The sequence below is a fragment of the Scyliorhinus torazame genome, chromosome 11 (genome assembly GCF_047496885.1).
Source record: "Scyliorhinus torazame isolate Kashiwa2021f chromosome 11, sScyTor2.1, whole genome shotgun sequence".
Taxonomy (NCBI): Eukaryota; Metazoa; Chordata; class Chondrichthyes; order Carcharhiniformes; family Scyliorhinidae; genus Scyliorhinus; species Scyliorhinus torazame.
This window is the reverse complement of record NC_092717.1, coordinates 73,493,262-74,069,977: the sequence shown is the minus strand read 5'-3', so window position 1 is coordinate 74,069,977 and position 576,716 is coordinate 73,493,262. Positions and strand designations below refer to the sequence as shown.

The window sequence follows — 576,716 nt, the reverse complement described above, 5'->3', positions numbered from 1 at the left end:
TTTGAATGGCTGTTTGTTTATTTTGACATTTTTATGAGTACTTAAGTTTTCTAAGTGCCGCTTTATGTTTTATTAACAGGTTTATGAGTACTTAGGATGATTAAGGTTCCTTGAAGAGGTTTTTAAATGGCTGTTTGTTTATTTGGACAGTTTCATGAGCATCTGAAAGACTTCCCAATGTTATTATAGGAGTCATGAATTCTGTCCATACTGGATACTTGGTGATTGTGCATGCAGTGTTTGGAGGTAGCATGGAGGGTTTGTGTTGGGGATCATGGGAATGTGTGAAGATGATGGCTGAGGTTCTTAACACTCAAGTACAGAACTGGGCTAATGTTCCAGTGGACAGATACAGGCTTTCTAACGTGCCTTGCCTTGGCATCTACCCCCTCCATTTCCACTTTTGCCTCCAGAGGAGGCAGCCTTAGTTTCAGTCCATCCCTGCCACCCTACTGTCTATATAGCATGGGCAAGCACTGCTGGGCAGGAGTCGGAGAATCTTGATGTAGGCAAGTGGCCTGATTTGCAATTTCTGGGAGGAGGTGGGTTGGTGACGTAGGGAAGTGGCCCTGCTCACAATTCCCACTTCAGAGATGAAAATCTGGGATTGAGTGTCAAATTGAATGGTCTGCTCAGTGATTTTTGATAGGATGATGCAATAAAAGATTTGCATTTACTGAACTTTTTACTATTAATTCCCCCCCCCCCCCCCCACTCCCTAATCTTCTTACTCATGTAGGAGGTGAATCAATAAAAGTCCACAGGGTATTCAGTGTACTGTATCATGACCAATGCTCCTCTGACTGCAAGCATCAAGTGTGACCTGTTAATTACCAGGAGTCCACCCCTCCCCACTGAACCAGAATACTAACTGAGGCTGTAGCTGTTGCCACCCCAGCTGAGAAGAAATTTGGCATGTCTGCATCGACTCTCACAAACTTCTACAGATGTGCGATAGAGACGATCCTATCCGGCTGCATCACAGCTTGGTATGGCAACTGCTCGGTCCAAGATTGCAAGAAACTGCAGACTGTGGTGAACTCAGCCCAACGCATCACACAAACTTGCCCACCCCCACATTGATTCTGTCTATACCTCTCGCTGCCTCAGGAAGGCAAACAGCATTATCAGAGACCCCTCCCACCCAGGCATTGCCTTCTTCCAGACCGTTCCATTAGGCAGAAGGTACAGAAGTCTGAAGACTCGCACATCCAGACATAGGAACAGCTTCCCCACAGCTACAAGACTCCTCAACGACTCCCCCTCGGACTGATCTGTTCCCTGTAAGAACACTATTCACGACGCCCTATGCTGCTCTTTCTCATGTATTTGCTTTGTTTGGCCCCTTGTTCCGCACTGTAACCAATCACTGTTTTTTCCATGTACCATTTGTCAATGTTCTCTGTTGAGTATTCTTGTGTCTACTATGTACGTACTGTGTACATGCCTCAGCCGCAGAAAAATACTTTTCACTGTACTTCGGGACATGTGACAATAAATCAAATCAAATCAAAAGAGATCAGCTAGTTCAGCATAGACTTGGCATTGACCTGAAACTTTCTGATCTCAGTAACTCCCTAGGTCGTGCATATAGTGCAAGGAACCTTCTGGCCACTTTATTAAAAAAAACATTTATTATAAAATTGTGGTTTCTCCTGAGAACAGATGCATTATCTACAATACATCAAAACTTGTATTTTTTCATATTTCCATGACAATAAGGTGAAATTGCACAATAAAGGAATCCAATGGAAGTCGGCAAATGTCACAGAGAATTTTACTGTATTTGAAATTAATATTGAACCTGACTTTAATCATATTAAATTAACGTGAGGCAAACAAAAGTACACAAAGGGGTAGCCATGGGATACAATACCAGAATACTAACTGAGACTGCAGCTGTTCCCGCCCCCAGCATGTCTGCATTGACTCTCACAAACTTCTACAGATGTGCAATAGAGAGCATCCTATCTAATTCAAATCAGAATTTACTTGCAGCTTTGTTCCCTGTGGTTTAACAAGTTTTGTTTCTTGTTTCATCCAGCAGAGATTTCCTGAGTGTTGCTCATTTTGCTTTTTGGCTTCATTGGCGGGGTAATGGTAATTAATATTTCAGGAGCTGAATTCAAAATTCTGGTTCAAAGATTTGTTCCTTTTAATCCTTAATGCGTTTTGTTTATTTCCTGTCTTATCCATTTGAGGTTGTAATACAATACAAACATACAAAGAAAGGTCATGGAAAGACCATTAAACCTGTATCATTTTGACATGGCGTGATGTCGACACAGTATCACCACCACACCATCACAGAATCTCTGGGGAAAGTCAAGGAAAGGAGAACATTGTTTTTAGGTCTTTCACTGGTTGTAGGCCTGTGGGGTCAGTAATTCATATTTCAACAACATTGTGCAATTGACTCAGTATTTATTTCACCAGGTTAAAGTCCAGCAGGTTTGTTTCGATGTCACTAGCTTTCGGAGTGCTGCTCCTTCCTCACCTTCACCTGAGGAAGGAGCTGTGCTCCGAAAGCTAGTGACATCGAAACAAACCTGTTGAACTTTAACCTGGTGTTGTAAGACTTCTTACTGTGCTCACCCCAGTCCAACGCCGGCATCTCCACATCAGTATTTATTTGACAGACTGTTAATTTTTATATTGTTCAAAACTAACAACGGCAAATTTTCTTCTTTTCTGCATCCTGGCAATCCCAGATTTTCTGAGGTTCCCCTGAAGTAAGTAGGCCTACGATTGATATTATTATAGTCCAACAGTTTGCTCCCTAAACCCCACAGATTTGGCAGATCTACATGCGCACTGCAGTTAGACTGAGGATAATGTTGAGTAATTGCCACAAAAATGATTTTGGCGTGGGAGTAGGCCACTCTGCCTGGTGCCTGCTGCACCATTCAATAAGATCCTCAACTCACATCCCCACCCTGCGACCCCCAATAACCTTTCACCTTATCAATAATAAAATTTATATTCCACCAGCTACTGTGGTGGGAGTTGAAGCTATATTCCCAAAGCATTAGCCTGGGCTGACGGGTTATTAGCCCAGTGTCCTTACCACTGTGCTGCCAACTCCCACCTTGAATTGAAAAACTCTGGGCTTTCTAGCTGCTAATCTCCAACAGCAGGCCAAAGGCCCCAATCTCAATCACCAGGACCACAGCCTGCAGATGGTAAGGTTGCCAATTCGATTTGGACACATTCAAGGAGATTTCAACACAAACTCCCATTTCTGGCTGAGCAAGACGCTTTATGTTTATTTGGCAGTAGTTTTGAAAACAAATAAATGAAACTATACAAAGAATATGAAAAATAAGACGAGCATTCTTTTAAAATCCCTTGATATTTCTCCAGGATCGCTCACGGCAGTGTCCAGGAGATTGGTGATTCATTCCTGAAGGTTCTAGCCCAATCTTGGAACAGCTGTGCACTAAATGCTCTAATGAACTTCTCGGTGTAAAAACACAAGGCCCACCTATCCGGTGGGTTGGGACCTCGCCTGGAGTTTCACTGGACAATGCACGTGGCCTGGATGAGGAAATATGCCTCAGGTAAGCTGTATATGGCGGATGCCCAGTGGATACCCATTGAGGAAAAGGTTCTTGTAACTCTTCCTAGATATGAAAAGGATTGCTTTTTAAATTTAGTGTCAGTTGGGAAATTTCATGCAGAACTATTTGAAGAACTCAAAGAAAAACACAGCCAATATCAATCATAGGAACGTATGAGAAAGGAACAGGAGCAGGATTGCAGCCCCTGAGCCTGCTCAGCCATTCCATTAGATCATGGATCTTCCACCTTAACGCCATTTGCCTGCACTATTCCCATAATCAGTTCAATATTACATAAAGAAAGGCGAAATGCATACAAATGCATATAAAAGTTAATTACAAAGGATCAGCCTTTGGAACTGCATTTTAAAATTATTTTAACTATCTGAGGATTACGTACAAAATACAGAATTTACAGCACAGAAGCAAGCTAATCAGCTAACTGGACTATGCCCGAATTTATGCCTGCCCACACAAATCTTTTCCCACCTTACTTTATCTAACCCTACAGCATATCCTTCTATTCCTTTCACCCTAATGTGCTTATCCAGTTGCCCTTTAAATGCATCTATAATATTCACTTCAACCACTCCATATGAAGTTCTATATCCAACCGAGTAAAGAGGTTTCTCCTAAAGTTCCATTTTAAGGTCGAGAGGTTAAACGAAGTCTGCTCTCTTGGGTAGACGTAAAATATCCCATGCCACCATTTTGAAGAAGAGTAGGGGAGTTATCCCTGCTGTGCTGGCCAATATTTATCTTTCAATCGACATCACGGAAATCTGATTATCTGGTCACTACCACATTGCTATTTGTGGGAGCTTACTGTGCACAAATTGGTTGCCACATTTCTGACATTGCAACAGTAACTACACTCCATTGGCTGTAAAGCACTTTGGGATGTCCTGCGATAGGAAAAGGTGCAAAGTAAACTCAATTTCTTGCCTTTCTTTTGAATTTCCTATTGCATTTCTTAGTGACTATGTTATATTTATAGACCCTGATTCTTGCCTTTAAGGCAGGATTGGAAACTCTGGAAGGTATAGTGAGTGCGTACTCAATTATGAGAGTGATCCCAGGTATGAGAGGTAAAATATTGCACAATATGAAAGTTGGATAAGACCTAGCAATTTAACAAAACGTTATTGCCTATTCTTGCCCCGCACAATTCTTTAGCCATTGGTTGGCATGGCTGGAAAATTGCGTGCACTTAACTTTGCTCGACACTCCTTGCAGGGAATACAAAATCATAACATTTTAACCCAGTATCCCTGCCAAAGAGCAATTAGGCTCTTTCTTACTGTTGTGCTTGAAAGCCCTCTCCATGTAATTTGGTCCATTGAAGCCAACAAAAGAAAGAGCTGTGAGCACAGAGCTGGGTGAGAGTTGACGGAATCTGATCAATAGGCTGGCCTGCTAAGAATGACACAGAGAATCTATGGTGTGAGTGGAAATTTGCTGTTAACAAGAACAAGAACAAAGTAAAGTACAGCACAGGAACAGGCCATTCGGCCCTCCAAGCCTGTGCCGACCATGTTTCCCGTCTAAACTAAAATCTTCTGCACTTCCGGGGTCCGTATCCCTCTATTCCCACCCTATTCATGTATTTGTCAAAATGCCCCTTAAACATCACTTTTGTCCCTGCTTCCACCACCTCCTCCGGCAGCGAGTTCCAGGCACCCACTACCTTCTGTGTAAAAAACTTGCCTCGTACATCTCCTCTAAACCTTGCCCCGTGCTCCTTAAACCTATGCCCCCTAGTAATTGACCCATCTACCCTGGGAAAAAGTCTCTGAATATCCATCCTGTCTGTGCCCCTCATAATTTTGTAGATCTCTATCAGGTCGCCCCTCAACCTCCATCATTCCAGTGAGAACAAAGCGAGTTTATTCAACCTCTCCTCATAGCTAATGCCCTCCATACCAGTCAACATCCTGGTAAATCTCTTCTGCACCCTCTCTAAAACCTCCACATCCTTCTGGTAGTGTGGCGACCAGAATTGAACACTGTACTCCAAGTGTGGCCTAACTAAGGTTCTATACAGCTGCAACATGACTTGCCAATTTTTATACTCAATGCCCCAGCCAATGAAGGCAAGCATGCCGTATGCCTTCTTGACTACCTTCTCCACCTGTGTTGCCCCTCTCAGTGACCTGTGGACCTGTACACCAAGATCTCTGACTGTCAATACTCTTGACATTCACTGTATATTCCCTACCTGCATTAGACTTTCCAAAATGCATTACCTCACATTTGTCTGGATTAAACTCCATTTACCATCTCTCCGCCCAAGTCTCCAAATGATCTAAATCCTGCTGTATCCTCGGACAGTCCTCATCATACCCACAATTCCACCAACCTTTGTGTCATCTGCAAACTTACTAATCAGACCAGTTACATTTTCCTCCAAATCATTTATATATACTATGAACAGCAAAGGTCCCAGCACTGATCCCTGCGGAACACCACTAGTCACAGCCCTCCAATTAGAAAAGCACCTTCCCATTACTATTCTCTGCCTTCTATGACCTAGCCAGTTCTGTATCCATCTTGCCAGCTCACCTCTGATCTCGTGTGACTTCACCTTTTGTACCAGTCTGCCATAAGGGACCGTGTCAAAGGCCTTACTGAAGTCCATATATACAACATCCACTGCCCTACCTGCATCAATCATCTTTGGGACCTCCTCGAAAAACTCTATCAAGTTAGTGAGACACGACCTCCCCTTCACAAAACCGTGCTGCGTCTCGCTAATATGTCCATTTGCTTCTAAATGGGAGTAGATCCTGTCTTGAAGAATTCTCTCCAGTAATTTCCCTACCACGACGTAAGGCTCACTGGCTTGTATTTCCCTGGATTATCCTTGCTACCCTTCTTAAACAAAGGAACAACATTGGCTATTCTCCAGTCCTCCGGGACATCACCTGAAGACAGTGAGGATCCAAAGATTTCTGTCAAGGCCTCAGCAATTTCCTCTATTGCCTCCTTCAGTATTCTGGGGTAGATCCCATCAGGCCCTGGGGGCTTATCTACCTTAATATTGTTCAAGACGCCCAACATCTCGTCTTTTTGGATCTCAATGTGACCCAGGCTATCTACACACCCTTCTCCAGACTCAACATCCACCAATTCCTTCTCTTTGGTGAATACTGATGCAAAGTATTCATTTAGTACCTCACCCATTTCCTCTGGTTCCACACATAGATTCCCTCCCCTGTCCTTTAGAGGGCCAACCCTTTCCCTGGCTACCCTCTTGCTTTTTATGTACATGTAAAAAGCCTTGGGATTTTCCTTAACCCTATTAGCCAATGACTTTTCATGAACCCTTTTAGCCCTCCTGACTCCTTGCTTAAATTCCTTCCTATTTTCCTTATATTCCACACAGGCTTCGTCTGTTCCCAGCCTTCTCGCCCTGACAAATGCCTCCTTTTTCTTTTTGACGAGGCCTACAATATCTCTTGTTACCCAAGGTTCCCGAAATTTGCCGTATTTATCCTTCTTCCTCACAGGAACATGCCGGTCCTGAAATCCTTTCAACTGACATTTGAAAGCCTCCCACATGTCAGATGTTAATTTACCCTCAAACATCCGCCCCCAATCTAGGTTCTTCAGTTCCCGCCTAATATTGTTATAATCAGCCTCCACCCAATTTAGCACATTCACCCTAGGACCACTCTTATCCTTGCCACCAGCACTTTAAAACTTACTGAATTGTGGTCACTGTTCCCGAAATGCTCCCCTACTGAAACTTCTATCACCTGGCCGGGCTCATTCCCCAATACCAGGTCCAGTACAGCCCCTTCCCTAGTAGGACTACCTACATATTGTTTTAAGAAGCCCTCCTAAAGGTAATGCTTGAGCGGAGTCGGGGAGAGGGCGGGCTGGCGCTGCCAAATTTTAGTAACTATTACTGGCCGGCGAATATAGCCATGATCAGGAAGTGGATGGTGGGGGAGGGGTCGGCATGGGCGCGTATGGAGGCGGCTTCATGTAAGGGCACCAGTTTGGGGGCGTTGATAACGGTGCTTCTGCCGTTCCCGCCGGGACGGTCCTCCACCAGTCCTGTTGTGGTGGTGGCCCGGAAAGTCTGGGGGCAATGGAGGCGGCATGTGGGAGCGGAGGGAGCATCGGTCTGGTCCCCAATCTGTAATAATCACCGGTTTGCCCCGGGAAGTATGGATGGGGGGTTTCGGATATGGCGGAGAGCAGGGATTGAGAGGACGGCAGATATCTTTATAGAGGGGAGCTTTCCAAGTATGAGGGCGCTGGAGGAGAAGTTTGGGTTGGCGAGGGGAAATGAATTCAGGTCTCTGCAGGCGCGGGACTTCCTACCTAAGCATGTGTCAACCTTCCCGCTCCTACCGCTAAGGGGGATTCAGGGCAGGGTAGTTTCCAGTGGGTGGGTAGGAGAAGGGAGCTTCTCGGACATTTACAAGGAACTTATGGAGTCAGAGGAGACGCAGACCAAGGAGCTGAAGCGGAAGTGGGAGGAGGAGCTGGGAGGAGAGATAGAGGATGGTCTATGGGCGGACGCGATGAGTAGAGTCATGCGTCTGCAACATGTGCCAGACTCAGCCTGATACAATTTAAGGTCATTCACCGGGCTCACATGGCAGTGGCCCGGATGAGCAGATTCTTTGGGGTGGAAGACAGGTGTGCAAATTGTGCGGGAGGAGTAGCGAATCATGTCCACATGTTCTGGGCATGTCCGAAGCTTAAGGGATTTTGGCAGGGGTTTTCAGATGTCATGTCCACGGTGTTAAAAACAAGGGTGACGCTGAGTCCAGAGGTGGCGATTTCCAGGGTGCCGGTTGACCCGGGAATCCAGGACGAGAAAGAGGCAGACGTTCTGGCTTTTGCTTCCCTGGTAACTCTGCCTCACCCAAGCCCCTAGCACTAAGTGAGTCCCAGTCAATATTGGGGAAGTTGAAGTCTCGCATCACAACAACCCTGTTGCTTTTACTCCTTTCCAAAATCTGTCTACCTATCTGCTCCTCTATCTCCCGCTGGCTGTTGGGTGGCCTGTAGTAAACCCCCAACATTGTGACTGCACCCTTCTTATTCCTGATCTCTACCCATATAGCCTCGCTGCCCTCTGAGGTGTCCTCCCGCAGTACAGCTGTGATATTCTCCCTAACCAGTAGCGCAACTTCTCCACCCCTTTTACATCCCCCTCTATCCCGCCTGAAACGTCTAAATCCTGGAACGTTTAGCTGCCAATCCTGTCCTTCCCTCAACCAGGTCTCTGTAATGGCAACAACATCATAGTTCCAAGTACTGATCCAAGCCCTAAGTTCATCTGCCTTACCTGTTATACTTCTTGCATTAAAACATATGCAGTTCAGGCCACCAGTCTCGCTGTTTTCAGCAACATCTCCCTGTCTGCTTTTCCTCAGAGCCATACTGGCCCTATTCCCTAGTTCATTGCTAGAGGGATGGAGTTTAAAACTAGGGAGGTTATGCTGCAATTGTATAAGGTGTTAGTAAGGCCACACCTGGAGTATTGTGTTCAGTTTTGGTCTCCTTACTTGAGAAAGGACGTACTGGCACTGGAGGGTGTGCAGAGGAAATTCACTAGGTTAATCCCAGAGCTGAAGGGGTTGGATTACGAGGAGAGGTTGAGTAGATTGGGACTGTACTCGTTGGAATTTAGAAGGATGAGGGGGGATCTTATAGAAACATATAAGATTATGAAGGGAATAGATAGGATAGATGCGGGCAGGTTGTTTCCACTGGCGGGTGAAAGCAGAACTAGGGGGCACAGCCTCAAGATAAGGGGAAGTAGATTTAGGACTGAGTTTAGGAGGAACTTCTTCACCCAAAGGGTTGTGAATCTATGGAATTCCTTGCCCAGTGAAGCAGTAGAGGCTCCTTCATTAAATGTTTTTAAGATAAAGATAGATAGGTTTTTGAAGAATAAAGGGATTAAGGGTTATGGTGTTCGGGCCGGAAAGTGGAGCTGAGTCCACAAAAGTTCAGCCATGGTCTCATTGAATGGTGGAGCAGGCTCGAGGGGCCAGATGGCCTACTCCTGCTCCTAGTTCTTATGTTCTTATGTTCTCCCTCAATGCTCTCACCTTCTGACCTATTGCTCCCGTGCCCACCCCCCTGCCATAGTAGTTTAAACCGTCCCATGTGACATTCGCAAACCATGTGGCCAGGATATTTATGCCTCTCCAGTTTAGATGCAACCCGTCCTTCTTCTACAGGTCACACCTGCCCAGGAAGAGGTCCCAATGGTCCAGATAACTGAAACCGTCCCTCCTACACCAGCTGTTCATCCACGTGTTTAGCTGCTCTATCTTCCTATTTCTAGCCTCACTGGCACGTGGCACAGGGAGTCATCCCGAGATTACAACCCTAGAGGTCCTGTCTTTTAACTTTCTGCCTAGCTCCCTGAACTCCTGCTGCAGGACCTCATGCCCCTTTCTGCCTATGTCATTAGTACCAATATGTACAACGATCTCTGCCTGTTTGCCCTCCCCCTTCAGGATGTCCGCTACCCATTCTGAGACATCCTGGACCCTGCACCAGGGAGGCAACATACCATCCTGGAGTCTCTTTCATGTGCACAGAAGCGCTCATCTGTGCCCCTGACTATGGAGTCCCCTATGACTATTGCTCTTCTGTGCTTTGACCCTCCCTGCTGAACATCAGAGCCAGCCGTGGTGCCACTGCTCTGGCTGCTGCTGTTTTCTCCTGATAGGCTAGTCCCCCCAACAGGATCCAAAGCAGTATACCTGTTCAGGAGGGAGACAACCACAGGGGATTCCTGCACTGACTGCCTGCCCCTTCTGGTGGTCACCCATCTCTCTGCCCGCACCTTGGGTGTGACCACATCTCTATAACTCCTATCTATGCGCATTCCGCCACCTGCATGCTCCTAAGTGCATCCAATTGCTGCTCCAACCGAACCACGCGGTCTGCGAGGAGCTGCCATTGGTTGCACTTACTGCAGATGTAGTTGACCGGAATGCTGGAAGCGTCACAGATCTGCCACATCTCACAGTTGGAGCACTGCACCCCGCTGAGTGTCATTTAAGCACTAGTTAATTAATTTAAAATAAACACTTGAATTATTGTTAGATTGAGTTACAATTAACTATATGGCCCTGACGCTAGATTTTTACTGTAAAATTAAATGCTAAATACCGATCACTGCCCTCAGATTTAGTTACTCCACTATCTAGTTAATCAATTTGATTTGTTTTGCAATATTATTATTTTTCTTCAAATTTAACAGATTCCCAACCAACCAATCAAGTCACAGCTTTACTGTGACGTCACTTCAGTCCCCCCCCCCCCCCCCCACACACACAATTTGAAAAGTAAATAAAAATCACTTTCTTTCCCAGGATGCTCTCTGGTTCTCTCCCTGCAGATTAACAGTCACAAGCCAGAAGAAAACAAAACAGTAGGGAAATAGCACCTTCTCCCACTCTGCACCGAATTACCAGGATCTGTTTATATTATAGTTTATATCAGTATAAAGATTAGTTGTAGATGAGTGTAGTTTATATGTTAATAATCAACTGTGTATTCTTTCAGAGTACACATTAGTAATGTTAATAAATTTATAGCTTTGTTCAATTTCAAGCTATGTGGTCTTTATGAACACTATGCCAACCATCCTGAATTTAGCAACACAAAGAACACCACACCCCCGATTCCCATTAACTTCAATTTTGCCACAACTCCATGATGCTGCACTGCGTCAAATGCTGCCTTCGTATCAAAGGAAGTCTCTCTCACCTTTTGAATTTAGCTTGTTTTGTCCATTTTTGGACCAAAGGCTGGAATGAGCCTAGTTGTTCTGGCAGAGTCCAGGCCGATGCAATTTTAAAGGGAATCGAGAACAGAGAGTGATGACGGTTTACACACCCAAATCTTTTTAAAGTGACAGAACAAGTTGAAAATTCTGTTAGAAAGGTTTGTCGGATCCTTACAATTTTTTTTAAAACAGAGGCAGGAAGTGACAATAAACATTTATAAACCACTGGTTAGACCCAAGCTGTAATGCACAATTCTGGACATCACATTTCAGTAAACGTTTCAAGGGCTTAGAAAGAATACATAGGAGATTTTATAGGGAAATACCTGGGATAAAAAACTTCATTCATGTGGAGCATCTAGAAAAACTGAGCTTTTTAACCTTTGAAACAGAGAAGGCTAAAAGGAAATTTGATAGAGGTGTTCAAAATCTTGAAGGGATTCAAGAGAATAAGTAAGGAGAAACCAATAGGGGTTGGTAACCAGCCGATACAGATTGAAAGGTAATTGAAAAGAATTTGAGCCAACATGAGGAAATATTTTACATAGCAAGTTGTAATCCACAATACACTTCACTGCTTGAATGGGTGGTAGGAGCTGGTTCAATAATTATTTTCAGAAAGGAATTTGACTAGAATGGAAATACTTGCAGGGCTATGGGGAAAGAACAGAGACATGGGATTAAATGGACAGGTCAGTGTCCATCAGTGTGGTGAGCAGAATGGCTATTTTCCATGCTGTATGAGTTTAATATTCTATGATCATTCTTTATAGCTGATTGATTTTAGAAATTGTGCTGAGTGATACTTAAGTTCTGAAAATGCATGGGTTGTGATCCTGGAAGGCAGCACTAATCACACTGAAATGTTGTTTTCAGGTACCTCACTTGCATAGGTCCTGCATGCACTATTCTTCAGGAAACTCTGGCATCCCACTAATATACAATGGGCATTACCTAGAACTCCCTTCCAGAAGTCACCATTCTGATCTCCTTCGTCAAGGGGATGTGGGGAAAACAATTCTGGCACATTTTTCCAGAATGTGGACCATCCCCTTCATATCTGGACATGGGGGTGCCATCTTATCTAGAATACCAGCACACAATTTCACATTGGATCTCCTGTTTGGATAAGGAAGCAGGAATTCCCAACATAATTCACACCACTGGCTATGCCTACTCTTTTGGTCAAGTAAAGAGTGAGCAAAGGCTTCACTCCTTACAAAGTCTTAAAATGTTGTGGGTACATCCATTGTAGCCAAAGGGCTGTTGGTGAGGACATTAGCGGTGCCTGTTGTTGTACATTGTCTGTGCCCAGTTCAGGAAAGATTGTGGAGTTATAGGGATGGATAAATGTAACTGTAAGCATATATATGACTAGGTGTTTTTCAGTCCAAGACATGAGCATCCTCTCTCTCAACTCTTGGTCACATGTAACTTGCATCAATATGTGGACAGTACGGCTTCTCCAGTCCCACACATTTACCTGAACACCATGAATACTACCCCATACCATCCCAAGTCTTTGTCCATACATATTTTACATTTCTATTTGCATACTACCCTATCTTCCCGTCTCCGCACCGCACCCCCCTCCCCCTCATCTCCCAACTTCCCCCCCCCCCCCCCCCAACCTTCTAACCCCAAGTCTCTGACTTCATAGATTCAATCAGTCAGGAGATTTCACAACTCTTCCTGACAATGTTCTTGTCAGATTTGGAAGATCTGTCTTCTTTTCTTTGGTTTGGTTGGTCTTTGATAAGAGTTGCAGCATCGCCCGGCTTGGCTTGGGTCACTGTCTGTGCGGAATCTGCATGCTCTCCCCGTGTCTGCGTGGGTTTCCTCCGGGTGCTCCGGTTTCCTCCCACAGTCCAAAGATGTGCATGTTAGGTGATTTGGCCATGATAAATTGTCCTTAGTGTCCAAATAGGTTCGGTGGGGTTCTGGGTTACGGGAATAGGGTGGAGGCGTGGGCTTAAGTAGGGTGCTCTTTCCAAGGGCCGGTGCAGACTCAATGAGCTGAATGGCCTCCTTCTGCACTGTAAATTCTATGATTCTATGATCTGGTGCCTTGTCAGTTTGTGACTCAACATCTAGTTCTTCCAAATATATGATGGCTTGTTTGAGGAATGAGGATGAGATTTCCCCTGGTCCTTCTTACGGTGCCTTCTGCATTATCTACTAAATAGGTTCTCTGTTGATTGTTATCCCTTTGGACAATTACACATTCTCTTGGGCTCTTACCTGGATCTAGACTTGACCTTTTATTTTTTCCTCACCTTGTTGTTGTATCTCTTTCGATCAGCTGTCTGTGTCCGATGATTGGATTTTTTGGGCTTATCCCTCTTTGCGTTTCATATGCTTCCTGTCCTCGTCTGTTGATTTTACCATGGTTTCATAATAAGAACATAAGAACTAGGAGCAGGAGTAGGCCACCTGGCCCCTCGAGCCTGCTCCACCATTCAATGAGATCATGGCTGATTTTTTATGGACTCAACTCCACTTTCCGGCCCGAACACCATATCCCTTAATCCCTTTATTCTTCAAAAAACTATCTTTATCTTGAAAACATTTAATGAAGGAGCCTCAACTGCTTCACTGGGCAGGGAATTCCATAGATTCAGAACCCTTTGGGTGAAGAAGTTTCTCCTAAACTCAGTCCTAAATCTACTTCCCCTTATTTTGAGGCTACTCCCCCTAGTTCTGCTTTCACTTGTCGGTGGAATAACTTCCCCGTTTTGTTTGATTATTTTGTTCGTCTTTATTTCTGGAGTGATGACTCCTTGTAGTCTCTAGTTGGTGAACTCTTGGGTAATCCTGGACTGCTGTCTCTGGAAATAATTGTTTTGGTAGGATAGGTACCCATGTGAAAACCCCTTAATCAACACCTTAGTTACTCTTCATTTCCAGTAGTCCCAGTGTAGTAGTATGGTCAGTGTCCAAGGTGGAAGAGGTGCATATGGTTCTGTCTCTAGTTCTGGACTTGTTTGACCACAGGCATCCTTGACTACCACTTTTGTGGATAGACAGGTGCAGACGCATTTACAAAGTGGTCACCATTGTTGGACAAATGTGGTATTGTCCCGGTGTATTCTATTCTTCCACCTTCTTCACAGATGCACAAAGTGATGGAGGGCCATGTTTATGTTGGAGTATTCATTACTCTAATTGGTTCATTACCTCTTGCATGAGAATGAGTTTACTCTCTCCCTCCAGGACATCTTCCTGGATCAGGGCTGGATTATCGACCTCTGTGAAGTGTAAAAAATAATGCTGAATGTCCCAATCCAGATATTCAATGTAGTTCGACAGTTTGAGGAGCTCAGGTTTGGCATCAACGTTAGGTGGCTGTTGAGTTACATCCTTCATTGTTTTAATGAAGTTCAGGTCTACACAGGCGTTTCAACTTAGAAGAGAACATTTCTGGTTGTAAAGAACATATATGGTGGGATCTATGTTCTATGTATTCTCTGTCCAGCGACATCGGCATCACAAAACTGGGCCGACTTGGCATGCCATCGAAGTCTCCAGCTGCGCAGGGAGACAGTGCGACACATCTGCAGGATTATGGCACACCTGGAACCGTGGGAATATGGGGAGGACACCCACTCCTGGTGGCCATCAAGGTGATGGACGCCCTGAACTTTTACGCCATGGGGTCCTGCCAGACGCCGAGTGGGGACCTATCCGGGATCTCTCAGGCCTTGGTGCACAGGTGCACCCGCGCTGTCACAGAGGACCTGTATGCCGGGTCAGCACTATATATCAAATTCAATTTGGACCAATCCCACCAGGATGCCCAATGCAGAGGAGTTCGCCACCATCACCAGGATGCCCTAGATCCAGGGGGTTCACTGTCTAGGGGGCATGGCCAATGGCATGGTCATTCCATTCCACCTCCACACCACCCCCCTACCCCACCCCAGCCAATCACCCCCTCCCATGACCAATACAGACAATTCAAAAATACAATAAGAGCCATACAATCCCTCACCAATACAATAATATCATCATGAGTACAAGCAGTACACATGGTCAATTGATTGAGCCCCATGCAACCCCCTCATGATTTCTACCTGTTTCACTATGGGATGCAGGCCCTGGGTTGGCAGTAATAGCGAGTCTGGTCCATGGGATGGAGAATGATGGCAATCCGCTCTGCATGAGCTCTGATGCTCCACATCGTTTGACAATGTCTGATTCCAGCCACGCTAGCACTTTCCACCAACGCCTGGATGATCCCTGCATGCAAGCTGGCCATTCCATCACACAGATCCATTAAATACTTGGGGTGGTGGAGGTGGGAACAGGGTGCGGGTTGGGGGTGGGGAGTTGCGGTTGAGATGGAGGAGGAGCGAGGGTTACTGGAGCGATGCACGGTGTCTGACCTAGGGGCCCCGGCCCATGCCTACCTCCACAGTCCGCCCATCTCCCCTGCGCCCCCGTCCCACCGCGCTCCCTCTGCAGCCAGCCCAGCCCATCCCTCACACCCTCCGGAAAGAGCACCAAGACAGGTTGAAACTTGTGCGCGCAGATGTTTATTTTAAACATGGCAGTCGGCCTGGGTCCCTTTTGGTGGCCGTCCTCTGGTGACCGAGCATGGATGTGTCCGGCAGTCGCACGGGTGTCCCAGGTGATGTGGTGCCACTGTTCTGCCCACTGCCTATTAGATGTACCAGGGTGGGAGGGGGGGCAGGTAGAAGACTGTGGCGCTGTGGTGTTCTAGCACCTCCCCTGCGGGAGTCACCGGCATGGGCCCATCACCTTCTCCTCCCTCGGGGTGCCTGATGGCCCCTGAGCTTCTCCATGGGGGGCGACTGGAGTGAACTCCTCGGGCCCCCCTGCCTCCTGGCGCTGCCAGACCTGGAGGATCGCTCTCATCTTGATCAGGGTCTCCATGCTCACGGGCTATGGCGCTCAGCGACTGGGCCACCTCCCTCTGGCACTGTGCCACAGCTCAGTGACTCCCTCTGGGACTAGCTCAGGTCAGCCAGCGCCCGGGAAATGCCGTCGACGCCCACAGCCATAATCCGTTGTGACTGGGCCAAGCTCTAGAGCACCACTGCAATGTCCAGATGGCCCTGGTGCATAGCTGCCTGTGACAGGGTAGCCCTGTTCTGTGCCTCGGCCACGGACGTACAGAGTGCCCCAGGGCGTGGACATCCTGGCTCATGGTCGATCCCCCCCCCCGGGTGGCATGCATGGTTGGCACCACATCCTACCCCTACAGGCAGTTGGACTCCTCCAACATTATCTGTAGGTGCTGGATGGTTGCTGACAGCTCCTCATGTAGTCGCTGGCTCTGGTTCTGTGTCTTCACGATCGATGGGACGCCCGAGACCCATCTGGATGGCAACTAGCCCTTAGAGTCAGGCTGCCCTCTGACCGTCCGCCCCCTTGGGGGTTCCTGCCTCCACCTGATGTACCGCTGCATGTATGTGGTGCACATCAGGTAGTGCCCCAGGAGCCTCTACACTAGTATGCCCAACCGAGGTGAGTGTCTCTGGGATGGTGGAGGGTGTTGGACACAGCTCTGATAGGAAGTCGGTGTCCTCCACGGACTGGTGCTCAGGGTTTCTCGGGCTGGCACTTGGGGGCTCGCCTCACTGTCCTTTGCCGCCTCGTCGCTGGAATCTGCTTTGGGTTGGGGTCGGGGGACACCAGAAGGGCCAGGTGATCCTGCAAGACACAAGACATGATGCATGATTGGATTGCAGGTTGGGGTGGTGGGTAGTGTGGGGTGGTGCAGTGGGGCCATGCCTCACGTGCCATAGGGACACCTCAACTCAGCGGGGGTTCTCTTGGTGCCCAATGATGACCTCCGCCTCGGTGACTGCTCTCTCTCCGGGCCCACTGGCCAAGTCCTGTGCCCCCTGCTCCGCGACGGTGAAGGGCTGCAAGTCTGGCAATCCCCCTCTAGTCTTCTCACTCTCTCTGCTGTTATGCGTCGCCTTCTCCACAGGGCGGTTGCTGGGAGACAGAAAGCGCACATTGTTAGAAAATCGGATGTGTGCAGCACAGGGGGTGGGCAGCTGGTGGCTTTTGTAGCCAGGGTACCAGGCCATGTTGGACGGTATGGGTGCTGGCATGTGGTGCAGGGCTGGGTTCCGGGACCCACGGATCGTATTCCCCGATGGGATGGAGAATCGGGCTTCGTGGAAAATAGGGATCAGTGCAGAACGTTGATCCGAACTCGATGCTCCAACCTCTCACTGGCAGCGAGAACGAGGTCCACGATGGGCGCCCATGGCTATAAATAAATGCAAATGGGTCATAATGAACAATTTGCATCTATTTAGCAGGCCTGGCACTCTGTGCTCCAGCCTTCCACGATTCGTCAGTCTCGGTGGCCGGAAATCACCTGGGCGTGGATCACCTTTGCCTCCTTGGCCCACCGTGAGGTCCACCACACCGATGCTGATTGAGACTATCCGAGCCCACCTGAGGGGCGTCCTTCCCCAACAATGCATTGCCCACCCTCGCCTCTTCTACAAGACCACGCGACCCCCCCCCCACCCCCTACCTCGGACATCAAAGAGAGGTAAGTGCAGTGAAATCGCTTGAGTGATTGGAATGCACATACCTCTCTTTGACGTGGTTAATGTTTACAAACGCTGTGGTTTCGCCATTAAGGCCTCTGAACCATGAAGGAGATGAATGAATGGTAGCTCCAGATGGTTTGTAGCGCGCTATCTGGCAGGTTGGCTCCGCGCATGGCCGCCGCCATGTTTTAAAGCACGACCGCTGCAGGTCGTCGCCGTGGCTATGGACCCGGCCATTCTCCGGCCGTTTATTTCATGGAGGCCATGTGTTTTATGTGGCGCGGCTGCTAGCCCCTCACCGGTCGCAGCATCGGTGAAGGAGCGGCGCCGATTTTGTCCACGTAAAACGCCATGGATCCTCCGCACGTAGCCTCAGAATCAGAGAATCTGGCCCATAGTCTCCCAAACGGAGAATCCAGCCGTTGCCTTTCATCAAATTACTATGTTTTGATCTTGCTCCCCGTTATTGGAGCCAAATCGAAGTCTATGTTCTCACCCAATGCAAGAGATGCAGTCCCAAAGCCTTATTCTTATTTCAAACCTGAAAGCATCCAGAAGGTGATTAGACTGAGATATCAGCACCTGCCAACTCTCAAAATTCCACGCTAACAGTAACTGCTTTCTGACTTGTGCCTACTTGCCCGTGCTTGCCGATAAATATCTGGACAAACTCAAAACGACCTGGTGAAGTTGTTCTCTCCAGAATGGTGCAATTTAGACATATAGGTGAGCAGGTACTCCCTGCACTGATGAGACGGCACCTGAATACTTATGTACTTCACATCTTTGATGGAAAGGTTATGCTGTAAAGTCTTATGTTCTTTGTAACTGCGAGACTAAATAAGGTCAAAAATGTCAACGGGTGATGTATAGCAGAGATTAATGTGAAATACTTTGAAAAGTGAAACATAGAAAATATTCCGGAGAGAATGATTTAAAGGGTCCAGAGAGGAAGATGCTACAGCTGAGCAACAACTGCCTGTATCACAAAATGAAAAGAGGAAGTCAGGAGGGAGATTGCAGTGGTCTTGGAGATCTTTGCCAGGAACTATCCTGGATTGTTGTGGCAAGCATAGCAAATGCTACAATGCCAATCTCAGTAACCATTCCAGGTTGAATTTTACTTGCGAGGGGAATGTGTAGGACACACGTAGCGTTATTTGTATTCATGGGTTATTGGAATATTCGGGGAAATCCACTTGTATTACTTCAGACTTCTTGAAATTCTGAACTGAGTCCACCTGTAGAGAGAGAGAGAGACAGCCATACATGGTTAGGGTTGGTATGATTCCTCTTCCCAAAGAAAGTAGGTGCAAGTGACACCTGAGACATTACTAACTGATTACTAATTAACTGTAATGCTTGTTTGGAAGCACCCCAATCTTCTATGTAATTTTCCCAGTAGCTCGACATGAAGGGAGGTCTACCAAGGAACCACAAGCCATACCTAGCTGGTAATGACAATGGGGAGTTATTTTCTTAATACCCAGGCTAGCAAAGCGGTGTATGCAGCACTGTACCATCTACTGCCAGAGTGCCAACACCTGCCATGCAGCATTGGGTGGCAGATTCAATAAGTTGTGGTGTCAAATCTGGCCTTGCAGGCGTGCACTGAAGAGCTGATTGCTGAGGATGGATTGGCATTGAGGGCAAACATCCTCACATTCATCACATGTGTGAACTAAAGATCTAAAAGCTGAAGGAGCCCTTTACAAAATTTGTTCCTCATAAGTAGGGCAGGGTGACAGACTGAATCATTTTAAGGGGTTACCCCTTATCATAACTGTTTCTCTCATGTCCCTTAAGGGACACATTTTGTCCCTTATTCCTAGGACAGCCTGTGGTGACTGAGACTTAGAATCTCTTTTGCTCTTTGTTTTTTTTCTGGTGAGCATGTGACCTGTGGCCGTTGGCTACTAGAGGAAATCATGATACCAGAACCGTTATCTCCCCTCACCAATTCCTGCCCTGTCCCATGGTCGAAGTGTCCATCATTCTATTTCATATCAGTAGGTCGCCGTGGGTTTCAGTCTTGCGCTGCTCAGGATGCTTCAGCTTCTGACTAAAGATATTTCTTACTTGATCTGGGTTTTTTTTTTTAAAAAACAAAAGCTCTTTGTCAAATCAGGAAGTGCAGATATGCTCCCCCCGACCTTATGGTCCTTCTGATTGCCCCCTCCCTCCTTACAAGTTCCTAACCCATATCTGGAACTAATTGGAGGGCTGCTACCAAGGAGGCAGGCAGTTGCCAATTGATCCTTCATTTTCTGTGCAATTATTGTTGTATTCGTTAGCTTTTAGTGATTTTTTTGAACCCATAAATCATTCTGCACACCCACAGTTTTCAGCATTCAGGAAACGCTATGATTACTCTTCCTTAGGTTCAGAGTGACTAATCTCACACTTGCAAATATTGAGTACCGTCCGTCACAGTTTAGCCCACTCATTTAATTAATCAATCAGTGCCCGCCGCAACTTTATGCTCTCATCTAAACTATTTACTGTGCGACCTAAATATGGCGTTCCTCATCTTTAATTATCTTGCGATCCAAAGATTCTTCACAAGGGCGGTACGGTGGTGCAGTGGTTAGCACTGTTGCCTCCCGGCACCGAAGACCCGGGTGCGATCCCGGCCCACTGTCCGTGTGTTTGCGTGGTTCTCACCCCCACAACCCAAAGATGTGCAGGTAAGGTGGATTGACCACGCTAATTTTTCCCTTCATTGGAAAAAAAAAATTGCGTACTCTAAATTTGAAAAATAATTATTCTTCACAGAGGTGATGAAAGTCAGAATATTCTTGTATGCGAAGCCTGAACAATCAGATAATTGGTGCAAGTGGAGTAGTCTGCACGAACCGGGAGTTATTATCGACACAAATCACTGAATGGCCACTCTCCAAACCAGATTTCAGTAACTTTGCCAAATGTTCTCACACAATGATCACAGCATTCGTAATCTAACCACAGAAGCATGTAAAACATCATGACTAATACGTGATAAAATACTTTTCTTTCGCCACTGAACTTGCACATGCATTAGGACACACACACAAAGCAGCTTCACACAAAAAAAAACTTTTTTGTCTTCTTTCATTTACCCCACTCTCCAACTAAGAATCAGACAGGTTTATTGTGGCAGGTGCCTTGGAGGGTCATGTGACCCAGTCAGCCAATGGGGCTGGAGCACGCAAACCCTTGGGACGGAGCACGGGTTCCCAGTCAATTAGGAGTTTGGAGTCTTGGAACATGGTAGTTTTCATCTCACTCTCAATACTTTTCATCCCACTTTCTTACTTTAATAAATCCTTCATTGTTTAATCCATGTGGAGGTCGCCCGTCTATCAGGATACGACATCGGTTAAGCCAATTGCCAAGAGTTCAATGGTGGTGCAGTTTGATTGCCTCTCTACTCTCCTTCTCTTTAACAGGCTAAGCCCTTTTCTTTATCGATCCAACTGAAACTCGAACACCATGATATGCCCAAGTGTCACATTATTAAGGAAACAAAGGAGATATCTATCTCTCTCTCTCACAACCACCTCACCCCTCAACCCTCAATCAGTGGGCTGCATTGCCAGGCAACTATAAAAATATTAGCCAAGAACCTTATTATAAAAACATGTATAGATGCGGTTGGCAAACCTAAAATGTCAAAATACCTGGAGACACAAATTTATGAGGTAAATATAATAGGAACACCAGAATATATTTTTTAGTACAGTGAAAAGGCCTTGGAATTGCCTGATAGATTGAGAGTTCTTCCATGTATTATTTTTATGCAGTCTTAAGCTTTTTGGAAAACTTTCAGTTTAGCCATCTTCAAACACTTAGGAATGCAAAGTGAAATTAAAATATTTCTTTAAATGTTTCACATTGTGGTAAAGAAACCAATCTGAAATCAAACATTTTCCGACTTTTTTCTAAACAGACCCTTTAAAAGTCATTTAAGAGATGAGGGAATATTCCAGCTTTAATGCTTTGTGCAGCAGGAATTTAAAGCTTAAAGGTTATGTAAACATTTACCACCAGCTCCATCGACCTTGAGTCTTGTTATGGGTATAGGCCAATTGTTTGACATCATGGAATGGCTTACTCAGCTGTTACTGAAGTCAGACAACACGTCACAATCTCCAGAACATCAGCAGACTGTCTGATTTTTTTTGTACGAGGTTTCCTTCTGATCTAATTCCAACAATAAACTGATTATCATCTGTCAGAGCAGATCTCAAACTTGTATCAGACTGAAGGCCTGTGATGAAAGAGGAGTCTGAAATTCTTTATGTGTTCTGGTTGCTTTCTGTTGGGAGAAGATCAGAGTGCAATTTACCAAACAGTGACCGGAATATTTTGAATAGGACAGCAGCAAGGTAGCATAGTGGTTAGCACAGTTGCTTCACAGCTCCAGGGTCCCAGGTTCGATTTGCTTGGGTCACTGTCTGTGCGGAGTCAACGCGTTCTCCCCGTGTGTGCGTGGGTTTCCTCTGGGTGCTCCGGTTTCCTCCCACAGTCCAAAGATGTGCAGGTTAGGTGGATTGGCTATGCTAAATTGCCCTTAGTGTCCAAAAAAAGGTTAGGTGGGGTTACTGGGATAGGGTAGAGGTGTGGGGATAGGGCGGAGGTATGGGCTTAGGTAGGGTGCTCTTTCCAAGGGCCGGTGCAGACTCGATGGGCCGAATGGCCTCCTTCTGCACTATAAATTCTATGATTCTATGAGCACCTTAGCTTCTGTTTTCATCATCCTTGTAAAGGTCCTGACCAATACCAGAAGATGACTGCATAGGTACCGGTTTATTGAATCTCCGTTCTTAATTCTACAGCTCAGACATTGAATTTCAGCAGAGTAATCACTTATGAGATCCATTATGATTGAACCCAATCTGCTCTTACCCATCAATCACACACACACACATTACACACGTCCCAACAGGCGGGATCAGAACCAGGAACCCTTGCTAACTTTTCCACCGCCTCTCCCAGGAGTTTGTAGAACAATGAACAGTACTTTCACTGCTCCATTTGAGATCAGCCTGCACAACCCTAACCACAAATCATGCCATGGTTTGTATTATTTCAGTTCTATCGATCTGTACTTACCCATTATGGAAACCCACAAAAGATGGGATTAATATAATTCTTAACCTAATCTTATTAACAATTCATAGAGCTGGAACAGCATATGGCCTCTTGGCATTTCAAACGTTAATTAGTATCATTCACTTATGATAAATATATTTGTTTTTATAATGGCCTAGATCGTCCGGTCTCCATATGACCCAAAATGCATGTCAGGACCCCACACTAATCCCCAACCACCCTGCTACACTCCTAAACCGATCCAATCAACTCCTGACCCACCTGCCCACTCATCTACCTGTCACACTATTCACCAACCATTCGACCCACCTGCCATCCGACACACCTGCACCCTACAGACTTAACTCACCCACCTACCCACCCTACCTCCCTGCCCAGTCACTCATTCACCCCTCACTCACTCACCCATTCATTAACGTTCACACTGGACATTTAAACTCCCCAATACAGCAGCTAGGACAGTAAAAAGGGGGAGCAGCTTTCTCCGGCCACCCCCAGTGCTATGGTGCTGCGATGGAGTTCTTTGTGGGACTGTCATTCCAGATCTCTGAAGCTGGGCTCAGAAGATCCAGCCACAAATGTGGAATACCATCACACACCATAATGTGCGGCATGGTAGCACAGTGGTTAGCAGTGCCAGGGTCCCAGGTTCGATTCCCAGCTTGGGTCACTGTCTATGCGGAGTTCTCCCTGTGTCTGTGTGGGTTTCCTCCGGGTGCTCCGGTTTCCTCCCACAAGTCCCAAAAGACATGCTGTTAGGTAATTTGGACATTCTGAATTCTCCCTCTGTGTACCCGAACACGTGCCGGAATGTGGGACTAAGGGATTTTCACAGTAACTTCATTGCATTGTTAATGTAAGCCTACTTGTGCCAATAGAGATTATTAAAAGTAATAATAATCTTTATTATTGTGAATAAATTTGATAATACATTTAGCAATCAACTTCATGAAGGTCATGTTGGATTATAAGAGCGAAGGAGACAGCCAGAAGCTATTTTTGGTGGTCAGGACATCCTAGCAAAAGTGAGGAGAAGACAGGGATGTCTTCATCGTCTGCAAATGTTCGAAACTTCTGCTACTGGATCTATTGCACACGTGGGATGGCCAGAAGGGCCATGGCAAAGAGTTCAAATCGATTATAAGAACATAAGAACATAAGAACTAGGAGCAGGAGTAGGCCACCTGGCCCCTTGAGCCTGCTCCGCCATTTAATGAGATCATGGCTGATCTTTTTTGGACTCAGATCCACTTTCCGGCCCGAACACCATAACTCTTAATCCCTTTATTCTTCAAAAAACTATATCTTTATCTTAAAAATATTTAATGAGCCCAGCCCACAATGGAGCAGCTGCTACAGACAATGCAGGAGGGTTTTTTGGCTCTGAAGCGTGACAACTTGGAGCCGCTACAGAAGTCGATTGACCGAATGGGAAAAAGGCTGGATGATCAGGTTGAGAAGCTCTAGCAGTTGGAGAAGTCAGTGGAGGAGCAGGCTGACTTTCAAACGGTGGCGGATGTGGAGATTCGGAGACTGAGGGACCAGCAAAAAGTGCTTCTGGAAAGGCCGGAGGACCTGGAAAAAAGATCTCGCCGGCAGAACGTGAGAATCGTGGGCCTCCCGGAGGGGGCAGAGGGGCTGGACGCTGCCGCATATGTGGAAGGTATGTTTCAGACGTTGCTGGGGAACGAGGTGTTCCCGCGCCCGCAGGTGGTGGACAGGGCACACAGAGTGGTGAGGCAGCCGCGACGAGGGGGTCCCCCACGAGCGATGGTGGTACGCTTTCACTGGTACCTGGATAAGGAACAGGTGCTGCAATGGGCAAAGAGCACACAAAGCTGTATTTGGGACAACACCACCCTGCGTGTGTACCAGGATTTGAGCGCTGAGGTGGCCAGGAGGAGGGGAGGCTACAGGCAGGTGAAGGAGATACTGTATAAAGACAAGGTGAAATTCGGGCTGATTTTTCCGGCGCGGCTGTGGGTTACGTATGAGGGTCAGCACTACTATTTTGAGGAACCCGAAGAGGCGATGGACATCGTTAAGAAGCAAGGGCTGGCCCTGAGCTGAGGACATCTGGGCTCATGTTAGAACTTTTAAGTATATGTGGTGTCTCTCCCGTTTTGAAAAGTGCCTGCATGTTTGGGTCCGTTTTTGTTGTTTCTTTTTTCGACCTTTTTAGGGGGTTGGAAGGTGATAGGGATTTGTTCTTTTTTTTGCGAGCTTTTTGCGTGGTTCACCTGAATGTCTCCTGTTTGGGCTCTTTGATTAGTTGGAGTTTGGCTGGGGGGAAATTAGTAAAGAAAACAGTTAAAAGGGTTGGGTTAAAATGGATGCTTCAGGGGAACTTTGTGCAATCTTTTTCTGTGTCTGCATGGGAAGGACTGAGAGTGCCTGGTATTTCTTATCTTTTTTTTTCTGCTGTTTAATTTGAATGGTGCTATTGTGGGGGTTTGTTTATGACTTGTATAGAGTGTTTGCTTAAGTAGGGCTGATCTGGGGAAGTGGTATGGATGGGTTGGGGGAGGGGTGATTGGGAATAGTGGGTGGGAGATGTGCTGGCGCCGAGGCTGGGAGCCCCAGGCTAGCTGAGTGTGGCTAGTCAAAGGTAGCTGAGGTGGGCCATGTGCATATAGTTAGATTAGAGCAGGGGTTAGGTGATATGATGGTGTTGCTGGGGGAGAGGGGGGGGGGGGGGGGGGTCGTTCTGCTGACGGGGATGGAAACTGGGCATGGCAACAGTGAGGAGGTCATGGGTGGAGCCGGTCAGGAGGCGGGCCAGATGAAGCGCGACACATGGCTGGGGGGCTGGCCAAGGAAAGGGGATGGCTGATCAGCAAAGCGGGGGGGTGAAGTGCCCCCCAACCAGACTGATCACCTGGAATGTTAGAGGGTTAAGCAGGCCAGTGAAGAGGGCGCATGTGTTTGTGCATCTGCGGGTTCTGAAGACATAGTCTTGCTGCAGAAGACGCACCTGAAAGTGGCAGACCAGGTTAGGTTAAGGAAGGGCTGGGTCAGTCAGGTCTTTCATTCAGGGCTTGGTTCTAAGACGAGGGAATTTGGGGGATGCGATCCTGATTAATAAAAGGGTACAATTTGAGGCGGAGGGTACAATCGAGGATGGGGGTGGCAGGTGCGTTATGGTGAGGGGTAAGCTTAAAGGGGTGAGAGTAGTCCTGGTCAGTGTGCATGCCTTTAATTGGGACGATGTGGATTTTATTAGGAGGATGCTAGGGAAGATCCCCAACTTGGACTCGCGTAAGCTGATCATGGGCGGGGACTTTAATACAGCCCTGGACCTGAGCCTGGACCGGTCATGTTCAAGAACGGGCAGGTTGCCAGGGATGGCCAAGGAATTGAGAGGGTTCAAGGAGCAAACGGAGGGAGCAGATCCATGGAGATTTAGCCGGCCAACGGCGAGGGAGTTCTGGTACTACTCCCACGTCCACAAGGTGTATTCCCGAATTGACTACTTTGTTGTGAGTAGGGACTTGCTGGCTGGAATGGTGGGGGCAGAATATTCGGCAATTGCCATATTGGACCATGCTCCGCACTGGGTAGACCTGCAGTTTTGTAAGGACAGCTTTCAGCGCCCACCATGGAGGCTGGAAGTTGGATTACTCGCGGACGAGGCGGTGTGTGAGAGGCTGAGGAAATGCATGCAGAATTACCTGCAGGTGAACGATATTGGAGAAGTCTGGGCAGCGGTGCTCTGGGAGGCACTGAAGGCAATGGTGAGAGGGGAGCCGATTTCAATCCGGGCGTACAGGGACAGGACAGACAGGGCAGAGACGGATCGACTGATTAAGGAAATTCTACGGACGGACAGGAGTTACGCGGAATCCCCGAGGCCAGAGTTACTCAGGAAACGACAGAGGCTGCAGGCCGAATTTGGGGTGCTGACTACAGGCAAGGCTGTAGAGCAGCTTAGAAAGGTAAAAGGCGTGATTTATGAGCATGGGGAGACGGCCAGTCGAATGCTTGCGCAACAACTAAGGAAGAGGGAAGCGGCCAGGGAAATAGGGAGGGTAGTGGATGGGGAAGGTACTCTAGTGGGTGACCTGGCAGGGCTGAACAAGGTCTTTAGGGACTTTTATAGGAAGCTGTATACTTCGTAACCACCCGGGGGACCGTGGGGGATGAGGCGATTCTTGGACGGACTGACCTTCCCAAGAGTGGGGAGGGGGTTGGTGGACGGACTGGGGGCCCTGGTCAGGTTCAAAGAGGTATTGGGGAGCCTGAAGGTCATGCAGTCGGGTAAAGCCCCGGGGCCTGACGGGTATCCGGTGGAGTTTTACAAATAATTTGCTGGGATAGTGGGGCCGGTGCAGGTCAGGGTCTTTAACGAGGCAAGAGACAGAGGGAGTTTACCCCCCGACGATGTCGCAGGCCACCATCTCGCTCATTCTGAAACTGGATAAGGACCTGGAGGCCTGTGGGTCATACAGGCCGACCTCTTTGATCAACGTAGACGCCAAGTTACTGGCCAAGATTTTGGCTACCAGAATTGAGGACTGTGTACCGGATGTAATTGGGGAGGACCAAACCGGGTTTGTAAAGGGGAGGCAGCTGGTGGCCAACATAAGAAGGCTGCTTAACGTGATTATGATGCCCCCGGAGAGTAGGGAGGTAAAGATAGTGGTAGCCATGGATGCTGAAAAGGCTTTTGACCGGGTCGAGTGGGATTATCTGTGGGAGGTACTAGGACGGTTCGGGTTCGGGGAGGGGTTCATCGACTGGGTTAGGCTATTGTATCAGGCCCCGGAGGCGAGTGTAAGGACGAACAGGACGACATCGGACTACTTTAGACTGCACCGTGGGACAAGACAGGGCTGCCCTCTCTCCCCACTGCTGTTTGCGCTGGCCATAGAGCCGCTGGCAATTGCACTGAGAGCTTCTAGGGGCTGGAAAGGGCTGGTCCGGGGGGGAGTGGAACATAGAGTCTCATTATATGCGGATGATCTGCTGTTATATGTATCAGACCCAATGGTGGGGATGGACGGTATTATGTCAACCCTGAGGGAATTTGGCTGGTTCTCCAGATACAAACTGAACATGTCTAAGAGCGAGTTGTTTGTAATTCAGGCGAGGGGGCAGGAGAGTAGGCTGAAGGGGTTGCTGTTCAGGTTAGAGGGGGAGAGTTTCCGATATTTGGGGATTCAGGTGGCACGGGACTGGGGCAAGTTTCATAAGCTCAACCTGTCCCAACTGGTGGAACGAGCGAGGGAGGAGGTCCGGAGGTAGGATGTGCTCCCGCTGTCGTTGGCGGGGAGGGTGCAGACTGTTAAGATGACGATTCTCCCGCGGTTCTTGTTTGTTTTTCAGTGTTTCCCCATCTTTATCCTTCTTTAAGAGGCTGAATAAAATTATTCTGGGATTTGTATGGGCAGGGAAGTCCCCGCGGGTGAAGAGGGTGATGCTTGAAAGGAACAGAGGAGAAGGGGGGCTGATGTTGCCGAACTTCAGCAACTATTACTGGGCAGCGAACATAGCGATGATAAGGAAATGGATGGTGGGTGCAGGGTCGGTTTGGGAGCGGATGGAGGCTGCTTCGCGCAGGGGCACTAGCTTAGCAACCCTGGTCACGGCGCCTCTGCCGCTTCCGCCGGCACGGTACTCCACCAGCCCGTTGGGGTCGCGGCTCTTTGGATCTGGGGCCAGTGGAGGAGGCATGTAGGGGAGGTAAGAGAATCGGTGTGGACCCCAATCTGTGGCAACCACCGGTTTGCCCCGGGGAACATGGACGGGGGGTACCGACTGTGGAGGAGGGCGGGGATTGTGAGGATGGGGATCTGTTCCTGGAAGGGAGCTTTCCGAGCATGAGGGCGCTGGAGGAGACGTTTGGGCTGAAGAGAGGGAACAACTTTAGATACTTACAGGTGCGGGGTTTGTACGCAGACTGGTGCCGTCCTTCCCACGTCTCCCGCCGAAGGGGAGGCAGGACAGGGTAGTTTCTAGGGAGAGGCTAGAGTCTCAGACGCCTACAAGGAGCTAATGGGAGCTGAGGATACACAGATCGAGGACCTGAACCCTAAGTGGGAAGAGGAGCTGGGGGGGAGATGGAGGACGGTGTCTGGGCAGAAGCCCTGAGCAGAGTAAATACGACCGCAACATGTGCCAGGCTCAGCCTGATCCAGTTTAAGGTCGTGCATTGGGCCCACATGACGTTGGCCCGGATGAGCAAATTCTTCGGGCTGGAGGACAAGTGTGTTAGATGCGCCGGAGGGCCGGCTAACCATGTACACATGTTCTGGTCGTGCCCTAAACTCAGGGGGTATTGGCAGGGATTCGCAGATGTCATGTCCCGGGTATTGAAAACTGGGATGGCAATGAGCCCTGAGGTGGCAATCTTTGATGTTTCGGAGGACCCGGGAGTCCAAGAAGAGAGAGAGGCCGACGTGCTGGCCTTTGCTTCCCTGGTAGCCCGGCGACGAATACTGTTAGCATGGAGGGACTCAAAGCCCCCGAGGGCTGAAGTATGGCTACCGGACATGGCGAGCTTTTTTGGCCTAGAGAAAGTCAAGTTCGCCTTGAGAGGTTCGCTACTAGGGTTCGCCCGAAGGTGGCAGCCATTTTTTGACTTCTTCACGGAGGAGTAAGGTCAGCAGGGGGGGGTGGGGCTAGGGTAGAGTACAGTAGAGTAGGGCGATATTGAGGCAGGTCCGTGCATGAACAAGGGCCAACCATTTATGTTTTTACTTCCCGTTTTATTCCGTTTTAGTATTACTGGGCCTATTCACTGAGCTCCCCTCCGTCATTATGCTGGACCGTTGAAAGGGCAAATGTTCCTCATTATGGTCAACTTGCACTCAAAATGGCCTGAAGTCGCCATTATAAAGACTACATCCTCAGAAATAATGGTAGAAAGACTGGGTGAGATTTTGCAAGATTCAGGTAACCTGAACAACTTGTTAGCGACTATGGGTCACAGTTCATTTCACAGGAATTCATGGATTATCTAAAGCCGTGTTCTTCAAACCTTTTCACCCAGGACCAATTTTATCAACTGGCCATCCTTTGGGACCCACTCCAGCCGACCTTCGTGACCCATGCTGGCCGCCCTTGGCGACCCACCGTTGTGGCTTACGTTTAATGTGACAGGTGAACCTGCTTGGTCCTCACAATCTCACTTGCTTTGACATTCAGTGTTACATTTCCGCTAAAGACTTCAACTGATGATATAAATTCTCACTACATCCATTGAAAAAAATCATGAGGTTTGTCCTCGAACTTGCCATGCTTAGTTTTCAAATGATGTGGAGATGCCAGCGTTGGACTGGGTGAGCACAGTAAGAACTCTTACAACACCAGGTTAAAGTCCAACAGGTTTGTTTCAATGTCACTAGCTTTCGGAGCGCTGCTCCTTCCTCAGGTGAATTAAGAGGTATGTTCCAGAAACATATATATAGACAGATTCAAAGATGCCAGACAATGCTTGGAATACGAGCATTAGTAGGTGATTAAATCTTTACAGATCCAGAGATGGGGTAACCCCAGGTGCCTTTGAAGTTTTAAGGGTTTTAATCTTTCATTTGCCAGGACTTATAACACATAAGAACTTTTCATCCTGATTTGCATTGGCACAATAAATAAATCCATACCTCAAGGAAACTTCTTTACACTGCTTTGTTCCTGATTTCAGCTTCTTAATGGGTTGTTCACCAGAGGCTCTGGAGCTCACACTACCACTGCTGACATCTACAAAATGGCAGAATCTCTCTCACGCCCAGATCATGTGACGTCAGTGTGACCTGCTTCTTCTGGAGAGAAGACTCCATTGATTTTCAAAAAGAATTTGATCCTGTGTGAGGGCTCTGACGTCAGGAGGTGGCGATCTGCCTCACTGGACTCAGGGCCTGGGCACTGCTGAGGGGACATGCATGCGGGGGATGGCTGGCATTCTGAAAGTTGGTCACGGTCGGCATTTTTAAAAGCCAGTCGCGGCCGTTGGACACTTCTTCCCGTGATCGGGAACATCCCTCCCGACATCTCCCCCCGACTCACCCGCGGTCGAGACCGAGTTAGAAAATGACATCTAAAGGAAAACGATTCCAACACATCCAATCTACCCCTCATCATCCTGCTGCAAATGGCTGGCTGAAATCTTTGTTCAAGCAACGAAGCATTCATTGAAGGTCACTCAAGCAAGGTTCACTGTCAAAACGGCTCAGCCAATTCCTCATGACCTACAGGAATACAACACATTCGACAACCAAACTCTCATTACTCGTGGTAAAATGTCAGTTACGCACAGTGTTTGTTTGTTGAAGCTGCCTAAGTCAAGAGAGATTGTTGAAATGAAATTGCAAAATCAGGTTTTGTGACATGAGAACTTTGTTTTTCAGAAAGGTCAGGAAGTATTGGCAAGGAACAGCACCACCAGTGAGAAGTGGATACCTGCCATCATCTAAGCCCAGGCAAGACCTATACTGTGTCACAGTGGTTAGCATTGTTGCTTCACAGCGCCAGAGTCCTGGGTTCGATTCCTGGTTGGGTCACTGTTGGAGTCTGCACGTTCTCCCTGTGTCAGCGTGGGTTTCCTCCGGGTGCTCCGGTTTTCTCCCACAAGTCCCAAAAGAAGTGCTTGTTAGGTGAATTGGATATTCTGAATTCTCCCTCTGTGTATCCGAGCAGGCGCAGGTGTGTGGCAACTAGGGGGTTTTCACAGTAACTTCATTGCAGTGTTAATGTAAGCCTACTTGTGACAATAATAAAGATTATTCTTGTTATGTTCAAACTCCGGATGATGTAGTGTAGAAAAAATAATAAGCTGATCAATTTTTAGCAACTGGAATTAGGTTGCCAGAGACACAGTCAACCGAGAGTCTGCATAAACTATGCCAAGTGAAGACCTAGACATTCTTGAGAACCTGACAATACCAGAAGCAATTGTGCAGACAGTATCCCAGTTTGAGGACACTTCAACATTGAGTCAACCTGCAATCACCATGGTTGACGTACAAACAACCAAAAACACCAGAGGTCAACACGAAAAAGCAGATGCCCGAGGTTCACCGACAACCACACAGAAATTGCGTCCTCACAGAAATCGACGTCCTCTGAAACGTCTAATGTTTTGATTGTGTTTGTTAATTGTACATATTGTAAATTTTAATTGTCAATGTTATACCGAGATTCATTGCATGAACCTCTGATATGAAGGGGTAGGACAGCGTTGTGTGTTCATGTTGTTCCCAGTGGGAATAGGGTCACTTTAAGATTTTGATCACATGTCATACTGATGACATCATTGGCAGTTTGGGTGGGATAACCGACTCTAGCAACTTGCATGATAACACCTTCCCCAATAAAGCTGTTGATTTTGTATCTTTGGGGTCTGCAAACCTGTACTTTAAAAATACCAGTTTCAATAGATCACCTCCCAATCATTAAACTCCAATGAATGTAGGCTCAATGTGCTTCACCTTACTTCATTGGACAAATCCCTTCATCCCAGGAATGAGCCTTGTGAACCATCTCTGAACTTCCTCCAATGCAAGCATGTTAAGTAAGGTGACCAAAACTGTAGTCCTCCAGGTGAGGTTTCAACTGTACAGTTGTAACAACACTTTCCTACTTTTATACTCCAACCACTTGCAATAAAAACCAACATTCCATTTGCCTCCTCGATTACTTGTGTACCTGCATGCTGACCTTTTGTGATTCATGTACGAGGATACGGAGGTCCCTCTGTACTCCAGCGTTCTGTCATTTCTTTCCATTTAAATAATATGGGCAGCACGGTAGCACAGTGGTTAGCACAGTTGCTTCACTGCTCCAGGGTCCCAGGTTCGATTCCCAGCTTGGGTCACTGCCTGTGTGGGGTTTGCACCCGTGTCTCCCCGTGTCTGCGTGGGTTTCCTCCGGGTGCTCTGGTTTCCTCCTACAGTCCAAAGATGTGCAGGTTAGGTGGATTGGCCATAATAAATTTCCCTTAGTGTCCAGAAAAAAGGTTAGGTGGGGTTACTGGGTTACAGGGATAGGGTGGCGGTGTGGGCCTAAGTAGGGTGCTATTTCCAAGAGCTGGTGCAGACTTGATGGGCCAAATGGCCTCCTTCTGCACTCGATTTCAGCGGGAGCGGTGCGCAAGTGATTTCTGGGAGGTAAGTTTCTCCTTTAAAAACACTTACCTTCACAGGAGCAGGCCAGTCGATTTCAGCGGGAGCGGTGCGCAAGTGATTTCTGGGAGGTATGTTTCTCCTTTAAAAACACTTACCTTCACAGGAGCAGGCCAGTCAATTTCAGCGGGAGCGGTGCGCAAGTGATTGCTGGGAGGTACGTTTCTCCTTTAAAAACACTTACCTTCACAGGAGCAGGCCAGTCGATTTCAGCGGGAGCGGTGCGCAACTGATTTCTGGGAGGTAAGTTTCTCCTTTAAAAACACTTACCTTCACAGGAGCAGGCCAGTTGATTTCAGCAGGAGCGGTGCGCAAGTGATTTCTGGGAGGTAAGTTTCTCCTTTTAAAAAAAAACACTTCTTTTCTGTTTTATTTTCTTCGACCTGCGGACTTCTGGGAAGGCCCCAACCAATAAATTCTGGTGGAGAGGAAATCCGAGACACTACACGTGTAGTGTCTCCCACCCACCCTCCTCCTCTAACCTAATAATAAGACCCATTGGTGTGAGGTAAGTGCCATATTATATTATTATTATTAGCATTATTATATTATATTATTAGCATTGCGCAGGTCAAGGAGACACAGCCGGAGTGAGAGAGATACAGACAGTGAGAATTTGCTAGTTTGGTGCAGTGAGGTAACCAGGAAAGGTAAGTGGTTAATCTAATTGTGCTGTTTTTCAGTTAAAAGTGCAGGGTAGTGTCTGATTGGCTGAAGCTGCCCCCACCATAAACTTAAATTAAATTAATTAATTAGTGATGGCTGGTCAGGTGATGTGCTTGAGCTGCTTGATGTGGGAGCTGGCAGATCCCATTGCGAGCTGCAGCGACCACATCTGCAGTAAGTGTTGGCTGCTCGAAGAGCTCCGGCTCAGAGTTGATGAGCTGGAGTCTGAGCTTCAAACACTGAGGCACATCCGGGAGGGGGAGGCTTACCTGGACACTGTGTTTCAGGAGGCAGTCACACATGTCAGAGTAAGTAGTTTAAATCCTGCTAGTGGCCAGGGACAGCAGGGTGTGACTGCAAGTCAGGCAGGTAAAGGGAACCTGCAGTCAGGAACTCAGGAGCCTCAGCCCTTGACTCTGTCCAACAGGTATGAGGCACTTGCTCCCTGTGTGGATGGCGAACAGGGTTGCAGGAAGGATGAGTCAGCTGACCAAGGCACCATGGTTCAGCAGGCCATCCAAGGGGAGGGAGTAAATAGGCAAGTTGTAGTTGTAGGGGATTCTATTATCAGGGGGATAGATAGTATCCTTTGTGAGCAGGATAAAGAGTCCCGCATGGTATGTTGCCTGCCTGGTGCTAGGGTGCGGGACATCTCTGACCGGCTTGAAAGGATACTGGAGAGGGAGGGGGAGGATCCAGTTGTTGTGGTCCATGTCGGTACCAACAACATAGGCAAGTCTAGGAAAGAGGACCTGTTTAGAGATTATAAAGAGCTAGGATTCAAATTAAAAAACAGGTCCTCAAGGGTCATAATCTCCGGATTACTGCCCGAGCCACGTGCAAATTGGCATAGGGAGGCAAGAATAAGGGAAGTTAACACGTGGCTGAAAGAGTGGTGTGGGAATGAGGGGTTCCTTTTCATGGGACACTGGCATCAGTTTTAGGACAGGGGGGACCTATACCGTTGGGATGGTCTCCACCTGAACCGAGCTGGGACCAGTGTTCTGGCGAAAAGAGTAAATAGGGTGGTCAATAGGACTTTAAACTAAAGATTGGGGGGGAAGGGAAAGTCAGGGAACCAAGAGGTGAAGTAATCAGTGGGAAGCGTAGTTGCTTAGGAATAGAAAAAAGCACGAAAAGACAGAACTCAGGAGAGGTTACAATAGTCCCCATCCCACAAAATATGACACAGTGTATGGAAAGGCTCAGTAAACCAAGGTCCACCTAAGAAAACAAAAAGGGACGGTCAATAGAGAATTAAAGGTGCTATATTTAAATGCGCGCAGTGTACGGAACAAGGTAGATGAGCTTGTGGCCCAGATTGTGACTGGCAGGTATGATGTGGTAGGCATCACAGAGACATGGTTGCATGGGGTTCAGGACTGGCATTTAAACATCCAGGGATTCACAACCTATCGAAAAGACAGAGAGGTGGGCAGAGGGGGCGGGGTTGCCTTGTTAATTAGGAATGAAATTAAATCAATAGCACTAAACGACATGGGGTCGGATGATGTGGAGTCTGTGTGGGTAGAGTTGAGGAACCACAAAGGCAAAAAAATCATAATGGGAGTTATGTACAGGCCTCCTAACAGTGGTCAGGACCAGGGGCACAAGATGCACCACGAAATAGAAAGTGCATGTCAGAAAGGCAAGGTCACAGTGATCATGGGGGACTTTAATATGCAGGTGGACTGGGTAAATAATACTGCCAGCGGACCCAAGGAAAGGGAATTCATTGAATGGTTACAGGAGGGCTTTTTGGAACAGCTTGTGATGGAGCCCACGAGGGGACAGGCCATTCTGGACTTAGTGTTATGTAATGAGCCAGACTTGATTAAAGATCTTAAAGTAAGGGAGCACTTAGGAGGCAGTGATCATAATATGGTCGAATTCAATCTCCAATTTGAAAGAAAGAAGGTAGAATCAGATGTAAAGGTGTTACAGTTAAATAAAGGTAACTACAGGGGCATGAGGGAGGAACTGACGAAAATCGACTGGGAGCAGAGCCTAGTGGGAAAGACAGTAGAACAGCAATGGCAGGAGTTTCTGGGAGTAATTGAGGACACAGTACAGAGGTTCATCCCAAAGAAAAGAAAGGTTATCAGAGGGGGGATTAGGCAGCCATGGCTGACAAAGGAAGTTAGGGAATGCATCAAAGCAAAAGAGAAAGCCTATAATGTGGCAAAGAGTAGTGGGAAGTCAGAAGATTGGGAAGGCTACAAAAACAAACAGAGGATAACAAAGAGAGAGATAAGGAAAGAGAGGATCAAATTTGAAGGTAGGCTAGCCAGTAACATTAGGAATGATAGTAAAAGTTTCTTTAAATACATTAAAAACAAACGGGAGGCAAAAGCTGACATTGGGCCGCTCCAAAATGACGCTGGTAATTTTGTGATGGGAGACAAGGAAATAGCCGAGGAACTGAATAAGTACTTTGCCTCAGTCTTCACAGTAGAAGACATGAGTAATATCCCAACAATTCCGGAGAGTCAGGGGACAGAGTTGAATATGGTTGCCATCACAAAGGAGAAAGTGCTAGAGAAACTAAGAGGTCTAAAAATTGATAAATCTCCAGGCCCAGATGGGCTACATCCTAGAGTTCTAAAGGAGATAGCTGAAGAAATAGTGGAGGTGTTGGTGATGATGTTTCAAAAGTCACTGGAGTCAGGGAAAGTCCCAGAGGATTGGGAAATCACTGTTGTAACCCCCCTGTTCAAGAAGCGAACAAGGAAAAAGATGGAAAATTATAGGCCAATTAGCCTAACCTCGGTTGTTGGCAAGATTCTAGAATCCATTGTTAAGGATGAGATTTCTAAATTGTTAGAAGTGCAGGGTCGGATTAGGACAAGTCAGCATGGATTTAGTAAGGGGAGGTCGTGCCTGACAAACCTGTTCTTTGAAGGGATAACAAATAGGTTAGACCAAGGAGAGCCAATGGATGTTATCTATCTTGACTTCCAAAAGGCCTTTGATAAGGTGCCTCACGGGAGACTGCTGAGCAGAATAAGGGCCCATGGTATTCGAGGCAAGGTATTAACATGGATTGACGACTGGCTGTCAGGCAGAAGGCAGAGAGTTGGAATAAAAGGTTCTTTTTCGGAATGGCAACCAGTGACGAGTGGTGTCCCGCAGGGTTCAGTGTTGGGGCCACAGCTGTTCTCTTTATATATTAACGATCTAGATGATGGGACTGAGGGCATTCTGGCTAAGTTTGCCGATGATATAAAGATAGGTGGAGGGGCAGGTAATATGGAGGAGGTGGGGAGGCTGCAGAAAGATTTAGACAGTTTAGGAGAGTGGTCCAAGAAATGGCTGATGAAATTCAACGAGGGCAAGTGCGAGGTCTTGCACTTTGGAAAAAAGAATAGAGGCGTGGACTATTTTCTAAACGGTGACAAAATTCATAATGCTGAAGTGCAAAGGGACTTGGGAGTCCTAGTCCAGGATTCTCTAAAGGTAAACCTGCAGGTTGAGTCCGTAATTAAGAAAGCAAATGCAATGTTGTCATTCATCTCAAGAGGCTTGGAATATAAAAGCAAGGATGTACTTCTGAAGCTTTATAAAGCATTAGTTAGGCCCCATTTAGAATACTGTGAGCAATTTTGGGCCCCACACCTCAGGAAGGACATACTGGCACTGGAGCGGGTCCAGCGGAGATTCACACGGATGATCCCAGGAATGGTAGGCCTAACATACGATGAACGTCTGAGGATCCTGGGATTATATTCATTGGAGTTTAGGAGGTTGAGGGGAGATCTAATAGAAACTTACAAGATAATGAATGGCTTAGATAGGGTGGATGTAGGGAAGTTGTTTCCATTAACAGGGGAGACTAGGACCCGGGGGCACAGCCTTAGAATAAAAGGGAGTCACTTTAGAACGGAGATGAGGAGAAATTTCTTCAGCCAGAGAGTGGTGGGTCTGTGGAATTCATTGCCACAGAGGGTGGTGGAGGCCGGGACGTTGAGTGTCTTTAAGACAGAAGTTGATAAGTTCTTGATTTCTCGAGGAATTAAGGGCTATGGAGAGAGAGCGGGTAAATGGAGTTGAAATCAGCCATGATTGAATGGTGGAGTGGACTCGATGGGCCGAATGGCCTTACTTCCACTCCTATGTCTTATGGTCTTATGGTCTTATAAATTCTATGTTATGTCTCCCTGCTGATGCTGAGAATCCATCTCAGATATCATTAAGATATCTGAATGATATATAATCATCTAGATAGGAATAATATGATCAGAGATAGTCAGCATGGCTTTGTGAAGGGTAGGTCATGCCTCACAAACCTTATCGAGTTCTTTGAGAAGGTGACTGAACAGGTAGATGAGGGTAGAGCAGTTGATGTGGTGTATATGGATTTCAGCAAAGCGTTTGATAAGGTTCCCCACGGTAGGCTATTGCAGAAAATACGGAGGCTGGGGATTGAGGGTGATTTAGAGATGTGGATCAGAAATTGGCTAGCTGAAAGAAGACAGAGGGTGGTGGTTGATGGGAAATGTTCAGAATGGAGTTCAGTCACAAGTGGAGTACCACAAGGATCTGTTCTGGGGCCGTTGGTGTTTGTCATTTTTATCAATGACCTAGAGGAAAGCGCAGAAGGGTGGGTGAGTAAATTTGCAGACGATACTAAAGTCGGTGGTGTTGTCGATAGTGTGGAAGGAAGTAGCAGGTTACAGAGGGATATAGATAAGCTGCAGAGCTGGGCTGAGAGGTGGCAAATGGAGTTTAATGTAGAGAAGTGTGAGGTGATTCACTTTGGAAGGAATAACAGGAATGTGGAATATTTGGCTAATGGAAAAGTTCTTGAAAGTGTGGATGAGCAGAGGGATCTAGGTGTCCATGTACATAGATCCCTGAAAGTTGCCACCCAGGTTAATAGGGTGGTGAAGAAGGCCTATGGAGTGTTGGCCTTTATTGGTAGAGGGATTGAGTTCCGGAGTCAGGAGGTCACGTTGCAGCTGTACAGAACTCTGGTACGGCCGCATTTGGAGTATTGCGTACAGTTCTGGTCACCGCATTATAGGAAGGATGTGGAGGCTTTGAAGCGGGTGCAGAGGAGATTTACCAGGATGTTGCCTGGTATGGAGGGAAAATCTTATGAGGAAAGGCTGATGGACTCGAGGTTGTTTTCGTTGGAGAGAAGAAGGTTAAGAGGAGACTTAATAGAGGCATACAAAATGATCAGGGGGCTGGATAGGGTGGACAGTGAGAGCCTTCTGGATATGGATATGGATATGGCTGGCACGAGGGGACATAACTTTAAACTGAGGGATAATAGATATAGGACAGAGGTCAGAGGTAGGTTCTTTACGCAAAGAGTAGTGAGGCCGTGGAATGCCCTACCTGCTACAGTAGTGAACTCGCCAACATTGAGGGCATTTAAAAGTTTATTGGATAAACATATGGATGATAATGGTATAGTGTAGGTTAGATGGCTTTTGTTTCGGTGCAACATCGTGGGCCGAAGGGCCTGTACTGCGCTGTATTGTTCTATGTTCTATGTTCTATATTAATGGTGTCTTTCCAGGGCCTTTCGGTGGTGCCTCTTCGCATCCCAGGTTTCTGAGCTGCATAGGAGAGTTGAGAGGAAGATCGTCTTGTACGCAAGGATCTTGGTATCAGCATGGATGTCGCAGTCTCGTCCTTACGTTTCCGAAGGAGGTGCTCATGGATTGGATATAATGTTGGATCTCTGCATTGACGTCAGCCTTAGATGAGAGGTGGATTCCCAGGAATGGGAAATGTTCCACGTTTAGTATCGTTTCTCCATTGACCTTGATGGAGGGAGAGACCGGGTCTTGCCCTGCAGAAAGTTGGTAAAGGACAAAAGTCTTCTTGAGGATGAGGCCGAGTTCAATTCTTTGGTATGCTTCCGCAAAGGTGTCAAACATGGCTTGGAGATTCTCTTCTGAGAGAGTGGAGATGGCGATATCATCCGCATGCTGAAGTTTATTGAGCAATATCAGTGGCACTTTCTTCTTGGATTTTAACTGGTTGAGGTTGAAACGTTTTCCATCCATCCTGTAGACGATGTCCACTCCACTGGGAAGCTTGCTGTTGGCAATGTGAAGGATGGTGGTAATGAAGAGGAGAAAAGGATGGGTGCTTGGCTCCAGTCTTGACCTTGAAGGTTTGTGTCTTTTTTCCGTGAGTGAGGACTGTCGCCGATATCTTGTCTTGGAGGAGATGGGGGATGTTGATGAATTTCTCTGCACAGCTGGCCTTTGACAGGGTCTTTCATTGCACTTCTCGATGAAGGTAGAGTCGTTAATCTTGCTCCTGGCATTTCTCTTGAAGTTGCCAAGTAGTGAAAATCATGCCCGCTGTTCCATGGTTTGGCCAGAAACCACTTTGGCTTTATTAAAAGATTTCTTCAAAGACTGAGAAACAGCGGCTAGTGAGGATTCGGATGATGGTCTTCTCGACAATCAGAGTAGAACAGAGACCATAGTATAGCATAGTACAGGCCCTTCAGGCCACGATGTTGTGCCGACCATTTATTCTAATCTAAGATCAACCTAACCTGCACCCCTTCAATTTACTGCTGTCCATGTGCCTGTCCAAGAGTCGATTAAATGTCCCGAATGACTCTAACTCCACCACCTTTGCTGGCAGTGCATTCCATGCACCCACCACTCTCTGTGTAAAGAATCCACCTCTGACATCTCCCCTGTACCTTCCTCCGATCACCTTAAAATTATGTCCCCTCGTGACAGCCATTTCTGCCCTGGGAAAAAGTCTCTGGCTATCCACTCTATCCATGCCTCTCATCACCTTGTCCACCTCTATCAAGTCACCTCTCTGCCTTTCTTCGCTCCAGTGAGAAAAGCCCCAGCTCCTTTCTTCCTAAGACATGGCCTTCAGTCCAGGCAGCATCGTAGTAAATCTCCTCTGAGTAGCGGAATTCCTCAGTAGTTGCCATAGTCTGCTTTGTCTCCTTTCTTAAAGACGGTGGTGACGGTGACATCCCTGATGTTGGCACCAATTTGTTCTCTGTCGCAGAATTTCAGCAACAGCTGATGGAGATGGTGGGTGATCTTTTTTTCTCCAAGTTTGAAAATCTCCACTGGGATTCCATCCATTCCTGCGGCTTTTCCATTCTTCATGTGTTTAATGGTGGCTTGGAATTTGTTCATGCTTGGTGGGAGTCCAAGATCATTTTTAATCGAGAGTTGGCTTCCTCAAACTATGGTTATATCACGGTTTAGGAGCTGTTCCCTGCATTTGGCGAGCTGGGAACCCTGTTGGAGTTCCAATTCCCAACTCCTTCCATTCCGATAGCTCCTTTCCAGCTTTGGGAATCCGTTCCAACCATGGCGTTGAGGTCTCCGAGGAGGATGATCTCATCTTCCTTCGGAATCCTGGAGATTATGGTATCTAGGGTGGAGTACAAGCCTTCTTTGGATTCATCATTTGCACCAAGAGCTGGGGTGTAGGCATTCATGACCGTTGCCTGCTGGTTCTTGGCAAGTTGTAGACAGAGGATCATGAAGCGCTCGTTGATGCCAACAGGGAGCTGAGAGAGTCAGTTGACGAGTTTGTTGTTGATGGCAAAATCAATTCCCTGCGTCCTGAGCCGATTCATGTTTTTAAATGTAGAGTACCTAATTATTTTTTTTCCCGATTAAAGGGCAATTTAGCGTGGCCAATCCACTTAGCCCGCACATCTTTGGGTTGCGGAGGTGAGACCCACTCAGGCACGGGGAGAATGTGGAAACTCCACACGGACAGTGACCTGGGGCCAGGATCAAACCCGGGTTCGGCGCTGTGAGGCAGCAGTGCTAACCACTGTGCCGTCCACTTCCTGGGCTGATCCTCAGGATTTCCCATCCACTGCCATTTTCTCTCAGCTGCCCTTCGCCAGCTCTTCAAGTTTCTTGCAGGGCAGAGATTTCAGTGTTGAACTGCCCGAGTTCACGGGAAACAAGGGCAGTTCTCCATTCCCGTCGATTATTGTTTGCATTAAGGGTTTGCACATTCCAGGTTCCAAAATTCAGTTTAACTGTGACTTTCTGACCGCAGGTAGATGAACGTGCTGGATGCGGTTTTCCAGCCAGGTTGGAAACAGACTATTTTTAGGGCACCTTTTCAAACCGTTTCTCCATGCGGGGTGAGCAGAGGGGATCCTGAAGAGGGCTGCTCATTCGTGAAGAAAGCTGCAGAAACATTACCCCATTCCTAGTCCAAGAGCAAGACAACTGAATGAAACTCCACTGCCCATGTGCCGGTGCATAGCTAGGGATTGCCAGATCTCACAGTCCTGTCCCTGTCACCTCTCGCTGATTGCCACAGGGCTTATCGGTGTGCGCGTTTCCTCTGGATACACGCCTGGTGTGGGACATCTTTTAGCGTGGATTTGCCATTGCACAGCAATGTTCCTCCTGCAGAATGTTTGAGGTGAGGGACGCCGTCAGTGTCCCTGCTGATTCCATCTGTGGGAAGTGCACCCATCTCCAGCTCCTCAGAAACAGCGTTAGGGAACTGGAGCTAGAGCTGGTTGAACTTCGGATCATTCGGGAGGCAGAGGTGGTCATAGAAAGAAGCTTCAGGGATGTAGTTACTCCGAAGAATAAAGATAGATGGGTGACGGTGAGAGGGGCTGGGAGGTAGCAGTCAGTACAGGGATCCCCTGTGGTCGTTCCCCTTAGTGACAAGTGTACCGCTTTGGATACTGTTGGGTGGGGGGGGGACTTACCAGGGGTAAGCCATGGGGTACAGGTCTCTGGCACAGAGTCTGTCCCTGTTGCTCAGAAAGGAAAGGGGGAGAGGAGTAGAACATTAGTCATTGGAGACTCCATAGTTAGGGAGATAGATAGGAGATTCTGTGGGAACGAGAGAGACTCGCGGTTGATGTGTTGCCTCCCAGGTGCCAGGGTGCGTGATGTCTCGGATCGTGTTTTCGGGACCATTAAGAGGGAGGGGGAGCAGCCCCAAGTCGTGGTCCACATAGGTACCAACAACATAGGTAGGAAAAGGGATAGGGATGTAAGGCAAGAATTTAGGGAGCTAAGGTGGAAACTTAGATCTAGGACAAACAGAGTTATTATCTCTGGGTTGTTACCTGTGCAACGTGATAGCGAGACGAGGAATAGGGAGAGAGAGGTGTTGAACACGTGGCTACAGGGATGGGGCAGGAGGGAGGGTTTCCGATTTCTGGATAATTGAGGCTCATTCTGGGGTCGGTGGGATCTCTACAAAGGGATGGTCTACACCTGGACCAGAGGGGTACCAATATCCTGGGGGAGAAATTTGCTAATGCTCTTCGGGAGGGTTTAAACCAATTCAGCAGGGGCTTGGGAACCTGAATTGTAGCTCCAGTATACAGGAGGTTGAGAGTAGTGAGGTCATGAGTAAGATTTCAAAGTTGCAGGAGTGTACCGGCAGGCAGGAAGGTGGTTTAAAGTGTGTCTTCTTCAATGCCAGGAGCATCCGGAATAAGGTGGGTGAACCTGCGGCATGGGTTGGTACCTGGGACTTCAATGTTGTGGCCATTTCAGAGACATGGATAGAGCAGGGACAGGAATGGTTGTTGCAGGTGCCGGGGTTTAGATATTTCAGTAAGCTCAGGGAAGGCGGTAAAATAGGGGGAGGGGTGGCATTGTTAGTCAAGGACAGTATTACGGTGGCAGAAAGGATGTTTGATGAGGACTCGTTTACTGCGGTAGTATGGGCTGAGGTTAGAAAACCAGGAAAGGAGAGGTCACCCTGTTAGGGGTTTCCTATAGGCCTCCGAAAAGTTCCAGAGATGTAGAGGAAAGGTTTGCAAAGATGATTCTGGATAGGAGCGAAAGCAACAGGGTAGTTGTTATGGGGGACTTTAACTTTCCAAATATTGACTGGAAACGCTATAGTTCGAATACTTTAGATGGGTCTGTTTTTGTCCAATGTGTGCAGGAGGGTTTCCTGACACAGTATGTAGATAGGCCAACGAGAGGCGATGCCATATTGGATTTGGTACTGGGTAATGAACCAGGACAGGTGTTAGATTTGGAGGTAGGTGAGCACTTTGGTGATAGTGACCACAATTCGATTACGTTTACTTCAGTGATGGAAAGGGATAGGTATATACCGCAGGGCAAGAGTTATATCTGGGGAAAGGCAATTATGATGCAATGAGGCAAGACTTAGGATGCATCGGATGGAGAGGAAAACTGCAGGGGATGGCCAAATGGAAATGTGGAGCTTGTTCAAGGAACAGCTACTGCGTGTCCTTGATAAGTATGTACCTGTCAGGCAGGGAGGAAGTGGTCGAGCAAGGAAACCGTGGTTTACTAAAGCAGTCGAAATACTTGTCAAGAGGAAGAAGGAGGCTTATGTAAAGATGAGACATGAAGGTTCAGTTAGGGCACTCGAGAGTTACAAGTTAGCTGGGAAGGACCTAAAGAGAGCTAAGAAGAGCCAGGAGGGGACATGTCTTTGGCAGGTAGGATCAAGGATAACCCTAAATCTTTCTATAGATAAGTCAGGAATAAAGGAATGACTAGGGTAAGAGTAGGGCCAGTCAAGGACAGTAGTGGGAAGTTGTGCTTGGAGTCCGAGGAGATAGGAGAGGTGCTAAATGAATATTTTTTTGTCAGTACTCACACTGGAAAAAGACAACGTTGTTGAGGAGAATACTGAGATTCAGACTACTAGACTAGAAGGGCTTGAGGTTCATAAGGAGGAGGTGTTAGCAATTCTGGAAAGTGTAAAAATAGATAAGTCCCCTGGGCCAGATGGGATTTATCCTAGGATTCTCTGGGAAGCTAGGGAGGAGATTGCTGAGCCTTTGGCTTTGATCTTTAAGTCAGCTTTGTCTACAGGAATAGTGCCAGAAGACTGGAGGATAGCAAATGCTGTCCCCTTGTTCAAGAAGGGGAGTAGAGACAACCCCGGTAACTATAGACCAGTGAGCCTTACTTCTGTTGTGGGCAAAAATCTTGGAACGGTTTATAAGAGATAGGATGTATAATCATCTGGAAAGGAATAATTTGATTAGAGATAGTCAACACGGTTTTGTGAAGGGTAGGTTGTGCCTCACAAACCTTATTGAGTTCTTTGAGAAGGTGACCAAACAGGTGGATGAGGGTAAAGCAGTTGATGTGGTGTATATGGATTTCAGTAAAGCGTTTGATAAGGTTCCCCACGGTAGGCTACTCCAGAAAATACGGAGGCATGGGATTCAGGGTGATTTAGCAGTTTGGATCAGAATTTGGCTAGCTGGAAGAAGACAAAGGGTGGTGGTTGATGGAAAATGTTCAGACTGGAGTCCAATTACTAGTGGTGTACCACAAGGATCTGTTTTGGGGCCACTGCTGTTCGTCATTTTTATAAATGATCTGGAGGAGGGCGTAGAAGGATGGGTGAGTAAATTTGCTGATGACACTAAAGTCGGTGGAGTTGTGGACAGTGCGGAAGGATGTTATAAGTTACAGAGGGACATAGATAAGCTGCAGCGCTGGGCTGAGAGGTGGCAAATGGAGTTTAATGCAGAAAGGTGTGACGCGATTCATTTTGGAAGGAATAACAGGAAGACAGAGTACTGGGCTAATGGTAAGATTCTTGGCCGTGTGGATGAGCAGAGAGATCTCAGTGTCCATGTACATAGATCCCTGAAAGTTGCCACCCAGGTTGAGAGGGTTGTTAAGAAGGCGTCCGGTGTGTTAGCTTTTATTGATAGAGGGATTGAGTTTCAGAGCCATAAGGTCATGTTGCAGCTGTACAAAACTCTGGTGCGGCCGCATTTGGAGTATTGCGTGCAATTCTGGTCGCCGCATTATGGGAAGGATGTGGAAGCATTGGAAAGGGTGCAGAGGAGATTTACCAGAATGTTGCCTGGTATGGAGGGAAGATCTTATGAGGAAAGGCTGAGGGACTTGAGGCTGTTTTCGTTAGAGAGAAGAAGGTTAAGAGGAGACTTAATTATGGCATACAAGATGATCAGAGGATTGGATAGGGTGGACAGTGAGAGCCTTTTTCCTTGGATGGTGATGTCTAGCACGAGGGGACATAGCTTTAAATTGAGGGGAGATAGATATAGGACAGATGTCAGAGGTAGGTTCTTTACTCAGAGAGTAGTAAGGGCGTGGAATGCCCTGCCTGTAACAATCGTGGACTTGCCAACACTAAGGTCATTCAAATGGTCATTAGATAGACACATGGACGATAAGGGAATAGTGTAGTTGGGGTTTAGAGTGGTTTCACAGGTCGGCGCAACATCGAGGGCCGAAGGGCCTGTACTGCGCTGTAATGTTCTATGTTCTATGTTCTAACAGACACATGGCCCTTGACAGAAGGTAGGTCCAGTTCCAATGACAAGGGAACCTCGATGACTGTGATCTCCCTACTGCTTGTGCCTTCATCCGCCATCGCAGCCGCCTAATCCAGCCATTGAGGACTTGTTTTGGATTGTGTGCTTTGTCTAGTTCCTCCCCTCCGACCTTGCCGTAATAGGTGATACTGCCAGGAGCTTAAGACTCCCGACAGCATTGCACCCGGGATCAATGGGATGTTTAATCTGCCAAGACAAGGTGGCAATCCAAGGAAAGGTTTCTTAAACTAAGAACATGAGACAGAAGCACGGGAACTGCTATCGTGGTGTCTATCTTTGCAACCCTCTCTCAATATAATCCTCAATATAAAATATTTCAAAATATTGGCATGTAAACTCTGGATTATAAATGAAGGCGCTCTAATTTTTAGACAACCATGTTGCAGAAACAGGCTTGCAGGTGTGAATTCTGTCAATTTAGCACAGGTTTGATGAGAAAGTTTCACGAGTATTATGATCGAATTAAAGACTGCTAATATTTAAAGAAATCTTAATACCTTGTTTTAACCAATTATAAAATAATTAAACACAGCAAATATGATAAAGTTACACTATATCTTGTAACAACAAGCATGCACTCAGGTTTACTTTTTACTTCACCCTAGATTTCTCTGATAAGACACATCAATCTTAAAGTATTTACTTCTGTAGGAACCACTCATTAGTATCCCACAATCAAAGATCATAGAATTTATAGTGCAGAAAGAGGCCATCCGGCCCATCGCATCTGCACCGGCCCTTGGAAAGAGCACCCTACCTAAGCCCACGCCTCCAGCCTATCCCCGTAACCCAGTAACCCCATCGAACATTTTTGGACATTAAGCGCAATTTATCATGGCCAATCCACCTAATCTGCACATTTTTGGACTGTGGGAGGAAACCGGAGCACCCGGAGGAAACCTACACAGACACAGGGAGAACGTGCAGACTCCACACAGATAGTGACCCAAGGCGGGAATCGAACCTGGGACCCTGGAGCTGTGAAACAACTGTGCTAACCACTGTGCTACCGTACATCTCTGGAGAATTCTCCTCAGCTTCATAGTCTCAGATATAGAACTGTCATTTAACATCTCTTGACTGTGGGTGTCCCAGTCTCTTGCCCTTGCTACTTCCCAATACTTCCAAGCTAATTCAGCTGATTACTTTCTTTTGCAATTAAACACCATAAGGCCCTCTGTAGGTTTTCCAACTAGCTTCAATTATGTACCCTCAAGATTCAAATTGTGATTAAGCCTCATCCATGTTTATGTAGTCAATGACAACATTCTTTTTTTTTTAATACTGCTTAGATTTACTCCATCTAACTTCTCTCAGAGCTGCAAACTGCTTGAGGTCCAAACTGCAACTAAAATGGTCTCAGCAAATACCCAGATAAATTAAAATCAGAAACCTTCCTTAGTTCCACTCATTTCCATGATGGCATGCTCTGGGCTGTCCTCAAACAGACCTTTGAGTTAATTATTACTCATTTACAATTTTCTTTTTTGATCTGAGTAAGTACATGGGTTATACGGTCACGGTTTCCTGAATGCTTTTAAATTAATTTAGCTCTAACTCTCAAAACAACATATCTCTCTGGAATGCCCATCTTTACAATCACCATAAGCATCAGATCTCCAACACTTTGGGTATGTAAGACTACCTGCTTAGAACTCTTCTATTGTGACTTTAATAAACAATCATGGGTCATCTTTTAAACTGCATTTTCTTGAGAGGTTTTGGCAACCTCCAAAGCCCAACATTTTAATTGCCTCACCTTTCCAACTTTTTTCTTCCCAGAACTAAAAATTACCTCTTAAAATATTAACTTGAACCATGAACGAGTTAAAATGCATTAAAGATGATCTATTCATAGATGGGAGCTTCCCTTGTTTGAAGGATTTAGAGGAGAAGTTTGAACTGCCAGCAGGAAATGGATTCAGGTATCTGCAGGTACGGGATTTTTTGCGAAGGTAGATTTCGACCTATCCGCTCCTACTGCCACGGGGGATACAGGACAGGGTAGTTTCCAGAACGGGGGTGGGAGAGGGGAAGGTATCAGACATCGTCAAAGAGCTTATGGAGTAAAAAAGAGGAGCTAAAAGGCAAGTGGGAAGATGAGCTAGGGGGAGAGATAGAGGCGGGTCTGTGGGCGGATGCTTTGAGCAGAGTTAACACATCCTCATCATGTGCCGGGCTTAGCCTGATACAATTTAAGGTAGTTCACCGGGCACACATGACGGTGGCCCGGATGAGCAAGTTTTTTGGAGTAGAGAACAGGTGTGCGAGGTGTACTGGGGTGCCAGCAAATCATGTCCATATGTTTTGGACATGCCCGAAGCTTAGGGGATTCTGGTAGGGATTTGCAGATGTCATGTCCACGGCACTAAAAACACGGGTGGTGCCGAGTCCAGAGGTGTCGATTTTTGGAAGATCCGGGAGTCCAGGAGGCGAGAGAGGCTGATGTCTTAGCCTTTGCCTCCCTGGTAGCCCGGAGACAGATATTGTTAGCGTGAAGGGACTCGAAGTCCCCAAAATCAGAGACCTGGGTTAGCGACATGGCTGGGTTTCTCAGTCTTGAGAAAATCAAGTTCGCCCTAAGAGGGTCAACGCTAGGGTTCGTCCGGAGCTGCAGCCGTTTATCGACTTCTTCAGGGAAAATTAACTGTCAGCAGAGGCAAAGAGTTCGGCTATTTTCTGCTAAGGGTAAGAGGGACTTGTTAGGGATGGAAATGTATTACGTTTATATTTGGATTCGCTTTCTTTTCTGTTGTTGTTATTGTTATTATAAAATTACAAATACCTTAATTAAATGTATTTTTTAAAAAATGCATTAAAGATCTTTATGTGGATTGTTTCAAATTTTGTGAATTCACATTTCTTTTCTGGAGCTTTCACAGACACCACAATTCACACAGACCAGATTGATACCAAATTACTGTCTCGGGTCATTTAAAGCCTAATAACACACTTCAGAAACCCGTCTGCAAATACCTCAAGATATATCAGCGAGTGACAGATTATGGAAAATAAATCAAGAAATATGGAGTCACATAACTCATGAATACAGCAAGCACGAGTGACAAATGTTGACGGCATTCTGATGAATTGGTATTAATGCAACACTATCCTGACTTGCATTTGTTTACATGTCTTGGTGTCTTAGTCTTGCTGTGATTATGCAGAAATGAAATGCTGGATGTCATCATATATTAGTGCTAGAATCCCTCACAGGTCAGTTTAGCTTTAGGTTCAGCCTGCAATCCCATATTTTGTAGATGTGTTCTCTTGCTTTGTTGTTATCACTTTGTTATATTACCAAATTCCACAACAGAGAATTTGAGACAACATTCTTGCCGAATTATAGGTTCTCTCTTCCCGTTCCCGTAACTTTATCTTTTATTTTCTCTCCTGAAGGTGATCACTCACTTGGGATACAGTTTTGTGGGTATCAGCAGGCCTGCAGTAGATCTCCAAGCAGTTATTGCTTACAGAGGAGGGGGAACAGAGAGTGTTTGCTATTCTGAATTGTGGAACTGTTTTTCACTGTGTGCCAGTTGTACCAAGATTGTATGGGTATTTATAGAGAACAAGTTCAGGATTTAGTTCCAATTAGTGTAATGGGGAGCTTCTCCCTTGTTATCTTCATACATGCACTTCCAGCAAGAGTCACATGCAGCAGGAACTTCAACCATTCTTTTTTCCTCCCTCAGTCGTAGGTCATTATTATTGTAATGGTTCTAGTTGCACACCAACAAAGAATTGTAATATCATCAACACTGATGGACCTATCTTCATACACCATGTGGTGCACACATTCACAAGGTAATCAGAGCCTTTCAGTATGGTGGGAACATAAAACGTTCCTTCAGGCCTTTCCCAACTTAGTGTGGAATAGATCACAAAAGAGGTGCCACAGAAATCCATAAGATTTAGTGAACATAAAATCCAGTACTAAATCACAACTTGTATTATAAATAGTAGCAACTGGTGCACCATTGCACTCATCAAAATAAAGCTCCAAAATTATAAAAGGTTTTGAAAGGGTAATTATTGAAAGGTAACAAGCAGACATAGGGCTGAATTTTCTTTAAAGTTGTAAAACCCTGCTGTTGGGATTGAAGGTGGGATCTGGCCTTGTAAGGCACAGCAACCAGTTAACAAGGCTGTTGCTGTGAACACCGTCCAATTGAGGATGGTGGCCCACCTCTCAGAACAGACAGCCAAATGTCGGCTGCTGCTGCTGAGCAGGAAGGAGAGGCCACCTCAATGCTGGGTTGTGTTCAAAGAGCTCAGGCTAGGCAGCGAGGCCTGGCACTTGGGTGGGCACCAGCTTCAAGGGCTGATGCCTTATCCAATTGCAGGCTGGGAATCTTCAGATAATCGTGGAGCATGCATAAAGATGGCCCTTTCCCCCCACTCCAGAGAGCCAGTGGGAGGCCACAGGGTTAACCAGCCGGTCTCCCCATGCAGTAGTGGATCCCCGGATATGCACATAATGAGAGGAGGAGGGAGTGGCCTGTAACTAGGCCCTGAATTGGTTGCCCTGAGGATGGCTATTCCGCGGAGGTACCCACTGAAGGAAGATGTCAGGCTCCCCTCATAGTGTCTTCTCCAGTCATATTACCAGCCCTCGAAATTTCAGTTCATAAATTTTGAGTTGTCACGAGGTGAATAAAGTGGGAAGCTAGAAGAATATTTTTTACACAGAAGGCTATTAGAGCTTTAATGTTTTATCACAAATAGTTGTTGAAGTAGAGGCTGTAACTTCATTTAAAAGGATTTTGTATTTAAAAAATAGAGCATGGGAAGGGATAAAGGATTAAAGTTCACAGTGCTAGACTTTATAAACATATCGTTCAAGGCACAAAGAAGCGGGGCATGTAACAGCAGCAATAATTTGCATTTAAACCTTACCTCTAATATAATAAACTGTCTCAAGGAACTTCACATGGGTGTTTATCAACCAGAGTTGCACATTGACACATAGTAAATATATTGGTCAGATCGCAGATCAAATAGGTTTTAGGGAGCATTCAAAAGGAAGGAATGGAGGATTCTAAAAGAGGAAATGGAGGTAATGAAGCAGAGATATTTAGGTAGGAAATTTTGCCACTGGCAATGGTGGAGTGGATAGGCTAGAGGTCAGAATTAGAGGAACACCAGTATCTTGGAGGTGGTTACGGAGATAGGGAGGTGCAAGGCCATGGAGGGAATTGAAAACAAGAATTAACATTTAAATAATTGAGGTGGTACTTAATCTGGAGCTAGTGTAGGTCAGTGAGCACAAGGGACCTGGTGTGAGTTCAGAAGCAAGCAGCAGAGTATTCAATGTACTTCAGTTTGGAATTCAGCTAGGAGTGCATTGGAACTGTCCAATCCAGCTGAAATAAAGTTGTGCCACAGAAATGGAACAGAATTTAAAATGATAGATGTTAATATCAATGTGCATCCATTATCTGGTGGGCAAGTCACCAACATCGCATGGAACATGCCATGCCTCTGAAGCAAGAAATGAAGGGAAATTATTAGATCTTCCTATTAAATCAGAGAAGTTTTCTTCTTGGCCATTGGAGACAACATATCAACTATGTCAAACTAGCTACCACAATGGAGGACTTATCTTTGGGACAATCTTCAACAGAGGTTTTAAGAGAACTAATTACATTACCTAGGAGTGTAATGGAGAATGAAGCTTTACTCAGAGTGACAAAGTTGGATGCACATTCACCATTTTTCCAAAACTCTGCAACACTTAGTTTAATTGTCCATTACCCAATACCTAGTTGGCTTCAATTAGCTTCCTGTCCTCAACACAGTAACTTTATCCTCCATGGCCTTCTCCACTTTATCTCTGCAATTCCCTCCGTAATATGTTCCTTCTGAACTCTTCATTCCTTGAACTCTTCTCAAGGATCCTTCCTCCATCCCAACATCGGGACCGTAGTCATCAGGTGCTGGAGTCTTTTGGTGAATTCTTTCTCAGTATGGTAGTTGTCCCTTCTCCGGGGAATGTTGTTGCCTTAGCAATTGTTGTTACTGTGGTAATTGTTGTTGTATTTCCATTATTGGGTACCGATGGACCTCCGGGAGTGATGGTTGTAGCTGGTACTATTCCATCTTCCTGATTGGTCACCTGCACTGAAGGAACACCTATTCTAGTTCTTCATACATGCCTGCCATTGCGCTAGTATATTTGGTCAGTTACTTCCATCTGGTATGATCAAAGTGACATCTGCTCTACACATGTTGGTCTACACATGATTGCTACATGGGTTGACGGGCTCTCCAATGCTCAATGGCAGTCCTGTCAAAATGAAATTTGGTCATCATTCCACTGATTTTTTAACTCACATTAGTGACTACTTCTGGCTTTTTTGCTATTGGAAGAGTAGTTTGCATGACATGACATTAGTCTTTGGAGTGGACTGCTTTCCATACCTTCAGTCGGTGTGTTTCTCCACTTGAGGATTACCTTATATACATCTGTGCGTGATTTGCTCAATTTCTTGATGATTCCTTTGACAATTTTCACTGCCACCATTCAAATGCAGAGATTATGTACAGTGTTGAATTTCTAAATCCTTTGCAATGTGACTGAATTCTTCACTTGTGAACTAAGAGCCATTGTCACTCAGCAGAATATTTACAATGCCACATCGACTGAAGTGCACTTTCAGGAATTCTACTCTCTCTTCTGCCATTGTTGAAGTCATTGAGCCCATCACAGAATTGTAGTCTACAGTGACAAGATAATCAGTTCCTGCTTTAGAATCATAGAGAATCATAGAAGTTTACAGCATGGAAACAGGCCTTTCGGCCCAACCAGTCCATGCCGCCCAGTTTTTACCATTAAGCTAGTCCCAGTTGCCCACACTTATAGAATCATAGAAGTTTACAGCATGGCAGTTAAGAGCATTAGTTAAGAGCTTTACTCCCAGCTTCATCCACGGTCTGTCTGGGGTGTCATACATTATCAATGGCTCTTTAGCATGTTTAGCCTGGTACTGTGGCCAGTGCAGTGCTTGTAACACGTGACCTTAATTTCATTGCTTATGTTTGGCCAGTAGAGCACATTTATTGCCTTCCTCATAGTCAATTCAATTCCTTGATGATTTTCACGGATGTGCTTCAGGATCTCTCCTCCTGTCGCCTTAGGAATGATGACGCTATTTCCTTTGTACAAGGTGTCATCTTGTCACTTCATCTCTGAATACTCAACATGCTTTTGTAACCACAGGAGTGTCCTTGATGTTCTCAGGCCATCCTTTTATCACTACTTCTTGCAGTGTTTGGAGAGATGCATCTTGTTGGGTAGTTTTCTTGATTTGAATAAAGTGCTTGTCTGTCAGATTTATTGTCTCTGCTGGGTTGATGACTTCTAGAGTATGTTAAGCTGCTGCATCGCATTGAATCCAGAAGATTTCACATTCTGGTGTAGCCTTCTCAAATTTCGTCCTGGGGATAGCATGTCAGCAATGTACATCTGTTTCCCTTGCTTGTATGTCACAGCCAGATGATCTCTAAATTAGGTAACATTCTTTGCAGACATTTTGGAGCAGACAGTAACGGTTTGAGAAAACTGCTTCAAAGTGGCTTGTGGTAGGACTCCTATTTACGTGGTCTCTCACAAGCAGGTATTGATGAAAATTCTCACCAGCAAAAACAGTAGACAGATACCCGGGACCTGGGGCGAAATTCTCCAGTATCGGCGCGATGTCCGCCGACCGGCACCAAAAACGGCACTAATCAGTCCGGCATCGCACCGCCCCAAAGGTGCGGAATCCTCCGCATCTTGGGGGGCCGAGCCCTAACCTTGAGGGGCTAGGCCCGCGCCGGACTGATTTCCGCCCCGCCAGCTGGCGGAAAAGGCCTTTGGTGCCCCGCCAGCTGGCGCGGAAATGACATCTCCGGGCGGCGCATGTGCGGGAGCGTTAGCGGCCGCTCACGGCACCCCGCGCATGCGCTGTAGAGGGAGTCTCTTCCACCTCCGCCATGGTGGAGACCGTGGCGAAGGCGGAAGGAAAAGAGTGCCCCCATGGCAGAGGCCTGCCCGCGGATCGGTGGGCCCCGATCGCAGGCCAGGCCACCGTGGGGGCACCCCCCGGGGCCAGATCGCCCCACGCACCCCCCAGGACCCCGGAGCCCGCCCGCGCCGCCTTGTCCCGCCGGTAAGAGAGGTGGTTTAATCCACGCCGGCGGGACAAGCATTCTAGCAGCGGGACTTCGGCCCATATGGGCGATTCCCGCCCCCACCGAATCTCCAGTGCCAGAGAATTCGGCAACCGGCGGGGGCGGGATTCACGCCAGCCCCCAGCGATTCTCCGACCCGGCGGGGGGGGTCGGAGAATCTCGCCCCTGAAGTCCAAAGCCAAGAAATTACACAAATTGATTGGTGATTCTGGCAATGCAATGCTTCTTAATTCTGCAAACATGATAGAGAGCCAATCGAAATGGACAAGAGTTTTGAGGATTTTAATTGTTTCAAATGCTTCTCCTCCAGAAAGTTACTCCTGATACCAGTGAACAAAAAAGCTGAAATGTGTGAGAGATTCTGTTACTCGCAGAACTGGTACTGAATCATAACTGTCTATGCAGCAAATAGGAAACCTGCATAATGCAAAAGGCACGTTTAAATTTGCATGGTGGATAATTATGCAAAGAATATGCATGTATGCTCTATATCTGACTGCTGCTGTTCTAGATTGCTTTACTGTTCAGTGAATACATGTACAGCCAACAGCAACTCTTGTTCACACAACTAGACAATCAGAGAAGGATATACGAACAATATTTTAAAAATGTGTTTGTGGATGAATGTTTATGTACCAATAAACAGACAGAATTTCTATAGGCGCTTGTCTCTCAGGTATTCAATGCAAGGGGAAGCAGAGCTTCCTTGACAGGATCAATAGATCAAGAAATAAAGGAACAGGCTTTCATCAATGGGTCCGGCCTATGAAGCAACCACAGATTTGTCCAATTTTTAACAGACAATTTCCAGATCTTGTATGTATTTTAATAATCAATTTATTTTGTGCCGTCTTTTGGAAATGTGAATATGATGATATTTGTGAAATGCAATAAACTGTGTGCTCATTATTTACCCTCAAAACCAGGCTATTTGAAACTGAGGTTTATGACAGGCAGGTGAGTCGTGGGTGTGTTGGGAGTGCCGCAGAGTGGTCATTTGCGGCTTTCCCAATTGCAGGAGAAGCGCCCAAAGGCTATGACCAGCTTTTAAATGGAACAATGCAGTCATCCGGCCAGAAGTGGCAACAGTCAGCAGGTCACGAGCCTGGCACATATCTGACGTCACTTGCCCTGTACATCCGTATTTTAAGTGCGACATCATGGAGGAGAGATTCCTCCAATTTCTAGCTATTAGCAAGCAAGGCAAGGAACTGAAGATTAATCATTTTGTTACAAGGAAGAGAGGCACAAACAGACTAGGATCCCACAACTGAATCTGTTGGAGAGAGCTGCACAGGAGAGTCCATGGTAGGACAAAGCAATGTTAATGTTAGCTCTGTACAGAGCTCCAGGGCCTCTGGTGAACATCCAAAGAAAAAACTGAAATTGGGAACAAAGGAGTACAAGATGGTTTCTTGAGGTATGGCTTTGTTAATTGTGCCCAAACAAATCAGGATGCAAAGCCCATGTGTGTTATATGCAGAAACGCACTGGCAAATGAAAGTTCAAAAGCCTCAAAACTTTAAAGGCATTTGAAGATTAAGCATGGTGAGTTAGAGGACAAGATTGTTTTTCAAAGGATGCAGCGAGAACTCAAATCATCAGCTGAAATCCTGGGCAGAAATGTACCATTGAATGACAAAGCAAGTGAGATTGTGAGGATCAAGCAGGCTGACCTATTGCGTGAAAATGTGTTGCTAACCGCAGGTTGCAGAGGTCGGCAGCACGGGTCGCGGAAATATGCTGGCTGGTAAAAGTCGATCCCGGGAAAAAATGTTTGAAAAACACTGTTCAAAACTACTCATTAAATGACTTCTGGTGGCAGCATGCAAGAGGAGGTTGCACATTGGATGGCTCCTGCTCGAGGCTTGATTTTTTTAGAATTTAATGCCCGGTCCCAGGAGCAATATTTGGTTAAATAAGTGCAAGAAGATATAAGGAAGAAAGATGTCCAAAAACTCAAAGGAAAGCTGCCATGAAGAAGGGGGTGAATGAATGTTCGCCATCGAGTGGAAGGATCGGCTCAGCAACTGGAAGGATGGTGGGGGCTGGGTCATTGGGTGGAACTGCATTGTTCACGGCAGAAAAGATGACCGAGGTGATGGTTGTGGAACTTGAAAAATAGTTCGCAAAGCACATGGACGTGATGAGGAGGGAGATGATGGTAGCATTGAAGGTGCTGGTGGAGGAGGCGATTGCCCCGATGAAAGCGGCGGTGTCGAGGGTATCGGCCAAGGTGCAGGAGCAGGGTGAGAAACTGAAGGGAGTGGAAGCGGCCTTATCGCAACGCAGTGATCAACTCACCTCGATCGGTGAAGAGATGCCGAGGGTGGCCGAGGCAAACAAGGGTCTGTGAGCCAAGGTGGAGGACCTGGAAAACAGATTTAGGCGGTAAAATCTGAGGACCATGGGCCTGCCCAAAGGGGTGGAGGGCCCGAGGCCGATGGAGTATTTTGCCAAGATGTTGGCGGAGCTGTTGTGCGAGGGGGAACATTCCTCTCGGTACGAAGTGGATCGATCTCATAGGGCGTGGGGGCCTAAACCAAAGGTGAATGAGCCGCCAAGAGCTGTGATTATTTGTTTCCGTAGGTACCGCGCGAAGGAGAATGTCCTGTGTTGGGCAAAGCAGAAGCGGGAGATGCAGTGGGCTGGAGCTGGTATACGCATATACCAGGACTTTACTGTGGAGTTGGCGAGGAGGCGGGCGGCCTTTGGCTGAGTGAAGACGGCACTGTATAACAGCAGGGTGCGGTGTGGCGTAATGTACCCAGCTAGGTTGAGGGTGACCTACAACTCCAAAGACTTTGATTTTGAGATGGTGGAAGCGGCGGAGGTGTTTGTGAAGGCACAAAGACTGGGGCAGAAGTGAAAAATGTGACAGAGAATTGATCTTGGACAGAAGATACGGGGCTGGAGGAGTGTATGTAGCTCTATTTTTCACAGCATATTGTTATATGTGCTAAATGGGTTGACATTGCCGATCTTGACAAGGTAAGAGTTGGGATTTTCTTTTGTAATGGTGGTTCTTTGGGGTTTGTGTGTTTACACTGGGGTTGTATGTTGAAGGGGATTTCTTTGTTTTCCTGGGACCAGGCAGGGGGGAGAGGATTGGAGGGGAGGGAGGCCTGGGCACTGGCCAGCTCAAGCTGGTCAGTGAACGGGTGTGTGGTGGGGGGAGGGGCTGTGGCCGCCAGAGCCTGGTAGAACAGGTTTCGATGGGCCAAGGAGAGGTGAAAAGTGGGGGAGGGGACTGATACAGGGTGAGGTGTTTTGAGAGGAAGTGGATGGGAGAATTCTGGGGCGGGGGGGGGAGGTGGCGTCCGATGGTAACAATGGGACGGGGCAGGCCAAGCCCAGTGGGCTGGGCCTGGAGTTATGAGGATGGTGGATAGGAGGGGGGGGGGGTGAGGGACCCCCAGTTAGAATAATTAAGTGGAATGTAAAGGGTTTGTTGGAGGGAGGTTTTTCAGGGTCATCTCGTGAACTTGGAACCAGGGCCCTAGAAACCTTTTTCGGGGATTGGACCGGCTCGGGCGGCAGTCGGGTGCGTGGGCAAATGTTAGCCTTTGCCTCGCTGATTGCCCGGAGGCGGGTCCTGGTGGGTGGAGGTTAACCTCTCCACCCTGTGACACGGCTTGGATTTCTTTGACTCTCGGGAAGGTGAAGTCTCAGCTGAAGGGGATGAAGGAAGGGTTCACAATTCATGAGGGCTGTTTATTATGCACTTCCGAGAATTGGTTGCCATTGAACATTAGGGAGGGGGAAAGGGGTGCTGTCTTTGGTTACACAGTTTACGGATTGTTAATTTGTGGTTTTATTTACCTGGAATGTACGGGTGGATGTTTTGCTCTGTATATTGAGCGGGGGACAGTTTGTGTGTGGGGGATTGTTACTGTATTTGTTTTTATTTGTTTTTTCTTTGGTTGTTTATTGATGAAAATGTTGAAAATGAGGAGAATAAAAAGATTTTTTAATGAACAAACTACTCATTAAACACATATCAGTGTGATTGAACCTTACAGGAACAAATATTTTGTGCACTGACTAATCTCGCTTTCATAGAACATAGAACATAGAAAATACAGCACAGAACAGGCCCTTCGGCCCACGATGTTGTGCCGAACCTTTGTCCTAGATTAATCATAGATTATCATTGAATTTACAGTGCAGAAGGAGGCCATTCGGCCCTTTGAGTCTGCACCGGCTCTTGGAAAGAGCACCCTACCCAAACTCAACACCTTCACCCAACACCAAGGTCAATTTGGACATTAAGGGCAATTTATCATTGGCCAATTCACCTAACCTGCACATCTTTGGATTGTGGGAGGAAACCGGAGCACCCGGAGGAAACCCACGCAGACACGGGGAGGACGTGCAGACTCCGCACAGTCAGTGACCCAAGCCGGAATCGAACCTGGGACCCTGGAGCTGTGAAGCAATTGTGCTATCCACAATGCTACCGTGCTGCCCTTGAGAACAAATAAATCTACACTATATCATTTAACCGTAATCCATGTACCTATCCAATAGCTGCTTGAAGGTCCCTAATGTTTCCGACTCAACTACTTCCACAGGCAGTGCATTCCATGCCCCCACTACTCTCTGGGTAAAGAACCTACCTCTGATATCCCTCCTATATCTTCCACCTTTCACCTTAAATTTATGTCCCCTTGTAATGGTTTGTTCCACCCGGGGAAAAAGTCTCTGACTGTCTACTCTATCTATTCCCCTGATCATCTTATAAACCTCTATCAAGTCACCCCTCATCCTTCTCCGTTCTAATGAGAAAAGGCCTAGCACCCTCAACCTTTCCTCGTAAGACCTACTCTCCATTCCAGGCAACATCCTGGTAAATCTTCTTTGCACCTTTTCCAAAGCTTCCACATCCTTCCTAAAATGAGGCGACCAGAACTGTACACAGTACTCCAAATGTGGCCTTACCAAAGTTTTGTACAGCTGCATCATCACCTCACGGCTCTTAAATTCAATCCCTCTGTTAATGAACGCGAGCACACCATAGGCCTTCTTCACAGCTCTATCCACTTGAGTGGCAACTTTCAAAGATGTATGAACATAGACCCCAAGATCTCTCTGCTCCTCCACATTGCCAAGAACTCTACCGTTAACCCTGTATTCCGCATTCATATTTGTCCTTCCAAAATGGACAACCTCACACTTTTCAGGGTTAAACTCCATCTGCCACTTCTCAGCCCAGCTCTGCATCCTATCTATGTCTCTTTGCAGCCGACAACAGCCCTCCTTACTATCCACAACTCCACCAATCTTCGTATCATCTGCAAATTTACTGACCCACCCTTCAACTCCCTCATCCAAGTCATTAATGAAAATCACAAACAGCAGAGGACCCAGAACTGATCCCTGCGGTACGCCACTGGTAACTGGGATCCAGGCTGAATATTTGCCATCCACCACCACTCTCTGACTTCTATCGGTTAGCCAGTTCGTTATCCAACTGGCCAAATTTCCCACTATCCCATGCCTCCTTACTTTCTGCATAAGCCTACCATGGGGAACTTTATCAAATGCCTTACTAAAATCCATGTACACTACATCCACTGCTTTACCTTCATCCACATGCTTGGTCACCTCCTCAAAGAATTCAATAAGATTTGTAAGGCAAGACCTACCCCTCACAAATCCGTGCTGACTATCCCTAATCAAGCAGTGTCTTTCCAGATGCTCAGAAATCCTATCCTTCAGTACCCTTTCCATTACTTTGCCTACCACCGAAGTAAGACTAACTGGCCTGTAATTCCCAGGGTTATCCCTAGTCCCTTTTTTGAACAGGGGCACGACATTCGCCACTCTCCAATCCCCTGGTACCACCCCTGTTGACAGTGAGGACGAAAAGATCATTGCCAACGGCTCTGCAATTTCATCTCTTGCTTCCCATAGAATCCTTGGATATATCCCGTCAGGCCCGGGGGACTAAATGTTTATGATCATTTTCATGTTTTTTTTTCCTTTAACTATTCTAGACTTGCAGTCTGATGAAAATATCTTGTAGTGTTTTGGAAAAGAGGAAAAGCGCACAATTTCACGTCAATCTTGTTACTTTTAGCCGAGAAACAGTAACCAATACATCTTTATAGCAGATTCATTGTGATGTATTAGATGCAATCAATTAGCCAAATCAATTAGTAACAAAACTTTGCCGATGAAAGGCTGATTATCTAAAAAAAAACTTTACACAATTGAGACCTGGAAAGGTAGACAATGGTAAAACCAAACAATATCCTTGATGGAATATAAAATTAAAATAAATAAATGAAAGAACAATTACTGGTGTGTTGGAGGAAATGACTCAAAAAGCTCAATTTATCACCATTTTAGTGCAATAGGTTTAGAGAAAGGTTTGCCTGTTGAGGTTATTGCATATAACACAAATTTCTTCGATTTCCATTCTGTAACAATTCACCCTCACTAAAATCATTTCCCTCGCCACCTTCATCCCTGCCCACCCCCATCCATCAATCATCCCTCTCCTTATCCTGCGTCACAATCATTCCTTTCCCCACCGATTCTCTCCCTATCCTGTGCCACAGTTGTTCCCTCGTTCGCATCCTAAGTATTCTTTCTTTCAAGTGATAGATAACCCACAGATTCTTCTAAACTTAAAGCTTTTTTGCAGCACCTTGATTGAAGAAGTCTTTCTGTGTGGTAACTATTAGCACTCCAATGCAATACTCCATCACCAGAATCAGTAGGCTGGAAGTGGATCATCAATATAGATTACTAAAAAATACAAGCCATGATGTGGAGATGCCGGCGTTGGACTGGGGTGAGCACAGTAAGAAGGTCATTCACCTGAGGAAGGAGCAGCGCTCCGAAAGCTAGTGACATCGAAACAAACCTGTTGGACTTTAACCTGGTGTTGTAGGACTTCTTACTAAAAAATACAAGTCTTTGATGAGTTTGCTATACACCAAATGGCAGAGGCACAGGGTTAATGCTGACAACCTGGCATTGCATCAGCTCCCTGGTTTTCACACTTCGTGTCCTGTCACTTCTGGTCCCTGGCACCTTCCTCGCTCCTGCCTCGTCAGGTTGTGGTAATACCAGGTATTGCAGTACCAGAGAGAGGAATAACCATTGGCTAGACCGCGGGGTCTACCATTGGGCAATGTACATTACCCCGCCCTGAGAGGCGGGGTATAAGAACCGATGCCGTCCCAGCAGCCTCCACTTCTGTAACATCGCTGCTGGGTACAGTTCTATCTGATTAAAACTGAATCGATATGACTCCACGTGGACTCAAGCGTATTGATTGTGTATCAATTTAATCAGATAAGTACTTTTGAAGGATGGATCTCCGCATCAAGCCGGCGTGCCTTCAGCTCAGCCCGCACGCAGAAAACTCTACCGAGATTTTTAAGCATTGGCTGGCACGCTTCCAGAGTTACCTCGAGACGGCTGCTGACACCCCCACGGAAAGGCAGAAAATGCACCTCCTACGCTCGCGGGTCGTCCCGGCGATCTAACCCCTGATCGAAGGGGCGGCGAACTATGATAAAGCCATGGAACTGCTGGAAGGACACTACATTCGTCCACTTAATCAGGTCTTTTAAAAAATATATATATTTTATTCAAATTTTTTTTCGGCCAAACAAAACAGTACAAAATTTTTTTTTCCCTTTTACAACAATAAAACAATATAAATAATAATGACCGTTTTTAACAAATAAATAAATAATATATAAACTAAATGGAAACTGCCATAACAAAATATTAACTCTCCCAAATAATAAAGTCAAACAAGCCAATATACATATCCGAGTAAAAATATCCATACAAAAACACCCCTGAGGACCCACCCGAGCCCTCCCCGCCCCCCCCTCCCCCCCTGGGTTGCTGCTGCTACTTTCCCAGTTCCTTTATCGCTCTGCGAGGTAGTCAATGAACGGTTGCCACCGCCTGGTGAACCCTTGAGCCGAACCTCTTAGTGCGAACTTTATCCGTTCCAGTTTTATAAACCCTGCCATGTCGTTTATCCAGGCCTCCACGCCCGGGGGTTTAGCTTCCTTCCACATTAACAATATCCTTCGCCGGGCTACTAGGGACGCAAAGCCAAAACATCAGCCTCTCGCCTCCTGCACTCCCAGCTCTTCTGCAACCTCGAATATAGCCAACCCCCAGCTTGGCTCGACCCGGACCCCCACCACCTTCGAAAGCACATTTGCCACCCCCACCCAGAACCCATGCAGTGCTGAGCATGACCAAAACATGTGGGTGTGGTTCGCTGGGCTTCTCCCGCATCTCCCGCACCTATCCCCTACCCCGAAAAATTTACTGAGCCTTGCTCCGGTCATGTGCGCCCTGTGCAAGACCTTGAATTGTATCAGGCTAAGCCTGGCACACGAGGACGAAGAGTTTACCCTGCGTAGGGCATCTGCCCACAGCCCCTCTTCGATCTCTTCCCCCAGCTCTTCTTCCCATTTTCCCTTCAGCTCATCCGCCATGATCTCCCCCTCGTCTCTCATTTCCCTGTATATATCTGACACCCTACCATCCCCCACCCATGTCCCCGAAATCACTCTATCCTGAATCTCCTGCGTCGGGAGCTGCGGAAATTCCCTCACCTGTTGCCTCACAAAAGCCCTCAATTGCATATACCGAAATGCATTCCCCTGGGGCAACCCGTATTTTTCCGTCAGCGCTCCCAGACTCGCAAACGTCCCATCTAGGAACAGATCCCTCAGTTGCACAATCCCTGCTCTCTGCCATGTTCTAAATCCCCCATCCATTCTCCCCGGGACAAACCTATGATTATTCTTTATCGGGGACCGCACCGAGGCACCCGTCATTTCCTTATGCCGTCTCCACTGCCCCCAAATTTTCAGCGTTGCCACCACCACTGGACTTGTGGTGTATTTCTTCGGGGAGAACGGCAACGGCGCCGTCGCCAGTGCTTGTAGGCTGGTTCCTTTACAGGACGCCATTTCCAGTCTCTTCCACGCCGCTCCCTCCCCTTCACCCATCCACTTACACACGATTGAGATATTGGCGGCCCAATAATAATCACTTAAGCTCGGCAGTGCCAGTCCCCCCTTATCACTGCTGCGTTGCAAAAAACCCCTCCTCACTCTCGGGGTCTTCCCAGCCCACACAAAGCTCATAACACTCTTCTCAATTTTTTTGAAAAAAGCCCTCGTAACCATCACCGGGAGGCACTGAAACACAAAAAGAAATCTCGGGAGGACTACCATTTTGACCACCTGCACCCTGCCCGCCAGTGACAGGAACACCATGTCCCATCTCTTAAAATCCTTCTCCATCTGTTAAATCGTGTTAAATTAAGCCTATATAGGGTTCCCCAGTTCCTGGCTATCTGGATCCCTAAGTACCGGAAATCTCTTGCTACCCTCCTCAGCGGTAAATCCTCTATTCCCCTGCTCTGCTCCCCTGGATGCACCACAAACAACTCACTCTTCCCCATATTCAATTTGTACCCCGAAAATTCCCCAAACTCCCTGAGTGTCCACATTATCTCAGACCCCTCCACTGGGTCCGCAACATACAGCAATAGATCATCTGCATACAATGATACCTGGTGTTCTTCTCCTCCCCTGAGTACTCCCCTCCACTTCCTAGAGCCCCTCAGTGCTATGGCCAGCGGCTCAATTGCCAATGCAAACAGTAACGGAGACAGGGGACACCCCTGTCTTGTCCCTCTATAAAGACGGAAGTAGTCGGACCTCTGCCTGTTCGTGATCACACTTGCCTCCGGGGCCCTATATAGCAGCTGTACCCATCCAATAAACCCCTCTCCAAAACCAAATCTCTTCAGCACTTCCCATAGGTAGTCCCACTCCACGCTGTCAAATGCTTTCTCAGTGTCCATCGCCACCACTATCTCCGCCTCCCCCTCCGGCGGGGGCATCATCATCACCCCTAGCAGCCTCCGTATATTCGTGTTCAGCTGTCTCCCCTTAACGAACCCAGTTTGATCCTCGTGGACCACCCCCAGGACACAATCCTCTATCCTTGTCGCCATCACCTTGGCCAAGAGCTTAGCATCCACATTCAGGAGGGAAATAGGCCTGTAAGACCCGCACTGCAGCGGGTCTTTTTCCTTCTTTAAGAGTAATGATATCGTCACCTCCGACATAGTCGGGGGCAACTTCCCCCTTTCCCTGGCCTCATTAAAGGTTTTTGTCAAAAGCGGGGCCAGTAGGTCCATGTATTTCCTATAAAATTCCACGGGGAACCCATCCGGTCCCACTTAATCAGGTCTACGCCTGTCACCTGCTGGCAACGAGACGGCAGAGCCCAGATGAGATGCTAGAAGATTTCTACAGGGCACTGATCATGCTGGGCCAAAACTGCAGCTGCCCAGCGGTGACGGCGAACGAGCACACCAAGCTTTTAATTCGAGACGCTTTCGTGGCAGGAATGATCTCCCCCGACATTCGCCAAAGGCTGCTCGAAATGGAGACGCTGGGCCTCACCGAGGCCCGGGCCCTGGCAGGGTCCATGGACGTGGCGTACAAAAACGCCCTTGCGTACGCCACCGCGCCCCCCTGGGCTGCGTGGCACCCCGCCGCGGCAGCCCCCCAGACTTACCTGCTTAACCCCCAGACTTACCCGCTAACTCCGCAGGCCTGCGCGGAAAGGCGCCCCGCTACCTCTTCTGCGGCCAGGCGAATCACCCGCGCGCGCGCTTCCTGGCCCGCACCGTCACATGCAAAGGGTGCGGCAAGAAAGGCCACTATGCCGCGGAATGCCTCGCCCGCGCGGTGAACACGGTATCCAATGACTATCCTCAGCCATTCCTCCAGCTGCCCGCTGCGCAACCACAGCCGTTCTTCCACGTCCCGACCGTCCCAGGCCCACCGCTGCACTCCCTTTTCCCAGCCCCGCCGGCCCAACGCGCACCGCAGCCTTTGCCCTGCCAGGCAGCGTCGCAGCCGCAGCTATTTTTCCCCCCGGCAACCATGCTGGAGGAGTACGCGCAGCCATTTTGTCCCTCGCCGGTCCAATCGTCGGGGTCTCCGTCCCCGAACTCCATGGGCGATCCCTGGCCGGCGCCATCTTGGATGGGGCCTCAAGCCCCCAGCACGGCTGGCTATGTGCTGCCGGACCAAAACCCCTTGCTGCAGCTGGCCTCCGCCTCGTGGGAGCAGAGTGCGCCGCCATTTTGTCCCTCCCCGCCGCCATCCTCGGAGTCCCCGGACTCCATGTGCGATCCATGGATGGCGCTATCTTGGATGGGGCCTCAAGCCCCCAACACGGCTGACGATGCGCTGCCCGATCTTCACTCCTTGCTGCAGCTGGCCTCCGTTACCCTGGACCAGAGTCGGCCCCGAACGCTAGCAAAGGCCACCACGACGATCGGCATCAACGGCCACGTGACGTCGTGCCTCATCGACTCCGTGAGCACGGAGAGCTTCGTCCACGACGACACGGTAAGGCGCTGTTCTCTGGTCACCTACCCCACCCAACAAAGGATCTCCCTGGCCTCCGGGTCACACGCGGTGCAGATAAAAGGGTTCTGCCTCGCGAACCTCACCGTCCAAGGCAGGGAATTCCGCAATTTCTGCCTATACGTGCTGCCGCACCTCTGCGCAGCCACCCTTCTGGGACTGGATTTCCAGTGCCACCTACAAAGCCTTACTTTTAAATTCGGCGGCCCTATACCCCCCTTACTGTTTGCGGCCTCGCGACCCTTAAGGTCGACCCGCCTTCCCTGTTTGCGAACCTCACCCCGGATTGCAAATCCGTCGCCACCAGGAGCAGACGGTACAGTGCCCAGGACCGGACCTTTATCAGGTCCGAGGTCCAAAGGCTGCTGAAGGAAGCGGTCATCGAAGCGAGCAACAGCCCCTGGAGGGCTCAAGTAGTGGTGGTAAAGACCAGGGAGAAGCATAGGATGGTCATCGACTATAGCCAGACCATCAACCGGTTTACGCAACTGGATGCGTACCCCCTCCCCCGTATAGCCGACCTGGTGAACAGGATCGCGCAATACAAGGTCTTCTCCACGGTGGATCTCAAGTCTGCCTACCACAGCTACCCCTCCGTAATAGCGACCGCCAGTACACTGCCTTCGAAGCAGATGGGCGGCTCTACCACTTTTTAAGGGTTCCCTTCGGTGTCACAAACGGGGTCTCAGTCTTCCAGCGTGAGATGGACCGAATGGTTGACCGGTACGGCTTACACGCAACGTTCCCGTATCTTGACAACGTCACCATCTGCGGCCATGACCAGCAGGACCACGACACCAACCTCCATAAATTTCTCCAGACCGCGCACCTCCTGAATCTGACCTACAATAAGGAGAAGTGCGTGTTTAGCACCGACCGTCTAGCCATCCTAGGCTACGTAGTGCGAAATGGAGTCATAGGCCCCGACCCCGAACGCATGCGCCCCCTTATGGAGTTCCCGCTCCCTCACTGCCCCAAGGCCCTAAAGCGCTGCCTTGGCTTCTTTAGCTACTATGCACAATGGGTCCCTAATTACGCCGACAAGGCTCGACCCCTAATCCAATCCAGGACCTTCCCCCTGTCGACGGAGGCCCGCCATGCCTTCTGCCGCATCAAAGCAGACATCGCAAAAGCCACAATGCACACCATCGACGAGTCCCTGCCCTTCCAGGTCGAGAGCGACACGTCTGATGTAGCTCTGGCCGCCACCCTCAACCAAGCAGGCAGGCCCGTGGCTTTCTTCTCCTACACTCTCCATGCCTCCGAAATTCGCCACTCCTCGGTCGAAAAGGAGGCCCAGGCCATAGTGGAAGCTGTGCGGCACTGGAGGTATTACCTGGCCGGCAGGAGATTCACTCTCCTCACGGACCAACGGTCAGTGGCCTTCATGTTCGATAATGCACAGCGGGGCAAGATTAAGAACGACAAGATCTTGCGGTGGAGGATCGAACTCTCCAGCTTCAATTACGAGATCTTGTATCGTCCCAGGAAGCTGAACGAGCCTCCTGATGCCCTATCCCGTGGCACTTGTGCCACCGCACAAGAAGACCGCCTCCGAGCCCTCCACGAGGACCTCTGCCACCCGGGAGTCACCCGGTTCTTCCATTTGTTAAGTCCCAGAACCTGCCTTACTCCATCGAGGAGGTCGGGACTGTCACCAGGGACTGCCAAATCTGCGCGGAGTGCAAACCGCACTTCTACCGACCAGAGAGGGCGCATCTGATCAAGGCTTCCCGTCCCTTTGAATGCCTCAGCATGGACTTCAAAGGCCCCCTCCCCTCCACCGACCGCAACACGTATTTCCTGAACGTGATTGATGAGTACTCCCGGTTCCCATTCGCCATCCCCTGCCCGGACATGACCACAACCACCGTCATCAAGGCACTCCAAACTATTTTTACACTGTTCGGTTTCCCCGCATACATCCACAGTGATAGGGGGTCCTCCTTTATGAGCGATGAGCTGCGCCAGTTCCTGCTTAGCAAAGGCATCGCCTCGAGCAAGACGACCAGCTACAACCCCCGGGGAAACGGGCAGGTAGAAAGGGAGAACGGAACAGTCTGGAAGATCGTCCTGCTGGCCCTTCGGTCCAGGAATCTCCCAGTCTCCCGCTGGCAAGAAGTCCTCCCAGTGGCCCTGCACTCCATTCGGTCACTGCTATGTACTACCACGAACCAGACACCTCATGAACGTCTCCTTGTTTTCCCCAGGAAGTCCTCCTCGGGGACCTCGCTCCCAACCTGGCTAGCAACACCTGGAACCGTCCTGCTGCGGAAACATGCGAGGGCGCACAAGTTAGACCCGCTGGTCGAAAGGGTCCACCTGCTGCATGCCAACCCCCAGTAAGCCTACGTAGTGTTCCCCGACAGACGGCAAGATACGGTCTCCCTCTGGGACCTGGCGCCCGCCGGAGCACCACTGCCACCGCCCCCCCCCCCACACGTACCTGACCGGAGGGTCAGTACTGCCGCCAGAACCCTGACCCAGAGCCGAGCAGGCACCGACGCCCCCTACAGGCACCCCTTCCTTCTGCCCATCTTTCGACCTTACAGCGCTGCCTAGGGGTGAAGGAACTGCCTGGGAGGAAGACACCACGTTCCCAGAGTCACTACTGCTGGGGCCCTCACCAGGATCGCCGCCGAAACTTAGACGCTCCAGTAGGACGACCAGGCCGCCCGATCGTCTGATTGCAGCACCATGAGGAAAATTAACAACGCAAGAACTTTCTCCGCAACCCTCGATAGCATGGTACCTGCAATACCTGGTCCTACCATGAAAAGGCGACAGTAATACTGGCCATCACCCCGCTGACTTTTTTTTTTAACAGGGGGTGAATGTGGTAATACCAGGTATTGCGGTACCAGAGAGAGGAACAACCATTGGCTAGACCGCGGGGTCTACCATTGGGCAATGTACATAGCCCCGCCCTGAGAGGCGGGGTATAAGAACCGATGCCGTCCCAGCAGCCTCCACTTCTGTAACATCGCTGCTGGGTACAGTTCTATCTGATTAAAGCTGAATCGATATGACTCCACGTGGACTCAAGCGTATTGATTGTGCATCACAGATGAAAATCAAAAATCTGTTCCACCACACACAAAATTTTAATAAAGGATTGCTAATTACGAATGAGAGGCAGTCGCTGTGTTCTTTTTTGCCAGTGAGGGTCCTGCAGTTTTTCTTTCTTTGGAGCGATTATACTGTTGCACCTCCCTGTCAGTTTGGGGCCCCCGTGCCATGGCACAGTGTGTTTTATTGTTCATCCACTCCTGCCCTGAATGCACATGTCTTTGCTGCATTAGGGATGCTTCAGCACTGGCATTGTTGTCAGCAATTATTTTGCTTTTAGTGAACGCTGCTCCTCATTCTTTGCCCCAGTAACATTGCACATCCTTGGCAGTGAGCTGGAATAATGGTTCACACTCCCAACGACTAATTAAGCAAAGATTTTGCTTATGGATTCACAAATTTAACAAATCGTTGCAGTGCTTTGACACCTGTTGGCCATTACATCGCTGCTACAACTCTCACCTTGTCAGGATCTGGGTGTACACCTTTTGCTGTCAGTACATGACCTTAGTACTTGACTTCAAGCATTTTCACTTGCACGTTTTTCTGGTTCTGCGTCAGTTCATCTGGCAAGCTCTCCCCAGCTGTTGTATTGAACTCTGATCATGGTCAGACATTGGTTCTTCTGTTGTGTCTCCACATCTGTAGACTAGTAGATAATCCACTATGGTTTCACTCCAGGAAGATCACCAACTATTTCATGTTGGCTGTGTTGATACATAATCCAGTTGAGAACGCCAACTCACACAGGTAGTTTCTTGGAAACACTAAGAGTACTGCTAAGCATGATCTGAAATGGATGGATAATTTTGCCCCGTAAGTAACCAAAGTGTATCCAGGGACATCTCTGAAAACTTCAGTTTCAGTGTACTATCCATTTTGAGCTCTGCAAATTTCTCTTGCTCTCGTAATGACAATTTCTTTGATGATTCAAGAGGAAGTGAACTGAATGGATCACGTACCCAGTCAAACTCTTCCATACTCATAGTCGGGAAGTAGCATTCAAACTTCTCTTAAAGTGTTTTAAGACATGTGGAGATTAGGCGGAGTATAGTTTTGCCAGCAAGATTTGTCAACGCCAGCTTGGACATCTTGATCGACCCACTTGACACATTTTCCTGCCAAAGGGTCAGTTTTGATTTGAAACTTTGAAGTTTATCTGTGACAGTCAGAATGCTCTCATTTTGTCTCTGCCTTTGAACAGCTAGCTCATTCAGAGAGTGAATATATCTGGGAGATATGCGAGCTTAGCACACCAGGGATCATCAGAGTAAATCTTTGCAATTAATGCAGAGCTAAAAACTCTTTCAGCGCATTATGGAGCTCATAAATACAAGAGAGGACCTTTCCCGGGGACAGCCATCGCACCTGTGAGTGCACGAGTAATCCTTGGGTATATGGCTCCCATCTCTTCACACAAAATAGTAAACAATCACAATTTTCGTGGGTGCGACTTCACACAATAATTCATGATTTGCTTCGGTCTAACTGCAGTTAACTCAGATGGCATTGTTTTGGCAACAAGGGCTTCATGTTGCAGGATACAATGGCTGACCTGGATATTAAGATTGTGTTCTTTCACCCTACTCACGAACCTTTTGCCTTTTCCCATCATGAGAGCAGCTCCATCAGCATAAATGCTAACGCATTTCATCAGTTAAGATAGTTTCCCTCCAGAAAAGCAATTGTGACATTAAAGGTTTCCTCTCCAGTCACATGACCGACAATTCTTTGCAAAAGAAGAAATGCTCTTTGCTAGAATCACCATCAACATATCTGAGACTGGATAAAAGATGGTAGTGTCCACAACTATTTGTGAAGTCATCAATCTGCAGGATACATTTTCATTTCTAATTTCTGTCGAAGCACCGGTTCAATATCAACTGACATTTTGCCAATATGCCATTTGATTGCACTATCAGAAAGAGGAGCTTTTGTCAATTCCTTTGTCAACATCAGTTCCCGGCCTTACTCACAATGATTTTGCCTGCCGGCAGAAGTTTCAGCAATGGTGTGTGGCTTCTTCTTTGCTAGGGGCTCAGCCATCAGGTAACTCGCCCCCTGCACATTATCTGAAACCCGCATACGCTCCATCATACACTGGTTTTGCTTTAGGTTTTGTTCTCTCAGGCACTTGAAGTATTCTCCATATCCTTGCTGGAGGATAAATTGTGTTTCGTATTGAAATTGAGCTGTGTTGAAATGTGTATGAACTGTGCTTTTTTCTCCTGAAGTTCCGCTTTATCGGTCACATCTGAATCAGAGTAGGATTCTTCAATTCTGTTCAAGAATTCACTGTGGTCAGACACACCACACTACACAATATAATGCTCTCACCCATCAACTTACAAGCACAATTTCAGCTAGTCGGCAAAATCAAGCCAAAACTACTCTTCCAAATTATATTCTTTCCCTCGACACCACACATTGCAATGATATACCAACCTTCAGTTGCCTTCACGGATCTTTGGGGCTTCTTCTGGGGTCTCTTCAACGACTAGTGCTTCTCCAGTGCCCACCTCACTTAAGGTTTGCTCTTCCAGCCCTTTGTCTAATTGGAACCTGATTCTACTTTTCAACCGCTCCCGGTCTCCCTTGCTTCTCACAATGAGTTTTGGCTTTTTGCACAGGAGCACAGGGCTTTTATCTTCATGTTCGTCATCGGCATCTCCAAGTCCTGAGGAACCTTGGTTCCTCAAGAGCATACGCAGGCTGGGAATGGGCCACATGCATGGTTCAGATTTTTTATGTTGATTAGGCCCATGCGCATCGGCCAAAAGGAGACCAAACCATGCATCCACTGCCCTTTCCCAGCCGGCCAATGCGCAGGGGACCTAAGGTTCATCGGGATTTGTAGACGGTGACCATGGAGTTGAGGATGAGGTTCAGTTTTAGATCATTACAAGAATTTTGAATCTCATTTTGCGGCACACTTAGGGGGGACTTCATGGCACACAGCACACCAGTTGGGAACCACTGTTCTAGCTGATGTTTTACAATCTCCGCCTCTCTGCACACTATCGCTTTCTTGAGAGTAAATTTCTCCTCTCAGTAGAATTGCTCTCACTGTCTAAGAAAATTCCATCTTTAATGAGATCTTTTAGTTACCGAAATTCACATGGTTCTGTGAACGGTGTTACTGCAGTCACGTACTGATCGATTGACTCTTTTTCACCTTAAGCCCTCATGTTGAACACATACCATTCATAAGTTACGTTCACTTGGGATTTAAAGCCTGTCTTCAAGGTTTTCAAAACTTTAGCCACCAGCTTTTTCTATTCTTTGTATAGATTTAAGGTGGAATACAATTTGTAGTAGCCTTTCCCCAGCATTGTTTGAAGTGTTGCTACGTGTACTGGCTCTGGCTTGTTAATTAAGTCTGTTACAATCTTATAGTTTTGCCATTGCAAGTGAAAGAAAATGGCAGTTTTTCCACATATCTCTAATTTTGATAGAAACTGCTTCAACGCTACTAATTCCATCCTTCTCCCTTGCAACTTTGAGGCTGAACCAGACTGCTTGCAACCTTGGTATCATACTTGACCTTGGGATGAGCTTTCAGCCACCTCTCTTCCCCATTACTAAGTCTATTTCCCACCTCTGGGGCATCAATTTATCTGTCTTCACCTTAGCTCATCTGCTGTTGAAACCCTCATCCATGCCATTGTTACATCTAGATTTGACTATTGCAGCACATTCCCTTATCTCCCATGTTTTATCCTTGAGGTGATCCAAAAATCTGCTGCCTATTCACCTGTGTTTGCAAATCTACACAGGATCCCAGTCAAGCAATATCTTGATTTGAAATACTCATCCTTGTGTTAAAATCCCTCCATGGCATCACTCCTCCCGACCTCTGTAATCTCCTTCAGCACTAAAAAACCTTCCAGATATCTCATGTTTCTCCAATTCTGGCTTCTTGAGCATTGCCAATTTTAATCCGTTATTGGTGAGCTCCGAATTCACCTCCAAACCTCTCTGCTTCTCTACCTTACTTTCCTACTTTAAGGCAGTGTCTCTTTGACAGATATTTTCTTCAGCTGCCCTAATATTGCCCGGCTTAGTGTCATATTTTATAATGTTTCTATGAAAAACCTAGAATTTAGTAAAATGATGGATGATCCAATTTTTAAAAAAAATTAATTTAAAGTATGTGGACATCACTGGTTAGGCCAGCATTTATTGCCCATCCCTAGCTGCCCTCGAGGGGAAGTGGAGGTTTGCTGCCTTCTTGAACTGCTGCAGTCCTTGAAATGTAGGAAAACCCACAGTGCTGTTAGAGAATAAATTCCAGGATTTTGACTCAGTGACAGTGAAGGAATGACAATATATTTCCAAGTCAGGGTGGTGAGTGACTTGGAGGGGAACCTCCAGGTGGTGGTGTTCTCAGGTATCTGCTGCCCTTGACCTTCTGAAGGTCCTGGATGGTGTCGAGCTTCTTGAGTGTTGTTGGAGCTGCATTAATCCAGACAGTGGAGAGTATTCCATTACACTCCTGACTTGTGCGTAGTAGATGGTGGACAGGTGTTGGAGAGTCAGGTGCCAAGTTACTTGCCACAGGATTGCTAGCCCCTGACCTGCTGTTATAGCCACAGTATTTATATGGTTAGTCCAGTTCAGTATCTGGTCAACAGTAACCCCCCAGGATGTTGATAGTGTTGGATTCAGCAATTATAATGACATTGAATATCAAGGGATAATGGTCAGATCCTCTCTTGTTGGAGGTGATCATTGCCTGGTATCTTTGTGACATGAATATTACTTACCACTTGTCAGCCCAAGTCTGAATATTGTCCAGCTCTTGCTGCATTTGGACATGGACTTCTTCAGTATCCGAGGAGTCACAAATGGTGCTGACCATCATCAATCATCAGCGATCATCCCCACTTCTGACCTATGATGGAAGGAAGGTAATTTACTGTCCCGAGGAACTCCTGCAGTGATGTCCTGGAGCTTGAAACATATTAAATATAAAACACAAAATTCTTCAGGTGTTTGACAGGGTAGGTGGATGTTTCTTCTGGTTGGGGAGTTTTGTACTAGATGTTAGAGACTCGGCGCAAAATGTCAGACATTTAGGACTAAGACCAGGAGAAGCTTCTTCCCTAACGGGGAAACATGAGTGAAATGGTTCAAACATGAAGTCACTGGAAAGACGAGTATAGACTTGGGAGGCAGTAGCACACTCAAGGCATTTGGAAAGGCCAAGGAGGCTGGAGATGGGGGTCAAAGATTAGATTTTGAGGAAAGGAGTGATAAAGGCATATGGGAAACAACACATGAGATGATGAATCATTACCAACATCGTTAACATGAGAGCTAGGAAGGGAAGTTGTGTAGTCAGCAATTTGGTGGGAATAGGGTTGAGGAAGCAGGAGGTGCGTCTCATGAACATGCTGACCTTGGAGAGGGCATGTTGGGAAATAAGAGAAAAGCTAGTGAACAATGGGTATATTCATATGGGTGCTCACGCCAAGCTTGACCTGGTTGGCTAGGGAAAGGGAGGGAAGAGGCAGAAGCAGCTGATCAGATGGCTTTGATCTTAATGACAAAGAAGTCCATTAACTGATTGCGTTTAGAGTTGAGGGTGGAGATGACAAGGAAGAGGGGAGGGGGAGAGGTTCAAAAAGTTGGTTTACAATAGAGAAAACAAGCTGGGTGTTGTCTTTGAATTGCAGGATAATCCTGGAATAGTGAACCATTTACATGGATGAGACCAGAACCGGATAGTGCTTTATGTAATTCAGGCAATGAATGGCTCAGCCAGCTGGCTGTCAGTTGTGTTCAAGATGTGGAGATGCCGGCGTTGGATTGGGGTGGGCACAGTAAGAAGTCTTACGACACCAGGTTAAAGTCCAACAGGTTTGTTTTGAATCACTAGCTTTCGGAGCGCAGCTCCTTCAGCAGGTGAGTGCCTGATGAAGGAGCTGTGTTCCGAAAGCTAGTGATTCAAAACAAACCTGCTGGACTTTAACCTGGTGTTGTAAGACTTCTAGCTGTGTTCAAGTCAGTGTTCCTTGGATTTTAAAGGTCAGATATGAGGTCCATAAGGGGAATGGCCAGGACGAGAGAGGCTTTAAAGATGACAATGGCATCAAAGGTGGAGATGAGGGTGTGGTCGAGCAGATCAGTAGATGCAGAAGATATTTCATGGATCAGGTTCAAGAGCTTTTCATCAAAGTAAAGGCAAAATAAATTTTGTTCCGAGCTACCTCAAAATGAATTGTATGAAAAAGAAAGCAATTTAAATCACGATTAAATTTTATTCTGCATGGTCTGTTTTTGAATCTTTCCTACCTTTTTGTTGAAATAATAATATACATAAGACGAGCTCATCCTTTTATCCTGAACTCAGACATAATTCATGAATAGTTTTAACATACTAACCAGTGGGAATAAGTTAAATCTACTGAAAGAGAATTAGCGGTAGAAAAGGAATAATATCTTTTTCCAGATGATAAATGACTGGTTCATTCTGGCAATGCACAAAAAAAATTTAAAATAATGTAAACGTTCGTCAAAGTGGTCATTCCGGAGATTAAAGTATAACGTTGTTGCTTTTTTTAACTACTGTAAATATGGCAGTCAGTGAGGTTGCCCTCCTTCCTTTGGATATCAATATTCTATTGCTCAGAGTCACCAGGTATCAAACTATACCACCACAAGGTTCAACCGGATATTGATCAAAGAGCCAAACATCAGTTAGTTAGTTAGTTCAAGGTCAAGGGTACTTTATTTACACAAACAATTATCATGCAACATAAACACTACTAGTTAACTACACCTATCGACTAAGACAACCTGTACTTAACTTCAGGCACCCGGCTTAGGTCAGAGGAACAGTGGCCGTTGTTCGATTCTGGATCTATCGGGTCTGTAGAAGTAACTGCTGCTCAGCTAGGCTCATCCGTCTGGTAGCGAGCGTTGAACTTGCCTCTGGTGTTGCTGCGATTGGAGATGAACATTGCCGGGGCGCCAGGTCCAAAAGAGGTTGAACACATGGTGGACTCTCTTCTTATGCTTGGGGGTTTTCGCGCTCTTTTGGGCGGTCCTTCAGTTTGGACCCCACTAATTGGGTGATCCCTGATCACCATGTTCGAATCAAACCAATAAATGGGCGGGTGCCTTGATGGCTGGGCATGTCTCAAGTGGTCATTGACTCTGTTGTTTACGCTTCCCTAGTACAGGGAGTGGCGCCGAAATGTCTGGGATTGTACCGGCCGCTCAAGTGCCAGTCTTTTGTCTGATGGAGATGGGCCATCAAATTCTAATCGGTCCATCAAATGCTAATTGGTCGGGGTTTCGATACCGTCTGGATTCCTCACTCGCAAATATACATTCCCAGGCTCTGAGCCTGCCTTGAATCTCGCTTTGTCCATTTTTCCCGCTATGCTTTGCGACCTTCTCTGTTCCTGGTTGTAAGTGGCCATCCCAGATGGCTACAACGTGAATACACGTTGAGCATCCCTTATCTGAAATTCTGAAAACCGAAAAATTCTGAAATCCGCACTTTTTTCCGAGCACCGACCTGACCCCACAAGTGGGAAATCCCACAAGGATCCTGGACAAGGCGCAGTTCCCAATGCATGCCGCACATGTGCTGTTCCCAATGCATGCCTATATATTCAGTTCCCAATGTGCCGCACATGTGCCGTTCTCAACATGCACTGCACATGTGCAGGACCCAACACGTGCCGCACATGTGCAGGACCCAACACGCGCCGCACATGTGCAGGACTCAACACGCGCCACATATGTGCAGTTCCCAATGCGCACTGCACATGGGTAGTATATTCCGAAATCCCCAAAATCCAATACATATTTGGCCCCAAGCATTTCAGATAATGGATTTTCAAGCTGTATCGGGTAAAAAATTATTTTTGTATCATTAAATTGGAAAACAAATGCCGAAGAAAACAGATCATAATTTTCGCAGCTTTAAGTGGATATAGCACGGGAAATGGCCCCAAAAATAGTGTGCAGCTTCCAGGTGCCTCAATTGTAAAGAGACGCCAACTTTCTAGTGGTCAATGATACCACCACTTCCAACCATCAAAGGCTTGGGGTCAACATTGAACAGGAGATTAACTGATCAGTCAACTGGGTACTTTTTGACGGGTGGTTCACTCCCTGAACCCTTAAGAGTCCCTCCATAACCACAAGGTGTAAGTCAGGCGTATGATGGAATAGTTACCACTTACCTGGTTCAGTGCAGCCACAACACACAAAAAACTCACCACCAGAGAGTTCACCTGTCAGCACCCTTATCATTCTCTAGACAACTGGTGCACTTGGGCTGCAGTATTATAATGATGCACTGCATAAGACCATAAGACATAGGAGCAGAATTAGGCCACTCGGCCCATCGAGTCTGCTCCGCCATTCAATCGTGGCTGATATTTTCTCATCCCCATTCTCCTACAAGTGGAAACATCCTCTCCACGTCCACTCTATCCAGGCCTCGCAGTATCTTGTACGTTTCAATAAGATCCCCTCTCATCCTTCTAAACTCCAACGAGTACAGACCCAGAGTCCTCAAAGGTTCCTCATACGACAAGTTCTTCATTCCAGGGATCATTCTTGTGAACCTCCTCTGGATCCTTTCCAAGGCCAACACATCCTTCCTTAGATGCAGGGCCCAAAACTGCTCACAATACTCCAAATGGGGTCTGACCAGAGCCTTATACAGCCTCAGAAGCACATCCCTGGTCTTGTATTCTAACCCTCTTGACATGAATGCTAACATTGCATTTGCCTTCTTAACTGCCGACTGAACCTGCTCATTAACCTTAAGAGAATCGTGAACAAGGACTCCCAAGTCCCTTGTGCTTCTGCTTTCCGAAGCATTTCCCCATTTAGAAAATAGTCTATGCCTAGATTCCTCCTTCCAAAGTGCATAACCTCACACTTTTCCACATTGTATTTCATTTGCCACTTCATTGCCCACTCTCCTAGCTTGTCCAAGTCCTTCTGCAGTCCCCTTGCTTCCTCGATACTACCTGTCCCTCTACAGATCTTCGTATCATCTGCAAACTTAGCAACAGTGCCTTCAGTACCTTCTTCCAGATTATTAATGTATATTGTAAAAAGTTGTGGTCCCAGCACAGACCCCTGAGGCACACCACTAGTCATAGGTTGCCATCCTGAAAAAGACCCCTTTATCACCACTCTTTGCCTTCTACCAGTCAGCCAATCCTCTATCCATGCCAGATTTCTTACTCGGAACACCATGGGCTTTTAACTTATTTAACAGTCTCCTGTGCGGCACCTTGTTAAAGGCCTTCTGGAAATCTAAATAAATCACGTCCACTGATTCTCCTTTGTCTAACTTGCTTGTTACCTCCTCAAAGAACTCTAACAGATTTGTCAGACATGACCTCCCTTTGACAAAGCTATGCTGACTCAGTCCTGTTTCACCATGCACTGCCAAGTGCTTCGCGATCTCATCTTTAATAACAGACTCTAAAATCTTACCAATGACCAAGGTCAGGCTAAGCGGCCTATAATTTCCCGTCTTCTGCCTCCCTCCCTTCTTAAACAGTGGTGTTACATTAGCCACTGCAGCCTCTTTCCCCAGTGGTCTTTACCACCACGGTTACCATCCCAGTAGAGGCGGATAACCTTTAAAGAGGTTTGTAGTATTGTTATGTGTTGTGAGTGTGCCTTTAATTTCAGGTAAAACAAATGGAGTTTGTGATGATAAATAGATCGTCATCTATCTGTAAATAATAATATATGTATAATTGTTGTAGTTCCAGCATCAGAGCACCAGGTGGTGTGAGTATGCAGACACGTGACCCGGACACACCATGTTTTCCAGGACAAGGTGTTAGAAGGAGTTGATAGCATTCGTATATTAGAGTAAGTCTGTAGTATCTTAGTGTAAGTTAGTGTTAGACCATTAGTTCCAACTGTATTAATCCTAGATATTTTAGTAATTCATTAGTGTAGTGTTAGTAATAAATGACTTTGTTTATAAAACAAAGTCTAATGTTCTTTGTTCACACTACAATATCAAGATTCAACATTAGCCCAATCAAAGAACATTACAGAGTCATGCGACCTGTTATTTTAACAGCAAGCCTAGGTGGTTTAATTATTAGAGATCAAGGGGGCCAAGATGGCTTCAGAGGGAAGAAGGTGCATGCTGCACTTGGAGAGAATCGCAGCAGCCTGTGTGCAAACAGTGGACACACTGTGAACTTCCAAAGTCCCAGGAAAATGTTGAGAATATAGAGTTAACAGTTGTGCTTTAAACTGTCCATTTCTTTCCAAGATAAGAGAGATTTGGGGTCTCAAGGATATCTAAACAACATTTCTACTTAGTTACAGAACCCATTTGATTCACATTATCATGGAGATGGGCTTTGAGAGGAGAAGAGTTTCTGAGACATCCCTGAGAATTCATAGATAACTTTGATCTGTCAGGGCCCGGGGGAGGGAGGGAGGGCAGCCAGAGTCCTAAAGTCTTTACAATTCACCACGTAGGAATATGGGTAGGGGTTTGCACTTGTTTTGAAAAGACCAAATTCATGAGTTAAATTAAGGCTTTAAGTTTCAACTAGCTTGCATGAGAGGAAAGATCTCCTGGGGAAAATCTCCAGAAAGGAATAGAACAGAGATAAACCCTTGGGAGCTGAGAATCACCTTGGACTGGTTCCAGGAGAATGGAATATGTATTTAAAGGACAGTGTAAAATACATCTGGGACATATGTTTTCAGTTGGGCTAAAAGAAAAAGGGAAATGTTCTGCTTTGTGGCTTAAAGTATAAGTTTCCTTTAGTCAATAATGTTTTAAATATTTTGTCACGCCAGTCTTAAAGCACAAAATCTTTTTGCGCCATCCTTTCAGCTATTAATTGGCACTTTGAATATCTTTTGAAAGGTTCAGTCCCTACGGAGATCATAAAAAGATTAATTTCCCAGTGACTAATGCAAAGGAATTACATGTCAAGAGTCAAGTTTTAAGACTTTTACTGTGATAATCTAAACTCAACATTGATTAACATTGCTTGGTAGGGGACTAATATGTAAACTAATGAATGTATCCCCAGTGACTTCTTATCACGGCTGAATATCCCATGCCATATTTATTATGATTTATTCTCAGCATATAGACAGCCTTGTATAATGTCCCAAATGTCTTCCAGTGATTCAACTGGCTCTCTTCTTCCTGCCCCACCCGGATGAATCTTCCAGTGTCCTTTTTAACATAGCCACCTTCACCCAATCTCATGAGCGTGCTTGAATGGACTTCCAGCAGCAAGTGCCCATTGGTGATTTTTTGATCTTCCGCTCTACACAACAAGCTCCATTTATTTGAACAGCATTCCTTTATTTACCAGCACTCTGTTTGGTGATCAACCCCAACGCTGTCCTTTTCCTCTGCTTGGCACAGCAGCATCTGTTATGCAACTTCTCAACTCCTTCATCACGACTGATTCGGGGAGTCTGTATAAAGCAAGGCCAGCTGCTTCTCCCTTTGTGCCCAAGTGTTAAAGCTCGCACCTGATTTTCAATATGTCTCAACCTGGGCCCTGTCTCCTTGGCAACCTCGTCACATAGGGCTGTCACCGTGCTGAGTTCAGTACAGCTTCACACAATTCCTTAATTCCAGGGCATTCGGTTTCACCTTCAATTCAAAAAAAGGCAGTTTAAAACACAACCATCTTATAAAGCCTCACATTTATAAACGTCATCACCTCCCATTTCCATTCAATCTTGATTTGAACATTTATCAGTTTTCTTTCACCGTCGCGGAGTGAAACCTCTACTTAATATCACCACGGGAGCAGCATCATTAGAACTGCAGTGACTCAACCCACGACCCTTTTTCATGCTACTCAGGACAATTGCAGTCTTGTCAGCATCACCCATATGCCAAGAACAAATATCAAAATAAAATATTCAAGCCATATAGACCAAAGGTTCCAGGTTCATTTCTTACATTTTAGATAACTTCAGTTGTCACAGTTATAGGAATTTACAATTGGTGTCAGGATCCCAGGGTTAGGGAGCAGAAACTCAGCCATATTTCAATCCTAAACATTATTCCACAGCCTCCATTGGCAGTGCAATCAGCTCCCTCTTGGGAAAATAGCCTGCTCCCAGCCGAGTAAAGTGCACTTGGGGGAAGTACAGAACAGTGGCTGACAACTGTGGAATTAACAGGTGTTAATATCTTCAGGAAAGGAGACAAAGGGGAAGGATTGGCAGGGGATAAATAAGCAAGGGTTGCAGAGTCCCTGGTATGAATTGTGAAGTATTTTGTATGTGATTCAAGGTCGCTTGAAAATGTCTGTTAGCCAGAGAGAGTTTAAAAAAAATCTCCCCACATTCAACAGATGGTGAGTAGTGTAATGCAAATAGAGAGAAAAATTGTCCTTCAAGAATTGCATCATAGCAGCGCATTTAAAAATAAATTCTATTTTTTTTTGAATATCAGATTTTGAATCACAATTTTCCAGCTTCTGAAAATATTGGCATACCTCAGGAAGCAAAGTCCACTGGGGATACTAGGATATGCTGAAAGAGCAACATGCAATTAGAAGGCCTACATAGAATAACAATTATCAGTTACAATACACTAATTCTGCATCATGGTGATAATAGTGAGGTAGTTTGGAGGCTCTTCAGATTGTCAGCTGCTGAAAAACATTCCAATTTTCGCAAAACACAAGGACGACTATATTAAATTGCATCATCATGGTCTCAAAGGAGATAACCTTTGCCAACCCATAGCTTCTATTATTTGTTAGAAACAAATATAAATATTGACTCCCCTCCCCAGTCTGCAGATGCTCCATAAGTATATTTCATGCTTATCTAACAAAATAAATTGTACCAAAGATAGGTCTTTTTACCTTACCAATCCTTTGATAAACAACTCAATGGTTCCCCGCCCACCCCATCCCACCCTGCTCCGCCTTCCAATGGGCATGAATTCTGCTGCCTTTCACCAGTTTGGATATTTTTAACTCTCAATTTTGTGTAATATTGTAAACAAAGGCAGGAAGAGGAGTTACAAATCCAGAGCTGGAAACATTGTCCACATTATTACTTAAAAGGTGCCAGTGGAAATTAGGGTATTGGTTACTTAAGAACACATTTATAATTACATAGTGCATTTAACATAATAAACGCTCCAAGCCGTTACACAGGAGACTTGTGGGAGGAAACTGGAGCACCCGGAGGAAACCCACGCAGACATGGGGAGAACGTGCAGACTCCGCACAGACAGTGACCCAAGCCAAGAATCGAACCAGGGAACCTGGCACTGTGGCAACAGTGCTAACCACTGTGCTACCGTGCCACCCATATGTGCAAAAGACAAGGCTGAGGCATTCGCAACAATCTTCAGCCAGAAGTGCCGAGTGAATGATCCATCTCGGTATCCTCCGGAGGTTCCCAGCATCACAGATGTCAGTCTTCAGCCAACATGATTCACTCCACGTGATATCAAGAAACGGCTGAAGGCACTGGCTACTGCAAAGGCTATGGGCCTTGATAATATTCCAGCAATAGTACTGACGACCTGTGCTCCAGAACTTGCTGCACCACTAGCCAAGCTGTTCCAGTACAGCTACAACACTTGTATCTACCTGGCAATGTGGAGGTGTGCATCCTGTACACAAGAAACAGGACAAATCCAACCCAGCCACTTACCACCCTATCAGCCTACTCCCCATCATCAAAAGTGACGGAAGGGGTCATCAACAGTGCTATCAAGTGGCACTTACTCGGCAATAATCTGTTCACGGACATTCAGTTTGGGTTCCCACCAGGGCCACGGCTCCCGCCAGGGCCACGGCTCCCGCCAGGGCCACGGCTCCCGCCAGGGCCACGGCTCCCGCCAGGGCCACGGCTCCCGCCAGGGCCACGGCTCCCGCCAGGGCCACGGCTCCCGCCAGGGCCACGGCTCCCGACATTACAGCCTTGGTTCACACGGACAAAAGAGCTGAATGCCAGAGGCGAGGTGAGAGTGACTGCCCTTGACATCAAGGCAGCATTTGACCAAGTACGGCATCAGGCAGCCCTAGCTAAACTGGAGTCAATGGGAATCAGTGGGAAAAATCTCCGCTGGTTGGAGACATACCTGGTACAAAGGAAGATGGTTGTGGTGGTTGGAGGTCAATCATCTCAGCTCCAGGACATCACTGCAGGAGTTCCGCAGGGTAGTGTCCTAGGCACAACCATCTTCAGCTGCTTCATCAATGACCTGTTTTCCATCATAAGATCAGCCATGGGGATGTTTGCGGATGACTTCACAATGTTCAGCACTATTCGCGACTCCTCAGATAATGAAGCAGTCCATGTCGAAATGCAACAAGACCTGGACAACATTCAGGCCTGGGCTGACAAGTGGCAAGCTACGTTTGTCCCACACAAGTGCCAGGCAACAACCATCGCCTACAAGAGAGGATCGAACCACTGCCCCTTGACAGTTAATGGCATTACCATCGCTGAATCCCCCAAAATTAACAGCTTGGGGATACCATTGATCAGAAACTGAACTGGACTAGCTACATTAATACTGTGGCTACTTGGGCAGGTCAAAGGCTAGGAATCCTATAGCAAGTAGCTCACCTCTTGACCCCCACCCCCAAAGCCTGTCCACCATCTACAAGGCACAAGTCAGGAGTGCGATTGAATTCTCTCCACTTGCCTCGATGAGTACAGCTCCAACAACACTTAAGAAGCCTGCCCACCATCCAGGACAAAGCAGCCTGCTTGCTTGCTCCTCCTTCCACAAACATTCAAAAAACCCTCCACCACCGATGAACAGTGGCAGCCATGTGTACCATCTACAATAAATAATAATCTTTATTATCACAAGTAGGCTTACATTAACACTGCAATGAAGTTATTGTGAAAATCCCCCAGTCTCCACATTCCGGCACATGTTCAGGTTCACTGAGGGAGAATTCAGAATGCCCAATTCACCAAACTAGCACGTCTTTCTGGACTTGTGGGAGGAAACCCACGCAGACACGGAGAACGTGCAGACTCCACACAGACAATGACCCAAGCGGGAATCGAACTTGGGACCCTGGTTCTGTGAAGCAACAGTGCTAACCATTGTACTACCATGCCGGCCCCACTATCAGGATGCATTGCAGTAACTCATCAAGGTTCCTTAGACAGCACCTTCCAAACTCACGACCACTACCATCTAGAAGGCCTAGAGCAGCAGATACATGGGAACCCCACCACCTGGAGGTTTCCCTCCAAGTCACTCAGTACCCTGACTTGGAAATATATCACCATTTCTTCACCGTCGCTGGGGCAACATCCTGGAACTCCCTCCCTAACAGCACAGTGGGTGTACCTACACATGAAGGACTGCAACGGTTCAAGGCGGCAACTCACCACCACCTTCTGAAGGGCAACTAGGGCTGGGCTAACCCGCGATGCCCATATCCCGAAAATGAATTTTAAAAATCTCCGCTGTCTGCACTTGCGTTCTTCACTGCAGAAAACAGTGTCAATCCCTTTGAGCAAGCCTTGAATCATTGCAAGTTGAAAAGGTTGCCGTATATCCAGAATTGAATGTGAACCCAAGATCTTTGAGTGCTTACTGGAGCATGGCAGAGATATACATGGCAAACAGAGCTGGAGCCAATACACCGCCTTGCTTGGTGCAGTTGCTGACAGGAAAAACATCATATGAGCTACTTTGCATCATGAAATGAACAAATAACATTGACCATCTTTTCAGGGCAGCCATATTGCCACAGGTATTCCCAGTTTACTGTGTCAAAGCCCTTGGTCAGGTCAACGAACCATAGAGAGCTCCTTAGTCTCTTTGCGGGACCTTTCTCGAATTTGAGATGTTGCAAAGGTGATGTTTACTGTCCCCTATCCTGCTAAGAAGCAACATTGTAATTGCGGGTACACAGAATCAATGAAGTGACAATCCCTATGTCTGTAGTTGCCTCCAGCCCCACAACTATCAGCGATATTTGTGCTCCTCTAATTCTGGCCTCGAGTACCATTGATTTTAATTGTTCCATTGGTGACCGTGTCAATTGCCTAGGCCCAAAGCTCTGGAATCTCCTCCGTCAACCTCTCCAAATCATTACCTCTCTCTCTTCCTTTGAGGTGCTCCATAAATCCTACCTCTGTGACCAAGTTTTTGGCCATCTACCTGTTATGTTCCTTGTATTGTTCCCCAAGATAGTCAAAGTCGTAGTGTTTACAAAGAACATAAAGCTATATTTTTAAACCAAAGCTAGTTTATTTTATACTACTTTAAATGGTTTGCACACTCTATTGAGTAACAGCTAACAAAATAATAGTATAGAATCTATGTTACAGTAATTAATTATCTCACTCTAATACATCCTGCACTCGAACTCAACATCACACTGTCCTTCTCCAGACGCTTCTCCCAGAATGCTTAGAGACGCAGCCTTTTATAAGCCTACTCAGTGATGCCATCTACTGTCAATATACATGAGCATCATCTTGTTAACCCTTTACTCTCCTTATATTATACATATCATTACACTACCTATGTCTTATGCAGCAAGAAAACAAAGTGCAATCTTGGAGTTTGGTAAGTGGGGGGGGGGGGGGGGGGGGGCGGGGGGGGGGGGGGGGGTGCGTAGAAAGGAGTTAGGTGCTTTGCTTTTTCTATCTTTTACACCCTGTAGAACTGGCCTTTACTATACTGCAAGGAAAGAGGTTAGCTGTTTATTGAGAATCTGGTGAGTGGGTAAGTTTTACTCTCCCCTAAGGTTTCAAACAGTATACTATAGCCAACTGGGTTGGCCAACTCCCGACGTAAAATGGAGAACAGCAAAGGCTGCAGGGAAATTCAGCCAACAGAGGCAGAAACTAGCAGGTGTAAGTTACTGTGTATTTAACTCTGCAAAAGCCCAGACAGCAGCGATACAAGCAGCCATCTGCATAATAATGTAGCAGCCATCTACATACTAATGAGCGATCCCCAGGTACAATCAAAACATTTGGGATAATGTAGCCACCGTAAGTGGCCAACTCCCGATTTAAAATGGCGAACGGCAAAGGCTGATGGGAAAATCAGCCAACAAGACAGAAACCAACGGCTGCAGGTTTGCTGTGTATTTACCTCTGCAAAAACCAGACAACATCGATACCAACGACCATCAGCATAACAAAGTAACAGCCATCTGCATACTGATGAGCAATCCCCGGGAACAATAAGTAACATTTTGGACACACAAAGCAACAAAGCAAAGCCAGACTCCTCGGCGCCAGCAGGAGCCAACACAAAGGAGGTGAACGAGCACATCAAGACCGCCATTGATCAGGGAAACACTCCAGTATTGGAGAAAATCGAACCAAGCGATTGGGACAAAGTCCAATCACTTGGGACCAGGTACAGGGTCCGCCCTGAAAGGCGGGAAGCCCCTGGGGACTAGAAGAGTTAAGCCTCAAGTTCAAATCGCGCTCTTCACACTTCAGCAACTGCTCTTCTCTCTTCACCTCTGCGTCCTGCCCGGGTCACCCAGCAACATGAACCAACATTGACCGTGACCGGTGCAGTGAAGACCGACAATCGTAAGTCTTAATTCAACGCTCGCTACGAGATAGGCACTCCTAGCTACCAATCCGTACCGACTTCGAATCCCGCAGACTCAGAACCCAAACGAAAGGCCATTTGTTCCCCTGACCTGGTGGGCCAGTTCAAAGTTAAGTATAGGCCTGTTAGTTGTAGAAGTAGCTTAGACGTAGAATTTGTGCATGAGTAGCGATTACTGTGTATAATAAATGTGCTTTGATTTAAATCTTACTAATCGGTGTATTGGGTTATTGATCATTACTCGGACTTGAACCTCGTGGCAGTATCATAAAGATACCTGGCGACTCGAGAGCAAAGGTAATAAATCTAGAACTGGGGATCACTGTTTAAAAATAAGGGATTGTGCAGTTAAGTCAGAGATTAGGAGAATCTTTTAGAAAAACTGTGCGGAGTCTGCACATCCTCCCCGTGTGCGCGTTGGTTTCCTCCAGGTGCTCCTGTTTCCTCCCACAGTCCAAAGATGTGCAGGTTAGGTGGATTGGCCATGATAAATTGCCCTTAGTGCCCAACATTGCCCTTAGTGTTGGGTGAGGTTCCTGGGTTATGGAGATAGGGTAGAGGTGTTGACCTTGGGTAGGGTGCTCTTTCCAAGAGCTGGTGCAGACTCGATGGGCCGAATGGCCTCCTTCTGCACTGTAAATTCTAATTCTATGTAAAACAGAGCAATTGAACCAAGGAGAAAATCAGCAACATTATTTGGCGACTCCGCCGGGACCCGATCTAGAAGTGGAAAACCACTCCGGGAGAACCCAGAATTTGAATTAGAGAACCAATTGGAAACAGAAAACCACAAGTGTTCAAGCAGTTCTGATCAATACTCATAAATTCGGAAGCATGTGTATGCATGCGTAACTAACAGGGCGATAATGTAAAACTGATAGATTTTTGTTGCGACAAAACTGTTGGAAGTTTGTATTTCGGAAAGTAGCGAAAGCCGTACCCGTATTTACAGCACCGCCTTAATACCCCTGTCCCACATTTGAAGAGCAGCATTCGGATTCATACCCCTGCCCCAAATTTGAAGAGCAGCATTCGGATAGGAAAGATGGCAATGCAGCGCCTAATGAACCCAGAGGAACTTGTGTGTTGCAGCGACCAGCAGCAGTAGAGTGGGACAATGTCCCATTTGGGAGGAAGAGATCAGGAAATATCTCAAAGGGAAAGGATGGCCCCTTTGGAATGAATTCTGTGTCAACGAGGAATCAGGCCCCGGGAGTATAGGACATACTTGGTGGGAGAACCTGAGCGAGATCCACTTAAAGAGCTGAGGGAAAGCTCGCAAGCCGATGCCAATCGTGTCCTGCTTGGCACAATTGCGAGGCACAGAGGAGGTCGTTAGGACGCTCCGGAAAGAAGTTGAGGGCCTACATCAAATGAATAAGGTTGATGTAAGCGAGGTAGAAAAGGAGAATTTGGAATTGAGAAGGAAGTTGGCAGCAAAAGATGGAGAGGTGGAGGATGCCAAGTGGGTACACCAGTCTTGTCTGGCGCACTTAAGCAGCTTCCAGTCCCAATATGAAAAGGCCTATCAGGACACGCAACGTGCAGTCCTGGTACGTGAAGAAACAGAAAAGCAGGTAGAGGCATTACAGAGACTGTGTAGTGACCTAAAGACAGCATCAAGAGCACTCCATGCTGCCACCACAGAACAAAGACAAAGCACATTAGATCACGCAAAGTGCCGGAAGCAGATTGCAGAGCTGCAATCGCTGCTTTCAGTTCAGAAAGGTTTCCAGGAAACCTTTGGAGAAAAATTAGATCAGGAAGACGGCCCTGATTGGGAAGAATTGAATGAAACAGCGCAGAGATATGTTCAGGGAATGTGTGCGCAGGGAAAGCCACAAAAGAGGAAAGCGCCCCAACCCCCCACAGAGCAGATAGTTCGGGGTCCAATGAACCCAGTCACCACCCACCGCACAGCCACATCGGACGACGCGGAATTTCTATACTCCACCCCCTTAACGGTGACCCAATTACGGGACGCGTGCAATAAGATCACACCGTTCCTCCCACCTCAGATCCCCACCATTTCTTTGCCACAGTTAAGCATCAGGCGACCATGTATGGCCTGGATGAGCGAGAGCATGTAAAGCTCACCGTTTTAAGTTTAGATCCTTCAGTAGCAGCAACCCTTCCCAACCCACAGAATGTAGGAGGAGGTACCCTTGCAGAAATGCATTCCGCGATCCTGGATGCGATCGGGTATAACCGGGGTGGCCCCGTAGATGGCCTCAACAAATGTAGGCAAAAGAAATCCGAGCACCCCACAGCGTTTGCTGGACGCCTGTGGATCCACTTTGCAGCAGTCTTTGGAGACGTAGACGGTGCCCATTTGTCCCCAGACAACTTGGCCAAATGGACCCGCACCCTTATCTCCCATGCCATAGAAACAGGACAGAAAGCTTGCGCGAGTTATGATCCCTCAGAGGAGGCCCATAATGAGAAGTGGGTAGTGAAAAGAATGTCCCGCACTTGGGAGCAATCTGTACAGAGCAAACCCGCAGTCAAGAATCCCGAGGAAAAGCAGGCCGACGCAGATATACAGGCAGTAAAAACACACCAGAACCCCGCATGGGTGAATGAGGGAAAAAACAGCCCCCCACCCAAGCCACAGGAGTGTTACAACTGCGGACAGTTGGGACACTTCGCAAGAAAGGCAATGCCCCTAAAAAGCAGCAGACGGGCACTCTGAGTAAGAAAAAGACAGAGCCAATTCATAGCGTTAGCGCCCGTTCAGATCAGACGGACCTGACCGGAGCGGACTGATGGTGTACGGGCTCCCCCAGTTGGGTCTGTGACACCCTTTGGGATAGGTCCGGCGACCGGTAGTTGCAGCGAAAATTCGGGGACAGCCCATCGAATTTCTCTGGGACACAGGAGGGTCCCGCACCACAATAAATTTCTCCACCATGTTTCAAAAAGACACGTGGCCCACTACAGCCACTATCACCCTCAGCGGCTTTACAGGCCACTCACAGCAGGGACACATCACAGCCCCTGTACCCATTCAAATCGGCACCATCACCGCCAAGCACCCCGTAGTTTTAGTTGACCTGCCCCACACAGCAGAACACATTTTGAGAATCTATTTCATGAATTCCCATAATCTTTCATTCGATTCAGTCAACCAGTGTGTCTGGAAAATGGCAAAGTCTCCAAGAGCCCCCGCAACGCTCAACATAGGAGAATACGCAAACTAAATTAGCACCGTAGGCGAATTTTGGTTCAACCCGGCCACGCTTAGTACGGACAAGCAGGTTAGGGCAGTTCTGCAAAAGAACAGGGCAGCATTCGCGACACACAAGCACGACTTTGGACGGATGACTGGCTCCGTACAAATAACAGCTGCACAACTCCCCCTTCATTTTCCACCGACAGCTGGCAAATGGTTTAGCCAAATTCTCTCGCCCCGAATGTCTGGTTCAGTACGTAGACGACCTACTACTGCAGACAGACACCAAGGAAGAGCACATTGAGCTTCTGTCCGAACTCCTAGAACTCTTATACTCAATCGGTTGTAAAGTCAACCCCAAAAAGACCCAGATTTTGGAAGGAAAGGTGATATTATTTGGGAACAATTATCACACATGGTAAACGCGAAATCGAGCAGAAAAGGATTGACTCGATTGCTAAATTGCCCCTTCCCCAGAACGTTTCAGCCCTCCGGACGTTTTTAGGACTGTTTGGCTACTAAACCACATTGACGGTTTCGCCAGCAAGGCAGCGCCCCTCTTCTGAGGGCGCCCCTCTCCTAAAGAAAGGAGCCCCCTGGGAATGGCTTCCGCAGCATACGGATGCTGTGGATGCGTTGAAACAGGCACTCATAGCCGCCCCCACACTACAAGTTCCAGACCCGCTTTCCCCTTACATCATAGAGGTAGCGACCACAGACCACACCCTTTCGGCCGTGCTCCTCCAGGAACGGCACGACCAGTTAAAGCCCGTAACTTACGCCTCCAGAATTTTAGATGCTGTGGAGCAGGGATTTTCAGCCTGTGAGAGGCACCTGCTCGCAGTATTTTGGGCAGTGCTGTATTTTTCATATATTACTGAACTGAACCCCATTAAAATTCTCACCGAACACCCCCCCACCCAACTTTAACTGGACGGACGACTCAAGGACGGTACAGTAAGCCAGATTAGAGCAGCTAGATGGACCCTTCTCTTGCAGGGACGGGACATCACTGTGAAAAGGACAAAGACGCACACCTTTTTAGCCGACAACTTACAGTACCCCAGAACCCCCCATGAATGTGAAATTCTCTCTCCACACCACAACACAGGCCCCTTTATCGCTAACCCCCCCCCCAGAAAGATAGGTAGTTGAATTAAATGAATGAAAAATGAAAATCGCTTATTGCCACAAGTAGGTTTCAATGAAGTTACTGTGAAAAGCCCCTAGTCGCCACATTCCGCCGCCTGTTCGGGGAGGCTGTTACGGGAATTGAACCGTGCTGCTGGCTTGCTTTGGTCTGCTTTCAAAGCCAGCGATTTAGCCCTGTGCTAAACAGCCCCAGTTCAACCCAGAGCCCCCAGCACACGGACACGTGTGAGCCCATAAAGATCTATGTGGATGGATCTTCCACAGTCTTGGATGGGAAGCGCATAACAGGTTGCGGTATCTATGTCGAGGACGCGCTGGGACGCGCCCTCGAGGAAATATCATTGAAACTGCCAGGCCACTTAGGCGCGCAGGCAGCAGAGCTTGCGGCCATCGCATATATAGTGGAACACCCAGATTCCTTCCCCAGCCCAGCAGACATATACTCGGACAGCCTCTATGTCTGCAACAGCCTCACGGAATTCCTGCCCCTGTGGAAAGCAAGAGGATTTGTATCCGCAGACGGATAACCATACCCCTCAGCCCCATTGCTCCGCAACATTTTAGAGAGAGCACAGAACAGGACTTTTGGGATAGTCAAAGTTCGTAGTCACCATCGTTCCTCCCCTCCCTGGAAATGTAAAAGCCGACGCACTGGCTAAAGCAGGTTCTAGGCACGGATACTTTTGGACACCCCCCAAAAGCGCACCAGTGAATGCAGTTCAGGTCTCACAGACGAAGATCGAGGATCTAGTGGAGGCCCAGAAGCAGGACAACAATCTCAGGGAGATTGTAAAAGGAAACTATTCAGCAGGAATGAGAGGTTTGGAAATGCACTGACCACACATGACGGTGTGGTGTTAAAAGACACCCATTATGTGGTTCCTGAACAGGACAGGAATCAACTGATTTGTTTATTCCATGACGGTCATGGACATCAGGGAATCGATCCCACTACAGCCCACCTCAAGCAGCTTTGTTGGTGGCCGAATTTAAAGGAGGATGTAAATCACTACATTGAGAATGGTCTTATCTGCGCCCAGAATAATCCGGACAAATATGCCAAAAAGGCTGAGCTCAGTCACACCCGACCCGTTAATGGCCCCTGGACTAACCTCCAGATTGATTTTATAGGGCCATTGCCCCCTTGCAGGAATGGCTATAAATATGTACTTGTGGTGTTAGACACGTTTACAAAATGGGTGGAAGCATTCCCAGCCCGAACTAACAGCGCAAAAACCACAGCCAAGATTTTGACCCACCACATTTTTACAAGATGGAGACTCCCCCGCAGCATTGAATCAGACCAAGGTTCCCATTTTACGGGACGCGTCATGCAGAACGTCCTCACGATATTTGGCATCACCCAAAAATTCCACATAGCATACCACCCACAGTCGAGTGGTATCGTGGAGCGCATGAATCGGACCCTAAAATCCACTCTCAGAAAAATGGTCCAGCAAAACAACACCACTTGGGACTCAGTCCTCCCTTTCGCGCTGATGTTTTTGCGTAACACAATTTCTACTTCCGCAGGTTACACCCCACACACCCTCATGATTGGACGCCCCATGAAAGGCACAGAATTTTTATTAGGTTTAGACTTGACCAGCCCCGAAGTGACGGCCCTCACACACGAGAACGCAGTAGAACAATTAGTGGAAAATGTTAAAACGGCTCAGCTAGCAGCCGCAGTAAAATTGGGTACCAGAAAGAAACAGAGCAAGGCTTGTTTCAATAAGACAGTGCATGCGACCGAGTACAGTATAGGAAAACAAGTCATGCTCTCCATATATAACCCCAGCACATTCCTGTCACCAAAATACTCGGGTCCGTACTCCATTGCGGACAAAGTAAGCCCTTCCGTATATAAAATAAAGTATCCCAACAGTATGATTGCGTGGTTCCATATCAACCAGCTGAAGGCATATGGAACACAGTCTAACCACGCACACCACGTCATGCTCGACGCAGCACACCACGCCCCACCACAGCCAACGTAACCCTACCATCCCCCAACACATCCAGCCCAGCCACGGACTCGACCTCGACTCCACCCCCCGAAATATACACTCCGCCCCGGAACGGCCACCGACTGCAGCAGCAGAGACAGCGACTGTGACTCGGACGATAGCCACAGCACGCCTCCCTACTACTATCCCCATGCAACAGGACCCACACCCAGCGAATCAGACTACGATCCGAGTGATCTCTTCATGATCACTTTCCTAAACAAACCCCACCACCGACCACCGAACTACCATAACGACCCCAATTCTGTCCCCACACAACTAGACACCAACTATTGGCACTGAGATAACTCGTTCCGACTCGTCCGCAACGACGAGAGCGACCCCACCTCACACCATGCAGCCCTTTCAGCCCTGATACACTCAAGAGTTTGGAACCCGGGAGAAGATGACAACCTTGGGTCTAACTCCCAAACCGAGAATATCTCTGCGACCCTGTTCGCAACCGAGAACTGATGTGTCCAGATGATGTTTTAAAAGGAACTGCTTGGGAGAAGTGGTGTCCTTTCTGATGGAACCGGCCACATGTTTTATGTTGTTTGTAAGATTGTTAAATGTTGTTTGTCAGACTGAAAAAAAAGTCACGGCCCCACGCCTTTTCGGCCGAAACCTCTGAGGACTTGCCCACAGAGACTCACTATTGCCAGACACTAGTTCAGCGGAACTAGCTTGTCTGCAGAGACTTGTTACGGTACCTGACGCCTGTTCGTAACTGCCCTTCTGGTTCGAGGGAAAGAACCACTACGGCAGCCCACCACAATGACTACATTTCTTGCCTGCTCTTGTCGGTTGCTCAGGCAGTGGAGAAACGGCTTGGGATCCGCCCTGCCTGGGAACCCCCCCCTCTGGTCAACTACGCTCGGGTAGGGGAGACACGGCATTGGTAGCCGTCCTACCCGGGGACTCCATCCAACTCTTTCCTGTCGCGGCCCATACGCACTTCATTTTGGCAATTTCAGTTCAAAAAGTTGTGTTTTGTTTCAGGTAACCCTTAGGTTGCCAACCCTCTGCTATTTACATCCTGAAACATTTGGATGGTAAATTGCACAGTCTGCGAGACGGCTCGCACTGGTTCATTATTTGAAAGTGTGTCTTGTCCTAAAATTCGGTTTTGAAAAAAAAATGAGGGAGTCACACATAGTGACCAATTATAAACGGAGAATTTTGGCACTAAAGGACAGACAGACGATCATATGAGATGTTAAACCAAAATAGTTACAGACACTATGCTTGTTTCCACAGAACTCCAGAAGCTCCAGGACCGGAGAAGAGAAGGAAAGAAAAGAAGAAGCACCATGAAGACATCCTCCGGATTGCTTATCTTAATGGACATTTGGTTGCGAGTGACCGCGAACCCCATGACCTCAAGCCCCCCAGCCGTTAATGTTTCACTTCCCCACAGTACCCAGAGCCCAGTCACCAGCGACACCACACTATCTTGGTGTGCCAGGTTTATAACCTGATACTCTCTGTCATATGTAATAGAAACCTTACTAGTATTGGCGATACTCTGCTGCATCGTGCAGACTATGAGTCTAAGGAAATGGAGAAGGAGAGCCGAATGCCCTCGAACCCCGGTATATAGGATCAGATCCCCTATTTTCGGATACGACCAGACCCCCGACCCCCGCGATCTATAATAAAGAGCATTCATTTGTGGTTTTATTGTAAATAAAGAAATGTAAAGAACTGTTCATGAGCAAATTGTACGATCCTGAGCTTGACTGCCAAGCCAGGAAAAATATGTATAAACTGCTATGATTTTGTTTGTATGGTTGAGGAAGGTGGAATGATGAAATGTTTAAGTGAGTGTATCAAGAATAGTTAGAGGTTCCCAGTTTATTGTTTTGTAATGCATGTCCCTGTTTGACATAGCGCCCCTTAGAATTGTCAGTTAAAATTTTTTTGCATAGTTATGGTCAGTGTAGAGGCCATGAAAGAAGTGCCCCCCAGGTCAGGGAATGGAAAGCAACATAGTTATGTGATCTTTCACGCTTCGCGTTAGGATCACAAGGAGGGCTTGTAGCCACCTAAAGTGGCCAACTCCTGATTTAAAATGGCGAACGACAAAGGCTGATGGGAAAATCAGCCAACAAGACTGAAACCAGTGGCTGCAGGTTTGCTGTGTATTTACCTCTGCAAAAACCAGACAACATCGATACCAGCGACCATCAGCATAACAAAGTAACAGCCATCTGCATACTGATGAGCAATCCCCGGGAACAATAAGTAACATTTTGGACACACAAAGCAAAGCCAGACTCCTCGGCATCAGCAGGAGCCAACACAAAGGAGGTGAACGAGCACCTCAAGACCGCCCATCGATCAGGGAACCGCTCCAGTATTGGAGAAAATCGAACCAAGCGATTGGAACACAGTCCAATCACTTGGAACTAGGTACAGGGTCTGCCCTGAAAGGCGGGAAGCCCCTGGGGACTATAAAGTTAAGCCCCCAAGTTCAAATTGTTCTTCTTGACCAGGTCACTCATCAGCGCAAACCAACCGTTGACAGTGACCGGTTCAACTGCCGCCGATATCCGGTAAGTCTCAAGTCAACACGCGCTATGAGATAGGCGCTCCTAGCTACCAATCCGTATCAACTTCGAATCCCGCAGACTCAGAACCCGAACGAAAGGCCATTTGTTCCCCTGACCTGGTGGGCCAGTCCGAAGTTAAGTATAGGCATGTTGGTTGTAGAAGTAGCTTAGAAGTAGAATTTATGCATGAGTAGCGATTACTGTGTATAATAAATGTGCTTTGATTTGAATCTTACTAATCGGTGTATTGAGTTATTGGTCATTACTTGAACCTCGTGGCGGTATCATAAAGTTACCTGGTGACTTGAGAGCAAAGGTTATAAAACCGAGCCAATTGAACCAACAAAAAGTTAGCAACATATTACTGGTGACATCCTGACGGGATCCGATCTAGAAGTGGCTTAACCACTCCGGGAGAACCCAAAAATTTGAATTAGAGATCCAATTGGGAACAGAAAACCACAAGTGTTCAAGCAGTTCTGATCAATCCTCATAATTCGGAAGTGTGTGTATGCATGCATAACTAACAGGGCTATAAGGTAAAACTGATAGATTTTTTGTAGCGACAAAACCGCCGTGAGTTTGTATTTCGGAAATTAGTGAAAGCCGTACCCGTAATTACAGCACCGCCTTAGTCCCCCCTTGTTCCAAATTTAAAAGAAGCATTCAGATAAGAAAGTTGGCAATGCAGGCAATGCAACGCCTCATGAACCCAGAGGAATTTGCAGTCGCAGCGACCAGCAACAGTAGAGTAGGACAGTGCCCCATATGGGAAGAAGAAATCAGGAAGTACCTCAAAGGGAAAGGATGGTTCCTTTGGAGCGAATTCTGTGACAACGAGGAATCAGGCCCCAGGAGTATAGGACATACTTGGTGGGAGAACCTGAGCGAGATCCACAAAAAGAGCTTAGGGAAAGCTCGCAAGCCGATGGCAATCGTGTCCTGCTTGGCACAATTGCGAGGCACAGAGGAGGTTGTTAGTACGCTCCGGAAAGAAGTTGAGGGCATACATCGAATGAGTAAGGTCGATGTAAGCGAGGTAGAAAAGGAGAATTTGGAATTGAGAAGGAAGTTGGCAGCAAAAGATGGAGAGGTGGAGGATGCCAAGTGGGCACACCAGTCTTGTCTGGCACACTTAAGCAGCTTCCAGTCCCAATACGAAAAGGCCTATCAGGACACACAACGTGCAGTCCTGGTACGAGAAGAAACCGAGAAGCAGGTAGAAACATTGCAGAGGCAGTATAGTGACCTAAAGGCAGCGTTAAGAGCACTCCATGCTGCCACCACAGAGCAAAGACAAAGCTCACTAGACCATGCAAAGTGCCGGAAGCAGATTGCAGAACTGCAATCTCTGCTTTCGGTTCAGAAAGGATTCCAGGAAACCTTTGGAGCAAAGTTAGATGAGGAAGACGGCCCTGATTGGGAAGAGTTAAATGAGACAGTGCAGAGATATATTCAGGGAACATGTGCGCAATGAAAGCCCCAAAAGAGAAAAGTGCCCCAACCCCCCACAGAGCAGATAATTCAGGCTCCAATGAACCCAGTAACCACCCACCGCACAGCCACATCGGACGACACGGAATTTCTGTATACCACCCCCTTAACAGGACGGGACGCGTGCGAGAAAATCACACCGTTCCTCCCCACCTCAGACCCCCACCACTTCTTTGCCAGAGTAAAGCAGCAGGCGACCATGTACGGCCTGGATGAGCGAGAGCAAGTAAAGCTCACGGTTTTGAGTTTAGACCCTTCGGTCGTAGCAGCCCTTCCCGACCCACAGAATGTAGGAGGAGGCACCCTTGCAGAAATGCATACCGATCCTGGATGCGATCGGGTATAACCGGGGTGACCCCGTAGATGGCCTCAATAAATGCAGGCAAAAGAAAACCGAGCACCCCACAGCGTTTGCTGGACGCCTGTGGATCCATTTTGCAGCAGTTTTTGGAGACTTAGACCGCGCATATTTGACCCCAGACAACATGGCCAAACGGACCCGCACCCTTATCTCCCATGCCACAGAAACAGGACAAAAAGCTTGTGCGAATTATGATCCCTTAGAGGAGGCTCATAATGAGAAATGGGTCATAAAAAGATTGTCCCGCGCCTGGGAGCAGTCTGTACAAAACAAACCCGCAGTTAAAAATCCCGAAGAAAAGAAGGCAGAAGCAGACATACAAGCAGTAAAATCACACCAGAACCCCGCATGGGTAAATGAAGGAAAGAACAGCCCCCCACAAAAGTCACAGGAGGTGTTAGAACTGTGGACAGTTGGGACACTTTGCAAGAGAATGCAATGCCCCACGAAAGCCACAGAGAGTCCAGCAGACAGGCACTCTAAGTAAGAATAAGACAAAGCCCATACATAGTGTGAGCACCCGTTCAGATCAGACGGACCTGAACGGAATGGACTGACGGTGTTCGGGCTCCCCCAGTTGGGTCTGCGACACCCTTTGGGATAGGTCCGGACGACCGGTAGTTGCAGCGAAAATTCGGGGACAGCCCATCGAATTTCTATGGGACACAGGAGGGTCCCGCACCACAATAAATTCCTCCACCATGTTTCAAAAGGACACGTGGCCCACTACAGCCACCATCACCGTCAGTGGCTTTACAGGCCACTCACAGCAGGGACACATCACAGCCCCTGTACCCATTCAAATCGGCAACATCACCACCAAGCACCCCGTAGTCTTAGTCGATCTACCCCACACAGCAGAACACATTTTGGGAATTGACTTTATGAATTCCTACAACCTGCCCTTTGATCCAGTCAATGTGTCTGGAAAATGGGAAAATCTGCAGGAGCCCCCGCAACGCTCACAATAGGGGAATACGCCAATAAAATTAGCACAGTAGGCAAATTTTGGTTTAATCCGACCACGCTTAGCACGGACAAGCAAGTTAGGGCAGTTTTACAAAAGAACAGGGCAGCATTTGCGACCCACAAACACAACTGTGGCCAGATGACTGGTTCAGTACAAATCACAGGACCTGACCCTAGTCCCCAGAAGCAATATGGATTTCCCCAAGAGGCAGAGGGAGAAATCGCAAAAGTAATCGACAGCTTATTAGAGCAGGGCGTACTTAGATCAGTAGCCTCCACTAATAATGCCCCAATTTGCCCAGTGAGAAAGCCCGATGGATCATGGCGACTGACCATCGATTACCGGGAACTCAACAAAATCACCCCTGCAGCAGCCCCCACAAGTCCCGAGACCATGCTCAAGCAGGGACTCAATTCCCGATACTTTACGGTTTGGGATATTAATAATGGATTCTGGTCCAGTCCATTGGCAAAGGCGTGCCAGTACAACTTTGCCTTCACCTTTAAAAACCAGCAGTACACGTGGATATGCCTGCCACAAGGGTTCCACAACTCCCCCTTCATTTTCCACCGACAGCTGGCAAATGGTTTAGCCAAATTTTCTCGCCCCGAATGTCTGGTCCAGTACATAGAAGACCTACTACTGCAGACAGACACCAAGGAAGAGCACATCGAGCTTCTGTCTGAACTCCTGCAGACAATTGGATGTAAATTAAACCCCCAAAAGGCACAGATTTTGGAACACAAGGTGAAAAATTTGGGAACAATTATCAAGCACTGTAAACGCGAGATCGAGCAATAAAGGATTGACTCGATTGCTAAATTGCCCCTTCCCCAGAACGTTTCAGCTCTCCGGTCGTTTTTAGGACTGGTTGGCTACTGCTGAAACCACATTGACGGTTTCGCCAGCAAGGCAGCGCCCCTCTCAGACCTCCTAAAGAAAGGAGCCCCCTGGGACTGGCGTCCACAGCATACAGATGCTGTGGACTCTTTGAAAAGAGCACTCATAGCAGCCTTCGAACTACAAGTTCCAGCCCCGCTTTCCCCTTACGCTATAGACTGCACCCTTTCGGCCGTGCTCCTCCAGGAACGGCACAAACAGTTAAGGCCCGTGGCTTACGCCTCCAGAGTTTTAGATGCTGTGGAGCAGGGATTTTCAGCCTGTGAAAGGCACCTGCTCGCAGTTTTTTGGGCAGGTCAGTATTTTTCTTACATAACCGGACTAAACCCTTTCACAATCCTGACGGAACACACCCCCACCCAACTTTTACTGGACGGGCGACTCAAGGACGGGACAGTTAGTCAAATAAGAGCAGCTAGATGGACCCTTCTTTTGCAGGGATGGAACATCACTGTTAAAAGGACAAAGACCCACACCTTTTTAGCCGACAACCTACAGTACCCGGGAACCCCCCATGAATGTGAAATTATCTCTCCACACCACAACACAGGCCCCTTTATTGCTAAAACACCCCCCCCCCCGAAAGATAGGTAGTTCAACCCAGAGCCCCCAGACACGTGTGAACCCATTAGGATATATGTGGATGGATCTTCCACAATATTAGAAGGGAAGCGCATAACAGGATGCGGCATTTACGTCGAAGACGCGCAGAGACGTGCCCTAGAAGAAATAGCAATAAAACTTCCAGGACACTTAGGCGCGCAGGCAGCAGAGCTTGCGGTCATTGCATACATAGTGGAACACCCAGATTCCTTCCCCAGCCCAGCAGACATATATTCGGACAGCCTCTATGTCTGCAACAGCCTTACAGAATTCCTACCCCTGTGGAAAGCAAGAGGATTTGCTTCCGCAGACGGGGCCTTCTCATTTAGCAAGGAGTGTGTAACTGCGAGTGGCACAGGTAAGGCAGGAGTGTCAGACTCTGCAATTTTCCAACAGGTTTCTCAGCTTGTTTGGATGAGAATGGTGACTGCAGGGTAGATGAACTGAGTGACCATTGCACAGTGGTACAGGAAGTTATTTAAGTGGGGGGAGCACATAGTGTAGTGGTTGTACGGGATAGTATAGCGAGGGAGATTGACACTGTTCTCTGTAGCAGCAAGGAGTGAGAGTCCAGATGGTCGTGTTGCCTATCTGGTGCTGGGATTCATGACATCTGCTCCAGGCTGGAGAATTTGCAATGGGAGAAGGGTCCAGTTGTCATGGTCCAATGGGAGGGTGGGGCGATCCATTGTCGTGGTCCATGTAGGTACTACGACTCAGATAGAACTAGGAAAGAAGTTCTGGATGGAAAGTTTGAAGGGCGAGGCACTAAAAGGCGGAACTGCAAAAGGAAATAATCTTTACAGTACCCGCACCATGTACAAATTGGCATAGGCCAGGGTATACAAAATTAGAGAGATGAATATGTGGCTCAAAGACTGGTGTGTGAGAAGTGTGTTCCCGTTTAAGGGGCACTGGGGACCAGTACTGGGGAAAACGGGGGATATCCCATTGGGACGGTCTGCACCTGAACTTTGCCGGGACCGTGTTCTAATGAGCCACATAACTAGGGAAGTAGAAAGGGTTTTATACTAAATAGTGGAGGCAAGGCATCAAATTTGAGAAGATGTGGTAAATCAATGAGTAGAGAAAAGGCAAGAGGGAAAGGTACTAATGTGACAGGAAGGGACAGAGTAGTGAATACAAATCTAAGAGCATGTCAGCAGATAAGGCTAGAGTCAAACAGCATGGAAAAGGCCTTTCGGCCCATCATGTCTGCGCCGGTCAAAAACAACCACCTAATTCATTCCAATCCCATTTTCCAGCACTTGCCCATAACCTTGAATGCCCTGGGATTGCAAGTGCACATTTAAATACTTCTTAAATGTTATGAGGGTCTCCACCGCCACCACTGTTCAGGCAGCGAGTTACAAACTCCCACCACACTCAGGGTAAAAACGTTTTTCCTCACATTCCCTCTGACCCTCCTGTCCCTCATCTTCAATCTATGCTCCCTGGTCATTGACCCGTCTAAGGGGAAAAGTTCCTTCCTGTCTACTCTATGCCCCTCATAATTTTATACATTTCAATCCAAGTCTCTCTTCATAACTAAAACTCGCCTGCCCAGGCAACATCCTGGTAAATCACCTCTGCACCCATTCCAGTGCTATCACTTCCTTCCTATAATGTGGATTGCAGAACTGCACACTATACTCTAGCTGTGGCCGAACCAACGTTTTATGCAGTTCCAGCATAGCCTCCCTGCTCTTAAACTCTATGCCTCGGCTAATAAATGGAAGTGTACCATAGGTCTTTTTAACCATTCTATCCACTTGCTCTGCTACCTTAAGGAACCTGAGTACATGTACACCAAGGTCCCTCTGATCCTCGGTACTTCCCAGGGTCCTGCCATTTATCATGTATTCCTTTGCCTGGTTTGTCCTGCCCAAATGCATCACCTCACATCTATCTGGATTGAATTCCATTTGCCACTGAGCAGCCCATCTGACCACCCCATCTATATCCTCCTGCAACTGAAGGCTATCCTCCTCGCTATTTACCAACCCACCAATTTTTGGATCATCCGCAAACTTAGTGATCAATCTTCCTACATTCTTATCTAAATCATTGATATAAACCACAAACAGCAAGGGTCACAACACTGATCCCTGCGGGACCCCACTGAACATAGGGTAGAGGTTACAAAAATAATAAAAGGACAGAACTAATAGCTGCATATCTGAATGCACACAGGCATTCAAAACAAAACTGATGAACTGATAGTGCAAATATGATAAAAATAAGCAAGTACAATCTAATCACCATTTCAAAGACATGGCTGCAGGATGACAAAGATTAGGACTTGACTATTGAAGGGTACGTTACAAAGGACATGAAGCTACGAAAAGGTGAAAGGATGGCTTTGTTAATTAATGGTGACATTAGCGCATTCGAGAGGGATGACCCAAGTTCAGGAGAAACCAGGATTTAGAAATGGTCTGGGTAGAGATGAGAAATGATAAAGGCAACAAGTCACTAGTGGGAATGGTTGACATGCCCTCTCTAACAGCAACCATACGCGAGGGTGGAGTATAAAAGGAAGAAATAATGAGTGTTTGTCGGAAAGGTACGACAATAATCATGGTGGATTTTAATCTGCATATAGTGAGGGAAAATCAGATGGACAAAGGTAGCTTAGATGAGGAATTCATAGAATGTTTTCTGGATAGTTTCTTAGAACAGAACTCCAACCAGACAGTTGGCTATATTAGACCTGGTATTGTGCAGTGAAATTGGTTTACTGATCTCAGTGAAGGTGCCCCTTGGTAGCAGCAATTGGATGATTGCATTTTACATTCAGTTTGAAAGGAATAAGTCCACAATGAGCATTTTAAACTTAAATAAGGGAAATTATGAGGGCACAAAAGCAGTTAGCTAAAGTGAACTGACAAATTAGGTTAAGGGATTGGGTAATAGAGATGCAGTGGCAGATATTCAAGGGGACATTTCAGAATACACAGGATACACCCCAAAAGAACAAAAAATCCCAAGGGGAGAATCCACCACCCTAACCAAAAAAATAAAATAAAGATAGGAGCAAACTTAATCATTTAATTGCACAAAAATGAGTGGCAGGTAAGAACATTACACAGAATATAAAAAAAAAGAATGACCAAAAGATTGATAAGGAAGGGTAAGAGTTTCTATTGGCATTCCCGAGTGTTCGTCCCATAGAGAGTGCCTGGGGAATTAATAATGGAAAATAAGGAGATGGCAGATTAATTGAACCCATGCTCTGCGTTGGTCTTCACTGAGGATACCAGTAACATCCCAGAAATAGCTGTAAATCAGAAAATGGAAGGGAGGAAGAAACTCAGATAAATTACAACCACCAGGGAAGTGCTACTGAGCAAAATTGTTGGACTTGCAGGTTGCCAAGTCCCCATGGGCTTCATCCTAGGCTCTTAGAAGTGGCTAGTGAGATATTTGATGTATTGGTTTTAACTTTTCCAAAATTCTCTGGATTCAGGAAAGTTCCAATAGATTGGAAAATAGCAACATTTTCAAAAGGAAGGAGAAAGCAGAAAACTACAAGTTAGCTTAATAGTTGTAAGTGGGAAAATGTTAGAAGCTATAATTTAAGACATTATAGCAGGGCACTTGGAAAAATTCAGGGTAATCAGGTAGAGTGAAAATAGTTTTGTGCAAAGGACATCTTTGAATTCTTTGAGAAAATAAACTGTGAAAAGGGAACCAGTGCATGTGCTGTATTTTGATTTCCAGAAGGCAATTGATAAGGTGCTCAGTCATAGAATGTTTGCAGCATGGAAACAGGCCCTTCTGCCCAACTTGTCCATGCCACCTAGTTTCTATCACTAAGCTAGTCCCAGTTGCCCACATTTGGTCCATTCCTCTCTATACCCACTCTGCCCATGTAACTGTCTGTTTTTTAAAGGAAAAAATTGAACCCGCCTCTACCACTGCCTCTGGCAGCTCGTTCCAGATGCTCACCACCCTCTATGAAAAAAATTCCCCTCTAGTCTCTTTTGTATCTCCACCCTCTCACCTTAAACCTATGCCCTCTAGTTCTAGACTCCTCTACCTTTGGGAAAAGGCTGCATCAGAGATTGTGCAAAATAAAAGCTCATGTGTATACTGGGTAACATATTAGCATGGATAAGATTGGCTAGCTTACAGGAAACAGAGGGCAGTCATAAAAGTGTCTCTTTCTGGTTGTAAGGTGTAATGAGTGGTTTGCTTGTCAAAGATCTGACAATTGGAGTATAATGTGGGAAAGTGGGAAACTGTCCATTTTAGCAGGAAAAATAAAAATGCATGTTATTGAAATTGAGCTTGCAGAACTCAGATGTAGAGTGATCTGGGTGGCCTAGTGCATAAATTAAAAAAGGTTAGTATGCACGTACAGCAAGTATTTAGAAAAGCTAATAGAATATTATAATTTGCCATGGGAATTGAATACAAAGGAGGGAGGTTATGCTTCAGTTACAAAGGGCATTGGTGAGATACACCAGGAGTAGTGTGTACGGTATTGGTCTCATTTAAGGAAGCGTTTGAAGCAGTTCAGAGGTTGACTAAAATAATATCTGGATTGGGCAGGTTGTCTTATGAGGAAAGGTTGGACAGACTAGTCTCGTATCCTACTGGAATTCAAAAGAGTAAGAGGTAACTTGATTGAAACACGAGATCCTGAGGGGTCTTGACAAGTTCGATACGGAGAGGATGTTTTTTCTTGTGGGATCATGATTTACAAATAAGGGGTTGCCGCATTTAGGACAGAGGAATCTTTTTCTCTGGGTATTGAGCGTCTTTGGATCTCTTCCTCAAAAGACAGTGTACGCAGATTCCTTGAATATTTTAAAAGTAGAGGTACATGAATTCTTGATATGCAAGGGGATGAAAGGGTAGACGGTAGGAATTATTGCGGAGTTGAGATTACAATCAGATCAGCAATGATCTTATTGAATGGTGGAGCACTCAAAGGGTAGAGTGGTCCACTCCTGATCCTAATTCATTTGTCTGTATGAACAACTACTGAGTGAACTCTTCTTTGCAGGCAACTACGCTCTCATAGCATATTCCAGAGGCTAATCAGCTGCTTGCTGATCGCTTTACTCTAGCCTCAGTGATTTGGCATGACAATAAGAATGGAAAAAACAACATCTGGCATTAATGTCCTCTGCCCACGTACTCAAAGATTCCACAGTCACCATCAACAACACACATCTCTGTTTGGTACACAAGTTTTGCTCCCTTAGAATATCCCCTCCAATAACACCACACTGGATGAAATCAACCAGTATCTGATACAAGCAAGCTCAGTATTTGGCAAATTCACTCAAGACTTTGGAAAGGGAATGGAGTTTGTCTCAGAACAAAAGATAAAGGTCTACCAGTGGTCTACAAAAACACTCAAAAACATTGAATCTTCGCTGAGAGATCTATTTGCAACAGCAGGTGTCAGGACAAAATCCCCAACACAGAGGTTCTTGCAAAGTGCTGCATATCTGGCATTGAGAACATCGCTCATCAGAGCTCAGCTTCGCTGAGTCAAATAGTTCCGCATGGAGGATTCATTCATACTAAAGGCTGTACTCTATAGACAGAAAAGCACAGGAACCTGCACCATAGGATATACAAACTTAGATATAAAGGCAACCTGAAGCCATTTCAGAGCTTGCAAGCTGCATTCCAATCCATAGAAAAAAATAACCTTGTACAGACCCAAGTGGAGAAGTCTCTGTCATCAAGCAATTTTGACATGTTAAATGTCTTCGGGACAAGCAGGAGCAGCACAAAGCCAATGCTTCCTTCCATTCCTCTAATACTGACTTCATATGCAGTATTTGCAATCGGCCATGCAAATCGGGACATGGCCTAACATCACAGGAGACAACATCAACCTAGACTGTAAATCGGTCTTTTTTCTTTGTGGAATACTCCTCCATCGAAGTGACGGGAGAATCCACCAAGGGTGGACTTCATCCATGGTCAATCAATTAGAAACGTTCCAGAGACTTGAGGTAGTTGGGCCTTGATGGACCAAAAATCTCTTTTTCGCACTGTACTATCATATGATTCTATTTGAACAAATTAAGGAGGAGGAGAATCACGGAGAATACCAGGTTGGGCCCACTAATGATTTGCAAATGGTGTTTACTGTACCAGCACTCCGGTACACATCGACACCGCTTGAGGTGACGGAGAATCACGATTTGCCGTCAAATTGGTGCCCGCCGTGATTTTGCAGTCGGAACCTATTCTCCGCCCCATCGCGTTTCGGCCATCGGCAATTGGAGACACCTGCCCCCAGTGTTTTGGCCTCAACTGCTTTCTGTGGCAGTGAATTCCACAGGCTGACCACTCTCTGGGTGAAGAAATTTCTCATCTCAGCCCTAAATGGTCTATCCCTTATCCTCAGACTGTGTCCCCTGGTTTTGGACTCCCCCACCATCGGCACAGTGGTTAGCACTGCTTCCTTACAGCGTCAGGGACCCAGGTTCAATTGGGTCACTGCCTGTGTGGTGTTTGTACATTCTCCCAGTGTCTGTATGGGTTACCTCCAGGTGCTCCGGTTTCATCACAGTCCAAAGACTGGCCATGCTAAATTGCCCCTTAGTGTCCAGGGATGTGCAGGTTAGGTTATGGGGTTACGGGGGCAGGGAGGGGCCATTGGGTGAGTGAAAATGTGTAGTCTGCTCATTTGAAGGGTCGGGGCAGACTCAATGGCCGAATGGCCTCCTTCTGCACCATAGGGGTGCTATGAACCGGGAACATCCATTCTGCATTAAGCCCGTCAGTATTTTATAGATTTCTACGAGATCTCCCCTCATTCTTCTGAAGTCAGAACTGACTCGATCTCTCCTCATAAGTCAGTCCCGCCATTCCAGGAATTAGTCTAGTAAAACGTCTCTGCTCTCCCTCTATAGCAAGACCATCCTTCCTCAGATAAGGAGACCAAAATGGCACACAATATTCCAGCTGTGGCCTCATCAAGGCCCTGCATAATTGCAGCAAGACATCCCTGTTCCTGTGAAGACCAAGATACCATTTGTCTCCTTTACCGCCTGCTGCATTGCATGCTTACTGGACTGGTGTACGGGGACACCCAGGTCTTGTTGCACATTCCCCTCTTTCAATTTATATCCATTGAGATAATATTCTGCCTTCTCAGTTTTGTTACCAAAGTGGATAACCTCACATTCATCCAAACTGCACCTGACATTTATTTGCCCAATCACTCAAAATTGCCCAAATCACACAAAGAACTTTGCATCCTCCTCACAGCTCACCCTCCCACCCAGCTTTGCACCATCTGCAAATTTGGAGATAGTGGAGATCTTGTTCCCTCATCTAAATCATCAATATATATTGTGAATAGCTGGAGTCCGAGCGCTTCTCCCCACCAGTCACTGCCTTCAATTTGGAAAAAGACCTGTTTATTCCTACTCTTTGTTCCTGTCTGCCAAACAGTTTTCTATCCATCTCAATACATTACCCCATATCCCATGAGCTACGCCTAATCCCATGCGGATGGGCAAAAGCATGCTGGCCTAGCCAGCAATGCCCACATCCCATAAAAATAATGTAAAAAAAAAGCCTGCAATAGTTTATTAGAATGTCTGACAAACAACCCAAAAAGTGTAATGTCTTTAGCAATACAGAAGATGGCAAACTGAAAAGGGTGGCACATTTAGAATTTTCCACAAGAAACTAAGGGGTACAAAAGTCACAACATGGAGCCATTGCATCAGAAAAGAGGCCCTCAGTCATTTCTGCAATCTGAGAAGACTAAATGAACAAAGCATTTGATTAGTCTTCCCAGAATCACATATAAAACACAACTCATGAAGAGCAAAATGCACAAGGGGAGGATGTGCTTACATTTACTGGAAAACCACATGAAACATGCAAGACACAACAAAAATAATTATTGAAGGGTTAGTCACTAAGAAAATTGAGATATCAAAGAGTATTATCAAATATCATTTATTTTTAACAAAAACAAATCTTACAAAATTTCCATTTATTTTCTAGTCTTTTTAAATCATTTATAGCTATAAAAGTGAACCAATGTAATACTACTAATTACAGAGGCAGAAATGTAGGGTGTGGTGTGGTATGAGGGTTAATGGAATACTTTGTGGACGAACATTATAAATAGGCAAAATTAATAACCATAAAGAAATATGCAGCAGTAGAATATGTAACCTTGGGACTGAAAAGAAAAATTCCCCAGGAATGTCAGTAATCACCTAACAATTATTCCAGTGCTCCTGAAGCAAAAGGTCTATCTTGGGGAAGAATTATCTGAATCACCCTAATATAATCATTTCTGCCTCTGAGTAAGACTTGAAAACATGGCGGGACTGGATTGAAGGTTTACATGGAATTTATTTTTCCTGTATGTGCTATGGAAGTCTTGAAGAGCTTTAGTGTCTGGAGTGGCTCCAGAGAGATACAGTTCCAGTTTTCTGTACCTGTTCTGAAAAGGGCTACATTCAAACATAAATCTTTGACTGTAATTCACTCAGCAAAATAATTCATATTATTATTTATTTTAAAAACAAATCAAGTCTAAGCTGCTTCCCACAACATGTGCTTGTGTGTGTTTCCTCTGGGAGTTCTGGTTTCCTCACCAAAGATGTGCAGGTTAGGTGGATTGGCCATTCTAAATTGCCCTTTAGTGTCCAAAGATTAGTTAGGGTCAAGGGGATAGGGAGGGGGTGTGGGTCTAGGTAGGGTGCTCTTTGAGGGTTGGTGGGCCGAATGGTTTCCTTCTGCACTGTTGGGAATCATGATTATATGAACACTAATAAAATTTTAAAAATTCAGCTTTGCTCAACAATGAAAGGTAGGAAGCCATTTCTCCGATCATATTTTAACAGTATCTTTAGATTTAAATATGTTGCAATTAGTTTTTTTTTCATAACTAGAGTTATTCCAAACTTGATGATAGCAACCTCAACCCACTTCAGCAGATAATCTGCTGACTGTCGACTCTTTAAACCTAAACATGTAAAATTCTAAAAGGTTGGTTTAGAGTTTAAACAAATTTGTCTACTTTAAAAAATATATAATTTACATTACCTTTCAGTGCTTAAAAAAAAATAATCACATTTACTTGCCAGAATTTCTTCAACTGCACTGATTACTTAATTGAAGATTCATATTTTTATACCACAGACAACCACCACTGAACTTGCAGAAAATGCAAAATCAAGAATTTTAAGAATGTAGAAAAGTCATCAACAGGCAATAAAATAACCTAGGGACTTGATGTTTAAAGCTGTTCTCTTTTTCTTCAATTTTACCAGTTTATTTGCAACCCTACTTCCTCTCTGCCTTGTTTGCAAATTTTATGCAATTAGTCCAAAGAAAAACGGACATTCCAAATGTAAGAAAAATATCGCCAAATGGCAAAGAAATTGAGTGGGGGAAAGAAAACTGCAACTGTAATGGCTCTGGGTGACAGCAGTCCAGCACGTAAACCTCTCCCTTACCAGAACTAGCTAGCAATAATTGTGACATACAATTACATCAGTATACATTTGTAAAGGTACACAAAGAATGGTAGACAACAGGAAGTGTGCAAAAGCTCCCAAGCTACAGAAAAAATTGAAAACAGAAAAGCAGCAGAAAATGTAGTGAAAAAACAAAAATCCATTTTACGATGTTCATGTTCAATAGCAGACATATTTTACTTGCAAATGTTTCTAAGAATACAATTAAATTAATGAAGATATCTGTGTATCAGATGGAAGAGTCTTTGGTGATACTATCTATACAAAGGCTACTTTTGATGGAACTATAACCGTTTGAAAGCTAATGCAGTAAATCACAATATATGGCTTTGTATTCTCTCCACTCCTTTGTAGGTTTAATCCCACTAACTGTGTGTAGTTGTGTTATTCCAACCAGTAGGGAATTTATTTTTTATATAAAGCAATGAGACACTATGTAAAACATTGGAAATGTTAGAAAACCTCAGAAATGTACATCTTATACAAAATAATTTTTGTTTTGCTTTACAGTTAACCATCTAATTATTCCCACATTGCTTTGTCAGTTTGTAACCATACACTATACATAATTCTGTCAGAATAATAAATATACAAGATTATGTACATTATAACAAGGCCCATTTTTCACATCCTTAATTATGAAATGTCTAAAAGTTGATTGGAGATTCAGCACACGAGATGAACTGGGATTTCTATTAAAATAAATGAATTACAGATATAAAAACTAGGCTGAACCATTATTAACCAAAATAAAGTGATTAAAAGGCCACACTCAGCACTCCTTCAAGTCTTCAGACATTCAAGTACCTGTGAGCAAAGGCTAACATAGCCCTGCCATTTAAAAAATAGAACTTTTAGAAACAAGGAGCTACCCCTTGTATGAGCACCATATGTGCCATTCACTTTAAAATACACAGCCAATGTTTCAATTTCAAAGGTCAGCCCAGTGACCCTGTGAAAGCCATACAGGAAGTCATCTGAAAGCATATTAACATGCAAGTATGTGCACATATTTCAACTTAGCAATTTCTATTTGCTTGTCAGATTTCCCCACCCTCTCCTCCCACAACTGATGAGGATGGAGTTCCTACGTACATAATAAGGGTTATCCTGTAGTGAGCATGGTTGTGTGTTTTTTAAAAAACTTCTTTTGCATGCTAACAGTAAACATGGCAGACATTATTGGTGAAACCCAACACACGCTCAGTCATGACAGTCCTAATCCCCGTTCCATTACAAGCCTGATGGCTACCCACTGCAAACATTGTTCACTTTCCTAATGCAAGCCCAGCTTAAGTGGTATAAATTAGCCTTAAATTAAGTTCAGGCCAAAATTTAAGACACTCGATTGTGATTAACTGAATAGTGTTTTACTTTGTTCTTCACAGTGCTGATGAAATAATTGTTAATTGATCTTCACACTTTCAAATTCATGGTCTTCTGATTTATGTTCCTCCCGACAAAGTCTCAGATCGGTCACTCAGGATTGAGAAAATGATTTAAAAAAATTCTAATGGCCATATAAATCTGTCAGTCAGTCAATAAGCCGATAACAGAAATTCTCGATTCAGGAAAGTCTGTCGGATGCACCATAGCCAAGAGTCACCTTGCACAAAGTGTTATTTACTGAGCTCAGGATGGACATTCTATAGGCTGGCTTTAATCACAATGCTGTCCAATGACTGTGTGTTTGTTAGAGTCGCTCAATATCCCGATACTTCTTTCTCAGTATGGAGACTTGGTCTTTGAAGAGAACTGGGTCAAGTCTCATCTGGGAGTGGATCAATGGCATGGATCCAAACCAAGTTGCAAACGTGTTCATGCAGGTCTGCCGCTGAGCAAAGTGATCAGGATCAGCCCATCGGGAAGCTCTGGAAGACTGAAAAGTAAAAGATAAATCACACATTTACCTGAACTCAAAAATGTAGATAGGCTGTAAACAATATATATATTACAATTAAAAAATAATATACACAATACATATTCAGTTTGATAACAGAAAGGAAAGGAGCAGAAAAAATAATAAGCCCATCAACATTTGGAGTGAGGAAAGACAGGCTAATCTTTCACGCATATACCCCTTTTTTTCTTTACTACTTGCAACACAATGTAGCCTATAGGCATTAGTAAAGTGAAGATACCAGGAAAGCCTGATGGATAAAAGAGCTTCAGTGAAGAACAGGATTTGCATCCTGGGAAAGAGCACAGGAGTGGATTGGACTGTGCTGTTGATATGCCTTGAATAAATAAGTAATCAAACACAGGCCATTGTGTGCCATGTTCCTGATCAAATTACGACCAGAGTAAGTCACGACTCTTGAGCATTTGTGACCAGAAAAGGCAGTGATTAATTAGTGTTGTCCTGTGAGTACGTGACTGGAAGCACGAGCAAGATCTGTATAAAAGGAGACTTCTGAAATGATAACCTGAAGGAATAACCATCATAAGAAGCTGTGCCCTGGGTCCGGGACCCAGAAGGGACATCGGGATCCAGGGGAGTCTGATCATCTTGCCTCTTAACGGTTGGTATTTAGGTCCAAACCACGAGATTTGATACTTTTGCAGAACAGAATTTTGATACTTTTAACAGAGCTTTTAATACCCTTAATAGTAGGGTTTTGATACTTTTGGGTTAACTTGGTAAGATACATTAAAGGAGATTGTTGTACGACAATTTGAGTGTTTTGTCCGTAATGCGGGCTGACTCAAGATTGAGGTGTAACAACAACTATTTTCTTCTTGGACTGTTAGTCTTAAAAACACACTGTTCCTTCATGTTTGGTTCGGTTTTCCAGCTGAGTTGGGGAATAATTTTGCTTGGGTGTGTTCTTATCTAACCAGTTGGAAGCCAGGAAATTATCTGTAATAATTTCCTTCCTGCTCCCACAATCCTTTTTAAAAAAAAAAAGAAAGTGTTTGTATTGGCATTTTCAATTTTACATAGTGAAACTTTGCGTCTGATATTTACAGTCTATATAGTTCTTATGTACATACATGCTTTCTTGATTTTTCTTCTTCCTTCCCCCTCCCCCCGCTTCCCCTTTTAATAATCTTTATTGTCACAAGTAGGCTTAATGCAATGAAGTTACTGTGAAAAGCCCCTAATCACCACATTCCGGCGTCTGTTCGGGTACAGAGGGAGAATTCAGAATGTCCAAATTACCTCACAGCATGTCTTTTGGGACTTGAGTGAGGAAACCGGAGCACCCGGAGGAAACTCACGCAAACACGGGGAGAACCAAACCGGGAATGGAACCTGGGACTCTCTCACTGTGAAACCATAGTGCTAATCACTGTGCTACCATGCTGCCTTCCACTCCCCCTTCCTTCTGTGGTTTTTGTTGCAGGATTTGTGGGTTCGGAGGAGGGGGCGTTCCTGCACCCTCTCCCTCCTCCATGCTTCTTCCTGTGGTTCCCCTAAGTTTCCTCATTTCCTCCCCCTTCCCCTTTTGTACCTCTTAGTGTTGTGTGTTTTTGTCTGCTCTTCCCTGTCTCTCCCTCTTTCCCTAGTCGCTGTTGACCTGTCCCTACAACTCTAGGCTCTATCCTGGACTTCCTCCAATTTCTCACATATCTGCCACCCATCGGTGAGATGATTCTACCTCTCCAGAACGTAAGCTCTGGAACCAAAGAGAAAATGCTGGAAAATCTCAGCAGGTCTGGCAGCACCTGCAAGGAGAGAAAAGAGCTAATGTTTTGAGTCCAGAAGACCCTTTGTCAAAGCTTTGACGCAGGTTTCGCATTCTCCGCCCTGCGAAACAGCATCGTTGCGCCACGTGCCGTTGGGCTGGCCTCAGAGCGTCACCTGAAGGCCCTCCCTGATGTTCCGCCCCCGATGGGCCGAGTTCACGATGGCGGTTCACTTCTGGTCCCAGCCATGCGGGAACCCGGCGTGGCGGCTGCAAACTGTGTCCAGCACCGTCACAGTCGGATGGGAGCCGTGCTGCTGGCTGGAGGGCGCTTACGCAAGGGCTGAGGGAACTGATGGGGGGTGTCCAGGCAGCCAGTATCTGGCAGGTTGGGTCCGTGCATGGCCGGCGCCATGTTTTACGGCATGACTGCTGCAGGTCGCTGCCGTGCGAATGCGCGGCCACGGACCCGGCCATTCTGCGACTGTTTATTTCGTGGAGGCCGGGAGTTTTACGCTAGCCCCTCACCAGTCGCAGCATCGGTGTGATTTTTTCCATGTAAAACACTACGAATCCTTGTCACGTAGCCTCACAATCGGAGAATCTGGGCCCAGATCTTTCTATACCTTTGAAGGAGCCAATCATGGATTCCTTAACCCCCACAATAAAAAAAATACACAAGAACACCAGTTCTGAAATGATATTTTACATACATCACAAGGCTCAACAAAACCCCAGCCTCAGGCATCATTCCACATATTTATACAGAAAGGACCAGCAAATATTCACTCAACAGGTTTGGATTACAGCCAGCACCTACCAAACTAACTAACCGAGACAGGATAAACAGGTAAGACTACTGGGAGTACAGGGAGTCAGGATAAAAAGGACTAGGTCATATCCATGAGCCCATGAACCTCTGAAGCACGACCCTCAAGATAAACAGCAGAAAAAGTTGCTTGTTCAAACCTCACTCAGCCTCTCATAACATTCCAGCGGAGAAGTAACGTCGTGAACATAAGGTGTGGGGGGGGGGGGGCAACAGGGTACCAACTACAGTGCACAACCTGGCCCAGCCCCACAACCTTGTGCATTTAGGAATCATTAAACCAAGGATACACAGAATGTGTCAAGACTCAGCATCTCAGGATGTTCCTACTAAGTACTTTCGAGAAGGAATGACCCAAGCATTAAAGGGCACCAGGATATCAGCTACTGTACCTGACCTAGTCCGGCACACCGTTGCACATAGGAGTCAGTACCTTCAGGGTGCCCATGATCATGCCAAGACTCACCACCCAACCAGCCTCACTCCTCACGAACCGCATCCAAGGTCCCACTAACACTAGAAAAGCCACATCATCCTCAACCAAGGAGACCCCATCACTAAGGATAAGAAGAATCGTCAAGACACCACCAATTTGGGAGTCTTGGGAGGAGGCTGGTCCCCCCCACCCCAAGCACAATAGACCAAATCAGGACATGCAACAGCACGCTGCCTACCCAAATGAGGAGAAGAAACCCAGATGAGGAGAAGAAACCCTCAAAAGGGAGAAATACCCAGATTAACCAAGGGACGTTGGACACAGGGCAGCATTGTGCGCCATTACCAAGACGATACTAAGGAAAAAACAGCGCTGCCTCAACAGAGACAAAAACACTGCCTCACCATGGAAGACAAGACTACAATGAGGAGGGGACAAAGGAAGCCTCCATATGAGACTACTTGGTGGAAGGCGCCCATCTCCCCCACCCAGCCTACCCTCAAATCTAAGAATACAGCATACAGACTCTCACTCGAACAAATTGAGCAAAGATTCAACAACCAGGCCCAGGCACGCACCACCACACATTTCTTCCACTCCAGAGACATGAACGACAAAGAAGAATTACAAGGAATCAAATTCTCTCTCGGATACATGAACAGGGCTAAATCGCTGGCTTTGAAAGCAGACCAAAGCAGGCCAGCAGCATGGTTCAATTCCCGTACCAGCCTCCCCGAACAGGCGCCTCAATGTGGCGACGAGGGGCTTTTCACAGGAACTTCATTTGAAGCCTACTTGTGACAATAGTTGGATTCAGGGCTTGGGGGTGTGAACATCTCTCAACCCTGCCAGAAGAAAGACTGGACTGGACAGGCCTGAAAAGAGGTAGGCTTCCTAAAGTACAAGCCTAGCTGACCAAGGAATTGGGGAAGAAAGAACATGCAAAACACCTGAAGTTAAGAGAACAGAGACCAAGGTATTGTTCTGAAGAATTTAATGAAGAGTAAACAAATTGTTCTGAGTTAAAGAGTCAATTGGGAAAGCAGACTTTTCAAGAGTCTAGGAATTGAGAGTTGAAGGAATTGTGATCACTTTGCACATCAGTCAAGGCAAAGAAATCCAAAAGGGTGGTTTGACATACTGGATTGGATTTGCTGTTAAAGGTGGAGCAGAAGCTTTGTTTAAAAGCGTCATTTGTAAAACATGTCTGGATTTCGGTATGCAAACCACCAAGGGAAAGCATTGAGATTTAAAAGCATTTTTTGGAGTGGAATTTGGAAACGCTCACGTGACAAGCAGCTGGGGAGATTCTGAGACGACATACACAAACATTCAACTGGGGCTCAGAGTGGAGAGAGAGGGCGCGATTCTCCACTCACACGCCGAAGTGGCCGCGCCGTCGTGAATGCCGTCGAGGTTCACGACGGCGCGGAACTGCTCCGGTCCCGACCGATTCAGGCCCTGACAACATTTCCGGGGACGCCGGTCCGACGCCCTCCCGCGAGTCTCCCAAGCGGCGGGAACGGCCCGGTCGAGTTTCGCGGGCTGCAGGCCAGAGAATCGCCGGAGACACCCAAAATGGCGATTCTCCGGCATCCCCGCGATTCTGAGGCCCGGGTGGGCCTAGCGGCCAGGCCAAAACGGCGGGTTCCCCGCTGGCGCCGTCCACACCTGGTCGCTGCAGTCGTGGGCGGTGCGTGAACGCTGGGGGGGAGGCCTGTGGGGGGGCGAGGGGGGATCCTGCACCGGGCTTCACCTGCAACGTGGGGTGGCCCGCGATCGGTGCCCACCTCTCTGAAGGAGGACCTCCTTCCTTCCGCGGCCCCGCAAGATCCATCCCCCATCTTCTTGCGGGGCGGATTTGGACAGGACGGCAACCACGCATGCGCATGTTGTCGCCGGCCAACCCGCGCATGCGCGGATGACGTCCGTTATGCGGCGCCGGCCGCGTCATCTATGCGGCGCCGCTTTTACGCGGGCGACAAGGCCTGGCGCGGGTAGATGACGCGGCCCCGATACTGGCCCATTGTCAGGACCGGGGCTGTTCCGCGCCGTCGTGAACCTCGACGGCGTTCACGACGGCGTGGCCACTTCGTCGTGGGAGTGGAGAATCGCGCCCTCTCTCTCCACTCTGAGCCCCAATTGAATGTTTGTGTATGCCGTCTTCTTTACATAAGAGACCGTGATAATGAAACCATTGTAGATCAAGATGCACTTTGTAATCCGTATTAATCCTAAAACCTGTGAGTAATTGTTCAGCTAAAGGAGTTGTGTTATAATCCAATATTTTCATGTTTATGCAGTGTTTTTTTCCTGTTGTTAAAACTAATTAGCGATCCTGTGACTCTGTTCCTTCAGTTTTTATAAAAAAAAGTAAAGGTTACGGTCTTTTTTTAAAAAAAAAAAATACATTTTTTTATTCTCCTCCTTTTTCACATTTTCTCCCACATTTACATCCATCAACAATAAACAATAATCAGCAAGATGTGTCAGTCCCCATAATAACAACGATCCCATCTACCCACCAACCCCCAAACCGCATGTTTACATAAACAAATGACAAAAAGGAATCAGGGATTACCCGTAGTCACCCTTAATCTTACACAGTCCCCCCCGCCCCTCCCAGGTCTCCAGCTCCTCCCGTCAAACTCCTCCTCCCAACCTCGGTTCCTTCACCCCAATTTTCCACCCCGGCTAGACCACTCGGACCCTGTTCGACCAGGCTCAGATGGCCGCAGCCCCTCCCCCCACCTCACTCCCAATTCACTGGCCGGTTTAGGCCCCCGCCAGGGCCCCTTTCCAACTTGCCCGGCCCTAGGAAAGCCCAAAGATGCCCTTTTAGCACACAAACCCCGCATATCCACCTACACCCCAAAGAACCCTCATTTCGAGTGAAAGTCCCGTCCCTTCCCTTGTCCAAATATATACCACATTGGCTCTTTTAGTCTCTACACCCGCGCGCAGTGATACAAAAAAAGAAGAAAATACAGTCATGAGGTTACATCGGCACATGGCCATTCCTCAATTTGTCAGTTCTGCCACAGTCCTTCTGCTTTAGCAAACTCCTCCGCTGCTTCCGCCGTTCTAAAATAAAAGTCCCTGAGCTTGTAAATCACCCTCAGCTTCGCTGGATATACAATGCCGCACCGCACCTTGCTAATGTACAGTGCCCTCTTCACCCGGTTGAAGGCAGCCCGCCTCCTTGCCAGCTCCACCGTAAAGTCCTGGTATACACGTATACCAGCTCCAGCCCACTGCACCACCCGCTTCTGCTTGGCCCAGCTCAGGACCTTCTCCTTCACCCTGTATCTACGGAAGCACAGAGTCACTGCCCTTGGCGGCTCACTCGCCTTTGGTACAGGCCTCCATGACCGATGAGCCCGATCCAGTTCATATCGGGAGGGATCCTCCCCCTCCCCCAATAGTTTTGCCAGCATCGCGGCAAAATACTCAGTTGGCTTCGGTCCTTCAACTCCTTCGGGCAGCCCCACAATCCTCAAATTCTGTCACCTGGATCGGTTTTCCAGGTCTTACATTTTTCCTCGCAGATCCTTGTTAGTATCCATCACCTTCCGCATCTCTTTCCCCGTCGAGGCAAGTTGATCACTATGCTGCAATAACGTCTCCTCCACTTCCTTCAGCGCCTCCCCTTGCTCTCGCACCTCCGCCACTGCGCTCGACACCTCCGTCCTCACCGGGGAAACCACCTCCTCCACCAGCACACTCAAAACCTCCCTCATCTCCTTCCTCACCGTCTCCATGCATTTCGCAATCTGCGCCAACTGCTTTTCAAATTCCGCAGCCATCACCTTAGTTATTTCTTCAGCCGTAAGCAGTGCGGCCTTCCCTGGTGCTCCAGCCTCCATTTTCTTCGGTGACCCCGCGGTGGCCTTTCCACTCCCCGACGGACCTTCAGCTGTTTTTTTTCCGGCAGTTTTTTTGCTCACCCTCGACATTTTTCTTTGTTTTTTATTTCCTCCTGTGTCTTCACTGTGCCTCCTCCGTGCCTTCTCCCTGCTTCTGCCGCCTCCGTGGACCCTGGGACCGGGCTTAAAGTCCCGAAAATGCCGTTCCCAAACGGGAGCCCTCCATTGTGCGGCCGCCTCCCGCCCGCCGTCACCGGAAGTCAGGTTACGGTCTTTTGAGCCAGGATTCCATTCTGGGATCTTCCTGTCCAGTTATAACATCAACTGGGATTGTAACAATGTTCTTTGGGAGGGATTGAATTGATTAGGCAGGGGTATGGGGACCAGGAGCTAACACTGAGAGGAAATGCAAGGTAGACAAAAAATTGGGAGGAGACAGCACTAAATCAGGAAATAGAAGGTATTCACTGCGGGGTCAGAGTAATCATGTCTAAATTGGAGTTACTATGTGAATGTGGTAAATGAGGTTGGTGAGTTGCAGGTGCAGGTAGCCATGTGGAAATATGGGGCGGGATTCTCCATTTCTGAGACTAAGTGTTGGCGCCATCGCAGAATTCGTGGACTTTCATGACAGCAAAACTGGCGCCACACCTGGACTGATTCCGCTACTGTTAAGGGGCTATCATCGGTGCCACGTGGAACACAATCGATTCGAATGAGAAACGGTGCATGATCTGCGGTTTAGCGATTGACACTCAGGAGGTTGACAAGCTGCAGCTGCATATACACACTTCACTCCCCACACACACCATTCTGGCCAACAAGATGGCAGTGAGGAGAGCATCCCCAAGGTTTGTGGATGCAGAGCTGGAGACCCTCCTGGATGCTGTGGAGGATAACCCTGAACCCCGATAGGAAGGACCTCGAACCCCTGCATGGGCGCAGGTGGCAGAGGCAGTCAGCTCAGTGGGCAGCGTCGTCTGGACCAGCCAGCAGTGCCACAAAAAGCTGCACCCACTGGGAGCGGGAGCAAAGTGGTTGAGGACCTGCAGCACCTCATTGTGGCTGAGCAGAGGGCCCTGGACGTGGTTGACAGCCTAGAGGAAAGGGAGGTCGCCGAGGTGGAGTTCGACTGCAGGCGAGGAAGTGAGACCCCGCTTAATGATAAGTGCATCAACCCCCACAAACACCACCCTCGCCAGCCCCCCCCCCACCCCCCGGTCTAATCATGCGTCTATTTCCAGGACCAGTATTATTCAATTTTGCTATCCTTGCATCTCACCATTTGCATGTTATGGCAGGATACTGAAGCTTCCTTCCTTGTGTTATTTGTGCGCAGACATATCAAAGATGAATGCTGCACCTTCTATGTGGGCAGTGGCCTGTGGTGCCACCTGCTCCCAAGGAATTAAGGTAAATCTACAAAGCAAGAAATGGCGCTAGGCAAATTAATTTTAAGGTCATTATTTTCAGGACAGGAGACAATTGACAATATAAAAAAAATCCAAATTCAAAGCACTACAAATATCACACACTTGGGTTTTATTTTATAATGTATAGCCAGTTGCAGCTCAGCGGGTGGCACGCTCATCTCCGAGTCATGAGGCTCTGGGTTCAAGCCCCGCTCCAAGGTTTGAGTACAAAAGTAGAGGCTAATATTTCAGTGCAATGTGGATGTAAGAGTTACCATGCACTATTTTGAAGAGGAGCAAGGGAGTTCAGCCCAGTGCCCTGGCCAATATTTATCCCTCAATCAACATCACAAAAACAGATCGACTCCCACATTACTGTTTGTGGGAGTTTGCGGTGCACAGATTGGCAGCCGTATACCCTACATTACAAGTGACTACACTTCAAAAATACTTCACTGGCTGTGATGTGGTGCTCCTTCATGGAACACATTTAAGGCTGGAATAGACAGATTCAAGGGATATGGGGAGTGGGCAGAGAAGTAGAGTTGAAGCCCAAGATCAGCCATTATTGTACTGAATGGCAGAGCAGGCTCACTGGGCCAAATGGTTTACTCCTGCTTCTATTTCCTGTGAAAAGCACTATGTGATTGCAAGTCTTATTTTAAATCTCCAAACCTAGGTACTTGAAGTTTAACAAATCTAACTCAGAGATCATAAAACCCACGATGCTTGGAGTCCTTCACTTTTCACAAAATTACCTGCTGCATCATTGTCTCTTTATACTGCTTTTTCTGAGTGACTTTAACAGGTGGCAGCTTAGTAACAGCTGAAACCAAGAAGTTCATCAATATGTCTTCACAGTTGGCCAGTTGGTCCACCATGTTTTTCAGACTGGAAGGCAGGTAATGAGTATACAGGTAATGGTAGTACCTACAACAAAAGCATATGTCATGAATTAATCATAAATACCGTAAATCTATGCAATGACTTTTAAAACGTTATAACTGTGAACACCCAGTTTCGCTTTTTTTTATACACAGCAAAATGATTCATAATTCATGTCTTTTAATTATATACAACTCAATAATTTGGTTGAAATTCAAAATTAATCAGTGAAAAGGGAGAATAACCAAGACTGTTTCCTCAGCAGCAACACCGAGGTTTAGAACTTGCTTCAACACAATTTTACTGACATTAGGTTGTACGGTAAGGACTACTTACAAGTAGAAAAATCAATGGAACAAAAAAGATCAGTTACTTATCGGGTAGAGTGAGGCAGAGGCAGGAGGAGCAGTGAATAATGAAGAATATTAATGATAACTTAGTTGCTCAAAGTTTAAGACTAAAATGTTTTATTGAAGTGTACAATTATAAAAGTGCAAAGCAGAAATCAATTGTGGGCAACATGGTCACTGGATAATTTACAAGTATAGAAGAGAAAAATTAAATTCATGTTGTACAGTTAACTACAAATTCACTGTTAAGTGGTTGATTTAGTTAATGAAAATGGTAGTAGAAATCAATTTCAAAACTCTTAACTCTTTAGTAGACTTGCAATTTTCTTCTTGAAGTTTTCAATTTTAAAAATACATAAATTAAATTATGAGCTATAAGACAGATGTTACATTTTAACTTGAATTCTCACCGATACACTAGCTGAAAGTTAGAGGAAATGTCATTTGATTTAAAGTGTAACTGTAATGCTAACTTGAAACTCTGCAGATGAAAAAAAAGTCAGCACAACTGCTTCCCAATGATAATAAATCCTACATCTGCTCTGCTTATTTATACTACTGCCGTACAGACATGGCGATTTGCAATGCTTATTTAACTCTACCAAAATCAGTGGGAACTGATCTTCCTGGCTGCTGCATTCAACATTTAGATGATTTATGACACATCAGGATGCACATATATTGGAATCAACCAAAATCTGGTCTTTCATTTTCAAAGGCACTACAGAAATCAGGCAGAATCAAGACTTGCTTACATCTTGCATTTGTGATTAGAACCCAGGCCCTGTATTAATCCCATCTGTAGAGGAGCACTGAGGACGGAATCATTACAGCCCTCACCACTTAAACCATTCCGGTTTACTCTGGACAGTCCAACCATTTCTCATTATGATTCTTGTCAATTATAATGGCACGGCATGTTAAGTATACTGCCTATTTTGAACCATTCAGCAGCTGTTTGCTCCTTGTTAAAGTTTGATTACCTGTCATCAAGGGCCGTGGTTGGGGAGTGTAACGGGGGAATTTTCCCGTTACAGTGGGCTTCATTTGATCTATTCCCTAAATCTAAAGCATTGCAAGAGAAAGCAATTGGCATATTTAAAACAGCAATCTCCAGGCCATTTATTGTAATTAGGTTTATAATGATTCTAGCACAAAAGGCAACTTTTAATGATTGATTGGTCTTAATAAAATCAACCCCGTGTAACATTTTCTCTCCCTCATCAGATTTCATGTGAAAAGCTGTAAAATGTTTACATGAGATTGTTATTCAACTTCTTTCAGTTTCCCACCTAGTGCCCAGATTATAAAATTTTCAATTGAAGTTTAATTAGCATCAAGAAGAGAGCTATGCAGAAACATTACGATAATCTGCAGAAAAACATCAGTTCCTACAACGCAATTAGGGCTCTTTCGTTATCTCTGGTTTGAGAGAAAAGGGCAATTTAAAGCTTCCTGTTTTACAACATAAAATCTTGACGTTAAAATTTATGAAGACTAGTTACATTCTGCACGGTATCTGATTCCAACACTTTTTCCAGACTGTGCATTCCAGATGATAGCACACTCTATAAAATAATAGCCCTCTATTTCTTCTCTAGTTCTTTTGCTCAAGTTTTAAACCTATGACCTCTAGTCACCAACCCATGTGCCAGAGAAATTAGTTTATCCCTATTTTCTCTGTTAAAACTCATTTTGAACACCTTGTCAGGTCTTCCCAGAACACTCCCCACTCTGAAGAGAATCTCAGCTTATCTGACCTCTTCACGCAAGTCCCTATTTTGCTAAACTTCCTCTCTACTCTCTGCAAGTCTTTGATATCTTTCCTAAAGTGTGGTGTGCCCAGAATTATACACAATATTTTAGCTGAAGCTGAACCTAGATTTGTAAAACTTTAGCATGGCTTTGTTGGTTTTGTATTTAATGGCCCTATGAAAAAATCCATCCTCGTTTTCCTAACTGCCTTATCAACTTTCCCTGCAACCTTCAAAGATTTGTGAATATGTGCCTTGAAAGAAAGACATAAAACACTGTGCCACAGGCTAGTTGGATAATGACTTGCTGGATTCCACACGTGGTAGAATTCAGCTTTGTAGAAAAACATGCAAATGTTTATTGCACAAGAGAGGGAGTTTAAGAGCAATGTTTTACTGCCTGCCTAAATACATACCTGTGGTAGATAGCAGCGCCCGTTAGGACCATGGAGTAATCATTAGTCCATTTAGATGTGTACCCCCATCTTTCCTTTGTGCTGTCCCAGAAATGACTGCGAGCTGGGTATCCTACAATTCTCTCAGGGAAGCTTTGCCACACGATGAAGGCAAAATCCACCTAAAAGAGATGCAGCCAAAGTCAATTTACTACACAAATTAAGATTAACCAACCTTCATAATAATTTTGGAAGAGTAAATTAATGTGCAGGTAAATCACAAAGACTATCATCATATTTTTTATTAAACTGTGATATAGACAAAGCCAACCATCACCAAGCAGGCATTAAATAAATATTCAATTCTCACAGAAATAAATTGGTAGAACGTATTTCAACAGTTTCCACCCCACCCACCCAGAGACTGTAAGCTAGAACTTTATGTTCAAATTCGGGTTAAGTGTCTTTTCTTCTAAGGTTGAATAATTTATACATCGATTTCTGTAAATCTGGCTCTCTGATGATATATGGAGGGGATTGGGTGACATTGATATTTTCAAGATGTAGTGCAAATAACTAAACTTTCCAAGCACAACTGCAAACCCAAATCATACACAAAAAGCACAAGAGCACAAAGCATGGGACATTTATTCAAGTTTCCTTGAACTAAAGTAATATCTATTTTTAACTGCTCCAACATATGTAGACTAGAATTGGCCTATTTTTGTAGGAGTTTAGAAGAATGAGAGGTGTTTTTGTTGAAACAGAATTCTTCAGAAAGCTGATGAAGATTCTGAGAGGTTGCTTCCTCTGACTAGAAAGCCTAGAAGTGGTCATAGTCTCAAGAAAAAGAATCATCCATTTAGGACTGATATGAGGAGAAATTTTATCACTCAGCGGGTGTAAATCTTTGGGATTATTCATTCCAAATGGCTGTGGATGCTCAGTCATTGAATATATTCAAGACTGAAATCAATAGATTTTTAAGGCACTAAAGGAATCAAGATGATGAGGGTAGGTTTGGAAAGTGAAGTTGATGTAGAAATTAAGTCATGATCTTATTGAATGGCAGAGTAAACATGATGCTGTACGGCCTGCTCCTATTTATGTCATTATGCAAGATTTAAATGAAGGTAAGATTTCACAGACTGCTGTGGGAGACCATTTTGTTTAGTGGTTTGCTAAATCATAGATCCATAGAGTCATACAGCACAGAAAAGATCCTTTGGCCCATTGAGTCTGTACCTGTCAAAACCACCCACCTAGAAGTTATTGTGAAATCCCCTATTCGCCACACTCCGGCAGCACCTGCTCAGGTACACAGAGGGAGAATTCAGAATGTCTACTTCACCTCAAGCACGTCTTTCCAGACTTGGGGGAGGAAACCAGAGTGCAGCCTTGTATACCTTGGGATCGCAAGTGCACATCTAAATACTTCTGAAATGATTTGAGGGTCTCTGCCCCCACCACCCCTTTAGGCAGTGAGTTCCAAACTCCTGTGGATAAAAAAGTTTTCCCTCACATCCCCTCACCTTAAATCCATGCCCCATGGTCGTTGATCTCCCCACCAAGGGGAAAATATTCTTCCTGCCTACTGAATCTGTGCTCCTTATAATTTTAAACATCTCAATCATGTCCCTCCTCAGTCTCCTCTGCTCCAAGGAAAACGATCCAAGTCTATCCAACCTCTCTTCATAACTAAAATCTCCATCCCAAACAATATCCTGGTAAATCTCCTCTGCTGTCAAATCTCTCCTATAATGGGGATTCCAGAACTGCATACAACACTCTAGCTGTGGCCTAACCAAAGTTTTATACAGTTCCAATATAAACTCCCTGCTCTTAAACTCTTATGCCTCAGCTAAATCAAAAACATTAAGACCTTAAAAAGTCCAGATTAGAAATATATTTACAATCCTTGTTCCAAATGAATGGGTAATACTGATAGCAATTTTAAAAATAAAGTTTGAGGAGCTCCTGAATTTCTTTGTCACCTTCCTTCTCCTAGTCCACCAGGCCAGAATTCCTCGAAGGCTGCTTCTTGCCCCCCCCCCAGATTTAATGTTTACCGTTCTCTTATTCTTCTCCTACCTTTCCTGATGTTCTCTTAGTTTTTCTTATCCATGAGACCCATATTCTGCTCTCTCGACCCTATTTCAATTAAATTACTGACCAACGAACCTCTTATTCTGGCTTCCCATACTACCTAGGGCAGCATGGTAGCATAGTGGTTAGCACAATTGCTTCACAGCTCTAGGGTCCCAGGTTCGATTCCCGACTAGGGTCACTGCCTGTGCGGAGTCTGCACGTTCTCCCCGTGTGTGCGTGGGTTTCCTCCGGGTGCTCTGGTTTCCTCCCACAGTCCAAAGATGTGCAGGTTAGTTGGATTGGCCATGATAAATTGCCCTTAGTGTCCAAAATTGCCCTTAGTGTTGGGTGGTTTACTGGGTTATGGGGATAGGGTGGAGATGTTTGATAAGGTTCCCCACGGTAGGCTATTGCAAAAAATACGGAGGCTGGGGATTGAGGGTGATTTAGAGATGTGGATCAGAAATTGGCTAGCTGAAAGAAGACAGAGGGTGGTGGTTGATGGGAAATGTTCAGAATGGAGTACAGTCACAAGTGGAGTACCACAAGGATCTGTTCTGGGGCCGTTGCTGTTTGTCATTTTTATCAATGACCTAGAGGAAGGCGCAGAAGGGTGGGTGAGTAAATTTGCAGACGACACTAAAGTCGGTGGTGTTGTCGATAGTGTGGAAGGATGTAGCAGGTTACAGAGGGATATAGATAAGCTGCAGAGCTGGGCTGAGAGGTGGCAAATGGAGTTTAATGTAGAGAAGTGTGAGGTGATTCACTTTGGAAGGAATAACAGGAATACGGAATATTTGGCTGATGGTAAAGTTCTTGAAAGTGTGGATGAGCAGAGGGATCTAGGTGTCCATGTACATAGATCCCTGAAAGTTGCCACCCAGGTTGATAGGGTGGTGAAGAAGGCCTATGGAGTGTTGGCCTTTATTGGTAGAGGGATTGAGTTCCGGAGTTGGGAGGTCATGTTGCAGCTGTACAGAACTCTGGTACGGCCGCATTTGGAGTATTGCGTACAGTTCTGGTCATCGCATTATAGGAAGGACGTGGAGGCTTTGGAGCGGGTGCAGAGGAGATTTACCAGGATGTTGCCTGGTATGGAGGGAAAATCTTATGAGGAAAGGCTGATGGACTTGAGGTTGTTTTCGTTGGAGAGAAGAAGGTTAAGAGGAGACTTAATAGAGGCATACAAAATGATCGGGGGGTTGGATAGGGTGGACAGTGAGAGCCTTCTCCCGCGGATGGATATGGCTGGCACGAGGGGACATAACTTTAAACTGAGGGGTAATAGATATAGGACAGAGGTCAGATGTAGGTTCTTTACGCAAAGAGTAGTGAGGCCGTGGAATGCCCTACCTGCTACAGTAGTGAACTCGCCAACATTGAGGGCATTTAAAAGTTTATTGGATAAACATATGGATGATAATGGCATAGTGTAGGTTAGATGGCTTTTGTTTCGGTGCAACATCGTGGGCCGAAGGGCCTGTACTGCGCTGTATTGTTCTATGTTCTATGTGGGCTTGGGTAGGGTGCTCTTTCCAAGAGCCGGTGCAGACTCGATGGACTGAATGGCCTCCTTCTGCACTGTAAATTCAATGTTTCAACCTGACACTCGTCAGCTTATTAAGCTCTGATTATGTTCCGCTTGTTCAACTCTGCCATCCCCATCGTCACCCCTTTCGTCTAAAGAAAAATTCCTGACCACTCCATTCTATTAAACTATCATCCTATTCCCAACTCCCCAATCCTCTCCAAAGTCCCTGAATGTATTGTTGTCCCCCCAAATTAGAGTCCATCTTTCCTGGGATTCCATGTTTATTTTCCTCCAAACAGGATTTCACTCGTCACCATATTAAAACAACTCTATTAAATTTGCAACTGATATCCTATGTGACTGTGAGGCAAACAATCCTTCTGCAACCTTTAAAAAAAAATCTTTTTCTTCTCATTTTCATCAAATACACAATAAAAGAAAATCAACAACAACAAATACAGTACCAATGCCCCACACAGCATCCCCTTCAAACTCAAACATCATCCATACATTCCAAGTAAAACGAAACAAAAAGACCAAAAGAAAATTAATGGTCATCCCATAAACAATGTGTTCAACCCCACTAATAAGCCCCCCCCCCCTAATGTTTGATGGCATCCAATTCTTGAAAGTACATGATAAACAATCCCCATGAATTGTAGAACGCTTTCATCCTCCCCCTCAGCTCAAACTTCATCTTCTCGAGCGTCAAAAATACCAGCAGGTCCCCCTGCCAAGCCGAGGCACAGGGCGGAGAAGCTGATCTCCACCCCAGCAGGACCCACCTACAGGCAATCAGCGAGGCGAAGGCTAAAACATCTGCCCCGCGCCTCCCTGCAGCCCAGGCTGGTACGACACTCCGAAAACAGCTTCTAGGGGCCCTGGCTCCAAACTCACATGTACTACTCCCGAAATGACATAAAAAACCACCCTCCAATACATCTCCAGCTTTGGGCAGGGTCAAAACAGGTGAACATAGTTTGCGGGGCTCCTCCCACAATGCTCACATACATCCTCCACCCCCAAAAAAGTCTGCTCATCCTCCCCCCGTGAGATGCGCCCTAAACACTACCTTCAGCTGAATCAGCCCCAACCCCACGCATGGGGTTGAGGCGTTTACCCTCTGGAGCAGCTGACACCACAGACCGTCTTCCATAATCTCCCCCAAATTTTCCTCCCACTTGGCTTCAATCCCCTCCAAGGATACCTTATCGTCCCCCAAAATCCTCCCATAGATCGCCGACACCACCCCCTTCTCCATTCCCCTGCCGTCAATATCTCTTCCAACAATGAGTGGGCCGGCACTATTGGGGAGCCCTAAACCTCCTGCCTGGCAAAGTGCCGGAGCTGCAGGTCACTAAATACTTCCCCCTGCCTCAGTCCATATTTCCCCCCAACTCCTCAAGCCTCGCAAAACTACCTTCCCGGAACAGGTCTTTTAATACCGACTCTCCTCCCCTTCTCTGAAACCTCCCGTCCAGCTTTCCTGGCTCAAACCTATGGTTCCCCATAATCTGCATCGCCCTGGACCCCACCCACAGGTTAAAGTGTTGCCTAAACTGCCTCTTCTGCATCCTTTTGACCTGTCTGTAGCCTTCTACACAGTTGATGACACGATTCTCCTTCAGCACCTCCCCACCATTGCCAAACAGGGTGAGACTGCACCCACCTGGCCCCATGCTTATCGACTCAATCATAGCCAGAGATCTCCAATGTGAATCTCTTCCCATTCTTTGTTACTTCTAGTATCCCCCAAGGATCTATATTTTTTTTTACACCCTCCTATTTCTCATCTACCACAGATGAGATGTTGCCTCTTGACGATATAATTGGAAAATGCCAGTTTCCACATGTACGCTGCCAACACCCTCATTTTATCTTCATCCATTTTATTCCACGATCCCTCCACTGTCTCCAAATGATCAGACTGCTTGTCTGACAAGCACTGGATGAGCAGATATTTAATCCAATTAAATATTGGGAAGATAGAAGCCGTGAATTTTTACCTTGCCACGAAGTCGATTCCTCGCCCTGGCGAATATCTGAAGTTGAACCAGACTATTCACAAACTTAGTGTTATTCGGACCCCGAGATGAGTTTTCAACAGCCATCACCTCAGTTCGCTGACATACATTGGCTCCGGTTAAGCAAACTCTTGCTTTTAAAATTTTCACCCTTGTTTTCAAATCCCTTCGTGACTTAGTAAGTCCGTCTATCTCTGTAATCTACTCAAGGGATATCTGCGCTCCTCTAATTCTGGCCTCTTGAGCATCCTTGATTTTAATCACTTTAGTAATGGTGGTTAAGCCTCAAGTCCTGGAATTCACTTCCTCATCCTCTCCATTTCACTATCTTACTTTACCCTCCCCTTTACTCTTTAGCAAGCTTTTTGACATTTACCCTACTATTGTCGTGTCATATTCTGTTTTATAATGTTAAAGGCACCATACAAATATAATTTATCAATCCTACACCTCTTTTTCTGAATACATTTCCTGACTACTGTCCAATTAAAAAAAAAATATTTTTCATGCGACGTGGACGTCGCTGGCTCGGCCATCATTTTTATTGACCATCCCCAATGCCCATGAAAAGGTGGTAGTGAACCACCTTCTTGAACTGTTGCAGTTCATATGGTGCAGGTACACCCACAATGTTGTTAGGGAGAGAATTCTAAGACTTTGACAAGAACTGCTTCAGTATCGGAGGAATCGTGAATGGAGCTGAACATTCTGCAATCATCGGTGAACATCCCCAGTTCTGACTTTATGGGCAGCATGGTGGCGCAGTGGGTTAGCCCTGCTGCCTCACAGCGCCGAGGTCCCAGGTTCGATGCCGGCTCTGGGTCACTGTCCATGTGGAGTTTGCACATTTTCCCCCGTGTTTGCAAAGGCGTCGCCCCCACAACCCAAAAGATGTGCATGCAAGGTGGATTGGCCATGCTAAATTGCCCCTTAATTGGAAAAAAAGAATTGGATACTCTAAATTTAAGAAACAAATAAAAAGTTCTGACTTTATGATGAAAGGAAGGTCATTGATGAAGCTGGCTGGATTTAGGACACTCAGAAACCCCTGCTGTGATGTCCCAGGTCAGAGATCATAGAATTTTACAGTGCAGAAGGAGGCCACTCGGCCCATCGAGTCTGCACCCTACCCAAACCCACGCCTCCACCCAATCCCCATAACCCAGAAACCCCACCAAACCTTTTTGGACACTAAGGGCAATTTAGCATGGCCAATCCATCTAACCTGCACATTTTTGGACTGTGGGAGGAAACCGGAACATCCGGAGGAAACCCACGCACACACGGGGAGAACATGCAGACTCTTCACAGACAGTGATCCAAGCCTGGAATTGAACCTGGGACCCTGGTGCTAACCAGTGCTACCGTGCTGCCTTTTTAAAAAAAAATCAGTGCTTTATTTTTATCAATAATTCAGAGATTATTGATAACTGCAACTACCTTCCTTTGTGCTAGTTATAACTCTAACCAGTGGAGGTTCGCACTCAGATTTCCATTGACTTCAATTTTACTAGAGCTCTTGGATTCCAAGCTTGGTCAACTGTTACCTTTATGTCAAGATGCATCTCTCTCCTTGAATTCAGCTCTTTTGTCCATGTTTGGACCAATGCCGTAATGAGGTCAGGTGCCATGTGGCACCGATGGACTGCAAACTGAACGTCAGTGTGCATGATTGCACGGTCGACAATACTTTCCATCACTTTGCTGATGATCAAGACTAGACTGTTGATGCGGTAATTCGCCAGTTGGATTGGTCCTGCTTTTTGTGGATAGGATTTACCTGGACACTTTTCATATTACTGGGTAGATGCCAGCATTTTAGCTGTACTGAAACAACTTGGTTAAGGGCGCAGCTAGTTCTGGAGCACAACATTTCAGTACTAAAGCTGGAATGTTGTCAGAGCCCATATCCTATATACCTAGTGCCTGCAGCCATTTCTTTATATTACGTTGGAGGAATTAAATTGGCTGAAGACCAACATATGTAATGCTGGGGAACTCTATCTCAGCAGGGGGGGGGCGAGATGGATCATAGATAGAATCTACGGCACAGAGAAAGGCCAGTCAGCCCAAACAGGTCCATGCCAACCAAACAGCCCATCCAAGTTGATTCCATTTGCCTGCATTTGGCCCATATCTCTAGAAACCTTCACTATCCATGTTTCTGTCCAAATGCCTTTTACATGTTGTCAATGTCCCTGCCTCAACCACTTCCTCCGGCAGCTCATTCCACACAAGTACCACCCTCTGTGTAAAAACTTTGCTCCTCAGGTTCCCATTAATTCTTTCCCCTCTTAACTTAGACCCATGTCCTCTAGTTCTCGATTCCCAAATCCTGGGAAAAAGACCGAGTGCATTCACCCTATCCATGCCTCTAATGATCTTATACACCTCTATAAGATCACCCTCTCAGACTCCTACGCTCCAAAGAAAAAAGTCCTAACCTGTCCAATCTCTCCCTATAACTCAGTCCCTTGAGTCCTGGCAACATCCTTGTAAATCTCTTCTGCTCTCTCCAGTTTAATAACATCTTTCCTATAGCAAGGCGACCAGAACTGAACACAATACCCCAGGTGCGGCCTCACCAATGTCCTGTACAACTGCAACATAACTTCCCAACTTCTTTATTCAATGCCCTGATTGATGCCAAAAGCCTTCTTCACAGCCCTATCTACCTGTGACTCCACCTTAGAGAACCGTGCACCTAAGATCCTACCATTCACTGTGAAAGTCCTACCTTGATTTGACTTTCCAAACGCAACACCTCACACTATCTGTATTGAACTCCATTTGCCATTTCTCGTGCACTTTCCCAGCTGATCAAGATACTGCTGCAATTTTTGCTAACCTTCCTCAATGTCTACAATACCACCTATTTTAATGTCATCTGCAAACTTACTGATCATGGCTTGTACATTCTCATCCAAATCATTGGTATAGATAACAAACAGCAATGGGCCCAGCACTGACCCCTGAGGCACACCACTAGTCACAGGCCTCCAGTCCAACAAGCATTCCACCATTACCCTCAAGCCAATTGTATATCCAATTTGCCAGCTCTCCCTGGATTCCATGTGATCTAACCTTCCAGAGTAGCCTACCTAGTGGAACTTTATCAAAGGCCTTACTGTGGCACAGTGGATAGCACTGCTGACTCACAGCACCGAGGGCCCAGTTCGATCCTGGCTCTGGGTCACTGTCCGTTTGGAGTTTGCATATTCTCCCCATGTTTGCATGGGTTTCACCCCCACAACCCAAAGATATGCAAATAGGTGGATTGGCCATGCTAAATTGCCTCTTAATTGGAACAAAATGAATTGGGTACGTTAAATTTACAAAAATAAATCAATTGCCTTACTGAAGTCCATGTAGACTACGTCTACGACCCTGCCCTCATCAACTTTCCTAGTCACTTCATCAAGGAACTCTAACAAATTTGTATGGCATTATCTCTCATGCACAAAGCTGTGCTGACTACTCCTAATCAAACTCTGTCTTTCCAAATGCCTGTATATCTTATCCCTCAGAATCCTCTCTAGTAACTTGCTCACCACATATGCTAGGCTTACTGGACTATAATTACCAAGTTTTTCTTTGCAGCCCTTCTTAAATAAGGGCACAACATTTGTCACCCTCCAGTCTTCTGATACCTCACCCGTGGCTAACGGATGATGCAAATATCTCAGCCAGGGCTCCGGCAATTTCTTCTGTAGCCTCACGCAGTATTCTTGGATATACCTGGTCATAGCCAGGAGATTTATCCACTTTCATACATTTTAATACATCTATCACCTCCACTACTGTAATGTGAACTGTCGCCAATATATTGCCACTAACCTTCCTAGGTTCCCACGTCTTTATGTCTTTCTCCACAGTAAACACAGGAGAAATATTCATTGAGAACATCGCCCATCTCCTGCAGTTCCACACATGTCCACTTTGGTCCTTGAGGTGCCCTATTCTCTCTCTAGTTATTCTTTTTCCTTTAATACACTGAAATAATTTATTTGTATTCACCTTAATCCTCTCAGCCAAAGCTAGCTCATGCCCGCTTTTTGACCTCCTAATTTCCTTCTCGAGTATCCCCTGTACACCTCCCTGGGAATCCTTCAATTCCAGCTGCTTGTACTTAGCCATGCCTCCTTTTTCCTGGCCAAAACCTCAATATGTTTTGTCATCCAGGGTTCCTACTCCTGCCAGCTTTGCCCTTCACCCTAACAGGAACATATAGACTCTGAACTCTAGCTATTTCACTTTTAAAGGCCTCCCACTTGCCGGCGATCCCTTTTTAGAAAAAATGTTTTCATTGGTGTTTTTCAATTTTAATTGGTGCCCTGGGTGTCCGACTGCTGACCTCTTTTTTTTCTGCGGCTTTTGTTGTTGACCTTGTGGGTTCGCGGGGTGGCTTCCTGCCCCTCCCATCCTCCCCTTTTCCCCCCGCTCCCTTAGGTTCTCTCCTCATCTCCTCCTTCCCCCTTTGTACCTCCTCATTGTATACGTTCTTTTCTGTTCTCCCATGTTCCCTCTCTTTCCCTAGTCACTGTTGGCCTCAAACAGGCCGACGAATGGCCCCCACGCTTTGTGGAAGCCCCCTTCTGACCCTCGGATGGTTTACTCAATCTTCTCCAGGTGGAGAAATTCCGCCAGGTCTGCCAGCCAGTCTGCAGCTGTGGGTGGTGCTGCTGATCGGCAACCGAACAGGATTCTCCGGTGTGCGATTAATGAAGCAAAGTCAAGGGCGTTGACCTCCTTCCCCATATGTAGCTCTGGTTGTTCCGATACCTCGAAGACTGCCACTCTCTGGCACGGCTCCATCTTCACTCCCACAACCTTCGACATTGCCTCAAAGATGGCTGTCCAGAACCCTACAAGTCTGGGGCAAGCACAGAACATGTGGGCATGGTTGACTGGACCTCCCTGGCACCGTTCACATTTATCTTCCACCTCCAGGATGAAATTGTTCATTCGAGTTCTGGTTAGGTGCACTCTATCCACCTCACGGCATGAGGCTTGCACAGGACAAGGTGGAGTTGGCCCGATTCAGTGCTTCGCTCCAGAGACAACAACCCACTTCCGTCCCTAGTTCATCCTCCCAATTTCATCTTGCTTCGTCCAGTGGTAGTCTTGCCCTATCCAGTAACTGTCCATAGATGTTCCCACAGTTCCTCCCCTCCTTACTGTCAGTGTTTATCAGTTTCTCTAATGGTGTGTCTCTCAGGGCCCTGGAGTATCTTGTCATCTCCTTGCGGACAAAGGGTTTGATTTGGATATGTCGGAGTTCCTGTCCTGTCAGTGGTTCCAGGCCTTCTGTCAGTTCGTCCAAGCTCGCTAGTCTGCCCCCTATGTAAAAGTCCCAGACTGCTAACGTTCCCCCATCCTGTCTTCATTTTTTAAAGGTGGTGTCGAGCACAGCTGGTGGGAATCTGTGGTTTCCGCAGATGGGGGTTATGGGAGACATCTCGGATAGACTGAAATGCTGCCTCATCTGGTTCCAGGTAATAAGAATAATCTTTATTAGTGTCACAAGTAGGCTTACATTAACTTGCACTGAAGTTACTGTGAAAATCCCCTAGTCGCCACACTACGGCGCCATTTCAGGTACACTGAAGGAGAATTCAGAATGTCCAATTCTCCTAACAACCACGTAATTCGGGACTTGTGGGAGGAAACTGGAGCACCCGGAGGAATCCCATGCAGACACACTGAGAACGTGCAAACTCCGCACAGTGACCCAAGCCGGGAATAGAACCCGGTGCCCTGGCGCTGTGAAGCAACAGTACTAACCACTGTGCTACCATGGCGCCATTTAGTGTGGCTACCACCACTGGGCAGAATGTGTATTTTGTAGTGTGGGCGGGGGGGAGAGAGAGAGAGGAAGAGATGGGAGCAGTGCTGTGGCGAGGGCCTGGAGGGTCGTTCCCTTACAGGAAGAATCCTCCATCTGCACCCATTACATATTGAGTTCACCTATCCATCCCCTCACCCCCTCTGCCGTAGCTGCCTAGTGGTAGTTGAAGATTCAGCAGGGCCATACCGCCCATTTTATCCTCCTTTGCAATGCCGACTTAGCGATCCTTGGGTTCTTGCCCCCCACACAAATGCCATGATCATTTTGTCCATGTTATGGAAGAAGGCCTTGGGGATGAAGATCGGTATGGATCTGAACAGGAAGAGGATCGTCTTCATTCTCCCCACCACGGAGAGCGGGAGTGCTTTCCATCTCTGTAGGTCCTTTTTGACTTCCTCCACTAGGCTGGTCAGATTCCACTTGTGGATCAGTGTCCAGTCATGGGCTATCTGGATACACAGGTAGCGGAAGTTTTTTGGGGCTAGTTTGAATGGAAGTCCCTCTAGCTCTGTCCTCCCCCGTTCGGGTTCACCGGGAAAGCCTCGCTCTTGCCCAGGTTGAGGTTGGAGCCCGAGAAAGCTCCAAAATCTTCAGGAGCTGCATGATTGCTTTCAGGCCGTTCTGTGGGTCCGAGACATAGAGGAGCAGATCATTTGCATAGAGTGAATCTCTGTGCTCTCTGCCTCCTCTTTGGATGCCCTTCCAGCTTTTTGCGCCTCGCAGAACAATCGCCAGGGCTTCAATTGCTAGGGCGAACAGGAGCGGGGGCAGTGGGTACCCCTGCCGAGTGCCTCTGTGCAGCTGAAAGTATTCAGAGCAGGTGGTGTTGGTCCGAACGCTCGCCTCAGGGGCATTGGACAGAAGTTTCACCGAGGAGGTGAACCCTTCACATAGCCCAAACCGCTCCAGTGCCTCAAAGAGATCCTTCCACTCGACTCTGTCGAAGGCCTTTTCTGCATCCAGGGAGATGATCACTTCTGGTCTTCTCTCCCGGGGGGGGTTCCCAATGAGCAGCCACCTGATGTTCGCAATTAGCGGCCTACCTCGACAAAGCCTGTTAGTCCTCTGCGACTCCCTCTGGTATGCAGTTCTCCAGTTTCTTGGTCAGGATTTATGAGAGTATCTTCGCATCTATATTAAGGAGCATTAAGGATCCGTCTGGTCTTTGCGTTATCGTGGCCTGTGTTAGCGTAAGAGGCAGAGTGTCCCTCGCTAGCAAGTATGCGAACATATCCCTTGGGTGTGGGGCCAGGGCTGGTGCAAATTCTTTATAGAAGTCCGTCCCGTCGTGTCCTTGTGCCTTCCCCGCCTGCATGTAGCTGATGGTCTCCATAATCGCTCCCAGACCTATTGGTGCTTCCAGTTCCCCCCGCCTATCATCCCCCACAACTGGCATGTCCACTTCATCGGTCAACCGTTTCATTCCCCGACCCCTTCGGGAGGCTCGGAGGTGTACAGTCCTCGGTAGAAGGTCTCAAACGCCCAGTTGACCTCTTTTGGCTTGGTTACCAGTCCGCCTCTGCTATTCTTTACCCTCATGGCTGCCTGCATTCTCAGCCTTTTCTCCATGCTTGTATAAGGTCCTCTGTGTCTGGCGGAGTTGGTGTACTGCTTTCCTGGTGGATAGCAGGTTAAAGTCCATTTGCAGCTTTTTCCTCTCCGCCAGAAACTGAGGTCACGGCCCCCTAACAGGGAAACCCCGGAGTGCAGGGGCGCATCCACCAAGTAAGAATGGTTGATCCCGCAGGAACGGAGGACAGAAATCCCCCACCAGGATTATCTGGAATGTCAGGAGACTTAACAGCCCAGTGAAAAGGTCCAGAGTCTTCGCCCACTTAAGTCTGAATGCCGACAATCTTCCTACAGGAGATACACCTGAGGGAGAAGGACGGACTGCAGGTAAGAAAGGGCTAGGTAGGACAGACGTGCCATTCATGCTACGGGGCGAGGGCTAGGGAAGTAGCCATATTGATTAGCAAGAGGATGAGGTTCACTGAGACGAGGACAGTTACGGACCAAGGGGTACGTCATGGTCAGCGGTGTCCTAGATGGGGCACCGGTGGTGCTGGTAAATGTGTACACGCCCAATTGGGACGGCACAGACTTTATAAAGAAGACCATGGCGGAAATCGAAGACCACTCCCACCCGGCTTACTCACCCTTCCAACTTCTTCCATCGGGCAGGAGATACAGAAGTCAGAACACGCACGAATAGACTCAAAAACAGCTTCTTCCCCGCTGTTACCAGACTCATAAATGACTCTTTTATGGGCTGACCTCATTAACACTCACCCTGTATGCTTCATCCGATGCCGGTGCTTATGTAGTTACATTGTGTACCTTGTGTTGCCCTATTATGTATTTTCTTTTATTCCCTTTTCTTCTCATGTACTTAATAATCTGTTGAGCTGTTCGCAGAAAAATACTTTTCACTGTACCTCGGTACCCATGACAATAAACAAATCCAATCCAAATCCCCAACAATAATAATAAGAATAATCTTTATTATTGTCACAAGTAAGCTTACATTAACACTGCAATGAAGTTACTGTTAAAATCCCCTAGTCTCCGGCGACTATTCGGGTACACAGAAGGAGAATTCGGAATGTCCAAATTACCTAACAGCACGTCTTTCGGGACTTGTGGGAGGAAACCGGAACACTCGGAGGAAACCCACGCAAACACTGGGAGAACGTGCAGACTCCACACAGACTGACACAAGCCGGGAATCGAACCTGGGACCTGGCACTTTGAAGCAACAGTGGTAACTACTGTGCCACGCATGCTACTGTGCCACCAATATTGACAGACACCAACTGATCATGGGGGGGGCGACTTCAACTGAGTACAGGACCCTCTGACGGACTGATCAATCACCAAACCGGGCAAGAAGACAGGCATGGCTAGGGAATTCGGAGCATTCATAGAGGAGATGGGCCGATGGAGCCATGGCTGCTTCTACACCCCGGTAAGAGAGAATTCTCGTTCTGGTATTCTCTCAGATCAGCGACTTTGCAGTGGGGAAATCGGTGCTTCCAGGAATAGCAAGGGCGGAATATTCAGCGATAGTCATCTCTGACCCTCCATATTACATGGATGTGAGGTTGGAGACTGGTCTTGTTCTTCTCACCGTGAAGCCGGGCCCCTGCACTCCGGTGTTTCCCTTTGCCCAAATGGCACCCAACATGGCCGCCAACTGTGTACACACCACATGGATGCACCCCTGCACTTCGGGGTTTCCCTTTTTCTAGGGACTCTCCAAAGTGGCTGCTTGCAGCGCTATCCAGTTTCCATGGCCTGCTCCCTGCCCGCCAAAGCCAATCCGAGAACCAACTCTTTCCTTTCCCGTCCTGTGTTCTTTTCCACCCCCTGCTCCAAGTAAGGTCAACATCCTCTTCTTATTTCTTAGTTTCACTTTTGTTGTTTAATTACCCACCACTATTTACAACTAGATGTAGAAGGCTCCTCCTGGTTACAGGCATTTGGACAATATTGAGCAGAGAAAGCTTTGTTCAGATGCCTGTCTCCACAGTTAATTAGTACTCTGTGATGTTCGCCCACGAAGCTCATGTGCAAGTGTCCACTTGAGTAAGATCATGAAAAATGACTGATAGTGGAAATGTGCATCTTCTCAAGGGCAATTAGTCATGGGCCAATGACACTCCCAGTCCATGGAAGAATATAGTATACAACACCAGCAAGAAAACAACTTTATTTGTACGGAAGGAAAACAATTCTTAGCTAAACTATAGGGAACTTTAAAAACCTGGAATAAAAGATGTAAGTAAATCACCAACTGTAGGGATACACAGTTCAGCTAAATATCGGTCTGTGGACTGTCTAGCAGTTTCTTTCCAAATAGTTCAATTCAAGATTTGATTGGGGCCAGGCCAGCAGCAGGTGATCTCAAGTGAGATAAAGGATAGGCAGTTTAACCAGTAAAGTGAGACAGGCAAGAATCTGCAGCTGGTTCCCGAAGGTTATCTCTTTCTCAAAGTGGTTTATCGAAGACATCTCTTTACAGCAAATATTCCAGAGACTGTTAACCATGTTTAAAAGATGGTTGTACGGTGGCGAAGAAGAGGGCCGGGTACAACCGGGCGAAGGCGGTGCTCCACAGGAAGGGGGTGAAGTTTGGCATGCTGCAGCCGGCGCGTCTGTGGGTCACCAACAAGGGCCGGCACCATTATTTTGAGTCCCCGGAGGAGGCGTGGGCCTTTGTTCAGGCCGGGAAGCTGGACACAAACTGAGAGTCGGGATGGGGGGGTCGGGTGTGCGGATGGTCGGGGATTGTTGTTGTTGTGTTACATTTTGAGGGGGGGGGGGGGGTCTTTGTTCTTGTTTAGTTTTGGTTTGGTGTGGGTGGTTAGGGTGGGTTGGGCACTGTTTTGGTTGGGTCTTTCAGGTGGGCTCTTGGAGGGGGGCAAGTAAACAGAGTAGGGGGTGGATGGCCGATAGGGGGGATGGAGCCCCGCGGGGGAGGGGAAGGCCCGAGTCGGGGCTGAGGGGACTGGGCCTGTAAAAGGAGCTGCGCCAGAGGAGGCGGGGCCAGGCAGGTGGAAAGCACAGGCTTTTTCCCACGCGGAAGGCTGGAGGAGGCGGGGCCAGGGCAGGAAGCGTGGGTTTTTCCCCGCGCTTGGGATGGATGGGGGAGGTGGAGAGCCTGCTGGTGGGTAATGGAGGGGAAGTCCCACAATGCGAGGAGTCGGAGAGGAGGGGACGGCCAGGGTCAGCAGGAGTCAGCTGACTTGCGGGAGTGAAATGGGGGGAGCAATGCAGCTAGGAGGGGTCCTAGCTTTGGGGGGGGGGGGGGGGGGGCAGGGTTGCTACTGTTATGGTCAAGGGGAGCTGGAGCGAGTAGAGGCAGTTGGGACGGGGGTCTGCCGCCGTGGGGAACGGGCCGGGCGTGGGGCTGGCCGAGGAGGGCTTATGGCTAGTCGGCAGGGGAGGGGGGGCGGGTAGCGCCCTGATGCGGCGATGGTGCGCAAGTGGGTGATGGAGGGGGAGGGGGCGGCATGGAAGAGGCTGGAGACGGCGTCTTGTGAGGGTACGAGTCTGGAGGCGTTGGCTACGGCGCCGCTGCCACTCCTTCCAATGAGGTATACCACGAGCCCGGTGGTGGTGGCTTCCCTCAAAATTTGGGGACAATGGAGGCGGCACAGGGGGCGAAGTGGGGGCTTCGGTGTGGACCCCGATACGGGGGAACCATCGGTTTGTCCCAGTGAGAATAGATGGAGGGTTTTCGGGGTGGCACAGGGCAGGGATAAGAAGGTTGGGGGACCCGTTTGTGGATGGGAAGTTCGCGAGCCTGGGTGAGCTGGAGGAGAAGTACGGGCTCCCCCCGGAACACCTTTAGGTATCTACAGGTAAGGACGTTTGCCAGGCGGCAAGTGGTGGAATTCCCGCTGCTGCCACCACGCACGGTACAGGACTGGGTGCTCTCGGGGGTGTGGGTTGGAGAGGGGAAGATCTCGCCAACATACCAGGTGATGCAGGAAGAGGAGGCGGCCTCGGTGGAGGAGCTAAAAGGTAAGTGGGAGGAGGAGTTGGGGGAGGAGACCGAGGAGGGGATGTGGGCAGATGCCCTAGGGAGGTGAACTCTTCCTCTTCGTGCGCGAGGCTCAGCCTCATAGTTTAAGGTGCTGCACAGGGCACACATGACCGGGACAAGGATGAGCCGTTTTTTTGGGGGTGAGGACAGGTCTGTTAGGTGCTCAGGGAGCCCAGCAAGCCACACCCATATGTTCTGGGCATGCCCAGCGCTGGAGGAATTTTGGAAGGGCGTGGCGAGGACGGTGTCAAGGGTACTAGGATCCAGGCTCAAACCGGGCTGGGGGCTTGCATTATTTGGGGTTGCAGAGGAGCCGGGAGTGCAGGAGGTGAAAGAGGCCGGTATTCTGGCCTTTGCGTCCCTGGTAGCCCCGCAAAGAATTCTTCTTCAGTGGAAAGATGCGAGGCCCCCCAAGCGTGGAAACCTGGAACAACGATGTGGCGGGGTTTATTAAATTGGAGGGAGTGAAATTTGCCATAAGGGGATCGGTGCAACGGTTTTTCAGGCGGTGGCAACCGTTCTTAGACTTCCTGGCAGAACGATAGACAATGGTCAGCAGCAGCCGGGGGGGGGGTTAGACTTCCTGGCAGAACGATAGACAATGGTCAGCAGCAGCCGGGGGGGGGGGGGGGGGGGGTTCTATTTTATTTTTGTTTGTCTATACTGGGGGATCTGAGGCGGTGTATATATTTGCTGTGTGTTTCGGCGGGTGTTAATTTATTATTTATGTATAGGGGGGAGGAGGGCACTGGGTTGTTTTGTTTTGTATTTAATGCTATTGGGTTCCTTTTGCATTTTGTTGTTGATATTTTGTGAAAACTTTAATAAAAATTATTTTATTAAAAAAAGTTGGTTTTAGTTTGAGATGCGTGTTGGAGTGGAAATAAAGATGGCAGTTAAGGGTTATTGTGTCATTGTATTGATAAGCATCATTTACCTGGTAACTGAAAGTTGTTAATCAAATTAAAGTTATTAATATTGTGTTAATAATAACATTTGTTTTAATATACCATATTCCCATTTGTGCACAAAATCACTTCTGGAGCAAAGTATCCTCTCCTCAGTCTTACAAATTAAATAAAATATTGGAGTTTCTGTCTGGTATCTTAGCAACAGTTGGGGTTTGGTACAGGTTCGTAATAAGATATATTTGAATTTAGTGTTTTATGGAAGAATTAAGTTCATAAAACATTGTGCTGATGCAAGATACATGTTATCATTCATTACCTATTGCACTTCGATTTAGCAACTTCAATATTTAAAACCAAAATTAATTACATCTTTAGATATATGATTTTAACAATAGTATTGAAATTTCCTGAAGTGTTGGGGAGGTGGGAAGGAAATTGATTCATCCGATTAATAAAAACATCAAATAATCAAGGACAAAATGATTAAATTAACTGATTATCACTGCATAACCCCCCCTCCCCTCCCCCCTAGTGTGTGCATATACAAAACCTACGAATGGTGTAAATAGATCAGTAATAAGATTTTAATTAACAATTTTCCTCCCATTGCTAAAATCCAACCAATTTAATCTATATGATAATGTTACTTAAATTAACTATCTTCAAAGCTGTATGGACAACAGACTTATTTCAATTAAGATAAGGAGGATTGTGGATCACTGCCTGATTTTTTTGTAATTGTTACATAATAAAATGGTTGCAAAAATCCCAATAATTATAACAATTAAATTCAAACGGAAAAGTTTACATTTTGCATTCAGCTCTACCCTTCAAAAGGCTTTTGAAATTAATCTTCTAATGAAGGGTTACAGCACGGTGATAGAAGTGTATAACATAGGGCAGCATGGTGGCACAGTAGTTAGCACTGCTGCCTCAACGCGAGAAGGTCCCAGGTTCGATCCCGGCTCTGGGTCACTGTCAGTGTGGAGTTTACACATTCTCCCAGTGTTTGCGTGGGTTTCGCCCCCACAACCCAAAGATGTGCAGGGTAGGTGGATTGGCCATGCTAAATTGCCCCGATTGGAAAAATGAATTGGGTACTCTAAAATTTAGTTTTAAAAAAAGTGTATAACATACTTGAAAATACCTTCTTGGCTAAACAAAGCACTCCTCTTTATGTTGGCTTGGCTTTTAAAAACAATTTTCATAGAGTAGAATATACAATTGAATTAAACTTGTTGCATTACTATGTCATTATGTACATCGAAACATAGACACAGAAAATAGGAGGAGGAGTCCATTCAGCCCTTCGAGCCTGCTCTGTCATTCGTTATGATCATGGCTGATCACCAAACTCAATAGCCTAATCCCACTTTCCCCTCAGACAACAACTCAGAATAATGGAACTTGCCATAATTATTGTTTCATCTTTTGCACAGCAGCATCCATTTTGCAACAGTCAGCTACAGCCTTGGAGCAAAAACACACCAGTTTTAAACAAAAGAATGGTGGCCTCAAAAAACAAACGGAAGAATAAAGATCTGCTGGATGAATTAATGAACAATTATATTGCAGGTTGTGGCAATGGCCTAACAGACTACAAAGTCATATTTTTCCCCATGGTGCTGACGTTCACCAGATCAACAGTTGGATTACAATTGTGCCGTAAGAGTTTCAGACATCTAGGATTCCTGATAATTAAGAGTTCAGCGACCAACAGGTGAAAAACATCTGGAAAAACAAAGGAGCACGACTGGGCTCAGTTCTGATGACGTCCCATGATTGAAAAGCTGGGTGACATTCACGGATTTAACTGGGGGCTTAACTTTGCATTAGGATTGTGCAATGTGCAGCCAGAGGGTGAAACGTGGCCCTTGAAGTCCCTCTTAGTGGCTGGCCCCGGAGCCAGTTTGAAAAATCCAGAGAGCTGTTGTGTTATGCTGCTTCGGATAACACAGGCTGCTACTTGATGCAGTCTTAACTAAAGGATGCTCCAGACTCTGAAATGAGTTCAACGTGTTTATTGAACTACTAACACCGTTCTCAAATGAGTTTGACTCTCTGCTAATCTAACTGTAGTAACTCAGTCTAACTGTACCAGCTTGCTCTAAGCCACGTGCTGGGGTGTGATGCTGCTGATCAACCCTGTCTAACTCTCTAGACGTCTGTCTGTGGAAAGAGGCAGGGTGTGAGTGCCTCATCCCTTTTATAGTGTTTATGTTATGCCCCCTTGTGGTGATGCCATCTCGGAGTGTCCTGACTGCCCATTGGTTGTGTCCTATTCGGAGTGTCCTTGGTTGCATATTTGCCTTATGACATCTCCCCCCCCCTTTTTTATTTTTAAGATGTATATACATGTGAATGTATCTGTCTAATGTGACTGACTGAGGAATACAGAACAGAACAAACAAAACAAATGCTCACGAGTCCAGTCTCTGAGGCTTGCATCTGACCCTCATCGACCGCCGGAGAGGTGATGGAGGTGATGACGGTGTCTTGACAGGCGAGTGGGAGGCACGACTGGTGGCCGCGTGATTCGAGGTGGCAATTCGACATGTGGAAATGGATGGGAAAGTGGTTGTGGGCAAGCAACTTTTTACAGTGCCCTTCGATTCCTTTGCACAATGGAGCCATCAGCCATACGTGTGACATAGGATCTGGGCGCGGCCTGTCGAAGAGTGCCAGCCGGAGCAGACCACCCACCATCCGGTATCTTGATCCTGACTGTGTCCACGTCCAGATCGGTGGCATGTGCGTCATAGCCCTGCTTCTGGCTGTCACGAAGCTGCTGCATCTTCTGCAGCATGGGGAGGTGATCAAGTTTGGGCAGGTGTATGGCTGGAAGCGTCGTCCGCAGGTCCCTGTTCATCAGCAGTTGAGCTGGCGACATGCCAGTGGACAAGGGAGTCGCCCGGTACGCAGGTAGTGCAAGGTGTATGTCGGAAGCGTAGTCCGAGGCCTTGCGGATGAGCTGCTTAACGAAGTGCACCCCTTTTTCGACTTTGCCATTGGACTGCGGATAGTGCGGACTGGAGGTGACATGCCTGAAATTGTAGCTCTTGGCAAACGTGTACCATTCTCGACTGTGGAAGCACGGGCCATGGTCGCTCATGACGGTGTTCGGGATGCCATGCCGGGAGAATGTCTCTTTACACGCTTTGATGACAGTCTGTAAGGTGAGGTCTGGCAGCTTCACACCCTCAGGATAGCTTGAAAAGTAATCGATGATTAAGATACTGTCGCGATCATTCGCGTGGACTAGGTCAATGCCAACCTTGGACCACGGAGAGGTCTCTAGGTCATGTGGTTGGAGCGTCTCGTTGCTCTGCGCTGGTTGGAACCTATGACAGGTTTTGCAGTTCAGGACCATGTCCGTGATGTCCTGGTTGATGCTGGGCCAGTAGACAGCTTGCCGGGCCCTGCGTCTGCACTTTTCAACGCCCAGGTGTCCCTCATGAATCTCCCGCAGCACCATGCTCTGGAGACGTAGCGGGATGACTATCCTGTCCAGCTTGAGCAGGATGCCGATCAGCGGCAGGTCGTCCTTAGAATTGAGGGCATTGCCCTTTCTGCCAGCCATTGCTGAGGTTGTGGATGACTCGCTGCAACAGGGGGCCTTTGGCCTGCAATTCAATGTGCTGGATGATCTCCAGTGGTTCACTGGGTGAGTTGACGTAGCGGGACAATGCATCGGCGATGATTAGTTCCTTGCCAGGTGTGCGCACCAAATTGAAATCATACCTCCGGAGTTTGAGCAGAATTCTCTGCAAACGAGGAGTCATGTCGTTCAGGTCCGTTTGGATGATGTGGACCAGAGGCCTATGATCCGTCTGAACAGTAAATGTTGGCAAGCCAGAGACATAATCATGAAATTTGAGGATGCCGGTGAGAAGACCTAAACACTCCTCCTCAATCTGCGCATATCTGATCTACGTGGGTGCCACAGCCTGTGACGCGTATGCTACTGATACCGAGGATGACGTGTCGTCTCTTTGAAGCAACACCGCCCCAATGCCATCCTGACTTGCATCTGTGGATATCTTGGTCTCTCGGTCTGGGTCTGATGCTGAGATGATGCCAAATGGCATTCGGTTGTAGCAGAATCTGCCAACAGCGTGTTGAAGGTGCAGAGCCTTCTGCTGGATTCTTCAAGTTGGATTTGCCAAAATCCTTGGGATGCGTACAATTTTATGAAGAAGCATGCATGTGCCATCTCACTCGTGATTTCTTCCCTCTTCGGAATGGGGTAATGTTCCCGCATAATGTTTTTGTTTGAGATCCTTGGGGTCAATGCAGATGCGTAGGTCCCCCGAAGGCTTCTTTACGCACACCATCGAGCTGACAGTCGGTTAGTTCAGTGACCTTGGAGATGATGCCTTTATGTTGTAGACTCGTGAGCTCTGCCTTCAAGCGCGCTCTCAGTGGAGCAAGGACACGTCGTGGTGTGTGGACCACTGACTTGGCATCAGGCCACAATAGAATCTTGTACTCGTATGGCAGCGTGCCCATCCCGCTAAATACATCTGGGTACTGGGTTAGGATGTCGTTGATGCTGGCCTGCAGATCCGAATGGGACGGCGTTGTGGTGTAGACCCTTTGAATGAGGTTCAGTTACTTGCAGGCGTGCACACCTAGCAGGGACGCCCTGTCTGGTTTAACAATCTTGAAGCGTAAGCTTGCTTATGTGGCTCGGCTGGACTGGATGGGGCAGTGGTTGACCTTCATCACTGCATACCATTCGTCCTTTGAATCCACGGCCAGGATTGATTGGACTCGCGATGTGTCCGGTGTGGCGTATTCGCACTTCGTAATAATGCCCACTTGGTAAGTGTTGTCCAGGTATTCATCATCTGGATCCGTCGCACTGCCTGGATCAGAATCATGCATTTGGTGTTGCACACTTCTGATGCACGCTGTCGGAATTGGGAGCGCTGGCTCCTGACTGGTGGTGCAGATCTGCATGGTGGTTTGGTTTCCCACAGTTTAAACAGCGTTTGCCTTTTGCAGGGCAGTTTTTTTTTTTTTTTTTTTAAATGGGCGGTGCCACAGTTCGCACACGTCATGATGCTCAGTGCGTCGTTGCACATGCGCGGTGCGGTTCTCGGACATCTGCACCTGCGCAGTGCGGTTTTCGGCCACTTCGTGTTCCCGATCGCATTGCGCATGCATGGGGCCCCGGGGAAGAGCGTTCGAAATGGCCGCTTTCGTCAATGTGGAGGCACTGCATCTGGGAGATGGCCTGAACACTTTCCACCTGGTGGATGGCTTATTTTTCACTTTCTGCCGTTTTGTCCTGTGAATAGCGATTTTTAGAGTACTCATGCACAGTACATGTTTCAATCTTGACTGGCAGGGTCATGTGCTTGATTTTCAACAATTGCTCTCGGAGAGGATCAGAGTGGTCTCCAAAAACGATTTGGTCTCTGATCATGGAGTCAGTGATATCACCGAAGTTGCAGGATTGCGCTAGCAGTCTAAGGTTAGTTAGATAGGAGTTGAAGGATTCGTGTTTACCTTGCATCCTCTGCTTGAAGATGTAGCACTCGAAGATTTCATTGGTGTCCATCTCGCAATGGCTGTCGAATTTGTCCAGGATGGTTTGGTACTTTGTTTTGTCCTGCCCTTTGGAAAAGTGAAAGGAGTTGAAGATCTCTATCGCATGGTCACCCGCAGTGGTGAGTAGAAGAGTTATCTTCCGAGCATCGGTCGCGCCATTGAGGTCGGATGCTTCCACGTATAGTTGAAATTTCTGCCTGAATGATCGCCAGTTGGCACTAAGATTACCGGTGGTCCTGAGCTGATGAGGAGCCCGAATCTTGTCCATTGCGCCTGTATTCAGTAGCTGGTTGTCACGGATCTTGCTGAGTTGAACTAAATAGATTGAACAGTCACCCCTGGTCTCATGTTGTATCATACTGCTTCGGATGACACAGGCTGCTACTTGATGCAGTCTTAACTAAAGGACGCTCCACTCTGAAATGAGTTCAACATGTTTATTGAACTATTAACACAGTTCTCAAGTGAGTTTGACTCTCTGCTAATCTAACTGTAGCAACTCATCTAACTGTACCAGCTTGCTCTAAGCCACGTGCTGGGGTGTGATGCTGCTGATCAACCCTGTCTAACACTCTAGATGTCTGTCTGTGGAAAGAGACAGGGTGTGAGTGCCTCATCCCTTTTATAGTGTTTATGTCATGCCCCCTTGTGGTAATGTCACCTGAGTGTCCTGTCTGCCCATTGGTTGTGTCTTATTGAGTGTTCATTGGTTGCATGTTTGCCTATCATGACATCTCCCCCCTTTTTTCATTAAGATGTGAATGTTTCTGTCTAATGTGACTGACTGAGGAATACAGAACAGAACAAACAAAACAAATGCTCATAAGTCCAGTCTCTGAGGCTTGAGTCTGATCCTAGTCGACCGCCGGAGAGGTAGTGGAGGGGATGACGGTGTCTTGACAGGCGAGTGGGAGACACGACTGGTGGCCGCGTGATTCAAGGTGTCTGGAGGTGCAATTCGACACGTGGAAATGGAGGGGAAAGTAGTGGGCAAGCAACTTTTCGCAGTGCCCTTCGATTCCTTCGCACAATGGAGCCATCAGCCATACGCATGACATAGGATCTGGCGCGGCCTGTCAAAGAATGCTGCAGATCAACCCCGTCTAACTCTCTAGACGTCTGTCTGTGGAAAGAGGCAGGGTGTGAGTGCCTCATCCCTTTTATAGTGTTTATGTCATGCCCCCTTGTGGTGATGCCACCTCTGAATGTCCTGACTGTCCATTGGTTGTGTCCTATTCTGAGTATTCATTGGTTGCATGTTTGTCTATCATGACAAGGGTGAGATTAAAAGCACCGAGGGCGAGTGCACGCGTGCAGGGTAGCAAGAGAGCGCGCACGCAGTGGGGGGGGGGGGGGGGGGGGGAGAGAAGAGAAATAGAGAACATGCGCATGACCAGAGAATACGTATGTGCCTGGTTTTGGGGGGGGGGGGAAGGAAAGAGGTGAAACGACGACAGAGAGCATGCTCGCGCTGGAGAACGATCAGAGAATGCTTACACGCATGGATGGTGACTGTGTGTGTGCGGGGGAGGGGAGATGAGAGAATGTGTGCGTGCACATGAGGGGAATTGAGGGAGTGTGTTTGTGTATGGGTGGTCAGAGGGAGAGGTGGAAGAATGTGTCCCTAAATCTGTCTCACTCCCAGTATCTGGGTTCTCACTCACCCTCACATGCCATCATGCACTTTTATCCACTCTTTGTGGGTGAAGGTGGCTAAGTGAAAAACTTGAGCCTGGGATAGAGCCACACACACTCGCCTATTACACTTTAATTCTCTGCTTAATTTATTATTCATTGCTTTATTGCTCAGCATGCCATTTCTTTTCATACCTCAGTTTTATTTTTGGGATTCATGTCGAATGTTATGTCAAACTTTATTTTTCTGAAAAACTCATTGGTCACGAGTGAGAAAAATATTGAAATGTGTCCCTCCCCCAAGCAAAAAGGTTGGGCAAACCTGCTCTGCACCATTAGTGGATAGGATAGGAGTGGTGAAAGCTTGAAAAGACAGCATGCATAAAACTGGTGTCCAATTTCCCAACATGGAAATACTCCTTGATGATCCATGGACACACTGCTTTCGCTGTCAAGAGCATCAGAAAATACTTGGGCTGCAAATTTAAACTCACACTGTAAGTTGGTTTCGGTGCTACAGGCATCAGCTAGGGGAAAAAAATGACAGTGATCTGCTTCTGACGACATTTGACATTGTTCACGCCAATCAATAGGACAGCGTGGTGGTCTCATGAGCACATTGGGAGCAGCCCAAGCAGATTGTGATGTTATTCAATGTGTAATGCTGCTTTGGCGTAGATCTGCCGTTTGGACTTTGCTGGTTATGTTAATGCCTTCCCTTAAACAAGTGCGTCTGAACAGATGAATTAAGAGCAGGAGTAAGCCATTTGGTCCCTTGAGCCTGCCTTGCCATTTGATAAGATCATCACTGATCTGGTTGTGGCCTTATCTCTACATTCCTGCCTACCCCCTATAACCTTCGAGTACCCTAATTGATCAAAAATCTGTCCAACACGGCCTTAAAAATATTTAATAACCCGGCCTCCACTGTTCTCTGGAGAAGAGAATTCTACACACTATTGACCCTCAAGAGAAAATACAACTCCTCACATCTGTCGTAAATGAATTACCTTAATTTTAACTGTGTTCTCTTGTTCTGACTTCTGATAAGGGGAAACATCCCGTCAGCATCCACCCTGTCAAATTCCCTCTGGATTCTATATACCTCAATAAGATAACCTCTCTCTCATTGGTCTAAACCTGCCTAATCTTTTCTCATAAGATAACCCAGGAATCAGTTGAGGAACGTGCTTGAAGTGCAATTAAATAGTAAAGAAACAAAAATGTACAGAGTGCTCAAGATGTGGTCTCACGAATGCCCTGTACAACCAAAGCAAAGCTTCCCTACTTTTATATCCAACTCCCCTAACATTAAGCATTCCATTTGCCTTCCTAATCACTTGCTGTATCTGATATTAACTTGATGCGATTCATGTACAAGGACACCCAGGTTCTTCTGTACAACAGAGTTCTCTCCATTCAAAGAATAAACGGAGTTTCTATTCTTCGTTCCAAAGTGGACAAGTTAACATTTTCCCATATTATATTCCATCTGTCAAATTTTTCGAACTCACCTAAACCTATCTATGTCCCTTTGTAGACTCTATGTCCTCATTACAATTTACTTCCTCACCTATCTTTATGTCATGAGCAAATTTAGCAATCATCCAAGTTGTAAATAGTGAGGCCTCAGCACGGATGATTCCCGTGGCATTCCACTGGTTACAGTTTGCCAATCTGAAAATGACCCATTTATCCCAACTTTGTTTCATGTTAGTTAACCAATCCTCAATCAATGATGTGTTACCCCCTATACCTAGCTGCATCACAGTTCCCCCACGAGGACCATATAAGGACATTACCATCCACTGTTCAGCTAAAGTATTGCTGCAGAGTTAATGGAAGTACTATTGCTATTGGAAAAGTTGAAGTTCTTTCAGTCAGAAGGGAGAAGTGCTGCACCTTTGGAAGGAGTGGTGTGGTTTTGGAAAACTTCAGTACACCACTCTTTCTCAGCTGTGGGGGCTATGTTTGAAGTTCCTCTTGGGTTGCAGTAATACAGGGAGATGGAACAGTGGCATCAAAGAACAAAAGAAGAATACAGCACAGGAACAGGCGCATCGGCCCTCCAAGCCTGTACCGGTCATGATACCAACGCTTGCCAAAACCCTCGGTACTTCCTTGTGCCGTATCCCTCTATATCCTTCCTATCCACGTGTTTGTCAATATGCCTTCTGAGCGCCATTAATGTATCTGCTTCCACAACCTCCCCGAGCAACGCGTTCCAGGCACTCGCCACCTTCTGCGTAAAAACCCTGCCTCGCACGTCTCCTCGAAACTTTGCCCCACGGACCTTAAACCTATACTGCCTGGTGACCTGCCCATCCACTCTATCCATGCCCCTCATAATCTTGTAGGTTCATCAGGTCACCCCTCAACTTCTGTCTTTCCAATGAAAACAGTCCGAGTCTATTCAGCCTCTCCACATTGCTAACAGCCTCCAGACCAGGCAACATCCTGGTAAACCTCATCTGTCGGGGCAGAAAGTTAAAAGACAGGATCTCGAGGGTTGTAATCTCGGGATAACTCCCTGTGCCACGTGCCAGTGAGACTAGAAATAGGAAGATAGAGCAGCTAAACACGTGGCTAAACAGCTGGTGTAGGAGGGAGGGTTTCCATTATCTGGACCACTGGGAGCTCTTCCGGGGCAGGTGTGACCTGTATAAGAAGGATGGGTTGCATCTAAACCGGAGAGGCATAAATATCCTGGCCGCGAGGTTTGCTAGTGTCACATGGGAGGGTTTAAACTAGTATGGCAGGGGGGTGGGCACGGGAGCAATAGGTCAGAAGGTGAGAGCATTGAGGGAGAACTAGGGAATAGGGACAGTGTGGCTCTGAGGCAGAGCAGACAGGGAGAAGTTGCTGAACACAGTGGGTCTGGTGGCCTGAAGTGCATATGTTTTAATGCAAGAAGTATTACGGGTAAGGCAGATGAACTTATAGCTTGGATTAGTACTTGGAACTATGATGTTGTTGCCATTACAGAGACCTGGTTGAGATAAGGGCAGGATTGGCAGCTAAACGTTCCAGGATTTAGATGTTTCAGGCAGGTTAGAGGGGGATGTAAAAGGGGAGGCGGAGTTGCGCTACTGGTTCGGGAGAACATCACAGCTGTACTGCGAGAGGACACCTCAGAGGGCAGTGAGCCTATATGGGTAGAGATCAGGAATAAGAAGGGTGCAGTCACAATGTTGGGGTTTACTACAGGCCTCCCAACAGCCAGCGGGAGATAGAGGAGCAGATAGGTAGACAGATTTTGGAAAAGAGTAAAAACAACAGGGTTGTGGTGATGGGAGACTTCAACTTCCCCAATATTGACTGGGACTCACTTAGTGCCAGGGGCTTAGATGGAGCGGAGTTTGTAAGGAGCATCCAGGAGGGCTTCTTAAAACAATATGTAGACAGTCCAACTAGGGAAGGGGCGGTACTGGACCTGGTATTGGGGAATGAGCCCGGCCAGGTGGTAGATGTTTCAGTAGGGGAGCATTTCGGTAACAGTGACCACAATTCAGTAAGTTTTAAAGTACTGGTGGACAAGGATAAGAGTGGTCCTAGGATGAATGTGCTAAATTGGGGGAAGGCTAATTATAACAATATTAGGCGGGAACTGAAGAACATAGATTGGGGGCGGATGTTTGAGGGCAAATCAACATCTGACATGTGGGAGGCTTTCAAGTGGCAGTTGAAAGGAATTCAGGACCGGCATGTTCCTGTGAGGAAGAAGGATAAATACGGCAATTTTCTGGAACCATGGATGACGAGAGATATTGTAGGCCTCGTCAAAAAGAAAAAGGAGGCATTTGTCAGGGCTAAAAGGCTGGAAACAGACGAAGCCTGCGTGGAATATAAGGAAAGTAGGAAGAAACTTAAGCAAGGAGTCAGGAGGGCTAGAAGGGGTCACGAAAAGTCATTGGCAAATAGGGTTAAGGAAAATCCCAAGGCTTTTTACACGTACATAAAAAGCAAGAGGGTAGCCAGGGAAAGGGTTGGCCCACTGAAGGATAGGCAAGGGAACCTATGTGTGGAGCCAGAGGAAATGGGTGAGGTACTAAATGAATACTTTGCATCAGTATTCACCAAAGAGAAGAAATTGGTAGATGTTGAGTCTGGAGAAGGGTGTGTAGATAGCCTGGGTCACATTGAGATCCAAAAAGACGAGGTGTTGGGTGTCTTAAAAAAATTAAGGTAGATAAGTCCCCAGGGCCTGATGGAATCTACCCCAGAATACTGAAGGAGGCTGGAGATGAAATTGCTGAGGCCTTGACAGAAATCTTCGGATCCTCGCTGTCTTCAGGGGATGTCCCGGAGGACTGGAGAATAGCCAAATATTGTTCCTCTGTTTAAGAAGGGTAGCAAGGATAATCCCGGGAACTACAGGCCGGTGAGCCTTACTTCAGTGGTAGGGAAACTACTGGAGAGAATTCTTCGAGACAGGATCTACTCCCATTTGGAAGCAAATGGACGTATTAGTGAGAGGCAGCACGGTTTTGTGAAGGGGAGGTCGTGTCTCACTAACTTGATAGAGCTTTTTGAGGAGGTCACTAAGATGATTGATGCAGGTAGGGCAGTAGATGTTGTCTATATGGACTTCAGTAAGGCCTTTGACAAGGTCCCTCATGGTAGACTAGTACAAAAGGTGAAGTCACACGGGATCAGGAGTGAGCTGGCAAGGTGGATACAGAACTGGCTCGGCCATAGAAGGCAGAGAGTAGCAATGGAAGGATGCTTTTCTCATTGGAGGGCTGTGACCAGTGGTGTTCCACAGGGATCAGTGCTGGGACCTTTGCTCTTTGTAGTATATATATAAATGATTTGGAGGAAAATGTAACTGGTCTGATTAGTAAGTTTGCAGACGACACAAAGGTTGGTGGAATTGCGGATAGCGATGAGGACTGTCGGAGGATACAGCAGGATTTAGATTGTTTGGAGACTTGGGCAGAGAGATGGCAGATGGAGTTTAATCCGGACAAATGTGAGGTAATGCATTTTGGAAGGTCTAATGCAGGCAGGGAATATACAGTGAATGGTAGAACCCTCAGGAGTATTGAAAGTCAAAGAGATCTAGGAGTACAGGTACACAGGTCATTGAAAGGGGCAACACAGGTGGAGAAGGTAGTCAAGAAGGCATACGGCATGCTTGCCTTCATTGGCCGGGGCATTAAGTATAAGAATTGGCAAGTCATGTTGCAGCTGTATAGAACCTTAGTTAGGCCACACTTGGAGTATAGTGTTCAATTCTGGTCGCCACACTACCAGAAGAATGTGGAGGCTTTAGAGAGGGTGCAGAAGAGATTTACCAGAATGTTGCCTGGTATGGAGGGCATTAGCTATGAGGAGCGGTTGAATAAACTCGGTTTGTTCTCACTGGAACGAAGGAGGTTGAGGGGCGACCTGATAGAGGTCTACAAAATTATGAGGGGCATAGACAGAGTGGATAGTCAGAGGCTTTTCCCCAGGGTAGAGGGGTCAATTACTAGGGGGCATAGGTTTAAGGTGAGTGGGGCAAGGTTTAGAGTAGATGTACGAGGCAAGTTTTTTACGCAGAGGGTAGTGGGTGCATGAAACTCGCTACCGGAGGAGGTGGTGGAAGCAGGGACGATAGTGACATTTAAGGGGCATCTTGACAAATACATGAATAGGATGGGAATAGAGGGATACGGACCCAGGAAGTGTAGAAGATTGTAGTTTAGTCGGGCAGCATGGTCGGCACGGGCTTGGAGGGCCGAAGGGCCTGTTCCTGTGCTGTACATTTCTTTGTTCTTTGTTTGCCCCCTCTCCAAAGCCTCCACATCCTTCTGGTAGTGTGACGACCAGAATTGTGCAAATGTTCCAAGTGGAGCCGTCCCAAGATTTTATAAAGCTGTCGCATGACTTGACGGTTTTTATACTCGATGCCCGGTCCAATGAAGGCAAGCATTCCGTAAAAGTGCAGTGTAGATTAGTGTCTGATTGGCTGAAGCTGCCCCCACCCTAATTGCTGAGAGGCAGTTATCTGGCAGTCACCCGAGGCCTGTTTAGGGGCACAAAGGTACACATTGTATTCTTCTCTTTGAAGTTTAAGAAGTGTGAGTCATCCTAAAGTCTGTATAAAAGACAGACAGAAAGCACACTTAGTAAGCGTTGCGCTGGTCAAGGAGACACAGCCTGAGTGAGTGAGACACAGAGTGAGAATTTGAAACTTGGTGCAGTGAGGTAATTCAGTGAAGAGTGGGAGAAGGTGCTTTTTCCCTACTGTTTAGTTCTCTCTCTTTCTTCTGGCCTGTAACTTTTAATCAGCAGGGAGAGAACCTGAGAACATCTGAGACCTTCAGAAGGTAACTAAGTGATTTTTACTCATTTTTACTTTTATTACCTTTTCAAATTGTGTGTGTGGGGGGAGGGGGGGAGAAACTGAAGTGAGCTGCAGAAAAGCTGTGACCCGAGTGGCTGGGTGGGAATCTACACTAAATTAAAAAAATTAAGCATTGGTAACTAATTAAACATAATTACTTAATTATAATTTAGAGGGGTATCTAAGCCAGAGATCGGAGAGTACTATATTTAGCTACCACATTCATAGTAGAAATCTAGTGCTAGGAAACAGATAGTTAACAGTAACTTTAAAAAACATTTTTAACTTTAATTTACTAATTAATTGACGCAATGTCAGTTAGAGGGCTGCAGTGCTCTGACTGTGAGATGTGGCAGGTCCAGGAGGCTTCCAGCGTCCCGGATGGCTTCATGTGCAGAAAGTGCACCCAACTGGAGCTCCTCACAGACCACATGGTTCGGTTGGAGCAGCAATTGGATGCACCTAGGAGCATGCAGGTGGCAGAAAGCGTCATAGATAGCAGTTATAAAAATGTGGTCACACCCAAGGTGCAGGCAGAGAAATGGGTGACCACCAGAAAGGGCAGGCAGTCAGTGCAGGAATCCCCTGTGGTTGTCCCCCTCCCGAACAGGTATACATACCCCTTTGGATACTGTCGGGGGGATAGCCTATCAGGGGAAAACAGCAGCTGCCAGAGCAGTGGCACCACGGCTGGCTCTGATGTTCAGAAGGGAGGGTCAAAGCGCAGAAGAGCAATAGTAATAGGGGACTCTATAGTCAGGGGCACAGATAGGTGCTTCTGTGGACGTGCAAAAGACTCCAGGATGGTATGTTGCCTCCCTGGTGCCAGGGTCCAGGATGTCTCCGAACGGGTAGAGGGCATCCTGAAGGGGGAGGGCAAACAGGCAGAGGTCGTTGTACATATTGGTACTAACGACATGGGCAGGAAGGGGCATGAGGTCCTGCAGCAGGAGTTCAGGGAGCTAGGCAGAAAGTTAAGATGGGACCTCTAGGGTTGTAATCTCGGGATTACTCCCTGTGCCACGTGCCAGTGAGGCTAGAAATAGGAAGATAGAGCAGCTAAACACGTGGCTAAACAGCTGGTGTAGGAGGGAGGGTTTCCATTATCTGGACCACTGGGAGCTCTTCAGGGGCAGGCGTGACCTGTATAAGAAGGACGGGTTGCATCTAAACCGGAGAGGCATAAATATCCTGGCCGCGAGGTTTGCTAGTGTCACACGGGAGGGTTTAAACTAGTATGGCAGGGGGGTGGGCACGGGAGCAATAGGTCAGAAGGTGAGAGCATTGAGGGAGAACTAGGGAATAGGGACAGTGTGGCTCTGAGGCAGAGCACACGGGGAGAAGTTGCTGAACACAGCGGGTCTGGTGGCCTGAAGTGCATACGTTTTAATGCAAGAAGTATTACGGGTAAGGCAGATGAACTTAGAGCTTGGATTAGTACTTGGAACTATGATGTTGTTGCCATTACAGAGACCTGGTTGAGGGAAGGGCAGGATTGGCAGCTAAACGTTCCAGGATTTAGATGTTTCAGGCGGGATGGAGGGGGATGTAAAAGGGGTGGCGGAGTTGCGCTACTGGTTAGGGACGACTATGGGAGGACACCTCAGAGGGCAGTGAGGCTATATGGGTAGAGATCAGGAATAAGAAGGGTGCAGTCACAATGTTGGGGGTTTACTACAGGCCTCCCAACAGCCAGCGGGTGATAGAGGAGCAGATAGGTAGACAGATTTTGGAAAAGAGTAAAAACAACAGGGTTGTGGTGATGGGAGACTTCAACTTCCCCAATATTGACTGGGACTCACTTAGTGCCAGGGACTTAGATGGGGCAGAGTTTGTAAGGAGCAACCAGGAGGGCTTCTTAAAACAATATGTAGACAGTCCAACTAGGGAAGGGGCAGTACTGGACCTGGTATTGGGGAATGTGCCCGGCCAGGTGGTAGAAGTTTCAGTAGGGGAGCATGTCGGGAACAGTGACCACAATTCAGTAAGTTTTAAAGTGCTGGTGGACAAGGATAAGAGTGGTCCTAGGGTGAATGTGCTAAATTGGGGGAAGGCTAATTATAACAATATTAGGCGGGAACTGAAGAACCTAGATTGGGGGCGGATGTTTGAGGGCAAATCAACATCTGACATGTGGGAGGCTTTCAAGTGTCAGTTGAAAGGAATTCAGGACCGGCATGTTCCTGTGAGGAAGAAGGATAAATACGGCAATTTTCGGGAACCTTGGATAACGAGAGATTGTAGGCCTCGTCAAAAAGAAAAAGGAGGCATTTGTCAGGGCTAAAAGGCTGGGAACAGATGAAGCCTGTGTGGAATATAAGGAAAGTAGGAAGGAACTCAAGGAAGGAGTCAGGAGGGCTAGAAGGGGTCACGAAAAGTCATTGGCAAATAGGGTCAAGGAAAATCCCAAGGCTTTTTACACGTACATAAAAAGCAAGCGGGTAGCCAGGGAAAGGGTTGGCCCACTGAAGGATAGGCAAGGGAGTCTGTGTGGAGCCAGAGGAAATGGGTGAGGTACTAAATGAATACTTTGCATTAGTATTCACCAAAGAGAAGGAATTGGTAGATGTTGAGTCTGGCGAAGGGTGTGTTGATAGCCTGGGTCATATTGAGATCCAAAAAGACGAGGTGTTGGGCATCTTAAAAAATATTAAAGTAGATAAGTCCCCAGGGCCTGATGGGCTCTACCCCAGAATACTGAAGGAGGCTGGAGAGGAAATTGCTGAGGCCTTGACAGAAATCTTTGGATCCCCACTGTCTTCAGGTGATGTCCCGGAGGACTGGAGAATAGCCAATGTTGTTCCTCTGTTTAAGAAGAGTAGCAAGGATAATCCAGGGAACTACAGGCCGGTGAGCCTTACTTCAGTGGTAGGGAAACTACTGGAGAGAATTCTTCGAGCCAGGATCTACTCCCATTTGGAAGCAAATGGACGTATTAGTGAGAGGCAGCATGGTTTTGTGAAGGGGAGGTCGTGTCTCACTAACTTGATAAGAGTTTTTTGAGGAGGTCACAAAGATGATTGATGCAGGTAGGGCAGTAGATGTTGTCTAGATGGACTTCAGTAAGGCCTTTGACAATGTCCCTCATGGTAGACTAGTACAAAAGGTGAAGTCACACGGGATCAGGAGTGAGCTGGCAAGGTGGGTACAGAACTGGCTAGGTCATAGAAGGCAGAGAGTAGCAATGGAAGTATGCTTTTCTAATTGGAGGGCTGTGACCAGTGGAGTTCCGCAGGGATCAGTGCTGGGACCTTTGCTGCTTGTAGTATATATAAATGATTTGGAGGAAAATGTAACTGGTCTGATTAGTAAGTTTGCAGACGACACAAAGGTTAGTGGAATTGCGGATAACGATGAGGACTGTCAGAGGATACAGCAGGATTTAGATTGTTTGGAGACTTGGGCAGAGAGATGGCAGATGGAGTTTAATCCGGACAAATGTGAGGTAATGCATTTTGGAAGGTCTAATGCAGGTAGGGAATATACAGTGAATGGTAGAACCCTCAAGAGTATTGAAAGTCAGAGAGATCTAGGTGTACAGGTCCACAGGTCACTGAAAGGGGCAACACAGGTGGAGAAGGTAGTTAAGAAGGCATACGGCATGGTTGCCTTCATTGGCCGGGGCATTGAGTATAAGAATTGGCGAGTCATGTTGCAGCTGCATAGAACCGTAATTAGGCCACACTTGGAATATAGTGTTCAATTCTGGTCGCCGCACTACCAGAAGAATGTGCAGGCTTTAGAGAGGGTGCAGAAGAGATTTACCAGAATGTTGCCTGGTATGGAGGGCATTAGCTATGAGGAGCGGTTGAATAAACTCGGTTTGTTCTCACTGGAACGACTGAGGTTGAGGGGCGACCTGATAGAGGTCTACAAAATTATGAGGGGCATAGACAGAGTGGATAGTCAGAGGCTGTTCCCCAGGGTAGAGGGATCAATTACTAGGGGGCATAGGTTTAAGGTGAGAGGGGCAAGGTTTAGAGTCGATGTACGAGGCAAGTTTTTTTTTTACACAGAGGGCAGTGGGTGCCTGGAACTCACTACCGGAGGTGGTGGTGGAAGCAGGGACGATAGTGACATTTAAGGGGCATCTTGACAAATACATGAATAGGATGGGAATAGAGGGATACGGACCCAGGAAGTGTAGAAGATTGTAGTTTAGTCGGGCAGCATGGTCGGCATTTGGCGGGCCGAAGGGCCTGTTCATGTGCTATACATTTCTTTGTTCTTTGTATGCTTTCTTTACCACCTCGTCCACTTGTGTTGCCACCTTCAAAGATCTGCGGACATGCACGCCCAGATCTCTCTGACTTTCTATATTCCTAAGAGTTTTGCCATTTACGGTATATTTCCCCTCTACGTTAGACCTACCAAAATGCATTACCTCATGTGTCTGGATAAAACTCCATTTGCCATTTCTCTGCCCAAGTCTCCAACCTATCTTGTGTCCCGCTTTATCTTCTGACAATCCTCAACTATCTGCCACTCCACCAACTTTGATGTCATCCGCGAACTTACTAATCAGACCAGCTACATTTTCCTCCAAATTGTTTATGTACACTACAAACAACAGAGGCCCAAGCACAGATCCCTGGGGAACACCCTTCTACTGCTACCCTTTGCCTTTTGTGACCGAGCCAGTTCTGTATCCATCTTACCACCTCACCTCTGATCTCGTGTGACTTCACCTTTTGTACCAGTCTGCCATGAAGCACCTTGTCAAAGGCTTTACTGAAGTCCATGTAAACAACATCCACCGCCCTCCCCTCATCAATGTCACCTCCTCAAAAAACGCAATCAAGTTAGTGAGGCATGACCTCCCCTTCACAAATCCATGCTGTCTATCACTTATGAATCCATTTGTTTCCAAATGGGAATTCCCTGATAATTCTCTCCAATAATTTACCTACTACCGACGTGAGGCTCACCGGCCTATAGTTTCCATGATTATCCCTGCTACCTTTCTTAAATAGTGGTACCACATTAGCTATTCTCCAGTTCTCAAGAGAGGGAAAGCAGTTAGCTGACGGGGGGGGGGGAAGAAGGAGGCCCCAAAGCAGAATGCCATATCCACCTAGGCTCTTCAGATAGCATTTACGCTATTCGTATCTTAGTCAGGAGCGGTGTTTGTCGCAACTACACTTCGGTAAAAAGATGGTCACAGAACAAAGTCCTTTCCTGCAACTGGACCCAACACTGCAGAGCAGGATGAGGATGGCACTGCCAATGACTTCAAGGAAACCTTGCTCCTCAATTTCTATACCAATGGATCCTTCCAGGTTGGAGCTGGTGACATCACCAACATACCGTAGTCCATCATGCATTGCGTATCTGGGAGGTCACCAAAGCTCTATACACAAGAGTAGGCTTCACAGTCATGTCTCTTAGCAGACAGAAGCAGGTACATGGCTTGACCAGTAGACAACTTCCCCGTGGTGCAGGGAGCTATAGACTGTAATCACATTGCTCTGGATGAAATGCAGTTCCATGAGGAGATGTGCTGCAACCACAAAGGGTTCCATTCCTGAATATGCAGGTGTGCAACCATGTTCAGGTTATCAAGTTGGTTAATGTCTGCTATCCTGACAGCAGTCATGATGCTTCATTCTGAAGCAGCTTCAAGTCACATCAAACCAGTGAGTGGCTGCTCAGTGATGATGGCCACTCACTGTACACATAATTGGTGACTGCCCTGTCAGCTGACTACACATGGATACAATCCGAGTCATGCAGCAACTAAGAATGACATCCTGAAGCAACGGTTATGCTATCTGGACAGTTTAGGAGAGTCCTCCATGATTTGCCAGCATGTCACTTGATTTATAGTTGTTTGCCACATCCTCCACAACCTGGCCATCATTGGGGGGCAGCCCTGTCACCATGGCAACAGGGACCACCTCAAGAAGAGAGGTGGCAACTGGGAAACTATTGCTCCGAATGGGCTGTCCATGGGCATCACATCAGACTCCAGTTCCCATGTAAAGTAACCAGACCACCTGTGGTCTACACTTCCTCACCTTATCATCCCTCTGTTATAGATCATTACAGTGCCTTCTTGACCAAAATCTTAAATGATTAATGATTAGACACCACAAAATAACAGCTCCATGCTAACATTATTCAACAACATCCCCAATAATACATAGAACCCTTATTTATCTCCCCTTATGGTTTCCCTGTGATGAATGTAGGAATTTCAGATATATACTGCATTATATGTAGCTGGTGCAGTAATGGTTACAAGCCTGGGTTAGTGCGTGAAAATGACTACTAATGTTTTTTTTAAATCCTGGTTTAAAAGACAGGTAGACACTGGTTACCGAAGGGATAATTAAAGCATTGTTAAAAATCATTACTCATTCCAAGTATAATGTTTACCGAAATAGCGCTAATGGGATTTTGTTTATAGAAAGAAGGTTCCCTGGGGAGTAGATAGTTGCAGGCAGTGTGTTTACTTAGTAAAATGGTCATAATACAGTTAGTGGAATAGAGATGATGTAGTTAATGGGAAGAGCCAAGGGCTGAAGCCGTCAGGAGTTGAATTTTCAGTTATGAACTTGCTGTGAACAGAACAGGAGCTTTTTACCAAATGCTGGAAAGCTAAACAGTAGTTTGGCATAGGCAAGAATCTGCAGTCTGTTTCCTGAAGGATCTCTTTCTCTCTCAAAACAGTTTATCCAAGACATCTCTATACAGCAAGTATTCCTGGGTGTGCCAACTGTACTTAAAAGTGGGTTTTGACACGAGATGAGTTTGCTTGATTGGAGAATATAAGATAGCAGTTAGGAGTGAAAGAGTTTCAATTTATTGTTAAGCATTGTTTAACTGGTAATTGAAAGCTATTTCTTATATGATGTTAATGTTATTTTAATTCTGCGTCAGTAATAAAGTATGTTTTCATACACTATAGCCTTATCTGTGCTTGGAGTCAATCCTGGAGCGAAGCATCCTTTCCCCTCAAGTCTCACAAATTAAATTAAATATGAGGATTTTTGTCCATTATCCTGGCAACTGTTGGGGTCTGGTCCGGGATTGTAATACCTTTAATGTCTGTCTTGTGGTTACCTTTGCCTGGCCTAAAGGTACTGCATGTCTGGTGGAAGGCTGCTGACTTTCTACAGGGGAATGGTGAGGGGCTGGAGGAATAAAAAAAAAGAGCAAATGGTCTTGCAGGACACCCTTGAGCATCCAGTTTTGAACAGCAATTTCTTAACATGGACAGCAGCGGTCTGGCTGAAAAGTAACAAACATGGCCACTGGTGGAGTGGCGGGGATATAATTGCTGTCACTCTGAGAATGGACAGCAGGTTTGTCCACCATGGAGCCACTACCAGTCCCCTGAGCTGATGCCGCAGCATTTCTAGTAATCTGTTGGAGCACAGCCTGATGGACTGCTGTGAGACTCTGCATGCCCCCTTAAGCACAGGTAGCAATAGCCATAATGGCAGTAGTCTATGTCTGCATGGAATCAAGCTTGGCTTGCATGTCAACAAGCAGAAATCTCATCACCTCTGTCTGAGCTTCCACTGTAGCAATGGATGGCCTCTAACAGTGCTGCAATGGAGCTGAGACATCGGCCATCAGATTCTGCACTACAGCTGGATCCGTCATTCTGGAAAGGACAGGCTCCTGGTTCACTACCAAGTTGGAATTGGATTCATCCATGTTTTTTGACAGGCTCTCTGGCAGGTTTACCAATGCACCAGTAGCCTTCTCTCCTGTAGGTTACTCCATGAAAGCCCTCATCTGTCCAAAATGCTTGCCATTGCCCACATATGGCTAATTGGGAAACTGTGGGGCGGCACGATAGCACAGTGAAGCACTGGTGCTTCATAGCTCCAGGGTCCCAGGGTTGATTCCCGTCTTGGGTCACTGTCTGTGCGGAGTCTGCACGTTCTCCCCATGCCTGCGTGGGTTTCTTCCAGGTGCCCTGGTTTCCTCCCACAGTCCAAAGATGTGTAGGTTAAATGGATTGGCCATGCTAAATTGCCCTTAGTGTCAAAAAGGCTGGGTGGGATTACTGGGTTGCAGGGATAGGGTGGAGGTGTGGGCTTAAGTGGGGTGCTCCTTCCAAGGGCCGGTGCAAAGTCGATGGGCTGAATGGCCTCCTTCTGCACTGTAAATTCTATGAATAGTCTATGAATAGATTTGGCTAATTGAATTTTTGATAAAGGTAAAATTAAAAATGTTGTTGAGCATGTGACCTCAATACTGGGCTTTAAGATTTAAAAAAAAGCAGAGTGAGAGTATTTTGACCTATTTTCTTGGTCACTGAATGATGACCATGTCTATTAAGTATACATGTGAAATACATTTACCTGTATTGAGTGAGTGTGCAAGGTATTTTCTACTGAAATTACTGTATGTGGTTAGAAGGATGATGCCATAGAAATACCTGTGGCAAATCAGTGATTTTTATTGGACAACATTGCTCTAAAGCTGTGTGAGGTGTTGGTGTCAAGGATGGCATTCGAAAATGCATTCACTGATCTTGACTCATACTGAAGTCATGGAACATTTTGTTAGTACTGTATTCAGGCCTTCGGGGGGGGGGGGGTGCAGACTCCTTGTATTGACCTCTGGTGCTATTTTCTTCCCCTGCCTTCACAGTGCATGTCCGGAAGGCCTCCAGACCCCTTGCAGAAAGATGACCGTCCTCCTTTTTTCCATGATGACTTTTATAGTCTGCATAGCTCAGCTAACTTACGGAGGTATCAAGTAAGTAATTCAAGTGAACGGCGTGATGGCGCAGTGGATAGCACTGCTGCCTATGGTGCTGAGGTTCGATCCTGGCCCTCGGTCACTGTCCGTGCGGAGTTTGCATATTCTGCGTGGGTTTCACTCCCACAACCCAAAGATGTGCAGGTTAGGTGCATTGGCCACACTAAATTGCCCCTTAATTGGAAAAAAAAGAATTGGGTATGCTAAATTATTTTTAAAAATATAAGTAATTCAAATGTTTTTAAAAAGGACACTTGCAAAGTCAAATAGTGGAAATACAGTAGAAACCTGCTAAAACAAATTGGTCAGTGGATTTTTCCTTCAACTGTGCTCAAACAGATTTTCCTGAGCTGCTGCTGTCTCCTATTTGATACATCTTCTGAACTTCATGCTATAAAATGATCAGAGCTGAAGCAAACTTGCTATGATTTAATCTCAGGGCTCCAAGCTTGAATCAGAAAGACGTGCCTATAAATCAGGAGTATGTCTAAACCATAAATGGCTGACATACAACAATAACTTTGGCATATTGCAAACTGGTATTTACTACAACTCATTTAAGATGACTTTAATTTTTGAAATTCTGTTAGTAATTTTATTTTATAACAAAAAGGAAAAACTGCAAATACCACAATAGGGCTGTCAACTCTGGTTGGAGGCATTCCTGGAAGTTTAATCATGTGGCATACTGACCATATGACATCTGACCATGTCATTTTCACACGATGCATTATCTTGAACTCAGTTCAGCACCGATATTTTGAAACCACTTAAGCTTGGATTCAATCCCCTCTTTCCTGTAACTTCATTCCTTGCTAACTCCTCCCCAGCTCTTTCTTTTACATTTTTTGTTTTCAAATCCATCCCCTCTGAAAAAGTCTCCCCCTCAACTGCCATATAACGTGAAGTATCCCATGATTTATGAATCTTCAGTTCAAGAGGTTTTCTCCTCCTTTTCCCCTCATTTCTTCCAGTGAGAATCCTTGCTTTCCATTTCCAAATTCTCCATTTGTCCACTGGAAATAATCTTTCACCATTTTTCTCAGTGAAGTTTCACTCACCCCCATTATCAGTTGTTCGCCCTCCCTCCCACCCCCGTGCTGCTCCCACTCACCAACATGATGGTACTATTCTCAGCTTTGTTGAAAATGCTGATTTCCATGCCACCCCCACTTCTCCTGACCCTGAGCCCCTTCCTTCCCATCGCACAATTTTGATTGCTTCCCAGGTCCCCATCCTGTCTCCATCATTTCTCCCATCCCATGATTCCTATTCCCCGATTTTGCCTCTTCCCCCAAATTTAGAGTTCGCTTCCCTAAACCACCCCCTCCCCTACACCAGGCCTCCCTCCATTTCCTTGCAGATGGGTGACACCACTGCGTCTGAGATTTTAACAATGCAGCTGGTGGCATTACAGGGTGTAGATGGTGCTTATAGCAGAGAGAAATTTAAGTAGCTGACCTCCCAGGTTGCTTGACACACAGCTTGGAAATAGTACACCCGTCCAATTCCTGGAATCTCCCAATCATTGAGGGTTGGATATCCTAAACTCAACTCTACTGCAATGTTCAATTACGGGTAAAAACAAGCAGCCCCTCAAATACAAAAGCTTGATGATCTTCCACCAATCACCACCAGAGAAACACCGTTGCTCTTCACTTATGGACCTCACATTTACCTGACACTCTCCTTCCTCTGTCTGTATATCATAATCATATAAGTTCATAGCACAGGAGATTAAGGGGCCAAATCTTTGCCACTGAGGTGGGAAGCTCGAGCTGGTAAATTTTCCAACTTGGCAGATCTGTCTCCTTTAAAAAGAGTCCTCACCTGCCATATTTTAATTCCGGAGGGACGAGAAAAGATGGAATCCGGCCTGCCTCTGGAGCCAACCTGACACTGATAATCCAGGCCAATAACTGTGCTGACGCTTTTCCATAGCTATCCAAAACCAATTCCATAACCAACCTTTTGCAGATATATTTCCCTGTTTTAGATATTTATCCTTAAGAGATACAAAGATTTCTTGATTGCTTTCAGTGTTAAAGCATGCTCTAACAACACTATGCATGTTTCTCCTAAGCTTACTGTATAAGAGATCAAAAGAAAATTCTTTGTGCAAGATGTCATTTATCAAGTACATTATCCGTTTAACTGGGTTTCAATACAAGCATGACACAATCAAAATAAACCAACAATAACTGTTCCAAATGTACTCCCAAAACTCCATTACGATTCAAATAAAGGTAGTCAATAGTATGAGACCACTCCTTTTGTTTGGAGAACACCATAACTGGATGTATGCAACATGACAATTTGCTTGAATTTTGCCACAAGCTGCCTTTGAATCAACATATTTGCAAACCATTCACTACTCTTCCTAGAAATGTGTTAAAATTAATACAAATTATAAATCCGAAATATTAACTTTAAATGTAGACATTTTCGCCAAATCTTGTTCAGTAATGACAATTTGTTTCACTGGTACAAGGGATAGGTGGGTGGGTAGGTTGGATCAGGAAATTTAACTCAATGATCAGCCATGTTCATAATGAATGGTGGAGTAGGCTTGAAGGGCCGAATAGCCTCCTCCTGCCTCTATTTTCTATGTATGTTTTTATGTACTTGTTTATATGGTGATGCAGAAAGCATCACAGTTGTGTGCCACAGGTCAGATGGACCAACGGGTCCTTTTCCTATCCATCAGCGAGATATATATATATATATATATATATATATTACACACACACACGTAGGCAACAAATGGCTCTCCACTGAGCCTAATCTTAACATTGTTCAATATCTGCACAAGTGCTTTCCAGCACATGATACCTAATAACACTCAGGAACAGGAATCTTAGCTGAATTATTCGCTCCTTAGCATAGGTGCACTGAAGCTAATTTCTGTGCCCAAATCTCTACCCTGGCCAAGGTCCACTAACTTAGTGCACAGGAATTAAATCTAGCACCTTCTTGAACTGCAAGACCTTCCAAGTTGGGTATTGCATTTACAAACTAGTAAAGCAGTGTACGTTAAATATCCTTACCTCAGTGGTAGAAAGAACAGTGTCTTCATCAAGGCTAAGTACTGCATGTGTATTGATGGCATCATATGGAAGGAAACGACTACTCATAACCTGTACATAATGCAGAAAAAAATGGATAACCAGTTTAGCATCTTCAAGGTGGCAAACACAAGATCAATGTGATGTTATGGATCGTCCTAATAAATGTTTGTTGCTAAATTGATATTTATCATATGCAGTGCATAACATCACTGCTGAAACAACATTAACAATTTCCGGCACTGATGGTTCTATTTTAAACACAGCTGCATGTTCCTCCCATACCTTCAGAACATACACACGAAATGCAAAGACAAACTCTACAAACCATTGCCAAATTATTCTAAGCAAGAGGTAACATGCAACATTATTTCACTTAAGCCACAAAATAAAGATTCTCTAAAAGTTGGCAATCATAGGAAATTGCACGTAGGACCGTTGAAAGGCTTGTTTATCCTTGTTCATCCAATTCTACAAATGACAACAGTTGAATTACTATTGCTGTGCCCCATGCAACTGCATAATTTTGAGAATGCTTCACATTGTTTCCATCAAATTTTTAAATGTATACATCAAATGCAAGCCAACATTCTTTTAAATTTAATTGCCCATAAAATAAATAGGATTCCCAATGTAGTGTATTCTGGGTTGATAATTGGCAAGTTTAGTCTTGGCACCATCAGGCCAAAATCGAGGCACAGGAGTCACAAATTTGGATTTCCATCAGATGTGTCCTGGTGCAAACTGTAAAATAGTTAGTCTTGGTACTTTTCAATTTTTAAACAGTTTTACGTTGCATGAAAATAAGAATCTAGCCAGAAAGCGCAGTAAGTGTGGAATTAATTGTGTAATTTTTCTCAACATGACTCTTCAAGAAACTGACTTTTGCTGAAGTACAGTTGCTTGAGCACCAGCAATCACTCAGATGCCATTCCACATATCTTGTGCATGCTTAGATGGCGAGTGCAAATAGGCTATTTGACCGTTGACAACAAGTCTAGTTCTGTTCCATATAAAGAGTGGGAACCTCCCTCATTTTCCAACTTTCTATCTGAGGAACACTGAGACCATTGAAGCAATTCAATTTCTGGCTATGCTGAGATCTGTTGTTAACTCAGCTCAGTGGCATTTTATTTTCAAGGATTTATAATGCAATGGCTTTTGCCTATTAGGTCGCATTGTAAATTCTTATTAACTGTCAAGGTATGATTGAAAATCTTTAGTGAAAAGTATCATGTAATATTCTACAGTAATATACTCGAAGGATAAAGGAAAGGAGGACGACAGATGGTTAGCACTGGCGTCTCACAGCGACAGGGACCCGGGTTCAATTCCGACCTTGGGTGACTGTGTGGACCTAACCTTCAAGATATTAATGTGGACTCTTTGAAATTGGCCATTTAAAAAAAAAGAAAAAAGTCAGTGTGCTGCAAAGAGAAATATCTCAGCTGGACTGAAATAAAGGATCACGGGAAACCACTATAGAGTTCTATATAGGTTCATACAGAAATTACAGCTGCAGGATGTTATTGGAGAGACATGTGAAAGTCATGGCATGAAGCATAAAGATATCTTAAACATTAAACTTAAAAAAGAGTTCTCGAAAATGTGATTATTTAAGTGTCAAATATAGATTTACTTTTGGACACACTGAAGTGTTTACATAATTTAGTCTTATCCTACATACAGTTGCATCATAAATCATGCATCATAAATCAGAGTTCATATTATACTTTTTCTGGTGAGGGTTGGAACTCCTATATGTGCTAGATCATCATGAGGCAGAATAGCAAAAAAAGAGGGGATGTTTCACAGCATTGAAAATATCAGCATACTTCACTTTACAATACAAAAGCTGTCATCAATGATGTATTTTTGGGTTACGAATTCAACCTTAATTGTCTAGCTGATACCAAGGCTTTACTGTTACCGATTCACTCCACAGGTTTACATACTTCAGTGCGAACCACAGTTTGAACTGCTTTTCAATGAAACAGCTACTTTATGTGGCCACTGCACAAAATGACAAACAGTGGCCCACCTAAAAATCTATGTAAAATTTTTTATTTAAAAAAAGACCATACATAACTTTGCAGTGAGGATTCTAGTTACAACAAATTACCCATGACACAGACCATATAAATCACAAGTACTACTGGGATACAAATTACTGGGCCCAATGTCACTTGATAATTTATATTTTTTGTAATCCATTGACCCTTCCTCATTGTACATCATCTCTACATAAAAACTGCCAAGCGAGTGCTAGGCCAGTACTTGAGTTAGACCAGAGACAAAGATGGCTAAAGCTATCAGGGCAGATTTAAGAATACTTTATTATTGCATTCTGATGCATGTGCATGCTTTTTCTGTCCTTTCAAATCATTTTTTGGTAAGATGACAAAACTTATCTTCTGAAGTACACAAAGATATCAAAATCAGCAAATCCTATATTCAATCTCCCCATTGGCAACTCATAGGGCAAAATGAATTAAAGACAAGCATTTTATGAAAATAAAGTGTGTAGCCTAAGAAAACTTACTTTATTTTCCCCTTCGATGACCAGTACAGGGACAGCAGTGGAGGGCCACCGGTGTTTGGCTGGCAAAGGTTTGTCACAGTCCCATAACACAATAACCTGAAAACACCCAAGCACCATTGTGATTAATATACAGAATTCACATTGTCACTAAGTTGGTGCTAATTAAAATGTTCTGTTCCATAAATTACTATTTATCGACAACAAAATTACATACATCAAAATGATAGCCATTAATTTTACTTTAAGAATATTTTAATATTTCTCAGCCTTTTATTTGTAAAATATATTGTTACAATAGCTCCATCATCATAAGAGCTAAATAACAAACATTTTGGCCAAAGTTTCCCAATTCTAAAGGGGCAACAAATAAAGCTTACAGGAAGTGTGTCCTTATGCACAGCATGGACATATGGAGTGAACCAAGACAAAGAACAAAGAAAAGTACAGCACAAGAACAGGCCCTTCGGCCCTCCAGCCTGCGCCAACCATTCTGCCCGTTTAACCTAAAACCTTCTCCACTTCTGAGGTCCGTATCCCTCTATTCCCATCCTATTCATGTATTTGTCAAGACGTTCCCTAAACATCACTAAGGTACCAGCTTCCACCACTTTCTCCGGCAGCGAGTTCCAAGCACTCACTACCCTGTGTAAAAAACTTCTCTTGCTCGTCTCCTCTAAACTTTGCCCTCACATCTTAAACCCATGTTCCCCAGTAATTGACTCTTCCACCCTGGTAAAAAGCTTGACTATCCACTCTGTCCATGTCCTTCAATTTTGTAGACTTCTACCAGGTCGCCCCTCAACCTCTGTCTTTCCAGTGAGAACAAACTGAGTTTATCCAACCTCTGCTCATAGCGAATGCCCTCCATATCAGGCAACATCCTTGTAAGTCTCTTCTGTATCCTCGCCAAAGCCTCTACATCCTTCTGGTAATGGCGACCAGAATTGAACACTATATTCCAAGTGTGGCCCAACTAAGGTTCAATATAGCTGCAGCATGACGTGCCAATTTTTATACTTAATGCCCTGGCCAATGAAGGCAAGCATGCCATATGCCTTCTTGACTACCTCCTCCACCTGCGTTACCATTTTGTGACCTGTGGACCTGTACTCCCAGATCCCTCTGCCTGTCAATATGCTCAAGAGATCTGCCATTTACTGTATACTTCCTACTTGTATTAGACCTTCCAAAAAGAATTACCTCACATTTGTCCGTTGTAAACTCCATCTGCCATCTCTCCACCCAAGTCTCCAACTGATCTATATCCTGCTGTATCCTCCGACAGTCCTAATCATTATTCGCAATTCCACCAACCTTGTGTCGTCCGCAAAAGTACTAATCAGACCAGTTACATTTTCCTTCAAATCATTTATGTATACTACAAATAGTAAAGGTCCCTGTGGAACACCACTAGTCACAGCCCTCCATTCAGAAAAGCACGCTTTCATTGCTACTCTCTGTCTTCCATGACTTAGTTAGTTCTGTATCCATCTTGCCAGCTGACCTCTGATCCCGTGTGACTTTACCTTCTGTACCAGTCTGCCATGAGGGGCCTTGTCAAAGGTCTTACTGAAGTCCATTAGACAACATCCATTGCCCTGCCTTCATCAATCATCTTCATCACTTCCTCTAAAAACTCAATCAAGTTAGTTGGTGAGGCACAACCTCCCCTTCACAAAACCATCATCCACGAAGTCCTTCTCTTTGGTGAATACTAATACAAAGTACTCATTCAATACCTCGCCCATTTCCTATGGTTCCATGCATAGATTTCCTCCCCTTTCCTTGAGTGGGCCAATCCTTTCTGTTTTTTTAGAAAATATTTTATTGAGGCATTTATAATTTTAACATTTTAAACAACAGAGATCCAACACATGCAAAAACCTCTCACTAACAGACGCAACTCCCCCCCCCCCCCCCCCCCCCCAGCCCTCAACCCTAACCACCCATAACATTAGATTCCCTGCCCTTATTCGTCACTTCCATGCCTCCCCCTTCGCCCCCCCCACCCCCTCCTGCTGACGGTCAATTCTCCTTGAAGAAGTCGATGAACGGCTGCCACCTCGGAGCGAACCCCTGTAATGAACCCCTTAAAGCAAACTTAATTTTCTCTCGTCTAAGTAACCCTGCCATGTCACTGACCCACACCCCCGACTTTGGAGGCTCGGAGTCCCTCCACCCAGCAAAATCTGTCTCTGGGCCACCAGGGAGGCAAAGGCCAAAATGTCGGCCTCTCTCCCCCACTGGGCTCCCGGATGTTCTGGCACTCCAAATATTGCCATCTCTGGACTCGGAGTCACCCTCCCTTCCAGGACCTCTGACATGACATCTGAAAATTCCTGCCAAAATCCCCTCAGCCTCGGACACGCCAAAAACATATGTACATGGTTCGCAGGACTTTCCCCACACCTGTCCTCCACCTCCTCAAAAAATCTACTCATCCGGGCCACAGTCATATGAGCCCTGTGGACCACCTTGAACTGGATCAGGCTAAGCCTGGCACATGACGAGGATGCATTGACTCTCCTCAGGGCCTTCACCCATAACCCGACTTCCAACTCCCCTCCCAGCTCTTCCTCTTCACCTCCCCAATTGAAACACCTTCCCACTCCATCAGTTCCTTATATAATTACGAGACCCTCCCCTCCCCAACCCCTGCTTTTGACATCACCTTATCCTGTTGCCCCCTTAGTGGGAGGTGAGGGAAGCTCGGGACCTACCTCCGAACAAAATCCCGTACCTGCAGGTACCGGAACCCGTTCCCACCTAGCAACTTAACTCCTCCTCTAGCTCCTCCAAGCTCAGGAAACTCTCCTCAATGAAGAGATTCCCAAATCTCTCAATCCCTGCCCGCTGCCACCTCTTGAAGCCCCTGTCCAGCTCCCCACCCCTCCCCCCCCCGGAGCGAACCGATGATTATCACAAATCGGTGACCACATCAACGCTCCCTCTAGTCTCATGTGCAGCCTCCATTGCCCCCACACTCTCAGGGATGCCACTATCACTGGGTTTGTGGAGTACCGAGCCGGCGAGAACGGCAGAGGTGCTGTTAATAAAGCCTTCAGACTCGTACCCTTGCAAGATGCCGCCTCCACTTGCTCCCACACCCACCCCTCCCCCACTACCCATTTCCAAACCATCGATATATTAGTCGCCCAGTAGTAATTAATAAAATTCGCAAGGGTCAAGCCCCCCTCCCAGCTCAAGAAGGACCTTCTTCACCCTCGGGGCTTTCCCGGCCCATATAAAACCTGAGATCGCCGCATTCATCTTCCTAAAAAATGCCTTGGGGATGAAGATTGGAAGACACTGAAACACGAACAGCAATCTCGGAAGGACTGTCATTTTCATAGTCTGTACCCTCTCCGCCAATGACAGGCGGAGCACGTCTCACCTACGGAAGTCCCCTTTCATTTGCGCAAACAGCCTGCCCAAATTTAGTTTATGAAGATGACCCCAGTCCCTTGCCACATGAACCCCCAGGTACCCAAAACACCCTCCCACTACTTTGAACGGCATCTCCTTTAGTCTCCTCTCCTGCCTCCTTGCCTGGATCGCAAAAACCTCACTCTTGCCAATATTCAGTTTGTGACCTGAGAACCGACCAAATTCCCCCAGTATCCCCATAATTCCTGCAATTCCCTCCAACGGGTCTGTTATATAAAGGAGCAAATCATCCGCATAGAGCGAAACCCTATGTTCCACCCCACCCTCTCACTATCCCCCGCCAAATGTTCGATGCTCTCAGCGCCATTGCCAAAGGCTCTATATGGCCAGGGCAAACAGTAGTGGGGGGGGAGTGGACACCCCTGTCTCGTCCCCCGGCACAGACTAAAATATTCTGATCGAACCCGGTTTGTCCTTACATTTGCCACCGGTGGCTGATAACCGGACCCAATCCACAAATCCTTGCCCAAACCCAACCCTTCCCAGGACATCCCACAAATCCACCCGATTTGATCCACCCGATGAAATGCCTTTTCTGCATCCATGGCCACCACCACCTTGACCTCGCGCCCCTCTGCAGGCATCATTATTAGATTTAGGAGCCGCCTAATGTTGGATGTCAGGTGTCGTCCCTTCACAAAACCCGTCTGGTCCTCCCCTGTTGCCCCCGGAACACAATCCTCTATACGTGTGACCAAGATCTTTTCGAGCAATTTTGCATCCACATTTAGCAGGTTGATTGGCCTATACGACCCAGAGCACTGCGGATCCTTATCCTGCTTCAAAATAAGGGAAATCGATGCCTGGGATAACGTGTGGGGAGCACTGTAAGGATCCCAGCCGAGTAAGGCTCTCAGCCAAGTAAAGATCAAGAGGGAGACTCGAGGGCAGGTAGAACTGGAAAAAAGATGAACTGTGACGTCACAGCCTGCAGGTAAGTGATTGGCTGGTGACTGGTAAGTAGTTTTTCTTTTCCCTGAGGTGCTATCGTGCGGGAAGCAGTGGTTGCTGAGTGAGTGCTTGCTGAGAATGGGAGTACATTTTGTTTTAAAACACTGTTGAGAGTTTCCAGCTGAATCCGGTCGGAGTGAGGACAGAGTGACTGCTGGGTAAGTAGTAAAGATTTAAATTGTTTGCACAGGCCCATAACAGCTGATTGCTGTTCTTGTGTGGGGCGCAGTGGTTGCTGGTTAAGTGTTTTATTTTTAACTGTATTTACAGTGAAAGAGCGCGAGAGGGGCGGGGACTCAGTGAAAGAGGGCGAAGAGAGCGGCGGGGACACAGTGAAAGAGCGCGAGAGCGGCGGGGACACAGGATTAAAGAGCGCAAGGAGAGCTGCTGGGACACAGGATAAAAGTGCGCGAGGAGAGCGGCGGGGACACAAGATAAAAGAGCACGAGGAGAGCGGCGGGGACACAGGATAAAAGAGCGACGGGGACACAGCTGCCAGAGAAGTGGCCTTCAGAGTTTCGGCGGGAGCAGTGGCCAGGGGTCTGTCGGGAAGGTAAGTTTTCCTCTTTAAAAACTTACCTTGAAGAGCGACATCACAGCAAAGCAGTGACTTGATTGGCTGGTAAGGAATGTGCTCCAATTAGCAGTAGCTGGGAGAAATTTAACTCTTCGTGTGTTGGTAAGTATTGTGATTGGTAAGTAAAATCTTTATTCCTTTCACCTATTCATTATTTGATATTATATTTGTAATCAGTTAAGGTAAAGTGTAAAAATGGCAGGAGATCCCAGACCCGTGTTATGCTCCTCGTGCTCAATGTGGGAGTTCAGGGACGCGGCCGATGCCCCTGACACCTTCATGTGCGGGAAGTGTGTCCAGCTGCAGCTCCTGTTAGACCGCATGACGGCTCTCGAGCTGCGGAAGGACTCACTTTGGAGCATCCGCGATGCTGAGGAGGTCGTGGATAGCAGTTACAGTGAGTTGGTCACACCGCAGATTAGGATTGGTGATGGAGACAGGGAATGGGTGACCAAAAGGCAAAGAAAGAGCAGGAAGGCAGTGCAGGTGTCCCCTGTGGTCATCTCCCTCCAAAACAGCTGTACCGTTTTGGATACTGTTGGGGGAGATGACTCACCAGGTGAAGGCAGTAAGTAGCTAGGCTCATGGCATCGTGGCTGGCTCTGCTGCACAGAAGGGCGGGAAAAGGACTGGCAGGGCTATAGTCATAGGGGATTCAATCGCAAGGGGAGTAGACTAGCGTTTCTGTGGTCGAAAACGAGACTCACAAATGGTATGTTGCCTCCCGGATGCACGGGTCAGGGATGTCTCAGATCGGCTGCAGGTCATACTGAAAGGGAGAGGGTGAACAGCCAGGTGTCGTGGTGCATATAGGCATCAACGATATAGGTAAAAAACGGGACGAGGTCCTACAATCAGAATTTAGGGAGTTAGGAGATAAGTTAAAAAGTAGGACCTCAAAAGGTAGTAATCTCAGGATTGCTACCAGTGCCATGAGTCAGTCAGAGTAGAAATTCAAGAATAGTCAGAATGAATACATGGCTTGAGAGATGGTGCAGGAGGGAGGGGTTCAGATTTGTGGGACATTGGAACCGGTTCTGGGGGCGGTGGGACCATTACAGGTAAGGCAGATGAACTTAGGGCTTGGATTAGTACCTGGGAATATGATGTTATTGGTATTACCGAGACTTGGTTGAGGGAAGGGCAACACTGGCAACTAAATATCCCAGGGTATAGATGCTTCAGGAGGGATAGAGAGGGAGGTAAAAGGGATGGAGGAGTTGGATTACTGGACAGAGATGATAGCGCAGCTGTGATTTAGGAGGGCACAATGGAGGATTCGAGCACTGAGACAATATGGGTAGAGCTAAGAAATAGGAAGGGTGCAGTAACATTGTTGGGACTTTAATACAGGCCTCCCAAAAGCGAGCGTGAAGTAGAGGTACAAATATGTAGACAGATCATAGAAAAATGTAGAAGTAATAGGGTGGTCATGATGGGAGATTTCAACTTCCCTACCATTGAATGGGACTCATGTAGTGTTGGAGGCGTAGATGGAGCAGAATTTGTAAGGAGCATCCAGGAGAGTTTTTTAGAACAGCATGTAAATAGTCCAACTCGGGAAACTGGAGCTGGTATTGGGGAATGATCCCAGCCAGGTGGTTGAAGTTTCAGTCGGTGATTACTTTGGGAATAGCGATCACAATTCCGTAAGTTTTAGAATATTCATGGGCAAAGACGAGAGTGGTCCGAAAGGAAGACGGCTAAATTGGGGAAAGGCCAAGAGTAACAAGATTCGGCAGGAGCTAGGAAATGTGGATTGGGAGCAGCTCTTTAAGGGTAAATCCACATTTGAAATGTGGGAGTCTTTTAAGGAAAGGTTGATTAGAGTGCAGGACAGACATGTCCCTGTGAAAATGAGGGATAGAAATGGCAAGATTAGGGAACCATGGATGACGGGTGGAATTGTGAGACTAGCTAAGATGAAAAAGGAAGCTGAAAATAAGATCTAGGTGACTTAAAACTGATGAAGCTTTGGAGGAATATCGGGAAAGTAGGACAAATCTCAAACGCGCAATAAAGAGAGCTAAAAGGGGTCATGAAATATCTTTGGCTAACAGGGTTAAGGAAAATCCCAAAGCCTTTTATTCGTATACAAGGAGCAAGAGGGTAACTAGAGAAAGGATTGTCCCACTCAAAGGTTGGGTTAGGGTGCTCTTTCCAAGAGCCGGTGCAGACTTGATGGGCCGAATGGCCTCCTTCTGCACTGTAAATTCTATGAAAAAAAGAGGGAATTTATGCGTGGAGTCAGAGGAAATGGGTGAGATTCTTAATGAGTACTCTGCATCGGTATTCACCAAGGAGAGGGACATGACGGATGTTGAGGCTAGGGATGGATGTTTAAATACTCTAGGTCAAGTCAGCATAAGGAAGGGGGAAGTTTTGGGTATTCTAAAAGGCATTAAGGTGGACAAGTCCCCAGGTCCGGATGGGATCTATCCCAGGTTACTGAGAGAAGCGAGGGAATAAATAGCTGGGGCCTTAACAGATATCTTTGCAGCATCCTTGAGCACGGGTGAGGTCCCGGAGGGCTGGAGAATTGCTAATGTTGTCCCTTTGTTTAAGAAGGGTAGCAGGGATAATCCAGGGAATTATAGACCTGTGAGCTTGACGTCAGTGGTAAGCAAACTGTTGGAGAAGATACTGAGGGATAGGATCTATTCACATTTGGAAGAAAATAGACTTATCAGTGATAGACAGCATGGTTTTGTGCAGGGAAGGTTATGTCTTACAAACCTAATAGAATTCTTTGAGGAAGTGACAAAGTTAATTGATGAGGGAAGGGCTGTAGATGTCATATACATGGACTTCAGTAAGGCGTTTGATAAAGTTTTCCATGGCAGGTTGATGGAAAAAGTGAAGTCGTATGGGGTTCAGGGTGTACTAGCTAGATGGATAAAGAACTGGCTGGGCTACAGGAGACAGAGAGTAGTGGTGGAAGGGAGTGTCTCAAAATGGAGAAAGGTGACTAGTGGTGTTCCACAGGGGTCCGTGCTTGGACCATTGTTGTTTGTGATATACATAAATGATTTGGACGAAGGTATAGGTGGTCTGATTAGCAAGGTTGCAGATGATACTAAGATTGGTGGAGTTGCAGATAGCGAGGAGGACTGTCAGAGAATACAGCAAAATATATATAGATTGGAGAGTTGGGCAGAGAAATGGCAGATGGAGTTCAATCCGGGCAAATGCGAGGTGATGCATTTTGGAAAATCTACTTCAAGAGACTATACAGTCAATGGAAGAGTCCTGGGGAAAATTGATGTACAGAGAGATCTGGGAGTTCAGGTCCATTGTATCCTGAAGGTGGCAACGCAGGTCGATAGAGTGGTCAAGAAGGCATACAGCATGCTTGCCTTCATCGGACAGGGTATTGAGTACAAGAGTCGGCAGGTCATGTTACAGGTGTATAGGACTTTGGTTAGGCCACATTTGGAATACTGCGTGCAGTTCTGGTCACCACATTACCAGAAGGATGTGGATGCTTTAGAAAGGGTGCAGAGGAGGTTCACCAGGACGTTGCCTGGTATGGAGGGTGCTATCTATGAAGAAAGGTTGAGTAGATTAGGATTGTTTTCGTTGGAAGACGGAGGTTGAGGGGGGACCTGATTGAGGTCTACAAAATTATGAGGGGTATGGACAGGGTGGATAGCAACAAGCTTTTTCCAAGAGTGGGGGTGTCAATTACAAGGGGTCACGATTTCAAGGTGCGAGGGGGGAAAGTTTAAGGGAGATGTGCGTGGAAAGTCATTTACGCAGGGGGTGATGGGTGCCTGGAACACCTTGCCAGCGGAGGTGGTAGAGGCGGGCACGATAGCATCATTCAAGATGCATCTAGACAGATATATGAACGGGCGGGGAACAGAGGGATGTAGATCCTTGGTAAATAGAAGACAGGTTTAGATAAAAGTTCTGGATCGGCGCAGGCTGGGAGGGCCGAAAGGCCTGTTCCTGTGCTGTAATTTTCTTTGTTCTTTGTTCTCACTCGCAGCTCCTTTGACTCATTAAAAGCCTTGACCAGAAGCAGCCACAACAGCCCGGAATTATTTTTATAAAACTCAACCGGGTATCCGACTGGTCCCGTGGCTTTGCCCGATTGCATCGCCCCCAACCAGTCTATAACCTCCCCAAGCCCAATTGGGGCTCCCAAATCCCCCACCAACTCATATATCCTCGGGAACGCCAGCCCACCCCCAGAAATTGCTTCATACCCTCCTCCCCGGCTGGGGGTTCCGATTTATACAATTTACTATAAAACTCCGAAACACATCATTCACCCCCGCCGGATCCAGAATCACCTTTCCCCCCTGTATCCCTCACTTTCCCAATCTCTCTCGCCGCCTCCTGTTTCCTCAGCTAGTGGCCAGCATCCGGCTGGCTTTTTCCCCATACTCATACACCGCCCCCTTTACCCTCCTCAGCTGTCCCTCCGTCTTACCTGTGGACAGGAGCCCAAATTCCAGCTGCAGTCTCTGACACTCCTTCAAAAGCCCGTCATCCGGAGACTCCGCGTATCTCCGGTCCACCTGTAACATTTTGCCTACCAATCTGTCCAACTCAGTCTGCTCAGCCTTCTCCTTATGGGCCCGAATTGAGATGAATTCCCCCTAATAACCGCCTTCAATGCCTCCCAAACCAGCCCCGCTGAAACCTCACCCGTGTCATTGATCCTTATATATCCCCGAATGGCCTGCCTCACCCGCTTACACGTATCCTCCTCCGCTAACAGCCCCATGTCCAACCTCCATTGCGAGTCTTCCCTTTGCTGATTTGCAAGTCCACGCAGTGCGGGGCGTGGTCTGACACCACTATTGCTGAATATTCAGCATCCACCACCTCAGCCAGCAGCGTCTTATCGATAACAAAAAAGTCTACCCGGGAATACACCTTATGCACATGGGAGTAGAACAAAAACTCCTTACTCCTTGGCCTCCCAAACCTCTACGGATCGACCCCCCTCCCTCCGTGCGCTCCATGAACCCCCGCAGCTCCTTTGCCATAGCTGATACCTTCCCAGACCCAGAACTCGACCGGTCCAGCCTTGGATCCAGGACCGTATTGAAATCTCCCTCCATAATCAGTCGATGTGAATCTAGGTCCGGGATCTTCCCCAGTACCCATCTAACAAACTCAACATCATCCCAGTTCGGGCATATATATTTACCAATACCACGGCCATTCCCTCCAGCTTCCCACTAACCATAACATATCTACCCCCTCGGGTCAGCTTCTATATTCCCCATCTCGAATGGCACCCGCTTATTAACCAAGATCGCCAACCGCCTTGTTTTAAAGTCTAACCCCGAATGGAACACCTGTCCAACCTATCCCTTCCTTAAGCTAATCGGATCCCCCACCTTCAAATGTGTCTCCTGCAACATAACTCAGTTGCCTCAACTGTGCGAGCACACGGGCCCTTTTGACTGGCCCATTCAGTCCCCCCCGTGACCAGCCTGATCGGGGGCCCCAGTCCCCTCGCCTGCCGATCAACCATAACCTCTCCTAGGCCAGTCTGCGGCCCATGCCCAGCACCTCCCTTGGCCCGCCCTCGGGCAACTAGTCATCAACCCTCCTACTGCTCCACTTTGAAAGTCCCCTCCCTGTCAGCAGTATAATCCCCCAACCCCCCCACCCCACGTAGATCTTCAGCTCACCCCCCACTTTGCTTCTGTGAACTAGCCCACCCAGCTAGCCTGGCAGCCCTCGCCCATGGCATCTAGCACCCTACCCCCACTGATTCCCCATCCCCCGCGCCTCGTGCAAATGGTTAAAACAAAAAGTGAAAACAAACAAACAATCCCTCCCAAGGTCCGAACACAGACCCATCCCTCATCCCTTAACAAAGCACTATAAACCGGCCTAACACCAAACAGAACCGAGAAAACAGAAAAAACGAAAGAAACCGAGGGCAGCACGGTAACATAGTGATTAGCACAATTGCTTCATAGCTCCAGGGTCCCAGGTTCGATTCCCGGCTTGGGTCACTGTCTGTGCGGAGTCTGCACATCCTCCCAGTGTGTGCGTGGGTTTCCTCCAGGTGCTCCGGTTTCCTCCCACAGTCCGAAGATGTGCAGGTTAGGTGGATTGGTCAAGCTAAATTGCCCTTAGTGTCCAAAATTGCCCTTAGTGTTGGCTGGGGTTACTGGGTTATGGGGATAGGGTGCAGGTGTGCGGTTCGGTAGGGTGCTCTTTCCAAGAGCCGGTGCAGACTCGATGGGCCGAATGGACTCCTTCTGCACTGTAAATTCTATGCAAATTCTATGAAACCCAAACAACAAAAACCCAAAGTTTTTCACAGCATAGTTCAGTTCTCCTCAATCAAAGTTCCAAGGTCCTCCTTCCCATGCCAGTCTATTCTCCTTCATGAAGTCCGCTGCCGCCTCCGCCGAGCCAAAGTACAGCCTTCGGCCCCCACAGGCAATCTGGGTACAGTAAACCAAACTTAACACCCTTCTTGTTCAGGGCCGACTTGACCTTATTAAAGCTCGCCCTCCTCTGCGTGAGCTCTGCTCCCAGGTCTTGGGACACCCAAATCTAGACGCCTTGCCAAGTGCATCGCCTCGTCTGCCTGGCCCACCTCATGATGCATTCCTTGTCCGAGAACCGATGCAATTGTACCACCATCGCCCTCAACGGCTCACCCCCCTGGGATTTGCGCATCAGTGCCCTGTTGGTCCGATCGAGTCCACCGCCCGGGCCAGGTCCTCCGAACTTTCCTTCCGCTATTGGGTGAACATCTCATTCAGAAAGCTCATCAACTGGTCCATCGACCACTGAGCCGGAAGGGCCAGGCCCTGCCCATCCGCCATCTCCACGTGCTTTGTCCGCTCCTCACTCGCCTTAACCAACTGGTTCGCTTTTTCCTGTGTACTTCTGGACCGCAGCTCCATAAACTAGGGGTCACTCTCTTCTACAACTTTTTCCTATAAAATTCCTGCGACAAACCAGCGTAAAGGCCACAAAAACACCACCATGAGCAGGAGCTGACAAATATGTGACCACTCACTCCATGGCCGCCACCGGAAGTCATCAGTGGCCCAACCCTTTCGCTGGCTACCCTCTTGCTCTTCATCATGTTTGCCATTGACTCTCATGATCCCTTTTAGCCCTCCACACTCCTTCCTTAAGTTCCTTCCTACTTTCCTTATATTCCTCACGGGCTTCGTCTGTTCCCAGCCTTCTAGCCCTTACAAATGCTTCTTTTTTTTTTTCGGAGTAGGCTTACAATATCCCTCGTTATCCAAGGTTCCCGAAACTTGCCTATCTTATCCTTTTTTCTCACAGGAACATGCAGGTCCTGAATTCCTGTCAACTGATATTTGAAAGCCTCCACACATGCCAGATGTTGATTTACCCTCAAATATCCGCCCCCAATCTAGATTCTTCAGTCCCAGACGAATATTGTTATAATTAGCCTACCCCCAATTTAGCACCTTCACCCGAGGACTACTCCAGCAGGACTACTCTTCATCCAACAGTACCTTAAAACTTACTGAATTATGGTCACTGTTCCCGAAATGCTACTGTAGCTTCAACAACCTGGCCGGGCTCATTGCCCAATTCCCACTCCAGTACGGCCCCTTCCCTAGCTAGACTGTCGACATATTGCTTCAAGAAGCCCACCTGGATGCTCCTCACAAACTGCCCCATCCAAGCTCCTGGCACTAAGTGAGTCCCAAACAATATAGAGGAAGTTAATCCTGTTGCTTTTACACCATTCCAAAATCTGGCTGCATATCTGCTCTTCTATCTCCTGCTGGCTGTTGGAAAACCCCCAACATGGTGACTGCACCCTTCCTATTCCTCAGCTCAACCTATATTGTCTCACTGCATGAACCCTCTGAGGTATCCTCCCACAGTACAGCTGTGATATTCTCCTTAATCAGTAGTGCAACACCCCCACCCCTTTTACATCCCCCTCTATCTTGCCTGAAACATCTAAATCCTGGAACATTTAGCTGCCAATCGTGTCCTTCCCTCAACAAAGTCACTGTAATGGTAACAACATCATAGTTTCATGCATTAATCCAAGCTCTAAGTTCATCTGCCTTACCTTCTCGCATTGAAACAAGTGTACTTCAGACCACCAGTCCCGCTGTGTTTCGCAACATCTCCCTGCCTGCTCTTCCTGAGACTTACTGGCCCTGTTCTCTAGGTCCCCTGCAGTTATTCACCCTCTGACCTATTGCTCCAGTTCCCATACCCCATCACACTAGTTTAAACCCTCCCGTGTGACACTAGCAAACCTCGCGGTCAGGATATTTGTGCTCCTCCAATTTAGATGCAACCTGTCCTTCTTGTACAGGTCCCACCTGCCCCAGAAGAGATCCCAATGGTCCAAATATCTGAAACCCTCCCTCCTGCACCAGCTGTTTCGCCGCATGTTCAGCTGTACGATCTTCCCATTTCTAGCCTCATTGGCAAGTGACACAAGGAGTAATCCTGGGTTAAAACAGGCTGCAGGGTTGCTGAGAGAGGTGAGTGCATATTTAACAGAGACTTCAGTTCCTGGAGCAGGCCACAGGCTGCAGGGTTGCTGGGAGAGGTGAGTGCATATTTAAAAGAGCTTAGTTTACAGGTCGAGTGGCAGTTGGAGACTTCACTTCCTGGAGCGGGCCTATTGGCTCATTGGAAATCAGGCAGGGTACAAAAGGTGTGGCAGGACATGGAATGCTGATTGGAACAGAGTGCATCTGAGTTTAGGTGAGTGACTGAGTTCGGGTGAGTGGCGAGAGAGGGCTGTGTTTTTGTTGGTGTTCGGGTTTATCCTTGAGGTTCTATAAAAAAAGTGAAAACAATTATTTAAATTAATTAACTAGTTGAATATGGCTGGACAGGTGATGTGCTGTTGCTGTATGATAATGGAACTGGTGGATCCCATTGAGACCGTCAGTGACCACATCTGCAGCAAGTGTTGGCTGCTCGAGGAACTTCGGCTCAGAATTGATGAGCTGGAGACCGAGCTGCACACACTGCGGCACATCAGGGAGGGGGAAAATTACCTGGACGCTTTGTTTCAGGAGGCAGTCACACCCGGTAGAATAAGTACTGTTAATTCAGTCAGTGGTCAGGGACAGAGTGGTGTGACTGCAAAGGAAGCAGGTAGGGGGATCCTGAGTTTAGGAGTTGAGGAGCCTCAGCCCTTGACCTTGTCCAACAGGTATGAGGTACTTGCTCCCTGTGTGGATGAGGAAGAGGGCTGTAGGGAGGATGCGTTGACTGACCATTGCACCGTGGTACAGGAAGCCATTCAAGAGGGGGGGAGCAAAAAGACAAGTGGTAGCTGTAGGGATTCTATAATTAGGGGGATTGATGGCATCCTTTTTAAGCCAGATCGTGAGTCCCGCATGGTATGTTGCCTGCCCGGTGCCAGGGTGAGGGACATCTCTGATCGGCTTGAAAGGATTTTGGAGAGGGAGGGGGAGGATCCAGTTGTTGTGGTCCACGTTGGGACTAACAACATAGGTAAGGCGAGGAAAGAGGACCTGTTTGGGGATTATCAAACACTAGGGACTAAATTAAAGAACAGGTCCTCCAGGGTTATAATCTCTGGATTACTACCCGAGCCACGTGCCAATTGGCATAGGGTTGAGAAAATTAGGGAAGTTAACGCGTGGCTAAAGGAGTGGTGCGGGAAAGAGGGATTCCATTTCATGGGGCATTGGCATCAGTACTGGGGCAGGAGGGACCTGTACCGTTGGGACGGTCTTCACCTGAACCATTCTGGGACCAGTGTTCTAGCGAATAGGATAACTAGGTTGGTCACAAGGACTTTAAACTAGCAAGTTGGGGGGAAGGGAAGGGTAAAGCGATGGACAGTATAATGGTTAATGGACAGCAAGGCAGCAGGCTACGTGACAGGTTATGATGTAGAGATATGGGTTCAAAGACGAGACAAATTAGGAGAAAGGATAAGAGGAAAAATAATTTGCAAAACGTTACTGATCAAGGTGTTAGGATTCATAACAAAGACATAAAAAACAGCATAAGTGTACTTTACCTGAATGCTCGTAGTATACGGAATAAGGTGAATGAGTTGATGGCGCAAATCATCGTAAATGACTATGATTTAGTGGCCATTACTGAAACATGGTTAAAAGATGGTCACGACTGGGAGTTAAATATCCAAGGGTATCAGACTATACGAAAGGATAGAATGGACGGTAAGGGCGGTGGTGTAGCTTTGTTGTTTAAGGATGGCATCCGGGCAATAGTAAGGGATGATATTGGTGCTATGGAGGACAAGGTTGAATCAATTTGGGTGGAAATCAGGAATAGTAAGGCGAAAAGGTCACTGATAGGAGTCGTCTATAGGCCACCAAATAGTAACAGGATGGTAGGGCAGGCAATAAGCAAAGAAATAACGGATGCATGTAGAAATGGTACAGCGGTTACCATGGGAGATTTTAATCTGCATGTCGATTGGTTTAACCAGGTTGGTAAAGGCAGCCTTGAGGAGGAGTTTATAGAATGTGTCCGGGATAATTTCCTGGAACAGTATGTAATGGAACCTACAAGGGAACAAGCGGTCCTAGATCTGGTCCTGTGTAATGAGGCAAGATTGATTAATGATCTCATAGTTCGGGATCCTCTTGGAAGGAGCGACCACAATATGGTGGAATTTAAAATACAGTTGGAGGATGACAAGGTAAAATCAAACACTAGTGTTTTGTGCTTAAACAAAGGCGATTACAATGGGATGAGAGAAGAACTAGCTGAGGTAGACTGGGAGCAAAGACTTCATGGTGAAGCAGTTGAGGAACAGTGGAGAACCTTCAGAGCGATCTTTCACAGTGTTCAGAAAAGGTTCATACCGACAAAAAAGAAAGACGGTAGAAAGGGGAAAAATCGACCGTGGATATCTAAGGAGGTGAGGGAGAGTATCAAATTGAAGGAAAAAACATACAAAGTGGCAAAAATTAGTGGGAGACGAGAGGACTGGGAAGTTTTTAGGGGACAACAAAAAGCTACTAAAAAAGCTATAAAGAGTAAGGTAGACTATGAAAGTAAACTGGCTCAGAACATAAAAGCAGATAGTAAAAGCTTCTACAAATATATAAGACAAAAAAGAGTGGCTAAGGTAAATATTGGTCCTTTGGAAGATGAGAAGGGAGATTTAATAATAGGAGACGGGGAAATGGCTGAGGAGCTGAACAGGTTTTTTGGGGTCAGTCTTCACAGTGGAAGACACAAATAACATGCCAGTGACTGATGGAAATAAAGATATGATAGGTGAGGACCTTGAGATGATTGTAATCACTAAGGAGGCAGTATTGGGCAAGCTAATGGGGCTAAAGGTAGACAGTCTCCTGGCCCTGATGGGATGCATCCCAGAGTGTTAAAAGAGATGGCTAGGGAAATTGTAAACGCACTAGTGATAATTTATCAAAATTCACTAGACTCTGGGGTGGTCCCAGAGGATTGGAAAGTAGCAAACGTGACACCACTGTTTAAAAAAGGAGGTCGGCAGAAAGCGGGTAATTATAGGCCGGTATGCTTAACTTCGGTTGTAGGGAAAATGCTGGAATCTATCATTAAGGAGGAAATAGCGGGGCACCTGGAGGGAAATTGTCCCATTGGGCAGACACAGCATGGGTTCACAAAGGGCAGGTCGTGTCGGACTAATTTGGTAGAATTTTTTGAGGACGTTACCAGTGCAGTAGATAACGGGGAGCCAATGGATGTGGTATATCTGGATTTCCAGAAAGCTTTTGACAAGGTGCCACACAAAAGGTTGCTGCATAAACTAAAGATGCATGGCATTGAGGGTAAAGTTGTAGCATGGGTAGAGGATTGGTTAACTAACAGAAAGCAGAGAGTGGGGATAAATGGGTGTTTCTCTGGTTGGCAACCTGCAACTAGTGGGGTCCCTCAAGGATCAGTGTTGGGCCCGCAGTTGTTCACAATTTACATAGATGATTTGGAGTTGGGGACCAAGTGCAATGTGGCAAAGTTTGCAGACGACATTAAAATGAGTGGTAAAGCAAAAAGTGCAGAGGATACCGGAAGTCTGCAGAAGGATTTGGATAGGTTAGATGGATAGGTTAGGTGAATGGGCTAGGGTCTGGCAGATGGAATTCAATGTTGCCAAGTGAGAGGCTATCCATTTTGGGAGGAATAACAGCAGAATGGATTATTATTTAAACGGTAAGATGTTAAAACATGCTGCGTGTGCACGAGTCGCAAAAAGTTGGTGTGCAGGTGCAACAGGTGATTAAGGAGGCTAATCGCGTTTTGTCTTTCAGTGCTAGAGGGATGGAGTTCAAGACTAGGGAGGTTATGCTGCAATTGTATAAGGTGTTGGTGAGGCCACATCTGGAGTAGTGTGTTCAGTTTTGGTATCCTTACCTAAGAAAGGACATATTGGCACTGGAGGGAGTGCAGGGGAGATTCACTAGGTTGATCCCAGAGTTGAGGGGATTAGATTATGACGAGAGGTTGAGTAGACTGGGACTGTACTCATTGGAGTTTAGAAGGATGCGGGGGGGATCTTATTGAAACATATAAAATTATGAAGGGAATAGATAGGATAGATGCGGGCAGGTTGTTTCCACTGGTCGGGGAAAGCAGAACTAGGGGGCATAGCCTCAAAATAAGGGGAAGTAGATTTAGGACCGAGTTTAAGAGGAACTTCTTCACCCAAAGGGTTGTGAATCTCTGGAATTCCTTGTCCAGTGAAGCAGTTGAGGCTCCTTCTTTAAACGTTTTTAAGAAAAGGATAAATACCTTTCTAAAGAATAAAGGGATTCGGGGATATGGTGTAAGGGCTGGAGAGTGGAGCTGAGTCCACAAAGATCAGCCATGATCTCATTGAATGGCGTCACAGGCTCGAGGGGCCAGATGGCCTACTTCTGTTCCTAGTTCTTATGTTCTTATGTTTATGTTCTAAAACACGAGAGGTCCTGTTGTTTAACTTTCTATCTAAATCCCTGAATTCCTGCTGCAGGACCTTTTCACTCTTCCTGCTATGTCGTTAGTACCAATTTGTACCATAACCTCTGGCTACCACGGCCTCTGGCTGTTCACCCTCCTCCTTCAGAATGCTCCCTGCCCGTTCAGAGACATCCTGGACCCTGGCACCAGGGTGGCAACATACCATCCTAGAGTCTCTTTCACGACCACAGAAACGTCTATCTGTTCTCCTGACTATGGAGTCCCCTATAACTATTGGTCTCCTGTGCATTGTTCCTCCCTGCTTAACAACAGAGCCAGCCGTGGTGTTACTGCAAAAGAAATGAAAACTATTTTTTTTGCAGGTCTGCCATTATTAGTTTACGTCCGGATACTGTGGTATATGGGGCAACACAGCTTTTCCACAGAAATATGTGTCACCATATTAATGGTTAATGCATCATAAACAGACACGAGCATTTATCCAGTAAGCAGTCAAACCCCACAAGAGCAGGAAGGTCAAGGTTGCATTTCCAATCAGTGCTGAGTTAGTTGATTTCAACTAGTGCAATAGGCAGGAGAACGCTAATTTATGAGATGGCCACATGTTTGGAATTAAGTTGGGAAAATACCAAATCAGCCCTTATTCCAACTCCTGATTACTTTTTAAATCACACGGACTAGATGGGTGTGTTCGCACAATGAGGAAGATAGACTTGTGTGATAACAGAACTGTGATATCACTACAGCCAAATAGTTGTTGACATGGAACATCAAAACTCATAGAATAATGGTCAATTTGGTGAGGTACCAGTAAGGCCTGTTAAACCAGACTGCAGCACGGAAGCCTTCCAGAAGGGCAAAAAAGAAAGTTGGCAAGGATTTTCACCACCACAGCCTCTTAAAAAAATGTTTTTTCCTCTATAACAGAAAATAGTCAATCTACCTGGGCACAATATTGGGACTTAGCTACTGCTACTAGAAGTTTTAATATTGGCTGTGACTGCGAAACCAGCGGAGTCACTACATGGATAACAGCAGTAAACTTGGATGAAGGCTTTATACCTGGAACCAAAAACATAGAAGTTTAAAGTTTTAAAGAGAAATTCACAAAACAACTCAAATAACTTAAGCTGATGATTTTCGTACATAAATCTAAGGCATGAACATAACCAATGTGTTTAACAATATGTCATTAGGTCACTAAACCTTGCAGTTGAACAGCATCTAAGTTAGGAAATCCAATCCAATATCCCACAATTTGTGGCATGCTCTATCAGACATTTTATCCTCAGTCTTCAGATAAAAAACCTTCTGCACTTCAATTTGCTGAAGATGGAGCTGATAATGGTGTGGAGAGGTCAACGGGGCAACTGGAACCCTGGTGAACAATGGGGTCTATGAGGTTATAGGATTAAGAAAGAAACTGAGGAAAGGAAACTAAGAGGAAAATAAGGTGAAATCAGACACAGGAAGAGGGAAAGAAAAACTGGATTGAGAGAGAAAAGCAAGACAGAAAGGGAGCATTTATTTCCTGCAGTAATGAAACTTCAGAGATTCAACGATCATCTTTCTGGGCCAGAAAGGATCAGTGACATTCCAGGCACATCAATATCAGCATTAAAAAGGTTCATGCATAGTTAAGTGCCAGCCCTAATCTACGAAGGAAATTTAATTCTTAAATAATGCGTAAGTGTAGCAATTTCTTGAAACTTGGGGAGTTTGACTGCAAGTTCCGGTTTTACAAAGCTAATGGCGTAGCGACGCAATTTGTGCCAATTCACAAGTCATGAGCTTATCTCTCCCAAGCCACAAATTATCGGATGATTTACATATTAATGAAACGGTGTACATTAAACTGTTATTTTCCATCATAATTTTAGGTCAAGGCAACTGCAAAGGAGCAGAAGATCATGAAATCACTTATATGCATTATTGTAGCTTCATTTTGGAAATGACAAAATAAAAAGTCATTCAGCTTTGCAGTTTGAATTAATTATTATTTTACAATGCAGAAGTTGGCTTCTACTATATTTGGTCATGCGGAGATATCCTAAAACATCAAAAATGAGTAAAACCAAAAGATTGCAACTCTTACTGCTGCATTCTTTAAATTCTTTTGCACTACATCAGTCAGCGAACAGTGAAATTTCATTTTGGCATGTTTGCCTTCCCTATGATTGCCATACAAGTAATATAATATTCAGATTCCATTTTATTTTCACACTAAGATTAAAGTATTACATATTAAATTTTGTAGCTGTCATTAAATTTTGTATAAAAGCATTCAACATGTAAAAGATTACCAATGTATGAAAATTCATCAATGCTTTCATAAAAGCTTGAATTATTTGCATTCTACTTACCTAGATAAGAATAATAAAAAGGAAAATCTCCTAGATTTGAAGAATACTGTGGCTGACTAAATAATCCTCCTGGAGGTTTATTCCAAATTAAGCCATTGCGAGATATATGATTCAGGATTCTGTCTTGAATGATCTATAAAAAATATATAGTTAACAAAACTAGTGACCTCCTAACAGAGACCACGACCCTATGACTTTGCAAATACTTCAGAGTGAACATTATTTTTCATCATCTACTCAGCAATTGCTGTCTATTTAGTTTCTGGAACAACTCTACGAATGTTTTCAGGTTGAACAATGACAAATATACTTCATTTTTACGCAGCTCCAATAAATGTTGCAGCATCACTTTTAAACATTACTCGAAGACGCAATTAAAAGAAATGAAAGATAAAAACACAATAAAATCTGCAGTAAAGTTGTAAAAAGTGATGATTATAAGGCTAATGTAAGCTTTGTTTTTTTATGAATTAACCATAAGACATGAGTGGAAGTAAGGCCATTCGGCCCATCGAGTCCACTCCACCATTCAATCATGGCTGATTTCAACTCCATTTACCCGCTCTCTCTCCATAGCCCTTAATTCCTCGAGAAATCAAGAATTTATCAACTTCTGTCTTAAAGACACTCAACGTCCCGGCCTCCACCGCCCTCTGTGGCAATGAATTCCACAGACCCACCACTCTCTGGCTGAAGAAATTTCTCCTCATCTCTGTTCTAAAGTGACTCCCTTTTATTCTAAGGCTGTGCCCCCGGGTCCTAGTCTCCCCTGTTAATGGAAATAACTTCCCTACATCCACCCTATCTAAGCCATTCATTATCTTGTAAGTTTCTATTAGATCTCCCCTCAACCTCCTAAACTCCAATGAATATAATCCCAGGATCCTCAGACGTTTATCGTATGTTAGGCCTACCATTCCTGGGATCATCCGTGTGAATCTCCGCTGGACCCGCTCCAGTGCCAGTATGTCCTTCCCGAGGTGTGGGGCCCAAAATTGCTCACAGTATTCTAAATGGGGCCTAACTAATGCTTTATAAAGCTTCAGAAGTACATCCCTGCTTTTATATTCCAAGCCTCTTGAGATGAATGACAACATTGCATTTGCTTTCTTAATTACGGACTCAACCTGCAAGTTTACCTTTAGAGAATCCTGGACTAGGACTCCCAAGTCCCTTTGCACTTCAGCATTATGAATTTTGTCACCGTTTAGAAAGTAGTCCACGCCTCTATTCTTTTTTCCAAAGTGCAAGATCTCACCACTAGCCCATGTTGAATTTCATCAGCCATATCTTGGACCACTCTCCTAAACTGTCTAAATCTTTCTGAAGCCTCCCCACCTCCTCCATACTACCTGCCCCTCCACCTATCTTCGTATCATCGGCAAACTTAGCCAGAATGCCCTCAGTCCTGTCATCTAGATCGCTAATATATAAAGAGAACAGCTGTGGCCCCAACACTGAACCCTGCGGGACACCACTCGTCACCGGTTGCCATTCCGAAAAAGAACCTTTTATCCCAACTCTCTGCCTTCTGCCTGACAGCCAATCGTCAATCCATGTTAGTACCTTGCCTTGAATACCATGGGCCCTTATTTTACTCAGCAGTCTCCCGTGAGGCACCTTATCAAAGGCCTTTTGGAAGTCAAGATAGATAACATCCATTGGCTCGCCTTGGTCTAACCTATTTGTTATCTCTTCAAAGAACAGGTTTGTCAGGCACGACCTCCCCTTACTAAATCCATGCTGACTTGTCCTAATCCGACCCTGCACTTCCAAGAATTTAGAAATCTCATCCTTAACAATGGATTCTAGAATCTTGCCAACAACCGAGGTTAGGCTAATTGGCCTATAATTTTCCATCTTTTTCCTTGTTCCCTTCTTGAACAGGGGGGTTACAACAGCGATTTTCCAATCCTCTGGTACTTTCCCTGACTCCAGTGACTGTTGAAACATCATCACCAACGCCTCCACTATTTCTTCAGCTATCTCCTTTAGAACTCTAGGATGTAGCCCATCTGGGCCCGGAGATTTATCAATTTTTAGACCTCTTAGTTTCTCTAGCACTTTCTCCTTTGTGATGGCTACCATATTCAACTCTGTCCCGACTCTCCGGAATTGTTGGGATATTACTCATGTCTTCTACTGTGAAGACTGACGCAAAGTACTTAACAACTTACGCTAGTGTTTTAGTTAGTCCATGACACAATGTTTCTTTTTAAAAAATAAATTTAGAGTACCCAATTCATTTTTTCCAATTTAGCGTGGCCAATCCACCTACCCTGCAACATCTTTGGGTTGTGGGGGCGAAACCTACGCAAACACGGGGAGAATGTGCAAACTCCAAACAGACAGTGACCCAGAGCCGGGATCGAACCTGGGACCTCGGCGCTGTGAGGCAGCAATACTAACAACTGTGCCACCGTGCTGCCTGGCACAATCTGTTCCAATAACCTAATGAGAAGAATGCACTAACAGCAATTTCCAGACTAGATTCCTAGTTTGCACAGAATTTGTTCATCTCGAACCACTTCCGGTAATGGCCATGAAGTGAGCGGTCGCACATTTGGTGGCTCCTGCTCAAAGTGGATTTTTTTCGGTTCTTCCCCACCTGAATTGTGTAGTGTTTGAGGGCAAAAGGTGTATGAGTGCCCACAGAAGGTAATAGACGGTTAAAATCACAGTGCTGCCCAGTTTCTAGTTCGTGTTCCAGAACCTCCCCATTTTTGTTCAAAATCCTCTTTCAGGAAGGTGAATGGGATAATTTCAGGGTTTGTGTGGGCAGGGAAGACCCCATGGGTGAGGAGGGTGTCTGGGTGGGGGAGGGGGAGAAGAGAGAGAAGGGGACTGGCGTTGCCGGGTTTGCCGAATTATTATTGGGCTGCGAACATCACAATGGTGAGGAAATGGGTAGTGGAGGAGGGGTCGGTGTGGGGGCTGCGTCATGTCGGGAGACGGGTTTGAGGGCACTGTTGTTGCTACCCCTTCCGTTCTCACTGGCCAGGTACTCCAATGCCCTGTGGTTGTTTTGCCGATACGGGTGTGGAGCTAATGTAGGCAGCATTTTAGGTTGAAGGGCATGTCATGGGCTCCAATATGTGGCAATCATCGTTTTATGCCGGCGGGGCTAGATGCGAGATTCTGGAGTGGCGACAGCTGGGAAGAGAGTAATTTAGGGACTTTTTCATAGGTGGTAAGTTTGCAGGACTGGAAGTGTTAGGGAAAACGCAAAAGTTGCCAAAAGGAAATGAGTTTTAGGTACCTGCAGGTGAGAGGTTTTGTGAGGAGAGGTGTACCATCCTTCCTGGGGCTGCCGCCTCCGGTGTTTCAGGACAAGATATTGTTGGAGTATGATACGGGAGGGGGTAGGGTTTCTGATATCTGTAGTGAATTGATGGAGAGGGAGGGCGCTCCGGTAGAGGAGATTAATCGGAGGAGTAGTTGAGGGGGGAGGTGCGGGCCACAATGTGGAAAGAGATCTTGCGGAGTGTGAATGCGTCCTGATCGTGTGCGATGTTAACATAGACATAGAACGATACAGCGCAGTACAGGCCCTTCGGCCCACAATGTTGCACCGAAACAAAAGCCATCTAACCTACACTATGCCATTATCATCCATATGCTTATCCAATAAACTTTTAAATGCCCTCAATGGTGGCGAGTTCACTACTGTTACAGGTAGGGCATTCCACGGCCTCACCACTCTTTGCGTAAAGAACCTACCTCTGACCTCTGTCCTATATCTATTACCCCTCAGTTTAAAGCTATGTCCCCTCGTGCCAGCCATTTCCATCCGCGGGAGAAGGCTCTCACTGTCCACCCTATCTAACCCCCTGATCATTTTGTATGCCTCTATTAAGTCTCCTCTTAACCTTCTTCTCTCCAACGAAAACAACTTCAAGTCCATCAGCCTTTCCTCATAAGATCTTCCCTCCATACCAGGCAACATTCTGGTAAATCTCCTCTGCACCCGCTCCAAAGCCTCCACGTCCTTCCTATAATGCGGTGACCAGAACTGTACGCAATACTCCAAATACGGCCGTACCAGAGTTTTGTACAGCTGCACCATGACCTCCTGACTCCGGAACTCAATCCCTCTACCAATAAAGGCCAACACTCCATAGGCCTTCTTCACAACCCTATCAACCTGGGTGGCAACTTTCAGGGATCTATGTACATGGACACCTAGATCCCTCTGCTCATCCACACTTCCAAGAACTTTTCCATTAGCTAAATATTCCGCATTCCTGTTATTCCTTCCAAAGTGAATCACCTCACACTTCTCTACATTAAACTCCATTTGCCACCTCTCAGCCCAGCTCTGCAGCTTATCTATGTCCCTCTGTAACCTGCTACATCCTTCCACACTGTCGACAACACCACCGACTTTAGTGCCGTCTGCAAATTTACTCACCCACCCTTCTGCGCCTTCCTCTAGGTCATTGATAAAAATGCCAAACAGCAACGGCCCCAGAACAGATCCTTGTGGTACGCCACTTGTAACTGAACTCCATTCTGAACATTTCCCATCAACCACCACCCTCTGTCTTCTTTCAGCTAGCCAATTTCTGATCCACATCTCTAAATCACCCTCAATCCCCAGCCTCCGTATTTTCTGCAATAGCCTACCGTGGGGAACCTTATCAAACGCTTTACTGAAATCCATATACACCACATCAACTGCTCTACCCTCGTCTACCTGTTCAGTCACCTTCTCAAAGAACTCGATAAGGTTTGTGAGGCATGACCTACCCTTTACAAAGCCATGCTGACTATCCCTGATCATATTATTCCTATCTAGATGATTATAAACCTCATCCAGATTAAGATGGTGCATAGGGCCCACATGATGGTTGTGAGGATGAGCCGGTTCTTTGCAGGGATGGAGGATAGGTGTGGGCAAAGCTGACGGGGGTTCTGGCACGTGTTCTCGGATGTTATGACCGAGATTCTGGATGTGGGGGATGGCGATATCCGGTGTGTCATAAGGCCCTGGATTCCAGGTGGGGAGAGAAGACGATGTACTGGCCGTTGCTTCCCTGATAGCCTAGAGACAGATTTTGTTCTGTTGGCGGGACTCAAGAGCCGATGAAGGTGGGGGTATGGATGAGTAACCTGGCAGACGTTTAGGGGTTGGAGAAGATCAAGTTCGCTTTGCGGGGGTCAGAGGAGGGGTTCACCCGGAGATGGAAACTGTTCATTGATTTCATCAAAGTGGATTGAGGGGGTAAAATTAGGAGAGCGAGGTGAGGGGAGGTTGGGGATTTGTGGTTGCTGTTCATGTTGATGTTTTGGTCTTCTGATATTTTCATGTATATTTGTAAAAAAGTCTGGAATAAAAATATTAAAAAAAAAAAATTTGTTCATCTCAGCTAGAGAAATAATTGGGATGGAAATGTTTGGCTGCAGGCTAAAGTTTGGGTGAAGGTAAGCAAAGAGATAAATCATGCTTCTCACTGCTGACTGTTTTCCAGTTACACAGGCTGGAAAGGCATGATGCTCCATAACATTGTTCTTAAGGGATTATTGCTAGCAAGGTCAGAACTTGTTGCCATTCCCAATTGCCCTCAAGAAAGTGGTGGTGAGTAATCCTCTTACACCACTGCAATCTAGGTATTGTAGGTAATTTGGGTGATTAAATATCATGTCATCTAAAACAGATTACAGAAGCAAAATACAGATGCTAGAAATCTGAAGTAAGAACAGAAGGTGCTAGAAATACTCAGCAGGTCAGGCAGCATCTGTCGAGAGAGAAACAAAGTTAAAGTTACAGGTCGATGACATTTCATCAGAATTGGAAAGAGCTAAAGATGTAACAGGTAGGTACAGAAGTAGGGAATGAAATGAAATGAAAATGAAAATCGCTTATTGTCACAAGTAGGCTTCAAATTAAGTTACTGTGAAAAGCCCCTAGTCGCCACATTCCGGTGCCTGTTGGGGGAGGCTGGTACGGGAATTGAACCGTGCTGCTGGCCTGCCTTGGTCTGCTTTAAAAGCCAGCTATTTAGCCCAGTGTGCTAAACCAGCCCCTGGGGGAAGAGGGTAGTAGTGGAGTTAAGGACAAATGGTAAGAGCTGTGATTAGGGCGAGAGCTCAAGTGGTAAAAAGAATGACTAGACAAAGTGGATGATAATGGAACAAGAAACAAAAGATGTCTCTAGAGGAAATGTAAATGGCAACTACAGATGATCAGAAAAATGGAAACAATGGTTATGATATGAAATTGTCGAACATTGTTGAGTCCTGAAGACTGAAGTTCTGCTGCACCTTAACGTTCATTGGAACAGTGTGAGAGGCCATGGACAGAGAGGTCAGAGTGGGAGTGGGGTCAAGAATTAATATGTCTGTTGATTGGAAGGTTACTGTCATGCATAAAGACTGAAACAAGTGTTCCACCAAGCCTTCTCAACCTGCATTTGGTCTCCCCATTGAACAGACCACGTTGTGAACAGCAAATGCAGTATATCAAATTGAATCTACAAATAAATTGTTGTTGAGGGGCAAGAAAGGAAAATTAGTTAACACATTAGTCAACTAATGAGGCTGCCTTAGAATCTTTCACCTTGTGAAACACCCACAGCCAGCCTGTTTGGCTTCTGAAGTAATAGTTTTGCTATTGAGAGTTAGTGCCCTGTCAGATTTTAACTTCTTACATCTTGATTTTAATCTTAAAGAATACACATCATAAAGTTCATAAAACTAAAGGCACATCCTTGTCATATGGCCTCTGATGAATATGCACTGTCCAGTCTTGTGTTAAAATATCACTTGGGCATGACATGGAAATGCTGCTGATATTTGTAACGTACCCCACCAATTTTATCGTCACCAGTAGACAAAATTGCCAAAAAGCAGCTTGACGAGAAATACTTTATTCACATTTAAAAGATATCATTAATTTAGAATCATTGTTTTGAGAAGGGGGTCTTAATACTTGTTTCATACAAAATTATCCGATTAAAGTGAATGGAAATCGGAAATTACTGCCTCACATCATGGTTTTATTTTGATATATTAATTATGATTTTTAGAGGACAAGCCAATACATACAAAAATGTTTTACAAAGGATTTCTGAAACATACATAGTAAATAGAAACAGGAAGAGGCCACACGGCCCTTGGAGAATGCTCCATCATTCATTATGACCACAAAGTTCAATACTCTGATCCCGTCTCTCCCCCCCTCCCCGTCCCCCATATCCCTTGATTTCTTTATCCCCAAGAACTATATCTAATTCTTTCTTGAAATCAGAAATGTTGACCTCAACTACTTTATGTGGTAGTGAATTCCAGATTCACCACTCTCTGGGTGAAGTAATTTCTCCTCACCTCAGTCCTAAAAGGGAGAATCAGAAGTTAAAATATTCAATGCTCTCTTCCATTTAGTAGGTTGTTTCAGATTAAGTGTGGCACAGTGCATATAATTTATTCAGCTGCAAATCCTTTTGGATCCAACCCACACATTAGTATCACTGCACTTCAAAGTCAATTATTTGCATTGTGTATTGATAAGTGATACCTGGAAGATAGGAGCAGAAGGAGGCCTTTTGGCCCTTCGAGCCTGCTCCACCATTCTTCATGATCATGGCTGATCATCCAACTCAATAGCCTAATCCTGCTTGCTCCTCATAGCCTTTGATCCCATTCTCCCCAAGTGCTATATCCAGCCGCCTCTTGAATATATTCAAAGTTTTAGCATCAACTACTTCCTGCGGTGATGAATTCCACAGGTTCACCACTCTGTGTGAAGAAGTGTCTCCTTATGTCTGTCCGAAATGGTTTACCCAGAATCCTCAGGCTGTGACCCTTGGTTATGGACACACCTGATGAAATTATGTTAAATTGGGTAAGTTTTCTACATATACTCTTGACATTGCTGTTACATAGGTTAAGACAAAACTTCCTTTTAGACAACTTGATCATGATGAAAGCAGAAATTAATCTAGATATCAGCTCCACATATCAACCCGATTCTGAAATCTTTAGAGCAATTAGTAATAGAGGATTTGGGACATTGAGTCAATTCGAAGTGTCAGTAGGTGTTTAGTGGGGTGTTAAAATCCATTTGGAAATTGTTTAAGTCTCAAGATTTCAGGATCAGGCATAGAAGAGTTTTCATTGTTGGATTAAAGAACAAATTGACATGTATTAAACCTAAGTCATACTCACTTCTAATGTAGTCAACACTATCCTCTCAACTGAAGAAAAATAAGCCTCCCATAAGAACTGCGTCTGTTGCCTAAGTGCTAGGATTTTGTCCTGATTAATAGACCTTATTGTTGAAGGTATCTGCAAGACAGAAACATAGAAAATAGGAGAAGGCCATTTGGCCTTGCTGTGGCATTCAATATGACGAGACAATGAACATTAAGCAAGGACAGAAAATTTGTACCTTTTAATTAAATGCACTAATTGATGAATAGATTTACATACTATTCAGAGACAATCTGCCAATTTATAGCTTAATTGCAGTAAAGAATTTTCAAAGTGCTCGTGCAACAGTTACATACAAACCAGACCTTCAACCAGACCGCAACAAAAAAGGTTTGAGTTAATATGCAGACCTGTGCAAATATATCAGCACTAAATGCTGGCATGCATCCATTGACTTGTTTGGGGGCAGCAAAACTCAATAAGACATAAATGGAGCTCAAAAAAGACTTAATTTTTAAAAAGGGAAACTGCATGAACCATTTGGTGGTCGGATACGAGGTACAATCCCCCACACATTGAGCAGCGATGAGTGAAGAAAATAAGTTGCATCAATTTGGGTGATACCCACAATCATACAACTTGTTATATAGTATTGCCAGAGGTTGGATTTACATCTATCTTTTCATCTCGATCCCTTGCGATTTTTATAAGTTCTACCATGTTATTTGAAATCAGGCCATCTGATACCTTAGTGTTGAAGGTATTTGCAATGTCTTCCATGGTGATGACTAACGCAAAAAATGTATTAGCGTATCCGCCATTTCTTTGTTTGCAGCCTCTTTCAGTAGAGGTCCCACATTTACCATAGCTGCCCACTTCCTATTTAAAAATCCATTGAAACTGTTTGTTTTTATACTGCTTGTAAGTTTTGTCTCAAAATTCATTTTCTCCCTTATGAGCTTATTAGTTTTTTTTTGCTACTAGGTCCTAAAAAATGCCCAGTTCTCTGGTCTACCACTATCCCTTGCCACTTTGTATATACTTCTTTTCAATTCATCATCTTTGACCACCTTTGTTAACCATGGATTTTGCCTTTCTCGTAGAATCCCTCTTTTAGATTGGGATTAGCTCCTGAGTATTATGGACCAGCTTTTTGAACATCTGCCACTGCTCATCTACTGATCTACATCTTAAATTGTTTACCCAATTCACCTTAAGCAACTCCTCACTCATACCATTACAATTGCTCTTATTTAAGTTGGAGACACTGTTATGGACCTTAGGCATTCACCCTCAAACTGTACCTGGAATTCTATCATATTGTGGTCACTACCCCCTAAGGGATCCTTAACCACAAGATCCTGTATTAATCCTTCATTGCACAAAACCAAATCTAATACAGACCATTCCCGGGTAGGTTCAACAACATACACCTCTAAAAGGCAATCCCTGATGCACTCCACAAATTCTTCTTCTATGCTACCCTTGCCGGTTTGCTTTTTCCAATCAATATGCAGATTAAAATAGCCCATAATAATTGCAGTTGCCTTCAAGCATGCCCTTAATATTTCCCCATTTATGCTTTGATCTCGAGGCGTCACATATATATATTTTAAAAAATATGTTTATTCAGATTTTTCCAACAAAATTTTTAACAACCCCCCCCCTAACAAAAAGAAAAAAGAACACAAACACAACAATCGAAAATAATACAAAACTTATACATTGGGTTTCCCCTTTATATAGTAACCCCCCCATATGACTTTCAAAGGTACCCTTGGGGAAGCCCCCCCCCCACCCAAATACCCCCCTCGAAAGAGACCCCCCCCCCCCCCCCCGACCCTTGGGTTGCTGCTGCTGCTGACCTCCTCCTAACGCTCCGCGAGATAGTCTAGGAACGGTTGCCATCGCCTGAAGAACCCCCGCACAGACCCTCTCAAGGCAAACTTTATCCTCTCCAGCTTAATGAACCCTGCCATGTCATTTATCCAGGCTTCCACACTGGGGGGCTTTGCGTCCTTCCATAATAGCAAGATCCTCCGCCGGGCTACCAGGGAGGCAAAGGCCAGGATACCGGCCTCTTTCGCCTCCTGCACTTCCGGCTCATCCGTTACCCCAAATAGTGCCAACCCCCAGCTCGGCTTGACCTGGACTTTCACCACCTTGGACATAGTCCTCGCGAAACCCCTCCAGAACCCATCCAGTGCCGGGCACGACCAGAACATGTGGACGTGATTCGCCGGGCTTCCCGAGCACCTCCCACTCATGTCCTCCATCCCAAAGAACCTACTCAACCTCGCCCCTGTCATATGCGCTCTGTGAGTAACCTTAAATTGTATTAGGCTGAGCCTGGCGCAAGAGGAAGAGGAATTAACCCTACTCAGGGCATCAGCCCACAGACCCTCATCTATCTCCTCCCCAAGCTTTCATCTCCTGCCGAAACCTTGCCTTCTCCGACCCATACACCCTAAATCACCGTCCTGAATCCCGTGCCGGGAGCAACGGGAATTCCCTCGCCTGCTGCCTCACAAACGCCCTCACTTGCATGTACCTGGAAAGCATTTCCCAGGGGTAACCCAAACTTCTCCTCCAGTGCCCCTAGGCTCGCAAACGTCCCATCTATAAACAGGTCCCCCATTTTTCTAATCCCTGCCCGATGCAGCACGGTAGCATGGTAGCATTGTGGCTAGCACAATTGCTTCACAGCTCCAGGGTCCCAGGTTCAATTCCGGCTTGGGTCACTGTCTGTGCGGAGTCTGCACATCCTCCCCGTGTGTGCGTGGGTTTCCTCCGGGTGCTCCGGTTTCCTCCCACAGTCCAAAGATGTGCAGGTTAGGTGGATTGGCCATGATAAATTGCCTTTAGTGTCCAAAATTGCCCTTAGTGTTGGCTGGGGTTACTGGGTTATGGGGATAGAGTGGAGGTGTGTGTTTGGGTAGGGTGCTCTTTCCAAGAGCCGGTGCAGACTCGATGGGCCGAATGGCCTCCTTCTTCACTGTAAATTCTATGATGCCAGCTCCGAAACCCCATCCACCCTTCCCGGGGACGAACCGATGGTTCTCCCGAATCGGGGACCAAAACGAGGTTCCCACCTCGCCCCTATGCCGTCTCCACTGCCCCCAGATCTTCAACGTTGCCGCCACCACCGGACTCGTGGGTACCTTGTCGGCGAGAGCGGCAGCGGTACCGTCACCAGCGCCCTCAGGCTCGTGCCCCTGCAGGACGCTATCTCCAACCTCGTCCACGCCGCCCCCTCTCCCTCTATTACCCACTTTGGCTGCCCAATAATAGCCGCACAGATTCGGCAGCGCCAGCCTTCCCTGTCCCTGCTACGCTCCAGAAACACCCGCTTTACCCTCTGGGGTCTGATTTGCCCACACGAAACCCATGATGCTCCTACCTACCCGTTTAAAAAAAGCCTTGGTAATCATAATGGGAAGGCACTGGAACACAAAGAGAAACCTCAGGAGGACCATCATTTTAACCGACTGTACCCTGCCCGCTAGCGAGAGTGGCAGCGCATTTCATCTTTTGAAATCCTCCTCCATCTGCTCCACCAACCGCGTCAAATTGAGCTTGTGCAGGGCCCCCCAACTCACAGCCACCTGGATCCCCAAGTATCGAAAGTTCCTTTCCGCCCTCTTCAATGATAGACCATCTATCCCCCTTCCCTGGTCCCCTGGATGCACCACAAAGAGCTCACTTTTCCCTACGTTGAACTTATAGCCCGAGAAGTCCCCAAACTCCCTTAGGATCCGCATGACCTCCGCCATCCCCTCCACTGGATCTGCCACATACAGCAACAGGTCGTCAGCATTCAACGACACCCGGTGTTCCTCTCCCCCTCGGACCAATCCCCTCCATTTCCTGGACTCCCTTAGTGCCATGGCCAAAGGCTCAATTGCCAATGCAAACAAGGGGGACAGAGGGCACCCCTGCCTCGTCCCTCGGTACAGCAGAAAGTACTCCGACCTCCGCCGATTCGTAGCCACACTCGCCACCGGGGCTCTATATAGCAGCCTGACCCAGCTGATGAACCCCTCCCCAAACCCAAACCTCCGCAACACTTCCCAAAGATACTCCCACTCCACCCGGTTGAAGGCCTTCTCCGTGTCCATAGCTGCCACTACCTCCACTTCTCCCTCCACCGATGGCATCATAAGCACGTTGAGGAGCCTCCGCACATTAGTGTTCAACTGCCTGCCCTTTACAAATCCCGTCTGGTCCTCATGGATCACCCCCGGGACACATTCCTCAATTCTCGTAGCCAGCACTTTTGCCAGCAACTTAGCATCCACATTGAGGAGCGAGATCGGTCTATACGACCCACATTGCATTGGATCCTTGTCCCGCTTCAGGATCAGAGAGATCAGCGCCCCGGACATTGTCGGGGGCAGGGTTCCCCCCTCCCTTGCCTCATTGAAAGTCCTCACTAGCAACAGGCCTAGCAGGTCCACATATTTCCTATAAAACTCGACCGGGAACCCATCTGGCCCCAGGACCTTTCCCGCCTGCATGTTCCCCAATCCTTTAACCAGCTCCTCCAACCCAATTGGCGCCCCTAAACCAGCCACCTCCTGCTCCTCCACCCTCGGGAACCTCAGTTGATCCAAAAATCGTCGCATCCCCTCTTCCCCCGCTGGGGGCTCAGATCTGTACAGCTCCTCATAGAAGTCCTTGAATACCTCATTTACTCTCACCGCACTCCGCACCGTATTCCCCCCGCTATCCTTAACTCCACCTATCTCCCTCGCTGCTTCCCTCTTACGAAGCTGGTGTGCCAGCATCCGGCTCGCCTTCTCCCCATACTCGTACGTCGCCCCCTGTGCTTTCCTCCACTGTGCCTCTTCTTTCCCTGTGGTCAACAGGTCAAACTCCGTCTGGAGGCTTCGCCGCTCCCCGAGTAGTCCCTCCTCAGGGGCCTCTGCATATCTCCTGTCCACCCTTAAGATCTCCCCCACCAACCTCTCCCTGCCCTCTCTCTTCTCCCTGTGGGCCCTGATGGAGATCAACTCTCCCCTGACCACCACCTTCAACGCCTCCCAGACTACCCCCACCTGCACCTCTCCGTTGTCATTGGCCTCCAAATATCTCTCGATGGACCCCCGCACCCTCCCGCACACCTTCTCATCCGCCAATAACCCCACATCAAGACGCCACAGCGGGCGCTAATCCCTCTCCTCTCCTAACTCCAGCTCCACCCAGTGCAGGACGTGGACCGAGATGGCTATGGCCGAATACTCCGTTCGCTCCACTTTCGGGATGAGCGCCCTACTCAAAACAAAAGAAATCTACCAGGGAGTAGGCTCTATGTACATGGGAAAAGAATGAGAATTCCCTGGCCAGGGGCCTGGCAAACCTCCATGGATCCACTCCCCCCATCTGGTCCATAAACCCCCTAAGCACCTTGGCCGCAGCCAGCCTCTGCCCTGTCTTGGACCTAGAGCGCTCCAATGCTGGATCCAGCACCGTGTTGAAATCCACCCCCCCATTATCAAGCTTCCTACCTCCAGGTCCAGAATCCGACCCAGCTTGCGCTTCATAAATCCCGCATCATCCCAGTTCAGGGCGTATACGTTTACCAGTACCACCCGCATCCCTTGCAACCTACCGCTCACCATCACGTATCAACCTCCATTATCCACTACAATATTCTTTGCCTCAAACGACACCCACTTCCCCACCAGTATTGCAACCCCTCTGTTCTTCGCATCCAGCCCCGAATGGAATACCTGTCCTACCCATCCCTTTCTCAGCCTGACCTGATCTGCCACCTTCAAATGTGTCTCCTGAAGCATGACCACGTCTGCCTTTAAGTGCGCGAACACTCGAGCCCTCTTAACTGGCCCATTCAGGCCCCTCACATTCCAAGTTATCAGCCGGATTGGGGGGCTGCTGCTGCTGCCCCCCCCCCCCCCCCCGACTAGCCATCTCCTTTTCTAGGCCAGTCACGTGCTCGCGCCTCCCGCACCCTCCAGTCCCCCAGACGGCAGACATACCGAACTTGACCCCCTTCCGATGGAGCACCGTCTTAGACCGATTAAAGCCAGCTCTCTTCTTGGCCACCTCTGCACTCCAGTCCTGGTAGATTCGGATCTCCGTGTTCTCCCACCTGCTACTCCGCTCTTTCTTGGCCCATCTCAGGACACACACTGTCCATAAAGCAGTGAAACCTCACCACTACAGCCCATGGCGGCTCGCTGGCCTTGGGTCTCCTTTCCAGGACCCGGTGCGCCCCATCTAGCTCCAGAGGCCTCGGGAAGGCTCCCACGCCCATCGGCGAATTGAGCATCGTGCTCACATATGCCCCGGCATCGGGCCCCTCCACTCCTTCAGGGAGACCCAGAATCCGAAGATTCTTCCTCCTCGACCGATTCTCCAGGTCCTCAAATCTTTCCGCCCACCTCTTGTGCAGCGCCTCGTGTGCCTCCACCTTCACCGCCAGGCCCAAGATCTCGTCCTCGTTCTCCGAAGCTTTTTGCCGCACCTCTCGGATCGCCGCCCCTTGGGCCTTCTGGGTCTCCACTAGCTTCTCAATCGCTGCCTTCCTTGGCGCCAGCATTTTGGTTTTCAGCTCCTCAAAGCAGCGTTTAAGAAACCCCTGCTGCTCCTGCGACCACTGCACCCATGCTGCTTGGTTTCCACCCGCCGCCATCTTGCTTTTTCTCCCTCTCACTTTTCGCTGTTCCAAGATCCCTTTTTTCACCTCCCACTCCTGGTCCAATCCATATACTGTCGGGGGGACCTTGCTGCCACCTGCCCACACTGGAAGCCATCGAACAAGTGCCGCTGGGGCCCCTCTAGAGAGCCCAAAAGTCCGTTCCCGGCAGGAGCTACCGAACGTGCGACCTATCCAGGCATGGCCGCAACCGGAAGTCCCAGGCGTCACATATTGTGGATCTATAGATTACTCACATCCTCGTCTTCCTTCCCCTGCTACTCATGATTTCAACCCAAACCGATTCTATATCACTATCCTTTATATCACGACTCAGCATTGTTCTGAAACCTTCCTTGATTAACAACGCTACCCATCTCCTTTCCCCTTTGGCCTGTTCTTTTGGAACATTATATACTCTGAAATGGTTTTTTAAAATAAATGTTTTTTATTGGGTTTTTCGAACATAATATATTTACAGGTGTACACAAAGAGAAAAATGATAATACAACAACGGGCTACGGGCAGCACGGTGGCCTTGTGGATAGCACAATTGCTTCACAGCTCCAGGGTCCCAGGTTCGATTCCGGCTTGGGTCACTGTCTGTGCGGAGTCTGCACATCCTCCCCGTGTCTGCGTGGGTTTCCTCCGGGTGCTCCGGTTTCCTCCCACAGTCCAAAGATGTGCAGGTTAGGTGGATTGGCCATGATAAATTGCCCTTAGTGTCCAAAATTGCCCTTAGTGTTGGGTGGGGTTACTGGGTTATGGGGATAGGGTGGCGGTGTTGACCTTGGGTAGGGCGCTCTTTCCAAGAGCCGGTGCAGACTCGATGGGCCGAATGGCCTCCTTCTGCACTGTAAATTCTATGATGAAACGCTATATAATTAGCAAAATCACGTAAATAAAAAGTAAAAAAACCAAGGTGTGGGGAGGTAAAAACTGGGGAAATGTTAATAATAATAGCTTATTGTCACAAGTAGGCTTCAATGAAGTTATTGTGAAAAGCCCCGAGTCGCCACATTCCGGCGCCGGTTCGGGGAGGATGGTATGGGAATTGAACCGGCGCTACTGGCCTTGTTCTGCATTACAAGCCAGTTGTTTAGCCCACTGTGCTAAACCAGCCCCAGTGTCGATACATTGAGGTACTGGAGAGACAATTGCAGTACGCCTGTATACATGTCTTGTGGCCCCCCCCCCTTTCTTTTTCTTCTGTTTTTTTTAAACAAAGAGTACATTCAACACAAGTAATACAGAATAGATCTGGGGGGGGGGGTTTGCTTGCTTCTCCCGGTTGGTTTTCGCTGTTGTTGTTGTGCATTTGCCTCTGCTTCAGCTGTTCGTCGTTTCTTCCTCCTGCGCTTTCTTACAGTCGGTTGCTGAGTTTGTCACGGTCGTTGTCATTTCCTGTGCTCTCCTTCCAGTTCGTGTTCCCTCGTCGTCGTTCTCTCCCCCCCCCCCCCCCCCCCTGGTTCCCCTCTCTGGACCATGGCCACTGGATCCCTCCCACTGAAAACTCCTCTGTAGCCCAGAGCAGATGTCCCGAACCCTGGTGCCCGGCAGACAAACCTTCGAGACTCTGGGTCCTGGCTACAGAGAACATGGTCTATTCCCCGGACCACTTGCAGTTACACCTTCCTGTCCCTGACCAATGACAGAATTTAAGGTAGTTAATCTAAGGGGTGAGACTGCATCCTGAAATACTGTAATTCTTCCCCCTCCCTGATGTGACGTGATGTCTGAAGCTCAGAGCCCAGCTACTAACTCTTGAGCCGAAGTTCCTCAAGCAACCAACATTTGGTACAGACGTGGTTGTTATGAACCACAATGGGGTCCACCAGCTCCCACATGTTGCAGGTACAACACATCAACTGGTCTTGCATCCCTATTTTATATAATTAGAATTTAAATTTGTTTTTACTTATACTACTAATCTTTACTTCCCGCAATTGCTGTTTCCCTACCTAGCCTTCACTTCCAATGTCAGAAAGGTAGGAGAAAGACTCAACTATCAGTCACTTACCTATGATATCTCACGATGTGTTCCCTCTATACTGATAGTGTTACTGCAATTAATGCCCCAGCTCTCCGACCTTGGTCTGCACCTGCCCCCATTGACCGAATCAGCTGCTTCCTCATGCCCCATGTCACTTTCTGAATCCTGACATCACCACAGGAGCTCCACCTCTGGATTCAGTGAAGTTTTGCTGCGCTGTTCTATTAAGTTTTCCTGCCGCTCCGATTAGCTGCTCCCCACTAGGTTCACTCTCTATCTGGCCTCCGGTGCTCTGTGCATCTGGCCCTCGCTGCGTTGCTCTATTCCCGCCGCTCCAATCAACTGTTCCCACCAGGTTTGCTCTCTCTCCTGCCTCCGATTGTGCTGCCTCACAGCACCAGGGACCCGGGTTCAATCTCGACCTCAGGTGGCTACATGTTTGGAATTTGCACATTCTTCCAGTGTCTGTGTGGGTTTCTTCCTACAGTTCAAAGATGTGCAGGTTAGGTGGATTGGCCATGCTAAATTGCCCCAGGGTGCTAAATTGCCCCAAGGTCAGGGCCGCTAGAATTGGTCAGGGGATTGGGCCTCGGAAGGATTGTCTTTCAAAGGCTCGGTGCAGACCTGATGGGCCAAATAGCCCTCTTCTGCACTTTAGGGATTCTATGATTCAGCGATGATAATGCCATTGAATGTCAAGAGCCAATGGCTATATTTGCTCTTGTTCGATATGGTTATTGCCTGGTACTTGTGTGGCATGAAAGTTACTTCCCATTTGGCAGCACGTGCCTGGATATTGTCACGGTTTTGCTGCATTTTATCATGGACTGCCTCAGTATCTGAGGAGTCGCAGATGGTTGAATTCTGTGCAATCTATCAGCAATCATCCCCATTTCTGATCTTATGATGGAAGGAAGGTCATTGATGAAGAAGTTATCAAGGTGGTTAGGCCTAGGACACTACCTAGAAGAACTCTTGCAGTGATGTCCTGGAACTGATGATTGGCCTGCAACAAACACAACCCTCTTCCTTTGTGCTAGGTATGAGTCCAACCAGCGGAATGCTTGCTCCCCCTCCCTCATATCGATTCCCATGGTCTTCCATTTTGCTAGGGCTCTTTGATGCCACGGGCAGTCGCTCTCACCTCTGGAGTTTAACTCTTGTCTGTGCTTGAACCAAGGCTGTAATGAGGTCAGATGAGGAGTGGCCCTGGTGAAACCCAAATTGATCGTCAATGAGCAGGTTAGTGCTAAGCAAGTACTGCTTGATGGCACTGTTGATGACCCCTTCCATCACGTTACTGATGATTGACAGTGTGCTGATGGAGTGGCAATGGCCAGGTTGGATTTGTTCTGCTTTGTGTGTACATGACAGACCTGGGCAAATGTTCACATTGCCAGGTAGATGGTGTTGAAGCTGCAATGGAACAGTTTTTAATTCAAATATTTCATAAGTTCTGAGAAATTTTCAAGTCCTAAAACAGGATTGAAAACTATAAAAGACACACCAGACAAACATTCAGCACTGATAATGTCTGAAGCAATTACAATTTGCAGACATCATACTACATTGTGACTCTCGTTACATCAGTGCAATGGCAATATGATGACTTATTTGCACAATTCTCAATACAAATCTGAACCATTTTAACATACCCAGCAGAATCACAAAAGTACTTCAAACCCAAAAGAAAACAGCAGGAAAACTTTGGGAGAAGCCATCCTATGCCATTAATAGCAGTAAAGTATTCCACGTTTGCACTAACAAAGCATGGCCCTAGCCATGCACTGAGAGGGGAATAATGGGACAGGGATAGGGGAGAAATAGCTGTGACTACCATACTATGCTCATATTTGATTCTGAACTAAAATCAGTATTCAGTTATACTGTAGCCCAAGTGCTATATGTTTGACAATGAAGGCCAGCTATACAGCAAATTAAATCCACCCCAGTGTACACAGAAATTGCATTTAGGAATCAAGCGATTTCATCCCCAGTACATACTTGTGTTTGTACACGAGCAGTAGTCCTAATTCCAAGTACCTAACGTTCCCACATCCTTTTATCTCTCACTCTTTCAACCATCTAACTGCTCTTAATCATTGACAATGTCTGTCCTTCAATCAGTAAATCTAGTGGTGCATTCCACAGCATTACAACTTACTTCTACTACTCTTGTTCTAAATCTTTTACATTTAACCTTGTATTAATATCCCTTTATTCGTGATCCAAACCCCGAGTACCATTAGAAACAGCTTATTGCTATCTAGCATATGCCAACCCTTCATAATTTAAAATATAGATCAAATTACTCTTCAATATTTTCTGTTTTGACAAAAATAGCCTCAATTTTTCATGTTTTTGTATTTACTGATACAAGGTAGCACCCTAGTGAATCTGCACGGTACTCTTTACTAATGTAACATCCTTCGGATGATGTTGATTAGGGAAAAAATATATCAAAATTAATTTGAAACTTCAGTTCTCAGCAGTGAAGGGGTTAAACTTGAGCTGTGTCACACAAGCTTTGAGCTGAAGTTGAGAGCTGTAAAGAAAACACTCCAAGGGTACATCTTGCTGGTGATGGGGTCCAGAAAAAGAGAGATCACATATGGTGATCCTCAATGATTGCGATAACAATGCGGGATCTTTTCACCATTTGTGCTGGTGTCAGGAAGGAAGAAAATTGTTATTGCAGTGGATTTTTTACCTTGGGAAATGGGTAAGTTAGAAGAGTCAGACAAGCAGGTGATCGATACCCACATTCTTGTTAATGGAGAGCCGGTGATAAACACCAAGAGACAGCAAGTACGTATCATTGCACTGATTGGATATTATAATTAAGCATGCACTTGTTGCAATTGGTTAACTGTTCTCATATACTATGCACGATGTAAATCTAATTGATAGTCGTGATTGGATATAGATAACTATTAACAAATGATTGGTATATGCTAATTTCTTGTCACCGAATCTTTGCCTCTACAATTCTTGAACCTGTGCACTCTGGCGTACCAGTTTGGAACAGCATTAGCCCAGTTAGAGATATAAAGGGTTTGTTCATAACTGCAAGAGTCTTTATCTGGTCTCTCATGAGTGCGAGGATAAAATACTATAATTGAATAGCTGTATAAATTCCCCTCAACAATGTGGAGTTCAAAACTCCACACAGGGTGATCTCATTATGGTTTTATATACATTTGCCATTCCAGTTTAACTTTTAAGTTTTATATTACTTGCGATAAAACCCCAGTATTTCATCAGCTGGTTTCTTCTTTTTAACCATTTGAACTAATGTTTTGTGAACACAAACCCCAACTCCCTCTGCTCTGCCACAAAATCCAATATTCTACACCTATGTTTTTGCACATTTCATCATCATATCAATGTTCTGTATCGTTCTCTTTGGTTATTTATTTACCGCGTCTCCTATTTTAGTGCTGTTTTGCAAATCTGGTTTTATATTAAAATCATTACAGTGCTTTTTATTAATTCATAGGTAGGAGCATCACTGGCCAGACAAGCGTCTTCCTAATTGCTGCTAGTGGTAAGGTAGTGGTGAGCCACCATCTTGAACTGTTAAACTCTTTGAATCAGTATGCCCATTAGGGAAGGGGTGTCAAGACTTTGACTCCAGGAGTGGCTATATAGCTCCACGCCAGAATGGCGCCTGTGACTTGTAGAGAAACCTGCAGGTGATGGTGTTCCCATGTATCTGCTGCCCTTGTTGTTTTGGGTGGTAGAGGTCATGGGTTAGGAAGGCGCTAACAAAGGAGCCGTGGCAAGTTGCTGCAGTGGATATTGCAGGGGGTACATACTGCTGTCTTTGTGTGCCAGCGGCGAAGGGAGTGAACGCAGTGCAAATCAAGTGGGCTGCTCGTCTTGGATTATGCCGAGCTTTTTGAATTGTTTAGCTCCACTTATCCAAGTGGATAGTATTCAAACATGCTCCTGACTTGTGCTTTGTAGATGGTGGACAGGCTTTGGGGAGTCAGGAAGTGAACCCCGAGTCTCTGAACTTAACAGCCACAGTATTAAATGGCTGATCCAGTTGAGTTTCTGGTCAATGGTAACTCTTAAAATGTTGATAGTGGGGAATTCTGCAACGGTAATGCTAGTTAATGTCAAGGTTAGATTACATCTTGCTGAAGATGGTAATTTCCTGGTACTCGGGTGGTGCAATGATATTTGTCACATTAGCCCAAGTCTGAATGTTGCCCAGGTGTTGCTGCATGTAGGCATGGATTGCTGTAAATGGTACTCAATTTGAGCAATCAAAGAACTTCCCATTTCTGACTCACTATCAAGGGAAGATCATTGATGAAGCAGCTGAAGATAATTGGGTCTAGGTCACTCCCTAAGGAATTCCTGCAGCCATGTCTGGGAACAAGTTGTCGGCAACAACCACAGCTATGTTCCTTTGTGCTAGGATGACTCAGATTAGTGAGGTTTCCCACCGTTTTTGTTTGGATTTCTCGATACCTCACTTGATCAAATGTTGCCTTGATGCCACTGTCCCCTCACTTAGGACGAAGGCCATAATGAGGTCAGTAGTGTGGTCCTGGTAGATCATAGTGCGAACAAATCTGAGGAGTATCAATACCCACTTCCAACCACACTGAAAAAATGAATTCACTTCCTACTCAGTTTCATTGCTTTTCACCAGTTTTTAAAATCAATTTTTTTCTTTTGCATAACATCATATCACTTAAACTTCACCAGGAGGCTCCTATGTGGTGCTTTATAAAGGGCTTTCTAAAAAATCTAGATACATGGGTTTGTATTAATCTTAAAAGTTCAAGGGTCTTAATGGTCGGTGGTTTGTTATCCATCTGATGGAAACTTTCTCAATTAGGTTGGTCAAGCATAATCTTTTATTAAAAAAATGTTTTTATTGGCATTTGTCAATTTTAGAGTGAAACTTGTGTCCGATATTTACAATTTATACAGTTTCTTATTTGCATGCATCTTTCTTGGTATATCTTCTCCCCCATCCCTGTCCCCTCCTTGGTAAACCCCTCCCCGCCATGGGTGTTCTATCGCTGAGCTCCTGTTCTTTCCCCCTCCCCCCTTCTGTGGTTTTCGTTGCAGACCTTGTGGGTTTGTGGGGGGTGGGCTTCCTGCTCCCTCTCCTCTCCCTCCCCTCCCATGCTTCTCCCTGTGGCTCCCCCAAGTTTCCTCACTCCTTCCCTCTTTCTATTTTGTGTTCTTGTCTGCTCTCCCCAGTTTCCCCCTCTTTCCCTAGTCGCACAAACAGGTCTTGGAACAGGCCAGCGAATTGCCCCCATGCTTTGTGGAAGCTGTCGGATGGTGTATTCGATCTTCTCCAGATGGAGAAATTCCGCCAGGTCTGTCAGCCAGTCTGCAGCTGTGGGCGGTGATGTTGATCGTAAGCCGAGCAGGATTCTCCAGTGTGCGATTAGGGAAGCCAGAGCAAGGGTGTCGGCCCCTTTCCCCATGTATGGCTCTGGCTGTTCTGAAACCACGAACCACGAAGACTGCCACTCTCCGGCACAGCTTCACCCTCATCCCCACAACCTTGGACATTGCCTCGAAGAAGGCTGTCCAGAACCATACAATCTGGCAAGCCCACAACATGTGGGCATGGTTGGCCGGGCCTCCCTGGCACCATACACATTTATCTTTCTCCTCTGGAAAGAACCTGTTCATTCAGGTTCTGGTCAGGTGCGTCTGTGCACCACTTTAAACTGCATGAGGCTGAGCTTGCGCAAGAGGAGGTGGAGTTGGCCCTACTCAGTGCTTTGCTCAGGAGTCCCCCAACCCACTTCCGTCCCCAGTTCATCCTCCCATTTTGTCCGGCTTCATCCAGTGGTAGTCTTGCCCTGTCCAGTAACCATCCATCGATGTTTCCTCAATTCCCCCCTTCCTTAATGGACGTGTTTATCAGTTCCTCTAATAGCGTGTCCTTGGGGACCTGGGGTATCCTACTGTCACCTTGCGGAGAAAGTGCTTGATTTGAAGGTGCCCAAGTTCCTGTCCTGTCAGTAGTTCCAGGTCTTCAGTCAGTTCGGTCAGTGCCGCTGGTCTGTTCCCCTTGTAAAAGTTCCTAACTGTCCCCCTGTCCTGTCTCCATTTTTAAAAAGTGGCGTTGAGCATGGCTGGTGGGAATTTGTGGTTTCCGCAGAGGGGAGGGGCATGCGGGACATTTCGATTAAACCAAAATGTTGCCTATCTGGTTCTATGTCTTTAGTGTGTCTACCACCACTGGGCAGGATGTGTATTTCGTCGGGGAGCATGGGAGCACTGCCGTGGCGAGGGCCCGGAGGGTCATTTCCTTGCAGGAAGGTGGGTTCACGTATCCATCCCCTCACTTTCTTGGTCGTGGCTGCCCAGTGGTAGTATTGTAGATTTGGCAGTGCCAGACTTCCCATAACTTTTCTCCTTTGTAGTGTTGATTTGGGGATTCTTGGATTCTTACCACCCCACACACAAATGCCATGATCATTTAAACAATGCTGTGGAAGGCTTGGGGATGAAGATCGGTATGGATCTGAACAGGAAGAGGAACCTCGGCAGTACGTTCATTTTGATCGTCTACATACCCCCCACCAGGGAGACCGGGAGCGTATCCCATTTAAAAAATATATATTTTATTATAAACATGTATCAAAACAGGTGACAGCGAATAAACACCCTGGGAAACGTACTTCCCAACAATCAACTATACAGTCTGTACAGATTTTCCCCCTTTTTCACCCCCCTCCCCCGCGACAAACAGCCCCTCAAACACGGTCACAAACATCCCCCACCTTTCCTCAAACCCTCCTGAAGAGCCCCTTAACTCATACTTTATCTTCTCTAATCGCAGCAAGTCGTACAGGTCACCCAACCAAGTCGCTACCCCCAGTGGCGATGTCGACTGCCACTCCAGCAAAATTCTCCGCCGTGCAATCAGAGAGGTGAAGGCCAAGACATCGGCCTTCCTCCCCTCCATGAGCTCTGGCTTTTCTGAAACCCGAAATATCGCCACGAATGGTTCCACCTCCTCCTCCACTATCCTGGCCAAGACCGTGAACACGCCCGCCCAGAATCTTCCCAATTTTTTTGCAACCCCAAAACATGTGCATGTGATTTGCTAGCCCCCACCCAACCTCTCACACTCATCTGTTACCCCCTGAAAGAACCCACTCATTCTCGCCCGAGTCATATGCACCCTGTGCACCACCTTAAACTGTATCAGACTCGTCCTTGAAAAGAGGAGGTCCCGTTTACCCTACGTAGTGCCTCACTTGATACATCCGCTTCCCATTTCTCCTTGATCTTGTTTGTACCTAATTATGTAGATGTTAACACAGCTTATAAATGTACACACGATCGCTTATCCTGCCGACTACGCCAAGTTGATAGATCTACCATGCGGGGTTTTAGTAGCACTTTGCGATTACTAGAACTTAGTAGAAATTTAAGTTAAAACTTCTCAGGTGCAAATAAGAATGGTTTTATTTGTCTTCTATTGATTACAATTGAAAGTCATTTAAAAGGCAATTCGTAGGCAATTGAAAACTTTCAAAGAATCACAGAAATGATTTTCTTGCTTTGGCAAACAGCACGCAATAGCTTTTAGAAGTCAAAGTCTGAAAATGAAATATGAAGACAGGGAGACAGTGAATAGTTCAGATCAAAGTATAGATGATTCATGAATAAAGATGGCCGTATGGACCTGCACGGTTATACAAAATCATATCAGTCTTTAGCCATCTATCTACACCTCTAAGTCATCCTAATTGGTTTGGGTTAGAATCGAATGAGTTTGATTTGACGGTTAGCTGTCAATCTTGAATTTGCAACATTAGTTTTAATTGTTTTGTGTCTACATACTTGTGTATGTTAAGGAATGCGATATTGTGCTGTTACTGCGACCAGCTTGAACTGGTCTTTTGCTGACTTAATCTTTTGCTGACTTAATCTTTCGATTTATCAAAAGCGGGGACTGTAGAAGTCAACTATTTCCTAATACACCTGATAGGTAAAAGATAGCTATTTAGGGTAAATATTAAGCCTCAGTTTTACCCATTTTAAATTAAGGATTTCAACACTCTCATAACCTCAGGTCATCTCAAAACATACAGCTTACAAAACAGCACAACGCAGCATAATTCACTTTTCTAATTTCCATTATTCTAGCAAGACTGTACAACATAAAAACAGAAACACAAAAGAACCTGATACATGCAAAAGCAGTAGAGAAGAGATTAAAACAAACACTTTAACTGAACTAATGAATACATTTTTCAAGGCAGTGTCCAAGGACAGGGCAGGCTCCATAGCAACAGCATAGCAACGACACAGTAACATGAAGGCTCTATTGTTATAACAGCTAAGTCAGCAAAAGACCAGTTCAAGCTGGTCGCGATAACAGCACAATATCGCATTCCTTAACATACGCAAGTATGTAGACACAAAACAATTAAAACTAATGTTGCAAATTCAAGATTGACAGCTAACCGTCAAATCAAACCCATTTGATTCTAACCCAAACCTATTAGGATGACTTAGAGGTGTAGATGGCTAAAGACTGATGTGATTTTGTATAACCGTGAGGGTCCGTACGGCCATCTTTATTCATGAATCATCTATACTTTGATCTGAACTATTCACTGTCTCCCTGTCTTCATATTTCATTTTTAGACTTTGACTTCTAAAAGCTATTGTGAGCTGTTTGCCTAAGCAAGAAAATCATTTCTGTGATTCTTTGAAAGTTTTCAATTGTCTACGAATTGCCTTTTAAACGACTTTCAATTGTAATCAATAGAAGACAAATAAAACAATTGTTATTTGCATCCGAGAAGTTTTAACTTCAATTTCTACTGAATTCTAGTAATCGCAAAGTGCTACTAAAACTGCATGGTAGATCTATCAACCTTCACCACCCGCTGGCCTCCCTGCTCCCCCAACCACTTGTATATATCCCCAATTCTTCCTGCCACATCCGGAAGATTTTCTTCTTTTGACCTGGAGACATTAAGGGCAATTGTAGGGTTCCTAAAACATGGAGCAGACATGGACCCCAACACTATCATTGTGAAACTGGAGAACATGCCATGGGCCTTTTGAATTTAACATTTTGCTATTATAGCGGTCTTTAGCCGGGGTTATACAATCACAGACGATGTAAATAAAAGCCTGGCAATTCTGTACCATTCACTTACAATCTCCAATCCCCACTCTTCAAAAGAGAAACCTCTTCAAAACAGTTTAATATTGACCTCAAAATAATGAGTGATTACTGAACTAAATCCATTTTGCTACAATACAGCTCTCCTACCTGTAGTAACAACCTTTCATCTCCAACGACAATAGCTTGGTTCCATTCAATGACTTCTGAAAATGGCAGTTGCCATCCATTACTCAACATCACTGGAATACACGCAGCCTGTGATAGTTACAATGGAAATTGCACAAATATTGATCAGAAGATAAAAATGTCATTTATAAGCATGCAAAATGTAAGAAACATTCATGGCACACTGGTTAGCACTGCTGCTGCACAGTGCCAGGGACCAAGATTTCATACCAGCCTTGATACGTTTTCCATGTCTGCGTGGGTTTCCTCTGGGTGCTCCAGCTTCTTCCCACAGTCCAAATATGGGCAGGGTAGGTGGATTGACCATGCTACAAATTGCTCCTTAATGTCCAAAGATGTGCAGGCTAGGTGGGGTTACGGGGATAGGGTGGGGGAGTGGGTCTACGTATGGTGCTCTTTCATAGGGTTGGTGCAGACTCGATGGGCCAAATGGTCTCCTTTTGCACTGTGGGGGCTCTATGATTCTCTCAGATTTTAGGCTGGGAACATTTTGATAAAGCACCCTGTCTAGTACATTAATAACCTTATTCTCCATATTCATTGTGAGAAAGTTTGTCTTCCTCTTCTGGAGAACAAAATATGGGAGACAGATTTATGCTTGAACATTAAAACAATTCACAACATTAAAGATGAATACCATTCTTGGGATGTAGGCATTGCTCTTAAGGTCACCATAAATTATCCCAAAGTCATCCCAAGAACAACCTCTGCAGGTCAGCTCCGACACTTCCGAAGGCAGCTCGGAGACAAATAAGTTGGTACGGGGCTCGTTCTATGGCTTATTAGTCCAGGCTTCTGATGACTAACAGAGTAACATAATCACTACTATACCCATCAAGACTGAAATAAAGCACTTTGGAATAACATGGAAACAGGTCACTGTGTCCTGCCAGTCTGCATCATCATTTAGGTTGGTCACTTACTCTGCCTCATATTCCTCCATTCTCTTTTTAAATTCAGCTAATGATTCCATTTTTCAATGTTGTTTTCTGTCTTAAACACCAACAAGGAGTGAAGTCCACCATCTCAACTGTCTAAAATGGTTTCTCATGCTCTGTGCTGTATTCCTTTACATTTTATCTTGTGTCTATGGCCTCTTATTTTAGAATATTCAACTACTGAAAACAGTGTTTCTATCTAACTGTGTCCCATTCTTTCAGAATTTTAAACACGACCTACAGCATAATCTGTCTTGTTTTAATGAAAAATAGTTCAATTTTTCAAGTATTTATATTTTCTCACTGGGAAATTTCTTAGTAAGTCTGTGTTGTACTTTCTCTGACGCCTCAATATTCATCTTGCAGAATACTGTACCACAGTAAGTCATATACAAAGCTCACCATTATCTCTTATACGCTGTATCTCTGGAGATAAAATCTAGAATTCTATTAGCTTTATAAAAAAGACTAGAGATGCTGCCTTTAATGTTCTGTGAATTGCTTCCCAAATCCCTTTGCTCTCCCACAGTACTGAACCTAATCCCATTCAAAGTATAACTACTGTTTTACTGCTGCTTTTTAAAAAACCAAAATGCAACACAGGACATGGCAGCTCAAACTTTTATGAGCTGTATATAGAAAAAATAAGTATAAAATCAGAGAATTTACAGTGCAGGAGGCCATTGGACCCATCGAGTCTGCACTGGCCCTTGGAAAGAGCAGCCCACATAAACCCACACCTCCACCCTACCCCCATACCCCAGTAACTCCACCTAACCTTTTTGGGCACCAAGGGGCAATTTATCATGGTCAATCCGCCCAACCTGCACATCCCTGGACCATGGGAGGAAACCCACGCAGACACGAGGAGAACGCGCAGACTCCGTACAGACAGCAACCCAAGCCGGGAATCGAACCTGCGACCCTGGCGCCGTGAAGCTAACCACTGCACCACTGTGCCGCCCCCCCCCTCCACACACACCCCAACACAGCCCCCCCCAACACACACGCCCCACCCAACACACGCGCGCCCACCCCCCCAACACACGCGCGCCCACCCCCCCAACACACGCGCGCCCACCCCCCCAACACACACGCACCCCCCCAACACACACGCACCCCCCCAACACACACGCACCCCCCCAACACACACGCACCCCCCCAACACACACGCACCCCCCCAACACACACGCACCCCCCCAACACACACGCACCCCCCCCAACACACACGCACCCCCCCCAACACACACGCACCCCCCCCAACACACACGCACCCCCCCCAACACACACGCACCCCCCCCAACACACACGCACCCCCCCAACACACACGCACCCCCCCCAACACACACGCACCCCCCCAACACACACGCACCCCCCCAACACACACACACCCCCCCAACACACACGCACCCCCCCAACACACACGCACCCCCCCAACACACACGCGCACCCCCAACACACGCACCCCCAACACACGCATCCCAACACACGCACCCCCCCAACTCACACACACCCCCAACGCACGCACCCCCCCAACGCACACACCCCCCCAACGCACGCACCCCCCCAACGCACGCACCCCCCCAACGCACGCACCCCCCCAACTCACGCACCCCCAAACACACGCATACTCTACTATAGAGGATATTAGAAAATAAAAATCTTGTCACAAGATACATAATATTGAAAATGTAAACACTTTGATAATTTGTTAACAGTTAAAAATAAGGTAACAGTAGTATCAAACGCATCCATTAAACAATCACTTCCATTGCAAAGATAATTTGCGTAACTAAGCGAAAGAAAACGGAACATGGCAAAACAGAAAATTAGACAAAATATAAAATGATATAGGTGTGCATGTTATAGAATTGTGTGCCTTATTTTATATAATTTAAAGTTTTATAAAGTTCTGTTTCTATTTGCTTTATTAGTCAGCTAACTGAATATTGACCATTGCTATTTTTTAAGGGAAGGAGTAAGTAAATATGGCGATATGCCTTACTCCATCCATAGGCATCTTACATCCAAACTGCTGGTTTGAAAAGCAGTACTCCTGATTTTCTTGTTTTCCGCAGTGAAGCTTCCACTTCTCAACAGCAATAATACTGTGATATGGGAGATCTCTGGCTCAAACTCAGAACTGTAGCATGATACCATATATTGGTGCGAAAAACAATGTTTACGCTTTCCTTTCCCATTAACTACTGCACTCATTGCTCTGATAATATTTAGTTATCAGCCTAAGAAAGAAAAATGTACATTTATATTGCGCATTCTCACACCCACAAAACATAGCAAGTGCTTCACAGTCAATTAATTACTTAAGTTCGATCACTATTATACAAGGACATGTGGCACCCAACTTGGCATAGTAAGGCCTCAGAAACAGCAAATGGGATAAATGACCACTTAATCTGTGTCCGTGATTTTGGTTTAGTGACAAATGTTGGCCAAGACATAGGACGAACTGGCTAATATTCTTTCAATAATGCCATAGGATATTTCACCCAAAAAACAGACATGCTAGTTGAACACCCTATTGTAGTTCTGTGACTCATTGATAATTTAAATGTTTAATACTAAGCATCTGTAACAATGCAGTATTCCACTTTCCATTTATTTGATAAAAGAACAGGAAGCAGCGCTTACATCTATAATGGAGATAGGAGTGGAGTGGAAGGACTCAGAGGAGTTAAACAAAAATAGCCATCATAAACCATATGATGTCATCTGAAGTTCAGCATATCATAAACTAGAATCTAGAAAGTGGATTCTCTTGGAAAGGTAGTCATCAGTACAGTACTGATTTTGTATCATTAGAACTGGAACGCCATTGATTTTCTTGCTTGTCTAGTGCCTTTCAATTGCTAAGCCTGTATTTAGTGCACCTGTACCTTATGGGCACAAAGCAGCCAACTGATCTGGTTAACTCTGGTTAACAGTGGGAAGATTTGGAATGTTTAAGGTTAATTATTTACTGTTTTTCAATGATCCACATTACATAGAAAGCATTCTATCTGGTTGCATCACAGCCTGGTATGATAACTACTCGACCCAAGACTATAAGAAGCTACAGTCGTGAACACAGCCCAGTCCATCACCCAAACTCACATCCCATCCACTGACTCTGTCCACACCTCCCGCTGCCTTGGGAAAGCGGGCAGCATAATCAAAGACCCCTCCCACCCGGGTTATTCTCTCTTTCAACTTCTTCCATCGGGCAAGAGATACAAAAGTCCGAGAATACGCACTAACAGGTTCAAAAACAGCTTCTTCCCCGTTGTTACCAGACTCCTGAATGACCCTCTTATGGACTGAACTGATCTCTTCACGCATTTTCTCTGCTGAGTAGTACTGCACTCCATATGCTCACCTGGTGCCCGTGTATTTGCGTCGTGTATTTATGCATGTCCTATGTTTTTCTCATGTATGGAACGATCCATCTGGACTGTACGCAGAACAATACTTTTCACTGTACCTCAGTACAAGTGACAACAAGTCAAATCAAATCCATTCCAACCCAGACTTAAAACTGGTCCGAACGAAATCTAAACTTTAAATTTAATTATTTTTGCTAATCATTATTTCAATTACTTAATGCAAAAAATTAGCAAATATAATTAAGAAATTGTGGTGCCAGAACATTTGTATATGAATATAAAGTGGTCATTGAGGTGTTCTCATGCACTGGTCAGACCTCACTTGGAAGCAGCTCATAACTAGACCCATCCAATTCTTTGTAAGAGTGCCCATTCTTTTTGTTTTTTATGAATTGCATGGATGTGCATCAGAAAATACAGCAGCCACATATAGAGTTTAAATCCATGTTGTCATTAATGTGCATCACAAGTTATTGGAACTAACAGAACATGCACTTTTAATTTAAGATTTATTCATCAGTGATGCAGTATTAGATAATTGTTCTTTATCAACCATAAATTTCAAACAGGATTAATCCATACATTGGTCCTGAATTTTTTGGGTTTAAGGACCAGATAGTGAGATGACAGGGTCATGGTTTAGTTATTCATGCATGAGAATACTCTGGTTAATCAGATTACTATTTTGTGTAGAGTGGGGATAGGCAGAATAACTTCTAGGTCAACTTCTCACTAAAAGCTATGCACACTTAGGCTGGTTCAGGTAAAAAGGTAAAGTGTAATAGGTTTAGAATTGGTCTTAACCTCCACCTTCCATGAAATCCCAAATGTATTTGAGCATCTCCACCGAGCATAAAGACAGACCTGCATTTCAATAGCCCCCTTCATAATGGCAAGACATCCCAAAGCACTTACAAAGCAGCAAAGAAAGATTTCAATCGCGCTGCATATTTTTCACTTTAAGTTTACAATTATAAAAAAGCATAACTTCATCTGTATCCTTTATCAATTACCTGTAAAGCCTCCAGAAACCGGAAAGATCCCAGTCTACGGCCTCGTGGAACCAAACAGAATGTGGAATTGTGCAACATCTCACGATAATCATATCTAGGAAAGAATAAATAGGAACAATCTATCAACTCAAATTAACAAAAAATGGTTATCATTTCAAGCTCATTCTTCGGATACGATTGGCATTTATTGTCAATGTCCAGATGCCCTACCCAAATTGTTTGCAAGGTCACTTGAGGACAATTAAGTGTCACTTTATTTTGTGATGGGATTCACAAAGACCAGACAGCTATGGCAGATTTTCTTCTCCAAGAGTATATTTGTGATTGTTTTTTTTTTAATGACAATCCAGTAGCTTCAAGGCCACTTCATTGATATCAGCTTCTGATTCCAGATTGGTTTGAAACGGAATTCAAATTCTCGAACTGCTATGGCAGGATTGATATTCCCTGGATTATTAGTTCAGTAAAACAGACACGATGCTACTAAACCCGTCAATAGGCTCTTGAAATGCTTAATGGTGTGCTCGCGAAATGATTCAGGATGTTTACTCAGTGAATTACCGAGCAGTACCAAAGTTGCCAGATCAATCCCCTGTCCATGCTGAGTTAGCTGACTTCAGACATTGCGGTGGTAGATAGAGCTGCAATAACTCTGGGTTAGAGGGGAGGAAATCTAAAATAATAGCCCAGAAACCCACTTCTGATTACAGTGCAACCAGGGTATATAGTTGAGTCTGGAGCAACAACTCGGGCTTGCTGGTCACTGAGAATACTTCAGAAATGCATGCCATATTGATCCTACCTAATTAACTGTTCGAACGAAGAAATGTGGGATGAAACGTTATCAATTTATGAGCTTCGTACTATTCTGTGGGGCAAGTTGCTTTACCATTCTCATGGAGCTTGGAGCTCTGCTCTTCCCAGCACCAACTTAATCCTAGCCCACAGGCAAACAAAATCAAGCTTTTTAAAACAAAAAAGAAATAAAGCTATTTCATGCCCACATAGGACATAGGTACGAGGGAGTAAGCCAGTTTTCTATTTAGAATACCCCCTGTAGAGCTAATTTAAAGAAAAGGTTATGGATTAGAAGTGTTTCTGTACAGTTTAAATATATGAAAAGAATCATGCTGTATTCATTAAATAACCAAAACGGACTTCAAACTAGAAGTACTCTTTTTTAAAATGTGGGCTCAAAATTAATTGAAAATACAGACTCTGATGACTTTAGTCATGGTGAGAAGTAGAAAGTTCATGGCCTGGAACTGGTAACAGAGCTATTTCTAAATCAAGTTCCACTCTGCCAACTGAACTTCATTTATCCTGCACTTTCATCAGTGAGAAAAGTAATTAAATAATTGAATGTTTGAAATTTCAGATCTAATAATTTGCTGCATTAAACCTACAGCAGTTGAATATGTTTATTTTGGAAAATATTAAAATGATTTCAAGATGAGATAGTCACAAGCCAATCGTTTATTTCCTATGTTTGGATCCAAACCAGCTGCAGTTAGCTACCTTCCATAGTTACTTAAGGTTGCTTTTCATATTGCCCATTAAGTATGATTACAAGTAGTGTAGAGAATAAGATATCTATTTAATCATAAGTCATCTCTTGTAAGCATTAAATAAAAGAAACATGAACAAAGCACCCAAAGGGCATACATGGCTCCCTCTTTATGCACTGGAACAAAATTAGTGCTAAAAGGTTGGAAAGATTCTGCTTTCCATGTTACTTAAAAGGTTTATGGGAAGGCGAGAAGTGGTTTCAATATTACACTTCAGATGCCAAAACCGCAGCTATTCACAATATATATTCATGATTTAGATGAGGGTACTAAATATATATCTCCAAATTTGTAGATGACACAAGGCGGAGTGAGCTGTGAGGAGGATGCAGGGATCCTTTAGTGTAATTTGGACAAGTTGAATGAGTGGGCAAATGAATGGCAGATGCAGTATAATTTGGATAAATGTAGAGTTATCCACTTTGGTAGCAAAAATAGGAAGCAGATTATCTGAATGGCCATAAATTAGGAGAAGGGAATGTACAACGAAACCTGGGTGTTCCTTGTATACCAGTCGCTGAAGGGAAGCATGCACGTGCAGCAGGGAGTAAAGAAGGCCATATCTGGAATAGTGTGTGCAATTTTGGTCTCCTTATTTGAGGAAGGGTGTTCTTGCTTTAGAGGGAGTGCAGAGAAGGTATAAGGCGGCCAATGGTATGTTGGTCTTCATAGAGAGAGAATTAGAGTACAGGGGCAGAGATATCTTTCTCCAATTATATAGGGCCTTGGTGATGCCATGCCTGGAATAGTGTGTGCAGTTTTGGTCTCCTTATCTGAGGAAGGGTGTTCTTGCTAAAGAGGGAGTGCAGAGAAGGTTCACCAGACTTATTACTGAGATAGCAGGACTGCCGTATGAGGAGAGATAGAGTGAGTTAGGATTGTATTCGCTGGTGTTGAAGAATGAGGGGGAATCTCAGCAACCTACAAAATTCTAACAGGACTAGACAGGGTAGATGCGAGAAGGATGTTCCCAATGGTGGGGGTGGTCAGAATCATGGGTCACAGTCTGAGGATACAAGGTTGACCATTTAGGACTGAGATGAGGAGATTTATTCATCCACAGGGTGGTCAGTCTGCGGAATTCGCCACAACAGAAAGCAGTTGAGGCCAAAACACTGTTTTCAAGAAGCAGTTAGATACAACACTTGGGACGAAGGGGATCAAGGGATTTGGGGAAGGGGGGGGATGAAAGAGAGAGAAAGGCCGAATTAGGCTATTAGAGTTGGATGTTCAGCCATTATCATAATGATTGGCGACGTATGCTCGAAGGGCCGAATTGCCTCCTCCTATTTCCAACCTTTCTGTGGACTCCACTGTGTTGGTTTATCATATCAGTCGTGTAGCCTAAACCCTATAGCTTTAGCCCTTGGGTTTATGACAATAGACACAGTGAAATAGCAAACACTGATTTTTTTAAACTGTGGACATTTTCAAAAAGATTTAAAAGCAGGAGATTTAAATGTCTTGGCAGCTTGACTGTTCCAATGGGACATAAATGCCTCGACAGTTACAATGGGTCTAGCCACTATTTGCACACATTCATGGCTACTTTTACCAATCCAAACCCAAAGGGCCTGAGACTGGACCTATCAAAAAGGGTATCCCCTACCTCTCCAAATAACTCTGGCAACATTGACCTTTTTCTCAAAGCCCCAAAATCATGTTTTGTACATCCCACTAATGGAAATAGGATCTGTTTGAAAGCAGCTGCACTTTACATGAGCAGCTACCCCTGTGCACCATGAATGTGCAAACCACATTGATTGACAATATCTAGTAATGGCCTACAGATTTTTTTGCTAGGTATATATAATACATTTAAAATTACTAAAGATAAACAAATCCTCAAATTTACACAACAAAGCTTTCTACTATACAGTCTTATTAAGCTCCACTCCACTTAGCGCAGCACATCTCACCAAGGATGTAACAGCTTTCAAATAAAAATCAAATAAAAGGGTTTAAGAAGACTGGAGCTACCAGCAGATCTGATCAGCTTCACTGTGCTACACTAAATATTACAAAAACAACTTTTTCAGAATTAAGGTTCATGTTTCAACCATGGATATGTGCTGTTATGACACCCTGGGCTAGTGTGCGGTCAATTTTCACCCCACTGGACCCAGAGTCACAACACAAGTGAATTAACCAATGATTCTTAGAAAAATACCTGACGTTTTTTGCCCTTGGCTGCCCAATAACTAGTCACCAGGTTTGTAAATGTAAACACAACACATTTTAATTAATAACAAGAACTGTAAAGGAGTATGCAGCAAATGCAACTGGTTAATCATCTAATTCCTAACTTTAACTTGCCCCCATAAGTAAAAGGGAAAAAGAGTCTTTGTTTCAGATGGTTGTTTCCAGCACCTTATTCCTCTTCAAACTCTACTTCCATCCGAGGCTTTACTGTAGATTCATTCAGGCCTCTGTAGTTTACAGCACTCTCCGACTTTCTGGTGAAAACCTGGAGGAGAGATAATGAATCCTTGTCCCTGTGCTTCCAGGAGTCAAACTGAGCTTCTTGGGACTCTGAAAATCATTCCACTAGGACAGAATACAATCACTGCCTGCTCAGGCCTTTTGGGCCAATTCATTAACCTCCAGCCAATCAATCAATTAAACTGAGTATCACCCCATCTCTTTCTCTGGCACAGAAAAGTCTGAAGCTCCTGTTCAAACTAGCAGAGTTTTCTCCTGTTAACTTTTGAATTCCTCATCTCTGCTGCTTGACTTAAAGGATACATGCCCATTATCACCCATGGATCAAAAATGATAACGGCCGTATAAAAGATGGGGCAATAAGGGAATCAACAGGAAGGACCCTTATAAAGCCAAAAATTCTTTTGAGAATATAGATTTTTAAAAAAATGTACGGCGGCATATGGCATGCTTGCTTTCGTCAGCCGGGATATTGGAGTACAGGAGCTAGGAAATCATGTTGCAGCTATATAAAACCTTGGTTAGGCTGCACTGGAGTATCGTGTGCAGCTCTGGTCACCACATTATCAGAAGGACGTGAAAGCTTTGGAGAGAGTGCAAAGAAGGTTCACCAGGATGTTGCCTGGTCTCAAGGGTGTTGGCTATGTGGAGGTTGAATAAACTAGGATTGTTTTCACTGCAAAGACAGAGGCTGAGGGGAGATCTGATAGAGGTCTACAAAACTGAGGCACAGACAGGGTGGCTCTTTTAAAGGTTTTTCCTCAGGGTGGAAGTGTCAATTACAAGGGGGCACAGGTTCAAGGTGAGGGGGGAAAGTTTTAGGGAGATATGCAAGGTAATTATTTCATGCAGAGTGTGGTGGGTGCCTGGAGCGCCCGACCAGAGGATGTGGTGGAAGCAAATTAGCAACATTTAAGAGACATCTGGATGAGTACATGAATAGGGAGGAAATGGAGGGATATGGACTGAGTAAGGGCACAGGTTTTTTTTTTAGTCAGGGCATCATGATCAGCACAGGCTTGGAGGGCCGAAGGGCCTGTTCCTGAGCTGTACTTTTCTTTGTTCTTTTGAATAAACATTATTTTGGACCAAACCGTTCTGAACAGATATCCAACAACATACAAGTCCCTTTAAAGTCATATTTTATTGGCAATTTAAAACACCATGTTATTTGAGCTTTACCTTTAGTGCTAATAAATGTGATAAAATTAGACTAAGATGTGCAGGTTAGGTGGATTGGCCATGATCAGTAAAGGGGTTTACGGGGATAGGGTGGAGGAAGTGGACCTAGGTAGAGTGGTCTTTTGGAAGGTCAGTGCAGACCGTGATGGGCCAAATCGCCCTCCTTCTGCACTGAAGGAATTATATGGATAGACTTAACCAATTTGGGTAAATTTAGAGAATTCAGTTAAAAAAATATTTTTATATTAAGATATTAAGAAAGAAATTTAGAACTGGGCCCAGAGTTTCCATTAAATTATACTGTTGATTGGTGCGACTCATCCAAAATTGATGTAACTAGTGCAAAATATGGCAGAATTTTAAGCACAAATTGAATTTGTGATCTTTTGCAGTAGCTTCAAAAACAGTGTGTGAGAGAAGTAGGTTTCGCTTGCAAACTGACCACATCACTAACTGACCACAGCACTATCTGGCCATGTCAAATGGGTTCCACAACTTAAGGTGGGTCCAATGTTCACATTTTCAAAAGATTTGGAATATAATTTTTCAAAAAATACAAAAAGGAACTGACTACTGCATTCAAAAATAGCTAGAAAAGAGTTTTCTGTATTTATTTTTAAAGTCAGTAATTTAAAATTGGGTTACTCACAACCATTCCAGGGTTGGGGGGGGAGAGGGGGAGCTCCTGTTAGACCGCTTGACGGCTCTGGCGCTGTGGATGGACTCAATTTGGAGCATCCGCTATGCTGAGGACGTCGTGGATAGCACGTTTAGCGAGTTGGTCACACCGCAGGTGAAGGGTACTGAGGGAGATAGAAAATGGGTGACCAAAAGACAGCTTTGGATACTGTTGAGGGAGATGGCTCACCAGGGAAAGGCAGCAGCAGCCAGGTTCATGGCCCCGTGGCTGGCTCTGCTGCGCAGCTGGGCAGGAAGAATGGCAGGGCTATAGTGATAGGGGACTCAATCGTAAGAGGAATAGACATGAGGTTCTGCGGACGCAATCGAGACTCCAGGATGGTATGTTGCCTCCCTGGTGCAAGGGTCAAGGACGTCTCGGAGAATGTCAGGATAGATAGGATGAATGCGTGACTCGGGAGATGGTGCAAGAGGGAGGGGTTCAAATTACTGGGGCATTGGAACCGGTTCTGGGGGAGGTGGGACCAGTACAAACCGGACGGTCTGCACCTGGGCAGGACTGGAACCGATGTCCGAGGGGGGGTGTTTGCTAGAGCTGTTGGGGAGGGTTTAAACTAATGTGGCAGGGGGATGGGAACCCTGCAGGAAGTTGGAAGGTAGTAAAACAGGGACAGAGACAAAAGCCAGTAAAGAGGAAAGTGTAAGGCAGAGAAGCCATAGTCAAAAATCAAAAAGGGCGACAGTACAAGGTACAGTGACTGAGGGGAGCTCAGTGAATAGGACCAGGAATACTAAAAGGAATAAAATGGGAAGTGAAAACATTAATGGTAAGCGACGCGGCAGGTTGTTACATGAAGATATGGGTTCAACGGCAAGGAAAATTAGGAGAAAAGTTAAGAGGAAATCTAACTTAGGAGAGGTTACTGATCGAGGTGTTAAGGTTCAAAACGGAGGTAAAAAAGCCAACATAAGTGTACTTTACCTGAATGCTCGTAGTATTCGGAATAAGGTAAATGAGTTGATGGCGCAAATCATCGTGAATGACTATGATTTAGTGGCCATTACTGAAACATGGTTAACGGATGTTCACGACTGGGAGTTAAATATCCAAGGGTATCAAACTATTCGGAAGGACAGAGTGGATGGCAAGGGAGGTAGTGTAGCTGTTATTTAAGGATGACATCCGGGCAACAGTAAAGGATGACATCGGTGCTATGGAATAAGGCTGAATCCATTTGGGTAGAAATCAGGAATAGTAAGGCGAAAAAGTCACCGATAGCAGTAGTCAATAGGCCACCAAATAGTAACATTATGGTGGGGCAGGCAATAAACAAAAATAATAGATGCATGTAGAAATGGTACAGCAGTTATCATGGGGAATTTTAATCTACATGTCAATTGGTTTAACCGGGTCGGTCAAGGCAGCCTTGAGGAGGAGTTTATAGAATGTATCCGCGATAGTTTCCTCGAACAGTATATAATGGAATCTATGAGGGAACAAGCGGTCCTAGATCTGGTCCTGTGTAATGAGACAGGATTGATTCATGATCTCATAGTTAGGGATCCTCTTGGAAGGAGCGATCACAATATGGTGGAATTTAAAATATAGATGGAGGGTGAGAAGGTAAAATCAAACACTAGTGTTTTGTGCTTAAACAAAGGAGATTACAATGGGATGAGAGAAGAACTAGCTAAGGTAGACTGGGAGCAAAGACTTTATGGTGAAACAGTTGAGAAACAGTGGAGAACCTTCCAAGCAATTTTTCACAGTGCTCAGCAAAGGTTTATACCAACAAAAAGGAAGGACGGTAGAAAGAGGGAAAATCGACCGTGGATATCTAAGGAAATAAGGGAGAGTATCAAATTGAAGGAAAAAGCATACAAAGTGGCAAGGATTAGTGGGAGACTAGAGGACTGGGAAATCTTTAGGGGGCAACAGAAAGCTACCAAAAAAGCTATAGTAAGATAGATTATGAGAGTAAACTTGCTCAGAATATAAAAACAGATAGTAAAAGTTTCTACAAATATATAAAACAAAAAAGAGTGGCTAAGGTAAATATTGGTCCTTTAGAGGATGAGAAGGGAGATTTAATAATGGGAGATGAGGAAATGGCTGAGGAACTGAACAGGTTTTTTGGGTCGGTCTTCACAGTGGAAGACACAAGTAACATTCAAGTGACTGATAGAAATGAGGCTATGACAGGTGAGGAGCTTGAGGGGATTGTTATCACTAAGGAGGTAGTGATGGGCAAGCTAATGGGGCTAAAGGTAGATAAGTCTCCTGGCCCTGATGGAATGCATCCTAGAGTGCTAAAAGAGATGGCTAGGGAAATTGCAAATGCACTAGTGATAATTTACCAAAATTCACTGGACTCTGGGGTGGTCTCGGCGGATTGGAAATTAGCAAAAGTGACACCACTGTTTAAAAAGGGAAGTCGGCAGAAAGCGGGTAATTATAGGCCAGTGAGTTTAACTTCGGTAGTGGGGAAGATGCTGGAATCTATCATCAAGGAAGAAATAGCGAGGCATCTGGATGGAAATTGTCCCATTGGGCAGACGCAGCATGGGTTCATAAAGGGCAGGTCGTGCCGAACTAATTTAGTGGAATATTTTGAGGACATTACCAGTGCGGTAGATAACGGGAAGCCAATGGATGTGGTATATCTGGATTTCCAGAAAGCCTTTGACAAGGTGCCACACAAAAGGTTGCTGCATAATATAAAGATGCATGGCATTAAGGATAAAGTAGTAGCATGGATAGAGGATTGGTTAATTAATAGAAAGCAAAGAGTTGGGATTAATGGGTGTTTCTCTGGTTGGCAATCAGTAGCTAGTGGTGTCCCTCAGGGATCAGTGTTGGGCCCACAATTGTTCACAATTTACATAGATGATTTGGAGTTGGGGACCAAGGGCAATGTGTCCAAGTTTGCAGACGACACTAAGATGAGTGGTAAAGCAAAAAGTGCAGAGGATACTGGAAGTCTGCAGAGGGATTTGGATAGGCTAAATGAATGGGCTAGGGTCTGGCAGATGGAATACAATGTTGACAAATGTGAGTTATCCATTTTGGTAGGAATAACAGCAAAAGGGATTATTATTTAAATGATAAAATATTAAAACATGCCGCTGTGCAGAGAGACCTGGGTGTACTAGTGCATGAGTCGCAAAAAGTTGGTTTACAGGTGCAACAGGTGATTAAGAAGGCAAATGGAATTTTGTCCTTCATTGCTAGAAGGATGGAGTTTAAGACTAGGGAGGTTATGCTGCAATTGTAGACGGTGTTAGTGAGGCCACAACTGGAGCAATGTGTTCTGTTTTTGGTCTCCTTACCTGAGAAAAGACGTACTGGCGCTGGAGGGTGTGCAGAGGAGATTCACTAGGTTAATCCCAGAGTTGAAGGGGTTGAATTACGAGGAGAGCTTGAGTAGACTGGGACTGTGCTCGTTGGAATTTGGAAGGATGAGGGGGGATCTTATAGAAACATATAAAATTATGAAGGGAATAGATAGGATAGATGCGGGCAGGTTGTTTCAACTGGTGGGTGAAAGCAGAACTACGGGGCATAGCCTCAAAATAAGGGGAAGTAGATTTAGGACTGAGTTTAGGAGGAACTTCTTCAACCAAAGGGTTGTGAATCTATGGAATTCCTTGCCCAGTGAAGCAGTTGAGGCTCCTTCATTAAATGTTTTTAAGATAAAGATAGATCGTTTTTTGAAGAAAAAGAGATTAAGGGTTTGGTGTTCGGGCCGGAAAGTGGAGCGGAGTCCACAGAAGATCAGCCATGATTTAACTGAATGGCGGAGCAGGCTCGAGGGGCCAGATGGCCTACTCCTGCTCCTAGTTCTTATGTGCTTATAAACTCCACCTTCCATCTCGCCGCCCGAGTCTCCAAACGATCTAAATCCTGCTGTATCCTCTGACAGTGCTCATCGCTATCCGCAATTCCACCAACCTTTCTGTCGTCCGCAAATTTACTAATCAGACCAGTTACATTTTCCTCCAAATCATTTATATATATTACAAACATCAAAGGTCCCAACACTGATCCCTGCGGAACACCACTAGTAACAGCCCTCCAATCAGAAACGCACCCTTCCATTGCTACTCTGTCTTCCATGACCTAGCCAGTTCTGAATCCACCTTGCCAGCTCACCTCTGATCCCATGTGACTTCACCTTTTGCACCAGTCTGCCATGAGGGATCTTGTCAAAGGCCTTACTGAAGTACATATAGAAAACATCCACTGCCGTACATGCATCAATCATCTTGGTGACTTCCTCGAAAAACTTTAGTGAGACACAACTTCCCCTTCACAAAACCGTGCTGCCTCTCGCTAATACGACCTCTTGCTTCCAAATGGGAGTAGATCCGGTCTTGAAGAATTCTCTCCAGTAATTTCCCTACCACTGACATAAGGCTTACCTGCCTGTAGTTCCCTGGATTATCCTTGCTACCCTTCTTAAACAGAGGAACAACATTGGCTATTCTCCAGTCCTCCGGGACATCACCTGTAGACAGTGAGGATCCAAAGATTTCTGTCAAGGCCTCAGCAATTTCATCCCCAGCCTCCTTCAGTATTCTGGGGTAGATCCCATCAAGCCCTGGGGACTTATCTACCTTAATATTTTTCAAGACGCCCAACACCTCGTCTTTTTGGATCTCAATGTGACCCAGGCTATCTACACACCTTTCAACATCCACCAATTCCTTCTCTCTGGCTCCACACATAGATTCCCTCCCCTGTCCTTCAGTGGGCCAACCCTTTCCCTGGCTACCCTCTTGCTTTTTATGTACGTGTAAAAAGCCTTGGGATTTTCCTGAACCCTGTTTGCCAATGACTTTTCGTGACCCCTTTTAGCCCTCCTGGCTCCTTGCTTAAGTTCCTTTCTACTTTCCTTATATTCCACACAGGCTTAGTCTCTTCCCAGCCTTTTAGCCCTGACAAATGCCTCCTTTTTCTTTTTGACGAGGCCTACAATATCTCTCGTTATCCAAGGTTCCCAAAATTTGCCATGTTTATCCTTCTTCCTCACAGGAATATGCTGGTCCTGAATTCCTTTCAACTGACATTTGAAAGCCTCCCACATGTCAGATGTTGATTTACCCTCAAACATCTTCCCCCAATCTATGTTCTTCAGTTCCCGCCTAATATTGTTATAATTAGCCTTCCCCCAATTTAGCACATTCAACCTAGGACCACTCTTACCCTTGTACCAGCACTTTAAAACTTACTGAATTGTGGTCACTGTGTCTAAAATGCTCCCCTACTGAAACCTCTACCACCTGGCCGGGCTCATTCCCCAACACCAGGTCCAGTACAGCCCTTCCCTAGTTGGACTATCTACATGTTGTTTTAAGAAGCCCTCCTGGATGCTCCTTACAAACTCTACCCCGTCTAAGCACTAAGTGAGTTCCAGTCAATATTGGGGAAGTTAAAGTCTCCCACACAACAACCCTGTTGCTTTTACTCCTTTCCAAAATCTGTTCACCTATCGGCTCCTCTATCTCCCGCTGGCTGTTGGGAGGCCTGCAGTAAACCCCCAACATTGTGACTGCACCCTTCTTATTCCTGTTCTCTACCCATATAGCCTCACTGCCCTCTGAGGTGTCCTCCCATAGTACAGCTATGATATTCTCCCTAACCAGCAGTGGAACTTCTCCGTCCCTTTTACATCCCCCTCTATCCCGCCTGAAACATCTAAATCTTGGAATGTTTAGCTGCCAATCCTGTCCTTCCCTCAACCAGGTCTCTGTAATGGCAACAACATCATAGTTCCAAGTACTAATCCAAGCTCTTAAGTTCAGCTGCCTTACCAGTTATACTTCTTGCATTAAAACATATGCAGTTCAGGCCACCAGTCCCGCTGTTTTCAGCAACATCTCCCCGTCTGCTCTTCCTCAGAGCCATAGTGTCCCTGTTTCCTAGTTCTCCCTCAATTTTTTCACCGTCTGACCTATTGCTCTGGTACCCACCCCCCTGCCATACTAGTTTAAACCCTCCCCCGTGTGACACTAGCAAACCTCGCGGCCAGGATATTTATGCCTCTCTAGTTTAGATGCAACAAGTCCTTCTTATACAGGTCACATCTGCCCCGGAAGAGCTCCCAGTGGTCCAGATAACTGAAACTCTCCCTCCTACACCAGCTGTTTAGCCACGTGTTTAGATGCTCTATCTTCCTATTTCTAGTTATACATGTGATGAGTATCAGTCATCTTAAACAAGCTTTAGTGGGAATAGACTTCAGATAAAATTAATTCATTTGGCCTATCAACAAAATGTACACCACCATAGACCAAAAGTGGAAGAAACGACAAACTCTCCATTTCCGTCAGCTGTCAGGTGGTGGTGCTGAATGGATGCCAGGGAAAAACTAATAGCAAAAGGAAATAAGAGTTGGAGGGGTGGGAAATAGCAAGGTGCATTAATCCCAAGACATTCTTCAATAATTCTAGCCAGCTGGTTAACAATGGCTTCATAGAAATTTCACACAGTGATTGAACTTATGCCATGATATTTTTAAAATGTAAAATTAGGCAATGTTTAATTCAGTACTTTGGTTTATAAGCCAAAAGGTAGTATGTGATTTTTTTAATGTATGGGATGAATTAGAGCTACTAAGTCTATTAACAATCAGGAATGTTGGTCAATGTCATTGTCTATGACCATTAAGAGGTTAAAACACACATTTCTCTCACATCTCCCCTACTGCCATTGCTCATGTCTAGCATTCCTATATGTTGGCAATATGAAAGTGTAGTTAGTAATCTGAAATGGTCTTCATTCCATTCCAAATATGAAGTACAATGTTTTCTTAATCACTTTACCCAATATGATTAGCCAAACGTGGTGTGAAGGCCAAAAACCTCAGGATTCATCAGGGAAAAGTTTCAAACTAGAATCCAAAACATTCAATTAAAAAATAAATCTGCAGTGGAGGACAACAATCTTTGCACGGCCATGAAAATAAATACTTATCCATTCGGCAACTCAAAACGTGTCTGGACAAATAGGAGGTCTATTAGATAGTATGATTCTGACCTTTATATGAACTCAATTTGATGTGCAATGTTAGGACAAATGATATTTCACATTGCGTGGCGATACTTCACATTGTGTAGTAGCATTTACACTAACTAACAAATAGAGAAGGAAATATATTTTCTCCAAAGATTCTGTTGGAATCTTATAATAACATATCAGCTTGGTCCTTCATCTCTTCTCTTCTCCCGAAACCCCCCAAACATCCATTTTGTTATAACCCCCTTGGGGGCCAAGCACTGTTCTCCATTCGATTTCCCCCTTACACAGCAGAGTACCAACGCCTGCAGTAATTGGGGTGGGGTTTCCCCTTAAGAAAGGAAACTCACACTGTATAACCACACAGGGTGACCCTTTCGGGGAGAGGAGTTATAGCATTTTGTAGTTGTGTACACAGTTCTGTTGTACTCCTAGCTAGCTGCAGCTCGAATGAGCGGGAACTCTGATGCCCCCTGTCTTTATAGTGCGTGTGCTCTAACTGGTGGTTGGCTGCGGTGTTGTGTGTGTTGATTGGTCCCACTGTGTGTTCATCAGTGTGTGTCTGCACTATGATATACTGATGTATATTATGACAAGTTCTAGACATTATTTCATACAAACCCACGAAATGCAAATACTCAGACTGAGTCATAATGTAATTGGCCAAGTAGTAGAGCCAAACAAAGAAGTGGTTGTTAGTGGAATCCAAACACCTTTACTTCAAGCAAAAAATCCACTTGGTGTGTGCAGTAATAGAGAAGGAAATCATTTGGTTTTAAAATGTTGTTCCTATTGATAATAACAGCTGGAGGAAATCGGAGAGAGGGACAGAAATCTCTCACTTGTGCATATTTTAAAATGCAAGTCATTGGCATTTGGCTGCTTTGGAAAGAACCTTCATAATTCAGTTTGCATGAAAATAAAAAATACAACTTTTCATTAATATAGTGCCTTATTGTATCTCCCAGAAGCATTGCAAATAATTTGATATATAATAAATCATACCATTGTTATAATTAGGTGATTAAACACGGCAGCCATTTTGCATAAAGCAAGAACCCACGAACAGCATCGATAAAAATGACCAGTTTTTCTGTTCCTGGTAGTATTGACTGTAAAGACAGTGTCTCAGCTGATCTGGATCTAGCTACCAACTAGAAACACAACTTTCTTGAAAAATGAACCAAGTGGTTAAGTAGAGTGGACTAAATCCTGAAATATCCCTCCCAACAGTATATCATCAGCAAAAATTAATGCTCCAATATTTTCAAAAAGACTTGAAACAAGATACTTCTGGTCTGCTTTTTTACTGCATCATCTCTGACATATTAGTGAATCCACCTAACCTGCACATCTTTGGACTGTCCAATTGACCTAACGAGCATGTTTTTTGGGACTTGTGGGAGGAAACCGAAACACCCGGAGGAAACCCACGCAGACACTGGGAGAACGTGCAGACTGCGCACAGACAATGACCTGGTGGTTAGCACAATTGCTTCACAGCTCCAGGGTCCCAGGTTCGATTCCGGCTTGGGTCACTGTCTGTGCGGAGTTTGCACGTTCTCCCCGTGTGTGCGTGGGTTTCCTCCGGGTTCTCCGGTTTCCTCCCACAGTCCAAAGATGTGCGGGTTAGGTGGATTGGCCATGCTAAATTGCCCATAGTGTCCAAAAAATTGCCCGTAGGGAGAGGTTACTGGGTTATGGGGATTAGGTGGGGTTACTGGGTTATGGGGATAGGGTGGAGGTTTGGACCTTCGGTAGGGTGCTCTTTCCAAGAGCCGGTGCAGACTCGATGGGCCGAATGGCCTCCTTCTGCACTGTAAAAAATTCTATGTCACTGTGCCTTCACAGCGCCAAGGTCCCAGGTTCGATTCCCCGTCGGGTCATTGTCTGTGCGCAGTCTGCACGTTCTCCCAGTGTCTGCGTGGGTTTCCTCCGGGTGTTTCGGTTTCCTCCCACAAGTCCCAAAAAACATGCTCGTTAGGTCAATTGGACAGTCCAAAGATGTGCAGGTTAGGTGGATTCAACATGATAAATTGCCCTTAGTGTCCCCAAAAAATGGTTAGGAGGGGTTATTGGGTTACGGGGATAGGGTGGAAGTGAGGGCTGAAGTGGATCGGTGCAGACCCGATGGGCCGAATGGCCTCCTTCTGCACTATGTTCTAAAAAAAAAATACGAATAGGATACACTGTGACCAGCCGTGCCTCACTCCAGAGGGTTGGAAACATTATTGTGCATGGCTTCCACTTCTCAAACCAGGCATTTTGTAGCCTCAGTGAGACAGTCTGTTAAATTAGGGGTATTTAGTAATCTGGGTGAATAGTTATTAGAAGCAAGAATTAGATTCTGCCCAAAACGAAGATAACTTGTATACAAATAAACATTCAGTGCCATGTAACTTCATTAACCGAAATATGCACATTTCAGTGTGAACAGAACCACTGGCAGTAATTAGTCATTAGCATTGGAAGCTTACACAAGACAAAATGCATACTTCAACCCAGTTTAGTGCTTCTGGGATCCAAGGAAGAGAAAGTCACCACTGTTCCCTGCATCGGACTAATGTACAACCTAAATTCAAGAGACTGGTTTAGTTTTCCAGGTCTTACTAAAACACAATCTTCAGGGTTTTCAGGAATTCTTGATTTTTATTCAAGCATACAAAAGTATGTGTGATTTAAGGGCAGCATGGTGGCGTAGTGGTTAGCACAGCAGCCTCACGGCACTGAGGTCCCAGGTTCGATCCCGGCTCTGGGTCACTGTCCGTGTGGAGTTTGCACATTCTCCGCGTGGGCTTCGCTCCCACAACCCAAAGATGTGCAGGGTAGGTGGATTGGCCACACTAAATTGCCCGTTAATTGAAAAAATTAATTGGATACTCTAAATTTATTTTTTTAAAGTATGTGTGAAATTTAAATTAATCAACCTTGAAAGTCTAATTCTTCAACCGAAGTTTAGCCTGAATTAACTATGCAATAAATGGAGTTGCACTACAATTTAAGAAGTGACCATTCCCATTCTGCATTAGACTTCCTCAACAATGTGCCTGCTTCATTACTGGAGGTTCCATGCATTCAACCCATTCTTTCTGCTATTAATTGAATTAGTATAATGTTGTTAACAAATTATCCCTAGGGTTTGGAAATAAAGTTTTATCAGACAGATTCCAATTGCGATTCTATCCTGGTTAACAATGGACTTGTATTATAGTCAAATAATCACTATTCTCATCAAAATATGTATGCCAATACTAGGTCTTTGAAAAGGTTAAATCAGTTTACTAGCTTTCTTTTTGTAGCTTTAAACAGGTTTTAGCAATTTGATGTTTAAGCACTCCATCTGGTTTTTTTTTTGGGGGGGGGGGGGTGGAAATGCACAGCTCAGCTTTTCAAATAAAATACTTCCAACAGTGTCAGCAACTTCTCCAGCAGAGATGGAAGCACTCTTGTTAAGCACATAACAAAACATCAAGGCACCATTGCAACTGAAATAGTGCTTTTCCTCAGAGTTGTTCTAAGTCCCATTATTTCACACAATGCAGATGATTTTCCCTTGTGCACTACATGAAACAGAGAAACTCAACAGCCATGAAGAGCTCCACATCATTACTTTCAGGATGTAAGATTGACATCGAAGCTTGATGTGTAAAGTGAATTACATTTACTTGTGTCACAGTCAATTAGAAAATCCTACAGATCTAATTCTATTCATCTGTAGACTTGTGTGGACCATGAATTTAAAGAAAAAAAGATTTCTGTACTCACAGTCAAAATCAATATTCAGGTCAAACGAAGTATGAAGGTGGGGGCTAAGTGAAGTCATGGGTGGATGGAAAACAATGGATACAAATGGGAGGGAGAGAGTGGACAAGAGTAATGGTGGGTGAGATTAAAGAGAGAAAGGGAGATTAAAGAAAGAGAAGTTGTTTGCTATGTAAAGGGAGACAGGGATGAAGAGCGAAGAACGGGAAAGGACACCAAGCAGTGTTTCAGGACCAAACAGGATGCCTGGTGAAAAACCTTGGTAGACTGGAGTGGGGGTTCTGGGTATAGGGGTGCTGTGGGGATAGGGGGTGTTGCTCCAAATGGTAAACAACTTCAATAGGAGAGGATGAGAAAAGGTAAATCAGTTAATGATAAGGGGGTTGTGGATGAAGAGAGCGGACATAAGCGGTGTGCATCAGTCATTGCCCAGCACTAACGATCAAGAGAAAAACGATTCTCCTAGTTTCAGTCTAAATGAGCGACCCCTTATTTTTAAATGCTGTCCTCTAGTTCCAGTCTCTCTCACAAAGGGAAACATCCTTTCAGCATCCAACTTGTCCAGTCCCTTCATGATCTTGGTTCAGTAAGATCACCTCTCAATTCTTCTAAACCCTCAATGGATACAGGTCCAACCTTTCCCCACAAAATAACACCTCCATGCCAGGTATCAATTGAGTGAACCTTCGCTAAACTGCTTTCATATCCTTTCTTAAATAAGATGATCAAAACCATACAGAGCATCGGGTGTGATCTCACCAATGCCCTACATAACTGTAGGAAAACATCATTGTTGCATGACCCTTACAAAAAATGATAACGTTTAATTTGCTTGCCTAATCACTCTGGGCCTGCATGCGATTCATGTACCAGGACACCCAGATTCTTTTGCACCTCAATCAGCATGAATTCTACCAATTTTCTTCTCCCATACCTAGGAAAAAAAATGGTGTACTTGGACTTGAGGAAAGTGGGGCTATTTTGCAAATTAAAATTATGTATCCTTTCAGAATAGTCATTAGAAACATGGTTGTAGCGAGAGATCCTTTCCTGCAGGCTGGAAACTGCTGTTCCACCCAAAGGTCAGAAACTCTACAGGTTTTGGAATTGCCAGACTGAACTGTAAATCCATTTGTTTGGTAACAGTGGCCCAGATTATAAGGTCTTTGACGATTGAAAGGCACCAGCCATTCAATGTACATACAGATTTACTGTGGGCTTATGCACTGCGGTTTGCAGTAATTAGAGTCAAAACAGTGCAGCACCCTCTATGGCCGACATGGTCAAAGTCTGGGGCGTGACCCACCCACGTGTCGGGAGGGTCGAGGAGCAGTCTGTCACGGCGCTCCCGATCGTGCAAATCCGCAAGCAACAACCGGCTTTTAATTATGCTGGCTGCAAGTGGCCTTCAAAATGGCCACAAACATATTTTAAAAATGCGGCCGAACCGATGAGCGGGCACGCATGCGCAGTGCGGCCGCATTTTAAAAAATCTGCTCGCAGCCTTTTTGAAGGCCGTTCGCAGCCAGCATTGTTAAAAGCCGGCTGCAAAATGTTCGGAGAGAATGAACTAATTGATTGCTTTCTAAACTTTGCTGCTGATGAAGTGGAAGTCTCTTATTCCAAGAATGGTGAGTGATCCAACGATGGTTTCACTGCACCTATAACTTCAACCAAGAGATGTCAACATTTTTAATCTTGATTTTTAAACATTCCAAAATAAAGTGCCTGCAGGTCACATTTGGATGCTTTATCAATTAATTGATTTTTAGTGTCTTTAATCTTTTTACATTTTTAATTGTAATGTTTAGGTGAAATGTGGCGAACCTCCAATTTCTGGAGGATGAAAACATTTTCAGTTTCTGCATTTTTTTCCTGTAAAATTTTATCAAATCAAGCCCTGCGCCCCCTGAACTCGTAAAGAAAAAGCCAGCTGCTGTGGCTGTTGCCCGTGAATTTGTGCAATCGGAGACGCAGATTTAAAAAAAGAGAGGCAGAGAGCAGGTTATGCCCCCAAACATTGACATCATGTGCTTTGGGCATGATTATGATTCCTCCATTTTGTCAACAGCAAACAAGGCAAGAGAAAATGGTGGGCCACAAAGGTCGGCCGACGCGGGTTGCGAAGGTCAGCCGGGTTGGGTCCCGAAGGTTGGCCAGTTGGTAAAAATGGTTCCCCGGAAAAAAACTTTGAAAAACACTGCTCTATGGGGCTTGATCCAGAGCACAACAATGCAAATAGGTCTCCCAAACTAATCATACTGAAGAATCTTTACTGAAATACAGTATATGGGCTGGATTTTCACTGAGCCTCGATGACTTAGAAGTCCTTTAAAATGATGGGAAGATCCCAATTCTGGGATTCTCGACAGTGTTTGATTTTCAGGAATGACTTTAAGGGTGTGGGCTGGTTTGGGTCAAAGGCCCATATTCTACACTCTCAACCTGGCTGGCTCCATTGCAGGGATAGGTATTTCCTAGTCCACTGCAATTGTTATGGAGTAGAGCCAGGTTTTCAAAGAATCATGGCTCACGGCACCTGAAAAGGTGCTATGAACCATAATCTGAACGAGCGGAATTTTTGAAGGGCAAGTGTCCCACCCAAACAACCCTGATGGCCCCTTATGCCAATGTATGCCCCCATTCAACCCTGGCCCCTCAAGACAAGGTATGCCCTCCATATAGCCCCTATGGTAGAGTCTGTCCCTTAAACAGCCCCTCTGGTCTCATGCCCCCTGCCAAAGTAGATCTTCCCAGATGAAACCCATGGCCCCTCATAACGAGCTACGCCCATTCACCCACTAAAAACTGTGCTCAAGTGTTTCAACAGACTAATGGATTTCTGGACTCTCAGCCAAGTGTCATTATATATTTGCGGCTCAGAGCTCAGGCGCCCATTGAAGTACTAAAACACGTGAGCCCCAGGAAAAACATTGCTTGATTGAAAGTTCTGGGTCTCTGACTCATGTTCAAATAGGCTTACATTAACACTGCAATGTACTGTGAAAATCCCCTAGTCGCCACACTGCGGCACCTATTCGGGTATACAGAGAGAACTCAATGTCCAATTCATCTAACAAGCACGTCTTTTGGGGCTTGTGGGAGGAAACCGGAGCAGCCGGAGGAAACCGATGCAGACACAGGGAGAACGTACAGACTCCGCACAGACAGTGACCCAAGCCGGGAATCGAACTTGGGACCCTGGTGCTGTGAAGCAACAGTGCTAACCGTTATGCTAACGACAGTGCACTGTGAATACAATGTGGAAAGGTGTGAAGTTATGCACTTTGGAAGGAGGAATGGAGGTATAGACTATTTTCTAAATGGGGAAATGCTTAGGAAATCAGAAGCACAAAGGGACATAGGAGTCCTTGTTCACAATTCTCTTAACATTTCTTTTTAAAGAGTTTAGAGCACCCAATTCATTTTTTCCAATTAAGGGCCAATTTAGCGTGGCCAATCCACCCACCCTGCACTTCTTTGGGTTATGGGGGCGAAACTCACGCAAACACAGGCAGAATGCGCAAACTCTACACGGACAGTGACCCAGAGCCGGAATCGAACCTGGGACCTCGGCGCCCTGAGGCAGCAGTGCTAACCACTGTGCCACCGTGCTGCCCTTAGATTCTCTTAATGCTAAACATAACACCTCACATTAATTGGCTTTGTAATTAATTTTCCAATTATATGACAATTCTGTAAGATTATTCATGTTTACAGTCCTCAGTATTGATTTGATTTATTGTCACATGTACTGAAGTACAGAGAAATGTATTTTTCTGTGGCTGGGCGAACATACACCGTATGTACATACAAAAAGAATAATCAACAGAGAACACTGACAAATGGTACATCGACAAACAGTGATTGGTTACAGTGCGGAACAAGGGGCCAAACAAAGCAAATACATGAGCAAGAGCAACATAGGGCATCGTGAATAGTGTTATTACAGGGAACAGATCAGTCCAAGGGGGAGTCATTGAGGAGTCTTGTAGCTGTGGGGAAGAAGCTGTTCCTGTGTCTGGATGTGCGTGTCTTCAGAGTTCTGTACCTTTTGCCCGATGGAAGGGTCCGGAAGAAGGCAATGCCTGGGTGGGAGGGGTCTCTGATAATGCTGTCTGAGGCAGCGGGAGGTGTATACAGAATCAATGTGATTGACCCAATCTTTCCCGAATTTGGAAAATAAATTTGCTTTTGAAGTCTAAATTGTTCGTACCAATTGCAAGGAACATTGTTCCCAGGATGGATTCTTGTGGGACCCCACTTTTTTCCTGCTGTCATTCTGAAAAGCTTCAATTTTCCCCTCTTTCTGCTTAGTCTTTCAACCAGCTGAATGGATAAAATAGCCTGTGTCCAACCTGCATCCTCAATGCACTTTTTGAAAAATGAATAATGTTTGAATGGGGTGGTAAGAGCACTGATGAAACAAGCTTTGTTTTCACCAATCATATGAAAAAAATTCTAGCTCATTCACATGCTTTATTCATGAGCTAGTCACCTGCACTTAATCAGCACTTGTCACTTAGATGCCTGCGAAATTTTATGAAAACTAGAGTGGCAGAACTGGCACTGCACAAAAAGCCAATCATATAGGTAGTAAAGGTGGAGATCCAGTTAAAATCTGCCAGTAGCTTGTGTTGCGCAAAGTCCCTTCAAAAGGTTTAAATTAATTTGTCAATTAACATGTAAATGAGCACCTTTATAAATATTCTTCAGAAATGCAAGGTCAAGTAAGCCATCTAAAATTTGCTAACAATTCCCAATGTGGTGGCATGTCACAGTTTCAAGCGCTGCTGCAAGTTTACTTTTGCAAAACATATGCTTTTCACATGACTCCTGTGAGGCCTAAATGACAAGCCACGCAATGCACAATGGTAGTCCCAACTACTTAAGAGAAACAATCATTCTTGATGCAAGGGAGATCACCCAGGAATTTATTAAAGTACTTTAGTAGAATCTGACTATCAAGCATTTTTAATCTGGAACCAAAGTGATATCAATATTTCGATTTTACCGCATGACCGCAACACTTCCGCAGCAGTACCATTCAAAAGCCACTGTTGTGAGGGATGGCAGTCCTATTAAATTACTGGCATAGCATCAATATTAGTTTATTGTAAATTAGAATTACTAGTTACTGCACATTCAGCAAGCAGCTTATCACTGCACTCAAGACTATAATCAAAAACATAGATGCTGTGTGAACTGACACTGCTGTCACTGACAGCACTTTATGTTAACTGGCCTATTATGTTACTCCTGAAGACATTCAAAGCCTCACTCATGGATCTATATCCTTTATATGACAACAGTACTCCAAACATGGTCTCACCTAGTTTGATACAAGTTTAGCATAAACTTCTATACAAATGAATCCCAGTGCTTGGTTTGTTTTTCATGGTCTGTCTTGATACTTTGTGATTTGTGTATTTGTATTTCAAGATCCTTTGTTGCTCTACCCCATTCACATTCTTAGTTTCCAAGTAATACGTGACCTTCTTAATTTTCTTACAAGCATAACACCTCATCAATCGGTGTTGAAATTCATTTCCAATTATATGTTAATTCTGTACGGTTATTAATGTTTACAATCTCCCTCAGTATTGACTATCCTCCAATTTGACCCCAAGGCCATCTGGAAATCCAGTGACATTACCTCTACGCCACAGTTGATTTCCCCATGGATTCCTCTGCATCGTTCACCTTGGCAATTTGAATCACATGTGCCTGGTACCGAGGTAGAAATATCAATTAGCTACTTTGATAATCAAACTCTGTCACCGTGGAACTAAATGGACAGTTTAAACCACAGTTGTTACAACCCAACATTCTCAACACTTAACACACAGGCTACTGTATTTATATACAAGTGCCAATGTCTTGCAACTTTCTTCCCAATGAAACAATCTAAGCATTTTGTGGATCTCTTAGTAATCAAACCACCCAGGCAGTCTTCAGAACAGGTCGCTTGACCGCTTTCATTCTATCCTAAATTTAAAGATACAGTCCCTAAACATCATAATCTTAGAAATCTCATAATTGTAACACAAGGAACTGGAAGGCGATCAATACTGCAGATTGCCATGGTCATGGAATGCCTATTGTTGCTGCAAATCATCCCTTATTGGCTGTCTTTTTGGCTTTTGAAAAACAATTGTATACGTAAATGAGAAAAAGTCTTGTTATGAAGTAAGTGTATGAAGGACAAAGTCTCAGTAGTAATGGAAACCAGTTTCAGAAGTGGCCACAAGGAAAAGAAAGCAACAAAAGTAAATCTCAACTCACGCAAAGGGACATTTTATATAGCAGCACCTAGATTGAAACAGATCACAATGGGAAACATCTCAGCTATGTAAAAGGTCATGGTCAGTCCACTGGTAACTAAGCAACATTTTCAGAAATGGTAGTGTAGGTATGCACTAATCCTGGCAAAGGCATACACAGAGGAATGGGCAATAACAATGGCTTGATTCACATTATCACAGAAATTTCAAAAAGATATTGAAGTTAAGCACTGTTATGTCAAGGTACTTTTCCCGAAGATTAAAGGATGTCCCCACACTACAAAAAGGAGTATAAATGTAACCAGGCAATGATTTAAAATAGAAGAAATAAAATACCATTGACACAGCTTGCAACCCTATCCGCCAGAATGAAAATATCCACACATTTAGATTATACCTGGTCAGTAATTGGACAGAGTTAGAAAAAAGACCTTCAGAGTGCGCAGTGCAGATGATGATTAAAACACTATGGTTATTGGTACAGTATTACAGACTTCAATGTGTAACTTGGTGGAATTAGAATGAACAGACTTGAAACTAATCAATTAACACTCTAAAAGTACTAGTTTGTAACAAAAACAAAATTCAAACTTGCTTGCAGCCGAATGATCCTATGAGCAGCAGTATACAAGTAATATAAATATGTGCTACAAGACCAATAGATTCAAGAGTACATTACTGGGACGATCAGTTTGGGTACACAAGTAACTTTCATGAACAAAATAGCCATTCATAATGGTTCCTTACAGTTCTTCTTTCTTCTGACTTTAGCAGATGTCGAGAAAAGATACAATTTTACAATCAGGCAGTTAAGCCAGATTATTGCAATTAGTTGCGCAGTATTTCACAATGATAATTCTTGTATAATCATGAACCGGGTATGGAGTTGTATATTCCATGCTCTGTTTAGATCACAATTGCACAATGGAGTTGTTAACTTTCTATTTGTGCACCACATCTAGTTTGATTTATGCAGATGTGCTTTAGGGTTGACCAAGAGTTTTGCAACAGGGGTCTTCTGCATCATGTTTTTAATGAGGTGGTTTAATGAGTGGTTCTCGAACCTTTTTCGTTGAAGGACCCCTTTTCAAATGATTAATATTCAGACCCCATCTAAATTATAATACCCATAAGATGCTGCATTTAAAGAGTGTTTTAATAATGCTTTTAAGCAAACATACTTGGGCATACCTGCTTTGCCCTGAAGAGTCTGTGTATCCTCAGCAACAGCCGGCTCTGTGCAGAGTTCAGGGAGCAGGGGCAGAGCAAAAGCACAGAGAGCTCATCATGAATCCCTTCGTTCGAGGCTTCCGGTGGCAGCTATGAAAAAGTAATGATGTGGAGATGCCGGCGTTGGACTGGGCTGAGCACAGTAAGAAGTTTTACAACACCAGGTTAAAGTCCAACAGGTTTGTTTCGATGTCACTAGCTTTCGGAGCGCTGCTCCTTCCTCAGGTGAATGAAGAGGTATGTTCCAGAAACATATATATATATATATATATATATATATATATATATATATAGATAATCACCAGGCAGGAATGTTCCCTCCCAGTCGGGGAACACTTCAGCAGTCAAGGGCATTCAGCCTCTGATCTCTGGGTAAGCGTTCTCCAAGGCGGCCTTCAGGATGCGCGACAACGCAGAATCGCCGAGCAGAAGCTTATAGCCAAGTTCGGCACACGAGTGCGGCCTCAACCGGGAACTGGGATTCATGTAGCATTACATTCATCCCCCACCATCTGGCCTGCGAAATCCTACCAACTGTCCTGGCTTGACACAATTCACACCTCTTTTAACCTGGGGTTACCCCATCTCTGGATCTGCAAAGATTTAATCACCTGCTAATGCTCGCATTCCAAGCATTGTCTGGCATCTTTGAATCTGTCTATATATATGTTTCTGGAACATACCTCTTCATTCACCTGAGGAAGGAGCAGCGCTCCGAAAGCTAGTGACATCGAAACAAACCTGTTGGACTTTAACCTGGTGTTGTAAAACTTCTTACTATGAAAAACGAAGTCGCACATTTGGTGGCTCCCGCTCTGGTCGGACTTTTGGACCTTTCCCCCGTTATTCTACCGGACTTGAATTGTAAAACGGATGTCAGTGGCAATTGTTTACTGAATTCCCACTTCGGTGCATGGAGAGAAGGACTAGAAGTGTTCGTAAGGGCAGAAACAAAAAGATAGCGAAGGCTTGGGCTGTAGCTGCAACAGAAGACAGCATGGCAGAGGTTCGGACCTCTGGCTTGTCGACCCAGCAGTCTATGGAGCAGCTGATGCAAGTCATTCAGGAAGGCTTTGTTACGCAGAAACAGGGCTGCTTGGACCCGATAAAAGAATCAATTGAGCGTTTGGAGCATAGATTTGATGGCCAGGATCGGGCGATCAGAAGGTGGATTGGATTGGATTTGTTTATTGTCACGTGTACCGAGGTACAGTGAAAAGTATTTTTCTGCGAGCAGCTCAACAGATCATTAAGTACATGAGAAGAAAAGGGAATAAAAGAAAATAGGGCAACACAACATATACAATGTAACTACATAAGCACTGGCATCGGATGAAGCATACAGGGTGTAGAGTCAGTCCATAAGAGGGTCATTTAGGAGTCTGGGGCAGTGGGGGAGAAGCTGTTTTTGGAGTCTGTTCGTGCGTGTTCTTAGACTTCTGTATCTCCTGCCTGATGGAAGAAGTTGGAAGAGTGAGTAAGCCGGGTGGGAGGGATCTTTGATTATGCTTTGATTATGGACAAGGCGCTGGCTGAGCAGGAGGAGCATCAGACTGCGGTGGAGCTGGAGGTGGGGATGCTGAGGGACCAGCAGAAAAAGCTCCTGGATAAGGTGGAGGACCTCGAGAATAGGTCCCGCCGGCAGAACTTAAGAATCGTCGGGCTCCCGGAGGGGTCCGAAGGAACGGACACTGGGGCATACATCGCAGACATGTTTGTGAAGCTGATGGGGGATGGGGCATTCTCCCGGCCCTTGGAGGTGGATACGGCTCACAGAGCACTTGCGAGGAAGCCACGAATGGGAGACACCCCCCCCCCTCCCCCCCGGTGGGCAATGGTGATGAGATTCCACAGGTTCTCAGATAAGGAGCACATTCTACAGTGGGCCAAGCAGACACAAGAGCTGTAACTGGGACAATAGCATCCTGCGGGTTTACCAGGACCAGAGTGCAGAGGTGGCCAGGAGGTGAGCAGACTTCAACCAGATCAGGTTGATCCTTTTTAAGACAAAGATGAAGTTTGGACTGTTATACCCAGCACGTCTCTGGGTCACGCATGAGGATCAGCACTTTTACTTCAAGTTGCCCGAGGACGTGTTGGACTTTGCGAAAAAGAAAAAGCTGGTGATGGATTGAGAACTTTTGAACTTGGCTGCAGCGTTCATGTTTTTGTTTTTTCTTTTTGTTTCTCTGTTTTTGTAAAAAGTTTCTCGTTTTGCGTTTCATGGAAGATGTTTGTGATGCCGTTTCCATTGATTTGGAACCAGCGGTAGAGCTGAGTGAGTTAAGGTTTTCATTTGCACTGTTGGGGGATGGAGGTGTGCTTGTTTTGATCTTGGTGTCTTTCTGTTGGGCAATTGTGTGGGGATTGTTTGATGTTGGAGATTGTTTGTATGAGCGGGGGGAGGGGACAATAGGTGGGAGACGATCTGGCGCCGGAGATGGGGGCCACCAAGCTAACTGGGTGAGCTAGCCTCGGAAGTGCAATGGGGGTGTGTGCATATGTTTGGTTTAGTAAAGGGGTTGTTCTGCTGACAAGGGAGGGACTTGGGCTGAGGGACAGGGAGGAGGTTGGGGGCGGGGCTGCCTGGGGATGGACCGGTGGAGGCGCGGAGCACGGGCTGGAGGCGGGCCTAAAAAAGGGGATGGCTGATCGACGGGGGGGGGGGGGGAAAGAGAGAAAGAGAGAATGAGCCCCCCAACTAGGCTGATCACCTGGAATGTTTGAGGGTTAAATGGGCCGGTCAAAAGGCCACGTGTGTTCGCACATCTTAGGGGATTGAAAGCGGATGTGGTAATGTTGCAGGAGACGCACCTTAGACTAACAGACCAGGTTAGACTGAGGAAAGGCTGGGTCAGTCAAGTCTTTCACTCGGGACTAGATTCAAAGACTAGAGGGGTTGCGATCCTGATCAATAAGTGGGTGGTGTTTGAGGTTGGTACAATAGTCTCGGACGTGGGAGGTCGGTACATTATGGTCAGTGGGAAGCTAGAGAGGGTGCAGGTGGTATTAGTAAATATGTATGCGCCAAATTGGGATGCTGTGGAGTTTAGAAAGAGGATGCTGGGGAAGATAGCAGACCTGGACTCGCACAGGTTGGTCATGGGAGGGGACTTCAACACAGTTATGGATCCTGGCTTGGGCCGGTCAAGCTCGAAAACCGGCAGGGTGCCAGCAATGGCAAAGGAAGAGGCTTCATGGAGCTGATTGGGGGGGGGGGGGGGGGGGGGGGAGTGGGGGGGGGGGGGGGGGGTGGATCCATGGAGATTTGGGCAGCCGAGGGTGAAGGAGTTCTCCTTCAATTCACACGTGCATAAACTGTATTCCCGGATTGATTTCTTTATTTTGAGCAGGGCCTTGCTGGCTGGGGTGGTGGACACGGGGTACTCGGCGATTACAATCTCAGACCATGCTTTGCACTGGGTTGACCTGCAGGTTAGTAAAGACAGTAACCAGCGCCCGCACTGGAGGTTGGATGTGGGAGTTTTGGCGGATGAAGGGGTGTGCGAGCGGCTGAGGAAATGTATTCAGAGCTACCTGCAGGTCAATGACACTGGGGAACTTTCAGCAGTGGTGTGGGAAGCACTGAAGGCGGTGGTCAGGGGGGAGCTGATCTCGATCAGGGCCCCATAGGGTGAATGTGGACAGGGCAGAGACGGACCGACTGGTAAAGGAGATACTACAGATTGATAGGAGGTATGCAGAGACCCCAGAGGCAGGGCTTTTAAGGGAACGGCGGAAGTTACAGGCGGAGCTGTAGCTTGCTGACCACAGGGAGGGCGGTGGAGCAGCTGTGAAAGGCAAGGGGGGCGATCTATGAACACGAAGAGAAGGCCAGCAGAATGCTTGCACACCAGCTTAGGAAGAGGGAGGCAGCTAGGGAGATAGGGAAAGTAAAGGACGGAGATAGGACCTGGTTGGTGATTCAGTAGGGGTGAATAAGGCATTTAGGGATTTCTGCAGCAGGCTGTACAAGTCGGAATCCCCTACGGGGCCAATGGGGATGAGGCAGTTCTTGGAGGGGCTGAATTTCCCAAAGGTGGATGGGGAGCGGGCAGAAGGGCTGGGGGCCCCAATCAGGCTGGAAGAGAAAGTGGAGGGCTTGAAGGCCATGCAGGCGGGTAAGGGCCAGGTCCGGACAGGTACCCAGTGGACTTTTATATAACGTTCTCGGGGATATTGGGGCCTGTGTTGTTGAGGATGTTCAATGAGACAAGGGAAAGAGGGGTGTTGCCCCCGACGATGTCACAGGCAACGATTTCGCCGATTCTTAAGCGGGACAAGAACCCGGAGCTGTGTGGGTCCTACAGGCCGATCTCCCTGTTAAATGTAGATGCCAAGTTGCTGGCCAAAATCTTGTTCTCCAGGATTGTGTTCTGGACGTTATTGGTGAGGACCAGACGGGGTTCGTTAAGGGCAGGCAATTGGTGGCCAATGTAAGAAGGCTGTTAAATGAAGGTAGGGAGGTGGGGGTAGTGATTTCAATGGATGCAGAAAAGGCTTTTGATCGGGGAGAATGGGACTGAGAGAGATACTGGAATGTTCGGATTCGGGCGGGGCTTTATTGGCTGGGTCAGGCTCCTGTGGCAAGTGTACGGACGAATAGGACAACATTGGACTATTTTAGACTGCACCGGGGGACGAGACAGGGATGCCCCCTCTCCCCACTGTTGTTTGCGCTGGCTATAGAGCCGTTGGCAATTGCTCCAAGAGCCTCGAGGGGCTGGAGAGGATTGGTCCGGGTGGGGGAAGCACAGGGCTTCTCTCTATGCGGAAGACCTGCTTCTGTACGTTTCGGACCTGATAGAGGGGATGGAAGAAATCATGACGACTCTAGGGGAATTTGGCCGGTTTTTGGGGTACAAGCTTAGTATGGGAAAGAGTGAGATGTTTGTGGTCCAGACGAGGGGACAGGAGGGGCGACTGGGTGAGCTGCCGTTTAGGTTAGTAGAGGGAAGCTTTAGGTACCTAGGCATCCAGGTGGCGCGGGAATGGGACCGGCTGCATAAACTGAATCTGGCCCAGCTGGTGGACCAAATGAAGGACGATTTTTGGAGATGGGACGCGTTTCTGTTGTCTCTGGCTGGGAGGGTGCAAACGGTGAAGATGACGGTCCTCCCGAGATTCCTATTTGTATTTCAGTGTCTACCCATCTTTATTCCGCGGTCCTTTTTTAAGCGGGTCAACAGAGTGATTACGGGCTTCGTCTGGGCGGGCAAGAGTAAGGAAAGTAATGCTTGAGCGGAGTCGGGGAGAGGGCGGGCTGGCGCTGCCAAATTTTAGCAGCTATTACGGGGCGGCTAATAGCCATGATCAGGAAGTGGGTGGTGGGGGAGGGGTTGGCATGGGAGCGTATGGAGGCGGCTTCATGTAAGGGCACCAGTTTGGGGGCGTTGGTAACTGCGCCTCTGCCGTTCCCGCCGGCACGGTACTCCACCAGTCCAGTGGTGGTGCCGGCCCTGGAAGTTTGGGGCCAGTGGAGGCGGCATGTGGGAGCATCGGTTTGGGCCCCAATCTGTGATAATCACCGGTTTACCCCGGGGAGTATGGACGGGGGGGGGGGGGTTCCGGATATGGCGGAGATTGAGAGGATGGGAGACATGTTCATAGAGGGGAGCTTTCAGAGTATGAGGGCGTTGGAAGAAAAGTTTGGGTTGGCGAGGGAAAACAAATTCAGGTATCTGCGGGTGCGGGACGTCCTTCGTAAACAGGTGTCAACCTTCCCGCTCCTACCCCCAAGGGGGATTCAGGACAGGTTAGTTTCCAGAGGGTGGGTAGGAGAAGGGAGCGTCTCGGGCATTTATAAGGAGCTTATGGGGTCGGAGGAGACGCAGACAGAGGAGCTGAAGCGCAAGTGGGAGGAGGAGTTGGAAGGTGAGATAGAGGATGGTTGAGTAGAGTCAACACGTCCGCAACATGTGCCAGGCTCAGCCTGATACAATTTAAGGTTGTTCACCGGGCTCACATGACAGTGGCCCGGATGAGCAGATTCTTTGGGGTGGAGGACAGGTGTGCAAAATGTGCGGGAGGACCGGCGAACCATAGAACGATACAGCGCATGTCCACATGTTTTGGACATGTCCAAAGCTTAGGGGATTTTGGCAGGGGTTTGCGGACGTCATGTCCACGGTGTTAAAAATAAGGGTGGGGCTGAGTCCAGAGGTGCCGATTTTCGGGGTGTCAGAAGACCCAGGAATCCAGGAGGAGAAAGAGGCAGACGTTCTTGCCTTTGCTTCCCTGGTAGCCCGGAGACGGATACTGTTAGCATGGAGGGACTCAAAGCCCCCGAAGTCGGAGACCTGGCTAGCTTTCTCTGTTTGGAGAAAATCAAGTTCGCCTTGAGAGGGTCTCTGTTAGGGTTCACTCGGAGGTGGCAACCATTCGTCGACTTCTTTGCGGGAAATTAATCGTCAGCAGACCGGGGGACGGGGGGGGGGGGGGGGGGGGGGAAGGGAGAGAAAGAGTAGTTTAGATTAGAGTAGGGGGTCAATAAGGGAGGGACCTGTACGAGAGGTAAATGGCTTTTGCACTATGTTTATGGCTTCATGTATATTGTTTATTTTGTTGTTACTATACCAAAAATACCTCAATAAAATGTTTAAGAAAAAAAATGAATCCCTTCCTTCAAATGTGGTATATCCATCAAGATACTGGATGTGCCTTACCACGTACTAGTGGCTCTAACAGTTAGATTTTAACCTTTCACTGACTAATGCTCAGACATATATTAGCTTCTTGTTGGCTGATTGTCTTGATAGATGTGTTTATTTTTACAGATCACAAAAAGTTTCAAATTACACTTGGTACTCAAATAACACTAATCTGCTCTATTTCATTTCCATGTTTATCACCATATTTCATGTAGATTTAAAGCCTTGTGTGTATCACATCTGTTGAACCACATGTGGAATACTTTCCACCATGGACATTGAAATTATTCTGTACTCAAAGCCACTTTTGAAGTCTTCACAAAACAGTCAACAGCCACATTTAGAATGAACTTGTTTTAACAAAGTCAGTTGACGGAATTTTACATTGTTCCGGTGTTAAAATTGGTCGATGGAAACGCTAATGTATGCTTCCTACACGCACATATAGTAAAAAATGGATCTAAGGTTCGCATGTGCTGCAGCTTCTGAACAGTTACTCTGACTACTAACACTAGAATTTTTAGTAGAAAATTATACTGACATGATTAGACTGACATTGTGTTAGGAGCTTAAATATCCACAGATATTATTTTGCCAACCCACTGTAACCCACTTGAAATCAAAAAGGATGATCCAAGTAATGAACTATAAAGGTAAAAATAACTGAAGTGTTTTTACATTGAGCTCATCATGGATTTCTAAATAGGCTATTATTTATTCATGTACTTGACTCTGAACCGGAGATCATCTTGACAACATAAACCAATGACAAAGTAAACAATAGCTATTTCATTGCTCAGTTGTCAAAGTGTAAATGAAAAGGCTATAAATGATTCTGTAAAAGTGCATGAATGATGAATAGACAACCATTCAGGGATAACTTCATCCAACGCAATAAGTTAGTCAACAAGGATCGGACCAATTGAGAATGAGATTTATCTCAAAAGTACTGTTTCTCAAATATCAGGTGTACCAAAAGGTATGTCTGATGACCCAAGTTATACTTTTCTTTAAAAAAAAACCAAAAGGTTAGATTGAATAAAAGCACCCAATTTTACAGTTCTGAAATTCTGTGATGCATCTTGCTTCCCAGGATGTCAGGATAAATGACATGGCAGAGCTCTTTGGGGTGAAGAGAGAAAAAGATAAAATCAGATGTAAGTTGTTGATCGCTACAGAAAGGAGCAATATTTGGGTTTTACAAAAACAGTTCTGGGAGATGGGAGATAAATTAAGCAGCAGAACCACAAAATTGTCAACCTCAGGGTTACTACCAGTGCAACATGTTACTGATGGGACCTGATTATTTACATCCGAGGATTCTGTGGGAAGCTAAGGGAGTAGTAACAGAGACTCTGACTATAATTTATCAAAAGACCGTTGAAATAGTGTTGGAGAGCGGTAAACATGCAACCGAACCACACTCGCCCTCTTCAAAATAAAAAAGGTAGTGTTATGGTCCAGCGTTCAGAGAACCCCAAAGTGTATCATGGAGTTCACCTGACCCACAACTTTTACTAGATTGTGCTATGGGGAGCACACGGCCCACTCTACAGGTGTGATGGACCAGAAATGGAAAAGTATTTTTTTTTAAAGCAAAACAATCTTTATTCTATGAACTCAAGTAAACCTTTTTAAAACAGACAGTGAACATTTGAGCAACCATTAATTCAAATACAACCCCCAAAGACTACAACACTAAGTAATCCTTTAAGCTTTCCTTTTCAACATTCATGCGACTTAAAAACAAAACCTTTATCAGAAGCACATCAGGTTAAAGTCACTACTGTTATTAATTTTAAATCACCAGGATCGATTTACAGTCTTTAGATTACAGAGAGAGATTCATACACCTTCTGGCTGTGACTGCAGCTATCCAGCTCTGAAAACTAAACTAAAACACACCCTGCAGCAAACAGCCTAAAACTCAAATAGATAGAGCGGTGAAGAAGGCCTATGGTGTGCTAGCGTTCATTCGCAGAGGGACTGAACTTAAGAGCCGTGAGGTGATTATGCAACTGTACAAAACCTTGGTACGGCCACATTTGGAGTAGTGTGTGCAGTTCTGGTCGCCTCATTTTAGGAAGGATGTGGAAGCTTTGGAAACGGTGCAAAGGAGATTTACCAGGATGTTGCCTGGAATGGAGAGTAGGTCTTACAAGGAAAGGTTGAGGATGCTAGGTCTTTTCTCATTAGAACGGAGAAGGATGAGGGGCGACTTGATAGAGGTTTATAGGATGATCAGGGCAATAGATAGACAGTCAGAGATTTTTCCCCCGGGTGGAACAAACCATTACAAGGGGACATAAATTTAAGGTGAATGGTGGAAGATATTGGGGGGGGGGGGGGGGGGGGGGGGTCAGAGGTAGGTTCTTTACCCAGAGAGTAGTGGGGGCATGGAATGCACTGCCTGTGGAAGTAGTTGAGTCAGAAACATTAGGGGCCTTCAAGCGGCTATTGGATAGGTACATGGATTACAGTAGAATGATGGGGTGTAGATTAATTTGTTCTTAATCTAGGACAAAAGTTCGGCATAACATAGTGGGCCGAAGGGCCTGTTCTGTGCTGTATTTTTCTATGTTCTATGAAAGTAAAAAGCTGACAGACAGCCCAGCTCCACCCACTCTCTGACATCACTGCAGTAGTAAACACCCATTTCTTAAAGGTACTCTCCCATGACAGTAGAGATTGAGAAAAAGATGGACCCAAGTTTGACTTTAGTTATTAACTAGCTGGATGAGGATGAGAATCTATAGCATGAGAATAAACTGTAAAGCATTTGGGAAATATAAACAAATCAGGGTCTGCAGGCAAAGATTTAAAAACAGTGGTGCTTAATCAATTCTCTGAAGCAGGGTTTGCCAAACTTTGAGCCACGGAACCTCCAGTGGCCTTCCAAGAGCTTTGGGAATCCCAAACATTCTCAATGTCGACGCCCCTTTTTTGGCTGCATAATAGGTGCGAATACAGAAATCAAATGTGAACAAGTCTTTCTAGCTACATCTATGCATATATTAGGAATTAGGAAGAGGTGCACAGTCACAAATACATTCACCAGCTATATGGCCCCGCATATTCACCCCTAGCCAAGCCACCCTCCCATGGCCCTTTAATCTTAATCCCTGGAAGTAGTAGAGTGGGCAATCTAGTAATAATTTTAAAAATACTCTTATTTTTAAAAAAGTCTCATGTGTTGTCATTTTTAATGGGGGGGGGGGTGGATGGGAGTGATGCTGGAAGCATATTCTTATATTTAACACTCGCCCCTCTTTCTCTTACCCACACGCTCACCCTCATCCTCCCTCTCGCACACCCTCATCACTGGCATTTGCAAGACATGTGGCGGCTGCTAGCATTATGGATCCCTTGGAGACCTTTCACAGACCCGTTTGGGAAACCTGCTCCAAATGAGTTTAATATCAGATATGATTTATAAGGATTTGAGATAAGGTACGAAAGAGACCTGTGGCAAGGAAGGGGACTGGCACATGTGACAAAAGGAAATGTAGTGACATGGCTGAAGAGATGGTCACAAGATGTAAAGCGATCGGGACAGGTAAAATAAAATATTTTGGATGGAGAAATATGGTGTTTCAGAAGAGTCAGTATCTGAGTTGTTTTTATCTACCATACACAAATATTCTGAACTTAGGAATTGGAGGGATGAGAGCAATTTTCTGATGACATCCAATTGAACCAAACTCTACTGGACATCCATCAGAATAACTGATTTTAAATAGTCAAATATGTTTGTAAATTCCATACATCATCTTTACTGTGCTACTCAGTACAGTAGTGATTCAACTTCTTTTTAAATACAATGTGGCTAGGTAATTTATCTCAAAACTGCTCATCTTGTCAAAACTTGCTTCATGCCTCCTGGGCAAGATTAATTGCTTTACTTACTCATTTAATTACATTCTATATTTGAATAATGACTTAAAAATACCAGCTTTGGATATGAGCTGGTAAGAACTCTATCAAAACGACCCAGTATTCCCAAAGGTCCTATAAATGACCGCACAATGTGTGGTGTGCAGAGAGCAAGATAGCATTGTGCAAACATGGAGTAGGAGGTACGCTTAGAAGAGAGGAGAGACCACAAGCACTAAGCAATTAAGAACATTTGGCATGTGCTACAAATAATGTTTTGTATTTCATCAGCCATATTTATTGCAGAGGACTCCAATTTGGAGTATTAGAAAAAGGTTTCAAAATGACTTCTTGCCTTTTGGTAGATACCTTTGAATCTGCCTAAATAGAGCCATCAGCTGGGAGATGGTTAGTTGAATAATTAAGAACTGCATGAAGATGGATAAGTGACACTTGGGTAAGCTGGACAATAATCAGCCATGGTGTGACTGAAGAGCGGTATTTCAACCCTTATGTTTGCTTAGTTTCTGAGCAGCACAGTGGTTTGCACTGCTGCCTCACGGTGCTGAGGACCCGGGTTTGATCCGGCCCCGGGTCACAGTCCCTTGTTGAGTTTTCACATTCCCCTGTGTTTGCGCTGGTTTCACCCTCACAACCCAAAGATGTGCAGGCTGGGTGGATTGGTCATGCTAAATTGCCCCTTAATTGGAAAAAAAATCCGTACTCTAAATTTATTTTTAAAAATGTTTGCTTAGTTTCTTTACAAAAACATTTTTAAAATCCAGTCAATTGAGATTCATTCTTGTAACATGATATAGCAGTAACTTGTGACCATCAGTCACGGGATCTTTGCTGTGCTGTTGAGAGATTTCTACGTTCAAAATTTGTTCTTTCATAGAATTTCCTCTTTATTTTTCATTTACGACCACAAAATCGTTCCAAATCTCTGCCATGCCTGTGAAATCCAAATTCCACATGAGGCTATGTGTACGCACATTTTGCTGTTGCTTTGGACTCAAATCCTTTACTTCCACCTTCCCATTCTCCATCCCCTGGTCCCTGTGAATCCTTCTCTTTTGCCCCAATGCAACCTTTAATTTTTCTCCTCCAAGGTACTTTATCCCCTCCAAATCCCCATCCAACCTATTGCCTGCTCATTGCATTCCTACTCTGACTATTATCCCAATTTTAAACATCGAAGAATTAAAGGGGAAAGAAAGAGCTAATAAACTTGCATTTATATAGAAAGTTTCACTACCTTAGGATGCCCCAAATGCTTTACATCCAGTTAAGTACTTTTGAAGTGGAGCCACTGCTGTCATGTAGGAAACGTGGCAGCCAATTTGTACCCAAAGGATATCACAAACAGCAATGTGATAACGTTCTGACAATCTATGGTGTTGGTTGATGATAAATGTTGGTCAGGAGAGTTCTTCACATATTGCCATGGGGGTTTTAGTATCGAAATGACATAGCGGAGTCAGTTTAACTTTTCACCCACCACTGGCAGTCGTCCTTCAGTATTGCACTGGACTGTCAGCCTGGATTATGTACTCAAAGTTTCTAGAGTGAGACTTGAAGCCATAACAATTTGACTCAAGAGGGGAGATGCTGCAAAGAACCCAAGTATATTTCCAAATGAAAATAATAGTTACCCTTTCAGAATTCTCTGAAATATTATTAGTTACCTCATGAATAGTTCCAATACTATATTTAATCAGTTTGCAGTTTGTTTCGAAATAAAGCCATACTTTTCATGACCACTGGATGTTTCAAAGTGCTTTACAGTCAAGTGTAGCCACTGCCGTAATGTAGGAAAGCAGAGCAGCCAATTTGTAAACAACAAACTCCCACAAACAGTAACATGATAATGACCTATGATTTAAAAAAAAATATGTTAATTGAGTGATATAATGTGGCCAGGATACAGGACACCAGAGATAACACCCTTTCTCTTTTTAGAAATAATGCTAGGAGAGCTTTTACATCCATCCAAGTAAGCAGTCTTGATAAATGTTTCATTTGAAAAAACAGAACCTCCAACTGTGCAGCATTCCCTCAGTACTGTATCGGAGTGTTAAATTGTAAACCAAGGTAGTAGATTCTGCTGATTATAAATGTAGTAACTGGATGGTGTTCCCTGGTCAAATTTATTCCAAATAAAAAGTAACCATGATTCGCAGAGCATATTATTTTAGATGGGAACAGAAATGGGAAAGCTATCCAAGGCAATTGATCTGTTGTTTTTATTTGGACAGCAGCAGAAACATTTTCTCAACTAAAAACAGAATCATGCCTAATTGATTCATTTCCACAACTTGGTTAGCATTTTTACACAAATGTTTAACTATGGATAATATAAAACTGAAGCTTCATCGCGTTAAAAAGTGGTCATATTTTGTAATACAAATAGTTTGTGTGCAGACAATGGGAACTAGTTTACAGATAAGTTTAGACTGAATAGTTAAAAAAATTGTTCAATTGTTTTGGACATGGCCATTAGATAGCTATACTTTATTTATATTATATATTATGCATCTTCCTGTTTTTGAAAACACAACAAATATGCCTTTTTCAAAAAAGAGCAGTGAACTGATCCAGTCTCAGTCTGATCTCAGGAAGAATTTTGATGAACTAAGAATTCAAAATGAGGAATTGGTGAGTCAAATAAAGTTGAGTCACCAAGAAGGGAAAAGGGATAATTGGAAAATAAGGGCAGCATGGTAGCATAGTGGTTAGCACTATGGCATCACAGTGCCAGGGTCCGAGGTTCAATTCCCGTCTTGGGTCACTGTCTGTGCGGAGTCTGCACATTCTCCCCGTGTCTGAGTGGGTTTCCTCCGGGTGCTCCGGTTTCCTCCCACAAGTCCCGAAAGAGTGCTCTTAGGTAATTTAGGCATTCTGAATTCTCCCTCTGTCTACCCGAACAGGCGCCGGAGTGTGGCAACTAGAGGATTTTCTAACTTCATTGCAGTGTTAATGTAAGCCTACTTGCGACAATAAAGATTTTTATTATATTATCAACCGATCAAGTTTTTAAAAAAATTTATAGAGTACCCAATTATTTTTTTCCAATTAAGGGGCAATTTAGTGTGGCCGATCCACCTAGCTTGCACATTTTTGGGTTGAGGGGGTGAAACCCACGGGGAGAATGTGCAAACTCCACACGGACAGTGACCCAGAGCCGGGATCGAACCTGGGACCTCGGCGCCGTGAGGCCGCAGTGCTAACCCACGATCTCAAGTTATATAGCAAAAACAGAAGCAATTGACTTGACAATTAAATCATTCCAAAAGTAACAAACTATTACTTCAAAAATATATTTTTTTAATTCACTCAATCTTGACAGCAATTGTGTAAAAACACCTGAAAGAAATACTATCCAGCCACATAACAAAGAGGGATATTTGACCAATACTGTTAAAATTTACATACACCACCTTTGTAACAGATGATTTATGATCGATGTTCAATCAAATAATTTCCAAAACAGGCTGGTCAACCTCATCAAAAAGCTGTGCATCAGCGATTGCAAGAGAACAATGGGATTAATGCAACTAAAGGCTGTCTGCCAGAATTGAGATTGGTTGACTGATGCAGACGTTTTGATTGAACTCTTGTGATACTGCCCGTTAAACAAATGAAGTAGTTAATTGGTATATAATAGAGGAGGCTTTGTGCTGACAAATGTAAACTGAAGATATAATGTACAGTACCTCAGCACAAAAACATAGGAGCATTAATGGCAAAAGTGACTTCAATATATCTAGTGTTTACAACTACTCTTCATGAACATAATGCAGTGACACTTGAAACAAGCCTAGCGCTGTTAGCCAGTTTTACAGATAGCATTCCAAATAACAGCATCAGCAATATGAAACAAGGAATAAATTCTCCAGTTAATTCTCTCTGGGAAAGGGCAGCACGGTGGCACAGTGGTTAGTGCCGCTGCCTCACAGCGCCGAGGTCCCAGGTTCGATCCCAGCTCTGGGTCACTGTCTGTGTGGAGTTTGCACATTCTCCGTGTTTGAGTGGGTTTCGCCCCCACAACCCAAAAGATGTGCAGGATAGGTGAATTGGCCATGCTAAATTGCCCCCTAATTGGAAAAAAATAAATTGGGTACTCTAAATTTCTTCTTTTAAAAAAAAAAAATTCTCTCTGGGAGGTTAAATAACACCCACAAGCCACAATATGACGACAAAGTTGCATCATTTTATCAGCACCATTACAACAACTTATTAGTATAGCGCCTTTATTAGTTTAATGTAATGAAATGTCCCACTGCGTTTCACAGGAGCATTATAAAACAAAGTATGACAACGGATGTAGAATGTATTTTCGGTCAGATGACCAAACGTTTGGTTGAAGAGGTAGGTTTTAAAGGAGGAAAGTGAAGTAGAGAGGCAAGGGCGTGTAAAGAATTACAGAGCTGGGGGCCTAGGCAACTAAAGGGACATCAACCAATGGTGGAGCAATTATAATTGGAACTGCAAAAGAGGTCAGAATTAAAAGAGCGCAGATGTCTCGGAGGGTTGTGGGATTGGATGAGATTAGAGATGTTGAGGGGTAAAGACATGAGAAATTTGGAAGCATCATGGCAATAACACTCTGCCCAGCTTGCTTTATGCTAGAAAACAGAATGAAAGCTAATTAAAAGCTGGATCATTTATGGTAATTAGCAGATTTAAAAATCAATGCAACCTCACTTGCTGAACTATAACAGTTGAGCTTATTCGAAGAACGTAGGTTTTAGTTGCACATTCAGAACCACTCTTGGACAAGTAGATTACTCTCTCATGTTGCTTTACTCTGCAAGGATCCTCCTGTTAATCCCAATCTGTCCCTTGTTTTTCCTTTTAATTTCTGTTATTCTGCTATTTCAATTTTTATACCTGGCCAGTTAATGGGATCTATGCCTTTAAGTTGGACTGCATCTTTATTTTTAAAAAAGCAGGATGTGCTGTTTGATCTAGCATCAGAGATGACACATCTTGATGGACCTTGCTGTCAACCAATGGGCTATTTCAGATTGCTGGGCCTTTGTAGATACTAAATGCTGATTGCTGCTGACCATTCTGGAATGTTTTGCAGGACAAGGAGGATTTCATCTTGCTTTGTTTCGTTTTGATCAGAAGCTGGAGGGTTACAGCTCGTATTTCTCCCTCTCATCTGATAGATTATTTTTAAAGATCCAAAGTAAAGATGTTTCTCTCTGTACAGCCAGAATGTACTGCAAAGAAATCTGAAGGCTGGGCCAGGTGCTTTAAAACAGATAACTGAGTTTGAGGGGAGGCAAAGACAATCTTAAGAAAAACCAGACAAGCCACCAGCTAAAACCAGGGTCAGTAGTTTAAAATCTCTTTCAAAATCTCACGTGGGGAACGCATCTCAGGAAGGCAGTTGGTCATTTTGGTGGAGTTGAAAACGAATACAAATTACACAGGCCTGAGGCTGTTCTGTTGTAGTGAAGGTGTTGAAGTGACTTCCCCAGAGGAATCCTACAGCTGGGGGCTTCTGAATGAATGCTCTGCCAAAAGATCCCCGCTGGCAATTCAACCGGTGGTTACAATCACTCCACGTCCTGGAAGGCCAACCTGATGAAAAAACAGCTTCGACATTGGAAGGACATTCACCTTTCATTTCCTATTTTAATTCCTATTATTTTACTGTTTTCCCTCTGTGTGTGTGTCGATCTTGTGTGTTTGGGTAGAGGGTGGACTGTGAAAGGGGTGGACTGTAAAAGTTGGATGTGGGGGTGGGGGGAGTAGTAGATTAGCTGATCGTTATTCTATTATAATTATTGCATGCAGTCTCTATTTTTGTTCTAAATAAACAGTTGATGTGTTTCACTTACAAATCTGGTGCCTGTACGTCATTGGAGCAGTCAAGGGCCAAAGATCTCAGACACTTAATACAAATTATTGATTAATTCACTTGGATTGGGATTCCAGGTTCTTTGGGGCTGTAATTGACCGCGCACTAGCCCAGGGTGTCATAACTGTATCAAATATGATTTTTCTTTAAACTTAGTGACCAACAACTTAATACAATTTGTAATATTGGTTATTCAAATTATGAGAAACCTGGTGGAATTCTGCACCAGTTTCAGCCTATTGGGGAAAAAGTCTATGTAAAAAGATGCAGGAATTCTCCATTAAAAAGGAAAATCCCCACTCTTTGCATTACAGTGTAGTCCTTAGTCCTAAATTTTAGAAAATTTCCCTGTACAAAAGTTGCAATCCAATTTTTTTACTGCTCCAATAGTTAACTGTGCTGAATGCAATAGTGGTCTAACCAAGTACAAGTTCTCCAGATAACATTAATTTTCAGTTCAGGTTTTATGAAATTGAAAATTCCAACTGACATTGAAGGAGCAACCCGAATAACAAATTACATTTATTTTAAATAATTTCTGGGCTAGCCTTTACTGAATTGCACTTAATTTAGGTGCATTTGTTTTCAGAGAGATAAACAGCAGGTTGTCTCCCCCCACCCCGTCCCTTATTTCAAAAACACAAAATTACCTTGAAATATTTTAAAAGTAAATATTCAAAGTAAAGGGGGGCATGGTAGCACAGTGGTTAGCACTGTTGCTTCACAGCGCCAGGGTCCCAATTTTGATTCCCGGCTTGGGTCGGTCTGTGCTAGTCTGCACATTCTCCCCATGTCTGCCTGAGTTTCCTCCTGGTGCTCCGGTTTCCTCCCACAAGTCCCAAAAAACATGCTCATTAGGTCAATTGGACATTCTGAATTCTCCCTCTGTGTACCCAAACAGGCGCCGGTGTGGCGACTAGGGGATTTTCACAGCAACTTCGTTGCAGCGTTAATGTAAGCCTACTTCTGGCACTAATAAAGATTAAGTAAAAGTGACTAGACTTTCAAAAATTAATAAGCTGAAAACATGCTATAAACTATTAAAATGAGTCATGCTCATGAAACTCATTACAGTATGTGATCCAAACTGATAGGAAGACGAGCAGGAACTTGCATTCATATAGTATCTTTCATGAACTCAGGAAATTCCAAAGCATTTCACAGTCAATTAAGTGCTTTTGAAGTCTATTCACTGTTGTAAAGTAGGGAAAATCAGCAGCCAATTTGTGCCAAGCTAGGTCTTACAAACAACAATGCGATAATGACTGGGTAATCTGTTTCAGTGATGTTGGTTGGGAATTATGTTGTCTATAGAGAAGCCTCAGCTATTCCTCTTACAGTGCCACATCATTTCCTACATCACCCAATAGGTGGCAGGAGCTAAAGTTAATGTCTCAAAGACAACACCTCCAACAATACAGTACACCTTCAATACTGAATAAAGGCGGGTTTGGTCCGGATGGTTAAAAATGATCAAAAGCTGAATCCCGAACCTAACCGGCCTCCAACCCAGAGGAAGGATGAGACGAGGTTAGAGGGCAGGGTACTTTCAACTCATTCACAGGAGCCGAGATGGCATTTCTAAAAATATAACAAAAGGCAGGTCTCATTTGCATTCATCATTTTGAATTTAACGGTGGGTGTCAAGGTTTCCCAAATCTTGGGCTGAATTCAGAAGGCAAGTTCTTTCCGTTACTGCTGGACAACAGCTTCACTTCATCCCATTCTCCCCTCATGATCAGAGACTCATCCTAACCGTTCCGCCACCCCCCCCCCCCCCCCCCCCCCCCCCCCGCAATACCTTCAACCCTGCTGCAGGTCGCAAGGCTGTGAATTCCCCCCACACTCTCCAGGCCAAGTTACTCACTCTTTTCAACCCACATCCCAGGCAAACTCACCACACCACCACCCCAAACCCAACGACATCTCCTGCCCCAAGTGCAGACTTCATTGGTTGTGTGGTCGCCTGAAGACAGTTTCCCACCCAACTGTAAGGCAAAGCTGAAAAACTGGCCGACCTCTGGGCAGGAACCGTTTGGTTAAAATTCCATAGCATGTGGGGGAACCCCAATGTCTGGGTGCCTGATTTCTAGCCTCCTTCGGTGATTCCTGATGGGTCAGCCAAGTTAAAATCAAGCTCCACCTGTATGAAGTGGTTTTTGAATTCATAACTACAAAACTGGACAAGAAACTGGACTGGGACGGCACGGTAGCGCAGTGGTTATCACTGCTGCCTCACTGCGCCGAGGACCCGGGTTCGATCAGTGTGGAGTTTGCACATTCTCCCATGTCTGCGTGGGTCTCGCCCCCACAGCCCAAAGACATTAGGTGAATTAGACATTCTGAATTCTCCCTCAGTGTTCCCGACCAGGTGCCGGAGTGTGTCGACTGGGGGATTTCCACAGTAGCTTCATTGCAGCGTTAATTAATGTAAGCCTACTTGTGACAATAATAAAGATTATTCTTATGTGCAGAGTAGGTGGATTGGGCACGCTAAATTGCCCTTATTAAAAAATTTTTTTTTAAACTGGAACAGAATGCTACCACTGAGCCACAGCTGATATTTCTGGTTACAGAAATCATTCACAAAGTACCAAAAATCTGTAATAGCACCCTGTAGATCACATAAAACATAAGCTATGCATGTACCTGAAGACTGCAATTCTATACCCAGCAATGAGCAGTTTAGGACCATGCACACAAAAAAAATACATGAACGGGTGGCTTTCAGAAATGAAAGGTGACACTGGACAGATCCAGCTTGTGAAAGGCTTTATAGCATGCATGGCAATGTATAATAATAGAAAATATGAGAAGCAGATGGTCAATTTCCAAGCCATGTTACATTCAACAAGCAAAAATCTAAGACAAAATGTAAATCCAAATTGTAGCAAACGTAATGGCATATGGAATTAGAAGAATGTAGCCACAGGGCTAGGTACATGTGCTTTGGATTGACATTTAATCTGATAACACATCACTTCTTGTGCATTAGGTTCAAATCAAGAAAAATGTGACTGCAGTAAATAATATGTTGCCTCTGGTGAACTTTAACATTCTTTAAAAACATTTATCTAAAGATACAGTTAATAATTCGGCATTTAGTACACATCCATAGAGGTGAGAAGGTGCCATTCATACTCAAAACTAAGAAGAAATTCTCTAAGAATACAAATTCTCCATTGACTAATTGTGAAGGACTTTCAAAAGCTTCCATTCACTAAACACCTTTCAACCAGAAATCAAAAATCCGAAATTCTTGCAAATGTTTCAAGGTTATATCAATATCAACTTTAGTATATACGTATATATCCTTAATAATTAAATTTGAAATAAAATAAATGCAATAAAAATTACACCTCACCCAGAAATGCTTCCTTTTTACATTCGAGGGCCTGATACGAACTTTATCACTTCACCATTCTGCCACATTTTTGGAATGAACGGTCTTGAATCCATTGCTAATACTTGTAATATTCCAATACAAATGGAAGGTCAGTGCTCTCAATACTTCTTTTAGTGCATACCCTGAGGCTCCGTCATTCGGTGCCAGTCTGAACATACACAACCTGGTTCCATCCTGCCCTGTGTTTCACTGAACTCTCTGGATATTTGCTCACAATCCTTGCAATTCCGCAGGTCTATCCTGGGCTCCAAATCAGCCACTATGTCTTGTTCTGGACTCTGTTTCCTTCCACACGTTTATGACAATCTGTCAAACCAACATCACCCACCCACCTGTGCTTGTTGATTTTAGAAATCAGCTCTCCTCCTCTGTCCCCAACCCAACTGCAGCCCTCAAGCCTTTCAAGTGCTACACACCATGGGCAGGTGGTGAAGTAGTGGTATTGTCACTGGACTAGAAACCAGAAACTCAGGATAATGATCTGGGGACACAGGTTCGAATCCCACCACTACCGATGGTGAAATTTGAATTCAATGTGAAAATCTGGAATCAAAAGTCTAAAGATGACCATGAATCCATTGGCGATTGTTGTAACAACCCATCTGGTTCACCAATGTCCTTTAGAGACGGAAATCTGCCATCATACCTGGTCTGGCCTACATGCGACTCCAGATCCACAACAATATGGTTGACTCTTAACTGCCCCATCAAGTGCAATTAGGGGTGGGCAATAAATACTGGTCAGCCAGCGACACCCACATCACATGAATGAATTTTTAAAAAACAGGCTTATGACAAGCTAGTGTCAGCGTTGCTCTGAGTTTTCATTCTTTTCCCTGATCAAGTCAGGGATTCAAGCCCCATTCCAGCAACTGAGCACATAACCGTGCTAATCTTTCAATGAAGTTCTTAAGTGTTGAATTGCTGGATGTGCCATTAAGTTGAGGCCCTGTATCTCTGCTCTGGTGCACCAGAAAATCCCACAGTACTATTCAAAGAGCAACGCAGGAGTTCTGGCAATGCCCTGGTCAGCAGTCATCACTCAATCAAACCTCTGAGACACACTGCTGTTCATGTGTTTCATTTGCTTTGTGCAAATTGGCGGCAGTGTTTACCTATGTAACATTGCACTTCACTGGCTGCAAAATGCTTTGAAACACACTTGGAACACTGAAGGTGTCAAATAAATTCTACTTTGTTCTTTTTGTAAGAATTCTGTGCTATTCACATTCTCCCCGTGTCTGCGTGGGTCTCACCCTCACAACTCAAAGATGTGCAGGGTAGGTGGATTGGCCATGCTAAATTGCCTTTAATTGGAAAGAAATAATTAGGTACTCTAAACTTATATTAAAAAAAGAATCCTGTGCTAATGCATACACTCTATTCCACACGCCAGAACGAGACCCAACCTGCAATGTTTTCAGCTTCAACTGCACAGAAGGTTAGCTGCGGATGCAGATAATATGTTGTGATGACAACAAAGGTTTGGGCTGATTTAAGTATAGTCGTGTTATATTCCCACAAGGGGAAAGGTAGGGCATCCACCTGGACAACGAAAGAGATAGAGAATAAAATGAAGCCTAAAAAGGGAACATATCACAGCTCTCAGGTTGATAATACATATGAAAACGGGGCTGAATATATAGAATTCAGAGAAGTGAAAAAAGAAAAAGGCAAAGGAGGCGTTAGGAGACTGGTAGCTAGCAAGGGAAACCCAAAAGTTTTCAAAAACAAATAAATGGGAAAAGGGTAGTAAGTAGACAGGTAGGGATTATTAGAGACCAAAAATACCAAGGCACGAAAGCAGGAGACATGACTGAGGTACTAAATGAATACAGGTTGAAAATCCCTTATCCAAAATGCTTGCATCAAATTTCGGAATTTTTCAGATTTTGGAACATACTGCGCATGTGTGGCGTGGGTTGGGAACTGCGCATTGTGGTGCACATTGGGAACTGCGCATATGCAGCGTGCACTGGGGGATTTCCCACACGTGACATCACGTTGGCTCTCGAGAAAAAGTGCGGATTGCGGAATTTCGGTTAAGGGGTGCTCAACTTGCATCTGTCGTTACCAAGGAAGAAGACACCACTGAAGTCATAGCAAAGGAGGAAGTTAATGAGATGCTGGATGGGCTAACAATTGATAGAGGTGGTATTGGAAAAGTTTTCAATTATTTCAAATCGATAAATCACCAAGACTGGATGGTGAGGGAAGTAAAGGTGGAAGTTGCAGGGATACTGGCCACAATCTTCCAATCATCCTTATACAAGTGATTTGTGCCAGAGCACTGAAGAACTGCAAATATTAGCTTTTTTTGAAGGGTGTCAAAGATAAACCCAGCAATACAGAACAGTCAGTTTAACCTCAAGTGGTGGGGAAGCTTTTTGGAATCTGGAGCAAAATTAACAGCAACTTGGATTATTGTGGATTAATTATAACAAGTCAGCATGGATGTGCTAAAGGCAACAAATGTTTAACTAACTTGACTGAGATTTATGACGAGGTAACAAAGAGGGTTGAAGAAGATTGAATCCCATGGAACAAAAGGGCTGAAGCAGCATGAACACAGATTGGTTATCAGGCTGGAGTTTTAAAGTGCAGTTCCGCAGGATTTGGTATCTGGACCACTGCTTTCTTGATATACATTAATGACCTTGACTTAGGTGCCCAGAGCACAATATCAAAATTTGCAGATGACACAAAACCTGAACTGTGAGGATAGTGATAGACTTCAAGAGGTAAGAAACAGGCTGGTGGAATGGGTAGATACACGGCAGATGAAATTTAATGTAGAAGTGTGAATAGATATATTTTGTGAGGAAGAACGAAGAGGGGCAATAAAAATAAGGTACAATTGTAAAGGGGGTGCATGAATAGCAGGGTCTGAGGATACGTTTGCACAGATTGTTGAAGGTGGCAGGGCAGGTTGAGAAAGTCGGCCAACAAATAGAGACGTGGAGTACAAAAGCAAGGAAGCTATGGTTCAACCTCAACTCGAATAGAGTGCCTAAATCGGGACACTGCACTTTAGGAAGGATATAATGCCATTAGAAAGAATTGCAGAAAATTAGAAGGGTTCCCGAGGTGAGACACCAGCTCTTCTCCTTAGACAAGAGATTGAGATGATTTGATAGAGATGCACAAAATCATTCGGTGTCAACATGGAGGAGATAGTGAGAAACTGTTTCTGTTGGTGAAGGTCTAGAACCAGAGATTTAAAATGACTGGCATAAGTAATAATAATAATTGCTTATTGTCACAAGTAGGCTTCAATGAAGTTACTGTAAAAAGCCCCTAATCGCCACATTCCGGCACCTGTTCGGGGAGGCCGGTATGGGAATTGCACCCGCGCTGCTGGCATTGTTCTGCATTGCAAGCCAGCTATTTAGCCCACTGTGCTAAACCAGTAGTAATGGTGACAAGAGGAAAAACCTTTTTATGCAGAGTGTGGTTAGAATCTGGAATAAATTGCCCGAGGGTGTGGTGTGGTCCTGGTTGTCAAAAGGGAATTGGATATATAGTAAAGAGAAAAAAAGTTTTAGGGTTACAAGGAAAGAGTGAAGTGAGATTGGCAAAGTTGCTGTTGCAGAGAGCTAGCATGGACATGGTGGACCAAATAGTTTCCTTCTGTGCTATAACCACTATGATGATGAGGTTCATTGCTACCTGATCAAATACCCACTTCCTAATGGTTGCCATTTTGCCTTGCCATAAATAAGAAACATTCAGCACATGTGCATAAGAAAATGCATGAAAACAGGTGGATAACTTAATTTACAGCAAGGAGACAAATTGAGAAAACAAATTAACAAAAAATGAAAGAGAAATGGTGGGACAGAATAGGATTGTGAAATAAAAACAATGCAGTGATGGCGGTGGGGTGAGGAGAGAAGAGTGAAAAAGAAAGCACACAACATAAACAAACACTGGAAAGAAAACAGCAACAGAGTAAAACAATGGGAAAGGAGCAGAGGGAGTTGAGGCAATAGATTAGAATAGAATTTGAAATACATTACCCGAGTAGTTGAGGTGAATTGCATAGGTGCATTTAAGGGGTTAGATAAGTACATGAGGGAAAAAGGAATAGAAGAATGTCAATAGTGTGAGCACACTACGGCGCCGAGGACCCGGGTTCGATCCTGGCCCCGGGTCATTCTCCTCGTGCCTGCGTGGGGCTCACCCCCACAACCCAAAGATGCGCTGAGTAGGTGGATTGGCCACGCTAAATTGCCTCTTAATTGGGAAAAACAAACTGGCTACCTTAAATTATAAAACTATGAGAGCACAGTAACGTAGGAGAAGTGTCATGTGGAGCATAAACACTAGTAGACCTGATGGGCTGAATGCCCTGTTTTGCCCACTGCAAAACAAGAATAGAATTCCTACAGTGCGGAAGGAGGCAATTCGGCCCATCAAGTCTGCACCGACCGGCTGAAAGAGCGCCCAACCTAAGCCCACGCCCAATCCTATCCCTGTAAACTAACCTGTGCAGCCCTGGGCACTAAAGGGCAATTTAGCACAGCCTACCCTTTTTGAACTGTGGGAGGAAACCGGAGCACCTGGAGGAAACCCATGCAGACACAGGGAGAAAGAACAAACTCCACACAGTCACCCAAGACCGGAATTAAACCCGGGACCCGTGCTGTGAGGCAGAAACCACTGTGCCACCCATGTAACATTTTTGCCCATGGGTACCACAAGACATTAAATTATACAAGCTTTATTATATAAAAAAAATATGTTCCAACTTAACTGAATTCTAAACATATAGCAAAGCAACTGTTACGAGTTGACCATTACAAGATTCTTATTACCAAGAGACAACCACTTGTCCCCTCTATGACCGGGTGCTTGGAATGTCAATACCTGTATTGTTAGGTCTAATCACTGACAATTACATGTGTGGTGAAACACCACAATCAGTTCCAGTAGGATGACAAAACCTGTAATAAATGTCAAGGCATTCAACAGCCTGACATTATCACAGTGGGAGCACTTGCTCTAGCTTTTTGACCAAAGAAACCACATTCACAGTACAATCAAAGCAGCTGTGGTTACAATGAAATAAAAGAAAAGATGCTGGAGGCTCTTACAGCAACCAGTCGTGGATACATTCACAGACCATGCCATGTGGATTTTTACTCAGGCCAGGCATTACAGTGGGTTGCTGATCAAATAGATTATTTAGTAATTTAGTAATGAAGTAGTTAATAAAGGTTCAACACACCATCATAAAACATCACAGACTAATGCAGTCGTATCAGTGTAGATCATGAGTGAAAGTGGCTGCAGGCAATAAATTAATAATTCCAGGTGCACTGCCTGTGAATACCTTTCATTCCATGCCCAGTACTTACTGCGCTCAAAGAAAAAAATATATACAAGCTGACTGAAATATGCAATAGTCTTGTTTCTTCAATCGGTTAAAATGTAAACGCAACTCAATTTGACAGAGGGCAGGGGAGACAGAAAGAGGAAGAGCACTCAGGACATGAGAAACAACGTGGAGAAAGAGTGGCGACAAAAAGCAGAGTAAGAAAGAGCAGAAAAGAGCCAATGAACAGTGAGAAAAGGACCAACCTCTTAACGTGGCAGGTCGATGGCCTTTTGTCAGAAGAATAGTCAGAATTACTTTTTAGGGGAACATGAGGCGGATTGTATATACGGTCCCTCAAAATACACAGTTTATTAACCAATGTTGTTTGGAGGTTTATTGCTGGCCCAGAAACTGGGAGAACACTGCCATAGATTTTTCTTCATTCACTTGTATGTTTCACCAATAGTGCAGTATTTCTTTTACACTGGGTTTAAGTGTTAGCCTCAATTATGTCTTCGTACAAGGCTTAAATCAGAGTTTTTCAAATTGCGGGTCGTGGCCTGTGGGTGGGTTCCGGATTCCCAATCACAGGAAAAGCGCCCAATGGCTCGAACGGCTTTTAAGAATGTCGGCTGCAGCCAGCTTTTAAGTTGAGAATGCTGGTTGTAACTGGTCTTTAAATACGAACAATGGAGTCTTCCCACCAGAAGCGGCGACAGAGAGCAGGTCATGTGCACAACGCTTATACTGCATCTGTGCTTTGGGCATGAAATCACGGAAGAGAGATTCCGCCATTTTGTAGCTACCAGCAAGCAAACAAGCAACAGGACTGTTGATAAGGAATAAAGAGCCAGAGACTTAAACAGGCCAGGATCTCATAACGGAGAGCGCTGCTTAGGAGTCTCCACGGCAGAATAAAGCAGTGCCAATGTGAGCTGTATACAGAACTCCTAGGTTTCTGGTGAACAACCAATTAAGAAATTGGAATCTGGAACAAAGCAGTATTAAAATGATTTCTTGAGGTATGGCTTTGTTATTGTGCCAATGCAAATCAGGATGCAAAGCCCGTGTGCAATATGCAGGGAAGTACTGGCAAATGAAAGTTGGATGCTAACTATGTCTTACCTTGCAGACATCTTTTCAATTCTAAACAAACTGAACATCAAATTGTAAGGGAAAGATGATGATTGCTTTCATAACTGTGAAGAAAAGTCATTGGAAGTTTGGCAAATACCAGTATACAAAGCCAAAACCGCTACATGTTCCTCACACTGCTACGATACATCGAAGAAAACTGTTAGTGAGAGAACTGCCAATAGACTGGCAAGTCATATTCAGTTGCATCTGGCTGCACGGATTTCCAGAGGAGCAATTTTGAAAGAGAAGTGGGTGAAAACTCCTTTTGGGTTTGAGGCCCCAGAGTCAATTATTAACTTATAGGTGACTCCAAATGAAGAGACTGAACCCCTGCTCCTCACCTGCGACATCACATTAAAAACATGCGCAAGTCCATGAGGCTGTCAGCATTCTGGAGTTGCGACTCCAAGGAGTATCCAGTGCTGCGTAAACCAAACATTTTGTTGCTATTCCCCTTCACAGCAACCTACAAGTTCGTGCGAGGTCGGATTTTCTGTCCTCACAAAAATGAAGACAGAACAAAGGAACTGGATTTGGATTTGTTTATTGTGACATGTACTGGGGTACAGTGAAAAATATTTTTCTGCGAACAGCTCAGATCATTCAATAAATGAAAATAAAATAAAAAGAAAATACATAAAAGGGCAACACAAGGTCCACAATGTAAATACATAGACATCGGCATCAGGTGAAGCATACAGGAGTGTAGTATTTGTCAGGTCAGTCTATAAGAGGGCCGTTTAGGAGTCTGGTAACAGCGGGGGAGAAGCTGTTTTTGAATCCGTTCGTACGTGTTCTCAGACTTTTGTAAATCCTGCCGAATGGAAGAAATTGGAAGAGTGAGTAAGCCAGGTGGGAGTCGTCTTTCATTATGCTGCTCGCTTTCCCCAGGCAGTGGGTGGTGTAGATAGAGTCAATGGATGGGAGGCAGGTTCATGTGATGGACTGGGCTGTGTCCACGACTCTGTAGTTTCTTGCGTTCTTGGGCAGAGAAGTTGCCATACCAGGCTGTGATGCAAATGAATAGGATGCTTCCTATGGTGCATCTGGAAAAGTTGGTAAGAGTCCGTGTGGACATGCCAAATTTCCTTAGTTTCCTGAGGAAGTATAGGTGCTGTTGTGCTTTCTTGGTGGTCGGATCGACATGGGTGGACCAGAATAGATTTTTGGTGATGTGCACTCCTAAGAATTTGAAGCTGTTAACCATCACCACCTGGGCTCCATTGATGCAGACAGGGGTATGTACAGTTCTTTGATTCCAGAAGTCAATGACCAGTCTTTAGTTTTGCTGGCATTGAGGGATAGATTGTTGTTGCACCACTCGACTAGGTTTTCTATCTCCCTCCTGTATTCGGACTCATCTTTATTCGAGATCCGACCCACTATGGTTGTGTTATCAGTAAACTTGTAGATGAGTTGGAACCAAATTTTGTCACGCAGACGTGTGTACAGGGAGTATAGAAGGGGGCTAAGTACGCAGCCTTGTGGGACCCTGATATTGAGGACTAACATGGAGGAGGTGTTGTGGTTTATTTTTTACTGATTGCGGTCTCTGGGTCAGAAAGTCGAGGATCCATTTGCAGAATGAGGAGCCAAGTCCTAGGTTTTGGAACTTTGCTGTGAGCTTGGCTGAGATTATGGTGTTGAAGGCGGATAAATAAAATAGGAGTCTGATGTAAGAGTCCTTGTCGTCGAGATGCTCTAGGGATGAGTGTAGGGCCAGGGAGATGGCGTCTGCTGTGGACGGGTTGCGGCAGTATGCGAATTGCAGTGGATCTAGGCGTTCTGGGAGTATGGAGTTGATGCGCTTCGTGACTAACCTCTCGAAGCACTTTGTTACGATTGATGTCAGGGCCACTGGACGGTAGTCATTGAGGCACGTTGCCTGGTTCTTCTTTGGCACTGGTATGATGATGGTCTTCTTGAAGCAGGTGGGGAACTCAGAGCGGAGTAGGGACAGGTTAAAGATGTCTGCAAACACATCGGCCAGCTGGTCTGCGCAGGCTCCGAGTGCACAACCAGGGATCCCGGCCGGACCCATCGCCTTCCAAGGTTCACTTTCAGAAAGGCCGACCTGACTTCGGAAGCTGTGACGGTGGATATGGGTGTGTGTTGGGTTACTGGGGCACTCGACAGCAGCTTGTTGGTTTCCCGCTCCATAGAATGCATTGAGTTCATCGGGGAGGGGTGCGTTGCTGCTGGAGATACTGCTCGGCTTCGCTTTGTAGCCAGTTATGTTGTTTAGGCCTTGCCACAACCGACAAGAGTCTGTGACTCTAGCTTGGTCTGAACAACTGGCTGAACACTGCACCCGATATGCACATTGTCCTTTCCTCCTGTGAACCTGATTGGAGGGAGATCATGAGGACCAAGCAGGCCCACCTATCGCATCAAAGGTTAGCAAAAAATGGGATGTTGCAAAGGGCACTTGCCGTGGGTCCCGAAAGTCGGCCGGTTGAAGTGGGTCCCGGGAATAAAAGTTTGAAAAACAATGGCTTAAATCAACCACCTTCTGACTTGGGCAAGTGCTATAATAATAATAATAATAAAACACTGCAATGAAATTATTGTGAAAATCCCTGATTCGCCACAATCCGCACCAGTTTGAGAATTCAGAATGTCCAAATTACCTAACTGTACGTCTTTTGGGACTTGTGGGAGGAAACTGGAGCAGCTGGTGGAAACCCACGCCGACACGGGGAGAACGTGCAAAGTCCACAGAGACAGTGACCCAAGCCAGGAATCAAGCTTGGGACCCTGGAACTGTTAGCAAAAGTGCTAACCACTGTGCTATTGTGCTAAGCTGACAGAGAAAAATAATGAGATGACAAGCTGATATTTAATAAATAGCTATAACTGAGAAATATTTTTTCCATTTCTCTGGAGCACAAGATGAACAAGTATGAACAGGAACAAAATAACTTGGCTACAAATGTACAAATCTATTTTCCCAACTGGAGAAATAATATTTCTCGTCTTACAAGTAATCTTTCTCCTGCTTTTCAGGTTCTTGCGCCATTCTATTTTTCACCAAATCGGGTGAATTCTACCAGGCTAAGGAGAGGAGTTCATGCAATTTCTGTACCACCGCATGACTAAATGTATAATGATAAAGTTTATGTAGCATTGGTTGAGTGAAGAATCATATAGAGAATAGAAAACTGTGGCAAGGAAGTGCAAACCTAATTCATGGCACCAGGGCTCTCGGAACACTGTTGGCAGATTTATTAATGGTTGTGGCAATGCATTTACAATAAATATGTGCTGTAAAATGAACTTAAGTTTTGAGGGGTGGGAAGGAAAGAAAAAAATGATCACAACCAAATTTGACCCTTTCATAACCTACCCAAAATTAAGTACATGTAGGGTGCAGCAAATTCCAAAAAACAAAAGTGTTATTTGCTCAACGTTTAAAAATCTGCAGTTAAATCCGACTTAGTCTGAAATCTACTTGGTAGCCAGTTTTAGCACTGTAAATATTTCCTGAATTCAAACCAATACCTCCAATTTAAAAAAAACTGCATTTTTTTATTATTAAACAGCCTAATTTTTCTTCCCCTTTTTGTGTCAACAGACAAATATTTTACCCAATCTGTTCAACTGCTGCCGTTTTATGCAATTCTCATTCACAGAATATCTGACAGTTCATTACTAAGGTAGCAATTGAATCAAATGCACACAGAAGCACTATAAATGCAGTAATTTTTCAGTCATCATCAGCTCCATCCCCACACCATCAACGTTTGTTGCAAGTTAGTCCAATTTCAATCCTGGTCTCAATTTAAACTAAAATAAAATGAAGTGTTGTGTCTCCCCCCCCCCCCCCCCCCCCCCCCCACCTGCCATATAGCTAGAATCCTTGCAGCACAATGTTTGATTTAATAAGGGAAGGCAGGAACATATTTTTTATTCGCTCATTGGTTGCCAACATTTATTGCACATCCCAACCATGAACTCTTGCAGGGGTCTGGAGTAGGAAAGGAGTTCCAAGATTTTAACCCAGTGGCGATGAAGGAACAGCAACATATTTCAAAGTCTAGATGGGGCTTGGAGGAGAACTTGTAGGTGGCAGTGTGCCCATGTGCCTGCTGCTCTTGCACTTCCACGGTTGTGGATTTGGAAGGTGCTGTGAAAGGACCTTTGATGAGCTGCTGCAGTACATCTAGTGGAGGGTACATTCTACAGCCAGTGTGTGACAGTGGTAGAGGAAATGAGTATTAAGGGTGTTAGACAGGGTCCAATCAAGCTGACTGCTTTGTTCAGATTGGTGTCCAACTTCACGAGTGCTGTTGAAGCTGCACTCACCTAGTTAGGAGGGTACTCAATCACACTTCCGACTTTTGCCTTGTAGATGCCGGACCGCCTTCGGGGGAGTCACTTGCCACAGAAAACACAGTCTCTGTTCTTTGCTCTGCCTTTATAGCCACACTATTTATGTGGCTGGTCCAGTTAAGTTCCTGGCCAATGGAGATCCCAGAATGATAGGGTTCAATAATGGTAATACATATGTAAAGAGCAAGAGGGTAGCCAGATAAAGGGTTGGTCCATTCAAGGATATTGGGGGAATCTATGTATGGAACCAGAGGAAATGGGTGAGATACTAAATGAATACTTTGCTTCAGTGTTCACCAAAGAGAAGGACTTGGTGGATGAGGAGTATAGGGTAGAGTGTGTAGATATTCTGAGTCATATTGATATTAATAAAGAGGTGTTGGGCATCTTAAAAAGCATTAAAGTAGATAAATCCACATGATCTTTTGGGATCTACCCCAGAATACTGAGGGAGGCGGCTACAGGTGAAGTTCCAGAGGACTTGAGAGTAGCCAATGTTGTTCCATTGTTTAAGAAGGGCAGCACAGATAATCTTGGAAATTATAGACCGGTGAGCCTTACCTCAATGGTAGGGAAATTATTGGAAAAGATTCTTAGAGACAGGATTTACTCACATTTGGAAACAAATGGATTTATTAGTGCTGGACAGCATGGTTTTCTGAAGGGGAGGTCGTGCCTCACTAATTTGATAGAGTTTTTCGAGGAAGTGACAAAGATGATCGATGAGGGAAAGGCAGTAGATGAGGTACCTCATGCTAGACAAAAGATGAAAGTCACATGGGATCAGAGGAGAGCTGGCAACTTGGATACAGAATTGACTTGGGCACAGAAGACAGGGTAGCAGCAGAAGAGTGCTTTTCTGAATGGAAGGCTGTGACTAGCACCGTTTGACAGGGATCAGTTCTGGGACCTTTGATGTTCGTAGTGTATATAAATGATTTGGAAGAAAACGTAGCTGGTCTGATTAGTAAGTTCTCAGACGACACAAAAATTGGTGGAGTTGTGGATAGTGAAGAGGATCATCAGAGGATACAGCAAGATATAAACTGGTTGCAGTCTTGGGCGGAGAAATGGCAGATGGAGTTTAATCTGGACAAGTGTGTGGTAGTGCACTTTGGAAGATCTAATGCACGTAGGAATTACACAGTAAATGGTATTGTGAATATTGACAGGCAGAGAGATCTTGGCGTGCATGTCCACCGATCACTGAAAGTGGCATGCATGTGGATAAGGTGGGCGAGAAGACATATGGCATGCTGGCCTTCATCAGTCGGGGCATTGAATATAAAAATTGGCAAGTCATGTTGTATAGGACCTTAGTTAGGCTGTATTTGGAAGATTGTGTACAATTCTGGTTACCACACTACTAGAAGGATGTGGATGCTTTGGACAGGGTACAGAAGCAGTTTACTAGGACGTTGCCTAGTATGAAGGGCATTAGCTAGGAGGAGAGGTTAGATAAACTCGGTCTGTTCTCACTGGAACAACGGCATGAACAAAGTGGATTGTCAGATGCTCTTTCCTATGGTAGGAGAGTAAAGGGGACATAGGTTTAAAGAACGTGGGGAAAAGTTTAAAACAGATGTGTGAGGCAAGTTTATTTATTTTTTACACAGAGGGTGGTAAATATATTGTAGCCATCTGGGATGGCAACGTCCCGATTACAAAATGGACACTTGCAAAGAATGCAGGGAAAATTGGACAATACCGACAAAGCAAGCAGGTGCAAGGTCTGTCTGTTGATTACAGCTGTAGCTCTCAGACAGGATCGGTACTGCAGAACCATCTACATACTAATGAGCCATCCCCGGGAACAAAAGGCAACATTTAGGTAAACAATGCTAAGACAGACATCCTGGCGCCAGAGGAGACTAAAACAAAGCAAACCAACGGCCACCTAGGACACGCCCAGCAACCAGGGAACCCACCCCTCTACTGGAGGAAAATCGATAAGGACGATTGGGAAATGGCCCAATTAATTGGGGCCAAGTTCAAGGCCCGCCCAAAAGCGCGCGAAGCCCTTTTGGGGTATAAAAAGGATTCCCTAAGAGAGAATCACTCTCTTGGCCTTGGGTCTCAGCGAGGAGAGACCCGCCAAAGCTGCTCCAGACCAAGTAAGCTCCAAGTCAATGCACGCTACGAGATAGACGCTCCTAGTTGCTACCCTGTAAACAGCTCGACCCAGCAGCCTCAGAACCGAGCAACAGCCATTGTTCCTCTGACTGAGTGGGCACCCAGAGCTAAGTATAGGCTTTTAGTAATAGTGATAGTTTAGGTTGTAGAGTTTTATGCACGAGTAGATTTGACTGTGTGTAAATAAAGGAGCATTGCTTTTGAACTTACTAACTGATGTATGGAGTCTTTGATCAGTATTCAGTTTTGAACCTTGTGGCGGTATCGAAAGATACCTGGCGACTCTTGAGCAAACGTAATTAAACAGAGCCAAATTAAGAGACAACAGCAAGTTAGTAACAATATGGAATGCACTGTCTGGGGAGATGGTGGGAGCAGGTATGATAGCGGCATTTGGGGCATCTAGACAAATATATGAATAGGGTGGGAATGGAAGAATACGGACTCCATAAGTGCATACGGTTTTAGGTTAGGCAGGTACCATTGTCGGCACAGGCTTGGAGGGCCGAAAGGTCTGTTCCTTTGTGGATAAATTGTTCTTTGTTCTTTAATAATCTGCCTTTCTATTTTTGCTGCCGAAGTGTATAACCTCACATTAATCCCCATTATACTGCACCTGCCATGCATATGCCCACTCACTCAGCCTGTCCAAATCCTGCTGAAGAATCTCCACATGCTCCTCACAGCTCATCCTCCCACCCAACTTTGTATCATCTGCAAATTTGGAGATAAAACCAGATGATGAGTCTACTCAGGTGTAGGCTTCTCCTGACCCAGTTAGTCAGCACATCTTCACAGAACTCCCAGTTGGAAATGGAACAAGTAGTTCTTCTGAAAGAGGAAATACATTTTCTTTCTTGGTCCCCTAACCCGTCTTGCACCAACCACCGCTCACTCCCCACCCCCCCCCCCCACCCCCCAGAAAATTTTACAGAATCAAATTTTCTGTTATCTCAGTTGCTATGACCATGCAGCTGTGCCTGGCTTTATCATCAAGGCTTATTTTCTTTCAAATTTAGAACTTTAATGTGACAGTGGAATTTACAGGCAGATCAGTGATCTGCCATTTCAAGACTTGTGTCGTTTTCTGGAACTTCACAAATGGATTGACCTAAATAAATCAAGAGGTCCAAAGCAGAGCATTTTCTTTTCCTCTCATAACATTGGAGCAAATGCTTGAGCTGGTGTTAACACCACACCTGCTTGAAAAGAATTGCAGACTTCCAACTATTATTGTGGTTATTTGATAATTCCTGTTAGCCAAAGTTCTGACAGCTTGAAGTACAAACATGAATGTTAAAACACCAGCTGGGCCTTTCTAGAAACTGCAATGTTTGAGTCAAGCTGATTAATACCCCAGTTTCTTCTTCAAAACTGAAATTGCATTCATGCATTACCGGGGGGGAAATCCTTCAGATTAATGCCACAGTGTGAAAGGGTTTTTTTATAAGTGTACATTAATGGGTGAAAACAAGACACATGGACAAATTAAATCCCTTCGATCAACAGGCATGACATAATTAAATCATCTAACAAATTATTCAAGAATAGAAGTGGACAAAAATTCTGATTGCATTACTATGAGCAAAATTATAAAGGCTCTGTAAACTGAGGAAAAGTCCCAACAAAATTCAAAATACACAATGTTATCGTCATGAACTGCAGATGGAAATGTGCATTTCAAATTTGCAATGTTCTTTAAAATATGGAAATAATTCCACATCAGCTGGCCTTTTGTTATAAGACAGTACTAGCCTATTCAGTAGATAATAAGTGTTGGCGTTATTAGAACCAGAGACCCTGTCGACAGCATGTAAACATCATTGAATCTGACACAAAGTAAAGTGCATATTTTATTTGTAGTGCTGGACACAATTATGTTTTTAAAAACACTACTTAAAATGAAAGCTACGAGAACACCAAACTGAGGGACAGGCACAAAGGTCATTCAGAAACCTAAGTGAATAAAATATATACAGAAGTATGCAAAAAAGCATAACTAAGTCAACTTCTGATGTTAATTTCTAATAATTGTGTGTGCGCGTATGTATATAATATATGTGTATGTGTGTGTGGCTGTGGGGGGGGGGGGGGGGGGGGGGGTGAGCACGAGAGCGAATCCGATTAAAAATACACTCACATAGAAGGGAAAACAACTTTTTGGGCCAGTGTGACACAATGTCAAATATTTCAATCCCTTGATTAGAAAGTAGTGTTGCGTTTTGAAATTGTACGATCTCAATTGAGCTAGTTAATACTTGCCCTGATTGTTTTTTTTTTGAACCAGAGAGCAACGTTCAATAATGAAATGTAATATAAGTTACATCACAACATCACTGAAAATCCCATCTGAAGTGCAAAACTTAAAACCCCAAAGCAATTATATTGATACTGAGCAGAAACACTGTTCTGGTTCAGTTTGTTCTCATGTTGGACTGTGTGGGAGAAAATCTATAGGAGCATCTATGTTTTTGAAATTAGACCTCAGCTAAACATTCCAGTCAGTTCCAGAGGTGCAAAACAGTCAAACATCTAACAGGGCTTCCTGCATAACATGCTCTGGAATAATGTCCCACACCACTGGTTGCTTACATGCACTTGAACAAATTGCTGGAATTTATGTGGATACTGCTTGTTCCAAACTCTGTATCAAATGGGCGTTTGTGATATACTACATATGAAACAGGCATTTGTCAAGACGTTCAGTGTCCGCCTTGCAAGTGGGTTGAGGCACTCAATAATTGTCCCAGCTCTACCAATTCCTTAAATAAATTCACTTTGAGTAAAGAGCCTCCAATGTGCACGGATGCTGCTCAGTTACATTCATTTCACTGTGCCCTGCATTCCCAGAAGTCAGGCAGCCTCTCAAGATACATACTGCAAATAACAATTTAATAAAATGGCTGCTTCCTTGACACAATTTAGGAATATTAGAATTTCTAGACTAAAATAGACCAAAGCCCTTCTAGTTCGCCATCTATTATCCTGGTAATCACATATACAATGATAATAGAGTTGTTAACTAGTCATAGTGATCAATCTCTATCAACCCGTTTACAAAAGACCCAGATCTGATGGAAGGAAAACTGGGAGTGTATTTTGGGAGTCATAGGTTATGTTATCAATTATTGTACATATGTCAGCATGGTCTACGTATAAAGTAATAATGCTTGGAAAGACAAACATTTAGTTCTCCTTTTTTTTTGGTGACCAAATGAATCCAATGACAAGTAGTGCCTTTTTCTGATCTCATTTGTACCAGTTCAAAAGAAACTCAAAATATTTAACTCTCATCAGAAGAATGACTAGCTGTGAGTAAAGGAAACCAGCATGACCAGAGGTTAATTTATTTAATTACGGAACAAAGAATTCAACTTGTATGCCCTTTTCTAGTCAGTGGAGTTCTCAGAATCTCATTTTTTCAGACAGATTTCCAACTTGGGATTCCATTCTATGGGATTCCATCTTAAAATGGGAATGAGATGATCTTATTTAAATCCAATTTTTGTGTGAATTTATCCTGATGTAGAATTGCATAGAATGATTTGAACAGGAAGAAACCCCAGTCATGAATACCATGGATGCAATTCAATTAACGCTGACTCTATAAAAGGAGTTTTGTTTCCAATCTAGATTTAAAGGGAGGATAAAGATGATGGCTCTAAAATGTATTTTTCTTCCTATAGCCATTGTTACTATGATTGGTATTTGTTTGAAGTTTTAATTGAGCATAACACATTTTTTCAACAGCATAGATTATCATAGAATTAACAGTGCAGAAGGCTGCTTTTAACTGTAAAATAATCAAAATAACACAAGAAAAAGGTAGAAATGTTATACTTGGTTATTGCAGAACTGTATTGCTTCAATATACAATATTTTTCAACTCAGACTAAATCTTTTACGAATGTGATGACATTTTAATACAGTATAATAAACTGAGAATCCAATGAAACCCCCCCCCCCATCATTATCTCAATCAGCTACTTTAACGAAAAAAATACTTCTGTATGTCGTGTATCAACATTTGGACATATTAAAATTAAATGTTACACATCTGATATAATGGCATATGCATTTTGAATCTTCAAAGTGTCGGTTCCCAGATATGGTTCTACTTTGAGGATCAAGGGGTAGAAACATGCAACAATAAGTTTATTCTTTCTTTAAAAAATGAGCGTTGCCACGGAAGCTGTTTCAGAACATAATGTATATTAACATTCAAGTTCCCCCGGAGGGGGATAATCCCAAAGTTTATTTGAAAGGATGAGATGCAAAACATTTGGAGTGTAAGATTATCTCACATCACAGCACTGTTCACTGATTACACCTGCATTTTTGGGATAATGCATTTTTGTAGCTCAATAAGCTGCCCAAGAGGTTCTCGAAAAGCTGCCCTGTATCCCTCCGAGGCATCATGAAAGAGTTCATGACACAAAAACATGCAGTCACTTTGACCTACAGAATATTAATAATCAGGGTTGGATTGGGAGTTGTGGGTCAATGAAACCGAGGTAAGAAAACATCACACAAAGGACTAGAAGGAGATGCATGAAAAAGAAAATTCAACCGCAATACTTGCAAATCTGGGAATACATGAAGTCATGGCAGCTTCAGACATATGTAGAAAAATAAGTTACACACTTTGATTCAAGAATACCAAAGAGAAAACAATTGCTGCTTGACCATATTGGAGCATTTCACAATTTGAGAAACAGCAAATAAAGCTCTGCATAGTCAATCTTGATAGCCCTGCAAGTGTTGCTTTTACCTCAAGTTACGAGATGCAAATTAAGCAAAATTTATTATTCTTGTTGGAAATCTGCAACTCAAGTGGTGGAAATGCAGACCAGACAGCAATTTTAAAGAGAACTAATGAAGGATACACATCAAACAATGTCATCAGTTGCTTTTTCTCTTTAAACTTGCTGACTGACGTGTTGTGTATATCAAGCAATTCATGTTTTTATTGAAGTATTCCACATAACTGTTTGCAATAACTGTTTGAATTGGGGCGCAACACGGGCGGTAAATCGCACCAGAGGCCTCTAATGAGATTTACGCGGCTTGTCAAGTGTCGTGCGATCTAATGGGATCTCAGGAGATGTCACGAATTGGATCCCGCCCACAATAGGCATTACCCAGATTTGCATATTTAAGTGTACAGTTAAGCTCACTTGAATTTGCTCTCACTGGAGTTACCCAAGGCACGGAATCTTACCCACACGCCGAGGAGACCCCGAGCAAGCACCTGTTTAGCACTCCATTCCGCCAATGTGGACCAGGCAGAACAGCACTTAGGGGCCTCGCAGGCAATCAGGGGCTCCTGCGTAGTGGGCCTCTGGGCAGGGTGGTACCCTGGCATCCCCACTGGCACCCAGGCAGAGGCACTGCCAGGGTGCCAGGTTGGCAGTGCCAAGGTGGAATTTTGCCCACATCGAGGATCGGGCCTGGGCAAAATTCCTTATGAAGTAGGGTGCGGGGGGGTTGGGGGGGGCTCAATGACCCTCTTATAGGCCAGTTCTACAGGATGTGATGGGAGGTCTAGAGATTGGGGCGCCATGCATTGGTGAGCGGAGCTCGTTAGTGCAGGAAATAGGACTAAGTGCGGCCTCGGCGTGGTGTTCCTCACTGAGGCCCTAAAATGAATCAGACTCACGTTTAATTAGCGGGGTTGTTCTCGACGCTGCTAGCGCCGGGAAACACCCAACTAAACGCACTCGACCCGAGACTCTGTTTTATTTCCGTTAAATCATACCCATAGTTTCTCTTTTGGTTATTTGGGAGTACACTTTAAACAGCTTGCGCATGATCCATATTCGGGATTTTTCTACAACTCAAAATCAGCCCTTATAAATGATACAAAAAAACAATCACAACATGTTTAAATCCTTGCCCCCTGCTTCAGAAAAGAAGAAAACCAAACAGATTTATTCTTTCAGGAGCTCAGTTGGAAAGTGGGAATAAAAGAATAGCAATGACAGGCATGAATATATTAACCCCTGGTTTGGGTGCATTTTCAGACATCATTTTGCTACACCACCACCAGTGCCTGAATTCAAATTTTGCAGAGGTGCTCCACAAGCATGTAGGAGTTATTACACCACCACAGCCACTCCCCTACATCCTGGTGTCAACTGGGAGATATTCAACTTTTACTATAGAGATCAACTTTGAGAAAGAACAGCTGTGTACGTTTATCGTGCTGACCTCCAACTCTTCACCTCTCGCTCCTTGCCAATTATAGAGCCAGAAGCTAGGAGCAAATGTGTGGCATGAGAACAGTGGACTTCCAGATGATCAAAATTTAACAGTTCTTGAAAGTTTAACTATCAATAGGTTTCCGTCCATCTAAATACCAAATATTTTGTTTGTAGGTAAAAATTTGAGAACACAATATTATTAATCTTAATAAAAAGTTTCAATTTTATTAAGGCTTGGAAATTATTGGACCTCCTTTGCATGCTCCACAAAACAGACAAAAATATATGAAAAATTGGTTAATAACACAAAAGATACTGCTCATGGAAGCAAAAATAATGACGTTACTAAAACTACTGGCAATGTTACAACAACTGAATGCTGCAGGTACGCAACGACGAATGTGATATAACATAGTTAGTTCAAATATTAGTTACAGTAATGTAGATGTGGGCCAGTTTAATTCTAGTGAGTTCACAAAGGACAAAGCACAAAGGAATTCAGAAAGCATGGCAAGGAAGATGGGGAAAAGGATGCTGGGTAACAAGAGGCCCAGGGTTAAGGAATGCGAAGGAATACGAAGTGAGCCAATCAGGATGTATGGCCAGGTCAGGAGGGGTATAGGATGACCTATGGGAATCGTGTATGTGAAACTTGATGCCATTTGAATGTATTTGCAGAGATCTCTTTGTCTCCAACCTCATTCGTTTTCGAGGGGTCCAGGAGACAGTTTCTGTGTTCTGAGTCTCTGTGAAGCGAGTCAGCCTTGCAAGTTGGTTAAAATAAATAATACTATATCTACAAATCCATCTCGAGTTTTATTGAGGCCTGACTGACGGGTAAAGAATTCAATATTGTCATTTGGTGCCGAAACCCGGGATTTCTCCAGACGGTCATCGACCAGCTGCGAAATCAGAATTAGACTGATGTTGGACAAGGAAAGTGGAAAAGGGCTCACAATGTGTGTAGCTGGAAAATGACCACACATTGATTTTCCCCTCTTCTCATGGTCTGATCACTCGCGGTTGGTACGGAAAGATCGTTTCGACGAAATCAAAGGTCCGTCTGGGGATTAGAAAATTAAACTGATGGGATATCATAAATTGATAGTTCAGTTTTGGGTTTATTTTGGAATTGATGGGACATCGGATTGATGGTTTAACTCCATATGTGTGTAGTTTTGGGATTGATGGGACATCGGATTGATGGTTTAATTCCATAGGTGTGTAGTTTTGGGATTGATGGGACATCGGATGATGGTTTAATTCCATGAGTGTGTGTTTTGGAATTGATTTAATTCCACGCGTGTGTGTGTTTTGGAAACAATAGTTGATTAAGCCAAAATTGTATCCTTGGACTGTAGTGGCGAGAAACGCAGTTTTACGGATTAGTTTGATATTATGGGGAATTGCTTGGATAACACGAGTGATCCAGGCAGTCTATTGCAAATGTTATGTGTTTTTATACAGATAAAGCGAGAGATTTTAGGAAAATGTCAGCAACCTTAAGGAAGAAATTGGGTAACGAATGGCCACTAGGGGGCACTAAAGACCTGGACATCATTAAGAAAATTCAGGGAGAAATCTGGAAAAAGGGCCAAAGTATGAAAGCAAAAGAATTAATTGGATTATGAAGACAATATTGTCAAGAGGAGAGGGATAAGATCATGTTATCAAGTTGGCAAGAAAGTGCCCTTAAAATGGGGATTCAAATTAGTGAAGGGGGAACCAGAAAACTCTGGAGATCTTGAAAAAGGAGTGTGCATTCAAAAAACGTGCAAGTAAAGAGAGGGTGGACTTGAATTTTTAAAATGGGCTACGTAGTTCAATGGCTGGCCTTGCATTGACAGACGCAGATGATGACCTAGAGAATTGGACCATGTCGGCGAGAGTCCCGACTGCACCAGTAGCATTGTCTGTACTAATTCCGGAACCACCAGGGTATCATAATTTATATCCAGTCACTGCTCCCCAGATTCAAATCATGCCAGCCTCTCCAGCCCCTTCGGTTGATAGCTTGGGTCCTATTTCAGCACCTTCACCGTCTGTTAAAGAAGGGGAGCTCTGTTCCACAAGCCCAGTTAGCTCTAGGACCCGATCTCAGACAATGAGAGAGGGGCCTGATCCTATCCAGAAGCAATCACGTATACCACCTCAATCCCTTCAGACCAATATAGTAGGACAGAAAAGTATGAGAACAAAGAAAGAAGACGGGAATGGTTCTGAGGAGCCGGAGCTCCCCCTATCGGAAAGGAAAGACGTCGAAGTCTTTGAAGAGCCAGAGGAATCCACTAAAGAGGAGTCCACTAGTGAGACTCTGAGGCAGTTGCCGATTAGGAAAATACCCAACCCTGATGCTGCAACAGCAGCAGCCCAGCCCACGATAGACGTTTATTTCCCATGGAGACCCAGTGAGATGATGGCTATTCTGGCTGCAATCCCAGAAAAGAAGAATCTCCTGCTGCTTTCGTGGACTGAGAATTACCATCTCAGTTTATCAAGCTGATTCAAGGGACCTCTGGGCCCTAGTCCAGCAGGTTTTAACCCCAGCAGAGTACCACAATCATCTCAATCACTTGAATTATGCTAGCCACGCCGCACTTCAGCAAGTCTATGCTTTGGACGATGATAGACGGGCACAAATCCTGAATGCGTTGAATGTCACATTTCAAAAGCCCATAAACATTTCTGCTATCTTAGACCTCAAACCTAAAAAGACTGTGAAGAGCCAGAGGAATTTCTGCAATGTTTTAATGAAATCTACCTTGGGCAGTCAGGCGACTTGCCGTACCAAAATGGTCAGAATTCCCCTCAATATTGTGCTATGTCAATGCATTGCCTACCACCTTTCGTGGCTACTGCCGTGAAATGTAATAACATGAATTGGACAGAGAACGACCCTTCTCAGATGGCCAGGGCAGTCAGATTTTATTGGAAGGAGGGTGTAGGCCAGGAAGGAGGCTCAGTTACAAAGATTAAGACTGAGTATGTAATGAAAAAGGATGATCTGACACCCCAACCAGCGGCAGATACGGTGGCTTACCAGCTGGAACCCCAATATTGTGACCTTGGGTGGGTGGATCAACACGGGGGAGGATATCAAACCCACCCAAATGGACCCTCAGCTCCTCTTTATGGCCCACCGTATGCACCAACAGCTTTACAACTGCCGCCCCCTCTGAGGGGCCATTGGTCTACTAGGAAAAGAGGACGGGGCAGATATAGAGGGAACAATACATGTTTTAGTTGTGGCCGTGCAGATCACTGGCATCAGGAATGCCCCTTTAAAAGACGGGCAGCAGAAGGGGACTACCCGACCCAAAGGAGGGGGTACCCACCAAGGGGAGGACAGATGAGGTACACTGACTTCTCCCAGGCATACCCTTTCCCAACACAAGATTGACTAGCAAATTTAGTCATAAGGACTCTCCAATCGAACAGGGAACCTATTATTTCTCTGCAGATAGGAGATCAACACTGCCCATTTGTAATCGACACTGGAGCAGCCATGTCTTCGGTGCAATCAGAACTTCGAGTACCACTATCCGACCACACCCAGCATTTGTCGGGGTACCAAGGACAGTTGTGTGAGTATCCTATTTCTGAACCTGTGACAGTCACTTACGAGAATAAGTCTGCAGATCATCAGTTTGTGGTGACGACTGGATTGGACTGTAACTTGTTTGCCTGAGATTTACTGTGTATCTTCCAGCTACAGCTAGAGTGCGGAGACGAAGGGGTAACTTAGAGACAACAGTGCTATATTTCTATCACACCCCAGTGGTGGACGTTAGACATTCACTGCACCACGTTACCCTGGCCTATGACAGAACTGGACAGAACAGGGAGTTGGAGGACAAATACCGGCCGTTAATTGGGACCGAATGGCCAGTCAAGATTACAGCCACAGTCACGGGAAAAGAAGGTACAGCCGATTTTCTTACAATACCACCACATTTATGGCCACAGTCAGCTTCTGTAGGCCCTCATATTACACGTCAGGTCCACGACCAGTACCATGCCAAGGATCTGGGGCCTATGGTAAGTGGATCATTCAGATCCAACAGAGTACGCACTTCAAGTCATGCCAGACGGCACTTCCATAAAATATTTTGAGGTTCCCGAAACGATTAACACTCGACTTCAGCATCACCTGGGACGTGACGTTTTGGAATATGTCAACCCACAGGTCTGGGCGGAATACCCATGACAAGTGGGACAGGCAAATGTTACACCCATTAAGGTAACGATCAAGGACCATGTAACGCTGCCTTCCATTCGGCAATACCCCCTGAAACCCTAAGCTGCCCAGTCTATAGACAACTTAATCCGAGAGCTGTTGCAACAGGGTATTCTGGTCCCTTGCCAATCAGAATGTAACACCCCCATACTTGCTGTGCCTAAACCAGCACCGATTAGTACAGGATTTACGTTCAATCAATGCCATTGCACAGCCGTTACATGCTCTCATCCCTAATCCTGCCCACATACTGGCTCAAATTCCAGCTCGAGCCTGGGTCTTCGCCATAGTTGACCTCCAGCACGCTTTCTTTGCCCTTCCACTCGCATCTGAAAGCCAATATTTGTTTGCCTTCACTTACAATGGACAGCAGTATACATGGACCCGACTGCCTCAGGGGTTCGTCAATTCACCTACGCTCTTCTCCAGATGTCTGCAGACCCAACTCCAGGCCTTGCCATTGGAGCATGGTTCCACTCTAGTGCAGTATGTAGGTGACATATTGGTAGCGAGTCCCGACGAGCCCAGTAACAGGGATGATGTGATCCAGTTATTAAACCACCTATCGTCGTTGGGTTATGTTGTTTTAAAATCAAAGGTCCTGGTGGCTCAGACAAAGGTCAAGTTCTTAGGAGTTTTACTTACAGCCACAGCAAGAAGTCTCGAACCCAGTAGGATTGAACCACTATGACAATTCCCACCCCTACCACAGCCAAGGAGGTCCGTCATTAGCTGGGTATGGTGAATTATTGTAGGCAGTGGATACCAAACATCGCTGTCTATACAAAGCTGCTGATGCCTTACACTAGTGAAGGGGGGAATTTTACTCTCACCACCGAGGCACTCGAAGGATTCCGTTGCCTGAAGCAGGTCTCGTTACAAGCACCGGCCCTCGGTAGGCCCCTGTACGACCGACCGTTCCAGATATACTGTACTGTTCTGGAAGGATGTTCAACAGCGGTACTCACCCAGCAACATGGGTATAAGCACTGGCCCGTAGCATATTACTCTTCCAAACTTGATCCAGTGGCGTTGGGCCACCCTGTTTGCACCCAGATCTTGGCAGCGATATACGATAGTTTGCAGGCTGCTGCCAATATAACTCTCCAACAGGATATTACGGTGTATAGCCCCCACTCGGTCATCGCACTACTGGGGCAACTGCAGACTCAGCATCTTACCGCATATCATCAGAATAGGTATGAAATATACCTTTTAAACAATCCACGTCTGCCATTTAAATACTGTACCACTATCAATCCAGCCTGTTTTCTTAGCGGTCCCCCTGTCCATGAAGATGCACCTGGCCACAACTGTTTAGTATTGATTCAGGAAACTGCCACAATAAGGGAAGATCTAAGGGAATGGTCTGATTCTAGAAGCGGCCGCTTTTCAGACCCCTTATTCAGCCCAACAAGCCGAACCTTTTGCCCATACCCGTGCATGTATACTTGGGATAGATCGTCGGGTAAATATTTATAGTGACTCCCGATACACCTTCGAGGTAGTTCATGACTTCGGACAGCTCTGGAAGAATAGGGGATTCCTTACCTCGGCCGGCATGGAAATATCCCACCGGGGTTTAGTTAATGACCTACTGCAGGCTCTCCTTTTGCCCGTGCAGATTTCCGTCATTAAATGCGCTGCCCATACAAACGGTAAGACCCCAGTTGACGTTGGTAATGAACAAGCAGATTGTGCAGCGCGGACAGCCGCGCAAATTCAGCAAGTGATGGTGCCTAAAATGTTAAGTCAGACGAAACATTCTGCTATAAATAGGTCTGCTTCTGACAAGCCAATGCCAACCATCCAAGACGTCATAAGGTTACAGGAGGACGCTCCTGAGAGTGATAAACAAATGTGGAAACGGTTAGGTTGTACATATGATTCTGTTTCCTCGTTATGGACCACGCCATATGTCTGATGTACTGGCTTTATGGGTCATCGAATGTGTACACTTTGCAACTCATTGTGGGGCTCGGGGGACTAGTGATTTGTTGCTGGACACTTGGTGGCACCCTAAAATGCAGGGGTTGGCCCAGAGTATCAGTAATCGGTGTTTGATTTGTCAGCAATATAACACAGGCAAAGGTATCTCTTGTAGTATGGGGCAAACCCCGTTGCCCAGTGGTCCCTTTGAGACTCTCCAAATGGATTACATTGAGTTAGAAAGGTGTCAATGTTATAAATATGTTTTGGTCATTGTGGATGTGTTCAGCAGATGGGTCGAGGAGTATCCGACTACCGATAATAAAGCTGCTACTGTGGTTAAAGTTCTGAAGCAGGAAATCATTCCCTGGTACGGTATACCAGCTCAGTCAAGTTCTGATAACGGGCCTCATTTTATTGGACAGATTAACAAAGAGTTCTGCTCCCAGTTGGGCATACTGGGCGTACAGACCGCAGGCGGCCGGGTTGGTTGAGAGACACAATCAGACCCTCAAAACTAAATTGGCTAAATTAAGAGCAGACACGGGACTGACATGGCTTTAGTTGCTTCCCATTGCCCTCTTCCAGCTGCGGGTTACACCTGCGGGACCGGCTCGGCTCTCTCCTGCCGAGATCCTTTATGGCAGGCTCCTTAGAACTCCCTGGAACCTGCATGTTCCCAGACTGGTTCAGTTTCACCATATGACTGAAGAAATGACCACACATGTTCTAGCCCTCACCAAAGTCCTCAAGGAGCTCCATGGCCAGGTCTGCACGGCTCACCCGCCACCGCCCTCTTTACCTTGCTCACTTACAGTGCAGCCTGGTAGTTATGTCATGGTCAGAAATTGGACTCGGAAAGGGTCGGAGCCACGATGGGAGGGGCCCTTCCAAGTTCTCCTTACCACCCCCACTGCAGTTAAAGTGGAGGGGCGGAGTGCTTGGGTCCACCTCCACCACTGTAAATTGGGTCCACCTCCACCACTGTAAAAAGGTCGGTCACTAACCTGCCTCCCTTCCCCAGCGCTGTTTTACAGGTGTGAAGTATGATGGGGTGGCTACGCGCTGCCGGTGTAATCTTCGGCCTCGCCTCGCTTGGAGTGACATCGGCGACGGACATGGAAAAGGGAAATATCATCTACATCTGTAACCCCAACCAAACTACATGGAATTTTCATTTATGCAGAGGTGACGTTCTTCGCTGCCCCCATATACGAGGACATGGTATCGACTCATGGAAGGTCATCAGGTTAACGGACAATGCAGGACTCATGAAGCAATTGCACCGGTCCCGGCGATGGGAAGGGAACATTACATGGACATTGCCTCGTTTTTGGAGTACATGTAAATTTGATTTTGGATGTGTTAAGATTGGTGACATAAAGGTAAAGTCAGACCGTGAGGAGAGGGTAGGAAGAGGTTGTGAGAGAGAGAGGGGGACTAGAGAGAGGACAGGGCGTGTGAGGAGGGGAGTACAACTAGAAGGTAGGTTATCAGGAGGTACACTTAATTCATTTAGGACCCCGAATGAGGAAAATCTGGGTAGTATGAATCTCTTCTACCAGATCTACCACCGCTTGTATAGCCAGGGACGAGTTGTCTGCTATCCGAACCCCGCAGCGGTGTCTAGGTTATTTTCTGTTTCACCGCTTTGGGGCACTCCCCAAACGGTGGTTCATTGTCAGCGTTCCGAGCCACCGCCCGAGCAAGTCACTCTTCCTTACGATCCGGGTTCAGCACCACCGGCTATTTGCCTTCCCCTTCCTCGGGATAATTCCCACTCACAGTATGATAGGCTGCAACGGTGGAGGGCGTACATACCTAGCCACTTCACTCCCAATAGAGACTCCCGGTCATACGAGAATTGTTTCAGCAGTGACGGGTACGGCTGTTTGCTGGTAGAGGTGGAAACGAATATAACATGTCTGTTCCCCACCTGTACGGACAGGAGGTGTCATATCACTCAGGAGTCTTGCCAATGCGTCTGTTACAACACCACCTGCGTTCCATTGAATGCCGGCCTCCAGCTCCTTTGTGGCTGGCCGAATGTCTCTCACATCACTGTTGGAACTAGGGCTTTCCGCATTGCTGGGAGGCCCGAATGGGCATTCCAAAGCTGGATAAACTGGCCTACTGGGGGATCCCTACGCAACCGATATACTGATTGTGATGCTAGCCTGTACACGGAGCAAGGATACTACTTTTTTTTTTTTAATGGCACTGCGACCAATGTTTTGTCACCCCCATTTCCCCGCCAAATTGCTATTGGGACTCTAGTCCTTACCACAGTCCCCTGCCCCTCTGCGTGGATACTGCACAATCAGTTGGCATGCCGGGCAGTCTCTGCCTAATTCTGCGAGAACTGGAAAAAACCTCAGGTTCTCGCACCCAACCGGGGCCACTCAGCCGGATGGGGAACTCTGAGCGTCTTGACACTGGGAGGTGTGGGGGGTTCCTTGGCGGTCAGCGATAGGATTCCTGCCCTTAAATGGCTTCATTCCTACATCTAAACTGGATAAAGAAATGCACGCACAGGTTGAAATACACTGTGCTTTGAAGTAAGACTGGAACAACACATTCATTGTTTAACAAGTCTGGCTGAAACAACCATCAGAGCAGTAACACCATTACACATTATAAAATCAATGGATATAAAGAGACTTGCATTTATATAGCCGTTTCCACAATCACAATGTCCTAAAGTGCTTTACAGCAAATAAAGTACTAGAAATGCCTAGTTACTGCTGTATTGCAGAAAGCGCGGTACGCAATATGTGCAGAGCAAGCTCTCACAATTAGCAATGGAGGTAATGACCAGATCATCTGTTTTGATATTGCTGGTCTGAATAAATACTAGCCAGGACATAAAGAACTCCTTTTCTCTTCTGACCAGCACCACGGGATATTTTGCAGCCACCAGCTGGCGTCTTATTTTACCACCTCTTCCAAAAGACGGCACCTGACTGCAATGCAGCGTTCCCTCAGTACCGCACTGAAATGCCACACTAGATGTTCATATACAAGTATCTGACATGAGACTCTAACCCATAATTTCTGATTCAGTGGCAAAATGTCACTTACTAAGCCATGGTTGGCATTGTGACTAATCAGTAATGTAGGCTGCTGCTTCATTTGATAGCCAATCAGAAATCAAGATGCGTGTGCCTTGGATGTTTGTGTATGTGATACTTCACTCAAATAATAATAATCTTGTTGTGCCCTTGTGCATCAGTCATGGAAACCAAGTCTGCAGCCAAAGCAGGCAGTAAAAGCGGCAAGTGGTATGTTGGCCTTCATAGCGAGAGGATTTGAGTATAGGAACAGGGATGTTTTACTGCAATTGTACACAACGTTGGTGAGGCCACACCTGGAGTAGAGTGTGCAGTTTTGGTGTTCTATCTGAACAAGGATGTTCTTGCGGGGGTGGGTTTGGGGGGTGCAGAGAAGATTTACCAGGCTGACTCCTGGGATGGTTGGTTAGGATTATATTCATTGGCAAAGAGCGAGAGGGGATCTCATAGAAACTTATAAAATTGTAAAGGTTTAGACGTGGTAGATTCAGAAAGTATGTTCACGGTGGTGGGGGCGTCCAGAACTAGTCATAGTTTGGGGGTTGGGGGTAAACCTTTTAGGACTGAGGGGAAGTGAAATTTCTTTCAGCGCGGGAGCAGAGCCGGGACAGCAAAAACAGCGCCGGAGGAGAGAGCCGGGAGATTTCAAAAGTGCGGGAGGAGAGAGCCGGGACAGCGAAAACAGCGTGGGAGCAGAGAGAGCCGGGACAGCGAAAACAGCGCGGGAGCAGAGAGAGTCGGGACAGCGAAAACAGCACCGGAGGAGAGAGCCAGGAGATTTCAAAAGCGTGGGAGGAGAGAGCCGGGACAGCGAAAACAGCGCGGGAGCAGAGAGAGCCAGGACAGCGAAAACAGCGCGGGAGCAGAGAGCCGGGACAGCGAAAACAGCGCGGGAGCAGAGAGAGCCGGGAGATTTTAAAAGCGCGGGAGGAGAGAGCCAGGACAGCGAAAACAGCGTGGGAGCAGAGAGAGCCGGGAGATTTAAAAAGTGCGGGAGGAGAGAGCCGGGACAGCGAAAACAGCGCGGGAGCAGAGAGAGAGCCGGGACAGCGAAAACAGCGCCGGAGGAGAGAGCCGGGAGATTAAAAAAGCACGGGAGGAGAGAGCCGGGACAGCGAAAACAGCGCGGGAGCAGAGAGAGCCGGGACAGCGAAAACAGCGCCGGAGGAGAAAGCCGGGAGATTTCAAAAGCGCGGGAGGAGAGAGCCGGGACAGCGAAAACCGCGCGGGAGCAGAGAGAACCGGGACAGCGAAAACAGCGCGGGAGCAGAGAGAGTCGGGACAGCGAAAACAGCGCGGGAGGAGAGAGCCGGGAGTGCTGGGAGAGGTGAGTGCACAAAAGGTGTGGCAGGAGTGCCTTTAGTCACGGAGTGCTGATTGGAACAGAGTGCATCTGAGTTTAGGTGAGTGACTGAGTTTGGGTGAGTGGCGAGAGAGGGCTGTGTTTTTTGTTGGTGTTCGGGTTTATCCTTAAATTTTATACAAAATTTTTTTTTAAAAAAAATATTTAAATTAATTAACTAGTTGAATATGGCTGGACAGGTGATGTGCTGTTGCTGCATGATGATGGAACTGGTGGATCCCGTTGAGACCATCAGTGACCACATCTGCAGCAAGTGTTGGCTGCTCGAGGAATTTCGGCTCAGAATTGATGAGCTGGAGACTGAGCTGCACACACTGCGGCACATCAGGGAGGGGGAACATTACCTGGACGCTTTGTTTCAGGAGGCAGTCACACCCGGTAGAATAAGTTCTGTTAATTCGGACAGTGGTCAGGGACAGAGTGGTGTGACTGCAAGGGAGGCAGGTAGGGGGATCCTGAGTTGAGGAGCCTCAGCCCTTGACCTTGTCCAACAGGTATGAGGTACTTGCTCCCTGTGTGGATGAGGAAGAGGGCTGTAGGGAGGATGCGTTGACTGACCACTGCACCGTGGTACAGGAAGCCATTCAAGAGGGGGGAGCACAAAGACAAGTGGTAGTTGTAGGGGATTCTATAATTAGGGGGATTGTTGGCATCCTTTGTAAGCCAGATCGAGAGTCCCGCATGGTATGTTGCCTGCCCGGTGAGGGACATCTCTGATCGGCTTGAAAGGATTTTGGAGAGGGAGGGGGAGGATCCAGTTGTTGTGGTCCACGTTGGGACTAACAACATAGGTAAGGCTAGGAAAGAGGGCCTGTTTGGGGATTATCAAACACTAGGGACTAAATTAAAGAACAGGTCCTCCAGGGTTATAATCTCTGGATTACTACCTGAGCCACGTGCCAATTGGCATAGGGTTGAGAAAATTAGAGAAGTTAACATGTGGCTAAAGGAGTGGTGCAGGAAAGAGGGATTCCATTTCATGGGGCATTGGCATCAGTACTGGGGCAGGAGGGACCTGTACCGTTGAGACGGTCTTCACCTGAGCCATTCTGGGACCAGTGTTCTAGCGACTAGGATAAATAGGTTGGTCACAAGGACTTTAAACTAGCAAGTTGGGGGGGAAGGGAAGTGTAAAGCTATGGACAGTATAATGGTTAATGGAGATCAAGGCAGCAGGTTACGTGACAGGTTATTATGTCGAGATATGGGTTCAAAGACAAGAAAAATTAGGAGAAAGGGTAAGAGGAAAAATAAATCTCGAAAAGTTACTGATCAAGGTGTTAGGATTCATAACAAAGACATAAAAAACAGCATAAGTGTACTTTACCTGAATGCTCGTAGTATACGAAATAAGGTAAATGAGTTGATGGTGCAAATCATCGTGAATGACTATGATTTAGTGGCCATTACTGAAACATGGTTAAAAGATGGTCACGACTGGGAGTTAAATATCCAAGGGTATCAGACTATACGAAAGGATAGAATGGACGGTAAGGGCGGTGGTGTAGCTTTGTTGTTTAAGGATGGCATCCGGGCAATAGTAAGGGATGATATTGGTGCTATGGAGGACCAGGTTGAATCAATTTGGGTGGAAATCAGGAATAGTAAGGCGAAAAGGTCACTGATAGGAGTAGTCTATAGGCCACCAAATAGTAACAGGATGGTAGGGCAGGCAATAAGCAAAGAAATAACGGATGCATGTAGAAATGGTACAGCGGTTATCATGGGAGATTTTAATCTGCATATCGATTGGTTTAACCAGGTTGGTAAAGGCAGCCTTGAGGAGGAGTTTATAGAATGTGCCCGGGATAATTTCCTGGAACAGTATGTAATGGAACCTACAAGGGAACAAGCGGTCCTAGATCTGGTCCTGTGTAATGAGGCAGGATTGATTAATGATCTCATAGTTCGGGATCCTCTTGGAAGGAGCGACCACAATATGGTGGAATTTAAAATACAGTTGGAGGATGACAAGGTAAAATCAAACACTAGTGTTTTGTGCTTAAACAAAGGTGATTACAATGGGATGAGAGAAGAACTAGCTAAGGTAGACTGGGAGCAAAGACTTCATGGTGAAGCAGTTGAGGAACAGTGGAGAACCTTCCGAGCGATCTTTCACAGTGTTCAGAAAAGGTTCATACCGACAAAAAAGAAAGACGGTAGAAAGGGGAAAAATCGACCGTGGATATATAAGGAGGTGAGGGAGAGTATCAAATTGAAGGAAAAAACATACAAAGTGGCAAAATTTAGTGCGAGACTAGAGGACTGGGAAGTCTTTAGGGGACAACAGAAAGCTACTAAAAAAGCAATAAAGAGTAAGGTAGACTATGAAAGTAAACTGGCTCAGAACATAAAAGCAGATAGTAAAAGCTTCTACAAATATATAAGACAAAAAAGAGTGGCTAAGGTAAATATTGGTCCTTTGGAAGATGTTTTTTGGGTCAGTCTTCACAGTGGAGGACACAAATAATACTGGTGACTGATGGAAATAAGGATATGATAGGGGAGGACCTTGAGATGATTGTAATCACTAAGGAGGCAGTATTGGGCAAGCTAATGGGGCTAAAGGCAGACAAGTCTCCTGGCCCTGATGGGATGCATCCCAGAGTTAAAAGAGATGGCTAGGGAAATTGTAAACGCACTAGTGATAATTTATCAAAAGTCACTAGACTCTGGGGTGGTCCCAGAGGATTGGAAAGTAGCAAACGTGACACCACTGTTTTAAAAAAGGAGGTCGGCAGAAAGCGGGTAATTATAGGCCGGTAAGCTTAACTTCGGTTGTAGGGAAAATGCTGGAATCTATCATTAAGGAGAAAATAGCGGGGCACCTGGAGGGAAATTGTCCCATTGGGCAGACGCAGCATGGGTTCACAAAGGGTAGGTCGTGTCTGACTAATTTGGTAGAATTTTTTGAGGACATAACCAGTGCAGTAGATAACAGGGAGCCAATGGATGTGGTATATCTGGATTTCCAGAAAGCTTTTGACAAGGTGCCAAACAAAAGGTTGCTGCATAAACTAAAGATGCATGGCATTGAGGGTAAAGTGGTAACATGGGTAGAGGATTGGTTAACTAACAGAAAGCAGAGAGTGGGGATAAATGGGTGTTTCTCTGGTTGGCAACCTGTAACTAGTGGAGTCCCTCAAGGATCAGTGTTGGGCCCGCAGTTGTTCACAATTTACATAGATGATTTGGAGTTGGGGACCAAGTGCAATGTGTCAAAGTTTGCAGACGACACTAAGATGAGTGGTAAAGCAAAAAGGGCAGAGGATACCGGAAGTCTGCAGAAGGATTTGGATATGTTAGGTGAATGGGCTAGGGTCTGGCAGATGGAATTCAATGTTGCCAAGTGAGAGGCTATCCATTTTGGGAGGAATAACAGCAGAATGGATTATTATTTAAACGGCAAGATGTTAAAACATGCTGCTGTGCAGAGGGACCTGGGTGTGCTGGTGCACGAGTCGCAAAAGGTTGGTGTGCAGGTGCAACAGGTGATTAAGAAGGCTAATCGAGTTTTGTCTTTCATTGCTCGAGGGATGGAGTTCAAGACTAGTGAGGTTATGCTGCAATTGTATAGGGTGTTGGTGAGGCCGCATCTGGAGTATTGTGTTCAGTTTTGGTCTCCTTACCTGAGAAAGGACATATTGACACTGGAGGGAGCGCAGAGGAGATTCACTAGGTTGATCCCAGAGTTGAGGGGATTAGATTATGACGAGAGGTTGAGTAGACTGGGACTGTACTCATTGGAGTTTAGAAGGATGCGGGGGGATCTTATTGAGACATATAAAATTATGAAGGGAATAGATAGGATAGATGCGGGCAGGTTGTTTCCACTGGTCGGGGAAAGCAGAACTAGGGGGCATAGCCTCAAAATAAGGGGAGGTGGATTTAGGCCGGAGTGTAGGAGGAACTTCTTCACCCAAAGGGTTGTGAATCTCTGGAATTCCTTGCCCAGTGAAGCAGTTGAGGCTCCTTCTTTAAACATTTTTAAGAAAAAGATAGATGCCTTTCTAAAGAATAAAGGGATTCGGGGATATGGTGTACGGGCCGGAGAGTGGAGCTGAGTCCACAAAGATCAGCAACGATCTCATTAAATGGCGGAGCAGGCTCGAGGGGCCAGATGGCCTACTCCTGTTCCTAGTTCTTATGTTCTTCATCCAGAGTGGTGAATCTGTGAATTCACTACCACAGAAAGTGGAGGACAAAACATTATGTGATTTCAAGGAGGAATTAGATTATAGTTCTTGAGGCTAAAAAGGTCAAGGGATATGTGGGGGCTAGGTGAGATCAGGGTATTGAATTTGATGATCAGCCATGATCATAATGAATGGCGGAGTAGGCTCTCAGGGCCGAATGGCTACCCCTGGCTTCTATTTTCTATGTATGTTTTTATATATACTTGCAACTTCATTTCTTTCTGAATATTTATTTTCAAAGACTACCAATGTTATCAATAAAATTAAAAGTTTGCCCAATTACATGTTACTTGCTTCAATGGTGGCGCATTTTGGAACAAAAATACTTCATGACAAAATTGTTTGGGTGAGGGATGAAATTTCTGGGTACTTCTGAAACCAGTCTAAATGCATTATGTAGCATTATGCATTATGTACCATTATGTAGACGGATTCATATAGGCCAAGTGATGCTATTTGGTCCAACATACCAACAGCTCTGCTAGCTAATTAGTCCCACACCCCTGCTCTTTTCCCAAATTACTCAAAAGAAATTCCATTTCAAGTACATGTCAAAAATAAACTATGCAGTTTTTAAATGACAAATTAACTAATTCTAACTGCTCAGATAAATTAATCTCATATGGAGGAGGGTATAAGAATGAGAAATTGGTGAAAGCAAACATACCTCTTCAGCCAAATCTGACAGAATGGACCCAATAAAGGAATTGGAGTGATCAAGTACAACAAATTTAACTCAAATTTACATGCTAATATGAAGGGTCTCAAAAGGACAAAAATCAGAAAGTGGTATAAAAATCAGAATATAATCAGGAGAGGGCAGCACGGTGGCAGTGATTGGCACTGTGGTCTCACAGCACCGAGGTCCCAGGTTCAATCCCAGCTCTGGGTCACTGTCGGTGTGGAGTTTGCACATTCCCCCCATGTTTCGCCCCCCACAACGCAAAAGATGTGCAGGGTAGGTGGGTTGGTCACAATTGCCCCTTAATTGGAAAAAATCAAATTGGGTATTCTAAATTTATTTTAAAAATGAATATATTCTGGAAAACTATTGTAATACTATGAAAATTCATCCTAAAGCTCCAACAATAGAACTGAAACTTTAACAGAATAGGAAAAAAGTCAGTTCTGTCTCCCAACTTAGTTTACAGAGGAAACCGATTTTTCCAATCAGTTTACTGGCTGCCCAGTCTAGTACATAACTATCTGGATCTATCAAAGCTACAATCTAAGGCAAGAAATTGGAGATGATTTTAGAAAGGATGGTAGCTGGGCAGAGAGTAAGGGCTTCTTGGATGAACAGCAGAGACATGGGAAACAAGAGAAGCTCAGTGTGAAGTGGGTTGTAAGACAGGAGCAGGTCATGGTAAGATCTGGAGAAGAGAACAAAGATTTTGAAGTTAACTTCCTGGGGTATGAAGAGTCAGGATAGCTCGGAGAGGTTAGAATTGCCAAACGTTTGTGACTTTATAGATGGGCTGCAGCATTTTCAATGAATTGAAGCTTGCTGAGTGTTGAGGCAAGGCATTATGAATGAACGTTAAGAATGCTGAACTTTGGTGAGATGATGACATGCACAAGCTTACGACGGGGAGAGGGGAAGGCATAGGGGGAGGGGCTGGGCAATGTTGCAGAGGTTAAAAACAAAATGGTCATGGCAATGGACTGGAAGGGCAGGTTGAAATTTGCAGGTGAGCTTAGTTTTGCTGGGAGGGGTGTATTTTTCGGTCTGGATAAGATGCAATTTGATTCAATTGTTCATGCTCCCTGCCAGCAGATTAGATTCTCTCCATCTCACAACACTTTACATTTTTACTTTCCTACTTGATGCACCATTTAATACTCCTAATATTAAGTATTTTGATGCATCATCTTGCAATTTAAGAGCATGATAGAAATTCAAATTGGCACTGTGGCTGCTGATATTCCTGCAACAACCTTTTTTTTTATTATAACTCCGAGGCTACTCAGCTAGCTGATCAATATTTGCTCCAGGGGATCATGTTTTACCAGGAGTCCTGTCAGCCAAACAGACAAAGGAGGCTCCAGTTTTGACCACTAGTTTGTTAAAAGCCAGCATCAAGTGCACCAGATAAGGATTTCAAACCTGCCACCAAAACTCACATAGGTAAGGCAGAGAGAAATGGCAATAGCTTTAGGAGACAAAGAAATGGGAAGAACTTTTCCAGCCCTGCAGAGGTAACTTTGAAGGTAGAGGAGCATGGAAATTTCACATCAGGTCAGATCTGCGATATGTTCTCGCCCCCATGTGCTTTCCCTGGAGGCAGGTTCCCTGCAGCCACCCGGCAGCCTGCACATCTTTTGTGTTGTGGGGGCGAAACTCACGCAAACACGGGGAAAATGTGCAAACTCCACAAAGACAGTGACCCACGGGATCGAACCTGGGACCTTGGCGCCGTGAGGCAGCAAGTCTAACACACTTCCCCACCGTGCTGCCCGATATGCACATCAATAGCACTGTAAATTTGGTTTAATGTTTTAGGTTTCCTTTGGGATTTGCTTTTTGTTTCAGGCAGTGCCCCTTTAAAGGGGCTGCCCCTTTACTTTGTTCCTCAGTTTATTTGATTTAGTTCAATTCGTTATTTGATGGATTCAAAACTAGGAACAGCACTGCAAAGCCACTGCTATCAATCCAAACCAATGACGTATGAAAGCTTAACACTTTCTAAAGGAAAATGCAAAGCCAAATTTGTTAGGCATTCAAAATACTTTTTCTTTGAGACATATCTGGACATGCTGATGATACAAGTTAAGAGGCAAATTCATTACGTTAGGGTGGTAATGGAGGAAGAGGGAGGTATACAAAAATGAAAATGCTTATATAATGACTTGATCCTAATAATCTTTATTGTCACAAGTAGACTTACATTATCACTGCAATGAAGTTACTGTGAAAATCCCCTAGTCGCCACACTCCGGCGCCTTTCGGGTACACAGAGGGAGAATTCAGAATGTCCAATTGACCTAACAAGCCCGTCTTTCAGGACTTGTGGGAGGAAACCAGAGCACCCGGAGGAAACTCAGACAGACACAGAGAACATGCAGACTCCGCACAGACAGTGACCCAAGCAAGGAATTGAACCTGGGACCCTGGTGCCGTGAAGCAACAGTGCTAACCACCATGCTACCGTGCCTCAGGTGCTTTAAGTGCAACAATAGTTCCATGCTGGTAATTACTACATTGTATTTACTGGAGGGTGCTCCGACAGCTCTCGTGTCTCGACCAGAATCAAGTTTCAAAAAAAGATATAAAAGGGACTTGGGATGTGGCCTGTAGACAGGATAAGAAAACACAGCCTTGGAGTTAGCATGGGGAAGTGGGTACAGAATGGAGTATTATACATGACCCATTAAATAGATCTCATCAGGACTTATAAAAGCTCAAGTCTGCTCATTTATCACTGGTCTTTTTGGGCAGTTGAACTTTGATCCTTGGATAAACAATCCAGCACTTTTGGTTCTCAAGACGGTCTGTCAACCAATTCACTTTAGATCATCTTTTCCTTCTTTTAGAACCTCAGGAACGTAGAGTGTAAAAAGCTATTTGGTCCATCATATGATCTGGTTGAGCAACCCAAAATTTGTGCCCCGATCTCTCCTCTGCTTGAACTACTGAACTTCAGTTTTGACAGTTTTTAAGCCAAACGCATTTGGGAAAGGTAAACACATTTAGTAGTGCTGAAACATAATTGATGACGTGACAATTATTCACTGTCCCTCTCAGCAAAACCTTTGTTCTATAATTCTTGTACTCAGGATTAAACTGTAGATAAAATGTCCCGTTGAATCAGCTTTTGTTTCCATTTAACACCTGGTTCAGGCAAGCATTATGATATTAAAACCAATAACATAGGTCACAATCTGCAAAAAAATTTAACAGTAAAATATTTGATTGGCTTGATTTTTTTCTTAACATTTACCTGCAAATTATGAGACTGGCAAACAGAATGTATTTATCTTCAATAATTCAGCACTATTCACAATCTCCAATTTGTAACTGCAAGTTATTTCTTTCACATTCTGCATGAGGAGAGTTAGTTTTCAAGTAGCTTTTGTTGCATACAAGCTGCTGCTGGGGGCAGGGGGGTGGAAGTTTAAGATCCCATAACGCAGGTCAAAATAAATGAGAGAAAATCCATTTCCTGTTAAAGTCATTATGCAAAATTCCTTCGTCACAACCTTCATTTAAAAATAATGTTATTTTAAAGTGAATTATTTTTTTCATTATCTGGAACGTCTACAAAGATGTACACTGGATAGCTTACCTACCTGGAAATGCGGTCATATTTTGAAATATACATCAGTCTCTGTGATTAATATTCTCATTAATCTGGTTCCTGTAACCTCAGAGCTATATATGTAAAAATGAGATACAGTCCTGGTGAGAGTAGCAAAGAATTTATCACAAGGCTGGGGCATTGAGTGGCTGCTGTTTGACTACAACATTCTCATGTTTTCTTCCTGTTGGAACTTCACAGGTAAGGATTTGTGTGTTAATTGCCTGGCAGTGCAAACGTCCTCTTGGCAATTGCCCTGTGCTGGGGACCATCCGAAAATGCGATTTAAGCCACAAACTTGGTTCGGACAGAGTTATACCATTAGTTACTTTTAAAAAGTTAGAATTGAAACCTCTAACTTCTGGGTAACTATTGTAAATACCCCCAACTCTTTTCTTCTCTCCACACCCCCCCCCCCCCCCCCCAAAATCAGATGCTGAATGCCACTACACGGAAGTTACAGCCCACTGCATGAAATTAATTGGTAACAATTTATACAGGAAGATTTATCTGGCCTTTAATTTGGCTTTTGCGGTGCTTACAATAACAGTCCTTGGTGTGTTTTCGCCTCGTGTAGAGGCTGCAGCAAGTGCAGTTGAGGTGGAAACCCTGGCGATACTTCATCTGCAGCTGCCACTGCAGGAACCCTCTGCAGTTGGCCATCACAAGCTTCCGCTTTTCCTGTGGATGATGCTGGCCTCTTGATGCTGGAGCCAGCCTCTGCTGTTAAAGTCACTGACTTGACAGTTGGTTTCTTTGGACTGAGAACAGAGCCAAAACAGGCTGAGGTCCAACTCCCAAAATTCAAGGAGCCCCCCCCCCCCCCCCCCCCGGCAATCAGTTTCCAAGATACAAAACCTTCCTCCTCTGAGCCAAATTCATGTGTGTGGGCTTGATGTTTCTGAGTGGTCCCGGAAATATTGCAATCAGAATACCTTGCCTACACAATAATGCAGTGGAATTTGATGAGCAGAGAGGTAACCCTGCATGATGAGGTGGCCTCTTCCTTCCATTCTCCAAGAAGGAGATATCTCTCCTCTTTCTTTTGGCCTCCAATATTAGATCCATGTCAATATCTATGAAATTAGGGTCTGCCCTGCTTTGGGGGCAGGCCACTGGCTCCTCTGTACTTCTCAGTTCCCCCTGGTGAAGTGGAAAACTTGGAAACAATCAGCAAAATGCATTTTGTATGTGCTGCATTGTGTGGTATTTCAGAAGCTGTGCTGCCATGTAAATTTAGCTATCCAAGATGTATAAATATTATTGAAAATTTGAGATCTGCTGTCTAAACTGGCTTTTAAATAAATTCTTTTTTTCTTCCTTTTTATAAATTTAGAGTACCCAATTCATTTTTTCCAATTAAGGGACAATTTATCGTGTCCAATCCACCTACCCTGCACATCGTTTAGGTTGTGGGGCGAAACCCACACAAACATGGGGAGAATGTGCAAACTCCACACGGACAGTGACCCAGAGCCGGGATCGAACCTGGGACCTTGGTGCCGTGAGGCCACAGTGCTAACAACTGTGCCACCGTGCTGCTCCTTAAATTAATTCTGGTTACGTCAATAAAAAGCAGCTGGCTGGCATTGTACAAATAAATCATTTGCTTTTTACATATTCAGTAACAAACTGCCATTCAAATACATGAATAATCTGTCATACTTTGCTTTATTTCTGTTTAACATGGCCAACACATTTTTATCAGCATTATATTAATAACATCGTAAATCATTTAATTATGTTAAGTGTCAGCAGCTCTGCATATTCACTATTGCATGGCTAATCAGTGAAACAGGGTAAAAGGATTTGATTGAAAAATAACTGTGGACAAATCACTGTCTCCTACCTATTGCTTAAATTAAGATGAATGTTTTTTTTTTTAATTTATGGTGTTCCATTTTAAACTTTATGCGGTGTCTTTGGCTTTTACATGTGCTGCATGTTTCAATGCTGAGGTAGCCCAGATACATTGCTGTGGCTTTATCCTGATTAGTTTGCTCTTCCCCTTTTCATCCCCTTCTACCTTTCCAATTGAAAATACCTATCCAGTGTTATATTGGTACTGTTATTTCTCAGCATTTAATACTTAGTCTGTAAATACAACCCAAGTCAATGGTCAGCTCTCTTAAGAAATAGGTAAATGGCATTTTTTAAAGAAACTTATTACATTCTATGAAAGCTTAAAAAAAATGTTTGGTATAAATGTTTAAAGCTAAAAAAAAAGTGTTGGGTATAAATGTTTAAAGATTGACTTCTGGTGGCGGCTATGAAGGAGTAGGTCGCACATTTGGTGGCTCCCGCTTGGGTCGGACCTTTGGACCTTTTCTCCCGATTTTCTATCGGACTTGATTCGGTAAATTGATGGGAGGCAATTGTGGAGTGGATTCCTACATCAGTGCATGGAGAGGCAGACCAGAAGTGCTCGCAAAGGAAGAAATAGACGAACAGCGAATGTTTGGGCTGAAGCTGCAGCAGGAGAAAGCATGGCGGATGACCGGAGTCCTGGCTTGTCGACCCAGCGGTCGACAGAGCAGCTGATGCAGTTTATTCAGGAGGGCTTTGCCAAGCAGAAACAGGAGTGCTTGGACCCGATTAAAGAATCGAATGCGTGGCTGGAACTTAGATTGGATGCCCAAGACCGGGCGATCCAGAAAGTAGAGAAGGCGCTGGCTGAGTAGGAGGAACATCAAACTGCGGTGGAGTTGGATGTGGGGATGCTGAGAGACCAGTGAAAAGGCTCCTGGAGAAGGTGGAGGACCGAGAGAATAGGTCCTGCCGGCAGAACTTGAGAATCGTCGGTCTCCCGGAGGGGTCCAAAGGAGCGGACGCTGGGGCAGACTTTACGGGCATGTTCCAGAAGTTACTGGGGGATGGGGTGTTCTCCCGACACTTGGAGGTGGACAGGGCTCACAGAGCGCTCGGGAGGAAGCCGCGGGTGGGGGACGATGGGGGACCCCCCAGGGCAATGGTGGTGAGGTTCCACAGGTACTTGGACAAGGAGCATATTTTACGGTGGGCCAGGCAGACAAGGGAGTTGTAAATGGGAGAACAGTATCCTGTGGATCTATCAGGATCGGAGTGCAGATGTAGCCAGGAGAAGAGCGGGGTTCAATCAGATAAAGTCGACCCATTTTAAGACAAAGGTTAAGTTTGGACTGCTGTATCTGGCCTGTCTTTGGGTCACGTATGAGGAGCAACATTTTTATTTTGAGTCGCCCGAATAAGCGATGGACTTCAGTAGAAGGAAAAGACTGGTGACGGACTGAGGTCTTTGAACTTTGCTATAGCGTTCATGTCAAAAAAGTTTATTGTTTTTTTGGACGTTATCTGTAATGCCTTCTGCATTGCTTTGGGGCCTGTTGCAGAGCTGGGTGAGTTCAAGTTTACATTTGTACTGATGGGGGATGAAGATGTGTTTGTTAGATGTTGGATCTTCCGTTTGATCTTTTCTTTGTTTTTTCGTGTTTTTTTGGGGGCAACTGTGTTGGGATTGCTTTTCTTTTGAATGTGTGTGGCGAAGGAGCTAAAGGGGTACATGGAGCAAATGGGGGTGGGGGGGGTGGACCCATGGAGATTTGGGCAGCCGAGAGTGAAGGAATTCTCCTTCTACTCACATGTGCATAAAATGTACTCCCGGATTGATTTTTTAAATTTTGAACAGGGCTCTACTGACAAGGGTAGTGGACACGGGTATTCGGCGATCACAATCCCAGATCATGCCCCTCACTGGGTTGACCTACAGGTTAGCAAGGAGAGTAGCCAGTGCCCGCACTGGAGGCTGGACGTGGGACGTTTAGCTGATGAAGAGGTGTGCGGGTGGCTGAGGAAATGTATTCAGAACTACCTGGAAGTCAACCGCATGGGTGAAGTTTCGGCGATGGTGGTCTGGGAGGCATTGAAGGCGGTGGTTAGAGAGGAGCTGATCTCGAAACGGGCCCATAGGGAGAAGACAGACAGATCAGAGACGGACCGACTGATAAATGGAGATATTGCAGGTCGACAGGAGGTATACGGAGACCCCAGAGGCAGGGCTTCTAAGGAAACGACGGAGGCTACAGGTGGAGTTTGGCTTGTTAACTATAGGGAGGGTGGTGGAGCAGCTGAGGAAGGCGAGGGGGGCGATCTATGAACATGGGGAGAAGGCCAGCAGAATGCTTGCGCAGCAGCTTAGAAAGAGGGTGGCAGCCAGGTAGATAGGGAAAGTAAAGGACGGGGATGGGAACCTGGTCGGAGATTCAGCAGGGGTTAATAAGGCGTTCAAGGAGTTTTATAGTAGGTTGTATGAGTCGGAACCCCCAGCTGGGCCGGAGGGGATGAGGCACTTTTTAGGGAGGGGGCTGAATTTCCCAAAGGTTGGTAGATCGGGTTGGAGGAAATAGCAGAGGGACTGAAGGCCATGCAGTCAGGTAAAGCCCCGGGGCCGGATGGGTATCCAGTGGAGTTCTATAAAAGGTTCTCTGGGATATTGAGGCCACTGTTGATGAGGACATTCAATGAGGCAAGGGAACGTGGGCTGCTTCGGCCATAGAGCTGCTGGCAATTGCGCGGAGAGCCTCAAGGGGCAGGTCGGGGGGGGAAACACAGAGTCTTGATTTACGCAGACAACCTGCTCCTGTATGTTTCGGATCAATTAGAGGGGATGGAAGAAATTATGAGGATTCTGGGGGAATTTGGGGTATAAACTAAATATGGGAAAAAGCGAGATGTTTGCGGTCCAGGCAACAGGGCAGGAGAGGCAATTGGGGGCTACAGCTTAGGGCGGTAGGGGGGTTTCGATACCTAGGCATCCAGGTGGCACGGGAATGGGAACGGCTACACAAGTTAAATTTGGCCTGATTAGTAGACTAAATAAAGGACGATTTTCGAAGGTGGGACGTGCTTCCGTTGTCACTAGCTAGGAGGGTGCAGAGAGCGAAAATGACGGTCCTCCCGAGATTCCTGTTTGAATTTTAGTGTCTCCCCATCTTTATTCCACGGTCCTTCTTTAAACGGGTCAGTAAGGTGATCACTGGCTTTGTATGGGCGGGTAAGACCCCGTGAGTAAAAAAAGGGGATGCTTGAGCGGAGCCGGGGAGAGGGCGGGCTGGCGCTGACCAACTTTAGTAATTATTATTGGGTGGCGAATATAGCCATGTTCAGGAAGTGGGTGGTGGGGGGTGGGTCGGAATTGGAGCATGTGGAGGTGGCATCATACAATGGCACCAGTTTGGGGGCGTTGGTAACGGCACATCTGCCGTTCCCGCCGGCACAATACTCCACCAGCCCTGTGGTGTCCCCGAGGGTCTGGGGACAATGGAGGAGACATGTGGGAGCGGAGGGAGCCTCGGTGTGGTCTCAAATCTGTAATAATCACTGGTTTGCCCTCCCAGCTAGAGTTTAGGTACCTGCAGGTGCGGGACTTCCTAGGCAGGCAGGTCTCAACCGTCCCTCTCCTACCGCCAAGGGGGATACAGGGCAGGGTAGTTTCTCGAGTGTGGATGGGAGAAGGGAGGGTTACTGACATTTACAAGGAACTCATGGGGTTAGAGGAGACGCAGACCGAGGAGTTGAAACGCAAATGGGAAGAGGAGTTAGGAGGAGAGATAGAGGATGGTCTCTGGGCAGACGCGTTGAGCAGAGTCAATGCGTACACAACATATTCCAGGCTCACGAAAGAGAAAATGCTGGAAAACTTCAGCAGGTCTGGCAGCATCTGTAGGGAGAGAAAAGAGCTAACGTTTCGAGTCCGATGACTCTTTGTCAAAGCCAGGCTCATGTGCCAGGCTCAGCCTGATACAATTTAAGGTTGTTCACCGGGCCCACATGACAGTGGCCCGGATGAGCAGGTTCTTTGGGGTAGAAGACAGGTGCGCCGCAAGGTGCGCGGGAGGGTCAGCGAACCATGTCCATATGTTCTGGGCATGCCCAAAGCTTAGGGGATTCTGGCAGGGGTTTGCGGATGTCATGTCCAAGGTGTTAAAAACAAGGGTGGCACTGAGTCCAGAGGTGGCGATTTTCGGAGTGTCGGAAGACCCGGGAATCCAGGAGGAGAGGCAGACGTTCTAGCCTTAGCTTCCCTGGTAGCCTGAGACGAATACTGTTAGCTTGGAGGGACCCAAAGCCCCCGATGACAGAGACCTGGCTAGCTTTCCCTGTTTGGAGAAAATCAAATTCGCCTTGAGGGTCAATGTTATTGTTCGCCCGGAGGTGGCAACCGTTCGTCAACTTCTTTGGGGAAAATTAACCATCAGCAAAGGAGGGGGGGGGGTGGGGGGGGGGGGGGAGAGAGGGGGGGCTGGGCGTTAGCTTAGTTTAGAGTCAGGGGTTAGTAAAGGTGGGAGCTGTAAGGAAGGAAGACGGCTTTTGCACTATGTTTATAATTTCATGTACATTGTTTATTTTGTTGTTGGAAAACCATAAATACCTCAATAAAATATTTCTTAAAAAAAAAAGTTTAAAGATCAAAACAATCTGCTGATTGTTTCCAAGTTTAGTGTCAAAGAGGTACGGTGGGGTTACTGGGTTATGGGGATAGGGTGGAAGTGTGAGCTTGGGTCGGGTGCTCTTTCCAAGGGCTGATGCAGACTCGATTGGCCAAATGGCCTCCTTCTGCACTGTAAGTTCTATGATTACATTGTTGCCTCACACCAAATATTTTGCTTTTGATTTTTAGCCCATTATGTATTATTGAAAAAAATGTAACACATATGAAGCAAAACAATTTTTAAAAACTTTTATTAACTCCATAAGATTGCTATTCAGCCTGCAGTATGCTGCAGTCGCAGACTTGTACCATTTAAATAACATTTTTAAAAACCTACCTCACTTAGCTCACACTGCTCAGTTAAATAATTGCCAGAATGAGATTGTTGAGCAAATATTGTCATCAAAGTAAATTTATTGCTTGAGTATTAATTTATTATATACACATAAAATATTGAAAAATGACTTCAGCACTTGTGCATTTTCTGAGCTGTAAATTTAAGATCGACCATTCAGTTTGGCTTAACCCGGGATTTGAGAAAATTCACAGATCTCAAACTTGCCAATAAATCTGGGCCTCTGCCAAGTATTCTTTTGCAAAGATGTTGAAGAAAACATGAGAATGTTGTAGTCAAACAGCAGCCACTCAATAACCCAGCCTTGTGATAAATTCTTTGCTAATCTCACCAGGACTGTATCTCATTTTTACATATGTAGCTCTGAGGTTACAGGAGCCAGATTAATGAGAATATTAATCACAGTGACTGATGTTGTATATTTCAAAATATGACCGCATTTCCAGGTAGGTAAGCTATCCAGTGTACATCTTGGTAGACGTTCCAGATAATGAAAAAAGTAATTCACTTTAAAATAGCATTATTTTTAAATGACGGTTGTGACCAAGGAATTTTGCATAATGACTTTAACATGAAATGGATTTTCTCTCATTTATTTTGACCTGCGTTATGGGATCTTAAACTTCCACCCCCCTGCCCCCAGCAGCAGCTTGTATGCAACAAAAGCTACTTGAAAACTAACTCTCCTTATGCAGAATGTGAAAGAAATAACTTGCAGTTACAAATTGGAGATTGTGAACTGAATTATTGAAGATAAATACATTCTGTTTGCCAGTCTCATAATTTGCAGGTAAATGTTAAGAAAAAGAATCATGCCAATCAAATATTTTACTGTTAAATTTTTTTTGCAGATTGTGGCCTATGTTATTGGTTTTAATATCATCATGCTTGCCTGAACCAGGTGTTAAATGGAAACAAAAGCTGATTCAAAGGAACATTTTATCTCCAGTTTAATCCTGAGTACAGGAATTACAGAACAAAGGTTTTGTTGAGAGGGACAGTGAATAATTGTCACGTCATCAATTATGTTTCAGCACTACAAAATGTGTTTACCTTTCCCAAATGCGTTTGGCTTAAAAACTGTCAAAATTGAAGTTCAGTAGTTCAAGCAGAGGAGAGATCAGGGCACAGATTTTGGGTTGCTCAACCAGATCACATGATGGACCAAACAGCTTCTATTTACACTGTACGTTCCTGAGGTTCTAAAAGAAGGAAAAGGTGATCCAAAGTGAATCGGTTGACAGACGTCTTGAGAACCAAAAGTGCTGGATTGTTTATCCAAGGATCGAAGTTCAACTGCCCAAAAAGACCAGTGATAAATGAGCAGACTTGAGCTTTTATAAGTCCTGATGAGATCTAATTAATGGGTCATGTATAATACTCCATTCTGTACCCACTTCCCCATGCTAAATCCAAGGCTGCGCTTTCTTATCCTGCCTACAGGCCACATCCCAGGTCCCTTCTTTTGTATCCTTTTTTGAAACTTGTTTCTGGTCGAGACACGACAGCTGTAGAAGCACCCTCCAGTAAATACAATGTAGTAATTAACATCATGGAACTATTGTTGCACTGAAAGCACCTGAGGCACAGTAGTATAGTGGTTAGCACTGTTGCTTTACAGCGCCAGGGTCCCAGGTTCAATTCCTTGCTTGGGTCACTGTCTGTGCGGAGTCTGCATGTTCTCCCTTTGTCTGTGTGGGTTTCCTCTTACAAGTCCCGAAAGAAGTGCTTGTTAGGTCAAATGGACATTCTGAATTCTCCGTGTGTGTACCCGAACAGGTGCCGGAGTGTGGCGACTAGGGGATTTTCACAGTAACTTCATTGCAGAGTTAATGTAAGTCTACTTGTGACAATAAAGATTATTAAGATCAAGTCATTATATAAGCATTTTCATTTTTGTATACCGCCCTCTTCCTCCATTACCACCCTAACATAATGAATTTGCCTCTTATCTGGGCATGCTGATGATACAAGTTATGTCTCAAAGAAAAAGTATTTTGAATGCCTAACAAATTTGGCTTTGCATTTTCCTTTGGAAAGTGTTAAGCTTTCATACGTCATTGCTTTGGATTGATAGCAGTGGCTTTGCAGTGCTGTTCCTAGTTTTGAATCAATCGAATAACGAATTGAACTAAATCAAATAAACTGAGGAACAAAGTAAAGGGGCAGCCCATTTAAAGGGGTACTGCCTGAAACAAAAAGCAAATCACAAAGGAAACCAAAAACATTAAACCAAATTTGCAGTGCTATTGATGTGCAAATCGGGCAGCACAGTGGGGAAGTGTGTTAGACCTGCTGCCTCACGGCGCCACGGTCCCAGGTTCGATCCCGTGGGTCACTGTCTGTGTGGAGTTTGCACATTCTCCCAGTGTTTGCGTGGGTTTTGCCCCCACAACACAAAAATGTGCAAGCTGGGTGGATTGGCCACGCTAAATTGCCCCTTAATTGGTAAATATGAATTGGTACTCTAAATTCATAAAAAGAAAAAAAAGAATTCATTTAAAAGCCAGTTTAGACAGCAGATCTCAAATTTTCAATAATATTTATACATCTTGGATAGCTCAATTCACATGGCAGCACAGCTTCTGAAATACCACACAATGCAGCACATACAAAAAGCATTTGTTTAAAAAAATAAATGATGCACACTTTGAGACTGCTTATCAGGCCAGAGCTCTTCAGATTACTCAGGCTGAATTTTGGTCTGTTTTTGGATCAGAAATTCACTGCCAGCGAGATATTGTTAAAATTCAGATTTTCATGAGCTCTTAATTGATATGGTGATGGGATTCGTCTGACCTATCTCCTCCGTTCCTGCCCACGCTGGTCTGAAGTGGGCAGGAACGGAGGAGATAGGTCAGACGAATCATAAAATTCCTACAGTGCAGGAGGCCATTAGGGCCATCCAGTCACACCGAACCTCCGAAAGAGCACCCAATTAACCCACTGTCCTGCCCTAGCCCAAAGTGTGCATCTTTGGGCACTAAGGGGCAATTTAGCGTGGTCAAAGTGTGAAGTGAGAGACTTCTTTAGACTTCCCATGGCTGCCATCATGGAGGCTGCTAGTTGCCCTGAGGGAGAAATTTGCTGATTGTTTCCAAGTTTTCCACTTCACCAGGGGGAAGTGAGAAGCACAGAGGAGCCAGTGGCCTGCCCCTAAGGCTCCTTGAATTTTGGGAGTTGGACCTCAGCCTGTTTTGGCTCTTTTCTCAGTCCAAAGAAACCAACTGTCAAGTCAGTGACTTTAACAGCAGAGGCTGGCTCCAGCATCAAGAGGCCAACATCAGCCACAGGAAACGCGGAAGCTTGTGATGGCCAACTGCAGAGGGTTTCTGCAGTGGCAGCTGCAGATGAAGTATCGCCAGGGTTTCCGCCTCAAATGCACTTGGTGCAGCCTCTACACGAGGGGAAAACACACCAAGGACACTTATCGTAAGCACCGCAAAAGCCGAATTAAAAGCCAGATAAATCTTCCTGTATAAATGGTCACCAATTAATTTCATGCAATGGGCTGTAACTTCCGTGTAGTGGCATTCAGCATCTGATTTTTTTGGGGGGGGGGGAAGAGAGAGAGAGAGAGAGAGAGAGAGAGAGAGAGAGAGAGAGAGAGAGAGAGAGAGAGAGAGAGAGAGAGAGAAAGAAGAAGAAGAGAGTCTTTACAATAGTTACCCAGAAGTTAGAAGAGGTTTTAATTCTAACTTTTTAAAAGTAACTAATGGTATAACTCTGTCAGAACCAAGTTTGTGCTTTAATCGCATTTTCGGATGGTCCCCAGCACAGGGCAATTGCCAAGAGGAAGTTTCCACTGCCAGGAAATTAACATACAAATCCTGACCTGTGAAGTCCCAACAGGAGTTCCCCAGCACATACTTGGGGTACTTTCCAATCTGACACTAAGGAGCTCGGATGCTAGGGCCCAATATTTTAGCAGCCCAACCATGTCCACACCTCAATCATTCCTGTTCAGTGGGAAACAAAATTCACGAGGACAGTACACATACGTAATGTATGTCAGAATTGTTTTGCACTTTATACCATCACGCTGCCAAGTATGCCATTGGCTCACCACAATGTATAATGAGTTTCTGTCTAACAATTATTGGGCAGGAGTACACATGTCCACCAGAATTCAATAGCCTACAGTAGATTTTCCAAAGTGAAATGTGCACCAATAGAACGAAGCACCATTAACAATCGATGAGGGATCCGGTGGGGGATGGAGTTGCCATGGCAGATAAGAAAGAGGAGATGGAACATCAGAATATTTATCAGTTGAAACTAGAAAGACACTTCAGGGTTTTAAAAAATCATTTGTTTGTGTCAAACAACACAATTCCACAAATATAAGAATATAAGCAAAAAGGGAAGGATCAAGGAAAATTGCTGAAAAACTATTACAATAAATAGTGCAGGCGGGTAGTTTTAAAATATGGAAGACAGCAAAGGCAAAATCTAAGAAAACAAATCCAGAAACTCAGTTTTCACTAGTAAAGACATGCAACTATGATTATTTTGCAAATGACCAATAATCCCCTTTATTAAATAAAGTAGCTTTGAAAGTAACAATTATATAAAAATAAAAAGTGTGAATTACTGAACAAAAAAGTTCTGAGCGTTTTGCATTAATCTGGTTTCGCCAACGCTAAACTGAAAATGGACTCGGCAAAAAAAACGTATAAATGAGACCTTGTTCTAAAAACACACAAGTGCTCCACAAATGAAATTAGCTTCCCCGCTGATGGGAAGTGGTCCTTGAAATGTTATTTTTGAGTCTATATTAGTCTTGTGCAGACTTTAAACTCTGTTCTCCCACTCCCTCACAATCCAACTCCTCATACTCCCACTGGCCCACCATTCAGTATTTTCAGAAATTCCCCACATTAGGCGGTTTTCAGTTTATTTCTTGCTTAAAAAGTGAAAATGGATGCATGATAGGATTACAAAAAGCAAACAATTGATGTAATTATTTTGTAGTGTTTTAGAAATTGGAAGCAGCTGTCATGCAGTTCATCCACAAACTAAATTTTACCTGTGCAATTACTTTGAAGTAACACAGTTGAGAGCTTCCTTTCACGTTTTAAAAGCTCGTTCATCGAGAAAGCAGTCACCTTGACCTTTTTTCAGTGCTAATGAAAACTCCTGTTTTGTGGGATAATTGCAATAAAGTCTGCACAGTTCGGTGGAATCAAACAATTGAGACTTGCTGTTCACCACCAACAGCTTGTCTTCAAATACAGCACTTTAATTTTCATCATCAACAAAGTTAGTATGTTAACTGCCAGAACATTGTGTGAAGATTATATTCTAGAGAAACAGATTAGGTTTCTTTAAACCCATGACTCCATTGCGATAATACCATGAATCTCTCTTCCTTGCAGGTGCAAGATACAAAAGGGACGTGAAAGCAAACGGCAACATGATTTCAAAAACATTTATCCCTGTTCTGCAACAATCTCAATTGGTTCTTTGTCTAGTCCTATGGAAAGGCGCTGTTTAACCAAAGGAATGCGGACTCAGCTATACGTATTGCTTTATGAATTTGTGAAATACAAAGTACTTCACAAAAGGTCACTGCATCAGTTACATTTTTCCAGTTAATACTTTAAAAAAAAAGGAAATAAAACAATTAAGCTACAGAACTCGGCGCAGTGAGGCAGCAACGCTAACCATGCACCACTGTGCTGCCCGAAAATTGATTTAAAAAAAAAATTAAGATAGCATCATGCAGCAATTCAAAATAACCACTTTAGCTTCACAGTGCTTTTCAGATCCTTTTCACCCCTGCAGTATGGATTGGGGCCATCTTCCACCTCCTCCTCCTCCTCTCACCCCCCCCCCCCCCCCCCCCCCCCGAGGGAAGAGGGGAGGGAAAAAGGAGACCTACAAAAATGCTTCAGCTAGATGGAACAGATCCTGGGCAGGAATTACATGAAGTTCAAAGGTGATTTTAAGTTCCCACCATCAGACAGGAGAGTAATCAGGTTCATTAAAATTTACTTGATAAGTTCTAATACTTCGTGTGCACTGGGAAGAACATCTTTGCATACAGTAAAAGGCAAAGTATTTACTCACTTGGCTAGACAGCTGGTTTGTGGTGCAAAGCATGGTCAACAGCGCGGGTTCAATTCCCGTACTTCTCAACCTTGCCCCTCACCTGAGGTGTGGTGATCCTCAGGTTAAATCACCAGCATTCAGCACTCCCCCTCAAAGCCTATGGTCATCTGGGATTATGGCAACTTCACCATAACCTTACTAGAAAGAACATCTTAGCATGCAGTATTCACTCTTAGTAAATTAAACTTCGCAAAAATGAGAAGTGTCCTCTTGGGGAAAATGAGTTGCCAATTCATGTGTAAAGATGAACTTTTCCCCAAAAATAAACTAGTGACAGCTGGCTCTGTTACACCATCTGCTGGCATACCAACACTGAATGAGTGTGTTGGCACACAGGTTTACATGCACAATTTCCCACACTATGAGTTAGTGATCTCAATTGGGCTGTGTGGGGGAAGGTGTCTTGTGTATGTGAAACACATCATCACAGAGAATAATTCAGGGGGCAAAGTCAATGATACATTCAATAATTAATTCTAAAGCAGCATCAAGGAAGCATAACAGTAGCAGTTGGTGAACTGCCCAATTCTTGTTTAAGGAATTGAGTGTCCAAAAACTAAAATGGGAGCAGAGATTATCACCTGAAATTGTTGAACTGAATGTCGAGTCCAGAAAGCTGTGTAGTGACTAATCAAGTTAAATTTGAGATTCATTGGTACAGTGCAGGAAGTCAAGGACAGACTTAAAATGACAGGCGAGCAGCAGCTCAGGATCATTATACTGAATTAAAAGGAGCACCAACTAAATCACTGAAAAGGAAGAGGTAAAAAGGCAAGTATTGTATCTCCTGCACTTGCACAGAAATGTGCCATGGAAAGGGCAGGTTATACTGTGGGTAATTGAAGAGTGGACCAGGGTATAGCAGCAGGAACTATTTCTTCAGAATGCTGAAAGAGGGCAGCCAGGGAAGATGGGCTTACCAGTGCCATGACACTGGAGGTGGTGGAAATGGCAGACGATACAATAAACAGCTCAATATGGAAGGTTGTAGAATGGGAGGGTAAGGACAATAGGAATCTGATTATAGGTCTGGGAGGGAGGGGAAGGGGTAAGAGAAGTGTGAGAAATGAGATGGACTCAGTCAAGGACTCTGAACCATGGCACAGTAAAATCCTCAACTGAAGAAAACTACATCAGAAACCCTGCTATGGAAGATGGAATCATCGGCACAAATAGAACAGAGACAGGGAAACTGGGTGAATGGAATAGAGGCCTAAGAAACAGGGTGGGAGGAAGTGTAGTCAAAGTAGTTCTTGGAATAGGTGGGCTTATGGTAGACACAGGCTATTGACCAATCTCCAAAAACAGAGAAAAGTCAAGGAAGGAAAAGGAAAGTCAGGGATGGACAACGTGAAGGTTAGTGAAGGGTGGAAACTGGAAGCAAAATTGGGGAACACACTGAGTTAAGAAATGTAAACGATACTGACACTGTGCTTTAAAACGTGATGAGGAAGGATGTGTCATGTGAGAGTACCTTTAAGAAATGGGTGTTTAAGAAATGTACCTTTAATAAATGGAGGTTTATCAGTGATGTCATTGGGCTGTCTCTCAGCTTTTTACTTTCGTTTTAGGTTGTTTGCTGCAGGGTGTGTTTTAATTTCGTTTTCAGTGTTGGAGCTGAAGCCAGAACAAGCAGGTGTACTGCTGTTCTCTCTGCCATCAAAAGACTATCTCTTGATCATTTGGTGAATTCAGAATTATAAATGTTTTCAGTAGTGACTTTAACCTGATGTGCTTCTGGTAAAAGGTGTTTTAAGTCTTATGGATGTTAAAAGGAAAGCTTAAAGGATTACTTAGTGTTGTATTCTTTGGGGGTTGTATTTGAATTAATGGTTGCGAAGATGTTCACTGTATGTTTTAAAAAGGTTAACAAGTTCATAGAATAAACATTGTTTTGCTTTAAAAAATACTTTTCCATTTCTGCTGTACCACACCTGTAGAGTGGGCCGTGTGCTCCCCATACCACAATCTATTAAAAGTTGTGGGTCAGGTGAACTCCATGCTACACTTTGGGGTTCTCTAAACCCTGGCTCATAACAGATGCACGAGTAGAACGTAAAGAATGTTCTAAATATTCCACAAAAAGGCAGGCATAGTTGGAATCCATGTGAACTGGAAAATATTTTTTTAAAGTGAATAACGTCTCCCTTGACTCCATTCAATGTAAAATCATATTTGGCCAGGTGGAAGGTTTTAGGTGGGTACTAAGGAAGCTTTTGTTCAAGGTGTTACACTGAAATTGGCTTCTCAACACAAAGTTCCAATGCCAAAACCTGTAGAAAGTCTAAGAACAAACGTAATGATTGGCTGGCATCATTTGTTCACCATTGACTAAATCCAGTCCTTAGGTGTCCCTAAAGGATCAACACTTGCTGCAAGAGGGAAATCCATAATATTACACAAGATCCAGATAGAAGGGGGTTAATTGATTTGAATCTCACTAGATGTCTTACATAGCAAGGATAATTCCTTCTGTAGGGTTAGTTTTTGTGTTTACAGTTTTACCACAACAAATTGGGGGGAGGGCGTTGGGCGCAGTCAGTCTCCAACCACACGCCTCTGTAGAGTTGAGCATGGTCAGAGATTATGAGCATGGAGTATTCTACTCTTACTATTCCTGGAAGCACCGCTTTCCCCTCCAAAGCTGACAATGTGTGTGTATATCTTATGTACCTGGGAGAAGGAGAACTCTTTCTCCCCTAGATGTGTGAACCACCACAGGTCCACTGCCCCCATCTGTTCCATAAACACGCTTTGGTCTTTTGCCATATTTGAGGTCTTCCCCCAATTTGGGATGTAATCTTTCCGTCCATGGGTCCTGTACACAGATACACAGTTAACGCCACCCGCCCCCCTCCCAATTAGTTGGTGCGTGTCTATGTAGGCGATTTCCGCCATGGTCGGCATGGTAGCACTGTGGTTAGCACTGTTGCTTCACAGCTCCAGGATCCCAGGTTTGATTCACGGCTTGGGTCACTGTCTGTGCAGAGCCCGCACGTTCTTCCCCGTCTGTGTGGGTTTCCTCTGGGCGCTCCGGTTTCCTCCCACAGTCTAAACATGTGCAGGTTAGGTTGATTGGCCATGCTAAATTGCCCTTAAGTGTCCAAAAAGGTTAATGCGGGGTTACTGGGATGGGGTGGAGGTGTGGGCCTAAGTAGGGTGCTCTTTCCCAGGGCCAGTGCAGACTCGATGGGCCAAAGGGCCTCCTTCTGCACTGCAAATTCTATGATCGTCTTTATGAACACCGTGTCGTTCCAGCTCGGAGTGTACACGTTAACAGGGACCACTGGTCCCCCTTCCAGGACACCACTGGCCCTTGTCGCAGTAAATGCTGTCTTATTAAGCAGTATGGCTACCACCCCGGCTTTCATCCCAAAGCAAGAATAGTACATCTGTCCCACCCAGCCCTTTCTTACCCGCAGTCAATCCTTCCCCCTCAGGTGTGCCTCTTGGGAAGAAAACTATGTTGGCTTTCATACGATTCAGATGGATGAAGACTCTGGATCTTTTCACAGGGCCGTTAAGTCCCCTGGCATTCTAGATGACTATTCTAATGGGGGTTAGGGGGGCGGGGGGGGGCCTGTTCTCTTTCCCCCCTCCCCCCCCCCTCCTGCGGGATCAATTATACTTACCTTAAGGCCTTTGCTCTATAAATTCCGCTTGGCCAGGTCTGCCCCAATGTCCTGGTACATCCGAATCTGGTATCCCTCGCAGTTGCAGATCTTTGTTTATCTGGCCCAGCACAGGATCCTTTCCCGGGCCTCGTACTGGGGCATCTTGGTGATTATGGCCCTCAGCTACTCCCCGGCCTTTGGTTTCGGCCGGCGTTACTTGTAAGCTCTGTCCATCTCTGGCGGGTTGAGGAAGCTGTTCCTTCCCACCAGGTTTCCCACCGTCTGGGCCACGTAGTCTGTGGGGTTCCTGTCTTCAGTTCTCTCCAGCGGGCCCACTATCCTCAGATTTTGGTGCCGCAACCATTTCTCCTGGTCTTCTATATTTCCCATTAGGCACCCCTGTGTCACCACCAAGCTTTCTATCTGCCTCTAGGGCGACAAACCAGTTGCTCTGGTCTGTTGAGGCCTTTTCCAGCTTTGATGGTGTTCCCCAGTTCCTCTAGTTGACTCTCTGCCTTATCCAAGGCCACCTGAATGGTGGCCAGAGCCTCCGCCACTGCCACCTTGACCGCTACCTTTATGACGGCCTTAATGTCCTCTTTGGTGAGGGGAATCTGCCATTCATCCTCCTTCGCGGGGGAACTTAGTGTGCGGCTTGTTGGTCCCTCTTTTCAGGTGTGGTCGGAGTTTCTTCGCCTCTTGGGTCCGCTGTCCTGTTCGTGCGCTTTTGTTTGGCATCGCTCTTTGTATTCCGATTGGAGAGGGTGAGGGGATGTTTTTTTTCCCCAGTTATGGTGGGAAGTTGAACAGTAGTTTGACACAGGCAAAAATCTGCCATTCTTTATTTTCATTATTTATTTCTTTATTTTCATTGACAATATTTGCACATTGCTCCTGACCATGCTCCTGACCATCCTTTTTATCCAAAAATAATTGTAAAAATATTTTTATCCAAATATAAGGAGCAACTGCTTTCTTTCTCCCTCCAAGTTCCAAACATTCAGGTTTCTCCACTTCAATTGAGGTGTTTTAATCACTTTATTGATTAACATGAATTATTAAAAACAAAAATACTGAAAGTGAGTTCCTCCATCAGGACTATGCAAATTAATTCTGTACCACTTTTGTCTAGAATCCATATATTGCAATCCTGCAGGTCTTGAAACTAATCTCTGCCTGATGAAAATCATATCCGCTGCGCAAAACACAGTGCAATTCAGTTCTACAATGCTACAAATGCTATTTTGCCTCCAAAAGTGAGATACAGTTCATGATGTCAATGAGCATGCAATGCTGACTTCACTTACCACCACCACAGCCATTTGGGAGCTCAATGGTCCGACTAATGCCCTACCTTGAATTTTCACAGCTGAATACACGTTCAGCAGCGGGAAGAACACCCATCAGTGCTATTTAAAATGACCAACTGCTTTCAGGGTAGTTGCTGATTAATTTCTAGCTGTGATTGTAGAAGTTCCCCGAGTTGCTCTGGTTTGTGGACGACTGCGGGGGTGGGTCAAGGATTCTGCACAAACCACTTGCTTGCAGAAATTAGTGCCGTGGTTTGCACTCCTCTTGGTCTACAGCATATCAGGGAGAATAAGCAGACACAACATAAAAAGGGAAGGCAAGTTATATGAAATGGGAAGATGGAGATTCTCAACAGGAAGCCATATATGCCCAGTGTATTCAAGGACAGATTGCTGACAAGCAATAAGTGGACATTAGCAGAATGGCGGTGCTTGTAAGGCCAATGCTGTCACCATCTACTTGTGACACTAATAAAGATGAGACAGGGTAGCAGTTTCTATGTCACTCTCCTAGATGATGGACCTATATTTAATAATATTCCAAATGCAACCTCTTTTATGTTGATCAACTTTAATTATCTCTGCATTATCAGAAACCCTACTTCATTTTTAAGCACTGCCCCTGTATCATGAACTCCCAAGTAAGTTCCTGTTGATCCGCAAATAACAGGACATTTTCCTGAAAAGTTGTATGTGACAGTTTCACAAAAATTAAGAGGGGACAAAAGCCTTAATACAATTCATCATGCAAGTGAACAAACTATCTCCAGGGCAGTATAGCTTCTACACTAGAATCTTATGTTGCGCATCAGTTCAGGTCAGTTCAAAAAATATCTTTGCAGGGTAATCGGACTTACTTTGAACAACTAGCAAATGCTCTAAAGGAAAATGTGCACGAGGATTAGATTAGATGGTGAGGGCTTCGAAACATGGAAGATAGGTGCAGGAGTAGGCCATTTGGCCCTTCGAGCCTGCACCACCATTCAATATGATCATGGCTGATCATGGAAATTCAGTATCACACTCCCACTTTCTCTGCGTACCCTTTGATCCCTTTAGCCTCAAGGACCACGTCCAGTTCCCTCTTGAATATAATCAAACAAACTGGTCCCAACAGCTTTCTGTGGTAGAGAATTCCACAAGTTCACAACTCTCTGAGAGAAGTTCTTCCTCATCTCAGTTCTTAGGCTGTGAACCCTTGTTCTGGACGTCCCCAACATCGGGAACATTCTTCCTGCATCCAGCCTGTCCAGTCCCATCAGGGTTTCATGCCCAATTTCTTCACATAAACAGTAATCAGGAATAGGTAAACTTCAGGTACAACTGTCGAGGTAAAAGTGCCAAATAATTTACAAAGCCATTTAATGCTGTAATGCAGAGGGGAGAACTAGTCAGTTTTCTGGATGGATAACTATGAAGAGAGCAAATGCCCTACATCACTTGCATCTACCTTGTGAGCTTATGAACTCTTGTAGAAAAAGACAATAGCATATCATTAAACAACTCCCTTAAAATCCAGGAATTGTAACTATAAAATCTGTAATATCAGAGAAAATAAATGAAGAATCTATGGATAAATCTAACCACATTCTGTGGGCAGCCATACAGTGCCCAAAATGGGCGGGATTCACCGACTACCCCACCGTGTGTTTTTCGGCAGGGAGGGCGGCCCGCCAGCGGGGTCTACCGGTCTCGCCACTGTCAACGGGATTGCCCCTGTCGGCTTGGGGCTGGAATTTGGCGCTGGCGTGAACTGCCGGTAAATCCCGCATAATATATTTGTTCAAATTACCAATACCAAAAGTGAAATACAAAACAAAAATATTGGATTATGTAGTGATAAATGTTAAATTCTGCTCTGCTAAATTGCCTGCCTGAAGCTGGAATGTCGATAAGCACTAAAATTCCCTTCCAAGTTGCCTGTGGGAAGGTATTTAGAGAAGGCCGAGTATGTGCATGCAGTGATTGAGGAAAAGAAGCCAGAACAAAAAGCAGCAGAAACCACCTCCAGTCTAAAAACAGCATCTATGGCTTTTTAAAAATTGTCTGAGCTTACATCTCACAGCTTACAAACGTCTTGGGAGAGTCTGCTGGTAGGGAAAAAGGAAAAGCAGAATGATGCTTTACACCCTTGCACTTTTCAAACAAGCTTTTCGACAACACAGGAAATATTTTACTTATATCTAGAAAAGTAATTTTCATGAAGGTTCCTTTGATTTCCACATCCCCAAAGCACTGGTCCTATGTCTAAGAATCACTGAATAATTTTGTGAATGCACTGTCGGTATTGCTAAAGAAAACATCCTATACCACTGTAGTTTCAAACAGTGGTAACATGAAAAAACCCATCGATTGAAATTGAACAAAGGTACATAATAATAATAATCTTTATTAGTGTCACAAGTAGGCTTACATTATACTGCAATGAAGTTACTGTAAAAATCCCCTACTCGGCACACTCCATCGCCTGCTCGGGTACAGTGAGGGAGAATTCAGAATGTTTAATTCATCCAACAAGCACATTTTTCGGGACTTGTGGGAGGAATTAGAGCACCCGGAGGAAATCCTCGCAGACACCGGGAGAATGTGCAGACTCCGCACAGACAATGACCCAAGCTGGGAACTGAACCCGGTCCCTGGCGCTGTGAAGCAACAATGCTAACCACTGTGCTACCATATGATACAATTTAATGAGGTAATATGGAGGGAATGGCGTATGAAGAAAAACAAGGAACTGGAGTATACACACTCAATGGTAATGTATTAAAAGGTGCTGACGAACATGAGACTTAATACATAATGTTCTGATGTTCAAGTACAGGCAAGGTAAATCCTTTATAAGTAAAAAAGCTTTGGGTTTCATATAAAATTCAAATATAAAAAGAATGATAAATTTGGACAGAAGTGATCAAACCACAGTTAGAGTACTATGCCCGACAACAGAATTGACACTAAAATCATGTGAATTCACCAGGTTAATAGCAGGGACAGGAAATTATGAGAAAACACTTCAGATGCTAGGATTATTCCGACTGTGAAGGTTGAGAGATTTAATGCAAGTTTCAAATATTTTGAAGGGTTTTGATAGAATGCACGAGAAATTACTGAGCGCAGTGGTCAGCACTGCTGCCTCAGGGTGTCGAGGACCCGAGATGGATCCCGGCCCCAGTTCACTGTTCATGTGGAATTTGCACATTCTCAGAGTGTCTGCATGGGTTCCACCCCCACAACCCAAAAGATGAGCAAGATAAGTGGATTGGCCACGCTAAATAGCCCCTTCATTGGGGGTAAAAAAAATTATTTTTTAAGAAATATCGGACGCGATTTAACAGGACAACTCATTCCGGGCACGTTTAGCAGGGTGTTTCTCGGAGCCTGCAGCAACGGCACGTTGCTGCCGAGGCCGCACTTGCATAATTTATTGCACCAATAAGTTCAATCGCCAATGCAGGAAGAGTCTTCTAGGATCGAGGTGCCATTATAAAATGCCACCTCAATCTCTGGAGAAGCCCCCTCAGCCACACCACCATGGTCTCCTGAACCCTCACAAAACCCAACCTACTTCTTGTGGGTCCTCTAGCCTCTTCCCCCGCAACCCATCTCTTATGGGCAAGGCACCCTGAGCTCAATCCCTGGCACAAGCACCTTGGCACTGCCAGGTGTGTGAGGGTACCACCCGGCCCAGTGCCCAAACACCCAAGGGTCTATAATGGTCTGGGAGTGCGCCCCGGGTGCCATTACACCTGGTCCACATTTGTGGAAACCAGTACGGAAACGGTGCCCTACTGAGGTCTCCCAGACACAGCTGTTAGTTCCCTGGCCCCGAGAGAATATGACACAGACATATTTAAATCAGCCTAATGGCTCGCTTAAATATGTTAATCTGGATCTAATCAGATCGCAACATTTTGTGAGATTCTGTTAAATCTAACAAGTTAAGAGCATCGCGAATCTCACGAGAGGTCTCTTTGAAGATTTGATGGCACGTCGGGTCACTGTGTCAGGCGCGAAGAGGCCTTTAAATCGCACCCACTATTTCAGTCAAATTAAGATGAGCTGTCTCAATTCACTTACTTACCAATAAGGCATTTTTTAAAAAAAATCAGTTGAAGTGAGACAGACTCCTGTGTAGAGTAGACTTGACTGGCAATGAAATCCGCCAAACTTGGAAACTAAAAATAAATGTACGGGTGGGGGGGAAGAGAGAGAGAGAGAGAGAGAGAGAGAGAGAGAGAGAGAGAGACAGAGAAGAGGGGACCTGGGCATGAAGATAGGGGAGGACTCTAGATCGAGGCACTACAGAGGGTAAACTCCACCGCCTCAAGTGCAGGGTTGAGCCCAACACAGTTAAAGGTGGTGCACAGAGCATACCTGACCGGGACATACATGAACGCGGGTTCTTCCCGGAGGTGGAAGTAGCACAGTAGTGTGGTGACTAGGGGATTTTCACAGTAACTTCATTGCAGTATTAATGTAAGCCTACTTGTGACACTAATAAAGATTACTAGAAGGGGGAAAAGGAGTTGGGGGGGGGGGGGGGGGGATGAAGAGAGAGTGGGGGGCAGCACCCAAAATACAGGGGAAATATATAATACAGCATGGGGTGCGGAGGAGAAAGCAACACAAGAATAATAATAGCGATAACATCCAAGGTAGCAGTAATAAGCATTTTACATCTTTTAACTTGTTCTAGACACTTTGGTGTTAAACTGTACTTTAATGCGTCCAAACATTTCTGTCTCCACATTCTATCCAGTGTTGAGTAGACTGTGCAAAGGACTTAGCTCTTAAAGTTACCTTTTACTAGTTTAAACCTGTGTTCCATTTCCCTTCTTCCACAATTGAGTAATATTTTAAGCTAATATTCTCCATACCATTTCTAAAATTATTGCTTAATCATTCACTCACAGGATCATAAAAACTCCTCAGTCAATGCTCAACTCACACACTTTGGAGGCAGAACAAAGAATGCTGAGTTCTAATATCAATGTGACTTTCTTCCTGATTTGTCAGTGACAAGAAATGGACATAGTACTCAAGGAGGTGCATTCTGATTGGCAACGAGTAATGAGATTCCTTTATCTGACGTAGTCCACTGTTTTGAATATGCTCAACATTCTAATTACATCACTAATTGCTGCTCAGTATTGGCTGGGACATTATATTCCATGTTTGTTACAGAATTTGTTTCCCTGTATCCATTATTTTATACTGATCTGTATTGTTTCATCTGCCATTGTTCAGCCTGTTGAATTATTCCATCTACAGTTTTGGGCTACTTCCTTTGATTTCATTATCCAGAAATTAGCTGAGCTACTAAGTTACAATTGTGACATACATGCCATGTTTTAGGTGTGATATACACAGGGGACCCGAGAGATGCAAAAGATCTAAATATATATTATACAGCTATGCATGCACTTCCATTTTCCCATTGCAAATTCCATGCAGAGTCTTCTGTAATCCTATTTCAAATCAGAGAATATGCTGTAATACACAGACTGCAACATATAAAGCAATGCATGATTCTGTGTGTCACTTTAAGCTGCAAAATCTAACTATGCTTAACTGGGTGGATTCTTAAACACATCAATAAAATAATTGCAGGAGTTATAGCTCGGTATTTTCAAATGGTGTTTTTGTCTGTACATTGAAAATTACTACTTTTTTATTCTTTGTACTCATTAATAACATTTTTCCTACCCGCTCCAAAATATCTTGGGCAGTATGTAACATCTCAAATATAATGGGCAAGTGTATGCATAAATAATATTTTAATGAAATGGTCCATCAATTTCTGAAACTGTACAGTACGATATCATGTTACCTAGTTATGGCTGCAAGCAGAACAACTTACAATGTTGTTGCCTAGGTTTAGTTAATCTCTTCAGGGTAACCACCTTTGTATAACTGGAGATTCAGCACTTAAAATACCTTTCATCTCATCAATGAAAGCAGCAGGAGTACCAATAATGTGTGCAAGCCAAATGAGTTAGCCAAGGAGCTTACACAGGAGTTGTGCTGTTGTCTTTAAATCACTTGCAATGGCTTCGGTTTCCATTCCCACACTGTTAACTCTGGAGTCCCCACGGACCTATCATTGACACCCTTCTACTTTCCATCTATACGTTGCCCCTTAGTGATATCACCTGTAAACACATCAATTTTCACATTATACTGAGGGCATCAAGTTCAACTTCGCAGCCATCTCGCAATTCCTTCACGGTTTTGATTTGTTACACTGTTAACTGGCATCCAGTGCTGGATAAGTTGGAATTTCCGCCAGCTAAGTACAGAGATCAAATCAAATTTTTAATAAATTAATTAATCCAGAATAAAATGCTAGTCGCATTTACAATGATCAGGAAATTTCCAGATTTTTGTAAAAACACATCTGGTTCATTAACGTCCTTGGGGAGGAAATCTGTGGTCCTTACCCAGTCTGGTCTACATATGAATCCAGACCCACAGCAATGTGGCTGGCTATTAAATGCCCTCTGAAATGGCCAAGCAAACTTCTCAGTTTAGGTGGCTCACCACCACCCACTCAAGAACAATCAAGGATGGGCAATAAATGGATGGCACAGTAGCACAATAGTTAGCACCGTTGCTTCACAGCACCAAGGACCTGGCTTCGATTAACGGCTTGGGTCACTGCCTGAGCAGAGTTTGCACGTTCTCCCGTGTCTGCGTGAGTTTCCTCCAGGTTTCCTCCCCAAAGTCTTGAATGACGTGCTGTTAGACGATTTGGACATTCTGAATTCTCCCTCAATGTACCCGAACTGGCGACTGGGGGATTTTCACAGTAACTTCATTGCAGTGTATGCAAACCTACTTGTGACACTAATAAAGATTATTCTTAAATGCTGGCCTTGGCAGCAACACTGACCACTCAAGATAAAATAGTGGTCTCCACCACAAATTTGTTTCCTGGCCACCAACTCCATCCCTTTCCTGCAACGGTCTGAAGCTCAACCAGGCTGATCGCAACCTCGACGTTGTTTTTGCCGAGCTTCTGTACACATATCCACTGTATCCCAAATAGCACCTACTTCTACCTCAAACGTTGCCAGTCTCTGTTCATCTTGGTTAATCTGCTGCTGAACCCCTCAGTCATGCCTTTTATTACCTTTACACCTGCCTAATCCTGATGCTCTCCTGACAGGTTCCCCATCATCTTCTATAAACTTGAGCCGATCCAAAACTATGCTGGTCACATCAGCGGTCACACCAGGTCTTGTTCGCTCATCATTCATGTGCTCATTGACCTACACGGACTTCCAGTCTGGCAGCGCCCCAATTTAAATTTCTCATCCTGGTTTTCAAATCCCTCAACAGCGTTGGCAATCCCTGTCGTTATTGCATCCTCCAGTTCTTCAAGCCTGCACAATCGCCGTGCTCCTCCAATTCTGACCTTTCATGGCTCCAATCTCTCTCCCCCAAGCTGTTCATTAAAACCTACATCTTTGTCCAAGGTTTGCTTGTCTGACCTAATATCTCCTTCTATGGCTCTCTCAAATTTGTGTCCAATTCCCCTCCTGTGAAGTGTCTTGGGATCTTTTACGCACTATGTAGATGCAAGTTGGCATTGTTGAAGAAAACAGGAACACCCAACATGCATGACTGGTACAATTAAGGTCTACTCAATACTATTAATATCAGTGTCCATGGTTGACAAACACGAGCTTAATTTTATATAGTGCCACTGATATATTTATTTTTTAAATCAGTTTTAAAAAAGCTTAACAGGAGGAGAAAAGGTACAAAAGTCTCTGTGGGATGGTTTAGAGGAGTTTCCAAGGGCCTGAGTGCAGAGATGCATCTTGAGATGTATAAAGAGTTGGACACTAATTTAAGTAGACATAGGGATTTACAGGAGTGCCAGGGTAGAGTCAATGAAGCCGAAGGCCCTATTACCAAACAGGTAAATGAGTATTCTGCACTGTAAATTCTATGATTACCAAAGGGCAGTGGGATATATAGGCCAGAAAAACAGGAAAGAGTGAAAGTAAGGGAGGCAGCAGGGATGCAAAGGTAAGGTCGAATCGAGCAGCATTTGATCAGGTGTGGCCTCGAGAAGGCCCAGCAAAACTGGAGTCAATGAGAATTGGGGGGAGGGGGGGTACCCTCCACTGGTTGGATTCATACCTGACACAAAAGACGATGATTGTGGTGGTTAGAGGTCAATCATCTCAGTTCGAGGATATCATTAAAAGGGTTCCTCAGTATAGTGTCCTAGGCCCAATAATCTACAGCTGCTTCATCAATGACCTTCCTTTCATCATAAGGTCAGAAGTGGGGACGTTCAATGATGACTGCACAGTGTTCAGTATCACTCACGACTCATCAGATACTGAAGCAGTCCATGTCCAAATGCAGCAAAACCTACGGATAAAAGCAAATTACTGCGGATGCTGGAATCTGAAAATTCTCAGGCCACAAACTTCTGTTGGTCCTCTTCACTGATGCCATTCGCCTGGAAGAAATTCCGCATTCACTCGGCATATTGGGCCTAATCCTCCAGGCCTGCCTCAAAGGGCTCTAATTTCCTGAAGAGTGGCATTTTCAAAATATCCCCGATCTTGTTCCTGCGTGGCAATAATATTCTGGGAAGTCCAAAATCACAATTGCTGTTTTCACTTTATCGCCAGCATGAAGACCCAGGAGACCCTTCTAGGTGAATAAATGCAGTTTATTGTAGACATAGAAAAGGCCTTTACGGCGACATACACACAATCAATCAGTCAGGGCTACCAGAATGCCGGTTTATCCGGACCGGCTTTTACATAGCCTGAACAAGCCCCATCTGGCAGCCCTCCACCCAACAGAGGGGAAGCTCCTATTCCACGAGTCCCACAGAGATATTGATTCAGGTATCCCTGTGGGCCTCATGAGGGTTATTACACGGAGATATACTTGTTTTGGATGCAGGTCAGAGAAGTTTGACGAGGTTGATTCTCTTGAACATGGTTTGTCTTGTTGATGTTTAGAGGATGTTTTCCCTTGTGCGAGAATCTAGAACTTGGGGCACAGCTTCAAAATAAGGGATCTCCAATTTAAGACAGAGATGCAGAGGAATTTCTTCTCGCAGAGGGTTGCTAGTGTTTGCAATTCTCTGCCCAAGAGAGCATTGGAGGCTGGGTCACTGAATATATTCAAGGCTGAGTTTAACAGACTTTTGATCTAAAAGTAAGTCATGGATTATGGAAGACAGGCAGGAAAGTGAAGTTAAGGTCACAATCCTGCTGAATTGCAAAGCAGGCTCGAGGGTCTGAAAGGCCTACTCCTGCTTGACTTCTGGAGTTCTCTGCACAAAAGTAGATCCAATCCACAGCACCACATTGGTTGACATTGAAAGGATTTATAAGTTGATCCAACCTGTTTGGACACATTATGACTGCACCTTCCTTGGTCATCAAGACTTGTACCTGGAGCAACTGGCTGAGAAGCAGACACGCTATTAATTGTTCCAAAAGACCTTTGTCATATACTGTTAAATAAAACTCTTGTACCGTCCATCTAGATTATCACTATCCCAAGATAGGGAATACCTATCTTAGGTATAGGGAATGATACCATACCCGAGGAAGAAAACAAAAACCACTAATATGATGACAGATAGGTAGCGATTGTATGCTTTATGTTATTTGTGTTTGCAAAGTGGTAATCATTCTCAGTATTCAAGTGACTTATAATAAGATTCACTTTTGGTTCCCGTAGGTTGAGGTTAATCCAACCTTTCAAATATGTTTTTGCACTCTAACCCAACTTTCACAGAATCATTGAAATGGTTACAGTCGAAAAGGATGTGTTAAGCCATGTGACTGTGTTCAGTCATAGCATCATAACAGTACAGAAGAGGTCCTTCGGCTTCGAGTCTGTGCCGACAAAATTACACTAAATCTACACTAATCCCACTTTCCAGCACTTGGCTCCATAGCCTTGAATGTTATGACATTTCAAGTGGTCATCCACATACTTTTTAAAAGGTTGAGAGGTTTCCCGCCTCTACTACCCTCCCAGGCAGTGCATTCCAGACTCCCACTATCCTCGGAGTGAAAAATCGTTTCCTCAAATCACCTCTAAACTGCCTGCCCCTCACTTTAAAATTAAACCCCATTTTATTGACCCTTCAACTAAGGGGAACAGTTCCTTCATATCCACCCTGTCCATACCTCTCAATCTTATACACCTCAATCAGTTCCCCTTCAGCCTTTTCTGTTCTAAAAAAAGTCAACCCGAGATACCCAGCCACTCTTCATAGCTAAAATGCTCCATCCCAGGTAACATCCTGGTGAATCTCCTCGGCACCTCTCCAGTGCAATCACATCCATCTATAGTGAGGTAACTAGAACTGCACACAGTACTCCAGCTTTCGCCTTACTAACGTTTTGTACAGTTCCAACATAACCTTGTTGTTCTTATAATCCTTGCCACGACTGATGAAGGCAAGTGTCCCTGTGCCCTAGTAAACTGTCCTGCCGCCTTCAGGGATATGTGGACAAGCAGCCAAAGATCCTGCCGTTCCCCCGAGCTTCCTCGCGTACTGCCATTCATTGAGTACTCTCTTGTTTTGTAACTCCTTCTAAAAGGGATCACCTTGCGCTTTTCAGGATTAAATTCCATCTGCCACTGATCTGTCCATTTGACCAACCAGTCTATTTCTTCCTGCAACCGAAGACTTTCTTCCTCACTATTAACCACCCTGCTAATCTTTGAGTCACAAGCAATAAGGGATCTAGCACTGACATTGGCCTCCAGTCACACAAACAGCCTTCTACCACAACCCTCTGTCTTCTCCCAATAGCCAGTTTTGGATCCAACTTGCCAAGTTACCCTTGATCGCATGTGCTTTTACCTTCTTTATCAGTCTCCCATGTGGGACCTCGTCAAAGGTTTTGCTACAATCCATATAAACGTAATCAACTGCGGCACCCCATCCCCACCCCAGCCAAGAGGAATCCACCAACCTAACTTGGAGATATCGAAAGAAATAGTCCTCCCGACAGAATTAAGTGTGAACAATCACGGGACTTCCGGTGGCGTTCGCGAGCAGGTCGGCCGTATCGAGAGGCGGTTCCCACCGGTGTCCGTTGTTTACGGCATTTTCGGGGGTTCCCCAGTTTTTTCCGCTCTCCCCCCGATTTTTGTCGGTCTTTGGGGCCGTCCCGGGCGCCAAGCCGGGTCGGTTTGGGAACCAGTGAGGAACCCCGCACGAGTGTTGGCCAGCTGGAGCCGAGGCGTCGAGCTCAGGGGGGCGGCATTTGGAGTGGTGGGGGCGGAGCCAAACTGAACATGAGGCTGTAGAGGCGGCAGGCCCAAAGCCAGGACGCAATGTAGTGGGGGTGTTGCACATTGGGTGACTCCCGCTTAAAATTTGTTTTTAAGAAGTCTGAAGTCCTGCCCCGGAGGAAGTTTTTAAAAAAAAAAAAGATCGAATTGAAGAGAAAAATGAAAAATAATAAGTCATGAAATGCTGCGAAAAGCAGCTGAGAAGAAGTGAGGATATGCGGGTTCGCCGTCTAATGAAGGGACCAGCAAAAGCGCTGACAAGATGGCGGATGCCGGACCGCATGGTGGGGCCGCACTACTTACGGTGGAAAAGATGACCGAGGTGATGGCTGTGGTGCTGGAGAAGCAGTTTGCAAGGCACATGGAGGTGTTGAGGAAGGAGACGGCAGTCGCACTGAAGTCATTGGTGGAGGAGACAATCGCCCCTGTGAGGGTAGCTGTGGCAAAGACATCAGCCGAGGTGAGAGAGCAGGGCAAGAAGATGAAGGAAGTGGAGGAGGCCATGTCGCAGCACAGCGACCAGCTCACCTCGATGGGGGACGAGCTGCGGAAGGTGGTGGAGGTCAACGGAGGACTACGAGCAAAGCTTGAGGACTTGGAGAACCGCTCGAGACGGCATATCTGAGAATTGCAGGCTTGCCCGAAGGGACAGAGGGCTCAAGGCCAACAGAGTACTTCGCTAAGATGCTGGCGGAGTTGATGGGGGAGGGGGAGAACCCCTCCCGGTATGGACTGGACCGAGCTCATCGGCCGAAGCCCAAAGTAAATGAGCCAAGAGCAGTAATTATCTGCTTCCATAAATACATTAAGGAGGTGGTGTTAAGCTGGGGGAAGCAGAAGCAGGAGGTGCAGAGGGATGGTGCTAGAGTTCGGATTTACAAGGACTTGACGGTGGAGTTGGCGAAGAGTAGAGCGGCATTCGGCCGAGTAAAGGCGACACTGTACAACAAGGGGGTGCGATTTGTATGGTATACCCGGTGAAGCTGAGGATAACATATAACACCAAAGATTGTTATTTCGAAACAGTGGAGGCGGCTGAGGCATTTGTGAAGGCAGAAGGCTTGGGACAGAAGTGAGGGGTGGAGCTGGAAGAGAGACTGTGGACTGTGATTGGGGAGCTGGAAAGTGTATAAATGCTATAACATTCTTTTCATTGACCTGCATTGTAATTTACTTGACCTCACATTGTTATACCTGTATTGTAATTTACTTGGCCTCACATTGTTAGAGTTTCAGTTTTTGTTTGGGTTGATTGGCATTCTTTGTTGCGACGGTTATATGTTAGTTTAGTGAATTGTATGGGTTGGATTGTTGTTTTTTTTCTTCTGGGACTGGGTAGGAGGAGACAGTATGCCATTGGGGGGGGGGGGGGGTTCCACCCACGCTAGCGAACTAAAGTTGGTTCATGAACGGAGGAGAGGAGAGGAGGGCGGCTGCGGGCATTGGGGCCTGGTTAGCAGATTCCGATGGGCCTATGAGGCGAGCACGATGGGGTGGGAGGAGGAGGGGGGGGGGGGGAATCAATACTGGGAGAAGTTTTTTCGAAAGGAAGTGCAGGGGGGGATTTGATGTTAACAATGGGTAGGGGCGAGTCATGCTCATGGGGCAGGGCCCAGTAGTATGATGGTGGATGGGGGTTGGGCAGTTAGGATAGTCACGTGTAACGTGAGGGGGTTAGGAGGTCCAGTCAAGAGGTCACGGGTGCTTGCGCAACTTGGTTTGTGCACCCGGGAGAGCGGGAGTACTTGTTTTTAAATCGGCAGCCCATAAGGTATACTCACGGAACAACTTTTTTGTGGTGGGGAAGGCTTTGCTGGCTGGGGTTAAGGGGTCGGAATACTCAGCAATTGCAATATCAGATCATGCTCCGCATTGGATGGATATGGTACTGGAGAAAGGGGTAGTACAGTGGCCGGGGTGGAAATTAGACATGGGACTGATGGGTTCTGTGACAAAATGGAAAAAGTAATTGAGGAATATGTATGTTTCAACTGTACGGGTGAGGTGACAAAGGCAATTGTCTAGGAGGCTCTAAAGGCGGTGGTGAGGGTCGAGGTGATCTCGTTTAAGGTTAGGGTGGACAAAGAGGGGAGGTTGGGGCGGCAGAGAGTAATAGACGAGATGCTGGAGGTAGATAATAGTTATGCAGAAGATGGGGACCCAGCGAAGTTGGAAAAGAGGAAGGAACTACAGGCGAGCTTTGACTGACTATCTACCAGGAAGGCGGTGCGCCAACCGAGGCGAACAAGGGGTGCAGTTTACGAGCATGGAGAGAAGGCAGGGCGTATGTCAGCAGGTCAGCTTCGGTGGGAGGCGGCGGCAAGAGAAATTGTTCAGGTGCGGGACAGGGCAGGGAAGTTGGTGGTGGCTCCGGATCAGATTAACAAGGTCTTTGAGGAATTCCATGAGAGGTTGTAGAGGTCAGAGCCACCTGGGGGAGACCGGGAGATGCAGGAATATCTAGATGGGCTGGAGTACCTGAGATTAGGGGAGGGGGACAGGGCTAACATTAGAAGGGGCAATAGTGGAGCAGGAGATAAAAGATGCGATTGGGAGGATGCAGTCGGGGAAGGTGACAGGGTTTCCGGTGGAATATTATAAAAAATTCAAGGATAAGCTGGCACCCCTGATGGTGGGGATGTTTGAAGAGGCGATAGGGAAGGGGGTGTTACCACAAACTTTGGGGCAGGCATCAATTTCCCTGTTGCTTAAAAGATAAGGATCCGACGGAGTGTGGGTCGCATAGGCCCACATCACTTTTAAACGTGGACGCAAAGATATTGCCGAATGTACTGGCAGGTAGACTGGAGGAGTGCCTCCCGAAGGTGATAGGTGAAGATCAGATGGGGTTTGTGAGAGGGAGGCAGTTCTTTTCGAACGTTAGGAGGGTATTGAACGTGGTTATGGCACCGGCAGAGGGGAAGGAAACAGGTGGTTGTGGCATTGGATGCCAAGAAAGAGTTTGACCAGGTAGAATGGGGGTACTTGATGGCAGTTCTGGAGCGGTTTGGGATTGGTCCACGATTTGTGGACTGGGTAAAGCTACTGTATAAGGAGCCGAGGGCGAGGGTCCGCACAAATGTCAGCTCAAGATACTTTTCTCTCCACCATGGGACTAGGCAGGGATGTCCTATGTCCGCCCTGCTGTTTGCACTTGCGATTGAGCCATTGGCCATCGGGTTAAGAGGTTCGGGGGTATGGAAAGGGATAATGCGGGGGTGGGATAGAGCATAGGGTGTCCTTATATGCCGATGACTTGTTGTTATACGTGTCGGAACAGAGTGTGTCAATAGGGGGAATATTGGAGTTGCTTTGAGTGTTTAGGTCTTTCTCGGGGTACAAATTAAATCTAGACGAGTGAGTATTTTGTGGTGTCTCGGCCGGGGGTGGGGGGGGGGCTGCCATTCCGTAGGGCAGGGACTCATTTTAGATACCTGGGGGTGCAGGTTGCTCGGGATTGGAGGGGGGCTCCGTAGATACATTTCTAGTTTGGTGGAGAGTGAAAGCTGACCTGGCAAGGTGGGGTGGTTTCCCTCGGTCACTGGCGGGCCGGATGCAGGCGGTTAAAATGAACATGTTGCCGCGATTTGTTTATTTTCCAATGCCTGCCGATTTTCCTGCCAAAGGCATTTTTTAGAGACATTGAAGGTGGCCAAAGTTCATATGGGGAGGGAAGGTGGCCAGAGTTAGAAACGTGCTGCTACAGGGGGGAAGGCAGGCAGAGGGTTTGGGTCTTCCAAACCTAGTGTATTATTACTGGGCGGCGAATGTGGAGAAGGTGCGGAGCTGGGTCAGAGGGGTTGATTCCCAGTGGATCAGAATGGAGGAGAGTTTGTGTAGGGGGGTCAGGATTGAAGGCGCTAGCAACAGCGCCGCCGCTGTGGCCCGGGTAAGTACTCAGGGAGTCCGGTAATAATAGGTTCATTGAAAATCTGGAGGCAGTTTCGCCAACACTTCGGGTTGGGGGCAGGGTCATGGGAAATGCCGATTCGGGGGAACAACAGATTTGAGCCAGGGAAGTGGGACAGAAATTTTTGGAAATGGGAGGAGAAGGGGATAAGACAGGAAAAGATTTGTTTCTTGGCCGTCGGCTTGAAGGAGCTGGGAGCAAAGTATGGGCTGGAGCAGGGGGAAATGTTTAGATGCATGCAGATTCAAGATTTTGCCAGGAAGGAGATACAGAGCTTCCCGGTGGAGCCGGCCTCCACATTGCCAGAGGAGGTGCTGACAACAGGGGGACTGGAGATGGTGTTAGTGTCGACAGTTTACGGGGCTATTTTGGAAGAGAAGGCACCACTGGAAGGGATCAAAGCAAAGTGGGAGGAAGAGTTGGGAGAGGGTATGGAGGAGGAGTTCTGGTGTGAGGTGCTCCGGAGAGTGAACGTCTCCAACTTCAGCGCGAGGTTGGGGCTGATACAGCTGAAGCTGGTCTGTAGAGCACACCTCAAGGGCGAGGATGAGCTGGCTCTTTGAGGGGGTAGAAGGCGTATGTGAACGTTGCAGTAGGGGGGGGATCACATTCATATGTTTTGGTCCTGTCCAAAGCTGCAGGATTACTGGTGGGAGGTTTTTAGGGCAATCTCTAAAGTGGTGTACGTGAAACTGGACCCGGGCCCTCGAAAGGCCATCTTAGTTGTGTCGGACCAGCCAGGGTTGGAAACGGCTGCAGAGGCAGATGTTGTAGCCTTCGCCTCGTCGATCGCCCAAAGGCGGATCCTGTTGGGATGGAAAGCAACCTCTCCACCCTGTGCCCTGGCAGGGCGAGGGGGACCTGCTGGAATTCTTAACTCTTGAGAAGGTTAAGTTTGAACTGAAGGAAAGGATGGAGGGTTCTACAATTCATGGGCGTTATTCATTATGCACTTTCAAGAATTGGATAACATCGAACATTAGGGGGCTTTGGGAGGAGGGGGATTGTATGTGTTAATGGTGACTATGAGTGATTGCTGATTCCTTCTTTTAAAATTTGTTTATGTTAACATGCGGGCTGCTGTTTGGGGGTTTGGTGGGAGGATGGGATTGTTGTTGTTGATATGGGGATTGACATTGTATTCGTTACTGCTTATTGTTTATGGTTGGTGGGTGTAAATTTGGGAGAAAATGTGAAAAAGGATAATAAAAATTTTTATAAAAACAAACTTCATCAACTGCACTACCCTCATCTACACATCCGATCACTTCCTTGAAAAATTCAATCAAATTCATTGGGCATGACCTCTCTCCACTGACAAAAGCTATGCTGACTATCCCTGATCAAACCATACCTCTCCCAGTGGAGATTCATTTTCTCCTTCAGAATTTTCTCCAATAGTGTCCCTACCATTGATGTGAGACTCACTGATCTGTAATTCCTTGGTTTATCTCTACCACCCTTCTTGAAAAGTGGAACCTCATTAGCTGTCCTCCAATCCTCTGGCACCTACTCTGTGGTCAGAGAGGAATTAAAATTGGGGTTAGAGTCCTTCTAATTTTTCCCTTTCCTCCTACAGAAGCCTGGGGTAACTCATCTGGACCTGAGGATTTGTCCACTTTTAAACCTGCCAAAGCCTCCAATACCTACTCACTCCCTATGCCAAACTGTTCAAGAACCTCACAACCCCTTTTTTCCCCAATTCTGCATCCATGCCCTCCTTCTTCCAAGTGAAGACAGATATGAAGTACTCATTTAACACCCTACAGATTCATGCACAGATTGTCCCCTTGGTCCTTAATGGGCACTATTCTTTTCCTGGTTATCCTTTTCCCCTTAATATACTTAGAGTATCTTGGGATTCTTCTTAATCCTACCTGCCAGTGCTTTTTGATATCCCCTCTTTGCTCTCCTAATTAAGTTTCCACTCTGCACCATCTGTACTCCACTGATGCCTCCACAGATTTAGTGTCTTTGTACCTGCTAAAAGTCTCTCTTTTCTTTCCTCTCCAGTCCTGAATATTATTCGACATTCATGGTTCTCTGGGCTTGTTGCTCCTACATTTCACCCTAAATGGAACATGTCGGGCCTGTACTCTCCACATTTCCTTTTTGAATGTCCCTCCACTGCTCTTGTTTTAGATGTTCCTACAAGAAGCTGTTCCCTGTCTACTTTGGTCAGATCCTGCCTTATTAGAGTAAAATCTGCCTTCCCCCAATCTAAAACCATTTTTTGCAGACCATCTTCAGTCTCATCTGATGCCTCCTGCCTGGATGACCGTGTGGACAATCTCTCAAGGGGCCCGAGGGTATCGCAATGCCCAAAACAGTTGCATGTTTTCTGTGGAAGTACAGGATCGAGCAGCCAGTCACCAATTCTGCTGAAGCAGCAGGGGTAACATCACACAGAGAACTGAAAAGGAATAAAGTATCTTTAGTTGGGCAAAGGAATTCACTTGGGTGTTCATAAAAATGTCAACATGTTAATTTATCACAAAATGTCAATGAACTACGCATGTTCCCAATGGTGGGGCAGTCCAAAACTAGGGGTCATAGTTTGAGGATAAGGGGCAAACCTTTTAGAGTGGTGAATCATGGAATTCATTGCCTCAGAAAGTAGTTGAGGCTAAAACTGTGTAATTTCAAGAGGAATTAGATACAGTTCTTGGGGCTACAGGGATCAAGGGATATGGGGTGGGGTGGGGGGGGGGAAAAAGAGATGGTATCAGGGTATTGAACTTGATCAATGATCATAATCAATGGCCTCATCCTGCTTCTATTTTCTATGTTTCTATGTAAGGCAGCTCACCGCCACCTTCTCAGGGTCAACCAGGAATGGGCAATAAATACTGGCCCTACCAGCAATATCCACCTGATGGGAATATATAATTTTTGAAAAGATACCACACTGGATTAAAATGAGCAATATAAACCGTGAAGTAACCTGCACCATTACAGGTATCCAAGCAAAATGATGTGCAAATTCACAATGTAACTTTACCTTAAGTTTAATTCCATTTCCCAACTGCCAGCAATGCAAATATACCTTTCATGAGGTATCATAGGACTGAAATAAAAAGCACTATTACACCAGGCAAAAAAACCAAAATAGTTTTAGCAAGAATCTCAGAATTTCAAATAAAAGAGTAGGAGGCCTATCAGGCTACTTGGTCTCATTGCCCTATCCATCCTTTTCATTTTTGTTTTATAATATTTATACTTTCGGAGAAGCTACAAAATTTTACTTATCGTCAATTCCAAAAATGGACCTCTTCTGATATGAACTCCACACCAGTTCAACAAGATTACTATTTCAACCTCTAATATCCTCCCTCTCCCATCATCTCAACATAGCAGTGCTTAAAATCTCACTGACAGTTATCGTTGAATTCCATTTTCCTAATGACCTCTCTGGTTTCCCTAAATGCAATTTTTTCATGAAACCCAACTACTTCTAAACTTCACCATGCATATCTGATCCCAAATAATTCAATGGCCATGAAGTATATAAGGACATCATAAAGATGAGAGAGGGTGCCAAATAAACACATGTGCTTCTTCTATTACTCCTCCTTTTAACCTTTCACCACCCTCAGTGCATTGATTTCAAAACTATTGTTTATAAACCTTATTATGGGCCTGCACATAATGAAGTACATTCCAGAAAACCAATCATCTTGCTTGTGATTTCTAAATCCAAAATCTTGGCACCCAGACATGCACCAACTTTGATCAAAAACATTATAGCTCAGAGCATATTAACTAACAGGACAGATGATAATGAAAACAAATGATAGAAACAACTTCATATTTACAGAGGCTATTTAGTCAATTATTTTGTTCTCGCACTCCTTTTCGTGGACTTCCCTAAAGTTTCCTATGCTCTTTTTATTCTAAAGAACTGTGCATAACAATTTAGACTGTGTCATGATTATTAGACAAGGATTCCAGGCCTCGAGTGGGATTGCACTGACTTTTCTTTCCTGCTTTTTTCATCGGTTAATACTCAGCCTTAACTAAATCAAGCAGTGCTCCAACTTAGAATTTCAGCTCAAAACTGGTGGAAAAAAAACTCATATTACAGTGATGTAGAAGTTTAGAAAAAGGTCACAGCTCGGACTGGAAATCAAACTGACAAGTAAATTTACATAATTTCTGCAATTTATATCATTGCTGCAATAGGAAATAAAAACTCACAAACCATAGGCCAGAGTATCTGTAAAGTTTTCTTTATATGTTACTAACCCCATGCATGTAATATGGCTTACAGCCGTTTTGGCATTTCTTTGATTCACAACACTACTCATTATGCAATGTGTTGATAGTTTCCCTGTCAAATGATTGTGTAATCAGGTTGCATAGTACAATTTGTGCACATTTGATGTGCATTAAAAAACCCGATTTGAAAAGGAAGGTGTAAAGGAAGGAAATGTCTTTTATTATTATACAACAGGTAAAAGAGTCTCCAAATGGCAGTCAGTATGTAGCTCAGCGCTTTTAAACACTGCAGAGATTTTAAAGCAATGTAGTCTAGGATTCAGATTTTATCAATTTACTTACAAAGCACAAACCTGCTATGTATCCACCCAGAACATTGATTGGAAATCTAAAACCCCTTCAACACAGCTTGAATTGTCATTTATTTTTAATTAATGAAGCATCAACTCGGGATAAAATTTTGAAGGACGTTTTGTAACAAGTTCCTTAGAGCTCGTTTCAAAATATCATTAGAAATCAAAACATTCACGCATTAATTAAAGCTGCCAGGACCCTCTTCAATTATCACAACATTTGCAGACAAACTGCTAAGTACCCACAGTAGTCCATTTTCTTCAATGGAAATTTTGGCAAAAGTCAATTTGCCAAAAACTACGGGCATGAATTCCCCTTTCCTGACACTAGTTTGAATCTGATGCCAAATCAAGTGGGTGTCCAGCAAAAATGATGTCTCAAGCAGGTCAATCATGCTTGCATAATCTCCGATAGAAAACCAGAAAATAAAATGCTATGGGTTATACTTCACTTTTAATTTGTTCAGAGAACAAAATTAATGATTGGGCATCAAATGTAGAAGCTGAAATATCAGAGACAAATCTCAAAGATTTTAAAAAAAATATGGAACTTTTATCACAATGGAGAAATCTGACATGCCACAATTATAAAATTAGGTTTCCAGGGCCAGAGGTGCTTCTCAGCAGTAATTATGAACTTGGTATATGTTTAAAAACTCAGTTACAATTGGTTTAACCAAGTGCAACATTTTCAAGTATTTTGAGCATAAAAAGGCAAGTTCTCTTATTATTCTAAATAATTGGGGGTGGGGAGAATACTTGAACAACATATCCTGAAGAGAAGTACAGAATCACCAACTGCAATGTCTGTATTTCTGCATTTAAACTGTGCCCATGCAGACTCCAAATGTTGCTCTTAGTTTCAGAAGAGTAAGGACAGCGAATGCCAACACTTTGCCATAATTACAACCACAAAATCTGAGCAACTATGTATTTTGACAGATACTGGAAGGTTAGGGTTGGGTCAAGATCAAAAAGGAAAGCAATATCTTTGTACTCTTTGGTTTACACAGACCAGCAGTGTCCGAAGCTCATTCTTAGTCTGTGTAGAGTTAGCTGGTAAAGAAGCTCAACAACTGCCTAATGCACTCAAAGAACAAAGAACAAAGAACAAAGAAATGTACAGCACAGGAACAGGCCCTTCGGCCCTCCAAGCCCGTGCCGACCATACTGCCCGACTAAACTACAATCTTCTACACTTCCTGGGTCCGTATCCTTCTATTCCCATCCTATTCATATATTTGTCAAGATGCCCCTTAAATGTCCCTATCGTCCCTGCCTCCACTACCTCCTCCGGTAGTGAGTTCCAGGCACCCACTACCCTCTGCGTAAAAAACTTGCCTCGTACATCTACTCTAAACTTTGCCCCTCTCACCTTAAACCTATGCCCCCTAGTAATTGACCCCTCTACCCTGGGGAAAAGCCTCTGACTATCCACTCTGTCTATGCCCCTCATAATTTTGTATACCTCTATCAGGTCGCCCCTCAACCTCCTTCGTTCCAGTGAGAACAAACCGAGTTTATTCAATCGCTCCTCATAGCTTATGCCCTCCATACCAGGCAGCATTCTGGTAAATCTCTTCTGCACCCTCTCTAAAGCCTCCACATCCTTCTGGTAGTGTGGCGACCAGAATTGAACACTATACTCCAAGTGTGGCCTAACTAAGGTTCTATACAGCTGCACTCGAAAGAAGAAAATGTTTGCATTTATGAGTGCTTACCACATCATTTCAAAAGTGGATCACACAATAAGATACTTACAGAATATATGAATATAGCAGCTGTTTTATGCAGGAACGTTTCACAAACATTATTAGGATGACTGACCTGTTAAACATTTTCTTGTGGCAATCTGGGAGGGATGTTTGTAAAAATGGCAGAAATCCCCACTATTCTTGTGGTGTCATGGGTTCTTTTGTGCAGAAAAAATATTGTGTTTTTATAGGAATTGCTGCTGGCATGAAGAAGTTTGAGCCATTTTGTGCACGCGCACCTCTTTGGGGACAGAATCCTGCCCCTTGGGAGGAGGAGTCCAAGACACTGCAGGGACCACACGTGCATACTCAGTCAGTCACAGCTGTACATGGGCCTGAGCGCCAGTTGCAAGGAAACCTGGAAACGTGGTTTCTGGGCCCGAAGTGGTTTGCTATGACTGGAGTTTAAAGCGTGTGGTGCCTGATACTGCTGGCTGCCTGAAGCTGCTGCACTTGGTCATTTCCAAAGTTACTTTCTACTTGGATTTTGGTATCTTTGGCAGTGCTTTGTTTTGTAGTTGCAGATTGCTTCTTTAATCGTCAACCTCAATAGTAATGTAGTAATGTTGCTAGTAGTGAGTTCATAGTAGCTGCATTTTAAAATCAAAATTAACCCCTAGCAGCTAAGAGTACAATTGGTAAACTGTTCGCTTGCAATTTGTGGTACTTCACAAATTGATTGTGGATTGATTACTGCTTTAATCACAGTAGTGATTTGTGGCTTCCTAAATAGTTGTACCTTAACCTCAGTAATGCTTGTGATAAATATCACAAATGGCTGCAGTAATCATAATATTCAGACCAGAGCTTTGCTGTGTGACCTCATTTCTTAGAAAAGGAAGACTTGCATTATATGGCATCCCAAAGTATTTCATTAGCTGTAAAGTGCTTGAAGTGTGAAAAGGCTGCAGCCACCATCAGGTGTGCTTAAACTGCAGGACACTTGGCTGAGGTTCACATACTCCCTATTGACCATTATATGACAGGATTCAACCACGCGTTCCTTGTTGCGCACGGTACAATAGCACCCTGTTGTCATTTCCATTTTTAAAAATAAAATAAGTATATGTATCAGGATTTTACATTCTAGAAATTGATGCAACAAAGTTACAAAATAATACATACATTAAAAAAGTGGGGGGAACGGCATAACATACATGGGCACAGGATGGTACAGGGGAACGACAACATAACTAACTGGCTTGATATAATAATTAGACGAAACTGAGTGCCCTCATGACCGCATCAAGAACCAAAGAAAAAACAGGATACAGTCATAAACAAATGACAGAAACAGTGCACACCCTTCCATGCCGCCCAGGACAACTATTATAAAAAGTCAGGATAAATTTCCTGCAGCCAGATCGGGTGCACACCAACAATTCCCTCGGCCCCAGAAACATGATACGCAGTAACCCATCATACCCATTCTCCTTTGGGTAGAAGACCCAGCCACACCCATGCAGAAGCCAAGAGCGGATTAGTCATGCTCAACTCTACAAAATACAAACGTAAATCCAGGAGAACTCCAGTTCTACGGGGCAGTTATATACATTCCCCACAATGCAACCCAACCTCCCACCCAGGCCCAGAACAAAACCAATATCATTCACATAATTACAAAATTATAAACAGACGAACAGTAGTAGCAAGTCAGAGTTCTTCTTGAACCAGGGTCAGCCATAAACAAAGAGGCAAGGAAAGACTAGAGCTACCAGAGCTAACCTACCAGATAACAAGCGCTCAGGAACGGATAACAAGAACTCAGGATCCAACAAGACTTGGCTCCCAAAGTGCTCATAAGGCAATCAACAAATGGGCTACTTAGCCAACAAAAGGAAACTTGCCCCCAAGGGGAGCGACAGGATAACCTTAAAGGCACAAAACCTAAGGATAATATTTCCAGTCCCAATTGAAAGGGAGTCCCTGCCCTAGAAAGGGAATCGTCAAGATGCCCTGCAACAGGGCTCACTGGGAGAAAGGGCCAATCCCTTCCTCCTCAGCACTATAGGACACACCCAACCAACTAGGCCCAACCAGGAGAACACTCAAAGTGGACCCGCTCCTTAACGAACAGAACACCAATACCCAACCAGCCTAGACATATACCAAGACCATACTTCACTTCCAGATAGCTCAGGGGAAAGGTAAATGCACCATGAGAAACCCAGCCGAGGACTCAACCTTCAGGACTTCCCAGAAGAGAAAATGGAGGGAGAGCGAGTAAGAACCATCAGAATGCTTGAGTGGAGTGCTCATTCCCGGGTCCAGTGCTGGCTCAGTGGGCCGGGTGGCCTCCTTCTGCACTGTAAATTATACGATTCTGTAAACTAATCTCTCTGATAATAGGAAATCAGTATCTAACACAAACTGCAAACTTCTCGGGAAGTCTCCTAAGACACACTGAGGAATAAAGAGGGCAGGGTATCTACTAAGTACACACTGAGGAATAAAGAGGACAGGATATCTACTAAGTACAATACTCAGCCCATCCCCAAATCTCCATGCACCTGCTGACCAAACCCAGATTCTGGCATACTCAAAGGGGACACCTTCGATCCTCAGGGCACCAGGATACCTGCCAGGCCCAGCCAAGCCCAAAAAGGAAGCTCAGGAAGTTATGTCCCAGGATCTCCCATATAACCCAAAACCCACACCCCGCCAAGCCTGCACTCACCCAACCCCATCCAGGGCAATGCACCACTCCCACAGGGAGGGAAAGGATAATTGCTCCAACCCTAGCCAGGAGGGGATCCCAGTCCAAGAGAAGAACTGTCAAAACGGTGGGTCGGATCTCGAACAACGATGAGTCAGAGTACAGGAAGGAGATAGAGACCCTAGTGGCATGGTGTAAGGAGCTGGTAATTACTTTAGGAAGCAAAGTATTGCATACACTGTCTGCATCAATGGTACCAAGGTGGAGATGGGTGACAGCTAGGTATGCACCAACAATCTGTTCTGGTTCACCCACGTCAATGCTACAACCACAAAAGCACAAAAGTGCCTAGACTTCCTCAAGAAAAGATGGAAATTTGGCACGTCCACATTGATTTTTACCATTTTTACAGATGCACCATAAAAGCATCCTATCTGGCTGCATCACTGCCTGGTATGGCAACTGCTCGGCCCAAGACGGTAAGAAACTATAAATAGTCATGAACACAGCCCAGTCCATCACACAAAGTCGCCTCCCATCCATTGACTCTGTCTACACCTCCACTGCCTTGGGAAAGTGGGCAGCATAATCAAAGACCCCTCCCACTCGGGTTATTCTCTCCTCCATCGGGCAGGAGGTACATGCACTAACAGGTTCAAAAACAGCTTCTTCCACACTTACCAGATTCCGGAATGACCCTCTTATGGGCTGATCTCTCCACACATCTTCTCTACTGAGTAGTACTACTACACTCCATATGCTTCACCAGATGTCTGCGCCTGCATATTCACATTGTGTATTTATCGTATGTTTTTTTCGGGTATGGAACGACCTGTCTGGGTTGTACACAGACTACTTTTCACTGTACCCCGGTACACGTTACAATAAATCAAATCCAAATCCAATGGGGTGTCCTGAGAGAGGGAGCTGGCCCTTCTTCCTCCGCCATCTGAGAACCCCTCACCCACTCCACCGGACCAGACCAGAACCAGGACCAATACAATGCTCACCCAGATGAAGGAAGGAAGGGGACACCCAACCGACTCATGGTAGCCACCGTCATATAAAGGATACCCAGGGTTACTCTCATCCTCAATCCTAAGCCATGAATACCAATCCCACTTCAGCCTACTTTGATAATATAAAAGATACTCTATTCATTCCAGTAACATATAAAAGGGAGAGACCCATACCAAGATAAAAGATAAACTTGACCCAAAGAAAGAGTCAGAAGGAACCTAGTCCTCCCAAGATATTAAGAAGTCTGTCAGGGCCGAAGGATAAAAACACTGATTCTTAAATTCAAATCAAAAAGAAAAAGAAAACCCAAAATGATTAGCTCAAACAGTGCTATCCTCAAACACAATAAGGTCAAACTAACCCTACCAACCCCAATCTACCACTCCTCTCCATGCTCCGGCTCAGCCATGTTCAACCCTTCATCACAAGCATCAGGAACGGGATAACACAGGACCGCGATCACTGGGCCAGACCAACCCCTGGCCTCGAAGACAGGATACATTGTGTTTCATGGAATCTAATACACCTAGCCTGCAAATCAAGATTACTGAAACATTACAGCCAATTTCCAAACTCACTCAGTAACTCTTCTACCACCTCTGGCCAGGGCCCGGGCCCAAGGATATCACCCTGCTCAGTCTCCTCCTTCTCCCAAACCCTTTAGCCATGTAACAGGATCTCAACACCACGGAGGCAGGCCTTCCAGGGAAAGCGATCTCTCAAGTTCAAGAACCTCCTTGTGCGCCTCCATCACACCCATCGCGATTCTTGGTAGTGAGCCTTGATGATCTGCACAGCAGAGTCAAGATTTTCAGCAAAGACAACATCTCCGTTGACAGCCACATCCGATGTACACAGCACAGTCAAGGCAAAAGCCCACTCAAAAGCAACTGCACCACAGCATGCGGAGCCTCACCCCAGCACCACGAACAAACAAGGATTTTAGCATTTTACCTTGGCTCTTCCTCGCAGACACCTACCAAACATTTCCCGGGACATAGCACAAGCAATGTAACCCAAAAAAGACAAATACTAAATGTGTACATGGATGAAAAGATGGATTAAAGGTTGAGCAGAGCTGGAGCTTCCAAAAACACAGCCACTCCCACGCTCACATCACGTGACCCCCCCCCCCCCCCGCTTATTATTTTGCTACAGTTGCAGGAGGTTAGCCACCTTTCATGTGATTTTCCCAATGCTTCCACTTAATTCCTGATACAACTGGGAGAGCTGGGTTTCTTTACTTTTGGGCGCCAGAATCTTGGGCAATTTATGTGCATTTATTTGCATCTGAACCAAGATTTGCCATTTGGTCTGTCTGTTGATTTGAACGTTCACATTTTCTAGTTTCCAAAAAAAAATTGAGACACTAACATGAAATCACAGTTACTGCTTTTGGTATAGATCACAAAATTGCAAATGAGCAGAAAACTTGTACCTTCCAGGTAGAGTGTTTAGCAAAAGTGACCTAGATAAACACAAACTAATTCCAATTCTCCAAATTAATCTGGAACCCTTCCTCGAGAGCAAAGCATCAATTCTCTCTATTTTAAAGGCCATCCAGTCTGATTTCAATGACCTTACTTACCTCATTTCAGCCCATGAGCTGCAAAAACATATTGATGCCCGTTTTAACTCCAAGCTCGTGGTGGTTAAATTGGGACCAAATAAATAGTGCCCATTTTTCAGATTCTACACAGTCTAAACATCCAAAATAGCAGGTAGGATACTTATGCACATTTTCACTCAATCACAAACCTGATCAACACAGTACCATAGCCCTTTGAATCTCCCTCATCTCAAAGTCCTTCTCAATTACTTGAAATTCCACAATGACCAGGCCCTAAGCTGACTGCAGAATATTGCAGCAAAGCCTTTGCGAGCCTGTTTGTGGAAGCTGACCGAGTTAGTCACCGTTATTCGCCAACTCCCACATCCACTTCACAGACCTACCCAATCACACTAACTGAAACTGTTCTGAATGCCATTGAGTTATTTTCCCATGCTAGCTTCAGGTTACTGTCATTCACTCTATTTGCGCTGATTTGTAGAACTGCAGTCTGTAATGAGAAGTGTCTGTGGAAATCACCCGGCAATTCAAGGGCATCTTCACAATTATGCGTTTGATAGGGATGATATGTTTAGCTTGAAATTGAAGGAGTTGCACTTGCCAATGTATTTTGTGCCTGCTGTGTTCAGCCGCAGCTTGTGCTCTCATCTTACATTTTTGGTAAAAGGTTCAAACTTTAGTGAATATCTTTCCTTTTCACAGGTGGCGAAAGCCTCTATAACTAGCCATGTTCTCCCAGTGGCAATTGGGAAAGAGAGGCAGAAGATCCAAATCATCACCTGGTTAGAGTACAAATTTATGAAGCTGTTGTGTCCACTATGGACAGCCACACATTCAATCAACTGAAATTAGGGTAAATCAGAGGTGCTTAGTTACTGTTAAAATGGTTGTGGACTGATGTCTAACGTGTGCTGCCAACATAGTCCCGGTAAAGAGGACGAGTTCATGCTATCTCAATCTACAATATTGCAATCCATGCTCACTGCCCTGCAGCTTTCTACCCATCAACATGAATGGGTGGTGAAATGGCTGGTTGCATACATTCCAGCCACTATCTCAGGCATCTTCAGCTTCTGTCATTCACTACGAGATGTCATACATCAAACTGCTGGTGCAGGCTCACATTTTCAACAGCACAGTCACTTTATGCAAATCCACTCAAGTTCTCTCCAAATCCTGAACACATTTGGCAGATAAACACTGCAACATATGATCTGCATTGAGTGGCAATAGGTTTGGGACACAATGCTTGTGATCTTCTACAACTGAGAGTATGTATGAATCAATTGTGTGCGACTGGTAACTCCGGCGCCGATTCCATTTTGTTTCAGGCACATAGAATTTTTATTTTTATTTTTATTTATTTTTTACAGTGCAGGAGGAGGCCATTTGGCCCATCGAGTCTGCACCGGCTCTTGGAAAGAGGTCAGCACCTCCACCCTATCCCCATGACCCAGTAACCCCACCCAACACTAAGGACAATTTTGGACACTAAGGGCAATTTATCATGGCCAATCCACCTAACCTGCACATCTTTGGACTGTGGGAGGAAACCGGAGTACCCGGAGGAAACCCACGCACACACGGGGAGGATGTGCAGACGCCGCACAGACAGTGACCCAAGCCGGAATCGAACCTGGGACCCTGGAGCTGTGAAGCAATTGTGCTATCCACAATGCTACCGTGCTGCCCTAAATGGGCCTACCTCACAATGGGATACAACACCACATTTACTTTGGCCTACAGAAGGAAGAAAGTTAAAATGCGAGTCACACTACATTATATATACACACACCACGTATGAAGGAAATCTTTCCACATGAGAAAGAGGGGAGATTTGGCCAAGTTCCAATTTAAAAACAAGTAACTGAAGTAAATACATACAGTAGAAATTCAACAAAATTTCAACGCTGTACACATCAGGAATATCAAGGCATGGTTGAATGCCCAGAATGATACCGTGGTTGCTCCAACAGTTGCACTTGAGTGTGTGAGAACTTGGGCATGAAGGCCTTGGCAGAGATAATATTGACTTCACTGCCACTGCAAAAAATTCAAAGTGGTCTTGGTTTGAGGTGTTTCCTGAAGTTTTGTTCATTGATAGCAGCTGTATGATAACAAACATGGATGTCCCCTATATCAAAATCATGGTGAAGTACAGCCATGAAAGGATTGGGCTGCTACCTTGCCTTTGGAACAGTAAGAAGTCTTACAACACCAGGTTAACGTCCAACAGGTTTGTTTCAAATCACTAGCTTTCGGAGTGCAGCTCCTTCATTAGATGAATGTCATACTCCTGTATTCGTCAACGATGCCTGTGAGTATGTATTTACATTGTGTTGCCCTATTATGTATTTTCTTTTCATGTACTAAATGATCTGTTTGGGCTGCACGCAGAAAAATACTTTTCATTGTACCTTAGTACATGTGACAATTAACAAATCCAATCCAATCCCTTTAAATTATTGGACTTGAGAGCTGCCAAATAGAAAACATTTCTCAAGGTTCATGAAAAGGAGTAGTGGATGGCAGTCCTCTCCTATAAAAGCAGCTGCTTTCTCCCCTCTCCAGAAATATATTCTACTACCTGCTCGGACGTCAGAATGCAGTATACACTAGCCATTCCCAGCATCACTCCATTGATTCAGAAGCAACATTTAACCGGTAAATATCAACATCATGGATCACTACAGCAGCTTGGCTTTCTGAGGCATGGATTTTCTAAACTGGATGTTGTTACTGCTTTGAATATAGCAGTTGCTATGTCCACTGCATTTGGATTGAACTCTTGGAAATTATTGCCAACTTTTTTTTTTAAATGAGGGGCGGGGAGGAGGTATAAACCCTATAATTAAAGACCAGTCAACCAAACACTAGTGGTGGGAAAAGCAGGGTGGCCTACTCCTGCTCCTAATTCATATGTTCATATGTACAATAATAAAGCAGGACAAATGTTAATTTGTATTTCCGGCTCGAAGGAAGCCTGCACTTCCCTTTGGGGCAGCACGGTAGCATTGTGGATAGCACAATTGCTTCACAGCTCCAGGGTCCCAGGTTCGATTCCGGCTTGGGTCACTTGTCTGTGCGGAGTCTGCACATCCTCCCCGTGTGTGCGTGGGTTTCCTCCGGGTGCTCCGGTTTCCTCCCACAGTCCAAAAATGTGCAGGTTAGGTGGATTGGCCATGATAAATTGCCCTTAGTGTCCAAAATTGCCCTTAGCGTTGGGTGGGGTTACTGGGTTATGGGGATGGGGTGTAGGTGTCGACCTTGGGTAGGGTGCTCTTTCCAAGAGCCGGTGCAGACTCGATGGGCTGAATGGCCTCCTTCTGCACTGTAAATTCTATATGATAAATGAAGGTCAGTACAAATTTGTACAAGGCATAACACGCCGACTAACTCAGCTGAACATTTTTGATGCAATAACAGGGAGGATTGATGAGGATAGTGCAGTTGGTGTGTCTATATGGACTACCAAACATCATTCTGAGAAGGTTCCATGTGATAGATTTGTTAGGAAAATTGAAGCCAATGGGGCTAAAAGGCACTGGATATCTGTATATGAAATTAGCTAAGAGGCAGAAAGCAGAGAATAGAGGCAAACAGTTCCTTTTCAGACAGGAGCGAACTATACAGTTGTAATTCAGAGAACAGAACAGAAGCACATCCCTTTGATACAAACAGCCTAGACTTGATTATACAGGTCACAAATTTCAAAATTTCTGACTTATACAAAAGTTGGAAACACAGTAAACACAGGAGCAGGAGACTTCAGGTAGACATTGGCAAACTGGTAAAACAGGCAAACTTGGTAAATTCAACTGAACACAAGTGTGAAATTATTTGTTTTGTTAGGTAGAATAAGAGGCAATATAAAGTAAATGGTACAAACCTAAATCTGAAGAAGAACAGAGCTTCGGGGTTATACATACTCAAGTCTGAGAACTTGGCAGGGCAAGTTGAGAAGGTTGTTAAAAAAACATACAGCATCCTTGGCAAAGAACAAAGAAAAGTACAGCACAGGAACAGGCCATTCGGCCCTCCAAGCCCGTGCCGACCATGCTGCCCGACTAAACTACAATCTTCTACACTTCCTGGGTCCGTATCCCTTTATTCCCATCCTATTCATGTATTTGTCAAGATGCCCCTTAAATGTCACTATCGCCCCTGCTTCCACCACCTCCTCGGGTAGCGAGTTCCAGGCACCCACTGCCCTGTGTAAAAAACTTGCCTTGTACATCTACTCTAAACCTTGCCCCTCGCACCTTAAACCTATGCCCCCTAGTAATTGACCCCTCTACCCGAGGGAAAAGCCTCTGACTATCCACTCGGTCTATGCTCCTCATAATTTTGCAGACCTCTATCAGGTCGCCCCTCAACCTCCGTCGTTCCAGTGAGAACAAACCGAGTTTATTCAACCGCTCCTCATAGCTAATGCCCTCAATACCAGCCAACATTCTGGTAAATCTCTTCTGCACCCTCTCTAAAGCCTCCACATCCTTCTGGTAGTGTGGCGACCAGAATCGAACACTATACTCCAAGTGTGGCCTAACTAAGGTTCTATACAGCTGCAACATGACTTGCCAATTCTTATACTCAATGCCCCGGCCAATGAAGGAAAGCATGCCGTATGCCTTCTTGACTACCTTCTCCACCTGTGTTGCCCCTTTCACTGAACAGTGGACCTGTACAGCTAGATCTCTCTGATTTTCAATAGTCTTGAGGATTCTACCATTCACTGTATATTCCCTACCTGCATTAGACCTTCCAAAATGCATTACCTCACATTTGTCCGGATTAAACTCCATCTGCCATCTCTCCGCCCAATTCTCCAAACAATCTAAATCCTGCTGTATCCTCGGACAGTCCTCATCGCTATCCGCAATTCCACCAACCTTTGTGTCGTCTGCAAACTTACTAATGAGACCAGTTACATTTTCCACCAAATCATTTATATATACTACAAAGAGCAAAGGTCCCAGCACTGATCCCTGCGGAACACCACTAGTCACAGCCCTCCAATTAGAAAAGCATCCTTCCATTGTACTCTCTGCCTTCTATGACCTGGCCAGTTCTGTATCCACCTTGCCAGCTCACCCCTGATCCAGTGTGACTTCACCTTTTGTACTAGTCTACCATGAGGGACCTTGTCAAAGTCCATACACACAACATCCACTGCCCTACCTGCATAAATCAACTTTGTGACCTCTTTGAAAAACTCTATCAAGTTAGTGAGACACGACCACCCCTTCACAAAACCATGCTGCCTCTCACTAATACGTCCATTTGCTTCCAAATGGGAGTAGATCCTGTCTCGAAGAATTCTCTCCAGTAATTTCCCTACCACTGAAGTAAGGCTCACCGGCCTGTAGTTCCCTGGATTATCCTTGCTACCCTTCTTAAACAGAGGAACAACACTGGTTATTCTCCAGTCCTCCGGGACATCACCTGAAGACAGTGAGGATCCAAAGATTTCTGTCAAGGCCTCAGCAATTTCCTCTATAGCCTCCTTCAGTATTCTGGGGTAGATCCCATCAGGCCCTGGGGACTTATCTACCTTAATATTTTTCAAGGCGCCCATCACCTCGTCTTTTTGGATCTCAATGTGGCCCAGGCTATCTACACACCCTTCTCCAGACGCAACATCTACCAATTCCTTCTCTTTGGTGAATACTGATGCAAAGTATTCATTTAGTACCTCGCCCATTCCCTCTGGCTCCATACATAGATTCCCTTGCCTATCCTTCAGTGGGCTAACCCTTTCCCTGGCTACCCTCTTGCTTTTTATGTACGTGTAAAAAGCCTTGGGAGTTTCCTTAACTCTATTTGCCAATGACTTTTCGTGACCCCTTCTAGCCCTCCTGACTCCTTGCTGAAGTTCCTTCCTACTTTCCTTATATTCCACACAGGCTTCATCTGTTCCCAGCCTTTTAGCCCTGACAAATGCCTCCTTTTTCTTTTTGACGAGGCCTACAATATCTCTCGTTATCCAAGGTTCCCAAAAATTGCCGTATTTATCCTTCTTCCTCACAGGAACATGCCGGTCCTGAATTCTTTTCAACTGACACTTGAAAGCCTCCCACATGTCAGAAGTTGATTTACCCTCAAACATCCGCCCCCAATCTAGGTTCTTCAGTTCCCACCGAATATTGTTATAATTAGCCTTCCCCCAATTTAGCACATTCACCCTAGGAATGTCCACCAGCATTTTAAAACTTACTGAATTGTGGTCACTGTTCTCGAAATGCTCCCCTACTGGAACTTCTACCACCTGGCCGGGCTCATTCCTCAATACCAGGTCCAGTACAGCCCCTTCCCTAGTTGGACTGTCTACATATTGTTTTAAGAAGCCCTCCTGGATGCTCCTTACAAACTCTGCCCCGTCTAAGCCCCTAGCACTAAGTGAGTCCCAGTCAATATTGGGGAAGTTGAAGTCTCCCATCACCACAACCCGGTTGTTTTTACTCTTTTCCAAAATCTGTCTACCTATCTGCTCCTCTATCTCCCGCTGGCTGTTGGGAGGCCTGTAGTAAACCCCCAACATTGTGACTGCACCCTTCTTATTCCTGATCTCTACCCTTATAGCCTCACTGCCCTGAGGTGTCCTCCCGTAGTACAGCTGTGATACTCTCCCTAACCAGTAGCGCAACTCCGCCACCCCTTTTACATCCCCCTCTATTCCGCCGGAAACATCTAAATCCTGGAACGTTTAGCTGCCAATCCTGCCCTTCCCTCAACCAGGTCTCTGTAATGGCAACAACATCATAGTTCCAAGTACTAATCCAAGCTCTAAGTTCATCTGCCTTACCCGTAATTCTTCTTGTATTAAAACATATGCACTTCAGGCCACAAGACCCGCTGTGTTCAGCAACTTCACACTGTCTGCTCTGCCTCAGAGCCATACTGGCCCTATTCCCTAGTTCTCCCTCAATGCTCTCACCTTCTGACCTATTGCTCCCGTGCCCACCCCCCTGCCATACTAGTTTAAACGCTCCAGTGTGACACTAGCAAACCTCGCAGCCATGATATTTATGCCTCTCCAGTTTAGATGCAACCCGTCCTTCTTATATAGGTCACACCTGCCCCGGAAGAGCTCCTAGTGGTCCAGATAACGGAAACCCTCCCTCCTACACCAGCTGTTTGACCACGTGTTTAGCTGCTCTATCTTCCTATTTCTAGCCTCACTGGCATGTGGTACAGGGAGTAATCCCGAGATTACAACCCCAGAGATCCTGTCTTTTAACTTTCTGTCTAGCTCCCTGAACTCCTGCTGCAGGACCTCATGCCCCTTCCTGCCTATGTCGTTTGTACCAATATGTACAACAACCTCTGCCTGTTTGCCTTCCCCCTTCAGGATGCCCTCACCCATTCGGAGACATCCTGGACCCTGGCACCAGGGAGGCAACATACCATCCTGGAGTCTCTTTCACGTCCACAGAAGCGTCTATCTGTGCCCCTGACTATGGAGTCCCCTATGACTATTGCTCTTCTGCGCTTTGACCCTCCCTTCTGAACATCAGAGGCAGCCGTGGTGTCACTGCTCTGGCTGCTGCTGTTTGCCCCTCATAGGCTATCCCCCCCCGACAGTATCCAAAGGGGTGTACCTGTTTGAGAGGGGGACAACCACAGGGGATTCCTGCACTGACTGCCTGCCCTTTCTGGTGGTCACCCATTTTGCTGCCTGCACCTTGGGTGTGACCACATTTATATAACTGCTACCTATGACGCTTTCCGCCACCTGCATGCTCCCAAGTGCATCCAACTGCCGCTCAAACTGAACCATGCGGTCTGTGAGGAGCTCCAGTTGGGTGCACTTTCTGCAGATGAAGCCATCCGGGACGCTCCTGCCACATCTCAGTCAGAGCACTGCACCCCTCTAATTGACATTGCGTCAATTAATTAGTAAATTAAATTTAAAAGTTTTTTTTAAAAGTTACTGTTAACTATGTTTCCTAGCACTAGATTTCTACTATAAGTGTGAAAGCTAAATACAGTACTCTCCGATCTCTGGCTTAGATACCCCTCTAAATTATAATTAAGTAATTATGTTTAATTAGTTTACCAATGCTTATTTTTTTGAATTTAGTGTAGATTCCCAGCCAGCCAATCAGGTCACAGCCTGTGATGTCACTTCAGTCGTCCGTCCCCCCCCCCCGCACACACACAATTTGAAAAGGTAATAAAAGTAAAAATGAGTAAAAATCACTTACTTACCTTCAGAGGGTCTCGGATGCTCTCTGGTTCTCTCCCTGCAGATTAAAAATTACAGGCCAGAAGAAAGAGAACAAACAAAACAGTGGGGAAAAAACACCTTCTCCCACTCTGCACCAAATTACCTCACTGCACCAAAGTACCACGTTCCAAATTCCCACTCTGGATGTGTCTCACTCAGGCTGTCTCTCTTTGACCTGCGCAACCCATTTTTAATAGAGGCATCAAGTACAAATTGCTCTATAAAGCGCTGGTTAGGTATCAGCTACAGAACTGCATTGAATTCTCGGCACAACTTAGGAAGGATGGAAGGTGCAAGAGATTTCTGAATATTACCACAGATGAAAAACTGAGACACTGGGGAAACTCTTGTTTTTCCTTACAACAGGGAACATTAAGGGGGAGATTAGGCAGAGACACTCAAGAAATATTGCCTGAAAGGTGGAAGCATATTTAATAGCAACATTCAAAAGATAACTGGATTAATAATTGAAAATATTTGCAAGCTATGGAGAAAGAGCGGGGGAAGACTAAATTGGCCAGGAGAATGGGTATGGCAGTTATTCAAACTCACCTTCCAACTCCCCAAAGGAGATCAAATGGAATGTAGCTCCAAAACTCAAGCTTAAAACCTTCAGGCCAAAGTTGGATTGGCAGCTCATCATCCATCACCTTAAACAATCTGCATTCTCCACCACTGACACACCAAAGCTGCAGATACCAGATACAAAATGCACTGCAACAACTCACCAAATGTTTCTTTTGTAGCATCTTCCAAACCAGTGGTCTGTATTTCCTTGCAGGACGAGGGCAGCTCGCGCATAGAAACACCACCACCTGCAAACCCCTCTCCCAGTCAATCATTCCAACTGGGACATACATTGTCATTGTTTCATCATCACTGGGTCAAAATCCTGTGGCAGCACCTTCATCACACAGACTGCACCATTCCAAGGCAGCAGCTCAATAGCATCCTTTCAATTAAGGGTGGGCAATACACACAGGCCTTGCCTGTCTTCTAAGAATCAAAACATTTTTTTTAAAAAGACCATATGCAGTGTTCCTACCAACACTGATTATTCCAAATTCTCCACACCAGCCTCTCATCTACCTTCTCCAATGAACTTGAACTCATCCAAACCTCTGCTACACATCATAATTTTTTCATTTGACTTTTTACAACTCCAGCATACCCCCAAAGTGATTAAAAGCATTTACCAATTTTAAAAGTTCTAAACAACTTACCATCATTATAAAGCATTGTAAACCTGACTTTCTGACCTCCAAGGGGTGTGACTTCTATCAGTGACAACAATACAAGTGTGGTTTTGTTGAGAACACACGGCTACTAAGTCTTGGACAGGAGTCCGCCACTGGAACCCTGTTGAAGGCAAGACAACAAATTCCTCTGCAGCAAATACTTTTGGTATCTTTTGGGCCATCAGTGACAAATGCAATGTTCAGAGGAAAATCTTGGGCCATTATTTCCACCTGTGTAACTAGAAAACCAAAATTTGTTTGCGAGGCTGAAAAATGTTTCTGCAGCTTTCTCAAATTGTACATAAGCCAACAAAATTCCAGGAATTTCAGATCACCAACTCCTGATGCCAACTGGAAAAGTATCAGGAACAGCTGTGCATGCAAACCTGGCCCACACATAGAACATAGAAAATACAGCACAGAACAGGCCCTTCGGCCCACGATGTTGTGCCGAACCTTTGTCCTAGATTAATCATAGATTATCATTGAACTTACAGTGCAGGAGGCCATTCGGCCCCAAGTCTGCACCGGCTCTTGGAAAGAGCACCCTACCCAAACTCAACACCTCCACCCAACACCAAGGGCAATTTTGGACACTAAGGGCAATTTATCATGGCCAATCCACCTACCCTGCACATCTTTGGACTGTGGGAGGAAACCGGAGCACCCGGAGGAAACCCACGCAGACACGGGGAGGACGTGCAGACTCCGCACAGACAGTGACCCAAGCCGGAATCGAACCTGGGACCCTGGAGCTGTGAAGCAATTGTGCTACCCACAATGCTACCATGCTGCCCTTAAGAACAAATAAATCTACACTATATCATTTTACCGTAATCCATGTACCTGTCCAATAGCTGCTTGAAGGTCCCTAATGTTTCCGACTCAACTACTTCCACAGGCAGTGCATTCCATGCCCCCACTACTCTCTGGGTAAAGAACCTACCTCTGACATCCCCCCCATATCTTCCACCATTCACCTTAAATTTATGTCCCCTTGTAATGGTTTGTTCCACCCGGGGCAAAAGTCTCTGACTGTCAACTCTATCTATTCCCCTGATCATCTTATAAACCTCTATCAAGTCGCCCCTCATCCTTCTCCGTTCTAATGAGAAAAGGCCTAGCACCCTCAACCTTTCCTCGTAAGACCTACTCTCCATTCCAGGTAACATCCTGGTAAATCTTCTTTGCACCTTTTCCAAAGTTTCCACATCCTTCCTAAAATGAGGTGACCAGAACTGTACACAGTACTCCAAATGTGGCCTTATCAAAGTTTTGTACAGCTGCATCATCACCTCACGGCTCTTAAATTCAAGCCCTCTGTTAATGAACGCGAGCACACCATAGGCCTTCTTCACAGCTCTATCCACTTGAGTGGCAACTTTCAAAGATGTATGAACATAGAGCCCAAGATCTCTCTGCTCCTTCACATTGCCAAGAACTCTACCGTTAACCCTGTATTCCGCATTCATATTTGTCCTTCCAAAATGGACAACCTCACACTTTTCAGGGTTAAACTCCATCTGCCACTTCTCAGCCCAGCTCTGCATCCTATCTATGTCTCTTTGCAGCCGACAACAGCCCTCCTTACTATCCACAACTCCACCAATCTTCGTATTGTCTGCAAATTTACTGACCCACCCTTCAACTCCCTCATCCAAGTCATTAATGAAAATCACAAACAGCAGAGGACCCAGAACTGATCCCTGCGGTACGCCACTGGTAACTGGGATCCAGGCTGAATATTTGCCATCCACCACCACTCTCTGACTTCTATCAGTTAGCCAGTTCGTTATCCAACTGGCCAAATTTCCCACTATCCCATGCCTCCTTACTTTCTGCAGAAGCCTACCATGGGGAACCTTATCAAATGCCTTACTAAAATCCATGTACACTACATCCACTGCTTTACCGTCATCCACATGCTTGGTCACCTCCTCAAAGAATTCAATAAGATTTGTAAGGCAAGACCGACCCCTCACAAATCCGTGCTGACTATCCCTAATCAAGCAGTGTCTTTCCAGATGCTCAGAAATCCTATCCTTCAGTACTCTTTCCATTACTTTGCCTACCACCGAAGTAAGACTAACTGGCCTGTAATTCCCAGGGTTATCCCTAGTCCCTTTTTTGAACAGGGGCACGACATTCGCCACTCTCCAATCCCCTGGTACCACCCCTGTTGACAGTGAGGATGAAAAGATCATTGCCAACGGCTCTGCAATTTCATCTCTTGCTTCCCATAGAATCCTTGGATATATCCCGTCAGGTCCGGGGGACTTGTCTATCCTCAAGTTTTTCAAAATGCCCAACACATCTTCCTTCCTAACAAGTATTTCCTCGAGCTTACCAGTCTGTTTCACACTCTCCTCTCCAACAATATGGCCCCTCTCATTTGTAAATACAGAAGAAAGGTACTCGTTCAAGACCTCTCCTATCTCTTCAGACTCAATACACAATCTCCCGCTACTGTCCTTGATCGGACCTACCCTCGCTCTTGTCATTCTCATATTTCTCACATATGTGTAAAAGGCCTTGGGGTTTTCCTTGATCCTACCCGCCAAAGATTGTTCATGCCCTCTCTTACCTCTCCTAATCCCTTTCTTCAGTTCCCTCCTGGCTATCTTGTATCCCTCCAATGCCCTGTCTGAACCTTGTTTCCTCAGCGTTACACAAGTCTCCTTTTTCCTCTTAACAAGACATTCAACCTCTCTTGTCAACCATGGTTCCCTCACTCGACCATCTCTTCCCTGCCTGACAGGGACATACATATCAAGGACACGTAGTACCTGTTCCTTGAACAAGTTCCACATTTCACTTGTGTCCTTCCCTGACAGCCTATGTTCCCAACTTATGCACTTCAATTCTTGTCTGACAACATTGTATTTACCCTTCCCCCAGCTGTAAACCTTGCCCTGTTGCACGCACCTATCCCTCTCCATTACTAAAGTGAAAGTCACAGAATTGTGGTCACTATCTCCAAAATGCTCCCCCACTAACAAATCTATCACTTGCCCTGGTTCATTACCAAGTACCAAATCCAATATTGCCCCTCCTCTGGTCGGACAATCTACATACGGTGTTAGAAAAGCTTCCTGGACACACTGCACAAACACCACCCCATCCAAACTATTTGATCTAAAGAGTTGCCACTCAATATTTGGGAAGTTAAAGTCACCCATGACTACTACCCTGTGACTTCTGCACCTTTCCAAAATCTGTTTCCCAATCTGTTCCTCCACATCTCTGCTACTATTGGGGGGCCTATAGAAAACTCCTAACAAGGTGACAGCTCCTTTCCTATTTCTGACTTCAACCCATACTACCTCATTAGGGTGATACTCCTCAAACTGCCTTTCTGCAGCTGTTATACTATCTCTAATTAACAATGCCACCCCCCCCCCCCCCAACCTCTTTTACCACCCTCCCTAATCTTATTGAAACATCTATAACCAGGGACCTCCAACAACTATTTCTGCCCCTCTTCTATCCAAGTTTCCGTGATGGCCACCGCATCGTAGTCCCAAGTACCGATCCATGCGTTAAGTTCACCCACCTTATTCCTGATGCTTCTTGCGTTGAAGTATACACACTTCAACCCATCTCCGTGCCTGCAAGTACTCTCCTTTGTCAGTGTTTCCTTCCCCACTGCCTCATTACACGCTTTGGCGTCCTGAATATCGGCTACCTTAGTTGCTGGACTACAAATCCGGTTCCCATTCCCCTGCTGTAGAACGTAGAACATACAGTGCAGGAGGCGGCCATTCGGCCCATCGAGTCTGCACCGACCCATTTAAGCCCTCACTTGCACCCCATCCCCGTAACCCAATAACCCTTCCTAACCTTTTTGGTCACGAAGGGCAATCTCTGGTGCATACGCAACTGAAGCTATACTTCTGTATAATTCCACCAAAATCAAAAGCATCCAGCATTTGGCCCATATTTTCATTTTGCTTTACAGAACAATTCTGCCAAATCGTTGAAATTTTATCCTGTACAATCATACAAAAACAAAGTTTGCTTAACTGCAAAGTAACAAATAAACCTGGAAGTCATCAACTAGTCCTAGTTCATTACAATTTTACACAGGCCAACGGCAACTTTTATACACCTTTCTTTAATCTACTACGTGGTCCCCTCAATTTCCTTGAACAACAGACAAGAGACCGTGGGGAAAGGAAAGTGTTCATTTTTAAGCAATTATCTACTTGAAGTGCTTCTCCGTACGAGTTGATTGCACTTAGGATTAGCTCTAGTTATATTAGATGCACCAACTATGTGCGCAAGGCTAGAGAACAGGGTATCAATTACACAACTAAAGTAGAGACAATGTTTAAGTAACTAAAACTCAAACAAAAATGTTTGATGTTCTTAATTGGCTTTTATTTTCCATAAATACATTTATATTACAGTATGGAAGAGGTTGAGTACTTTGGTTTCTCAAAATACTGAAACGAATGGATTACCTCTCTGACTCGATGACGTCAATTTAATTTAAATAGATATTTTTCCTTCTCACAAGATCTATCCGGCCTCCAAAGATGACTCCAAATTTATCAATTATTGACAATTCAATGCTGCCCATTTGCATCCATAAGGATCTCAAACTAAACTTTGAGAACTCACTGAGACACATGCTAAGTCATGCCTGCTAACAGTGCTTCAGGCAATCAATGGGTTCATTTGGAATGTTACCAAAGGCCACATTGTGTTTTCAAGGGGTGTCTTAAAACACTTGGGAGGGGTCATGTCTCACTGCAAAATGTTTAACGTGCTCTAGAGCATTGAGATTTAACTTTTTAGAAAATATAGACATTCTCTAAGACATAGGACATAGGAGCAGAATTAGGCCGTTCGCCCCATCGAGTCTGCTCTGCCATTCAATCATGACTGATGTTTATCATCCCCATTCTCCTCATAATGCCTGGTCGCTCTATTCTAAATCTAATTCAGGAAAATCTGAGGGATGGCAGCAGGAAGTAACTGCTGTCAACAAAGCAAGCAAACTAAAGTTTGTAGCAGAGGTGGGGAAGGAAAGGGTTGTTGCACTTTTGAGTTGGACTGTAAAGGGAAAGGCAAATATTCACTTCTTACAATTCATCAGAGTTCAATGAGGGTACAGTGAATGAGAATCAAATAAAATTGTAAAGAATAACATTCAAGAATACATCCAAAATGGAAATAGATGGGGTTATTGCATTTATATAACAAGCACTTACGATGTAATGAAAAATTCATGGTGATAACATTCCTACCCTAATAAGATAACACACATACATCTGGAGGCCCATAATGTCACCTCAGGGCAGCCCTTAAATGCCTCTGGAAGTGAAGCGTTTCTATGTTGGCATTTTGTTATGGCATGAACAGGCTGTTTGCACAGTTCACCTTTGCAAGTCTCTGCTGTAATATGTATATTGCTGGTCTACACATCATCGCTTTAATATCAGGGCAGATCTGTGGACAGTAACATATTTCTACAAATGTACCTTTTAAGCAACTGTAGAAACTTCAATGACCTCAATAATGCGATGAACCTCTAACTAACATTAATGAGTCAAATTTAAAAGAACCATTTCACTATGGATACAGTTGCAAATTGCAGTATGAGATTTCAGTCCCAGCTGATGGAGGAGTATAAATGAATCATTAGCAAATGACTGACAGTGATTTACGGGTGATTTACATGACAACTATATAGCACATTCAAATGTAAATACTGCCTTTCCTGGGAGGTCTTTAAAGAACAAGAGCAAATAATACATTTCTTTCTTTGAGGATGAATATGAATACTACATGCCAGCTCCACACCCATTTGTCACCTGCCCTATCACCAAGATCTTGAGGGACTTGTAATGGAAACTTTTGCAATACAGACAGGTACAGTTGGTAAAACCTTTTAACTTTCTTCAGTAAAATGTTGGTCGAAAATAAAAATCTCAGTCTATCATTCAGTATATAAAGGAAATCATTTGCCATGACTAATGTATTGTGTTGTATAAATACAATCTTATTTCACGACTTCAATGAATATGGTATAATTCAACTTTTCACAGTAACTTTATTGCAGTGTTAATGTAAGCCTACTTGGTTTCTAGTATCCCTTGCAATCTCAAATTCAATTATGTCAACTTTCCTTACCACTCCAGGTAATTCGAACTGCAATTTATCTGCCAATTCAGTGAACTTGACTCATGGTTACTTTCTGTAGACCAGTCAGGGTTACAACTTCCATTTTTAGAAAAAGCGTAGCAATTTCCACTGCCATTTTGGATTCGAACCCATGTAATATATCTCACAGTACCTCCAATTCCTATGTCAAGTACCTCCACATACTTTTTTTTCCCCAAAAGAGGACTTCACAGATTCCACCTTATATCAATAAATCCCAGACCAAGTTTTACTATTCAGCACCCAGTAACTTGCTGTCCACGTTTCAAAATATCCCGACAGATTATTATTAATCAGCATTCAACCCCTGCTCTCCACATTTTGAATCTCTTTTGTTAAGATCTTAGTTGATGTTACTACTGGATAGTCAGGTCCCAGACTGGAACTGCGGCACGATAGGCCGTAACTTTTGTTTTAAGAAAGACACGGATGAAGAGTCACAGGACTGCTGGTTTATATTCATCAAGAGTCAAACATTTATTAAAAATGAAAAGATTTACAATACACTACTCCTTCCCTCCCATGATACCTTCAATAATATATACAGATTTATAAAGATGACACAAGTTACAAAAGATATTTTGTGCACCATTGCTCTAAGCACACAGCCCATGTAAAGCAACAGAGAAAATGTGACCAGAAACACCACACTCTGAAACCTAGTGACAGATGCACCTCAATACTACTTCTGTGGAATTCTCATCAAATCCCCCTAGATGCTCATCTTGTGAGTCAACTGGTCTCACTAGGATGCTGACTTCCACACATCCATCTCCAAACTCCACCCTCGAAAAAAAACACCTTAGAAGCTTCTCCTAAACTATTCTCTCAGATGCCTTCAAGGATCCACTTACAAGATTTCAACATTTCCTAGAATTTATAATGCAGGAGGCCATTCGGCCCATCGAGTCTGCACCAGCCCTTAGAAAGAGCACCCCACTTAAGCTCACACCTCTACCCTATCCCGTAACCCCACCTAACTTTTTTTGGACACTAAGCACAATTTAGCATGACCAATCCACCTAAACTGCACATCTTTGGACTGTGGGAGGAAACTAGAGAAATCCCAGGCAGACACGGGGAGAACGTGCAGACTCCACACAGACAGTGACCCAAGCCGGGAATCGAACCTGGGACCCTGGAGCTGTGAAGCAACTGTGCTAACCACTGTGCTACCATGCTTTCCTTTCAGTATGCCTCATCCTGGGATTGCCACATGCATTCAAGTTTCCCCACAATCACTCACAGTCAGCCATGGTAACAGAACACTATTGTTTCACGAGCTGTATTAAGTTATCAAATGGTTGCTTTAGCTCAGATGCCGGTCTTCTCACTTTAAATCTAGTTCTTGCAACAGTCTCTTTAACTTGGAGCACTCTGCTTTTTACTTTAACTTCATCCAGCAGGAAATACAAATTAAACTTACTTACAGATTGATCTTGTTTCTAATACCACAAATAGAAATATAGATTACTTAAAACTACCTCTAATTCCTCTCACTTAAAAAAACACCATTATGTATTTAGCTGACTCACTTTTCTTGGTTTGTTTTAACGTAGGGGAAAAATAGTGAATTTAAAGTGATCAGAAATTGGTAACCTCAGCAGTCACCAAATGCAATGCACACTTGAACAACCAGTACATTCATCAAAGTCAATCTGATAAAGCTTTATGAAAAACATGGTGCTTTGCATATTTGTCACAAAAGCAAACAAAATGAGCTTGTGAAGAGTACAGATTAGGTTTAGAGATAGCACAGAATCCTGAATTCAAAGAAAACTCCTGCTCAAAATATATATTCCCAATCACAAAGACCTGCTCATCAAAATATACACACAGCTCAAAATTGATTTGAGTACGAGGTTGGAGCACAAGCACACACTCTAGTAAATATCCTGCCTCTTCCGAACCAAAGCCACAGAATTTCCCCCACAAAAGAGGTTGTTCACCACAATGGTTCAATGAACTTGGTTTGATAGACTCAATGGAAGAATACCTGACCAATTTTAGTTTCTCCTTCTCCTGCAGTTAGCCTGAAGGAATTACAGGATGGCCTTAGCTGAGATCAGTAAACTCTGCTACATACCCGAAACAGCAAATGAGATAAATGACCGGCTTCCATTTTGGCGATATATATATATATATATATATACACACACACTCTGGTTTCGGAGGAAAGGTGTGTTTCTCAGACTGACTTCTGAAAGCTTTTCTCCCAATGACTTTGTTAAATCTGTATGCCACTAGAGTTGACTTCATTAATAAGTGACTTGTGTGGATTTTGCTCAATTGAAATTTTAAAAGTAGATGGGAAAGTAAGCTCAAAGAGGCCTTTTTTTAGAACTGTTTAACTGTTAATTGAAAAGTTGTTTTTTCAACAAAGAACAAAGAAATGTACAGCACAGGAACAGGCCCTTCGGCCCTCCAAGCCCGTGCCGACCATACTGCCCGACTAAACTACAATCTTCTACACTTCCTGGGTCCGTATCCTTCTATTCCCATCCTATTCATATTTGTCAAGATGCCCCTTAAATGTCCCTATCGTCCCTGCTTCCACTACCTCCTCCGGTAGCGAGTTCCAGGCACCCACTACCCTCTGCGTAAAAAACTTGCCTCGTACATCTACTCTAAACCTTGCCCCTCTCACCTTAAACCTATGCCCCCTAGTAATTGACCCCTCTACCCTGGGGAAAAGCCTCTGACTATCCACTCTGTCTATGCCCCTCATAATTTTGTATACCTCTATCAGGTCGCCCCTCAACCTCCTTCGTTCCAGTGAGAACAAACCGAGTTTATTCAATCGCTCCTCATAGCTTATGCCCTCCATACCAGGCAACATTCTGGTAAATCTCTTCTGCACCCTCTCTAAAGCCTCCACATCCTTCTGGTAGTGTGGCGACCAGAATTGAACACTATACTCCAAGTGTGGCCTAACTAAGGTTCTATACAGCTGCAACATGACTTGCCAATTCTTATACTCAATGCCCCGGCCAATGAAGGCAAGCATGCCGTATGCCTTCTTGACTACCTTCTCCACCTGTGTTGCCCCTTTCAATGACCTGTGGACCTGTACTCCTAGATCTCTTTGACTTTCAATACTCTTGAGGGTTCTACCATTCACTGTATAATGGTAATCCTTGGAATAATCAATAGAGTTAATCCTGTGAATAATCAATAGGGTTAATCCTGTGTTAATAATGTTTGTTTTCCTTTTTTTAAAATATTTTTATTCTCCTCCTTCTTCACATTTTCTCCCACATTTACACTTACCAACAATAAACAATAATCAGTAACGAATGCAATGTCAATCCCCATATCAATAACAATAACCTTTTATTGTCACAAGTATGAAGTTACTGTGAAAAGCCCCTAGTCACCACTTTCCAGTGCCTGTTCGGGCAAGCTGGTATGGGAATTGAACCCGTGCTGCTGGTCTTGTTCTGCATCACAAACCAGCTGTCTAGCTCACAACTCGGATCTAAACCAGCCCATCCTCCCACCAAACCGTATCCCGCATGTTAACATAAACATATAACAAAAAGGAATCAGGAACACCCATAGTCACCATTAACACAGTCTCCCTCTCCCCCACCCACCCCGCCCAATGTTCGATGTAATCCAATTCTCAAAAGTGCATAATGAATAACACCCATTAATTGTAGAACCCCTCCATCCTTCCCCTCAGTTCAAATTTGAGCTTCTCAAGAGTCAAGAATTCCAGCAGGTCCCCCCCCGCCACCCTAACAGGATCAATGAGGCGAAGACATCCGCACAAGTTTCCAACCCCAGCTGGTCCGACATCCCAAATATGGCCTCCCGAGGGCCTGAGTCCAGTTTAACATGCACCACTTTAGTGATTACCCTAAAAACCTCCTTCCAGCAATCCTCCAGCTTTGGACAGGACCAAAACATAGGAACATGGTTTGCAGGGCCCCGCAAACATCCACACACATCTTCTACCCCCTCAAAGAGCAGGTTCATCATTTCCCTTGTGAGTTGCGCTCTAAATACCACCTTCAGCTGTATCAGCCCCAACCTCGCGGATGAGGTGGAGGCGTTCACTCTCCAGAGCACCTCACACCAGAACCCCTCCTTCATACCCTCTCCCAGCTCTTTCTCCCATCCAGCAGTGCCTTCTCCACTTCCAAAATAGCCACGTAAACCACCGACACTACCCCTTCTCCAGTCCCCCCTTCGTCAACATCTCCTCCAGCAATGTGGAAGCCGAGCATCTTAGTGAAGTACTCTGTTGGCCTCGAGCCCTCTGTCCCTTCAGGCAAGCCCACAATTCACAGATTGTGCCGCCTCGAGCGGTTCTCCAAGTCCTTGAGCTTTGCTAGGAGTCCTCCATTGACCTCCACCACCCTCCGCAGCTTGTCCCCCATCGAGGTGAGCTGGTCGCTGTGCTGCGACAGGGCCTCCTCCACTTCCTTAATTTTCTCACCTTGTTCTCTCACCTCAGCCGATGTCTTTGCCACAGCTACCCTCACCGGGGCTATTGCCTCCTCCACCAATGATTTCAGTGCGACTGCCATCTCCTCCCTCAACGTCTCCATGTGCCTCGCAAACTGCTTCTGCAGCTCCACAGCCATCACCTCGGTCATCTTTTCCACCGTAAGTAGTGCGCCCCCACCACCGCCATCTTGTCAGCGCTTGTACTGGTCCTCTCACTTGGAGGCGAACCAGTGTTTCCTCCCTTCTTCACAGCTGTTTTTGGCATCCTTTAACGACTTATGATTTTTCCCCCTACTTTCTTCAATCTTAAAATAAGTAATAAAATATTTTTCTTAAAAACAATAACGTTTTTTTCCCAAAAATCAAAAAATCTCTTTACTCCCCGGGGCCGGACTTCGAACTTCTCAAACATCTCTTTTCAGTGGGAGCCACCCGATGTGCTCTGCTCCCCCTCTACATCCCGTCCTGGATTCGGGCCTCACCTCGTGTCAAGCACCGTCCCCACTGCTCACTTCGGGCTCTATGCCCCCTGCTCCTCAGCCCGCCGGACACTCCCACGGGGCTCCTCACCGGCTCCAAACTGGGACGCTGCGCCCGTCCCTCAGGCCCCAAAGGTCAAAGAAATTTGGTTTTAAAAAACGGGGAAACCCCCGAAAAAGACCGGGATATCACAGACTGGCGGGAGCCTCTTCTTAACGCGACCGCTCCGCTATAAAGTTTATTTTCAAGCAAAATATCCCTTCCTTAGTTTACAAATTTAAAAATTGTTGGGGTTTATTCCAGTTTCCTGATATAAATAGAGGTCTGGTCCAGGGACTGTAACAAAAAGGGAACTCCATCCTCTTTAATTTTTTTCCCTAGTGTGGGAGAAGCTAGAAGTAGGAGTCAATGTTTAAAAACATGGGGTTGCCCTGTTAAGGCAGAGGTGAGAATTCTTTTCTCAGAGGGTAGAGCATCTTTGGAACTCTACTTCCATCGTTTTTTGAGTTTTTGAATATTTTTAAGGCCAAGCTAGATTCTTAGTATGTGGGAATATGGAGTTGAGGTTACAACCTGATCAGCCATGATCTTACTGAATGATGGAGCAGGCTTGAGGGGTCAAATGGCCTACTCCTGCTTGTAATTTGTATGCTCAGATGTATGTTGATATGGATAGCGTCACACGATATTTTACTGAAGCAGGAAGCCTCATCAGTTTAACACACCTCCTACAGAAACTTATGACAATGCAGCACCCCCTCAGTACTGATTGGATTAAATGCTCAAATAAATATTGGGGGTGAATGAAGTGAAAAGTTGCAATTTGATTATTGTTTGAACTATCCCATAAGTTATCCACTTTACAACAGTGGTGAATATGTCTGGGTTTAATTCTAAATGTTTACCGTCTTCCAAGAGGGTACTAAAATGTTGACTTGGGATAGGAAAAGTAGAGACATAAAAAGGAGATACTGGAGAAATCAGCTACTAAAAATAATCATTACTATAAAGGTTACTGTTGCTTGCCATGTGCCAGGATAACACTTATTAATAAAAAAGGTTGGCACCTGTGTTAATAATAATAACCACTTATTGTCACAAGTAGGCTTCAATGAAGTTACTGTGAAAAGCCCCTGGTCGCCGCATTCCGCCGCCTGTTCGGGGAGGCTGGAACGGGAATTGAACCCACGCTGCTGGTCTTGTTCTGCATTACAAGCCAGCTGTCTTAGCCCACTGTGCTAAACCAACGCATTGCATCATTCTTTTGTTTCTTCGTCCAAATGATGAGAGTAAAAGAAGCAATTTTAAAAGAACACCTTGATGCTTAACAAAAGTGTGAACAGGTACAGTCAATTAAATGTTTAGCAACAAAATGCTGGATCTTTTTCCCCCAACAGCTCAATGGGTGTACCTACACCAATATCTTTCAAACCGTTTTTCCAGGGACCCTTTTTTACCAAATGGCCACGCCAGCCAATCGTCACGACCCACGCCCGCTGGCATTACATAGAACATTACAGCGCAGTACAGGCCCTTCGGCCCTCGATGTTGCGCCGACCTGTGAAACCACTCTAAAGCCCATCTACACTATTCCCTTATCGTCCATGTCTATCCAATGGCCATTTGAATGCCCTTGGTGTTGGCGAGTCCATTACTGTTGCAGGCAGGGCATTCCACACCCTTACTACTTTCTGAGTAAAGAACCCACCTCTGACATCGGTCTTATATCTATCTCCCCTCAATTTAAAGCTATGTCCCCTCGTGCTAGACATCACCATCCGAGGAAAAAGGCTCTCACTGTCCACCCTATCTAATCTTCTGATCATCTTGTATGCCTCAATTAAGTCACCTCTTAACCTTCTCTCTAACGAAAACAGCCTCAAGTCCCTCAGCCTTTCCTCATAAGATCTTCCCTCCATACCAGGCAACATTCTGGTAAATCTCCTCTGTACCCTTTCCAATGCTTCCACATCCTTCCTATAATGCACGCAATACTCCAAATGCAACCGCACCAGAGTTTTGTACAGCTGCAACATGGCCTCATGGCTCCGAAACTCAATCCCTCTACCAATAAAAGCTAACACACCGTATGCCTTCTTAACAACCCTCTCAACCTGGGTGGCAACTTTCAGGGATCTATGTACATGGAAACCGAGATCTCTCTGCTCATCCACACTGCCAAGAATCTTACCATTAGCCCAGTACTCTGTCTTCCTGTTATTCCTTCCAAAATTAATCACCTCACACTTTTCTGCATTAAACTCCATTTGCCACCTCTCAGCCCAGCGCTGCAGCTTATCTATGTCCCTTTGTAACTTGTAACATCCTTCCCCACTGTCCACAACTCCACCGACTTTAGTGTCATCTGCAAATTTACTCACCCATCCTTCTACGCCCTCCTTCAGGTCATTTGTAAAAATGACAAACAGCAGTGGCCCAAAAACAGATCCTTGTGGTACACCACTAGTAACTGGACTCCAGTCTGAACATTTCCCATCAACCACCACCTTTGTCTTTTTCCAGCTAGCCAATTTCTGATCCAAACTGCTAAATCACCCTGAATCCCATGCCTCCGTATTTTCTGCAGTAGCCTACCATGGGGAACCTTATCAAACACTTTACTGAAATCCATATACACCACATCAACTGCTTTACCCTCATCCACCCGTTTGGTCACCTTCTCAAAGAACTCAATAAGGTTTGTGAGGCACAACCTACCCTTCACAAAACCGAGTTGACTATCTCCAATCAAATTATTCCTTTCCAGATGATTATACATCCTATCTCTTATAAACCTTTCCAAGATTTTGCCCACAACAGAAGTAAGACTCACTGGTCTAGAGTTACCGGGGTCGTCTCTACTCCCCTTTTTGAACAAGGGGACAACATTTGCTATCCTCCGGTCTTCTGGCACTATTCCTGTAGACAAAGATGACTTAAAGATCAAAGCCAAAGGCTCAGCAATCTCCTCCCTAGTTTCCCAGAGAATCCGAGGATAAATCCCATCCGGTCCAGGGGACTTATCTATTTTCACACTTTCCAGAATTGCTAACACCTCCTCCTTATGAATCTCAAGCCCTTCTAGTCTAGTAGCCTGGATCTCAGTATTCTCCTCGACAACATTGTCTTTTTCCTGTGTGAATACTGACGAAAAATATTCATTAGCACGTCTCCTATCTCCTCGGACTCCACGCACAACTTCCCACTACTGTCCTTGACTGGCCCTACTCTTACCCTAGTCATTCGTTTATTCCTGACATATCTATAGAAAGCTTTAGGGTTATCCTTGATCCTACCTGCCAAAGACTTCTCATGTCCCCTCCTGGCTCTTCTTAGCTCTCTCTTTAGGTCCTTCCTAGCGAACTTGTAACTCTCGAGTGCCCTAACTGAACCTTCATGTCTCATCGTTACATAAGCCTCCTTCTTCCTCTTGACAAGCGTTTCGACTGCTTTAGTAAACCACGGTTCCCTTGCTCGACCACTTCCTCCCTGCCTGACAGGTACATACTTTTTTTTTTATAAATATTTTATTGAAAATCTTTGGTCAACCAACAGTACATTGTGCATCCTTTACACAATATTATAACAACACAAATAGCAATGACCTATTTTATAAACAAAAAATGAATAAATAATAAATAACAAAAATGAAAACTAACCCTAATTGGCAACTGCCTTATCACAAGTAACACTCTCCAAAAATATAATTTAACAGTCCAATATATAATTATCCGTCGCAACGACCTATACATATTATACAGTATATATTAACAACCCTGAGAGTCCTTCTAGTTCCTCTTCCCCCCCGCCCCCCCCCCCCCCCCCCCGATCCTGGGCTGCTGCTGCTGCCTTCTTTTTTCCATTCCATCTATCTTTCTGCGAGGTATTCGACGAACGGTTGCCACCGCCTGGTGAACCCTTGAGCCGACCCCCTTAGAACGAACTTAATCCGCTCTAGCTTTAGAAACCCTGACATGTCATTTATCCACGTCTCCACCCCCGGGGGCTTGGCTTCTTTCCACATTAACAATATCCTGCGCCGGGCTACTAGGGGCGCAAAGGCCAAAACATCGGCCTCTCTCGCCTCCTGCACTCCCGGCTCTTGTGCAACCCCAAATATAGCCAACCCCCAGCTTGGTTCGACCCGGACCCCCACAACTTTTGAAAGCACCTTTGTCACCCCCATCCAAAACCCCTGTAGTGCCGGGCATGACCAAAACATATGGGTATGATTCGCTGGGCTTCTCGAGCACCTCGCACACCTATCCTCCACCCCAAAAAATTTACTGAGCCGTGCTCCAGTCATATGCGCCCTGTGTAATACCTTAAACTGAATCAGGCTTAGCCTGGCACACGAGGACGACGAGTTTACCCTGCTTAGGGCATCTGCCCACAGCCCCTCCTCGATCTCCACCCCCACCTCTTCTTCCCATTTCCCTTTTAGTTCATCTACCATAGTCTCCCCTTCGTCCCTCATTTCCCTATATATATCTGACACCTTACCATCCCCCACCCATGTCTTTGAGATCACTCTGTCCTGCACCTCTTGTGTCAGGAGCTGCGGGAATTCCCTCACCTGTTGCCTCGCAAAAGCCCTCAGTTGCATATACCTGAATGCATTCCCTTGGGGCAACCCATATTTCTCGGTCAGCGCTCCCAGACTCGCGAACTTCCCATCCACAAACAGATCTTTCAGTTGCGTTATTCCTGCTCTTTGCCACATTCCATATCCCCCATCCATTCCCCCCGGGGCAAACCTATGGTTGTTTCTTATCGGGGACCCCCCCAAGGCTCCAGTCTTTCCCCTATGCCGTCTCCACTGTCCCCAAATCTTCAGTGTAGCCACCACCACCGGGCTTGTGGTGTAGTTCCTCGGTGAGAACGGCAATGGGGCTGTCACCATAGCCTGTAGGCTAGTCCCCCTACAGGACGCTCTCTCTAATCTCTTCCACGCCGCTCCTCCTCCTCTCCCATCCACTTACTCACCATTGAAATATTAGCGGCTCAATAATACTCACTTAGGCTCGGTAGTGCCAGCCCCCCCTATCCCTGCTACGCTGTAAGAATCCCTTCCTCACTCTCGGGGTCTTCCCGGCCCACACAAAACCCATGATGCTCTTTTCAATCCTTTTAAAAAAAGCCTTCGTGATCACCACCGGGAGGCACTGAAACACAAAGAGGAATCTCGGGAGGACCACCATCTTAACCGCCTGCACCCTCCCTGCCAGTGACAGGGATACCATATCCCATCTCTTGAAATCCTCCTCCATTTGTTGCACCAACCGCGTTAAATTTAACCTACGCAATGTGCCCCAATTCTTGGCTATCTGGATCCCCAGGTAACGAAAGTCCCTTGTTACCTTCCTCAACGGTAGGTCCTCTATTTCTCTACTCTGCTCCCCTGGATGCACCACAAACAACTCACTTTTCCCCATGTTCAATTTACACCCTGAAAAATCCCCAAACTCCCCAAGTATCCGCATTATTTCTGGCATCCCCTCCGCCGGGTCTGCCACGTATAGTAGCAAATCATCCGCATACAAAGATACCCGGTGTTCTTCTCCTCCTCTAAGTACTCCCCTCCACTTCTTGGAACCCCTCAACGCTATCGCCAGAGGCTCAATCACCAGTGCAAACAATAATGGGGACAGAGGGCATCCCTGCCTTGTCCCTCTATGGAGCCGAAAATATGCAGATCCCCGTCCATTCGTGACCACGCTCGCCATCAGGGCCCTATACAACAACTGCACCCATCTATCATACCCCTCTCCAAAACCAAATCTCCTCAACACCTCCCACAAATAATCCCACTCCACTCTATCAAATGCTTTCTCAGCATCCATCGCCACTACTATCTCCGTTTCCCCCTCTGGTGGGGCCATCATCATTACCCCTAACAGCCTCCGTATATTCGTGTTCAGCTGTCTCCCCTTCACAAACCCAGTTTGGTCCTCGTGGACCACCCCCGGGACACATTCCTCTATTCCCATTGCCATTACCTTGGCATCTACATTTAGGAGGGAAATAGGTCTATAGGACCCGCATTGTAGCAGGTCCTTTTCCTTCTTTAAGAGAAGCGATATCGTTGCTTCAGACAGTTGTCCCCTTTCCTTTGCCTCATTAAAGGTCCTCGTCAATACCGGGGCGAGCAAGTCCACATATTTTCTATAGAATTCGACTGGGAATCCATCCGGTCCCGGGGCCTTTCCCGCCTGCATGCTCCTAATTCCTTTCACCACTTCTTCTACCTCGATCTGTGCTCCCAGTCCCACCCTTTCCTGCTCTTCCACCTTGGGAAATTTCAGCCGATCCAAGAAGCCCATCATTCTCTCCCTCCCATCCGGGGGTTGAGCTTCATATAATTTTTTATAAAATGCCTTGAACACTCCATTCACTCTCTCCGCTCCCCGCTCCATCTCTCCTTCCTCATCCCTCACTCCCCCTATTTCCCTCGCTGCTCCCCTTTTCCTCAATTGGTGTGCCAGCAACCTGCTCGCCTTCTCCCCATATTCGTACTGTACACCCTGTGCCTTCCTCCATTGTGCCTCTGCAGTGCCCGTAGTCAGCAAGTCAAATTCTACATGTAGCCTTTGCCTTTCCCTGTACAGTCCCTCCTCCGGTGCTTCCGCATATTGTCTGTCCACCCTCAAAAGTTCCCGTTCCTTACTCTCCTGCTTCCCTTTATGTGCCCTTATTGATATCAGCTCCCCTCTAACCACCGCCTTCAGCGCCTCCCAGACCACTCCCACCTGGACCTCCCCATTATCATTGAGTTCCAAGTACTTTTCAATGCACCCCCTCACCCTTAGACACACCCCCTCATCTGCCATTAGTCCCATGTCCATTCTCCAGGGTGGGCGCCCTCCTGTTTCCTTCCCTATCTCCAAGCCTACCCAGTGTGGAGCGTGATCCGAAATGGCTATAGCCGTATACTCCGTTCCCCTCACCTTCGGGATCAACGCCCTTCCCAGCACAAAAAAGTCTATTCGCGAGTAGACTTTATGGACATAGGAGAAAAACGAGAACTCCTTACTCCTAGGTCTGCTAAATCTCCACGGGTCTACACCTCCCATCTGCTCCATAAAATCTTTAAGTACCTTGGCTGCTGCCGGCCTCCTTCCAGTCCTGGACTTCGACCTATCCAGCCCTGGTTCCAACACCGTAGTAAAATCTCCCCCCATTATCAGCTTTCCCATCTCTAGGTCCGGAATGCGTCCTAGCATCCGCCTCATAAAATTGGCATCATCCCAGTTCGGGGCATATACGTTTACCAAAACCGTCTCCCCCTGTAGTTTGCCACTCACCATCATGTATCTGCCCCCGTTATCCGCCACTATAGTCTTTGCCTCGAACATTACCCGCTTCCCCACTAATATAGCCACCCCCCTGTTTTTCGCATCTAGCCCCGAATGGAACACCTGCCCCACCCATCCTTTGCGTAGCCTAACCTGGTCTATCAGTTTCAGGTGCGTTTCCTGTAACATAACCACATCTGCCTTAAGTTTCTTAAGGTGTGCGAGTACCCGTGCCCTCTTTATTGGCCCGTTCAGCCCTCTCACGTTCCACGTGATCAGCCGGGTTGGGGGGCTTCCTACCCCCCCCCACCCTTGTCGATTAGCCATCCCCTTTTTCCAGCTCCTCACCGGGTTCCCACGCAGCTGTATCTCCCCCAGGCGGTGCCCCCCCGCACATCCCCTCCCATACCAGCTCCCCCCTCTCCCCAGCAGCAGCAACCCAGTAATTCCCCCCTCCCACCTCCCCGCTAGCGTAATTATTCCCCCCATGTTGCTCCCAGAAGTCAGCAAACTCTGGCCGACCTCGGTTTCCCCCCCGTGACCTCGGCTCGCACCGTGCGACGCCCCCTCCTTCCTGCTTCTCTATTCCCGCCATGATTATCATAGCGCGGGAACCAAGCCCGTGCTTCTCCCTTGGCCCCGCTCCCAATGGCCAACACCCCATCTCCTCCACCTCCCCTCCTCCCCCCATCACCACCTGTGGAAGAGAGAAAAGTTACCACGTTGCAGGATTAGTACATAAAACTCCTCTTTCTCCCCTTTTTAACCCCCCTCTTCGCCCCCCACATTCGCCCCACCACTTTGTTCAAACGTTCTTTTTAATAACCCGCTCATTCCAGTTTTTCTTCCACAATAAAAGTCCACGCTTCATCCGCCATCTCAAAGTAGTGGTGCCTCCCTCGATGTGTGACCCACAGTCTTGCCGGTTGCAGCATTCCAAATTTTATCTTTTTATGAAGCACCGCCTTGGCCCGATTAAAGCTCGCCCTCCTTCTCGCCACCTCCGCACTCCAGTCTTGATAAATGCGGATCACCGCGTTCTCCCATTTACTGCTCCGAGTTTTCTTTGCCCATCTAAGGGCCATTTCTCTATCCTTAAAACGGAGGAATCTCACCACTATGGCTCTGGGAATTTCTCCTGCTCTCGGTCCTCGCGCCATCACTCGGTATGCTCCCTCCACCTCCAACAGACCCGCCGGGGCCTCCGCTCCCATTAACGAGTGCAGCATCGTGCTCACATATGCCCCGACGTCCGCTCCCTCCGCACCTTCAGGAAGACCAAGAATCCTCAGGTTGTTCCTCCTTGCGTTGTTCTCCAGTGCCTCCAACCTTGCCACACATCGTTTCTGATGTGCCTCATGCGTCTCAGTCTTCACCACCAGGCCCTGTATGTCGTCCTCATTCTCGGCTGCCTTTGCCTTCACGACCCGAAGCTCCCGCTCCTGGGTCTTTTGTTCCTCCTTTAGCCCTTCGATCGCCTGTAGTATCAGGGCCAACAGCTCTTTCTTAATTTCCTTTTTGAGCTCTTCCACACATCATTTCAAGAACTCTTGTTGTTCAGGGCCCCATGTTAAACTGCCACCTTCCGACGCCATCTTGGTTTTTGCTTGCCTTCCTTGCCGCTGTTCTAAAGGATCCACTGCAATCCGGCCACTTTCTCCTCCTTTTTTCATCCGTATCCAGGGGGGATTCCCTTCTGGTTTACCGCACAGTGTTTTTAGCCGTCAAAATTGCCGTTGGGGCTCCTATCAAGAGCCCAAAAGTCCGTTTCACCGGGAGCTGCCGAAACGTGCGACTCAGCTGGTCATCGCCGCACCCGGAAGTCCGACAGGTACATACTTATCAAGGACACGCAGTAGCTGTTCCTTGAACAAGCTCCACATTTCCATTGTGCCCATCCCCTGCAGTTTTCCTCTCCATCCGATGCATCCCAAGTCATGCCTCATCGCATCATAATTGCCTTTCCCCCAGATATAACTCTTGCCCTGCGGTATCTACCTATCCCTTTGCATCACTAAAGTAAACGTAATCGAATTGTGGTCACTATCACCAAAGTGCTCACCTACCTCCAAATCTAACACCTGTCCTCGTTCATTACCCAGTACCAAATCCAATATGGCCTCGCTTCTCGTTGGCCTATCTACATACTGTGTCAGGAAACCCTCCTGCACACATTGGACAAAAACGAACCCATCTAAAGTACTCGAACTATAGCGTTTCCAGTCAATATTTGGAAAGTTAAAGTCCCCCATAACAACTACCCTGTTGCTTTCGCTCCTACCCAGAATCATCTTTGCAATCGTTTCCTCTACATCTCTGGAACTTTCCGGAGGCCTGTAGAAAACCCCTAACAGGGTGACCTCTCCTTTCCTGTTTCTAACCTCAGCCCATACTACCTCAGTAGACAAGTCCTCATCAAACGTCCTTTCTGCCACCGTAATACTGTCCTGGACTAACAATGCCACCCCTCCCACTCTGTTACTACCTTCCCTGAGCTTACTGAAATATCTAAACTCCGGCACCTGCAACAACCATTCCTGTCCTTCTCTATCCATGTCTCCGAAATGGCCACAACATCAAAATCCCAGGTACCAACCCATGCCGCAAGTTCACCCACCTTATTCCGGATGCTCCTGGCATTAAAGAAGACACACTTTAAACCACCTTCCTGCCTGCACACTCCTGCAACTTTGAAACCTTACTCATGACCTCACTACTCTCAACCTCCTGTATACTGGAGCTACAATTCAGGTTCCCAAGCCCCTGCTGAACTAGTTTAAACCCTCCCGAAGAGCATTAGCAAATTTCTCCCCCAGGATATTGGTACCCCTCTGGTCCAAGTGTAGACCATCCCCTTTGCAGAGGTCGCACCGACCCCAGAATGAGCCCCAATTATCCAGAAATCTGAAACCCTTCGTCCTGCACCATCCCGGTAGCCACATGTTCAACTCCTCTCTCTCCCTATTCCTCATGTCGCTATCAAGATAATAACTCTGTTTGTCCTAGGTCTAAGTTTCCACCCTAGCTCCCTGAATTCCTGCCTTACATCCCTATCCCTTTTCCTACCTATGTCGTTGGTACCTATGTGGACCACGACTTGGGGCTGCTCCCCCTCCCCCTTAAGGATCACGAAAACACGATCCGAGACATCACGCACCCTGGCACCTGGGAGGCAACACACCAACGCGAGTCTCTCTCATTCCCACAGCATCTCCTATCTATCCCCCTAACTATGGAGTCTCCAATGACTAATGCTCTACTCCTCTTCCCCCTTCCCTTCTGAGCAACAGGGACAGACTCTGTGCCAGAGACCTGTACCCCATGGCTTACCCTCGTAAGTCGTCCCCCCCAACAGTATCCAAAGCGGTATACTTGTTACTAAGGGGAACGACCACAGGGGATCCCTGTACTGACTGTTTCCTCCCAGCCCCCCTCACAGTCACCCATCTATCTTTATTCTTCGGAGTAACTACATCCCTGAAGCTTCTATCTATGACCACCTCTGCCTCCCGAATGATCCGAAGTTCAACCAGCTCTAGCTCCAGTTCCCTAACGCTGTTTCTGAGGAGCTGGAGATGGGTGCACTTCCCACAGATGAAATCAGCAGGGACACTGACGGTGTCCCTCACCTCAAACATTCTGCAGGAGGAATATTGCACTACCTTCCCTGCCATCCCCTCTAGATATAAAAAGAAAAGGAAAGAAAGAGCTTACCTGTTATTCACTCCCCTTCTCAGCAAGCACTCACTCAGCAACCTCTGCGCCCCGCACGATAACACCGGAGGGAAAATAAAAGAACAACTACTTACCAGTCACCAGCCAATCCCTTACCTGCAGGCTGTGACATCACGGTTCAACATCTTTCTACTTCTACCTGCCCTCGAGCCTTCCTCTTGATCTTTACAGCGGTTGTTTTCTTTTTGGTTAGAGGAGGGGGTAGGGAGGGAAACACTGAAGAAGTGTTTCGGGTGTAAATGTCACTTGACAACAGCTCCCCCACAAGCCACCTTCAAGTTAGGGTGAGAACACGGACGTATGCAAATTCCCCCCCCCCCCCCCCAACAGCCAGATAGCAGCTCCACTCTACTGCCCTCTGCCTTCTTGCCCACGCCGCCCAAACTTCGTGACCCACCATTTTCACTTACCTTTAATGTGACAGGTGCTTGGTCCTCTCAATCTCACTTGTTTTGTCATTCAATGTTACATTTCTGTACGGATTGTTCATTAGAGGACCTGGAGCTAACACCAGCACTGCTTTGTCCTGCTATGGATTCTCCAGAGTCATTCACTCCAGCAGGTTTAGTTCTGGCCCTCTCTTTCTCATTACAAAATAATCCATTTTTAATTTTTCAATCCTGTTGCTTGTTTGCTGCTGACAGTGTTTGAGGCACGTGACCTGCTCTCTGTCTCACTTCAGATAGGAAGACTGATTGATTTTTAAAAAAAATCTTCTCCTGAGTCATGGCGCTGACACAGGAGGAGGCGGTGCTTCTCACTGGGCTCCGGGCATGCGCACTGATGAGCGGGCACGGCATTATTAAAGCCGGTCGCGGGTGTCATTTTAAAAGCCACTTGCAGCCGACATTTTTAAAAGCTGCTGTGGCCGTTGTGCGTGAATTCCCACGATAGGGAACACCGCAATGAATGGCTCCGCGACCCTCCCAGCACCCGCCCGCAACCCCGACTTTGAAAATGACTGACCTACACCATACTGAACTGCACAGTTCAAGAAGGTTGCTCATCACCACCTTCTCAAGAGGCAGTAAATGCTGGCCTTGCCAGTTATGCTCACATCCCATAAACCAATGTACAAGAAAAACATTGTTGCAAACAGACTTAGCTAGCTAATAAACACGAAAACCTGGTTTGGCAACTTGGCAAAATTCCTTTTTGTTTGTTCTGAATTCATGAAATAATCTTGCGCTATTCATTTTGTCCTATGCCTCTGGGCTGTACATTCAAGAGCTAGCAGAGATAGACCACAGGCACTGATGAAACATTAAGAGACAGTCTAAAACAGCTGACATCTGTTAAATGCCAGAATCATCTTTCTGGGCTGCAATAAAACATTATTTGACAATTACACTACCTATATGACCAGATATTGAAGATTATGATTTTAAAGCCATATCTTGAAATTCACTGAGAAATGTTGGATTCTGTGCATTTATAATATTTTTTTTTGAAAGGCATTTATAATTTTATAATAACAGTAAACCTTACAAATATAAACATACGAAGAACGACTCCCTCCCTCACAAGTCCCACCTCACCTAAAGAATAATCTAACTTCCCTTCTCCACCTCCCCCCCCCCCCCACCCGACAGTTAGTTTTCTCCAATGAAGTCGACAACGGCTGCCACCTCCAGACAAACCCTAGCATTGACCCTCTTAGGGCGAAGTGTGCCTTTATAAGGTTAAGAATTCAGAGATGTTATCTGTAGATTATAATGGTTTGTTATGCCTTAGTTTTGTCCGAACTGAAATTAAAATGGGTCCATGAGCCAAATTAAGTACAACTTTCTTTTTTTTAAATATATTTTATTGAAATTTTTTTCCGAGCAACATTTCTCCCGCTTACAAAACAAGCGAAACGATAACAGTAACAAAACAGAAATTTTAAAACTTTTTAACAATAATAATAATAGTAGTAATAATATACAAGTAACAAAACCTCGTACTCTATTGACCTATACTCAACTGCCCCCCCCCCCTCCCCCCCTGGGTTGCTGCTGCTGGTCATCCATCTTCCCTCTAACGTTCCCCTAGGTAGTCGAGAAATGGCTGCCACCGCCTGGTGAACCCTTGAGCCGATCCTCTCAGGGCAAACTTTATCTGCTCCAGTTTAATAAACCCCGCCATATCGTTCACCCAGGCCTCCAGTCCGGGGGGTTGCGCCTCCTTCCACATGAGTAGGATCCTGCACCGGGCTACGAGGGACGCAAAGGCCACGACATCGGCCTCTTTCGCCTCCTGCAGTCCCGGCTCTTCCGCAACTCCAAATAGAGCTAACCCCCAGCCTGGTTTGACCCGGGCCTTCACCACCTGCGAAATCACTCCCGTCACTCCCTTCCAATATCCTTCCAGTGCCGGGCACTCCCAAAACATATGTGCGTGGTTTGCCGGGCTCCCGCCACACCTCCCACATTTGTCCTCCACTCCAAAGAACCTGCTCAATCTTGCCCCCGTTATGTGTGCTCTATGTAGCACCTTAAATTGAATCAGGCTAAGCCTGGCGCAAGAGGAATTTACCCTGCTTAGGGCATCAGCCCACATACCCTCTTCTATCTCCTCCCCTAATTCTTCTTCCCACTTTCTTTTTAGTTCGCCCACCGACTCCTCCCGCTCTTCCCTCATCTCTCTATAAATCTCTGACACCTTGCCCTCTCCGACCCACACCCCTGAAAGCACCCTGTCCTGTATCCCCTGTGTCGGGAGCCGCGGAAATTCCCTCACCCGTTGTCTAGTAAACGCCCTCACCTGCATATATCTCAAGAAATTCCCCCGGGGTAACTTATACTTTTCCTCCAGTGCTCCCAAGCTCGCAAAAGTCCCATCTATGAATAAATCTCCCACCTTCCTAATTCCCAACTGGGCCAGCTCTGAAATCCTTCATCCATTCTTCCTGGGGCGAACCTATGGTTGTTCCTGATAGGGGACCCCACCAGGACTCCCCGCACCCCTCTCTGTCGCCTCCACTGTCCCCATATGTTCAGTGTTGCCGCCACCACCGGGTTCGTGGTGTACTTTTTCGGTGAGAACGGTAGCGGCGCCGTCACCAGCGCCTCTAGACTCGTCCCTTTACAGGACCTTCTCTCCAGCCTTTTCCACGCCCTCACCCTCCATCATCCATCTACGTATCATTGCCATATTGGCAGCCCAATAATAATCTCCCAAATTCGGTAGTGCCAGTCCTCCTCTGTCCCTACTGCGCTACAGGAACCGCCTCCTTACTCTCGGAACTTTCCCTGCCCACATAAAGCTCGTAATGCTCCTATCTATTTTATTCAAAAAGGTCCTGGTGATTAAAATAGGGAGACATTGAAATACAAATAAGAACCTCGGGAGGACCATCATCTTAATTGCCTGCACCCTGCCCGCCAGCGATAAAGGCTGCATGTCCCACCTCTTAAAGTCCTCCTCCATTTGTTCTACCAGCCGTGTCAGATTAAGTCTGTGCAAGGTTCCCCAGCTCCTAGCGATCTGAATCCCCAAGTATCGGAAGTTTCTTTCCACTTTCCTTAGCGGTAAGCCTTCTATCTCTCTACTCTGGTCCCCTGGATGTATCACATATAATTCACTCTTCCCCATGTTTAACCTATACCCCGAGAATTCCCCGAACCTCCTCAAGATTCGCATAACCTCTATCATCCCCCCCGCTGGGTCCGACACGTATAGCAATAGGTCATCCGCGTATAACGAGACTCGGTGTTCTTCTCCCCCTCTCGGCACCCCTCTCCATTTCCTGGAGTCTCTCAGCGCCATGGCCAGAGGTTCAATTGCCAGCGCAAACAACAATGGAGACAGCGGGCATCCCTGTCTTGTTCCCCTATATAATCGGAAATACTCCGATCTATGTCGACCTGTAACTACGCTTGTCGTTGGTGCCCCATAAAGTAGTCTAACCCAGCGAATAAATCCGTTCCCAAACCCAAACCTCCTTAACACTTCCCATAAATACTCCCACTCCACCCTATCAAATGCCTTCTCTGCGTCCATTGCCGCCACTATCTCTGCCTCCCCCTCCACTGAGTGCATCATTATCACCCCTAATAGCCGTCGCACGTTAACATTCAATTGTCTCCCTTTTACGAACCCTGTCTGGTCTTCGTGCACCACCCCTGGACACAGTCCTCTATCCTCGATGCCAGCACCTTTGCTAGCAGTTTGGCGTCCACGTTCAATAGTGAAATAGGTCTGTAGGACCCACACTGCATCAGATCTTTGTCCCTCTTCAAAATTAGCGATATCGTCGCCTCCGACATTGTCGGGGGTAGTGTCCCCCCTTCCCTGGCCTCATTGAACGTCCTTGCCAACAACGGGGCCAACAAGTCCACATATTTTCTGTAGAATTCCACCGGGAACCCGTCTGGCCCCGGGGCCTTCCCTGCTTCCCAGTCCCTTAATAACCTCGTCCACCTCAATCGGCGCCCCCAGGCCTGCCACCACCTGCTCCTCCACTTTCGGGAACCTCAACTGGTCCAGTAACTGCCGCATCCCCTCCTCTCCCTCTGGGGGCTGAGACCTATACAGTTCTTCATAAAAGGTCTTAAACACCTCATTTATCTTTCCTGCCCTTCGCACGGTGTCTCCACTTTCATCCCTAATTCCTCCTATCACCCTCGCTGCTGCCCTCTTTCGCAGTTGGTGCGCCAACAGGCGACTAGCCTTTTCCCCATATTCATACCTCCTCCCCTGTGCCTTCCTCCACAGTACCTCCGCCTTTCTGGTGGTCAGAAGGTCAAACTCGGTCTGGAGTCGTCTCCTCTCCGTGTACAGCTCCTCCTCCGGGGTATCTGCAAAATCCCTGTCCACCCTTAAAATCTCCCCCAGTAATCTATCCCTTTCCTTGGCCTCTGTTTTCCTTTTGTGGGCCCCAATAGAAATCAGCTCTCCTCTGACCACCGCTTTTAGTGCTTCCCAGACCACTCCCACAGGGACCTCGCCATCGTCATTGACCTCCAGGTATCTCTCGATACACCCCCTCACTCTTGCACACACTCCCTCATCCGCCATCAGTCCCACATCTAATCGCCAGAGTGTTCTCTGCTCCCTGTCCTCTCCTACTTCCAGGTCCACCCAATGTGGGGCATGATCCGAAACCGCTATGGCTGAGTATTCAGCTTCTTCCACCCTAGAGATCAACGACCTTCCTAGAACAAAAAAATCTATCCGGGAGTACACTTTATGGACGTGGGAGAAGAAGGAATACTCCCTAGCCCTGGGTCTAAGAAATCGCCATGGATCCACTCCCCCCATTTGGTCCATAAACCCCTTAAGTACCTTGGCCGCTGCCGGCCTTCTTCCAGTCCTTGAGCTGGATCTATCTAGCCCCGGGCCCAGCACCGTATTGAAGTTCCCTCCTAAAATCAAATTTCCTGCCTCCAGGTCCGGAATACGCCCCAGCATCCGTCTCATGAACCCCGCATCGTCCCAATTTGGGGCATACACATTAACCAACACGACCTCCATTCCCTCCAGCCTACCACTCACCATTACATATCTACCTCCACTATCTGCTACGATGTTCTTTGCTTCAAATGCTACCCGTTTCCCCACCAAAATGGCCACCCCGCTGTTCTTTGCGTCCAGTCCTGAGTGGAACACCTGTCCCACCCATCCTTTCCTTAGCCTAACTTGGTCCGCCACCTTTAGGTGCGTCTCTTGGAGCATAACCACGTCTGCCCTTAGTCCTTTCAAATGCGCGAGCGCTCGGGCCCTTTTTAATCGGCCCATTCAGGCCTCTCACGTTCCACGTGATCAGCCTCACTGGGGGGCTACCTGCCCCCCTCCCGTGTCGACTAGCCATTACCTTCTCTAGGCCAGTCCCATATCCCGCCTCCGCGCTCCCGCTCGCTCCCCCAGCGTCGCATTCCGCCCCCGACCACCTTCTCTTTAGCCATTTCCTTTTGGATTTCCGCAGCAGCAACCCAGTTGTCCCCTCCCCCCCCCCCCCCCGCTAGGTCCCTATCTAGCTTGATTGCTCCCCCCCATATCACTTCCGTAAGTCAGCTGACTTCAACTGACCCCGGCTACTCCTGCTCGCTCCTCGGCCCCCCCGGTGTGAGGGAACTCCCATCCGCCTTGCGCCTGTTTTCCCGCCTTATTCTTTCTGGCGCGGGAACATCCCTTTACCTGTCCCGCCTCTTATGGCGCAGCTCCCTTTCCCCTCCCCCTCTCCTTCCCCATTCTCTGACTATGTCCCGCCTCTCCCCCCTCACCGGCGCCCACATTTCCCCAGTGTCCCCCCCTTCCCTGTTTACTTCTCGCTTAACTTTCACCATCCCATTAACAAAAACAATAATAACAACAATAACAGTTCCCTGCAGCACCAGTCCCTCAGTTCCGGTCCAGTTTCTCTTCATTGATGAAGGACCATGCTTCCTCCGCCGTCTCGAAATAATATTGTCTCTCCTGATGCGTGACCCATAGTCTTGCCGGCTGCAGCATCCCAACTTCACCTTCCTTTTGTGCAAAACCTCTTTGGCTCGGTTGAAGCTCGCCCTCCTTCTCACCACCTCCGCACTCCAATCCTGGTAGATCCTTACCACCGCATTCTCCCATCTGCTACTCCGCACCTTTTTGGCCCATCTCAGGACCTCTTCTCTGTCCTTAAGGCGGTAGAATCGCACGATTATCGCCTTCGGTGGTTCTCCCGCTTTTGGTCTTCTCGCCGGGATCCGATTTGCCCACTCCACCTCCATGGGGCCCGCAGGGGCCTCAGCACCCATCAGTGAGCTCAGCATCTTACTTGCGTACGCTCCACAGTCCACTCCTTCCACACCCTCCGAGAGACCTAGTATCCTAAGGTTCTTCCTTCGCGCTCCATTTTCAAGGGCCTCAATCCTGTCAGCACACTTTTTATGAAGTGCCTCGTGCGTCTGAGTCTTGACCGCCAGGCCCAGGACCTCGTCCTCAATACCTGACACCTTCTGCTCCACCACGCGAAGTTCCGTCTCCTGGGTCTTTAAAGTCTCCTTCAGCCCCTCAATTGCCTGTAACAACGGGGTCATTACCTCCTTCTTCAGCAGGTCCACGCACCGTCTCACCACCTCGTCCTGCTCAGGCCCCCATGTCACCTGTGGTTTCTCCGCCGCCATTTTGTTTCACTCCCTCTCTCTCTCTCTCTCTCTGATCTTCTGGCTGCAGATTCTTTGGGCTGCAGCCGCCGCCGCCGGTTTTTCCCTCTGTCTTTCGGGGGGGGGGGGGGGGGGGGCTCCCTTCCCTCGCGCCTCGCACCGCGTTTTACGGCCGTCCAAGTCCCCGTGGGGCTCTTAAAAGAGCCCGAAGTTCCGTCGGAGCTGGAGCCGCCGAAACATGCGGCTAGCTCATCCCTGCCACAACCGGAAGTGGTTAAGTACAACTTTCAGCATACAAGCTTTGTGGATGGCTACGAAGTTCAACAAAACAAAAAGGATCAATACAACAAATCTAAAGACATTTTTTACTTGAGACAGTACAGCTGATGCCACTAGCACTCCACAGCAAAGGTGTTTCATCCCCCAACTTAAGTTACTGTTTCCCCATGAAACTGAAAAGATTGGATCAAAGTAATAGCCAATACTGAAGTTCTCTTGCTACCATTGCCCCCTGTTGACATTAAACTGGAAGCCAGGATCACACTTTTGAAATGCCAACAGCTCTCTGTTCTTCAAGAACAGCTCTTTAACTAAGGTCACCAAGTTGCCTTCACTAAGATTCTGGGCGGGAGTGTTCGTGGTCTTAGCCAGGATAGTGGAGGAGGAGGTGGACCGGACCCTTTGGTGGCGACATTTTGGGTTTCAGAGAAGCCGGAGCTCATGGAGAGGAGGAAGGCCGATGTCATGGCCTTCGGCTCTCTGATTGCACGGTGGCAACCTAACCCAACCTAACCTTCGGACACGAAGGGGAAATTTAGCATGGCCAATCCACCTAACCTGCACATCTTTGGACTGTGGGAGGAAACCAAAGCACTAGGAGGAAACCAGCACATACACGGGGAGAACGCGCAAACTCCACACAGTCACCCAAGGTCAGAATCAAACCTCGGTACCTGACGCTGTGATGTAGCAGTGGTAACCATTGTGCTGCCCCAATGGGAATGAAAATTGCAATAACTCATTTTTAGTTAGGTATACATATATAAAATTTCTTAACAAGCATAATTTCAAGATAGGGGCCTGGGTTACAAACCTGATTGCACATTAAATATGCATAAAATTACTTTAAAAATACATTCATAACTGCCAATCTATTCGAACAGGGGTCATAACCACCTATAAATTCAAGAGAATCATCATCTGAATGTTATGGTTGTTCTATGCATTCCCTAGAAATTCCTGAATGTGTTGAAAGAAATAGGGAGTTTTTTCATTCCAAGCAGTCGTCCATCCATTGAGAAAGAGAAAAAACTGGAATGCAAATACAAGATGGAGTGCACAGCCGTGTGGGAACACGAGTTTAAAAAAAAATATATTATTGTAAAAACTTGGGTAAAATAAAGAGTATTCCAACAATAACTCAAAAGGGTGCAGAGCAGGTAATTTAACCCCTTGTGCTTGTTTCATCAGTTAGATTATCCTGGTCTATACCGCAACTCTTTGTGCCAAGCCCCTAGATGCCCTTATCTAACAATCTTATCAATCTCAGTCTTGAAAACACAATTAGAGTCACAAAGATCTACAGTAAAGAAAAAGCCCTTCAGCCCATTTCCGTGCCAGTCACAAAACGATCACCTTATGCTCTAATCCCATTTTCCAGCATTTGGCCCATAGCTTTGTATGCTTTGGCATTGCAAGCGCACATCTAAATTATTCTTAAATGAGGGTCTCTAGGGGCAGTGGTTAGCATTGCTGCCTCACAGCGCCAAGGTCCCAGGTTCGATCCCGGCTCTGGGTCACTGTCCGTGTGGAGTTTGCACATTCTTCCCGTGTTTGCGTGGGTTTCGCCCCACAATCTAAAAGATGTGCAGGGTAGGTGGATTGGCCACGCTAAATTGCCCCTTAATTGGAAAAACTGAATTGGGTACACTTAAAAAATGAGGTTCTCTACCCTTTCAGGCAGTGAGTTCCAGACTCCCACTACCCTCTGGGTGAAAAGAGTTTTCCTCACATTCCCTCTAAATCCCCCGTCCCTTACCGTAAATCTATACCCCCTGGTCATTGATCCCTCCACCAAGGGGAAAGGTTTCTTCCCGTCTACTCTCTCTATGCCCCTCAATTTTGTACATCTCGATCAACGCTCCAAGGAAAACAACCCCAGTCTATCCAACCTCTCTTCAAAGCTAAAACTCTCCAGCTAAGCCAACATCCTGGTAAATCTCCTCTGCCATCACATCCCTCCTATAATTCATAGTTTATAGAGGACACTTTCAAAAGAAAGCATTCCTCACAACTGCCACCCCACCCACCCCCACCTGCTCCTTCTCCCCGAATTCCCCATCCACGAATGTTTTCTTGCTATATTGAATATTGTCAATTTTCATCATAAAACTGACAGTCTTGCCACTGCTAAAAATTCCAAAGGATCAGTATTTTTCAAAGATTTGCTTTTGGACAGATCTACATACACAAGGCGGCTTAGCTACTGATGTAACCTGCAACAATATATTTCACCTACATTCCGGTACACCACAAAATCGTAAAAACAATGCTGAGAACGAAATAATGCTGGAAAAAAAAGCAGCTAGCGATCTTGAAACACAATATTCCTCTTCCCTGATTTTTTCCTAAACTCAATATTAAACATTGAGCAGTTCAAAATGAAAACAGGAAAAGAACCACTCTGAAAAATGCAAAAACAACCCCACACAATTCATGTAATCTCACAGGATGCACAAAATACGTTCAAAAACACGTTTACATATAACGGCAAAGCACGTCATCATTACGTTTCATTTTCCTTTTTATTGGCTTAACTTAATTCGGTGAAGCAGCAATAAAAGTCTGCACGAACAAGCTCGTAAAGACTCTGCATCCTGCCCAGTGCTGATCTCAATGCAGGTTATAAGACCTGGTGAATTACACCAACATGCAGGGCAGTGAACCACAGCAATCACAATTTCACAGACTGGATATAATACTGAGCAACTGTGGCAGACCCTTTGGCCCTCTCGCTAACTAGACTATGAAAATTAACATGCATGCTACATATTGTTACCAAGCTAGGTCTTACATTTTACAAACTAAACCTATAATGAACAGAATTGCCAACAGCAATTTACGAATTCAAAAAACATTTAAAAAAAATTTTTTATAAAACACAAAAGTTACTGGTCTTCTTAATTTTGGGAAAATATTAACATATAGACCCTCAGGCAAATTCAGCATTATTTTCTTTAAACGCTTATCTGTGCTTCTAATGAAAGCTTAATTTCCTTGACCGCATCACAATCCAGAGAACATGTCATCACAATTCAAAGAATATGTAACCATTCAGAAATGCAAACTTTATTTTCCATACAACTCAGCTACATAGTGACATAAATTTACATTTCTGATATTTAGAAATAAGCTAAATAGAAAAATAAATGCAAAGCACTCCAGGGACAGAACATTTTCTTCTTTAAAAATGAATTTAGAGATCCCAATTAAGGGGCAATTTAGCACGGCCAATCTACCTACCCTACACATCTTTGGGTTGTGGGGGTGAAACCCACGCAGACATGGGGAGAGTGTGCAAACTCCACACAGACAGTGACCTGGGGCCAAACCCGGGTCATCGGTGGCGTGAGGCAGCAGTGCTAACCACTGCACCGCCCAAGGGACAGAACATTTTCAAAAAGAATCTGATCACAGTGAAAAATAAAGTTACTGAAAAATAAAATTGTATTGGCAGATAACAAATTGCCTAGGCAAGTAATAAAAAGCAAAAACTATTGTTGCTTGCAAGGTTCAGCTTTGCATCTCAAGCAGTATCTAAATACTCTCGAAAAGATGGCAGTTTCTTGGCCAGACATTCAAATTTCGCTTTCTGAAAGTAACACCAACGACCCATGAAGTGTCATGAATTCATTTAAATGAGCCCTAGTAAAGTAACTGGATGGGCTTTATGCTCTTGTGAAGTTCAAAAGCAAACTCTGACAGTGACTCTACTCTAGACTAGTTCAACTGAAGAAGCTCATGTCTTAGCCAAGCCACAGCATGAAAACGCAGTGGCATTTCACCAAACTTTCTCACAGCAAAACTGCTACAAGGGAAAACCAGGCACTGAACTGGAGGGTCAGGCTATTCAAAAGAGCTGTTGCTCTGCCTCGCCTCCTCTCAACACTTACCATTTATAACTTATTTAAATTCAAAACAGCAGTCTGTGACAGACAAAAATAAGGGGACACCACATGAAAAATTCATAACATGAGCAGCTGAAGATACAGACAGGATAAAATGAGGAAATCTGGCAGACCGAGTGTCAGCAATGCTCCTGCAATAGAACAACCTTTAAACCTGACTGGAAGAAATACTAATCTATGCATAACTGTTATGCTAAACTTTGAAGAGAATGTTTAAAAATAGTTTTGTCTTGAAAATACAAGAGAATAAATTTAGAATGACTCAATCTAAGCAAGTAATATTTTAGCCATCATTTAAGTTCATTACGACTAAAAGGTATTACCTGAAACAGAATAAGATACCACATCAGTACTGTATAATAAATTTCTGGACTGCAGCTGCCATTCTTAATTCTAGAACAGAACTAAAGACTTTTGGATCACCAGAAATTCAACTTTGTAGCAATATGTAAAGTATTCAGCTTTTTTTTAAAAAATGTGCCATATAAACCACCCGCTTGTCATTGCACACTGCTCCGGACTCCATTCAGGATTTGCAACGGAATCTATAATACTGCAGGTTGAAACTGAATTGCTGGGGGAGGGGCAAGGGCACAGCGGGAGAAAGAGCGTTGCTAAAAGTAGAGAGTAGCTTCAGCAGTGAAATTGCGTGCTTATAATTCCCCACTGGTAGATTGTTTCTTCCATCTGCCGATTTTCATTGATGTCATTACCTATGGCTCTGCATTGAAGTGTAAAGAAAGGTGCCACAAAATCTTGGTCAGCGCAACCTAAAAGTAGTGATGCAACCAAATCATCCCTCAAGGCTTGCTAAGATAAGAGAACAGAAAAATAAAGGCAACATAATTCCACAAAGCAAGTCTGCGATGTATTACTAATTTAATCTTGGTTAACAAAGTTGTTTGAAAAAACCATGAAGAAAGCAAATCAGGAGATTGGGAACAACTTACTGTTGTAAACCGAATAAGTTTTCACCTCGGTTGGCCGCAGAAAGAATTTTTGTACGTTGAAAGAACTAGAGATTGACTGTGTGGCATTTGGCTTTGGAGTAGCCAGGTTAGTAGATCAATTACTTTGCATTGAAGAGCATTATTGCAATACTTGCCATCTCAGAATGTCCTATCATTATTTTACCATGCAATCTTGGTATCAAAGGACACTTAAGCCATACAAAACAGACTAGGAGTTGAGCGTCCTATCACTATTTTACCATTTAATTTTAGTATCAAAGGACGCGAAGAAATACAAAACAGACTAGGAGTTGAGCATGATGTTTAATTGGGATTTTGCTAGTTGGATTGGATTTGTTTATTGTCACGTGTACCGAGGTACAGTGAAAAGTATTTTTCTGCGAGCAGCTCAACAGATCATTAAGTACATGAGAAGAAAAGGGAATAAAAGAAAATATATAATAGGGCAACACAACATATACAATGTAACTACATAAGTACTGGCATCGGATGAAGCATACAGGGTGTAGTGTTAATGAAATCAGTCCATAAGAGGGTCATTTAGGAGTCTGGTGACAGTGGGGAAGAAGCTGTTTTTGAGTCTGTTCATGCGTGCTTTCAGACTTCTGTATCTCCTGCCCGATGGAAGAAGTTGGAAGAGTGAGTAAGCCGGGTGGGAGGGATCTTTGATTATACTGCCCGCTTTCCCCAGGCAGCGGGAGGTGTAGATGGAGTCAATGGATGGGAGGTAGGGTCGTGTGATGGACTGGGCAGTGTTCACGACTCTCTGAAGTTTCTTGCGGTCCTGGGCCGAGCAGTTGCCATACCAGGCTGTGATGCAACCTGATAGAATGCTTTCTATGGTGCATCTGTAAAAGTTGGTAAGAGTCAATGTGGACATGCCGAATTTCCTTAGTTTCCTGAGGAAGTATAGGCGCTGTTGTGCTTTCTGGTGCTAGCGTCGACGTGGGTGGACCAGGACTGATTTTGAGATGTGCACCCCTAGGAATTTGAAACTGCTAACCATCTCCACCTCAGCCCCGTTGATGCTGACAGGGGTGTGTACAGTACTTTGCTTCCTGAAGTCAATTAACAGCTCTTTAGTTTTGCTGGCATTGAGGGAGAGATTGTTGTCGCTACACCACTCCACTAGGTTCTCTATCTCCCTCCTGTATTCGGACTCATCGTTATTCGAGATCCAGCCCACTATGGTCGTATCGTCAGCAAACTTGTAGATGGAGTTGGAACCAAGTTTTGCTACGCAGTCATGTGTGTACAGGGAGTAGAGTAGGGGGCTAAGTACGCAGCCTTGCGGGGCGCCGGTGTTGAGGACTATTGTGGAGGAGGTGTTATTGTTCATTCTTACTGATTGTATTCTAAAGTACATCAAATATCTGTTGAACAATCAGGGGGCTGCATAGTTCCAAAATGCAAAATGATGCAGATTACAGGACCCCTTTCCAGGTGCAGAGATGACAGTTTAGCACTTGCCATTCCCCAAAAGTCAACACGTTTCTGTTCTCAGATGTACCTCTATAATGGTATCAAATTGCACAAGTGGAAGCAGGTACCTAGCAGTTCAACACAATAGTTCAACACTCAACTAAGGCTTGAATGGGCATAGGTCTCTCCCCTCCCCCCCCCCCCCTGCCATCTCAACAAAAGATGCAATAAATAATCGGAAAACTCAGTTAATTCCCATGCTTCAAGTTAATTTGCAAGAACAGACCATTCTTTAATCACTAAGGGCTGCACATCTATAAAGCTGGCTCTATGTAATCAATCACTTTGTTAATGTCAGCAGATTGTTGACTGGTGGTTCTAAAGTGCCTAGGCCATGACCACAGCATCTATGCAGTTTTATTTTTATGACCAGCTGTTAAGGTCAAGAGTGACAGCTGCATTGAAAAAGAGGAAATAATTTTTTTAAGCTGCTATTGAATTCCTTCCAAGTCAAGCAAGTTTTAATGTTTTGCTACTCCACTACTTACCATTAAATAGGTACCAGAACGGAGAAGAAATTACTAATGATCAAGAAAGACTAAGCAGGTTTTAGATTCCTTTCTCTGGAAAAGAAAAGGTTGAAGGTGATCTGATAGAGGTCTTTAAATTTGTGAAAAGCTTTAAAAGGGAAACAGAGATTATGTTTCCACTTGCAGGGGAGATCAATACTACAGGTCATAAATATAAGATCCAATAAAGAATTCAAGTAAAGCTTCTTTATCCAGAGGGACAACTGAGTAGTTGAGGTGAATAGCATTTGAGGGGAAGGTTAGATAAACATGAGAAATAGAAAATCGGTTAGATGAAAAAGGGGTGGGAGGAGGTTCATGTGGAGGATTGCACCTTTTAGGCCCATTTCAGGCCTTCTCATCATTGAGAAAATTATGCTGCAAAAATGGCAATGCACTTATATGGAGTAATAAAAGATACCTGCTGCACTGCTAATAAAATTGAAACTACGAAAATATTTATTCTAAGCATATACGTGCTTAAGGACACAAGGTACACATATTTAAAAGAACCTTACACACAAACACCAGCTAACGTTTAAACACCAAGACCGACAGCAACGAACCTGTCCCTAGTCAGCTGACAATTTCACACAACTAGGTGAGTACATTAAATCTATACCCTACACATTTCTGCATATTTTGCCTACTTTTGGAACCAAGTCACGGAACTTTCAAATAATGCACGTTTTTTTGGCAGTTATCCCAACTGATGGGATTTTTTTTTAAACTACAGCTGGGCATTCCGCCAACCATGCACCACCACCTCCCAAACATGAAGGGTGGGCAACCTGCTCCCGATTCTCTGCCAATTCTAATTCTCTGCCAATTCCACTAAATATATGCTATTTTGGAAAAATATATATTCACATACACTTGCACTCCTGTAGAAGTGAGTCACAGAGCATTCAGAATAGTCAAATACAGCATTTGATTCAGTTATCCTGAATTAAAGTTATGCAAACCACTGCAGCATTGATTTCTCAACACTCAGGTTTGTCCAGCTGGCTTTAGTTGGGACACAAACTCCCACAGCTTTGGAAAAAGAGTATAAATACTTAAAAACAGTGGACAAAATAATTTAACAAATGCAGTCCTCAATGTTAACTAAAGTTGCAGTCATAATTATCCAACACAGGTGCATCCATCCACTCCAAAACATTCCTTTAGTCTCACTTGTATAGTATATCCCTATTTGGTAGAAGATGAAAGGTGACCTTTGATAAATTCTTGACTATCTGGAATGAAGTTACAGAATAAAGTTGAACGTTTTTTTTCACTTAAATTATTCGAAGAATGGGTAGTGACTAATAGTTTGTCGTTATTGCATAACGGTTTCTGACAATAGGACAGACAGAGGTAACCTATAGCATAAATTAACCAACCTTTGACACGCGAAGCAGTGAAATTCAAACAGTGATAAAAGTATTCCAACTTTTAGCTGGCCATTCAGCCCATCGAGTATGCACCGGCCCTTGGAAAGAGCATCCTATTAAAGCCCACACCTCCACCCTAACCCCGCAACCCCAGCTAACCTTTTTTGGACACTAGGGGCAATTTAGCATATTCAATCCACCTAACCTGTACATCTAAACTGTAGAAAGCAACTGTTTTGCTTCTCAACTCTTTCAAGGGTGTAAAGCTCACAGCAGATCCACAAAGTCATGTGACTTTGAATTGCATACATGTAGTAACATTAAAGCATTAAAGCAATGGTCACTATTTGTGAGAAATCACACAAGCACAAATCCCATGTCCGAATAGTTTCCCGGCTATCAAATTAACTATACAATATAAACAGGACCGATCTGGCACACAAGAAACCTTAAAATGAATTATCCTTCTTGTTCAAGGATACAAAAGAGGTATGACAGAATGAAGTTAAATTTAGCAGACTTCATTTTGAAAACTTTCATGGGGAAGCTTAACAGTTTGAGTGGGAAATAATTATATTTTTATCTAAGCATAAAAATTGCAACGTTGTAGATCAACAGAATCTGTGACAAGTTAGAACGGCTGCTGGCAACAGTCACAGTTGTTTACAGTTGCACTATTTTAGGCCCAACTTCTTGACGGATTAATGTAATTTAGATTATATCTAAACGGAATGGTTTGTGTAAATAATAATTACCCAGATATGCTCATTACTGACCTTGATTTTGACAGCAAGAGAAGTGGGAGGTGTCACAGTGCTTTTAATCAATCAATCAAAATAGAACATGTTAAACATAAGCAGGAATTAAGACAGCAGAGGAACAGGAGTTATTTGAATTTTACCCAGTGGAACTGATTTCCGTTCATTATAATCCATCAAAGACCTATAAATGTCAAATTTACATGGTGGATTTAATTATATTCAACCAGTACTTTTAATTAAATTTGGCAGGTTGTTAACATTCAATCTGTCAAACAAAGGACAATGGGAATTATTTTACTAAAACATTGCAAACCTAGACTGTGGAATTACCCAGCTTTCAACATAGGGAAAATTTCTCAAATGCTGCCAACACATCAAACAAAAATGTCACAAAGATAGGGCAGCACGATGGCCCAGTGTTTAGCACTGCTGCCTCATGGCGATGAGGCACCGGATTTGATTCCAGCCCCGGGTCACTGTCCATGTGGAGTTTGCACATTCTCCCCGTGTCTGCATGGGTCTCACCCCCATAATCCAAAGATGTGCAGGCTAGGTGGATTGGTCACACTAAATAATAATCTTTATTAGTGTCACAAGTAGGCTTACACACTGCAATGAAGTTACTGTGAAAATCTCCTGGTCGCCACACTACAGCGCCTGTTCGTGTACAATGAGGGAAAATTCAGAATGTCCAATTCACCTAACAGCACGTCTTTCGGGACTTGTGGGAGGAAACCGGAGCACCCAGAGGAAACCCACGCAGACACGGGGAGAACGTGCAAACACCACACAGAAATCGCTCCTTAATTGGGAAAAAAAAAAGAATTGGGCACTTTACTTTTTTTTAAATGTCAGAAAGACAATACAAGAGGGGAAAATATTGTGTTAACAGCTTAGTTCCAAACTAATGGACACACTTAAAATACTGAGCCATTTCAAAGGTTGATTCAGGCAGGACCAGAACTCATCTATTTCTATGAGAGAATGATTTACTGTACCTGCTCACAACAGAAACCACCACTGACAGCAATTGGAAAAATTGCAGCAAATTTGGAGAAATCTGATAATTTAATCAATGCTGAACTTCAAAATGTAATCACTCTAATTAAATATATCCCAATTAAATGTTATCAGGACAAGCAAAAACCTATATGTGTGTATATATTTCAAAACAGAGTACGTGTTTTTTGTGTGGGAGGAGGTGCTCTTTCCTAAAACTCGTATGAAACTTGACTATTTAAAATCAAAGATTATTTTCTTCAGTGCAGTTACTGCACTCAAAAGGAACAACCTTCTAGAACATTTACAAGACAAAAAAAAAAAAATTGGAAATCTGTATCTTTATAGTGTACCAGCCTTAATCATCTGGACTGGTCCACAAGACCAAAGTACAGCTCTCTAGCGAATACTGATTAGAGGTTGGGGGAAATGAGCCAAGACACACAGACATAATTCAATCACCCTTTTAAAGTTAGGCACTTGGAGACTTCCAGTGGGGATGTGCTGAGTAGTCACACATCAGGTGGCACTCCTCCATTCAACATGAAAATAGGCACTATTGGCCTAAATTAGCCCCCAAAACCAGACTTAAACATCCCCTCACCTTCAACAACAGTACGATCACCAAAAATGCCAGGAAGCAACAGCTCAAGAGGCCGTAGAGACACCAGAAACTGCAGCAAGAGACAGGAGCAGCGAACAAGTGGGTCCGCAGATCCACAAGGGGTCCCCCGGGGGGGAGGGGGAGAGAAGACTGGTGACCCAGAAAACAACCCCCCCCCCCCCACCACCAAACCGGCGATGGATGGGGGAGGTTTCTAATCAGAACTAAATGCTATGAAGAATGACATTAAGGCAGAGATAAAGGCAACGGTGGCACTAGCAGAGATGCAGACGCCGCTCGATGTCATGGGGAGGAAACTGGAAATCCAGGGAATCAGAGAGCTGGAGAACGGAACCGTCATAATGGAGACCATGATCAATAGGTTGGGGCGGCTCATAGGAGCCTAAAAGGGAAGGTTGAGGACCAGGAAAATCAGTCGAGGAGGCAGAACATTAGGATAGTGAGCCTGCCAGAGGAGATCAAGGGCAGGACCCAACTGACTGTGGCCCAAATGCTGGGCAACCTGGTTGGGAGATTCAGCTTCCCCAAATCGCCAGAGATCAACAGCTCACAGGTCGTTCCGACCAAAGCCCAGGACCGGGGAGCAGCCGAGGACAATAATAGCCAAGCTCCACACTTATCTGAACCGAAAGAGGATCCTTTGCTGGGTTTGACAGACAAAGGCATGCAATTGGGAGGGACATAAAATAATAATGTACCAGTACATTGGGGCGGACCTGGCACAGCACAAAGCAGAATTCAACCATGCAAAGGCTGTACAAGAGCCAGGTCACATTTTGCGATGTTATTCTCAGCCAGGCTCTGGGTAACTTCGCAGAGCAAAGAACATTATTTCACAGTCCCGACAGCCCCGACAAGAGGCAGATGTGTTCAGCTGCAAGAATGGCCTGGACAGGCAGCATTGAGGAAGATACAGAGTAGACGAAGGGGAAAAAGAAAAAATTAACCAATTTTGCACGGGACTGCTTCGCCTCACTATGAACTAGGGAACCAGAGGGGGCAGGGGCAACAGATCGCAGGAGAGGGTGAGGAGATGACCACACTAGCAGGAAAGCTAGTGCCAGAAAGCATGAGAAGTGTGTGTGGGGGGGGGGGGGGGGGGGGGAAAGAGGGGGCCACGGCGCATCTCCCACTGGGGAGTGCGTGTCTGGCAGATGGGGGCCTCTGGACTGGCTTCAGCAGATCGATATTGTAAAACGTGGTACAAGGTGGCACCGTAGGCAGTCACTAGAGAGTCCCAGAACAAAGGGAAACCCTGGAGTGCAGGGGCTCACCCACATGGCAGCTACACAGTTGACAGCCATGTTGGATGGTCCCTTGACAAAGGGAAACCCAGGAGTGCAAAGGGTCTCGCCTCATGGCGAGAACGGTACTGTGGACATTTTGGATGGCCCCCTGGCAAAAGGGAAACCCCAGAGCGCAGGGGAGCATCCACAAGGTAAGTATGGTTGATCCCACAGCAAGGGGGATAGTCACCTGTAACGTTCCAGAGGACTTAGCAGTCCAAAGAAAAGATCCAGAGTCTTCGCCCACCTGAAGGCATGAAAGCGGACATAAGTCTTCCTCCAAGAGACACACTTGAGGGAGAAGGACTGACTGCAGGTAAGGAAGGGCCAGGTGAGACAGACCTACCATTCCTGTTACGGGATGAGAGCTAGGGAAATAGCCATACTACTCAGTAAGAGGACGGTGTTCATCGCAACGAGGACAGTTATGGACCAAGGGGGACGGTATGTCATGGTCAGCGGTGTCCTGGACAGGGTACCGGCAGTCCTGGTAAACATGTACGCGCCCAACTGGCACGACACGGAATTTATTAAAAAGACCATGGCGGAAATCCCAGAAATAGGCACGCACAGACTGACCATGGGAGGGGACAACTTCAACTGTTTTTTTAAATTTCTCAAGCAATTAAAAAACAGAAACTTTGGGTGCATGGTGGACACATGTCAACTTTGTTGCATGTATTAAGGCGTTTTCAGTTCACAGGTAATGGACGGTATCAATAAAACCGAAATTAATTCATCCATCCATTGAGACATCAGAATGTTTCTAGAAACAAAAGGTTACCCAACATTAACATCTTCTGACAGAACTATCTAATTAACTGATCACAACACAAGGATGCTATACATTTTGGATACCATATAAGGCATAGAGCTTTCTCAACATGTTCATAGCTGGAGATTTTAGAATCAGTGTGTTGATAGAACTGTAACATCTCATATGCAATATTCCATTTGATGTGTGTAACCAATGACTAGCATCAACATTCTTTGCTCCCAATCAATTTGCATAAAAATTTAGCTTCTTGGGAACAAAGTTTGTGTTTGACAACTTGAAAACTCATGATAGGTTTATTGACGTGTCCAAGTTGTCAAGGTTTATTCAAGCAATCCTTCCAAAGTAGTTGTGATTTCAAGAACATTTTAAATGGATACGAAAACTTTGTTTCCCTTTTTCAGTAAATAAAATATGACGACTTAAAAGTAAATCAAAATAAAATGGACTGTATATTAAAAGTTGGTATGTATGGAGAATGATGACTCAAGATATTCTAAAGAGGAATTTCTGATTACAAAATACACAACTTCAGTTTGCTTCATACTAATCACCAGTTTCACATGCACAATACGTTGTTCCAATGCAAGTTCAGGACATACTGGCTCAGGTAGTACAGTAGCTCCACGCCCCAAGTTTGACAAATATATTTCAGAACCGGATGATTGGAGGGAGGCGAATGTTGTTCCCCTGTTCAAGAAAGGGAATAGGGAAATCTCTGGGAATTACAGACCAGTCAGTCTTACGTGTGTGGTGAACAAAATATTGGAAAGGATTCTGAGAGATAGGATTTAGGAAAACATAGTTTGATTAAAGATACTCAACATGGCTTTGTGGAGGGCAGGTCATGCCTCACAAGCTTCATTGAATTCTTTGAGGATGTGATGAGACACATTGATGAAGGTCAGGCAATGGATGTGGTGTATATGGATTTCAGTAAGGCATTTGATAAGGTTCCCCATGGTAGGCTCATTCAGTAAGTCAGGGGGCATGGGATACAGGGAAATTTGGCTGCCTGGATACAGAATTGGCTGGCCGAAAGAAGACAGTGAGTGGTAGTGGATGAAAGGGATCTGCTCTCAGGCCTCTGCTCTTTGTGGTTTTTATAAATGACTTGGACGAGGAAGTGGAAGGGTGGGTCAGTAAGTTTGCCGATGTCACAAAGGTTGGTGGCGTTGTAGATATTGTCTGCAACAGGACATTGACAGAATGCAGAGCTGGAGTTCAACCTAGATAAATGTGAAGTGATTAATTTTGGAAGGTTGAGTTTGAATACAGGGATAAAGGCAGGATTCTTGGAAGTGTGGAGGAACAGTGGGATCTTTGGGTCCACGTACATAGATCCCTCAAAGTTGCCACCCAGGTTGATAGGGTTGTTAAGAAGGTGTATGGTGTGTTGGCTTTCATTAACAGGGGGATTGAGTTTAAGAGCCACAAGGTTTTGTTGCAGCTTTATAAAAACGCTGGTTAGACCACACTTGGAATATTGTGTCCAGTTCTGGTCGCCTCATTATAGGAAGGATGTGGATGCTTTGGAGAGGGTGCAGAGGAGATATACCAGGATGCAGCCTGGATTGGGGGCATGTCTTATGAAGAAAGGTTGAGGGGGCTAGTGCTTTTCTCACTGGAGGAAGAGTATTGAGGTGTTCAAGGTGATGAGAGGCATGGATAAAGTGGATAGCCAGAGACTTTTCCCCAGGGCAGGAATGGCTGTTACAAGGGGACATAATTTTAAGATGTTTGGAGGAAGGTATAGGGGAGGTGTCAGAGGTAGATTCTTTACAGAGAGTGGGGGTGCGTGGAATGCACTGCCAGCGGAGGTGGTAGAAGGAGTCATTAGGGACATTTAAGCGACTCTTGGACAGGCACATGGACAGCACTAAATTGAAGGGGTGTACGTTAGGTTGATCTTAGATTAGGATAAATGGTTGGCACAACATCGTGGGCTGAAGGGCCTGTACTGTGCTGTACTATTCTGTGTTCCAAGTCACTTACCAATACAATTATTGATTAAGTGGGCTTCATGTTTTGGTTTCTTCAAAGCTCATTCCAAAATAATCTCATGTTTGGTTGGCACCTGGCAACACACTTCTCTGAAGAGTAAAATACCATGCAAAAAGGCAAAGCTGGCAAAAACTTTGAAGTAAGAAGCACCCACACATTCCTTTATATTAAAATACCTGAGACACAATATATACAATGCTTTCACAAACAAATTTGACAATTGGAGGCAGGAATTGTAAATAACCAAATTTATCACTATGGGGGGCATGGCAGCGCAGTTGCTTCACAGCTCCAGGGTCCCAGGTTCGATTCCCAGCTTGGGTCACTGTCTGTGCAGAGTCTGCACGTTCCCCTCGTGTCTGCGTGGGTTTCCTCCGGGTGCTCCAGTTTCCTACCACAGTCCAAAGATGTGCACATTAGGTGAATTGGCCACGCTAAATTGCCCTTAGTGCCCAAAAAGGTTGGGAAGGGTTACTGGGATAGAGTGGAGGTGTGGGCTTGGGTGGGGTGCTCTTTCGGAGAGCCGGTGCAGACTCGATGGGCCGAATGGCCTCCTTCTCCACTGTAAATTCTACGATTCTAATTCTATGATCACAAAAAGACAGTGTCACAGTTTTCTGAAGGGGTTCTTCTACTGAAACGGAGATTGTTTGGAACAGTTTCCACTTTAAACTGCAGTTTACATCAAGTCGGGATCCACCAAGAAATGCAGCAGTGGAGTCCTCTGTGCCTTACAAATTCACAGAGAATGCAGACATTACAGCCTTTGCTCTCCAAACATTTAAATCTTGACTGCTGGTAGAGGAGCATTGTGCATATTTAACCACACATACAGAATTTTTCCTTCGACAGTTTAAGACAGTATAAATGGGCCTACTGTCTGGTTGGAGCCAGTACTCCATTCAAGTCTGGTGAGCTGAATACACAAGTGCAGCATTAGGAAAGTCCCCTTGCAGTAGGTTCCAATGATTTGATCTATATCCCCCTTTCCCTTCCTTTGGAGAAAGCAGAATATCAGGCATTTATCAAAAAAATCAATTGCCCTAGCCAATTTTTAATCCTTCCACTATCCTACAACTGAAATTTCATAAATATCACATGCACAAAACTCAATTTGCAAGTGTGCACATCTCCTTTCTTCCCACACCAAAGCCTGGATTGGTTTGTCACGTGTACCGAGGTACAGTGAAAAGTATCGTTCTGCGTGCAGTTCAAACAAATCATTTAGTACATGAAATCTCTGGGCCCGCACAAATGCAAAAGCTGAAAGTTATGTTACTCTAACATCACAGGCTAAAAATTATAAATTATCTAGTCTGTGTACTTCCCAAACATTGATCAACCACCTCAATTCCAGTTGTAAATCTGTACCAGTTGCAGAGTATCTGCCAAATAAATAAAATGCCTTGTTAAATGTATGTGAATTAATTACTGAACAGTAAGGTGACTTTTATCACAGCCCATGTACTTATATACAACTGGGAAACTGCCGTAAATGAACCACGAGCAATTGAAGGATTACATAGCTTGCTAAAGGCATTTATGCAAGGAATATTTACAGCACACTGATTTTGTGTAGTCTTATAACTGCCCCCCCCAATAGTGTCATCAAAAAACCTCCTGAAAACAGTAAAATAATGCACCAAAAAATGTGTTTTCCCACATACAAATTCTACCCCGAAATATTTCCCCACATACAAATTTAACCCTGGCAGACTAAACATCTACGCTTTTGTCAATGTCATTATTGTATCGGATTGTACCACTCCTCTATTAAGACCACCATATGAGAAATATCGAATCTCAGCTCAGCATCTGCCATGCATGCCAGGTAACAAGGAACTCATCCATTTAAGAATCCCTGCTTTCTGGTATCTATTGTAGAGCCCCCTGTCCCACATATCAGAAAATTAAATAAAGTTGAACACCTTTAGCAAACTCAACATATTCTAAAGTGCTGCAGTCAATGAAGTATTTTTGAAGGGTGGTCATTTTACAATGTAAGGCGCATGGTAGCTGATCTATGCACAGCAAGGTTCCACAAACAGCAATGAAACAAACAACGAGGTAATGATTTTTAGTGACACTGGAATAAATCCACTGCTTTGTTTGTGCCATGGATCGTTTACATCCACTTGAGAGAGCAGACAAGATCCTCATCTTAATGTTTTTTAAAAAGATAGCATCCTTGACAGTATAACATTCCCTAAATGCTCTACATTACATGCCCAAATCTCTGGAGTGGAGCTTGAACTCTTAACCTTCTGACTCAGTGCCAAAAAATGTCTGACATTACGTCTCAGAGCAATCTCTTCCTCAGCTCACTACTTTTCACCTTGCTCCTCCTTGCTGCTATGTGGATCCACAGGCACCACTCACCCTCTGGTACCTTGCCCATATAATCATTGTGTGCGCGCTTCGACATTAAATGCTGATAGGCTATTTGACCACATGGGGAAAATCCACAGCTAAATTAATCCTGTCCTCATTAGACATTCATAAATACACTATTCTCATCAGATATCCATTAGGAGACTCTGGTTAGAAATCAAGAGTGTGATCCATGGTCAACTTCAGTTGGCTATCCACTACAGACCATGGGCCAAGAAAATAGATCAAACCTGGAATCTAGTCAGTATGTATACCTCAGATACTCAAAAGGGTGGCCGTGACATTATGTAAATTGTATGCATGCACGAGGTTTTAGCTGAAGCAAGAGAACCTTAAAAAAGAAAATGAAGTCTCTAAAGGTCAGAATTAAAGCACAAATGTGTGCTTACAAAATTAGATCCAAATTGCAAAAATCACAATAGTAAATTTATTGCTGTACAAAGATAGACAAAATCCAGTTCTGTTTCAGAACTGCGTGCCCAGAATGAACTGTAAAATAATTTTAAAATACGAAACATCCAAGACATTTCTTGGGAGTAGCAGGAATTGGGGGTGTGGAAAACTACGAATAACACATTTGAGTTAAATGATTTAGATGTTAATTCCTAAATTCATGGACTTACATTAGGGGTTAATTTTTAAATGTGCCATACTGAAATATCAGTCATATTATCTAATCTGTTAATTGGCCTGTGAGCTTATAATGGGATCATGCAAGAAGACAGCATTCACTGTTCACCTGTCAGCATTTGGACATTAATTCAGAAATTTAGCACATACTCAGCAAAAACCTTTTGCACTTTTACAACTTCAGCAAATTGGATATATACTGCCATGTGTCATGACTGCATTATAGCAGTCAATCATAAATGTTACAAATGTAAAATTAAAACAAGGCAGTAAAGGTCAAACAGAATGCAGGCAATATTCCATTAACCACTCACTGATTGCAGAGTAGAGAAATGCTTAACCCTTCAATCTTTGATATTAATCATTTTCTGCAAATCTGAACAAGTATTGTCAAATGCTTAGGAGCAGAACACTTCCAACTTAAGAGGTGGGAGGGGTTAGCATTTCCATGGTAACAAAGAAAGCAAAACTATACACAAAATCCAGTTTTGCAGCATTGTATTGCGATTAAACTCTGCAACAAGCACTTTTGATATAAAGCATTAGATTCATAAAAAAAGCGTACTGTTATGTGCACATTACAATAGATAGAAAAAATGGGAAACATTAAATCTTTTCAGCAATTATTTGCACATATAAGTTATAAAATAGCACCAATTTCCAGCATTTCTTCACGCTTAAAATCATCTTGTATGGAGTCAGTGACAGCTAAAATGCTCAATCCATAAATGCTCAACTCCAAGAAAGTATAAAACTGACCAAGAGCTTCAGGAAACACAATATCTCACTTAAGGATAGCACAAAATTATGAATGTACTTCTCCCATATCACAAATAACTATCACAAGCAAAAACATTAACTTTATAAAATATTGCCTTTTAAAACTCATCGGATAATATTCCAACTTCCATAAAATACAGTTTCTCGAGAGACTTTACTGACAAACCAGAGCCAACTAACCTGTTTAATTGCTCTCAGTGGAAGGAGAAAAAAAATCAGTTCTGCGGGCATGATAAAACAAATTCTTGTAAAGGTCATTACAAAACCAAACAGTTTAGCAAACAAAAATGCAATCATTGCCTGGAGAGAGGAAAAACATGTTGTATAGATTGGGTGATTAGATCAATTTTTTTAAAGACAATGAAAGGCAGCTCAAATAGAAATTCTGAAATAGAAATGTCACATACTCCAATTTCCTTCCGAAATGTCAAACTTGAAAATTCCACTTCACATAAGATTATGCAAATAGACCAACGTTTATATACTTCTCCTATGCGCAAGACTTTGTGCTATACTGTAGACTGCCCTGAAAGAAAAGATTATTTCTGTACACTTGCCGCCCCCCCCCCCCCCATGCAAGGAACCAGACAACTGAGTCACACTAATGTTTCATGATGCCACATGCCTTCCCAAACATCACAAAGCTAAAAATCAAACATCAATTGAACCTACCATCAGGAGGAAGAGAAATATTGCTCCTGTAGGGCACATATTTGCTTTGGCTCGGGTTCTTACCTTTTTTCTGCTGTTGAAGCAGCACAAATCCACACTATTAACCAACAAGTAGAAAATGTGGTGACCGCAAAATAATGCATTGTGTGCCTGTTACTCAGCTTTGAAACCCATACCTACTTTTCTCATTGGACAAAAACAATCATTTTTCTAAAGCCAAATACCTTTCGTATTCATCGTTGTCTTTGTCACAGCGGGCGTCCTTATGTTTCTGCCAGTCTTTTCCGTGTTTACAGGTCGTTAAGAGGACAATATCATCTGCATTGTGGACATGATATAAGGCATTCCTGGTATCAGAGCCTATGCCAGTCAAATATCTTTTCCCTTTAAATACCAGCAAGTACTTTCTCAAGGGAGGGATGTTATTGAAAAGCATGTATCCCTTCTCTCCTCCGGTCCTCGGGTGCTCTTTCGAAAAGAGCGGTATGGAAACGTCAAAATTGCTCCTAAAATTTTCAGTACTGATGCTGGCTTTGGCTAACATCGCCTGGCCGATATCGAAGCCCAGGTCCTCTGTGTAATCGGGCCAGGTCCCCGAATAAAGATTAAAAATCAAATGGTTCCTGCCATTGTTCCACAAATACAGGCTCTGGACTTTACTTTTTAGGTTATGTACGTACTGGGGCGAAAGCTGATCCCGATCTAAAGTGTCCAAACTTAGCACGAAGAGACAAGCCTGTCTCGGATCCGAAGTATAAAACTTGGAGTTCTCGATGGCTGCCAGGATGTTCTGGTAACTTTCGGACATTTTCTCCCCTTTCTGCTGCGGGTAGACGTAGACTTTGAAACCGTTTCTGTGGCAGAGAGAAAAGTCGAAGCAAGAGTCCATGCGGCATTTCTTCCCCTTGTAGACACTGGTGTTAATGTCCCTCTTGTGCCGGGGGGAGCCGCGCTGACTGAACTCTTCATTCTCGGGCCGGTCCCCGACGGAAAAACTCTGCAGTGCATTGGACCACTCGGGCCAGCGCTCGGGGGCCGAGGGGGAGCCCTCGTCCGCAGCCCACCGCCGGTTCTGTCGCCGAGTCGAGGGCAGCTGCCCGAAGCGCACACCCGCCAGGTAGACCAGCAACAAGAGAGCGGCGCCGGCTGAGAGCAGGAGGTAGCGTTTTTTGGCCTGCATGTGTCCGGCCGCAGAAGGCTCGCCGCACGGCAGGAGAACCAGGAGAAGAGACTAAATCAGAGCCCGAGCTTTGCCGATCACCTCCAGTCCGCCATCTTCCCCCAGCCACAGAGCCACACACCGACTGGAAAAACTTCAATACCTTCTTCTTCTTCTTTCCCCAGATCCTGTTATTCCAGCGCATGTGGGCGATTTTTAATCACTAGCTCCCCCCACCGCGGCTGCCACTGTTATTATGTGGCATTTAAAGATGCAGCCGCAGCCACCCGCCGCCTCCTCCTCCCTGTAACGGACCGACCGCGCTCCGGGGACAGAATGCGGGACCGGCGCGTTCTAGAATGCCCTCTGCCCGCGCGCCTGCACTCCTGCCCCGGCGTTCCAGCTCCGCAGCTCGCGCCCGCAGCCAGCCTGTGGGGCCGCGCCGAGTGTGCAGCAGTGAAAGCACCGCTTCTTTTCATCCGAGAAAAGCGGATCCCTTGTTCGTTTCTTCGCGGGCGTGAAGGTAGGTGGGTGGTTGGTTGGTTGAATGGATGGGGAGGTGTGGGGGTGGAAAAAGGGTGCGCGCTACGCACCGTTATCGCGACGGTTGATTCCTTCCGAGGGCGCCCAGCGTTGCGAGCGAGGTGCCCCAGCACCGTTGCCTGGATCCGCTTTTCATTCTGACTTTTTTTTTTCCCCCAACCCCACCCTTCCCCCAGCCAGCCCGAGCGCGCACACACAGACAGAGACACTCTCTCACCCCTCCCCCGCCCGCCCCCGCCAAAGTCAGCGCAGTGCCATTGGCCTGCGTCACTTCCTCACACTCCTGCCAGCCTCCAATGGGACAGGAGGTGGGTGGGGCCTGGGGATGGGTGGCTGAGCGGGGCCTGGGCAGAGCCCATTCATGAGAGCTTGTTGCAGAAATCTTGGAGATGTGACAAAGGAAATAAGTGCTCGACTCACTCACACGCTGCTCCAACATTGATGATTGGCTCAGCTACCTTTCATTGTTAACGTTTTGCTCCCTGCAATGAGCACAGGAGTAAATGATTTGTGATTTAAGACGATAACTTTTTTTCCACTCTCGTTTGACAGTTTTCTTTCCCCCACTGGTGAAATGATTTTGCTGCAAGGGCACGTTTATTTTGGGCTGTATTTCTCCCCCATCAGAAAGCGGAGTGGAGCTAGCTTTCACAGAGTCATGCAGGCTCGAAACCTTAGCTCCCTTCTCTCTCCACAGTTGCTGTCAGACCCGCTGAGATTGTCCAGTGTTTTCTGTTTTTGTTTCAGATTCCAGCATCCCCGATAACTGGCGTTTTATGTGGAGCTCATTTTTGCTGCCCTCTCATGCTTCAGCAATTAGTCAGTCCGAGTCCGTTACGAATCCAAATTCTTTCCCATATCTATTTCTTTTTTTTAGGGAAAATTGTTTATTTCTACATCATAATTTCTGCTAAATGCGTGCGAACAGCCCGATGTGACTCATTTCACAGCTGCTCTGTATCGACAGGAGGGGCACAATGTCTCACCCCTCATGTAGCCAACCCAGAACGAGTTAAACTCACTCACTAAGTCTGAACATGAATGAAAATTGGGATTTCATCCCAGGTTAAGGGGGTGGAATCCTAATCCTGTACAGATTGATTTGTCAGGCCAATATTCCTTATTTCATTTCTGAAATGCGTTTACCTTCTTCGTTGAATCGAGGAGAAAACGCCTATAAAACTGTTTCCAATTTAAGACTTAGTAATGAAACCAAGGTCAGAATAATCACTCAGATACATTTTCAACATTTCGCCCAATGGTTCAAATGATATAAGGCGTTTTAAGTGCAAATGAATACATGGGAGATGTAATCCCTACTCTGTGTTAAATGTGTTGATCTCAGCAGAAAGGTGTGTACGAAAATGACAGACAGCAAAAGACCTGCTGATCCACCAAATCTACCTCATACAGTTGCAATTGATTAACTTGATTATCAATGCTGTCCACCCACCAGCAGCTACATAATCTCCCAGACCAGCCAAAAAAACCTAGGCCAACTCAGATGAAAAAACACTGCAAGGCTCCTCCCCGACCTTGAAAGCGAGCAAAACAAGTTCCAGCTTTCTGCTGAGAACACATTTAACACAGATTAGGGACCAAACCTCCCATGTATTTATTTTGATTTAAAATACCTTCTGTTTTTGAACCTCTGGCCCAAATGCTGAAAATGCATCTGAATGGTAGTTTAGATTACATTAATTCAAAGCAACCTTCAATTTGAAACAGTCATTCCCAACCACCAAGTTGGGTACAGGGAGGAAAAAGCTATGGTTTGGCTTCTGAACTATGTGGGTGTCAGATTAGGACTGGGTCAGCTTCAGCTCTAGAACCCTTTAAAGGATGTCCTAGTCCAATCAGGGACGGAGTTCAGATTTCACTGGGACCTGTTGGGACTTGTCCCAACAGTTCAACCTTGGAACTGAGTATGGAAAGACCATTTTAAGCACTCTTGTGTATAATTGTTTCTAATTCTAATAAATGGTCGTGTTTTATAAACCGGTGGAGCCCATTCTTGAGGTTATTGCACCTTCCATGGAAAAAAAATCTTTTCAGCACTCATAATTCTAGACACATATAAACAACTGTTGTCTGGACCAGTCTGGAGGGCCACCAGCATGGAGTCCACGTGGCCCATTGAGCCTGCTCTGCCATTCAATATGATCATGGCAATTCTTGGGGCTTCAACGCCATTTTCCTGCCCACTCGTATTTCCCTAGATTGCCCGAGAGACCAAATTCGATCTACCCTAACCTTAAATGTATTCAACAATGGGACATCCACAACCCTCTGGAGTGGAGAATTCCAAAGAGTCACAACTTTTTGACTGAAGTAATTAATCCAAAAATTAATAAAACCAAACTTCAGCATGAGTAAGTAACCTCAGAAAACAGGGTAAGAAAACATTGGAGGGAGGAAGAAAATGTCACAAACTTTTTTGAATTTCAATGAACAATGGAATAAAAAAAGACTTGCAATTAAAGAGTACTTTTACATGATCACCGCCTGCCTCAAAGTGCTTTGCAGCCAATTAAGTACTTTTTTGAATGTAGTGAGTGAATGCTAAGATAGTAGGTTGCTCTTGGAATTCTCCACATCATACATTCCTGATTTCAGTCACAATATCAGTGAAAGCACTGAGATGGAAAAGGAGGGTGCAGAAAATCAAGCCTCCAAATGATCAGTTACAAGCCAATGTTCATAGAATCCCTACAGTGCAGAAGGAGGCCATTTGGCCCATCGAGTCGCACCGACCCACTGAAAGAGCATCCTATCTAGGCCCATGCCCCTGCCCTATCCCCACAACCCACCTAATCTTTTGGACACTAAGGGGTAATTTTGAATGGCCAATCCATCTAACCTGCGCAACATTGGACTGTGGGAGGAAAATGGAGCATCCGGGGGAAACGCACACAGACACGGGGAGAAGGTGCAAACACCACACAGACAGTAACCCAAGGCCGCAATTGAATTTGGGTCCCTGGCACTGTGAGGCAGCAGTGCTAAACACTGGGCCTCCATGCTGCCCAAAGTTATTAGAAGCCTGAGATTAGTTTGCCTGCCAGCTGTTTTATCCAGAAGGTGATTCATGCTTTAAGGAAATGGAGCAAATGCAGGTAGCACACAAAGAAGGAAAGAAAGTGAAGAACAGTTAGTTTATTTACTCACAGGAATTTTGGCCTCAAAAAGTAGAGTGTCTTAATGTATGCAAACAACTCTCGCAAACAATGCCCACTTTTCACTGTTCTTTAACTCCTGACTTATAATACAATTGAACATTTTTATTTTATAGTTTGGTAGCATTTTATAAATAATGAATAACATGTTCTATGAACAACACAAAAATCAAAGTCTGGGAGGATGTTAGTGGCAGCATTTTGTTAATCCTTAGCGGTCTAATTTGAAGGGATGGGAACCACTGCTAGAATGTCTGGTAGGCTGTAGGGAACTTAAAGATGTGATTCTAATTGATGAAGAAAACTAGACAATCTGATTCCCTCATCCAATGATACATTTTTTTGATTTCAAGTTGTGAGACATTGGAAACAATCTGATGTGTTCTCTGGTTAAAATTTGATCCAGTTTATATAATCTGTCTTTGGAAGATTTCTGGGAGAATCAAGTTCATAAACACCCATTATCAAATGGTTGCCCACTGCCCCTCTCATTCCTATTTATTCCTAATAAAGTTTATCCTGGTTAATACTTTGGATACTTGCATCCAACTAAGCTTCCCTTTCAGAGAATGTGTCCCATTTTCAACACATTTTAATTCCACGCTATGGATAAGACAATCTCTGACCCCCTACTTGTATCACTCTTCATCCATATCCCTCTTCCTCCTTTTGACCCAATGTCCTGCTGTACCAGCCCCTGGAAAAACGCTCCTAATTCACTTAAAACTGTATTTTTAAATTCCCGACTGTCCAGCATTTGAAATTTTGTTCGCCACAGTATTTTTGCAGCTACCAATGACACTCTCAGTACCACTTTTGATGCCTCGTCCCATTACAACTATTACTCTCAACTTGGCTGTTTCCTCCAGCAAGCCCTCCTCTCAACCCTGTGAGGTCAAAGAGATGCAGATTTGAATAAATACGGTGGACAATTGTTTAGCCATCTGCAAACAGATCTGACTGGACTATTTAGAACAAGATTAGGTCCTGTTCTCGTCTGAAAAGTCTTTATTGGGATAATCTTGGAATGCAAAAGTAACTCCTGACTTCCTACAGCACATGTCCTCTAAAATTTGTCTCCCATCTCCCCCACCTCCATCCCCAGCAAGTACAAAGTTTTTCACAGACTTCTTTGTCAGTAAGATCGAGACCATCTGATCAGCTGCCTTGACCATTTCCTTCCCTTTTCCATGTCCACAAGATCAAACATCTTCTAAGATTCCCCCTACCTTAACCCTGAACTTGTATCTTTTTTTCTAATTTCTCTACTATCCCCCCTCATGCCCTCTCTGAGCCCAGCCTGTCCATGGGACACATCTCCTTCTCTATCAGATTTATTCCTACTAAATTATTGACCACTTATCTTCCCTTCCTGGCTCCCATGTCAGTTACCTCCACCACTGAAGGTGGAGGAAGGTAATAAGTGGAATTTTTCCATGTTTTTTGCAGAGTGTCGCAGAGGGCTGAAAAGCAGCATTTAAGACACTGGCCCCAACAGTGACTTCTCTGCCATATTGTGAGAAACTTTGAAAAAATAAATCCAAGGGGCAGGCCACATGATGTTACGCTAGTGAACCCGCACACCGCCCCCCCCCCCCCCCCCCAGCTATATCATTTTAAAAAGATCAGACCGCCATTTCTAAAGACTGCTCCGATACTAAAGAAGTAAAAATTCAACACCCCCTCTCCACCCATCAACAACCCCTGGTACTTGTGGTGATATGCATGTGTCCAGTAATGTGCATAGTTATCCATTCATGTATATAGTTACCGAATGACCTCCAACCAGTAGGCGGCGATAGAGATCTACCGTGTGACTCGATATATCCAGCAATTGGTAGTAAGTCGTACTAGAGGATAGTCGCACTAGAAATAGCTCCAGGAGAATTCACTGAATTGATTTATTCGTTACCAATTGTATCATAGTTCGTAGTTATCTTTCCATGTGTTCAATTTGTTAATAAACTACCTAACCAGTCAAAGAACTAGATGTTCTGCGTGCACCTGCACTACGTCCACAACACAGAACAGATAACAGTACTGTTCCCAGCCATGGGCATTGGCCCCTGGCACTGTCCAGGCATTCCAAAGGAGGAGTGCCAGGTACTGCCCGGGCATATCACTCATTTTCCCCTCTTTTTTTTAAAATTTAAAGTGCTCAATTCTTTTTTTCCCAATTAAGGGGCAATTTAGCGTGGCCAATCCACCTACCTGCACATCTTGGGTTGTGGGAGTGAGACTCACGCAGACACGGGGAGAATGTACAAACTCCCGGACAGTGAGCCGGGGCCAGGATCGAACCCGGGTCCTCAGCGCCATGAGGCAGCAGTGCTAACCACTGCACCACTGTGCCGCCTAGTATCACTCTACCCTCTGAGCAATGCATTCACCTGAGCTCTGCACGCTAGGTGCACACTGTGGGAGACCAGTCATGCGCCGATGTGAATGGATAATGTAACAGGGGGGATTATCAGGTGTAGATGCCTCACAGAATCACAGAAAAATACAGTGCAGAACTGGCCGTTCGGCTCATCAAGTCTGCACCGCCGCATGAAAGCACCTGATCTGCCAATCCCAATCCCATTTGCCAACACTTGGCCCATAGCCTTGAATATTAAGACGTGCCAAGTGCTCATCCAGGTACGTTATAATGTAGCGACCAGAACTGCACACAGTACTCCTGCTGTGGTCTCACCAATATTGTATATAACTCTAACATGACTTCCTTGCTTTTGTAATCATAATAATAATAATAACCTTTTATTGTCACAAGTGTGAAGTTACTGTGAAAAACCCCTAGTCACCACATTCCTGCACCTGTTCGGGTAAGCTGGTACGGGAATTGAATGCACGCTGCTGGCCTTGTTCTGCATCACAAACCAGCTATCTAGCCCACTGAGCTAAACCAGCCCTCTTAATCAGTCTGTAGCCATTGTCAGTGTTAATTAAACCATCATCCTCCCAATGCATCGCTACTGTTATCTGCATTGGCGGGATTGTTGTGGCAGATTCCAGTCTTATCTATCTAATTGTAGCCATAAAGCCATGCAATGGTTTCTCTTCCCACTCCTACACTGTTACTTCTGATGTTCCTCAAAGATCTTTCCTTGTCTCTTTCTTTGTTCTCATCTACTTGCTGCCCCTCAGCAACATCATTCAAAAACACATCAATTTCCACATGAACGCTGATGACACTCAGTTCTATCTCACCGCCACCTCTCTCAGTCCCTCCACTGTCTCTAGATTGTCAGCTTGTTCATTACATCCAGTACTCAATTAGCGGAGCCTTCCTCCTATTTGTTATTGGAAAAATCAAAGCTGTTCTCTTTGTGCCCCCCGAATATTTGCCACTTAGCCACCAACTCTCTCCAGCTGGCAACTATCTGAGGCTGAATCAAACTTTACACAACCTTGGTATCATATTTGACCCTGAGATGAGCTTCTGACCAATATCTATGGCATCACTAAGACTGCATATTTCCACCTTTGCAATATTACTTGACTTTATCCCTATCTCAGCTCATCAGTTGATGAAATACTCATGCATGTCTTTGTTACTTCTAGACCTGACTATTCTAACTAATTTCTGTCAACCACCCACATTCTCTCTGTGAACTTGACAACATCCAAAACTCTGTCACCCATGTTCTAATTCTCATCCATCACACGTTCACCCATCAGCCCTGCACTCACTGACGACCTACAATGGCTCTCAGTTAAGCAATATCTTATTTTAAAATAACCAAATTCTTTACCAGAAATGGCTTAGCAAAGAAGATACAATCAGTCCAAAGGCCAAGTTTAATGTCAGGACTAGTCAAAGAGTTCCTGAATAGTCTGGAGATCAAATAGATTAAAATCACTGGTGTATCATCCAGAGTCCCGATAACACTAGAGGTGGTACCTAACGTTGAAAAGCATGATGAGAGCTTATAACCAAGACTATCCTCATGATTGGGACAAAGTGATTCCATTTTTGTTATTAACGATTAGGGATGCATCAAATGAGTCTACCAAAATTAATCCTTTTGAATTGGTCTATGGACATGAGGTCAGAGGACCACAGAAATTAATTTATGAAAATGTACTAGATATGAAGTCAGAGACTATCTTTTTAGACGACGCCTGAAGCTTGAGGGAACGTCTGACTGGGTCATGTGAGTGGTGAGAAAACAGTAAAAGACAACCCAGAAGGGAATGAAAGCAAGGGCTGATAGGAAGACCCAGTTTTACAACTGGAGAGAGAGTGCTCCTGAAAGCTAAATTCAGTGACCATATCGTTAAAAGGAAATGGAGCAAGGTAAACTATCTGGTATGCACCACAGATAGATGTCAATCACACAGAGTGTGTCATGCGAACATGTTAAAGAAGTATTGAGGAGATGAGAAGAAGTGTGAGGCTTTGTTAGTAGCAAAACAGGAGGAAGACAAGTGTTCAAATTCTTTTTTTTAAATACTTTTATCACAAAATAATTTTTCATTATTACAAAATAAATCTATAATAACTGCCTAATACATTTAGATACATTACATGAAAATCACATTCCAATCATTTTCAACCTTACTACTCCCACTCCTTACACCTATAATTAAAAAAACAAAGAATACCCCAACTATGAACTAATAACCACCCCCAACCAGCTGACTGTGAATAACTCTTTGAAAAAGGAAATGAATGGCTACCATCTGAAGTAAAACCCTTCCATCAACCCTGCAAGGGTGTACTTGACCTTCTCAAGATGTGGGAAATTCATTAAATCATCCAACCCTGCCGAGGCGCTTGGTGGAGTGGGAGAACTCCATCTCAGATGAACCCGCCTCTGGGCTATTTGCGAGGGAAAGGTGAGCTTATCTGTCTTCACCCGTCTGCAGCATGCGCAAGCCTAATACCCTGAAAATGGCCACCAGCGGACAAGGCTCCAGTTTGATGCCAAGGATCCCTCCATGGTGTTAAAGAAGGAGATAAAAGGCAAGACGTTTATGACACGACTAGAACATATAGACATGATTTGCTGGAGGGTTAAAATTATGACAGTGACTTCCCTATAATTCATTTGGGCAATGAAGAAGTCCTGGAAAATCTAATCAATGGTTATGTCATCTCCCAGATAAGAGCTGGAGTGAACTGATAGAGTTACTGCAGACCTATAAATGTATTTGTGGGAATAAACTTGGTAAAACGTGGTCAGCAATACATGACATAGATATGGGAGACACCGTTACAATCAAACAACATCCATATAGGTTAAGTATAGCTGAGTTATATTTGAGCATATGCTCCAGAATAACTTTATTGAATTGAGTTCGCGAAACGAATAGAAGCCAGAGGCTGTGCATGGATTACTGGCGAGTGAATTCCGTAGCCAAGAGGGATTTGTTTATTATTCCACGTTTGGTAGATTGCATCAAAAGCTTTGGATGGTTAAAATGCATCACCAAAAAAGACTTGGTAAAGAGCTATTGGCAAGTATCTTTGACGGAGAGGGCGAAGGAGATCTCCGCACAAGGACTTTATCAATTCAACATTATGCCATTCGGGATGAAGAACGCCCCCGCAACTTTTCAGAGGCTCACGAACTGCCTCAACGATTGAGTCACTGAGCCGTAGAGATTGATGACTTAGAGTTCAGCCAGAGTTATAAATAGCACCTACAACACATAAAGGAACTATTTGACCACTTAGAAGAATCCAATCTCATAATGAATCTAGCGAGAAACAAGTTTTCCAAGGTCCAAGTTTCATATCTGGAACACGTAGTGGGACATGGTCAAATGGCCCCACGAGCTGCAAAAGTACAGGCCATTTGGAACCCACCACCAGAAAAGAGAATTAAAGATTTCTGGGTACGAGTGTAAGTTCCTGCCCAACTTTAGCAGAGTGGTAACACCACTCAGAGCTCTTAAAGAAGAACAAGCAGTTTAACTGGATGGAGGAGTGCCAAATGGCATTCAACCATTTAATAACTGTGCTGATGACAAATCCGGTTTGAACTGCTGGTGGATGAGAGCAACGTTGGTGTAGGAGCCGTCCTATTGCAAGAAGACTAACTTGGCCTCGAGAAGGCGGTGGGATAATTCTCAAGAAAATTCAATCATCACCAGCAGAAGTGTTCAACCATTGAGAAAGCGGCTTTAAGCCACTGGCCTATCTGGCATTACGACACTTGAAATTTATGTTGCCAGCAACCGAGCAGAGACAATCATATATACTGTTATGGGCGAGGCGTTTCCAGAACCCCAAAATGTATCATGGAGTTCAACCAACCTCTCCCTTTAATGGATTTGTTGCTTTTCCTAGCACACGGCTTTTTCCCTAGGTGTGGCATTACAATTATGGACTCGTGGGTTTTTAAACACAAAACACTGTTTATTCCATGAACTCAACTTAACATCTTAAATAAACATTGGATCTCTTAACACCCCTTACTTCAAAGATAACTCAGAAAATATTGCAACAGTAAATAATTCCTTAAAATGTTCCTTCAAACATCCAAACGGCTTCAAACCTTCTAAACAGTAACACACCAGTCATAGTTAATATATATTTTCTGTAGAATGGCAGAGATATATTAGTTTGGTTGACATCAGCCCCAGCACCTTGCTTTCTTCCTGCAGTTCTCTGGACATGCACAAACTGCTTTTTCCAACTGCAAAACTAAACTGCAAAATGGCTGACCTGAGCTCAGCCCCACCCACTCTCTGACATCACTGTATTCTTAAAGGTACATTGCTTAAACATTCATGTCTTAAAGGTACCCTCACATGACACCTCCCCCCAAGAAAAAAACCCCATCAACTTCAAGATGGTTTCATTTATCACTTTTGCACCATCCACTAAGAAATGTACACAGTAAATATACCTTTTCATTTTTTGAAAAAATAACACATGCAAACAGGTATAATAATATAGTCCATTTTAAAAAATTATTTTTCCTCCAGCTGAAATCCTTCTCGATTGACAGTCTCTTTGAACAAAGTCTCTGCACGATCCATTCATTCCTCTACTCCTCGGCATTTCTCTTTAGAATCAGATACTTTAGTTCAATCTGACCACAGAGTCCCTTGCAATTCTCCAATATAGGAACATTGATTACCACAGTTTTCAAGCAGTCAAATGCCTGTTGAAAGTCCGCTGTCCCTTGAAATGTTTGACGTTTCTTCAGCAAGTCCATCAGTGGAGTAATCATGGCACAAAACGTTTGCACAAAGGTTCGATCAAATTCATTCATGTTAAGAAATCGCATTATTTCCCTTCGTCTTGAGGGTATCGGAAACTCCTCAAGGAAAGTGATTCGGGCTTCTCCAAATTCACTTTCGGCTAGGTTCATCACCAAACCCGCCTCCTGAAGTCGATCGAAAAACACCATACGATGTTCTAAATGTTCTTTCCATGTCTGGAAGTTGTAAATAAAAGCAGATTGTCCCACTTTCTCCATGCAATCCTTCAATGGTGGGACAGGGTAAGAGTCCGTTCTTGTAATTGCATTCACCTTTCTATAGTCCACACACAACCGTTGGGTACCATCTGGATTAGGTGCCATCACTATGGGTGAGCTCCATTGGCTGCAACCCACTTCAATTATGCCATTCTTCAGCATACTCTCAATCTCTCTGTTAACCTGTGCTAATTTTAAAGGATTAAGTCGATTATGGATGTTGTTTGATAGGAACAGCTTTTCCCACATCTACATCATGTATAGCCATTTTAGTACATCCCAATTTATCTCTACAAACGTGCCCATGTGATATCAATAACTCTTTCAGGTCAGTTTGGTTTTCCTCTGGAAGGTAATGTAACAATTCATCCCAATTTTTAAGAACATCCTCATTTTCCAATTTAATTTGAGGTATGCCAAATTCACAGTCATCTGGATTTGGTTTGTCACTTTGAGTTAGAATCATTAAAACCTCCTTTGTCTCTCCTTCCCTTTCAAAGTACCTTTTAAGCATATTCACATGACACACTTGGTGAGTCTTCCTTCTATCTGGTGTTTTTACCACATAATTCACCTCACTTAATTTCCTTTCAATCTGATACGGTCCACAAAACCTAGCTTTTAAAGGCTCTCCTACCACTGGTAACAACACTAAAACTTTATCCCCACTGGCAAAACTACGAACTTTGGATTTCTTGTCCGCTACCCGTTTCATCACATTTTGTGCAACTTTCAAATAGAACATAGAACATAGAACAATACAGCGCAGTACAGGCCCTTCGGCCCACGATGTTGCACCGAAACAAAAGCCATCTAACCTACACTATGCCATTATCATCCATATGTTTATCCAATAAACTTTTAAATGCCCTCAATGTTGGTGAGTTCACTACTGTAGCAGGTAGGACAAAATGGTGATTCTCCGGCACCCCTGCTATTCTCAGGCCTGAGTGGGCTGAGCGGCCGGCCTAAAACGGCGGGTTCCCCCCGGCGCCGTCCATACCTGGTCGCTGCCGTCGGGAACAGCGCGGGAACGCTGGGGGGGGCGGCCTGCAGGGGGGGGGGAGGGGGGATCCTGCACCGGGGGGTACCTCAAATGTGAGGTGGCCCGCAATCGGTGCCCACCGTTCGTCGGGCCGTCCTCTCTGAAGGAGGACCTCCTTTCTTCCGCAGCCCCGCAAGATCCGTCTGCCATCTTCTTGCGGGGCGGACTCGGAGAGGACGGCAACCACGCATGCGTTGGTTGGCGCCGGCCATCCCGCGCATGCGCGGGTGACGCCAGTTATGTGGCGCCGGCTGTGTCATGTATGCGGCGCCGCCTTTACGCGGCGACAAGGCCTGGCGCGTGTAAATGACGCGGTCCCACTCCTAGCCCTGAATCGGTTGGGACAGGGGCCGTTTTGCGCCGTCGTGAACGCTGTGGGCACTTGGGGGCGGGAGTGGAGAATCCTGCCCATGCTTTCTGATATATCCGTTTTATTTCTACATCTTTCTGTTGCAATTTTCCTGAACTAAAAATATCCGCCTCATCCTCCACCTGTTCTTGTTCTTTTTCAACCATCTGATCAAAAATCGTTTCTGATAATTGCACTTCAACTTCATCTTCACTCTTTGATTTCTCCTCTTGTCTTAACCTGTGACTTTGCGACCTTGTTACTATAGAATCCGGAAATATCCCAGGATTTTCGTCCTTCAACACTTCAGTTGGCTGATTTTCCATTGGCTTATCAACCATATTAGGCATCACTCCCACCTGCGATCCAGCTATATCATTACACAAGATAAACTGTATTCCTGGACAAGATAGTTTATCTATTACTGCTACTACCACTTCACCACTCTTCACTGGACTTTCCAACCTTACCTTATGTAGTGGAACGCGACTCCTCTCACCCTGAATCTCACATATCACCACCTTTTCTGGCAACATTCTTCCCAAACTACATAATTCCTCATCTCTTACCATTAAAGATTGACTAGCCCCTGTATCTCTTAAAATTGTGACTTCTTTACCTGCTCCTCCTGATACACATGAGTAAACTTTACCCACACAAGTAAATTCTTTTAAAGACATCTGACACCTTCTCAACAATTACTTCTTGAACAGGCTGTACAATCGTTTGCACCTCCTTTGCTTCCCTTGGGCTTTCCTTTACCACTCTAACAAACCCCACTGTCTTATCCTGATTTACCACATCAGCCTTCCCCGTGCTTTTGTTCAGCCACCAACACTGTGACTTTACATGGCCTAGTTTATTACAGAGAAAACATCTGAAACTTTTCATTTATTTTCCACCCTCCTGGATTTATTTTTTAATCTGAGGTACACTTTTTATTGTCTCCCATCAGATCACCTTTACCTTTACCACTTGAGTATTTCTCATGTCCCCAGTTTCTATCCCTCACTGGCTGAAACTGATGTCAGAAACCATTCTTTGATTTATGAACTAATTCATAATCATCTGCCATTTCCGCTGCTAATCTCGCAGTTTTAACCCTTTGTTCTTCCACATGAGTTCCCACTACATCAGGAATTGAATTTTTTAACTCCTCCAAAAGTATAATTTCTCTGAGAGCTTCATTTGGTCTATTTTCAAAGCCCATATCCACCTATCAAAATTACTCTGTTTGAGCCTTTCATACTCCATGTATGTTTAACCAAATTCTTTCCTTGAATTTCTAAACCTTTGTCTGTAAGCTTCAGGCACTAGCTCATATGTACTTACGATGGATTTCTTCACCTTCTCATACGTTCCAGATACCTCATCCGGTAGTGATGCAAACTCTTCACTAGCTCTACGTACCAGCTTCGTTTGAATCAGTAACACCCACATGTCCTGTGGCCATTTCATTTGTTTAGCTACCTTCTCAAATGAAATGAAAAAGGCTTCCACTCCCTTCTCGTCAAACATTGGCAATGCTTGGACATATTTAAATAGATTCCCACCAAGCCTTCGACTATGATGCTCTTTCTCACTCTCCACATCACTATCATCCAACTGTACGTTTCCCTTTACGTCTGCCAATTTTAACTGATTGTCATGTTTCATGGCCATTTTCTGAAGTTCAAACTCCCTCTCTATCTTTTTCCCGGATTTGTATCTCCCTTTCTTTTCTTTTTTGTTCTGCTAGGGCTATTCTTTCTTTCCTCCTTTCTTCTCCCTCCTTTTCTTTTTCCTCTCTCTCTCTTTCTCTTTCTTTTTCCTCTCTCTCTCTTTCTCTGTCTTTTTCCTCTCTCTCACTCTCATATGCCAGCCGCTTTAATTCTTTCTCATGTTTCATTTGTTTAATTTGCAACTGAACTTTTGCCATTTCCAATGAGTCAAACTCTATCTCAGGCAACTTTAAATGCTTAACCTCCACCATAATTACCTCAACTTTTCGCATTTTGTCAGGGAATGTTAACTGCAATGTTCTCGCCAAATCTAACAGTCTGCATTTCGTTTCTGTCCGTAAGATACTCCGTGTAACATTCTCCACTCCCAAAAACTTCTGAGCCTCAGAAAGAGCCATTGTTCACAACACTCTCCCCACTTAAACTAAAATACCACACCGGAGAAGCAACAATCCTTCACTGTCTTTAAGTTCACAAAAGCCAATCCAATAGATAGACTTTTATCCCCCTCGAGCCCCCAATTGTTATGGGCGAGGCGTTTTAAGAACCCCAAAATGTATCATGGAGTTCAACCAACCTCTCCCTTTAATGGATTTGTTGCTTTTCCTAGCACACGGCTTTTTCCCTCGGTGTGGCATTACAATTATGGACACGTGGGTTTTTAAACACAAAACACTGTTTATTCCATGAACTCAACTTAACATCTTAAATAAACATTGGATCTCTTAACATTCCTTACTTCAAAGATAACTCAGAAAATATTGCAACAGTAAATAATTCCTTAAAATGTTCCTTCAAACATCCAAAAGGCTTCAAATCTTCAAAACAGTAACACACCAGTCACAGTTAATATATATTTTCTGTAGAATGGCAGAGATATATTAGCTTGGTTGACTTCAGCTCCAGCACCTTGCTTTCTTCCTGCAGTTCTCTGGACACACACAGCCATACACAAACTGCTTTTTCCAACTGCAAAACTAAACTGCAAAATGGCTGACCTGAGCTCAGCCCCATCCACTCTCTGACATCACTGTTTTCTTAAAGGTACATTGCTTAAACATCCATGTATTAAAGGTACCCTCACATGACAATACGGACCACAACACTTTTAAATTTCTGGAGAAATTTTAAGATCAGAACATCTGGTTGCTCCAATGGAGTTTGCTATTACAACCATTTAACTTAAAGTCTTTCATTTGACAGGGAGGGAAAATGTCATCATGGACGCTTTACGCAAGTACAAAAGAGACTTTTGGGAACAGTGGGTGTAAATTCTATGGGGTATCTTCTGTTTAATACATGCTCTTGAATTTTGAAATATTTAATAAGATAAAATTAATAAGAAAGGGGGAGAGAAATGAAACATCTTTCAAATTAAAATATTACATTTTTAACAAGCGAGGTAGATCTTTTTTTCCAGGTGGTGGGGTTCCCAGGTATCTGCTGCTCTTATCCTTCTATCCTAGTGGTCATGGGTTTGGAAGGTGCTGTCTAAGGAACCTTGGTGAGTTACTGCAGTGCATCTTGTAGATGGTACACATGGCTGCCACTGTTCATCGGTGGTGGAGGGTTTGAATGTTTGTTTAAGTGGGTGCAATCAAGCGGACTGCTTTGTCCCGGATGGTGCTGAGCTTCTTGCGTGTTGTTGGAGCTGCACTCAGCAACTCATTGGATCTGCCCAGCAACAGGTCAGCCCAGCAAAAAGTAGAAATCTACCCAGCGATAGCAGCAGCCAACATTCAAAATGCATGCGATTTTATAAAGTATTAAGATGCAGGTGTCTAGACAAATGATATATAGTTGCCAGGATCCTCAAAAGCAGAGAGGCAGTTTTGACTAACAGCCAGAGAGGCAAATTTATATCTAACAGCCAAGGACCTTGGCTAGTATTTAAATCTTAGAGCCAAGGTCGTGCAGAAACCTTCGTAAAGGCAGTTTAAATATCTTCACTGGACCAGGAAAAGACGTTTCCCACACTTGACTATCAGCCCTGTATTGCGTGGTAAGTATAAGCTGGATTTGTCTTGTAGATATGTTTTTTGGGGGAAAGGGAAAGTTAAGTTCAGGGATTGTTGAAATAGTTTGGAACACGGGGTACATTCTACATAAACTGTGTGTGCGTTTATTGATTCAAGGACTTAATTATCCTACAGTATTTTAGTCCTTTTTGAGTATATTTGTCTTTTCTTAAAGTTAATAAATAGTATTAATAATTGTTACATCATGACTAGACTGGCTATTCTCACTGGGGCTTAACTTGACTCCTCACACCATTCCAAAAAAAAAAGACAAAGTTATACACCCTCACAATCTGTGTTCTAAATTGGGAAAGCCTGGCAGATATCATCAGCGTGGTTCGTGACACTCTTTACCTTCTTCTTTATTGTTACACTGGCATCATTTTCTTTGGTGATGACAGGTGCAAAATATTCATTTAGTACCTCAGCCATCCCCTCTGCCACAAATTGAAGATCTGCTTTTTGGTTTCTATTTATATGCTTATGTTTATCTTGTCTTTCGTGAATTTATTCTCATACGTCGTCTCCACCCACATCCCGTTATTCCCCTTCTTCAATTCCCTTTGGACTACTTACAATTTTAAAGTAATTCTGTTCTAGGATTGTATCCAAGAATCCATTCCATCATGTATTAATCATCTTTTGTGTGAAGAAAATAAGATGTCCTGAAAAACAGCCATAAGCTTATCTCACCCTAATTTTAAGTTGTGACCTACTCTTGTAATTAAATTTGAAGTAATTTTCTGATTAACCTTTTCAGTGCCATTGAACGTGTTGTTTACTTCTTTAAGATCACTTGCAGGCATTTCCATTCTAGGCTAAAGAACCTGGGCGGAATTCTCCATTGACCGATGCTGGAATTGGGAAAGGCAATTGGGCAGAGATTCGGTCTAGACGCCAAAGTGGTGGTGGGCGCCAGGTTCACGCCAAATCACAATTCTCCGGTGCCTTGAAAGTGATGTCAATGCATTCCAGAACCCACGTACAGTAAACACAGTTTGCATATGATTAACAGGCCTGACCCGATATTCTCTGGGCCTCTGAGAATATCTGTCGCCGCCTGGGGGAATTCCTGACAGCGAGGTTCACTTGTGCTTTATAAAATTGGGAAACAAGCGCATGGCTGAAGAGGAAGCGCGAGGAGGCAGGACAACCAGGGACGCGAACGTGGGCCGCCAGACCTGACACTGGCCGGGGTACTGTTGGCTGGTGCTACCCATGCCAGCGGTATGCTCTGCGGCCCCAGTCCGATGCCCTCCTGTCGGGGCTATTGTGGGCAATGCCCTTGGATCGGCTGCATGCTGCCTCACCGGAGGGTGGTGGTCTGTTGGGGGGAGGAAGGGGGGGAGTTGGTGGGGTGGATGGTGGGGGATTGAATGAGGGGGTGGTGGCGAGGGGGCACCCATATAGCCGATGTCATAGAATATACAGTGCAAAAGGAGGCCACTCGGCCCATCGAGTCTGCCGGCGGAGGCGGAGCATTGCGGAGGCCCCGGAGAATACTTGGTCAGTCCCGCTAAAGGTATGCGAATGGTGTTTACTGTACGTACGGAGTAGAACGCATTGACGCTGCTGTCAAGGCACCGGAGGATAACATTCTGGTGGGCGCCCGGCGCTGGCCACGATTCTGGCCTCACCACTGATTCTACGCCCAATCGCCTTTCCTGAATTCAGCGTTGGCCAACGTAGAATCCTACCCTATGGTATTCGACTGAAAAACATATTGCATATGCTCTATACATAAGAACATAAGAACAAGGAGCAGGAGTAGGCCATCTGGCCCCTCGAGCCTGCTCCACCATTCAATGAGATCATGGCTGATCTTTTGTGGACTCAGCTCCACTTTCCGGCCCGAACACCATAACCCTTAATCCCTTTATTCTTCAAAAAACTATCTATCTTTATCTTAAAAACACTTAATGAAGGAGCCTCTACTGCTTCACTGGGCAAGGAATTCCATAGATTCACAACCCTTTGGGTGAAGAAGTTCCTCCTAAACTCAGTCCTAAATCTACTTCCCCTTATTTTGAGGCTATGCCCCCTAGTTCTGCTTTCACCCGCCGGTGGAAACAACCTGCCCGCATCTATCCTATCTATTCCCTTCATAATCTTGTATGTTTCTATAAGATCCCCCCTCATCCTTCTAAATTCCAACGAGTACAGTCCCAGTCTACTCAACCTCTCCTCGTAATCCAACCCCTTCAGCTCTGGGATTAACCTAGTGAATCTCCTCTGCACACCCTCCAGTGCCAGTACGCCCTTTCTCAAGTAAGGAGACCAAAACTGAACACAATACTCCAGGTGTGGCCTCACTAACACCTTATGCAATTGCAGCAGAACCTCCCTAGTCTTAAACTCCATCCCTCTAGCAATGAAGGACAAAATTCCATTTGCCTTCTTAATCACCTGTTGCACCTGTAAACCAACCTTTTGCGACTCATGCACTAGCACACCCAGGTCTCTCTGCACAGCAGCATGTTTTAATATTTTATCATTTAAATAATAATCCCTTTTGCTGTTATTCCTACCAAAATGGATAACCTCACATTTGTCAACATTGTATTCCATCTGCCAGACCCTAGCCCATTCACTTAGCCTACCCAAATCCCTCTGCAGACTTCCAGTATCCTCTGCACTTTTTGCTTTACCACTTATCTTATTGTCGTCTGCAAACTTGGACACATTGCCTTTGGTCCCCAACTCCAAATCATCTATGTAAATTGTGAACAGTTGTGGGCCCAACACTGATCCCTGAGGGACACCACTAGCTACTGATTGCCAACCAGAGAAACACCCATTAATCCCCACTCTTTGCTTTCTATTACTTAACCAATCCTCTGTCCATGCTACTACTTTCCCCTTAATGCCATGCATCTTTATCTCATGCAACAACCTTTTGTGTGGCACCTTGTCAAACGCTTTCTGGAAATCCAGATATACCACATCCATTGGCTCCCCGTTATCTACCGCACTGTTAATGTCCTCAAAAAATGCCACTAAATTAGTTAGGCACGACCTGCCCTTTATGAACCCATGCTGCGTCTGCCCAGTGGGACAATTTCCATCCAGATGCCTCGCTATTTCTTCCTTGATGATAGATTCCAGCATCTTCCCTACTACCGAAGTTAAGCTCACTGGCCTATAATTACCCGCTTTCTGCCTACCTCCTTTTTTAAACAGTGGTGTCACTTTTGCTCATTTCCAATCCATCGGACCACCCCAGAGTCTAGTGAATTTTGGTAAATTATCATTAGTGCATTTGCAATTTCCCTAGCCATCTTTTAGCACTCTGGGATGCATTCCAACAGGTCCAGGAGACTTGTCTACCTTTAGCCCCATTAGCTTGCCCATCACTACCTCCTTGGTGATTTTAACAGTCATAGCCTAATTTCCATCAGTCACTGGCATGTTATTTGTGTCTTCCACTGTGAAGACCGACCCAAAAAACCTGTTCAGTTCCTCAGCCATTTCCTCATCTCCCATTATTGAATCTCCCTTCTCATCCTCTAAAGGACCAAGATTTACCTTAGCTACTCTTTTTTGTTTTATGTATTTGTAGAAACTTTTACTATCTGTTTTTATATTCAGAGCCAGTTTACTCTCATAATCTATCTTACTCTTCTTTTAGTAGCTTTTTTAGTAGCTTTCTGTTGCCCTCTAAAGATTTCCCAGTCCTCTAGTCTCCCACTGATCTTTGCTACTTTGTATGTTTTTTCCTTCAATTTGATACTCTCCCTTATTTCCTTAGATATCCACGGTCGATTTTCCCTCTTTTTACCGTCCTTCCTTTTTGTTGGTATAAACCTTTGCTGAGCACTGTGAAAAATCACTTGGAAGGTTCTCCACTGTTCCTCAACTGTTTCACTATAAAGTCTTTGCTCCCAGTCTACCTTAGCTAGTTCTTCTCTCATCCCATTGTAATCTCCTTTGTTTAAGCACAAAACATTAGTGCTTGATTTTACCTTCTCACCCTCCATCTGTATTTTAAATTCCACCATATTGTGATCGCTCCTTCCGAGAGGATCCCTAACTATGAGATCCTGAATCAATCATGTCTCATTACACAGGACCAGATCTAGGACCGCTTGTTCCCTCGTAGGTTCCATTACATACTGTTCTAGGAAACTATCGCGGATACATTCTATAAACTCCTCCTCAAGGCTGCCTTGACCGACCTGGTTAAACCAATCAACATGTAGATTAAAATCCCCCATGATAACTGCTGTACCATTTCTACATGCATCTGTTATTTCTTTGTTTATTGCCTGCCCCACCATAATGTTACTATTTGGTGGCCTATAGATTACTCCTATCAGTGACTTTTTCGCCATACTATTCCTGATTTCCACCCAAATGGAGTCAACCTTCTCCTCCATAGCACCGATGTCATCCCTTACTGTTGCCCGGATGTCATCCTTAAAAACAGAGCTACACCACCTCCCTTACCATCCACTCTGTCCTTCCGAAAAGTTCGGATATATAACTCCCAGTCGTGACCATCCTTTAACCATGTTTCAGTAATGGCCACTAAATCATAGTCATTCACGATGATTTGCGCCATCAACTCATTTACCTTATTCCGAATACTACGAGCACTTATGTTGGCTTTTTTTACCTCTGTTCTGAATCTTAACACCTCGATCAGTAACCTCTCCTAAGTTATATTTCCTCTTAACCTTTCTCCTAATTTTCCTTGTCGTTGAACCCATATCTTCATGTAACAACCTGCCGCGTCGCTTACCATTAATGTTATCACTTCCCGTTTTATTTCTTTTAGTATTCCTGGTCCTATTCACTGAGCTCCCCTCAGTCACTGTACCTTGTACTGTCGCCCTTTTTGATTTTTTGACTATGGCTTCTCTGCCTTACACTTTCCCCCTTACTGCCTTTTATTTCTGTCCCTGTTTTACTACCTTCCAACTTCCTGCATCGGTTCCCATCCCCCTGCCACATTAGTTTAAACTCTCCCCAACAGCTCTAGCAAACCCCCCCCCCCCCAGGACATCGGTTCCAGTCCTGCCCAGGTGCAGACCGTCCGGTTTGTACTGGTCCCACCTCCCCCAGAACCGGTTCCAATGTCCCAGGAATTTGAATCCCTCCCTCTTGCACCAACGCTCGATCCACGCATTCATCCTCTCTATCCTGACATTCCTACTCTGACTAGCTCGTGTCACTGGTAGCAATCCTGAGATTACTACCTTTGAGGTCCTACTTTTTAGTTTAACTCCTAGCTCCCTAAATTCAGCTTGTAGGAACTCATTTTTTACGTATATCGTTGGTGTCTATATGCACCACGACAGCTGTCTGTTCACCCTCCCCCCCCAGAATGTCCTGCAGCCGCTCCGAGACATCCTTGACCCTTGCACCAGGGAGGCAACATACCATCCTGGAGTCTCGATTGCGTCCGCAGAACCGCCTATCTATTCCCCTTCCAATTGAGTCCCCTATCACTATAGCCCTGCCATTCCTCTTCCTGCCCAGCTGCGCAGCAGAGCCAGCCACGGTGCCATGAACCTGGCTGCTGCTGCCTTCCCCTGGTGAGCCATCTCCCTCAACAGTATCCAAAGCGGTATATCTGTTTTGCAGGGAGATGACCGCAGGGGACACCTGCACTGCCTTCCTACTCTTGCTCTGTCTTTTGGTCACCCATTTTCTATCTCCCTCAGTACCCTTCACCTGCGGTGTGACCAACTCGCTAAACGTGCTATCCACGACGTCCTCAGCATCGCAGATGCTCCAAAGTGAGTCCATCCGCAGCTCCAGAGCCGTCAAGCGGTCTAACAGGAGCTGCAACTGGACACACTTCTTGCACGTGAAGGAGCCAGGGACAGTGGACGTGCCCCTGAGCTCCCACATCGCACACGAGGAGCATGACACGGGTCTGAGATCTCCTGCCATGTCTTAAACCTTCGGTTAACTTCAACAACTACAATTTCAACAAAAAAAAACAACAAAGAAAAAATAAATAAATATACCAATACAGAAACACTACTTACCAGTCACTTACCAGGGATAAAAAGCACTTCCTCCCCACCCAGCTTCGAATTCCCACCTAGATTCAAATTCCCAAACTCACTCTTAGCTGTGTCTCACTCCTGGCTCTGTCTATACATTGAGCCCAATCATTGTTACTCACATTAAAGGCTTCCCTTTCCTATATGAGGCATCTCACTTGGTTAAGGTAAGGGCTCTTTTGGCCTAGACGAAGTGGTCAGGGTAAGGAACACACAATGCCTACGGCAACTCCACTTCAGTCCCTTCGCACATGTAGAATCATAAGACACACGGTCAGATACAAAGAAAACGATTTATTAAGATATATTACTAAGCTCCCACGCACCCAGGGGTTTTTATACAGTGGAGGCTTCCCTGTTAAGGGGTAAGCTCCACCCCCAATTACCAGGACAGTTCATACTCTTTATGAGTTAAGGGGAATCGGATGGTGCACACTCCCTTACTCCCCAGAGGGTCATAACACATATAATAGTATTGAGTTAATTGTAATTGATAAAACAAAACAGAGTAATTATAGGCAAAGAAAGAAACACTTGGATCAAGATAACACTTTCACAACTTCAGGAATTTCCAAAAGGCTGAACCACAACAAAGTGCTATTGAAGTATAGTTTCACTGTTGTAGGTAACGAAACAACCAATTTGCAGACAGCAAGAACCCACAAACAGCAATGTGATCATGATCTGTTAATCGGACTGAGGGATAAATATCGGACAGAACGCCAGATATAACTCCACGACTCCTTTTTGAAATATTATAGTGCCATGGGAATGTTTTATATTCATCTGAGAGGACAGATGGGACTTTGGTTTGATGTCTGAGCCGAAAGATGGCACATCCAGCAACGCCGCAGCCTCTTAGTTCTGCACTAGAGTGTTAGCTTAGATATTGTGTTCAAGTCTCTGGAGTGGAACTTGGAGACTACAACTTTCTGGTTCATAGATAAAAGTGCTATCAACTGGAGACAACTTAATATGCTAATTCTATAACACTAATAATAAACGAGTGATAATTTTCAAGTGTAGTAATCCAGGAGACATGAAGAAGAAGGCTAAACTCAAAAGGTAATGCCACAACCGTGGAGTACAACACAAATGATTTTTTTTGACAGATTTTGGCATCTGTCTGGCTGAGCACAGAAGCTGGTGATGTGTGTGGTTAGTACATATTTCAGCTAACCAGCAGTTCTGTTAAAGACAGTCTGCCCCTCTTAAAGTGGAACTGCAGAAAAGCCACTACTATCCAACTATAAAGCTAATGACTTTACGAAACAGGACACCAAATGGAGCAATAACCGAGAGAGGCGTCCCAAGTTCCGAGACACACCACCGGAGTTCTTATTTGAGGAGGTGTAAGGGTCCATCCTGCTGATTCCGTTATTTCCCCTTTCTTTATTGTTCCTGTTATGATTTTGATCCATGGATGCTGAATGGACATGTATCTTTAAGTCAAGCAGCAGAGAGAAGGATTAATTCAATAACTTGCAACATAGTATACGGTGCTGCTACCTTTGGAGAGCAAGACCCAAACTTTTCAGCACCCGAGAGATGGGGTGGGACTCAGTGCAATTGATTGGCTGGTGGTCAATGAGTTGGCCAAAAGTCCATATTCTGCCTGGTTGGGAGCTTCCACGACCCCTGTCCATTTGGCTGGGTTCACTTGGGATACTCTGTCCACAGACAGCAAAGTGTGTACAGCGTGGGGGCACTTGACGGTTAGCTTTTGGTCCACGATTAGACCCTCAGTGGCCATCACAGCCCGACACATGGCTTCCATTGCTCTCAGGCAACTTCCCCATCCAAGGGCCATTGCATCCAGTTTTCCAGAATAGTACACAATAAATCTCTGTTGATCCCCATGTTCTTGCACCAGTATTGCGGTCTTATTTCCTTCTTTCTCTTGAACAAACAGGGTAAATGGCTTCCCGTTGTCGGGGATTCCCGGAGCCGGTGCCGAACACAAGACCTCTTGTTGTTCTCCCATGAGGGCGATAGCTTCCTTGGATGCCCGCTTCCTCTTTAAGAGGTTATTCAATGGCTGATCAAGTTGTGTGTATGTTTCGATCCAATTTCGGTTGAAATTGCACAAACCCAAAAAGGACCTGAGTTCTTGTATAGTAGTGGCTGTTTGGCAGCCGGAATGGCTGTGGTCCTATCCTGGGTAAGTTCTCATAGAATCATAGGATCGTAGAATTTACAATTCGGCCCATCGAGTCTACACCAGCCCTTGGAAAGAGCACCCTACTTAAGACAATGCCGTCAATCTCCATAACCCAGTAACCCCACCTACCCTTTTGGACACTAAGGGCAATTTAGCATGGCCAATCCACCTAATCCACATCTTTGGACTGTGGGAGGAAGCACCCAGACGAAACCCACGCAGACACGGGGAGGAAGTGCAGACAGTCACCGAGGCCAGAATTGAACCTGGGTCCCTGGAGCTGTGAAGCAGCAGTGCTAAGCACTGTGTCACTGTGCTGCCCCCATTTCCCGAAATCTTTTGCCCAGGTACATAACCTCTTTTTGGACAATTTGTGCTTTGGCAATGCTGGCTTTATGTCCTCTCAGGTGGAGGTTGTCCAGTAAGGTACACAGGTCTTGTTTGTGTTGTTCTACCATGTTGGAGGCCAACAGAATATCATCCATGTACTGGATAACCATGGAGGGCATGATAGGTAATTCTCTCAAATGGTTTTGTAAGGCCATGTGAATACCATAGAGCTGTTGTAAAAACCCTATGGTAGTCGTGTCCAGGTGTACTGCTGCTGTTGGACAGCAAAGGTGAACCACGGTGTCAATGGCACTGACCAAAATCCATTGGCCATATCTATAACCGAGAACCATTTATGTTGCAGCGTTGGGGCATTAAAAATGCTGGAGAAGTTGGTGACCAAAGGGGCCATTTGAGCAATGCACTGGTTGGCCTTCCTGTAATCGATGGTCAGACGCCAAGTCCCATTGGGTTTCCGTACTGGCTGTGTGGGGCTGTTAGAGGAACTATGTGTTTTGACCAGCGTGCTTTGCTCTTCTAGTTGTTGGATGATGGGCAAGATCTCAACAATGGGGTTTGGGCTAATGGGATATTGTTTAATGCACGGTGGGGTAATCCCAGTAAATGAGCCAGTTCCAACCGGAGTAGACCACAATCGTTCTTTTCTTTGGCCCATATTGGGTATTCTTTCAGTGCCTCTTTCTTCAAGTCTAATCGACCATGTCACCCAACCCATCCTCAAAATGCAATGAGGAATTTAATTGAGTCAGGATATCCATGCCCAGAAGGGCTTTGTCCACTGGGCATATCCAAACCACTGTAGTCAATTTGTGTGGACCAAGTCCAATGAGCGTAGGTTGAATGCTTCTGATCACCAAACCATTGCCCCAGCCCCATGGGAAATTTGCACCCTGTCATCTGGAAATAAAGAGTTTTTCTATCACAGGGGTAAACATGTTAATTGTATCCAGGAGACAGTCTATATCTTTATCGCCCACCCTCATGGCGATATACAATCCACCTCCTGGCTGTTGTTTCAGTGCCAGGAGAGATGTCGGGAGGGCGGGGGTGAGCTCCTCTAATTCTTTGTCACCTCCAGTAACTCCTTCTGTTGCTGTGGTGTAAGCTGCGTGAATCTTTCCCAGAGGTCGCCGCCATCAGAGGGTGGGTCTGGTTTGTGTGTCAGGTTGTTTCCCTGATGTACTCTTCCTCATCCTTTTGCTGTGCAAATCTTGGCCCAGTGCCCTTCCTTTCCTCAGTAGTGACATCTTCCGGGTCGTCTATCTTGAGTGTTGTTAGAATCCTTGGACTTCCATCCTGCCTGCATGGTTTGAAGTCCAGCTTCCACATCCCGGTCTAGTTGGTTACATCAATCCACTAATACTGCAAGGTTTGTGTCTTGGCCTTCCCACCGAGTAGTTTAATCCAGCGTCGAAGGCAGCATTCATGGGTCCAAAAGTGCTCTCGTCCATACACTTGGGTCCCTCTTCGTTTATTCCAGAGTGTTCCAACCAGACAGATTGGAACCACTTGTCATACTCTCACACTTCCTCCGTCCCTTTTTGCCGGCAAGCAGCGATCTTTCTCCAGTCCGTTTTTGCTGGGCTGAAAACCTGTACCCAGCACTTATTGCGGCCCATCCAGCCTCTAGTAGCTGTTCATCATCTCCAAGGGCAGGTCAAACCGCTTTATTTAGTTTCTTCCCCTCTCGCCTGGGTACCATTACCGTCCGGATCTGTACCCTGTACCACGGGTGGAGATGATAAATGCCCTTTAAACGTTCAAGCTGGTCCCATGTCTTCATTCCCCATTTCTTGGGGTGTGGTAATTCTTTGACCATTTATCATTTTTTCTGGGTTCGATGGGACTTGGTGTAAGTGTTGGGCGTATTTAGCTCTGATTGTTTTCTTACCATATTCGTCAATAGTTTATTCTGACTTAATCGTAGCCCCTTTCTTAGAGGGGCGAGCTGCGCCTTGGGGAGTTCCTCCTCAGTGCCACTTTCTCTGCTAGAGTTGCTAGAGGACTCAGAATCAGTTTCTTGACCAGTTGTCACTGTTCCTGTTCTATTTTCGCCATGGGTACAACTTAGTCGTGGGGGACCCGGGAGGTGTCCTTGGCCTTTTCGGTTATGTTACTGGATCTTCATGCAATTGTTTCTTGAGTTCTTTGTTTTTGGACTTAATTTTTTTATTTTCAACTTCCAACTTTTCCAATTTAAGTTTTTCCTTTCTTAACTGTTCGCAGACTACCTTCAGGTGGCCCTTCAAATTGGTCAGGGTGCGATCATGTTGGGAGTGACTCATAATTTCGTTTAGCTGTCGGACCAGGCCTTTGACTACTGGGGACCATTTGCTTTGTTCCTTTTCTTTCATACGGGTCGTTGTTCCCCAGACCCTTTTAATATCTTCCAAGGACCATTGTCCCTTGGATGCACCATAATTTTGCTCAATCTCAGTACAGGTCTTGGATAAGTCAGATTGCTGCTCTATATATTCTTTTACTTGCTGAATTATCTCGTCTTCCCAGACGTCCGGCGGGGCCTACCCGCCTTTGACGGTGGTAGACAACTGTTTATTCTTTTCCTCTGCCATAATACCCATTCTCATTGAGGGTCTCAAGCCGTGGGGCATTTTTAACCAGGTCGGTAGAAATCTATATTTTATACCGCCAAATTTCAGGGGTCTGTTAGGGGCTTGAGCCGACTACTAGACCAGAGGGGTTTGAGGTCTTGTAAGAGGGTTACCAAGTCTAAACAACGGCTGAGGATTTTTTAGAAAAACGAGGTGTCCTTGCCTCCGGGGGCCGATATAGTTCCAATGTCTAGATCTTTGGTTCTTTGATCCTCCAGCGACTTTGCTCGCAGAACCAAGTTGTAGGATCTCTTATTTTCTAATAAGAGTCAAAGTCTCCTGGTAGTTTTAGATTGAGTTTATTGCAAACCGTAGTTGGTACAAATTCAGATATAAAAAAAGAAACAAAGGAACAAAGAGACCCCACCATGCACTCAAGGTCAAGCTTTCTTAAATACGCACATTTTTGGTAACAGCCCTCCTTTGTTCTCCATTGGCTCAGTATTCCTGAGTTGTGACTCCTGATTGGGGCATCATCTCTGCAACTTATATCAGCAATTTGTGTCTGCAGTTTGTGAACTATTGCTTAGTCACCTCTGCATTTTATGTCAGGCATTTACATTTGTATCTGACTTACTGGCGGCTGCGCTTACATTGTCACATTTGTGGTTTGGCTTTAAAAGCTGATGTGTTACTCTGAAGATTCTGTATTTCCCCACACATATGGTGTCGTAATAGAGGAGAGAGGCCATGTTCCTGGTGGGGTGGAGGGCCAAGAGGCACTCAGGAACACCTCCAAAAAGGAATGGGCACAAGTGGCCAAGAATATAAATTCCCAGATTTGGCCCTGAGATCCTGGAAACACTGCCTGAAGAAGTTTAATGACCTCACCGGATAGTAAAGATCAATCATCTTCAAATGACAGCTTCTGCCCACTGGATCACCAACCTCTCACGCTGCTTGATGCATCACAGCCCTGACAGCCACCCATCAGCAATCTCTAGCAATCAGGACTCAGGCCGAACATTTTGATATTCACCTTCACACCGGTACAAATGCCACCAACCTCACAAACATCTCTCGTAGCCTTCACACACCTCCAACTGTCCAACTATGGCAGGCACATGACACAAACATATGGAAACACACTCGCTGACATTTGTCCCAGTCTCTTGCATGACAAGGTGGGCCCTTAATAAAGAACAGAGCAGAACTGGAGGGGGATACTCATGCCTGCAACACCCATGCCCACTGGAGGAGACTGTGCTCAACACTAACCCCCTCCCTGACCATCCAGTGCTCCTGAGAATATTCAGGATGGCGATATACGCCTGCCTTATGGCCCTTCTTAATCCTACCTCATCCTCATTGTGCTATCTGGCATGAAGTGTGAAGCTGCAGTATTGTGATCACAGACATTTTTGTTTACTATTCCCCCCCCCCCCCCCCCCCCCAATCTCATCCCAACCCATATCCCTTCTGATTTCTGCTTTCAGCTATCCAAGAACTGTCAACTGGCGGCACGGTAGTACAGTGGTTAGCACTGTAGCTTCACAGCACCAGGGGCATGGGTCCGATTCCCGGTTTGGGTCACTGTCTGTGTGGAGATTGCACATTCTCGCCGTATCTGCGTGGGTTTTCTCCCACGGTCCATAGGTGGATTGGTCATGCTACATTGATCTGTAGTATCCAAAGGTTGGTCTAGTTTGCTGTGGTGGAGGGGAGTGTGGGCTTGGGTAGGTGCTTTTTCAGAGGCCGGGGTGTGGACTCCATGGGCCGATTGGCCTTCTTCTCCACTGTAAATTCTATGAACTCTATCTGGCCAGCCACAGAAGCATCATGAGGAAAGGTGAGAACTGCTCCAGATCTCTGAGGAAGAAGCTGCTCAAGAACAGACTGCAAGACCATCATTAGTGTTACAATGTGAACATTTTGCATCTTGCTTTCAGTCAGTCCCAATCTGGGGTGCAGGTAACCATCTCATAGCAGATCACATACACTCTTCACTACTCTACATTAAACTTAAGAGACTATTCAAACCATAACCATCTTAAAATAAACTTCACATTTGTAAAATCAGTCTCCCTCATTGAAAGTCAACAGTCTTGTGATGAATGTACGAATTTCAGATACATGTATCTGGTGCAGTGATGGTTAAAAGCCTGGGTTAGTGTGTGTATGTGACTGCTGCAGTTAAGTTTTTAAAAATCCTGGTTTAAAAGACAGCCAGGCTTTGTGGCTACAAAAGGGTTAATTAAAGCAGCGTAATAGTAAGATCATAATTCATTCCAACCATGTATAATGTATAATGTTTACAGGAAGAAGGTTCCCTGGGGAGTAGATAACTAAAAACATTGGGCCGGATTCTCCGTTTCTGAGGCTAAGTTCCGGTTCCAACGGAGGATCCGTGGTGTTTCATGATGGGAAAATCGGCGCGAAACCCTCACTGATTCCGGCACCGTTGAAGGGCAAGGCACCGGGGCCATGTGAAACACCCACGGAACGTGCGGAAAGCTTCCGGAGAATCGCCGAGCCCCGGGCCGCACATATGCAGGGCTGACAAGCTGCAGCCTTGCACGCCTACACCAACCCCCCCTAACACGCAATGGTCACACCGGAAGACACAGTAGCGCAGGCTGTGCTGAACCGTGTACCCTCCCACCCCAACCCCATAGCCCACCTCCTGGCCACCCCCCCCCCCCCCCCCCCACTCCCCTCAGCCCGAGCAGAAGCCCCCTGGCCAGCGGCACGGATATCGGCCGAGTGTGGCAGTGCCGGACACTGTCCGCAGCCAGCACACAAGGCTCACAACCGCTGGGACCACATGTGGCCTGCGCTGTTGGGAACTCGGACCATTAGAGGCGGAGCACCGCGGTGGGCCAGCCGATGACACTCCATCGGGGTTGCGATTGCACGCAGCGCGTGTTCCAATGACGCCAATTTGGAGGGGGTGAAGCATCGCGAACCGCCGTCAAACCTGCGCCTGCCCTGATTTCGCCGTCGGGAGCCATTCTCCGCCCAATTGCCGTTCTCGATTTCTGCGTCGGGCTACAGAGAAGTCCGCCCATTGTGTTTTGCATCAGTAAGATGGTCATAACACAGTTAGTGGGATAGAGATGATGTAGTTAATGGGAGGAGCCAGGAGCTGAAGCTGTCAGGTGCTGAGTTTAGTTTAGATGTGTCTATGAACAGACATGGCAGATTCTGAAAGCAGTGAATTTAGATTTGGATGTGAATAGAACAGGAACTTTTTTGCCAAATGATGGGAGTAGTTTGACACAGGCAAGAATCTGAAAGCTTCCTGAAGGATCCCCGTTTATCTAAGACATCTCTATAAAGCAAGTATTCCTCGGTTTGATAACTGTATTTAAAAGTGGGTTTTATTTTTATTTTTTTTAAATAAATTTAGAGTACCCTCCAATTCTTTTTTCCCCAATTAAGGGGCAATTTAGCGTGGCCAATGCACCTACCCTGCACATCTTTGGGTTGTGGGGTGAGACCCATGCCGACACAGGAGAATGTGCAAACTCCACACAGACAGTGACCAGGGGCCGGGATCAAAACCGGGTCCTCGGCGCGTGAGGCAGCAGTGCTAATCACTGGGTCACCGTGCTGCCCTAAAAATGGGTTTTAACCTGAGATGGATTTGCTGAATTGGAGATGAAAAGATAGCAGTTAGGAGTTAAAGTGTTTTGTTTTATTGTTTTTTTAAATAAATTTAGAGTACCCAATTATTTTTTCCAATTAAGGGCAATTTTAGTGTGGCCAATCCACCTATCCTGCACATCTTTTGGGTTGTGGGGGCGAAACCCACGCAGACACGGGGAGGATGTGCAACTCCACACGGACAGTGACCCAGGGCCGGGATTCGAACCCGGGTCCTCAGCGCCATAGGCAACAATGCTAACCACTGTGCCACCGTGCTGCCCACCTTTGTTTTATTGTTAAGCATTGTTTCACTGGCAATTGTAAGCTATTTTCTTTTATGAGGTTAAAGTTAATTTAAGACCCTGTTAATAATAAAGTTTGTTTTAATACACCATATTTGTGCATGGAGTCATTCCTGGAGTGAAGTATCTTTTCCTCACAGTCTTACAAATTAAATAAAATATTGGGGTTACTGTCTGGTATCCTAGCAACTGTTGGGGTCTGGTCTGGGATTGTAATAGTCTTCCACCAGTCATGTTGCAGCCACAGGGTTAACACTACATAGGTGCACTAGGCCAGTCAGAGGTACACAGGCAGGCACTGGGGGATACACAAGGGAGAATACTTTATTTTTGTATGTATTATTGGATGTGTTGGATAAATTTTTTATGGAAGGATTTTTTGTTGGTGGCTTTTATTACAGGAGTTTGGCCAAGAAAGGTTCTGTGATGGAATATTGTAGATGAATAGAAAGGTGAAAAGGTGGTGATGGGATAACTTCCTAATGAATCCAAAGTTTCAGTAGGTGCTCACAAATAGACCATCTGGAGAGAAGGGATCCTGGATGCCTCCTGAGAGAAAGGATCCTGGATGCTGCCTCCCTGTCTCCTCTTCCTCCTCCTCCTCTCAAGGTGACCTCCAGATATCTGTTGGCAGGGGATACACTTTCACCATAGCAAGATATGGAAGACTTAGCAGACCACAATGAATTTGGACATACATCTGGCGAGTATTGTAGGGCTCTGCCCTAAGTCTTCCAACCAGAGTTACTTGAGAATCCCAATGATCTTCTCCATGATGTTCCAGGTGGCAGCATGGCTCTCATTGTAGGCATATTGTTCTCATGTGGTTGGGTGGTAGAGGGAGTCATAATCCATGTCTGTGGGGGGTATTCCTAATTCTCCCTGTTGGCTTGAAAACAGAAAAATGCCTCAGGGTGAAGATGCTGCCATTCTGCTGGAATAATGGGCATATACCAGCTTGATGGTCTGAGCATGATCACACACCAAATGCAATTTGCATTCCCTGTACATCTCCTCATTTATACGTGGAATTCACAGGGCCATGTGCGTATTGCCAATGGCTTCCAACACCAATGGAATCCTGCTACCTTGGTAGAGCCATTTGTCTTCTCCTCTAAGTTGGTCTTTCTCCTCTGGTCAGAGAAAAGATGAAATCCCCTCTCAAGGGGATCGGATTATATAGAAGTTGAGAGTGATGGCCACAGTCAGCATTATCCTCCCCCTGATGTAAAACTCAGTTGAAGGCAATGGCACAGTTCTGTGATCCTCTTCTTGTCAAATTGCCAGCACCTCAGGCATTGCTCCTGACTGAGATTGAGGTAGGAGAAGTGCTCACTGAAGGTAGGACCTTCTGTGGAGAGCCTTCCTCCTACTGCCTCTGCATTTGTCTCCCAAGTAAGTGTAGGAGTAGGAGCGATTCCAAGGCCTGAGTATGAGCCAGTTTTTACATGGGGCTCTCCCCTTTTAGTGATGACTCAGCTTAATACACAGAGGAACAGACACATCAACCTGGTTAAGCTGGCTTTATTATTCCAAGTTTGGTTTTGTGTACAAGAGAGAGAGATCTGGAGAAATGCCGAGATCAATCTGGCTAACACTTTAAAAATCAATAGCCCACCCCAGTTGGACTTGATCCAATTCTTGGAGCTATCACTTCTATATTATCCAATAAAATTCACTTCAAACAAAATGATGACTTTTATGGTTTAACCACATCCTTTCACCTGCTGTTTACCAGGATCTTGTGTCCATTCTAAAGTTGTTTTTCGGACATTCCCAATCTTGTATCGCAGTCAGTTCCTGGCCACCTCATTGTTCATCCAGGGGCAGGATACCAAAGCTGGTTTCCTCTTTACTCCATGGATTGTTTGAGGATATTGGGGCCACTGATAAAAACTGTTTACTGAGTTGGCTATGTAATTTGCAGACCACACAATCCCGTTTGTCTTAAAAACATGGGCAAGTTAGCTAGCTTAAATTCCATCATGCATTGTGGCCACTTCTTGTATACTAGAGTTCAAATGATTATCACTACTATGACCTAAAAATACAGGTTTAATGGTTAATAATGATTACTGGGTATACTTTCTATGATTAATCTCAATCCGTAATAAACTAATTTATGTAGAACTATTCGAGTGTTATCTAGCTATTCAGTTTAAGAGATCTCATCTCTGAACACCCCCTTCAGTCCCCCCTTTTGGCCCTTGGTTAGCCCAAGAATAGGCCATTAAATAGACATACTGAACTTGTTGGAGTCAGGCCCAGGTGTGGAATGGTCAACAGGTAAGAGCTGTAACAGTTCCTTTTTTTCTAGGCGGCGACTGTCTCCCCGCCATTCCCTAATGCGGCATCTGAGGCAATAGAGTGTAATAAAAAAGACAAGCAATATAAACAGCTGCAGAATTACAACAATGTGCGATATGATGCATATCCATGGATGGATATTGGTATTCAGTCCCCAATTCCATATTCTAGTGAAACAGTTCTGTGATTTAAACAGTTCCTCAGCCTTCTCGGCGTGAGTCTTAATGAGCTCCCGCTCCTTGTTCCAGGGGTGGTCAATCTGTATTGCCTCCTTCTTAAGTTCTTCCCTGTTGGCCTGCAAGTGCGGGAAGTGTGGAAGTCCCTTCTGGACGTATCGGTGAATCCGTTGGTCATCGTCAGTTCGCTCAAGGTCATCTGCTTCCACAATGGACACATACCTGTGTGGAGTCAGTTCATGATGGCCAATGGAAATTGAATCAGATAAATTGGTTTGAACAACTTTATGCCCAGGCAACTCACAAACAATGTCTCGCTTGGTATAATTGCTATATGATGTCACAATGTAGTAATTGATCAAGTACTGAGCACTATCACACACAGTTTGGTTGTTTACTTCGACTGTTAATGTGCAGTTCTCATATGTAGTGTACCCACAGTAATCTTCCATAATAATGGCATACTTTGGGCACAACCAGTTATTTCCCCCTCCTTTGCAGGCCCAGAGGTTGATAGAGTATATCCTATCCGCCTTTTGGATTGCATGTTCAGGGGCATTCTTTAGTTTAATTAACACACCATTCCCATTGTATCCCAAGTTGTTCACCTGGAGAAGTTCATGAGTACTCTTCTCCCCTACCCTGGGAATATGGAACATCATTTCCACTAGGAGGGTGTGGTTATTATTGGCAAAGGGAACGCGACTGGTCAACGTCAATTCCCTGAGGTATTCAGGAGCTTGGTGAGCCGTTTTCAACCAGTCTTCAATTGATCATTGCTCACCTAATTAGGTACTCGGTGTGTATCCAGCTGGAGTAGGTTGGCCTGAAGGCTTTGTAATAAGTGTGTTACATACATATTACTCGGTACACTTCCTTCGAGATAGCACTCTGTCTATCGATTAACTCATTAATTGTTGTCTGATATGGCTGCAACAGTTTAAGTTCCTTCCACACAAGCTGATTAACTTGCTGGCTAAGGTCTGTAGCCGTTCCGGCATCCTGGTATATAACCTGCAGCTCTCATTTGCCCTTCCATAATCTCAATCTCTTTACTTATCTCTGCAATGTCAAGGGCATTGGCAGTCGAAACTCCTGCCCCATATCCTCCAATTGCTAGTTCCATTATGTCTCTCTGTTGTCGCTTATGTGTTTTCAGTCCACTCCCATCCAAAATCTCCCTCTCCAAGACTACAAATAATCCCCGACCATAGCAATAGGCTGGTAAGTGTAGGCTGGCGAGATTAACCATAACTTTTACATGTTCATATCCTGGTACTACCGTCACTGATTCATTAGTGGGGGTCAGAACGAACCCGTGTCCCATAGTATGGCTAGTGATATGCTCATCACATTCGGGCTTGGGGGTTGTCCTTGGGTTCCTGGTTGTAACCGAGCCGGAGCTCGCTGGTGTCACAGTGGTAGGCTTCTGCCAAGCGCCTACCCTTATCTGGTGAGGTCCTTGCTTCCTACAATATCCCACCCGATTCTCGGGCTCCTGTGCTGACTGGCTGCCTACCGCACTTCCCTAATACAAAGCTGTTAATCTATCACATATCATCTCATGATCTTTAGTACAGTTAGGTGCCTGGCAGGGATCTATACAGTGAATCTCCAGACGGTCCCCTATAATTTTATATTTCACAGTCGGGCGATTTGGGCCATCGAGGGCATTTAACGTTTTCTGATCGGTCATTTTAAAAAACAATGTCATCTTGCCTGGGGGCAATGGTCCCGCGTCCCAGCTTTCTGTATCCCTTGTAATTCCCTTGATCCTGGTTTCCCAACTGATATAGGGCCCAGGTATTTCGGAATTGCAAGTAATTCATATAAGTTGCCGCACAGGGACGTATAGAGTCCTGTTTGTGCATACATCCTGAGTCCCGTCATAACAAAAACCTATACCACTCCTCCTCTTTGCGTCTCTCATAGCATTTACAGCATCCCGACGCACCCGCGTGACATTAGTATAGATGCGATCATTGGTTTTTGTTTCAGCAATGTCCGGCTCCTTCCATGTCCAGGTGTTGAAATCTGAACCTGGAGGTATCGCACTGGGACAGCTTTGCAAGAGAGAGGGAACAAGCCTCACTGTTTATGCCTAACCAGTGGATTTGTCCTAATGCAGTGCCAATTACCTTGACTGCCACCTACACCTGTGTGAGTCTCTCCCCTGTTGATGGTGAAATGTCACCCTGAAGTGCCCCACTAGTGCAACTTCACAAGAGAGAGAGAAAGAGGGGCCACTATTTATTCCTAACTGATAGCCTTTCTTGAGTGAGCGTGTTCGAAGCACTCGGATTCCTTTTGGATCCTCGACTACATAATTATGTTCTGGCAATTATTGTGACTCAACCAGAGCGGACAGTGAAAGAAAGGTGAGGTTACAACAATAGTAGATTTACAAATAAATAATTTATTCAAGAAAATTAGGCCCTCCACAACTCAGACTATGCCATACAAACACCGGTTATAAAAATACTATGGGAAGCAAGAAACTAAAGGGCGTATCGAAAATTCTTACTTTTACACAAATTTACTTAAACACACACAAACATATATATATCCACTCACCCATCCCAACCTCAACAATCTAACCTAATTACAAAGAACAAAGAAAGCTACAGCACAGGAACAGGCCCTTCGGCCCTCCCAGCCTGCGCAGACCCAGATCCTATATCTAAACCTCTCACTTATTTTCCAAGGATCTACTTCCCTCTGTTCCCCGCCCGTTCATATATCTGTCTAGATGCATCTTAAATGATGCTATTGTGCCCGCCTCTACCACCTCTGCTGGCAAAGCATTCCAGGCACCCACCACCCTCTGCGTAAAAAACTTTCCACGCAAATCTCCCTTAAACTTTCCCCCTCTCACCTTGAAATCGTGACCCCTTGTAACTGACACCCCCACTCTTGGAAAAAGCTTGTTGCTATCCACCCTGTCCATACCTCTCATAATTTTGTAGACCTCAATCAGGTCCCCCCTCAACCTCCGTCTTTCCAACGCAAACAATCCTAATCTACTCAACCTTTCTTCATAGCTAGCACCCTCCATACCAGGCAACATCCTGGTGAACCTCCTCTGCACCCTCTCTAAAGCATCCACATCCTTCTGGTAATGTGGTGACCAGAACTGCACGCAGTATTCCAAATGTGGCCTAATCAAAGTCCTATACAACTGTAACATGACCTGCCGACTCTTGTACTCAATACCCCGTCCGATGAAGGCAAGAATGATGTATGCCTTCTTGACCACTCTATCGACCTGCGTTGCCACCTTCAGGGTACATTGGACCTGAACTCCCAGATCTCTCTGTACATCAATTTTCCCCAAGACTCTTCCATTGACCGTATAGTCCGCTCTTGAATTAGATCTTCCAAAATGCATCACCTCGCATTTGCCTGGATTGAACTCGAACTGCCATTTCTCTGCCCAACTCTCCAATCTATTTATATTTTGCTGTATTCTCTGACAGTTCTCCTCGCTATCTGCAACTCCACCAATCTTAGTATCATCTGCAAACTTGCTAATCAGGCCACCTATACCTTCGTCCAGATCATTTATGTATATCACAAACAACACTGGTCCGAACACGGACTCCTGTGGAACACCACTAGTCACCTTTCTCCATTTTGAGACACTCCCTTCCACCACTACTCTCTGTCTCCTGTTGCCCAGCCAGTTCTTTATCCATTGTTGCTCTTTTTAGCTTTAGTCTATTTGCTCTGTTTAGGTCACCTTTGCTCATGAGTCGCCAGGTATCTTTATGATACCGCCACGTGGTTCAAGTTCAGGTTATGATTAATAACACAGCACACCGCTTAGTAAGGATTAAAACAACGGTCATTTATTATATACAACAAGCAATATTAATACCCTAATACTACTATTTATATAATAAACCTATCACTACTGGCCAATACTTAACTTAGGAAGAGCCCACCAGGTCAGGGAAACGAATGGCTTGTCCAATCAAATTTGGCCTGCGGGATTAAAAAGGCTGCTACAGGTCGGTGGCTAGGTGTCTCTACCGGATAGCGATCGTTGGATTCAAACCTACACTTGCCGGTGGCTGGTCTTGCGAAGGTCTCGAGCAGGTGAAGAGGAGAGAGAGCGAACTGAACTTGGACCTTCACTTTTATAGGGCCCAGGGGCTTCCCGCCTCCCGGGGCGGCCCTTGACCCTGAGTCCCAAGTGATTGGATTCTGTCCCCAATCTCTGGGGTTGATGTGTTCAATGGTGAGGCGATTCATCGATCGGGGGGTGGTCGCTCACCTGTCTTTGTTTCGGCCACTGCAGGCAGGTATCTGGCCCAGTATTCAATTGCTAATATGTTGCAATTGTTCCCAGGGATAGCCGATTTAACTGTGGATGTCTGAATAGATTGGCTGCAAACAGTCCTGAATGCAACTGTGAATACCTGGGTTGATGGGCTGTTGATAGCCCTGTGTATCGATCTGGGCTACCTTCCTAGAGCCGAATATGCAAAACTGTCTGCAGCTGCCTGCTTGTGTCTTCTTGGCTGCTTTTCCCAGCAGTCTTTCGGGTTAGCCGTTTTAAACTGGGTTTTGGCCAGATTAATCGGAACGCAGCCATTTTACATGTCTTCACCATCTAGCTAGTACACCCTGAACCCCATACGACATCACTTTTTCCATCAACCTGCCATGGGAAACTTTATCAAACGCCTTACTCAAGTCCATGTATATGACATCTAAAGCCCTTCCCTCATCAATTAATGTTGTCACTTCCTCAAAGAGTTAGGTTTGTAAGACATGACCTTCCCTGCACAAAACCATGCTGCCTATCACTGCTAAGTCTATTTTCTTCCAAATGTGAATAGACCCTATCCCTCAGTATCTTCTCCAACAGTTTGCCTACCACTGACGTCAGGCTCACAGGTCTATAATTCCCTGGATTATCCCTGCTACCCTTCTTAAACAAAGGGACAACATTAGCAATTCTCCAGTCCTCCGGGACCTCACCCGTGCTCAAGGATGCTGCAAAGATATCTGTTAAGGCTCCAGCTATTTCTTCCCTCACTTCCCTCAGTAACCTGGGATAGATCCCAGCCGGACCTGGGGACTTGTCCACCTTAATGCCTTTTAGAATACCCAAAACTTCCCCTTCCTTATGCCGACTTGACCTAGAGTATTTAAACATCCATCCTTAGCCTCAACATCCGTCATGTCCCTCTCCTTGGTGAATACCGATGCAAAGTACTCATTAAGAATCTCACCCATTTCCTCTGACACCACGCATAAATTCCCTCTTTTGTCTTTGAGTGGGCCAATCCTATCTCTAGTTACCTTCTTGCTCCTTATATACGAATAAAAGGCTTTGGGATTTTCCTTAACCTTGTTAGCCAAAGATATTTCATGACCCCTTTTAGCCCTCTTGCGTGTTTGAGATTTGTCCTACTTTCCCAATATTCCTCCAAAGCTTCAGCAGATTTAAGTCGCCTAGATCTTATGTATGCTTCCTTTTTCATCTTAGCTAGTCTCACAATTCCACCCGTCATCCATGGTTCCCTAATCTTGCCATTTCTATCCCTCATTTTCACAGGGACATGTCTGTCCTGCACTCTAATCAACCTTTCCTTAAAAGACTCCCACATTTCAAATGTGGATTTACCCTTAAAGAGCTGCTCCCAATCCACATTCCCTAGCTCCTGCTGAATTTTGTTATACTTGTCCTTTCCCCAATTTAGCACTCTTTCTTTAGGACCAGTCTCGTCTTTGTCCATGAGTATTCTAAAACTTACGGAATTGTGATGGGAATTTCTGTGGGCTGAGAGAGTATACTCACCGTTCCCAGGAAGAATAGTTAAACCGGCACGGATGTCTCTGGCTCTTCCTCAAAAACTGACTGGTGCGTTTGGCTGCTGGGCCTTGATCCTGGTGTTCCTTCTGTCTTGTAGTCTGGTAGCAGCCTCGTAGCAAGTGAAGAGAGCGAGAGCCTCTGAGTCCCGTATTTTTACAGGCAAAAACCAGAATGGAGCTGACTGGCCCCTCTCACAGGTGAGTTCCAGGACAAAGCTGCTAATTGCTGACAGGATGAAATTGATTTGATCAGTTTCTCCACAATAGGTTCCATAATGTCTCTGGGGACCACTGATCTCTTGCAAATGGCTCAAGTGGATGTTGGGAACAACTTTAATTGTTTTCCTTTAGCATAGCGCGATTTCGTCTGGTTAGGGCAAAACTGATTTACTGTTTCTCGTGGAGTGAATTCGGGCCGTTTACATCTTCCTGCATAACTTTTCCTTTGGCCCTGTCATGACTTATGGCCCTGCTGTGTTCCTATCTGAGATTAGTTTTACGGATGTATATTCTGCTGTCTGCCTGCAGACATGGATTCTGTTATCTGTACAGCATGTCCTTCTAAAATGGAACATATCCTTTCCAATTTTGTCCAGTTCATTTTTGTTCAGCTGATGAGTTGCGATAACTTACAATTCCCAAAACCTTACAAGCCTCCTTCATGGCTTTTCCCGTGAAATGGACCCCTTGGTCAGAATCCAGTTGGAGGGGCACCCTCCACCTTGGCATTATTTCATTAGCCAATATCAAAGTCACGGTACTAGCGGTGGCGTCCTTACACGGAAATGCTTCCACTCAACAGGTGAATTGATCTACAACCACCAAACAGTATGTTTTACCCTGTACCCGAGGCAAAGGCCCAATAAAATTTAGTTGCAAATTTTCCCATGGTCCCTTGGGCCGGGGCTGACTTCCCATTTTTATCTTGCAGGGACAGCCTGGTTCAATCAGGGCGCACTGTGTGCATCACTGATAGAATTTGGCCACATCCCTGCCCATTCCCTTCTACAACCAACATTTCTTTAATAGTTTGATCATATTGTCTCTCCCTGTGTGCACTTGTCCATGATATATGTCTAACAGGGATTGTTGCACGGCCTCGGGGGCTATTATCTTTCCCCCTCTCCTCCATATTCCATTATGGCCTATCCATCCCCCGTTATTTCTCCACCCCTCCTTTTCCTCCACTTGCGCTTGTTCTTGCACCAGGCTTACATCAATATCAGCATTGTTTGTGGCATTCATGGCTGCCATTCCTTGAGTCTGCATCCCTATCCGTTCTTGCTCTACTAGGTCTCTTGCAGCCTGATCGGCCCAACTATTGCCTTGCTGTGCATAATTCTCAATTTTCCGATGGGCTTGGACCTTCATTACAGATGCTTCTATGGGCTGTTGGGCGGCCAGGATCAAGTCCTTGATTAAATTCCCATGCTGTATGTGTCCTCCACTGGAGGTCACAAACCCTCGCCTACTCCATGCTGTCACATAGTCATGAACTACGCCAGAAGTGTCCCGACTGTCAGCGTACACATTGATCCGATTCCTCTTGCCCCATTCCAGGGCCTTCGTTAAAGCTATTAATCCAGCTATTTGTGCTGAGTGGTTCCCGGGGCTCTGATCTCCTGCCATCAACTCACCTTCATGATCCACTACAGCCCATGCCGTAAGGGCTTCTCCTATATACGTCCTTGCTCCATCTACATATAAGTTGCTCACTCCCTCTCCCACTAGTGGCTCTTCTGTCAAGCCTCCACTAGTGTCCTGCTTTACTTCCACAACACAATCATGCTCCGTTCCTTGTATCGTTAACCCTATCGCAGGATTTTCCCTCATATCTTTACAGATTTCCACATGTCTGTCCCCAGGTAAAATATTAGCTTCCCACTTTGTGTGTCCACTATCTGAGATGCCCGTCAGTCTTCCAGCCTCTAAGAGTTGAACAATAGTATGAGGACTATGGAGGATTATCTTACCCATCAGTGTGATGAGTTCTGATGCATTTATTGCACATGAAGCGCATGCTAAAACCCCAGGGCGGGCGCCTGCACCATCGCTTGTTTTAAATTGGAAAAAGCCTGCATCTCCTCCTCCCCCCACTCTATTTTGTCTTTGCTAGCCCTTCCCCCTTTGCTAAATATTGCAAGGGTTTCGCAAGGGTTGCTTACCCTTCCACTAGATTTTAATTCATGCCGACTATTGCTGCACATTTTAAAAGTCACTTATAAATTCTCAAATTCTCGAAGCTACTGCAAATCTTGTTCCACTTACAGTTACCTAGAAAGTAAAACACAAAAGATCCATTCTGCTTGGGGCAAAATGTGTTAATTAGTCTGGGCATATCTGACATTTCAAAGTTAAAATTCTCAATTCCTGTAAAAAAAAGCATCTTCCGCTTTAACAGGCAAGGGCTAATTCTCTGCTGTACGAAAAGAGGTGGGGTAAAAGCTTTCAACTAGACGTCATTGCGTCACCACCCTCCTTTGTTTGACTTAACCAGAAACATGATGAGGGACCTTCATTAATCTCTACTTTACACCATTTTTTCCCCACACAAAATTTATTTCTTTTCTTCCTAGTGTCATGATATGCAGACATGCAGATAATGATATACAGACAGGAACAGACAGGTAGCTAATAAACACAGAGAACAGAACATGACCAATGAGCAGGCAGGACACTCGGATGTGGTATCTGATTATAAAAGGCATGAGGCACTCACACTTCGCCTCTTTCCACTGATGAACATTTACAGAGTGAGTCAGGGTGTATGTACAGTATCACACCTCTAGCACATGGCTAAGAGCTAGTCTGGTTCAGTCAGACAGAGTAACCACACTTAGGTTAGCAGAGAGTCAAACTCATAGAGAACTGTGCTAACTGTGCTACTGGTGCAATAGATCAGATTGAACGAACTTCAAGGTCTGGAGTATCTTTTGGTTAAAGCTGCATCCAGTTGCAGCCTGTGTTATCCCAGAGTACATAACACGACACCTAGTTGTATCAGTTGTGTCAGGAATAATTATTTTTCAACCTGACCCGAAGTTTTAACACAAAATCAATCCAACACAGGATCAGCCATAATCATTTTCGATATCCCAAACTCCAATCAACCCTAATAAATTAAAATGGCCCCATTCTTACATGTGTAAATTTGTATCCGGATCAAAATTCCCACATGTTGTTCAAAAATATCCTGGAATCATGTGGATAGGTGTGGAGGTCTCAGGGTAGTTGTCATGGGTGACTTTAACTTTCCAAATATTGATTGGAACCTCTAGGTCGAACAGTTCTGATGGGGCAGTTTTTGTACAGTGTGTGCAGGAGAGTTTCCTGACACAATATGTGGATAGGCCGACAAGAGGGCGGGCCATAATGGATTTGGTACTGGGTAATGAACCGGGCCAAGTGTTAGATTTGTTTGTGGGAGAGCACTTTGGAGATAGTGACCACAATTTGGTGTCTTTCATTATTGCAATGGAGAGGGATAGGGCCATACGGCAGGGCAAGGTTTATAATTGGGGGAGGGGTAATTATGATGCGATTAGGCAAGAACAAAGAACAAAGAACAAAGAAATGTACAGCACAGGAACAGGCCCTTCGGCCCTCCAAGCCCGTGCCGACCATACTGCCCGACTAAACTACAATCTTCTACACTTCCTGGGTCCGTATCCTTCTATTCCCATCCTATTCATATTAGGGAGAATTAGATGGGAACAGAAACTGTCAGGGAAAGGCACAAATGAAAAGTGGAGCTTGTTCAAGGAACAAATACTGCGTGTCCTTGATAGGCATGTCCCTGTCAGGCAGGAAGGAAATGGCCGTGTGAGGGAATCATGGTTCACAAAAGAGGTTAAATGTCTTGTCAAGAGGAAAAAGGAAGAGAATGTAAGGATGAGAAAACAAGGTTCAGTAGGGTCGCTTGAGGGTTACAAGGTAGCAAGGGATGAGCTGAAAAAAGGGCTTAGGAGAGCTAGGAGGGGGCATGAGAAGTCCTTGGTGGGTTGGATCAAGGAAAACCCCAAGGCTTTTTACTCTTAGGTGAGAAATAAAAGAATGATCAGGGTGAGGGTAGGGTCGGTCAAGGACAATAGTGGGAACTTGTGCATGGAGTCAGAAGAAATAGGAGAGGCGTTGAATGAATACCTTTCTTCAGTGTTCACAAAGGAGGGGGGCCATGTTTTTGAGAATGAGAGTGTGATTCAGGCGGGTAGGCTGGAGGAAGTAGATGTTCTGAGGAAGGATGTATCAGCAATTTTGAAAAACCTGAGGGTCGACAAGTCCCCTGGGCCAGATGGGATATACCCAAGGATTCTATGGGAGGCAAGGGATGAGATTGCAGAGCCTTTGGCTTTGATCTTTGGGTCCTCGCTGTCCACGGGGATAGTGCCAGAGGACTGGAGAGTGGCGAGTGTTGTTCCTCTGTTCAGGAAAGGGAATAGGAATGACCCTGGTAATTATAGGCCAGTTAGTCTTACTTCGGTGATCAGGAAGATAATGGAAAAGGTCCTGAAGGATAGGAATTATGACCATTTGGAAAGATGCAGCTTAATCCGGGATAGTCGACATGGATTCGTGAAGGGTAGGTCTTGCCTCACAAATTTGATTGAATTCTTTGAGGAGGTAACTAAGTGTGTAGATGAAGGTAGAGCAGTTGATGTCGTATACATGGATTTTAGTAAGGCGTTTGATAAAGTTCCCCATGGTCGGCTCATGAAGAAAGTAAGGAGGTGTGGAATAGAGGGAAATTTGGCCAATTGGATAAGTAACTGGCTATCACATAGAAGACAGAGGGTGGTGGTGGATGGAAAATTTTCAGACTGTAGACCAGTTACCAGCAGTGAGACCACATTTGGAGTATTGTGTGTAGTTCTGATCACCTCACCATAGGAAGGACGTGGAAGCATTGGAAAGGGTGCAAAGGAGATTCACCAGGATGCTGCCTGGTTTGCAGGATAGGTCTTATGAGGAAAGGTTGAGGGAGCTAGGGCTTTTCTCTTTGGAGCGGAGGGCATTGAGAGGCGACTTAATAGAGGTTTATAAGATAATGAGGGGGATAGATAGAGTGGACGTTCAGAGACTATTTCCTCGGGTGGATGTAGCTGTTACAAGGGGGCATAACTATAAGATTCGGGGTGGGAGATCCAGGAGGGATGTCCGAGGTAGGTTCTTTACTCAGAGAGTGGCTAGGGTGTGGAATGGACTGCCTGCTGTGATAGTAGAGTCGGACACTTTCGGAACTTTCAAGCGGTTATTGGATAGGCACATGGAGCACACCAGAATGACAGGGAGTGAGATAGCTTGATCTTGGTTTCGGACAATGCTCGGCACAACATTGAGGGCCGAAGGGCCTGTTCTGTGCTGTACTGTTCTATGTTCTATGCCTCTGGCCAGAAAACATGACTGCAGGTTTTTGTCAACTGTTTGGGCTTAAATCACTTAAATGATTAAACTTCAAAAATTTCAACTTCAGACAGCAAGGCTGTGATTCTCTGGGTGGGTTGGAGAATCCATGGGGAGAGGCGCGAATCCCGCCCTGATGGAGGCTGCCCTATTCTCCGGCGCCGTTTTTCGGGCGGCGGCGGGATTCCTGCCACGCCGGCCAAGGGCCGTTGACAGTAGCCCCCCCCCGGTGATTCTCCGGGCCCCGATGGGCCAAGCGGCCATCCATTTTTGGCCAGTCCTGCCGGCATGAATTACTCACCTCACACACCGCAGGTGGCAGGTGAGTGTGTGGGGATGGTTCTCGGGGGCTGCGGAGGGATGCGACCCTGTGGGGGGGCCCCAGGGTGGCCTGGCCCGCGATTGGGGCCTACCGATCTGCGGGCGGGCTTGTTCCGTGGGGGGATTCTTTCTTCTGCGCCGGGCCCCTGTAGGACGGCGCCATGTTGCCCGGTGGCCGGTGCGGAGAATAGAACCCCCGCGCATGCATGGAAATATGCTGGCTGGTCCGCGCATGCGCGAGATCACGTCAGCCATTCCGCGCATGCGTCAACTCGTGCCGGCCCTCCGGCGTCCACCTAGCCCCCTAGAAAGGTGAGAAGTCCTCACCTTGGGGGACCGTTGGCGCCAGAGTCGTTGGTGCCAGTTTTCCCGCCGGTGTGGGGACTTAGTCCCCAGAAGGGAGAATCCCGGCCCAAGTGTTTTGAAACGAAAATAACCAAAATGAATTACGTAAATGTCCTTGCATTTTCTTTTCTACACTTCAGGTATCTGTAATTTAAAAAACTCAAGGTTAATTCCCCAGAAAAATAAACCTTAATGATAACATTACTCTACGAATCTCCCCAAAACTATGAAACACGATACTTTTGCTTGGAAAATTCACAGATAATCTTCAGCCTTCTCTTGATGCACTGCAACCTGACACTCTTTTGGCTAAAATAATGAACAAGATTCACTACTTTTTTTCATTATAAGACTTCAATTATTTATTTGAATAATTTATCTTTTTCTTTTCATTTAAACCAATCCTCAACATCTGATTTCATAGGCATCACCTATCCTTTAGTAAATTCAAATCTCAAAGGCATATCGCTCAAACACATTCTGAACTACAAAACCTTTGTTTCCTAACGGGGGTGATGTGATAGCACGAATAGAATTCTCACATTTATTCCAAATTCCTATAGACCATGCTTAAAATTTCTACTTTTAACCGGTGCTATTGGATTTCCATAAATCCACAATTTAACCTTGTATCAAGTAATTTACACACATGTTTCGGGGAAATTTAAAAATCAATTAATAGCATGCTGTGTTAGACGTTTTAGTTGCTGTGATATGAAGAGTCTAAAGTTCTGTTCCTTCTTCACAAACACACATTTATTTCATTCCAACAGCCTTTGCACAAAACTCTAACTATACATCACCTGACAGAGGCCACCTGAAGCCCCTTTACATATCAGTGTCAATTAATGGATACTTAACATAAATGAGACAACTAATTGCAATGTCTCTTAACCCATTACTTAACAGTCTCCCCTTCCTTGGAGAAAAAAAAATAATTAGGTGAAAACAAAATTTCAAGAAGCTCAAAAACACACACATGATTTTCCACCCTTTTTTTTGTTTGGACGAGAAAGAAAAAAAAACAGTCACAGAAACAAGCGCCCTTCATTAACAATATCCAAAAGTCTCTGTGAACTCGCCCCTCTTTTCGTAAAACAGTCTGACAGTTGATAGCTCCTGTCGACCCATTTAATTTTTGTTATTTCCCCTCTGTCCAACATCTGCTTCAAACTTGCGATGTTTATCCGTAACCTCTTTTCATTGACACTTTTTGTAGAGTGCACATTTTCCCACAGGGATTTATTGTCAATGTGATCCAAATCCCCTAATCCCAGAATTTCTGTCAATATCATACTTATATAAAAGGCCATATCCACCGCCTCTACAAGGCTTAACGTCTCAGCAGCCAAAGTGTTTTTTACCAACACTCCTTATTTTCTTTGTTTCCCACACAAGCAGGCAACATTTACCATTGTTCCCCAAAAGGAAAATTATAAAACCTCCTGCGCTTGAAACCCCATCACATAAATTTGCGTAGGACGCATCACTATAAACTATGATTTTCAAGTGCCTAAGGTCACCTAAAACCGGGAACTTCAAAACACACTCCTGTATTTTTAGTTTGGCCAACGCTTTATTTGCTCTTATTATGTCTTCCACTTTGGGATCATTCATTTTTGTACTCAACTCTAAGACATCAAAACTCACGTCCGGTCTAGTCTGTCTACCTAACCAGTTCAGTTGCCAATTAAACTTCGCAGTTGCTCTTTTTCTATCTTTGAAACCATTGCGTCTTTTTGTGAAACTCGGCCACGACTAATTGCTATTGGGCTGATGCTTTCCAAATAAGATTGCTGACGTAAAGTTGCCCCTAACTTAGTCTGTCCAATTTCCATTCCAATATATTTAAATGCACCGGAAGCCTGACTTCCAACCCTGAATACTTTCCTCAAACCAGAGATTACAATAGCTTCAAAATCACTAGTCCCACCCCACAAAAAATCATCGACATGCATCATAAAAATGCCAGAAAGATTTCCTTTATAGTGCCAGTAAAACATTGCAGGATCTGCTTTCAATTGGCAACAGCCTACCTTTAACAAAACTGACCTTACCGAAAAATACCAGACTCTAGATGCATCATTTAATCCATATACACATTTGTTCAACTTCCAGAGTACCCCTTCTGTGTTAGCTGCTTCTTTAGGAGGACGGAGAAAAATATCTCTCTGGAGCTGATGCCCCTGCAAAAAGGCAGCTTTTATATCTATAGATTTGCATTCCCATGCCTTTGTGGCTAATAGAGCCAAGAAGATCTTTAAAATAATCTTTCCTGCTGTAGGTGAATCTGCCCTTAAATCCTGATCTTTTAAGTTTTCTTCAAATCCCCTTGCCACAAGCCTGGCCTTTGCCTTATAAGTTCCATCCGGACGAACCTTTTCTGTGCAATTCCATCTGCGGGATAGAGCTCTTTGTCCCCTATCCGGTACACCCCAAATTCACTCCAACTATGCAATTCTTGCTGTTTAGCTTCTTTGATAACTTTTTCATCTAATTTATTTGAAGCCACCAAAATCTCACTTGCATGTGGGCTTCTGCTCCTATTAGTATTCGTAGCCTTACTCATGTTCCGAGACCTTGATAAATTACGTCCCCTCTCCCGCCTGGTATCTCGTTCTGTACTGCTACTGCTTGATCTTTCCCTTCTGCTGTGGGATGTCCTTTCAATAGTTCTCGACCTTTTCCTGCGGACCTGTTCACTATCCAATGTACTACCTGAACTGGCACTGCGTTTCTGTGCCCTCCATTTTTGAACTTCGTTTTCCCAATCCATTGTCTTATCTCCTTCCCCTGAATGCTCTACATTCAACCAATGTTTATACTTTCCAGTGGCCTTCCCTGCTCTACTAATAACAGTTGCATCCTTCCATTGACTAGATCCTTCAGGCAAGTATGTCACTTTTGTACCAACTTTTGGCAGTTGCCCTTTCGGAAAAATGGCCTGTTCTAATTCATCAGAAGTGTTGTGTTCCTCCACAGAAACCCTGTCTCTATCAGTGAATTGGTCCTCATAGTTCTGTAACACATGCGTACCAGATGACTCTGATTCCTCGTCATGTCTGTCTGCTCTGTCTAAATTTGAAAATTTGTAATCTGTACCCATTATCCTTGATGAATGTACCCTAACAATTTGATTACCATGTTGCAAAATAATTGTTTGCCATCCATGCCTATGATCTTCCCTGGGCCTTTCCATTCATTAGAATTGTCTCTCTTATAGTATACCATGCCTCCTTGCTGAAAAATGGCACCTGATGGCCGTACGTTATGTCTTAAAGAGCTGCAAATTCTTTCAGAGACTTCTGCTTCCAAAAAAGGTTTTTCTACTGCTATGTAAAGAATTTAAATGTTCAGCAAAACCAGAGCTAATTGTCGTTCCCTTCCAAGCTGGAGGCTGGTCATCAAAAATGGACGGGATTTTAGGATTTCTACCAAACACTAATTGATAACCATCACCACAATGTCGTTAAAATCCCTGGCCAAAGGTAGGGTTACTATCGGTCGTGCTGGTGTCCTTCTGTGCTTCCTACAAACTTCACAGCAGTCATAACCTGTTCTATCAGTTTAGTATAGTCGTCATCCCTTACTCCTGCATCCTTTAATAAATTTTTCAGCCTCCGAGGAGACGGATGTGCAAATTGCCTATGCAGTTTTAATACCACAAACTTTTTATCAGCTAAAGTCCCATTTTCAACTGCCATTAACACATCCTTAACCACTCTACTTGAAATATTATTTGTCAGTAATGGAATACAATAGTGTCCCAACTGTGTAAATTGTAAGTCCGCCGTCTTCCCAAAAGCTGTTGCCTTATCCAGTTCCATATCCAGTTTCACATGTGCTTTCTTCATCGACGGTCTGCTCAGAAGCAAACCATCTGCAATGAATTCTTTGCATGTACTGCCCATGCTAAAGCTGAATTTAGCCTGCAATTTGGTCGATCTGCCAAAGTTTTCCGAAGCATGTCATCGATGACAACATGATTTCTTTCACAGACCCCATTACTAAATGGGCTTTCTGCAGCCGTATTCATAACTCTGATATTCATGTTTTCACACATATCCCTAAACTCATCATCAGCAAATTCTCCCCCATTGTCCGTAAGGAATTTTGCCGGTGGACCCACTCCTGTCCCTATCCATTTTTCCACGATTTGATCCAGAATTACTCTCTTTTCTTTACTTCATACAATCGTTGATTGACTAAATCTGGTTGCTAAATCTACAAAATGCAAAATAAATATATTATTTGCTTTATCCCAGATCTTAAGGTCCATGGCCACAACATCGTTAAAATCCCTGGCCAAAGGTAGGGTTATTATCGGTCGTGCTGGTGTCCTTCTGTACTTCCTACAAACTTCACAGCGGTCACTAACCTGTTCTATCAGTTTAGTATAGTCGTCATCCCTTACCCCTGCATCCATTAATAAATGTTTCAGCCACCGAGGAGACGGATGTGCAAATTGCCTATGCAGTTTTAATACCACAAGCTTTTTATCAGCTAAAGTCCCATTTTCAACTGCCATTAACACATCCTTAACCACTCTACTTGAAATATTATTTGTCAGTAATGGAATACAATAGTGTCCCGACTGTGTAAATTGTAAGTCCACCTTCTTCCCAAAAACTGTTGCCTTATCCAGTTCCATATCCACTTTCACATGTGCTTTCTTCATCGACGGTCTGCTCAGAAGCAAAGGTATCTCACTTAATACAACATCCGTGCTAATGAAATTATTCACTCCGGCAATGTTGCAAGGGATCACCAGTCTTTTCAGCGACTTCAGAGTATTATCATCCCCAAACCTGAAACTTGTGGAACTTTCAAATTCCTTAACCATGTTACGATTTTCAGCATTCAAAGAGTCCAGGTCACATTTTAACCAGTCAATTCTACACACAGTAGATGTGCAGCCACTGTCCAATATAGCACAGTTGAAGGATTCTGCAACCAACGCCCTCATTACTGGCGTAAAACTGCTTGTCAATAGGACAATGCCTTCTTTCTGGTCACTATCTTTTTCCTCTTCTGACTCTTCCGTGTCATGTGTCGCTTCAAACACTCTATCATAACGAGTTGGACAGTTGAAAGCATAATGGTATTGAGAGTCACATCGAAAACATCGATTTATCATGCCCCGTGCATTTCTGGAGTTCATCTTCCTATTGTAGGTTCTAACTGGGTTTCTGTCATCATAATTTCCTTGTCTCGGTCTCCTTCTATAGTCTTAAGCCCTGTTCGTAGCCATACGATTTTGCCATCCTGTTAGTAGTATATCTTCCATATTCTGCCTTATTGCAGGCTGACCTATTTGGGTCATCAGAGCCATTGGAATCGAATGTTTTCCCAGAAACTTTTGTAAAACTTTTGTCATCTGTTCGAATAAGGTATCCTTATCAGTAAATTGAACTCCTGTCAAAACCAGGAGCCTATCCATGTTGCTCACTCTAGCACAGTAAAGTAATTTAAAGGCCAACACAGACCGTGGAAATTCCAGGTTGTGTTTCTGCAGCCTTTCATATAGTCTGCCAAATTCCATTATATAGTCTTCCATGGAGATATCCTCCATTTTCCGGAACTTATCAAAATCCGACCATGCTTCTTACGCACTTAACAAGTTATCTTTCTTATAAATCTTATCCATATAATGTAATAAAGTCTCCAGACCTTCTTCTGAGTCTAACTCTTCCAACTCCAGCTCAGAAAGCACTTTATTTCGGATTTTACTGCCATATGGTAGAGAAAGAACCAATGCCATACCTTGCGATCACAATATGGTGGAATTTAAAATACAGGTGGAGGGTGAGAAGGTAAAATCAAGCACTAGAGTTTTGTGCTTAAACAAAGGAGATTACAATGGGATGAGAAAAGAACTAGCTAAGGTAGACTGGGAGCAAAGACTTTATGGTGAAACAGTTGAGGAACAGTGGAGAACCTTCCAAGTAATTTTTCACAGTGCTCAGCAAAGGTTTATACCAACAAAAAGGAAGGACGGTAAAAAGAGGGAAAATTGACCGTGGATATCTAAGGAAATAAGGGAGAGTATCAAATTGAAGGAAAAAACATACAAAGTAGCAAAGATCAGTGGGAGAATAGAGGACTGGGAAATCTTTAGGGGGCAACAGAAAACTACTAAAAAAGCTATAAAGAAGAGTAAAATAGAATATGAGAGTAAACGTGCTCAGAATATAAAAACAGATAGTAAACGATAGTAAATATATAAAACAAAAAAGAGTGGCTAAGGTAAATCTTGGTCCTTTAGAGGATGAGAAGGGAGATTTAATAATGGGAGATGAGGAAATGGCTGAGGAATTAAACAGGTGTTTTGGGCCGGTCTTCACAGTGGAAGACACAAATAACATGCCAGTGACTGATGGAAATGAGGCTATGACAGGTGAGGACCTTGAGAGGATTGTTATCACCAAGGAGGTAGTGATGGGCAAGCTAATGGGGCTAAAGGTAGACAAGTCTCTTGGACCTGATGGAATGCACCCCAGAGTGCTAAAAGAGATGGCTAGGGAAATTACAAATGCACTAGTGATAATTTACCAAAATTCACTAGACTCTGGGGATGTCCCGGCGGATTGGAAATTAGCAAACGTGATACCACTGTTTAAAAAAGGAGGTAGGCAGAAAGCGGGTAATTATAGGCGAGTGAGCTTAACTTCGGTAGTAGGGAAGATGCTGGAATCTATCATCAAGGAAGAAATAGCGAGGCATCTGGATGGAAATTGTCCCATTGGGTAGACGCAGCATGGGTTCATAAAGGGCAGGTCGTGCCTAATTTATTTAGTGGAATTTTTTGAGGACATTAACGTGCGGTAGATAACGGGGAGCCAATGGATGTATATCTGCATTTCCAGAAAGCCTTTGACAAGGTGCCACACAAAAGGTTGCTGCATAGGATAAAGATGCATGGCATTAAGGGGAAAGTAGTAGCATGGATAGAGGATTGGTTCATAGAATCATAGAAGTTTACAGCATGGAAACAGGCCCTTCGGCCCAACCAGTCCATGCCGCCCAGTTTTTACCATTAAGCTAGTCCTAGTTGCCCGCAGTTAATTAATAGAAAGCAAAGAATGGAGATTAATGAGTGTTTCTCTGGTTGGCAATCAGTAGCTAGTCGTGTCCCTCAGGGCTCAGTGTTGGGCCCGCAACTGTTCACAATTTACATAGATGATTTGGTGTTGGGGACCAAGGGCAATGTGTCCAAGTTTTCAGATGACACTAAGATAAGTGGTAAAGCAAAAAGTGCAGAGGATACTGGAAGTCTGCAGAGGGATTTGGAAAGGCTAAGTGAATGGGTTAGGGTCTGGCAGATGGAATACAATATTGACAAATGTGAGGTTATCCATTTTGGTATGAATAACAGCAAAAGGGATTATTATTTAAATGATAAAATATTAAAACATGCTGCTGTGCAGAGAGACCTGGGTGCGCTAGTGCATGAGTCGCAAAAGGTTGGTTTACAGGTGCAACAGGTGATTAAGAAGGCAAATGGAATTTTGTCCTTCATTGCTAGAGGGATGGAGTTTAAGACTAGGGAGGTTCTGCTGCAATTGTATAAGGTGTTAGTGAGGCCACACCTGGAGTATTGTGTTCAGTTTTGGTCTCCTTACTTGAGAAAGGACGTACTGGCACTGGTGTGCAGAGGAGATTCACTAGGTTAATCCCAGAGCTGAAGGGGTTGGATTATGAGGAGAGGTTGAGTAGACTGGGACTGTACTCGTTGGAATTTAGAAGGATGGGGGGATCTTCTAGAAACATATAAGATTATGAAGGGAATAGATAGGATAGATGCGGGCAGGTTGTTTCCACTGGTGAGAGCAGAACTAGGGGCATAGCCTCAAAATAAGGGGAAGTAGATTTAGGACTGAGTTTAGGAGGAACTTCTTCACCCAAAGGGTTGTGAATCTATGGAATTCCTTGCCCAGTGAAGCGGTAGAGGCTCCTTCATTAAATATTTTTAAGATAAAGATAGATAGTTTTTTGAAGAATAAAGGGATTAAGGGTTCTGGTGTTCGGGCCGGAAAGTGGAGCTGAGTCCACAAAAGATCAACCATGATCTCATTGAATGGTGGAGCAGGCTCGAGGGGCCAGATGGCCTACTCCTGCTCCTAGTTCTTATGTTCTTATATGTTCTTGTTTTCTCTTTCCCAAAGAAGTTACCTGAGTCCACATAACTACTGCACTTCTCCATTGGTCGTACAATTCCCTTTAAGAAAATAAGATAGGATAGTCATATCCAGCCATCTTTATCCTCGGTTCAGCCGTATATCCCCCCATTTTTTTTTATTTTCTCACTCACTCCTTGGTTTGATCTGGAAAAGTTGTATCTTTCAACCCTTCACATTTACATAGCAACCTCCCTCTGCTACCAATTGTTAGACGTTTTAGTTGCTGTGATACGAAGAGTCTAAAGTTCTGTTCCCTCTTCACAAACACACATTTATTTCATTCCAACAGCCTTTGCACATAACTCTAACTATTCATCACCTGACAGAGGGCACCTGAAGCCCCTTTACATATCAGTGTCAATTAATGGATACTTAATATAAATGAGACAACTAATTGCAATGTCTCTTAACCCATTACGTAACATGCTGAAATAGTTAAATTTCATGCACCAATTTATTTTCCTTTGTCCTTTTTTTCCCAAACCAATTCAAATTCTGTTACTTCGCCAAGTTTGAAGAAATCTAATCAGTTCACCTTTCTCCACAACTGTCCTAAGCAGTGGGGTTTTAAATCTTGTTGTACATAGAGACTCAGAATAATGACACCAGCTTTGTCTAACTTGTCACTTAGTCTGAGCCTCCCTCCATTTCTTACTGTTCTGACACTATTCGTCATCATAGCAGCAAGTATGACAGCTGCAATTGCTTTCAACTGCCCTGTTCACCAAGCCTTCTGCTTGGTCACATAAGCTTCTGAATCATATCCTCTCTCAACTATCTTTTTGAACAACCTATTGTTTTGTTACCTGTGTGGTAGGTAACATGTGCTACCCAAACCTTGATTAGTGATGAGGTATTCTGAATCTCGATGAAGAAGACTCGAACTCGTCCAGTCGTAACAAAAGGTTTATTGAGTAACTATAATAATAATTGCATGAGTTCTTTACTTTAACTTTAATACTAGTGATAAGGTTAACAAGATCTAACTACGGTAACTATACGTAACTCCACTAGCCATCTGAACTAGTCTAGTCCTGGTCACAGTGCACCCAAGAGAGACCCAGAGAACCAGGCCTTTTATACCCCTGATGGTCCGGCCCTCTAGTTATCATGTGGTGCTACTGATTAACACCTTGTATACATGCACATATAGAGATCACTAAATCCCCCTTTTTTTCGTGTTACATATTTTCTGTATGTTGTAAAGAAAATTGAACAAACATAATGAATGCAGTTTGCAAATGCATTTCATAAAATCAATGAGTTAATCCGTCAAATGTGAATACATTTAGTCTCTAAGGTTTTTTCGCTTGCGTGAAATAGGTAGACAAATTATGTTATGTACAAGTTGTGATGATCTTGATGATTATACAAAGCCAATTAATATTTATGAGTCCAATCTTAATTTTAAAAAATTTGTGAGTCCAAACTTTATGAATTTGTTCGGTTGAGTTGCTTTCGTCTTCTGTTGTTGAAGTGGTGATGTTGATGCTGTTATTTCTTTGTGAACGTCGTCAGTGTTCTTGTGTTTAAGTGACCATCAAGTCATCATGAAGTGTTCGAGTGGTCGAATCACTTTGTTGTCTGATTTAGACTTTCTTTTTTTTTCTATACTTGTGATAACGATTCTGTGTTACACCATTGTCTGACCTGGACTTTTTTCTATGCTTGCGGTATTGATTCTGTATGTCATCTTTGTCGTCTGACCTGGACTTTTTCCTATGCTTGTGGTATTAATTCTGTATATCATCTTTGTCGTCTGACCTGGTCTTTTTCCTGTGCTTGCGGTATTGATCTCATAGAATTTACAGTGCAGAAGGAGGTCATTTGGCCCATCGAGTCTGCACCGGCTCTTGGAAAGAGCATCCTACCCAAGGTCAACACCGCCACCCTATCCCCATAACCCAGTAACCCCACCCAACACTAAGGGCAATTTTGGACACTAAGGGCAATTTATCATGGCCAATCCACCTAACCTGCACATCTTTGGACTGTGGGAGGAAACCGGAGCACCCGGAGGAAACCCACATGCACACGGGGAGGATGTGCAGACTCCGCACAGACAATGACCCAAGCCGGAATCGAACCTGGGACCCTGGAGCTGTGAAGCAATTGTGCTATCCACAAGGCTACCGTGCTGCCCCTAGTGTCATCTGCCTTGAAAGCTGGCGTGCTTGCTTGTTCTGGAGCAGATGTGAATTTGTGAGATTCTTTGTCATGCCTTGACATGTTTGTAGGCTTGTCATTGTTTCGCAGTGTGCTGTGGCATTGTCCTTCATGTGCAGAGTTGTACCATGTTGTACAGGTCATTGTTTCATTGTTGTTGTTTCTGTCATTTCTGTTTTTGTTGTTTTCGCTGTTGTTCTTGTCGTGCTTGTTGTTTTCTTGTCGTTTTTCTTGTCATGCTTGTTGTTTCTGTTATATTTCTTGTTGTCTTTGTTGTTCTTGTTGCGCTGCATGTTGTTTTTCTTGTTGCTGTTGTTGTTCTTGTTTCTGCTGTGCGTCTTGCGGTGTTTGTTGTTCTTGTTGCGCTCAATGAGTGTTCCGTGTGGATGATTTGAGTCATTGTCACAGTTATTGGTGTCAGTGTCCGTTGTGGTATCTGTTACATTGAGCGTTTCTTCTTGAGAATTGTGAGAATGATCTGATGTTGCATTGATGTTGGTGACATCAGTTAATTGTGGTGGATTTGATTCCTCTTCTTTGCTTCCTTGGTACTCCTCTTCTAGAGTCATTTCTGGTTCACTTGAATCATCATTGATTTCTTTGTGCTGCTCTTGTGGAGTTATTTCTGGTTCATTTGAATCACCTTTGGTTTCTTGGTGCTCCTCTTCTGGAGTCAAAATATTCACGATTTAATTTTCTTGTTGGTCTTGGTGCTCCTCGTCTGGAGTCAAAATCTTCACAATTTCATTCTCTTGTGGGTCTTGGTGCTCCTCTTCTGGAGGCAAAATCTTCAAGATTTCTATTGATGTGGTCTCTCTGGACTCTTGGCGCTCCTCTTCTGGAGTCAAAATCTTCACGATTTCAATTGACATGGTCTCTCTGGACTCATGAGTAGCCCTCCTCTGATTGTTGAGTGCTTCTGTGCAGATGAGCTGAGATCTGTCAGTCTCGCTGTGATCCTGCACATCCTATATGGCAATTGTGATTTCTTCGTCAATTTTCTCATATACAGTGGGTAGACATTCAATGTCGCCTTGTTGGTTAAATGAGCTGGGTAGACTTTCATAGTCTTCTTCTGGTGGCCCTTAATAAGCTGGGTGGACTGTCTTCTTGGTTAAATGAGCTGGGTTCTGGTGGCTCAAATAAGCTGGGTAGACTGTCATAGTATTTTTGTTGTTCACATGAGCTTGGTAGACTTTCATAGTCTTGTTCATGCATGGCGTTCGCTATGGAGTGTTTGCTTGCTTCCATTTTTGAGTCTGTTACCGAGCTGTCTGTGGAGGCTTGCATCGCTCTCTGTGTGGAGTCTTTCATCGCTCTCTCTGTTGAGACTTTCATCGCTCTCTCTGTGGAGTCTTTCCTCGCTCTCTCTGTGGAGTCTTTCATCGCTCTCTCTGTGGAGTCTGTCATTGCTCTCTCTGTGGAGTCTTTCATCGTTCGCTCTGTGGAGTCCATCATCTCTCTCTCTGTGGAGTCTTTCATCGCTCGCTCTTTGGAGTCCTGCATCACTCTCTCTGAGGAGTCCTTTATCGCTCTCTTTGTGGAGTCTTTCATCGCTCTCTCTGTGGAGTCTGTCATCGCTCTCTCTGTGGAGTCTGTCATCGCTCTCTCTGTGGAGTCATGCAGTGTTCTCACTGTAGGGTCGATTTGTGCTCTCTGTGTGGCGTTGTCTTCTTCTTGGGTATTGCTGTCATCCAATGTATCGACGATCTGCCATGGCATCATGGTATTGGAATCATCTACCATGAGTAGAGTCTTGTTGAGCTTTGCAACCATGTTGCTGATGCTGTGATCAGCATATCCGAATAACTCAGCCATGTCTGAGTAGTATTTTGTGTATTGTTCAGTAGACAAATCATCTCTTTTTGTTTCGGAGTTGTTATCGTTCTCTTCATGTTCAATGACCAAATCATCTTCTTGGGTTTCGGATTTGTCATTGTGCTCTTCACTTTGGGTGGTGCAGACTGCATATTCCAGGGTGTTGTGAAAGTTATTTTCATCTGCTGGTGTAAGTTCGGGCATTGTTCTGTCTTTTGAGGTAAGAAAATTGTGTTTTGCAGCTTTACATTTCTTTTTGTTCATTTCCATGCATTTCCCTTTTAAGTGGGCGTGGTCTGGGTCCTCTGACATCATGACGCTTGTGACATCATGCGTAGGAATCGATTGCGCATGTGCAATTCAAGTTTCCTTTACTGTGCGCTCTTTACGCAACTGCGGCTTCTCGAGTGTATTTTGCCGTTCTCCTTTTTGAGAAGTGCGCATGTGCGTACTGGCCGGAACGCTCTCGCTCAAGATGGCTGCCAATCAAAAAGTGCTGTTGCATCGAGTGAGATCCTGCCTCTGCCTCATGGTGAGTGTTCGCGCCATTTTTACTGATTTTGTTTTCTAGATACTGATTCTGTGTTTGTAAAGACTCACCGGATTGATTTTGTTTTTGTTCATATGCAAGGCATTTTTGTATAGCAGTTTCTAGAGTTAGACACCTATCTTGTGAAAGTTCTTCCTTCAAATTTTTGTCAGATAGTCCTTAAATCCATTATCATCGTGTCTCTGAAATCAGCATAATCACAGCCTTGTGGTACTAACTTGAGATTTGTAATAAACTCAGTGATGGGCCCTCCGTTTCTCTGGCATTTATGACAAGAGTTAAATCTTTCCAGCATCTCACCAGACTGACTCTTACAGTGTTCATCAAATTTTTTGAGTATTACGTCTAATTTGGTGTTGTCTTCACCTTCTAAGTAATTAAAGCAATTATAGATATCTCTAGCTTCATGCCCTCCTATTGAGAGTAGTAGTGCTATTTTCGTTGCATCAGAGACCGTGCTTAAATCATTAGCTGTGATAAATATTTGGAATATCTGTTCAAATCTTTTCCAGTCATAACTTAAATTACCGGTTGTTTCCAGCTGCCCTAGCGGTCCAATGAGTCCCATCGTTAGTCGTCGAGGATCCATTTGCTGCAAAGTCTTCCACAGTCGAATATCTGGCCTGAATTTTCTTCTCTTTTTGTCTAACCTAATTTAACTACTTCTGTTAAAGCCAACACGCCTGGTACCATGTTTTGTTACCCGTATAGTAGGTAACATATGCTACTCAAACCTTGGTTAGTGATGAGGTCTTCTGAATCTCGATGAAGAAGACTTGAACTTGTCCAGTAGTAACAAAAGGTTTATTGAGTAACTATAACAATAATTGCATGCGTTCTTTACTTTAAACTTTGATACTAGTAATCAGATTAACAAGATCTAACTACGGTAACTATACGTAACTCCACTAGCCATCTGAACTAGTCTGCTATTGCCCTGGTCACAGTGCACCCGAGAGAGCCAGAGACCCAATGTGGTTGCCTTTTATACCCCTGTTGGTCCGGCCCTCTAGTGATCATGTGGTGCTACTGATTACAAATTAACCCTTGCGTACATGCATATATAGAGATCACTACACCTCTCATGCTCAATAACAATGGTTTGTATCATACTGCCATCGGGTCCCCTCTGGGGTTCCCTGTTTTGGCGTCCATTGAATCATCGCGAGACCTGACCGTTTCCAATCTTTTTACGCACAGCGGTTTATCCTGTACTGCTCATCAGTGTGGTCCATCTTTGCCCACCTAACATAAGTGCGTCCTCAGTGTTGCATGCATCTGCTGCTACCTACTCACAACTTTCACCCCTTGTTCGGGTCACACAAGTTATGGATCCAGCCGTCTGATACGCAACTCCTCTATCTACTGGGTGGTAAATTAAAATGTACTCACCCGCATAGGGGACAGATCATTCTGCCGGAATCCTGTTGACAATGCTAATCGTGTTGTAGGAGTGTTTCCAAGGCCTGAGTATTTAACCAGCTTTCACATGGGGTTCTCCCCTTTTAGTTATGGCTCAGCTTAATACACAGGGCAACAGACACATGAACCTGGTTAAGACGGCTTTATTAGTCCAAGCTTGATTTCATTTACACGAAAGAAAGATCTGGATAAATTCCAAAATCAATCTGGCTAACACTGATAAAAACATATCAATTATAGCATTTTACAAAAATCAATAGCCCACCCCAGTTGGACTTGATCCAATCCTTGGAGCTGTCACTTCTATTATCCAGTAAAATTCATTTTAAACAAAATGATGACTTGTGATCAGGTAACGATTTAACCCCATCCTGTCACCTGCTGTTTACCAGGATCTTGCGTCCATTCTAAAGTTGTTTTTCGGACATTCCCAATCTTGTATCGCAGTCAGTTCCTGTCCCCCTCATTGTTCATCAAGGGGCAGGATACCAAAGCTGGTTTCCTCTTTACTCCATGGATTGTTTGAGACAGGATATTGGAGCCACTGATAAAAACTGTTTACTGAGTTGGCTATGTAATTTGCTGACCACATAATCCCGTTTGTCTCAAAAACCATGGGCAAGTTAGCTAGCTTGAATCCCATCATGCATTGTGGCCACTGCTTGTAGCTAGAGTTTAAATGATTATCACTGTTATGTCCTAAAAATACAGGTTTAATGGTTAATAATGATTACTGATTAATCTATGATTAATCTCAATACTTAATAAACAAATTTATATAGAACTATCCTAGTATTGTCCTAGATATTGAGTTTAAGAGGTCTCATCTCTGGGCATCCCCTTCAAAGAGTCTGCAAACACAGCCCCCATAATTGTACCAGCCTTTCACTGGAATGGTCACAAAACCCCTCTGACCTTCCTGTTAGGATGCAACAGCACTTATGCAAAAACAACAAAGCACCAAATCTCATCCAAGAATATGGTGACAGGGTACTGCTAACAGCGCCAGGGATCCAGGTTCAATTCCGGCCTTGAGTGACTGCCTGTGTGGAGTTTGCACATTCTCCCTGTGTCTGCCTGGGTTTCCTCCAGGTGCTCCGGTTTCCTCCCACAGTCCAAAGATGTGCAGGTTAGGTGAATTGGCCATGATCAATGCACGGGATTACGGAGATAGGGTGGAGGAGTGGGCCTAGGTCGCGTGTTCTTTTGGAGGATTGGTGCAGACTCGATTGGCCAAATGTCCTCATTTTGCACCGTTAGGGATTTTATGAACATACCAAAACTTTGCAAGAGTAAAAGTAAATCAAGAGCACCCACCTACAAATTGGTCGGATGACTCTTTAAATAACAGAACTTGTGCAGCTAAATGCATGAGTGATCACGAGAGGGCATTCACTAGACCTACGTGATCCACGTTTACCAAACATTCACCAAATGAGCCTGAGAGGTTGTTTGATGTCAAAATCTCCCCACTGTCAAAGCTTCCCATGCACACACAACATGCCCACAGCAGTTTACTTCCAAGCATCGGGCACTATGCAAGACAAGTAGCCAGCAGTGCGGTGGCTGCCATTGCGAGGACCTCTGGTATCTATTGCATTGATCCCATTGTCGTCACAGCATTAGATTTTGTGGCCATTAATGTTTCATCTAGCCAAAATCAATCAAAGTATTTACTGACACCTGAATGATTCAATCAAAATTATAGTTAGATTTTATTTCTACAGTATTGTCTCGGTATGCTGTGAAATGTTGGACTTAATACACAATTTTGATTTACTTTATATTTAAGTAATAATGTTTGATAATGTGGTACTATTTCAGGAAATTAGAAATAGGCTGACCTTGCCTGTTAATAGAAGCAATTCCTAATATTCCATACCTGTAAAATAATGGGTCTGCACTTTAAAATTTACAATAAAATATCGGTAAGTGCATTCAGAAGAAATTAACGTTTTGAAATAGTTGCAAAGTCAACTCTTGGTAGCAGTGCAGGGAGCCACAACACATCTTTCAGGGATACATCGGGTCATGCTGAGACGTCCATGGTTCAGATGGGAAAGGTGATTTGCTGGATTTTCCACAAGTATAATTTTGTGCTCTACACGGTTTTCTGGTAGCATTGAGTATTACATCACTGCTGTCTGATGAGAATAGTAAATGTGCTAAGCGTTAAAAGATGAATAACTGTGATTGATTATTGCAGACAGCTATTGCACTTAGGCAAGATTTCATTTGCAATTGGTTTAGTGCAGCCTAAAGTGCTAGAACGTAAAGTTGTCTTCAACAACATTCCTTGGTCTAACACTATCAAGTTAATATTCATAAATCAACTTGAATGTTTGCAGTCTGCTTCCCTGCCAAAAGCAGTTTTTTTCTCTGCCTGGAAATCTGGCTAGGAATGATCATATACAGTTCAAGGATTTGAATCAGCAATGTGCTTGGATGGCGATCTGCTCAAAAATAATTTGTACTCAGCAGAGTTGAAGCATTTTGTCATGAGTTGAAATTTGTAGTATGTCATGTGCAAATCATTGACAAACAAGGTAGCTCTGGAAAATATTTATCACTAATATACTGAGTGTGGTAATACCAGGTATTGCGGTACCAGAGAGAGGAATAACCATTGGCTAGACCGCGGGGTCTACCATTGGGCAATGTACATAGCCCCGCCCTGAGAGGCGGGGTATAAGAACCAGTGCCATCCCCAGCAGTCTTCACTTCTGTAACTTCGCTGCTGGGTACAGTTCTATCTGATTAACGCTGAATCGATATGACTCCACGTGGACTCAAGCGTATTGATTGTGCATCAATTTAATCAGATAAGTACTTTTGAAGGATGGATCTCCTCATCAAGCCGGTGTGCATTCAGCTCAGCCCACACGCAGTTTACTCCACCCCGCCCAAAACGCCGCAGCTCCAGGCCCCGACCGCCCACCTCTCCCCGCCCCGCGCCGTGGCCGCGGTCTTCTGCGCACCCGGAACAACGCAGCACGCCCCGCTCCGGGCCCGACCGGCCAGCGCTCACCGCCCAAAATGCCGCAGCACGCCCCGCTCCAGCGCTCACCTCCACCCCCCTGCCCTAGGGCCACGGCCAACCCACGGACGCAGTCTTTCTGGCGGGTCCCTGCTGTCCAAGGCCCACCTCCGCCAGTTTGCTCCTCCCCGCCGCCATCTTCTGAGTCCCCGGACTCCACATGCGATCCATGGCCGGCGCCATCTTGGATGGGGCCTCAAGCCCCCAGCGCGGCTGGCTACGCGCCGCCCGAGCAAAACCCTGTGTTGCAGCTGGCCTCCGCCACGCTGGAGCAGCGTGCGCCGCCAGTTTGCTCCTCCCCGCCGCCATCTTCCGAGTCCCCGGACTCCACGTGCGATCCATGGCCGGCGCCATCTTGGATGGGGCTTCAAGCCCCCAGCACGGATGGCTACGCGCTGCCTGACCAAAACCCGTTGTTGCAGCTGGCCTCCGCCTCGTGGGAGCAGAGTGCACCGCCATTTTGTCCCTCCCCGCCGCCATTTTGTTCCTCCCCATGCCACCCTCGGAGTCCTCGGACTCCATGTGCGAGCCATGGAAGGCATTATCTTGGATGGGGCCTCAAGCCCCCAACACGGCTCACGATGCGCTGCCCGATCTTCACTCCTTGCTGCAGCTGGCCTCCGTCACCAGACGGCCCCGAACTCTAGCAAAGGCCACCACGACGATCGGCATCAACGGCCACACGATGTCATGCCTCATCGACTCCGGGAGCATGGAGAGTTTTGTCCACCCCGACACGGTAAGGCGCTGTTCTCTGGTCACCTACCCCACCCAACAAAGGATCTCCCTGGCCTCCGGGTCACACGCGGTGCAGATAAAAGGGTTCTGCCTCGCGAACCTCACCGATGGGGACATCAAGAGGGTTGTGCAAAGCTGCCAGGTGTGCTAGGAACTTCAGAAATTCCTGCTAACGGACTCCCTTCACAATTGGGAATGGCCGGGACATCCCTGGGTTCGCCTTCATGCGATTTTGTGGGACCATTTGTAGGGCCCATGTTCCTTCTGATCGTGGACGCCTACTTGAAGTGGCTGAAGGTATGCAGGTTGACCTCCACGACATTCAGAGCCATGATTGAAAAGTATTTTTAGCACCCATGGGATCCCGGAAGTCCAAGTGACGGATAATGGGATGCCGCTCACTAGTGAGGAATTGGCCATGTTTATGCGCAGAACACCATTCAGCATATTCAAACTTCCCTGTGGCATCCTCCAATGGACTTCCAGAAAGGGCGGTCCAAACCTTCAAAAGGGCTTGGACATGCAGTTGACACGGTTCCTTTTTAGTTATCGCACAACGCCACACGTGACGATGGGGATCGCCCCTGTGGAGCTATTGATGGGCCGAAGGCTCGGGACTCATCTGAGCCTGACTTTTCCAAGTCTCAGCAACAAAGTAGAAAGGCAACAGGAGACGTAGAAGAGGCACCATAGCCTGAGGGCGCCGGTGCGGGCATTTTACGCCGGTGATGCCGTCCATGCTCACAGTTTTGGTGATGGAGCATTGTGGCTCCCAGGAGTGAGACGGGAACCCGCCCTTCAGGACGCCCGGCCGGAGGTGGTAGTGCCTTCGCCACACCGGAAACCGTTCCTCGGTCTGGGGGCCCAGCCGCCCGAGTCACCGTGCCTTGGTCAGAAAGAGCAGGATGATTCCGGTTCTGAGATGGACGCAGAGGAGTCCGTGCTGGCAGACGATGGCACATCTGGACCTGAGGTCCTGGCAGTAATTCTTCAGTGGTCAACCAGGAAACACAATTGGCCAATCGATATACTCCACTCAATCCAGAGCTGTAACCGTGAGTGGTGGCGCAGAGGGCTCCACCCTTGGCGGCTGAATGGGGACATTCGGGCTTTGCGTGGTGGGGTTTGTTATATCTCCCATGAGGACCCTGAGGAAACCATTATTGATCTCCCTGTGGGACTTGAACTTCCCAGATAGGGAGTGGAGGCCAACCACTTGGGGCTCGTTATGAGCCGACAGAAAAGCAGGCCAGAACCAGGGTCTGGTGTGATTCCTCCCAGTTAGGGTTGTACTGGGAATGATATGCTGTGTTATGCATATTTTTGTAAAGAGTGTAAATAAATCCATGTTTGTTTACTGCCAGTGTCCCCTGAGTCATTAAAGACCTGAAGCAGGGAAAGGGTGGTGATGTAGCTCTATTAATTAAGGATGACAATAGTACAATAGGCACAGATGACTTAGTTCTAAACATCAAGATTTAGGATCAGGTTGAGTAGAGATAAGAATAACAAAGGCAAGAAGGCATTTTTGAGAGTAATGCATAGGTCCCCTAACAGTGACTACATGGAAGGAAGAGGTATGCAGTAAGAAATAAAGGGAGTTTTTGAGAAAGTTACAACTATAATCTTGGGCGATTTTAATCTGCATATAGATTGAATGGATAAGATTCGCAAAGCGAGCCTGGAAGGTGAGTTCATGGACTGTCTTCAGAACAATTTCTTAGTGCAGCATGTTCTAGAGCCACCAGAGCAGGCTATCCTGGAGCTGATAATCTGCAATGAGACAGGATTTAGTAATGACCTCATTGTAAAGGACCCCCTAGGTAGCAGTGATCATAATATGATTGAACTTCACATTCTGTTGGAGGGAAAGCAGGGTGGGACTAAGGTTAGTGTCTTAAATTTAAATAAAGACAATATGGGTATGAAGACGGAAATGGCTAAAGTGAACTGGGAAAGTAGGTTAAGTGATAGGCCAAGAGAGATAGAGTTAAGAAGATAGCGCCTAAAACTCAACAAAGCTACGTGCCAGTGAGAAAGAAAGAGGGGAAGGGGTGAAAAAGAAAGACTCTAGAAGAGTGCATCATTCATGGCCAACTAAGGAAGTTAAAGGTAGTTCCGAATTGAAAGAAAATGTGTACAATTCCATGAAGATTAGAGGTAGGTCATAAAATCGTACAGAATATAAAAAACAGCAACAAATAACTAATAGAAAATACGGGCCAGAAACTTCAGGATGGCAAATGCCAGTTGGCGCATAACCCATCCCCGCTGACCAAGCTCGCCCATTGCCTTTTCACTCTGAATTGAGCACTGAGTGGCAGCAGGCGCAACTTCCATCTGGCCTTAGAAGGAAGTCCCACTGTGGAGAGCTGTTGGTCAATCAGATTGGTTGACAGTTTTCTAGCCCCTCCAACCATAGCAGCCAGAAGAGGGGACGGGGGGGGGGGGGCAGGGGTTGGGGGAGGGGAGGAGGGTCAGAGCGCCAAAGTCTTGGAGGGGAGGTCATCCCAAATCTGAAGGGGCCTTCATATTGAGGCAGCCTCCCCCTTTCCTGCCTGAGATAGAAATGTGTAATTTTTTCGGTTTCCCACCCTGCTCCGACCGGCACCTGCCAATCCGAAAATTGAGACTGGCGGGAAAAGGCCCTTAAGTGACCAATACGTGGCAGCCGAAAGGCCTTAGGGAACAAAGGTGGGTTCCCGCCCGAGACGCTTCCCACCCACCGTGAAATTACATCTAGATTTTTCTGGGCAGGATTCCAAAGAGATTCAAGTTCATGCAACTGGGGCGGGGTGGGGGGGCAGGCATCAGAAAGTGTAAACTACTGGACAAATATTGAGAAGTTACAGTACGAAAGAAGCTAACTAGAAATATAAAAACAGATAGTAAGAATTTCCACAGGTATTTAAAAAGAAAAGAAGAACTAAATTTAACATCAATTCTCCAACAAGTGAGTCTGGGAATTCATCATGGGAAATAAAGAGATGATAGATGGATATTTTGTGTCGATCTTCACTGTCGAAGATAGAAATAACATCCCAGAAATAATTGTAAATCAAGAGGTGAAAGGCAGACAGGTATACACGTACAGTCAGCAGTGTGTGTTCATCGTCACAAACTTCCTAGACTCCAGGTCAAAGACCAGCTGGAGGTATATGTGGTTCATATCTAGCTTTGCAAAGGTGCGGCCTCCGCTGAGCTTCACATAGAGGTCCTTTGTGGCAACTATACGTTGACAGTCAACCGGGATTCCCATTTCCCGCGGGACAGGGTAGACGTCCAAATGGGAAACCCGGTTGACTGTCAACTTATAGTTGCCACAAAGGCATACAGAGCCGTCGAGTTTCAGCACAGGCAAGACTGATGCTGCCCAATCTGGGAACTGTACGGGGAAGATTATGCCTATTCGCTGCAACTGGTCAATCTCTGGGTCAACCTTTATCCATAGGGAGTATCTAACCGGCCAGGCACAGAAATAGCATGGCTGTGCCAACTGGTCGACGCAGATTCTGAGTGTTGCCCTCCCCGGATAGAGCCCAGACCTTACTGGTGAAACCTCAGGGAATTTTGCTAAGACAGCGCCGGCCCATCCAGGTACATGCAGCAAACCTGTTGCCAGTTGAGGTGGAGGTGCTTCAGCCAATCTCACTCCAGCAAGATAGGGCCACTTCCGCACACCACAACCAGGGGAAAACTGGTGGAATGCTGCCCATATTTGACGGGGACCACCGAGATATCGGCAATGGCCAACGGTTCTCCATATATGTGACCAGCCAGGATCAGCTTTAGATCTCTGAGTTGACGCGGTCAAATGTTTTTGAGTTGACGACCAATACAACAACCCCGGTATCTAACTCCATCTGAATTGGATGACCGTTTATGTGGCGGTAATGAGGATCGGCGTCACCTTCAGCGCAGCGATGCAGTTTAATTGATAGTCGTCAACATCCTCGCCTGGGCAATATGTCTGCTCCGTGAGAGGACGGTTGCCCCTGGTAGGATGGCGGGAGGTGGGCCCTCTCTCAGGTGCTTTTCAGCCTGGTCTCAGCGCTCATACTGGTTTCCGTGATCTGAACAAACAAAGAACAAAGAAAAGTACAGCACAGGAACAACCCCTTCAGCCCTCCAAGCCCGTGCCGACCATGCTGCCTGACTAAACTACAATCCTCTACACTTCCTGGGTCCATATCCCTCTATTCCCATCCTATTCATATGTTTGTCAAGATGCCCCTTAAATGTCACTATCGTCCCTGCTTCCACCACCTCCTCGGCAGCGAGTTCCAGGCAGCCACTACCCTCTGTGTAAAAAACTTGCCTCGTACATATACTCTAAACTTGCCCCTCACACCTTAAACCTATGCCCCCTAGTAATTGACCCCTCTACCCTGGGGAAAAGCCTCTGACTATCCACTCTGTCTATGCCCCTCATAATTTTGTAGACCTCTATCAGGTCGCCCCTCAACCTCCATCGTTCCAGTGAGAACAAACCAAATTTATTCAACCGCTCCTCATAGCTAATGCCCTACATACCAGGCAACATCCTGGTAAATCTCTTCTGCACCCTCTCTAAATCCTCCACATCCTTCTGGTAGTGGCGACCAGAATTGAACACTATACTCCAAGTGTGGCCTAACTAAGGTTATATACAGCTACAACGTGACTTGCCAATTCTTATACTCAATGTCACGGCCAATCAAGGCAAACATGCCGTATGCCTTCATGACTACCTTCTCCACCTGTGTTGCCCCTTTCAGTGACCTGTGGACCTGTACACCTAGATCTCTCTGACTTTCAACACTCTTGAGGGTTCTACCATTCACTGTACATTCCCTACCTGCATTAGACCTTCCAAAATGCATTACCTCACATTTGTCCAGATTAAACTCCATCTGCCATCTCTCCGCCCAAGTCTCCAAACAATCTAAATCCTGCTGTATCCTCTGACAGTCCTCATCGCTATCCACAATTCCACCAACCTTTGTGTCGTCTGCAAACTTACTAATCAGACCAGTTACATTTTCCTCCAAATCATTTGTATATACTACGAACAGCAAAGGTCCCAGCACTGATCCCTGCGGAACACCACTAGTCACAGCGCACCAATTAGAAAAGCACCCTTCCATTGCTACTCTCTGCCTTCTATGACCTAGCCAGTTCTGTATCCACCTTGCCAGCTCACCCCTGATCCCGTGTGACTTCACCTTTTGTGCCAGTCTACCATGAGGGACCTTGTCAAAGGCCTTACTGAAGTCCATATAGACAACATCCACTGCCCTACCTGCATCAATCATCTGGTTCCTCCAGGTTGGGGGATAATATCCATCGGGCCTCTGGGCTCTACTGACGATTGTCCAGCTCTCAGTGGTAAAGTCCCCATGGTGGTGGGCCCAAGTCTTCAGTCCTAGAAGGCAGTGCTTGGCTTGCGGTAGGTCATCCTAGGCTGAGGACTTCCATACCTTGCAGCTCCTGGACCCCTCATTCCGCACTTCGCGGGATATGCCGATTTCAGTGGCCCTCTGCAGGTCCAAGCATGGTTCAGGCGGTAGATTCTTTTGGGTTGCTGTGTCACAGATACCGCACACCAATCTGTCTCGCAATGTTTCTGACAATGATGCCCCGGACTCACAAAACTCTGTGAGTTTCCTCAGGTGGGCCAAAAACTTGGTCATGGTCTTCCCTTGGGTTTGGGCAGTCGTATGAAAACAGAAAAACAAACTATTATGGGTGGCTTGAAATGCTCGCCCAGAAATGCTATCAAAGCGGCAAAAGACCATGTTCCGATGTGTCGGGATTAGTGTGGCTCTTAATTACGCTATAAGTGGCAACTCCACAAGCTGTGAGGAGGATAACTGACTGACGCTCGCCCCCGATAATGGCATTTGTTTGGAAAAAATACTGCACTCGTTCCACATATAGGGACCAGTCAGCCAGACATGCATCGAAGGGTTTGAACTTTCCAATGTGTGGCATCTATGCTGTTGCTAAAGTGGCCTCCTGAGGCCTTTGCAAAGTGGGCTGAATTCAAAGAAATTGGCGCCGTCGGCAGCTCCACTGTACCCTCGTCGCCAATGTTGGATCTGAGTACAGTTTCCACAAGGAACAAATGTTTGGAGGCAAAACAAAAGGTTTAATTCATTTTGCAACTGCACGCTCCACTCCCCAAAGCATACTTTGGCCCCTGCCCACATCCAGGCTGGGGTTTTCATACCGGTCAAACTTCCCTTGTTAAGGGGAAGCCCCGCACTTTAAATGGGGAAGTTCATATTCTGCCACGGTCACGGGGAACTTAATAGTCTATACCCCGTGACCTCTATGCAGGTTATAACAGAACTAAAGGCTAACAAGTCCTCAGGTCCTGATGGGCTTCATTCTAGAGTCTTAAAAGAACTGGCTGTGGAGATAGTAAATGAATTGGATTCAATTTCCCCAAATTCCCTAGGTTCTGTAAAGGCCCCATTAGATTTGAAAATAGAGAATGCTTTTCTTTGATTCAAGAAATGAGGGAGAAAAACATCTGTCACTGGGCAATTGCTGAAATCCATTATTAAGGAGGTTCCAGCAGGGTGCTTAGAAAATCTTAATGCAGTTAAGCAGAGTCATCATATTTTAATGAATGGGAAATCGTGTTTAATTAATTTCTTTGAGTTCTTTGAGGAAGTAACAAAAATTTGATAATTGGACAAAGGGGAACCTGCAAACGTGGTGAATTTGGATTTCCAGAAGGCATTAGACAAGCAGCCACATCCATGGTTACTACACAAAATAATAGCTTATGGCATTGGGGTAATATATTAACATGGACAGAGTATTGTTAGCCGACAGGAAATAGAGAGTAGGGATAACTGGGCTTTTTTCAGGTTGGCAAGATGTAACGAATGGCGTTTCATACGGATCAGTGTTGGGATCTCAACCATTCACAATCAATATCAATGATTTGGATGAAGGAACTAAATGTATGGTTGCTAAATTTGCTGACGACCCAAAGATAGGTCGGAAATTAACTTGTGAAAAGGACATAGGGGAGTCTCCGAAGGGATGTATATAGGTTAAACGAGTGAGGAAACATTTGGCAGAAGGAGTATAATGTGGAAGAATGTAAAATTGTCCTGTTTGGCATGGAGGTTAGGAAAGCACCATATTACTTAAATGGAGAGGGACTATAGAACACTGGTTCAGAAGGATCTTGGTACCCTAGTACATGAATCATAAAACGTTAATCTGCAGATACAGCAAGTGATTTGGAAGGATGTTGCATTTATTGCAAGAGAAAAGGAATATAAAAGTAAGGCGGTTTTGCCAAAGATGTAGAAGGTGTTTTTTGTTCATTCCGATGATGAGGCCAGGATCTATTGCCCATCCCTAATTTCCCTTTAGAAGGTGGTGGCTAACTGCCTTCTTGAACAGCTTCAGCAATGTGGGTACAGCACAGTGCTGTTAGGGAGGAGTCCTTGGATTTTGACCCAGCAATAATGAAGGAACAACAATATATTTCCATGTCAGGATCTGATTTGATTTGTTGTCACATGTACCGATGTACAGTGAAAAGTACTTTTCCGCGGCCGAGGGAACGTACACAGTACGTACATAGTAGACAAAAAGAATAATCAACAGAGAACATTGACAAATGGTACATCGACAAACAGTGATTGGTTACAGTGCGGAACAAGGGGCCAAACAAAGCAAATACAAGAGCAAGAGCAGCATAGGGCATCATGAATAGTGTTCTTACAGGGAACAGATCAGTCCAAGGGATAGTCGTTGAGGAGCCTTGTAGCTGTTGGGAAGAAGCTGTTCCTATGTCTGGATGTGCAGGTCTTCAGACTTCTGTACCTTCCAGGGTCTGGAAGAGGGCAAAGCCTGGGTGGGAGGGGTCTCTGATAATGCAGTCTGCCTTCCTGAGGCAGCAGGAAGTGTATTCATTATCAATGTGAGGGTGGCAAGCTTGTGTGATGCATTGGGCTGAGTTCACCACACTGCAGTTTCTGGCGATCTTGGGCCGTGCAGTTGCTGTGATGCAGCTGGATATGATGCTCTCTATGGCACATCTGTATAAGTTTGTGAGAGTCGATGCAGACATGCCGAATGTCTTTAGCTTCTGTAAGAAGTAGAAACGTTGTTGGGCTTTCTTGACTGTTGCATCAACGTGAGTGGACCAGGACAGACTGTTGTGATGGTGACCCCCAGGAATTTAAAGCTATTGACCATCTCCACTTCGAAGCCATTGATGCAGACGGGAGTGTGAGTTGTGCTGCGCTTCTTGAAGTCGATGATCAGTTCCTTGGTCTTTCCGACATTTAGAGAGAGGTTGTTTTCAGTACACCATGCAACCAAGTGATTTATCTCCCTTTTGTAGTCTGATTCGTAGTTGTTTGAGGTACGACCACCACAGTCATATCATCCGCAAACTGACAGATTGAGTTGGAGTTAAATCTTGCCACACAGTCATGTGTATATAGGGAGTACAGTAGAGGACTGAGCACACATTCTTGACGGGCGCCGGTGTTGAGGACTATTGTGGAGGAAGTGCTGTTACCTATCCTGACAGATCGCGGTCTGTTGGTGAGGAAGTCAAGGATCCAGCTGCACAGGGAGGGGTCAAGTCCAAGATTGCAGAGTTTGGTTATTCGTCTTGTTGGGATAATGGTGTTGAAGGCGGAGCTGTAGTCGATGGACAGCAGTCTTACGCAGGTGTCCTTGTTGTCGAGGTGTTCCAGTGTTGATTGTCGAGCCAGGGAGATAGCATCTGCAGTGGACCAGTTGCGGTGATAGGCAAACTGCAATGGATCGAGACCGTCTGGGAGGCTGGCGTTGATCCGTCTCCTGACTAGCCGCTCGAAGCATTTCATGATAACAGACCTCAGGACCACCAGTCCGTAGTCGTTGAGGCAGGCTATCTTGTTCTTATTTGGTACTGGTATTATGGTGGTCTTCTTGAAGGAGGTGGGGCCTCAGAGTGGAGGAGTGAGGTGTTAAAGTATCTGCGAATACACTCACCAGCTGGTCTGCGCAGGCTCTGAGTGCTCGCCCAGGGACTCCGTCGGGGCCCGTCGCTTTCTGCAGATTCACTTTCAAGAAGGCAGCTCTTACCGCTGAGGCTCTAATAGTTGGTATGGGTGTGTCCAGGGCTGTTCGGGCGGGTGGCACTGATGCATTGGCTGACTGCTCAAAGCAGGCATAGAACTTGTTCAGTTCATCGGGTAGGGATGCTCCAGCCCCAGATATTCTGTCTGGTCTTGCTTTGTAGCCTGTGATCTCGTGTAGGCCCTGCATAGTCGTCATGGGTTAGTGTCGTTGGCCTGGGACTCTAGTTTGATGCGGTATTGTCTTTTGGCATCCCTGATGGCGTTCCGTACGTTGTACCTGGATTTCCTACACAGGTCAGGGTCGTCAGACTTGAACGCCTCCATCCGGAACTTCAGCAGGGAGTGAGCTCTTTGGTTGAGCCAGGGTTTCCGATTGGGGAACACCCGTATTGTCTTCTTTGGTACACAGTCCTCGACACACTTACTGATGAAGTCTGTGACGGTAGTTGTATACTTGTCCAGGTTAGCTGCCGCGGCCTTGAATATGGACCAGTCCAGTCTCCAGGCAGTCGTGGAGGATGTCCTCTGATGCCTCGGGACAGCACATGCACGGTTTTCTTGACTGGCTCACCACGCTTGAGTTGGTGTTTGTAAGCCGGAAGTAGGAGTACCGACTTGTGGTCGGATTTGCCAAAGTGTGGTCGAGGAGTGGAGCGGTAGGCACCTTTGATACTCGTGTAGCAGTGGTCCAGGATGTTTGCACCTCTGATGGGGCAGGGGATATGTTGATGGAGTTTGGGTAGAACCTTTCTGAGATTGGCCTGGTTGAAGTCTCCAGCCATGATTGTCAGGGCTTCAGGGTGATTTATTTCTCATTTGTTGATGGTGGAATGTAGTTTGTCAATGGTGAGTGGCTTGGAGTGGTACTTAAGTTGAGGTGTTTTGTTCCCATATATCTGCTGCCATTGTTCTTCTAGTAAGAAGTCTTACAACACCTGGTTAAAGACCAACAGGTTTGTTTCAAATCACTAGCTTTCGGAGCACAGCTCCTTCCTCAGGTGAATGAAGAGGTAGGTTCCAGAAACATATATATATAGACAAAATCAAAGATGCAAGACGATACTTTGAATGCGAGCATTTGCAGGTAATTAAGTCTTTACAGCTCCAGAGAGAGGGGTAATCCCAGGTTAAAGAGGTGTGAATTGTCTCAAACCAGGATAGTTTGTAGGATTTCGCAAGCCCAGGCCAGATGGTGGGGGGTGAATGTAATGCGACCTGAATCCAAGGTCCCGGTTGAGGCTGTACTCATGTGTGCGGAACTTGGCTATACGTTTCTGCTAGGCGATTCTGCGTTGTTGAAGGCTGCCTTGGATAACGCTTACCTGAAGATCAGAGGGTGAATACCCTTGTCTGCTGAAGTGTCCCCCGACTGGAAGGGAACATTCCTGCATGGTAGCATAGCACCAGAGTCCCGGGTTTGATTCCCGCTTGGGTCACTGTGGAGTATGTGTGGAGTCTGCATGTTCTCCCCGTGTCTGCGTAGGTTTCCTCCGGGTGCTCTGGTTTCCTCCCACAAATCCCGAAGACATGCTTGTTAGATGAATTGGACATTCTGAATTCTCCCTCTGTGCACCTGAACAGGCGCCAGAACGTGGCGACTTGGGGATTTTCACAGTAACTTTATTGCAGTGTTAATGTAAGCCTACTTGTGGCAATGATAAAGATTATTATAATCAAACATGCCCATTCTGACCTTATGTTAGAAGGAAGTTGGGGGACCCTACATAAACTGAATCTGACGAGGTTGGTGGAGCAAATGGAGCAGGATTTCAAAAGATGGGACATGTTACCGCTCTCGCTGGCAGGTAGAGTGCAGTTGGTCAAAATGGTGGTCCTTCCGAGGTTTCTGTTTGTGTTTCAGTGCCTTCCCATTGTGATCACTAAGGCCTTTTTTAAGAGAGTAGGCAGGAGTATTATGGGGTTTGTGTGGGCGAATAAGACCCCGAGAGTAAGGAGAGGGTTCCTGGAACGCAGTAGGGACCGAGGAGGGTTGGCGCTGCCAAACCTGGGGAGCTACTACTGGGCAGCAAATGTGGCGATGATCCGCAAGTGGGTTATGGAGGGAGAGGGGGCGGCATGGAAGAGGATGGAGATGGCGTCCTGTAAAGGAACGAGCCAGGGGGCGTTGGTGATGGCACCGCTGCCGCTCTCGCCGACAAAGTATACCACAAGCCCGGTGGTGGCGGCAACGCTAAGGATTTGGGGCCAGTGGAGACGGCGCCGGGGTGCAATGGGAGCATCGGTGTGGTCCCCGATCAGGGGTACCCACCGGTTTGTCCCGGGGAAGATGGACAGGGGGTTCCAGAGCTGGAAAGAATGGGGGACCTGTTCATCGACGGGACGTTTGCGAGCCTAGGGGCACTGGAGGAGAAGTTTGAGTTACCCCCGGGAAATGCCTTTAGATATATGCAGGTGAGGGCTTTTGTGAGGCGACAGGTGAGGGAATTCCCGTTGCTCCCGGCACAAGAAGTTCAAGATAGGGTGATCTCGGGTGTATGGGTCGGGGAGGGCAAGGTGTCAGAAATACACCAGGAGTTGAAAGAAGAGGGGGAAGTGCTGGTAGAAGAGTTGAAGGGTAAATGGGAGGAGGAGCTGGGGGAAGAGATCGAGGAAGGTCTGTGGGCTGATGCCCTAGGTAGGGTTAATTCCTCCTCCTCGTGTGCCAGGCTCAGCCTGATACAATTTAAGGTGGTCCACAGAGCGCACTTGACGGGGGCGAGGTTGAGTAGGTTCTTTGGGGTAGAGGACAGATGTGGAAGGTGCTCAGGGAGCCCGGCGAACCATGTCCATATGTTTTGGTCATGCCCGGCACTGGAGGGGTTCTGGAGAGGAGTGGCGGGAGCAATATCTCAGGTGGTGAAAGTCCAGGTCAAGCCAAGCTGGGGGCTAGCAATATTTGGAGTAGTGGACGAACCGGGAGTGCAGGAGGCGAAAGAGGCCGGCATTCTGGCCTTTGCGTCCCTAGTAGCCCGGCGAAGGATCTTGCTAATGTGGAAGGAGGCGAAGCCCCCCAGCCTGGAGGCCTGGATAAATGATATGGCTGGGTTCATAAAGTTGGAGAGGATTAAGTTCGCCTTGAGAGAGTCTGCGCAGGGGTTCTACAGGCGGTGGCAACCGTTCCTAGACTATCTCGCGGAGTGTTAGAGGAAGGTCGGTCAGCAGCAGCAGCAACCTTGGGGGGGGGGACACGTCCTGGGAGGGGGCGGGGGGGGGGGGGAAAGGGGGGACTGCCTGGGAGGGTGGATGAGCAAGAGATAACATGAAGGGTTGGGGAAACTGGCACGTACGGGTGAGGGCCAGTGTACAAAGCTGTGTAAATATATCATTTTGCCATGTATATATCTTGCTCTGCGCGATTTCTCGTTTTTTTTTTGTTACGAGGTGGGGGGGGGGGGGGGGGTTATTGTTTGTAAGGGAGAAAAATTGTGTTAAAAAACTTTAATAAATATTTTTTTTTAAAAGTAGGAAGGTCATTGATGAAGCAGCTGGTGATGGTTGGGCCTAGGAAAGCACCCTGGGGAACCCCTGTAGTGATGTCCTGGAGCTGAGATGACTGACTTCCAACAATCACAACTATCTTCCTTTGTGTCAGATATGACTCCAACCAACAGAGAGTTTTCCCCTTAATACCATTGACTCCAGTTTTGCTCGAGCTCCTTGGTGCCGCACTTGGTCAATTGTGGCTTTGATCAGTCAGTCTCCCCTCACTTCTGGAGTTCATCTCTTTGGGTGCGATCTAACGGCCTCATCGCACCCGACTCAGGTCGCGTCGAAGCCTCTCAAGAGATTTAAGAAGCTCCTTATGTCTCTTGAGATCTAACAGGATCTCGCAAGGCTTCATGATCTGGATCTCGCCCAATAGCATATTTAAGTGTGCAGTTAAACTCACTTAAATATGTTCACGCAAGAGTTACCCAAGGCACTGGACCTAACGGCCTCACCTGGGAGACCCTGAGCGAGCGCCGTTTAGCACTGGATTACACAAACGTGGATCAGGCTTACCGGCACATGCGATCAGGGGCCCCTCCAGGAGTTTGAGCTTTGCGTAGGGTGCTACCTGGGCACTGTGGTTAGTGCATCCTGGTGGCAAGGTGGCATCTTGCCCGCACTGGGGATGGGGCCGGGAGGTGCCCTGTTCCAATGAGGTGGGATGTGGGAGGTTCGAGGACCCCCTAATTGGTAAGTTGGGGCTTTGGGGAGGGGGTGCGGAGGCCATGATGGGGGGTCCAGAGATCGCGGCATCAATCTCTTACTGCACTGGAAAGGAGCCTAAATGCGGCCTTGGCAGGGTGTTCCTCACTGTCGTGGAAATTATAATAAAGACAAATTCTTCGAGTTTCGATTTAAGGAAATTTATTTTCACAAATATTTGCGGAGAGGGGAGTGGTCTGGCTGCATAGCAATTCCACAGCACTCTGAATTATATGGTTAAAAACTATTATATTTATTGTGTGAAATAAACAACTTTCTGTTGTCCTTCAGAAGAACAACCTATTATCATAATAAGGCCGAGTCCAAAATAATAAGCAGTATTTTGTTTACGTTACCTGGCCTACTTATTTTCGTTCAAAAGGAGTGTTAAAATATAGACAATATTCCCAGCATGCCTCTAACTGGGCAACTCATTAATTTTCCTTCCACACTCGCCAAAGTCCAAAAATGAAGCAGAGTCATTCTCGGTGCTGCAGTGGCCGGGAAACACCACCTAAATGTGCCCAAAATGGGACTTTGTTTCATTTCTATTAAATTGCGCCCTTTGTCTTCTGTTTCTTGGCTCTTTTGATGAATAAACATCGAGAGCACGATTCAACCAAAACCATTCTAAGTGTCATTTTGGGCACGTTTGACAGGGTGTTTCTCATGGACTTTTTGGGTGAGATCCACACCCCTTTTGAACAATACTTAGTCATTTTTTTTTGGTCTTGGGGAGTTTCTTCCTGAGAAGTGGCGGTCCACACTTAGAATCTTTTTCAACACTGGGAGCTGAACTCGTCGGTAAGTCCGGCTCCTCCGAGATTGGTCCGTTATTTTGAAAGGGTGTCCTGATCTCTAAGATAGCTTGAGCAGCCTTCCGCATCCCCCACCCATGGGTAATGTCACCCCCCGCACACATGGGCATCAGCCCACGCTTCTCCAAGTGGGGACACCCTGCTATAGGGTCACTGAGGGTCCTCTCCCTTTTCAGGCCTCCCCATCCCCCCTTTTGGCCCCCTCCTGTTAAGACCCACACCCTTCACTCCCAAACCTTTATTAGGTCTATTTATACCTGCCCTTATTCCCCCCCATCCTTCATATCACCCTCATGCACCCATTCATGGACATGGCCCTCTCAGGACCAAACACCTGACAGTGCCACCCTGGCACCTGAGCATACCATCACTGCCACCTGGACACCCTGGCAGTGTCACCTGGGTACCATGGCAGTGCCTGGGTGGCAGTGCCAAGGTGCCAGGCTGACAGTGCCAAGGTGCTTGGATGCAAGAGGGGGAGCCAGGGGGCCACCCTGCCCTGTTCCTGACCACCCAAGAGTCTGGCCTGGTCCACTCCTGTGTGAACCAGTACTAAATGGTGCTGGCGATGTTGTTAGGTTCAGGAGAATCCAGAGCAAGCATGTTTAAATCAGCCATATGGCTGACTTAAATATGCTCATCTGGATCTCGCCCAGTGCGGGCAAGATTCAGATCACGACATCCTCAGATACTGGGCTTCAGGTGAACCCAGATGAACGCGAGATGTTTCTAGCGTCGAGAATCACGCGAGAGGTTTCTCGCGAAATTCATCAGCCTCTCTGCATCACCAGGTCGGGTGCGACGAGGCCGGTAAATTGCACCCCTTGAGTATCGTGTTAATTTTGGGCCTCCACAATAGGAAAGGTTATAACTGCAGTGGAAGCAGTACAGAGAAGGTACACTCAACTGATTCCTGGGATGAAGGGCTTGTCTTATGAGGAAATGCTGGACAGGTTGGGCATTTATTGGATTGGATTGGATTTGTTTAATGTCACGTGTACCGAGGTACAGTGAAAAGTATTTTTCTGTGAGCAGGTCATTAAGTACATGGAAAGAAAAGGAAATAAAAGAAAATACATAATAGGGCAACACAAGGTATAAAATGTAACTATATAAGCACCGGCATCGGATGAAGCATACTGGGGTGTAGTGTTAATGAGGTCAGTCCATAAGAGGGTCATTTAGGAGTCTGGTGACAGCAGGGAAGAAGATGTTTTGTGTCTGTTCAAGCGTGTTCTCAGACTCTTGTATCTCCTGCCCGATGGAAGAAGTTGGAAGAGTGAGTAAGCCGGGTGGGAGGGGTCTTTGATAATGCTGCCCGCTTTCCCCAGGCAGTGGGAGGTGTAGATGGAGTCAATGGATGGAAGGCAGGTTCGTGTGATGGACTTGGCTGTCTTCACGACTCTCTGAAGTTTCTTGCGGTCCTGGGCCCAGCAGTTGCCATACCAGGCTGTAATGCAGCCTGATAGGATGCTTTCTATGGTCCAGCCATTGGAATTTAAAAGTATGTAGGATGATATGGTTGAAACGTATACATAGTGAAGGATGACAAGAGACTAGGGTCAGAAAAATTGCAGGTTTTGGGAGGATTTGTGTTTGGAAAATGGTATAGAAATAGCGAGGAGTAAGACCTTGACAAAGGGGTAAGAAGTTGAAGTGTTTGCTGGATTCCTTCGTAAGGTATAAAGGACCAAACACAACAAGGGTTAGTAGAACTAGATGGGGGAAATAATCCATGCAGCAGAGCTTTGGGTGTATTGAGATTAATACAGGATGAAGGATGAAAGGGCAGCCAGGGCAGCATGAAAATAATTGAGTCTGCAGATAACAAAAGTATCAATCAGGTTTCAGTGGCAGAGGCAGGGCAATGGTTGGTGATGTGGAACTGGACAATCTTTGAAGTGCAAGGTATAAGGGGTTGAATAGTTCTGGGTGAAATGGGACACCAAAATTGTAAAACATTTTGGGGGTGATTCTCTGGCCACATTGTGCCCAGCGAGGCCCGTTACGTTGGGAGAATAGCAGCAGAAGCTTAAACCGGAAATTGCTCTGGGTGCCAAACAATTTGACATTCTCCCGGCCCACTCCAGCTGGCATGAACAGGCTCCCGCGAGAACCTGATCACACCTCATTTGCATTCATTTTAATCTTGTTAGTGAGATTAAAGTTGAAAGCAATGGCAGCCAGGGAGTCACCGACCCCCCCAGTCGGAAGTCATGCGGGTGTCATTTAGTACTGCTTTATAAAAGCGGGGACCAGGCGCCATGGACACCGAGGGGGAGCAAGGAGGCGAGTAGTCCTTTCCATTTGCCTCCATGCAGATCAAGGACAGCGTAGCTCATGGCCTTTTGCTGGGGGAGGGGTGCGGGGTGGGGAGGGAGGGGGCTGTCCTTCAAGGGGGCTGGAGCTGTATGGGGGGCTGGAGGGGGCCAGGTCAGACTTTGCTCCTGGGCTGGGGCAGGGGGAGGGGTGGTGGGCTTGAGCATGTCAGGCATTCAAGCCACCTTTAGATCTTGTGGACACCCGTAACAGGGCCAATCACAGTTGCAGCTTTTCTGTCCTACTAAACTCTCGCAGAACAGATCCAAGTTGTAGCTTATCTCATGAAAGTCCATTTTACCCCCCCTGGAGTTCCACTGGGCTCTGTGGTTTTGATGTGACAGTCTGCCTTCTTTTCTACCTTTGTTCATTGTTGTTGACATTCCATTTCACACTCCATTGGCTATGCTAAGCCTCTAGCTGGACAGCTGAAGGCTATCTCAAAGGAGGAATTAGCATTGTAGGCTGTGTTAGCACTCGACGGTCCATGAACTCTGAAGTGCCTCCTTGAAAGAACAGGTGGCCTGCCTGAGAGGATGATTTGTGGACTGGATGTTCTGAAACCTTAGATGACTGAATATTGTGCCTGTACTCCAGGTGCATCAGCACCATAAAGGCAGCAGCCAACACTCACACAGTAAAGAGCAGGGGTTCTCCACTGAGGACACTCTCGCAGCCAAAAGGTAACTATCTGGATGAGCTGAGCCCGACCTCCCTAATGTTGCTGGCAGAAGTTTGGGGTCTTGGGGCTCCTGCTCTGGCAAGAGTGAGTGTGCAGAACAAAATTTCAAGCACAAGTGATTCACTGGATGGAACTCTGAGAGAAGGCAGGACAGTCATGTTAAGCGTGAAGGAGGTTTGCAACACCGGCTCCCTTAAAGACACAGTGCAAGCTCTGGCAGCTCAGGTATTTTGAGTGTGATGGCATGACAGCATTAAGATCTCAGGTTTCCAAGGCTGGGTATCAACCACCCATGGTTGTTTGTCCATTCGTTGACTGTTAGATCTTGTGTCCCCTCACAGTCCAGGGAGTCAGGCCACTGTCATAATATACACCAGTATATTATGGTGCAGACACACACACACTGATGGACATGCAGTGGGACCAATCAGCATACACAACACCGCAGCCAATCACCAGTGAGAGCACACGCAATATAAAGACAGGGGACAGGAGAGTTCCCGCTCTCCTGTAGCAGCCAGCTCAGAGCACAGAGCTCACAGCCTGCAACACAGACATTCACCATGTGCTGAGTGCATCACCTGGTTAGGACTAGGCAAGGGTCAACAGTTAAAGCTGGTATTGCATTTACCCACAGTTCAAGTATGTTAATATTGTTAACCTTACAATAAAATAGAGTTGCACCACTTCAAGTGTTGGTGACCTGTTTGTTATCCAGAACACCCAACACATCATGATACCAGGAGTGAACTGGTTCAGTCCAGATAGCCATACCTCAGCATACAGTGACAACCAGCAACGATACCCAGGCAAGATGTTCAAGATCCGGGTTCCGCAGCAGCTCCAGTGCCACGGCGATCTCCGCGGAAACTGGCGGGCATTCCGGCAAAAGTTTGAAAACTTCCTGCTGGCAGCCGAACTAGAAGACCTGGCCGATCCTGAAAAAACAGAGCTTGTCCTCACCATCGCCGTTGCCAGAGCAGAAGAAATCTTTAAAAAATTCAAGTTCTCCAAGGGGCAAAACAGGAGCGACTTCCAGGCAGGCCTGGACAAATTCGGCAAATACTGTGAGGAAAACACACTCCAACCAGCAAGGAAAGGTAAGAGAAGCGCCAGTACTCACCTCAAGGCTGAAATCCCGGAGCAGAGAACGATTTTAGTCGGCGGCCATCTTTCTAAAGGGACTGCACTTGCGCAGTTGCGCGACGCCACGCATGCACAATCACGAAAACAGCCATCAGTAAAGGAACCGCGATCTGCGCATGTGCAAACGCCTCCTACGTGCTACGTCACGCGCGTCATGACGTCAGAAGCCCCGGACCACGCCCATTTAAAGGGGAAATGTCCCAAATCAAAGAAAAAATCTTTAAAAGCTGTAAAACAACCTTCCTTCACCTGGAATGACAGCACAATGCCTCAAATTGAACTATGAAATGAAATAAACCTCCGACGAACCCTGCAACAAGCAGTTACCTATGCCCAAACCGAGTCCGATTCCAACTTCCCGCAGACCAGTGACACCGAGGACCCGAGCAACTTTTCGAGTTGCTGTTATAACAAAGAACTGGCTGTCCTCAAATCAAAACCACCAGTCGCTGTCGGTGCACAGCATTAATCCAGACGACGAGTGGTGTGCCACCCTGACGGTCAACCGATCCCAGATACGATTCCGCCTGGACACTGGTGCTTCCGCTAATCTCCGAGCGTGGTCAGCTTTTCAGACCCTTGGAGCCAACCATTGTTCCGTCGACTAGTGGACTACAATGGCAACGTCATTCCTGCTACCGGTTCATGCCAACTCGAAGTGACACACAACTCGCGATAAGCCATCCTTCCCTTCCAGATCGTGGGATCCTCGAAGGACTCTCTGCTAGGCGCACAGGCGTGCAAACTCCTAAACTTCGTTCAACGAGTACACTCTCTCTCTCCAGAGGACACGTCTGCCTTCCAGGATGCGGACTTCAAGGCGCAACTCAATGCCATCATCGACCAACACCACAACATTTTCGAAGGCATGGGCACGCTTCCATACACCTACAAAATGCTGCTCAAACAAGACGCTACGCCTGTGGTTCATTCACCTCGCAGAGACCCAGCACCCCTCAAGGACCGCCTCAAGCAGCAGCTGCAGGACCTCCAGGACCAAGGAATGCTCTCCAGAGTGACGGAACCAACCGACGGGTCAGTTCTATGGTGTGTGTAAAGAAGCCTTCCGGCGAGCTCAGAATCTGCATTGACCCAAAGGATCTGAATCGCAACATTAATGAGGGAGAATTACCCTATCCCCAAGCGCGACGAGATCACGTGCGAGATGGCTCGGGCCAACATCTTCACCAAACTTGACGCCTCAAAAGGATTCTGGCAAATTCAACTAGACAGGTCCAGCAGAAAGCTGTGTACCTTTAATACCCCGTTTGGCAGATGCTGCTACAACAAGATGCCGTTTGGGATTATATCGGCATCAGAAGTATTCCACCGGACCATGGAGCAAATGATGGAGGGCATTGAGGGTGTGCGCGTCTATGTTGACAACATCATAATTTGGTCCACCACCCCGCAGGAGCATATCAGTCGCCTCCAGCGCGTTTTCAAACGAATACGGGACCAAGGCCTTCGCCTCAACAGAGCCAAATGTTCCTTCGGCCAGACGGAACCAAGTTCCTAGCGGATCACATCCCCCGGTTGGGTGTGCGGTCGGATGCGGACAAGGTGGCAGCCATCACGGCCATGCAGAAGCCAGTGGATAAGAAGGCGGTCCTCCGATTTTTGGGCATGGTCAACTTCCTGGGGAAGTTCATCCCCAACCTCGCCTCCCATACCACAGGACCTCCAGTCGTCTTCCTGAACCTGGTCAGGAAGACGACAGACTTCCAATGGTTTCCCGCCCATGAGCACGAATGGGAGGAGTTTAAGACCAAGCTTACCACGGCCCCGGTATTGGCATTTTTTGATCCCACGAAGGAAACAAACATTTCAACGTATGCCAGCCAATCCGGCATTGGGGCGGTGCTCCTGCAACGCGATGAGGCCTCATCATGGGCCCCCGTTGCATATGCGTCACGTGCCATGACCCCCACGGAACAGCGCTATGTGCAGATCGAAAAGGAGTGCCTGGGCCTGTTGACTGGGGTCGACAAATTTCATGATTACGTGTACGGCCTCCCCCAATTCACTGTCGAAACTGACCATCGCTCGCTGGTCAACATTATAGAAAAAGACCTGAATGATATGGCCCCTCGCCTCCAGTGCATTCTGCTTAAACTCCGGCGGTACAATTTCCAGCTCCTATACACCCCGGGCAAGGACCTGATCATAGCCGATGCTAATCAACACCCCGTGTGACCCAGAGGGGTTCGTCTGCCAGGTTGACGCCCATGTGGCCTTCACGGCCTCCAATCTGCCGGCCACGGATGAAGGCCTTATCCATATTTGCCGCGAGACTGCAGCTGACCCCCTACTACAGCGTGTCATGCGCCACATGACGGACGGGTGGCTCAAGGGCCAATGCCCGCAGTTCTACAATATCAGAGACGATCTGGCAGTAGTCGATGGTGACCTCCTGAAGCTGGACCGCATCGTGCTCCCGCACAGCATGCGCTAGCTCGTTTTGGAACAGCTACACGAGGGCCATCTTGGCGTGGAGAAGTACCGACGGAGGGCCCGAGAGGCTGTGTACTGGGGACATCGCCAACACAGTGCTCAATTGCCCCACCTATCAGCGGTTCCAGCCGGCCCAGCCACGTGAGACCCTACAGCCCCATGAGTTGGTCACGCCCCCTTGGTCTAAGGTAGGCGTTGACATGTTCCATGCGCTCGGCAGGGACTATGTTCTAATTGTAGACTTTTTTGAACTACCCGGAGGTCGTACGCCTGCACGACATCACATCATCGGCGGTCATCCGTGCCTGCAAGGAGACCTTTGCTCGTCACGGCATTCCACTCACTGTGATGTCAGACAATGGCACCTGCTTCGCGAGCCAGGAATGGTCCAACTTTGCCAGCAGGTACAACTTTGTGCATGTGACATCCAGTCCCCTGCACCACCAATCCAATGGCAAAGCAGAAAAAGGCGTCCACGTCGTCAAACGGCTCCTCTGCAAGGCTGCCAATGCAGGATCCGACTTCTACCTCGCCTTGCTGGCCTATCGTTTGGCCCCACTCTCCACGGGCCTGTCGCCAGCCCAGCTGCTCATGGGTCGCACCCTCAGGACCACGGTGCCGTCCATTCACGTCCCAGACCTCGACCACGTTCCGGTCCTTCAGCGGATGCAACAGTCTCGTGCACAACACAAGGCGGCGCATGACGCTCAGGCAACTGATCTCCCTGTTCTGGCTGCGGATGACAACATCCGCATGCATCTTCCGGAGGGTGGCTGGTCTGCAATTGCTATGGTTCTTCGGCAGGTGGCTCCCCGCTCGTTCCTGGTTCGTCTGCCAGATAGTTCCATTCGCCGCCGCAATCGGCGTGCCCTTTGTTTCGTTCCACGCTCGCTATGTGATCGTCCACCGGCGCCACGCCCTCCTGTTGTCCCCAACCTGGACTATGTGGAGATTCCAAATACTCTGCATCCTCCTCACTCTGCCGTGGCCCAGCCCGTTCCTCAGCCGGTGGCTCATGACCCACTCGAGGCGGCCAACCAGAATTCGTCGCCCACCTCAGAGACTTGACTTATGAGTTTTACAATGTTGGACTCTTTGACCTGTTCTGGTATCCTGTTTCATCGTTCCAGTAGTTTGTACATAATGTTCATTTCGTTGTTGGTGTGACACCCTATTTCTCTACACCAGGCACCTTCCCGTGTAAATAGATTAGCTTCATGTACATAGTCATGTAAATAACACGCACACACATAGTCAGGTACATTCACTTCACGATATTTATTGTCACGCAGGCACATGTTCTTTATATAAAAGGGGGGACGTCATAATATACACCAGTATATTATGGTGCAGACACACACACACACACTGATGGACATGCAGTGGGACCAATCAGCATACACAACACCGCAGCCAATCACCAGTGAGAGCACACGCACTATAAAGACAGGGGACAGGAGAGGTCCCGCTCTCCTGTAGCAGCCAGCTCGGAGCACAGAGCTCACAGCCTGCAACACAGACATTCACCATGTGCTGAGTGCATCACCAGGTTAGGACTAGGCAAGGGTCAACAGTTAAAGCTGGTATTGCATTTACCCACAGTTCAAGTATGTTAATATAGTTAACCTTAGAATAAAATAGAGTTGCACCACTTCAAGTGTTGGTGACCTGTTTGTGATCCAGAACACCCAACACATCAGCCACTACAACCACTTGGCCATCGTCATTATGCCTCAGCACTCTCAGCTGCTTCATTCTACAAGTCAGGGCCAGGGGAAGAATCCCTCAAAGACAAGGGCTGAAGGTTGCGGGCCAGACAACGTGAGTGGTGACTAGGGTGCCGGGCAAAGTGATGGGTGGTCAGCTGCAAGGATCATGTGGAGAAGGGGTTGTGGGGAGGATTGAGGGATTTGAAGGTCCTGGAATGGAAGACCGAACTCATTGTCGTCTTTCTCCTTCTCTAAATCCTTCCAGATACAAGTAGAATGTTGGCATCAATCCTGATGAGGTTGCTGTTGTCCTGACAGGTGGTCAGACGGAGTCCCGATACAATGAGGACCACATTGCCAACTGTCTGTCATTGAGCGGTGCACCGGGCTGCTTACAATGTGCCTGGACCTCTCTGGCAGGGCTCTATTGTCCCCAGGGGGGGTCTCTGCTTTGTCGTAGTCTACTGTGTTCTCCACAGCCTGGCTCAGCAGTGGGGAACATGCTGGACGAGGAGGAGGAGGAGGAACATGCAACCTCATCTGAGGAGGATCTGGAGGATGGACGACAGGTGGGAGCAAGAGTTCAACATGCCAGGAAGTCCAGGAAGGCCTTGTAGCCTCCAGATTCTCATAACAGGAGGCTGTGTGTCTGTCAGCTCAACACCTCCGCACCACATCACCCCTTCCCCGATCTCCCTGCTCCCCCTTCCCATATCCCCATCCTCTTCCCCCCTCCAAGGTCTATGTAACACGATGCCAGGGTGACGGGCCTGTGTTGGCAGTATCAGCTGGTCACAATTCAAGGCAGGAGGGTGATGACCACTCTATATGAGGAAAGCTGTGGTGCTCCTGTGGTTCCGATTAAGTCTGATTCCTGTCTTTCTGCTGACAGCACACCAACTTCCTTCCTCACGACAGACTCTCCATTAGGGACACTTTATTTGGGACCACTGAGGTGGGGGAATGGGGACATGTGTCCAGTGAGTGATGGGGCTTCTCTCCAGGATGTCCATCACTGTGGTTTCCAATGACGCCTCTTGAGGGGCCTGCAGCAGAGAGTAACTCCAAATGGGTAGAGAGACCCACCCTGTTATAAAGATTAAAATGACAGAGGCTTTGCATGTTTCAGGTGTGGTATATTTTAATGGTGAACATTTAATGTGACTATTATCCATCCCCCCCTAACTACGAATACCAACCTCCCCAGTGCAACCTCAGTTCTCCTAAAACTACTTGATCTTCTGTGGTCTAGTGCTAAGGCGAAGTGTGTCCCCAGGATGCACATCAGAGGTGAGGCAGCCTGCTGCCTTCCATGCCCTCTAGCCTTTGATGACCTTGGCAGTTGTCCCCTGGAGGACCTGGAGCCGGAGTCCTGGCTGACGAACCCATGTCACAGGTGTCGCATGTGCCACCATGTTCTGCCCGCTACCCTTGAGATGCACCAGTGTCAGGAGTTGGGGGGAGGCGGGTGGGCGGGGAAACCAGAAGGACTGGGGACTGCCTGAGTCCCCTTGGTGGAAGACCCTGGGATGGGCTCCAGCGCTTCCTCCTCCCTAATGGTACTCGTAGAGCAGTGGGTGATTCTATGGGATGGAAGGGCAGCTGGTGTGAGCTCCAGAAACCTCTAGTCATCTGGCACTGCCAGCCCTGGACACCTCTACATTGTCTGCACCTTGATGTCGAAGCCCTCAATGATGGTCCTCTGTGACTGGACCAAACTCTGGAGTGACTCAGCAATGTCCTCCTGTGTCTGGGACATGCCCCTCAGTGAATGGGACATGATGTCGAGGCCGTCAGCCATAGTTGTCAGAGACTGAGCCATGCTTTGAACTCCACCACTCATGGCTCGGATGTCGGATGTCGTGCTGCAGCTTTTCCACTGCGGTCGCCACTCTTGCAGTGTTGGCCTGACTGCCACACATTGGCAGTGCCTTCTCCTGTCCCTGAAGCCTTTGGGACTCCTCTAATCAGCCTTGGGAGTCACTGGAATGTCGCTGACACCCCTTCCTGAATCTCATGGCTTTGGCTTATCATCTCTAGCAGGCCAAGGAGAACCTTCACCAGAGACTCGGCATCTGGCTGGGATCCAGCTGTGTCCTGGGATCTAACAAACCTCTGACTGGTTACTCCCTGGAAGATCCTGCCTCGACCTGATGTGCATCAGCGCTGTGTGGTGCTCACCAGATAGTGACCTAGAAGCCTCTGCTAATCTTGCCCACTGAGGTGTGTGCCTTAGCGATGGTGGAAGGTGCGAGTGATAGCTGTGATGCATTGTTGATTAGAGGAGTCCCAGAGGCTCTCCCATGAGGAGGTCTCTTGGGTGGCAGGAGGGGCAGTGACTCCAGATGGCCTGGCCTCCTCAGATGGTGATCCTGCAAGAGAATGGACATGGGTTCAGTGAAGGGGAAGAATAATTGTCTGAGACATCAGCAACTCACTTGAGACAGGTCATCTGGATGAAGGTATAGTTCTTCACTTATTTGATGCAGGCCAACCTCGCTGCCGGTCACTGCTCATTCCTCGGACAATCCCATGATCTCCCGGGCCCTTTTCTGATAGAGGGTGAGGACTCGCAACTCTGGCATCACCCCACCCCCCGTCTTTTCCCTTTCCCTCTTATTATGGTCTATCTTCTGCTGAGATTCTACGCTCCCTGCCTTTAAGATTGGAAATCCCGATTGAGTGGAGAATCCCGCGTTGCCCCAGAAATGGGATCGGTGCCAGGCGGCAGACCAATCCCCAGTCTCTCAACTTGCCCTGCTGGCCAAAGCGGGCTTCCCACCCCGTGCCAGTAGGAACACGTAAACAGCTCCTATGCATTCATTGGTTGGAAGCCCGAATCACCAGCGCCCCCTGTTATGCTCCACCCATCACAGCTGGTAGTGTCGCAGGCGTGATTTGGTGCGTGTAGTTACATAGAAGATACATAGAAGATAGGAGCAGGAGGAGGCCTTTTGGCCCTTCGAGCCTGCTCCGCCATTCATCACGATCATGGCTGATCATCCAACTCAATTGCCTAATCCTGCTTTCTCCCCATAGCCTTTGATCCCATTCTCCCCAAGTGCTATATCCAGCCGCCTCTTGAATATATTCAAAGTTTTAGCATCAACTACTTCCTGTGGTAATGAATTCCATAGGCTCACCACTCTTTGTGTGAAGAAGTGTCTCCTCATCTCTGTCTGAAATGGTTTACCCTGAATCCTCAGGCTGTGACCCCTGACACACCTATCATTGGTAACATCTTCCCTGCATCTACCCTGTCTAGTCCTGTTAGAATTTTATAAGTCTCTATGAGATCCCCCCCTCATTCTTCTGAACTCCAGCGAGAACAATCCCAACCTAGTCAATCTCTCCTCATATGACATTCCCGCCATCCCTGGAATCAGTCTGGTAAACCTTCGCTGAACTCCCTCGAGAGCAAGAACATCCTTCCTCAGAGAAGTAGACCAAAACTGCACACAATACTCCAAGTGTGGCCTCACCAAGGCCCTGTACAATTGCAGCAACACATCCCTGCTTCTATACTCGAAACCTCTTGCAATGAAGGCCAACATTCCATTAGCCTTCTTTACCGCCTGCTGCGCCTGCATGGTTACCTTCAGCGAATGGTGCACAAGGACACCCAGGTCCCACTGCACACTCCCCTCTCCCAATTTACAACCATTCAGGTAGTAATCTGCCTTCCTGTTTTTGCTTCCAAAATGAATAACCTCACACTTAGCCAAATTATACTGCATCTGCCATTGATTTGCCCACTCGCCCAATCTGTCCAGATCTTGCTGTAGGATCCCTGCATCCTTGTCACAATTCAGCCTCCCACCTAATTTGGTATCATCTGCAAACTTTGAGATGTTAGATTTTGTTCTCTCATCCAAATCATTAATGTATATTGTGAATAGCTGGGGTCCCAGCACCGATCCCTGTGGTACCCCACTGGTTACTGCCTGCCAATTTGAAAAGGACCCATTAATCCCTACTCTTTGTTTCCTCTCTGCCAATCAGTTTTCTATCCACCTTAATACATTTCCCCCAATCCCATGCGCTTTAATTTTGCACAATAATCTCTTATGCGGGACTTTGTCAAACGCCTTCTGAAAGTCCAAATATACCACATCTCCCCCTTGTCAACTGTACGGTTACCTCTTCAAAGAATTCCAACAGATTTGTCAAGCATGATTTTCCCTTCATAAATCCATGCTGACTCTGACTGATCCTGCCACTGCTTTCTAAATGTCCCGCTATAAATTTCTTGATGATGGATTCAAGCATTTTCCCCACTATGTTAGGCTTACTGGTCGATAATTCCCTGCTTTCTCTCTACATCCTTTTTTGAATACCGGAGTGACTTGTGGCTACCCTCCAATCTGCAGGGACAGTTCCAGAGTGTATAGAATCCCGGAAGATGACCACCAATGCATCCACTATTTCCAGAGCCACCTCCTTAAGCACTCTGGTATGCAGATTCTCAGGCCCTGGGGATTTATCCGCCTTCAATCCCATCAGTTTTCCCAGCACCATTTCTCTACTAATGTTGATCTCCCTCAGTTCTTCCCTCTCACTAAACCTTTCATTCTCCAACATTTCTGGGATCTGATTTGTGTCCTCATTTGTGAAGACAGAACCAAAGTATGTATTTAATTGCTCAGCCATTTCTTTGTCCCTTATTGTGCATTCCCCTGTTTCTGTCTGCAGTGGGCCTACATTTCTCTTTACCAATCTCTTTCTCTTCACATATCTGTAGAAACTCTTAGTGTCAGTCTTTATGTTCCCTGCAAGCTTCCTTTCAGACTGTACGTTCCCCTTCTTAATCAATCCTTTTGTCCTTCTTTGCTGATTGACCCTTAACTGCCCTCTGAACTTGTTGCTAGGCTGTTTCAGAGGGTCAATCACATTACTGTGGATCTGAAGTCACAAAGGACAGACAGGGTAAGGAGGACAGATTTCCTTCCCTAAAGGGCATCAGTGAGCAAGATGGATTTTTAAGCCAACTGATGGTAATTTCATGGCCATCATTACGGAGACTGGATTTCAATTCTGTTTTTTTTTAATTTAAATTCCACCAGAAGATTAGCCTCAGTTTCTGGACGACTAGTCCAGAAACCACTACCCCACCTGCTCGGCTGAAAGGCCCAGCAGCAGGGGGTGAGGGGAAGGGAATGGGCAACCCACTCACTGCCAATTACAATCAAAAATGCTCCTTAAGAAGTTTGTTAGGTGGTATGTATGGTTAGGAATGTAATTTCAATCTTTATTTTGGTAAACCTGAACAGACTGGTGCGCGTTAAAGCCCACCTGTTGGATTCATCATGGTGACATTTGAATACCTTTTTGTTATAAATGGAGCTACGATGGGCCAACCAGCGGTAGGTCAAGTGCTGTACAGTAAACTTGTTTGAATGGCCACTTTCCTCTGGTTTCCAGCCCCTAGTGTTCTGAGTGGCTGCCCACCCTAATTGGCAAGGTAGTGGCAGCCTTCATCATGGCTGCTGTCTGCCTTTGCTGCTGGTTGAGACAGGAAGCTCCTTCCAATTGGAGGCACTTTGTATCTCTAACTGGGTACTGATCTTGCTTCCTGGTCAATTAGGTTATTTGCATTTAAAAATCGTGTCACAAGAGCACTGCAACTTTAGCTCAGGGTCAGGACCTGGATTCTCTCCGGGTGTCAAGTTCCTGAGTCCCCTTTGACAAGCTGACCCTGAGAGTTTGGCGCAGATTTGGAAGTGAAATTTGAGATTTGTTTCTCAGTGAATTCCTATGACAGTAATTTCTGATCCTCAATGTAACTGCAGCAGAACAAACAATGACAACAAGTTACATTTATATGCCTCCTTTGAAGTGATAAAATGTTCCAAGTCACTTCACCGGAGCATTATAAAACAAAATGTGACACCAAGTCACATAGGTCAGATAACCAAAAACATGATCAAGGAAGTAGGTATTAAGCAGTGTCTTGAGGAGGAACTTGAGGTGCTGAGACAGAGCGGAATAGAGATGAAATTCGAGAGGTGAAGTCCAGGCAACTGAAGCCGTGACCACCGATGGCAGAGTGATTAATGGTAGGGAAGCTCAGGACGCTAGAATTGGATGCTCAAAGATAGTTCAAAGAATTGTGGAGCTGGAAAAGATTATAAGAGGAGCCACGAAGGGATTTGAAAACAAGGATTGGAATTTTAAACTCAAGATGTTATTTAACTGGAAGTCAAAGTAAGTCAGTGTACACTGAAATAATACGTTAACGTATGAGTTAAGATATAGAACATAGGGGGCTTCCGGGTGCGGCGATGACCAGCTGAGTCGCACGTTTCGGCACCTCCCGTTGGAACGGACTTTTGGGCTCTTATTAGGAGCCCCAACGGCAATTTTTGACGGCTAAAACCATTGTGCGGTGAAATAGAAGGGAATCCCCCCGGATATATATGGAGAAAGGAGAGAGTAGTGGCTGGATTGCAGAGGATCCTCAGGAGCAGCGGCAAGGAAGGGAAGCACGAAGCAAGATGGCGGCGGAAGGAGGCCGTTCGGTGTGGGGCCCGGAACAGCAAGAGTTCCTGCGGCTCTGTGTGGAGGAGCTGAAGAAGGAGGTGTGGCCCCGATGCTACAGGCGATTGAAGGGCTAAAGGAGGCACAGAAGACCCAGGAGTTGGAGCTTCGTGATGTGAAGGCAAAGGCTGCCGAGAATGAGGATGAAATACAGGGCCTGGTGGTGAAGACAGAGACGCACGAGGCACTGCATAAAAGGTGTGTAGAGAGGCTGGAAGCCCTGGAGAATAACTCGAGGAGGAAGAACTTAAGAGTTTTGGGTCTTCCCGAAGGTGCAGAGGGGGCGGACGTCGGGGCATATGTGAGCACATTGCTTCACTCGTTAATGGGACCAGAGGCCCCGACGGGCCCCTTGGAAGTGGAGGGAGCATATCGAGTCCTTGCACGAAGACCAAAGGCAGGAGAAATACCTCGAGCCATAGTGGTGAGGTTTCACCGCTATAAGGACAGGGAGATGGTCCTGAGATGGGCGAAAAAGACACGGAGCTGCAGGTGGGAGAATGCGGTGATCCGCGTGTACCAGGATTGGAGTGCGGAGGTGGCGAGAAGGAGGGCGAGTTTCAATCGGGCCAAGGCGGTGCTACATAGAAAGAAAGTTAAATTTGGAATGCTGCAGCCAGCGAGACTGTGGGTTACACACCAAGGGAAACATCACTACTTCGAGACGGCAGAAGAGGCGTGGACATTTATTGTAGAGGAGAAGTTGGACTAGACTGGAGAAAGAGTTTCTGTAATAAAGTAGGGGGGGGATTGTATGGGACGGGGAAGGGGGGAGGGGGGGAACATTTTTCTCTATTCCCCTCGTGGGGGGGGGGGGGGGGGGGTATGGTGAACTGTGGGCGCCGGTGGGGAAGGAGAGGGGGAAGGAGAGAGGGAGCTGCGCCATTAGGGGCGGGGCCGAGTGGGAAACGCGGGCTTTGTTCCCGCGCTATGGTAATTGCGGCGGGAAAGGGAGCGCAGGAAGGAGGGGGCCTTACACAATGGGGGGCCAAGGATAAACGGGGGAAGCCGAGGTCAGCCAGAGTTTGCTGACTTCTGGGAGCAACATGGGGGGAGCAATTACGCTAGAAAGGGATCTAGCGGGGGGGGGGGGGGTGGTTAACTGGGTTGCTGCTGCTAAGGGAAAGGGGGAGCTGTTATGAGGCGGGGTGGTCAGGACGGGAGGACACCGTCGGGGGGACAAACGGGAGCGTGGGAACCGGGTGAGGAGCTGGTCTAAAAAAGGGGATGGCTAGTCGAAATGGAGGGGGGGGGGTAAAGAGCCCCCCGACCCGGTTGATCACGTGGAATGTGAGAGGGCTGAATGGGCCGATTAGGAGGGCAAGGGTACTCGTGCACCTAAAGAAATTAAAGGCAGATGTGGTCATGCTACAGGAGACGCATCTGAGACTGGCGGATCAGGTCAGATTACGTAAAGGATGGGTGGAACAGGTATTTCATTCGGGCTTGGATGCGAAAAATAGAGGGGTGGCTATATTAGTGGGGAAACGGGTATTGTTTGAGGCGAGGACCATAGTAGCGGACAGTGGGGGTAGATACGTGATGGTGAGTGGCAGATTACAAGGGGAAGCGGTGGTTCTGGTGAACGTATATGCCCCGAATTGGGATGATGCAAACTTCATGAAGCGTATGCTGCGGCGTATCCCGGACCTGGAGGTGGGAAAGTTGGTAATGGGGGGAGATTTCAACACGGTGCAGGATCCAGGGCTGGACCGGTCCAGGTCTAGGACCGGGAGGAGGCCGGCAGCGGCCAAGGTGCTTAAGGACTTCATGGAGCAGATGGGAGGAGTGGACCCCTGGAGATTCACTAGGCCCAGGAGTAGGGAGTTTTCCTTCTTATCTCATGTTCACAAGGTGTATTCTCGGATAGACTTCTTTGTCCTGGGAAGGGCACTGATCCCGAAGGTGACAGGGACGGAGTATTCGGCCATAGCCATCTCGGACCATGCCCCACATTGGGTAGATCTGGTAGTAGGAGAGGGAAAGGAACGGCACCCACTCTGGAGATTAGATATGGGACTGTTGGCGGATGAGGATATGTGTGTAAGGGTGAGGGGATGTATCGAAAGGTACCTGGAGATTAACGATGATGGAGAGGTTCAGGTGGGAGTGGTCTGGGAGGCACTGAAGGCGGTGGTCAGAGGGGAACTGATTTCCATAAAGGCCCATAAGGGGAAACAAGAGAGTAAAGAGAGGGAGCGATTGTTGAGAGAAATTTTGAGGGTGGATAGGCAGTATGCAGAGGCTCCGGATGAGGGACTGTACAGGCAAAGACGAAGGTTGCATACGGAATTTGACTTGCTGACCACGGGCAGGGCAGAGGCACAATGGAGGAAGGCACAGGGAGTACAGTATGAGTACGGAGAGAAGGCGAGCCGGTTACTGGCCCAACAATTGAGGAAGAGAGGGGCGGCGAGGGAGATAGGTGGGGTGAGGGACGAGGAGGGTGAGATGAGACGGGGAGCAGAGAGGGTGAACGGGGTGTTTAAGGCATTTTATGAGAGGCTGTATAAGGCTCAACCCCCGGAAGGGAAGGAGGGAATGACGCACTTCCTGGATCAGCTGGAATTTCCGAAGGTGGAGGAGCAGGAGAGGACAGGATTGGGAGCACAAATTGAGGTGGAGGAGGTGGTAAAAGGGATTGGGAGCATGCAGGCAGGGAAGGCCCCGGGACCAGATGGGTTCCCGGTGGAATTTTATAGGAAATACATGGACCTACTAGCCCTGCTTCTGACGAGAACCTTTAACGAGGCCAGGGAAAGGGGGACGTTGCCCCCGACGATGTCGGAGGCGACGATATTGTTGCTCCTGGAGAGGGACAAAGACCCGCTGCAGTGCGGGTCTTACAGGCCTATCTCCCTTCTGAATGAAGATGCCAAGCTCTTGGCCAAGGTGATGGCGACGAGGATAGAGGATTATGTCCCAGGGGTGGTTCACGAGGATCAAACTGTGTTTGTTAAGGGGAGACAGTTGAACACTAATATACGGAGGCTGCTAGGTGTGATGATGATGTCCCCGCCGGAGGGAGAGGCGGAGATAGTGGTGGCGATGGACGCTGAGAAAGCATTTGATAGAGTGGAGTGGGATTACCTGTGGGAAGTGTTGAGATTTGGATTTGGAGAGGGGTTTATTGGGTGGGTTCAGCTTTTATATAGGGCCCCGGTGGCAAGTGTGATCACAAACAGGCAGAGATCTGACTACTTCCGTCTATATAGAGGGACAAGACAGGGGTGTCCCCTGTCCCCGATACTGTTTGCGATGGCAATTGAGCCACTGACCATAGCGCTGAGGGGCTCTAGGAAGTGGAGGGGGGTACTTAGAGGAGGAGAAGAGCATCGGGTATCATTATACGCGGATGATTTGTTGTTGTCTGTCGCGGACCCAGTGGAGGGGATGCCCGAGATAATGCAGACACTCAGGGAGTTTGGGGAATTTTCGGGATATAAACTGAATATGGGGAAGAGTGAGCTGTTTGTGATGCACCCTGGGGAACAGAGCAGGGGAATAGATGATTTGCCGCTGAGGAGAGTAACAAGGGATTTTCGGTACCTAGGGATCCAGATAGCCAGGAACTGGGGAACCTTGCATAAGCTTAATTTAGGAAGATTGGTGGAGCAGATGGAAGAGGATTTTAGGAGATGGGACATGGTGCCCCTGTCACTGGCGGGTAGGGTGCAGGCAGTCAAAATGGTGGTCCTTCCGCGATTTATTTTTGTGTTCCAGTGCCTCCCTGTGATGATTACAAAGGCTTTTTTCAAAAAAGTGGATTAGAGCGTTATGAGCTTTGTGTGGGCTGGGAAGACTCCAAGAGTGAAGAGAGGGTTTCTGCAGCGTAGCAGGGATAGGGGGGGACTGGCACTGCCGAGCTTAAGTGACTATTATTGGCCCGCCAATATATCAATGGTATGCAAGTGGATGGGGGAAGGGGAGGGAGCGGCGTGGAAAAGACTAGAGATGTAGGGGGACCTGCCTGCAAGCATTAATGACGGCGCCTTTACCGTTCTCCCCGAAAAAGTACACCACAAGTCCAGTGGTGGTGGCAACACTGAAAATTTGGGGGCAGTGGAGACGACATAAGGGAGTGACGGGTGCCTCGGTGAAGTCCCCGATAAGGAACAACCATAGGTTTGTCCCGGGGAAGATAGATGGAGGATTTAAAGTCTTGCAGAGACCAGGGATTGTGCAATTGAAGGATTTGTTCCTAGGCGGGACGTTTGCGAGTCTGGGAGCACTGACGGAAAAATATGGGTTGCCACCGGGGAATGCATTTTGGTATATGCAACTGAGGGCTTTTGCGAGGCAACAGGTGAGGGAATTTCCGCAGCTCCCGGCGCAAGAGATTCAGGACAGGGTGATTTCGGGGGCATGGGTGGGGGATGGTAGGGTGTCAGATGTATACAGGGAAATGAGAGACGAGGGGGAGATCATGGTGGATGAGCTGAAGGGAAAATGGGAAGAGGAGCTGGGGGAAGAGATCGAGGAGGGGCTGTGGGCAGATGCCCTAAGTAGGGTAAACTCTTCGTCCTCATGCGCCAGGCTCAGCCTGATACAATTCAAGGTTCTATATAGGGCGCATATGACTGGAGAAAGGTTAAGTAGATTTTTTGGAGTGGAGGACAGATGTGGGAGATGCGCGGGAAGCCCAGCGAACCACACCCACATGTTTTGGTCATGCCCGGTACTACAGAGGTTCTGGGTGGGGGTGGCAAATGTGCTTTTGAAGGTGGTGGGGGTCCGGGTCAAGCCAGGCTGGGGGTTGGCTATATTTGGGGTTGCAGAAGAGCCGGGCGTGCAGGAGGCGAGAGAGGCTGATGTTTTGGCCTTTGCGTCCCTAGTAGCCCGGCGAAGGATATTGCTTATGTGGAAGGAAGCTAAGCCCCCGGGCGTGGAGGCCTGGATAAATGACATGGCAGGGTTTATAAAATTGGAGCGGATAAAGTACGCACTAAGAGGTTCGGCTCAAGGGTTCACCAGGCGGTGGCAACCGTTCCTTGACTACCTCGCAGAACGATAAGGGAAATGGGGAAGGTAGCAGCAGCAACCCGGGGGGGAGGGGGGGGGGGGAGGGGAGGGCCCACGCGGGCCCTCAGGGGCCCTCAGGGGTTTCCTATAGTTGTTTGTATATTAACTATTTATACTGGCATGTGGGACTTCATTGTTTTGGAGAGTTATTATTATTTTGTTGTTGGCAGTTGCCGTTTAGTTAATATATTATTTATTTGTTAAAAAAGGTCATTATTATTTATATTGTTTTAAAGTTGTAAAAAGGGGAAAATCCTGTACTGTTCTTGTTTGACCGAAAAAATTTGAATAAAATATATTTTTAAAAAAAAAGATATAGAACATAGAATGATACAACGCAGTACAGGCCCTTCGGCCCACGATGTTGCACCGACATGGGAAGTCAAAAAACAAAAGCCATCTAACCTACACTATGCCATTATCATCCATATGCTTATCCAATAAACTTTTAAATGCCCTCAATGTTGGCGAGTTCACTACTGTTGCAGGTAGGGCATTCCACGGCCTCACCACTCTTTGCTTAAAGAACCTACCTCTGACCTCGGTCCTATATCTATTACCCCTCAGTTTAAGGCTATGTCCCCTCGTGCTAGCCATTTCCATCCGCGGGAGAAGGCTCTCACTGTCCACCCTATCTAACCCCCTGATCATTTTGTATGCCTCTATTAAGTCTCCTCTTAACCTTCTTCTCTCTAACGAAAACAACCTCAAGTCCATCAGCCTTTCCTCATAAGATTTTCCCTCCATACCAGGCAACATCCTGGTAAATCTCCTCTGCACCCGCTCCAAAGCTTCCACGTCCTTCCTATAATGAGGTGACCAGAACTGTACGCAATACTCCAAATGCGGCCGTACCAGAGTTTTGTACAGCTGCAACATGACCTCATGACTCCGGAACTCAATCCCTCTACCAATAAAGGCCAACACTCCATAGGCCTTCTTCACAACCCTATCAACCTGGGTGGCAACTTCAGGGATCTATGTACATGGACACCTAGATCCCTCTGCTCATCCACACTTCCAAGAACTTTACCATTAGCCAAATATTCCGCATTCCTGTTATTCTTTCCAAAGTGAATCACCTCACACTTCTCTACATTAAACTCCATTTGCCACCTCTCAGCCCAGCTCTGCAGCTTATCTATGTCCCTCTGTAACCTGCTACATCCTTCCACACTGTCGACAACACCACCGACTTTAGTGTCGTCTGCAAATTTACTCACCCACCCTTCTGCGCCCTCCTCTAGGTCATTGATAAAAATGACAAACAGCAACGGCCCCAGAACAGATCCTTGTGGTACGCCACTTGTAACTGAACTCCATTCTGAACATTTCCCATCAACCACCACCCTCTGTCTTCTTTCAGCTAGCCAATTTCTGATCCACATCTCTAAATCACCCTCAATCCCCAGCCTCCGTATTTTCTGCAATACCCTACCGTGGGGAACCTTATCAAACACTTTACTGAAATCCATATACACCACATCAACTGCTCTACCCTCGTCTACCTGTTCAGTCACCTTCTCAAAGAACTCAATAAGGTTTGTGAGGCATGACCTACCCTTCACAAAACCATGCTGACTATCCCTAATCATATTATTCCTATCTAGATGATTATAAATCTTGTCTCTTATAATCCCCTCCAAGACTTTACCCACAACAGACGTGAGGCTCACCGGTCTACACCTGGCACTTTTCCTGTAGCCAATGATGACATAAAAATCAAAGCCAAAGGACCAGCAATCTCTTCCCTGGCTTCCCAGAGAATCCTAGGATAAATCCCATCAGGACCCGGGGACTTATCTATTTTCAGCCTGTCCAGAATTGCCAACACCTCTTCCCTACGTACCTCAATGCCATCTATTCTAATAGCCTGGGTCTCAGCATTCTCTTCCACAACATTCTCTTTTTCCTGAGTGAATACTGATGAAAAATATTCATTTAGTATCTCGCCTATCTCTTTAGACTCCACACACAACTTCCCATTCCTGTCCTTGACTGGCCCTACTCTTACCCTAGTCATTCTTTTATTCCTGACATACCTATAGAAAGCTTTTGGGTTTTCCTTGATCCTACCTGCCAAATACTTCTCATGTCCCCTCCTTGCTCGTCTTAGCTCTCTCTTTAGATCCTTCCTCGCTACCTTGTAAGTATCAAGCGCCCCAACTGAAACTTCACTCCTCATCTTCACATAGGCCTCCTTCTTCCTCTTAACAAGAGATTCCACTTCTTTGGTAAACCACGGTTCCCTCGCTCGACGCCTTCCTCCCTGCCTGACCGGTACGTACTTATCAAGAACACGCAGTAGCTGCTCCTTAAACAAGCTCCACATATCCAGTGTGCCCAACACTTGCAGCCTACTTCTCCAACCTATCCCCCCCCCCCCCAAGTCATGTCTAATGGCATCATAATTGCCCTTCCCCCAGCTATAACTCTTGCCCTGTGGGGTATACTTATCCCTTTCCATCACTAACGTAAACGTCACCGAATTGTGGTCACAGTCCCCAAAGTGCTCACCTACCTCCAAATCTAACACCTGGCCTGGTTCACTACCCAAAACCAAATCCAATGTGGCCTCTCCTCTTGTTGGCCTGTCAACATATTGTGTCAGGAAACCCTCCTGCACACATTGTACAAAAAACGACCCATCTAATTACAAATGAGGTCATGGCGCCATGGTCTTTGAGGGGAAGCAAGGAGGTAAGTATCTTTTTCATTGTCTTTGGGCTTTCTGGGGAGTGTATGTCGGGATCTGTGGGGGTTGACTTGGTGGCAAGTGTGTGAACCCGGGAGGGGTGTCTCCCTCGGGAACGGGGTTCCGTGGCTGACCCTCCCATCGCTGCTGTAAAAGACTTGCAATTCACCTTTCAGGTGTTACTAACAGGCTCCTGACTGTTAAATTGTTGACTGCTGACAATCTGCTCTGAGGTCTCCTGACCATGTAGATATCGATCTACTCCACCCATCTGGAAACCCTCATGTATCAGCAATATAATCAGGGTGTTGGACGTGGCCATGCTCAATTGCGAGACCACCGGTGTTGGACTCTTCCTTGCACTCCTTAGGTGCACAGCTCCACAACAGAGGAAGCAGGGGATTATCAGAGCTAACCGCACACAAAGGACACATGCACTGGTGGCCACTGGAACCCTCCTTGGCACACAGCCCCTCTCAGAGTATCAGCCTCACCAGTGAGACTATGAGCTAACCCACTCCCAAGGATCAGGTGAATTCTCCAGGTCTTGTATGCCAACCCTGCCTGATTGGTATCACACGGAATGACTGTAAAAATCTAGGTCCCGCACAGGAAACATGAACAGCTCCCTGTCACAACGTCTGTGTTAAACCCAGGCTCCACATCACATTGCTGCGAATCTCCCAGAAAAGGCTCACATCCCTCAGTGACCCCATCTGTAGGATGCGCCTGCATACCAGTCTCCTAGCATACGGCCGCATGCCTGCACAGAATGAACGTCTCCACCACACGACCAGCTGCCACCCTTCTGGTGGGAATGCACAAGGTTCAGTCAGTGATGACACCGCAGTTTACACCAGTGGGAGAACAAGGACAGGGGTCACAGAGTCCATCGCCATCTCCTGTTGTGGCAACCACCACTCCCTCATTTGGCAGGGATGGGTGGTGAGAATACAGGCTTTGCAGATCAAGAGACGGGTGCAAGTCACTGATGGAGACAGGGGCTCCAGTGTCTGGAAGGGGCCGGGAGAAGAAGGGTGAGGTGAGGTGTGTGTTGGGGGGGGGGGTTTGGTGAGAAACTGGGCAGGGGGACTGGTGAGGGTAGCTGAGCAGTCAAACTCAGGATGACCGCGTCATTTGGGGGGTTTGGATGGTCAAGGGAAGCCTCACCTTGCTGACAGTCTCTATCTCTCGCCCCGCACAGAAATGGAATTTGGAACTCAGCCTGCCACGCTCACTATCTACCCAGCCACTGCTGCCATGGCAAATGCACAGTGGCGAGAGTGCCCTCGCAGTGCCAGGGCCAACCCAGGGAAGACCCCCCCCCCCAGAACAGTAGGGACCAGCCGGTGAGGATTGAGTGCCGGCCATCCACCAGGTCGAGGAGGAGTTACGAAGGTGGCACCACATCAGGCCACGTTTCTACTGTCAGTGTTCATCCTTCGTGGAGCTGCCGGACCGCCTGTGCCACTGTCAACTCCATCTCACCAAGTAAGCTGTGTGCTACCTGTGCCAGATGGTAGTGGACCTGGCACTGTGAGGGCTGGGAGGAAGACACCCACTCCCAAAGACTGTCAAGGGGTGCATGGTGGCACAGTGTTTAGCACTGCTGCTTCACAGCGCCAGGGACCCGGGTTCAATTCCCGACACAGGTCCAATTCACCTAACAAGCACGTCTTTCGGGACTTGTAGGAGGAACCCGGAACACATGGAGGAAAACCATGCAGACATGAGGCGAACGTGCAGACTCCGCACAGACAGTGACCCAAGCCGGAAATCGGACCAGGGACCCTGGCTCTGTGAAGCAACAGTGCTAACCATTGTGTTACCATGCCGCCCATGTGTGGAATTTCACAAATGTCCACTCAGTGGTGCATCCAAAATGTCATGGATGCTCTATACGCCCGGGTAGCTACCTACATCCACTTTAACTAGAATCAGGCCAACCAGGATGTGCAGTCTGCTGGGTTTTCTAGCATTATTGGCTTGCCCCAGGTCCTGGCATTATTAAATGCATGCATGTCACTCTCAGAGCACTGACTCCACAGGGGTTCTCCTTCATTGACCAGAAGGCCTGCCACTCCCTGATGGGCAGTTAGTGTGTGATCACCAGCTGTAGGTCATGCTCATCTGTGCATGATAATCAGGCAATGTGCACAACGCATACATCTTGACGAACTCAGAGGTTCTGGCACCTTTGAGACGCTTCTTCGGACGAGGGGTTGCCTCATGGGTGACAAGGCCTACCCGCTGATGTCATGGCTGATGACGCCTGTACAAAGGCCCCAGACCAAGATGGAGAGGCATTATAACGACACTCACTCAGCAACCAGGCACATCATTGCGCGGTGTATCAGGCTCCTAGAGGTACGCACACTGCCTGGACCCCCCTGATGGGGCTCTCCGCTACAGACCCCAGAGGGTCGAATGTATCGGTGTGGCATGCTGCATTCTGCACAACATCGCGCAGCAGCGGGGCAATATGCTGGAGGAGGGGGAAGACCTGGCAGGCTTTGTCGAAAGAGGAGGACGAGGACGGTTTCCAGGATGAGCCAGGCGAGGACCTGAAGCTGACTCGACAGGCTGTGGAATGAGTCGTTCTGGGCTGTCGAACCAGGGAGAACCTGATCAGCTCCTGATTCGTCGACAAGGAGGCCAAAAGACCGGCAACTCCACCACGATCGACCTCACCCTCAGTCCCTTCTGTTCCATTAGACCCACCCCCACCTTTACCTTAGCCTTTCACCCCTTCCCATGATCACAGATCCCCCTCCACCTCTCCGAGGGCCATCTCAGCATCAGAACAAGGTGTTGGCCCTGGGCTGGCAGTATCAGCAGATCTTCCCTGTGGGACGTAGGATTATGATGACTCTCCGAGATATAAGCTCTGGTGATCCTCATTATGTGGCAAAGGCTGACTCTGGTTATTTAGATAACATATCACTGTCTGCTCGAATGATCCCTGGTTGTGTGATGGAGACTCCTTCTCATGAGCCACATCATTTTGACGGGAGGGGGGAAGAGGGGGTGGTGAGATGTAGCAAGCTTTGGGTTCATAGACTGGGAATGCAGTCATATTCGGCTGACTCACACTGTGGCTCCCATGGCCTGTGTTGCAGATGCCAGACCAGATCCCAACAGTGGCTAAAGATAGTGGACCTTTTTTTATTTTATAAGGCTGTGTGGAAAGATTGATTCACTCCAGGAGTGACTGCATGAGAAATAGAGCTTGGTTATTTTTACAAACAAAACTTTATTATCACAAAAGAAAAACAATATTTAAACTTTTAATCTTTGAACCTAACAAGAACAGCTTATACATACCTCTTAACCCTAGCACATGATTTCCGAGTAAACAGCATGTAAAATGAACATACAGCTCTCATCTCCACTTGTACAGGCAGACAAAAATGATACTTGCATTACAGAACATATTCCTGTTGTTAGCTAACCTCCTTCAGACTTGGTTTAAAAGCCTGTCTCTGTGGTAGCTTTTCATGACCTCTCCTGATCACTTTCGAAATCCTTCTGCCTCCCACCTATTCGAACAGAATTATTTTATCTCTTTAAGCTTCGCCTAGCCCTCAAAGACGGTTCTGTCTAGACGTGTCCAAACTTGAACTCATCATCGCTATCTGGACTTTTGATTATCCACTCCCTTTTACACAAAGGAATAGGGCCATGCTATGAATATGCAACTCACTTCCAATTTATGGACAAAAGAGGCCATCAGACTCTGTAATGGACTAATGGCTGGTCAGACAACAGTGCCCCGGAGGACCATAGATCTTGAGTGAATCACCCCGGCTGAACAGGGGTATCCTCTTTATTCCCCTTAATGAGTTTAAGTCTGATTGGGGCAATATAACTCAGGCCAGGTGTGGGCATATACCTCTGACTCAGTGCTAGCAGTTTTACCCTCAGGCTGTTAACCCCTAAATTGACCACGACATCTTCAATCCAATTCCCTCAGATCTCCCCATCATCATACCTGTCACCTCTTGGTGATAGTGCATACTATGCACTGTGGGATGTCCATGGGCCTGATACGCACTGAACTCCACAACACCATCACAGCCTAAGACCCAGCCCTGCCTATCAGCGTGTCCCTCAGAACCCACTCTTCAGGAACACTCAACACATGACCTGCCCTCTTTGGCCAGATGCCTTGCCCACATATGCCTGGTGGTGGATACAGACTGTATCCCCTTCCATTGACTCACTCTACTCAACTACACCCATGCAAAATTACGTGTTGTCTAATTTTCTGAACTTCTGTGGCCTTCCGCTCCTTCTAGATGCTCCCCCAGATTGCACATCAGGAGTGGGAGTGGCCTGCTGCTTGTCTTGTCCTCTGCCCTGTGATGCTCTTTGTGGGCATCCTCTGGAGAGCCTGGGCCTTGATGGACCCTGCCGAATTTTGGGTGTCACAAGTGACGACATGTCACCCTGTTCTGCCCGCTGCCCATCAGTTGTTGCGCCAGTGGCAGGTTGGTGGGGGCGGGGACTCTGAAGGGTTGCAGAGTTCCAGGTGGGAGACTCTCAATGGGCCCCATCTCTGTTTCCTTGCAGTTTTGGATGGCCCTCAGGTTACTCATAGAGACAGAGGTGTAGCCGGAGTGAGCCCCAGAGGCCTCAACATCATCGAGAGCTGCCAGTTCTGAAGCTATCAGCTGAGCCATGGTGTTAATGTCGTCAGCTGTGGTGGTCTGTCACTGGGATATATCCCTTAGCGAGTGAGCTATGTCCCTCATTGCTTCAGCAAGTCCCTCTGTAACTGTGTCATGTCCCTTTGTGACTGGTTAGGGTCTCTCAGCGCCCGGCCAAAGCTCTTGATGCCTTCAGCCATGATCCTTTGTGCGTGGGCCAAACTCTGGAGTGCTGCAGCAATGCCCATCTGCACCTGGGACATGTCTGCCCTGGCTGGGCTCTCGTGTATCTGCCTCAGCCATGGACAGCACAGCGCACCCCAAGCCCTGGTTGTCCTGAGACATGGCTCTGACGTCTTGCCCCAGGCCTCCCACCTGCCACTGGCGCTCCTGATGGGCAGCAGGCAGAACAGGGCTTGGCTGCCATGCAGTCAGCATCATCTCCTGCACCTGAAGATGATTGGACTCATTCAGTTGTATTGCAGGCACTGGAATGTTGCTGACACATCCTCCTGTATATTCTGACTGAATCTGCATCTGCACCAGTGATGGAATAATCTTTTCTCGAGGCGCGACATCTGTCTTAGGGCAACTATGTGCTGCAGCATGTGTATGGTGCTCACCAGAAGGTGGCCCAAGAGACTGATCGCTAACATGTCACACTGAGATGGATGGTGCTGGTAAAGCAGTGCCGAGAATGTCTTGCCTGGAGTTCTGTTCCATTCTGAGGGTCTGGAGTGGGAGGCTGTGACCCCGCCAGCCCAGCCTCGTCTGATGGGGACCATGGAAGACAAAGGACATAGGGTCACTCTCGGGAAAGAGAGGGCTGTGGGAGATGAAAGACTCACTTGAGATAGGACATCTGGATAAAGGTGTATTGGACTCTCACCACTTCCCGCATGCCGAACCCCATGCCAGCCACAGTTCGCTCCTGGGCCTCCACCGCAAGTTCCATGGTTCTTTCTTCAAAGTGGGTGTGGACCCCTATCTCGGGCATGCCCTGGCCTGTCTTCTGACACTCCCTTTGATTATGGCCTGCTTTACCCTTGAGTACACAGAAAGGACAGAGTGAGATTTCGGCCCGCCAGTTTTCTTTTAGGTGGGTGTTGGGTGTTTCTAGCTGGTGGCATATGAGGGCAAGGCATCTGGCCAAAGAGGGAAGGGCATGTGTTGAGTGTTCCAGAAGAGTGGGTTCTGAGGGGCATGCTGGTAGGTAGGGTGTTACTGAGATATGAAAGTTTTGGGGCAGATGTCAGGGGTCAGGAATGGGAGTTATGTTAGGGTCACAGGTGGTTACTCATCCGAGCTGCTCCAAGGAGGGTGTTCATCTTCTTCCTGCATTGCGTGCCGGTCCTCTTGGTGAGGCTGCCACATTCACTGTATCTCCCACCTCATCCCAGGCTTGATTCATGACAGCTGGCTGGTGTCTCTGCTGCCCCATCCTGGGGAAGAGGGTGTTCCTTCTCTCCCCAATGGCGGCCATGTCATGTGAATGTCCGTATAAAGAAAGCGTGGTGTCGGTCTTTTAACAGCCATCTTCTTGGCTGGAACGAGAATCTGGGGTGAATGGAGCTCTTAAAAGCTGCTTCAGCTTGTCAGGCTCACAATGGGAATCCTGACCCCAGTGAATCACACACCTGGGGACCTGGGACTCAGGCAGGAAACATGTGGGCAGTGTGTTGCACATTTGCATGGAAGGAATATTGTCTCTCCATTGGCAGGAGCACTTTGTCTCTGAAACGGACAATCCTGCCCAATTTATTCGCAGTCTTGGCCTCTCTTTATAAAATGACCTTGTACCTTTTTAACCACTGTCACAACCTACCATACTGCCTTCACAGATTGGTTCACATATACACCAAGATTTTCTGATCCTGCCACCATTTTAGAATTTCACCCTTTAGTTTATCTTGTGGCGTGATGCTGGTCCAGACCCCAACTTTCATTAGGGCACTGGATGAGAACCCCAAACAGTTGTTAAAAAATTTGTAAAACTGAAGGGCGGCACGGTGGCACAGTGGTTAGCACTGCTGCCTCACGGTGCCGAGGACCCGGGTTCGATCCCAACCCCGGGCCACTGTTCGTGTGGAGTTTGCACATTCTCCCTGTGTCTGCTTGGACCTTATCCCCACAACCCAAAAGGTGCACGGTAGGTGGATTGACCATGCTAAATGACCTCTTAATTGGAAAAATTAATTGGCTACTCTAAATTCATAAAAAATAATATAAAATATATTTGTAAAACTTTGAGGAAAGGATACTTCACCCCAGGAGTAATGACTCTGACCAATAGGTATCTTTAATTTTAAAACAAACTAATTTAAGCATAGAATTAAACACATTAACATCAATAACTAGCTTTATAAATAATAGTTGAACAGTTCTTAAATAAAAAGGAAAAATCTATTCACTTACTATCTACACTTGCCAATTAAGCAACACAATATAGTTCAAATGCTATTTATAAATAAAAGTAACACAACAGGCTTACTTGCTTAGCTGTGTGGAGTCATTTGGAGTGAGTTACTTTCAAGAGCATATCCGGTACACGTCTGCTCAACTTACATCAAACTGAAAAACTGCAGACAGATCTGGCTCCTCCCATGAATTACATCACCTGTATCCCACAATATTCCATGATCTGCTTAGCCTGGAGTAAACACCACTCCCTCATAAATTATCTACACTCCAGGGTGGCATGTGGTGCAGTGGTTAGCACTGGGACTGCGGCGCTGAGGACCCGTATTCAAATCCCGGCTCTGAGTCACTGTCCATGTGGAATTTGCATATTTTCCCCATTTCTGCGTGGGTTTCACCCCCACAACCCAAAGATGTGCAGGTTAGATGGATTGGCCATGCTAAATTGCAATTTAATTGGAGAAAAAAATAATTGGGTACTCTGAATTTATAAAAAGAAAATACATTGGGCGTCATTCTCCGACCCCCCGCCGGGTCGGAGAATGGCCGTTGGCCGCCGTGAATCCCGCCCCCGCCCCCGCCGAAGTCTCCGCTCCTGGAGATTGGGCGGGGGCGGGAATCCGGCCTCGCCATTTGGCTGGACCCTCCGCTGGATTCTCCGGCCCGGATGGGCCGAAGTCCCGCCCAGGAATTGCCTGTCCCGCCGACGTAAATCAAACCTGGTATTTACCGGCGGGACCAGGCGGCGTGGCCGGGCTCCGGGGTCCTGGGGGGGGGGGGGGCGCGGGGCGATCTGACCCCGGGGGGTGCCCCCACGGTGGCCTGGCCCGCGATCGGGGCCCACCGATCCGCGGGCGGGCCTGTGCCGTGGGGGCACTCTTTCCCTTCCGCCTCCGCTACGGCCTCCACCATGGCGGAGGCGGAAGAGACTCTCCCCACTGCGCATGCGCGGAAATCTGACAGCGGCCGCTGACGCTCCCGCGCATGCGCCGCATTTCCGCGCCAGCTGGCGGGGCAACAAACGCCATTTCCGCCAGCTGGCGGGGTGGAAATCCCTCCGGCGTCGGCCTAGCCCCTCAATGTTGGGGCTAGGCCGCCAAAGATGCGGAGACTTCCGCACCTTTGGGCCGGCGCGATGCCCGTCTGATTGGCGCCGGCTTTGGCGCCAGTCGGCGGGCATCCCGCCGTTGGGGGAGAATTTCGCCCATTATCTACACTCCAGGGAATCTCCAGCAATCAAAACATTATTCAATTAACATTTAATCTGCAACCAAGTAAGTGGTTGGAATCAATCATGATCTCACCTGAAATACAATATATATCCATTTCTACATTAATCACAATTGCCTCTTCTCCTTCTAACCAAAATATATCACTCCATGCTTCCCTGCATTAAATTTAATCTGCCGTGCATCTGCCCATTAAACTAGTCTGTCTAAATCCTCTGGAAATCTATAAACATCCCCATCATAATTCATATTACTTTCAAGTTTTGTGTAATTCTGAAATGTTTACACCCCAAGTCTAGGTTATTAATATTGATCAAGAAAAGCTGTGCTCCCAGTATTGAACCCTGGTGAACCCCGCTGTATACCTTCCTCCATTCTGAAAAATAGCCATTTGTGAAATAGAGATGGATGTCATCAGTGCATTTATCGAAACTGACTCCACATCTTCAGATGGTGTTGTCAAGGGGTGGAGGGGCCATTGCCGAAGATTCTCTGACTATGATCAGATGGGTAAGAGTGAAAAAAATGAATGCAATCCCACTGCAAAATGGAAAAAATGATAAGTTGAGAGAATGAAATGGACAATTGTATACAAGAAGGAATAATGCACCACAGTCACAATACAGTAACTGCTCGAATCTTATACTCATAACTATTTACAATACTTCAAATGTTATTGGTCTATTTGTGACTTTATCTGTTTGCACTCATACTTTCAAGGAGTTGGTTATTTCCACTGATACATCTTTGTTGCTGCAAAACCATCAGTATCTTCCAATTGAGGCTTCCCACATATTCTCTAGTTTTCATGCCAAAATACATCATTTTCCACCTCTCTACATTAAATTACATTTTCCCTCTATAATTATGGAAATTACTGTAAAGCAACACTTTTGATAAACTGGAATTAAAGGAGATTTAATATCAGTAGCCATTATTCATGTGGGGAATTTGGGAGGACAGTTTATTTGGCATATGGGACATCGTGGCTAATCCAATTCTAGCCCTCAACCTACAAGCACACACCATGTCAGCAGGGATGGTGAGCAAGCAATCACTTCTGCACGGTAGGGATTCGATGAATCAAGAGTAACAACCATCACCGACTTTCCCCCCACTAATCATTAACCAATGCCATAGTTGATATCAGCTGACACTGAAGATTGAATCAGGAACTTTATTCAGGAATTGTTGATTCCCTACAACGTCATCCTCCCATCGTCCGATCACCCCACCCCACTTACAGGGACCACGGTTGAGAAAGAAAATGCTAGAGGGGCATTACCAACTGAGCTAGCCACTAACAGACATGATATACACACTCTCCATAGTAGCAGAGAGGATGAAGGAAGTCTAATTTGATGGTTAGAAGATTGGTGACGCAGGGAATTTGTGAGAATGCCCACTAGGAAACAATAAGTTTAGGTCCACCATGACCACAGCTGTGCAGTGTTTGGATACCAACTTGTCTATTGTCTTACACAGTATTACAGCTACTTTATATATGACCTTACAATGTGTCACTCATTATCTCCACTTAGTTGCTCTCCAGCAGAGTGGTAACAGTGAACTGGCGCTGATTCGAGAAAGTTATGATGGCAAAATGACATTGCCTATTTTTGCCTCCCGAGCGTTAACTCAGCATTTCTCTTGTTTCATGAAGAATGCCATTACTCTATGGACCCAGTGGACGAATGTGCGATGTGTGGATGGGTGGCTGAAGGACTATTTAGTGCAAGGAGATCATTTAGTTTGTCATGTTTTATACATCATGACATTAGGGCATCCTGGACTGCTACGTAAGTGGCTGACCTGCTGATATGTGCTCCATTTTCATCCTCCTCAATTCTCCTCATCCAAAAAATGATCGATGAGTGTGTTTGCTCTTTCAGTGTTGTGCAGGATGCAGCATATCCTACTGAAAACCCTCATTGATTAACAAAGGTGTCACTGGACCTATCTAAGCACCTGAAGTGCATTTTCAACATTCCAATGTGTTGTTCTATGAGACATGTGGCGGTCATACAACTCTTGTTGTGGTGCTCCTGCACCATATTAGTGGGCTTCTTCATGGGTATCATAAGGCAAGCTCGAAGTGGGCATGCCTTGCTTCCTCTGAGCCAGATCATAAAGCTGCTTCCTGGAACAAAATGCTCTGGAATGTTGGGCTGTCACAGTATGAATTCACCATGTAGCTCCCAGAGAATCTGGCACGGATCCGCATGAGCTCTTCTTGTGGTTGCACTCCAGCTGTGCACTGATCAACAAACATCCCCTGTGATTCTTAAAAGCCCCGGTTGCTGTGTTCCATGTGTGCAATCAATGGCACCCTGTCAGACAGTATCCAGTCAGAAAAGTAAATTTGAGCGCCCACTCATTCACAGGAAGTCCACAAATTGCCAGCCCTGGTAAACAACCAATCTGTGGAAGATCAAATGACGGTGTCTCTTCTTCACCTCTAATGCCAAGTTTTGGGATATCTGAAATGTAAAATGTTGTAGTGAGGGGAGAGGAGAAGTTTGCCTCTTTACACCCTCTGCAGTGTTGCCAGAGGGAATTGAGAGATGAGGTAGAAGTAAGCTGAGAGATGGAGAACTAGGATGCAGATACCCTCATCATTAATCACTTCAGTGTTCCCAGTGGTCATGGCCTACTTGATGCTCTTTCTATGATGGTCACCACTATCTCCTCCATGGTTGTTATACACTACCTTCTCGTGCAAAAAAGAGGGGCGTGTATCAGTGAAATGTCATGCAAAATGATTGAGTCATATGGCAGGGATCTGACAGTTATATGTTAGTATATTCAAATTATGTTCCCAATGTTGGAGGAGACAATTGCATCATGTGACATAAAACAAGAGTAGTTCTCGCGATATTTTCCACTCCCATCACTGATACCGCCCGATGTGATCTGGAGTGGAAAATCCTGACACAAGTGTCTCTTGCCCTTGACCATCGAGATGGGAGTGGTTGTGGGTTTGGAAAGTACTGTCTAAGGGCATCTCTTCTTTCCATCTGTTCCACCAAGGACAATACATCACCAGTGCATTGTCCGATGTTGGTGCATGCTCTCTCTCGCACTTTCAGCCAATGTAATAGGTATCACAACAGGTGATGCAGTTTTGAAAGATCTTCCTCTACACGTTGCAGTCACAATATACCCTGGGCCCACCATCATCGACCACAGCCGTCCCCCAGGCCTCACTTCCCATCTCCAGCGAATTAATGCTTCTAATGTCTATGGGCCTGTAGGTATTGGTTAGAATATGTTCCCTGCCAGCTTATTTGGCAGCGAGCCACAGAATCCCACCATCCCAAAACATCATGCCCAGAAAATTGCTCAAAGTCAGAAAATCAGAGTCTGTACATACCTAAATTTCCAATTTGTAGATAAACCTCTTAAAATCCGTCCATTCTCTCATTGCAACAGTGGCTACACTTCAAAAGTACTTAATTGATGATAAATTGCTTTGAGACATGGTGGTCATGAAAAATGTTATGTAAGCACAGGTCTTTCTTTGCTTGTCCTTGTTCTTACTTTGACCGTGTCCCTCTTTCTCTTTGTAATTCAATACGAATATAGTTCCTTAATCAAACTTTCTTGCATGTGACTTCAATACATCTATACAATTGTTCCAGGCCCAAGTGTGATAAGTGTAGGAAATTGTTATATACATTGTATTATATATCTGTTGCCGTAATATTTTAAAAACATCCTGGTTTAACATACAGACAGGGGGGAGTGTCCGTAAAAGCTGTAATTAAAGTCTCATAAAAGTGAGATAATCACTTGTTTACCTAAATTGGGCATATAGCATTTTGTTTACAGAAATAAAGGGTTGAGATAATTAAAGGGAATTGTGTTCAGACTTAGGTAAGCATGGTCATGGAATCTGAGTGGGATAGAGATGATGTAATTAATGGGAGGAGCCAGAAAGACAGAAGGACTTTCAGGTTGTGCCTGGAAAGGGTCTTTCTCCTTTGCTGAGAGCAACTCTCTACACAGAGGACAGCAAGTATCTATGTGTTTGAATACTTTGTTTGCAAGTGACTTTTGACCAGTAATGGGCTTTGCTTATTTGGAGATAGAGAAGATATAAGTTAGAAGTGAAGGTGTTTCCTTTTATTGTTAAGAATTGTTTAACTGTTAATTGTAAGCTGTTTTCTGTAACGCCAATGTCGTTGGTCCTGTGTTAAGAATAAAGTTTGTTCTAATATGAAAGATCTATATTTGCCATTGAATTACTCTGAAGGGGTGAAGTATCCTTTGCTCGCAGTTTATAAATTGCAAAATTGTTGGGGTTTCTCGTCCAGTTTCCTATCATATGTTTGGGTCTGGTATGGTACCGTAACATAAGCAAGAAACATTTATTTATGTTTTGCACCACAAGATCATTGACACATTAATTCACAAGTAATTTCACGATCTGCTGTTCCTGCTGCTATTGTCATATTATTTCATCTATTAAATCTTTACACTTTATTTTATTCTCATGTTCATATCCCTTCTAGGCCTCTTCCCTCCTTATCTCTGTAACATGTATTAAGATCTCTGTGTTTCTCCAACTCCTCATTCTTGTGTATTCCCATTGCCTCATGCCAGCATTGGCAGCCATACCTTTTGTCTAGCCCCTAATCTCTGGAATTCCTTTCCTCAATCATTCTGTGGGTGGATTTTTCAGATATTCTTTCTAAGTGTCGCTCTCGGAGACAAAACCGGTGCTAGCGAGAATTTTACATGAGTTTCACCCCGCGCCCATGGTGGCCTTCCTCTGAGTTGCTCGCCCCACTAGAACCTAATTTCTGTAATCAGTGAGGCTCACCATATAAACACATCCCCAGCACCTTTCCAAGTCCAATCGGGGGCAATAGCTGCCAGAAAGACTGCACCACGTGTTACCAAGGGAGCCCTCAGCAAACCTCTGGATGAGGTCCGGCAGAGGCAGGAAGCCCTCTACCCATTATCGGGCAGACATCCAGCCAAAAGGTCACCAACCCTGCCTGGGAGGCTGTAGCCACGATTGTGAGCGCCAGCTCACTTCAAAAGAGGATGGGGCTACAGTGCTGGAAGATGAATGACCTTGTTCGTGCAGCCAGGGAAAGTTTTCCTCCTCATATCTCCCACAGCACGCCTTAACCACCCCTCACACATCCAAAGAGATGTCACTCCTCACAACATTTGTCATGCGGTCCATCTTCTCCATAATCCCCCATGTAGCGACAGTTCTCCTCACATACCTGCTCCCACTCACCTTCAATGAATGCCAGGCTTAATTTCCATCTGATGTGGCCTGACTCCCACCTATTCTCTCCACATCTATCTCATTGCAGGGCAAACTCAAGCACAACCGGCATGACCGGGCACAGTTAGCTGGAGTGTTGCCCGAGTTCAAGACCTTGACTCCTTTTGAGGAACGAGCCCTTGAGCTTGCGGGTGAGGAGACTTCCGGTTGCGGCTATGCGGAGCTAAGCCGCAAGTTCGGCAGCTCCCGCTTGGAACGGACTTTTGGTCTCTTTTCAGGGCCCCCAACGGCATTCTTTCGACAGTTCCCGGTGTGGGAAGAAGACTGCAACATTCCCCCGACAGTGTATGGCTTGGACCAGGAGCGGGGCGACTAAAAAAGTGGTGGTGAAGCCAAAGAAAGTGCGAGGGAAGAAGAGCAAGATGGCGGCGGGCGGGGACCAGGCAACGTGGATGCAGTGGGCGCAGGAGCAGCAGGTGGTTCTCCAGCGCTGCTTCAGGGAGCTCAAAGCGGACCTGCTGGAGCCGATGAAGGCTTCTATTGATAAGCTGCTGGAGACCCAGACGGCCCAGGGGGTGGCGATCCGCGAGGTCTGACAAAAGATCTCAGATAACGAGGACGATATCTTGGGCCTACCGGTAAAGGTGGAGGTGCACGAGGCGCTCCGCAAGAAATGGCAGGAACGGTTCGAGGAGATGGAGAATCGGTTGAGGCGGAAGAATCTGCGGATCCTGGGTCTCCCGGAGGGGCTGGAGGGGTCGGACATGAGGGCCTACGTGGTCACCATGTTAAACTCGCTGATGGGAGCGGGGTCCTTCCAGGGGCCCCTGGAGCTGGAAAGGGCCCATAGAGTGCTGGTGAGGAGGCCCAAGACTAACGAGTCGCCGCTGGCGGTGCTGTTGCGGTTTCATCGGTTCGCTGATCTGGAGTGCGTACTCAGGTGGGCCAAGAAAGAGAGGAGCAGCAGGTGGGAGAACGCGGAGGTTCAAATATATCAGGACTGGAGCGCGGAGGTGGCGAAGAAGAGGGCCGGATACAACCGGACGAAGGCGGTGCTGCACAGGAAGGGGGTAAAGTTTGGCATGCTGCAGCTGGCGCGTCTGTGGGTCACCTATAAGGACCGGCATCATTATTTTGAGTCCCCGGAGGAGGCGTGGGCCTTTGTTCAGGCCGAGAGGCTGGACACAAACTGAGGGTTGGGATGGGGGGTCGGGTGTGGGGATGGTCGGGGATTGTTGCTGTTGTGTTACATTTTGAGGGGGGGTTCTTTGTTCTTGTTCAGTTTTGGTTCGGTGTGGGTGGTTAGGGTGGGTTGGGCACTGTTTTGGTTGGGTCTGTTGGGCGGGCTCTTAGAGGGGGGCAAGTAAACGGAGTAGGGGTGGATGGCCGGTAGGGGGGATGGGGCCCCACGGGAGAGGTTGAGGCCCGAGTCGGGGGTGAGGGGACTGGGCCTGTAAAAGGAGCTGCGCCAGAAGAGGTGGGGCCGGGCAGGTGGAAAGCACGGGCTTTTTCCCATGCTGAAGGCTGGAGGAGGCGGGGCCGGGGCGAGGAAGTGCGGGTTTTTTCCCACGCTTGGGATGGAAGGGGGAGGCGGAGAGCCTGCGGGTGGGTAATGGAGGGGGAGGGGAAGTCCCACAATGGGAGGAGTCGAAGAAGAAGCGGGAGCGGCCGGGGTCAGCAGGAGTCAGCTGACTTGTGGGAGTGGAATGGGGGGAGCAATGCAGCTAGGGGGGATCCTAGCTGGGGGGGGGGGGGGAGCGAGTCGAGGGGGTTGGGACGGGGGTCTGCCGCCGTGGGGAATGGGCCGGGCGTGGGGCGCGGGCGCGTGACTGGCCGAGGAGGGGTTATGGCTAGTCGGTGGGGGAGGGGGCGGGTAGCCCCCTGATCCGGCTGATAACCTGGAACGTAAGGGGACTGAACGGGCCGGTTAAGTGGGCCCGGGTGTTTGCGCACCTGAAGGGGCTGAAGGCGGATGTGGTCATGCTCCAGGAGACACACCTGAAGGTGGCAGACCAGGTAAGATTGAGGAAGGGGTGGGTAGGCCAGGTGTTTCATTCGGGGCTGGATGTCAAAAATCGGGGGGTGACGATCTTGGTGGTAAAGTGGGTGTCGTTCGAGGCGTCGAGCATTGTGACAGACAATGGCGGCAGGTACGTAATGGTAAGTGGTAAGCTGCAAGGGGAGAGGGTGGTGCTGGTCAACGTGTTCGCCCCGAACTGGGACGATGCGGGTTTTATGCGGCGCATGTTGGATCGGATCCCGGACTTGGAAGTGGGGGGCCTGATGATGGGGGGGGGGACTTTAACGCGGTGCTGGATCCGGCACTGGATCGCTCCATGTCCAGGACGGGTAGGGGGCCGGCTGTGGCTAAAGTGCTAAGGGGGTTTATGGACCAGATAGGAGAGGTGGACCCTTGGAGATTTGCAAGGCCGGGGGCTGGGGAATTTTCATTCTTCTCGCACGTTCATAAGGCTTATTCCCGGATCATCTTTTTTGTTATGAGCAGGTCGCTGATCGCAAGAGTAGAGGATACCGAGTACTCGGCCATAGCCATTTCGGATCACGCCCCGCATTGTGTAGACCTCGAGCTGGGGGAGGAGAGGGACCAGCACCCGTTGTGGTGCTTGGAGGTGGGGCTGTTGGCGGACGAGGAGGTGAGCTAGGGGGTCCGAGGAAGCATAGAGAGATACCTGGAGGCCAACGATAATGGGGAGGTCCGAGTGGGGATGATCTGGGAGGTGCTGAAAGCGGTGGTTAGGGGAGAGCTGATCTCCATTAGGGCCCACAAGGAGAGGAGAGAGCAGAGGGAGAGGGAGAGGCTGGTGGGGGAGATGGTGAGGGTAGACAGGAGGTATGCGGAGGTGCCGGAGGAGGGACTGTTGAGGGAGAGGTGTAGCCTCCAGGCCGAATTCGATCTGTTGACCACCAGGAAGGCGGAGGCGCAGTGGAGGAAGGCCCAGGGGGCGATTTATGAATGTGGGGAAAAGGCAAGTCGGATGCTGGCGCATCAGCTTCGGAAGCAGGACGCAGCTAGGGAGATCGGCGGAGTTAAGGATAGGGGAGGGAGTGTGGTGCGGAGTGGGGTTGGCATCATTGGGGTCTTCAGGGACTTTTATGAGGAACTGTATTGGTCCAAACCCCCACTGGAGGAGGGAGGGATGGGCCGCTTTCTGGACCAACTGAGGTTCCCGAAGGTGGAGGAGGGACTGGTGGCAGGATTGGGGGCCCCGATTGGGCTGAAGAAGCTGGCCAAAGGAATAGGGAGCATGTAGGCGGGGAAGGCACCAGGGCCAGACAGTTTCCCGGTCGAATTTTACAAGAGATATGTGGACCTGTTGGGCTCGTTGCTGGTTCGGACCTTCAATGAGGCAAGGGAGGGGGGGCTTTGCCCCCGACGATGTACTGGGCACTGATCTCCTTGATCCTGAAGCGGGAAAAGGATCCCCTGCAGTGTGGGTCTTACAGGCCGGTTTTGTTGTTAAATGTAGATGCCAAGGTGCTGGCGACGGTCCTAGCCACGAGAATTGAGGATTGGGTGCCGCAGGTCATCCACGATGACCAGACGGGGTTCGTGAAGGGGAGGCAGTTGAACGCGAATGTGCGGAGGCTCCTGAACGTTATTATAATGCCGGCGAGGGAGGGGGAGGCGGAGATAGTGGTGGCGATGGACGCTGAGAAGGCGTTCGATAGGGTAGCGTGGGGGTACTTGTGGGAGGTGCTGAAGAGGTTCGGGTTTGGGGAGGGGTTCGTCAGGTGGGTTAGGCTGTTGTACGAGGTCCCGATGGCGAGTGTGGCCACAAACAAGAGAAGGTCTGAGTACTTTTGGTTGCATCGAGTGACGAGGCAGGGGTGTCCCCTGCCCCCCCCCCCCTGCTCTTCGCATTGGCGATTGACCCCCTGGCTATGGCACTGAGAGAGTCGAGGAACTGGAGGGGGTTGGTGCGGGGTGGGGAGGAGCATAGGGGTCACTCTATGTGGACGACTTGCTGCTATATGTGGCGGACCCGGTGGGGGGAATGCCGGAGGTAATGAGGATCCTCAGGGAGTTCGGGGATTTCTCAGGGTACAAGCTCAACATAGGGAAGAGCGAATTGTTCGTGGTTCACCCAGGGGACCAGGAGAGGGGGATTGGCGAGCTCCCACTAAAAAGGGTGGAGATGAGCTCCAGGTATTTGGGGGTCCAGGTTGCCAAGAGCTGGGGGGCCCTGCATAGGCTTAATTTCACGAGGCTGGTGGAGCAAATGGAGGAGGGGTTTAAGAGGTGGGACGCGTTGCCGCTGTCCCTGGCGGGTAGGGTGCAGTCAGTCAAGATGACGGTGCTCCCAAGGTTTTTGTTCCTGTTCCAGTGCCTCCCCATTCTTATCCCGAAGGCCTTCTTTAGGCGGGTCAACAGGAGCATAACGGGGTTTGTGTGGGCGCGAGGGACGCCGAGGGTGAGAAGGGTGTTCCTGGAGCGGAGTAGGGATGGGGGGGGGGCTGGCGCTGCCCAACCTCTGCGGGTACTACTGGGCCGCCAATGCGGCGATGGTGCGCAAGTGGGTGATGGAGGGGGAGGGGGCGGCATGGTAGAGGCTGGAGACGGCGTCTTGTGATGGTATGTGTCTGGAGGCGCTGGCAACGGCGCCGCTGCCGCTCCCTCCAATGAGGTATACCACGAGCCCGGTGGTGGCGGCTACCCTCAAAATCTGGGGGCAATGGAGGCGGCACAGGGGGGAAGTGGGGGCCTCGGTGTGGACCACGATACGGGGGAACCACCAGTTTGTCCCAGGGAAAATAGATGGAGGGTTTTTGGGGTGGCACAGGGCAGGGATAAGAAGGTTGGGGACCTGTTTGTGGATGGGAAGTTCGCAAGCCTGGGTGAGCTGGAGGAGAAGTACGGGCTCCCCTCGGGAAACATTTTTAGGTATCTAGAGGTAAGGGCGGTTGACAGGCGGCAAGTGGTGGAATTCCCGCTGCTGCCACCACGCACGGTACAGGACAGGGTGCTCTCGGGGGCGTGGGTTGGAGATGGGAAGATCTCGGCAACATACCAGGTGATGCAGGAGGAGGAGGAGGCCTCGGTAGAGGAGCTGAAAGGGAAGTGGGAGGAGGAGTTGGGGGAGGAGACCGAGGAGGGGATGTGGGCAGATGCCCTAGGGAGGTGAACTCTTCCCCTTTGTGCATGAGGCTCAGCCTCATACAGTTTAAAATGCTGCACAGGGCACACGTGACCGGGACAAGGATGAGCCGGTTTTTTGGGGGTGAGGACAGGTGTGTTAGGTGCTCAGGGAGCCCAGCAAACCACACCCATATGTTCTGGGCATGCCCAGCGCTGAAGGAATTTTGGAAGGGCGTAGCGAGAACGGTGTTGAGGGTGGTAGGATCCAGGGTCAAACTGGGCTGGGGGCTCGCAATATTTGGGGTTGCAGAGGAGCTGGGAGTGCAGGAGGCGAAAGAGGCCGGTTTCTGGCCTTTGCGTCCCTGGTAGCCCGGCGAGGGATTCTTCTTCAGTGGAAAGATGCGAGGCCCCCAAGCGTGGAAACCTGGAACAACGATATGGCGGGGTTCATTAAATTGGAGAGGGTGAAATTTGCCTTAAGGGGATCGGTGCAAGGGTTTTTCAGGCGGTGGCAACCGTTCTTAGACTTCCTGGCAGAACGGTAGACAATGGTCAGCAGCAGCAGCAGCTGCAACCGGGGGGGGGGGGGTTTATTTTATTTTTTATTTATCTATACTGGGGGATCTGAGGGCGTATATATATTTGCTATGTTTGCTATGTGTTTCGGCGGGTGTTAATTTATTACTTATGTATAGGGGGGAGGGGGGCACTGGGTTGTTTTGTTTGGTATTTACTTCTATTGGGTTCCTTTTACATTTTGTTGTTGATATTTTGTGAAAACTTTAATTTAAAAATTTTTTTTAAAAAAGAGATTGCGGTGAGGAGAGGGAATGCACCTGTGCAGAGGGCGATATGGGGGAAAGAGATACAAGTGAATACCCTCAACACATATAGCCATGGCGCAAGACTCACGTGAATTAACTTTTCTCTATCTATCCCTGTCCCGCACTAATGCCATCTTGCTTCCCTTGCAGTTCAATAATTCAATCAGCCCAGACCATCCTCGTGCCCCCTGTACAGCACAGACCCCAGGAGCTCCGAACGAGACAGCTCAGAGATGAGCATTGAAGAGGTGTCAAAGCTGCCACTCGCACCCTCCATCTCACACTGGGTGGGAATACCTCGTCAGCAGTGTCATTCAGCCTCTCAGTGCCCTCAGATCACCCCATTCAGTGGTAGGTCATGCACAGCTCTCTTGTCAGACAGGAGTCAGACATTGCAGGCAATAAGAGGAGCATCACTCTGTCCTCACTGGAATTCAGCATCATTCTCCTGCAGTGTCCAGTTTTGGTGCTTTCGCGCCCTGGAAAGGAGTGACTAAGACAAAGACCTCCTGCTGGCAGAACACAAGTGAAAAGCTGTCAGGCAACATGGGAGAAGAGAGGTCTTGCAACCTGTGCCCCATTCGGACCCTGACCATCGCCCGAGGTCCTTCCTCCGAGGGTTGCCCCTCTCTGTCCTCCTCATCTAAGGAGATGTGGTGCTCCTCCATGTCCTCATGCAGCAGCTCACCCCGCAGCACACCCCAGTGCCAGGTGAGCGCAGCACGCCACTATGATGCTTGTGAGGGCTGTACTGGAGAGATCCCCGGTCCAGGCACCTGAACCACATCTTGAGCAGGTCAATTGCCCGTGTTGAAGCATGACCCTCAGTGTGCTGAATTTCAGCGGGTATTTGGGGCCTCAACACTGGCATCATCAGCCACCTCCTCAATGGGTACCCTTTGTCATAACACCATAAGGCCATAAGACATAGGAGCAGAATTAGGCCATTTGGCCCTTTGCGTCTGCTCCGCCATTCAATCTGACTGGTATGTTTCACATCCTCATTCCCTGCCTTCTCCCCATAGCCCCTGATCCCCTTTACTAATCAAGAGCCTATCTATCTCTGTCTTAAAGACACTCAGTGATTTGGCCTCCACAGCTTTCTGCAGCAAAAGGTTCCACATTCACCACCCTCTGGCTGAAGAAATTCCTTCTCATCTCTGTTTTAAAGGATCGTCCCTTCAGTCTGAGGCTGTGCCCTCGGGTTCTAGTTTCTCCTACTAGTGGAAACATCCTCTCCACAGTCACTCTATCTAGGCCTCTCAGTATTCTGTATGCTTCAATGAGATCCCCCCCTCATCCTTCAAAACTCCATCGAGTACAGACCAGAATCCTCAACCGCTGCTCATATGACAAGCTCTTCATTCCAGGGATCATTCTTGTGAAGCTCCTCTGGACCCTCTCAAACACCAGTGCATCCTTCCTTAGATACGGGGCCCAAAACTGCTCACAATACTCCAAATGGGGTCTGACCAGAGCCTTATATAGCCTCAGACGTACATCCCTGCTCTTGTATTCTAGCCCTCTTGACATGAATGCTAACATTGCATTTGCCTTCCTAACTTTCAATTGAACCTGCACATTGAACCTTAAGAGAATCCTGAACTAATAATAATAACTAAATAATCAATGAGCCATCCCTCTAACTGTGCTGTCCCTCGAAAATGGCTGCATATGTGAGCAGGTGCCATGGACTCTCCCTGAGAAATGGGCACACACCTGCATTATGTGCATGGCGTGGTCGCACATGACTTGGACTTTGAGGGAGTGTGATGGATCTCTGTGTCAATTCAGAACCCTGGATATAGAACATAGAACATACAGTGCAGAAGGAGGCCATTCGGCCCATCAAGTCTGCACCAACCCACTTAAGCCCTCACTTCCATCCCCGTCACCCAGTAACCCCTCCTAACCTTTTTGGTCACTAAGGGCAATTTAGCATGGCCAATCCACCTAACCTGCACGGCTTTGGACCGTGGGAGGAAACTGGAGCACCAGGAGGAAACCCACGCAGACACGGGGAGAACATGCAGACTCCGCACAGACAGTGTCCCAGCGGGGAATCGAACCTGGGACCCTGGCACTGTGAAGATACAGTGTTATCCACTTGTGCTACCGTGCTGCCCCAGCATTATCCCAAATAACAGCGATTCCAGACTGAACTTTTTGGCAAAGTTATTTGAAACTTTATTTGTCAGTTTTTTAGTATCTACTGGCCAATCAAAGTCTCAAATTCAATACAAAATTTAAGAAAGTTCCAACTAGCCCTACAGCAAGCTAGTCAGATTGATTGTCTTTAGCAAATACAGTAGTTGAATTCAAAATACAATTATATTTCTTGGTAATTTCTTCGAATCAGGATGCACAGTACCAAAAACGACTGAGTGATTTAAAACAAAAGAAAATGACGATTTTGCAAAGCAAGCAGAATAGGTTTCAGAAAATAGGTTAGAGTGATTCCGGAATGAGTTTCTCATCTCGACAACTGATCTTTTAAGGAGGTTACTATCTTAAAGTTTCGCCCTCTTTACAGCTGTGATTGGTTTTAACTAATTTACAATTTGGCCAATTCAGCCGAATTGTCTGTCCGTCAATTTAAGAGATAAAGGATTTGGGTGTGATTTTGTAATTTTGCATACCTTGGCTTGCCAATTATGCCTCTAACATTAATTAGATTAACACAGTTTTCGAAAAGTCATTATGAGTCTGACTGACTGTTACCATGGAAACGGATCTGTCCAGGCCTGGGAAGGCAGGTGCCTACAATGAAATCTTTTGTCACTGGCCTTGGATTCTGGCCAGTCTCGAACAACTTGCAAAATATGAACATTTTAAGTCTTATCTGATTAATTCCCAGTTAATCAGCTTCTCTTACTCTCATGGTCAATATGATTCAGTCAATTACTCCTAATGATTTGTTATTTAAACCTTCTATCTACCATCTGTGGTTAGTTATCATCTATAGCTAACCTCAAAATCTGATTTCTATCAGAGTGGAATCCCTTGCAGTTTATAAATGGCATCCTATGCCACCATGGGGAATGAAATGAAAATGAAAATCGCTTATTGTCACGAGTAGGCTTCAATGAAGTTACTGTGAAAAGCCCCTAGTCGCCACATTCCGGCGCCTGTTCAGGGAGGCTGGTACGGGAATGCAGGGCCATGTGGGTGCAGCCTATGACACCCTGTGCCTAGGGCAGACCAGATCGGGGGCAATGGGCAGCACGGTAGCACAGTGGTTAGCACAGTCGCTTCACAGCTCCAGGGTCCCAGGTCCGATTCCAGGCTTGGTCACTGTCTGTGTGGAGTCTGCACATTTTCCCCGTGTCCTCCAGGTGCGCCAGTTTCCTCCCACAGTCCAAAGATGTGCAGGTTAGGTGGTTTGGCCATGATTAATTGCCCTTAGTGTCCAAAAGGTGGGGTGGGGTTACTGGGTTACGGGGATAGAGTGAAGCTGTGGGCTTGGGCGTGGTGCTCTTTCCAAGGGCCGGTGCAGACTCGATGGGCCGAATGGCCTCATTCTGCACTGTAAATTCTATGATTCTATGAAAGCCCATGCCTTGGTATCCTGGCTCCCCGGGTCCCAGTCAAAGCTAATACAGGTGAGCCCTCGCAAATAGTTTGTCTGTCATCTCCTGTATGCAGTTATGTGCGGCAGACTAGGAGATTTTATTTTATTAATTCATGCAATCTGGACATTGCTGGCTGGGCCAACATTTGCTGCCAAAGGGAGAGAGAGGAGAGAACCTGCCTGCCTGTTGCTGCCATGCCTGGGACCTGAATCCGTTCTGGCTGCCTTTCTGCTTATCGGCTTGGAGTGAAGCAAGGGGCGGATTTTGGTTGGCCTGTTGCTGGGCTGAAGGTGGAAGGGAAAGAAGTCATGTTTGTAGTTTTTGGATTGGATGGCATTCGAAGATTGAATGCCGGTACTGTGTGAGTGTCAGGGTAGTGGCCCGAATGACTGTTCAATTCTTTGTACTGATGATGGTTTTTGTCTTAATGTTCAGGAATTGTATATTTGCTATTGTATTATTGTTGTTCATTGTTTTTGTGCCTAACGGATGGGTGCTCACCAGTTGCGGCCCCTCATCCTTCTATGCACTGGGGGTTAAGGGATGCTACTTGTGCTATCATCTCAATCCCTCAACGGAGATATCACAACAAACCCAGCAAGGGGGTCCCAAGATGCGCCACCTCCACCCCAGCCACCAGATGCCTTGAGACTTGGAGGACCATAGCAACAAAGGACCACAAAGGCCTTCGCATGAACCCATGACCCCCTCCAAAGTGCCAAGACTCTCCCCCTCCTCCCACCAGCCCCGGGTTAAACTTATTTGTGTCCTACACATCCTCTCTGGTGCACCCTCTCCATCTGACAGCCTGAGGGTGATGGTGATCTGAGCACTTGCCTTTGATATCCCCTTCGGAGGTAAGGTCGCCAGGTTCTCACTTTTATAGAGCTGTTGTAAATCATGTCAGCGAATATTCAGGAGAGGGCGTGGGGTGGGGGGCGAGTCCTGGTGGGAGGGTTCACTAGTTATAATATAATGTATTAAATTTGGTTCCTGACCTTCTTGGGCGGGAGCCTCATTACGTCACCAGCGAGCAGCGTGGAAAATTGTGAACCGGGATCTTGCTGGCAAGAATTGTGTTTCCTGACTCTCGCGGGATTTCACACCTGCTTCATCGATCTCGCTGACAGCTAACGCATGGTCAAAATTCTATCCTTCCGCTCCATCTTTCACTCTTTTAAGATCCTCCTTAAATGTTTCTATTTTTTTTAGAACAAAGCTTTTAGTCAACGGTCCCAATGGCTCTCTTCTTGGCGCATTACCAATTTCCGTCATATCACACTCCTGTGAAAGAGCCTGTTTTCCTACATTGAAGGCACAGTATAAATTGCTTTTGTTATTCTAACATTAAAAAAAATAGAAACAACAAACAGCCTCTAAATAAATACCAGTCATACATTTGAATAATCTGCAAAGGAAACCAATTCTTTATTTAATATACAAATTCTTTGAAGCAATTGCCAACTTGGGGATGATTTCCTTTGGTCTCTCTGTGCTAGCAACACTGTAAACATAGCAAAACGATTTGCTCCAATTACAATTTCTGGCTATGTCATAATGCGTTCATTCTCCAATACTTTTTGCAGTTTTGTGAGAATTAACTCTCCGCGGAAGTCTTCATGTTAAGCTTATGATGAAATTAACTCAGGACAACCAGAATCAGTCCCCTATGGTGGTAACACAGATTGAGGTAACTTTGATGTATGATAGATTTTTATCTCCCATTTCCCAACGATGGACTGTAGGGGATTGTGGTGGGCAGTGGTTAAATCAAGAAACTTCTGAAACCTGATACCAAACTGCTTGAAAACATGATTGTTTCTGCTGTGACCGTGGCGAGATTTGGAGTGAACAAGTAAGCTGTTCCAGAGAGGCGGGTTTTTAATTTATAATATGTAAATAAGACTCCATTCCTGATATTTTGAATTTAACACCACGCACGGGTTCCCCAGAACCTGGGAAAACTGTCAGCTAAAGGCTCCAATAGGTAATTGCTATTTAGAGCACTGTTTATGGACCAGGAGAAGCAGGACTGCTTCCTTTGGCCTCATAAGCAAGCTTTCTGCCGTGATCAGCTGCCCCCAACCCCTCCAAACATATGATGCCCCCGGTGCACCCTTCTCAATTGCCAATTCGACCCCCACCCCCTCCTGTCACACCCATGATCTGATTTGGTCACTCCTCCCCCTGATTACTTGGACAACCATCCACTGCACCAATCTGCAATGTCCCCCGATTGGCAAACTCTGTCCCCAGTTATGTTGTGGCAGCCACTAAACCTTTACTGTAATCAAATGGAGAAAGAGTAAGAGAATAGTTAATGTAATTTTCTTTCTATCCATGTCTCAATGGTAACTCTCTTGCTTCTGAGCCACAGGGGTTGTGAGTTTAAATCCAATTTAGATACTTGACGACAGAATTTAGGCTGATGCTCCAATGCAGTATTGATGGAGTGCTACACTGTTGGAGATACCATTCTTCAGATGAGACATTAAAGTGGTCTGCCCTCTCAGAAGGATGTTAAAGATCTTATGGCACTAGTTTGAAGAAGAGCAAGGGAAATTTTCCTCGTGTCCTGGTCAATATTTATTCTTCAGCAAATTTCACGTTACAGATTATCAGGTCATCAGCACATTGTTGTTTGTGGGCGTTATTTAATCAGGCAGCCACTTTCAGTTGATTGTCAGTTACCTGCCACCATCAGACAGTTCTGTTATCTTGACATTCCTTACAGTTTTAAAATTCTAAGCCAGAGCTGTCACAGAAGACAAGGCTTAGAGTGGAGGGTACACAAAGGACTATAGGCTCAGAATGGAGTGGTGACAATCGATGTGGGATTGAAGTAGTCACAGGATGCTAGACTCAGAGTGGAGTGGTTTCAGAGGGTGTGGTTAAGAGCAGAGCTGTTTGAGTTTGTGAAATGCCAGAGACCATTTTACTGCATTATATGTGCTATATAAATGCAAGTTGTGATGCGACCATCAATTCACACGAGATGATTAGTAGAAGTGAACAGTGGTTTTAATAAGCTAGATCTGCGCCTGTCTGTGACTGCTCTGTACTGAGTGCCGCCTACAGGCTGTAGATCTATATACCACCCCGAGGGGGCGAAGCCACAGGTGGAGCAACATAATACAATACAATACAGTGGTGAATTGTAGCAGGAATACGTTCACCACAAGTTGTTGTTGTAACTCAGAGAGATGGATTGGAAATTTGTGGGGGGACGAAGGAAAGAAGTGCCCTGCTGAGACAACGTAACTGGGGGTGTAGAAGTAGATGGGATACCAGAGTGTTTTTAAGACAGAGATAGATAGGTTCTTGATTAATAAGGGGATCAGGGGTTATGGGGAGAAGGCAGGAGAATGGGGATGAGGAAATATCAGCCATGATTGAATGGCAGAGCAGATTCGATGGGCCAAGTGGCCTAATCCTATGTCTTAGGTCTTATATGGGAATGGAATACCAATCCTATTTACTCATGCTCTCTTTGATTATCAAAAAATTCTTGGATACAATGGATAGGGCCAACAATATAAAATCATTCTTTAATACTGTTGCCCAAATCTTAAATGTGGGGAGTTAAAGGCAATTAACTTTGGTTTGAGATTTCCCTTCGGCTCAAACCCAAAACCTCTTCCTCTACTACATCCGTATTCTTGGAGCAATACTCTAACTGCTAATGCTTCCCACGCCCGAGTCCAAAGACCCTCCTGCCTTTTCAAAGGGAGAGCAGCGGGTAGTGGGAATTGGAACAAGTTCACTTCCAATTAATGGTCGGTTAAGCTTCTTAAGGAGTTTGTTAATGTGGTGGGGATGGCCACAAAGCTATTTTCAAATAGGAAATTGCCAAGCCTGAACAGTCTGGTACATGTCAGTGCACAGCTGTCAGATTCAAAGTTTTTATTTTAATCCAGAAAACATTTTGCCACCTTGGTTTTTTTCTGTGAGATCAGGTGCAGGTTCTGTCTCTTTGAACCCCTGCTTCGCCTCTTGTGCAAGGCAGTGGCAAACTTCGGCATGGCTGTCATCTGCCTTTGACACTTCTGTTCTCACAGGATCTCCTGCCTCCTCAGAGTTTGGTATCACTAATTGGGCACCAAGTTAAGCTCCGGTTGAATTAGGGCATTAATATTGGCACAGGTTGAGATCTGGAAATTACCGACTTCTCAAGTTCCTGATCCTGATCTAAAACTCAAATCCAGGCTATCTCTCTTTCTCTTCATGTCTTGCATCAAGAGCTCCAGTGAATTGTCTGAAAATATTGTTGCTTGCTCTCACACACGTTCAATGATTCCTCAAAACCAGATTCACTTTTCAAAAGCTCCCACCACCTCTTGCAGACACAATGCCTTTCCCCTTCAAGAGGCATAGGCCGCCTTTAATAGCAGTAAGCCCTCCAATATTGGGTCCCCTGCTGATACCCATAGTCAGTGGAGAGTGTGGATATTGGCTGCATGCAGCAATCATTGAAAACAGCAGGCAACATGAATTTATGATGCTGTGTGCTTCACAATGAACATACATGGGTTAATTACATGCAGTGATCCCCATACAGGAATAGTGGCAGAAGACTGGAGGATAGCAAATGTTGTCCCCTTGTTCAAGAAGGGGAGGAGAAACATGGAAAGGTTTATAAGAGATAGGATGTATAATCATCTGGAAAGGAATAATTTGATTAGAGATAGTCAACACGGTTTTGTGAAGGGTAGGTCGTGCCTCACAAACCTTATTGAGTTCTTTGAGAAGGTGACCAAACAGGTGGATGAGGGTAAAGCAGTTGATGTGGTGTATATGGATTTCAGTAAAGCGTTTGATAAGGTTCCCCATGGTCGGCTACTGCAGAAAATATGGAGGCATGGGTTTCAGGGTGATTTAGCAGTTTGGATCAGAAATTGGCTAGTTGGAAGAAGACAAAGGGTAGTGGTTGATGGGAAATGTTCAGACTGGAGTCCAGTTACTAGTGGCGTACCACAAGGATCTGTTTTGGGGCCACTGCTGTTTGTCATTTTTATAAATGACCTGAAGGAGGGCGTAGAAGGATGGGTGAGTAAATTTGCAGATGACACTAAATTCGGTGGAGTTGTGGACAGTGCGGAAGGATGTTACAAGTTACAGAGGGACATAGATAAGCTGCAGGGCTGGGCTGAGAGGTGGCAAATGGAGTTTAATGCAGAAAAGTGTGAGGTGATTCATTTTGGAAGGAATAACAGGAAGACTGAGTACTGGGCTAATGGTAAGATTCTTGGCAGTGTGGATGAGCAGAGAGATCTAGGTGTCCATGTACATAGATCCCTGAAAGTTGCCACTCAGGTTGAGAGGGTTGTTAAGAAGGCGTACGGTGTGTTAGCTTTTATTGGTAGAGGGATTGAGTTTAGGAGCCATGAGGTCATGTTGCAGCTATACAACACTCTGATGCGGCCGCATTTGGAGTATTGTGTGCAATTCTGGTCGCCGCATTATAGGAAGGATGTGGAAGCATTGGAAAGGGCGCAGAGGAGATTTACCAGAATGTTGCCTGTTATGGAGAGAAGATCTTATGAGGAAAGGCTGAGGTATTTGAGGCTGTTTTCGTTAGAGAGAAGAAGGTTAAGAGGTGACTTAATTGAGGCATACAAGATGATCAGAGGATTGGATAGGGTGGACAGTGAGAGCCTTTTTCCTCGTATGGTGATGTCTAGTACGAGGGGACATACCTTTAAATTGAGGGGAGATAGATATAAGACAAATGTCAGAGGTAGGTTCTTTACTCAGAGAGTAGTAAGGGCGTGGAATGCCCTACCTGCAACAGTAGTGGACTCGCCAACACTAAGGACATTCAAATGGTCATTGGATAGACATATGGACAATAAGGGAATAGTGTAGATGGGCTTTAGAGTGGTTTCACAGGTCGGCGCAACATCGAGGGCCGAAGGGCCTGTACTGAACTGTAATGTTCTATGTTCTATGTTCTATATTGTTTTTCAAGGGCCATCCAATTTACAAACTCCTTTGGCAAAGTTATTCTGTTCTTCAGGACTTGACCATGCCAAGACCAAATGGTCAGAAATGCCACAAATCCATAGAAGAGCTGTGATTTTTACCATTTACAATTTTCATAATGTACTTGAAAATCTCTTGTGACATTGCGCATGGACAGTGAAAATATGCGGTGTTTAAATGAAGCAGAGAAATAACTGAACCAGACATGCAGGCATCGTTCAATCCCCATTTTAAAGTGATATATTGTGCCCTTATTTTTCTTTTTTAATATTTCTTTTTTTAATTTCTATGTTGGATACGGAAATTGTTTATGTAAATGTTTCTCACTGAAGTTGTACCTAGTGGTGGAGCTGGACTTTTCCTGGGGGAAAAGGGTAAAATTACAACATGATATGTTTACTCATAAAATTATATAGAAGTTGCAGCACACAAACAGGCCATTGAGCTCAACTGGTCCGTGCCAAGGTTTATGCTCCACATACCCTATTTCATGTAAACCTGTCAACATAATCTTCTATTCCTTTCTCCTTCACATGTTTATCTAGCTTACTCAGGCATTTTCCAGTATGACCGTGGACATGGAAGTTTATAATGGAAGAAATTGATATTGTGCATACAGAATTATGATTTTTAATCCAGCATAAATATTTAAATCAAATTACTCTGATTATTGATATTGAGAATATGCAACACATTGAAGTCAAAATTGTTTGTGCATTATTAATGTTAATATGCCAGAGAGGGAAGAAAAACACTTACATAATAGCACAAGTTACAAGATGGAATTATTTCAGCTTACACCACCATTTTCAGCTTTTCCCTCAATAAATGACTCCTTGGACTCCTCAACCAAGTGACCATCTTTTATTAATGCCCATTCTTTTCCTATTCTCTTCTGAAAAAGCTGACCCATGTTTGGTTACAACAGAGCCAGCCAGCAGCCTGTCTGCTACCTGACCTCAGTAATGAATCTTCATACATAGCCGCAGACATAGGCGTTCGACAGGACATAGAACAAACAAGGGAATCTCAACATGGTTCCTGTCCTCAACAAAATATTTATACTCACTGGGTCACCTTCAGGAGCAGGAACCTTGGGTGATTTATTGTTATCTCCTTCCTGATTCGAGGACAAGGAGGGAGGCTGAGGCCAATTGTTTTGTGTCAATTTCTGCTGTGGATGCAAAGAATTTCTTCCCCCCTTAATTGGCCTATATCGCTGTACTTAATTGCCTCTCTCAGGAGTTAATGTGTTGCTGTGGGGTAGTGGGCAGATTAGAGGGTGGGGGTGTTTTGGTGTGCACCATGACCATATGAGAAAGGGTTGATGGACAAGCAGGTCTTTCTCTATCATTTTGTTTTAAAAATATATATATTTATTCAAATTTTCAACATAACCCCCCCCCCCCCCAACAAAAAGAAAGAAACAAGAACACAACAATCAGAAATTATACACTGGATTTCCCCCATATACAATAACCCCCCATATAACATTTAAAAACGCAAATAGGGGGGAAAAAAACACCTTCACCCAAACGGCACCTCAAAAGAACCCCCCACCCCGCCCCGCCCTTGGGCTGCTGCTGACCTACTCCTAACGCTCTTTCCATAGTAGCAAAATCCTCCGCCGGGCTACCAGGGACGCATAGGCCAGGATACCGGCCTCTTTTTACTGCACTCCCGGCTTGTCCGATACCCCAAATAATCCCAATCCCCAGCTCGGCTTGACCCGGGCGTTCACCACCTTGGACATAGTCCTCGCAAAACCCCTCCAAAACCCATGCAGCGCCGGGCACGACCAGAACATATGGACGTGATTTGCCAGGCTCCCCGAGCATCTCCCATATCTGTCCTCCACCCCAAAGAACCTACTCAACCTCGCCCCTGTCATATGCGCTCTGTGAGTAACTTTGAACTATATTAGGTTGAACCTGGCGCAAGACGAGGAAGAATTAACCCTACTCAGGGCATCAGCCCACAGACCCTCATCTATCTCCTCCCCAAGCTCCTCCTCCCACTTGCCCTTTAACTCCTCCACCGAGGCCTCATCCTCTTCCCTCAGCTCCTGGTAAATCGCCGAAACCTTGCCTTCTCCAACCCATACATCCAAAGTCACCCTGTCCTGAATCCCACGTGTCGGTAGCAGCGGGAATTCCCTCACCTGCCGCCTCACAAACGCCCTCACTTGCATGTACTTGAAGGCGTTTCCCTGGGGTAGCCCAAACTTTTCCTCCAGCGCCCCTAGGCTCACAAACGTCCCATCGATGAACAGGTCCCCCATTCTTCTAATCCCTGCCCGATGCCAGCTCCGAAACCCCCCATCCATCCTTCCTGGGACGAACTGATGATTCTCCCGAATCGGGGACCAAACCGAGGCTCCCACCTCGCCCCTGTGTCCCCTCCACTGTCCCCAGATCTTCAGCGTTGCCGCCACCACCGGACTCGTGGTGTACCTTGTCGGCGAGAGCAGCAGCGATGCCGTCCCCAGCGCCCTCAGGCTCATGCCCACACAGGACGCCATCTCTAGCCTCTTCCACACCGCCCCCTCTCCCTCCATTACCCACTTACGGGTCATCGCCACATTGGCTGCTCAATAATAGCCACACAAATTCGGCAGCGCCAGCCCCCCCCCCACCCCCCTGTCCATGCTCCGCTCCAGAAACACCCTCTTCACCCTCGGGGTCTTATTCGCCCACACAAATCCCATGATGCTCCTGCTTACCCGTTTGAAAAAGGCCTTGGGGATCATAATGGGAAGGCACTGGAACACAAAGAGAAACCTCGGGAGGACCGTCATTTTGACCGACTGCACCCTACTCGCTCGTGAGAGTGGCAGCATATCCTATCTTTTAAAATCCTCCTCCATCTGCTCCACCAACCAGGTCAAATTGAGCTTGTGCAGGGCCCCCCAACTCCTAGCTATTTGGATCCCTAGGTACCGAAAGCTCCTTTCCGCCTTCTTCAGCGGTAGCTCGTCTATCCCCCTTCCCTGGTCCCCTGAATGCACCACAAAGAGCTCACTCTTCCCTACGTTGAGTTTATACCCCGAAAAGTCCCCAAACTCCCTTAGGATCCGCATGCCCTCCACTGGATCTGCCACATACGACAACAGGTCGTCGGCATACAACGACACCCGGAGTTCCTCTCCCCCCTGGACCAGTCCCCTCCATTTCCTGGACTCCCTCAGTGCCATGGCCAGCGGCTCAATTGCCAGAGCAAACAACAAGGGAGATAAGGGGGCACCCCTGCCTCGTCCCCCGGTACAGCCAAAAGTACTCCGACCTCCGCCGGTCCGTAGTCACACTCGCCACTGGGGCTCTGTATAGTAGCCTGACCCAACTGATGAACCCCTCCCCGAACCCAAACCGCCGCAACACTTCCCAAAGATACTCCCACTCCACCCGATCAAAGGCCTTCTCCGCGTCCATAGCTGCCACTACCTCCGCTTGCCCCTCCACCGAGGGCATCATAATCACATTGAGGAGCCTCCGCACATTTGTGTTTAGCTGCCTACCCTTCACAAATCTGGTCCTCATGAATCACCCCCGGGACACAGTCCTCAATTCCCGTAGCCAGCACCTTCGTCAGCAACTTAGCGTAAACATTGAGGAGCGAGATCGGTCTATATGACCCACATTGCAATGGATCCTTGTCTCGCTTCAAGATCATAGAAATCAGCGCCCTGGACATTGTCGGGGGCAAGGTCCCCCCTTCCCTTGCCTTATTAAAAGTCCTCTCTAGCAACGGGCCAGCAGGTCCACGTATTTCCTGTAGAATTCAAACGGGAACCCATCCGGCCCCGGGGCCTTCCCCGCTTGCATGCTCCCCAATCCTTTAACCAGCTCCTCCAGCCCAATCGGCGCCCCCAAACCAGCCACCTCCTCCTCCTCCACCCTCGGGAACCTCAGCTGATCTTGGAATTGTCGCATCCCCTCCTCCCCCGCTGGGGGCTCAGACCTGTACAGATCCCCATAGAAGTCCCTAAATACCTTGTTTATTCTCACCGCACTCCGCACCGTATTCCCCCCTCTATCCTTGACTCCACCAATCTCCCTTGCTGCCTCCCTCTTACGAAGCTGATATGCCAGCATCCGACTCGCCTTCACCCCATAGTCATACATCGCCCCCTGCGCTTTCCTCCACTGTGCCTCTGCTTTCCCCATGGTCAGCAGGTCGAATTCCGTGTGGAGGTTCCGTCGCGCCCTAAGTAGCCCCTCCTTGGGGGCCTCTGCATACCTCCTGTCAACCCTTAGAATCTCCCCCACCAACCTCTCCCTCTCCCTCCCCTCTCTCTTCTCCCTGTGGGCCCTAATGGAAATTTGCTCTCCCCTGACCACTGCCTTCAACGCCTTCCAGACTACCCCCACCTGTACCTCTCCATTGTCGTTGGCCTCCAAATATTTTTCAATGCACCCCTGCACCCGCCCGCTATTGCTAACTTTTGGTTGGTTCAATTGGCTCTGTTTTATAACCTTTGCTCTCGAGTTGCCAGGTATCTTTATGATACCGCCACGAGGTTCAAGTCGAAGTAATGATCAATAACTCAACACACCAATTAGTAAGATTCAAATCAAAGCACATTTATTATACACAGTCATCGCTACTCATGCACAAATTCTATGTCTAAGCTACTTCTACAACTAACAGGCCTATACTTAACTTCGGACTGGCCCACCAGGTCAGGGGAACAAATGGCCTTTCGTTCGGAATCTGAAACTGCGGGATTCAAAGCCGGTATGGACTGGTAGCTAGGAGCGCCTATCTCGTAGCGAGCGTCGACTTGAGACTTACTTCAGGGATGCGGCAGCTTGGACCGTTCACTCTCAGGGGTTGTTTCGCGTTGCTGAGTGACCTGGTCAAGAAGAACGATTTGAACTTGGGGCTTAACTTTTATAGTCCCCAGGGGCTTCCCGCCTTTCGGGGCGGACCCTGTACCTGGTTCTAGGTGATTGGACTTTGTCCAATCGCTTTGTTCGATTTCTCCAATACTGGAGCGGTTCCCTGATCGATGGGTGGTCTTGAGGTGTTCGTTAACCTCTTTTGTGTTGGCTCCTGCTGGCGCCGGGGAGTCTGGCTTAGTTTTGTGTGTCCCAAATGTTGGTATTGTTCCCGGGGATTGCTCATTAGTATGTAGATGCTGCTACATTATTATGCTGATGGTCGCTGGTATCGATGCTGTCTGGGCTTTTGCAGAATTAAATACACAACAAACCTGCACCTGGTGGTTTCTGCCTGTGTTGGCTGAATTTCCCTTCAGCCTTTGCCGTTCGCCATTTTAAATCGGGATTTGGCCAATTCAGGTGGCTACAAGCCCTCCTTGTGATCCTAACGCGAAGCGTGAAGGATCACATAACTGCGTTGCTTTCCATTCCCTGACCCAACGAGCACTCTTCGATGGCCTCTACACTGACCATAACTATGCAAAATTTTTTTTACTGACAATTCTAAGGGGCGCTATGTCAAACAGGGACATGCATTGCAAAACAAGAAAATGGAAACCTCAAACTATCCTTAATAAACTACACTCACTCAAATATTTCATCACACTAACTTCCTAAACCATACAAACAAAATCATACCAGTTTTATACACATATTCCTGGCTTGGCAGTCAAGCTCAGGATCGTACAATTGCTCATGAACATTTCTTTATTTACAACAAATCGCAAATGAATGCTCGTTATTATAGATCGCGGGGGTCGGGGTCTGGTCATATCCGAAAATAGGGGATCTTATCCTATACACCGGGGTGCGAGCGCGGTAGGCTCTCCTTCTCCATTTTCTCAGACCAATAGTCTGCCCGATGCAGCAGAGTATCGCCAATACCAATAAGGATTCTATCACGTAGGACAGGGAATACCAGGTTATAAACCTGGCAGACCAAGATGGTGCGGTGTCGCTTGTGACTGGGCTCTGGGTACTGTGGAGAAGTGAATCATTAACGGCTGGGGGGGCTTGAGGTCAGGGCCGTTTCTCCACTGCCTGAGCAACCGACAAGAACGGGCAAGAAATGTAGTCATCGTGGCGGGTTGCCGTATTGGTTCCTTCCTCGAACCAGAAGAGCAGTTACGAACGGGGTCTGTGTTTCCGTCGACAGACGGGTTCCGCTGAACTGGCGTCTGGGACCTTAACAAGTCTCTGCGGACAAACTAGGTCCTCTGAACTAGCGTCTGGCCAAACTAGTTTCTCTGACTGCTGTGGAAAAAATGTTTTTTCCGGTCTGACATACAACATTTAACAGTACAAGTACAAACAACATCAAACATGCTGCAGGTTCCATCAGAAAGGACACCACTTCTCCCAAGCGGTTCCTTTTAAACATCATCTGGACACCTCAGTTATCGGTTGCGAACAGGGTCGCAAAGGGGTTCTCGTTTTGGGAGTCAGACTCAAGGTCGTCATATTCTCCTGGATGCCAAACTCCCGAATGTATCAGGGCGGATAGGGCTGCTTGGTATGATTTTGGATCGCTCTTGTCATTCCGGACGAGTCTGTATGAATTATCTCAGTGCCAATAGGTGGTGTCTAGTTGTGTGGGGACAGAATCGGGGTCGTCATTGTAGGTCGGTGGTCGGTGGTGGGGTTTGTTTAGGAAAGTGATCGTGAAGGGATCACTCGAATCGTGGTCGGTTTCGCTGGGTGTCGGTCCTGTTGCATGGGGATAGTAGGGAGGCGTGCTGTGGCTATCGTCCGAGTCACAGTCGCTGTCTCTGCTGCTGCAGTCTGTGGGCGTTCCGGGCGGAGTCTATAGTTCGGGGGTGGAGTCGAGGTCGAGTCCGTGGCTGGGCTGGATGTGTTGGGGGATGGTAGGGTTACGTTGGCTGTGGGCGGGGCGTGGTCTGCTGCGTCGAGCATGACGTGGTGTGCGTGGTTAGACTGTGTTCCATATGCCTTCAGCTGGTTGATATGGAACCACGCAGTCTTTCCATTGGGATACTTTATTTTGTAGACGGAAGGGCTTACTTTGTCCGCAATGGAGTACGGACCCGAGTACTTTGGTGACAGGAATGTGCTGGGGTTGTATACGGAGAGCATGACTTGCTGTCCTACACTGAACTCAGTCGCATGCACTGTCTTGTCGAAACAGGCCTTGCTCTGTTTCTTTCTTGTGCCCAATTTCACTGCGGCTGCTAGCTGAGCCATTTTAACATTCGCCACTAATTGTTCTACTGCTTTCTCGTGTGTGAGGGCCGTCACTTCAGGGCTGGTCAAATCTAAACCTAATAAAAATTCTGTGCCTTTCATGGGGTGTCCGGTCATGAGGGTGTGTGGGGTGTAACCTGTGGAAGTTGAAACTGTATTTCGCAAAAACATCAGCGCAAAAGGGAGGACTGAATCCCAAGTGGTGTTGTTCTGCTGGACCATTTTTCTGAGGGTGGATTTTAGGGTCCGATTCATGCGCTCCACGATACCACTCGACTGCGGGTGGTATGCAATGTGGAATTTTTGGGGAAATGCCAAATATCGTGAGGATGTTCTTCATGACACGTCCCCCGCCCCCCCCATTATCAAGCTTCCTACCTCCAGATCCGGAATCCGACCCAGCATTCGTTTCATAAATCCGGCATCATCCCAATTCGGGGCATATACAATCACCAGTACCATCTGCACCGCCTGCAACCTACCACTCACCATCACACATCGACCTCCATTATCCACTACAATATTCAGCGCCTCGAACGACATCCGCCTCCCACCAGTATTGCAACCCCTCTGTTCTTCGCATCCAGCCCTGAATGAAAGACCTGCCCTACCCATCCCTTTCTCAGCCTAATCTGATCTGCCACCTTCAGATGTGTCTCCTGGAGCATAAACACGTCTGCCTTCAGTCCCTTTAAGTGCGCGAACACCCGGGCCCTCTTGACTGGCCTGTTCAGGCCCCTCACATTCCAAGTTATCAGCCGGACTGGGGGCTACTCGCCCCACCCCCCCCGCCGACTAGCCATCTCCTTTTCTAGGCCAGCCGCGTGCCCGTGCCTCCCGCACCCTCCAGTTCCCCAGGCGGTGGACCACCGCCCCGCCAACCTCTCCTACTTCCAGCTCCCTTTTAGCCAATGCAGCAGCAACCCAGTTCCCCCCCGCTCCCCCCTTTCCCCCCTCCCCCAGCTAGATCCTCATCTAGCCATTTTGCTCCCCCCATGGCACTCCCGTAAGTCAGCTGACTCCTGCTGACCCTGGCCTCTCCCGCCATTCCATCGACCCCCCAGTGTGAGAATCCCCCCAGCCCTTGGCAGTCAGTGTGCACTCCTCTCCAGCACTGCCCTTCCCCCCCCGGCCCCGGCCCCATCCTTCCCTAATGTGGGAAAAAGCCCGCGCTTTCCTGAGCCGGCCCCGCCCCCTCTGGCGCATCCCCGGGCCTCCACCGCCCCCTCTTCCTCCGTGGGGCCCTGCCCCTCCAACACCGATGCCCACACTCTCCCACAGCCCCCACATCAAATCCATTCACCCATCCCCACCCAACACTCAAACAAAAAGAACATTCCCCAAACGCGGTAAACACAGTAAACATCCCCCCACGACAAACCCTCAACTTGAGTCCAACTTTTCAGTCTGTATAAAGTTCCATGCCTCATCAGGCATTTCAAAATAGTGGTGCCGATCTTGGAACGTGACCCACAATGCTAGGAATGCGACCTTTAACCTGGGGTTACCCCATCTCTGGATCTGTAAAGATTTAATCACCTGCTAATGGTCGCATTCCTAGCATTGTTTGGCATCTTTGAATTTGTCTATATATGTGTTTCTGGAACAGACCTCTTCATCCACCTGAGGAAGGAGCAGCGCTCCGAAAGCTAGTGACATCGAAACAAACCTGTTGGACTTTAACCTGGTGTTGTAAGACTTCGTACTGTGCTCACCCCAGTCCAACGCCGGCATCTCCACATCATTTCTTCTGGTGGACTGTGATTGGCAGCTCCCAAAAACCAGCTGCAGCCTTGATTTATTAATCTCCCTTCATGGATCAGTGACTCTAAGAGGTGAAATTCCAATGTTTACAAATATTGACCACATCAAAGAGAAGTAAGTGCATTGCAATTACACGTTTGAGTGATTGGAATGCACTTTGTGTAAAATTCCATTGGCTGGAATGAATTATGATCTTACTTTTACAATGCTTTAATTGCCCCTCTGTCTCCAAAAATGTCTGCTGCCTTTCAAACCAGGATTTTAAAACATATGTCTGCAGCAGTCACATACTAACCCAGACTTTTTAACCCTTACTGCACCAAATACATATATCTGAAATTCCTATATTCATCACAACATTTATAAATTGTGAGCATTGATAGGCTATGTTAGCATTAGGCTACATTACAATGAAACATGATGAGGTTTACTCAAAATTATATCTCCCCATCACAGGGAAGAAATTGCAAAGGAACACAACAACTTGCAATCGTACAGTGTCTTTAATGTAAAAAAACACCACAAGGCGCTCATGGAAGCATTAAAAAGCAAGATTTCATACCAAACTGCAAAGAGAATATTTGGGCAGATGACCAAAAGCTTGGTCAAAGGGGTAGATTTTAAGGAGTGTCTTAAATGATAAATGAGATGGAGAAAGGTGTTGAGGTTGGGAGGGGGGGAATTCCAAAGTTTAAGTTTAAGGTCAGTGGGACAAAGTTTAGAGGAGATGTGCAAGGCAGATTTTTTTACGCAGAGGATGGTGAGTGCCTGGAATGCATTGCCAGGGAAGGTTGTGGCAACAGATACAGTAACAGCGTTCAAAAGGCATCTTGACAAATACATGGATAGAATGGGTATAGAGGCTTAAGGCACAAGGAAGTGCTGAGGGTTTTGGCAAAGGTTGGTATCATGACTGGTACAGGCTTGGAGGGCCGAAGGGCCTGGTCCTGTGCTGTATTGTTCTTTGTTCTTATGACCAGCGAGGGTGAAGGCAAGTCCATCAATTGTGAAGCAATTAACATTGGGGATACTAAAGAGGGCAGAAGTCGAGAAACACAAGTACCTTGGGGGAACTAAAGAGCTGGAAGGGATTATAAAGATAGGATTTGAAAATAAGGATGAGAATTAAAAAAATTGGGGAATTACTTAACTGGGAAGAAATGCAGTTTAGTAAGCACAGAGATAATGGTTGAATGGGACTTGGTGCAAGTCAGACACTGTTAGACTCCCTGGGAAAGTGCGCGGTCCATTCCAGCCCGACTCATCCTGGAGTCACAACAAGTGAATTAACCAATAATTCTTATAAAAATACCTGAAGTCCTTTGCCCTTGGCTGTCCAATAATTACAGTCACCAGGTTTATAAGTTTAAACACAATGACTCTTTATTTATAACTAGAACAAATATGAAATATGCAGTAAACACAGCTCCTAAATGTCAAGTTTAAAAAAATTAAATTTAGAGTACCCAATTCATTTTTTTCAATTAAGGGGCAATTTAGCATGGCCAATCCACCTAACCTGCACATCTTTGGGTTGCGGGGGTGAAACCCACGCAAACACGGAGAGAATGGGCAAACTCCACACGGACAGTGACCCAGAGCCGTGATCGAACCTGGGACCTCAGCGCCGGGAGGCAGCAATGCGCCACCGTGCTGCCCCTAAATGTCAAGTCAATACCTGACTCCCCCTTTAACTGCCCCACCCTCTACCCTCACACACAAGACAAACACAAAGGGGTGGAAATAGGTAAAAGTAATAAGGATTAAGGTCGAAAGAAAAGAGTCTTCTTCAGATGATGAGTTCTTCAGTGCACTTTCTTCAAAGTAGAAGTGTGGCCCGTAATGATCTTACTTGCAGTTAGTCATTCTTACTCACAGCTTTTCCAGGAGAGATTCAGACCAGCCTGTTCTGCAGAGAGGGTTACCATATTCGGGTCTCTGCTTGCATCAGGCTTTTCTGTAGAGAGCGAGTTAGTTCCCACAGTGACCATTTGGTATGAATTCGCTGGATATTTCTGGAGAAAACAGAATGGGAAAAAGAGAGCTTTTCTCCCTTAGCTGTCAAAAGTGAAACTGAAACCTATTTTAGGTCTATGAACCATTTCAGTGGGAACAGAATCACTGTACAAATGCTATGTTACCAGGCATAGCACCAGCGTTTTGGCCCATTCATTGGCTACCAGCCACATCAATCAATCCAAGTCATCACTGGAAGTCAGTCTAAAACAGCACAGCCTTCTGGATCTTCCTGTTTGAATTAAAGGTGGAGGCTGCTTTGCCTTGAAGTCACAGGTCCATTAGACATCCATGGATCAAAAACGTAACAGCAGAAATAAAAGAAAGAGGAAAACCAGAGAATAAACAGGGACTAAACAGGAATAGGAATGATCCTTAAACAAGGCAGCTCAGTTTTGGATGACCTGAAGTTTAAAGAGATCAGCTAGGTGTGGATTGAAGAGTAAAGTATATGGTTAACTAGGGTAGAGATTTTAGTTTCAGTAGCAGAGAGACATAGGCCTGAATGGTCCAATGGTGACCAGAAGGGGAAAGTTTAAGACCAGCCAATGCAGCTCACTGAAGGCCTGATGTTGTAGAGGAGAAATGTGGAGCTGAAGAGGAGAAATTTCAGAATCTTGCAGAAGTGATGGTCCCTGCATCTAGTGTGAATGGCAGACAGGAGGGCACTGCTGCTGGGCACTCTGTCCACAATTCTCAGATTGTCTGCATGCTCTGGTAGAGGCAGTGAGTACCTGGCATGAAATACTGATGCCATGGGTCTGCAAGAGGAAGCAACCCCACCAGATTAAGGCTTGGTCAGTGGTGGCTGCCCAGCTTACTGGTGCGGTAAACCTGGATACAGTATTGGAAATGGTTCAATGATCTTCTGCACTCTGCAAGGGTGAGTACCAAATTGCCAACTTGGCATGGAACTGAGTATGGATGTCTTGGAAAGTGGGCATATGTCATGGCGTTCAGGGGTGAGAGATGCATAGTGTCAAAGGGCACATATCCCCCTGTGCTTGCCAAGGGTGGGAGATTTGGCCATTCACCTTGTGAAGAGACCCAGTCTTATGGGCACTTGAAACTGGCTCTTCTGGGGGTGGGGGTGGGGTGGGGGGGTGGGGGTGAGGCTTGCGAGCTAGGAATGGTGCTGCAGGTAAAGGCTGGACTAGTGAATGCACGTGTACATATTCAGGAGAAGAAAACCATAAACCGCTGGCGCGCACTGCGGGTGGGGTGGTGGGGTGCCCAACACCCTGATCCTGGACATAGAAGATGAGTGAGGAAAAGGTACCCAGGTGTCAGAAAGGCTGGGATGTCGGAGGACAGTAAGACTTCAGTGGGAAGATGAGAGTCAGAGGGAGTCAGGAAGGACTGGGTCGTGGCATCTCCAGTGAGAAGGACAAATCCAGAGTTGCCATAGATTGGCCACTCAGTGCCACAGTGAGGCATGTGTCTGTTTAGGCTAGCTACTGTTGTGTTAATGACATCATCTGTTCCCCCCCAGAGGCACCATCCTCAGGATGAGTCGCTGATCCCGAGGAGTCCCATTTGCACCCCAGGTGGAAATGGCGAGTGATGCACAAGTGTCACCATTGCTTTCTGCACTCAGCATCAGCGCAGATATAGGTACTTCAGGCACCTCTGCTCAGTTTAGAATACACTGTGGTGAGAGCAAACCCACTCACTGGAGGTGCTGGCAGAGGCTGAGAGTGCACAGGCCACCAGCAGTTAGTGACCAGCAGACTAGGATCATGCTGAGTCAGGCACCAGATGCTGGATGCTCAGTGGGATGTGCAGTGCCATCTGCAGAGATCCCCCCTGTGAACCTTGAGCACTTCATTGACCAAGAGCACCAAGCGTATAGCCACCTCCATTGAGGGGCGACTTTCAGGGAGAGGCAGCCCGAGGAGCAAAATTAGAGGGTCCTGGGGTTGCATTCAGACCTGCAAGTCCTCACACATGCCATGCCCTCAGAAATTCACTGCCAGTGTGGGAAGTAGTGATCCGCATATCTGTGTATATATACAAGGGGTCAATGTAAACGCACTATAACTAAGCAATCACTAGAGGGAGCACGGGAGATGTATAAATACAGACAGACAGGAAGTCAAAGGTCATTCTTCACAGGAACGGCAGCTGGTGAGCAGGACACAGACAGGCAACTCAGATGTAACATAGTATAAGCGCTGGAGAGAGAACAATCTCATACAAATAAAGCATCTACTTAAACTGTAAAACTACGAGCTTTATTCAGACACAAGGAATAACACATGGGAGATGGATGAGGCACCTAGTCTCTCTGCTAGGTGCCTGTCCATCATTGGTCAGCATGGAGGTTCAGACATGCCTCACGCTGACAGCAGAACTGTCTGTCATATTGACGGGCTCCTCTTACTGTGCTCTAAACAGAGAAGGAAGCTCCTCTGCCCCTCTGCCAGTGACCGTAGCATCTTCTCAGGCAGTGACGACTGAGGCGTGCCCCGTCGTGTCATTTGGTTGCACCCTCCCTGGCAGAGCCTGCTAGCCAGAGGTGACCACCAAGGTATTCAGGTCCAACAGGACAGCAAAGTCAACAATCTGCTTCTAATGCCACTGCCAGAAAGGGTAGCGGTGGGAAGGGAGAGGGGGTGGTATGGGGGGCTGGGGTCACACCAAGACATAGCACTTGTAAATGTAAGTTTAAGGCACGGTGAACACAGGATGGGTTTTCACAGTGCGTTTTGATCATTTCATCAAGGTAATGTTTTGTTTCTGTGTAAGAGTGTCAACCATTTTATGTCCTGTTTCTTGTTTGTAAGTCTGCTAAAGATATAAATAAGTTTTGTGTCGCAATGACCTGAGTGTCCTTCATTTTTCCCATAGGTGTAGGCCTCATCAGTGGTTTATGATGGATGGCAAAGGCAGCAAACTTTATTCCAGAGAGTGTGAGGTGACCTTGGGAATCATGGCATTGCCTTCTTAGAAATGTGTGCAAAGGAGGTGATGGCACCCTAGCTGAAGGAGCATTGAAACAATGCCTCCCTGGTTCTCTCTTTCCCTGAAGGTTCATCAAGACTGCCTCATCATTCTCACCTTCTGCCTGCTCGGGCTCCTCATCAGATCCATTTGTGGAGTCTTCTTCTGAGATGTGTGGAATTGCCTCAGTGAGTGCCATCCTTGAGTGTGTGTCCCTTTGCCAGTTCCAGATTGTGCAGCATACCACGATGATAAGCAACACACGCTCTGGAGGATATTGTGGGGAACCTACAGAACAATCCTGGCAGAAAACCTCATCTTCAGTATCCCTATTGTTCTCTCGACCACCGCCTCTGTGCAGGCACAACTCCGATTGTATCTCTTTTCAAAAATAAATTTGGAGTACCCAATTTTGTTTTTCCAATTAAGGGGAAATTTAGCATGGCCAATCCACCTACTCTGCACATCTTTTTGGGTTGTGGGGGTGAGACCCACGCAGACATAGGGAGAATGTGCAAACTCCACACGGAGAGTAACCCGGGGCCGAGATCGAGCCCGGGTCGTCGGCGCCGTGAGGCAGAGGTGCTAACCACTGCACCACCGTGCTGCCCTCTCTCCGCTTGTATCTGTCTTCTACCTGTCTTAGGTGCCCAAAATGTGTCCTGAGCTACCTTTTCAATGGATATCCTTTGTCTCCCAGCAACCAATGATCCAACTCGCTCAACTTCGCCTGTTCGTTAATGGATGACTGTGAGGACCTGACTGAACAGCTAATCAGTTACAAGCTTGACATAGCTATGGACAGCTGATTGGGACTGAACTTTGGAAATATCCGGATGTATAAAAATTGAGGGCAACTGTGACCTTTGGAGCCTTTGGTATCGGGTATCCACCCATACAATTGGGGGCTATCACGGGGCCAATCATATGGCATAATAACTTCATGCTTTCCCTAGAGAGGCAGGGCTTTCTGCAGCACAGGACCTCAGAAATGTTGAGGTAGCTGGATTGCTGCTGGTACTCTCTTGCAACAGGACATTAATGTCTTCGTCAGGCCTAACCCCCCTTGCTCTCCCTGTTGGCCCTGCAACCACCATGCCTGTGCCTCTCCTCCTAAAGGTCTCTCCCTGCCATGCTGCCTGCGGACACCTGGCCTCCTCTCCCTTCTGCCTCTCTTTCTCGTCAGAGGAGATCCCCTCAGCTGAATTCACCATCTGAACCTGCTGAAATGCAGATGACAATACCCATCCACTGAAGGTTGCAGTGGACAGAATTGCTCCAACAAAATTACCAGAACAAAACAAAAAGAGTCCTCAGAACAAGGGTAACATTCCTCACAAGAAACCAGAGGAAAAGGTCTGAAATCTCCACAGTAACCCTACAGAAAACTCTACAACCTGAATTCCTTAATTCTCACAGCCAGTGCTTCTGCCCATTTATACTGTCCTTGGATGAGAAAAGTGAAAAAAACAGATAGCCACCTGCCCATATTACCTGCGCGTTGACATAGAAATTGCATGGGCAACATAAGATTCCAGTTGATTGGGCATTCAATCCCCATAACTGGCTGTTTAATTGTCGGTAGGCATGCAACTGACCCTTGCATATGCACACCAACTGAAATATTGCGTGAGTGTGTGATGTTGGCATGCGCACCCAATGTCTTCACGTCCAATTTCACGCCCTTCTGGGATGGATGCACCCAACATGATCAATGCAAAATTCTAGCCATGGACCTGCAAGCAGGTAACAGTGAAGATGGGCAAGATGTTGAGGTTGGAACACTGGGGAGGTGGGAGTGTAGGGGTATTGTCACTAGTCTAGTAATCCAGAGACCCAGGGTAATGCTCTGGTTTGAATCCCACCACAGCAGATGGTGAAATTTGAAATCAATAAAAATATGCAATTAAATGTCTAACGATGATCATGAAACCATTGTCAGTCTGCCTTACTTACCTGGTCAGGTCTACAAGTAACTCCAGATCCACAGCAATGTGGCTGATTCTTAACTGCCCTCTTAAATGGCCTAGTACGTCATTCAGGTCAAGGGCAATTAGGGATGAGCAATAAATGCTGGCCCAGCCAGTGACAGCCACATCCCATGAATTAATTAAAAATATATTTTTGGAACACAGGGCATGTTTTGGGTGGATGCATGAAATGGCCTCCTTCTGCACTGTATGTTCTATGTATGAACATACTTGATAACCCATCTTTGCCTGCCTAGGCTCAATTCCTGCTATCAACTTTGAACACAATCTAACTCCCAATGTCAAGTCAATCCTAGAAGGAGCTTAAAATTGGATTGGGATTGGACTGACGATCAGTGTTTGATCAATGTGAGGGATGCCCCCGAGTTGGACTGGAAGATTAGGCTGGAGTCATGGTCGGACTGAGAGCAGGGTGTCAGTCGCGAAAGCTAGGGAACTGATAAATTGTTTGTTGGGACTATGTTTTCTATACTACACAAAATGCACATTACCAATCTCTTAAACCATTTACATCAGATGAGCAGTAATTTAAATTCCAATCAGGAAGCGTTCCTAATTTATACTCACTTCAAGTGTTTTGTTTAAATCAGCAAACAATATGCATTTATGTACAGAACATAATAAACTTAAATAAATAGCTTTAGTTTAATTTTTGTTCCAAATATGTGTCTGTATCTCAATGTAAAATGAGAATTTAAAGCAGGGGTATCCAAATTGGCCGATAGTTCAAATATAGCCCTGGTTTCTTAAAAAACAGGCAAATGCATCCTTCACAAATATTCCTTACTTAGGTAAAGCCTGTCCTTTTTCCATTTTATGAGCCTACAGGTTTGGGAAGGGCTGTTTTAACACTTTTGCCTTATTGACAAATAAATCGTAACTAAGAATTATATCTATTATGAGCAACTTGAGATCTAAACAATTTAATGGGAACATGAATTTAATATTTCAAGTGGCTCCTCAGGCTCCATTTGAATGGGCTTTTATGGCCCATGAAGACAAAAAGCTTAGTATAAAGCTTACTGACACAATGATTTCTCATGAAACTATCGGAATTATTTTGAACACTGCTGCTTAGTCGAAGGTGTGTAACAAACCCATTAGAATTAAAGTGTGTTACTGTGGTGTTCCGAATGGACACAAAGGAACAGACAACTTCTACATTTCAGCTGGCACCTGTCAAGATACTGCCTACATGAAACTTAAATGACAGTTGGACTCAGAGGCAAAAGAATATCACATTTGATAAATAATTCTAGAAACTGTAAGATGAGAATCACAAAGTGTGAAGTTGCAGCAAGCTGCAGTTTTCTTTTTACCACATGTGACAGTAAAGGGAGGAAATCAATATTGTCGAGTTTAAATAAGTCAAAGAAACTTTTTTGGCAATAATTATATAAAACAAGTCCATGTTGTCACAATATACACCAGTACATCATGGTGCAGACACACACACTGATGGACATGCAGTGGGACCAATCAACACACACAACACCGCAGCCAATCACCAGTTAGAGCACACTCACTATAAAGACAGAGGGCATCAGAGTTCCCGCTCATTCGAGCTGCAGCTTCCTAGTAGGACAGAGCTCACAGCCTGCAGCACAGATCTTCACCATATGCTGAGTGCATAGACTGGTTAGGACAAGGCATAGGTCTTTAGTTCAATCTAATATCGTGTTAACCCACAGTGAAAGTATGTTAAACAATTTCTGACTTAATAAAATAGTGTTGCACTATTTTAATTGTTGGTGGCCTGTGTGTGTTCCACAGATCCAGAGCGCCCAACACAACACATATGGGGGTCAACTTGAAAAATCCCAAATCTGTGCATGGGGATGGCGGTATCCAATTAACCCATGGCTGTTCATGGTGATGTAGGTTACATATTAAGTTAGTAGTACTGCTAACTGTTTTAAATGATTGACTGCACACATCAGTGGGGGCATGATATTGCAAATGGTTAGTGCTCCTTATAGACTGTTTTCACCTTTTAGAGCACTGTGGCTGCAGAGAGTGGTGAGAGTTTTATGTAAAGTCAACCTGTGATGAGACACATGCGAAGCGGCTAAATAAGCAACTGAGTGAGCACTATGGTATCCAGATGCTGCCATGGAGGAATATGGGTATATGATATGGAGAGAAGGACAGCCATATGTATCTACATATCTACAGAGGGATCTGGGTGTCTTTGTTCAAGAATCACAGAAAGTCGATGTACAGCATATAATTAAAAAGGCAAATGGAATGTTAGCGTTTATTGTAAAAGGACTGTAGTATAAAAGTAGAGAAGTGATGTTGCAATTGTATAGGGTGTTGGTGAGACAACATCTGGAGTATTGTGTCCAGTTTTGGTCTCCTTATTTGAGGAAGGATGTGGTGGCATTGGAGGCAGTTCAGAGGAGGTTCACCAGATTGATTCTGGGGATGAAAGGGTTGATGTATGAGGAGAGGTTAAACAGTTTGGGCTTATACTCACTGGAGTTTAGAAGGTTGAGAGGAAATCTAATTGAATTGTATAAAATACTAAATGGGATTGATAAAGTAAACTTGTGGGGCAATCTAGAATGAGAGGTCTTGGACATAGGTTGAGAGGCGGTGGATTTAGAACTGAGATGAGGAGGAACTACTTTTCGCAGAGCGTGGTGAATTTGTGGAACTCTCTGCCCCATAGCACGGTGGAGTCTGATTCATTAAATAGTTTCAAGAAGACGATAGATATATTTAAAGGTTAAAGGGATATGGGCAACAGGTGGTGAGGTAGATCTGAGACCAGGAAGAGATCAGCCGTGATCGGATTAAATGGCAGAGCAGGCTCGAAGGGCTGAATTGCCGACTTTTGCTCCTGATTCTGATGTTGCTATGTTCTTAGGCACAGGGACCAGGAAGCCCTCTTAATATATTCTTAGGAGGCAGTGGGAAAAAGTAGCAGGTGAGATAAAAGCCAGGAGTGCTGTTCCAAAGACAGTGACGCAGCGCAGGAAGAAGTTTAATGATATGAAACAATGGCTTGAATTTTTAGGCCCGCTGTCATTTATAATGCAATGAGCAAAGGGGAGGCCGTTGAAGAGGGGTGATTGAAATATAAGGGATAGGCCGGGGGTGAGGAGGGAGGTCCGGATGGCTCCCCATCCCCCACCAAACACCTTCCCGCCAACGATCCTTAAATGGCAATCAAATGGCTTCTTAAGGGTTTTGATTGGGGCAAAGGTGTCTTCCTTCCCAATGTCCTGCCCTGCCCACCTTAAAATCGCAGCCTGATCAAGGTGGGTGGGATCCCGGAGGTAATCCCATCTATGCAATTTCACGCTCCTATGCCTCAAGACCCGCTGGGGGTGGACGGTGCGTAAAATTGAGGCCAAGATGTCATGGTAAGTGAGTTCATATTCAAATGGCGTATCCTCCCAATTGTACCACTTGTCTTACCCACTGCCAAATTCATTATACGCCCACCTACCACTCACAGTTCAGCATGAAAGCAGCTCTTCAATCATTACAGCCACATAGGTCAAAAATACTGCAGCACTCTCACTGACACATTTCACTGGAAGCAAAGTTTTCCTGTTCTGGGCAACGGCAGGAAATGGCACCAATACGGTCATCGATGTATCAGAGAAAAGGTTTTAGGAGAGGCGCTGTGCTGGACTGGAAGAAGCAATGTTTCACATACCCCTTAAAAAGACAAAGCATAACCAGGACCCATGCAGGTACCCATTGCATCACTTTATTTGGAGGAAGTGAGCCAAGTTAAAAGAAATTATTCAGCGAGAAAACAAGTTCAGCCAGGTGGACTTTGCTTCCAAGTTCCACCCTCCGGTCACCTTCACATGGTCTATCTCAGACAGTTCCTTTCCCTTCCTCCACTTCTCACTCTAGAAAGGCTGCCTAATGTCATTCATTACAAGCCCACTTTTTAAAAATGTGTTTTTTTCATGTGCCATTTGGAATCTGGATTTTCCTATTTTCACTGTCGGGCAGAGCTGTTCATCATTCACCCGTTTGCACGCACTCTGAACAAATGCTTTGTCTCTTTACGACAACAATTACCACTCCCCTTGGCCTTTTGTTCCATGACATCTTTATCATTTATTCTCTTCCACTCGAAGCATTAATTGTTTCTCTCTCCACATATGCTAGCAGAGTATTTCCTGCATTTTTGGTTTCAATTCAGTCGGATAATCTCCCCTTGTCATCTAACAACATAGGGCGGGATTCTCCCGCAATTGGCGGGATGGCCCGACGCCGGCGCCAAAAACGGCGCAAACTTCTCCGGCGTCGGGCCAACCTGAAGTTGCGGAATCCTCCGCACTTCGTGGGCTAGCCCAATGGCAGAGGGGTTTGCGGCACGTCAACTGCCGCCGAAGGGCTGGCCCGAGTTGGCGCATGCGCAGAACCACTGGTGTGGTTCCGCGCATGCGCAGACCGGCCGGCGTGTTCCTGCGCATGCACAGGGAGGTTCTTCTCCATGCCGGCCATGGCGGAGCCCTACAGAGGCCTTCGCAGAAGGAAGGAGTGCCCCCATGGTACAGGCCCGTACAGTGAAAAGTATTTTTATGCAGCCAAGGGAACGTACACATTACGCACAAAGTAGACAAAAAGAATAATCGACAGAGAACATTGACAAACAGTGATTGGTTACAGTGCGGAACAAGGGGTCAAACAAAGCAAATACATGAGCAAGAGCAGCATAGGGCGTTGTGAATAGTGTTCTTACAGGGAACAGATCAGTCCGAGGGGGCATCGTTGAGGAGTCATGTAGCTGTGGGGAAGAAGCTATTCCTATGTCTGGATGTGCGGGTCTTCAGCCATCTATACCTTTTGCCTGATGGAAGGGTCTGGAAGAAGGCAATGCCTGGGTAGAAGGGGTCTCTGATAATGCTATTTCCCTTCCTGAGGCAGCGGGAGGTGTATACAGAATCAATGTGGGGAGTGGCAAGCTTGTGTGATGCATTGGGCTGAGTTCACCACACTGCAGTTTCTTGCAATATTTGAACGAGCAGTTGCCATACCAAGCTGTGATGCAACCGGATAGGATGCTCTCTATGGTACATTTGTAGAAGTTTGTGCGAGTCGATGCAGACATTTAAAATTTATTTAAAAAATAAATTTAGAGTACCCAATTCATATTTTCTAATTAAGGGACAATTTAGCGTGGCCAATTGACCTACCCTGCACATCTTTTAGATTGTGGGGGCGAAACTCATGCAAACATGGGGAGAATGTGCAAACTCCACACGGACAGTGACCCAGAGTCAGGATCGAACCTGGGACCTCGGCGCCATGATGCAGCAATGCTACCCACTGCGCCACCATGCTGCCCTGAGTCGATGCAGACATGCCAAATTTCTTTAGCTTCCGTAGGAAGTAGAGACATTATTGGGCTTTCTTCACTGTTGCATCAACGTGAGTCAGGACAGACTTTTGGTGATGGTGCCCTCCAGGAACTTAAAGCTATCGACCATCTCCACTTCGGAGCCATTGATGTAGATGGGGGTGTGTGTCGTGCTTCGCTTCCTGAAGTCGATGGTCAGTTCTTTGGTCTTTCCAACATTTAGAGAGAAGTTGTTTTCGGTACACCATGCAACCAAGTGATTTATCTCCCTTCTGTAGTCTGATTCGTCGTTGTTTGAGGTACGGCCCACCACAGTCAAATCATCCGCAAACTTATAGATTACATTGGAGTTGAATCTTGCCACACAGTCATGTGTATATAGGGAGTACAGTAGAGGACTGAATACACATCCTTGAGGGGCCCCGGTGTTGAGGACTATTGTGGAGGAGGTGCTGTTGCCTATCCTGACAGATTGCGGTCTGTTGGTGGAAGTCAAGGATCCAGCTGCACATTTTGGATGACATCCTGGGTGTAATTTTTATTCAAATATTTAACTACGTCAGTCACCTAAATTCTGTAGATACAGCAGATCAGAGGCTGTGAATTCTGTGGTGAATAGTTTGTGGTCATTCTATTAGCTTAGTGAACCAGGCAAAGCTGCCAGATACATCAGAGTTAAGAGCCACAGTCATCCAGATAGCCAATGCTATCCCTGCCCTACTTTGAGTTGCAGTTGTTGCATATCAATTGACACATTTCAGTCATGACATTTTCGTGAAGCAAAGATATCACATACATTAGTTTTTGCTGAAATTGAGATAAGAGAATAGCTTCTGATAGGGCCTCCTGCTGAGACACCTTCTCCCTTTCCATCTCCTCCCTTTTCAACAGCTTGTCCTGCTCTGTGTGACCTCTCTTTATTCTCCCCAATCTGGTCAATTACAAAAGGAAGGCTTACTAAGCCCCCAAGTCTGGATGTAAAAATAAGCCAGTCTAAGCTGTTGCTGGTTAGGAGGTGGGTGGGCTCCTGCATTCCATTTAACATAGTGTTCAGCTATGCAAAGTTAAGCACAAGTTAAGCAGTGCAGGCATATCGTTACTCGGCATACTAGGACTGGTTCGATGAAATGTTGCTGAAATATGTGACCCCCTGGAACAAATATGAGTAGCATTCAATGCCTGGCAGAACAACCAAGGTTGCGAGTCCAGAAGGCAGCATTCCAACAACTCAAGGCTGATACCTAAAGATAAGATCAGAAGATAACAGATATGTGGGAAGAAAAGTCCAACAACATGCTGACTTCATGGCATGCAAAGTTTTTTGAAGTCACTTAAGGCCATCTACAGACAAAGGTAAAATGAACAAAATCCCCTTTTCTTACAGGATCATGTTTCATTCCTTAAGGATGCCAATGCCACCTATCAATGCTGGAAAGAACATTTTCAAAAACTCCTCAACCTTGAATCCACAGTGGCTGCTGATACTCTCTATAGCCCAGTACCTTGTGGGGAAACCTTGTTTAAAAATATCTTTTTATTCACGTTTTTGATATTTTAACATTTTAAACACCCAACATAGCAAAGAAAAAAACAACACATACTCCCACCGCTGGGGAATTCCCTACGGCAAGGTTCGCTGTGTGGTGCCGGCAGAACACTGGTGGGGGGGGGGGGAGCTGCCAGGGGGGGTGGAGGGTGGAGGGGAGATGAACAAGGGACGGGCTGTGGGGCCGGGGTGACCCCGCATGGGACTGGGGTAATGTCCAGGCATGGACTGCCATTAATGCGGCCTGCAAGGCAGCCATCTTGCTGCGCACCCCACTGACCACCCACCTTAGCCACTGGTTCTGCAGAGTGACACCTGCTGTAAGAATGCTCCCACCCCAACACCCCTGCCGCCGCTCACTCACCCCACTACCCCTGTACCCCACCCATCACCATACCACATCTCCCTCAACCGGCCCCCACTCGCTGGCAGGGCATCATGCGGCCCACCCAAGGGGCGCCAGCCGATGGTACCTCTGGCAGCAGGGATGGATGCCAGAGGCCCCCACAGTGCGGGCACCGACAGGGCCAGGGGTGTGGGGATGAGGGCGTGCAGCCATGAAGGGGCAGGGTCCACAGTGCCAACCGGGGTCACTGTGTAGCCCGTTGGACCTGGTTGGGCATAGGGGTACGCACAATGCTACCATGTCAGCCTTGCACAGCCGATAAGGATGGAGAGCCAGCCACCCAACAGGCCGAGGAGGAGCAGGAGGAAAAGGAGATGCAAAGAAGGTGGCGCATGAGACATTATGTGTATCCGCAGCGCCTGTCATTTGAGGACCTGCCGGACTGGCATGCCGTTGAAGACTCTGGCTGAGCAGGGGGACAGTGCGACATATCTGCCAGATCATGGCGCATCTGGCACCACGGGGGTATCGGGGAGGACACCCGCTCCTGGTGACTGTCAAGGTGACAGTCGCCCTGAACATTTACGCCACGTGTTCCTTCCAGGTGCCCAGTGGGGACCTCTCCAGGGTCTCACAGAGCTCGGTGCACAGGTATATCCACGCTGTCATGGAGGCCCTATATGCCCAGACGGCACAATACATCCATTTCAATGTGGACCGAGCCCATCAAAATTCCCGGGTAGCGGGGTTCGTCATCATTGCCAAGATGCCCCAGGTCCAGGGGGTGATCGACAGGATGCATGTCGCCCTACGAGCACCTGCAGATGACAGGTCGCTCTACACAAACTCGATGAACGTGCAGCTGTGTGACCATCAGATGCGCATCATGCACATCTGCACCTGATACCTGGGTGCCTTCATCCTGGCACATTTGACCATTCCCTGCCTCTTCGAGGTGCAACTGCGGGTGAGGGATTGGCTCCCTGGGTGGCAGGAGTTATCCACTGTGGCCGTAGCAGATGACACCTATTCGGAGACCACAGAGTAACGCAGAGACCCGTTACAACCAGGCCCATGCAGCGACCAGGGGCATGATGGAGCGATGCTTTGGCATCCTGACGATGCAGTTCAGGTGTGTGGACTGGTCTGGAGGGGCACTTCAGCATAGCGCTGGCAGGGTCTCCCACATCCACAGGTGGCCTGCTGCGTCATTCACAACATCGCGCAGCAGAGGGGCGAGGAGGAGGAGGTTGAATGCCAGGACTTGTCCGATGAGGTGGATGTAGAGGAGGGTCAGGATGGGCAGGTCATGGGGCCCGGGCAGGCATAGGAGTCCGAACGACAGTGCCTGGCCCGGAGTGAACGGGGCGCTCAAATCGGCTCCAGGTTCTCCAACTAGGAGGTCCGACTGGGTGGCACCGACCTCCCATCCCATCCCCATCCCCATCCCCACCCCAACCCCCATTCCCACTGGCTGGCATCTCCTCCCATGACTACCAATCCACACCAACCCCCCAATTCCTTCATCCCCTGCAGGTGCGGGCCCTGGGTTGGCAGTAACAGCGGGTCTGGTCCATGGGATGGAGGATGATGATGACATACTCTGCAATGGGCTCTGGTGCTCTGCATTGTTGGACAATGTCTGACTCCTGCGCACAGAGCACTTTCCACCATCCACCTGGGTGACCCCTACATGCCAGTTGGCCATTCCATCACATGGTCCCACCCAACCCTTGGAGTGGCGGAGGTGGAGAATGTGTAGGGGGGCTTGGACGAGAGGGATGGGGAGGGGAGGGGTATCAGGACAATGTGCAGTGTTTGACCTGGGGACCCTGGCCCGCTACCACATCCATCGTCCGCTCACCTCCTCCCACACCCAGCTCTCTGCAGCCAGCCCAGCTCAGCCCATCTCTCACACCATTTTCAGCAAGCACAGAGAGAGGCTGGAACTTTTGTGCACGGTGTTTATTTCACAAAGCCCAAGTGAACATCCATATAAAGGTTTGTGCTGTTCTAAGTGGTGCTCATGTGCCATCTTAATTGGTGTCTACATTTCTGGCCTTACGGGCCCTAACGCTACGTCTAGGTGGATCCCCAAACGGTACTTCAGGAGTGGAGATGGCCTGCTGCGAATCCCGCCCGTGACCTGGGTCCCCTTTGGCGGCCGCCCTCTGGAGTGACTGGGTCTGGGTAGGCCCGACTGTTACTCGGGTATCCCAGGTGGCGTGCTGCCAACCTGTTCTGCTCGCTGCTCATCGGATGCACCAGGGGCAGGAAGGGAGGCATCCAAGACGTTGTCCGATTCCAGCACCTCCTCTGCGGGAGTTGCCGGCACGGTCCCCATCACCTTCTCCTCCCTCAGGGTGCCCGATGGCCCCCGGGCTACTCCATGGGGCGAGGATGCGACCGGAGTGAACTCCTGGGCCTCCCCCGTCACCTGGCGCCGCCAGTCCTGGAGGTCCACACTTGTCTCGACCAGGATCCCCTTGCTTGCGGCCATGGAGCACAAGGACTGGGCCACCTCCCTCTGGGACTGTGCCACGTCACTAAGTCACTGTGCCACCTTGCTCAGTGACTGGCTCAGGTCAGCCAACACCTGGGCAATGCCGACGGCGCCCTCAGCTATAACCCATTGTGACTGGGCCAAGTTGTGGAGCGCCACTGAAATGTCCAGGTGGCCCTGGTGCATAGCTGCCTGTAAGTGGCAGCCCTGTCCTGGGCCTTGACCACCGCCTGCACAGAGTGCCCAGCCTTGGACATCCTGACCCATGGCCAATACCTTCACCCCCCAAGGCCTCCACCGCAGACGTCACCCTTGCCTGTGTGGTACGTATTGTTGGCACCACCTCCTGCCCCTGCAGGCGCTTGATGGTTGCTGAAAACCCCTCATGTAGCCCCTGGCTCTGTGACTGCATCTCCGTTATCAATGCCCCCCTTTCCAGAAGCCCGAGGCCTTTCCGGACGGCAGCTCTTTGCTGGGTTTGTGTCGCTCTCCGACACCTCCCAGGGTTCCTAACTCCACCTGTTGTACAGGAGCATATGTGTGCCCTACCAAGGTGTTTGTCCCTGGGCTGTTGGAGACAGCTGTGACGGAAAGTCAGTGTCGTCCCCGGATTGGTCTTCCGGGGTGTCTCGGGCTGGCATTTGGATGCTCCCTTCAGTGTCTGTGTCCTCCTCATTGCTGGTGTCCACTTGTGGTTGGGGCCAGGAACATGGGACACCAGAATGGCCCGCCATGTTGCCAGGTGATCCTGCAAGACACAAGACACAATGCATTATTGGATTGGGGGTTGGGGTGGTGGTGGTGTTGCGGTGGTGAGGTTGGGGTGGGGTGGGGCTGGTGTTGGGGTGATGAGGAGTGGGGTGTGGTGGGGTGATGGTGGTACGACACATGCCATGTGAAACCGCATGCTGCGGGGTCTAACTTGGTGCCCAATGCTGACCTCCGGCAACGGCCCGGTTTCCAGGCCAACCGACCAGGCCAAGTGCCCGCTGCTCTGCTGCAGTGACAGGCCCCAGATCTGGTGGTCCCCCTCTGGTTTTCTCCCGTTCTCTGCAGTTATGCGCCCCCTTCTCCTGTGGTCAGGGCGGGGGCGGATGGGAGACGGAGAGCGCACAGTGTTAGATAGTCGGATGCGGGCAGCATTGGGGGTGGGCAGCTGGTGGCTTCGAGGTCTGAGCGCCCAGCCATGGTGGCTGGTTGGGTGCTGGCATGTGGTGCAGGGTGGGGAAGCACATACTGCTGGTGGGTAGGGTTAAGTCACCCTCCGGATGGGGGGGGTAAGGGTGTGTGGGATGGGGGTTGATGCCAGGGGCACAGTGCTGCCTATTCACCCTAGCTGCCCTGAGGAGGTCGTACAGCTTCTTTCTGCACTGCTGTCCGGTCCTGGCGGTGGGCCCATGTCACTCACGGCCTCTGCCACCTGCGCCCAGGCCCGGTGTACAGTGGCAGGTAGCAGCCTCCTTCCCACCCCAGGGAACAGGGTGGCTCGCCTCTTCACCACAGCTTCCAGCAAGGTCTCCAGCTCTGCATCCACAAACCGGGGTGCCACTCTTCGTGCTGCCATCTTCTTGTGTGGAATGAGTGTATGTGGGGAGTGGAGTGCTAATGTGCAGCTGCAGCTTGTCAGCCTCTCGAATGTCAATCCTGACCCTGGCGAATCGGACCTATTTTTCATTGGAATCGCTCTAGTTCCACATAGTGCCTTTGCTAGCCCATTAATGGCTCATGAATTGCTCCAGGGCCGGCGCCAATTTAGTTCTCATGGAAGTCAACCGATTCAGTCCCAGAGTCAACACTTCGTTTCTGAAACGTAGAATCCAGCCCCTAGTATTTTGAGGTACTAAGGTGAATCGGTGTTGGGGATTTATTAGGTAATTTTACTCAGATATGTAAAGAAAGAAGAGCAGCCAGCATTGGGGAGATGGTCTTCCTGGTTTCACTGTCTTTTTCACAACCAGGCTTGCGAGTTTGCTGACATTGGTAACAGATGGTGGTTGCTTTAAGATGACATTGGAGAAAAAGATTTGCTTCCAAACAGAAGGTTAGAATTGGAGTTACTTTTTTTCTTGAGAGCTGACTGTAATTGGAGAATCTTTTAAGAAAGATAACTGAAACTAGGTTTATTGTGGGAGGATGTGATTTTCCACTACTGTTTTGTGAAACAGAACCTTATGATCAAAGGGAAATACAGTTACATAGATACATAGAAGATAGGAGCAGGAGGAGGCCTTTTGGCCCTTTGAGCTTGCTCCGTCATTTATCACGATCATGGCTGACCATCCAATTCAATAGCCTAATCCTGCTTAAATATATTCAATGTTTTAGCATCAACTACTTCCTGTGGTAATGAATTCCACAGGCTCACCACTCTTTGAGTGAAGAAATGTCTCCTCAACTCTGTCCGAAATGGTTTACCGTGAATTCTCACTGTAACCCCTGGTTCTGGACACACCCATCATCGGGAAAGCATCTTCCCTGCATCTACCCTGTCTAGTCCTGTTAGAATGTTATAAGTCTCCATGATATCCTCCCTCATTCTTCTGAACTCCAGTGAGAACAATCCTAACCTAGTCAATCTCTCCTCATATGAGTTGAGGCATGGACATGGGTTACATCTCTACCAAAACGAAAGCAAGGGATGGCTCTGGCGCTTTCACTTCCTGCCAGGAGCAAGATCACCTGCAAAGTGTTCTCTGAACTACACGGACAATGATGGAGGTTTGGCTGTTCTCTTAAAATTAATGCATGAAATTTGTATGACTTGTTGAATTCCTCTGAGGTTTGGTCAGGTTTTGATAAATTTAGAAAAAATGGATGTCCCTTCCAGAGAAGAACGCATCATGGGGTTTAAACAACTCCATACAATATTGCAATGATTCCACTTGGAAATTCCTAAATCAGTACTTGCTTTTAAATTATTGGACTGTACTGGCAGTTAGAGAGGTAAAATGCTTCACTTGTGAGATGTGGGAGATCCGTGAAGCTTCCAGCGTTCCAGCCAACTACATCTGCAGGAAGTGCACCCAAGTGCAGCTCCTCACAGATTGCATGGATCGGTTGGAGCAGCAGTTGGATGCACTTAGGAGCAAGCAGGTGGTGGAAAGAGTCATAGTTAGGAGTTTTAGAGACATGGTTACACGCAAGGTGCAAGCAGATAGATGGGTGATTGCTAGAAGGGACAGGCAGTTAGTGCAGGAATCCCCTATGCCTGTCTCCCTCTCTAACAAGTATACCATTTTGGATATTGTTGGCCTATCAGGGGAAAACAGCAGCAGCCAGACCAGTGGCACCATGGCTGGCTCTGTTGTTAAGCAGTGACAGACAAAGCGCAGAAGAGCAATAGTTATAAGGGACTCGATAGTCAGAGGCACAGATAAACACTTCTGTGGACGTGAAAGAGATTCCAGGATGGTATGTTGCCTCCCTGATGCCAGGGTCCAGGATGTCTCTGTACAGGGAGGGGACATTCTGAAGGGGGAGAGTGAACAGCCAGAGATTGTGGTACATATTGGTACTAACGGCATAGGCAGGAAGAGTGACGAGGTCCTGCAGCAGGAATTCAGAGAGTTAGATAGAAAGTTAAAAAACAGGACCTCAAGGGTTGTAATCTCAGGATTACTCCCCCTGCTATGTGCTAGTGAGGCTAGAAATAGGAGGATAGTGCAGCTAAATATGTGGCTAAACAGCTGGTGTAGGAGGGAGGGTTTCAGATATCTGAACCATTAGGATCTCTTCTGGGGCAGGTAGGACCTGTACACAAAGGATGGGTTGCATCTAAATTCGAGGAGCATAAATATCCCGGCCGCGAGGTTTGCTAGTGTCACACGTGAGGGTTTAAACTAGTGTGACGGGGTATGGGAACTGGAGCAATAGGTCAGAGGGTGAAATAACTGCAGGGGAACTAGAGAATTTTTCAGAGAATTTACAGTACAGAAGGAGGCCATTTGGCCCATTAAGTCTGCCCCACCCCCGGAAAGAGTACCCCACACAAGCCCACACCTCCACTCCATCCCTGTAACCCAGGAACCCGACCTAACCTTTTGGACACTAAGGGGCAATTTAGCATGGCCAATCCACCTAACCTGCACATCTTTGGACTGTGGAAGGAAACCGGAGCACCCGGAGGAAACCCACGTCAACACGGGGAGAAAGTGCAAACTCCACACAGATAGTTACCCAAGGCCGGAATTGAACCCGGGACCCTGGAGCTGTGCGGCAGCAGTGCTAACAACTGTGCCACTTTGCTGCCCGAATAGGGCCAGTACGACTCAGAGGTAGAGCAGGCAGGTGTTGTTGAACACAGCAGGTCTGGTTGTATGAAGTGTATTTGTTTCAATGCGAGAAGTATAACAGGTAAGGCAGATTAATTTAGAGCTTGGATTAATACTTGGAACTACAGTGCTTTTGCCATTACGGAGACTTGGTTGAGGGAGGGACAGAATTGGCTGTTACTTGTTCCAGGATTTAGATGTTTCAGGCGGGATAGAGGGGGATGTAAAAGGGATGGGGGAGTTGCTGTACTGGTTAAGGAGAATATCACAGCTGTACTGCGGGAGGACACATGCAGTGAGGCTATATGGGTAGAGTTCAAGAATAGGAAGGGTACAGTCACAATGTTGAGGGTTTACTACATGCCTCCCAACAGCCAGCGGGAGATAGAGGAGCAGATAGGTAGACAGATTTTGGAAAGGTGCAAAAGCAACAGGGTTATTGTGGTGGGTGATTTTAACTTTCCCTATGTTGACTTGGACTCACTCACTGCTAGGGGCTTGGATGGGGCAGAGTTTGTAAAGAGCATCCAGGAGGGCTTCTTGAAACAATATGTAGATAGTCCATATAAAAGCAAATTATTGCAGATGCTGGAATCTGAAACTAAAGAATTTCCAGCATTTTCTGTTTCGAAGTGAATAATCCACGTAGGGAAGGGGCCATACTGGACCTGGTACTGGGGAATGAGCCCAGCCAGGTGATCAAAGTTTCAGTAGGGGAGCAGTTCGGGAACAGTGACCATAATTCAGTAAGTTTTAAGGTACAGTTGGATAAAGATAAGAGTAGTCCTCGGGTGAAGGTGCTAAATTGGAGGAAGGCTAATTATATCAATATTAGGCAGGAACTGAAGAATCCAAATTGGGGGCGGTGGTTTGATTATAAATTAACATCTGGCATCTAGGAAGTTTTCAAATGTCAGTTGATAGGAATTCAGGACCGGCATGTTCCTGTGAGGAAGAAGGATAAGTATGGCGACTTCCGGGTGCGGCGATGACCAGCTGAGTCGCACGTTTCGGCAGCTCCCTGTGAAACGGACTTTTGGGCTCTTGATAGGAGCCCCAACGGCAATTTTAACGGCTGAAAACACCGTGCGGTAAACCAGAAGGGTGTTCCCCCTGGACACTGATGGAAAAAGGAGAGGAAAGTGGCCGGATTGCAGCGGATCCTTTGGAACAACGGCAAGGAAGGCAAGCAGAAACCAAGATGGCGTCGGAAGGTGGCAGTTTCATATGGGGCCCTGAACAACAAGAGTTTTTGAAATGCTGCGTGGAGGAGATAAAAAAGGAAATGAAGAAAGAGTTGTTGGCCCCGATACTACAGGCGATTGAAGGGCTGAAAGAGGAACAAAAGACCCAGGAGCAGGAGCTTCGGGTCGTGAAGGCGAAAGCAGCAGAGAATGAAAACGACATACAGGGCCTGGTGGTGAAGTCGGAGATACAGGAGGCACACCAGAAACGATATGTGGAGAGGTTGGAGGCACTGGAAAATAACGCAAGGAGGAACAACTTGAGGATTCTTGGCCTTCCTGAAGGTGTGGAGGGGGCGGACGTCGGGGCATATGTGAGCACGATGCTGCACTCGTTAATGGGAGTGGAGGCCCCGACGGGTCCGTTGGAGGTGGAGGGAGCATACCGAGTTATGGTGCGAGGACCGAGAGCAGGAGAAGCTCCCAGAGCCATAGTGGTGAGATTTCTCCGTTTTAAGGATAGAGAAATGGTCCTTAGATGGGCGAAGAAAACTCGGTGTAGTAAATGGGAGAACGCGGTGATCCGCGTCTATCAAGATTGGAGTGCGGAGGTGGCGAGAAGGAGGGCGAGCTTTAATCGGGCCAAAGCGGTACTTCACAAAAAAAAGATAAAGTTTGGAATGCTGCAACCGGCAAGACTGTGGGTCACATATCAAGGGAGGCACCACTACTTTGAGACGGCGGATGAAGCGTGGACTTTTATTGTAGAAGAAAAATTGGAATGATTGGACTACGAAAATGAACGTTTGGACAAAGTGGTGGGACGAGTGGGGGGGGGGGGCGAAGAGGGATTGTATGATTAATCCTGCGGTATGGTAACTTTTCTTTCTCCCACAGGTGGTGAGGGGGGGAGGTGGGGAGGGAGAGGAGATGGGGCGTTGGCCATGGGAGGCGGGGCCGAGGGAGAGGCGCGGGCTTGGTTCCCGCGCTATGATAATTATGGCGGGAATAGAGAAGCAGGAAGGAGGGGGCGCCGCACGGGGCGAGCCGTGATCACGGGGGGAAGCCGAGGTCAGCCAGAGTTTGCTGACTTCTGGGAGCAACATGGGGGGAGTAATTACGCTAGCGGGGGGTCTAGCGGGGGGGGGGAGGGGGGAATTACTGGGTTGCTGCTGCTGGGGAAAGGGGGGAGTGGGTGCGGGAAAGGATGGGCGGGGGGGCACCGTCTGGGAGAAATACAGCCGCGTGGGAACTGGGCGAGAAGCTGGAAAAAGATGATGGCTAACCGGCAAGGGGGGGGGGGTGGGAAGCCCCCCAACTCGGCTGATCACGTGGAACGTGAGGGGGCTTAACGGGCCGATAAAGAGGGCACGAGTACTCGCACACCTTAAGAAACTTAAAGCAGATGTCATGTTACAGGAAACGCACCTGAAACTGATAGATCAGGTTAGGTTGCGCAAAGGATGGGTAGGGCAGGTGTTCCATTCGGGGCTGGATGCGAAAAACAGGGGGGTGGCTATATTAGTGGGGAAGCGGGTAATGTTCGAGGCAAAGACTATAGTGGCGGATAACGGGGGCAGATACGTGATGGTGAGTGGCAAATTACAGGGAGAGATGGTGGTGTTGGTAAACGTGTATGCCCGAATTGGGACGATGCCAATTTTATGAGGCGAATGCTAGGACGCATCCCAGACCTAGAGACCGGAAAGCTGATAATGGGGGGAGACTTTAACACGGTGTTGGAACCAAGGCTGGATAGGTCGAAGTCCAGGACTGGTAGGAGGCCGGCAGCAGCCAAGGTGCTTAAGGATTTTATGGAGCAGATGGGAGGGGTGGACCCGTGGAGATTCAGTAGACCTAGGAGTAAGGAGTTCTCGTTTTTCTCCTATGTCCATAAAGTCTATTCACGCATAGACTTTTTTGTGTTGGGTAGGGCATTGATCCCGAGGGTGAGGGGAACGGAATATACGGCTATAGCCATTTCGGATCATGCCCCACACTGGGTAGACTTGGAGATAGGGGAGGAAACAAGAGGGCGTCCACCCTGGAGAATGGATATGGGACTAATGGCGGATGAGGGGGTGTGCTTAAGGGTGAGGGGATGCATTGAAAAGTACTTGGAACTCAATGACAATGGGGAGGTTCAGGTGGGAGTGGTCTGGGAGGCGTTGAAGGCGGTGGTTAGGGGGGAGCTGATATCAATAAGGACACATAAAGGGAAGCAGGAGAGTAAGGAACGGGAGCGGTTGTTGCAAGAACTTTTGAGGGTGGACAGACAGTATGCGGAAGCACCGGAGGAGGGACTGTATAGGGAAAGGCAAAGGCTGCATGTGGAATTTGACTTGCTGACCACAGGCACTGCAGAGGCACAATGGAGGAAGGCGCAGGGTGTACAGTATGAATATGGAGAGAAGGCGAGCAGATTGCTGGCACACCAATTGAGGAAAAGGGGAGCAGCGAGGGAAATAGGGGGGGTGAGAGACGAAGATGGAGAGACGGAGCGGGGAGCGGAGAGAGTGAATGAAGTGTTTAAGACATTTTATAAAAAATTGTATGAAGCTCAACCCCCGGATGGGAGGGAGAGAATGATGGAGTTTTTGGATCGGCTGGAAATTCCCAAGGTGGAAGAGCAGGAAAGGATGGGATTGGGAGCACAGATCACGGTAGAAGAAGTGGTGAAAGGAATTAGGAACATGCAGACGGGAAAGGCCCCGGGACCGGACGGATTCCCAGTTGAATTTTACAGAAAATATTTGGACTTGCTCGCCCCGCTACTGACGAGGACCTTCAACGAGGCAAAGGAAAGGGGACAACTGCCCCCGACTATGTCAGAAGCAACGATATCGCTTCTTTTAAAGAAGGAAAAGGATCCGCTACAATGCGGGTCCTACAGACCAATCTCCCTCCTCAATGTAGATGCCAAGGTCTTGGCCAAGGTAATGGCAATGAGAATAGAGGAATGTGTCCCGGGGGTGGTTCATGAGGACCAAACTGGGTTTGTGAAGGGGAGACAGCTGAACACGAACATACGGAGGTTGTTAGGGGTAATGATGATGGCCCCACCAGAGGGTGAAACGGAGATAGTAGTGGCGATGGATGCCGAGAAAGCATTTGATAGAGTGGAGTGGGATTATCTGTGGGAGGTGTTGAGGAGATTTGGGTTCGGAGAGGGGTATGTTAGATGGGTGCAGCTGTTGTATAGGGCCCCAGTGGCGAGTGTGGTCACGAATGGACGGGGATCGGCATATTTTCGGCTCCATAGAGGGACAAGGCAGGGATGTCCTCTGTCCCCATTACTGTTTGCACTGGCGATTGAGCCCCTGGCGATAGCGCTGAGAGGTTCCAAGGGATGGAGGGGAATACTTAGGGGAGGAGAAGAACACCGGGTATCTTTATATGCGGATGATCTGCTACTATATGTGGCGGATCCAGCGGAGGGGATGCCAGAAATAATGCGGATACTTGGGGAGTTTGGGGATTTTTCAGGGTATAAATTGAATATGGGAAAGAGTGAGCTGTTTGTGGTGCATCCAGGGGAGCAGAGTAGAGAAATAGAAGACCTACCGTTGAGGAAGGTAACAAGAGACTTTCGTTACCTGGGGATCCAGATAGCTAAGAATTGGGGCACATTGCACAGGCTAAATTTGACGCGGTTGGTGGAACAGATGGAGGAAGATTTCAAGAGATGGGACATGGTAGCATTGTCAATGGCAGGGAGGGTGCAGGCAGTTAAGATGGTGGTCCTCCCGAGATTCCTTTTTGTGTTTCAGTGTCTCCCGGTGGTGATCACGAAGGCTTTTTTCAAAAGGATAGAAAAGAGTATTATGGGTTTTGTTTGGGCCGGGAAGACTCCGAGAGTGAGGAAGGGATTCTTACAGCGTAGTAGGGATAGGGGGGGGCTGGCACTACCGAGCCTAAGTGAGTATTATTGGGCCGCTAATATTTCAATGGTGAGTAAGTGGATGGGAGAGGAGGAAGGAGCGGCGTGGAAGAGATTAGAGAGGGCGTCCTGTAGGAGGACCAGCCTGCAGGCTATGGTGACAGCCCCATTGCCGTTCTCACCAAGGAACTATACCACGAGTCCGGTGGTGGTAGCTACACTGAAGATTTGGGGACAGTGGAGACGACATAGGGGAAAGACCGGAGCACTGGGGGGGTCCCCGATAAGAAACAACCATAGGTTTGCCCCGGGGGGAATGGATGGGGGATATGGAATGTGGCAAAGAGCAGGTATAACGCAATTGAAAGATCTATTTGTGGATGGGAAGTTTGCGAGTCTGGGAGCGCTGACCGAGAAATATGGGTTGCCCCAAGGGAATGCATTCAGGTACATGCAATTGAGGGCTTTTGCGAGGCAGCAGGTGAGGGAATTCCCGCAGCTCCCGACACAAGAGGTGCAGGACAGAGTCATCTCAAAGAAATGGGTGGGGGACGGTAAGGTGTCGGATATATATAGGGAAATGAGAGACGAAGGGGAGACTATGATGGACGAACTAAAAGGGAAATGGGAAGAAGAGCTAGGGGAGGAGATTGAGGAGGGGATGTGGGCAGATGCCCTAAACAGGGTAAACTCGTCGTCCTCGTGCGCCAGGCTAAGCCTGATTCAGTTTAAGGTATTACACAGGGCACATATGACTGGAACACGGCTCAGTAAATTTTTTGGGGTGGAGGATAGGTGTGCGAGGTGCTCGAGAAGCCCAGCGAATCATACCCATATGTTTTGGTCATGCCCGGCACTACAGGGGTTTTGGATGGGGGTGACAAAGGTGCTTTCAAAAGTAGTAGGAGTCCGGGTCGAACCAAGCTGGGGGTTGGCTATATTTGGGGTTGCACAAGAGCCGGGAGTGCAGGAGGCGAAAGAGGCCGATGTTTTGGCCTTTGCGTCCCTAGTAGCCCGGCGCAGAATATTGCTAATGTGGAAAGAAGCCAAGCCCCCGGGGGTGGAGACCTGGATAAATGATATGGCGGGGTTCATAAAGTTAGAGCGGATTAAGTTCGTCCTAAGGGGGTCGGCTCAAGGGTTTACTAGGCGGTGGCAACCGTTCGTCGAATATCTTGCGGAAAGATAGATAGGGGAGAACAAAGAAGGCAGCAGCAGCGGCCCAGGACTTGGGGGGGGGGGGGGGGGGATGGGGGGGGGGGGGTGGCCTGAGACAAGGCAGTTGCCAATTAGGGCTAGTTTTTTTTTTTTTTTTTTTTTGTTATTTAATATTTATTTATTTGTTGTTGTTTTTGTTTAAATTTAAAAAAGGTCATTATTATCTGTATTGTTACAATGTTGTGTAAAGGATGCACAATGTACTGTGTTGGTTGACCAAAAATTTTCAATAAAATATTATTTAAAAAAAAAAAAGGATAAGTATGGCAAGTGTTGGGAACCTTGAGGGACATTGTGAGCCTAGTCCAAAAGGAAAAGGAAGCATATGTAAGGGATAGAAGGCTGGGAACAAACAAAGCCCATGAGGAATATGCGGAAAGTAGGAAGGAATTATACAAAGTGTCAGGCGAGCTAAAAGGGATCACGAAAAATCTTGGCAAACAGGATTAAGGAAAATCCCAAGGCTCTTTATATGTATATAAAGAGCAAGAGTGCGACCAGGAAAAGGGTTGGCCCACTCAAGGACAGGGGAGGAATTGGGCGAGGTACTGAATGAGTACTTTGCATCAGTATTCACCAAAGAGATGGACTTGGTGGATATTGAGTGTGTGTCGATAGTCCAGGTCAATTTGAGGTCAAAAAGGAGGTGTTGGGCATCTTGAAAAACATTAAGGTGGATAAGTCCCAGGCCTGATGGGATCTACCCCAGAATACTGAGGGAGGCAAGGGAGGAAATTGCTGGGGCTTTGACAGAAACTTTTCAGAGAAATCATAGAAATTACAGTGGAGAAGGAGGCCATTCGGCCCATCGAGTCTGGACTGGCCCTAGGAAAGAGTACCCTACCTAAGCCCACACCTCCACCCCATTCTCACAATCCCACCTAAACTTTTTGGACACTAAGGGCAACTTAGCATGGCCAATCCACCTAACCTGCACACCATTGGACTGTGGGAGGAAACTGGAGCACCCGGAGGTTGGTTAAACTCGGTTTATTCTTACTGGAATGACGGAGGCTGGGAAGGGGGGAGGCGGCGACCTGATAAAAATCTACAAAATTATGAGGGGCATGGACAGAGTGGATAGTCAGATGCTTTTTCCCAAGGTGGAAGAGTCAATTACTAGGGGACATAGGTTTAAGGTGCGTGGGGCAAGATTTAGAGGAGATGTATGAGGCAAGATTTTTACACAGAGGGTAGTGGGTGCCTGGAACTCGCTGCCGGAGGAGGTGGTGGAAGCAGGGACGATAGTACATTTAAGGGGCATCTTGACAAATACATGAATAGGATGGGAATAGAGGGATACGGACCCCGGAAGTATAGAAGGTTTTCGGTAAGATGGGCAGCATGGTGGGAACAAGCTTGAGGGCCTGTTCCTGTATTGTATTTTTCTTTGTTCTTTGTTATCAAACACAGATAGGCTCTTGGTTTTAATTGGAGATAGATTTGTCATGACTTCGTTCACCACTGGTGAAGATGGGGGCTCACAGGCAGCGGGAGACTGCTGGCGGCATAGACTATCAGGACTCCTGGGTGATGCTGAAAAGTTTATTCATATGGCGCCAGCAATAGAGCCCAGCACTGAATCCAGCTGGAGGTTTTGATCCTCCTTAAAGGGATCCAGTAGTGGCTTATGGTTGGTGATAATAAAAAAGTGTCGTCCACAGACATATTGGTGGAATATTTTTACAATCAATATCGTGGGGGGCAATATAACACAGTGGTTAGCACAGTTGCTTCACAGGTCCCAGGTTCGATTCCCGCTTCGGTCACTGTCTGTGCAGAGTCTGCACGTTCACCCCGTGTCTGCACGGGTTTCCTCCGGGTGCTCCGTTTCCTCCCACAGGCCAAAGATGTGCAGGTTAGGTGGATTGGTGAATTGGCCATGCTAAATTGCCCTTAGTGTCCAAAAGGGTTGGGTGGGGTTACAGGGATAAGGAGGAAGTGTGGGCTTAGGTAGGGTGCTCTTTCCAAGGGCAGGTGCAGGCTCGATGGGCCGAATGGCCTCCTTCAGCACTGTAAATTCTATGGGTTTATGATCACAGCCAAGCCTTCTTTTTCAATCTGGGCGTAGCGCCATCTGCTTGGGTTCTGGACGCAAAATCAAAATCAATGCTGTACAGAGAGCCATCAGAGGTGAGAACGAGCGGCCGGGATGGATCATAGTGGTCCAGCAGGTGGAAGGATGACAACCGCCTCCTCACTCCTGCGATGCTTCCTCTTGTGGAGCTCCCCACGCCCACTTCCTGTTCTTTCTCAACAAAGTTTGGAATTAAATTTCCGTAATAACTTACGAGTCCCAGAAATTTTGTGGCATTTTGTGGAGTCGGGGCCCCTTTTATGGCTTGAACCTTCTCCTCCAAAGGGTGCAAGCTGCCTTTATCCACCCGATAACCTATGTATGTCACAGCCTTTGCTTGGAAGATTTGCCTGTCTCCAGTGTGGATGCCTACTTGGGAAAAGTGTCTGAGGATCTCTTCTAGATTGTCCATGTGCTCTTTTTCAGTGAACCCCGTGATGAGTATATCGTCTAAATAAACTGCTACTTTGTGCCACTTTGGGTAGTCCCTGGAGGATGTAGAATAATAGAATCATAAAATTTACAGTGCAGAAGGAGGCCATTCGGCCCATCGAGTCTACACCCTACTGAAGCCCACGTATCTCCCCTATCCCCGTAACCCAGTAACCCCCACTTACTATGTTTTGGACACTAAGGGCAATTTAGCATGGCCAATCCACCTAACCTCCACACCTTTGGACTGTGGAAGGAAACCGGAGCAACCGGAGGAAACCCACGCAGACACGGGTAGAACGTGCAGACTCCACACAGACAGTGACCCAGCCGGGAATCAAACCTGGGACCCTGGAGCTGTGAAGCAACTGTGCTAACCACTCTGCTACCGTGCCGCCCTACTATGCTAACGTGCTGCCCTTCATCCTTCGAAAAATTGTGCAGGCCGAAGGAAAGGCACGTGTATGCAAACAACCCCCTGTGGGTATTTATAATCGCACATTTCCGCGATGTGGTGTCCAATTCTAACTGAAAATATGTGTGGCTCATATCCAGTTTGGTGAATGACCATCCCCCAGCCAGTTTATTGTTAGTATGATGCCCAAACTCTCCAGGTGCTGCAAGTCAACATCCACCTTTGTGAGCAAGGTATATGGGATTGGTTGTGCCCTGAACTACCTGGGATGGGCCTCTGGGTCCACGCAAATAAATACCTTTGCTCCTTTAATCTTGCCCTGACCCTCCTGGAATACCTCCGGATACTTTCCAAGGACTCATACAGGTTCCTGGTGCCCATCCGGAAAATCTGCTACCAATCGAAGTGGAATACTCGCAGCCAAACACGACCCAACAGGTTAGGACTCGGCCCTTGCACCACAACCAAACGTAGCCTGACTATTTGTTGCTATTGGGTCACCGGGGTCAAGGTGGTTCCAATGATGCGTAACGGTTTCCCAGTATACGTCGCCAATCTGGCCTTGGTGTTGTGAAGGTTGAATGTCAATATTTCCATGCAAAGCTGGCGGGAGTTCTGCTGACCGGTGATGGAGTCGGCAGCCCTTGTGTCTATCTCCATCACAAGGGGGCGTCCATTTACCTGTAGTTTAACTTGAATCACTTTTGGGGTGGTGATGCAGTTCAGTTGCATCATGGTTTCCTCCTCAGGTGGGGCCACGTGCAAGGCCCTAGCTCGAGGTGACTGCATTGTCTGTCCAGCGCAACGTGCTCTTTGCCGATTCTAGTGGCCTTGGTTGCTGCGTGTTCTATGCCCACAGGCCTGGCAAGTTGCTGGAACTCCCCCTCGTCCTCAGGGAAGGTGTCCCGCTGATCCATGCTGGCCCCTCAACATTGAGCCCGGATGTCATCTTATACCCTTGGTTGTCATTTTGAAAGTGACCTGACCATTCAAACATTGCCTGGGGTGCCGCTGGAGTCCGGTATGCCCTGGGACGCCACGCCCCTAGTTTCCACTAGAGAGGTTGAGCAACACTATGGAGACTGTAGTTCATGGATTCTTGGAGTTCAAGAACCCCTTTTTCCGCGTTTTCTCAGGAGAGTGGTAGCTCAATGGCCCTTTTTTAATCCAGCACGCTCTGCCAACAGCTTCCTCTATGTGGTCAATTTATTAATTCCACACACCGGGCAATCCCTAAGCATCTACGGGAGGAATGGCCCAAACTTGCAATGCTCAGCCAGCCGTCAGGGTGGCGTCAAGAAATCTGTAACTGACCCCCCCGGAGTCCAAACAGCCGTGTTGAACCATTGCCATTGCATGTTTACCGACGGTTTCAGGTCAAAATGGTTAGAAACCAGTGCTATTAATTCAGTAGACGGTTTTGAATCTGGAGCAGCTGGGTACATGAGGCTTTGTATAATGCCGAAGATTGGGGCCCCACAGGCAATCAAGAGGAGTACCTTCTGTTGGTCCTCTCCGGTGATGTCGTTGGTCTGGAAAAAGTTCCTTATCCGCTCTGCGTCCTGAGCTCAATCTTCCTGGCTTGTGTCGAAGGCTTTCAGTTTCTCAAAAAGTGGCATATTGAAAAGTCAGTTCCACATGTTGGTGTAAGGCAACCTTCCAGAGCCTCTGGGACGTCCAGAGTTGGAGGTACAATTTATTTTACCGCTTCGCCGTTATTGAGAGCAAGGTAGCCGAGCAGTAAAGTGAACGGTTGTTTAATCAAGGTCACAAAATGTCTGTCTATGGTAGTGAACTATTTACACTGTGCAGTCCCGTTGGGACAATAAACGCGACGGTCCTTGTCCGGGCTGGCCTTTACACTATGTTCTTAAGAGCCTCAGCTGAGCATGACTCCGCCCACTAGCGGGAGTCCCATGAGGAGATCAATCAGGGTATCCCCGTGGGCCTTGTGGGGGTTATTACAGTCTGTCAATGGTAATTAAGTAATTATTGATAAGATAATGGAAAAATGGATAGGCAGGGGCTCAGCGCACCAGCTAAGTTCTTAATGAACCATGGGGGAGAATTTGCCAATGATGAATTCAGGAGTATATGTGAAAATGTCAACATCCTTTTCGCAATGGGATAAGCGAGAGAAATCATGATTGATGAAATGCTCTGAAATATTTTAGCTGACCATCCCAATTTTAAATTGGCAACTGTTCTAGCGTGGGGCAGTACAAGCAAAAAAACACGCTCCAGTCCCAATCAATTAGTTTATGGCA

The 576,716-nt window shown here is 46.0% G+C and overlaps 1 protein-coding gene across 1 annotated transcript; it reads right to left on the bottom strand.

Annotated features, from left to right (window-relative positions):
• Nucleotides 1-107,459: 107,459 nt before the first annotated feature.
• Nucleotides 107,460-406,817, bottom strand: LOC140385344 (exostosin-1-like). The gene is made up of 11 exons (XM_072467409.1): nt 405,180-406,817; nt 220,063-220,156; nt 214,690-214,797; nt 196,768-196,887; nt 188,602-188,734; nt 187,182-187,300; nt 168,370-168,465; nt 165,810-165,899; nt 122,588-122,748; nt 119,941-120,112; nt 107,460-110,889 (listed from the first exon to the last, which is right to left on the bottom strand). Exons 1-11 carry the CDS (start codon nt 406,133-406,135, stop codon nt 110,704-110,706), a joined length of 2,235 nt encoding a protein of 744 aa, XP_072323510.1. The 5' UTR covers nt 406,136-406,817; the 3' UTR covers nt 107,460-110,703.
• Between the last annotated feature and the right edge of the window lie 169,899 nt (nt 406,818-576,716).

What these genes read in the sequence shown, in the direction of transcription:
- LOC140385344 (XM_072467409.1), bottom strand. Translation starts at nt 406,135, where the DNA reads ATGCAGGCCAAAAAACGCTACCTCCTGCTCTCAGCCGGCGCCGCTCTC. An exon ending in GGTTTCTGGAGGCTTTACAG is followed by an intron (nt 214,798 to 220,062) that starts GTAATTGATAAA and finishes TAACTATCACAG; the next exon opens with GCTGCGTGTATTCCAGTGAT. An exon ending in AAGAGACAATGATGCAGCAG is followed by an intron (nt 110,890 to 119,940) that starts GTAATTTTGTGA and finishes TTTACTTTTCAG; the next exon opens with TCTTCCAGAGCTTCCCGATG.